The sequence below is a fragment of the Manis pentadactyla genome, chromosome 19 (assembly GCF_030020395.1).
Source record: "Manis pentadactyla isolate mManPen7 chromosome 19, mManPen7.hap1, whole genome shotgun sequence".
NCBI lineage: Eukaryota > Metazoa > Chordata > Mammalia > Pholidota > Manidae > Manis > Manis pentadactyla.
The window spans coordinates 1,834,999-2,367,416 of NC_080037.1; the positions used below are offsets into that span (position 1 = coordinate 1,834,999).

At 46.7% G+C, this 532,418-nt stretch overlaps 8 protein-coding genes across 26 annotated transcripts; 3 read left to right on the top strand and 5 right to left on the bottom strand.

The window, feature by feature from the left end:
- Window positions 1–54,979: 54,979 nt before the first annotated feature.
- LOC118919935 (lymphotactin-like) lies at window positions 54,980–58,373 on the bottom strand. Its single transcript, XM_036900371.2, has 3 exons — window positions 58,279–58,373; window positions 56,175–56,289; window positions 54,980–55,340 (listed from the first exon to the last, which is right to left on the bottom strand). The coding sequence occupies exons 1-3, from the start codon at window positions 58,346–58,348 to the stop codon at window positions 55,178–55,180; spliced, it is 348 nt and encodes a 115-aa protein (XP_036756266.1). The 5' UTR covers window positions 58,349–58,373; the 3' UTR covers window positions 54,980–55,177.
- A 120,533-nt stretch (window positions 58,374–178,906) lies between these two features.
- TBX19 (T-box transcription factor 19) lies at window positions 178,907–216,806 on the bottom strand. 3 transcript variants are annotated; one of them, XM_036900092.2, is made up of 9 exons: window positions 204,655–205,812; window positions 204,208–204,518; window positions 195,427–195,691; window positions 193,939–194,073; window positions 191,083–191,144; window positions 189,760–189,821; window positions 184,774–184,962; window positions 182,551–182,686; window positions 178,907–180,129 (listed from the first exon to the last, which is right to left on the bottom strand). In XM_036900092.2, exons 2-9 carry the CDS (start codon window positions 204,408–204,410, stop codon window positions 179,844–179,846), a joined length of 1,338 nt encoding a protein of 445 aa, XP_036755987.2. In that variant the 5' UTR covers window positions 204,411–204,518; window positions 204,655–205,812; the 3' UTR covers window positions 178,907–179,843. The 3 variants fall into 3 exon arrangements, with proteins under 3 accessions (XP_036755987.2, XP_036756075.2, XP_036756163.2); XM_036900180.2 differs by lacking the exons at window positions 204,208–204,518; window positions 204,655–205,812 and adding an exon at window positions 216,722–216,806; XM_036900268.2 differs by lacking the exon at window positions 184,774–184,962 and having other exon boundaries at window positions 204,208–205,813.
- Window positions 216,807–216,959: 153 nt separating this feature from the next.
- Window positions 216,960–234,512, bottom strand: SFT2D2 (SFT2 domain containing 2). The gene is made up of 8 exons (XM_036900360.2): window positions 234,351–234,512; window positions 230,100–230,186; window positions 229,825–229,910; window positions 227,563–227,644; window positions 226,232–226,267; window positions 226,087–226,145; window positions 224,470–224,499; window positions 216,960–221,637 (listed from the first exon to the last, which is right to left on the bottom strand). The coding sequence occupies exons 1-8, from the start codon at window positions 234,411–234,413 to the stop codon at window positions 221,598–221,600; spliced, it is 483 nt and encodes a 160-aa protein (XP_036756255.2). The 5' UTR covers window positions 234,414–234,512; the 3' UTR covers window positions 216,960–221,597.
- A 5,718-nt stretch (window positions 234,513–240,230) lies between these two features.
- Window positions 240,231–273,946, bottom strand: TIPRL (TOR signaling pathway regulator). The gene is made up of 7 exons (XM_036899821.2): window positions 273,696–273,946; window positions 271,390–271,569; window positions 270,637–270,736; window positions 263,673–263,804; window positions 252,627–252,722; window positions 250,890–250,952; window positions 240,231–241,788 (listed from the first exon to the last, which is right to left on the bottom strand). The coding sequence occupies exons 1-7, from the start codon at window positions 273,797–273,799 to the stop codon at window positions 241,645–241,647; spliced, it is 819 nt and encodes a 272-aa protein (XP_036755716.2). The 5' UTR covers window positions 273,800–273,946; the 3' UTR covers window positions 240,231–241,644.
- An 8,471-nt stretch (window positions 273,947–282,417) lies between these two features.
- Window positions 282,418–321,819, top strand: GPR161 (G protein-coupled receptor 161). 6 transcript variants are annotated; one of them, XM_036899219.2, is made up of 7 exons: window positions 282,582–282,715; window positions 283,694–283,811; window positions 297,957–298,374; window positions 305,584–306,308; window positions 311,329–311,433; window positions 315,614–315,733; window positions 317,001–321,819. In XM_036899219.2, exons 2-7 carry the CDS (start codon window positions 283,796–283,798, stop codon window positions 317,261–317,263), a joined length of 1,647 nt encoding a protein of 548 aa, XP_036755114.2. In that variant the 5' UTR covers window positions 282,582–282,715; window positions 283,694–283,795; the 3' UTR covers window positions 317,264–321,819. The 6 variants fall into 6 exon arrangements, with proteins under 6 accessions (XP_036755269.2, XP_036755114.2, XP_057350932.1 ...); XM_036899374.2 differs by lacking the exon at window positions 283,694–283,811 and having other exon boundaries at window positions 282,418–282,715; XM_057494949.1 differs by lacking the exon at window positions 311,329–311,433.
- Window positions 321,820–323,085: 1,266 nt separating this feature from the next.
- DCAF6 (DDB1 and CUL4 associated factor 6) lies at window positions 323,086–440,443 on the bottom strand. 11 transcript variants are annotated; one of them, XM_036898442.2, is made up of 23 exons: window positions 440,084–440,443; window positions 426,146–426,207; window positions 415,489–415,581; window positions 407,249–407,434; window positions 400,596–400,709; window positions 399,282–399,417; window positions 397,187–397,401; window positions 388,642–388,735; window positions 387,244–387,363; window positions 385,627–385,875; window positions 377,080–377,250; window positions 369,772–369,831; window positions 366,737–366,823; window positions 357,273–357,390; window positions 352,728–352,840; window positions 351,568–351,654; window positions 351,017–351,344; window positions 345,967–346,008; window positions 334,567–334,705; window positions 332,959–333,115; window positions 332,261–332,349; window positions 330,306–330,411; window positions 323,086–323,545 (listed from the first exon to the last, which is right to left on the bottom strand). In XM_036898442.2, the coding sequence occupies exons 1-23, from the start codon at window positions 440,178–440,180 to the stop codon at window positions 323,481–323,483; spliced, it is 2,928 nt and encodes a 975-aa protein (XP_036754337.2). In that variant the 5' UTR covers window positions 440,181–440,443; the 3' UTR covers window positions 323,086–323,480. The 11 variants fall into 11 exon arrangements, with proteins under 11 accessions (XP_036754337.2, XP_036754691.2, XP_036754514.2 ...); XM_036898796.2 differs by lacking the exon at window positions 377,080–377,250; XM_036898619.2 differs by lacking the exon at window positions 366,737–366,823.
- Window positions 440,444–441,034: 591 nt separating this feature from the next.
- Window positions 441,035–460,150, top strand: MPC2 (mitochondrial pyruvate carrier 2). 2 transcript variants are annotated; one of them, XM_036899539.2, is made up of 5 exons: window positions 441,035–441,322; window positions 449,369–449,409; window positions 457,387–457,546; window positions 458,041–458,152; window positions 459,925–460,150. In XM_036899539.2, the coding sequence occupies exons 1-5, from the start codon at window positions 441,214–441,216 to the stop codon at window positions 459,959–459,961; spliced, it is 459 nt and encodes a 152-aa protein (XP_036755434.1). In that variant the 5' UTR covers window positions 441,035–441,213; the 3' UTR covers window positions 459,962–460,150. The 2 variants fall into 2 exon arrangements, with proteins under 2 accessions (XP_036755434.1, XP_036755522.1); XM_036899627.2 differs by having other exon boundaries at window positions 457,462–457,546.
- An 8,697-nt stretch (window positions 460,151–468,847) lies between these two features.
- ADCY10 (adenylate cyclase 10) lies at window positions 468,848–527,703 on the top strand. Its single transcript, XM_057495167.1, has 32 exons — window positions 468,848–469,050; window positions 469,696–469,800; window positions 470,881–470,919; window positions 471,091–471,234; window positions 472,919–473,124; window positions 474,670–474,766; window positions 478,641–478,729; window positions 480,945–481,136; window positions 482,381–482,499; window positions 483,507–483,583; window positions 485,099–485,288; window positions 487,874–487,929; window positions 491,856–492,009; window positions 493,933–494,125; window positions 494,615–494,701; window positions 497,536–497,810; window positions 499,171–499,388; window positions 504,866–504,994; window positions 506,189–506,476; window positions 506,611–506,901; window positions 510,085–510,154; window positions 510,408–510,639; window positions 512,551–512,658; window positions 513,141–513,316; window positions 515,876–516,032; window positions 519,101–519,305; window positions 519,384–519,480; window positions 520,005–520,120; window positions 520,591–520,708; window positions 522,361–522,556; window positions 525,553–525,741; window positions 526,299–527,703. The coding sequence occupies exons 1-32, from the start codon at window positions 468,903–468,905 to the stop codon at window positions 526,458–526,460; spliced, it is 4,923 nt and encodes a 1,640-aa protein (XP_057351150.1). The 5' UTR covers window positions 468,848–468,902; the 3' UTR covers window positions 526,461–527,703.
- Window positions 527,704–532,418: the final 4,715 nt, after the last annotated feature.

Genomic DNA, 532,418 nt, shown 5'->3' on the forward strand with positions numbered 1-532,418 from the left:
TATGCCTGCTGTGTGTCTGGGGAACAATAACGGCGACCACTAACCTTTGAGGAGATGGCTGCTCCCTCACCCGGACCCCAGGACAAGGAGGCTCAGGAGGAGGAGAACCCCAGCCCTGCCTCCAGGATGGCCCTACAAATCTCCCCAATGTAAGGCAAGAGGGTTTGTGTTGCTGCGCTGATGCACATAACCAGCCCTCCTGAGCGGCAATCTCAAAGATTCAAAAACTCAGACAAGCACCCACTCTATGCCAGCTCCAAGATGGACAGAAAGACAAACCAAAAGCCAGTTAATCTTTTCAAGGAATATACAACTTGGTAAATGTAGAGCCATATAGCACAGTAGGATCCATAGTTGTGGAATGCAAATTTGTGCATCAGAATTACCGAGGGGCGTGCGCCTCCCACCGCAGGCCCACTGAGTCAGTGCCACCAGACGGAGCGGGTACAGCTGGGGACCCGGGTGGCTGAGTGAGCTCCATGTGCACTGTGGTTACAGTGAGGTTGAGGCCTGCTGATCAAGACCAGTTGTTGACACATGCTTGCAGTCATAGGACGCCTCCACGTGGCATCCTAGTCAGAAGCCCAAGGTGCAAAACAGCAAAGATACATGTGCCCTGGTGAACGGGCCGGGAGCTCATAGCCCCAACCTCCTGTCCCCCTCACCCCTGGGTTGAGCCCTGAGATAAGGAACCCCCAAAGGCTGTACATATTATAGCTTTAAAATAGTAACTAACAGGCCGAGTGTGACAAACACATTTAGGGTATGATGTGATGTTTGGGGGGATTAAGAAGGCATGAGCACCCAGGTCTAAATCAAAGAAAGCTTCCTGAAGGAAGAGGCATTTAAGACAAACTCTGAAAGACTGGTAGGGCTTCAGCAGGTAATGATAGCAGGGTGGTGGTCGGGTAGGGGGTGGAAGTCAGTCTCCTCCCTGTGACTGTCCATGAACGAGTCCCAGAACTTCACAAGCCATGAGACTCAAGCCCCAGGGGAGCACACCCCGTGTTGTTCCCTGTTGTCTTCCCAGCACCTGTAACCCCAGAGAGGGTGTTCAATAGATACTCAGTAAGTAACATGAACACCGTCTGCCAAAGCGCCAGCCGCCTCTAGTGGCGTGTCCTTCACCCGAGCTCTCCCTCAGGCTCACCCTCGGTTTGGGGTGGACCGTCCATGCACCTGTGCACGACCCAGCTTAAAATACAAAGCAAGAAGCACCCTCTGGAGTTCTTCCATCTACTGATCCTGTCTTTCTTTAAAATTTTGATGTTTGGTTCATCATGGATTTTTGACATTAACTTTGAATTTTTTTAATTAAAATACCTTCTTAATGACTGGATATTTGGTACTCCCTTAAATTGTGTGCCCCAGGCAAGAGTCTCAACCCACCTTCCCCTCATCCCAGCCCTGGAATAATTACCATTTACAGATATTTGCATTTTGTTATTACCAAACATCCAGTATCCAAGGAAGTTGGAACCACGTAGGCTGATATCAGAGCAAGAAGGCAGTTCACCATTTGTGTTCCCAGATGAACAACTTCTGAGGTCACGCCTCCTCAGAACCAGGCCAGTCCTTAACAGGAGGGACAGTAGGCGGCGTCCATCGTTTCCTCCTGCCCGAGGCTCTCAAGTCGCATGAGACTCAATGCAGACTCTTTAAAATGTTATAGGTGGCACTGTACACTAGTTTTCTCATGATTTAAGATGCACAGGAATTCCTAGGAAGATCGCAATGCCTAATGATACACACTGCTGCCATCGCCCCGCTCACCCAGCCCCCTCCCCTTACTAATTCCTCGTGTCCGGGATGCGGGGCCGGAGCCTGCAAACACCCAAGGTTTTCTGAGGCAGGTACCGACCTCTTAGGCTCCCCAGGGAGTTGCACAGTCTTTTCTGCTTCATCTTTACCACTTGTTAACTCTAGTGGAAAACTATTGGCAGCCATTGTACTAAAAGTGGTTGATGGCTTTTTACCACAGATAAACCCCCCCGGACCAGTGACTTAACACAATATGACTTCATTCCTGACGCACAAGAAGTGCCATCATCAGAGAAGTATTGGAAGCGAACCTACACAGACACCCACCCAGGACCTGGTGCTGAGGGGGCCTCTGCACCTTCCACCTGTGGGTGCACAGTTCCCTGGAAGACCTCCCGCGGGAAACGGTCCGTCAGACATAGAGTCTGAAGGGTAGGTGGGCCAGGCCCGCAGACGCCATTAATCGTGTCCATCCATATTCCATGTGGCCACAGCCTGACGTAAGTGGCTGGAAATACAGTCCCTGGTTGGGTAGATGCTTCCCCAAACATCTCTTTACTATGGAAAATAGAGCCCAACCATTGGTTGAGAGACAGTTCCTGCCTCTGCCACAGACATCGAAAGGAGAATGAGGCCCCGGGGAGGGCCTTGAGCAAAGGCGGGACCTGGAGCCAAGAACGGACTCCAGGGACCACCCGCACCGCCCGTCCCCACAGCCGGGACCGGCTTAGAGCCGCAGGTTAAGTTCAAGTCCTTAACGAGGACTTGTGACGAGCTTGCTTTCAGCCACGCTGAGATTTGGAATTGACCTGAGTCATAGCATCTCAAATCTCATAGGAAAAGGGGGACTCGTTCAGGTGGCTAGAGTACCAATATTATTATTTCATGGATAGGCATTTGATGGCTGTGGGGGGCTGTGAAAATGAGCCCCCAAAAGATCCTATATCCTAGTTCTTGGAGCTCATGAGTGTTACCTTATATGGCAAAAAAAAAGTCTTTGCCAGTGTGCCTAAGTGGAGGACATTGAGACGGGAAGAGGGTCCTGGGGCACCCAGGTGGGCCCAGTGCAAGCCCCTGGATCCGTGCAGGAGAGGCGGGGGGAGATTTCCCACACAGATGCGCAGCAGAGAAGGTGACGTGGAGACAGCAGAGGGAGGTGCGGACGCTCACCTCCAAGTGTGAGCCGTGCGCCCCGATGCGGGGAGCTGCAGCCACCAGGAGCTGCAGGGGCCAGGGGCTCCCCTCGGTGCCCCTGAAGGGAGCAGGGCCCTGCGGCGTGTTGCTTCTGCATGGCAGGGCCCATCTCGGGCTTCTGGCCTCAAGAACGGGGGGAGGGAGTTTCTGCCCCAGCTCCTGACCTGTGTAGATCCGTCGCAGCAGCTCCAGGAAGCTAGTACAGGGCGCAAGGAGGGTAAGTGACCTGGCTCAGGACACGGAGCTGAGGGAGAGGGGCAGAAAGTAAACAGCCTCGGTCCGGCAATGCCCTCTCCACGGCAGCCCTCAGACGGGTGGATTTCTTCCAGGAGCCTGGCGGGGACAGGGAGCAGAGATGCACATATCAGCAGTTCTGTTCCATCCAGTGGCTTCCAGCTCGGGCATAAACATTTGGTGGCTTTCAAGGCCCAATTTCACAGCAGAGAGCAGGGCCCCTGGGGCACTGAGCTGGCATCCAGTTTCCCAGCCCGGAACAGGCGCCATCCCCGTGGGGGAGCACCGCTGGCTGAGTCCGTGTGATGAGCTGCTCAGGGCTTTTCTTTCCTGCTCCCTGCGGGCAGGTGGATCAACATAGTTTTCAACAGAAGAAAGAGTCAGGAGTTGGAAAGCAAAATCTATAGAGATGAATGGCCCTTTTAGGCTGGGACCTAATTAATTGACTAACATGGTGCACGTGGCTGAGAGCTGTGCTTTGGCAGGCTCACGGCGCACACACACGGCAAGGTGACCTTCAGGTCACTGACCCCCCAGCCGAGGAAGGCGTGCTGTCCTTGTTGTTTGCAGCTCACCAGGACAGTAGGAAACATTCCGTTCCAAAGCTCAGAATCCACGAGGAGCCTCGATAGGGATTCTCTGCCTATGCCCAGTGTAGTCTGAAGAAATGGGGACCTCAGCCTGGCTCAGGAGTAGCATGCTGCATACCCATGAGGCACCTGCCCAAGTCTCCATGCCCCCAAACCACCATGTGACCCCTCTACACAGGACTCGGTCATACCCAGGGACTCTGAAGCTATAAGAGGCCTGCACAAGAGCCAGGGGACCTGGGCTAAGTCCCAGCTCTCCTAAAATCACTTTGACAATTCGCTCAACACCTTTGAACGTCAACTTTCTTACCTGTAAGTGGCAAAATTAGGGAGCACTTGTGCACTGGGTGTGGAAATGTACATTAGTTCAGCCTCTGTGAAAGCGTGGAGGTTCCTCAAAAAATTAAAAATAGCTCTATCATATGATCCTGCAATTCTACTTCTGGGCATACACCCAAAAGAAATGGAAACAGGATATTGAAGAGATAACTTGAGCTCCCAAAATCATTGCAATGTTATTCACAGGAGCCAAGATCTGGAAACAGCTTAAGTATCTGTCAGTGGATGAGTGAATGGAGATGGAAAAATATACAGATACATGTATGTGTATTACACACACAACTGAATATTATTCAACTTGAGAAAGAGGGAAATCCTGCCTTTTGTGACAATGTGGATGGACCCTGAGGGTCTTATGCTAAATGAGAAAAGCCAGGCAGAGAAAAACAAATACCACAGGGTACCACTTACAGAGGGAATCTTAAAAAAAATTGAAACTCAGAGAAACAGGGAGTGAGACAGTGAGACAGAGGAAATAGGTGAAAAGGTACATACTTTGGGCTATCAGGTGAATAAGGTCTGTGGTCTAAGTAAAACCTCATGGCTATAGTTGACTACACTGTGTTGTATATTTGAAAATTGTCAAGGAAGTAGAATTTAAATATTCTCACCAAAAAAAAAAAAAAAGATCTCTATGTGAGGTAATGGACACATTACTGTAACTGCGTGGAGGGAATCTTTTCACAATGCATGCGTGTGTGTGTGTGTGTATTATATATATATATATATTCACCACAATGTACATTTTAAACATCTTACAATTTCTTTGTCAATTAAACCTCACAAAAGCTGAAATTTAAAAAAAGAAAAGAGAAGAAATGCAGAAAAGAAAAAAAAATAAATTCCTCCTGGCTGGCTGAAACATCTGGGGCTCTCCATCCAGGACATTAACGTAACCAGGAGGGAGACACCAGCCAAACGCACACGTCCATGCCCCGCCTGCACCCTCAGGCACACAGGAGGGGGGGTGGCACCCGTGCTCTCTGCAGGTGTCTGGAAGGTGCATTCTGCATCTCACAAACGCACCTCTGCCTATTACTTTTCAGCAGAGCATGACTGCCCCGTGGACCATCCAGCTACTGATTTTAGACGTGTTTAGTCTGCTCAGCTGGGAGAGAGAAGACACGTCAGTATTAAGAGAAAGCTGGAGGGTCTGTACAGATATAAAGAATTACCATCAGGAAAGCCACGCTTTCCTAAAAAGATGAAGTTCCAAGTTCTGTACTCCTCTCCTTAGGTCGTACAGGGACATCTCGGCAAACGCAGAAGTAGGGGGCGGACAGCCGGGCTGGCCAGGGAAGGCTGCAGGAAGGTGCGGTCGCCACATGCACCCTGTGAGGTGACGATTAGGGTTTTCTGGGGACAGTGAGGGCTGGGGGCTTGAGGAGCATCATAACGGGTCAAAAAGTTGTTAGGAGAACGACTGAGAGCAACATCAGAACGTGAGTGTGTTCACGTGTCCCAATAAAGTTCACCTGGGCCCATAAAAGAATTTCTAGGTAAGACTGAGGGCTCTGTAGAAATTGAAAATTGAATTTGACGGACACAAATCTATAAGGTCATAAAGTTTTCTCCAGCAAAGGAAGATGGTCTCAGCAACCACATTTAGGAATATAGAATATAGTATATTAGGAATATACGGGTCACGTGGGCGCGTCAGAAGTGGAGTTTTGCCGCGTGATTGGAGGAAAAGACAGTAATACCACCAGTACTGCTGTCCTGCGGGTCGTCTACACCAGACGGAGCTTTAGTTCGGGCAGGTCCAGAACATGCGAGCTTCAGCCCTCATAAAATGGGAATATCAGTGTCGGTAACGGTATTTATTGCTCATTGTCACCACTGTCCTGATGCACAAAAGGAGCTAAACCCTTAAATACGGGTTTTGTCTTGGAGAGCTGCCCACACAGTTTCGTGGCATTTTGATTCCCCCCTTCAGGCCACCCTGCCCTCCGTGTCCCATCTCCGTGAATGGGGTCACCACTCCCCTGCTCGCTCAGGCCCACCCCTGAGCACCGGCACCCCCTCATCCACTGTCCTCTCTGCCCCAACGCCCAGTCCAGCCCCAGTCCTGCCACCTCCACATCTGAAATGGTTTCCAAATCCAGCCGCATTCGAATCTCCCGTCCAGGGCTCGGCAAGCCCTGGAAGGCTTCCTGCAAGGGGCAGACTGGGTGCTGACCCCGTCCTGGCAAAAGCCGGAGGCATGTCTCCTCCTTGTCATTTGTGCGCCCTCTTGAGGGCGTCTCTCCCACCCTGATTCCACCCTCACTGAGGCCCATTCCCATAGTAGCCACAGGGACCCTTCTGGAGCAGAAAGTCCTGTTATCTTGCTAACAATCCTGTGCTGCCTTCCTGTTGGTCCAGGCGGAGCTTGCTGCGGCCTGGAAGCACCCCACCCTCCGGCCCCTGCCCACCAGCTCCCCTCCCCACCACCCCGTCCTGCACCCAGGGGCTGCCTACCCTCCCATTCAGCTCTCTGAGCTCCCAACCCCCTTCTTCCCTCAGGTCTCAGACCTTGCAGTCCCTTTACTGGGAAGAGACTCCCTCTTTCTCATCTACACCACACATCACCTCCTTGGAGTCTCTTCTGAACCACCTGCCAGAAACACCCCCTTGCACGCCCACCAGCCCAGTCCCTCCCAGGCCCACTGGGCTAGTTAGTGTCTTCCCAGCACAGCAATCTGAAATCATTTCATCTATTTGTTTGCCTATACACTCCATGAAGGGGAGCAATCTGTCCCATCGGCTGGTGTGTCTGTGACCCTTATCACGGTCCCGGAAGACAGGAGGCACTCAAAAAGTATTTGCTGAATAAAAGGAAGAATATACAAATGCATGAATGATCAATATTAAAATGGCTTGAGGATGGAATCCGATGCCAAAGGCCTGTCTCTGTCCTCTTATCCTTCTACATCGTCAGTAAATATTTGAAAACCTTCTTGAAGCTTTGCAGGGATTCACTGGACACTGCGAAGTTTCCATCAGGAAACAAATATCCATGCTCATGGTCGAGTGTCTAGCTGGTGTCCCCCTCCATGTGTGTGCTGTCATTACACTCCCTTCACTCTGCCGGGGGTGAGTCAGACATGGATAAAGTCAGATATTGAAGCAAATGGAAGTAAGGGCTCTTTTTTGGTCCTACAGACTTGCAAGGATTATTCAAAATCAGCAGAAATGGTTGGTGCCAGGACAGTGAGAAGACCTGGGCTAAGCCCTGCTCTGCCTTTTCCTGGATATAGGTTGTCAACACACTACTGTCTTCTCCGCTGTTTTTATCATTGACAACCCAGGAAAAAGGTAAGATGGTGCATAAATGCATTGTGGGGATTAACTTGGTTCTGTACTAAAGGGCTCTGGAAGCTGGAAAATGCTGTCAAATCTTAATTATTAAAAATACTTTTCCTTTGCCTAAGTGGCCTGTGCTGTGCAGACCCCATAGAAGACATGGCTTATCTTGTTTTCTGAACAGAACATAATCATTGTGGATTTTAATGCATTGCTGATGTGGGACACATGTGCATTTTAACAGGACCCTCTAATCAACCAGGGGACCCCCAAAAGGACAAGCACAGGGACCACCCAAGGGGAACAGTGGGGGGATTTTATCAGGAGCGCGGGTTCTGGAGTGAGGCCTTGCCCTAAATCCTGCTTCTGTCACCAGTTCGGTGAGTGACCTTGGAGAAATGACCTGACTTTGAGTCTTGGGTCACTCACCCGCACTGCTCCAGGGACTTGCTGAAAAGATGAAATGAGGGGACACGTGTAAACACACCTGGCCGCATGCCCCGCTCACGGGGGGACAGAGCCGTCTGGTCTCTCTGCCATCACTTGTAGCGGGCGCTGTGGCAACCTCTCTGTTTGCAGGGAATAGAGTTCCTTCAAGAACCTTTGAGTCCAAATAGGATAAGAGACAATTTGGAGGAAAAGAGTGGAGCCACAGGTGGTTGTCTGGAAACATCCAGCTTCCGGTCAGGGGGCTCCCAGGTGAGGGTCTGAAGTCTGAGAAGCAGAGGAAATGGCCCTAACGGCCTCTCCCATCTCCCCACGGCTGTCGTTTTCACAAGCGACCTTTCCACCTTAACCAGAACAGGTTGGCAAAGCCCCTGCCTAACCTCGAAATCCAATGGCTACTGACTTATACCTGTCTCTGAGCCAGAGAGGTTTCCAAAATCCAGGCCCCATTCCAGCATGAACTCCATCTAAATATGTGGGACAGGGCAGGAGCAGGTGCGATGTGCACTGTGCATGGTCAGTTTGGGATTGTTCCGGACCTGGTGTTCCAGATTCGCCCGAAGGATCACTTTAGTTCATCCGGAGGCTGCTGATGAGTGGTCGAACTAACTTCCAGTTCACAGAACGAACTCTCATTGTTTCTCTGTGCTCTTTCTTCCAAAAGAAGCTTAATTGTTTCTTTTGATGAATTCCTAAAACTATATGTACTTGGTAGAATTAAAACCAGGCAGGTGTGCCTTATAAGGAGACATCGAATGAGCTGCATCCTAAAATAACATTCTTTTTTCCAAAGGCAGGGTATGGCTGCCTCGGTAAACCTCCTCTGAATCCATAATAGCGAAAAGAAACCAACAAAATGTGGACCGACCTCAGAGGCCCGTGAGGCACGTGGGTCAGTCACACCGTGGGGGGCACCCTTGCCCGGTCTCACTGACCAGGGGACCCGGAGTGGCGAGGCTGCGCTCTGCTCCCCAGGCACCAGGGCCAACGGCTGCCAGCCGGGGGCCGGAGGTGAGGAACGTCTGGTCTGAGCCAAGCCAACACTGGGCCCTAGGGCTTGCCCTTTGGGGTCCCCATCCCAGACATGTCACAGGGTGGTCCGCCCATGAGCATGCTTGCTCCTGGAAGGGCACTGGATGTTCAGGGCCAGCAGCCTCAGGTAGGGTCCTCACAACAGGTGGCTCCCCAAAACACCTCCCCCCAGGGAGCTCCTCAGGATGTCTCTGTATGACCCACCCTTGCGGCTGCCTCAGACCTGCTTGGGACGGGCACTGAGCGATGGCCTCCGGAGGGTCTGAATATCTAAGTGCCTTGATGAGAAACTGATGAAAGCACTGCCTCGGAGGAATGGCCTTGCCCTCGGCATGTGCAGCCATTTCCAGGAGGGAGGCAGACCCTGAAACGGGGGGCACACACCTGCTTTGGCAGTGTCTGTGGGAGGTCGAGCCAGGGCCTCACCCAGACCTCTGGGCCCCAGGGCGGCAGCCTCCGCGTCAGCCGCCGCCATCTCCCCATTAGGGTCAGAGTTGGTGGAGATGGCCTGTTAGTCACCTTCAAGGCACTGGCCTCATAGCCATGCACACAGACATCGAAATCCTATTTCCTCTTAAATCGTTGAAATGCCACTTCAGACACGATTCAAAGGTGGAGGCACACAGGCAAGAACTTATTCTATTCACGTGCTTAGATTAGGTAAAGGTTCATACGCATAACAAAATTCAGACAATGCAAAAGTCCATCTCCCTCATACCCGTCTCCCAATGCCCATTTTTGTCTCCTCTGAGAAAAGCAACTTAACGGTTTCTTTTTCTTGTGCTTCCTCAAGAGAGGACTTGTGCATACAAAACCATCCTTTAAAAATGAAAATGGTGGAATAGTATATATACAGTTTCTGCATTTGTATTTTCATTTACTAACCCATCTGCGAGATCATTTTACATCATTAGGAGCCGTGCGTTACTCTTTGTAATGGACGGGGCGTGGCAGGTGTACCTGTTACAGGGATGCACCAAGCTATGGAACTAATCCAGCGTCGATGAAGATGGACATCAAGTCGCTTCTAGTATTTCCCTATTACAAGCTATGCTACCACCTGTGTGGTGTGGCAGGTATAATTTTGAGCACAGATGAATGTGGTCAGGATCTCAGTTCTGAAACCCCTGGTCATTTGCCTGTCTCCATAGTGTGAACCAGAGGACATCAGAAGCACAGAAGATTAATGTTCTTATCGCCCCCCCCCCACCACACACACACACACACTAATAAAAAGGGGATGAGAGGAAACTTTTGGGGTGATGGACATGCCTGTGGCCTTGATGGTGGTCATGGTTTCACAGGCATGTACTTACCTCCAAACTAATTTTTCACTGTGTACAGCTTTTGACATGTCATTCATACCTCAATAAAGTGGTTTCTTAAAAAAGTGCAAAAGATACTCTGACCACAGGCATACGCTCCACCACTGGTGCAACAAGTCGCTCGTGAGGATCCCGCCCATCCCCGTGTGCGTGCTCCTTTGCAATGAACTTCGCCATTCCCCCCATCAGGAGGGACGGGGCATTTCTCTGTGCCTTCCCTCTGACCTGGCTTTGTGATGGTTTTCTGCAATAGCATGCAGCCACTGTGACGTTGTGACTTCCAGAGCCTTGGTGTGGGGACACGGTGGAGATCCCAGCCTACTGACACAGCTGCTCCCCCAGGGACGCCTGAGGCACTCACAGGGCGGCACTTGCTCCTACAGACCGTCCCTCCCTGGGAACTCCTTGTGGCCAGCCAGCCCCTGTGCTGACTGCGACTGCGTGTGCACCTCAGCTAAGCCATCGGGGCCTTTAAAGAAGAAAACGCAATACTCACAGGCCCAGGAGGGTACACCGCATGCCCCAGAGTCACACAGTGAGGTTGCAGTAGAGAGAGGGAGTGTGGACCTGTGCCTATCGGCAAATCTAAAAAAGAAGAGCAGGAATTAGGGCACAGGAAGGGAGAAGCAGGGTCATGCGAACCCATCAGGTGCCTAAGTTGCCCAGCTTTCTTAAGGGCACCTTCACGCGTGGGGGCAGCTGTCTCCTCATCCAGGCATCCAGCCCATAGCTGCATCCTACCACCGGCAGCATTCGGGACAGATGTCTTTGAAGTGGGTGCCTGTCAATCAAAAGTGTACTGTAGGCTTTCGTACCACAGACACCCAGCAGCCCCCTTGGCGCCGCTCTCCTGCCCCCATAAAACGCTGCCCGACACCAAGAAGAAGCCCAGGGAGGTCTGCTGGGGCAGAGGCACGAGCAGGGGGCCACGAGCTGGCATTACCCCCAGTGGGACAGTCGGGCAGCCCGCTGACCACAGCTGCTGAGGGACCCCGGGCAGGCCTGGCCGACTCCAGCCCAGATTCTCCCTGCAGAATCGTGACAAGCAAATGGCTCTCTTGGAGGTTCTATGTTAGGGTGTGTTAAGCAGCAGGGACAACTGATGCAAGGGCTGTCAGATGCTTCTTTTTCAAAAGCTTTGGTGCAAAGCTCCATCTCGGAGGGCTTCGGGCCCTGGGCTCTGAACTCCCTGTGACGAGCCATTTGGACTGCGATTCACTTCACTTCTGTTTGGTTTGGTTTCCAGTTCTACAAAATAGGGGTGAGATAATGATAATAATAATAATAATAATATATAATATCAAATAATACTACCTACCTCTTAGGCTAACTGTCATTGCTTCCGATCCTTTGCTTTTACAGCAGGGTTGCCATGGACACGCTTCCATCCATCCTCTGGGGGCGCATGCGGGGTGCCTGCTGGGGTGTCTGTCCTGGCTCAGAGAGGCTGGGTGACAGGAGCTGAGTGTTCTGCTTTCTAAGGGTGTCCCCCGGCGGCGGTACCAGGGCCCAATCCTGCACCCCTGTTTCATCTGCACAACATTTGATTCCATCAGACTTAAGAATGTTGAGGTATTTGTTTTTGAGCCTTAGAAAACTTCTGGCTCAAGGTATTGATGAAAGTAAAGTACGGCTTTGAAAAAGAAACATCTGACAGTTTTGGCTTCGTTGATTCCACATGAGGGGAAACCTAAAGGCCTTCCTCACCCCTCCCCAGCTCCTAACCCCCCCTCACCCTCCCCGGCTGTCCACCCCACCAGGGCACACCACTCGCGCCCCTTACTCCCTGACCACTCCCCTCCTACCCACCTCTCCTCTGAGCTCGGGTGTCTCTGCTGCCCTTGCAGGTTGCTGGGTTTGAGTCCTGAGACATCCACTCACTGTGTAGCTGTGGACAAATTCCCTGATCTTGCTGGGCCTCGATTTCCTCAGCTCTACAACTGGCATAATGACCGTGTCTGCTTCACCTGGCACGGTGAGGGGTCAATGAAAAGCCCCCAGAAGCAGGTCCACTACGCGTTGTGCACTCACTACACTTAAGCTACCATTATCCCCTTCCTGCTCAAGTCGGGCTTTCTGGCAAGCAAAGCCTGAGGTCTGCATGTAGGAGGCTTACTGGGAGTGTCCCGTGCATGGACACCCCTGAGAGGCTGTGGGAAGCAGGGACGAGTGACACGATGCAGCAACAACGAAGGGACCCTGGAGTGGGGTGGGTTTTCAGAGCTACTCCAAAGTGGGGCTAGAGGTCAAGTCTTTGCCCACCCATATCCACCAGTGACTGGGCACCCGCTGACCTGGAAAGGTGCAGCCGGGCAAGGCGGATCCCAGAGACAGGCTCACCTAAGGGTGGTCGGCTACTCATAACCCCAATAGGTGGGGAAACAAGGGCTTCCATCCTACAGGGGATGGGGAGGGTTTAATTTGGGGGTCCACTACTACATTCACTATATTTTCTTCTATGTTTTCTTCCACAGAAACCACTCAGATTTTTTCTTGCTTTTAAGTCATATTTAATGTTTTCCTACTTGGTCACAGGTTGCCATTTGATATCAAAAACACCTGGTTGATACAGTCATTTAAGGACCAAAAGTGTACAATACTCCTAGCAAAGGAAAGTTACTTAATATTGCTGAAGCTCAGTTTTCTCCATTGGTAAATGGCTAAAACTTACCTGTCTTAAAGGATTCAATGGAAAAGATGCACCCAAAGAAGGTCCAGAACAGAAACACCCACTCTCAGTGTAAGGAGTTAAGTCATCGCAGCGTGTGCACCATATATACTGTAGTGAACACCGTAACCTCACACACAGGGAGCAGAATTTAACCACCTAGGAAAGTTAAGGCCCCCATGACCACCTGCATGTGTGGCGACTGCACCAGCCACTCAATGTTGAGAACTTTCAACAACAGACTCATTCAGTTGCCCTCATTTGCGAATGGAAAAATTCATCTGAACCATTTCTCTTAAGAAAAAATTGTTCAGATAAAAATGTCAGGTTGCTAGTAACAACCAAAATCGGATTAAATATTGAGTGCCTATGATCCAGTTTGGAGTATTTGCTCATCTTGACTGCTTTCTAAAAGCTGATCAATAAAGATAGACTTTGAGATTTGATGTGTGATCACAGGCATTCACTGATCTACATTATACTGAACACCTAGCCCGAAAAACAGCACTAGGCAAAAATGAAGGCCTCCTTACACAAGGAAATGGCGAGGACGTTTTATAGCCGTCTATACTTAGGGGAGTAGAGGGACCAAGGGAGACGGGGCGATAGGCCTTTCTCAGGCCTCCTTTCTGCAAACCCATTCATGAATGGCTACAAACGACCACGGAACATTTCCAGCCTTCGTCTACTATTTCTCCTACATTAACATCGTTTCATTGCATAATTTCTCCCTGTATTTTTTCTTTTAAATAGAGAATAAAAAAATCAATCAACTCATTTTTCAGCAGAACACAACACAAGAAATGAACTGAGAGGAGTTGTCTACTCAAACGCCTAGAAGACGCCTTTATTGACGCCGAGAGCTGATACCTTCCTGTCGGACCACCACCCACAGCCCTCGCTTCTCGTAGTCATCTTAGCATTCGGGTCTCCTCCTGCTTTTCTTTGTCTTGGCACATTGAGCCAGGCGAGATACAACCAAAGAAAATGCAACAGCTACAGTCGAGTTTCCAAAGTACAGGCTACTTTAAAGAGTAGGAAGGTCATTGTTGAATCGCCAAATTCCAGCAATACAGCACCTGGAAACCCATTTCAAGGACTCTACTCAGTTATTTCCTGTCTCTTTCTCATGGCCCACGTGATCACCAGGATCCACCTGCTTCCCTTTAACCAGGCAGGGCAGCGATCTACCCGGACAGCTTCCCCTTGGCGAGGACTGATGTTCAAGCTACCTTAGAATGGGACCTGCCATAGTTTCAAACTGTAGGCTCCTGCTCAGGCTCACCTGCTCGGCTTCTGTCTTTGCTCCAAGAAACACGCCTACGTAACAACCGGCGGTGAGGGCCAACATTCTCCAGGGACAAAGCGGCGCAAACGTCCCCGGGATGGTTGGTTCATCACCTCTGCTCAGCTTTAGGTTTTTCTATGAAGACTCAAGTAATTCTTTAAAAAAAAAAAATCATTGATCTTGCAAATGTCTTTCACAATATAATCACAATAAGCATTCACTGGACACTCATGTGCCAAGTCCTATCCTACAAGATTGCCCAACGTGGCCCAACTCGTAAGTGGTGGAGCCGGGATTTGAACATAGGTTTCTCTGACTCTGAAGCCATGCTCTTAACCACCACACGCTTTTCCCATTTATTTGCCAATAATTAGTACATGAGATAATGTATATGAAGGGCCCAGCACAATGCATAGCCCATAAAGAGTTCTGCCATTTTTTGCTTACCTGCATCATACAATAAATATAATATGTATATATAATAAATATAATATATGTGAGATAGCTATAAGAAGAGAAACATAAGCCCCAAATAATGTATGAGGAAATAAAAATAAGATGGTTATTCGGCATTACTCATGAGCTGATTTTTTCCATCTTTAAGCTAAGAATATATTTAGCTCAACTTGATGCAGTGCCTCATTTATATTTCCCACAGAACCTGGTTGGTACTTGTTATGTGAAATAAATATCTTTTGAATATGAAAATTGATTTCATGAATATGAATTGATTAATCAATTAATCTTGAATTGAATAATGAATTAACAATGCATTACAAATAAATAACTGTAATTGCACTGTCAAAACTCATAGAATGTTATGCAAAAAAACAATGTATTTTGATGTATATAAATTTACATCACTAAACTTAAAAAAATCGAAGAGGTTTGAACAAGAATATTCGCTGTGCCACAGAGCTGGACTTCAGAGGCAGGTCAGTGGAGGTCAGCTGACTTAACTGCCCACGGACAGTATTAAGGATCCTGGTTCATTCTCTCTGCCATTCTGGGAGGTGCCTTTTGCCCCCGAGTAGTTTTCATGGTTACAAGATTCTACGTTCTTTCCACGTGTGACATCCCCTAGACATGGAAACATCCAGGGGAGCAGAAACCGTCTCCTCCAGGTATCTTTTCTCAACCCACCTAATGTTTCCGAGTGGCCCTGCAGACTTCCCTTCTGTGTCAGTGGCCGATCTGTCTCTTGTCCACATCCAAACCAGAGATCCCAAGCGCACAGGACGCAGTGAGTGGTGTGAGCCTCAGCGCAGCCCTCTGCCCAGCCCGGGGTGGGGAGGGGGCCCTGGGGACCAAGCCTCCCTGCCCCCTGGAGGGTGCTGCGTATCCCAGCAAATGAGGCTGTCAGGAATAAGATCAGGAGGAGGGGAAGGAAGTTGAATTGGCAGCCGACAGCAATGCTCCATGGAATGAACTTCCTAAGTGTTGAAAAATAAATATTCACTTATGAGGAGACTAGAGTCAGTCTCAAGAGAATTTGAGTGCAAGTGAGTGTTTCACCTTCATCCTGCTCCCAGCTGACCCTCTGCTCCTCGCAGACAGCACTCCCCTGCCAGCCCTTCTGCCTGAAGCCCAGCCCAGGATGCAAGAGGCACTCCTTCCAGACCTCCACCCCCAGCACCAGGCCTCCCGCTACCTGACAGCCCCTGCTGCTCCTCGGTCCAGTTACCCGGACTCCCCCTCTTTTCAGGGTTCTGTCCTTAGCAATCTTATAGCTTATTTGTTTTCCTCACTTCCTTTCAAATTGTTTTAAAGAATCCTGGACATACTATGTGGCCACATAAATGTTCATTTTTGCAAGTTCCTACGGAGTAAAAATGGCCTCAGTTCAGAATACATCTCTCCTCTGAGAAAGGCGTGTGTGCCCTGCAGCCGGCCAGGGAGGGAGAATGTCTGCCAGGAGCCCCGGCACACACACACCTCCACCGGCGTCCCCCGCCTGTGCTCTGTACCGTCGTCTTTTGTACCGAGAGTGGGTGAGTATTTATGACATTCCCAGCAGCTAGAAAGCCGTGGGCAGGGGAAGCAAAGCATGTCAGCTCCTTGAGTGATCCTGTGAGAGTCGCAGAGTGGCTCAGCCGCCCTGCACAGCGCCATGTGGCACAGCAGTGCCCACCCGGAGGGCGCCTCTGTGCCAGCGCAGCCCGTCCTACACCATCGCAGGAAACCGCCATGCTGGACACCATCTCCCGCCTGCCAACACCAGCAGCCTTTTCTTGGCCTTCCTTCTCCTTTGCAAATTGACTGAGAACCTGGGAATACAATGATCTCAAAAGGAAAGAAGTGAACCCCAGACATTTCCCGAGAGGGAGGTCAAACTGAAAAATGCCCGGCATCTCCTCCCAGCTCTGAGACGCCGTCGTCCTCCCTGGCAGGCTGCAGGCTGGTCACGGAGCTGACTCCGGCCTTAGCTCATGCGTGACCAGTAAAAACTTTAGCACCTCTGTCGTTAGGGGTCAGACTACTGCTGAATCTGGGACATAGGGGAGAAGGCATGTATGCCGCCCTGGAAACCCTCAGACAGCCCAGAACCAGTGATCCCCAACTGTTTATGCTAAGAAAAGTGTCAGCAAGGTCGTGCGTGTGTATATATGCATGTGTGTGTGGGTCTGTAGACATATGTGCACATGCAGACCCCTGCACACGGGTGTATCAGAGAGACACATGCTGTGTGTTCTGTGTTCTAGTTTATGGCACTTAGAGAAAACATGAGCACCAGGAAGCTGAATTTCGTGTTCCAGAAACCTCTCTCACCACAAACTGTTGGCAAGGGGCAGCTGTCAGGGCTAGGTGATGGTGCCCTCTAGCCCTCACTACCAGAGCTGGTACCCTGCTCCCAGCCTGGAGAGAGGGTCTGGTTTGTTACTGCACAGCGAGCCTCAGCTGATCGCCGTTATATGGCGATGAAAGTTAGCAAAGGCCCTGAGAGGGGTTTATGCTTAATAATCACTTATATTTAAGTTACAGGGTCCACATTCCAAACCAGTTTTCCACTATTTATCAAGACTTGGCTCTTCCTTGTTGAGTGTAGGTCAAATGCTGCCCTGGGTTGGTGTGTTCACAGAGCGCCCCCCAGACTTCACACTGAGTGCCTCTTACCCTCTTTGGAACGCTGTGGGCAGGCGGCTACAGGACAGAGATCTAAAGGCAGGAGATCGCTGGTCTGCAGATTCCCAGGGCATTCGGGGAAACCTCGTTATAACAAGGGCGGGTGGTGATTCACCTGCGTTGAGCAGCAGAGTCCACACAGCGTCTGTGAGGGGGAGTGCGGAGGGCGGTTGTGTGGAACAAAATAGTGAACAAGTGTCATGCCTGTGGAAGATCAGGGATCCTTGCTGGGACACAATCTAAGGTCTAAGAGCCGGATTAGATGGTGCTTCCAGATAATAAGTTCCTTACTGAAGTCACCAACTGTGGGGAAATGGTGCTGTCTGGGGGAGGACAGTACAGGCCTGAGGGCAAAGACCCCAGAGCTGGATTTCTTCCACCCAGTGACCAGTATCAGGCCTTGGGCTTCCCAGACTGGGACTCAACTATTCAAACAGGGGCTTCCCAGGTGTTCGGGGAAATCAACCTCCCTGCACCTTTCAGTGGAGATAATGTCTGTAAAATACCTAAAACTATTTTCCAGGTAAGCAGACTCTATTACTCTATGCAAATACTATTAAAACATCAAAGAGGAATGTGGCTGTGTGCTGGCATCGCTATGTGTCATTAGGCAGGACATGCTCGGATCCCTGGTAATCCGGTTACGATTTGAGTCAGCGATTTATGAGGGGCAAAAGGCTCCCTATCACATTACCTTTCCTCTGCGTCATCTGGCTTCTGAAAATAGGGACAGTGCATCTCTTAGCAGAAATAGATGTCTGAACAAGCTGTTGAGCTGTTTGAGTGTCAAAGTCGAAGTACGAGGTAAGGTACCCCGAAATAGAGCTGCCGCAGAGAGGAGTCAAGAAGTGTGACTGTCCTCAGCCACGGAGATGGTGCTCGTGGGCAGGATTCCTTCTGGCTTCCAGGGAGGCAGTTTGGGAGGGAGATACACAGCAGACCGACCGCCTCAAGAAGCCCGGCTTCCCCACAAGATTCCCCATTTACTAGCTGTGTGGTTAGAAACAAATCCACTTTCTTGGAAGCTTAATTACCTTATCTGTAAAATAGGATTTAAATGTTTACTACTTCTCAAGGATTACTGTAAAATCAAGCGGGATAATAGATGAGTCTTTTGCAAATCACAAAGTTGCAGGAAAACGTTGTTTCCCATCTCAGCGGTCCGTCGTCTGCCATGCAGGGATGGCTCAAGCCAGAATCCAGCAGCCTTGTCTCTTCCCCCATCACCCAGGACCTCTAATCCATCAGCAAGGCCATTCACCTCTCCTCCATAAACACGTCCTGCACCTGATCTCTACTGAGAGATCACCTCTACTGAGATGACCACCACCACACAGGGCTCCGGTACCCCTCATTGCAGCTACCACAATAGCCAGCAGAAATCTGTGCCCACAGGCCACCTTCAGGGCAACCGGAAGGCACCGTGCCCTGGGAGGAAAGATGCTAGAAGGGTGAGCAGCGCTGCAGGAGCAAGACTTTGCAGAACTGCAGACGGTGAGGTTAGAGGAACACCCCTGAGCCGCGGCACTGTGAGTCTGCAAAGCAGTTTGAACCATCAAAGCTTGTAGAGAGCTTTACCTGGCCCCACCCTAGTTCCTACAGGGAGAAGAAAGCAATGACCCCCGTGTCCTGGGAGAGAGATGCGAGAAAAACAAGGCAAAAGCAAGGAAGCTGAAAGAGGAGCCTGTGTCTCCAGCAGATTCCTGCCCCTCGGAGGGAACCGACCCGAGAGCGTCTCGTTGCTTCACAACAAAAGCAGGTGGGGTTTCTGCAGGAGCAGACAGATCTCCCCCTTGACTCAGTGTTCTGAGTCCAGCTAAGAAGAAAGTGGTTAGTTTAGCTAAGAAGCTAAATAAAGTTAAATGACCCTTCTGAGGCCTGGCTTTGTGCAAGGAATCTTCAAAAACCATGAAACAGCCAATTGTACACAGTTGGAGCCACGCTGATGGCTGCCAACGCTTGTCATTGTCGTCCTTTTACCTGCTTCTCCCGGGGCTCACTTCAGGCCTCTCTGATTTCTCTATGGAGGATCCAGATGAGATGAGCTTTTGCAAATCTCGCCCCTCTGCTGCCTCCAGGGACCCGTCAGGCTCCTTTGGGACAACCGAGAACAAAGGCATACACTTCTGGTCACAGTGTCTTCCACCTGACGGATCCACGACCTGCTACTTTAGTGGATGGGGGGAAAGGTCCTGAATCGAAGACACAGTAATAGAGTTAAAGCAAAGGAAAACACCTAGAGCAGGACCAATAATAAACAACTGCTCATTAGGAGAGAATTGCATCGCAAAGCTTTCCTAGTTGGTGGCTTAGAAGTCCAAGCACATTTTCTCACGATAACCACGTCGTGCACAACATGCAATCTCATTGAAATAATTGAATCTTTCCCCTACTTTGAGTAGAAGAGGCCTTGGGAACTGACCTGAACACGTGATGGTCATTTATAATAATATCTCACGGAAGACACCCTCCCATTCACCATGACCCTTTCTCCTGGCTCCCGCCACGGCCAGCCTGGCTGGGTTTTACTTGTTTTGCAAGACAAGCAGTGAGTGACTAAATGCCTTCATTCATTCCTCAAATGTTTCTTAAATACCCACGACAGTCAGATGCTATGCTCATGGCTGGGGAGACAGGGAGTCCTTGCCATCCAGGACTCACAGCTGAGGGACAGAGAAGCAGATCGTTGGAGCATCCGAGCATTGCATGCTGGGGAAGATGGTGGTTGAAGACACGAAGAGTGGAAAGGGAGAGATGAACACAGGAGGAAAGACCCTGTGGGGTACCAGCATCCACGGGGCTGCTGGGGAAACTGGGAAGAAGGTGGGAGAGAGGCGGTAAGAAGGGGGCCTCTTCAAGGGGCGAGTGGTGTCGGCCTTGCCGTGGAGCCACTGCGCCTCGTCCTTGGCATGTGTGCGGCCAGCCCTGACCCCTCCCCTGACTCGGAGCATCCACCTGCCCACTCCCCATGGCCCGGGGGGCAACAGGCATCTCACAACTGCCAACAGTTAGAGAGAACACGCAGACAAATACAAAGGGATTCCATTTTTAAACTCTTATTCCTAGGAGCTAGAACAAAACCTGAGGCGTGAAGGATCTCAGAAAGGCTTCTCGGGAGAGGCAGGTTCTGAGATATGCCTCAGGGAAGGTGTGGGAGGCGAGGGGAGGCCTCGACTTTGCAGAGAAGAATGGCAGGATTGGAGCCTTGACTGGTCCCTCCATCAACGAGAACTTGGCCAGCAGACGATACACACACTATTCAGGACTAGACCCTAAGTGGGCAAACATCTGCTCAGCAATCTGGATGGAGCGCTAGTCATCTCGTTGAAGAGAAAATCTTCCCTTAATCTAGTTGGAATAATGCTTGGTGGAGAGACAATTTCATGGAGCGTGAACAGGTCGGCGATCAGGACAAGTGCGTTACCCTAACAGAAGCCATTTGATTCCTCTCCAAATCACTTATTTTTATTTGTAGACATGAAACCTTTTTAAAGGCCTTAAGGAGCCCCCATCTCCTGTGCTACCCTCCTATAGGATAGCCTGGAAACCAGCAAAAACATCGCCAAACCAGATGGTTCCTCTTACAGGGGGTTGCAATCTGGATTTTTTAAATTGAGAAAATCAAGGTGCAGCAGGTGCCGCTGACATTTCACGCACTAAGCAGCCTGCCCCCTTGTCAATGCCCTTCATAGGTGGGGAACTGTAGGTGTTCAGCAAATCTGTCCCAGTGCGGGGGAGACTCCAGGACTAGCTTTTGACTTGCTTCTTAGGTTTCATATTAATAGCATTTTCTGTGATGCCAAATGATGGAACACTGTCATAGATAAAATTTTACCTGGGACCAGTGGCTTTCTGATTTAATCTGTTTTCCTGTGGAAGAAAAGGTCTATACAAGGTGCCCACCTATATCTCTGCACCTCTGTGAAGGCTCTGTGAAGCCATTCTCCTTGGAGCTGGCCTTAGAAATTTGGCTACCATTGCTTGATTTCCTCTGGAACATGGGTGAAGATGGTTGTCTGGAGCGTCCAGTCGCCCTTCCTGAGTATAATTCAGGAAGCAATGGTTTGCTGACGGCTGGGCACAGAGGCCGGCCGGACACAGATCTCAGGAGCCGCCTCCGCACGGTGGCCACGGGGGGTTATCAGAGATGATGGTGACCCCGGGTCCACAAGAGCCTCTCTTGGGCAGTCTGGGGCTCATTCAAAGAGGTCAGCACTTAAAAATGGGAGGAAGAAAACAAAAAGACATGGATGGGAGAAACAGCAAGGTGAGACGGAGCAGGCAGAATCTACTCAGGAGGAAAGGTGGGAGCAGAAAGAACAGGGAAGAGTGGCAGAGCCCTGATCACACAGGACACCAGAGTGGGAATCAGCAGGGGGCCGCCCCCGCCAGGGACGGGAAGCCCAGAGCGTCCCCACCCCACTGCCCGGCTGCCCATCCCTCATCGGCAGCCTCCGAGGTCCGGCATTCTGAGGCGCCTCCTTCACAGGGCTGTGCAAAGCCACCTCTACTTGTCCTGATTGCTTGTGTGTGATGAAAACAAACCCTGTCAGGAGGAGCCAGCGGACCTCTTCCTTCCCACCTAAAAGAGGCTAATACCCAAATAGTGAATGTATTTGAGGTCATGATCCTCTCTGGTTTGTCCCAAAACCCTTGGACCGTTTACTAACAGTCATTAAAAAAAAAAAAAAAAGATCTAGACAAGATTAGGCACACTTTCTGAAATTAAAAAAAAATAAATCAATACATTGACTAAATAAATAAATATCATAGCTAGGAATGAAAAAGTGACATTCATATGGTTCAAAAGACACACAAAAAGATAACATTCATAAACTCTGACTTTTGGACCTGCCTGAGAAAGCTCTAGACCTATCCCGGTCTCAAAATACTGCACGTGATTACCCAAAACAGGCGCTTCTCAGAGGGGATCCCCCAGTCAGCCTTAGGGAACATATGAACTGCACAAAACTGTACAAGCATTTGGAATACAAATGCTTTTTTTGGTTCATGGATTTCATCTAATTCTCAAGAACCACTGACTTAGATGTTCCTAAACATCTTTTTTTCTGGGACCTCTTTGACTTCTGGATATATTTTATAAATTTAGCCTTTTACTGGCCATCTGCATAGCTTGAGTTTCAGTCCTAAATAATGGCACTCCTCTCCTATCCTCTCCCCAAAGCCCCTTTTCTTTTCTCCCTTCTGCTTCCCTCCTTTTTTTTATTGCTCTCTTTCCTTCTGCTTCTCTAAGTCCCTGTCTGATTTCCGTCTCTCCTACCATCAGTTTTAGCCCCCAGTGGCTTCCATGTCCCATCTCCCAAAGCTAACGAGGATGATCCTTCTGCATGTAAAATACTCCATCCGACTCCAAGTCCTCCTCCTCCCTCTGCGATTCTGCAGGTCTGCTCCCACCCTTCCCTTCCAGCAAGTGCCTGGAGAGTCACACCGTGTGAGTCACTGTGATATTAATAATGTCCTTCGTGGAGGAAGATGACATCATTACCCACCGTGAGTGGGACATGTGCCCTTGAGCGCTCCTCCCCATGTAGGAATGAGTGGGCATCAACACATTCCTGTGCCCCAGCTCACTGCTCCTCAGAACAAAGTCAACACTTCTCTAAGTTGATTGTTGGAGTACAAAAGTCAACCCAGAATAGAAAGAAACCCATTGACTGTCTCCTGAGGCTTTGATCCAGGGCAGTAAGAGTCTTGGGGGCCATGCCCCCAAATGGAAGCAGCCAGGCACTCTAACTGACATAGATCTTGTTTATGGTCAGGTAGCTTCTATTATTCTCCTCTAATCTGAAAAAGTCAGGCTCTAGGTGTTGGAGTCCTCAGTGAATGTTGTCACCAGTCAGTGGGCACAGGTGTCACCTCGTCTCTAATCCTCTCAACCATCCTGGAGACTGAAACCCGCTGAGATTAAGTGACTTGCAAAAGCCACAGGGCTCATATGTGGTGAATCCAGAACGAAGCACCTTTTCTTTCCATCCCATCCACTGCCACCTGTGCTTGAGCTTCAGTTCTATTTTCTGGGATGTTATAAGATGAGCCACAAGAAGGGACTGCGAGGTCCCCCTCTGACCGACCTTCCCTCCCCGTCACTGTCCTACACATCAGTCCCTGGGATCTGATGACTAATGCTTGTCCTCAGAGTGTGAAGAGCATATTTTTATAACATGCCACTTTATCCCTGGCATGGAAGTGGGACCCATCGTTTGCCTGCCTTTACTGGGCACTTATCTGCTCTACTTACTTTGATCAGCTGATGCAGGAAGCAGCCAAAACAACCGAGCACGCATCCGTTTCCTGCCTGTCACACCTGGCAGGTGATCTTCTCCTCACTGGAGCCAGCGGTGCCACCTCTGTGCTCCCAGACCAAGCGAGCGCTGGTGCATCCCTGTCCTGTCCCATGCTCTGGTTGCACTACATGTGTGTCCTCTTCCTGTGCCTTGATTATAAGCAGGACAGACATTGTGTTAGTGACAATGATGGTCCCTACAATGGCAATGACAGTCATAAAAGACAGCATAGCATAAGCTGCTTACCGCCTAGCAGGCGATGTGCTATGCAGCTGCTGAAAGGGGTCCCCGGGGGTCAGCTGACTCAGAGACCGTACACTGAGTCATGACTCCACACCACTCCCGAAGCTCTGATAGCGGAGATTTGGCAAAGAGAGAAAGGAGTCCCTTCTAAATGTAGGTCAGCTTCCTGGCTTTGAAGATTAGAGAGAACTCTCAGTTAATTCTACAAACATTTTTAGAGACCTGCTACATCTTAGCCTTTCTGCTAAATGGTAAGGATATTCAGAGATGTATAAAAAGTCTTAAATGTAGTTCAAGAGACAGACATGCAAGGAGAAAGACTTCCAAGATGAGTTTGGTGTGGTGGGGGGAAGATGTAAAGTGTAATAGGAGCCCACGGGGAGAGAAGATTGAATCTGACCTGGAGAATCTAGACAAGATCCTGTGAGGCTGGCATCAAGTTAGTCCTGAGAAGGCAACGATTTCTGTTCATGGAGAAGAAGGAAGGACTTCCCACTGAGCGAATTACTAATTACTAATAATCAGATTCCACTGATGGACACCTTCTGGGTCCCTGACACTATTCATGTCACATTGTGAATATTGACTCTGATAACAGTCTCAGAGGTGGGTACCACTGTCTCTACTTCATACATCAGAAAACATTCTCAAGTTAGGCAGCTCAGCTAAGTGCCGAGGCTGGCTGGGGAGTCTCTGGCTCAGAACCCCGTGTCTCCCACATCCCGACATTACCCGCACATCTCATTTGCGATGTGTTATAATGTGGGTATTGTCCTTGTACAATGACCATATTAATCAATATATTAATTCTGTTGTTTATTTAAATAAGAGTTTCTTCATACTCTGGAAGAAGATATGCAGCAGCTCAGCCCTCATCAAGGCATAACTATAAAATAATACCAATTTATCAGTATTTGTATTGTGTTTTCTAGTATGTATTGAATGTTTACGATCTGCCAGATCCTGTTTTGATTGCTGTACACGTAGTGAGGCAGGGCTATTTGGGAAGCGATCATTCCCAGCCTACAGAAGGCATCAATACACATCTGCATATCTAGTTTACAGGCTAACGTCCCATCTCGTTTACGTGGTGCAGTTTTTTCCAGAGGACATTTTCCCTGAAGCCTCTCCAAGCTTTCTTCCTTCCCCAGCTCCCCACTCCCCCTGACACCCCACTTCCCCCTTAATGGAAACTCCAAGTCATTGCACCTCTAATCCAGTCCTCTAGTGACCCTAATAAATGGATTCCAGTGCAGTTCAGGCCAGGCTCTGCTGACCGAGGTGTGCAAGGGTCTCTAGTCCCCTCTGGTGTCAAAGACAGTGGCGTGGGCCACATAGAATGGCTGCCAGTCCAGCTTAGAGCACACGTGCATGTTTAAGCTTCATGTGCACGAAGTCCCTCTGGAGGTGGACGCCGACCGGCAGGGGGAACAGACATCCCAAAGAAACGCTGTCCCTCCTCAGCCCCCAGCTCTCTCCCGGGGCCATCCCACAGTCTGGAGGCAACAGCCACGAGCTTCAGGAGCTTTGTGCACTGCGGGAAAGGGAGAAAAGGGATTGCTGAGGGCGCACCCTGTCACCCCGAGCCCCCAGCCCGACCGAGGAAAACACACAGCCGGCTCCCAGAGCAGGTTCGGGGCATGGCCCAGCACCCCGTGTCCCCCTCTCTCCCACACCTGCTCCTCCCCTTGCGTCTCCAGCCACTCCCTCTCAGCTGGTGGCACTGCCCCCTATTTCCCATAGGCACTGACATAAACAGAAGTGGTCCCCGCACGCTCCCCACCACCCATCTCTCGGCAGCTCTGACCTCCCACTGCGGTGTGTAAGCTACCCACGGTCCGGGCTGCTGTCCACCCTGGACTTGAGCTCTAGGTCCCATCCCCTTGCACCCTCTCAGGACTTTGCTCCCTCCCGTGTTTCACCTCTTTCCTGCACAATGGTATTGCCTGTCTGCTCACACACATGCTGTTACCTCAGTCAAGCCCGGCCCTCAGCTACAGCCCACTCTACAACTGGTCGCCAGTAGTCCCCACGCAGTGGCTTCCCTTCCCTCTTTCCATTCTCTCTGGAACCCACTCCCACCAGGCTTCCCTTCCCAGCATCCCTTAAAAACCACTTTTGTCGAGATCATCAATCCCCTCCCCAAGCCCGCCTCCCCCCCAACACACACACACACACACACAGCCACGCCCGGGGGCAGCGATCGCTCGCATCCCCCCAGACCTCACCGCGGCGTTTGGCCCTAAGGGTCACGGTTTCCTTCAACTAGTTTTTCTGGAGCGCCATTCTTACCTACTCCACTGGCTGTTCCTTCTCAGTGTCCCTTGCTGGTTCCTACCTGTATCCCGGCCCTCTAAACGCACCCGGGGCCAGGCTCAGCCCTCAGCTCCCTGCGGAAGGCCACCGGCTCCCTCAGAGATCCCCTTGAGTCCCCTGCATTTACACACCACCTCTGCGCTGACGACTCCCCACTCCTTCCCCTCGCCTGCCCTCTCCTCTGAACACCAGCCCTATAAATACAACAGCCAGGTGATCTCTCCACTTGGGTTTGCAATAGGCATTTCAGATTTGTCACACCAAAAAATACTCTTAGTTTCTCATTCTGTCCGCCAGTCCGCTTGTCCTGTCATCTTTCCCAATTTGGTTCACAGCAACTCCGTTCTTCCAGGTGCTCAGACCACAGCCCTAGAGTAATCTTGACTCCTCTTATCCCTCATCAATGCATCATGTTGGCTCTGGGGTAGCCAGAATCTGGCCGTGTCTCACCCCCCCACAGTTCCATCTACAATCTCTTTCCTGCATTATTGCAAAATGTCTCACTGATCTACTCTCTCCCATCCTTGTTTATTCATAGTCTATTTTCTAATCTGCAGAGCAATCGTCTAAAATGTGAGTCAGGTAGTATCCCTCCTCTGCTCAAAAACCACCCATCCCCATGTCCCTTGGAGCCCTTCCCATTCGCAGAAGGACAGCAGGAGAGTCTGAGCCATTTTTTGTTTTTTTTCTGTGTGATGACCCAACCTGAAAGAATAGCATTAACTGGTAGTCTCCCGTTTGCTCGGCTCAAACCCCTGGACGCACTCCTGACTCACATTCAACCTCAGCTCCAGGAGAGCGTCGCTAATCCTGCCAACTCTGCCTTTACAACGTCTCCAGAACCTGAATTTCCACCATCTTCATTGCTACCATATTAGTTAAAGCCACCAGCATAGCTCATAAGTAGTATTTTAGTGGCATTCTAATTGGTCTCCTCGCCTTCACACCTGCACCTTTCAGAGCAAACCTGAGAAAGCGTGAGTCGCACTGTGTCTCTTCTCTGTTCCTGACGTTCCAGGAGCTTCTATCCTGAGAAGGACCCGAGCTCTGTACTAGAGGTAAGGCGGCCTGAGATTTGGAGTTACGGAGATAATAACAAGAGTAGTTCGAGGAAGTAGTCGGAACAGAAACCTTAAGGGCTGCAGAGTTATGAGGGCTGATAAAATGGACACAGCCAGTGTCAACTACTATTTTAAGAAATGCGACTGTGAACAGCAGAAAAAATATCAGGGTGGGAGAGGCAGGTGGCCAAGGCTTGAGTGGGCATTCTTCCGTAAGACAGAGTGACGTGAGCATGCGTTCATGTTAGGGGTACTTCCCTTGGGGGTGAGAACTTTGGGGCTCAGTTGAAGAAGGCAGCTTTAGACAACAGGCAGGACACAAACTGTAATGAGGCAGAAAAGGAGGAAAGGGCTGGTGTGACCCCGGTAAGCTGGCCGGTGGCAGGGGCGGAAGTCAGCGATCATAAAGAGATCCCATGATTTGAACGTTTCACTAAAATTGATCATACTCATTACTCAGCTAATATGCTTTGCTTTAAAATCAATATCCAATTCTTAGCAAACAAACACCATCATATAAAAATAGAATTCAATTCTGGATGGATTTTGTTACTTTTGAAAATAGTTTTCATCATTACAGCTCTGGAGCGCACGTTCTAATGTGATGTCGGGTCTCTGGTACAATGAGGGATATTCATGTTTCCAAAATGGTAGTTTGCAAAAAATGGGTTCCAATAGGTGATTTTATTACAAACATCAATGCCATTTGTTTCCACTGTTATAAGATCAATAAAATAATTATGTGACCTTTTTTCATCACAAAATGGAAGTTTATGAAGGCCCAAAAGCCATTAAAAGAGATTATATGTCTGTCAGCAGAATTCGGACTGGCGCCCAGACGGCTCGGAGTGTCACCTGCTGAACGGGGCCCCCACGCGGGAGGGCTTCAGCAGTGTATTCCACACTCACATGTTTTCTCTGTTAGTCGTACATTATTTGACTCACACCTGTGATTAACCATCATGAAGACAGGCAGCTTACGTCATGTTACTACTGAAATATAACAGATTATTAGAAAGCATAAGAAATTATAGAAGTCTGCAACTTTGTCCAAAATGCTCTTCACCAGATGCATTTTGAATGCATTTGGTCAAAATTCTACTGTCTTCCCCATCTTGGGCAATGGCACACTGCCCATTCAGTCTTTAGGCACGGATGCCTCTGAATCCTTTCATCACCTTCTCTCTCTCAATCCCCATCCAATCAATCCCCATCTCAATCCAGTCAATCAGTCATAACTAACATCTCTCGCACTAAACCTCCAACCCTCCTGCCGTCTCAGTGCGGACCTCGCCACTCGAGGGCATCGCCACCATTCCTCCAAACCCCTGCTTTCTGTGCCATGTCTTCCCTTAATCATACCTCATCTACTGCTCTGATTCCAATCCTTCGAGAGTTCCCGAGAGCTTCCAGGGTAAATCTCAAACTCCCAAGGAAGATTAAACCACAAGGCCCTGAGTGGTGTAACTACTGCCCGAATCTGATCTTATTTGTCCTTATTTTCTCCCACCTCCCATCTTATCTCAAGTCTTTCAACGAGGACAACAATGAGTGCGTTACAGAGAGATGGCGTGACCAAATGCTCTTCCCTGTACCGCCAAATGCCCTTTCCTTCCACCTCCTGTGTCTAGCTAACTCCTGTTTATTCTCCGATTCAGCAGATGTCTGAATTTGATATATACTTGACGGTTTTGTTGCAGTAGCAGGAACAGGTTTGTCCTAATATTATCTGCTCTTCTCTCTAATTACCCTTGATTTAGCAGCTTATGTTTTTTTAAAATGGGGAATCAATTGAATGCTTCTTATAAGAGAAAACTAGGATCCAAAGCATTGGGGAAACGGAAAGGATGATAAGGCCAGTGTGTGTGGCTGGTCCACACGGCCACTTCACGGGGGGAATGCGCTGGGAGCGTGGACACCTACTCTGATATGAGGCAACACGGATTTGTCTTCACGCCTGTGCTAAGCTATGTGGCCGCTGTGCTTGAATAGTGCAGGTTATCAAATTTCTGCTTAAAAAGAAGGTAGATGTAATTGTACACATTCTTTAAATAATCATAATACCACAAAATAGACAAGAGTCAAACAATAAGGAACATAAAATAATCTTGCTTTGATAATTCAAAAGGCACTAGAGATTTCACAATGTAATCACTAGATTGTAGATGGTCAATAAACACCCGTTAACAGAATTCTCTGAGTGACAGAATGCTGCACAGTATGGAATCTACACACCACAGACGTCCTGGGACAATCGTTCTGTCCCATTTCAAAACGGCAATAAAAATACTTGTTCAGATTCTGTGCGTTTACTTGTAACACCACCTAATTTATTTCTATTTCAACCCCAGGTGCCTAGTTTGGGAGTTCAAGGATTGCAAATCTCAACTCCCTGTTTTCTGGCACTGGCCTGTTGGAGAAGAAATACAAAATGCTCTTTCCCAAATTTTAAGGTCAATTTCCAACGTTGCCTCTTTCAGGGGCCTTCTGGGTGGGGGGATGCTGATCAATGCAGCAGCCAGCTCACCGCATTGCAGCGTGCTTGACAATCAGCTCAGGTTCAAGCCAGTCCCCAGGCCCGGTGCTTCCAGGCAATGCAGGCACAGACGCCTCCGGCTCCTGCCTGCTGCTCTCGTGGCCTCCCCGACCCCACAGCAGCCTCTACTGCACGCTCACCTGCCTGTCCCTGCCTCACACGGTGACAGGCCGAACTTCCTGAGCCCTGGGCTCCCAGAAGACAGCAGAGGTGAAGAAACCTTCCCTTTTGTTCTCAGAAATCCCCCACCCTGTCGGGCTTCCAAAATAGTGAACCGCAAAGGCCTGCCTGTTCCCTAGTGTCCTCAATAATCTGAAGGAAGGCCCTCCCGTGCAACTCCATTTATTGGCCTCTAAACACCAGGCCGGGTCTCGTCCTTCTCTTTGAGGGCATTGCTCACTAATGAATGCTCTCCCTATTGCAATACTCGGAATTAAATTGTCTCCGTAACTGTCCGGTGGGTTTCTCTCCTACCACTTTCTCTTGCCAGCAAACGAGTCCTGGAGCCCCCTTCTCACCCCGCCCTGGACTCCGAGAGCAGCTCCCATCCATGTCTTGGGCTGCCCCTCAGGAGCAGGGAACCCAGCCCCTCCATGCCAGCCCCAGAGGTGGCTGACTGCCCCCCATGTAGGTACCCCTGCTGCATTGCTTGTTCTGGTGCAGGAGGGGCTCCGGGGGAGGAGGAGCAGCAGCTCAGGGCCACAAGCCTCCTTTACAAGTGCCAGGCCCCCCTTACCTGGGGGAGTCCCACTGGCCTGCCGTCGGGGCGGTGGTAGTGCCGGCAGAGGGGTTAGTGCCGGCCACTCTCCTCCGTTCCCATCCCCTCCCACGACACTCACCTGGGCCACAGGCTCAGCCACCAGGCAATGTGGGGATCTGGGACCTCAGCCCTGAGCAGCCCCTGCTGCCCCACCCCGGTCTTGCCCTGGGCGCCTGTGAGAGCCGCAGGGCCTCAGGCCGCAGGTGTCCTGAATAGGAACCTGCATTTTAAGGGCGCCTGGTGATGTATGGGCACACTCTCGCGTGTGGGTAGCACTGTGAGTGCACGGCGGCGTGAGTGCACGGTGGCGTGAGTGCACAGAGGTGTGAGTGCACGGCGGTGCTGCTGACTCCGCCTGGGGGCTCTCAGGCAAGTTCCCATCAAGTGACAGCCAAGCTAAGGCCTGAGCACCCAGGCCAGCCACCCACAATCTCAGTGGGGCAGACAGAGCGGCAGGACCTGCTGGCCGCTCTCTGGGTCCAGCTTCCTTGCCCCTTCCCGCCTGCTCCCCAGCTCCCCGGGGCTGCGCTCCACTCCCTGGCTCGTGGCTGGCACTCTCGGGCACCCCTCACACCACCGGGGTGGAGAGAAAGCACCTCCGAGCCAGCGAATTCCCCATTCACAGTATGGCGTCCACCCCGGTGGGGAGCAAGCAGGCCTCTCTGAAGGCTTTTTCTCCGTGTGCCTCTTGGATGGAGGGCTGACTGATGGCTTGAGAACTGGACACTGATCTCTGACTTTCAGGCACTAAATATAGACTGCGTGCACGCTGGATGAGCTAAATTCAGGAGCACTGGCTGGGGTGTCGGGGGATCTCCCGGACCACGTGGGAACAGCCTGAGTGACAGCCGGCAGCTGCCGCAGCCCAAGACCAGTCCCGTGCTCCTGTCGGGAAGGAGACGCACTGCCATCCTGGCTGCGGTGGCAGCGGCCTCTTGAGGGTCATTCTTCTGTTCTTAAGAAAAAATGCAGATGGCGGGGGAGGGGGGGGCGCCTGCCTGCATCCACCTGATTGGCTTCCTGGCATTTGGGTCGCAGCTCCGCCCTGACCTCCTCAGGCTCAGTTCTCCCCTCCTGGTGGGTTATTCCTAAGTCCATCCCGTGCTGCCCCAGATCTTTGTCTAGTCAGATGAGAAGGCTCGGAAGGTCAGCATGAGAGCGGATCTCTAATGCCGCCACGCTGCCACGCTCTGAAGTGCCATTGGGGTAAACTTCCCAGGGTCCTGGCACACTTTGGAGGAACCCACCCAGCTGCTTGTCTTGGTTCAGGCTCGGACGTAGGGAGGGAGAAACAAGGCCGCCTGGTCTTCCTCCCTTCCAGCACAGCACACAGCCTGGCCCGGCAGGAAGCTGGCCGTCTATGTGGGGGGCGTTGGTCCAGGACACAAAGTGGGTCTGCTGGCCCTCCACCCCCCTCACCCCAGGGGCCCCTGTGCACAGAGAAGCCACCACAAGCACCCATTTGCTATTTTCCCCTTCATTACGAAGAACCCATGTTCCTCTCCAGGGGTAAGAGAGAGATGACTCGTGGACGTGCAGAGACAGCTCGCTGGCGTTCCGATGACCTGCTGGACGCAGGCAGTCCCTTTCCGCTGGACTTCATCATGTGGCCCAGAGAAGGGAGAGAGGAGAGGCACGGCCCTGGCAGGAGCAGACCGTGCTTGACCGAGTCCCTGCGCTTCCCCTCGCCCCTGCCTGGCTTCCCCACCTCAGCAGGAGGTGCAGAGGCATGGAGGTGGCGAACCACGTCCCCCAGTGCCACAAACCAAGAAGCACTCTGTTCACCTCCCCTCCCACCGGTGGTGCCTCTGAGAAACCGGCTGGTCTCACCTCCCCACAAAGGGGGTGTGGAGCTTGGCCGCTGGTCATTTAAAGGTCCTCATGCTCAGCAGTTCCGGAGAAAACGCTGCAAGTGGTTGTAATCCAGGGGGACCCCAAATCATGCTTCGAGAAGCACGCATGGCTCCCCTCTGGGAACGAAGACGAACTCAGCTGTGAGTCCCCGGGAGGACTTCCCAAGGAGTCCTCATGCGGCTGATTCTCACACCCGCCCGCCCGTGATCACACTCACAGCAGCTGCGGCAGAGCCGCCCACTGCGCAGGGACTGTGTCAGTGTGAACACGGGGCGTGGACCCATGACAGTGCCGGGGGGCCAGAGGGCAGAGGGGACAGTCACCCCACTCTGTGGCCAGCGGCTCAGCACTGGCCAGACCGCAAGGGGCCGAGATCCTCGCTCTCTCCCTCCTCCCCCGCCAGGTTTCCTCCCTGCATTGCCAGGCCCCGAAGCGGGATTCCCCTCTCCAGGCTGCTGCTGGGCCCCTGGAGAGGACTCACCCGGCCATCGCTGGGAAGGGTATTTTATCTTTTGATTTCTCTTTAATTATCAGGGACTTTTCCTGGGTGCTCTTCTAGTGAAGACCTGGACATAGGTTTGCAGAGTCTCTGGGGAATATTTGACCTGTAGGCTGAGCATCTTTGACTGTTTCCAATCATGAGGCAGTGTTACAGGTCTATAGGAATGAAAGCTTTAGAGAATTGATAGTAAAGCAAATGATTCCATCAAATGCAAATGAATTTTTCTGGGAGAGATTAGATTGATTTCCACCCTGCAAAACAGTTAACTCCAAACATTATACTTCATTGCACTTCAGTTGTTAACCAGTTTTCCATCTATTAGCAAATTCATCTCTGCATTCCTGACTGTGTGTGTGTGTGCACACTTCAAATCCTCCTTTAAGCCAATTTAGCATGGTACTCATTCCCTAATTAATTAATGGGTTCAATAAAATGTTTGAAATGTAATCATTTTATATTTGTATGTGAGTCATGATCTTTACCTTTTTAAAAGTAGTTTAGCACAAATTTTTAATGTGATGTTCAGAGCTATTATAGCACATTCTTAATCATTCTCTGTATCAACTGCAGTTTCCATTTTCTGGAAAGGAAAAGTGTCAAAAGACGAGAACATTGTGTACCCATATTAAACCTAATTATGTGGAGGCTCTTAGTACAGAAGGGCCCTTCTGCTGTTTTCTAAGTTATTATAAGTAAAGGGGAGAAATAGTCCCATGTATTAATATTTATTTTCCAGGTACTTTGACATACATTGTCTAATTTGTACCTCACAGCTACCTTGTGATGAAATTATTATTATCATGGTTATCATGAATGTATTTAATTAATACAACATATATTGATGTATTTAATTAATACAACAACCCTATGAGGTATTATTGTTATGCCCACGCTCCAGAAGGGACTGAGGTCCAGGGAGGCTCAGCAACTCCGCCGAGATCACCCAGGAACTGAGAGGCGGATTCTGTGCTCCTGCCCGGGGAGTCCAACCCAAGCCTGTGCTCCTAAGAGGAGGAAACTGGCGGTGAATGTGTTCTACCTGCCCAATGACACGAAACATGTAAATGGCAGTGCCCAGAGCCGCCCCAGGTCCATCTGATCTGGAAGGGCAGCTTCCTCTGCCCCACATTGTGGCCAGACTGAAGCCGGGCAGGAGCCACAGAGTACCTTTAGCTTTCACCCTGTTGGTCACCCAGAGTTGCAGAGATCCGACAAAATAAATAACCCACAGCTTGTCCCCCAAAGCAGACACCAGCTGGAAGGAAAGAGGTGTCAGGCATCCGGACCAGTAGAAGAACCATACAGCCCTTCACGTCTCCCTCAGGTTTCCGGGCACCGTGTTCCGCCGAATGCTTTATTTATCTGGGCCCTTGTCCTCTTTCTTAGCATTACCATGCGCGACCCAGAGGGCAGGAATGGGCCTCGGAGGGTTCTCTGTGCAGAATCAACTCGAATAAATATCGTGGGGTTGCACCCCCCTGATTGGTGCTACAGGGGCACGGGGTGGGGGGGGTGCTACCCTGCCAAGAGGGGGGGCTTCCCCACACATGACTCTCCAGCCTCCTGCTCTTTGGTGGGCGCGGGTGGGGGGCAGCTGCGGGCTGTGAGGCTCAGGAAGGTCAAAGCTGGGGAGCAGTCTGGCTGAGATGACCAGGAAGGAAGCGTGGGCGGGGTGGCCGGAGGTGGGGGGGCGGGGAGCCCAAGGAGTCGCTGCTCACCCGTTACCGGGTCCGGGGCTCTCAGTCTGCCCTCTGCAAGGAGCTCCCGGGGCCCCGGCCTGATCCTCCCCCGCGTCTCCTCAGCGGCACCGCCCGCCCCGCCTATGGTCACAAACAAGCCTCATCAGGGGTGTCCCCATAACCCCAGAGCGCTGCCCAGTTAGGGCTTTGCGCCCCGCACCCCCGGGGAGCTCACCAGCCGCCCCTCGCCCTGCCCCTGGCTCCGTATGGCGGTGTCGCCTCGCGCCCCACGGGCTTCCCGGGCCGGGATGCACACCGCGGGGCTGTAGGGCCAGCTCCCCCGTCCCCGCGGGCGTCCTGGGCTCCGCTCCGAGCTGACATAAACCCCAGCGCTCACGCAGGGAATTCATCCTCTCGGTTCTGCAAGCCCCCAGCAGACGGGAGCTGAAGTGCCGCCGGACTGTCCCCCCCTCTGGAGCTGTCGGTCCCTGGAACAAACCCAGAAGCAGCAAATGGCCTGGACAGGTCAGGGCTGCGGCCCCTAATCATGGGGGGCGGGGGGCGTCCTCCTGAGGGAATGGGACGCCTGGGGAGGCGGCATCTGAAGGGGGAGGCGTCCCACCTGCCCTGCTGGACAGCCAGCCGGCTGCAGTGGGCCCCGAAAGCTAGCAGCCCCGGGCCGGTTTGCCAGGAGAAGGGAAGACACGGTGTGTGCTGATTCTGCCCAACTACATCACAGACCGACAGCGTAGGTAGTTGCTCTCTGCTGGGCTTTACTAGAATGTTCCCTGGAAACACGAGAATTTTCACTGGGGTGATGGGAGAGTCCTGATTTCCTGCTGACGGGAGGGAGGGGCACCACCCCCTCCTCTCACCTCTGACAGCCACAGCCACTCTCTTCTACTCTTAGGAGCCCCCCAAGTCTCACACCAGAAGCCCAGGCCCCAGAAAATCTGCCCTCCCCCTTCTCAGGGACTCGCCTCTTCCTACAGCTCAAAGGCCTCCAGCCCACTTCACCAGCCCATCTGCCGTTGCTAGATGTGGACAGAGCCACAGATGCCTCTCCAGGGAGGACAAAGCATTTTGTGGGGTCTGATTCATCACCCCCAAGTCAGGAAGAGGACCTGCTTCCCAACATCTCCATGCTGAGCCAGGCAATCCCTCTCTCCCCCTGCCTCGGGCTACCTCGTGGGATTCCCATCTGCTGTTAACAAGCCCCCCTGCAGCAGCAGGGTCAGCTTGGCAAAAATATAGTCCTGAGTAAAGAGGCGGAAGAGCTATGGATTCACAGCCAATGCGGAAATCAGAGTCATGGTTGGATGACCAGCCACCCCCATCTGCCCTTGATCACAGGGAGGACATGGGACCTGCAGCTGGGGGAGTCCCAGGCAGACCGCACACCCTGGTCACCCAAAGCTGCTAATGCAACTTTTTTCTTGGTCACTTGAGCTCTGGACTGAAAGGAATTCTTTTCCTTCCCAAAGTACAGTAGAGTATTTGTTCCTTGAGGAGTGGTAAGAAAGAGGACATCTCTTCACGGACATTTTAGAAATTCAATAAACAGAACTCGACTGGAAATGTAAACAGGACAGAATTCTGGAAGACGGGGTGAAGAACTCTAACGGGCTGGTAATATGCAGAACATTTAATCTTCAGCCATGCCTAGTTTATGCCAACTGGAGGGCATTAAAAGACTCCACATCCAGGAGGGCAGGCTGGCATCCCCGTACTCCGCCCCCAAGTCAGCCTAGCATAGTAACAGCAGTCCCCTGCATGGCATTTTCTGGGCTGTGGGTGTGTGTCCCCGGGGGCAGGGAGCTGCAGCCCACAGAGGGAGCCCTGGCCTGGATGCCGGGGCGCCTGATTCTGTTTTCCTCTTCACCCCCTCTGAACGTGTGACCTTGGGGAGCACTTTGCCTTCCCTCCACTGCAGAAGGGAGAGAACAGCTCCCACCCCCCTGCCCCCAATTGCTGTGAGGATTAAACACTGTGACATGGGCTTCCAAGGGCTCCAAAAGACTTAGTCCCTGATCAGCAATTTCCAGGACTTCTTAAATTCTGGTTTCTCAGCCTGACCCATGTTTGGCCCCAGCTTTGGGGATCATCAGATTTATTCCTCTTGATTTTTCATGCATCATCTTCTTCTTATGTATCTGCACACTCTTAATAGAGTTCCTTGAACTCCGAAGGTACAAGTTAAATGTCTTTCCAGGCATGTTTTGACTGAATTTACACGCCTTTAACAATCACACAGTCAGCCCGTCAGATCCCCGGAGTCGCGGGTAGGTGGGGGTTGGGGGACAGCCGTAACCAGAGGCTCAGTGCCAACAGCAGCAACTCCAGTCGGAGGCACCTGAGGACCAACTGACCTTGGAAGAATTGCTAGGCTCCATATCCCCACAAGATCAGCATTTGAACCTTGAGCAGCGAGTCTGTGGGCCTGGGTTCCAGGGCTCAATCTACAAGTGAACCCATGAGCACTGTGAACGCCCATCACCATCGTTGTGTCAACCACATGCCAACTTCTTTTCTTAGAAAGTGTTTCTTGACTGCCTGCATACGTGGTTCGGGAGAGGGATGAAACAAAGATGGGCAAAAAATTCAATAGAGAAATTCAGCCCAATCAATTGAGCAGCCGAAAGATTATTTGAGAAGTGGTTATGGATGATAAAGACGCAAGACTATGGAATCTGTTGCTCGAGCTAATGCCTGGTCTTTGGTTAAAGGTCACTAGTCCATGAAACTTAGAGTGCAGTCTCTACTTATTTGTCCAGTAATTTATGAATTTATATCCTAATTTCCGACTTTTGTGCACCTGATGAGATTGCCAGATATAGACAACACAGTGATGAAATCCTGCCTCTGTCAGTTGCCCTGATTCTACTGACATATGTCTTTCCACTAAAGCTCCTTGTCCTGCCCAAGGTAGATTTTTAATTTGGATGACGGCGTCTATATTCACTGCAGCTTGAAATGCTTATCACAGAGTTCTGCTGTCGCTCTGTCCTGTCAGTGTATTTCTTTGCTTCATGACGTTTCAGTACATTGTCATTTTTCTTTTGTCAAGGACGTGAATCAGCCTTTCAGGCTCACGACTCGCCTGCCGCATGAGCATTTACTCAGATCAGTAAATGGCCAGACAGAGAGGCTGGGCTGGGAAAGAGTGCAAAGCATGAGAACTACAGCCTCAGGAAGTCCACAATGAATTCCAAGTCTCTCTGAAACTATAATTTATGTCAAAAGAAAAAAAGACTATAATTAAAAGAAAAAAACAATAGGCAACTATGCACGACATCGTGTTTTCTATGTAAAGCAGGAACACAGGCATTCCTGAAATGAGTGAAGTGTGAGTCATTTAAGAACAAACATCTTGCCTGCCTCCAGAAGGGGGGATTCTATTTGTTCCTAGGTACCTGTTGTTTACTTAACACCTCTGATTTTTAGCTGGGAAAGAATCACTGGGAAATAAGACTACTTCCGGCCCTCCCTTGCCACTGAACTTGGCTGTATGACTACCTTCTAGATACATGCCCTCTATTCCCTTTCTCCTTCCTGCTGGACGGAATGCGGATGCCAACTTGGGAACAGACGGGGTGCGGTAGGTCTCACCCTGGCTTTGGCCTGCTTAACTCCTAATCTTGTTGGGAAAAAATCAAATCTGTCTAGTTTAAGCCACTGACATGTTGGATTTCTGGTCACTCCCAGCCTAGCATCCTCCCTAGACGTGCACCCCTGCCACTTTTGGAGGGGTGCCTGGCACTCAGTCCACAGGTACGGTGCTCACAATTACCAGTGGTAAACAAATGTGTGTATTGGGAGTGTTACTTTCCCCACATTTTTGGAAGATTTGGTGTTTTTGTCTCAAAGATAGTTTTGAGAGAGAGGACTGGGCATGATTCCCTTTAACATGGTGCTCAAAGCAGCCTGAGGGGAATAAGTATGTTAATGATGACATATAATATGCACACATATAATACGTATTTCACATTTATGTAAAATATGGAAAACATCTACTTAGATATAGATGACAGATGATTGATAGATATGATAGATGGTAGGTAGGTAGGTAGATTGATAGAATAAGATCAATGATAGGTATGATAGATGGATGGTAGGTAGATGAGATAGAGATGATGGATACAGGTAGATGGTGGGTGATAGATAAAGACAGATGACAGATATGATAGATGGTAGGTAGGTAGATGAGATAGATGATAGATAGATGATAGATAGATAGATAGATAGATAGATAGATAGATAGATAGATAGATAGATAGATAGATGATAGATAGAGATAGATAGAAGATAGAGATAGATAGATGATAGATAGATATAGATAGATAGATAGATAGATAGATGATAGAGATAGATAGATGATAGATAGATAGATAGATAGATAGATAGATAGATAGATAGATAGATAGATGATAGATAGATAGATAGATAGATAGATAGATAGATAGATAGATAGATAGATATAGATATAGACGATCATTATGCTAGTTGGTAGGGAGAGAGACAGACAGAATACCATTCGTCAGAAGGCACACTGAGCTGAGCCCGGGTTCAAGCAGAGGCTCTGTTACTGGCAGATGGCCACATAAATTGGTAAAATGTTTGGAATTTGCCAATATGTGTCACAACCTTAGAAATGTTTATTCTTTTATACAGTAACTGCATTTTGTAGGCATCTACTCCAAGGAAAGAATGTGGATGAAGTTGCCTCGTGTCCCTGGCTACGGCCAACCCGAAGGTTCACGTTCAGACTCGTGTCTTGGAATGTCAGGGTGTCTCTTGTGTGAGCTGACTTTCCCTGAGGAAGGAGCTTCTGAGAGGGCAGGTTGGCCTGGGCACTGAGGGGCAGGGACGGGGGAAGAGGCCCACGAGTCAGTCTACCCACACGGGATGGAGAGGATGGGGTGTGGGAGGACCAGGAGCCCCAGCCGGGACCCACAGGCCGCCTGGCCGGGCAGGCACCCCGCAGCCGTGGTGGGGAGGTGCTGCCCTCCGGTGGCCATGCGCCCTGTGAGCCCAGCAAGGGGCCCGTGGGGAAGAGCAGGAAGACCGTTTGTGAGCTCACCTGAGCGCCCGAGAGAACTGAAATGGGGTGCAGAGTGGAGACACATGCAGGTGGGAACTAGAGCTGGTGCAATCTGAGTGGCTGGCGTCTCACCTGCAGCCACAGGCCAGAGCGATGACTGGAATGTGCCATGATGGGGAAGATTAGGCACAACACTGTCTGTCTCATCGATTGCAGGACTTACGGAATCTGTGCATGTCGGCCTCTTCCCTGCCCTTCTGAGCCTTCTCCTGTCCCATAGGCGCTGAAAGCTGGAGACTCTACTTCTCAGAGCTCATGGGCAGGTGTCCAGATACCACCAGTGGGTGGCACTTTTCAAGGTTTGCAAGGCAGGAGGTAAGGGGAAGGTGCCGTTCCTGGCAGAAGCCCCTCTCAGGTGCTGTTGGCACTGAGCTGGGCATGGTGGTGTCTCTGCAGGGTCTGTGTTTCTAGATCTTGTGCTCTCTTCCCCTGGGAAGTGCACACACGGTTGTATAAGCCTCACGTTCCCTGTATTAAACCCCTTGATACTGTAAAACTTCGAGTAGCTTCTATCTTCATAGCTGTCACCTGACTGGGACTGCGAAGCCATAGGATAGCCCCTGAGTTCTGGGATCAGTCAGACTTGGTTCAATGCCAATCCTGCACTTAATTCTCGGGAATCCTTGAGCAAGTTCCCAAACCTGTATTTGCCCAGTTTCTTCACCTGTAAAATAAGTTAATAAAATCACCTACTTCATGGGACTGTTACATGAGCAAAATTATGCGATATATATTGGCATCCATAAACATTAGGTGTCATTATTTTTTGAATATTGCACAGCCATTAAAGTGGTAATAACAGTAGGTGGGAAAAGGAAGGAAAAATGACATATACAGTATCATCTCAGCCATCTGAAATACGCACACAGAAATCTGCCAAAATGTTTTCTCTCCAGGTGATGGTTTTGCAGATGGTTCAATTTTCTTCTGTATGTTTGCTGTCATTTTTAAATTGTCTACAATAAGTAGGCATGTATTACTTTATGAAAAGAATGAATGTAATGTCACTAAGATAGCCTTATATGTAAGATACATAAATTATAAAATGTTACTAAAAGAGCAGGGAAGTTACTGAAGTATCCACTGAATACTTGGCATGGTTCACAAACTTGGTGTCCTGTGCAAACCCACTGAAATAATACTGTCTTCTTGGCATCTAATAGTCACCATCTTTGTTTAGTTTCTTTCCCATAAGCGACGGACAAATACACACGATAACAGGTCTCGATCTGGAAACAGTAAAGCACCAGTTCAGGAAATTCACAAAAGGCGAACTCCGGAGGTGGCAGAAAAGCTTGTGGAATTACTCTGGGGAGGCTTCCCTCTCAGTGCAAATAGGAGCAGAATCTACATTTGGGTCAGCTTGGGGCTGTGACTGCATTTAGAAGAGGTGCAGGGGGTCTGCAGTGTCCTCATGCTTTAGTTTGCCCTTAAGTTCCTTCCATTCCCATTGGCAGTCAGCTCTGCGAGGCCAGGGTAGCCCTACCCCAGGTCCACGCCTCCTGTGATCACGGCGTATTTATTAATAATCATGCTCGCTTTGTCTTCGGAAGTGTCTCACTCTAGATGACAGTACGTGCGCGCGCTCTATGCGAGACTAATGCAAACAGCGGTCACTCGGGATCTGATGAGGTCTGTAAGCAACAATCCTACGCAATCGTTCCTTAACTAACCACCCAATAATGCCATGTGTTCTGTTTCTTTTTGTTTTAAAAACGTGTTTTTCGTTTCGTTTTTATTGAGGCATTACAGGCATACGGCATCATATTCGCACACCTGGAACTAGGACGCGGCTGTGTGTTTTGCTTCTTGATGAGTGTCCTGGCCTGAGCAGTCCCAGCTCGGTTCCAGTCTGCCTGGAAACACCACACCTTTTATTTTTTATTTTTCCAACTGTGAGTAAGTTTGACTCCTAAGGTACCTCCTTGAAAAATGAGTATTATATGTAAGAAAACAATAGTTCCTTGTTTATCTGTGTTCCTATCCATACCTACGTAACACGCCCACCCACAAGCAGTTCCAAGCAGTCACAGCACATGTAAGCCCACAATCACATCGCACTTTTCTCTGTACCACCAGCACCTAGTAAAGCATGACTTCGTACAAATTAAACTTTGATTGAACGGAATTGCCCTTGCTGTGAGGTACTCACAGGAGATATCGAAGAACCCATTACTGGTGCTTGTCTATTAATCATTTCTGTGTCTATTGTTTCCCAATCAACATCTTGAGAAGAAATACTGTTTCAGTGAGAACTTTCACTTTTTAATCTCCTCTCTATTCCTTCATTCTACGTGGAATGAGGTCAGCATATAGCAGATGCATTATCAGCGGAGCCTCCGGGCTGTGCGCTGATAGAAAAATCATTAGTGCAGAGACATTGCCTTGAATCACAGCGCAGTGCGGAAGATAGAAAAGATGCACGGCATGCGTTTGATTTGCTGGTGCATCGTCTTGGTAACTACAGCACGCATGTGCGTCTTCTCCCCATTCCCTGTGCTCCTTTCCTCGGCCTGCTGCATGAGCTTGCAGACTTCTCAGCTGCCGGGGGGCTGACTCAGTGAGGAAGACATACTGATGCGGCTCCGATGGTACACAACCCTAAGCGGTCCTGCAAACACTCGTGAGAAGCCGAACAACAAGGTGATCCCTGGGTGACACGTGCCGCAATCACGCCATGGGGTCCTGGGGGGACAGACGAAATGGGCTTGAGGGTCCCAGGAGACGTCTCTGGCAGGAGGCAAGTGTGAACTGGGTTTGAGTATTGGGGTGAGTTGAGGTTGGCTCTTCCAGGATGGACGGCGCTAGGCAGCGGAAGCTTCACACCCCCAGCAGGAATTCTGAGACCCCCAGGGGGGGCACAGAAGCAGCTGTATTATCCATAGCTCAGAAGTAGAGGAGAGAGAGGGACATGGCTGAGGGTTCAGTGGAGGCTGCATGGATGGTGGGTGCCCGTGTGAGCCAATGACTGTGCCCTCGTTTTACTCCCCTCCCCTGGACATAGGCTGACCCCAAGTGGTAATGCAGTGGGGAGAGGAGACTTCAGAAGGATTGAGAATGCATCGCCCAGTGCTAGTGATGTGGGCTCAGAAAACACATTGAGTAGTGATTGGAAAACAAGGCTAAGTTTCCTGCACACTTACATTTGTAGACTTAGATGTACTTGCCAAGTGTGTCTCTGTGACGCTCTCAAAAATGATGAACTCACAAAGCGTGCATGCTGCTGGCTCAGTGGGAGCAGGAGGGCACGTGTGTCCAGCCCACTATCAGCCCTGACATGCATGTGACTTGTCGGAGGCTGACTTGCAAGGTGGGGTCATGGCATGGAGGATCTCAAGTCACTAACAGAGCAGCATGGTCTCGATGCATTCCCGCTGCCAGAGTGTGCTCAATAAACTTTACCCGGTCCCACCAGCACTCCAAAATTGTACTGCAAATCTCAGAAGGGCATCCCAGAAATCAGCATGCACGTTGCCTTTACTCATATAGTCTATTGGGTGTATACTCATACATTTCCAAACATAAATATATAGTCTTTGTTTTTGAGAAAAGTAGCATTATTCTATTCTTACTGCTTCTGATTTGTGTGCTGTCTTTCCTGCCAAAATCGAGTTGGTTAGCTAATTTCCTACACGAAGTGACCCTGCCTCGCAGAAGGCAGGACCTGCCAGTGGAATGAAACAGCAGCAGAGCCAAACTGCTCTCAAAATCACGTTACCCACATGGGCCTAGAAAACAGGCAGACACGTCATCGTGGATCCCCTTTCTCCATTCTTTTATAATAGGAGTCAGCCAACCCAGTTCACATCACCGTGGGTCATTTTGCAGACATCTCCTGGTTGGAGATAAATCTCGCTAAAATCAGAATATTGAGTGGCATTTATGATCTGTCCCCTTCCCCAACATCTCAAGGTCACAGGGAACCTGCAGATCATAGTAACTGGCCGCTTACCCACCGCAAGTAAAGGCAGAGGGCTTCCAGCACGTAGGGCAGGACAGGGATCGAAATTGTCAGCTTACATTTCTTGTTCTTTATTGTTTCCTTTTTCTTGTGGCCTCAAAGGAAAACTGAGTAGTAGTGGGTGCCTTGTATGAGCTGTACTATTATGTCACTTTATTTTATCTTGTTTATTTCTTTAATTAGAATAATCAACTACTAGATCTTAAAAAAAATCTCTGGGCATGACCCTCCCTATTTTTAGAGTAAGGCACAAAATTATATAAAGTCCTGATTCCATTTTTTAAAAACCACAGAGGCCGAGGGAAAAGCAATGTGGGGATAGTGACGGTGCCACGGTACCTGCATGGCAAGATTAGGGATGATTTGCTCTCTTTTTCATTTTTGGGTGTCCTCTGGGTTACTGTTATAATCACACATTTTACCTTTTATGGGTTTTTTGGGGGGCAGGGGAAGGGAAGGGAATTTGTAAATGCCCATAGGAAAAAATACTTTAAGACCATGTACCCTAGTAACTGTGGCATGTTGGAACGCACAGAGCTGCCCGGGGGGAATATGGTAAATCAGCACGAGCGCTGGCAGGAATCTGGGTCATGTCCGAGGGGTACACTGGGTTTAGTCCAGTTGAATCAACGGCGATGGAAAATGGAATGGCCTTAGGTTCTCCCCATTCTCTGCAAAGCCCTGTGCCGGCCTTACAGGCTTTATGATCAGCTCATGTGTTTGTGCTTCGATCAAACTCTGTCATCTGACCCGGCAGAGCCGACACACAGTGGGGTGTCCTTCCTCTGTGGAGGTGGCAGCACCCCTCCTGCTGAGCACCCATGTCCATCCATGACTCACAACCATGCCAAGGAGCCTGGGAAAGGGGAACGTCAAAAACATTGAGAGAGGAAGGGAAAACTCACCAAGAACGCCCCAGCACCGAGGGGCACGTGGAGATGGCCAAAGGCCTCTCACCCCGGGAGTCAGGAGAAAGGAGGCTGTCGCTGAGGTCGGGGGGACAGGGAGACTGCAGGGAGGCGCCACAGAGCCTGAAGCTGAAAGCAAGCCCGGCTAATCACTAGGCTCCCTGGGTGGGGGGAGGCATGGCCCCACACTCACGATGAGAACTGGGGCTTGGAGCTCATCACGACTCAGTCGCCGGACGATGCGTGAAGCCAGGAGAACAGGGGCCGAAGGACTCCACTGCGAGTCACCCTCTCTCGAACCCCTCAGGGCCGAGCAGCCTTCTGCGGGACCCTCCCTCCCACCAGCTACACAAAACTAGGAGCGTGGTTCCCGTTCTCACAGCCAAAGAGCGTCACGCGCATCACGAGGAGGCAGGCCAGCAGGAGAGACAGGACCTCCCGCCACACCAGGCCAGAGGCTCTGGGCCAGAAGGGCCCCTGAGCTCCTGCAGTAGCAGAAGCAGCAGGCCAGGAGCAGGACTTTGGTGACAGTGTAGAGGCCTCCTGGGGACAGTCAAGGCTGTAGCGGACAGGGGCCCGGCCCAGCACAGCTGTGCTGCAGGGCCAGGGCATGACAGCCGGCCTGCTGGCTCCTGTGCGGCATCAGCAGGGCAGGCGGCTGGGGCCTGGGGCTGGCAGGGTCGGGCAGGCAGCTGGTGGGGGGCTGGCAGCTGCAGCGCCACACCAAGGGCCTCCTTCCTGGTCCTTTATCCTCCTAGTGGCCACATGACTTCGTAGAGAAATGACAAGGTCACAGCCACAGAAAGGGAACCAACACAACCGACCAGCTTACCTCCACCATGTGTAACTCTGAGGGAAAAAGACATTTTCCAAGTGGCTTTGTGAGTGTTCTTGAAACTGTGTGTGTGTGTGTGTGTGTGTGTGTGTGTGTGTGTACGTGCGTGTGCATGTGTGTGTGTGTGTGCGTGCGTGTGCACACACGTGGTTTCACGGGCTGCCAAGCAGTGTTGAAGGCCATTTAAAACAAGCCGAAGCATCCATGTGCCCCAAGCAGACCCCGACGGTGCCGATGCCAAGCCCACAGACCTGAGCCTAGCCAAAGAGCCGTTCATTTTAAAGTGAGGCCTGCAGCTTTGGGAGCCTCCTCGGCTTCCAGACTGCGTCCCCCCAACCCCTACCTTCCCACCCTGAGCCCTGGATGATAAGCCCCCCGCACTTCCTCCTGTGGGCGTCCTCCCAGAGTTAAGGCCCCCTGGCCGTCATGACATGGAAACACTCACACCCGGGCTTGTCCTTCCAGCTTTACTCCTGCTAAGATCCTTGCAGATTCTGATGTCGGTGTGGACTGTCCTTCCAAATACCGGCCTGCTCCCTCCCGTTTCCCGAGCCTGAGCCCCACTCCTGCGCTGACATGCTAGACAGTGTCGGCCCCGGACCAGCGCACCTTGCATCTCATTCGTTCTAGTACCCTGGACGGTGCCTTGGCCTGACTCCACTGTGACCCCAACACACAGACGTTACCCCCTTCGGGCTGCTGCTGCGTCCTGAGGCCTCACTCACCTCCTTCCCTGGCCCAGGGCCTGTGACCCGCCCGACCACCACTCCCTCCCACACGCCGGGCTCCCCCGCCTTCCCCTCCTTCAGTCGCACCGTGTCTCCCTCCAGCAGCTCCCCCACCTCCTGGATGTCTGCTTCGTGAGTCCTAACAAATCCTTCCTCCTCTCCTTTCCCCTCTCAGCTGATGACCTTGAAAAAAATAAGCTCAGAAGCAAGCTTCCCACGGCCCCCCCGACGGTCCAGCAGCCCACCTGCAGGGCTCCCACGGACGCTCCCTCCTGCGCGCCTCCAGGGGACCGGCCCCCCGTCCCCGTCTACAGGCTCCCGTGCCCTGGAACCCACCCTCACGTCTAGGAACCTCACCTCCACAGCTGTCTCCTGCCTCTCCTGCATCGGTTTCCCCCTTTCTGTGGCCGTACCTCCATAGGAAAGAAAGAGGAGAGAGAAAAAGGGAGGGAGGGAGGGAAAGAGAGGAAGACAACAGCTTCCCTGAGCCCAGGAGGCCCATTTGCTGCTTCCCATTTTGGCAAATTTCTTCATTGGGGCTAAGGGCCACCCCCACCAACTCCAAACTCCCTCCTTCATCCCCGCCACCCCTTCTAACCAGACCTCAGTTCTCGTCACCGCACTACACCATCCCTGTCAACGGCACCAGTGACCTGCACGTTGCCAAATCCAGGAACCAGTTCTCTTCCCTGCTGCCCCCGCACATCTGCACTCTTAGCACCCTGCTGGCCCCACCCATCTGCACACTCGGCACCCTGCTGGCCCCGCACATCTGCACACTTGGACTAACCACTCACCCCTTCCTGGAACAGTCTCCTCACTTGTGCCCAGGGCGCCACTTTCCTGGTCCACCTGACGCACCGGAGGCCCTTCCCAGCCCCCATTCTGGCCCCTCTCCTCCCGCTGACCCCTGTCGGTCTGAGCACCCCGGCGTGAGTCCTGGGCACTCTTTCCCCCTCTGCACATCTGCCCCTAAGTGGTATCTTGTAGGCCGTGGTTTTAAATACCGTCTTTACACAGATGTCTCCTGAATTATGTCTCAGACAGCTGAACTCCACAACTCTAAATCTAAAGGCCTCCCTCACATCCCCTCTGGGGGTCTGAGAAGGATCTCAGCTCTATGCTCACTGAAACATCTTGTGACTCCCACTCCCCAGCCTTCCCCTCCCCAGTCTCTATCCCCCCGTAAATGGAAACTCCATCTGTTCTGATCGCTCAGAATGAAAAGGGCACCGTGTCCGACTCTTCTCTGCTATACCCAACATCCGATCCATCGTGAACTCCTGTCACGGTCCTTTAAAAAGAACCCAAAGTTCTTACCTGTGACGCCAAAAGCACAGGCCATAAAGGAAACCATAAGCTGGACATTATATCAAATTTAAACATTTTTCTGCTTCAAAAGACACATTAAGAAAATTCAAAGGCAAGCCACAGATTGGGAAAAAATATTTGTAAAGCATGAATATGGCAAAGGTCTTGTGTCCCCATATATGAAGCACTCTTGTAGATCAATAATAAGTAAACACACAAGCCAATTAAAAAGTAGGAGAAGATACAGGTACTTCATCAGAGAATATATACTAATGGCCAATGAGTGCATGAAAATATATTCAGTATCAGTAGTCATTAGGAACGTGCAAATTAAAGCCACAAGATACTACATCACAGCTACTAGAATGGCTACAAGAAAAAACGTAATAGCAAGTTTTGGTGAGGATATTGAGAAATGTGAATCCTTACTCATCATTTAACAGTAAAATACAATGATACAGTCACTTTGGAAAGCTTTCTTTGGAAAAAGGAAGTTTTCACCTTCTTAACATGTTGAATACGAACTTACAATAAGATCCAGCAATTCCACTCCTAAACATCTACCCAAAATAATGAAAACACATGTCCACACAAAGACTTGCACGTGAATATTCAAAGCATAAGTATTCACGTGAGCCACTCAGAGAGACCACCCAAATGCCCATCAATTAACTGGTAAATAAATCAACAGAGCGGGTGCATTCATGCAGCGGAACCCTACTCAGCAACGTCGAGGAACCGGCTGCTGTCCACGCTGTGACACAGGTGAGCCGGAGACGCTCTGCTCGGGAAGGGAGCCAGGCCCAAAAGACCACATGCTGTATGGCTCCAATGATATGAAATGTCTGGGAAAGGCCAGTCCAGAGACAAAGCAGATGAGTGGCTGCCTGGAACTGAGAGCGGGAGCGGGAATTACATGCAAATGGGGGTGAGGGATTTTAGGGGTAGTGGAACTGTCCTAAAACTGGACTGTGGTAATGGTTGCACAAATCTATAGATTTTAAAAGAACACTAACTACATTTAAAAAGGATGATATTTGTGGTATGTAAATTATACCTCAACAAAGCTATTCAACATATGAAAAAATAATAAATCTCAAAAATGACCATTTTCTTTACCCCTCTCAATAAATAATTATTACCCCTAAATTATTTGAAGAATCTGAAACCTCCATTTCCACCCCTGACCTTTTAGAACCTATTCTTCATACTACTGACCAAAGGAAACTTTCAAAACATAAAAAAATGCACCATGGCTGTGCTCAAAAATCTCCCATCCCACTCCCAGAATAGAATCCCAAGTTCTGCCTTGGCCAGCAAGGTGCTGCATGCCCTGGGCTGTGAACCCCCGGCCCCTCCCCTTATTCTCTCACACCCAGCAGCCCAGCCACAGGCCTTCTAGCTGCTATTCAACTTGCCCATCATATCCTGCCCCCGGGCCTTTGCACTCACTCCTCCTGTGGGGGATAATCTTCCTTGAGATCTCTGCATGGCCACCCTCTGACGGCACTCCGTTCTCCTGGATGTTGTCTGAGAAGGTGTCCCTGGCCACCCCCTGCTTGAAGAAGAGCCCCTCCTGCCTGCCCGCACCACCCCTACTCTCCCCGTACTCTCTCCCCCGGCTTCATCTCCCTTACAGTGCTCAACACCTCCTGACACATTTTGACTGGGGGGAAGGTGTGTGCATGTGTGTGTGCAATCTCCCCACCAGCCTACCTAGAAAAAAAGCCCCACCAAGGCAGGGAACTTGCCTCTCAGCTACTGTGCTCATCACTGCATCTCATGAGATTCCCACAGGCACCATGTGCACTAGGTCATCTTATTTACAGGGGAAGGCAAAGAAGCTCAGAGAGGTTTAGCAGGTTATTAAAGGTCACACAGCAAACGATGGTGCCGGCTGGACCTCTAGTCAGTCTGACTCAATGCCACGGAGTCAGACTCACTACACCAAGACAGCCCACCAAGAAAAGCTGGTAAACCAGATCCCACTGAACAAAGTTTCCTTTATTCTATTCCTCTTCTATCAGAGTGAAAAGTCTTTATGATTTTTAATTTCTTGAGATCACGTAAGTCAGAAAGATCCGTGTAGTGTAAAGAGACGCGGCTGTGATATTGTGGCTTCCTCACATTTGCTTCAGCCTATAAAGACTTCAACCCTCTTATCTGAAAAGCTGAGATAAACACATTTCAGAAAAATTAAAAATTCCAAGCACTTACCTAAATCCAATTGAACAGCAAGATTAGAAGGGCAGGGATGTGCATGATAGATGACAGCCGTCCATCACCACCTCACCATCTCTTTCTTCCCACACACCATAATACATGATGCATCTTCCCAGCAATCCGCAGGATTTATTAGCACCATCAGAAGATAGCCATACCTTTATAAATTGTGTTTTTGCTCAAAAGTTGTACACACAAAATGCAATCAAGGGAAGAGTAAAATACTATTTACATCTGAGGTCATCTGAATGTCGAGAGACTCTGTTTGTACAGTTTCTTCCTTGTATCCCTTCCTTTATAATTTAGAAATATTCCCAACTTGCTGGCATGTTTATGGACAAAGGAAGCCAGGTGGTCTGGACATACTAGTCAGCATCAGGGAGCACAGATGGGACCAAGGGAACAGGGTGCCTGGGTGATGAGAACACGGCCCCCGCCCCAGCCCCCGGGGTCTCTCCCTTCCTACGTCCTGGAAGCAGATATGGTGCTACCCATGTGATCGTGCCTCCATTCCTCCCCAGGACAGGTGAGACTTGCACCCATTCCTCCCCAGGACAGGTGAGAATGCCCTCTCTAGTCCTCTCCTGAGTTCCCGAAGGTGAAGGGCGAGGGGATGCGGCCGGGGAGCCGAGGCTGAGTTTTGTGAACTGCAAGTAAAGCTTCAGAGACATCGATGTTCTCCGAGGCTCATCCCCACGGCCACCCCTGGGGGTGACAGTGACTATCCCGCAGCCAGTCCCACCCCAGTCAGCTCAGCACAAACCTGATGTGATGCTCGCAGCAACAATGCATCTCCACACAGCCGTGGCCCAAGAGGGGAGAAGCTGGTTCGGTGCTCCGGGCTGGCTGCTGTGCCCCAACTCGGGGTAGCAGTGGTTCGAAGATAAGCCTTTCTGTTCTTAATCCACAGCTGTCTTGACAAAATAGCTTCAAGTTCTGTGTAGCCAATTCCTACGGAATCTTTAGGGGTCCTTCTCCAAGATCTGCTATGAAACCTGTTGGCCACTGGAAACGAGAACAAAGCACAAACCCTGAAATCACTCATGCATCCTTGTCAACAGAAGGATAAGAAAAACGTATATATTTGCACATAAAATAATACATCACGTTTATTGGGTAGCCGTTGGAGTTGGAAACCACTGTATTCTCCCCTGGTGCTTATGATCAGCCCTATGAGCCCACAGGCCCTTGATTCAGCTGTGCTGATTGAGAATGACGCCTGCCGTCATTACCCTGGGGCTCCTGTGCCACCTTGGGGTGTCAGAGCCTCAGAGTGGTTTACCAGTGTCTGAAGACAACACTGATGTCACTGAAGCTTTGCTTGTAGTTAACAAAACCCACCCCATCCAGTTCCTGAGGGAGCAAAGGGCCCGGCTGGAGGAAGGGATGGCAATCAATGACAAAGGCTTATGGACGGCTCCACTGCCCAGCGCCCCCAGCGCCCCGCTTCATAGGGAGCGGACACTCAATACAGGGCTGTGGCCATGTTTTGTCGTGCAACCCCTCCTTATGCCTGATTATAAAGATGACAAATATTCAGGGCAGAATGGCTGCAGAGCTGGGTGAGAGCCCAGAGCACTGGCTGAGTTCCCCCGGGACCATGCGGCCTGGAGGAAACTGCTTCTCTCTCTCTTTCTCTTCTTTTGTGAACCTACCTTCCTGCCTCAACCCACCTGCCTCCCACCTGGGAAGCTTTAGTGAATTCATGCAAGCAAAAATGTTCTAAAAAAGACAGTTGTGAACAGAAGCATTTGGAATTCTTATTTTCAAGGCATCAAGGTAATGTACCAAGGGTGTATCTCCAGGGTGTACTGAGATCTTTTTATTCTCATGCAGTTTTCGTTTGTGTGTTGATCTTGCCTTTGACAAGATAGATGGAGAAACACTTCATTGGACAGGAGCAGATTTCCAAATGCTTAATCTTTCATCTTTAGCTAGGATGCTATTTATGATTGGAGTCACACATGTGATCATCATTAATATTATATCAACTCTATGAAATTAATTTTTCAAGGTGAATGTGACAAGAGATAAGCTATCTTCTTTCATTTCTACCCACCCTGAATCTTCCCCCCTTAAAATAATCTGCCACCTCTAAATTTTCTCAAACTTTACTCTGTCTTGTGCTCTTAATGAGTCCCATGAGGCTCAGTTTCCTCACCAAGTAGAGTTACAATTTCAGTCATTGTATTGTTACAGCAAATATCTATAAAAGAATAAAATAATATACAAATAATATAAAAATATATTCCCAGTGGGAGAATATATTCATCAACGATTTATCTGATAAGGGGTTAATATCCAAAACATATAAAGAACTCACACACCTCAACACCCAAAAAACAAATAACCCAATTAAAAAATGGTGGAGGATATGAACAGACACTTCTCTAAAGAAGAAATTCAGATGACCAACAGGCACATGAAAAGACGCTCCACATCACTAATCATCAGGGAAATGCAAATTAAAACCACCTAAGATATCACCTCACACCAGTTAGGATGGCCACCATCCAACAGAAAAGAAACAGCAAATGTTGGCGAGGATGCAGAGAAAGGGGAACCCTCCTACTCTATTGGTAGGAATGTAAATTAGTTCAACCACTGTGGAAAGCAATATGGAGGTTCCTCAAAAAACTAAAATTAGAAATACTATTTGACCCAGGAATTCCATTCCTAGGAATTTACCCAAAGAAAAGATCCCAGATTCAAAAAGACATATGCACCCCTGTTTATCACAGCACTTTTTACAATAGCCAAGATATGGAAGCAACCTAAGTGTCCATCAGTAGATGAATGGATAAAGAAGATGTGGTACATACACACTATGGAATATTATTCGGCCATAAGAAGAAAACAAATCCTACCATTTGCAACAACATGGATGGAGCTAGAGGGTATTATGCTCAGTGAAATAAGCCAGGCAGAGAAAGACAAGTACCAAATGATTTCCCTCATTTGTGGTGTGTAACAACAAAGTAAAACTGAAGGAACAAAACAGCAGCAGACTCACAGACTCCAAGGAGGGACTAACAGTTACCAAAGGGAAAGGGACTGGGGAGGATGGGTGGGGAGGGAGGGAGAAGGGGATTAAGGGGCATTATGATTGGCACACATAATGTTGGGGGGCACATGAAGGCACTATAGCACAGAGAAGACAGGTAGTGACTTTATAGCATCTTACTATGCTGACAGACAGTTAATGCAATGGGGTGTGGGGGGGACTCGATAATATGGGTGAATGTTGAAACCACATATTGCTCATGTGAAACCTTCATAAGATTGTATATTAATGACACTAATAAAAAAAGGTATGTGTGTATGTATATATATATATATACATATACATAAATCCCAGTGGAGGAATTTCCTAGTGAGAGAGAACTATGTGACAGCACCCTTCTTCAAACCAACTAAGGATACATCTTCCAGGCAGTTCTTAATAATAACTCATAATTACAAGTAAACTCAGAAGTCCTTGGAGAGAACATTCCCAAGATAGTTCATCGCCCCCTTTCTGTGCTGTCTCTGTTTTTTGAATGTGCTTATATTATTTCCTATTTCAAGTACTGTATTCCAGTGGGTTTGTGTACATCATAGTCTCATCTACTACGTGCTTGCCTGGAGCGCAGAAACGGTGTTATACTTATCTTGATATATCCTAAGCTTAACACAGTGCCTGTCCTATGTAAAGTACCCAAAAGCGTTCGTCCAATTGGGCCTCCTTTTAATAAAGCTTATTTTGTGTCACAGGTAATTTTAGAAATGTAGGAGTGATAATGTAACATATGCTCTTCCTCCCTTTCATCCAGCACCTGGTAACGGACCCCCTACAGTTCACACACAGGGGACCCCATGTGAAGGATACACGCAAGCAGCTTCCAGTCTAATTGCAGGATGGGGTGGGCAGCGCAGACAGGCCGGTGAGCAACTTCAATACAAACTGGTCAGTTTCAGGTTAAAGGCGAGCTCAAGATGCCGCAGGGCCACGAAGGAGGTATGGCGGTTACTACGAAGAAGATTAATATTTCGAGATCTCTTCTTCTCAGATTAGTTCTCGGAATTGAAGTGACACCCAGCAGACCAACCGCAGGGGGCACAGTTAGTAGACTCAGGTCTTGGCTAAAGAATTCAAACATCCAGTCAGTCATGTACACTATTTGGTCGAAACCCCTTGGCATCACGCAGTGCCACCTTAGATAATGTGGTAAGTCAGCAAGATGTGTGCACCCACCCTTTTCCATGTGCCACGTGAGATGACACTTGGGCCCAAGAAGTACTTGGAAGCCGCAAATACAGAGCTCAGTCGGAAACCGTTCCTTTTATCTTCTGTGTCTTACCCTTTAGGACACCAATGTTTTTTTCTTGGTGTTTAAGAGCAGTTTTGAAAATAACTGTGGGCAAATAGCAATGAGAAAGGGTAGGTGAACCCACCTTTTGCGAGGAGGCAGCCTTTAGGGGCTTCCGCTCAGGCTCACTAGCTATATGGCCGGAAGCGAGCAGTTCCCCACCAGCTGTTTTCAGTCCCCATTGGGGGCATTTGATATTGCTCAACCCCTTAGGACTACACAGCAAGGGGCACTTTCTCCTGCCTTGAAGCCACCAGGACATGGTCCACTCTTACCAGCCTCAAACAGAGCTGGATGTAAACAGCATCAGTTACTAGGATGGTCAAGTCACCAACATGAATCAGATCAGCAACTCGAGAACCTGAGAGAACTTGAGTCTGGGGTGTTGAGGGACCAGATGAATGTTGAATTAAAACTTTACCCAAATTGCGATTATAGTCTAGAAATGTTCCAGGAGACAGTGTTTGGGTGTTAAAAGCTCACTGGCACAAAAGCACGCCTGGGTGGACAGCTGGGGAGGGACAGTCACAGAATCGCTGCAGGGCAGCAGGACCATTGATTTTTATTTGACTGAAGTACCTTTGCACCAAAATCCTAAGCTTTGCTACCTTGACAAGCGAAAGAACTGCCGAGGCCTGTGTTTTTCCTGGCTTAGTAGATCAAGTGAAATGCAGAAGGCAAGAGAATCTGCTCTAGATCAGACTTGAGCGGAGCCATTCCTTGAGTCGTGGACGCTCAGGACGGGAGCCCAGTGGCAGGTGGGTTATTTTCTCCCTTTTTCTGTAAATAGAGCTGCATCAAGAAGACAGGTTGAAATAGGTCCTGAGTTGTTGCCATTACCACTGTGACTCCGGTTTAGAGAACCCTTTCAAGCTTGAAGCTAAGAATGGTGAATATGGTTTTCATGCCTGCTACGCGCTGGCCAAAACCCCTCGCGTGATGGATCCCATCAGCGGAAGGTACCGTTGGGACGGAAACAGGACGAAAGTGACACAGCACCTTTCCCAGTATGCAGTGAACAGACTTCGGGACTCTTCTTAGTAATAAATATTTATTAATTAGAGCATCTAAATGAATAGAAAGGAATGAAAAATAAAAATACAAGGAAATCACTTGACTCAGGCAGCACCTTCCAAGAAGTGAATGGAGTCGAATCAGTGCATGAGTTTGTAGAGGGCAGGAGTGGGCCGCCGGGGCGGGTGCGAGGGCTGGGCGGCCGCTACCCGGTCAGGGTCACGGCTGTATGGGTGGGCTGGGAGGCGCCCGTAGGCTTGGTCTGCTTCACGTTCCTCCTGGCAGAGTTGTTCACAGTTTTAATCGCTTTTTTCACCCACTCGACTTGTGGATCAGCACAGACTTTAAGGCCACGTTTGGTAATAAATCTACAAAGAAAAGAAAAGACAACGTCAGTCACATCCTCCCAGCCTTGGGACCGGGAGTTGAGATCAGACCAGATGTAAGAGATCTGGTCAGAAATTCCTGGATGAAAGAGCCTTTCAGAGCCGGGAGACCTCAGATGGAAACCTCTGTCCTGCGATCTGTTCTAGCAGAAAGGGGAAGTGTCTCCAGAGAACAGCCCGCCCCTTGGTCCACGAGAAGCCCGGGCTCCTTTTCCCAGCAGGGCTCCTAAACCTCGCAGCGAGCCTGGACAGGTGGGGTCCCCACTGCAGTGACCACAGGTCTCCCTTTTCAAGTCTAAACACTCTCAGCTTCTGGACCCGAGGTGATTTATCTTAACTTCTTCAGGTAAAGTTGCGACTGTGTGCTGGGAAAAGAGGCTATTCTGACAACAATCCTGGAAAGAGAAGGTACGTAGCCTAGTTTTTGACACATTTCCTTGAGATGTGGCAGCTGATAAGAGCCAGCACCCTCCTCTATTCCAACACGCCAGAGGGCAAGGAAGAGGGGGATTCCAGCCCCACCACGTCCAACCTCAGCCCCAGGACAAGTCCAACCTCAGCCCCAGGACAAAGCAGCATACTCGTGTGGCTCCCAGTTACCCTCCTGCTAAGCTGAATAAGAAAGGAGCATGATAGTCTTTATTTGGGTGCCAAATGTTTGCATTAATCATTATTTGGTGCTTCACAAAGACAGGGGCAAATGGGAAAACCAAGGGGCTGCTGGTGAAGTGGCTCATCCCCCCTGGGGAAGGCAGCGTGTCTGTGGGCTGTGTCCCACCTCTGTTCCCTCTGGCCCAGCGCTGGGGAGACACTCACATGACTGCCTTCATGGAGCCCTCCTTGATGGTGTAGGTCTTGATGTGTTTGATTGGCAGCCGCCGGGTTGTTAGACTCACACAGATGCTCTTTTCTAGGACTTCACTCCCCACACCTGGTGAAGAAAATGAGACGGACAAGCAAAAATAAAGTGTAATGTCAAATAGCATAAATGTCAGGGCGTGACAAATAACAAGAGAGATGTGATAAAGGGTCGTGGGAGGAAGGAGACACCAGAGGCAGGGCGGGCAGTTGGTTTTGACGGAACGCATGACGGTGTGCTCATTTTAAAAGATAAAATATGAGCTGTGCTAAGGGCGTCATCTCTGAAGGGCTCGTCCTCAATAACGTGGCCCACAGGAGATGAACTTTTCAGCTTAGGAACCACCTTACACTGGGGAACAGAAAATAACTTGGGGGAGTCAATAACATCAAGGGTTTGGCAAAATCTAATCAAGAGTTCTAAGCACGGGTTTTCTCCGAGCTGAAGAAAAATATTCAGCCGAAGCATCTGAAGCCACGTGTGATGATGCAGTTTGATCCAGGGCGTTGCTGGTATATGAAGGCTTTTGGAAAACATGAAACTAACAGGTGCCCCCCTAACGCGGCTCTGCCCCTCTCTTTCCCTTCCTCCCCTGGCATTGGTCTGCAGGTGCCTACCCACCATCTCTGCCTGTTTACCCCTGATGCTGGATGCCTCTGAGCCCAGCAACAGAGGGAAACCTGCTTAACTCTCTGTTTCTCCCAAGACGGAAGAAACAGTGTTTCTCTAACATGGACCCAGGACCCAGAGAATCCTGCTGGACGCCGACCCCCATACGCTTGCCCCATTCTCAGTCGTCTCTGTGGGTCTCTGTTATCTGTGAGGGTATCCCCTCCACTCACACTGTGGGTTGAGTAGAACCAGAGATTCCTGGGTGGTTATTCTAAGGAGCTTTGCCCCGTGGGACGCGTAAGGCCATCGATGTAGGATCCTGGGGCCCAGGCCCTGGTCTGCAGTGTATCCGCCGTTTCCCCTGCCCACCCTGGGTTTCTGCCAAACACCACACCTATCATCACCCCCACATTGCAGCACGTGGCCTCAGGTAAAATCTTACACTCTGTTGTGTCATCGACACTTTTTATCTTGCACACAATTTCAGGGAGCTCCAGACTTTGCCCTCTCTATGCACGGACACCCCTGGGGATCCGTGGTGAGGCTCAGATATTCTAACCTGAGTAATACATCTACAGATTAGGAGGTGGAAAGGGGAGTCAACGAAGCCATTAATTATACTAAAGGATATTCTCTCGTGTTGTCAGAGCCACAAGGAGAAACAAACTCCAACTAATTGGGGGGAAAAAATGATCCTTTAAGAAATATGTGTTGGATGTTTGGATAAGGCTCAGCATAGCCAAGTCACATCTGGGTATGTCTGGCGGTTTACTGACTGCACATAGGCATTGATCTGTTAGCACTTCTAAACTCAAGAAATCTATTGTAAATGGGAACAACATTCCTGGCAGCAATAATAGACTCCCCTACAAACTTGAAGGTAGTATTGATTTCCTGGGTATGAAGGTATGAGTTTCCAGTCGTTTTTTAATAGAAAGTATTGATTTGTCCTTTGGAACACACACCTTCTAGCTCATTCTCACATTATCACTGGACTCTTGACAACTTGGAGAATTTATCGATATTAAACAAACAAAAGCTATAAAGGTACACACAATCATCCCCACCTTTCCACAGCTAATATTCATCAAGAAATTACTGCTTGTGAGGAAATCTGACAAGTGATCATGAGATGTATTTCATTTTAATGAGAGTATCTGTTATTATAGTCAACTTCTACATACATAAGAATGGCTCTAAGAGGTTAAGAAATTTACCCCAAATCACTCAGTCATGAAAAGGAGGAGCCCAGACTCTCACGGAGTTCCCTCTGTCTTCAGAAGCTACAAGGTCCCCAGGACCCACAGCGATGGCTCGCATCTCATAGCTGGGAGTCTGAGCTTACCTTGGGGAAGGCAGTTCCCTCCCATCAAACCCGAGTCACAACCAACTGCGTGCCCCTCTGCCCGGGTCTCTGCTCCTTGTCTCGCAAACAGCCTTTGCACTTACCTTCCACGGTGCATGCGGTGAGACAGCAGGTCCCAAGCAAGACCAGGATGAGCAGTCTCATGGCTGACATCCCCTGGGCTGTGTAGAAGGGAGGTGAGCCCCAGCCCCTCTCAGGCCCCTTTTATGCCTCCGCTGGTCAGCATGCTTCCTGTGCTAAGAGGGGGCTTTCGAGGTGGGTGTGGGACCACGGAAACTCTTTGCAACGCTGATGCTTTCTCGCGTGAATAAAAAAGCTCCTTTGCCCCCACACCTTGTGGCCTTTTCCCCTTCTCCTGTGGTTAACGTGTCAGTGAAACCAAATGCATGCACAAAAGAAAGGTGGTTGCCTCATCTCCTGCCACCACTGAAATTCAAATCTTCCACTGCACTCTGCCAAGGCCCAGAGGCCGGGGACAGTGCACAGGAAATGAGGAGGGGGTGGTGGCCACTATGGTCCAGCTCTCTCCTGCCTGCCACACGTAACATCCGCTGTACGTGAGGCACCCAGCACCACACACCACGTACCCCTGATGCCTTCAAGCCTATAATGTAGGATCTCAATAAATAATTATTAATTGAATAAATGAGTATAACCTAACTTTCTTATAATTTTATTCCTTTTTTTGAAGATCCAAAAACAGGAGCCCTTTTCCATTAAACGTGGAGCTCGCTGTTTACACTGATACTGTCCTAGGATGGCAAGAATATAGGGCGGAAAAAGGTCAAAGGATACAGACACTGGAATAGACCTGAAAAGGGATACAGCCAAACCACCATTTTTTTTACAAATGGGAAAACAAACTACAGTTCCGGGCACCACCACGAAGCTCCTGCAGACTGTCACATGTCAGCAGGGCTCAGGGAACGTCAGAAAAGGGCCGACCCTACAGTGCACCTTGGGAGATCCGCGCAATTCCAGCCCCTCCACTTCCTGCTCTTTGTTACACGTTTCCTTATTTACTGTATGTTAACATCTTTCATAACGAGCCATAAATGTAAAGCTGAGTTAATGTAAATTTCCCACTGACACCTGTAGAAGTTGTATGTTCTCCTTTGTTGCGTCGCTGCACCTACTATTTACCTTGCACTTCTCTTTATGGCCTTTTGGGTCTCAACCAAGGGTCTGTAGCCATGAGAGTCGCCACACACCTGTTACCACCTCTGCTTTCCCACAGCCCGCCCTTCTTTCTGCTCTTGTGCCTTCTCTGTCCTTCTTTTATATTATTCCTGCTGCATCAATTTCCTAAATCCTGGCATTTTTATTTCCCATTAGGATAGCCAAGTCCATTAATGCCTGAGTTTACCATCGCGCCAAAGATGGACTCATCCCCCTCTGACAGTCAGGCAATCACGTGTTTCATAGGATCTACGGATATTTCTCTAGCACCTGGATTTTTCTCTGAAAGCCAACATAAATTTGCCAAGGGTAATTACTTTTGCATAACTGACAAGAAAGGAGCTTAAAAGCTGGGTGAACTTTGCTTATTTTGTGTTTAAAATGTTAGTGTGAGGAAATGCAAACCCTTTTAGTAACCATTCCTAGAATGAATATAAACAAAGCAGTTCAAATAAGTTACAGGGCACCTTAGGCATTTCTGGTAGGAACCTCCCACCCAAAATAAAGTGCACATATAGAAATTCAAGAAAGCAACCATCAAAATGGAGAAGATACTTTTCTCCTCCCAGTGGGGAGGAGAGGATGAGTAATTTCTTTGGGCGTTACACCTGCAGGGGTGTCAGCCATCGAGCAGTATTACCATGATGTGAGGCGGACATGCGCCACAGTGGTGGCACAGGGCTTCCCACATCTATGGAAGCTCCCATATCCCTGTCCTTTCCTCAGGGTAGAATACAGATTTCCATTTCCAACCCATTACCAGCATTTGGCTTAGACTGAACCAATGAAACCAACTCTACAAGTTTGGACTTGGAAGAAATCAATAGAAGGGAGAAGTCTCTGCATGGAATCCCTCTCTGGGGTGAATTTTATGATTGTGGACAAAAGCCATGGAGTTTCATTTGTTCTTAATTAATTGTCTTTATTTTTTTTAAGTGGTTTTAGGTTCATAGCAAAATTGAGCAGAAAACACCGAGTTCCCACACCCCTCACCCCACACATGCACCCCCTTCCCTCACCATCAGCATCCCCATTAGAGCAGGTGAACCCACACTGAACATGCAACAACCCAGGGAACACAGTTCACATTAGGACACACTCTTCACATTGTATAGCCTGCGTTTCGATAAATGCGCGCACCCTTATAGCTTCACGCAGAACATGTTCACCACCCTAAAATCACCTGTGCTCCATCTGTCCACCCCTCCTTCCCTCTGACCTTCTGGGACCCTAATAGTTCTTGAAACTCCCTAATGAGGTTTGAGGTTGAGTATCTTCTGATATGCTTATTTGCCATCTGTGTGTCTTCTTTGGTGAGGTGTCTGTGCAGATCATTTGCCCAGGTTACTTAATTGTTTTGTTTGTTTTCCTTCTGCTGAGCTTTAAGAGTTCTGTATGTCTTGGATATGGTCCTTGATCAGATGTATCTTTTGAAAATATTTCCTTTCATTTTGTGGCCTCAATTCTTGTTCCCTTTGCAGTGTCCTTCACAGAACAGAAGTTTTTAAATTTAAAGAAACCAACTTAATTTTTTCTTTTAAGGAGAAGGCAAGTATCTGCAACATCTCCAAACCCAATATTACCTAGATTTTCTCCCACATCATGTTTCATGAGCTTGATAGTTTTGCATTTTACATTTAGGTCTATGAAACATTTTGAGTTAATTTTTTACATGCAAAACATGTAAAGTCTGTGTCTTGATTATTTTGCTTTGAATGTGGATGTCTAGTTGTCCCAGACCATTTGTTGAGAAGAACATCCTTTCTCCAAAGAATTGCCTTACAGCCCGTTGTCAAAGATCATTTGACTATATTTGTGCGGCTCCATTTCTGGACTATCTATCTACTTTTTTGCACTGATATCATTGTCTCTTCCATTGGCAATGCCACTTTATCCTGATTATCATAGTCATGGAGTTTTCAGAAGTTGCCACAGTAGATGCCCTAGAGAGTGTGCCCCACATGGTACCCAAGATTCAAGCTTGTGTCTCTGACAAGTGTTGTGAGAACCCACCAGCAGGCAGACCCGCAGTGTAATTTGGGAACTATTCCTGATTAAAGCGTGTTCTGTGGCTTGGAACTAAGGACTCAGTGGCAAGGATGACCTCCATAGACAGCCTCCTGAATGCTTTTGATGGGAAGTTGCCAAATGTAGTGAGCCCTTTATTTACTTTCTTGAGGCACTATGGTTTTGAGGAAAGAAAGGGGACCTAAAGTCAACAGACTTGGGCCGAAGTCTTGGCTTTTCAGTGGCTGACTATGTCATGCTGAAATTACCTAACTTTCCTGAATCTGTTTATTCTTCTGAAAATGGGGATAATTTCTGTCTCATTGGGTTGTTTTAGAGGAATAGGTGATGTTAATCAAAAGCACTTAACAGATAATAGTGAATAAACCCTTAATTGATACTATGTGCATTTTCTATCTGACAGGCATAGGAGGACCTTCTTACTCCAAAGTGCCTAAAAGAGAGAGTGAGGCTCTCCACTTGACTGGATGCACCAGCTTAGGAACAGTGATGACAAGACCGGAAATAATGAAGCATTTTAAGGAAATACAAGCACTTTCAGTAGGAGTAAGCCGAATCATTTTAGTAGCAGCAGCTCTATGATTTAACGACTAAATATTAGTATAACAATCCAATTCAACGAGAGAAAGGATCGGTGTACCTTGTGACGAAGGTGGGCCCAGAGAAGTTGCATGTTTAGTCTGGATATTACTGTAAGAATTCTCTCCATCTGTCCTTGCTAGTTAGGGATGATGTCACAGCAAATGTGGTATTGGTATGACGTCACAGTAGAGGTGGTATTCGTATGACTTCACAGCAGAGGTCGTATTGGTAGAAATAAAGATCAAGTTTCATGGTCTACTCATTTCCATTGAGAATGATTTTATTTTCTCCTTTCAAATGAGCAGCTTAATTAATGAATATTAATTGTTGAAAATAGTTCAAAAAACAGAGATTACTGCTCCTAGTGTTTCAGTGTCTACCTTTCCAGAATATTTCCTATGCATTTAGGTACAGATAGAAAGATGACAAAAATGAGACTATATTATATATACTACTGTTTCTCAGCCTGTTTTCTTTCCAACTAAATATATTCATGAAAATACTCCAGGTCTGCAAATAAAGAACTGGATCATTTTTAATGGCTGCAGATAATCTCTTAGATGTTTGTAACAAAATGTATTTAATCTCCTATTGATGGACATTTAGATAATTTTGGCAGAGAGGAAGTTGTTACCAAGACTACAGGAAGCATCCTTTCCCATATGTATTTGTGCCATTGTCCAATCATTCCTTTAGGCAAATTCCCAGGAACACAGCTCCTGGGTTAAATAAATGATACCCACTGGTTTCTTAGGTCACCCACATGTGTGAAGGAGCGTCATACTCCCAGAACCCACCTCAGTGAAAAGGAATAAAAGCCAGCCCCTGGTGGTTTCTGATAAAGCAGATAAAACAGTAGACGTGAGCCTATTAAGAGCACTAGCCCTACTGCTGAAGCCAGTTCTTCATCCTGGGGGCGCAGCAAAGAGGCTGCCGGCAGAGTGTGGGGAGGCAAATCACCCACCACCCTCCATCAGCTCCCTCCGCCTCCCCCAGGATGCACACGTGGCCCTCACACACGGTGTGGCCCACAGTGGGTCTATGTGGTTTATTGAAAGTAACCAGAACTGCAGTGAAATTTCCTCACCCGTGACGATGCACACATTCAAACCACTGTTCCTTAGACTCCGACCATCACCAGAGGCGAAACTTAGTCATGCAGAACAAATTCTCTCCGGCGCCTGCTTGCCCTCTCTCGTGGGTGACCCATATTCCTTTTCTCAATTTACCTGCTCCCTCGTGTCTCCACAAACAAGAATGAAGCTTAGACAACTGATGTTAAACAATCTGCTCAAAGCAAAGATTTGCTTTTTGAAAAGACAGAGGGCGAGGGAATCAGGGAATGCGCTTCCCCTTGGCACGGGAGTGGGTAAACATGAGGATTTGATGGTTTCTTTTTACTATAAAAGTCCTACACCTAAACCCTCAAGAAAACATAGCAGCCCTCAAATACAAAAGAAAATATCACCCTGATGTTTACTCTTCACTGCCAAAAATTGGTACAGAAAGGGCAGTGCACATAGAATCACCCTGGGGCGTCACAAGGACAGATTTCTATCCCCACATCCCACAGGAGCAAATACCCTTGTGGGCAGCTTATAAAAGACGAGGAGTTTTCATTTGAGCATACCCTGGAGTTCTGTGACAAGAAAACTTGTACAATGTGTGCCCAGGAAGATAATAACCGTGCACACCACAGAACTCAAGCATGAGTGTATTCTTCTTCACCAGGAAAAGCCTAGGAATGTTTGGACCATGGCAAAAAGAACCACAGAGAGGTAAACTGATCTCTACCTATTGGCAAGGGACCGCCTGTAATTCATGTGCTCCACCGATCGGTCTGGGCTGAGTGGGAGGAAGGCGCCAGAGGAGGATCATCTGGCAAAGCGGCTTGTCTGCTTTAGGAGTTTCTCACCTCGAGGTGTGATGTCTGAGCTGCGGGGCTCAGGGGAGGTGTCGTAAGGTGGGGACACTTCATCATCACCCGGTCGCGATCAGGAAGTCTGGTAAAGGTGTGAAACCTAATGCATCCTTTCAGACCCCAGAACACCCAGTTTACACTATTTTTAATGTAGTATGATTTTGTTCATTTGTGGAATATCTACCTTCACGAAGGAATAGATTGTAGTGGCCAAGGGCCAGCCAGACAGCCGGCTTGACCACTCGGTGACTGCAGCCCTCAGCAGGCCGTGTAGTGCCCTTGAGCGAGCCCTGCGTGCTTCAGTTTGCCCGGCTGAAGGAAACGGAACCAACAGGACTCGTTTCCACAGGGGGCGGTTGCAAGAAGTGAGTTAGCTCATGCAAAGTACTTAGAATTGTTCCTGGCATGTACTAAGCACTCGATATATATTAATTAGCTGATGTTATGAATATAGTGTTAATATTATGCAAAATCTTACATAGTGGAGAGTGAAGATTCTTAGGATACTTTAGAGCCATGTTATGTGAGGGTAATTACCTACTTTATTCAGTAATGGGAGAAAAAAATTCTTGCTTTTGCTTAAACAACTGAACAACTGAATGAGAGCTTTTCCAAGGTTCTCCAAGATATTTTACCTCACATTTCATTCTTTTGTTTTCCAGTTTTTTGCATTGGAACACAAAACTCTGACCAGTTACTACATGATTTACGGCTTTGCGAATGAAGAGGTTGAGTGAGGTGTGGGCCGGAACCGATCTGCACGTTTCTATAGCAAAATGGGGCTGAATTCCTTTGAGGGCCCCTCCAACCAGGGTGACCAGATAAAACACAGGATTCCCAGTTACCTCTGAATTTTACATAAGCAAAAAGTGATTTTTAGTGTAAGTATATGCGAAATATTGCATGGAACATACTTACACTAAAAATTAGTTGCTGTTTATCTAGAATTCAAATTTCACTGAGCACCCTATCTTTTTATTTGCTAAATCTAACAACCCTACTTCCACCTCCGGGACCATGAAACTACGGCCCCCCCTGGGCGTATTCCCAGCTGCTTAATGGTGACAAAGGAGAGGTCATTTTCCAGTTAAATTTTTGTTCCCCATGCAAAATCCACTCTAGTTACCCTTCTGTATGTTCCCATAATATAAGTAATTATAATCTTGTTTTGCACATTATCACTTTTTTGGAGCCCACTAATAAGCATGGCAGCAATTTCTGGTTTTTAGAATATAATATAATTAAGTGAAAAAGACTAAGTCAGCTTTAATTGTCTGCATTTTCCCTAGTAAGGGGAATAATTTTCAAGCTGGGAAGGATAGAACAGGCAGTTCTAAGAGTTCAAAGAGCTCAGGTGCAGATAGGTGGCAGACAGCAACACAGACGCTAGATGCATCAGTAAGTTCTTGTCTCCGGGCCCAGACGAACTGTGTCAGCCCTGTCTCCGTGGCCTGAGCCCCGCCCTTCCACGTCACCACAGCTGGGACCATTCATGAGCCCCTTTGAAGGTGCAATGCCACATTTGATCACTACTGAATCTGGACACACAGCTTGGCTACCCAGTGCTCACACATCTGTCCTGCTGGGCCAAAATCCAAGATAAATGAAAAGAAAACCCCTACACCCACTTGTGGACAATGGAGGGAGACACATTTCTCTGCCAGTCAGCTGGATACAAGGAGAATATAAACCAAGTGGATTCTTCTCCCTAGAATTTTGAATCTAAAGAGAGAGACGGCGCAGTTCAGGGACAGAGATTATCCATGGTGGCAGAGACAGGGCGGAGGGTGGAGAGCGAGGCAGCCCGTGTGAGGGGCGGCAGCACGCAGCCCTGCCTGTGAGTGCTCAGTGGCGATGGCGCCAGCAGTGCTCAAGGAGACTGTCCCCGTGGTGCCGTCTTGGTGACCCCCTGCCGACCTGCTCTCTGACCCACGTTCTCCAGAGCTTCTGGCAATGCAGTGAGCTCCCCGATAGTCTCCTCCTCCTACGTTTTCTAGTGTTCGTTTCTATTTCTGAATCCTAGGATCATAGCCCCCAGGCCGCTGCCTCCCGTACAAACAGGCCTCAGCTCAGAGCCGCTGTCTGCTCCCAGCCTGCAAATGGGAGGTCTGAGTGGGGCCCAATTCCTTCCCTGCACTCAGACCCGAGCTGTGAAATACCTCGGATTCCAGAGGTGCACCTGCTCGGTGACACTCTGCTTTGCCAGCCTGCCCAGGTCTCGCTGCGGCCGAATCGTAACCAAGTTCACACCGTGCATGAACAGGGGTCCGCCCAGCCCAGCCACGGGGAGCTGCAGCTGTGTTGTCTCTCTGCACCCTTGCGTTACCTCAAGGAAACGTGCCAGACCAGATACAGCAGCGTGTAAGGAGTGTGAAAAAGATCTAAATAATCATGGAAAAGGAATAATCAAAAGCCAGGAGATGGGAGACAAGCAAGTCTTATTCTACTTTCAAATATGAAGATACGGCAGATTCCAAGAAGACCCAATACGAAATTTGACCCAGGTTCTAGAACAGACTAGGAAATAGATTGTTAGTGTTTCGAAAAAGAAGCCACGATTAGGAGAATCAGATTCACTAAAAAATTTCATATCAGTGGAATTATATATACTTTAAAGATTTTCAGTGAAACACATGGAAATGGCTTTCTAAAACGCCAACTAGCCCTGAAAGGCAAAGATTTATAATGAAAATTAAGTCTCTAGCTCAGCCACGCCCAGCCTCCAGCCTGTTCCCTGGGGGGCGGCGTGTAACTGTTAGCTCTCTCTTCTACCATCGTCTCACTCTCTATATGGATACTGCTTATATGCTATTTTTTGCTTATGAATTTTAGACATTCTCTATTGAATTGCTATTATAAGAGATTAGAATTTCCTTTCTCATTCTACATTATTTTTTCCTCTTGAATATCATCTTTACAAGAGGGGAATACAGGTTGATTCAATAATTAACACATGTATTATCATGAGTTTGTGGGCACTGCTAAACGCAGATCCGTACTGAAGGGTTTCATGCCTTTGCTTGCTCGGGTTTTCATTTCCTTGGAGTTTCTAACTGACCTTTGTTGTAAATTTCCCTTGTCCCATATGCAGTCCACAAACCCCTCCTTTCATCCTCAAAGGCTGCACGTGGCAGGCAGTCTATTGAGTCGCCCTTATTCCTGGGGGCCCTGCTCCTTCGGCCGCCCAGGTATTATCTCAGGACTTCCCATTATTGCTGTATGGGGTTAAATGCACTATTTCATAGGCCCACATCTTCCTCTCCCTTAATTTACTCCCTTCATTTTCCTGGAACACAAACATCCATGAGGAGGAGGAAGAAAAAAAGATACATGGTTGTTGAGTTTCTGAGCCTTTTTCATGGAACTTCTCTGGACTAGTGACTTAGGGTCACACACTGGTGACAGCGATCTGGGCAAAAACAGTGGAAAAATACGATGCGCCACGTACTGCTTACAGCATCGCTGAACCGCCGTGGCTAAGGTGCCTATTCTTTCACATTTTTAGCATGTCTGAAGTTGGAATCAGTCTTAGATGTTTACACTGAATGTTCACACATCTTTTCATCATATGAACTAGTTATTTATTTGATATCTGGACTATTCCTATTAAATTAAGTGTCTTACCATTGGTTTTATATTAGGACAGAAGAAATGTGATATTTTTGTTGAGCATCTATGCACTTCACAATATGAGGACATTCCCTGACACTCTTCCCAGACCCCCAGTCTGGGCAGGTTTTCATAAGGTGCCTGCAGCTATTAAACTGCTCGATATGTGAACAGAAGCCTGAGCTAAAAATTATTTGCTGGGACAGGAATCAGGCTAAGAAGGGAGGCAAGGGCCTCACCCCTGAAGCCAGGGCTGGGAGAGAATTAGCTCTGTGTGTGTTGCAGGAGCAGAAATCCAGGCGGAACTAGTTTAAGTAGAAGAGAGGGGATAAGGGTAAGGAGCCAAAGGTGACTTACAGCAGCCATGAGGGGGGACGCACCCAGGCCAGGGGTCAGCCCAGCACCCAAACACCCAGAAAGCACATCTCTGCCCTGCAAGCTTCACTCGCACCTCCCTCACAGCCCAAGCCTCTGTGCCACGCGACAGGCCACGTGGTGTCACAGCATCCCTGGTTCCTACTTCCTCTGTTCCAAGTCCCACCCAGACGAAAACTGGAACCACTTAGACCCAGTCTCGCATTGCTGGGGGACAGAGCGCTGAGTCAAATGCCCACTCCTGGGTCCATGAGCTGTAGCCGGAGGCAGGGGGTGATGCAGGTCCCCCGTGAGAGCGTGGCCTCTCTCGTGTAAACACCTGTATGGGACATGCAGGGAGCAGTCTTCAGAAAATGGGAGGGAAGCCCAGCAGACAAATGGTTGGTGCCCAATATAAGCCAGCAAAGACCAAACCAAAAACCAGAGGCCGAAGCAAGGCAGGCCGACAGGGGGGTTCCTAGGAGTCAGACTGGGACACAGACCCAGCGAGCAGCAGAGCCGCCGCTCCCCTTTCCTTCTCCCCACAAGACGGAGGCGGCCTGGAGACCCGTTTACTCCAGAAAGAATCAAAGATGACGGCGCCTCTCTGAGACTTCATTGAAGGCAGGGGCAGAGGGAGGGTCCAGAGGCAGAGAAGGAGGTGGGTCCAGAGCTGCAAACTGAGACGCAAGCTCTGATTTTCAGGCATCAGTTTTCAGAGGCGAATCCATGACTCCATCACACGAGGAAGACTCGAACCACTGCACAGCTCCCTCTGCTGAGGATTTCTGTCGCCATTGCCCGCGTCTCCCGGCTGCTTCCCCACCTACCTCGCCGCTTCTAAGACGACGCGCCTCTCAGGCTCAGGGCCTGTCCCACGCTGTTCCCTCTGCCCGGGACACCCTTCCCTCCAGGCAACTCGTGTTCAGGACAGTCTTCTCCACCCTGCGTCTGGTTCCCTCGCTGGGGCAGCAGCTGAGACCACGGTTCGTGCCCAGGCCGTGGCCCCTGAAGGGGTCGTGCCCCATCCAGGTAGGTCCTGATCCCGAGCAAACTAGTGCCTGCCCCTAGCGGTAAAGGACGTCTGCCAGGCAGTCAGATGACCCTCACGCGGCCAGCTCTCTGTTGTTATTTAAAACCACGAAGCCCTCCAGCTTTTATTTTTATTCTTTGACCCCGTAGAAAAAAGATAAAATGAAAATTGTTTCTCCTCAGTTCCCCCTACCTGGCAAGCACTGAGGAATAGTCCCATAATTCCTCTTTCCTGTATTCAATGATTTATTCAACATTTTGAGTCACCACCGGGTGCCCGGTGGCACGCGGGCTGCAGGTTCCAGGGTGCAGAGGGCAGGGGTCATGGGGCTCCCCTCTCTGAGGGCCTCCCGAGCCAAGTGTCGGGGTCACTGCCACTGCCTACATTCAGCCCTCGGGAGACAGTGCCTCGTCTCAGAGCTTCTCATCAGCGCCAGGCCCCCCTCGGTCTGGACGGCCCATGTCTTGGGGCGCCTGCCAAGGGCCGGATCTCCCTCTGTTCGCTGTCCTGCCTGACGGGGGACCCTGCCTGGCCCCCACCCAGTACAGCATGTCTGTGGGAGCCCGCCCTGTGCGTGACCACCCTGAGGCTGAGGCGGGCCAGGCGCCGCAGCGAGAGGAAATGGCTTCTATTTTGAAAGTGTTGCGTGGAGCAGAGGAAAGACAGGAGAGGAAGCCTGCCCCCCGCCCCCAGCGTCTCGGCTCCGCTGTTCACCACCCAGTCTTACTCACTAGACTTTCCACGGGACACTCTCAGGTCCTCAGGCCCCCGGTGAGCTGGAGATTTCCTCTGGTGCGGCCACCAGTGTGGCCAACCGGCAGGCTTGGGGTGAGCCACCAGGGTGGGCTGGGAGACCGGTGGTCATGAGTGGGCCCCTGCCCATGTGGAAAAGCTGACGCCGGTTCCATTCAGCACCACAGAACTGTCACATTGTGAGTCCTCATGGGGCGGGGCCGTGTGACTCGGGGTCACGGCCCCCTGATTCAGGTGTCGGGTGGGCTGCACAGCCCACACGCCCCTGTGACCCTGTGCCATCGGGGCTGTCACCTGGCCCCGCTGGGGAGGCGCTCGCTCCACGTGTGAGGGGGTCCTCAGCAAGTCGTCTATATTAGAGGGGCTAGGATGCTCCTGAGCCCCGGGAAGCGGCCGGCAATCCCGGGGGCATGAGGGGCTCAGGGCCTGCCTCTGAACACTCTGCGTGCCTCCTGCCGTAGGCTCTCCATGGCAGCGTGCAGCCTTTGCCAGCCATGGCCTCACACTTGACCCCAATTCACTCATACAATAGACATTTTACTGAGCACATAACAGTCCCAGGCTCAGTGATAGCACGGGGGACAATGGGTGACTCGAAGCAACAGCTGTGACACAGGTAATAATGCAGGAACCAGAAGAGAACAGACAACAGGCATCTCTCCCTAAGGGGAGGGTGGGGCAGAAAGGCGTCCCAGAGGAGGGACCGCACAGAGGCCCGAAAGATGCGTAGGGATTCCAGTGAAGGAGGAAGGAAGGGCCTCCCGGAAGAAGGAATACAAAGCAGAGAGGATGGAGAAGGCAGCCACGTGGACGCGGACGGGGCAGGCTTGGTGGGGGGAGATGGAAGCCGAAGTGGGAGGGGCCGGATGGCCAAGGGCCTCGCCTGCTGAGCCAATGCCTGTGGCTCTGCCCTCAAGGGGAGAGGGAGCCCCCGAGCCTCTAAGCACGGAAATGGAGTCAGGAGGTGAGAGGATTTGGGTGAGGCTGCCAGCCATCCATCCAAAAGCAGGGACCCCATCTTGCTCTGCCTTAGTGCATCTACACGAGATAACGGCTGCTAACTACACCCACTGCAGATCGTTTCACAGTATATAAGGCAAACGCCTTCCACTTGCGCAGTGATGCATGTCAATTACATCTCAGTAAACCTGGAAAAATACTCTTCTTGTCCCTGTCTTCCCTGACAAGTGTTACTTCCATCCCTACCTACCCCCGGGGGGAAATAAGGGCGATATCTATAATGTTCGCAAAAAGCATACATGGTAAAACATTGGCACTAGAATCACTATTATTTCTCCCATCATTTGTCCTCTGGTGGCAATATCGAGCAGTATGCATTACGCATATACTGAACTGTCACATAGTCTTCAGCAACCCAGAGGCAGATGGCATATCATTGTCCCGTATGCAGAGAGGGAACTGAGGTCCAGAGAGATGCAGTGGCTGCCCGTGGCCGCACAGTTGGTAAACGGTAGAGCTGATCGTCGCCACCCCCTCTGTTCTAGCAACAATTCACCAGATAGCCAGCACCACTCAGGTGCTCAATAAACACCGATTAAAGAACACTGGTAGATGCAATTATGCCGTCAACTTTTAGTATTTGAAAATCTGAAAATCCTGGTGGCTAAGGGTTATAATGGTTCTGTGGCTAAGATGGCCGAGACCATTTAACTTAGAGGATAAAAGTACTCTCTTCAAACAGATGTCTGAGAAGAAAAGCAGCGGGGTACAGTTCTAAGAAATGCTTATCTCCGTCCACAAGTTACTGGTTTCATTCATTTATGCAACAAAAATTTATGGCTACCTATGACAAGTCAGTCATTTTTTTCTAAGAACTAGGGCCACAGGAATAAACCAAACAAAATCCTTGACTTCACAGAGTAAACATTTTGGCAGGAAAGCAAGACAATAAATGGGATTATTAAACAGGTTAAATACATTATACACCAGAAAGTGGTAAGTTTTTGTCTCCTAAGGAGAAAAAATAAAGCACAGAAAGGGTAATTTAAATTTTAGATGGAGTGATTGGAAAAAGACTCACTGAGAAGACAAATTTTGAGCAAAGAGCTGAAGGAAGTTGGGGTGTTATCCAGGCAGCTGTCTGACAGAAGAGCACTCCAGGCAGGCAGGGGAAATGGGAGGTACAAAGGCCCTGGGGCAGGAGTGTGCCTGGTGTGCTCAAGAAATAGCCAAGAAGACCAAAGCAACTGACTTGAGAAATCAAAGCAGGAGGGTGAAGGGGAAGCCAGAGAGGTGATGGAGCAAGACTGTGTTCTGGGCCTTAAGACACTGGCTTCTACTCTGAGTGAGAAAAGAGGACACTGGGTAAATGTGTAAACAGGTGTGATACAACCTGACTAGGCTTCAACCTGCCCCTCAGGCTGCTGGGCTGATAACAGACGGCAGGGGGCTGAGATGGACACAGACCAGTCAGGAGACAGTTATGATGATAGATGACGGTGGATTGGGCCAGAGTGGCAGGGGCTTGGTGAGGAAGGCCCAATCGCTGATTCTATTTTGAAGGTAGGACTGACACGATTTGCTGGCAAACTGGGTGTGGAATAGGAGAGATTCAGGAGAGCAAAGGGTGACACCACGCCTTTTTATAATGAGCACCTGGAAGAATGGTGTCGCTATTAGCTGAGATGGGGAAAATGCCGTTGCTGCTGGTTTAGGGAGGATCTTAAGGCTCGGCTCTGGACATGGCAGGTTTGAGATGCCTAGTCGATATCCATATGGAGATGCATGTAGACAGGTGGATGAGTCAGGGGCTCAGAGGAAACGTCAGGACTTAGTCCCGATGAGAAGGAAGCCACAATACATGGCAAATGCAACCGTCCTTGAAGTCCCACGACTCGTCTTTAAAATTCATCATAATTTTGCATTCTGCTCTATAATACATCCATAATGCTTAAATAAAAGGCATGTTTGACTCTCTTAAGGGACATATGACATGTATAAATATTTATAAAGTAGATGACAGACATGGTAAAGATGTTCATTTTCTCCCAAATTAATCTAGTATTCAATGCACTTCCAATAAAAATCTCCAAATAATTTTAGGAAGAAATTTCCTAATCTCATTTTTAAATTCAGATGGTACAAAGATATCCCCAGCAAGCAGAAGCAAATTGGGGGGGAAAAAACGAGAAGAAAAATTTGTCCTATCAAATACTAAGGCATCAGACATTGCCATGGTAATCAGAAATATTTTAGAACTTATTTAGGGAAGAGCAAGTGGAACAATAGAAAACCCAGAATCGTGGTCATGAAACATCTCTATGTTTATGTATGTGTGTGTCCACATTACACAAAACTATGGCCAGGTGAGGGTAAGATATATTATTCAGTACACACTGCTGGAAAATTCTATTATACAGAGAGAAAGGAAATAAGTTTCTTATCGTATATGCCATGTACAAAAAGAGATTCCTGATGAATTAAATGAGATTTGAAAAATAAGTACATAAAACTAGTGTGTGTGTGTGTGTGTGTGTGTGTAATCATCTCTGGGTGAAGAAAAATGCCATAACCATATCTCCAAAGAAGAACTCAGAAAGAAAAAAGTCTGCTCTTTTTACTATCTCAGCATCACAGATAAACAGAGTCACTGCTTCCTCAGTGCCCTATTCATTTTCTTCAGTTTCCATCAGTTTCTGAAACCATCTTGCTCACCTGTTTGACTGGGTCTCACGCCCATTCAAATGTATGCTCCACGCGGGCAGGTACTGCACCTATCGTGTTTACACTGCGCACCCAGCACCTAGAACTGTGCCCAGCATGATAGCTGTGCAGTTGTAAGAACTTAAAAAATGTTCCTATGGTTTTTGATCCCACCGCTGTCTGTCTGTCTGTCTGTCTGTGTGTGATTCCCCTTCCTCACCACCATGCAGGTTCTACTGAGCCTTCCCCAAATGCCAGCCTGAAAGGATATCTACAAGCCTGCTTATTCGGGGAACTCACGGTTGCTACCGAATCTACTCTGTGGTTTAATCCCTGTGGGCAGCGGCGGCACTATTATGAGAGCGTTTCTAACGCGTCAGGCAGGGCAGGTCTGTTTCCATGGAGAGAGACCATCTTTAGGACACAGCCAAGCCCGGAGAGTTGAACGCAGAGGGAAGCAGATGTCAGCCTAACACTGAAGACTGTTCGATCCCAGGTGCAGCTGTCCGGAAGTGGAACGGGCTGTCCTGAGATGCAGTAAGTGATGCACGACTGGGTGTGTTTGGAAAGGGTCTGCAGGACCACTTAGCAGAGGGAGGGACGAGAGGCCGGAAGGACCCACTGCCTGCTCCCTGAGCTCCACGGTCTTCGCCCGGCTGCTTCTAGCGTCCACCTCCTCGTCACAGGACCAGGTCCTTCCCCTCTGCCAGGAAGGTCTCCCCAGTGAAGCAGGGCGACGCCAAGAGCGGCGATGAACACCGCGGACCGTCTCTCCGCATCTGATGAGAGGCATCGGAAACTAAAGGCGGTCTGCGCAGGGAAACAAGCGCTCGCGGGGCGCTTATCTGGGGCCTGGAGTCCCACGACACCTGCCAGAGGGGCCCCTGGCCTCCGTGGTTCGCCTCCACGCCCACCGCACGGCGCGGGCGGAGTTCGCGGGTGGAACAGTGGGCACAGAGCCTCGCGGGCAGCCCCCGCCTCCGGGGTCCCGCTGTTTTGCTCGCTCTGTAGCACAGACCCCAGCCCGGCTGCTCCCACTATTTGAAACAGCGATTCCGTGAAAGTGGTTTTCGAAATGGGGGGACGTTCTGTACCCGGCTGCCAGGGGTAGGGGAGTCGCATTCCCACAGGGGGGAGGCCTCGTGGGAGGCCGAGGCCGCAAGAACGGCTCCCCCAGCCGGCAGCCCCGGGGCCCACTGCCAGGAATCCCCAGGAGGGCCTCAGGACTGCCCAGGGCAGCCCAAGCCCTTCCACACCCCCGGCCTGCTCTGCTCCTCCCCAGAGCCTTGTAAGGGGCGACAGAGCAGGTGCGCTCCTGCCCATGTTACTCATGAAGAGGCAGGTGCAAACAGGCTGAAACAGGCTGCTTCAGTCATCCTCTGATGTGGCAAAGCCAGGACTGAATGGAGCCCACGGGGACCCTCCTCTCGGGCAGACCCCTCCGCAGTACATACCCCTTCAGGTTGCCCTGCCAAGGATGCCCCGTGTCAGACAGGGGACCTCCGGGGGCAGCGGCTGTCTGTGCCCCGCTTACTCAGGGAGGCAGGCAGCACCCAAGTTCTCTGAAATTCTGACCAAGTGATACCACCAAGGGCCGATGCTAGTCCCTCCAGCACGGCTGTCCCCTGGGGTGTGTCACCGTCCCCTGTAAGCACTGCCTACAGCCAACCATCAGCTCCTGGGAAAGGAACTGAGTGTTTAGCACCCCTGCCCCTTGCCTAGATCAAGGAGTAGAGACTGTATCAGAGGAGATTTGATTTTTCTCACTATATCACACCCACCGCAGTGCCTGTGCCAAATTCACCAGTGGGACAGGATAAGGAGAGACCCGAGGGCAAGAGGGCAGCCGCCGGGGCAGAGCTCTGCAGAGGAGGACACGCGGCATGTATACAGACCGGGCTCCGTCTGTCCGGCGTCAGCGGGCTGCTCGTGGGGCTGCTTGTGGGGAAGCAGGGCTAGAATCAGGTCTGGCGGCGGAGCTTAGGCCTCCTGTGTTTGAATTAGAAACCATTTTGGTACCTTTTGATGTGTATCAATGGCCTGAATTCTGGACTTTACCACTAACCAGCCATGGCAATGACCATAGTAAAATTCAAAGGACACTGAGCGAGGACTCGGAAGACCTGGGAGAGTGTGGTCCTAGTTGCTGCACCTCTCTGGACCCCAATTTCTTCATCAGTGAAGGGAGGAGGACAGTCTTAACAATCTCCAACTTTCTGTCAAGTTCAAAGCATCAGTCATTTTCCACACATGCGGGTAAGTCGGTCCCAGGGTCCCTGTGCCCACCCGCTGTGCCGTGCTCTCTCCAAACGTTTTGTCAGATTTCATCCCAAGGACCTGAGGACTCTTTTTGCCAAATTGTTTGGGATAGTATCATCATAATCGTTTCATCATTTTCTTTTTTTTTTTTTTTTACTGATTCCTGCTCACATTTAAGAATCTTAATTGTTTCTGTTATATGTTTATCTTACAGTGTGGTCAATTTTTTGTAAATATTCTAAATGTACTTGAAAAGGATACCTATTTCTTATATGTTGGGTGCCAATTTTAATATAGGAAGTAGAGGTTTTTATTTGCACCGTTATATCTTCTTATGTATTTCCTCCTAATGTTTTACTCTGCAAGATTTGGAAGAGAAAAGTCGAAATTTCTTACTACAATTCTGGTTTGACAATTCCTCCATGTATTGCTCTCCATGTGTATGTGTCTATCTGTGTGTGTGTCTGCTTGTGCCAATGGCATTAGGTACATATAGGTTCACAGTTCTTACTTTTTAGGTGCTTTCCTCCCCTTTTATTAATTAAGTAAAATTGCTTTGTATAACTTCAAATTCCTTTTCTGCAAACTCAATTTTCTCTGGTAGTCAAAACCCAGTGATGTTTAAGAATATGGGCTTTGGAAACACGCAGCTTGGGTTGGATTCCAGCTCGGTGCTTTCTAACTATAAGACCTCGGCTCTTACAACAGGGTCTGGATCTAAAAATGATGGTTGTGGCTAGATTGCTATGGCCTCCTGGACTTCCATTTACTGTGTTAGTGGAAATCTTTTCCATTACTTTTTTTTTCAACCTGTCTTAAGTGTGTTTGTAAATGACAAATAGCTGGAGTTTTTAGTCTACCGTTTAGATAGGTGTACTCCATTTATATTGTGATTACCGACAGACTCATATTTATTCATACCAGAGGTTGGCAAATTACGGCTCTTGGAACAAATTTCACCCAGCAACTGCCCCTGTATTTGTACAGATGTATTGGAACACAGCGTGCTCAGCTCCTTGTGCAGTATCTTTGGTTGCTCTGATGACTCAGCGACAGAGTTGAATAGTTGCATCAGAGACCATGCAGCCTGGAAAGTCTAAAAAATTTACTCTTTAGCCCTTTACCAAAAAATTTTATTCCCATCTTATTTTTTTTCCTTCTAGCATACTTTTGTCTACTTCTTTTTGTCCCCTTATCCTATATTCCATTGGATTAATTCAATAGGATGATTAATTCCTTTCCCTCCACTAACTTGCAAGTTAAGAGCTTTTGGCTCTTGATGTTTTTCAGTTCCACGGCAATGTGTCTGGATGTAGAGTATTTTTTATTTTATTCTGCTTGGAACTTAACACATTCCTTCAATCTGAAAACTCATCTCTCTCATCAGTTCTGTTAGAGTCTCATGATGTCTGAGTCTCATGACATCATCACTTTGAATATTTCTCCTCCTTTACTGCCTCTGGTTTCTCTGTTGTAATGCCTGTTTAAGTATGTTGGACCTTCTCATTCTACCCTCCATGTCTGTTACCCTCTTCTACATTTTCCACATTTTTCTTCCCTGTGCTGAATCCTCATTAATCTCTTTAAAGCTAAATTCCTATCTGCTGATTTCTTTTCAGATGTGTCTAGTTTAATCTGTCTGTTGGGAGTTTTTATTATTATTACTATCCTCAATATTTTTACTTGAATGATTTTAAATCTATCCCTTCCTACCTTATAACTTCTATCCTTTCTTTCTTTTACTATCTTAACCATTGTTGGTTTTAAAATAACTCCCTCTGCACTTGCTCTATTTTCAGCATTTTCTTGAGTGCCTATTCTTCATTTGCTGTGTCTTTTATGTTTTTCTCTCTCTCCCCCTACCTTCCCACGGCCATGAGCTTCCATCTGTGTTTTGTGATTTATGTATGTAAGTGAACCTTCCACAGTGGTTTCCTCTGAAGGCGATCTTCTCTTGCTCCCCGTGGCAGAGAGGTCTTCAGAGGTCAGGGTGCATTGGCCTTTGCTGGGGTCGGTCTCACTGGCCTATTTTGAATCCATGAGTAGTTTGTTGCAGGTGGTGTAACTGGGGTGGCACACCTTCTCTCAACCTAGGGTTGAGATCCCAATTTCTCTTAGGTCATCCTTTTCCAACCCACAGCCCCAAATATGTGACCTACTCACAAGCTTGCACCCAGATTGTCGGGCAGAGACTTTCCAGCTCACGGATGGAGCATTGTGCTACCTGGTTTTGTGCCAGGTCAGGTTCAACTCCCCACCTCATAGGAGCTGAAGACCTCATCTTCTCTTTTTCCACCCAAAAAAGTGCCAGCCTTCCCCGCCCCTGGGGTTGCTCTCCTGCTTCTGTAGACACTGTGCACTGCTCAGCTTCAGCTTCTGCTCCCTGCTCTGCCTGGAGGTTCACTCTCAGTTCAAGCACCTCCACATTTCCCTTCCACGTTTTTAAATTCAGAAATTAATTTATCTCACGTCATATTATATCACATCATGTTTTACTCAGCACTTCCTTGTTCAGAGTGGAGGTTATCTGTGTATGTCAGTTCCCTCCACCATATTGATTGGAAGTAATCTACGCACTGGCTCTTAAATTTAATGAGTATATGAATCCCTAATTTTACAATATTCAAAATTAAATTTGCACATAAGTTTCTCATGCAAGTAGACTATACCTTGATTTGTTGAAGGCTACTGGCTCCGGTTTTAAGATCTAGAATATTGCCTTGTGCATAGAGTCACCACTGCAAAAACATTTAGTAAGTTTTCCAAGCTCGGGGAACTCCTGAGACTTGGGTCCTGGAGTCTGAAGGTCCAGCATTTGTACAGAACACGTAAGTCATGTGCATGACAACTGACAGTGTCAACTGTCAAAACATGCAACAGCCAGCAAGCAAATGATGTAGCATAGGGGGCACAGGCTTCACAGCCATTGTGAAGTAGCTAAATTATATTCTACCGGATAGGAAGCTCTGCATAGTCCATGAGAACCAAGTCCCCTCCTGATGCACCCGTGCAGGCCCAAGGCACCTCTCTGCCCCTCTGACAACCAGGTCAAGGTTGAAGCCCCAGATCCCACAACCTTTGTAAATTCAGAACTCTCCCCACAATGTCTGCAAATTCCTGGAGACCTTTGCATTCTCATTGTATTTTCTGCCTCCAAATATACTATTCTGTGTCAGCTGAGATGACGAGAAGCCCAGCTACTCAGATTCCAGCCAAATTCTCCCCATGCCCGCGCTTGCGAGATGAGTACCTTGCCTGACTTCTGGGGAGGACAGGACACGGGAGAGCGCGGCAGCGGCGTCACAAAGCTCACAGCCTCCAGCACATCACTCACACACCCCTTCCCCGGCCTCTCCTCCCTCTCAGGAACAAAATACATGCTACTCTTTATCTCATGCTTGCTTCACAGTTAGGGAGCAGGTTTTATTGCTGGAACATGCCCTGGAGCCCCACATAGTTTATCAAATGGTTTGTCAAAGTATTTCTTCCAAACAAATATAGTGCTTTCCCTTAAAGAAGACTTGGTGAATAAAATATTTTCTTCTACCTCATCACACCCATGGTTGGGACTGGGGCGTGGACAGCGTCTGAATGTGCGTTGGGAGAGCCCCCAAGGGAGGGTCACAGACTCAACCAGCGACACCAGCTCCCCGCAAACCGGCTTCCACTTGCCTCTGCTTCCCCTTTTCAGGGATCAATATGAAAGAAAGAACAAAGAGGGAGACCTTCCCTATCATTGTCTGTGGGAAATCAGGAAGTAAAATATGTTATGAAGAAATAACGTTTCTTTCAGCGAATATGCCGGATTTGAAGGTCGTCCTGGAAGCGGAGGGGGCGGTGTCTGCACCATCCCTCCCCCAATCCCGGATGAGAGCCCTGTACGTGGGGGGCTCCGGAAGGTCGCGGGAGAGAATGAGGGGGACGCATGGAGGACACGGTGGCATTTGCAGGGACCCACAGGCTGGGGCGACATAGACTAAAATAGAAGAGGTTGGGTGGAGTGAGAGGGAACCCCCCATGAGGATCGCAGACTATTGGCTGTTCTTTTCCCACCAAGGGGACGCAGACGCTTGCACCCTAGCACCCAGGCACGTGGTCGCACCCACGGCCGCAGCCCGGGAAAGCTGCAGAGTCTTTCACTGCAGCACCTCCGCCCGCCACAGAAGGACGGGTCTCAGCAGTGAGGAAGCAGTGGGTGGAGCTGTGACCTGGGCCCCCGGCTCCAAGGGGGCATCTGACGCGCCTGAGCGGGCGGAGCCTCTGCAGGGGGGCAGAAGGCAGCACCCGCAGGCCTCACAGAAGCAGGACTGGTCCTCGGCTCCAGGGGCTCCCCCTGCACCCTCTCTCCAGGATTTGTATTTCTCCCATTCCTCAAGGCTGCCTGAGCAATCGCAAAACCTGATGCACCCAAGAAGCAGAAAAATAATCTGAGCAGGTGCAGGAAGTTACGAGTGTAAGTCGTGTTCCTGTGTCTACACTCTGGTCCAAGGGCTGTGAGCCCTTTTTACAGATCAACTTGGATAGTACATAAAGTGAGATAATGGGTGGATGAGAAACATACAGCCTGAAGAGTAAGGTGGACTAACAAAAAGAAAGGAAAAAGAACCTTAATTCTAGAAATTACAGAAAGCCGTTTTCCTGTCCCTAATACTGGTTGCATTCATGATGTGATTTTCAAAATGACTGCGTAAGACAGAGTCATTGAAAGGGAGAGAGAAGTGACATGTGCCTTTCTGGCTGTGTGGCCTGCTAGATACACCACAACCCTCTTCTAACTAGAAACAACATGTTGAGAATAGACAAGACTACGGAATTAGAAGGAGAAACAGGAGGAGAGTGGCGACAGACTGTAGGTGGACATTAACCCTTGGTTTGAAAGAAGGTAATTAAGACAATCGGCTGCTGGGGAAGTGATAGACCCCCAGACCAGAATAAAGAGCCTAGAAACGGACCCACTTAACTGACAGGACATTGCAGATCAGAGGGGGAAAGATGAGCAATCTAATAAATGATTTTGGAATGATTGCTTAGCCATATAAGGGAAGCCATATAATAACATCCCTATCTCACAATAAAAATTCCAGACGGGTTTAAGACTTAAATGTGAACGAAAACTAAAAAAAAAAAAAAAAAAAAAAACCTTTAGAAGAAAATATACATTTTTGTAACTAAAACAAAAGCTGAAACACAAAAGAAAAAGATTAATAAATTTAGTTACATTACAATAACAATTTTTGTTCATGTAAAGATATATAAAGAGGGCAAAAACACAAATCCCCACCTGGAAGAAATATTTGCTACATGTAAAGAAACAAAGATCAGTATCTAGAAAAATCTACTTCCTACAATTAGTAAGAAAAAGAACCCCCCAAAAAAAGACTAGAAAAATGGGTAAAACCTACAAACAGATATTTCGTAGATGAGGGAATAAATTAAATGAGCCATTAAATTAAATTAAAGCATGTTTGATCTTAACCTCATTAGTAATTAAAAGGAAGCAGATCCAAAATAAATAAAATGCCAGGTATCTCCTTTCAGATTGGTGAAAATAAAAGAGTTGAGCAACACCAAGTGCTGGCAGACACGCAGAGAGGAGGACCCTCATTCCCTGCTCCTAGGTGGATAAATGTACACAAGTGCTTCAGGAAACAGCTGCTTGGCGTAACCCAGTCAAGTTAAACATACACACATCTAATGACTCAGAATTCCACCCCCAAGTTATACCTAGAGAAACTTGTGGACATGTGATCTAGGAGTTATATCCAAAATATTTATAGCAGCCTCGTGTGCAGCAGCAAACACTGGAAATGACCCAAATGTCCATAAAGCACAGAATGGATGAACAAATAGCGGTATGTCTACGCAATAGAATATAATACAACAGTGAAAATAATGAACTCCATCTATATAGATCAACATGGAAAAAAACTCACTTAAAATTGGAAGAAAGCACATGAGAACAGTACATCCAGTATTATTTCATTTATATAAAATTCAGAAACATGCACACATTAAATAATAGCTTGAGTAAGAGCTTATATGTAAATGATGACACTAAATACAGCAAAGAAGTAATTAATATAAAATCCAGAAGAGTGAATATCTCAGAGCTGAGGAGGAGTCAGCCACAGAGGAAGCAGGCTCCCTTACTGCAGGCAGAGGGTGGGACACGCTGAGTCACGTTCCGCTCTGGCCTCAGGCTCCCGTGGAACAAGGGCTCCAACAGGCCCAGTGCCCTTCATGCCAGGGGGAGAGACCCCGTACGGCCGGGAGCGCGGAGCAGCGGAGGGCATCGGGTGGGACGCACACGGGCTGTGGGCAAGGCCGCAGTGTTTGACGCCAGAAAGAGAAGAAACACCGAGGCATGAGCTCCTCGATTAGGCAAGATGCGGAGGGAATGCAGCGCCTAGAAGGTCCCCATGCCGGCCTGGGGACGCTGAGTGAGGCAACAGCCCCAGGGAGGCCTGGGGCCCCAGCCAGTGAAGGAGAAGCAAGATAGTGAGCAGTAGATTGCTTGGGCTTTTTTTTGTAAATGGGTAGGAGTTGTTAAATGATGACTTGAGAGAAGGCCTTTATGGGGAAAGAGAGTGGCACGGGCTTGCTTCCTCCAGTCTGCCTGCATGTAGTGCCCACTATAGTCAGCCCCTCTGTAAAGTCCCTAGTGTGTGACACGGAATGGCAGCTTCCCCCAGGGGCACCCGTGCTCGCGGGACTGGGGCGTCCCTTAGTGTCGGACTACTTTCACTGTTAGCAGGAATGCAGGGCCTTCCGCTTGCTGCCACGGACTCTGACAGCTACCCCAGCCATCACACAAAATCCACAGCTGCTTCTCTGAGGCTGGCCTTACCTCAGCGATCCACCCTGATGACCACAGCGCACCACCTCAGCTTGGCCCGACACCGCTGACAGCCGAAGGCATGACTTCGTATGAAGCCACAGTTCCCCAGGCAGCAGGCAAACTTTGGGGGACCCTGGAGGCTCTTCAGGGGTTCAAGCCTCAGTCAGAGACCTCCTGGAGTCCCCATATGGGCTTTCAGACTCTCAAGACAGCCTCCCTCTCTTCCCTCCTCTTTGCTTCCCCCCTTCCTCCCTTCCAGGTGTTAAGCCCCTCACAGCCTCGTGGACACAGGAGGTGGCTGCTAAATGCTGAGACCCGGAGGGCTTGTTTCACTTCAGCAAAGCCCTAATCCGCGGGTGACATCACCCAGCTGCAAACGAGCCCTCAGGCAGACCACTGGAAATCTAATCCCGGAGGGTCATGAGCGCCAGCAGAGAACCGACAGGAGGCAGTTCTTCACCGAAAGCAGCTAGAGGACGAGTTTGGTTCCGGGGGAAAGTGGCGTGAGGTTTTGCGAGTGTCTAAGATAAAGTGAAGGATTTCCCACACTTTTCTGAACTTTGTAAATTAGGCCAGAAAGGCTACCTGGAAATAAATAATGCCTCAGTTTTCCATGTCAGAGGTGGAAGTGGAGTAATATCAAAAGCTTACTGACCTAATAGGCTGTTTCCACTTCTTAGTGATGTCTCTGATCATGAACCATATTAAAACTTCCCATGGCCTGTCCTGAGCCCTGAACCCCACAGTAGTTAACAGGGCGGCCATCCCACCAGGCTCACATCCACCATTTTTGGGCTTCGTAACTCTAAGCAGATGACCTCAGCCCTCTCTGCCCCTGTTTCCTTATCTTTAAAATGGGAGTGAAAGGAGAACATACTCCGTAAAGGGCCTGAAGGATTACACCAGGCCATCTGTGTGTGCCCTGGGCGGGCCCTACCTGTTGACTAGTGTCATTACTGTTTGTCGTTAGAGGCAGGCGCCAGCCCCGCTGCACTGATGGCTCCCGTACTACGTCGCTTTCCCAGTGTTTCCAACAAGGGCTCCCAAACCATTTTGAAGACCTGGGAAGATCATTGCTAAGCGGTTGGGAACACAGGCCTGGGGTCACCTAAGACCCAGGTTAAGTCCCAGGTCCTCCAGACGGTACCAGGGTGAACTTGCATAAACTGCTTGCCCCCCCCCACCCAGGCTTTGTTTTCCCACCAGAGATGATGATAAGGCCCACCTCACCCTGCGGGGCAGAGCCCATGCTCTGAAAGGCCACAGGCCTGGTTCGGGCCGATCCCCCTCACGCCTCAGAGCTGAGCTGTGAGACAGGCCACCTCACCTCTCTGGGTCTTGGCTTCATCATCTATAAAATAAAAAACCTGAACTAGGTGAACCTTCTAGAATGCTCCCTGGTATTCCTGGTGCTGTGTGTCCCACATCCTGGGATGTTCAGTGGCTTTGGTTTTGCTGATGTTCCCTCCTTAGACGGGGAAGAGGAGATTCCTCCACCAATTTCTGACCGTCAGTATTCCTTCATCCCTCCAGATCTGTCTCAAAGGATTGAGGAGTCAGTGGAGGGGCTGTTGGATTTGACACCCCTTTGGGTGAATCGCAGACCAACTTGATCACCAGCTCTGTACAAAGAAAACAGACGCGCTCACCATGCGCCCCTCACGGACTCATCGTGGGGACTGGAGGATCCGCCTCCTCGTGGTGGCTGTGACTGAACACTGCCAACAAGGCTCACCAGCTGCATCTCCTCCTGAGCCCTCCGTGTCCCCCCCCGGGGCTCCTCCTGACCCTGACCCCCACCACCTGCGGGCCATGGGGGGGTGGGGGTGGGCCCTGTGGCAGCTCATGGTGCCTCCTCCCCAGAGCAGTGCCCGGGCCCGGCACACAGTCGGTGCTCTGTGGTCGCCAATGGAAGGGATTCACTCATTCCACTAATAATGATCCCCCCGTGCCAGGCTTTGACACACACTGGTGCACAGGGAAGATGAGATTCCTGCTGTGATGGGACGTAGCTGTTCAGGTGAGCGACAGACCCTAAAGAGATGAACGCAGAATTAACTGTAGCAGTAAACATAAGGAGGAGGATGACCACTGTTAACAGGGTGGGTGTGTCCAAGAAGGACCGAACGTCCAGGGAGGGCTCCTGAGGGAGACACGGGGAGGCGGCGCCATCAGGACCCACCCCTGAGTCAGGCCTTGGTGCCCCCTGCCAGGCACTCCAGGCAGCTGAGGGTCAGTCTGCTACCAGAGTCTGTGGCCCAAGGAGGGCAGCCTTGTTTCTCGGGACCCTGACGTGCCCCAGGCCTTTCGATGAGTGGCAGGTGGCGGATCCCTGCTCACCCAGCCTCACCCACCCACAGCCCAGCCCCTCCTCACCCACCGCCCAGCAGCTCGGGTGAAGCGGGGGAAAGTCACCTTCGCCCGAGTTCCCCTGAGAAAGTCACCTCAGACCCCGAGCACACACGCCTCCTGTCCCCAGACCACATTTCCTTCCTCCCACCGCTCGGCCGCCAGCCCCAGCGCCTGGCAAGCCGCCCTCCCCTCCGACGGTAAGGCTAGGCCTCCGCCCTCTGCTCCTTGCCAGCCCCCCACCGCCACGCGCCTCCGTCCCACCTCCACCCCGCGGACATCTGGTGGGGGGCCAGCGCTTCCCACCCCAGGGCGTCTCCGCCTCTGCTGCCTGAGGCGGGGGTTTCCTGCGCACCCGCCAGAGCCACCTCATCAGACGTGGGACGTCCACCCTTCCCCCTCGGGGATGGAAGCAGGCCCCGGGGGCCACACAGCTGCCCTGCCGCCGGCCCCGCTCTCTCACAGGCTCTGCTGGGGGGACCATGTGGCATTTTCCCTTTCTCTGACCACAGTGACACTTGAGAGGTGGACTTTCCCTGCAGTGACTCGACCTCACTGTACACTACCTTAGCGGGGGGATTTTAGTCTATTTTAAGTCCAAATCAGCTTATTCACTGGGTTCCGAGCAACGTAAAAGCCGGTGAGACTGCCCTCCAGGGCCAAAATCAGACTCACAGCCAAGTTCCAAGGAGCGCTGTGTAAGCATCATGCAGCAGGAATGAGCGGCTACGTGATGCTCACCCCGAACAGCGAGTCCCTGGTCAGACCAGATGTAAAGAAGGAGTACAAATACCACCAAGCCCTCCATTTTAGGTAGAATATCATAATTTACAGCAACTAATACACAGTCACTAAAATTTACTAGACTCTCAACTAGTCCCTCCTGGTTGATGAGTTGACGATAAAAGGAAGTTCCCTGAAAATTTCTATGAAAAAGGCACCCCATCCAGGAGGACTTCCCGGAGGAAGGGAGGCCAGGAAAGTGGCAGATTCTCCTGAAGACTGTCTCATCCACCTGAGACCAAGCACCACACCACCTGCCCAAACATCTTTGTGAGCGCACAGCCCAGGGTGGGGAGGGGCTGGTAGAAGGGGCCGATGTGGGCTTCCCTGGGGGAGGCAGGGAGGTCAGAAAGGGGAGGAGGGTGCTGAGCCCCGACTTGGGAATAAGAGCACATGACAGAATTCCAGAAAGGCTAACAGTCGGCATATCAGAGGGCTAAGCAGCCGTCGACTGAGAATTAGTGGGGTTCCAGACGTAGCTCACCTGGGTCGTGACGGCAGTCAGGCTGTCCCTTCCGGTGAAGATGATCGGCACCTTGAAAGGATGTAACATGACAGCCAGGCCAGGAAATAGACTGAGCATGTCTGACTTCACTGACCACTATTTTTCTGCCCAGGCCAGAAACCAGATCTGAGGCCAGCTCTGGGCTAAGCCTCCTCTCAATGTCCTCTATGTAGCACATGCTAGGGGGGTAGGTATGATCCCACATCTGGCACCAGATCCCTGTAGAATAGAACCATCTTTGGGGAATCACTGGAAAGGAAAGACAAACCCCGAATGCATGAGGAGCTAGAGTGAATAAACCAAAAAATAAACAGGAAGCAAGAGAAGAGAGGGGATAGTCAGCTAAGAGGACGGACTGTGCAAGGACCTTTAATGACAAAGTTGTTTGTAATGAATTCAAAATGTTTGTGTCACTCAAAATAAATACCACACCCCTTTGCCCTTTCTCCAAGCCTTCAGTCCTTCAGTGAAGGGTGCTAACCAACAAAGACTAGGTGTGTGCATGCACGCACGTGTGTGTATGAGAGTGTGTGTGATCGAAGAAGAGAGCTGAGTTCTCTTTGTCATGCTGACCAGTGTGGAAGAGTAACTATACATAAGCATGACCTAGAAGCTAACTAACTAACTAGCTCAGGAGTGGAGACACCTGGAGCTAAAGGTGACCATGACACATCGCCCCTTGTGAAACTGCAGAGATCACAGGAAAGGCATCTGACTGCCCCATAAAATGGTTCTGAGTGACTCATTTCCAAGGTCATAGCAAACATCTGGGCTGCCTCCATGCAGTGGGTGTGTGAAGAAGCCATGTGTCCGTATGTCCTGGGAGCGACCACTACCCAAAACGTCCTATGCTTTAGGAGAGCCTGAAAACACCCTCATCTCTCTCAAGGTTTAAGGAGCAAACAAGAATCATGATACCATCCTGGGGAGCTTTTCCTCCAATTGACAAGAAAACCGCTCAGCTTACATCACTGGCCCTGTGGTCCCCAAAGCCGGTGTGTGCAGGGCTGTCTGACACAGCTAGGGGTCTGCACATGCCCCTGAAAGACTGCAGTTATGTGGTCCGGGGACAAATGGTCCCCGATATCCCACATGGTCGCTCTGTCCACCCTGGGGCCGTCCATCTGTGGCAGCATCAGGGAGGCCTAGTAGCCACAGCAGCTTTCTGGAAGAAGCCAAGACAAGATTTCCTGGAATTGCCCTGGGAGGGATGCCAGGGTGACAGGTCAGTGCCACATGCACAACTTCCTCCCCAGGACCCTTCTCTGTGCCCTAAAACAAGGCCCAAAGCCACTGGTCCCCTCATCACATGTCAAAGTGTGACCATGACTTCTTTGGGGACCATTTGACCCCAGAGTGGAGAAATTACTACCATAAATGACCTTAAGGCCCTACAGTTAAATGTCTGTTTCACTCCACTCACTTATATGATGTCTTATTTCTGTTTTAAAGGAAGTCATCACACATGGGCTAATTTCCATGTAGACCATTGCCCATCAACTACCTTATGGCCACCGACTACCTGTCAGCACGTGTAGAAGGGCAGTTTGGTATTATCAACGCAACAGAGCTGCCTGCCCAGGAGCACAGCCTGCGGTCAGGTCAGAGGTCTGCAAGCCACCTTCCGGCGCCTTGACTGCATGAATGCTGGGAAACAAGAGGCAGCACAGAGACCCACCCAGGCCGCTGGCTTCTTGTCTGAAGGAAGTTGTCAACATCGAGCCATCGGCCTGGAAGCCGGCCACCGTACACCACCTGCACAGGCCAGGATGTGGAAGGCCACGCTGACAGAACCCTTAGTTTACGGCTCAATTTGCTGAAACATGGGAGCCCTCCAGGCAAGATCAACTGCAGCCCGAGCCTTCCAGCTACGACCGCTGTGCCGAGCAGCCGCCCGATCAGAGCCCAAACTCAGCCTCTCCGGGAAGCCACAGACGCTGAGTGGGGACAGTCATGGGGCTTTGTCACTGGAATGGACCCTGGAGCTGATCTGCCCATTCCTTCTGTTTGGAAGATGAGGGAACTGAGGCCAAGACCTCTTCTGTGAAGGGCCCGAGATTACAGTCTTGCAAATACAGGAATCAAAATGAATATCCAGGCTTTTGGATTCGAATCCAATGACAGTCCTTCTACAACACGACGCCGCAGCAAAACAGCAGAGCAGGGAGAGCCTGTCCCAGATTCCAAATCACGGATCTGACATGAAATTGTTTCGGATGAACCTTCTCCAGACTGAAACAGTCCCATGGGTTGTCACTTTTACCTCTTTTAACATCCAATCATTGTGAGCATTTTTATGATACACCAGGTATTGGGCCAGGCATTTTACACATATTCTTTCCTTCAACTCCATCATACCGGGCCAGGTAGGTACTCTTACTGTCTTATTATTGTGCTGAAAAGAAACCTGAGACATCACAATATAATTTGGCCACATGCACGCAGCTACACAGTGGGGGGAACCAAGGTTCAGATCCAGATCGCCCACCTTCCCGACCCAGTGCTCAGCCACGACCATGCTGACAGCCGGCTGACACTCAGCGCGGAGCGTGAACTGAACTGAGATGCGTAAAAATGCCCGGGCAGGGTAATAAACATTTCATGTCTTCATTTACCACTGGCTCCCCCTGCTCATCAACGCCTGTCCTCCGTGTCCCAGTCAGTGAGGGAGGGAGCTCTGTGACCTCAGACCCCATTAGCAAGTCCCTCGCGCCTGCAGCCCAAGATTCGGGGGAAGTTGGAGAGACTCCAGCACCTCGAATCGTGAGGTGCTCTCTCCCAGGGCTTCTGCTTGGGGTGCAGGGCACGACAAGCCACCAGGACGGAATGAGTGTCTGCTCTCCTCCCACTCTCTGTCCTGGGTTCTGTTAACAACAGTTTCAAGGACAAAGGTGTGAGTAATCCTGACTGTGTTCTCTCAGGATAAGAAGGAGTCATCGGAAAAAAGGGGGAAGAAACACACCCAAAAAGCTGGGACTGCAGGTATGCACACTGCCTAACGTTATGGGCTTACTTGGGAGTCTGGTAAGGAGGGGACCATTAAAACGCCATGCATGCACAGGGGTCTCTGGGTATGTCTGTTTCAGCCAGGAGGACACCAGGGGTCCCTCTTCAGGTGTGCCCTGTGCCTCAGAAGAGGCCACTAGTTAATGACCCAGGAGTGGCGCTCACATCCCAAACACTGTCACATGCAGCCAAAGCCACACTTAGAAAAAAGAAAAGGCCCGAACTACTGAGATCAGCTTCTTTCCAGGAGAATTTCCAGAATTTCCCTGATGGACGGAGAAGTGGAAGGAGAAAGAATGGCATGGGGCCCTTAAGTAGGGGGTGGGTGGGGACACAGTACCCAGAGGGGAGGCATGGGACTCCAGTGACAGACTTCACCAACGAACCCTTGGCTGCCCGAGGTTTCCACGGTGAGGGACAGATGCCAGGCACGGGCTTGGCAGGGTTGAGGTGGTCAGAGGGAGAGGATATAAAGTAACGTTCAGGTCACCAAAACACCACACTGTTTCCCTCCCTGCTCTCTGCTCAGTCTTTACATGCACGATCTCACTTAACCTTCTGCACCAACCCTCTGAGGCAGGCCCTTTAAAAGCAGAGCTGCCTTGGGAACAAGGAGAGGCTGAAACCCAGCCTGCATGCAGCTCACCAAGGCCCACAGGCCACCAGGGATTCCCTTTTCTAGTTCACACAGTGCCGCCTGGGCGATGACAGCTCTGGCTGTCGGCGCCCCATTCTGCAGCTGTGAAGTGAGACCTGGACATGCTGAGCCCCTGCCCGCAGTCCCAGTGGGGGTCACTGGCAGAGCCACTGCTCTAAACTGGGGGTGTCTGCTCCTGGCCTCACCTCTTGTCCACTCCACTAGACTGCTTCAGTGTTTGGAGAGAAAAAAGGGAGGTCACGGAAACTCCTTAGGCCCAAAGGACTGAGCAACCTCAACATAAATGCCTAATGAGGAACTGCAGAGAGAGACGGAGGAACTTTCTGGAGGAACACCAAGCTGTGCAAAGGCACAAGGCAGGCAGGCACGCACAACCATTCAAGTCAACAGGCAGGCGGCTGTACCAAGGGAGGATCCGAGCGTGTAACAAAGACAGGAGCCAGGCAGTGCCCCTGCCCTCCCGGAGCTCGTGTTATTTCTCAAAGACAGTCAGGTTTAAAAGCCAAGATCCAGTAACACAGAGAGTGAATGAAAGGGACCGGCAGTTGTGTGTGCTGGTGGGACAAGGAAATTCCATGAGTCAGAGTAGAACTTGAGCTTGGCCTTGAGGTGTAAAAGTCTTTGTACTTGGGCAGTTCCTAAAACAGCCGTAAAACCCAAAGAGGTTCACTCCCAGCCCGAAGGCTGTGCACACAGTCACATGCTGAGCGGTAGTTAAGGCCGGGGTGGAAAGGCCTGGGGCCCCCCTTGGCCTCTGCTGGGCCTCCCAGATGAAAAGCCCACGTCACAGGCTCCTGCCACAAGCTCTCTGCTGCAGAGGCTGAAGTGCCACAGGACAGAGAGGGAGAGCACTGGTCCTGCGGGGAGCAGACTCTGCACTGTGACTTGACATATCTGGGTTTTCCAGGCCCTGCAGCTCACTGTCTTGAACGTCAGAGTTAAAGGAAACAGGCCAGCGCCTCCTCCAGGGTGGCCAGGCACAGCTGTGGTGCTGTGACAAGGGCTCAGAGCCCGCTCCTCACTGGGCGAGGTTCCAGAAGGCTGTTTCCGTGGGGGTGCTCGTTTGGGGGATGGCTCCCCGACTGCATGCCTGCAGCTGGGTGCAGGTCTCGGAGAGGATGCGGCAACCCCGTTGGCGGGTCCTCCCCCTCCTGGGGGTGGTGCGGGAGGCAAGGGAGCAGAGACCACGTGGCCTGCACCCTGGCACTCAGTCACCCTCCTCAGGGCACCATCAAGGAAGGGTCTGCTTACCCTGTCATAAGACCACGAGCTGAGGCTCAGGCAGTGTACACGACTGGATTGGGCTCACACACGCTTGAAGGAACAAAGACGCAATTTCAAAGTCACATGACCTTCAAAAGCGGAGTTCTTCTTGCTTCACTGAGGCTGTTTGCGAGGTGGTGGATGGTACAGACCCGGGCATCAGGATGCCAAGGTGTGAAGCCCAGATCTGCTACTAATGAGCTGAGAGACCCTGAAAACTCACTAAACAACTCTTTGCCTCAGTTTCCTTCTGTGTAAAATGGGAAAATAATAGGATCAGAAATGACAACAGGTTGATGCACTGTGCCTGGCCCTCAGCAGATGCTGTCTTCGTGCAGGAAAAGGAGTAGAAGGCACTCTGAAAACTGAGGGGGATGGAGGGAATAGAAGGGGCTGTGGGAGGAGGTAAGGAAGGGGGCAGGGAGGGAGAGGCCATGCCAGAAACGCACCCGCTTTGTCATTCAGCCATGCCTGGGCTCTTGAAGCTCACCTCCACTTCCTTCCCCACTGTCACAAACAGCCCACAGCCACACTCGGCCTGCAGGGCGGCTGGAGACGACAGAGAGACCATCTCTATAGAGAGAAGGAGGGGCGCGGAGGCGAGAGATTAGAGGGACATACACATGGGGGGCCCCTCCAGTAACATGGCCAGTGTTGGGTAGAGATTTCCCCAGAGAAAAAGGCACTAAAATTGAACATTTATGACTCCTCGGCTCCATGGCTCCCCGTGGCCTGTGGCTCAGTCTGCAAAGCTGTGTGTGCCTGTCATAGGGTGGTTCCCCCGGCCAGGGGGCTGCCATCCCCCAACTCCATGCATCGACGGGCCACAGACCAAAGGATGACGTGCTCGTGATAACACTGGGAGCGGTGACCAGGGATCCCTGGGGGACATCCAGGTAAACCCAGCTGCTCGGAGTCTGAAGGACATGGCAGCAATGCCAACGCAGATCCATCCTTCCCGCACGGAGTCATCACGGTGCGGCACCGAGGCCCAGGACCGGAGCAGCCGATGACATGAGAGGAGGCACTTCTTCCTCAGTGCCACCTGAAAAACGAGGACACTTTATTTTCCTTATTTATCCTTGAATAAATCCTTATTTATAATTCAGAATTTGTCTGCTCCTGTCCCAGATCGCATGAAAGGAAGCGAGGTCACGGCAGTGAGGGGAGGGAAATCAGACCCAGGTAACCGAGGGCCTGGCGTGCCAAGTGAAAGAGGCTGTGATCCCCTGTGGGCAGAAGGGAACGTGTGAACCATTGGCACCGTCGGATCCGGCAGGTCCATCTCGGTGTTTTCACTGTCTCCTACTAAAGGTCATTTGGTGTGAAAGACTGACACGCACCCTCCGGCCCCCTCACTTTAGAGATGAGCAGGAAGAACCCAGGGCAAGCTCTGCCTAAGCTCACACAGTGACCCTTGAGCCCAAGAGAGGGCAGGCCACACGCCCCCAGCCCGGTCCTTCCACGGACACGTTCTCTCTCTTCAAGCAACAACTTCAAATCCAGATCAATAGTAATGTACTGGCCTGCCCTTCGGACGGAGGAGGACACCCCGGGCTTCTCTTTGGGGTCATTTTCTCTGACTGTTCCCCGCAGAGGCAGCACCGGCACAGGAAGGCCCACACAGACCCGAGGGTCTCGCCCCCTGGGTTACTGAGCGCACAGCACCCGCCTCATTAACGCCAGCCGGCCTGCCAGGTGTCCGCCGGACATAGCAGGACTGGAAAGGGAAACTAAGGGACGTTCTCCTGAAACAGCTGGACCACGTGACAGGAGAGATTCCTCCACGGCCAAGGGGAGGGCGAGTGTGAACCGTGTGTTAAAGGCTCCCAGAGACCCATGCACCCCCGAGCTCTGCACCTCTGCTGGCCTCCCTCTGACCCGGCCTGTCTCTCTGCCACACTTTAATCCATCAATCCAGCAGCCCTGGAAAATTCCTTGAGTCTTTGATTTGTTTCTGCCTGTGAAGGGCATCAGAAGGTCAGGAGACCCTGGCGCTGGCCTGAGTCACCAGGTCCTGCTTCATCAACCTGAGACACCCCAGGCGAAAGGGGAAGACCTGCTCAGGCTTCTACGGGGAGCTGATGTCATGGCTTCTGGGTTTTATAAACTATCAAACTCACATGTTTTTCTAAGTTCCAGGAATAGAAGTAAATTTAGTATTTGTCTATAACTGCATGAAAATAAAGGAGAGGATTCAGCCCTAGAACCTCAACTTTGAAGTGCAGGGACATGGCCCCAGAATCGTCACCGAGTGGCCCGCCTGGCTCTCGGGAGAGCAGGGGGCTGGCCCGTGGGGACTCTCACACCCCAGTGGGGCTGGGACATCCCCCAGCGAAGGCGTCAGTTTACCCCCCTGCTCTCAGCTGATGTGGACCCTCCCACCCTCCTGTCTAACCCTCTGCCTGTTTTGTTAGATGTTGCTCTGAACCTATATAAACAGACTGACCAGTGGCTGGGTCCCTGGGGGCATCAGGCTGGTGAGCCCAGCCAGGATTTTGCTGTCCCATCTCAAGCCTTATTTGAACTGCCCTAGAGAGAAAATTAGGAGTGTTCCCTCACCCCTGCTTTGCCACTGCCTAGAATTCCTCACCTATTCTTAAACGGTGGGGAAAATACCCATAATGACTCATTTTCTTGAGGATTTCTTATCAGAATTTTTTATTTTTTTATTTCAGGTAACAAAAAGTTTGTTATTCTCTGGATGTATACTACATACACTATTCATTTCTTTATTCAACGAATATTTATTGTGCTAACAACTGCTTCCGACATCAGGGATATAAGAAAAAACACACAAAGTCCTTAGCCTCACAGAATTTAAGTCTAGCAGTGAAGAAGAGCAAGAAATAATGGAACACAAACACACAGACACAAATGGTCAGATAGCGTAGTTCTGTGTAGAAAAGATCTAACAGAGGGAGGGGACAGAGAGTCCTTCCGGTATGACCTGGCTGGGAGCGGCGAAGGACAGCCGCTTTGGAGGGGGTGACATTTGAGCTTTAGCAAAATGAAGTGAATGAGCGACGCTTCCACGGTTAGATGTATTTCTCTGTGTACGACTTGTATCTCCAAGTAGGCTGCAGGCATTTTGCAATCAGACCCAAATCTGTTATTTTAATATAATGACCCTCAAGGCCCTGACGATCTACCTGCCTGTGCATTGTAAGTACTTAATACATATTTATTTGTTTGAATCCAAGTCATATTATAGCAGCTAATAAAACCCCTTGCTATTATACCTCCAAGCTGTAATCGCTCAATCTCACTGACCTTGTATTTCTCTAGTGAAAAGGTGCAGATACACACAATGAAAGTGAAATGCCAGGATGCTCTTGTCTAATTTCCTGTCTGCAAACCTGCTCAAGGTTAGTTGCAAACCACATGCCAGCTGACTCAGACAACCAGTGGAGGTGAGGAGGGAAGGCACCGTATCAGGAACCATCACTTCGCCCTATCAAAATTTATCTTAAATTAATTAGATTGACAGACAGGTATGCCGATAAGGAAGCAGCTTGCTCACAGCTGTCTAGCCAGTCAGTGAATGAACAGGGCAGCACCTAGGCGTCTCCTCCACACCTGGAAGCCCGCCCCAGTGCAGCCCTCTGCTCTCGCAAAGACTGACGTTTCTGGAACTGCCGCCTGATAAAGGAAATGATGGAGAGAAGGTTCTCCAGATTCTGTTTTGCTGGCACTACAAGGTCCAGGCATGGGAAAGCTTGCGTCCCCAGCAACGCTGTCATTCTAGGCCAGCCTTCCTCTCCAGACGGAATCCTGTCCTGCGTCCCCGATAGATGGCCTTTCTGCCCGGACCTGGTGTCTACAGGCATGAGTCACTTTTTCCCAGAGTAGCAATCTAATATTTCTATTGGACAGCCCTGATTAGAAATTTCAGAAAATTCAGCTAAGCAATTTCCTTAATTGAATACAAAGACATATAGAGTAGTGAAGCCAGATTGCTTTATAATCGAGAATTTAATAGAAAAAGTATTTATATTTAATACGTAGCCAGTAAAATTCTTATTAAAAACATATCTACTGGAAATGTTCAATAAATGATCCATCTGGATTTGTTGTTTCTCTGATTTCTCTGCAACTAACTTCCTCGGAAACGTACAGACGTAGAGGTTGGATCTAAAGAAGTCTGCCACAGTCAAAATGCTTAATATGGGCTCTGTGTTTTAAAAAGACGTGCCATAAGGATAAGAACAATGTAGACTTTCAAAGGCAAGTTGTGTGTTATTTTTCATCCCTTTCAAGCAAACAGTAAAAGGTGGGAATTTGAGTTAAAAGACACAATGAGTGAATAAAACTGTTACCAAGCATATGGTATTATACGTAAAACTAAGCGGAAGCTAGAGAAGTAGATAAATTATGTTTCTCTTCCCCAAGCCAACAGAAATGCTAAAACTACACTGGCTCCATCAAGGATGTTGATTTTTTTTCCCCCAGTATTTTATTTTTCCTGGAAACCACAGAAACTGGAATGATTTAGGAGTGGCATTCATGAACAAGGATATTTGCCAGATCTAATCTCCAAAATGGGCTAAACCAGCAGACCCACCTGGTTAGGAAAAAGTCTAGTCTAAACTACAAAATATTTTTTTTAAATACAGTTTCATTATTTTCACATACATATAAAAGAATATATGTGATTGAAAAAGTAAAATCTTCTAACAGTCCTTAGAGAAATTGTTTCAATGAATAAAAATGATTTGCAACGAGCAAATCATTATTAGCTACAAAGAGCTTGAGAATGTATCTTCCTTTTAAAATCATGATTGTCCAAAATCACTTTTTCTACTAATTTACTTAAATAAATAAGCAAATATTATTCTTGCTGCAAAGACCTCAGATTTATAATCCTGTCTTTTTAATTCTCGTCTTCCTGATCTTCACATTTACAGTAAGAAGACAAAATACAGAAGAACCAGCTTAATTGGCTCATTTCATCAAGCCAGGTGGTCAAAGGGAGAATTTCTAAACCCATCAAAGTCAGTGGAAAAAATAATTAGCATATAAAATATCTGAAATCACCCACACTCTAATACTGCAATAAAACAAGGCAATAACATTTTTCCCCAAAAAAACTTTTAGGACATTCTCAAGCATACTTGAATAATGTGATAATAATCTTTGAGAATATTCTTGACCTCATTTGAATAACTGGAATTTCAACATTTATGGACCAAAACTACATTTTCCACAATCATTAGCCAAGGGATTTCTGTGACTTTCCAACACTAAATATAGAAATGAAATTTGTGTTTGCACATGGCTTATTTTTCAACTTGTCATCTGTACCAAACTTTAAAAACCACTCTAAACTCTTCTTAATTTTTTATGAGTAGCATTTAGTGCCCAAGTATTGTTTTAGGTATTTCTATCGCTGACCCGACCTACATTTTAGCACTATTCTAGCACAGTTCAGCAGGGGCGCTCTTCCAAACAGCTTATCTTGAGTGCTGTTTTCAACTTTTGTACTTCTATTGGTATCAGCTAATTTTCAGGATAATTTTGTTATCAAGGGAATGAAAGACTCTTTAGCAGAATAAAGCTTCATGTCTAAAGTCTCTTTGTCCTTCATTTTCACAAAATTTGTTATTGGCAAACATAGTATAAATTATTGGGAGTTTGAGAGGTAAGTGAGGGCAATGGCCAAAGGTGTGTCCGCGGGTGAATCTGGGATTCGCGCCCTCGCAGCGGCCATCCTGGCCTCCCAACGCTGAGCCCTGCAGTGCTCCCCGCTGAGCAAGGTGAGCCCTGGCACGCTGCCCCAGAGAGCGACCAGGCTGATGGAGGGGATGCACAGAGCAGGCGGGAGGGGTCTGCAGTGGCCCGCAGGGCAGATGGTGGCACCTGGTGCCACTGGTAGACCAGTTCCAGAGAACTGGAGGTGCAGACACAGGACCACTTCAGTCATGAAGGCCCAGAAGTGCTGTCCTTGCAAATGGCCCCTGCAGCTGAGAAAGACGGACAGCCAGGCACCTTTTGCACCTGAGGGGCCTCCAAAGAGAGCCTGGAAACTCGAGACCCGTGTGTCTCCCTTCCAGACCAGGCGTGCAGGGAAAAGCATGAGCTTTTGTAGACACCTCAACGCGCACAGTTGACCAGAGGCAAGACACGTGGTTCGGGCCTCGCTCTCGCCTCCTGCTCACTCTCCACGACCCCCGTGGTCCTCTGTCCAGGGCTGTTTGAGAATAAACAGTCATAAGAATAAGGTGGAGGCTGGGGAACCACTTGACTTAGACTTAGACTCTTAGAGACTCTCAAAATTGTACCTTGAAAGATATTTTTAATGAATTGCCACGAGATAGAAGGCCAGGTGAAGAAACTAGCTTAGAAATGGGAAGCAAATAATAAGGATACACAAACAGTTCTGTGGAGTCAGAACTGCCGACCACTACCCTCGGGGGACCAGGGCCGGGGCACCCACCATTCACAGCTGCTGTGGAAGAGAGGGTGCACGCTGAGATTTCCTAATTGCCAACGTCACTGATATTTCTCATAGTCAAACGCCTCATCAGCAGAGAGAAACGACAGAAGCCTCTTTTCCAGCTGCATGAAGAAGCTGCTAGGAACATAAATCAACCTATATTTACTATATTTACAGGCGAATGAGCCCAGCCATCGGTTACTATCCAAGAAAGGCATGCAGGACCTGAGGATGGACCCTGGACACTAAAAGGTCATGCGGCTGAGGCCGGAGTTCAACCAGGGTCCTGGGCATTGTTGAAGAGATGAGGATATGCGGTAGGGAAATCATGGCTTTATGGAAGCGGCCAGGCAGCCACACGTGGGACCTCAGCTCCCAGGGAAAACAAGTGAGGTGCAGAAGCTGCAGGTAAATGACCAGGTGCAGAGGGGAAAGCAGAGAAGGCTTGACAAGATAGTGACCCTTCAGCCCAGAAAGTGGAAAATTGGAGAAAAAGGAATCTTAAAAATCCTTAAAATCATGAAGACAGCATGACCCTCAAGTCTTCAAAGATATCACCTGGTGCCCAGGAGCCCTGTCCTGCGTGTCCTGGCGGCTGCTGCAGAGGGGGAGCCATCAAGGGTGAGAGCGGGCATTGGCACCCCAGCCCCAGCAGCCGCTGACGGGGTTCACGGGGGCAGGGCACGGTCCTGGTACACGAGGGATACCTTAGTAAACAAAGACACGAGTCCTGCCCTCCCAGAGCCTACATCCCAGCGGGGAGAGACAGATAAAAGGAAAGAAACGCTGTGGATAAGAAGACAGGGCAGAGTCTAAGTGGGTAGAGCTGTGGAAGGAAAACGGGGCCGAGAAAGCTGGAAGGTCCTGCAAGCTGCAATTTTAAATGGAGCGGACCCTGAGAAGGCGGTATTTGAGCAAACCCTTGAAGGAGGTGAGGGAAGGCCATGGAGATACGTGCAGAAAGACTTCCAGGCAGAGGAAACAGCCGCTGCTGAGATCAAGTCGGTAGCAGGTTAACTATAATTCCAGGCATATCTGAGTGTGAGTTCGGGGCTTGCCCTTTACCAACTCTGCAACCTTGTACGGGTTACTTAACCTCCCCAAACTCTCCGTTCCTTGTCTGTGAGATGCGGGGACCTCCTATCTGAGAGCATCTTAGGAAGGCTCCATGAGTGCTGCGTGCAAAGTGCTCGGCACAGGGCCTGGTGCAAACGCACACTCCACAAATACGTCAGTTGTTAACAGATGCGGCGGTGGGAACGTTTGCAGTGTTATAATCATTATGGCTCTCAAGCCAAGAGGTGATTAAGACACAGATCACAAATTGAGTGTATAGAAAATCCCCTACGCTAATCAAATACTGGCAGAGCAGTCATAGTGTTTCTGAGCTGAGGCCTGAAGCGACTACCTAAGCCAGTCTCCAGACACAGTAAGACACTTCTGTGAGCTCACAAGACAGCTTACAGGAATAGACCTAGGGCCAGATGATGGCCGAGGGCACAGAAAATGTCCTTAAAAGCATGAAAGGGCTAAAGGAGGACAAGTGAAAAATAACTGGAAACTTACTACCACAGAAAGATGTAAGGGCTTTGGGTACAGGACAAAAGTATAAAAATTAGGAAAGATTAAGGTGAACTTGTAACTGACAGATACCTGGGGAGAAATCAAGGACACTGAGGGTTGGACCTCCAGCCAACCCCTCACCCAGAGTTGCTGTCAGGAAGCATAGCATAGTTAGCCCACAGACAGAGGATCTCAGGCCCGGAACAGTTAGCTGTGGCCTGGCACACAGCTACGCCTGTGCCTGTGGAACTGAGTCCCTGCGGGCCGAGAAGATGCCAGCTGTAGGCGTGAGGTTTGCCCGGGACATTCCAGAAGGCCTCCTGGAGGAGTGGCGTGTAGGCCTGGGCTCGGAAGGCCCTGTACGTGCTTCATGGAGGGAAGGAGCACGTTTCAGGCTGTCTGTGCGAGGGATCTGGGCTCCCTGGGGACATGCAGCATAGCCACCTAGTCCAGAAACACCATCTGCAGTTCCACGAGCAAGTTGCCTAACCACAGTCTCATCAGGTAGATGGAGAAGGCAGAGCCAGCCGAGCGCAGCTCACGGAGCAAGGCAGCAGGGATTGGGCTGAGCAGGGCTCAGTGCAACCCAGTTACATTCACCACGCTGACTGACTGCTCGGCTAGCTGCCCGGAGCTCCACCATGAAGCACAGACACAGCTCCTGCCCTCACGTGCCCTGTGACCTGCCCACAGGGGGATACAAATGGGCAAGTTTGGTGGGACCAGTACCATCCCAAAGAGGAAAAATAACCACCAGTAAAACATACATGGGAACTTTTTACTGTAAGAGATGAGAGGAAGAGGCACAGACTCTGGTAAACAAAGAGGCACAGAGCTCCTGGGGGAGAGAGCCACAGAGAACGGTTCCATGGGTGCAGCTGAGGGGGGCAGGTACCCAGTCACAGCAAAGCTGAGATCTGAACAAACACGGGGTCAGCAGCCAGGCCATGGTGCTGGGCATCCACCAGTGATTATTAGGTCATTACAGGCTGTCGACAGTTGTGGCCATAAGAGATGAGAAAATAAAACACAGCCGAGAGAGGAGAATGTAAGAAACAAAATCCCACTGACTTTATGGCTCGTCTTCCCATGGAAACCATCTTGACAAAATAACCCAGAGGCGCACCCGTCAGCCTGCCCCCTGAACACCACTTCCAGGTCCCATTTATGTCACGGCCTCAGCAGACAGCAGGGCTGAACAAAGACACGGAGATGGTAAGTGCATGTGCCAGAGACATGTATCAAATATAGAAGGCAACTTACAAATAACATAGACAATAAATTCCATCAAAGAGTATGCAAAGATGTGTTGCACTGCAATCATTCTGAACTAAATGAGATTTCAAGAAAAAAGACAAATATGTGATCTGCCTGCCCCAGGGGATAATTTGGAATGTTGATGCTGATGAAGTCTCCAGAAAGAAATGCTGCAACATTCTCTGTTTTTATACTCCGAGTTTCAGCCGGCATTTATTGGCAGCTAGGCCATGTTCTCAAACACGTATTTGCTCTGAAATCTTATGCCTTCTGGACCATTTCTTGTGCCGGGCATTTCAGATTAATTAGAACAAAACAGGAAACAATTGTTTGCTACATCACATCTCCAAATTACTTCATTTCTGATTTATAATCAAATTCCCCAAAACTGTATTAATTATTGCTTCAACGGTCTACGTATCTGAGGAGGAAAAGTCATTAGCTTATTCCTACAGGGACACTTTGTTCCAGCGATGGAGCTACAGTACATCTCTGGGAGCTGAATCTTTTGAAAATATGATCTCTTCCCTAATGGAGCTTTCTGGTTAACAGGGGGATGGCCAAGATGCTCCTCAGAGCTTCCTAAACAACGTCCCACAGAACAGGAGCGCTCTGTGCGATGAACAAACTGCTTGCCAGAAAAAGAAGAAGGGAGGAGGAAGAGGAGAAGGGAGACAGCTGGGAAGGCAGAGGACAGGGAGGACAGGGGAGGACGGAGGAGAGAAAAAAAAATGGAGGAAAGGTCGGGTGGAGGGACTCCTTGCCACGCTCAAGGAAATTCGAGAAGCACGTTTTTAGCTGAGAATTTCTGTGCATTATGAACCTCCAAGAAAAATATTACACAACATCTCCTAGCCTTATATAACCAAGAGCATTTTTTTTTCTCAACACCCCTAATATTAGAGACAGATCATCATGCTTTATGGAGCAAAGCTCAGGAAATGCCGTTCTGGGCTGCTTTTTGTCAGGAATGGCGAGTTGCTCTGCTTCCCACAGCTCTCTGACATGCCTTCCTGCACATTAACGGTTTGCTGTGTGAAGTCTCTCCTATTAATTCCCACTCTGAGGGCCGCTATCCCTCCCGGGTCCTTTCGGTGTGCCTTGCAAAACGGAGGTACTCGATAAGCATTTGCTTGACACATAGTAGGTATTCAGTAAATACCTGTTGAACTAATGAGTGAACCCTTTGTACGGCACATTAAGTGTATTTAACCGAGGGCTTCTGGGAGCCTCAGACCCCTCCTCGGCTGAGGAGAGACGTCTGTTTAGGAATCTCAAAGGGTCCCTGCAGTTCTAAATCCTCTTGATCTTGTGAGTTCTCTGGGGTACTGGCTCAGGAAGATGGTGCAGAGCAGCAGCATCGCCCCACAGACTTACAGGGAGACAGCTGGGGAGGTGATAACTAGGTGAATCACTCGACAGAGGAGCCTCCAGGAACGGGTCCTCGGATAATCATCTAGTGGTAGTTTGTTCTTTTCCCTTTTCTTCTCAGAAGCAAAGGTAGACATTTTCTGCATTACCAGGGGTTATGGCTTGTTTTCCATGAGGTCATCAGTTTTTGCTATAAAATGGATTCCATTTTTGTACTCAGAGTCTGGAAGTTTTCCCATAGTGATTTCATGTATCCATCCTATGAACTCATGGAGAAGCCACTCGAAGTTTAGTTATTCATGGTGATTTTCTGCTAGGAATGATCAACTGAATAGCTTTTCTGATTTTTTCCAATAATATTTTTCTCTCCAAACAACCCACTGAATTATTTCCTATAATTTGTCAATCTTGCTTTTTATTATTACACCCCTGATTGAGGATTGTCTTCTTTAAACAGAACGACAGCATGGTTTCCGAGGATGAAAACATGCCCATCCAATTTAATCCCAACTGAGCAGGAGACATCTAATGTGCAAAACATAAAATAGTAAGATGAGTATTTTGTATCCAGACAACATACCATCTAGTCTCATGATTTAGAAGATGTCCTATTATTGCCTCAAATAGAACATCTCCCCTAAAGCAGCCAAAGTCTTTTGTAAACATCCTTCCCATGAGTCAGATCCCCCAAGGAAAGGAGTGATTGAATGCACCACTGTCCTCATTTCACGAAGGGAGAGAGAGAAGTTGCAGAAACAAAGTGATTTTTCAAGGTTGTCCGCGGTCCCACCTGCAGCCAGCCTGGAGGGTCTATTCTCCCCAGTTCACAGTTTCATTTAAAGGACAAGAGAGCAAGTAATCTAATATCTGGTGTCACCCATCATACATCATCCAGATGAAGGTCGGAAAACAGCATTAATATGCAAATAGCTAAACATAAAGTGTCTTTTCTTACTAAGCAGAGGGCTCCCAAGTCCTCAGAAAAATGTATGTCTCTCTGAAAAGAGAATAAAGTTGCAAGGGGCAGCATGTTGCTCATTAATTAATATTCATTAAAACATGAAGGAGAAAGCATAGCTGTACACCATTCTTGGGGATAACCCGCAGAGTTTGGGAAGGAAGAAGAAGAGACTAAACACCTCTGTAAGCATACTGACCAATGCTCTTTCCCCGAAGGCTCTGCCTCCAAAGGATTCAGACTTCTGAAGAAATTGACAGGTAAATGGCTGAAAGGGGATCCCACAGAACCCCAGTGATTAACCCTGCCTCATTTTCTCCTCTCTCTTATACTGAAAGCTTTAGTTATTAGAATCAAGCCCGCGGGCCTCCCCAGAAGCCGGTGAGCGGTGAGTGGAGATGGATGCCCTGATGTGATGTGATCAGTTGACCATCAGCGACCACTCCCCACACGCAGAAGCAACGGAATCCAACCCCCTCTTTTCCCCTGTGCTCTTGGTAGACTTTTTCCTGCCTCCATTCTGCACAATGAAAGTATTATCAGAGAATGTTCCCTTGAGCTCTCTGCCAGAGGTGGACTCTTCAGACCCACGGCCCAGGTGGGGAGGGTAGGAAAGAGAAACCAAGAGCGCACAGCGCCGGAGCAGAGCAGGGTCCACTTCCATACCTCCTGGGAACAGGGAAGGGCCGCGACTCACGCTCAGCTGGGGCTCCGCCGGGCGTGAGACCCTCCACCCGGTCTCTCATTTGATCCTTCTGACATAATTAGGATGGGTATATTTTCTAAGTTTTAATTATGGAAAATTTCAAACATACAAAGTAGCAGATAAAACAGTGCTCATAACCCAGACGCCCATCTCCCAGCTTCCACAGGATGAGCATGTTGCTGCGCATCTGCGCCTTCAGGAACACAGCACGGTGGCTCAGTCACCTGCATTGCCAGGGGCTCACTCCGACTCGTGCAGTTACGATGGGTCAACATAGGAAGCCGGTAGAGTCACTGACTGAATTCTCTATGCTGTACTTTCATCCCCTTGACTTACTGATACTATGACTGAGATTTTGTGCCCTTTTATCCCCCTCACCCTCCCCAGCCACCCACCCCAGCCTCCCACGTGGTAACTAACCATCAGTCTCATCTCAGTGTCTACGAGCCTAGTGCTGTGCTCATTTTGTTTTGTTTTTAGATTCCACATATAAGTGAAATCATATTGTATTTGTCTTTCTTCCCCTGGCTTATTTCACTGAGCATAATACCCTCTAGGCCCATCCCTGTTGTCACAAATGGCAGGATTTCTTTTTTTTTTTACGGCTGAATAATAGTCATTCTGTGTATGTACCACATCTTCTTTATCCATTCATCTACTGATGGACACTTAGGTTGCTTCTATATCTTGGCTATTGTAAATAATGTGGCAATAGACATTGGTAGCATTTAGCTTTTCAAATCAAAGATTCTGTTTTCTTCAGGCAAATTCTTAGAAATGGAATGACTAGATTGTATGACATTTCTATTTTTAGTCTTTTGAGGAACCTCCACACTGCTTTCCACAGTGGCTGCACCGACTTACGTTCCAACATTGTAGGAGGGTCCCGTTTCTCCACGTCCTCGCCAACACTTGTTATTTCTTGTCTTTTGGATGGTGGCCATTCTGATGGTGTGAGGTGATGCCGCGTTGTGGTTCTGATTTGCGTTCCCTGATGATTAACAACGTGCAGTATCTTTTCATGTGCCTGTTGGCCATCTGTATGTCTTCTTTGGAAAAGTGTCTATTCAGGTCCTCTGCCTACTTTTTAATCAGATTATTTGTTTGGTTTTTTTTCTTTGGCGTTGAGTTATATGAGTTCTTTACGTATTTTGGATGTTAGCCCCTTCTCATATATATCATTTGCAAATATATTCCCCCACATGGTAGGTTGCTTTTCTGTTTTGTTAATGGTTTCCTTTCCTGCACAAGAAGCTTTTTAGGTTGATGTGGTCCCACTTGCTCATTTTTGCTTTTGTTTTCCCTTGCCCACAGAGACAGAGCCAAAAAAAATTACACATTCTTATGTTCAAGAGATTTTTGTCTCTGTTTTCTTCTAAGAGTTTTATGGTTTCATGTCTTCTATTTAGGCCTTTAATCCATTTTAAGTATACTTTTGTGTATGGGGTTTGGCAGTAATCTAGGGTGTACCTCTTAACTTTTTATTCATTGTTTCTGGGTGTTTTTGTCCTTCCTCTCTGTTCCTTTCTTCCTCTTTTAGACTCTGATCTTGTGATTTGATGGTTTCCTTTAGTGTCATGTTTAGATTCCTTTCTTTTCATTTTTTTGTGTATCTGCTATAGGCTTTAGGTTTGAGGTTACTGTAGGGCTCATACAGAGATTCCTAAATACATAACAAATATATAACAATAATAACCCATCTCCTGGATTTCACAGTATGAGCATCTTGCTATACATCTACACCCTTTTTTTAAAACTGAAGTATTTTAGTAAATTACAAGCAACATGACATTTACCCTTATTATTACCAAAATTAAAAATAATGCTCCCATACCATTTCATACTGACTTTGTAATCAAATAACTTCAAGAGCAAGATGAGTATTACTCTCTCCCTTACAGATGCAATTTTTTTGACATAACGAAGTACATTAACAGGGCTCAGGGACACACAGATGAAACATGAGTCTATGGACTCAGGTTTAGAACTTCCAATTTCTTGTTACCAATTCTTCTCTCTACATAGCAAAGTTCCATAGAAACACTCTTACTGGAAGAAGACAGAAAGGCCACACAGATCTCTGTGTGATGTTTGAGCAAGGGTAACCTCAGTAAAATGTAAAATGAATGTGTGAAATCCATCTCCAACAATCTCGCATCATTTTAGTGGCCTTCTCGTCTCCTGCAGTGCTGCGCTCTGCCATCCCTCACACCACCTCCACTCATTAGAGAAAGGCCCCGAGCATTCCCACTGACCTGCTGGCCCCGGGGACCAGCAGCACTTCTAGCCAGTCCTTGCCAGCTCTGTCTTTGTGGTCGGGAGCCTAGAACTCTGGGCGACCAGAACAAAACAGAAAACAATGCCCTCCAAGAGAAAAGGGAGGCTGGACCGGGAGGCAGTGTCTGTCTGCGGGGAAGGAAAATGCTCCACAGAGCTCTCAGTGCAGGAAGGGCTGCATCCATTACTCTGAAGTAGGACAAAAAATGGAATCTGAGCTCAGATCTGTTGCAAATCAATTGGAAAGAAAGCCCTGAGTCAGCCACACAAAGCCTAAACTTTACTCATCCATATCATGTCGTCATTGCTCCAAGGTGCCCAGGCTGGTCCTGAATTTCTTGCTGATTTCGTCTACATGAAAGTTGTTTGGAATGAGGTGTGGTTCAGCATAAATGACCTTGAGATCTTTTTCTGGCTAAAACAAACGAGTTTGAATAGTTTGAGGGGCCAGCTCCATGACGTACGACAGACCAGGACATAAATAATTTGTTAAAATGCCGAGTCTCCTGCCATTCAGTTGACCGGAAAGTGTGTTCTCACTCCAAGTACCCCCGTTTGTAGGGGTTTTTCTTTCCTCCCCAAAGGAGACTTTCTGGTGCCAGTTTACTGCCACGAATTCCCACACTAACTGTGTAAGAGTAGGAAGGTAAATATGGGCCAAGCTAGCTTCACTGAGGGGAAACACAGACCCTCTTTCCTCCCGTTTATTTGACTTGTCCAAGGCCAGTCCAGCAAAAAGCAGGAACCAGAGGTTATGAGCCTGATTTTATTCTGCATGTGTCCCCAGCAAGATATCTTTATTCTGACAAAACGTTTTCCATCTTCCCAGAGGGAACACAAATATGTAATATTAAGTTCACTTAGTGCAAATGGACCTCTTCACACATAAGCCTGTGGTGCCCGGCCGTGCCACTGCAACAGGTCGGTGAGCCATCCAGGCCCACCAGTCCATGTCTTTCCCTACAGCCACCAAAAGAGCCTCCCCAGCTTCTCCCCATAACTCGGAGCTCTGCACTGTTCCCTCCCACCCTCTGCTTCCCAGGAACCTCCAGCCCCACGTCATGCCTTCTAGGCCGAGGGAGAACATACTCGGAAGGGACATGATGCCTCACGTCAGGCGAAGACACCGAGGCGGCCCAGGCCACACCCGGGGGAGGGCCGCTCCACACTCTCTGTGCACAAGCTGCAGGCTCCGCGGGCCCCGGGTGCAGCGCGGACAGGGTGCATCTCTGTTCCACCTCTCACCCCTCCCTCCTCAAAACACGTGTGAAGGATCTATTCCTACACGGGCAGGTGCGACGCCAGGTGCTCAGGAGCTGAGGGCAGGGAGGCGGGACCCCTGCCCTCCCTGACGGCGGCTGGATGGTTCCTTATATCCTCCCGTCTCGGCCCACGCCTTGGGCCTGAAACATGCTATCGCTAGCGTCCCTCTGAAAGCGGGGCCTTGAGCAAACGTCTAGGTGGTCCCTCTCCACTGCAAGAATCCGTCACCTTGGACCTGAAGCAGAACAGGAAATGCTTTGGCCAGGGGCCTGGACGCAGTTCTAGGGTGTGACGCTGCCTGATGACTGAATCTACGTACCCGATATTGGCAGATGCCTGCTGGTTAAGAAAGGTGATCAGGTGAACTTCTCCAAACGTTTTGATCCATAGCCAGCAGGTGGTCCCCTGTGTGTCCCTTCAGAGCATGGCATTCGTTCAGACGCAGCCTAGACAGAGAGTCCCACCCTGGACCTTCTCCCCGAGACGGGGCCCTAGTTAGGAACGCTGCTGTCTTCCATCTTCATTCCCCTAATAAAGGCATGGAAACTACTGGTAAAGCTGACCCCACTGGCTTATGTTTTCACAGATGGTTTAAGAGAATTGGAACCTTCTCCAAGACTACGAGACTGAGCTGGATGACCCCTGTGGGATGAGGCTAAACCGAAGGCCCCCTCCCCACTGCCTGGAAAATCACACAGGATGTGTAGGCTACCTATCTGGACAAAGTCAGTCCCGAGAAAGCTTCTAAAGCAGGAAAAGCTGGCTACTGGACATCTAACCCTCAAGGTCTCTTTTCTAAAATTCTTCTGCTTTCAGTAACTCCCCTATTGCCCAGATTTCATGGAATTAAATTATGGCACACTGTCCAACCAAATAATATGCAGCCATTGAAAATTGTATTGTGGAAAAGTATTTAGAGGCATGGAAAGATGTTCAGGGATTTCCCCAACCCCATCACCACCACCACCTCAGCCCCTCTCAGAGTATAAACTTGTGAAATGTTTTATTCTGGTCACTGTTTCCTGAGCATGAAAGCCACACCATTTCCGGTACTAAGTCAAGATTTCTGGTCTTAGTTCCAAGAACTGGACCATAAGTAATGAACCAGGCTATTTCCTGTTAGACCAGCAATAAAAGAATAGATTCTAATAGTGCACTTCTTTGAGAGGCAGTGAAGTGGATGTTTACCTAGTCTGACATTCTCAAAGATGTAAACTCCCACCAGAGTTTAAAGACATCCATGGAGGTGACTATTAGTTAATACTATTGTTTTACAGCAAGATACACCTTGCTTGTTGCTTTTTAGCTGGGTTATCTTGCCCAGGCAAAGTTACTCTGAGGCTCAGGTCTGCATTGGTGAAATGGGGCAGCAGCAATTCTTACCTCATGGAGTTGGTGGAAAGAGTAAACTAAATGGTATGTAATGTAAAGAACTTAGTACAGCGCCTGCTACTCAGAAAGTTCTCAGTAAAGTCAGCTGTTATTCAAACTCCACCCCAGTTCTGTCCTCCAGCCTGGGCTTAAGGAGGAGGGTGGGACAGGGAGTCGGGAGAGGCTCCCTTCGCATGTGGGAACAGAGCACAGATTCCACAGGTTCAGTGTCTGCATTACAAGGAGTCAGGAATTGAAGTCCAGTGTTATATGATCCTCTGACTCGTTTATGCCCCAGTCTTTCTGCCCCAGGAAAAGCAGTAGGAGGGGTTGTCACTTCTCTGGGACATGTAGGAAAAAGGGAGAGCTGGGGGATAGTAATTTGCTCTGGCCCAGGTTTACAGGACTATTAAGTATAAAGACTCCCAAGGAATGAAGTGAGAGGGATCGCATGGAGGAGGAAAGAGGCAGCCGCAACCACAGGGCCTTGGCAAAGGCAGGAAGATGGGGCGGCCTGGACAGGCGAACACGGGCCTGCGCGGTTGTCTGGGGAATGAGTGGCAGGAAGGCCACACAGGGGCCCCTTTACAGCTCTGTCCCCCTGGAAGCCAAAACTGCTCTTGGACTTGACGAGCTTCCCTCTCCATCGGGCGCTTTGGCTAAAAGAGCAAGTTTAACTCAAGGGAGTGAAGGTACTCAGAGTCCTCGCAGGGAGGAATGTTGTCTGCAATGCAGAAACACAGACCTGTGAGGAGCTCCGGTGCATGTGCCGTAAGAGAGAGCGAGCCAGCTACGCCCTCCACTGCAGGACTGAGAGGGGGTCCCTGCCCTCCCAGAGGACAAGAGCTCTGGGAACAGGGGAGGCAGCTCAGGGCCGCTCACCAAGAAATGGGAGCTTGTGTGCGAGGCTTCAGCCATGACTCCCAGGAGCAGCTGGGGAAGGAGGGGCGACAATCACGCAGGATCACGGCAAGAACATCTCCTGCTCCGCCCACACGTCCTGGGCTCCCTGCCAGCTCTGTCCACGCCTACTCAGAAACCAGGGGGAAAAGCAATTTCTCTGCCTCAGATTCGCGTTGACCTGTTCTTCCTCCTCCATCCTGTGGGCTTTGCGTCCCTTTGCACTTTCCAAGGAATTGTTACCCTAGGCTCAACTGGAAACGAGGATCACCTTATTTCAGCTGATTACAGGCACTCTGGCGCATCCGGATGAGAACACGTACCTGCGGCTGACGGTGTGCGGCGTGCGTGTGCCTTTCTGCCCTGCTCTGCTCTGTGGTCTGAGGCTTTGCAGCCACCGAGGGGCTAGAGAATTCAATTTCCTCCTAGCTACTTTCCGGTCCACCCTTTCCCTTAAAAAGCCTATATTTCTACTCTTGACATCAAACTTCTTGGGGTCACAGAGAGAAGGCAGGTCTCCTCATGGCCAGATTATGTGCTTATCCTGAGGATGGAGTCTGGGGAAGGTTCTGCGTGTACCAGCTGAACATGCACCTGCTCACACTGGACACCAGAGAAGAGTGTCCAGGGAGGTGGGACATGAGCCACGTGAGCTTCAGGAGATGGGCAAGAGGGCAAACGGGTGCCAGGTGCTCCCTGGGAGCATTCGTTCATTCACTCAGCATTCACTGTACATGCACAGAGTGTCTGCTGTGTGCCAAACATACAAGGGAAAAGACACAGCCCTTACCCCCAAGGAGCTCAGTCACCCAGAGGGAAGGGCAGCCAAAGGCGGTCACAGTCCGGTGTGGTGGCTGTGACAGTGGAGGAAGCAGTGAGGGATGAGCAGGTGGAGGGGAGAGAAAGGCCCGAGTCATGGGGCTGAGCGACGACCTCCAGAAAGGAGGCAGGGCCAGCACTGGGGTCCACTGGGCTTCCTGCGCCGGCTGGCGGACGAGGAGAAGGGGCAAAAGAGGCACTGAAGGCAGCAGGACTCTAAGGATGTTCCCCCTTGTTCTTTGCTTTACTGCCCCCCAGACCGGGAAAGGTCAGCTTTCTGGCATCAGATCTGTCCACCAAAGAAATAGGCATCATGTGACTGGTTAGCCAGAGACGGGTAAGATTCCTCAAGGGAGGAACAACCTAAGACAGGCACAGTCGCAGGGGGGCCGTCAGGTGAGAAATTGGGGATCAACAGAGGTGAGGCTTAGAACCTCACCCCCCCTGTTCTGAGAGAAATCTTCTGCATACGTGGATGTTTTATTGCCCTTGTCTAGCTTGGATTAACACATAGTCTACAGGCACACAACTGATCATCTACATTTGCTCTCTTACAACACTAAACTATGTTTTCTACCTTTATCTTGTATCTACCTACCACTTCAGCATTTTATTAAAAATAATAATAATAAAGAGAGAAATGTGGTATCCACATATAAATCAAGTATAAAAACCAAATGAGTATTCATATTTGAACTGACTGTTTATAGTTCATAATGCGTGATCAAAACCGAAAGTTTCTGTGATGGCTGCCCTTGTACTGTTCACTATGAAACTTATTCATTATGTAAAAATTTGTTCTACATGTAAGAACTTGTTTGTTATGCCTCAGAAGATTGGAGACTGATGAAAATTAGGCTTGGGGTGGATTAATGATTGTACACTGAGCATTGACTCCCCGATACAGAATTTTACTGTTGTTAACAACCATTTGATCAATAAATATGAGAGATGCCCTCACAAAAAAATAAATAAATAAAATAAAATAAAATAAAAATCTGAAAAGAAAAAAAAAAAAAAAGAAATAGGCATCACGGCCTCACCGAGAGCCCCCTAAGTACAGCAGAGCTTCGTCCCCCAGACCCAGAAAATTCAAGGGAAGATGGCCACGCTCCAGCAGCACGGCACCCAGGACGGACCTAGACGCACCCACATGGCCGCCTCTGCGGCTTTCCTCTCTCCCTCTCCTGTCCTTGACCCGCAGGAGAGGAGAGGAAAGGATTGGGGGATCACAAAGAAAGAAGGGTGCAGGGAGCAGGGAGGGCTGCCCACCTGCAGCCTGCACTCGCCAACCCAGATCATCAGGTCCCCCGGGGACCCCACCCACCCACCCACCCTCCTGCTGGGGCTGAGGAAGGGAGGCAAAGGGGACCCTTGGCCCGTGCAGGCCCAGGCGCCCATCCCCCGCCTGCCCCAGGGGCCCTGCACCTTGGGCCTCCCTCTCTGCCCCCGGGGAGGGCCCTGGACACAGCCCCTCCTCCAGGCAGCAGGTCCAGGCTCTGCACCATCAACCACAGCTGCGTCAGGCGGGGGGCAGGTGAGCATGTGTGAAGCCCCAGCAAGAAATGAAGCCTCACAAGTGTCCCACCTCTTACCAAGAAGCAGGGACGACCACCCGGCCTCTGCCTGTGGGCCCTCCTGACACCCCTCACTGCCTCTGATTGTCCTCTGCTCTCTGGGTCCACATTCCTTGGGCAGTCTTGTAATAGCACCTCTTTAAAATAATAACAATGGCTACTAGAGGTCGCCCTCTGCATTTCAGATTTCTGTATCTCCAAACCACTCTGCAAGGTGAGGAGTATTATCCCCACTTTGCAGATTAGAAAACTGAGGTCAAGTTTTTCAAACTGCAAAGCCCACACTCTTTCTTCTGCCCCAGAGTGGCTTCTGCCCTGGGCTGTAGCACACGGAGGGCAGGGACTGTGTCTCCCATGTCCCCAAACACTCAGTATTCTATGGTGACCTGCACACAGCAGGTCTTCAAAGATTTTTGGAGCTAACGGAAACAAAGTTTAGTTGTACAGGGCGACATGAGGAGCTAAGCATGGACACACAGCTGCCTTATCATCTTCAAACCAGCCTCTCTCCCAAATGCATGCAGTCATCAGTAAGAGGCTAAATGTAAAGCCACAGTAGAACAGCCAGAGGAAAGACAAAGGCAAATTAGACAAATCTTAGTGTATTTGCATTCGGCACTGACAGGGCACAGAACACCCCGAACAGAGAGGAGGGGCAGCAGAACCTGACCAGGACTGACCCAGAGCTGTGTTTCCCCAACCAGGTCAGGCATCGACACCCCTGCGACCTCGCAGGGACAAGGAGGCACCGACCAGCGCCGCGTCCTACGGACAGTCCATGTGCCGCAAACAAGCTTCATGCTGATGGGCAGGAGATGCGGTTTGGAAAATGACCTGCTTCTTATGCATTTCAAAGTCGTCAGTAACTCGAAAAGAAGAGATGTCGTAAATAAAGATGAAGGTCTAGCCAATAATAGAACACAGAAAAGCGGGCATAATTCCCAGGCCCCTAACACTAGCCGGCTTACTCTTGCAATGTTATCTCATGTGGAGACTCCGTGAGGAACACAGGAACAGGTGCAAATCCTGGCCTTGGCCTTGACACTGGCCTCAAGCCCCCAGGGTCCTCCCTATGCGCTGGTCCCTGCCCTCCTTACCCTCAGCTGAACATATTTGCCCCGAGCATTCCTGTATTTGCCATGACGGCAGCAGTTTCCCGTCTAATTCCTCCCTACTTGAGGACACTGCAAAGGGCAGGAGAGAGTGCCACCCGGAGCCAGAGGGGATAGGACCCTGGGTCAGCAGACCCAACACTGGTTACTCCCTGGGGGAGGGAACCCGGGGGGTGGGGGTGCTGGGAAGGGTCCTCCAGCCTCAAGATTCCCACCAACTTACCTCCCTTATTCAGAAAAATCAAGTTTGAAATTGTGGGTGAGATTATTTCATTTAAGTGTTGCCCAACAGTGAAACTGCAACCCTTTTCCAACCGAGGGACAGGTCGTACATGTCACTGACTCGCCATCCGACCAGAAGCAATGGTCTCGGAGTAACACAGCAAGACAGACCGGCCTTCCTTCGCGCCTGGCTGCTTCTGATATTCCCATTCAGCTTTCTGCCTGCTGAGAATGCTCATGGCACATGCGGCCTAATTCCTTGGGCTCTTACCTCCTCCCAGAAGACACCCCAAGGAGCAGAGACAGGACATGCCTTCCAGCAGTTGGAGGGCAAGTAGGAGAAAGATTGACAGGAGGAAAACAGGACAAACGGGGCTCACAGACCTTGTGTGACCAGCTCCCGACTGGCCGTCACTGCTGATGACTGCACCGTGGTGCCCACCACCCACAGCCTCCCGTGCAGGCCCCCGCAGGCCCCTGACACCAGTCTGTGACCTCACCTTCATGGATACCACCTCAGGGAGCATCTGCTACACTTTCCCTGGAGCTTCTCAGGGACTCTTCTGTCATTCTCCATGTTCCAGTCACAACTTTAATGCAATTTTATTTATCCCTGTTAGGACATTTCAAAATTTCTGCCTTAACACCTTGATTTGACATGAGCCTCAAGATAATATGCAGGAATATTTCTGGGACGAGAAGCCCTGAGCTGTGATTTTAAATTTTGGGGGTAGAATAACTACCTAAACGAATGTATCGTTCTGAACCCCATACAATTGAGAGAGACTTCCAACACGCTAAGGGACTTTGCTCCTAGTAATCATTTGAATTAAAGTTAATTAATTTAGATTTAACTGAAATACAAGCTTTATAAATGTTACACATAAATCACTGTCAATCCACATAGTACATGAGAGCTCGATTTCTTTCTTATGTTTGATACAAATACACTGAAATAGACATAGTCACTAACACATCACTCCTAAACCATGGCTGAGTGTCAAGCAGAAGGAACACTTATTCCCCACATTGGAAGCTCTGATGCAAAGGACACCCGAGGTTTGCTCTGGAGACAGCCACGCTGTCCGGCTGCACCCGGCGGCCGGCGGTCAGTGCTGGAAATCAGCTAGCCCCCCACCCTCACTAATTACCCCACCACCACCTTGTCACGGGTCTACTCAGGGCCACGACAAACTGCTTTCTCCCTCTCGTATCCACCTTTGGCCATTAAGAGTGCCATCATTTCTACCACAAATATCAAATGCATACAATGCCGGTTCCCCCCTGGTGTCCAGTTCTTTCTTGGTTTTCTTGGAACTAAGTATTTCTAAAAATAATTTCTGTCCTGGGTGTCAAGACCTGGATATTTATCATTTTCCATTTTGCATTCCTGTTATAAAAACCCAAAAACTCCTGAGGCAAACTGATGCCTCTGGCAGCACAGGAGGGAAGCAGGTATAGGGTTGCATGCAGGAAAACACGTTAATAAATACCTAAAGAAAAATCCCCATCTCACATGCTTTCAGCACTCTTTTCTTGAGTATCTGGGATGCGCCAGGCTCCAGGCACAGGGGACGGGCGCTCCCTGCCTGTGGGAAGCTGCCAGGCTGGAGGCCCGCTCAGGGCGGCATGACCACAGCCACGGACCAGGGACAGAGGAGGCGAGGGGGGTGACCAGCAATGGCGCAGATGTCAGAGACTGGCTCTGAAGGCTGAGTGAGGTGGACATGCAGCCCAGGGAAGGAAGGAAGTCCAGGCGGAAGGAACACCGTATGCAAAGGCACAGAGAGATGCCTGGACGTGTGGAGAGGCTGGATGGCAAAGACTGGGACGTGACTGACTGCTGTGCCAGTGGGGCAGCAGCAAGACTAGCTGAGGGCAACCACGGCTAACCCCTGCTCCATGCCACGTGCTTCCTGCTCCCAGCAGCCCGTGAGGGGACACCATGCATATCCCCCATTTACAGACAGGAGACCGAGATGGCAGATTCTTCCTAACACCCACCACACAGCCAGTAAGCGGCACAGCGAGAATCTGCACGCGGGCAGCTGGCTCCAAAACCCGCAACTCCAGGTCCTGGATGTGGGAAGTGGCACCTGGGACTGTGGCCGGCAGAATACTGCCCCCAAGATGGCCATGTCCCAACCCCCGGGCCCTGTGAAGCTACCAGGCAAAGTGGGATTAAGGTTGCAGATGGAACCTTTTAATTCACCTTAAAATAGAGAGCTCAGCCTGGACTCTCTAGACGATAATCACAAATGCCCTTAAACACAGAAGAGGGAGGCATAACGAGAGGACCAGGGAATCAGAGAAAGAATCGTGATGATAAACTGAGGGTCTGGGAGGTGTAGCGGTGCTGTCTTCAGAGATGGAGGAAGGGACCGTGAGCCAAGAAATATGTAGGGAGCCTTTTGAAGTTGGAAGAGGCAAAGAAGCAGATTCCCTCCTAGAGCCTCCACGAAGGCATGCAGCCCAGCCAGGCCCCCGACGTTTGCCCAGAGAGATGTCAGACTGGGGATCCCCACGCCCACACTGCTTGAAGCCATCGGGGTAACCACTGGCTTATACAGTTTACAGCAGCAATAGGAAACTAACTCAGGGTGAAATTCAAAGCACTTAGAGAGCCAAGAGATAACTAGTACCCTGCTAGTTACAACGCGAATGGCTCCAGCTGATGGGAAAGGACATGACCTCTGCAGCCTGAGTCTGAAGCCCCTTCACTGAGGGGCTGTGTTCATCCCTCCAAAGCACTGCTCCAAGCACACACCACGATTCCCTCTGCTTTTTTATCTGACTTCCCTTCTATTCACATCAGAACCTCACCAGAAATGCTCTGCCTTGTTTTCCTTCTCCGTTTTCTCCTCCCGTGTTTACCAGGTTCATAGCTTTTGCAGACAAAGGATCATGATCCTTGTCTCCTAGCACATTTTTCAGTCCTCTTTTCCTGTTCACTCAAGCCTGTTCACACAGCAGGCTATTTGATGCTATTTTGCATAATGAAGAATCTAATAATGAGCCGTATGGATGTGGACATTCCCTGGAGGAGGGGCTCCAATGAGCTCTAACAGCAAAGTGTGACCTGATAGGGACCCCCTAACCTAGCAGAGGAGCAGGGAGGGAGGAGGGCTTGGGGAAGATTGGTGCGTGTGCATTTATGTCTTTAGAAATAGTTCCCCGCCACACCTCTCTTAGCCTCCCTGCCTTCCGATTTTGCAAGCAGAGAAGTGACTAACCAGCCGGGGACTGGACTCAGGCAGATTTGTCTGAAAACATTGCTAATCCTTTTATATCAGAATCCCAGCCACCTGAGATGACCCTGGTCCTAACCTTCCCTTGTCCCATCAAAGGAAAGGAAAGGAGAAAGGACAAAAAAGAGGAAAGATATGGGCTTTCTGATATTTAGCTGTGCTTTGCTGAGGAAGTAAAAGCTTTCATTTAATGGAAATGGATGTTAAAGTCACAAATATGTTCTGGGAAAAAGAGTTAGCCTCTGTTCCTTCTACTTGGATATGTTTGTGTATAGAGAGAGAATGACTGCCTCTATCAAGAAAGTAGTTATTGTGATAAATAAACCATCAATGACATGGTTGCTGACCTCACGGGACTTGTCACCTGCCTGAAGAAACAAAGCATACAGCCCTGGATTTACGGTTTTACCTACTGTTAAATTCTCAGGAGCAGGGCAGAGACGGGAAATGCAGGCGGGCAGGCTGTGGGCGGCTGTGTGGAGGCATCTCTGCTGGACCGTGGAGATGGGGACTGCAGTGGGGGAGCTCTGACCCACACAAAGCCAGAGAGGCAAAAGGATCCCCACACAGCCGGGCAATGATGGGGAACAAAGTTCAGCCCAAGTGGAGGTTGGAAAGAGGACGCAGCCAAGTGGCCGGGCCTGTGGCTTCTCAGCCGTGCTTGCAGGACTTCAGAAACCACACACAACCATGGCATGTTTTTCTAAGTATCGAGTTTCTCTGATGCTTTGAAAAGGAAGGTTATGTCTTTTAGCCAGTTTTAAATATTATTCTCATAACAATTCAAACCCTGGCCTATATTAATGCAAATCTGAGTGAGTTTTTAGGATAAAAACACTCAAAGAATTTCATCACTTGCAGCAAGACCTCCAAGCCCCGACACCTCACCTCCCTGGACAGCCCCTCCCGCCCCACCGCCAGCCCCAGTCCATTTAGAAGCTCATTCAAGTGTAACTCCTCATTATGTCCCCCCACTGACCACTCCCTCAGGTTTCTGCAGCCGATTCCGGCAGGTCCTGCAGCCCTTCATCCCGTCCGTCTCCCGCGCTGGTTCCAGCAGTATCTGTCCCAAAGGGAAACGCACTCATGCCACCCCACTGGTAAACCCTTCCCATCTCTTCTTCCCCCCTTTCCCCTGGGCTCCAGCGACACCTCCCCCAGGCCACCCCCAGGCTCCACCCCTGCTATGCGCACACCGTCCTAGGCCACTTGACAGACACCTCATCCTTCAGGGAACCATCGCCTGCAAACAGTGTTTAAAAATCTCCCTTCTTTTACTATGCAGTCTTAGAGAGATCCATCCATGCTTTGTAGTCCTATTTCCCAGGTTCCCTGCGATTCACCAAGAATCTTCCAACAGGTGCCTGAGAAATTATTCAGAGGTCAAGGGGACAGAGCACCGTCGCCTCGGATCTTATGCCTTCCATATACCCAATCCCAAAGCACAAATTGTTTAAAATAGCACAGGAAACATGTGTTGAGTTGCTCTGTTGTGTCAGGCATTGTTTTAGATGCTACAAATAAAAGAGAAGAATGAGACCCAACCCAGCGCTAGAGAAAGTAACCGTTTTGTAAGGAGTCTATTTCTGGCCCATTCCCACAGCCCGTCCTTAGCTGCCAGGGAACAGGGATCGCACTCTGTCACTAGCTGCCCCAGGAAAGAGGCCAAGGAGAGCCCCAAAGACAAAGCTGCCCGGCTAATCTATCCACATGGAGTGAATCTGCATCCCCACCACACAGAGAGGTGGCAGTTTCGCTTGGGAACAGCAGCTTGGGAGCCCTGGGGCCACCCGCTGCCCTTATTTGGCTGCGCCCCCACTAGCAGGCCCCTTTCCAGGGCTGGACAGGCCCAGCCAGGTATTGGAACTTAAAAACAATCTTGTTCTCTGAATCCCTCTGAATATAGGAAATATTACTTAGCCAGCGGTAGGGAGATTTTTTTTTTAATGAATTACTTGGCAATTAGAATTAAACCCTCGGTGTTCCTCCAGCCTAGGGTGGGTTGATGTGATCAACGGCACCTCTGGCCTTGCCGTGGCCCCAATTCGTTCCAGTCTGCTCCTCCTCCCCTGCACCCACCCCGCCCCATCCCTCTAATTACTCTATTCCCATGGACCAGGGCCAAGCCTCGCCCTTCCAGGTTATGAAGAAATAAGTTTCTTTCTCCCTGGTGTAGTTCAAACGGCTTTCCCCACAGGCCCAGGAACTCTGTCCCAGAACTCGTGACGTTTCTAGCAGTGCACCAAAGCAGTGTGGTCCATGAGAGCATCTTCACGTGACCTTATTTGTCTCTTTTCCTCTGCACAACTTTAAAGTTCCTAAAACCCTTTATGCCTCAGCCCACTGCAGAAGGGTCACAGAGTCCCTGACACGGATCACAAAATGCCAGAGGCTATGGGTAAGGACAGGTGGGCCACTTCCATCTCTTCGCAGCTGTATGCTGGGGAGAGCTAGGAAAGAAATGCTGGCTTCTAAACCACGGGGCCGACTGAGGGCCTGGAAAGCACAAGAAAAGTTGGGAACGGAGCAGAGCTGGTACCTCTGAGTCCCTGGAAGCATCTCTCCACCAGCTGAGAGGCAAAAGCACATCTTGAGTTTCATGAGAGAGGTGCTATGCCAACTGCCCTGCAGACCCACCACCTTCAAACCCAGGGGTCTCAAGCGGTCTGGGGTCTCAAGCGGTCTGGGTCGGCCCCACCGCAGCTGAACGGCCAACACCCCTACAGGACAATAAGGGAGATCTGGGTCTTGTCAGCATCACCTGCAAACAGCCCATGTGCTCCTCGTCATGCAAATGCTCACCCACCCAGGACTGAACGGGACAGTCTCGGGGCTCCTGGCTCTCATAACTCCCCCTTCTTTCCCCTATTTTGCTAATAGCTCCTAAGTTGATTAACTGGTCATATAAATGCAACTAGACTACATTCCCCAAAGGCAAAGGTATGTCTAGTCATCTCTTGTGCTTCCCCGGCAATTAGAGCCATCCCACGCACATCATGGCCCGAGGCCCATGGGTCACACAACAAGCTCCAAGTGCGTCACCTACGGTCCCACTTCCCCACCTGACATTTCTCATCTTGACCCTCAGCCTTCTCTGAAAGTTCCTCCACAGGCCCAGTATTTGCTAACATGAGCACATCTACACACTTTGGCTGACCTCGGACTGTAGAGCAATCGGGATTGACTCTGGACTCACCAGAAATGCTCACATTCCAAGCAGGACTTAGCGCTCGACCATGTGTCACCCTGTGCTGCTCCACAGTAGACCGCGTGTGCCTCCCTAATGGCACTGTGGCTTGGCAGTAAGAGCTCTGACCCTATGGGATAAGGGTTCAAATCCTGGCTCTCCAATTTACAGAGCAGGTAAAATAATAGAGCTATTTTACAGGCTAGCTGAGATGACATAGCGGGGGCATATGTAATGCTGTGCCTGGTACAGAGGAAGGCTCTCCAAGTGTCAGCCACACAGGCATCCCCCCAAGTGGGCAAGGGTGTCATTGCCTCTCCTTTGCCTTATTATCGGAGCACATAATAGGTGCGGGCGTGTGATACATACACACTGATGGAAGAGCTGCATCCTTCCAGGGCTGATAAAAACATGTCTGCCTGTGAATTCTGATGTCGAGAAATGCTTAGTGGTGGCTGCTGTTTAGGACCCAGTTTTGAAGCATCATCCCATCACCCTCCTCTGCAGTCACACCACGTTTGCCTTTAAAATATGAAGATTCCCCCAGAGCCGGCCCAGCTGCTGATGGCAACAGGGCTGCAGCGATGAGTCAGCAGCTCACCCAGCAGCAGGGCCCTGGCGGGCGCTGTGCTCAGCAAGTACCACAGCAGCCAGGCTGGGGCACCGCAGCCGGCGCATTCCTGGCCCAGCACTGCTGACAGGGTCCGGAGCTGCCACACCCCTAAGCCCTGGGACACATCTGGTCCCCAAAGCCTACAGTGAGGAACCAGAGCACATTCCTGCCAAGCAAATCCTCACTGGGGCAGCCTGGTGGCCATCTGGGCGCCCCTCACTCTGAAGAGCATCCTTCCCACAACTGGCCGTGTCCCACCAAGCCTTCAGCAGAGACGGCTGGGGGAGCCTTCCAGCCAGGCACCTCGCAGGGCCAAAATTGGCTTGTTTGAGCTGAAAGAGAAACAGACAATCTTCTCTTGGCAAGTAAATGAGCAACGGGAGGCAAGGGCTGGGCAAGCCTCGGCTGCATCCCTGGGGCTAGCCTGCACACAGTAGGTGCTCAATTAATCTTTGATGGCTGATGGTGGCTGATGCATCGTCAAGCCTGTTAAGTAAGGGTGCAGCCCCCACCTGTCACCCTCCATGTCCCCTCCCTCCTCGCCCCCACCGTATTTCCAAAGTGCCAGGAGCAAAGGAGGGGCTCCCCCCACGTAAACTGTGTTTGTCAGTGGGGCCCCAGGGAAGCCAGACGAGGCTGTAGCTCCAGGCACACAGCTGGGCTCCTGCAATAAAGGAAGGGCGTGAGCACAGTGTGCTCGTCCGGACCCACACCTGAGGGCGCGACCCCGGTTCCCGGAGGACCAGGTGGTGGCTCTCCTCGCTGCGTGAGGTCGCGACCCCGGTTCCCGGAGGACCAGGTGGTGGCTCTCCTCGCTGCGTGAGGTCACCGCCGAGGTGCAAGTCCAGGTGAAGGGGGGCCACCCTGCCTCTTGTCTGTCCGCGTCTCCCTTTCATGCAGATAGACACGCTACCTAATGGGAAGCTAGAAGAGGCCTGGCAGTCACAGCTGATGACCAAAGTGGGACCGAGGGCTGCGGATCAATACGCCGCCGGGCGCCCCCACCCCCGCCACTAGTCCCCCCCGCCCGGCTGCCGATCCCGGCGACCTTTCACCTCCTTAGGGGAGTCTCCTGTTCAGTGTTTTGCTTGCTCGCTCGCTTCTGCTTTTACTCTGTCCTCAAACGAGAGCCCATTTCAGACTGTTCTTCTCTGAAAAACTGCACCATTTCCCGGGTAAGGCCCCGCCCCTCCAGGGAAGGGCGCCTCCCACGATCCCGCCCCCCTCAGTTTCCCCAGGGAACGTGTCTCACCCAGCGTGGCAGGGGCACCTGGACCCCGTGCCTGCCCGGGTGATACGTGTTAAGCACGTTTCCCACACCCAGAGACGGCGGGACCCTTCCCTGTCACACGCGGAAGCCCGGACACGCGACCCTGGAGGCTCCCCACTGCAGGCGCGGCTGCTGGCGCGGTCGCGGGGCGCGGGCTGTGCGGTCGGCGCTGCGGCCCTCCCCGCCGGGGCTGCCCGCCAGCCGCCTCGCCGCGGTCCCTCGGCCGCCCGCACTGCGGACATGCTGCTCCCGGCAGCCCCGCAGTCTGCGGGCCACGCCGAGCCCCGTGCGCGCCGGGGCAAGAGCGCCCCCTGCCGCCTCCGGACTCCGCCTGCAGCGCCGGCGCTGCGGGTCTGAGCCGCTCGGAGCCCCGCGCTGGAGGGCGCGGCGAGCACCGCGGCGCCGACCCGGCCAGGCCCCGGACGAGGGGCGGAGGCCCGCAGAGCCCTCGGAGGCCGGGCCCCCCGCCCTGCCGTTGGGCTCGGGAAGGAGGGCAGCTCAGAGGCGCAGTCAGAGGAGGCCCGGGGCCCGGCAGGCTCACTCCCGGGGACCCGGGAGGCCCAGCGCCCGCCGCCTGCGGTGCCAAGCCGGCCGCAGGATTTCAGGGCCGCCTCGCTGACCTCGCGGGCGCCGCCTCGCTCTGCGGCGTCAGGCCGTGCGGTGCAGCCGTCGTGCTCAGGTGCTGGGTCCTTTGGAGCCCAAGGGCCCGGGTCTGACTCGTACATCCGGGGGCCTCCTGCCCCGCAGCCCGCGGGAGATGAGCCCCGGCACGCCCCCGTCTGCTCGCGGGCCCCGGAGGTTCAAGCTGCTGTCCCCGCCCCGGGAAAGCTCCAGCAGTAACCATTCTGCAGCACACAAATGTATCAAGTCAACGTGTTGTACACCTTACACAACATTCTATTCTATGTCAGTCGTATCTCAAAAAAATTACTTTGAGCTGTCATATCTACTGGTCTCCTGGGGAGCCTGTGGCCCCCCCTAAACACCCCAGACTGAAAAGAACACAGGTTTCCCCAGGGCCTCTTTTAATCTCCTCTTTCCTGTTCACTCCCCAACCCCAAATCACATCAGCCCTTATTATTTTAAGGGTTTCATTACTAATTACTCCAATAAACAAATAACAAATGTAATGCTTTTGCAATTAACAAAGTTTCCCCACCGTATTTCTGAATGTTCATCTCCCGAAATAAAAAAGATCCAGTCACAAACTCTGCTTATCTTTGCCCTCATCCCGCCCCTAAGAAAGACCTTGGAAACCCGCGACCTCCCAGCCTGGAGGTGGGAAAACGACCAAGTGTCTTCACTTCCACCAAAGGAGCCTCCCAGCCTCAAGTAACCACTTGTGTCTCAGTTTTCTCTTCTGTAAAATGTGCATAATGAAAGCACTTAGTGGTAGGAAAGCTGCAAGGATTCAGTGAGATAAGGTCTCAGGCCTCACACACCAAAAGCGCCCAAAGGAATCAGCTACCATCACCTTCATTCACTCAACAAACCTACTCGGTCATCAGCTCAATTCTGTTTCTTCGTTGGGCCCCAGTGTGATGGGGCAAAAATCAGGTCCACAAGCAATGCTTGTTTAATCATAGATAATCTATTTCATAAATAAGCTCTTGTTGGCAAGAGTTGCATAAAGGACAAAAATCTTCAAGGAAGGTGACAGGAGTCTAGACTGAAGTATAAGGAGTAATAATTTGGAGAATGTGCCAGGTAGAACCACAGGGGAAGAGAGAAAAAGGAAAATCCAGAGATCTTAGCATTTCATTTCAATAAGAGATGGTCATAAGTCAAGAATACTCAGCAGAGAGGGATGGTTTCTCTAACAAATGCTGCTGGGAAAACAGGACACCCACGTGCAAATGGATGAAGGTGGGCCGCTGTCTTACACCGACTACAAAAATTAAATCAGATGAAAGACCTAAATGTCAGATCTGAAACTGTACCCACTTTAAACTTACACAACATTATATATCAATTATATCTCAACAAAACTGGGAAATAAAAATTTTTTAAAGAAACAAATTCAAAAAAATTTATTTAAGGTGGGCACAGGCAACATTTGGCCTCCAACACTTTCCAAGGTCACATCCACAGGGCTCGGCCTATGAGCACCAAGCCGTGCCAGCCCCGCTGCCCTGGCCGAGGCCCCACAGGCACATATGCTGAGCTGCTCCCGCCCTCCAGCTGGGCCGTGGTGGCCCCCAGGGCTGCGTGGCCATCTGCCGCCAGCTTTCCAGGCAGGTGCTGGGCGCTCCTGCACTGAGAGGCTCCGAGGGAAGATGCTGGGCCAGCACGTCCACGCTGCCTACAGCGCCTGCCTTCAGTGCCCTCTGATTTTCTTCAGCATCTCCTGTTCAAGCAGAGGCAACCAGACTCTCTGCAGGGGGAAGCTGGCAGGCAGGCTGGGCGGGACTCTGGGTGTCTCCAGGGCACCCCATTCCTCCCCTCCACGCCCAGCCACCCGGCCTGCACTGGGTACTGGAGGCCCTCCCACCCCCCCCAGGCTTGAGCAGCAGGCCACCCGGGAAGGGCAGCTTTCTGAGAGGCAGAGAGCAAACCATCCTGAGACACATGGGGTCTTACATGATTAACTGATATTAATACATGAACCAGGTCTTCATGTAACTCTCATCTGTCCCCACCATTTCACACATATGCGAAGTCACAGCTGGCAGGGACCTCAGACCCCAGGTCCACCCCACCTTCCTTGCTGTCACCATTTCACACGTCATCTCTCCCAACCCGTGAGGTGGCTGAGCCCTGACCAGAACCCACAGCTCCCGGGGCCGAGGTCAGCGTGCTCTGCACCATACAGGAGGGGCATCAGTCCTGGTGGGGTGGCCCAGGAAACACCCTGAGTAGATATTTGCATGTGGGCAGTTTCCTGGAGATGCCCTCGGGGACACCTTTAAGGGAGTGAGAGGGAAACTAGGCAGAGGGAGTTACATGGCCCCGTGTAGGAGCCCCAGGCAGCATGCCCCAGCGTCCTGCCCCACCCAGATCACCCGCCTCATGCTGTTCAGGGTGCCCCATCTGGGGGCAACTTCCGGGCCATCCCAGCCGCCCTCCTGGTCAGCCATTAGCAACCAGAGGAGACTTGGGGGACAGACCCGCATCAGCCCATCTGATCTCGATGCTGCAGCTGGTTCTCTCCCCCTGCTGCCCATTCTGGATCCTCTCACCCTCGGCTAATGCCTCTGTTATTTAGACGGCTTACCTGGGGCGGGGGACGCAGACCCTCTCCCTGGGAGATGGAGCGCCCTGTCACCACACCCTTCTGTGGCCGGGGCGGCTGTACAGTCCACTTACTCCACATTGGGCAGGGAGAACCCCGCTGGGCCCCAGGGGAGCGAGCACGGAATGCCCAGCACAGCCTTCCTTGCCCCTGTGGAATGGCAGCAAGTACCAGCCGGCTGCCAGCACAGCAACTCCCACCAGCGTGGGCCGCCCTCCCTTGCCAGGTGATCTCTTAGTTCAGGGAGCCAGAAGGGACCGATGGCGGAAACCCAGCTGTGTATCCTGATGAAGCTTCCCCCCCAGGAACCAGCACCTTTAGACCTCCGTCTGAGGGGACGGGGGCACAAACCCCATGAGTGAGTCCGGGAGGGTGGGACACAGGACCACCCCTACTTTCACCCCTTGGTTCCTGGATCCATGAATCCCATCTTTTGGGGTCGCAGGCTCCTACACCGGGTGTTTATGTAGAGTGGGCCCCACATGGATGGCCTTGATCCCTACCACCGTGGGGCCCCCACCCTGTTCACACAGCCGCTGCTCAGATGCCTGGCGGCTGAAGCCGAGCTGGAGGCCAACACCAGCGGGCTGAGGCATGTGGTCCACCTGGGGGCTCGGTGCCTCTCCCTCCGTGGCTACTCTCCAGTGGTTTCACATGCAAGGCAAAGATTCTAACCCTCTCTGCCCACTCCCAGGGGTCCGCCTGCCTCCTCCCCAGCTCCCCAGGCCCCTGACCCACAGCCAGACCAGTCACTATTTCTCATGAACCTGGGTATTACTACACTGGGCCACTTCTCCTTCCTCACAGAACAGATGACCAGGACCGCGGCTTCAAAGTCCAGTCTGATGAGAGGATTTCCTCTCCTCTCTCTTCACAGGCCACTGACAGACACATGGGGCTGCAGTTCATAGCAGTCCGTTTCCAGCTTGGACCCAAATACAAAACCAGCCTCTCTGTGACCACACTTGACCTGTTTTCTCCCCCATAATGTTTGCAATGGAGGCTCCACTGCAGCCACGGGCACAGGGGTCAGCTGACAGAGAGACAACAGCAGTGGGGACACGGGGGTCTGAGCCCCGTGCTCACGTAGCTTCCTGGGGATCTCTGGTCCTGCCTGAGCTTGATACAGGATGAGCCACTTGCACTCTGCAGACACTGAAAGAACACAAGCCCCTTCCTCCAGCTGCAAGCGGTTCCTGAAGAGGGACTCAGTTGTGGGCCAGCAGCCCACACCCGGGCGGCCGGGGAATGGGGACCTTGACCCTAAAGGGAAAATCTGGACAGGGCACTACAGCGTCCACTCTAACGGCCAAGCAGGCCTTCACAGTACACCTGGGACGGCTCTAGAGAACATATTGATACCCCATCTCGCAGATGAAGAATCTGAAGTATCTCAAGAATAACAGTATCAGTTAATGGCACGTCAGTCCAGCACTAGGAAAACAGACCCTGAACCAGTATGATGTGTTGGAAATGTAATGGGAGCCGCACAGGTGACTCTAAACCTTCTAGTAGCAATATTAGAAGCAATAAAAAGACAATGGCTGCATTAGTTTTAGTAATGTATCTTATTTTAAAACCAAGAGATCCAAAAATGTTACCATTTCAACATGTAATCAATGTCAAAAGTTGGTGAACTATTTTGCGTTCTTGTTATCATGCTAAATGGCAGTCTTCAAAACCCGGTGTGTGTTTTACATGTATAGCAGCCACATTTCACAAGCCCAGTGGCCACCATAGTGGACAGCCCAGGTCCAGCTCCCACCGGCTGTCTTTGCTCCCCTCCCTGAGGGCCTCCCCCCTGGAGTGGCAGGACCTAGAGTCCGGGAGGGACATGCTTGGACAGTAATCCTGCCTTGGGTGGAAATCTGTCTTTGCCATTTCTGAAGCTTCCAGAACCCCCACTCCTTTGGCAAAACATGTTACGTGGCCCCCATTGAGCTTCACAGGTGTTTCTACCACTTGCTGGGAAGGTTCAATTTGAAGAGAAAAGAAAGAAGCAGTGGCAGACAAATGTTTAATTCCATCTTAGTGTGTACCCTGTAATTTAATGCTAAATCCAGCTCTATTTGGTTTCTGTGGCAACTGAGAGAACCAGCTCCCCACAGCTCATATGTCAGATTTCTAAATGCAGCGTGCCTACCACACGCTCAACATCCCTGATGTCTGAGCTCTGAGGCCTGCAGCTCCATCCTAGGCACAAGGATGCAGTGCGGGAACCCCCATTCCAGGCTTTGCCCAGCACAGGGTGTGTAGGAAAGGTGTGATGTGGGTGCTCTCAACCCTAGAAATCTTTAGTAATGGGAATGCTCTTCATTGTTATGGGAAGACTTGGGGGAGGGACTTTGTGGGGTCAAAAGAGGCCACGGACCTGATGTAGTGATTGCCCACCCAGGGACCCTTAGCAGAGGATGCATGTTCTGCAGGCACGGGCCCCTGGGAGCAGTCATGAGCCCCCAGAAACAAATTTGCCCTCTTTTGTCACCTCGCTTTGGGCAAGGAGCATGCCTGGGATTTGGGAGGCGTAGGTTTACACACCGGCTCCACCCTGACTTAGATGCTTGAGGTGCGTCTGCCTCTGAGCCCAGAGGTGGGGAACACTCCCAGGAAACCCTCTGCCGTCCCCGGCCAAGGCTCCGGGATGGAGTGACTAATTTAAGGACCTTCTGCAGGTGTTCACCCCTCCCTGTCTGGTACTGAGTTCCTTCCCCTTGAATCAGAGCCCCAGGACAGACCTGTTTCCTTAGAAGCCTCCAGAACAGTGATTTCCGGACTTTTATGACCACACCCCACAATACAAAGGCCAATGCCAGCTTGACCCAGGACACTGTCTACCCACATTCCCAATGACCCCCTTCAATCTGTTCTCCACATTTACTCTATGCACTGATCTCAAAACACACGTGGTATTGGCATAAACCTCTTCGGTTGCCTCTCACTGGTGTCAGAATGAAAACAAAATGCCACTCACGTGCCTGAGGACACCCCATGTGACTGGGGCCCCACCTGAGACTCTAGCCTCATCCTGCACTCAGTCTCCTCCATACACAGGCTGAGCACAAGCCCTCCCCTCGGCCTGCAGTGCCCCTCGGCCCCCACCTTCAACCAGCTTAACCCCTATTCACCCTCCAGGCCTCAGGCCCGCCATCCCTCCCTCCCCGCTCCTGTGGCCACATGCAACGTTTCGTCCCTGAGCACCAGGTGCTTCTCCTTCGGCACATGCGCCGCAGCTAGCAAGCCACCTGGCAGGCATGACCAGGGAGCCCAGCTGGCTCTCCCACTGAACTTCAAGCTGACGAGCAGGCGCACTTTCTGATTTTTCCCGGCATTGTATTCTGATGCCAATTACATTGTTTGGCCTAAAGTAAAAGCTCAATAAATATTTGTCACACGTATGAACAAGACTTCCAAGAGACAGCTCCTGACAGTTGGTAGATATCATAGAGCTCAATGCTGGAAAGACTTCAATGCCCAGGACACTAGGCTCGGTCTCCACGCGTGTTAGGATTGACCCAGTGGCCCCCATACGCCCGGTTAGGGGCAGTGGCAGGCCTCCTGATTCTGTGCCCTCCATATTCCAGGCCCGGTTTTCTTCCAGATGGGGCAGCTTGCTCGGGTTGGCCAAGGGCTGGAATGGGACCCTGACCCCCAGCCAAACCCTCTTGCAGCTCCCCTCCACCGGGCTCCTCTGACCACATGGGGTTTCAAGTACTAACCCTGAATTGTCTTTTCATCTTTGGGCCCACCAACACCCCCTCCCAAGGAGACCAAGGCAGCCCGGCCCAGTCTTGACAAAGCGTGCTCCTGACATCTGCAGGCGGACTGACACTGCTGCACATCCCCAGGACAACCCCAGGCAGGGCAAGCCAGCTCCCTGCTGGAAACTCACCCTGAGGGAAGCACAGAGCCCGCCCCTGGCACGGTCCACGGGCTGCCTCCCCGCTGCCCGCCGCCCACGGCTGGACTGGAAAGCAGCCCCATTCCCAGATTGACAGGCAGGTGTCCATTGCACTACAGAGCCAGAGTCACCCAGGATTTGGGGACTAGCGAAGGGGAAAGAGCCTGCTACGCCCGGGGCCGACAGCACTTTGCTGGGTTTTTTTCCTTTCTTTTCTTACTGCTCTTCTCTGCCACCCCAGCTGGCTCCGTCTTTGGGTTTTGCACAGCCCTGGTGATGCCAGCTGGGTGAGGTGAGGATGGGCCATGAGCAGCCCCGACCCCAAATGCCAGCGGCAGCTGGAGCAGATAGCACCCAGCCCTCTGGGCGGCCAGGCCTCCCCAGACCGGCTCAGCCACTCCACCCAGGCTGGGGCTCTCCTGGCAGCCAGCGGCTTCTATGCGCTTTTACGGCGCCTCCAGACAACAGTCAGCACTTGCCCTCCTACTCTGCCAGCAATGGAGCTTCGGGTCTGTTTTCAGTGGGAATTAAAAAAAAAACTTCACATAAAAAAGGCTGCCCACCAGGCCCACAGCAGCACCTTACAGGGCTCTCAGAGCCCTGGGAGGCTGGTGGCCTAATTACTCAGTTCCGGCCCAGATGTTGGGCGGCCAGCCAGGAAGGGGAGAAGTGGACTGGGGCTCAGGACCTTAAAACCGAATCCCTCCCCATTTCAGCTCACGCCATCTCCTCCAGCCGCAGTAGTCCCTCCCCAGAGGAAGCACATCAGTTGGGGACCTTAGTAACTGCAGGGGACCCAGCACCCCCCAAGCAGCCCCCACCTCCCAGAAAGAAGGGCGAGACTAAAGCTGGTGGGGAGGCGGTGTTGGCAGGGAGCTGTTTTACCCTTGGGAGGAGCTGCCTGACAGCAGAGCACAGCAAACGGGCAGGCAGGGGCGCCCCCAGCTGGCACCCGTGAGCCCCTCCACCTGGGGCTGCTCGGATCCCCTGACTGCTCCTGACACGTGCCAGGTCCCTAGTCCAAGGTCACGTCAGGAAGCTATTAGGGGAACCGCTCGTCCTGGGAGCATTCTGTGAGAGGCAGTGGGGGGGCGGCCCAAACCCTTGGTTTTTATGGCCAGGAAGGCCTGGGTTTGAATCCTGAGCTTCTCAGAGCATCAGTCTCATCCCCTGGAACCTGCAGCTGACAGTCCTCATCCTGGCCAGCTCATAATGAAGGCCAATGGGGGCCAGGGCCTAGTACAGGACCTGCCACGAAAGAAGACTACAAAAACTAAGGGCCTTCATTTGCCCTTATCAGCTCTGCGGAGTCTGTTCATCCTGGGACGCTTTGCTATAGCAACAGTGACAGACGCTGCCGTCCTTCGCTGCCCTGACGGAGTGCAGCACCTTCAATGCCAGGATGCCGTAGCCCCTCCTGAGCTCTGCGGTGTAGACTGTGTCTGGAGTATATAATCGATCAGTGTGAGGGTTGTTTTCCCATTGGTATTATGAACCCTTCAGGGCAGAGGCCCTGTTTAAACAGGAAACTACTCTGGAGACTTAATCACAGTCCCTACATGCTGGGGTGCCACTTAGTGGGGACAGCCATCACAAAATCACACAAAGCTGCAGGAGCCAGGCCTGGGGCACAGCCCCGGGGCACAGGACTAACTTCCCCAGCATCTTCCACAGATTAGGGGCACGACAGCGGCCCCTTCTATCAGCCTCCACAGCACCTTGAGGGGACCCCATTTCCAGGCAGAGCATTGAGGCCTAACGGGTTAAGGGGCGCCTCCAAGGCAGCAAAGCTGACTGTCACCCCCCCAGAACTGCTTTGCTGGCTTCACGCTGCCTCCCCGTGGGCTCCAAACGGCACAGGCCTCCACCCTAGCACAAGAACGGCAGAGTTCAGCGGGCTCCCGTCCACTGAGCCCCAGGACTGGGACTGTGGGGCACCCGCTCACGGCAGGAGCGCTGCCCCCCTGACCACCCTGCCCCCTCTACAAAACCGGCTGGAGGCACCTCTGTGCCCCTGGACACCAGGTGCCACTGTGGCCTCACTTGCACCTGCAGACACGCTGGTCTCCCTCCCCAGAAGGCTGGAGTGCGTCCCCCGCAGGCCCCAGCTGGGCCTCAGGACCTGTCAGGATGATGCCACCTGCATGCTGACTAGGGTCCCTGCGATGCAGCCTTGCGCTCACTGCCCATCCCCTCTGCGTCCCACGCTCCACTCTGCAGCTTCCTGGGCTGCTGTGGCAAAGCACTCGGCCACTCTTGCTTTCCAAAAAGGCTACGGGACTCAAGGTTTCTTCTGTGCAATGGCAGGGCTCATGGTGGCCCATTGGCAGGACAGAACCCCCCTTGGCTAGAAACACGTCCCTCTGGGCAGGGTGTCCTGAAGGGTTAACACCCTACAGACAGCACAGGGCAGGCCTGAGCACACAGCAGGGGCGCCAGGAGTAACGTTTGCTGAAGGAATCATTTCTGAAAGACGTGGACATAGATGAAGACAGACAGCGAGGGGGAGAGGCTCTCTCGTGCCAGGCGGTATTCCAGGCACAAGGGATATATAACAGCAAATTAACTATGGATGAGATGGCATGTGACTGGCATAAGACATGCATGGTATATATGATGATAAATAAGCTAATTAAGGTGGTGATGGATAGATGCAGTTCAAGCAAACCAAGATGGCACCTCCGACGGTTGGCCGCCATTCGGGTGACGTCCCTCTGCTCCCACCTAGCGCAGTGGGTGCTTCTCTTTCAAAAGCTTTGCCTCCAGAATCAAGACTTCCTCCCCAGCTACCCCCTCGCCCACAGATAGACCCCCTCGCTGTGGGGGGGGGCACCCTCAGGACTGAGGCACGTGCGGATGAGGCAGGCACACAGTCGCACGTTTCTCCGGGCCCCTTGGCCCCGGGTCACACAGCGGTGGGATGTCTGAAAAACAGTTCCCCAGTTTAAATCAGAGCTCTCTTGTGTAATATGTCTGGATATTTAAAAAAAGAAAAAAAACAGAAACAAATGAGCAAAATATTACAGTTTGTTTTGCAGGCCCCAGGCTCTCGCAGAGGTCTCAGCAGGACGCTCCCTCCCCGCAGGCAGCCTCAGCAGCCTGGGCCTCCTGCGCCCCTTTGGCATCCCTCCTCCTGGCTCCTGGTCCCCAAACCCGGTCCTGGAATGCCTCCTGCTCAGACTGCTTTTTGACAATAACCAAAAAAAAAGAAAAAAATCTTCTATGGCCTGGCTGTCACCCCAGTGTCCCTTCCTAGGACTTCTCAGTTCCACCCAAGGTCTGGCTCCATCCCAGGTGGTTCTCAGCTCCGCTCTCATGCAGGGCTCGCGTTAACGGTCTTTTTCAGCAACCAGGCCAGCATCCCACGCTTTCCCTAATGGCATCAGAGGGTCTCAACACAGTTTCGGGTGGTTGAAGCTCCCGGGTGTTTTCTGTGGCGCGAGCCGTGCAGTTGGATGACTTCCCAGAGCCCGCATCGCTGAGCCCACCCTGCAACCAGGATGTCTGATGAGAGACAGCTGTCACTTCGCATTCTGCTAAATATTTCCACAAAAACTGCCCCAAATGCTAAAATCTTTCCCTAGGGAAAGCTGATTCATGGAATTCAAAATAGATCTTCGGTATGGCTGAATAATGCTGTTGATGAAAATAGAAAAAGGAAATATGAGCGCTGATGTCCTCAAGTCCTTCCTCTCGAGGCCAAGTCAGGGCACAGAGCGTCGTGGGCACTAGAGGACCAGGGACGCTGGAGGTGAGCTGCCCCTACCCTTGGGAGTCTTGGGAGCGTCTGCAGATGTGTCCAGCCTTGGCAGGTGCCTGGGGACACCTCCCCCAGGCGGGTGACAAGTGGGGAGCCAAACACCGAGGCACGCCAGCCCTCCGGAGACCTGAAGCTCCAGGGAACTCCTGAGAATACCTGTTTCCTGCCGTGGGTTCAGCAAAGTACTTGGTGACAATGTCACCATTTGGGGACACACGACCTGGGATCCCATCCGTTCCTGGGCACTTTGTATCACTCAAATTTCTCTTGTATGTTCAACCTTCCAGCAATGAGCTCCTTCCAGCTGAGTTCTAGCATCTAAACGTTTCATACGGGAAAACGGTCTTTGCTCGGCCTTTCCTTCGCCGGGCCCTCCTTTCCCTGCCCTTTAAGTGCAGGGTTCCTCAGGGCTCAGTTCCAGGAACCCCCGTGATTCTACGTCTGCTCTATCCCTGGAAAAGTTGCCCATATCCACCACTTCCCATCCCCACAGGTTCTCACACGACTCCCAGCTCTCCGTGCCCCGTGCCCATCAGCCCCCATCATTTTCAAGGGTGCCCCCAAAAGCAACTCATTACCTTTCCCATTTCCCAATCCCCCAGACAAAGAAATAAACAAGAGAAGGCTCTCTTTTTCCAATCTTTTCTGACTGCCAGAACAATACCACGCTTTAACCATCGACCTGGAAATCGTCCCTGACCTCTTCTCCTCCCTGCTGCTTCCTGTATCTAACCCGTCACCCCGTACTGCCAGGTTACCCGCTGAGCACCTCACAGACTCCGCAGCTCTCCATATGGCGTCCCACTTCGGCCTTCCCCATGCTGTTCCAGTCAGACGGCTCTTCCTCCCACCCTCCCCTGGCTACCTGTATCTCGGGCCACTTACTCAAGGAGGCTGTGCTGACCTCTCTGCTGAGGTCCTGTCCTCCTATTACTACTGGACTTCCGGTGACCGTGTCACTGTTGCACTTTTCCAGGTGTCAGTGCGGTGACTTGATGGCTCTCTGCCTCTACTAGCGTGGCACACTCCTTAGTCGGTATTTGCACACCACTGTCTGCTTAGCACCTCCGGTAGCTCCTGCCATACTATTTGTCATACAAGGATTTGCTTAAGAAATGAATGAGCGAAGGAAGCTCCCCAAGTTATTATGAATATTACTGGAGTGATTCCCCAGCACCCTCTCACCCTCAGACCATTGGGTCATGTGGAACAGGTTTTATCAAAACCATTCTGTAATGATGAAGTTAAAGAAAATGAAGTGAGAAATGAGAAAATGCTTCCTTTTTATTCCTCATCCAAATGTACCTGTGCCTCTGCATTCCTGAAAGTACCTGTGAAATAGCAAGCACGCTGCAAGGCGGCCACAGAGGGTCTGACAGCAGAGGCAGGGGAGCCAGAGCACGGTCCCGGCGCCCAGGAGCGGCTGTGGAGAGCTGCCTTCCGGAGCCGTGCTGGAGAGACGCCTTCCATTAGGGCCGTGCTTCGCAGCTCTTGGTCAATGCGTGAAAAGCCGGTTCCACACACTGACCCTCGGCCAAACGGGCTGCTTCCAAATTCCTCCAAGTGCCATTCCTGAGTCACCAGCTTTATTGCCGCCTGGAATGCGTATTAAAAGCACAGGCTAGACCTGTTCATGCTGGGCCCAGGAATCTGAACTTCAAATACCCCAGGTGACTCTCATGCAGGCCAAAATCTGAGAACCAGAGGAAGATTCCAGAAAGTGGACACCCATGGCTTACAAGTCCACTGAGCCAGTGTCCCTGGCTTGGGGACCCCCGAGCAATGACAAGAACCTGCCAGCCACCCTAGTGAAAACCTCTTCCCTGTCCTTACTGGGATGGAAGCCTGACAAACTAATTTAGCTCCCTTGTATTTTATGGCCTGAACTGGGAGGTGCTTGCATTCTCTCTCAGAAAGCCTTAGTGCTTCCCTAGTCCAGGCCTATGTGGGGCCCCTTTAATCTCCTGGACACAGAGGACACACACAATACACCCAGCAGCCTGATAGTAGCATTTCCTACCAAAGGGTCCTGATCATCTGCCTCCTATTAAGGATAAGAGCATGAGAACGCCGTGGTCCCCTGTTCCTAGCACTGAGGCATCTGCAACAGAGTTAAGAATAAAATCAACACCAGACTGGCCCAGAGCCGTACAGCGGAAGACAACAGGGCCATGGAGGGCTGGGCACAGGCTGGCAGTGTTGGAGCAGAATTAAAGCAATACCGTGTCCCCTGAAGAGCCAGAGGAAACCCACCTGCCCGATTTCCAGGATTCCTGGGGAAAGCAGTGAAGCACAGCTCTGAAGAGGAGCAGTCACCCGCCCAAGGCCCCTATTTGGGGGCTTCCTCACTTTCCAAAGTGATTCTGAATTCCAGAACCAACCCACAGCTGCAGGGGAAAGTATACATTTATTTGAAATTTTGGGAAATCTTTTGGAATAAGTTTCTCCTAAAGAATTCTAATTTTGCTAATAAGAATTATCTCGAATGGGTGAATAAAAATTAATTTCTTGTTGGTAAAGATTTTGGAGGGAATCTCTTTCTCTTTTATGCTACTGACCTTCTACCAATGTTCCCAACGGTTATCAGCCAGTATGTGCAGAATGGAAACTGGGTCCATTCATGCCGCCTTTACCCCAGCCCTTCCTGTTCTGAGAACCCCAACTTCCAACTAACCTGCTCCGATCCCCTACTCCCCATCACAGCCTCATGAGCCACCAACCAGCTCCTGCAGGCAAATGGCCCCAGAACCACTCATCACAGGCTGGCCAGAAACCTTCAGATTCTAGCTCAGAGATTGAAAATGACATGTGGTCACTGTGTGACTCCCAGCTGGGCTCAATAACGGCTTCATGAATTGAAAAGAGAGATGTACATATACATAAAGACTAGAAAGGAAATCTTTTAATGAAAAATTATTCTGTGAAAGTGATAGGATTAAAGATGTGTGAGTGGTTTTGAAGTTTTCTTTAATACCTAAATGGCTACAAATTCAAGAATAGATAAACTTGCCTAAAATGAAAATTCGCCATCACTGACTTGATTCTTCCTCTAGCCAAGACAAGATCTAGAATTTTAGTGGGACAAAGTCTAAAATATTATCCCTGCCTCTACATTTCTACTCCAAAGTCCAGGTCCCTTTGAGCTCATCCCTGGGGAAACGAAGAGAGCTGAGAGAGAGCATGAGGAGTGTCCTTGCTGTTCTCCCAGCCCCTTGGGCTTTGTACTCAAGTGCCCGCTGCCCACTGAGGTCTTCCCTGACCACCCCCATTAAAATTTGCAAACCATTCCACAAGCCCAGCACCATGTATCCCCTTTACCGCCTTATTTTTCTTGGCTCCAAACTTATTGAGAAAGAAAATTTTTCTGTTTTGTCTACTACTCTTTCTCCAACACGTACAACAGCTCCTGGAACATTCTTAGAGGCTCAATAATCATTTCTTGAGTGAATGAAGGAATAAGGAAGTAACTCCCAAGCGTGGAAATCCGGCTGGGGCTCATTGCTTCTTTTTAGTGCCTCAGACCTCAGTTACCCCTGGATGACTTCAGAGCCTTGCTTCTATCACTCAGCAGGGAACTCTCTTGGGTGAAATAATGGCAGTCTGTCTACCTCAAGGCCAGCCACCTTCCCTGATGCCCGCTGCATGGATAGGAAATGCATGCAGCAGCGGCAGAGATGCATCTTCTTTCTTAATAATAGAACTTGAAGGTTTTATCTGGGTACATGGCCAATAGAGAGGAAGATTGTGCCTACTAGCCTCCACCATAACTAAGAAAGGCCATAAAACTAAGTTCTGGCAAATGGGATGTAAGCAGAAGTGTCATATGAAAATTCCAGGAAATATTCTTAAATAGATGGAGTACACTATTCTTTATTTTTTCCTCCACTTTGATGGCCAAAATGTGAACATGATGGCTAGATGTTGACTACCATGCTAGACCACGAGGTAGAAACTGCATGCCAAACATTAAAACCAGTATGATAGAAGAGCCTCAGTCCTTAATGAAGGTCGGCCACCTGTACTACCTATTTTTCTAGAAATGCATCCATTTAATCTAAATTTTAGAATCCATTTGCATAGTTATTCATAATTTTCTTATGTGGTCTTTATACTATCTGTAGGATCTGTAGTGATGTCTTCTTCGTCATTCTTGATACTGATTACTTGTGCCTTCTCTCTTTTCTTGATCAGTCTTGCCAAAGGGATATCATTTTTATTAGTCTTCAAAGAATCAACTTTTACCTTTGGTTTTACTTTACACATTGAGATTATATTATTTGGAGTAAATAAATTAAGAAATGTTTCACATATTTAGTGAATTGTCCTTTTGTGATTATCTAGAGAGATGCTTATTTCTAATAATGCTTTGTTTTCCTGAAGTCTGTTTTATCTGATATTAATATAGCTACTTCAGCTTTTAGTTTTGGTTTTATTTGTAGGGGAGCTCTTTTGTGATGATTTTAGTCTTTCTGAATCTTTGTTTTACTTGTCTTTTGTAAAGAGTGTGCAATTTCTTTTTAATATCTTCTGCTCATTTTAACCAGCATCTTTACTCCATTCATACTTAACATAATTACTGGTATATTGGCACGTAAGTCTGCCATCTATTATATGCTATTTGTTCTACCATTTCTACACTATTTACTTTTTCCCTCCTCTTTCTTGCTACATTTGAATTGGTTACATTGTAATCATTCACATTTTTACCCTCTACTAGTTTGTAAGCTATACACTGTTTTTGATGTCTTCCAATGCCTACCCTTGAAATTATAGTGTGCATTTATGAATTATCAAAGTCTAATGTTAACCAACACCCTTACCCCCATCCTAGAAGATGCAAAGACCTGAAATTATTTTAACTCCATTCTCCAACCCTTTTCTCACCTCCATTTTTTTGCTATTGCTGCCCCATATTTAATTTTGTATAAATGTTTAAATCCCAAAAGACATGATGAGATGATTGCTGAATACAGCAAAATTCATTTCCATTTACCCGCATATTAACATTTATTCATCTTAAATTCTTCCTGCATTTCCAACTTTCCATGACATCACATTCTATCTGCCTCTTAGGATTTCCTTTATTGCTGATCTTCTGGTGACAAATTCTGTTTTATTTAGCCTGGGAACATCTTTGTTTTCCCTGGGTATGTTGGTAGTTTCCTTCCTGCAGTATTTTGGAAATAGTAGTCCTCTGTATTTGGACTCCCGTTGTTGCAACTGAGAAGTTAGCTGTTGGCCAAACTGTTGGTTTTTGTTTCTTAAGGGAATCCAAGATACTTCCTTGGTTTTTCTTACTACGGTCCTGTCTTCTCACCACACTGCCTCACGCCCTCTCTTCAGAGCTCTCATCCTGTCGTCTCTCCATATTTCACTCTGAAGGTTCTCCTAGGAAACTTTAGTTACTCATTCTTTTCAACTGTATCTCATTGTTAACTCCATTTGAGTTCTTAATGTTGCTTATTATATTTTCAGTTCTAGGATTTCTGTGAGATACTCATTTCCACGCTGTTATGTCCCTTTTTAGAATTTCCAGTTTTTTTGCTAAAATTCCATGTTATTTCCCTGAAATAATTTCCTGATGTTTCCAGAGTAAACACAGCTGTTTTACAGTCTCTGATAATTCCAGTGTCTGTATCACTCAGGTGTCCACCCAGGTTGTCTTTTACTCTGTTGATTCTTGTTCACGGCGTCTTATTTCCTCTTGCACATTATCTTTGATTGTATACTAGAATTTTTATTTGAAAAAATTATTTGCCAAAATCATTTGAGAAACGATGTGGTATTCTCTTCTTCGAGCCTTCTTGTTTGCTTCTATGACCAGAGACATTAAATGACCACTTTAATCTAGGATGAAGGCTGTTGGATTTCTAGGACATCATATGACTAAACACTGGACTGTTGTGCAAGGAAATAAACTGGCTTCCCCCATTCCCAAGGGGTAGCCTTTTGGGACCCCAGCATAAACCAGGGGTGAGCCACCAGAGATCCCCTCTTCTTCCTCACCTTTAGAAGCCACCAGAAGTACAACTCAGTCCTTCTCTCTCCTTTGAACTGGAAAGAATCTCCAAGGCCCAAGTGGCCGGGGGTCCCTCATGCACCTCTTTGGGGCACAGTCTGGTATTCCTCACTATCGTGTTAGCTCTTGATTTTAAGGAGAGTTTTTCCCTGGGTTCTTCATCTGTCTAGCAGTGATGGCTGACCCAAAACTGCCTCATCTGTTATTACCAGAACTGGAAGCCCTTTAAGTTGTGGAGATCTATGGACTTTGCGTGAGGGATGGAGAGAGCGATGTCATCTCACGTAAGTCACACTGTCACTTTGAGTTCCTGGCACCTGCCGCCGACCCCAAGTCTAACAGCTCTGTGATTCCGGGCACACCACTCTTCCCGCTCAGCGTTCATGCTCTGAAGGGTATTCTAGCTCCCTGTTCATCTTATTCTCTGTCTCTCCCTCCCTCCCTCCATTACCTCTTTCTGACACTGTCTCAGACTCCAGCAATCATCTGGCCAAGGGCTCTGGAACTTACATAAGAGAGGACCTGACTGGGCCATTCTCAGTGGTACAGGTCATTCCCTTGGGACGTCCTCCCGTGGTCTGGAAGGGAATCGCTTCTTGTCACAAACATTGCACCTCTCCAAAGGCAGCCTGGCCCTGCCTCCTCGGTCCCCCTCTACGTGTACGTGCCCCCAAGTTCCTCCGAAGACAGGACCACCTTGGCGGTTCACCAGGGTGCTCTGGGCTTAGCTCCTCTGCTCAGCTTTGAAATTTAAGCTCCACTCTAGGAGGAGAAACCATATTCCAGAGCTAACACCATCCTCTTACACTCCAAGAAACAGAGTCTCTATTTATGTCTTTGCCACCAACCAGTCCTGCTGACAGATCTGCTTACTCATCTAACCCATTTTCTACAGTGGCCACCACGATCTTTATAAAAATGCAAATCTGAACTTATCACTCCCTTGCTAAAAATGCTTCTGTGGTTTCTTAATGAGCTTAGGAAAAAGAAGCAAAATCCTTAAAATAGCGTAGTAACAGAATCCTATTTTGAAGCATACACACACGCCCACACACCTTTATCTTTTGCTTCCCAAAGAAGTCACTTCTCCCTGGATTGCAAAGCATCTATCTGCTGCGGAAAGATTAAGATGGCAAAGAAGGAATGACAAGTTCCTATCCAGATTTTTACTTCCAAAAGGGGTTTTGGCGCAAACCAAACACAGCCATGCAAAGGAGGGTTTTCTGAATTCCCTTTATTCTCGTTTCGGCTTAATTCAGAATGCAGACTGGCTGCCCAGACCATGGGGTTCTCCACGGTGCAGAGGAGGTTCCCCTTGCAAAGCACAGCGAAAGCTGGGGAGGCCGAATCCTCCAGGCGACAATTGCTGGAGGGAGGGAGGCACGGCCTTCCCGAAGAAGCCGTCCCTGGCCCCCGACCCCCCGGCAGCCCTGCTCTCCCCTCCGGGCGGCCCGGAGCGCTGCCACCCTGTGCCTGGGGCCCCGCCGCCCGCAGGCCTCCGCTGCGCTCACAGCCACCACGCCCGGGGCTGACACACCGCAGGTGTGCGTCAGTCTTCGCTGAACAAAGGAACAACTGCCCAGCAAGCGTGTAAATAAGCAGTGCGAACTGCGCAGAAACGAAATGGCTGCCTCGTGAGGAAGGCGTTTCTCAGCCCGAGCCTCCAAGCCCAGCGGGGCTCTGCCATCGGGGTCGCTGTGCAAGCAAGGCTGGCACCGCATCCAGGCTCAGGGCGCTCGGGCCTCCCCCGCACGGAGGGCTCACGCCCTTCTGGGCTTGGGGGTCCCCACGGAAGTGCCGGAGGCCGACGGCCCTGCGTGCACCTGAGACCAGAGGACAGCGTCTTGCAGAGCAGGCTGGAGGGGCGAGCCTGTGCCCACAGCCCGGGGGCTTGCCAGGCTGCGCAACCCAAAACGAGGGGACGGTGTGTGTGGTGGGACAGAGGGGGCACGAAGGAGACAGGCCCCACAGACCTGAGCGCTCTGCATCAGTGAGGACCCAGAGGGTGACCGCCAAGCATGTCTGCTCGACTCCATTCCCTTCTGACTGGCAGCTGTCCGGAGAGAAGGCGGCCAGCCCAGTCCCACTGCTCCTGCCGGCGCTGCGCTCAAGTAGATGCTTGACAGACATCCGGTAAATAAAAGCCAGTGGACCAGCCTCTATCACTGGGGGCTTGCTGTGTGCCATCAGCGGCTGCTGCTCTGGGGGGAGGGACTGGGTGAGTGTGTGTGTGTGTGTGTGTGTGTGAGTGTGTGTGTGTGTGTGTGTGTGTGTGTGAGTGTGTGTGTGTGTGTATGCGTGTGCAAGTATGTGTGTGTGTGCACTTGGGCACGTGGATGGATGGCAGCAGGATACAGGACTGAGGCACCTGCTGGCATCCCACACACCAAGAGTTTTCAGGCAGCCTCAGCAGCAATTAGTTGCACACGACGTGCAGAGACACCCTCGCAGACGCAGCCCACCGCCTCCCCCACTGCCGGCACCCACAACTGAAAGGCTGACAGTTTTTTCCCTCTGGGCCTGGAAATATGCTGCCTCTGGAAAGTCTTAAGAAAATGAAAGTGCCTTTGCAAGGAAGTGGTTTAAGCTTCTATCACTTGCCTTTTAGAGGTGACTGTGATGGATCATCAAGGGCCTGGACCATCGGGCACCAGACGGTGAGTAGAGGAAGGTGAGATAAGAGGATGGGAGAACCCAGCAGAAAGGGGACCTGCCAGAGGGGAGCTTCGTCATCTTTAAACATCATTTTCACAATTTTGCTTGGAAGGCGCACAGCATAGCTGCCTCCCTTCAAAGGGGTGCTCCGCAGATCTCTGCAATCTGGTTGGTCTAGATTGAGAGGAAAACTGCCAGACCCGCCTGAGGTTTCCCTGACAGCAGGCTGCGTCCGGCGGGCTCCGGGGCACCACACTGTTGCAGCCTGGCTGTTTCCTGGGTCCGGAGACGACGAGGCAGCAGACTGAGCCACATACTGCTGGCGGGACAGGGTCGGCATCACAACGCCAGAGAGCTCAGGACCCCCGCCCCAGAGAGCCCGCGGGGCAGTGTCCAGTTCTGGGGGACACCCTGCACAGTGGGTGTAGAGGAAGCAATGAAGGATGGACGGTGGGAAGCAGAGAGAGAGGGAGAGGGAGAGAGAGGAGGGCGGGTTAGGCATCTGGAAAATTACTGCAGTCTCAGGCCTTTTGCTGCTGCAAAGCCAGGATGAGTCATCAGCTGGTTGCCTAGGCAACAGCTATTTTCCTCCTGCTGCTGATCAATTTCATCTGCACAAATGTCCCATGAAACTGTGAGCTGTGAAGATAATATCCCTGAGTCACAGAAAATACTGCCAGGCGAAGCCTACATTTCAAGTGACCTGAGCCAGACCTTCTGCAGGCCTAGCCATCCACATGGCACCCACCCCAGGCCCCTGCCAGCGACCTACACACACACACACACACACACACACACACACACACACACACACACACACACGCACAGCGATGGGCCAGAACATGGATGCAGATTGTCACCTCTGCCTCCCTCCGGTTAGCCGGAGTCTGAGGGGTGGTCACAGCTGCCACACCTCACGGTCTCCCCTTAAACACAGAGTGACTATGTGGTCATCCTCTCTCGTCTCCAGCTCCCTGGCTGGGGAAACAGCCCCAGAGGGCCGTCGGAGGTGACACCCTGAGCTGCCTGCCCTGCAGCCTGTGCCCCTGGGGCCAGAGCAGGGCAGGATGGCTGCCGTGCCCACCCAAGTCTCCCAAAAACACCACTATCCCTTCCCCTACTTCATCTTTCCCCCCAGCCCTCATCACCCCGAACTGCACACCAAGTATATAAGTGCCCCATCGTCCCCCCCCCCTACCGACCTTGTGCTGCCTGAGGGCAGGAATTCCATTCGTCCTGCTCACCACTGCAGCCCTCTCCCCCAGCCTCACTCCCCCTGCACATAGTAAGTGTTCAGTAAAAGTTGGTTGAATGAATGAAGGAACAATGTTCTTGGACCACCTCATGGATAAGGCCACCCTTAAAAAGTTAGTCAGTCAATATGACCAAACCCCCTTCTGTAAGAGCAGAAATCCACGCGGCTCCTGCGCCCTGTAGGACGACACCTCAAATATGACAGAGCAGGAAATGGTCACTTCCTGTGCTTTCTCCATTCCTCCTCGATCACTTAGGACATAAAGAACTTGTGTGAAAAAGGATCTGAGTCTCACATACATGGGCTCACCCCACAGCACAAAGCTGGCCCACTTACCTGCCACTGAAATCCCCCAAGGGCTTACCACGTGGCAAGCTCACTAGATGCATTTCTTTGTTTCATATTCAACAACCCAGATGTTAAACATTTTATAATTCCTGCTTTACAGACGATGGAACTGGGACTGAGAGGTTAAATAACATGCCGTGCCATGCATGCAGTACATGGTAGCATCAGGATTCAACCCCACATTCGGGCTCTCAGCCACCACCCAACACTGTCACTCACCTGTCTGCTCGCCACACCCTCCACTTGTCACAGTCCCCCTTTTGGAGAGATTTCCAAACCCCCCTTTCTCTCCTTCAAACAGCCCGGGGTATTAATTTCACCCTGGAGGGTTTTGCATTGGCACTGTGCCCTCTAATTTGCCAAGTACCTTCATATAAACTGTATCATTTGAGCGTCACAACAACCTGTCTGATGAGCAGGGCAGAGACTGTCCCCCACACTGCACAGACCTGGAAAGGTTAAGCGACTTGCATGAAATCCTTTTACTGGGTAGAGCGGGATGTGCACGTGGGTGCCCAGATGTCACTGCCATTCCAGCCGTGCTCTGGCAAAGAGCATCCGAGGGCGCTCACCATGGCCTGGCCAGTCACAGCCACGGCCTCGTTCGGCCCTGGGCCCCCGCGCGGCGCAGAGCTGTCCCTGACAAGCCTCAGGCTGGCATCACCGATCCCTTTGTCAGCTAATCCTAGACAGAGCCTGACCTGGGGAACCCCAGGACCTTCCCCCAGAACCTGTAACAAAGGAAAGTAATCTAGGTTTCCAGAGGAAACGGCAGCATTGGAGGAGCTTGGCTGACTTGAGGAAATGATGCCAGCTGCTCATAGTGATTCTGGCATCGCTCTCCCGTCGCCCTGGTATCCCCAGCCCCAGTCCACTCCCCACCCACCCCCTCTCCCCTTCAAAAAGAAAGAACCTTGTGTCACCCACCAAGAAAAAAAAAATGTTTTAAATTATAGCTCTATGAACATACCATTCTGGGAAACAAGTTCACAACAGATGCTTACAAGCCCTTCCTGCACACAGCACCAGGCAAGGTGGGAATGAGTCACTGGGAGAAACAGAATTATAAATTTTAATCCAATCTCTTATAAGACGTCATGCTGGCCATCAACCAACAAACATGTATGAGGAAACAATCTGATGATCACCAAAAACGCCGAGTCTTGCCTTAAGCGGCAGCCGTGAAACAACCCCCGCCTGCCAGAGCCATTCCCTCTCTCCAGTGTGGCTTCCCTTCTCTGCTACCTGTCGGACAGTTTTCCTGTCCGTATGGAAGCTGTATGTTCCTTCCTGTGTCCGAGTCCGTGTATCCTGTACATGTGCCGGCATGTTTGCGTTGGCAGGGGCTGAACCAACCTTGTGCCAGGCCCTGGGCCAGGTGCTTTTCAAATGTAAACTCTACAGCCCCGTGGGCCTACGATGGTGGCATAATTGCTAGTATTGTTTTCCCTTTATAAATGAAGAAACTGAGGTTCAAAGAGGCTAATGAATTTGCCTATGAACACACAATGACTCATTAAAGTAATCCTGGCAAGAGCCTAGAACATAAGTACTGGAAATCGGCACTTATCCATGCACTCACTCAACGCTTTTATTTCAGTGAATCTGATCAAACATTAACACTAAGTGACCAGGGCGAGAAAACGCTGTTGAATTCTTAATGACTTCCTCTTCTCCCACTTACACGATCACTAATGACAATGGAGTGTTCACTTAATTTTGGCCAAAATTAATTCTCGCAGTGTAACCCCTCAAACGCACTATGTTGTGTGTCAGAATTATTTACAAAGCAAGTCAGAGACCTTTTGGGTTTTTAAGTCCACCCATTACTTCAACTATGAGGACAAGATGATAGCTATTTGTTATTTTTCAGGAATAAGTTATTACATCAGTTCTAACAGGGACACGTGAAACCGCATTAGAGTATTTGAGCAATTTGCTTGCCTTCAATGACTGAGCTTAAGAAACAAAACTGATTGATTAAAAATTAAGTCTAATCTTAATCGAGGCTTACATATGAACATGTATAAAAAGAAAATTAGGCCAGACCACAAAGAACTCATCCTGATGTCCTATTATTGTATCTGACCTACAACCTGGACAATACTTTTATTAACACTAGTGCTGAGCAATGGGATGTACCATTGTCCTGTCCATTAAAAGCATAAATACGGTTAGTGATGGTTTTATAAAGAGCAAGATATTCTCAAGTTACTCCAGTTTTCCAATATTAAAATTTATGGGCAAAATTGTTTACTTTCTTTAGAGCTGTGCACTTTGCCTTATTCTATAATTGTGGTCAGAAAGTTGAGTATAAATCATGTTTTCATAACATAAAACCTATTTTCCTATTCATTCTTCTGTGTATGCTCCCATTCATTTGTGTAATTAACTTATATGAACATTTTCCTGAAGGAAATGCAAGTTTTATTAAATATAAACGTCATAAATGTGTTATCACTAAAATGCTAGGATTGTAAACATGGTGACATCAAGAAGATCTGGGAAATTTCAGACAGTATAGAAAGTTCGGACAAAAAGCAGCAAAAAAAAAAATTACTGGAAGCTGGGGTCTTGGCTGGATAATATTATTGAAGCAAAAGACGTATGTGGTCAAGTGAGTGAAACAAGGCTGCAGACGGAAGCCAACGCCACACCTTGAAAGGCTTTACCAAAGAGCATTTCCAGAAACACCCATGAGAGGGTTTTTATCCAGAGGGTTGACACAATCAGTTTGGAAACTGAATTTGAGAAAGATGGCTTAATCAGGAGTATGAAGACGTATTGAAGGGCAGAAAACACTGATGGCAGGAAGAATGTCTACTGTAACCCAGGAAAGCAGCAATGGAGAACTAGCCCAGGCCCCATCAGCGAGGAAGGAGAGGCAGTGACGGACGCGGGGTAGGTTAGAGAGACAGAGGCTACGGAGGCTGCAGCTGGTCCCCTGGGAAAGAGGGGAAGTGCAAGGAGGTGAAAGGAGCCATCCGTGAAGGGACCCGTGATGTCATTTAAGGGGACGAGGAACAGAGGAAGTGCTTGTGTGGCCGGGATTTACCATATTGAACTTCTGACGCCTATGCACATCCTAGAGCTATCTATCTGGTAGGGCGCTCAGTGGGACCAGGGCGTTGGGGAGTCTGGCTGGAGATGACCAGCAATCATCAGCGGACTGGAATTGGTCTAAATGAGGTCACTCGTCACCAGGGTCGAGCAGGAAGTGGAACACTGAAGTGTAAGTGCACGAGTGAGCAGGCTTCCAGAAGGAGAAAGGCGAGAAGGACTCAGGAGACAGCGGTACCTTGGAAGTCAAAGGCAAAAAGAATTTCAGCAAGAAAATGGTCCCCACAAACAGTGCAGAGACTGAGAACGTGCTCTTCATTTTGCCAAGCTGGCGACCAGGTTTCAGTGCTGCAGGGAAGACAGAAGCCAGAACGTAACAGGTTCAAGAGTCAGAGTAAAGACGACAACACCAGCATTTTAAAGCTCATTGATTTTCCAGCAAATAGTTTCTCCATGTCTTTTATTTCATTATAAACCAATATAACCATATGATATAAGGTTTGAAAATAAACAAAAGAAACTCACTCATGATTTATAAATTTGAGCAAAACCACTGTACGTGGTCAATTTTCTCCCAGTCTCTAGCCATTTGAGTATACCCCTCTTCAAGGTACTATCTCTTAAGAAACCTTAAGGTGAAAAACCTTCAAAACAACCAACATGTCCCCAGAATGTATCTACAGCTTTCCCTCAGGATTTATCTTAATTCAAAGCATCTCTGCAAGAGCGCGGCACCAAATCACAGGCCTCAGACTCAAAACGGGGGCTGTGTGTGGTTCCTAACATTTCCGAACTTAAATGTATCTCCATACCCTTTAGGAACCCAATCCCAGCAAATCCAGCAAATCTATTGTCAAAGTTCAGAGCTCAGCCCAGTGTTTCTCTGCCCGCAGAGGCTCGTGCAGCCTTCACCCAAAATGAGCAAGTTCTACGGATTCAGGTCACTGGCAAGTGGAAATGAAGTCTGCAATCATCCCACATCACGTAATTTACTTACTAGAAGCAATTTCTTTTGTACCCCCTATCTCATACCAAACACTCTCCAGGCCTCAAGTCTCTGAAGGACACCTTCACAGCTGGGCGTGCTGGACAGTGGGGACTAGGAAGGTTCTAGTCTCCCTGAGTTCCACCTTACATTCAGGCCAGCTTAACTAGCACTGAAAGGAGGCTGGGTTGTCTCAGGCATTGAACCCCTTCTCCCTCCCTGATACTCTGAAAATAAATCTTCTTCCAAAATTTGCCCTGGATCGAGGGGAGGGGGACAAATGGGTAAATGCATTTTAAATGTCAGCACCCAAGCTTTTGTATGGGAATTTTATAAGGGAAAAGATAATGCTGAAAGTGGCAACATGGGTGAGTGAAGGTTTAAGATGAACATGGATGGACCTTGGAGATGCAGGTCCTGGGTCAAGTGAAATCACATGGAGGAGACAAATACCAAGTCATCTCTCACTTACATGTGGAATCTAAAAACCAAAGAAACAAACCAAAAAGCAAAACAGAAAGGTACGCATAAACACTCAAACAGAGAACAGACAGGTGGTTGCCATAGGGAGGGGCTGGGGGGAAATAGGTGAAGGGGGAAATAATCCATGAGGTCAGTACTTCGACCTGGGTGACAGTCATGTGAGGTAGACGCCTGTCAGAATTCACCAGGCTGCACACTAAGATTTGTGCGTTGTAATTTATGTACCTCCATTTTTAAAATAATGAAATAAAATACAGACTTTAAAAAACATCTATGAATTTGAGCCATATAGGTCATCCAGGATACCAAGAATTCTGGGAGGATAGCAAAAATAATCACTGGAAAAGGGGTAGCAGGACTCGTCAGTCCGGGGATGTGTTCACCTTGTGGTACCCCAGCGGTGTTCTCTGTCTCCCTGGCCACAGCTCCAGCTTTCGGCATCAGGTTTGGGCTTATTTCAAGAGCTCATGCAAATACACAGATTCATGTTGAACGGGACCCAGATGTGTTGAGTACTAGAGCTCCTCATTTGGCCCCTTAGACACAACACGATATTCTAAAGAGATCAAAGGAGAATCGCCCTGGGGTCTCAGAGCCCTGTCTACCCTCTCCATGCAGTTTGAGAACCACTCGACTCCAGTGTCCCAATGTCACCATTGAGCAGATAAAGGCCCAGAGAAGGAAGGTGACGTCCCAGGCCTCACAGCTAGTGGCAGAACCCATCCCCCCAGGTCTAGTGCTTTCGCCTGTACCATGTGGGGGCTTCTGTTTTACAGACTGCACAATGGCCGATGCACCCCTGGGGGGCCGCCAAGCCATTCTGAGCCTGTGTTGAGGGCCCAGGAAGAGCAGGTCGGATCCCTTTCCCACCTACATCCTCTGTGTCCACTTCTTAATAGGAAACTTAGAATTCAGAATTAAAATTTCAAGTGGTCCGGTAAGCTGGGTAAGCAATCGTGAATAAACAATGAAGCACAATTGCATTTGCTCCCCATCTGGTCCCTCCTGAATTCATAAGCAGAGCGGCCTGTAATTCCTTTATCACTGGGAACGGAGAGCAGCCGGGGGCCGCGGGCTTGAGGAGAGCCGGCCTGGATCCCAGAGGGACTCCCGAGGCACCAGGCCTCCGCGGCATCTACTGGGCCCGCGCCCCGCGGGGACTGCACACCGCCCGCCCCGTCCTGGCCGGAGGAGGCCGTCTGGCTCTCCGACCGGGGCTGGAGGAAGGGGCTGACCCAGAGTCCCTCATTCTACGCGACCCATCTCGGGGTCCCTCGATCACCTCTGAGCCTCCAAACTAAGATAAAGTCCAACAGAACGAGGGCAAAAAGCAGGTCTGTGGGTCCAATGATTATAAGGTAATCTGGGCCAATCCTGGCCAGAATTACCTTCTCTAGCACCCCTTCTTTTCTCTCCCTTCGGGGGAAATCTACCAAACCCCACCCCCAACACCCACCTCTCTCTCCCTGTCACCCTCCGTCTCGCTCTCTGTATGCTGAGTGTTTTTAATCAAGTTTCTTAGCTTCTCTGAGCTCCTCTATACTCATATGTAGTAACATTCCCCTCACAGGACTGTCAGAACAATTAAATGAGGCGACGAATAAAAGACACCCACCCCCACCGGGCCTGCCCTCAACCATCTCCCCGACACTGGCTGTTGAGTCAGTATTTGCTTCTGTCTCAGTTTTGTCCCTTAATGATGCTGCTTCCCCTGAGCTATTTGCATCCAGTAGGTGACAAAGAACCTTTAAATCCAAACAATTCAGTTCCCAGGGGTGGGGCTTCAGACCAAGAGAAAAATCAGAAGTCCTTCGCGGCCGCCCCCACCTTGGCCGTGAGTAGCACCCACCTGGGGCTCATAGAAGCTGCCCTCCATGTCCATGCCTCTTCCCGACGTCCAGGGCATCTGCTGCTCCATGCCAAGGGCTCCCTGGCACTCAGGGGTGCAGAGCTGATGGAGCACCACGGTGCAGAGCGGACTGCCTGGGCGCCTGCAAGGACAGGAGGCATAAAGGACATGAGGCTCAAGTGCATCAGCCCTCAACCAGAGAAGTGCCTCTCTTGCTGGTAACTAACTCTCAATCTGCTGGCTCTGCCTGACCTTGGGTAGCCCAAGGTCAAACACCCCAGGGCCTCCCCTGAGGTTCATAATGGGGCCTGCTGCTGTGGCAAGTCAGCATCAAACTGCCCTGCAGCCTAGGGCGGCCAGCATGACTCAACATTTCAGTCAGCCCCCCAAACGCCTCGAATTTTCCTCCGCACCACATCCCTACAGCGGCTGACTCAGCCAGGGCTCTTGCCTCTCCCCTGGTAAATAACAAACAACTAACATTTACCAAGTGCTTATTATGTGCCAGGCAATATTTACTTAAGTTTTTGCAGACAGTTTCTCGTCAAAACCTCAGAGTAACCCTAGGAGAAAGAAATTATTTTTCCCATTTTACAGCTAAGGGAAATTGAAGATGCTCAGAATCTTGCCAATGGGTTTCAGCCCCAGGCAAGTTCACCCTTGATTTGGTGAGACCAAAAAATGACAATGGAATGTTTTTGGGGTGACAGGGTTTATGCCCAAGGTTATTCCCATGGGGGTGGGTCAAGCACTAGAATCCCGGTCACCTCAGAGCAAGTCTGCAGGCAGCAAGCCGGTCTCTGCCCCGGGCCTCTTGTCCCCGCAGCCGTCTCAGTCTCTGTCCTCGGTGCTGCCCACACTCCAGCCTCTGCTCTCCTGCAACCTGGACCACAGAGCTCTGGGCAGGGCTCTTTATATAGAGTCACTAATAACGTATTGCCCACACGTGTGTAGCGAGCTAGCCAACCAGGGCCAGGTGAGAATCCTGGCCACAGGAACCTTCACTTTATCCACACTCAGAGAAATTAACTGGGCAGAACTCCTGCCCTCCTTACCCTACCCTGTAACCTGCTTCCCCACAGCCCGCTCCCCGTGCCTTCTGCTGCCCACCACTGCCCAACCAGCGTCCATGCGTGGGTCCCTCCCTCCACCAAGCCGTCCACCAACCCTTACAGGAATGCCTTCCTCAAAGGGGAATCTGGCCGTACTTCTCTCACCAAAACCTGACCGTTTTCAGTCACTCACACACTGAAAATCCTTTAGAGATTCCCCACTAGATCCAAGTAAAGTCAAGGCTCCCTAAACTGGCATTTCTCAAGCTTACTCAAACCCACGCTTCCGGTTCCATTCCCTCCCACGTGTCCTGGCTCTGGCCTTCCACACCTCCATCCCTGCCCGTGGAATGTGGTTCTGACTGACCTGTAGGAACTGCCCTGTTCCCACTTCACACTGCATGTCGCTGCTTGCTGGGGCACAGCCGCCCTGAACAGGCCAGGGCTCCCCCAGGGCAGGGGGAGCTATTCACATTTATTTCTGGCACCATCCACACAGCAGTTTATGAACAAGTATTGCACGATGAGTGGAGGAATCTCTCGTTTATGCACGCATTCAGTTCGTTAGTTCGCAGTTAGTTGTTAATCATGGACTATGCTGGGGAGAGGGAGGCAGAAATCAGTAAAAGCCAGTGCCCCGCAGGGTGATTCCAGCTTTGGTCTAAGGCTTATATAACCAAGGGTTTTTATTGCTTTTTTTCTTGACTCCCTTCCCAGAAAACAAATTGAATTGCAGAGCCTGAAAAACACCACCTAATTCCATCCTATTTAATCAGAACACAGCTGCCATCCATTTAACTGCCACACTGCTCACAAAAAACTCAATTGTCAGGCCTGAATCTCAGTTTGTGTAAACGACCAAGGTTAGACAACTTGCAACTCCACTGGGAACCTAAATCCATCACGATGTTCGTTAAGTTCTAGGAACTCAATTAATTTTTCTGATTAATCATGGATTAATTTACCAAACTGTGCTGACAAGAAAGTACTGAGGCTTAAGGTGGTCATTTTTCAGAGAGGAGAGCTTATAACATTGGGCTATATCATTTCGTTAGATTCAAATTGAAATCTTTGCTCTCTGAATTGTCTTATCATGTGAGAATGTGCTACTCAGTTCTCTAATTTCTTTCTACACAAATAGACCTTCTTTCACCAATATGATGACCCTGGAAGTACCTTCTGGGCAAGGATTCTGCCTCTTTGACCCCTCAGAACCAACCGGCACAGAGCTTTCCTGCACCAAGAGGTGACTCCAGAATTAGAGGTGGCGAGAGGCAGAAGAGAAACCTGGAGAACATCTCGTCTGAACCTTATTAGACAGAGGAAGGCAAAGAGACCAGAGAAGGGCGATGACATGTCCAGGGCAATCAGGCTGAGCCGGGACCAGCGCCCAGGTCTCCTGACCTCAGGGAGTGGTCACAGCCACACAATAGCAACCATTTGTTCATTGCCATATCTGTCTGCTGATCTATAAGCAGCACGGGGCCAAATGCTGAGAAGCAGCTCGATATTACGTGGCGTGAGAGACATCGATCTGAGTGCAGGGCCCCCGAAGCAGCCAGTGAGGGAGCAGGCCCTCAGAGCAAAGGGGCGCCGAGAGGCGATTCTCAGTCCTGGACAGCTCTGGCTCTCCGGGCACTGCCGATAGAAGCCATGAGCAGAAAACGGTGGGGTGAGAGGCTGGGATGCACCGCCAAGCTGTTAGTCTCAAGGGCTATGGGGACAAAGCATGGGGCAGGACTGCCGAGGAGATGCTCTGGGACACGTCAAGGCCTCCCTGGGGCCCCATGTATCAGTTTTCTATGGCAACAGACCACCACAAGCTTGATGTTCTGAAGCGACACACATTCACTACCTTTTATTCTGCAGGTGAGAAGTCTGACCAGGACCCCGCCCAGGCTCGGACCAAGGCGTCGGTGGGGCTGCATTCCTTCCAGAAGCTGCTCGCAGTCCCTGGCTCAAGGCTCCTCCCTCCGTCTTCAGTGCCAGCAACCGCAGGTCAGAGCCTTCTCACCAAACGCCACTTGGACCTCCTCTGCTTCCTCTTTCCACTTTGAATGACCCTTGTGATCACACTGGGAACCCCCAGAAAATCCAGGATAACCTCCCTATTTTAAGGTCAGCTGATGAGCAGCTGTGTTCCACCTGCAGCCCTCATTCCCCTTTGCCACAGAACTGAAAGTATCCACGGGTTCCGGGCGCTAGCACGTGGCCATCGTTGCTGGGGCCGTTATTCTGCCAACACAACCCTGAAGGGCCGTTTCCAAGAAGTAAAAGTAAGTGAGAAATAAACAGTCCCCACAAAACTGAAACACAGCCCTGAGTCATCTCAGTCCCAAACATGATTAAGGCCATGTGCCCTGGGTAGCAACCTAATGAGCAAAAATAAATTATCTCTGGAGAAAGCTGGCATCATCCAGCACTTTTATTATAGAAAGTGGACAGCATTGAGATTCCCATGCACCAATGCAGAAGAGCAAAGGACCTCTTGGTTTCTATCTTCTCCCCCCAGAACACAGAAGCCCCTGGGACCGGGGATTAGGTCCAGTGTGTTGTATGCCGACCTCACCCCAGGCTATATGATAGGCGCTCTGCAAATACTCACCGAACAACCCACTCCAGCGCCCACCATGGTTGCACATCCATGTGGACAGCAGCTTAGGAGGAAGAGCCAGCACTGGGCAGAGACCTCGGGGCCAACAGGAACCCCAAAACCCCACAGCGCCTGTATGGAGGCCACGCCTCCCCAGGACCAGTTTCAATAAGCCAACCAAAAACATCATCAGTGACCATAATACCAAGAGAACCCAGTGCCTGATGCTGGCACCAGGGTAGCCGCTGTGCCCAAGCGCTGTCACCGGATGGCCGCAGGGCGGGACCTCAGTGCAGAGTCACACCCACCTGCCTCCACAGCTAAGGCCCGTCAGGACCACAGTGCCCTCCACCTCTGGCTTTGCATATTTTTTAACTCAAAAATAGGTCTGTGAGACCTAACCTTCCTGAGAGCCCTCCCAGGAAAACACGACCAACGGGAGGTCCACCCAGGGCTGGTGGCTGGCGTGGAGGTGCCCCAGCCCTGCCCTGAGCCCCGTGCACCGCTGGGCCCAGGCTGCAAGAGGAGTCCTCACCTGCCTGCCCACCGAGCCATTACGTCTGATGTGGGCAAAGCTTAGTACGTTCTGGGGCCGGTGCTGGACAAGGAACATTTTAAGAAACATCCCAAGCGGAGAAACAGCCAGCACCGTTTGAGGCTCTATGATGAGCCAGACCCTGTGCTTAGCAGTCTACATGCGTTAGGTCATTTATCCCTTCAGACGCCACCGGGCGCCCCGGACGACGGAGCTGAAGGTCAGAGAGGCTGATCGTTAGGCCGACATCGCCCAGCCAGGAAGCGGCAGGGCCACTGGGTCACCGAGAGGCAAATGCCTGTGTGTCCGGCCACCACGATGCCCTGCCTGGCCTTCGCCCACTAGCGTGTGACCGGCGAGCCTGAGCCTCTGAGCGCTCAGAGGGCGAGCCTGGGAAGAGAACGCGCGCGTTTGTTGAAAGGGGACGCCTGAGACTCGCTCCCCCACGCAGCCAGGCACGGGGGTCCCCCTGCCCCCAGTATTTCCAGACCCCTGGGCCCGGCAGCAGGGCCCCCCGCCCCTAAGCTGCCATGAGACCCCTCGTGCGAGGAGCGGGGGGCAGTCAGAGGCCCTCCATCCGGAACAGAGTCCTTGCGGGAAGAGAAAGCTGCTCCGTCCGTCAGATTTTCCAGCACCTTCCAGTCCGGAGCGGCCCTCACCTACGGGCTGCGTGAGACCCGGGCAGCGTCTCCCTGTGACTGAGCTGCATTTGGGGGACACAGAACCATTTTTAGCTCCTCGTCCTCAGAGGAGGGCCTGGAGCCTGCTGGATGTGTGGTAACCCAGCGAGGGTGCCACGGCAACGTGCCCGCGTCTCCGGGGCGGGGACGCCTCCTCGGGAGGGGGGCCTCGGCTTCGGATCAGCACCACTGGCCTTTGCCTGGTTTTACTAATTCCCTGGGCTTCCCAGAGCGCTGACAGCCACCCTCCCACCCCCGCCCGCCTCAGCAAGCCAGGAAGGGAAGAGGCTGCCGGCGTTAAAAGCCCTTTTCCCCCCTAGTTACCCTCCAGCCAAAATCATCATCAAAGAAAGAAAACCAGGAGAGGGAGCGGGAAGGGGTCCTGAATGGTTCCCAAGCCTTCGCTTTGACGGAGGGGAGGCGGGAGCGCAGCAGGGAGACGGGGCGGGCACCCCCGGGGCCGCAGGGGCAGGACTAAGACGGTCCGCCCTCTCCTCCACAGCGGTCCCCACCTGAGCCTTGAGTTCACACCTTCTCGGGGCAGAGCTTCCGTTGCTCAATAAAGAAGAAGGACCTCCCCCTGCAGAATAAAGGACGTCCCCGCGGGCAGGGGACGGGGGCTAGAGGCCCCTGGTGCCTGGTGCTCAGCCCCTGCAGCAGTCACAGCTGAACTGCCCGCCGCCACCCCCACCCCCCACCCCAGAACTGGGCCCCTCTTCCACGGGGTAAAGTCGCTTCCATCTTCCTCTTGGGTCAGGCGGCAGGGTTCGTGTTTCTGTGGGAGCAGCTAGCGTTGACTTACACCACCTTGTCTGAAAGGAGGTTAAGCCAGTGAGGCGATGCCTGGTATCAGGGCTCCCGGGTCCCAGGGGCCAGCATAGCTGTGTGTCCAGAAGGAAAAGCCACTGAGCAGAGCTCAACACAAAACTTGCTCTAAGTGGCTCAAGGCACGCTACCCCAGAACCCCTCAGCAGGGCTGGTTTTGTGTCCGGACACAGGAGCAATCACTGGGTGGGAGCAGGCGTGGGCAGCAGGCAGAGGCAGGGACGCGGGAAGGAAGCCGAGGCCTCGGCTCAGCCCGGGGCCATGTCTCCCTGAGGGTGTCTCCCTGAGCACCCCGCACGCCTCTGACGCGGGCACCCTTAGAGCAGCAGCCAGGCACGGACACGGCTGTCCTCACTGCTGTGAAGGTCACGGCCAGAGGCACACAGACTCCGTGTACGCGGGGGCTGCACAGCAACCTGCCCTTTCTTCCCCCACCAGGAGTTCTGGCCCAGAGCCGAGCTCACCTGGCAAAGGCACTTGGTGCCTTTTTTAAGTGTGTGCAAAGGTGCTACCTGTGCCTAATCCTGCACCTGCGGGGCACCACGTATGCCAGGCACAAAGGCAGTGGGCTGGGGAGGCCCTCAACCCTGCAGTCCTAAGGCCAGGCCGCAGAGTTCTCAGCCTCAACAAGAAGCCACATTCAAAGAAACAAGAGTCTTGTAACCAGTATAAAACTGGAAAGTTGCCCCCACAGCTGAAAGAATGACCGGCCGTCCCCACCCCCCTTCCTTGGTATGTCCCTCTCCCACCCCAGAACCTGAAGCAGGCTCATGGCTATCCGCTCCCCCACCGGCGGGTGGGGGGAAGGATGCTCTTGGTTACAGGGCTCGGGTCAGATGCTTTACATTTCACCCCCAGAGGCCCTACCGCGGAACAGAACCCAGACAAGCAGGCGGGAGCCCTGGACCCCCAGGCCCAGAGCGGCAGAAGAGAGAGAGGCCAGGGGGTGAGCCTCTGGGGACGGGCTACAGTGAGGACGGTGCTACGGGGACATGAGGTAGGGTGGGGGCGTTTATACAGAGGGGTCTCCCAGAGACGGCGGGTGAGGCTCTGGCGAAGGGCAGGAGCGCCCGCCCACGGTCCGTGTAAGGAGATACCAATACTTCCTGCAAAATTCATTTCTGAACAGGCGTCATCACTCACAAATGACAGGCGTTTTCCTGATGTAGGAAACTGACCCAACCTATTCCGGAAGGTAATTCTCTTCTCTCTGTTAAATATTTAAACATTCAAACCATTTGATCTAGCAAGTCTACTTCTAGGAACTTAATCCCAGAAACACAGTCCTGCTTTCAGAAACTTAAAATCTTACAAAGACATTCATTGTTGATGAGTCGATTATTTTTTAGTTGTTTTTCCTGTGAAATGTTGTCATTCATTTTCCTTTATCAGAAACATTATGCATAGGTGAGGGGCTCGTTAGGATTCAGGATGTCACCTGACCTTCTCAGGGAGCCAAGACCTGGTTGGTGTTTTATCATTTGTTTGTAAGCCGATCTCCCCACTGGACTCGGGCCCCTTGTGGGCAGGCCCATGTCTTAGCCTCTGTCCGTCTTCAGACCTGCCGTGAAGGCCAGTATCTGGCGTGTGCTCAAGGGCTGTTCGTTAAACGGAGCTGTGATGCACCAGGGCCAGGACCCCCCTCAGGCTGTCGTGCTCCGGAGCACACGGTGCTCTAGAGGCAGAGCCCGGGGCACCTGCTCCACTGGGGGATGATCTGCTCTGCGCAGCTGGGTCCTCCCTGCCACTCCCTGCAGCGGCCGGCTTAGGACGGGAAATTTAGACGTTCAGGAAAAGAAAAAGGAGAAGAACGTGGCTGCTAGTTTGTTGTTAAGATGACAGAAATTGTGGAGTTTGGCCTGTTGTCCGTGCCTTAAGCCTCTTGAAATTACATGCAGCCCTTTTCTGGGGAAATCGTGTATGTCTTCATGAGCTTCTCAAAGTTCAGGTCCATGACACTCTAACAATGAAACGATTAAGAATCACTGAGCCAAGCAAGGTATTGGACTCAGGAAAGGGTATGTTCAGGCAACCTCTGCCCAGGGTAATACACGGAACACGCTGCAGGAGCCGGCAGGGAAGGCCTGCATCCTGACTTCCCTTTGGTAACCCCTTAGTACAGTATTTCAAAGCATTGCAATTTTAAAGGGTGCTTATTAAGTACTTATCCAGTTTTATTATATGTCCTAGTTAAGGGTGAGTAGGTATTTCTTGACTTTTAAAAATCTAAGGGGAAAAATCTCAGAAAGGAATCAAACATTTAAAGCATCACGTATAACACAAAACATATCATGAAATGTTTTCCTACATCACTCACCTCAGTCATAAAATTATTAATTAAACACTTTCAGGCAGGCAGTTAAAAGCAGCTGATCTGGGACAGCGTTTCATTGAGCTCAGCTTGGGGTCACCTTGGCAGTGAGGAGGGAATGCCACGTCCCAGACCCTCAGCCCACTGGCTTACCCCACATACGCCCACCACTGCTGCTTTAACAAAACAGCAGTCGAGTTAGCCTCAAGTTACATGCTTTTAAAAAGCTCTGCATTTTGCCAGCTGGGTTACTCGTCAAGGTGTCTTTGGTGTTCCTGATATTTTGTAATGCACTAAAGCCAGGTTTAACAGAGGGAAATCATCAGGAATTTGCCACAATGTGTGTGAGTACATACCAGTGTAATTAATGACTGTGTGCCTGATCATTTTCTGTCCACTCCTTTATATAAATGGCTTTGCCTCCCTCCTCCCCTGACCCTTCCAATCACCCCATTAGCTCCATCCTTGCCCTTGACCTACAGGTTCACAGACAGCTGTGTCTGAGGCCTCAGCACAGGGAGGCGAGGGGGTCACAAACACCCCTTATCAGCACTTCTCTGCCACGTCATCATGCTAAGTGCCATCAAAAGCAAATAGTAAGATGTAGTCCTTGGTCCCCAGATGCCTGCCAATCAAGCAGAAAAGGCTGTGCTCCCAGCAAAACGTCCTCTCTGGGGGCAGCAGGAAGAGACTTAGACGGCGGGACGGGAGGCGCAGGGGAGCAACTGTGATTCAGCTTTGCATCAGTTAGGCCTGTGCTGTAAGAGTCACTGAAGACAAAGAACTGTAGGCACACACAGGTGACCTTTGCACTTTGTAGCACAGGGAGTGCTTTTAAGATCAAGCACTCCTGCACGGGACTGGTAAGACAAAGGACACCTAGGCCAGTAGAACAAATAACGGGCTGGGAACCAACGGGCTGGGGCCCTGGGCCACTCGGGCCCGGAGTTCCTGGCCCTTGTCTCTTCCGCCTGCAGTCGTGGTGATCTCTGGTCCTGATATTGGCCATCTTCCTACTATGTCCACCTTTCCTCCCTCACTGACCCTGGACATGGGAAGAGGCTAAGGAGCCTGCAGCGGCCACAGAGCTGGATGCCGGGGACACGCAGCAGCAGCAGAGCCACCGGCAGGGCTGGGTCAGCTGAGAGGCGCCCACCCAGAGCCAGGTGCCAGGCCCACCAGGAGAGCAGAGAAGGAGGGGGGAACGTGTGAGGCCAACCTGCCAGGACCATGACAGCTGATGGGGGTGACCCGGCTGGTGCTGGCGTCACACAACCGCAGGGGCACCACCCTCATACGCATCATAGATGGGTGGTTACTCTGACACCTCTGGAAGACACCAGAAAAGTGTCTTAGGAAAGGAGGCTTTTCTCTACTTCACACCAAGTTTCTGCCTGGACTAGAGGGCAGGCCCGAGACGGAGGGGTGAGTGAGCAAAGGCGTGAGGAGGCAGATGCTCGCAAGGCTGTGGCTGCCTCCGCTGCGCAGCTGACGCCCAGTCCCTGCCAGGCCTGGCCTCCTGCCTACATGACCCCTCCGGCCTGTGCCCAGATCCTCTGGAACCCTTGAGCCCAAACAAACAGGTCCAGCCTCACTCCCCACGCCTGTTGGAGGCCCAGTGAGCCTCCCACTGCCCGAGTCTGAAGCCCTGAAACCAGCTCAGAGTCCTCCACCCTTCCCACTCCAGTCTGCCCTCGGGGGCCTGGCCTCTACCTCCAGCGGCCCCAGAACCCCTCCCTCTGTCGCCGCAGCCCTGGGCCTCACGCCACCAGCTTGTTCAAACCCTCCCCTCTCGTCTGAACCGAGGGATGCCTCTAAACTGCTCTGCAGATCATGGGTCTTCCTGCATCAGCACATCCTACACAGTGGCCAGGATGGTCCTAAAATGCTGCCCCAATCACATCGCTTCTTGTCCCCAAACCTTCACTGAGATCATCCTGAATCAAGTCCAAACTGTCCCAAAACAGTAAATACCCCCAGGTAGGCCACCCTCAGTAACATCAGAATCCTTAATTTTTCAGTCACCTGTCCAGGGATGTAGGAGAGAAGAGTCCCTCCAAGCCTCGGTCTCCCTGCCTGTGACGCGGGGACGTCAGCAGTACCTACTCGCGGGGCTGCCGTGAGGGTGAAGCGGGATGGCGCCCCGCCGGGCGGTGTCCATGCTGCCTGGCCCTCGTCACGTCAGGGTCGTGCCCACACTGAATGTGAGCATCTCCAAGACCTGCCCCGGGCACTCCCTTCAGACTCTGGCTCCTGATTGGCTGTTTCTCATGTTTGCTTCCCACACCCCACTCCCATTCACTCCAGCCACATGCACTGGATCTAGCCATCTGATTTGCAGTTCCCCTCAAACTTCCCCAAATTTGCTCCAGCTCTCGAGGAATGGAACCTCTAGGACCCACTGACTGACAGGAAGCAAGGGGATTCCAGTCCACACACCTCGACACCCTGACCTGACCCCTTTCTTTGCAAAAATCATCCCAACCCAAGTTTCACTAAAGAAGCAGAGACACAGTTTGTCTCCACTCTAGAAAATACAGGTGTCACTTCCCAGGAAGACCTAGCTACATTTTTTTTTTTTTTGTAGATAATTATTTTTTTATTGAAGGGTAGTTGACACACGGTATTACATTACATTAGTTTCAGGTGTAAACATAGTGATTCAACATTTATATACATGACAATTCTGGGTACCAGCTATCACCATACCAAGCTGTTACAATATCTTGACTATATTCATTACATCCCGGTTACTTATTATTTTACCATTGGAAGTGTGTACTTTTTTTGTGTGTGTGTGAGGGCATCTCTCATATTTATTGATCAAATGGTTGTTAACAACAATAAAATTCTGTATAGGGGAGTCAATGCTCAATGCACAATCATTAATCCACCCCAAGCCTAATTTTCGTCAGTCTCCAATCTTCTGAAGCATAACGAACAAGTTCTTACATGGAGAACAAATTCTTACATAGTGAATAAGTTACATGGTGAACAGTACAAGGGCAGTCATCACAGAAACTTTCGGTTTTGCTCATGCATTATGAACTATAAACAGTCAGTTCAAATATGAATACTCATTTGATTTTTATACTTGATTTATATGTGGATACCACATTTCTCTCTTTATTATTATTATTTTTAATAAAATGCTGAAGTGGTAGGTAGATACAAGATAAAGGTAGAAAACATAGTTTAGTGTTGTAAGAGAGCAAATGTAGATGATCAGGTGTGTGCCTGTAGACTGTGTTAATCCAAGCTAGACAAGGGCAATAAAACATCCACGTATGCAGAAGATTTCTCTCAGAACAGTGGGGTGAGGTTCTAAGCCTCACCTCTGTTGATCCCCAATTTCTCACCTAATGGCCCCCCTGCGACTGTGCCTGTCTTAGGTTGTTCCTCCCTTGAGGAATCTTACCCGTCTCTGGCTAACCAGTCATCTTCCGGGGCCATACAGGGAAATGTAAAGTTGGTAAGTGAGAGAGAAGCCTTATTGTTTGAAATGGTTATCTTTTTATTTCTTTGCATATTTATGCCCTGTAGCTTCTATGCCCAGCATTTGTCTTGAGGTATCTTTACCACTTGGAAGAATTATGATACTCGGTAAATTTGATATGAGGCACGAATTCTATTTAAGGGTTGTAATTAGGAAGGAAGAAGAAAAGCTATAGAAGTAGCAGGCGGAAGAAAACATGGGAAGATTGATTATTTCTTTGACATATCTTCTTGTAGAGTAACTTCAGCATGTATAGGTTTTAAGCTACTACTTAAATTGCGCACACACATTAACATAATAGGAGTACAGTTACATAACCAAAGCATATCTGTAATTACCAGCCATCTCCAGTGAAACCAAGAAAACCAGTTAGGCACCTTAGGCATTTGTGAAAACTTATCTATGATATGGAGGATATTGTCCAACTGAACTTGAACAGTCTGAGAGAAATCAGACAAATTAAAACAACCCATTCCTGGGGAATGTTCACAACCCTTATGTTCTTTTAACAGTAAATAGTCTGTAATTGTAAGATTTTGGAGCGCTACAATTTGCACTTCTCCTAATTCTTGATTGAGTCCCAACAGTATAGATTCAGTCAAATTTGTTCTTTTACTGTATGCACAGGCCAGCTTAGATATCTCCTTCCTCATTCCCATGGCAAGTCCAGGAGCTGGTGGGATGAGTGCATCTACAGCTGTAGCAGTGCGTGGATCTTTGTTGGGGTTTTTTGATGATCATCTTCTGGCATGAGTCTTCCAGAGAGTGCTGATGTTGGAAGTTCTCTTTCATATCGTATCTTAGTTCATTTTTGGGGTAGCCCAATTAGGCTTTGATCCTCTGTATAAACACAAACAGACCCTTTGCCTACACTTTTATATGCCCTTTATACCCTTGTGTAGAACTCATTGGAGGTTACCACACAGGAACTGCCCTTTTTTTTTTTTTGGTATAACTAATCTACACTTACATGACGAATATTATGTTTACTAGGCTCTCCCCTATACCAGGTCCCCCCTATAAGCCCCTTTACAGTCACTGTCCATCAGCATAGCAAAATGTTGTAGAATCACTACTTGCCTTTTCTGTGTTGTACAGCCCTCCCTTTTCTCCCACCCCCCCATGCATGTTAATCTTAATACCCCCCTAATTCTTCCCCCCCTTATCCCTCCCTACCCACCCATCCTCCCCAGTCCCTTTCCCTTTGGTACCTGTTAGTCCATTCTTGAGTTCTGTGATTCTGCTGCTGTTTTGTTCCTTCAGTTTTTCCTTTGTTCTTATATTCCACAGATAAGTGAAATCATTTGGTATTTCTCTTTCTCCGCTTGGCTTGTTTCACTGAGCATAATACCCTCCAGCTCCATCCATGTTGCTGCAAATGGTTGGATTTGCCCTTTTCTTATGGCTGAGTAGTATTCCATTGTGTATATGTACCACATCTTCTTTATCCATTCATCTATCGATGGACATTTAGGTTGCTTCCAATTCTTGGCTATTGTAAATAGTGCTGCAGTAAACATAGGGGTGCATCTGTCTTTCTCATACTTGATTGCTGCATTCTTAGGGTAAATTCCTAGGAGTGCAATTGCTGGGTCAAATGGTAGGTCTGTTTTGAGCATTTTGATGTACCTCCATACTGCTTTCCACAATGGTTGAACTAACTTACACTCCCACCAGCAGTGTAGGAGGGTTCCCCTTTCTCCACAGCCTCGCCAACATTTGTTGTTGTTTGTCTTTTGGATGGCAGCCATCCTTACTGGTGTGAGGTGATGCCTCATTGTAGTTTTAATTTGCATTTCTCTGATAATTAGCAATGTGGAGCATCTTTTCATGTGTCTGCTGGCCATCTGTATTTCTTTTTTGGAGAACTGTCTGTTCAGTTCCTCTGCGCATTTTTTAATTGGGTTATTTGTTTTTTGTTTGTTGAGGCATGTGAGCTCTTTATATATTCTGGACGTCAAGCCTTTATCGGATGTGTCATTTTCAAATATATTCTCCCATACTGTAGGGTTCCTTTTTGTTCTATTGATGGTGTCTTTTGCTGTACAGAAGCTTTTCAGCTTAATATAGTCCCACTTATTCATTTTTGCTGTTGTTTTCCTTGCCCGGGGAGATATGTTCAAGAAGAGGTCACTCATGTTTATGTCTAAGAGGTTTTTGCCTATGTTTTCTTCCAAGAGTTTAATGGTTTCATGGCTTACATTCAGGTCTTTGATCCATTTTGAGTTTACTTTTGTATATGGGGTTAGACAATGGTCCAGTTTCATTCTCCTACATGTAGCTGTCCAGTTTTGCCAGCACCACCTGTTGAAGAGACTGTCATTTTGCCATTGTATGTCCATGGCTCCTTTATCAAATATTAATTGACCATATATGTCTGGGTTAATGTCTGGATTCTCTAGTCTGTTCCATTGGTCTGTGGCTCTGCTCTTGTGCCAGTACCAAATTGTCTTGATTACTATGGCTTTATAGTAGAGCTTGAAGTTGGGGAGTGAGATCCCCCCTACTTTATTCTTCTTTCTCAGGATTGCTTTGGCTATTCGGGGTCTTTGGTGTTTCCATATGAATTTTTGAATTATTTGTTCCAGTTCATTGCAGAATGTTGCTGGTAGTTTCATAGGGATTGCATCAAATCTGTATATTGCTTTGGGCAGGATGGCCATTTTGATGATATTAATTCTTCCTAGCCACGAGCATGGGATGAGTTTCCATCTGTTAGTGTCCCCTTTAATTTCTCTTAAGAGTGACTTGTAGTTTTCAGAGTATAAGTCTTTCACTTCCTTGTTTAGGTTTATTCCTAGGTATTTTATTTTTTTTATGCAATTGTGAATGGAGTTGTTTTCCTGATTTCTCTTTCTGTTGGTTCATTGTTAGTGTATAGGAAAGCCACAGATTTCTGTGTGTTGATTTTGTATCCTGCAACTTTGCTGTATTCCGATATCAGTTCTAGTAGTTTTGGGGTGGAGTCTTTAGGATTTTTTATGTACAGTATCATGTCATCTGCAAATAGTGACAGTTTAACTTCTTCTTTGCCAATCTGGATTCCTTGTATTTCTTTGTTTTGTCTGATTGCCATGGCTAGGACCTCCAGTACTATGTTAGTGACAGTTTAACTTCTTCTTTACCAATCTGGATTCCTTGTATTTCTTTATTTTGTCTGATTGCCGTGGCTAGGACCTCCAGTACTATGTTAAATAACAGTGGAGAGAGTGGGCATCCCTGTCTAGTTCCCGATCTCAGAGGAAATGCTTTCAGCTTCTCGCTGTTCAATATAATGTTGGCTGTGGGTTTATCATAGATGGCCTTTATTATGTTGAGGTACTTGCCCTCTATTCCCATTTTGCTGAGAGTTTTTATCATGAATGGATGTTGAACTTTGTCAAATGCTTTCTCAGCATCTATGGAGATGATCATGTGGTTTTTGTCTTTCTTTTTGTTGATGTGGTGGATGATATTGATGGACTTTCGAATGTTGTACCATCCTTGCATCCCTGGGATGAATCCCACTTGGTCATGGTGTATGATCCTTTTGATGTGTTTTTGAATTCGGTTTGCTAATATTTTGTTGAGTATTTTTGCATCTCCGTTCATCAGGGGTATTGGTCTGTAGTTTTCTTTTTTGGTGGGGTCTTTGCCTGGTTTTGGTATTAGGGTGATGTTAGCTTCATAGAATGAGTTTGGGAGTATCCCCTCCTTCTCTATTTTTTGGAAAACTCTAAGGAGAATGGGTATTATGTCTTCCCTGTATGTCTGATAAAATTCCGAGGTAAATCCATCTGGCCCTGGGGTTTTGTTCTTTGGTAGTTTTTTGATTACCGCTTCAATTTCGTTGCTGGTAATTGGTCTGTTTAGATTTTCTGTTTCTTTCTCGGTCAATCATGGAAGGTTGTATTTTTCTAGGAAGTTGTCCATTTCTCCTAGGTTTCCCAGCTTGTTAGCATATAGGTTTTCATAGTATTCTCTAATAATTCTTTGTATTTCTGTGGGATCTGTCGTGATTTTTCCTTTCTCGTTTCTGATACTGTTGATTTGTGTTGACTCTCTTTTCCTCTTAATAAGTCTGGCTAGAGGCTTATCTATTTTGTTTATTTTCTCGAAGAACCAGCTCTTGGTTTCATTGATTTTTGCTATTGTTTTATTCTTCTCAATTTTATTTATTTCTTCTTTGATCTTTATTATGTCCCTCCTTCTGCTGACCTTAGGCCTCATTTGTTCTTCTTTTTCCAATTTTGATAATTGTGACATTAGATCATTCATTTGGGATTGTTCTCCCTTTTTTAAATATGCTTGGATTGCTATATACTTTCCTCTTAAGACTGCTTTTGCTGTGTCCCACAGAAGTTGGGGCTTAGTGTTGTTGTTGTCATTTGTTTCCATATACTGCTGGATCTCCATTTTGATTTGGTCATTGATCCATTGATTATTTAGGAGCGTGTTGTTAAGCCTCCATGTGTTTGTGAGCTTCTTTGCTTTATTTGTACAGTTTATTTCTAGTTTTATGTCTTTGTGGTCTGAAAAGTTGGTTGGTAGGATTTCAATCTTTTGGATTTTTCTGAGGCTCTTTTTGTGGCCTAGTATGTGGTCTATTCTGGAGAATGTTCCATATGCACTTGAGAAGAATGTATATCCTGTTGCTTTTGGATGTAGAGTTCTATAGATGTCTATTAGGTCCATCTGCTCTACTGTGTTGTTCAGTGCCTCCGTGTCCTTACTTATTTTCTGCCTGGTGGATCTATCCTTTGGGGTGAGTGGTGTGTTGAAGTCTCCTAGAATGAATGCATTGAGTCTATTTCCCCCTTTAGTTCTGTTAGTATTTGTTTTACATATGCTGGTGCTCCTGTGTTGGCTGCATATATATTTAGAATGGTTATATCCTCTTGTTGGACTGAGCCCTTTATCATTATGTAGTGTCCTTCTTTATCTCTTGTTACTTTCTTTGTTTTGAAGTCTATTTTGTCTGATATTAGTACTGCAACCCCTGCTTTCTTCTCACTGTTGTTTGCTTGAAATGTTTTTCCATCCCTTGACTTTTAGTCTGTACATGTCTTTGGGTTTGAGGTGAGTTTCTTGTAAGCAGCATATAGATGGATCTTGCTTTTTTATCCATTCTATTACTCTATGTCTTTTGATTGGTGCATTCAGCCCATTAACATTTAGGGTGACTATTGAAAGATATGTACTTATTGCCATTGTAGGCTTTAAATTTGTGGTTACCAAAGGTTCAAGGTTAGCCTCTTTAGTATCTTACTGCCTAACTTAGCTCGCTTATTGAGCTGTTATATACACTGTCTGGAGATTCTTTTCTTCTCTCCCTTCTTATTCCTCCTCGATTCTTCATATGTTGGGTGTTTTGTGCTGTGCTCTTTCTAGGAGTGCTCCCATCTAGAGCAGTCCCTGTAAGATGTTCTGTAGAGGTGGTTTGTGGGAAGCAAATTCCCTCAGCTTTTGTTTGTCTGGGAATTGTTTAATCCCACCATCATATTTGAATGATAGTCATGCTGGATACAGTATCCTTGGTGCAAGGCCCTTCTGTTTCATTGTATTAAATATATCATGCCATTCTCTTCTGGCCTGTAGGGTTTCTGTCGAGAAGTCTGATGTTAGCCTGATGGGTTTTCCTTTATAAGTGACCTTTTTCTCTCTAGCTGCCTTTAAAACTCTTTCCTTGTCCTTGATCTTTGCCATTTTAATTATTATGTGTCTTGGTGTTGTCCTCCTTGGATCCTTTCTGTTGGGGGTTCTGTGTATTTCCGTGGTCTGTTCGATTATTTCCTCCCCCAGTTTGGGGAAGTTTTCAGCAATTATTTCTTCCAAGATACTTTCCATCCCTTTTCCTCTCTCTTCTTCTTCTGGAACCCCTATAATATGGATATTGTTCCTTTTGGATTGGTCACACAGTTCTCTTAATATTGTTTCATTCCTGGAGATCCTTTTGTCTCTCTCTATGTCAGCTTCTATGCGTTCCTGTTCTCTGGTTTCAATTCCATCAATGGCCTCTTGCATTCTATCCATTCTGCTTATAAACCCTTCCAGAGTTTGTTTCATTTCTGCGATCTCCTTTCTGGCATCTGTGATCTCTTTCCGGACTTCATCCCATTTCTCTTGCGTATTTCTCTGCATCTCTGTCAGCATGTTTATGATTCTTATTTTGAATTCTTTTTCAGGGAGACTGGTTAGGTCTGTCTCCTTCTCTGGTGTTGTCTCTGTGATCTTTGTCTACCTGTAGCTTTGCCTTTTCATGGTGATAGGAATAGTCTGCAGAACTAGGACGAGTGACGGCTGGAAGGACTTCCCTTCTTGTTGGTTTGTGGCCCTCCTCTCCTGGGAGAACAGCGGCCTCTAGTGGCTTGTGCTGCGCAGCTGCGCGCAGACAGGGTTTCTGCTTCCTGCCCGGCTGCTATGGAGTTAATCTCCGCTGTTGCTGTGGGCGTGGCCTGGCTCGGGCAGCTGCTCCAAAGTGGTGGAGTCGCGTTGGAGCAGGAGCTCCTGGGAGGCTATTTATCTCCGTAAGGGGCCTCCCTGCTCCCTGCAGCCCAGGGGTTAGGGTGCCCAGAGATCCCGGATTCCCTACCTCTGGATTAAGTGACCCGCCCTGCCCCTTTAAGACTTCCAAAAAGCACCCGCCAAAACAAAACAACGACCAAAAAAAAAAAAAAAAAAATTTAATTAAATTTTAAAAAAAAAGGTGGCTGCTCGTTTTTCTTTATTCTCCGGCGCCAGCCTCAGGCATCTGCTCACCGGTCTTGCTGCCCTGTTTTCCTAGTATTGGGGTCCCTATCCCTTTAAGACTTCCAAAAAGCGCTCGCCAAAACAAAACAGCAAAAAAGCAAAAAAAAAAAAAATGGTCGCGTGCTTTTCTTATGTCCTCCTGCGCCAGGCCTCCGGTACCCGCTCACTGTTCTTGCTGCCCTGTTTTCCCAGTATCGAGCGCCCTGCACTCTGGCCCGGGTGGCTGGGGCTGGGTGCTCGGCAGTCCTGGGCTCCGTCTCCCTCCCGCTCTGCCTGCTCTTCTCCCGCCGGGAGCTGGGGGGAGGGGCGCTCGGCTCCCGCGGGGCCGGGGCTTGTATCTCACCCCCTTCGCGAGGCGCTGGGTTCTCTCACGTGTGGATGTGGTCTGGATATTGTCCTGTGTCCTCTGGTCTTTATTCTAGGAAGGGTTGTCTTTGTTATATTTTCATAGATATATGTGGTTTTGGGAGGAGATTTCCGCTGCTCTACTCACGCCGCCATCTTACGCCCCTCTCCTAGCTACATATTTTTTAAGGGTGAAGTATATGTATACTTATAATTGAAAGAGATTTAAAATAGTCGGAAAATGAACAGTCTCCCCAGAGTACAGAGAATTAGAATGATGGAGCGAAGGGTGTGAAATCTGAATTTAGACAGAGTTTGGATGAAAGGCCAGCCCTTCCACCTCCCGTGTCAAGCTCAGCTCGAGAGAACAGGCCCCTGAGTGCGAACTGAGTACCGGGGGTACCAGTCTGAAAAACGTGCCTGCCAGGAAGTTACTCAGTCTCAGCTTCCTCCTTTATCGGCAAAATGGATGGGATGATACCCTGCAGGCCATCAAGAGGACCAAGTGGCACAGTCGTCAAGCACCAGCACAGGGCCTGGCTCGAGGCACAGAGGGTCTCCCTGACCCACACCCCCTGCCACTGTGGCTGGGGCGGCCTGAAGAGCCCCCGGGCCGGGGGGTGGGCTTCACGCAAACGTGTGCATCGTTTCCGGAGTGGTAACCCACAAGCGCATCAGCCGGCTTGGGCTGCCATAACAGAATGCCACAGGCTAGGGGCTTAACTATAGGAATTTATGTCTCATAGTTCCGCAAGCCGGGAGGGCCAAGGTCAAGGCACTGGCAGGGCCAGTCTAACTCTGAGGCCTCTGCTTGTAGGCGGCCTCCTCGCAGTCACTCCAGACCCGGCCTGGCTGCGTGCTTGTGGGGAGCATGCTTGTAGGGAGAGAGCAAGCTCTCCCCGTCTCCCCCATGAAGGCACTGACCCCATCAGACTGGTGTCCACCCTCACGACCTCCTCTGACCCGAATCACCCCCAGGCCCCTCTGCTGATACCATCCCACCAGGGGTCACGGCTTCCACACACGGATTTGTAGGGTTCACTCAGTCCGTGACCTGCTATTTAACATGCCTCTCTGGTTGTTCCAGGGTCCCCATCTCCCTGCTAAGTCTCCACGTCTGTGTCCGGGAGTCCCCCGCATACGCTGTCATGTGCCCAACAAATGGTGCTCTCAGCCTCTGCTCAGCGTCACCCGGTTCCCTCTCTCCTTCTCCAGCACTGAGGCCCCTGAAACTCTCAGAAGCACAGCCGAGGCGCTGAGTCCCCCCAGCGTCCCTGGGAAGGACCTCGGCCGTAGCCAAGCCTGCCGCCTGCGTCAGCTTCCTCGGCGTCTGCCGTGCCAGCCCCAAGAAGCTGCTCCCGGAGCCGGGCCAGAGTGTGGTCCATGCCTGCCTCCCCGTGACAGCCAGGGGCGTCGGTGCCTGAGATTCCAGACTGACAGATTCCCTCCTGCTCAGGACCCTGGCACCTTCCAGGGGCCTCCTGTTCCCTGCCCAGAGCATGGCATCTAATGGGCACTTGACAAACATCGTTTAGCTGGTGTCGGCCTGAGCTAGAGCCCGTTCCGGAGAATGAATGCTGTGCTCAGAACGGATCTGATCCCTGGCCCAAGGGACTCTTCTCCAGTGAGGCTTCGGGGCCGGACTCTCTCCCCGGGCCTGACACCCTGATTCCTCAAACCAGAGCTCCTACCAACCTGCTGGCAGGCGGGTCGCGGGCAGGCCGGGAGGCTGCATGCCCGAGAAGTCTCAGGGTCACGGGGCTGGGCCAAAGGTCCTTGTGTGGCCGCGGCCTGCACAGTGAGCCCCACACGCCCCCTGCTACTGCCGCCTCTGCATGCACTGCGAGACGGGCCTCACGTCCAGCACAAGGTGGAGGAGGTCGAGGAGCACGCCCCCGGGCTGCAGCCCCCCAGCAGGGCCCCTCATTCTGTCCTGTCTGCACCGAAGACAAGCCCCCGCACCCCCCAGAACCTGGGAGAGAAGCACCCTTGGCCTCTGTGCCCTCATCCCCTGCCCTTTCTTATGCCCCCTTCATGCTCCTCTCAAACTTGTCCTCCGCTGTTTCTCAGTAGCTGACCTCTTCATTCTTTCCTTTGACCCCTCACCCCCCACGGCCACCCGTCCCCGCCACCCCTCCCCCAGCTCCACCCCCTCTGCACTGCCACCATCCGTGGGTCTTCTGTGGGCTGTCTAGACCAGCGATTTATTCCCTAACAACTGTGTGAATGGAATCCCTTAAAACAGAGCCCAAAGATGAGGAAAATCAAGGAAACCATGCGGAGAGGGGGAGGGGGCAGGATATTTTAGCAGAAGCCACACACAGCAAACAGCTCTTTGTCCACAGATGTCCCGACCTACACGACAACCTCCCAAACCCCCGCTCACATGAGAATAAACAGACCGTCTCACCAGGCCTCTCTCTCTAAAGAAATGGAATCAATAATTAATAAACTTCCAAAACAGAAAACTCCAAGCCTAGATGGGTTCACTGGTGAATCCTCCCCGTTCAAGAAACCGTGCCAATGCTCCAACCTCTCTCAGAGGCTGGAAGCGAAGTGTTTCTGATTCATTTGGTGAGGCCAGCAGCAGCCTTCATCGCCATTAGGTTTCGTGACCCCCGTCCTACATACGGACCAGGAAGCTGAGCCCTGGACATGTATCACACTCCTGGGAACCGTTTGCCGGTCCGTGCGCTCTCTGAAGCTGGGCCTACCTTCCCAGTTCGTCCCCAGCCCTCCGGCACACACACACTCAGCGTCCAGGTGCCTGGGCTGCCTGACTCCTGATAATATCCGGGAGACATCTGGCTGTTCCGGGGCCTGCTCCCGTTCCTGGCCACACAGTAAAAACTGACCCGAATGCCACCTGCTTTATTAGCAGCCACCAGACTCCAGCAGGGCTTCGCAAATGAGGCGTGGTGAGAAATCCCCCTCTCACCCCACAGAACAGAGCCACAAGCAATCATCCAGGACTAGGGGACGCACACACAGGCATCAAGGGCACTGCAGCCACGTCTCTTCCTGAGGAGGTGAGTTTTCAGCCTGGACACCTGGAAAAATAATGCATGTTCTGCTCCTTCCTGTTGCCCTGGGAGCTGTCAGCTCTGTTCTGACATGCCCTGATGCTAATGAGCCAGTAATGCCTGTTACTGGCCTTGCGAAGTCATCAGATCGCTGTGTGATGGCATCTGCAGGGGCGAGGACGCCGGGAGATTCCGCTCCCTGGGCAACAGCCTTACAGAGGGATTTCAGCCTGGGACTTAGGCCAGACATGGGGGCACTAAACGCAGGCGGACCTGACGCCACAGGACTTGAGTTCAGAGCCAACAGACCAACGCCTCCGGCAAATGGCTCCCAGGAGAAAAGCAAACGATTTTCTGAAGACAGTGGGACCTGCTGTTTCCTCTTAGGAACCCATTGATAAAATGATAACGGAAGTAAAGTACCATTACGATTAAAAGAATGTAGAACAATAGTTCCTTCAGCAGGTCGTAACTCCCGTGACCCCCGGGGAGCCGCGTGGCAGCGGCGGGTGGCAGGGGGCGGGTGGCAGGGCAGCGGGCCCGGCGGGCTGCGCTTGGGCCTGGCCCCTGGGAGTCGGCGCCCGGGGGTCCCTGCGCCCCGGGGACGCGGCCCGCAGGCGGGGTGGGCTCGGCCTGGGGCATCGGACTCCCCCCGGCAACCCTGCACCGCGGAGCCCCGGGTCCCCCGCCCCCCCCGGGCCGCGCTCCGTCCGCAGGCCCGGCTGGCACTGCGGCCCGCAGGCCGGGTCAGCACCGCCCCCTCCGGGGCCGACGGCCGGGACGGGCCTCGGGAAACCAGGTGCTCGCACGGCCAGGCGGCGCTGCCGGCTCCCGTGCCCGGCACGCTTGGGGCGCTCCCGGCGTGGGGCGCGGGTCGGGGTCTTGTGCGCCCGCTTCGCTTCCCACTCCTCTCGGGGGCGGCCCCCGCCGCCGGCTGCGTGGGAAGCTCGCTCTCCGCAGCATCGCTGTCCCCAGGCCTGCCGCCCGGCCGCGGGGCGCGGGCGGCGGCGCTCTGCTGCCACCTGGTGGCCGGCTGCGGAGCTGCGGCGGGGAGGGCGCGGGCGGTGGCGCTCTGCTGCCACCTGGTGGCCAGCTGTCGAGCTGCGGCGAGACGCTCGGGCGCGGATGTTCCGCCGACGCTCTTGCAGGCCAGTCAGGTCCTGCGCCCGGGGCGTTTGCAGAGGTCAGGGTTCCGCCGCATCGCGGGGCGTAGGCACGGCCAGCACCCCGCATGCCTGTACATCCTCTGTTGTACCCGGGGACTTCCTCCTCCCTCCCAAACCCACTGTCCCTGCACAGCCGCCCACGGCGGATAATGGAGAAAGGGCGGAGGGACATACACTGGGCGACTGTCTCTGCGCTACCCCATCCCTGCAAAGAGCGCTGCACACTAGCACCGAGGCTGGTGACGGAGGGAAGGCCCTGAGCCCCATGCACGGAGGCTCTGGGACTGTAAGAAGCTGAGGCTAATTTAGCATAAAAATGTCTGATGGCTGTGATCCACCTGCAAGCGCCAAGCCCCAGGAGTCCCCGGGCTGTACTGTGTCTGCCCCAGACCAGGAACAGGAACCCGAGCACCCCCAGACCTTTCATGACAATGCTGTGAGCCCCAGTCGGTCAGAAGAGGCAGGGGCTGGAAGGCTCGCTTCAGTTTGCCAGTAAACTAAGAATCATGAGGAAATCGTCTCTCTTTCCCAGGAAAGTGGTTTCTGGGAACTACGACTGTCAGAGCACCTCTATGTCCTGTTCAACATTTCCATTAATACACAGGAAGAAGGCTTGGCAATCCGCTGGTCTAACTGTATAGGGCCCCGGCCGGAGAGGACTGATAAAGCGTTTATACGGCAGGATTCATTCAAAACAATCCAACGGCTAAAATTCAACAGGCTTCTCAAAAAAGACACGAGATTGAGACCAGCAAAGTTTTTTTAAGTTGACCACACAGATAAGGGATGTGCGCTCTCGGCTTCATAGCAGTTGACGTGGGAAGCCCCTGGCATTTCCGTCGTGGGAGGCGGCGGCCAAGGCCCCCAGGACAGCACGCGGCAGCGGTGATGCACTGATGCGACAGGAAGCGTCCGGCAGGACCTGACCTCCGCTTTGAACTGCACAGCGGTAGTTGGACACTTGAAAGCGAGAATGAGGGACAGAGGCGACAGGGGCTCAGGAGGGTCAGGGAGTGAAAAACTGAAGGAAGTGGGAAGCGCCGCTGGTCCCTGAGGTCGCCTGGGTTCTCTGGCTGGCCCTGCCTGAAGCCGGCCTCCCGCCCTCCCGCGGAGGCTGGAGACAAGCCCCTGCGTCAGGCGCTGCTGGACACCACATGCCTCTGGCCGCCTGGGCCTTTCTGCGGCTCCGTGTCCCGCCCGGCTTCTCTCTCCCCCAGGGCTGCTCTCCCAGTCGACTGGATCCCCACCTCCGGGGGGCATACGGCCCCTCAGCAGCCAGGGTACAGCCCCCCACATTGGAAGGCCCACTGACCCTGAGCCGGAGTCTGACACTGACCCCAAATTCCCGGGAAAGGAGGCCAAATCTCCTGGCTTGGAGCTGAAGGCGGGGTGGGGAGGCCGGGCGGGGCCTGTCCAAAGCCAGCCCCCGAGAGTCTGGGTGGAAGGGTGTGTGATGCCCACATTCGGGGGTGACAGCGCGCTCGCAGCTATGCTGCCAGCAAAGGGAATGGGTTTACACCAGACCCGGCTCCGGACCCCTAGAACTCACGGGCGGGGGCAGGCGGTTTCCGGCAGCCCCTGCTGGGAGTTGCAGCCCTGGGTGAGGTTCCGCCTCCGGACCTCCCCGTCTGCTGTTGGCGGCAGAGCAGGCAATGCCCCGGCTCTTCGGGTCTTTCCAAATCACACGCCCTTGCCTCTCAAAAATGCGGCCTTGTGCAAGGTGTGGGCACCCGTTCTGGACCACAGACGCTGACCTGCTTCCTGGGTGGGCCGGGAGGGGGCGGCAAGCCCACAGGGAGGGTCCGGGTCCGGGTCCGGATGTGTCACAGCGGGGCTCTCCGCCACGGCAGAGGTGACCCAGGAATAAAGGGGCTCTGAGGCACATAACCTCACCCCGCATTCGTTCCCAGCGCCCCTGCCTCAGAGATCGGAAACACAGGAATCCCAGAGACGTTTTTAAAAGGCAGGGAGTGGGCAAGAGTGAGGAAAGAAAATAGTTTTTATTACCATAGTCAAGGTCTAGCATTCCCACCGGGCAGGGCAGAGCACAGGAATGCTCAGCACGAAGGTCACAGTAGAGGTGACCCCACCCTGCCCCTCCTCACAGGCTTAGGAATTAACGGCGCGGAACAGCCAGGCCCATCTCCAACCGGTCAGCCACCCTGGACCCATCCGTCTCTCTTCCTCTCATTACCCACCTGCCAGGCCTGCCCCGTCCCCCTCAGACCCCTGCCCGTGCTGCCTGCAAGCCCACCTGCTGCTTCCCTGCCACGGCCTCAGCTGGTCTCCAGAGACCTCGCCTGGGAGAGGGGACCAGGGCAGCCGTTCCTCTGGACACTGGCACACCGCACCGTAGATTAAACCAGCTGCACCCCATGCTCAGAGGCACATCCCACAGTCCCGAGGCCCCTCGGTCCCCAGCGAGCCCGGTGGGCCCCTCCCACGCCTTCTGCCAAGGCCTGGCTGGCTCCCCTCCGGGGCAGGGAGGTGTCAGTGGTCCTGATCTCCTGGCCCCTCCTCCCCGTGCCAAGTGGGGGGGGCCTCACCCTGGCAGCGGGCACCAAACAGCAGCTCGGCTTGTCCATGTGGGCCCCCAGTTTGAGTCCCATCTTTAAAGAGGATTACAAAGTCCTCCTTACCCATTTCATCACGTTTGTGGAATTTAACATGTGACACTCATTTCTGGATTTCAAAACTACTTTTGTCAAACAGAACATTTCTGCTAAGGAGTCAATTGGTACACTTTCTCCCAAAAATCAATTCCCCCTTTTTAATGACAATGTTTCCCAGACTTAATTAGACTTTGAGGTCACATTTCCATTAATAATCCAAATTAAAGCAGACACATCCTTCTCACTTACTCTCTTACTCCAGGAAATTTTACCAGAATCCATCCCAAAGATTTTCTGAGAATCGCCTAGAAAGGCCTCTGTCACCCCATCCTTCCTGGAGGACAGCGACCTGGTACCCGCCCGCCCAGGAGGGCCTGTGCATACCAGCCCCTTGCCGCCTACACCTAGGTGCCCCCCCAGCCGAGCACAGATCCCGCCCTGCATGGCCACAGCAGGCCAGGGACCTGGCGGGGAGCTGACAAGGAGGCACAGGGCCGGGTGACTGCCCCACGGAGGTCGCCTCCAGCACACAGGGTACAGCCCTGTGGATGGGCACAGGGGAGGGAGACCTGCCACCCGACGGGTCTGGGTCCCACCCTTTAGTAGTCATGTGACACTACAAAAACCGTCTAGGCCCTTTGAGCCTGTTTCCTCACCTGTAAAGAGGGGAGAACAACAATAACTATCCCACCTAAAAACCTGTACATGAATGTTCAGACCAACATCATTCATAAAAGCCACAGACTGCCAGCCACAGAGGGACAGGAAATGGCGGGCCCTTGGAGGAAGTGACAGCCACACGGCGCCTTCCACGCCAGTGGTTCTCTCCTCTAGGCGCCCCCACATCGCTGTGCTTTCGTGTGGTCCTGAGCTGCCGACCGGCCAAGCTGTATGCCGTCACCACTGATCTCTTCACCCCAATCAAGCTCAGCCGTCTGACGGCCTTCTCTCGGGAATTTGCTTAATGACTAGCTAAAGAATATGATAATTTGCATTGCCTGTACTATTATGGGCAATAAAAAATTGACTAGCTACTCATCACAGATAATATTTACATAATAAAGAGGTTTTCTTGTCTCAACCACAAAGAACCACAAATTGGAAAAAAAAAAAAAAAGGAACTGGAGCAGGTCAGGCCCCAGGAGATAAAAACTTAGGAGACCTTTGTCGTCAGCTCTCAAACCCTGTCACGTATGCTGTGACCTGCTCCATTCGTGGGTTCTGCTAAACCACTGTTTTCTTATCTGTAAAGTGAAAGACTACGGTAAGGTTCCCTGAGGTCCTGTGACCAACAAGCCCTCACCTGCCACCAGTGCCCAGAGCTTGGATTTCCTGTGCTGAGCGCCTGCGCGGCTGTCATCTGGAGGTGGGCGGAAAGCGAGAGAAGGGGGACATTCTCTCTGGCGCCCATCCAGAGAGAAGATGGGACCTCACGACAGAAGCGCCCCCTCTTTTCTGGGCATCAGTCTCTTGGTCTGGATATCAAAGAATTTAATCATCTGTTAAGGGTTTTTCAACTAACGCATGAAAAGATGATTCTCCTGAATGGGGACTAGGTGGGAGCTGCACAGGGTGCCAGACACAGTGTTCAAGCACAGAGGGGCCCCCACTGTTAGATCCCATTTCCATGAAGGTCAGGAATAGGTCACACTGATACGCACTGGTAGCTGTCAGCGTTTGTCTTGGGGGCACCGCTGGAAAAGGGGCGAGGGGAGTCTTCTGAGGCAGTGGGGACTCTTCTGGGTTGGGGGAAATGCTGTATGTTTGATCTCGTTGGGAGTTTTACACGTGGATGCGTTTGTAAATATTCACCAAGCAGTGCACTTAAGGTTACTATGCTTACTGACTGTTGCATCTCCAAGCAAATGCAAACGTTCAAATAGCCTCCAACACATCGAAGGACGCCAAGCTGCACCGTTTTCCAGCTCATGTGTAGCTTCCCTCCGCTGCGCACTGAGAAGCCCACGGGCTCGGCCTTGCTGAGGGTGACAGCGTCCCCCGCAGCCCCTTCTGTGCTTGGCCCTCACAGTCCAGGGGCCCACCTGCAGCCTGAGAACCCCCACCAGGCGGACGAGCGCAGCTGGCAGACGGCCTGGGCACCAGCCACTCGCATGTCCGGCCTCCATGGAAGCAGCCGCCATCAGCCAGCCCGACGGGGGACGGCCTTCATCCGGGCAGCGGAATCTGGCCAGCGCAGACCCCTGGTGGGAGAGCCCTCGGCTCCGGGGACCGTCTCAGCCCCTTCCTGCACTGGACTCGTTGCATGTGCTCATGACACTTGCTACTCGCCTCAGCTTTTAACCACTTGCCTTAACAGGTATTTCCAATTCCATTTTGGTCACGATGAATGTCCAGTTTTAGCTCCATTTCCTCCAATGGTTAAGGCATTTTAAGGCCATTTTTACAGGCCTAACATGGTGACACTTGGCATTAAGAGCCTGGGTGTGCGCCCACCCTGGGCTGCTTGCTCCTCCGGCAGGACAGGGACATCAACAGCGACAGAGACCCCACACCAGCCAGCCCCCAGGGCGGAGCAGGAGCACGGTGGCCCCGTGGCGTGGAGGCAGGAGGAGGGACGGCGGGCGCCTGAGAGTGTGGGGAGGGGTGGGGGTCCCCTCCCGGAGGCTGGGGCCTGGGCGGATCATGCCACGATGGGAAAGCACTGGCATCGCTGGGCCACCAGAGCTGTTCCCTGCACCTTCGTCCGTGTGGCACCTCCCCTCCCTGGTGCCCAGGATGCCCATCCACTCTCTGCCACCCTGGCCAGGAGCCACGAGTGGCTCAGGAAGGTGGGGATGGGTGAAAATCAGAGGAGGGGCTGAGGAGAGGCCCCCGGTGCCACTCACCAACTCTGAGCTGCAGCCACGTGAGCCCGTAACCTGCCGATATTCACCCAAATTCTCTCCAATCTTGGGGACAGTGGCAAGCTCCCACTCGGCTTCAAATATCTCTCCTTGAGATTTTTTTTCTGAACGAGTTCGTGTTGTCACTCTCCTCCCTCCCTCGCCCGTCCTAGGAGGTGCCCACTGGTGACAGCAGGGACAGAGCTCCTGGCTCGGGGATGGCAGGCAGAGGCGTCTGGTGGCAGCTAGAGGGGGAGGGCTGGCTGGGCCCCCAGACCCAAACACGGGCCCCACAGGGGGACACTTCCAAATAGGCTTCAGGGGGAGTTCAGAATCCCATCCATCGGGCTGAAAAGATGGTATTAACTCTTCTTATTCATGTGGGATTTAAGTTTCTCTTAAATTTCACGTGACAGTCCTAAAACCCCGAACTGGCATGTTTTTTTACAGCGAGCTGGGTAAAGACGACACATGAGCAGGAAATGGTATAAAAGGTTCCCAGCTCTGCCTAAGACAGCAGAGACTCAGTCATTTATTAAACTGACCCTCCCAGCCAAATGTTCTTCCCACTAGATATTAGCCCTGGACCCCCTGGAGAAAATGCCAGAAGGTGTGTGGTGTCTCTGGCTGCACGGGAAACGCCGATGGAGGCCCTCTGTGCAAAACCAGCCACCGTGTTGTGTGCTTAGAAATCACTGCAGGTTCCGAGCTGGGTGTCCCATCAGACTGAAGCGACGTGCTCGCCCCACGGTCAGCTATGCGGACATTATTGCTCTGCGGGACCCTGTCCACCTGAGCCAGGTAATGGCAAAAGAACAAAGGCGACTGGCTTCCTTCTGCTCTCTGCCCCTGGGCCGCGTGCTCTGTCTGCTCCTGCCTAGGGGAGGTGCAGGAAGGGTGGGACTAAAGACAGGTCCATGCAGCTAACCGCCCTGCTAAGCAGTAGCTGTGCCCCCAACCGCAGGGGAGGAGGCCCTGCTGGAGCTGCAAGGGCCTCAACTTCTGGCAGATTGAGAAACAGCGGCTTCTTAGAACTTACCAAACACCTAGCAAAGATGCTAATATCTTAATACCTTAATGGCCTCTAATGGGATCACAGAGGGACCAGAGTCCTGCCCCGAGGGCTGCTGAGCGTGCTTTCCGAAAAGCAGGCACACTGGGATGCTGTGCCTCGGGCACGGACACCAATGGGGGACTGGGGTGCTTGCCAGGCAGCCGAGTGCAGCCACGTGGCTTCCCTGGCCCGGTGGTGCTGGTTCCAGAGATCCAGGCCGAGAAATGAAATGGCAGTGCTGGCCACAACCATTCTGGGTGGAAGGAGCCACGGACTCGCTCGCGCTGTGCGTGGACGCCCCAGACGAGGGCCTGGCGGGGGCAGGAGTGCGGCACTCAGCTGGCAGGTTCATGCAGGGCAGCAGGGCCGCGGGGTCAGTGGCACCGAGCGGCAGCCCCGTCAGCACAGCACGATGCCGACCCGGGAGAGCTCACCTGGGTCTGGGCGCCTCGTTTCCATGGTGACCAGCACATCCAGCCGAGGGCAGAAAAGGAAACGGAAACCAAGTGACTTGCTCACTGGCTACAGCAACACCCCGCTGGGGCAGACGCCGGAACCCCCCCCTGAGGCGAGGCTCCGGGAGCACCTGTCTTTCTCGTTCTCTGTTCTGGGCAAGTAGCTTCCACCCTGGGCTCCCTGGCCACGGCCTCGAGCGCTTGTCTGACATGCAGATTCCCGGACTCCAGTCCAAGGGTTCTGATCCTGTAGGTACCGAATGTGCCCAGGAATCAGCATTCCTAACGGGCACTCCTGGGGTTCTGGGGAAGGGGTTCCAAACACCAGCCTTGGGGAGTGCACTGTGCGTCGTGGGTCACTGAGAATGGACCGAGCCTCCAAGGAGGCGCTGGGGTGGCACGCAGCACGTCCTGGGCTCCCAGCCCTGACAGGCCCCGTCCCAGACACGCGACCCTGAGCTCCTCCCCCGGCGAGCTCTGCCGCTGTCCTGTAGGCAGACACACTCCACACCATGTCAGCTCAGCACAGTGTTTATTGGCCACCTACTATAGGCAAGGCGCGGGACGGGCACTGTGGGTGCAAAGACAAGAGGCCAGGCCTCGCCCTCAGCGGGCTCACAGTCTAGTGGCAGAGACACTCTCACAGGGGACAAAATGCAAGGGGGCTGAGCGGCGGGGGCGCAATAACAGAGGCCAAAGCAGAGGGAATGCCTGGGTAAACACCCTAGTGCTCCAGCCAGTCCCTGGGGGGCAGGCAGGGCTCACACGGTGGGGGTGGAGGAGGAGGCCACCCAGGCCCAGAGGAGGTAAGGGGGAGGGGGAGTGCGCTGGTGTCCAGGGGACGGCGGCCGGGGGTCTGCCTTGATGGGAGTACTGGGCGCTAAGGGACAGAGGGAGCGCTGGCCGGAGAAACGTTTGCAGGAGATGCCAGAGGGTCTCCGTACAGTAAGGACACGTGACTTCATTCTGCCGGTGCTGGTGAGCCATCAGCAGCGTCTGAGTGAGGGTCACGATCTCATGTCCTCAGTACCAGGCACACCACAGCCAGTAATACGTGATTAGCTCCATTTTAGTTAACTTACAGCTTCTCTTGGTCTCAGAGCAGAAGCCCTAGGGCCACACTCCCCTGGGCTGCACGAAGGCCTTATGCCAAGTAAACTCTGGGCCCGCTTGACAGCTGTGTGCCTGCCCCAGGGCAGGGAGGGCACCTCGGAGAATCATCTGAGGAAGGGGCAGGGCACCAGGCGGGTGCTCACCGAAGGTGGGCCGCCTGCGTGTGGGGTGAGCTGAAGATGGCAGTGCAGGAGACAGTGGGGCAGAGATGCAGGGCACCTAAGACCATCATGCAAACTGAGCCTTCCGGCCCCGGGGCAGGGAGACCCTGCAGTGGGACCCCCTGGAATCCGCAGGTGGGGCTGCTACATCTCTTGGCGCCCGGCCCTGGGATCCAGCCTAACCCTCCAAGGAGGTGGGGGAATGGCGCCCTCCCCCACCAGGGCCCCCCCAGCCCGAGAAGGGATGCGAGGCCACTGCTGTCCAGGTGGACACGGCGATGCTGGTCAGCGAGGGTTCCCCCAGCACCTCCACACCAGCCGAAGGGGGGCCCTGAGCAGACAGGGGTGAAGCCGCCGCAGGGTTGCCCAGGAGAAAGGCTCCTGGGGAGCTGGCGTGCACCTCTGTGCCAGGCCCGGCGGGGCCCCCGCCACTGCCGCCTATGGTCCACAGGCACGGGTAGGGGCTGCGAGACAGACAGACAGACAGAGAGCCTGAGGACACCCCAGGAGGGAATGCCGCCGACGGCCCACGCACAGGTCAAGGAAGAGCCCTCTGGCCACAGCTTCGCATCTGCCTCAGACACAGCCAGGCTCCGTTTCTGCAGAGAAGCCCAGGGCAGCAGCGAGACGGGGCGCAGCGATCACACGCCAGGTGTCCCGAGCCCTGACCTTCGAGGCCGGCTTGGCCACCGGCAGGGTGCTCAGCTTTGAGCACAGCACTTTATATCCCTAGGCCCCTGTGCAGCCTGCGACAACATGCAGGAGACCAAAAGGGCGCTGTCTGGATGCTGGGACCCGGGAGTTGGATCTCTCACTGGCCAAGAGAGGCCACTGGCACAGAACAGGGCCACCTGGTGTGGAAAACCCAGGTTTGAATTCCAGCCCTGTCACTGATTAGCTCTGTGACCTTGGCCAAATTATCTCATGTCCCAGAGCTTCAGTTTCCTGATCCTGAAGGTTTGGGTTGATAATTACACAAACCTCACAGATGTGTTGTGGGGACTAAGTAAGAAGATGAGTGTAGGTCGCCTAACAGCACTGAGAAAGCGGGGTGGTTACGATTCATCCCTCCGGTCCTGGTCCCTGGGAGCAGGCCGGGAGAGGGGCCACGCTCGGTCCCCTCCTGCGCTGCAGCACCACCCCCAAACCTGGCTGCACGTGGAGTCACTCAGCAAGTGTTTCAGAAGGACCGGTGCCTGGGTTCTACCCCCAGGGACGCTGCTTAACGAGTCGGGCACACAGCCTGCGTATCAGGATTGTTTAAAGCTTCCCCGGTGAATGGCGATGTGCAGTAACTTTTGTGCCTTCACGTAGAACCAGGACGAAAATGCCTGCAGGTGGACCAGGAGACCCTCCAGGGCTTCAAGCCTCTCGTGCCCACTAGGCTCTGACATTTTAGAACATCGGCCATGCCTGGTATCGCCTTGCTTGACAACAGGCCCCTTACACAATGATGGAACATGCTTGCTTTGCTCTAGAAAAATCTATTTAAGAGTCAGGAAGGGGTTTAACGTCCATCCTGCACCCTGAGCGGCATCTCAGACACTAGGCCTCCCGGGCTGTAGGAAACCTGCAGAAACCCTTACTTGCCTTGAGCTATTTTTTTTTTTTTTTGAGCCAATTCAGCACACTGTAATTCTGACCCCAATTTCAACCAGAGATTTGGAGGCCATGGTTTCCCCACTGGCTGCTGCACCCCGCACAGGTGTGCCTTTGGGCAATGTCCTTAGCCTCCCTGGCCTCAGCTTTCTTATCTGTGACATGGAAATAACGTGAGCTACTCTGTCAGTCATGGTGAACATCAAAATGCTCTCTAAAAATGTCAGCTGGTATGTTCAACATAGGTGTTGAACATACCTCAAGGCTAGACCCTTGTGGCCACAGGGACATCAGAACCAAAATCACCAGGATCCCAGCTTACAGCAACGTCCCCAACTCCTGGAAGCTTGGTGAGAATGCAGACTCGCACGCCCCAGGCCCGACCCACCCATCAGACTGCGCATTTTTACAGCCCCCCAGGAGATGCTGATGCACCCTTAGATGTGAAGCACTGGGCAGGCCATTACATTCCCCAAACTGTACTCCACAGACCACAAATCACCTGGCATCTCCCCAGATCCCACCTTCTAATTTTGAACCCCTCTTTGGAACCTCCTCAAAATCCTGCACACCTATGTTGAGCATACCAGCTGACATTTTTAGAGAGCATTTTGACATGTGTTCTAATTCTGATGTTCACCGTGACCAACAGAGTAGGTCATGTTATTTCCATGTTATAGATAAGAAAGCTGAAGCTCGGTGAGGCTAAGGACAGAGCCACATGGCCCAAAGGCATAGAGGCAGAGCTGGGACTCGAGCCCACATCTGCCAGATGCTAGGATCCCTTCCCATTGGCTTCCTGAAACCAGAACTGAAGCTAGGTGTCTGGGGTCAGTAAAGCCAGGGGTCCCACATGCTGCCCTCAGCCCCATCACCTGGGGGCCCACAACCTGCCCCATTAGGACCAGCAGCTTAGGAGAATATGGACAATCAGGGTCTTGAGTTCCCAGGGTTCATGCGTGGCTTGACCTATTTCAGAACCTATTTCAGACCTATTTCAGAACCTATTTCAGACCTATTTCAGAACTACACTTACAGTGTCCCACTGACCGAGACAAACGCTCTCTAAGGTCTTCTCCCTTTTAGAAAGGAGATATCCAGGCTAAAAAAAGAGTGTATGACTGCGCAGGGGCCTTCCTACTTGCCTTTGCCCAGCGAAAGGTCCACCCCGCCATCGCCTCACCTTCCTAGAGGCTTGGAAGTCAGCACAACAGCCTGGACCAAGCCGCCCAAGGAGGGAGAATGACCCCAGGTCGCCAGCGCTAAGGAAACCCCCTTGGTCTTACCTCGGCCCAGGGTTGATGGGTCCGCTGGCGGGGGACACAGGCAGGATGCTGGCGTGGGGCGCGGAGGACAAGGAGGCCCAGCTGTCAGCTCCAGAGAAAACTTGCAGATTCGTGCTGGAGCTTTCTATCAGATTCACTTTGGGGAAACGACAATGGCTCATTGGAGGGGCACACAGAACACACAGAGAGGATGACCAACAGCAACAGTTTGCCAGCACTTCCCAAGGGAGACAGAAAGGAGGTTTACGAGGGTCAGCCGTGTGCGTGTGCCGTTGGTATTTCGATCCTCATGACGATGGCCTCTCATCTCCGTTTCACAGACGAGGCTCAGAGAGGGGGTTTCTTTGCCCCTGTGACACACGTCTGACTCCCGTCACCACACTCACACCTCTTCAAGAACAGACCATGTGAGGTGAGCATCCCCTCGACATAAGCCTAGGGGTGCCAGGGCCCCAAATGAGGCTTCTGGGCACTGGGTCCTGCTTCCTCCCAGCAACCCCAAGTAGACCGAAACATCTCAAGAACGGCATCCTCTGTGTCCCTGAATCTCCACAGTGCGTGTCGCAGAGAAGAGGACACGGGAAGGGGGGCAGGAGGGGCAGAACGGGGAGGGAGAAGATTCCAGCGTGAACCCCGGCTGGCCGTCCCTCAGTCACGAGCGGGCACTTGCAGAACCTCTTGGGCCTTAGCTCCTGCACCACCCTCCCCACTTCTGCCCCCAGGCCGCCCCCCAGCTGCCCAGGCCCGCCCACCACCCGCGCCTTGCCCACACACTCTCCACCCGGGGCGCTGTCACCTCTGCCTGCGTCCCGTCATCCCTCCTTCACCCCACGCCCACATCTGTGCTTTCCTCTTCAACCTCCTGCTCAGGACGTAAACGGCCCACCCTCAGGGCCGACAGCTGCTCTTCTCTCGTGGTTCCCACAGCGCCATGGCCACTGCGTTCTGTAGGAGGCTCCCCGGAGAGCAGTACGCCCGAGCAGCCCCTGGGCATCTCGTTAAAACGCAGACTTTTTCAGAAGGAGAGCCTGAGAGTCTACTTCTAACACGTCCCCGGTGGTGCTGCGGGTCGAGGGCCTCACCACAGCTCTCGCTGTGTTGTATTATGATTAATTATTTACGTACTGGTGTAGCCCTGAGCTCCTCCAGGGGCAAAATTATAGCTTAACCGCCTTCCCATCCCCACTGCATAGAAGAGCCCGTGGTGCCTGGCCGATGCTCCGCACATGTGCTCTGTGTGCCGCACGGGAGAGAACCAGGAGGCAGGGCGAGAACACTGCTCAGCCCCTGGTGTCACTGAGCCTCACTGCCTCGTGTCCTGGCGGCCGCTGCCGGGGTGGCCAGGAGAAGAGGCAGCGGGACAGAGTGGTGCAGCCAGCCAAGCCCTCTGCACATGCAGGGCTCAGGGTCCCTGAGGCCCTGAGGTCCCTACCAACACTGTCCTCCGCCTCCCATGCTGTGAGCTCTGCTGACTTGTTTTACTCAGCGTTGATCCCCCCATGAGACTAGTGTGTCCATGAGGGTTCAGTGTTTGCCCATTTTGTTCTTGGACAGAACCTGGTGCACAGTCAACCCTCAATATCTGTTGCATGAATAACTGAATGGGAACTCAACCCTTGGTTTTCTTTCTCTCCTCCCTTGCACAAATCTAATAACCAGGCAAGGTCTGGGCTTACGTAAGGCCGAGGCAGACAAGGAGGCAGTCAGGGAGGGAGAAAAGCAAAAGCAATAGCAACCACTAAGAAAATAAGCAGACGGCAACAGCGCATGCGGCTGGGTCTGTGCGCCTCCAACAGGACCTCATCCAAGCCTGGATGCGCAGTGACCCAGCCCGCAGAGATCCTCCCGACAGCCCTGTGGTCCCAGGCCCCGTGCTCCCCAGCCTGAGCCACGCCGTACCGCCACAGGAAAGGGCCACGTGAGGGCAGGAGCCGAGAGACTCAGCCCAACACAGCTCGGCACCGGCCTGGGAGGAGGCCGTCACGCCCGCTGGAAACTAGGAGCTGAGTGTCTTATGAAATAATTACCAAACACTAATATGTTACAACTGCATACTCAACTACTAGTATATAAAATAAAATACTAAAATAATAATATGTAATGATGTTACATATCTTAGAGGAAAGGAGTTCCATCCTCAGACACTTCTTGTGTTCTGTTCACCCATTTCTCCCTACCCCCCCCACCCCTGCCCCCAAGGGTTATATTAGCAGAATCACACACCTGAGGGAGAATGGTTTCTATGCACGTACGCGGGAGGGTAGGGAGCCTGCCGGCGTCCTCGGAGGCCAGGATGGCGCTCACAGCCGGGGTGGGCGTGGGGAGAGGACAGAGGCAGAGGAGCGGCATACTGGTGACTGGCGCTGCCCCCGCCGCACACTCCGTCCGGATTGGGAAAGATCCAGCCTCCCACTAGGACAGAGAAGAGGGGGACACAGACAGTGACTGTGGACGTCCACACCAAGAATCAGGATGCCAGCTACCTTGCATAGCTCTGTTTCTGTACAAACCACTCTGCCTGCCTGTGTGGGGACGCAGTGGCGTCCACCACCCCTGGTGCCACTCCCCTTCCATATGAGCAGCTAAGTGGGCTTCTTTGGAGACGGACAACAGGTCCTACTGAGACAGGGTTGGTGGGTGTAGTCAGAGTGGGGTGGGGGCCTCTGGAAAAAGCAAGGCCCTGCCAACTAATTTAGCATGCAGGCCCAGCTATAAACAACATAGTAAAAGGCAGGAAGGATTCCACCTTAAAGATAAGATTGCATTTTAATACCCAAGAACTTCAGAAGTAAGATTCTTAACTTCTCTTTAGCAAACAATACCTCAGCCCACCTTGGGGGCTAGGCAGGCAGCCTTGTTTTGATATGTTCCCAGACCAAGATGTAGGTATCCCAGGGAGAAATCAGAGCAGGAAATTCCTTGTGCTAAGTTAATTCTAAATATTCAGGGACTACTTAACAAGTCCATACCCCTAAGCCTTTTTTTCACATACCCAAAAATCCTCAACTGCCTATAAAACCCCTAGACAACGCACCACCCCCAGCTCTCTTGTCCCCTCCTGGCCTGAGCCAGGAGTCTGTCCTCTCACTGTATTTCCCCCTAAAAGCCTCTCCCTGGCTCTCCTACCTTGGGTGTTTGCTAAGTTCATTCTTCGACTCCACAAACAAGAACCCCGGCATCACTACCAAAGTTGGGAAAACCTCTTAAGGAACCCTGGAATCAGAGCTATATAAAAGACTGTTTGAATGTGTAAGTTAATAGAAATACAAAAGTTAAGTTGCTTCTGATGTAACTGAATTAAATTAAAAGTCAATCTAAGAAGGAGATGTTAGATGCATATGTAACCTGTTGATCTACAGCTACCAAGAAATGTTTAATGTTACACAGAAAGAGGGACAACCTCTCTATCTCTGCACAGCAAGAGGATGTCTGTAGCTTTCATTCCAAGGAGGAGGAGACACGATGCCTCCCATCACTGCCCCACAAAGAGGGTTCTGAACACAAAAGATAGGGAGCTGGCTAGCACACCTTGACATGAAGAATCTTGCAGAATATTTTGGAAGGCTGCAAAGTACCTCATAGAAATTATTTCTGAATGATCACCTCAATTGTTTCAGAAAAAGCATTTGACAAAATTTAACACCCTTTCATGATATAAATAAAAAAACAACAAACTAGGAATGAAAGAAACCTACCTCAACATAATAAAGACCACAGCTAATGTCATACTCAATGGTGAAAAACTGAAAGCTTTTCCTCTAAGATCAGAAACAAAACAAGGACATCTACTCTCATGGCTTCTATTCAACCCAGTTCCGTAAGTCCTAACCAGAGCAGTCAGGGAAAGAAGGAACAGTGGGCGGGAGCGAGGGAAGGCTCGTTCCAAATCCAAATTGGAAAGGAAGAAATAAAATATCTCTGTTTGCAGATTATATGACCTTACATGTAGAAAGCTCTAATGATTACACACACAAAAAAAAAAAAAAACTGTTAGAACTAATAAACAAATTCAGAAAAGTTGCAGGATACAAAATCAAAATCAGTTGCAATTTCTATACACTATAATGAACTACCTGAATAATAAATTAAGACAATTCCACTTATGATAGCATCAAAAGAATAACATAATTAGGAATAAACTCTACCAAGGAGCAAAAGACTTGTACACCAAAAACTACAGAACATTGCTGAAATTAAAGAAGAAACAAATAAATGGAAACACATCCCATGTTCATGGATTGACAGGTTTAATATTATTAAAATGGCCGTACTGCCCAAAGCAATCTATAGATTCATTACAACCCCTATCAAAATCCCAATAGCATTTTTGACTGATATAGAACAAAAACAATACTAAAATTCATATGGAATCTCAAAAGATTCCATAACAATCCTGAGAAAAAAGAACAAAGCTGGAGGCCTCTCACTTCCTGATTTCAAAATGCATTACGAAACTACAGTAATCAAAGTAGTGTGGTACTGGCATAAAGACAGACACACAGACCAATGGAACAGAATGGAGAGCCCAGAAATAAACTACTGCTCATATGGTCAAATGATCTTCAACAAAGCTGCAAGACTACATGAATGGAAAAGGATAATCTCTTCAACAAACGGTGTTAGGAAAACTAAATATCCACATGCAAAAGAAAGAGTTGGACTCTTACACCATATATAAAAATTAATTCAAGATGGATTAAAGACAAATGTTAGACTTGAAACTATTAAACTCCTAGAAGAAAACAGAGGAGAAAAACTTCATGACGTCTGTCTTGGCCATGATTTCTTGGCTATGACACCAAAAGCACAGACAACGAAAGCAAAAATAGACAAATGGGATGACACCAAACTTAAAATTCTGGAGATGGAGATGGAGAAAGAAACAACCAACAGAATGAAAAGGAAACTAATGGGATGGAAGAAAATATTTGCTGACCAAATATGTGATAAAGGATTAATATCCAGAATACATAAAAAATCCTCTTACAAATAAACAACAGGAAAACAAACTCATTAAAAAATGGGCCAAGTGCTTAAACAGACATTTCTCCAATGATATACAAAGTACCCATAAGTATATGAAAAGATGTTCAACATCACTGATTATCAGGAAAATGCAAGTCAAAACCACAAGGTGTCACTTCATACTGTTAGAAGGGCCATTATCCAAAAAAACAAAGCAGAAAATAACACGTGTTGACAAGAATGTGGAGAAATCAGAACCCTTGTGCACTGCTGGTGGTAACGTAAAATGATGCATCTGCCAAGGAAAACAGTATGGAGGCTCCTCAAAAATTAAAAATAGAAGGACCATATGACCCAGCAATCCCACTTTTGGGTATTTACCCAAAAGAATTGGAGATATCTGCGTACCCATGTTCACTGCAGCACTATTAACAATAGCCAAGAGGTGGAAGCAATCTAAATGTCCATCAGCAGGTGAATGGATAAATTTGATACATACGGACAGTTGGATATTATTCAGCCTTAAAGAAAAAAGAAAAGAATAAAGTCCTGCCACATGCTACAACATGGATGAACCTAAGGACATGAGGCTAAGCAAAGTAAGCCAGCCACAAAAAGACAAATAGTGCATATGCCTCTCATACTAGGTATCTACAGTAGATTGAGGTGAAGAAGGAGATGGAGATGGAGATGAACATGGGGACACAAAGTAGGAGGGTGGTTGCCAGAGGCCGGGGCAGGAAGAGGTGAAGGCTGCTGCTCGGTGGATGCGGTTTGGGCATGGCAGGAAGGCGATGGGCTCTGGGAATCTTGCACCACCACGTGCATGTGGTTGACGTTATCATATCGTACAGTCAGAATCGTTGGGAGGGTGCATTTTATACTATGTGGGGTTTTTGTCACAACCACAAAGGAGTGCAGACTCTGATAGCAGGCTCCGCTTCGAGGGAGTTCCTGGGCAAAGACCGAGGGCGAGAAGGGCGGGCTTGGAACAAGCACAGCCCCTCACTGGCCGGGTCCCAACCAAGAGGCCCACAGATGAAGGTTCAGACAGGGCCGGAGCTGCTCCGTAGGAATACTGACTGAGGACTGCCACTGACTTCAGTCCTGGGGGAACAGAGCTTTTATTAAAAACCACCATCTTAGCTAATCGTTTTTAAATGATAAGTAAACAAATTGCACAGACGTCCTATTAAAAAGTGTGGGTCTTCCATTCTCAACGAATCCTTCTGGCATCTTCATTTTTCCCTTCTTGTAAAATCATGTGGCCCAAGGGGTCCCTGCCTGGCTAATAGACTCAATATTCAGGTGTCCAGTGGGCAAAGCCAGGCAAAGGGTCTTCCAGAAACAGGCGTCTGTCCACTGAGCTTGCCACATATAACGTGCACACCTCAGGAGGACGGCAAGGCACAGCCTTTGACGAGATGTGGCTCTGCTCACGGTCCTATACGATACAGAAAGGCTCTTTACTGCAGGTCACTTTAAAGACTGCTTGCTGGGAGCTGCTTCTCTTCAGGTGGCTGCACTGCCCCGTCTGCCAGGGACGATGCATTAAGGTTCTAGGGAAGGAGGCAGTAAGGAATCCCAGAGCTGGGCAAGTGCAGAGGGACCTTAGCAAACCACTGTAATTCAAATCAATGAGCATCTCAGACACCAGGCCTAACTCTTCCAGTCAGAAGTCACTGCCCCTGCACCACTGCTGCAGTTTTAGAGGACTGGCTCCATGGGGCCTCCTCTACAATCTGGCATAGAGGTTGGCACCTGGTAGAATTACCCAAGGCTACCTGCAGAATCCCAGGTGTATTTCCAACTCTCCCTGTAGCTCCAGTCAACAAATGCAGGCTTTTCCTCACAGGCAAGGCTACAGCCTGCCCGAGGCGTGGCAGTGGTGCCCAACTCAAAAGTCAGACAAGAACAGAGGCGACCTGGCAGGCAGACAAGCCTGGGGAGTGCAGAGGCAGCATGCACACCCAGAATGCACGTTGGGAGTCCTTAGCCTCACTGACACAAACACTGGCGTCTAAGAAACCCATCCTTCCATTTCTCATGTCCCGCCTGCGATTGGTTAAGCCCCTGGGAATTCCGGAAAGGACACACCCTTGTCTTGAGTGGGAGGAATAATCTGTGCAGTCTTGACAGAAGCTCGGCAAGAGGCCACAGCAGTCCCGACAGGTGGAAAACCTGCATGTGGCGGGAGCCCCCTCGGGGGCAGCCCCAGGTCCCGCCCAGCGCCGCCCCACTCACAGTGAGGGTAGGCCACATGCTGGCTCTCCGAGAGGGCTTCTGGCATGTCCTTCAGGTGGTTTCTGGAAGAAGCAAAGGGCGCGTGGCTGTGCTGCATAAAGTGCCCCCAGAGTCTCCCTGGACAGCAGTACATTCCTTGGAATGAGACGAGCAAACGCTCTTCTCCTTGAAGTCGCCAACCCCCTTCCCCTTCCCCCACGGCACGTCACACTTGCACAGTCGCCCTTGGAACTGCAGTCCCGCGGCCACACCAGGTGGCCCTGCTTACAGCTGCCCCCATGTAGTCTGTGCCCGCGGACGTGCAGGCATCGCTCCCACCTGGCCGACTCCAAGCAAAAACAACAGGTCAGACCCCCACAGGACTTCGGCCGCGATCGCATCTGTGCTATGTCAGATCCACCCCAATACTCTGGGGGAAATATTTTTACTACGACCATTTTGCAGATTTTAAAAGTGGACCTCAGGTAGGTAAACTGACTTATGCAAGATCAAAGAGCCGGGAAACAGCAAAGCCAGGACTCGGGGTCAGAACCTGTTACTCAAAGCCCTAAATTCTTTTTAGTCTACCCCACTGCCATCAGTTTGAACCTCGATTCTGTCATCTCATCCATCAGATTTTCTTTAGGCTTCTGAAAAAGCTCTGAGAAGGTCTTCCTCATCATTGAAATTAAATCATATATGGACAGGACAGACCCTGGGACATGCCATTATAAACACCTGTCCGTCAATCTAGTCTTTAAGATGTAAAGGGAAGATTAGACAGTTAGAGGAGGTATTGTTGGTCCGAGTCAATGATAAATACCATCATTCTTTAATTTTTTCCTAGAATGGAAAGGGAAAACACAGAGACATGAAGTCACTGGCTGGAAGGGGTAAAATCATCATTCACAGACCCCCTCCTTTGACGTCTCTGCCCTCAGGCCTAAACGACATGAACCTCTCACCTTTAAGAATTTTTCATATCAGTCACTCACTTTTCCTAGGCTAAATGTAGTACTTTTTTTAAAGGACACATTTATTGCAACCATACTGCTCAGAGTTAACTGGGGGAAGGCCAGAGCTAGTAACTAAACATCTAAATCGCATTTTTTTAACGGAGCTGACAAAACACGGCCAGCTAGAGGCTTTCCTAGGTCCCTATTTTAAGGGCCAGCTTAGGGATTTGTTGAATTGTGATTTTGTTGAATATTGAATTAAATACTGAAAACCCATTTCTATCAAAAGTGATGCAAGTGCCACCAGTTCAGTTCCTTTAAAGACGGTCATCAGTGTCACATATGCAGAAGTCAATTCATAAGAGTTTACTAAAACGTCTCTACTCACCTTTCCTTGGCATCCAAGAAGGCTTTGGCAAAGGGGTTGTACTTGATTTTCAGAGCTGTTATCTTACATTTGCAAAGACAAGAAGGGTTAGTAAAGGGGGGCCACACATGACCAGACATCTTCACCTGCCAAGTTCTGTAAAATCAAAATGATTCCCCATCTCTTCTTTCCTCCCTTCCCGCACTTCTCTGCTTACGTCTGCTGGAAATCATTACTGCATCACCTCCCACAAAGACCACTTTATGTGGCCTGCGGTGAAGAGACAAATGCAGCACAAAGCGAGCAAAGAGGGGGCAAAGCGTGAGCCGTGAGCAAAGGCTGGTGTGCCAGACCCGGCATTCCTCCTCCGCAGCCACTGAACACCTACCCTGTGCCAGCTACGCTTCCAGTCATGGAGAGAATAACACAGAGGAGAATAATACTGGTGGGACCGCGCCTCTCTGGGAGCTCACAGACTCGCAGCAGCTCCCCTGCTCTTAAATAAATCACTCGCCACAGGGCCATGTTAATGCAAAACAAACCTGCGCCCCCACCCCATCACCCTTCGCACCCACGGCCTGCTCCATTTGTCTTCAGAGGCGCCATCTGACACATTAACAGGACATGCACTGGGTTTTCGTCTCTCCCAGGGGATGTAAGTGCCATGAGGACAGGGCACACGTCTGCCATAACGGCTGCCACACACCCCGAGCACGGAGCATCCAGCCTGCGGTGATACTCAACATGTGTTTGCTGACTGAATAAATGTTGGAGAGAATGTTTACGTCAGCAAGGGCCTGAGACTTGCAGCTCTCTGGTGGAAGGAACAAAAGCAAAATAAAAGCACCACTCTTTCTGGCCCAGGACCTGTAGGAAGGAATTAGGAGGAAGAGAGGGGACAGCTGAGAGCCAGATCCGCCTGACCTGGGCTTCCTCTCGGCTTGACCCTGGGGAGGTCAAGGTGCATGAGGGAAGCCAGCAGTGGGCACAGGGTGGATTTGGGCCCATGCCTGCTCTCCCCTCAAGGTGCACCCACACCTTGGCAGTGAAATGCCATCAGCAGAGGGAGGCCCTGAGGGTAGATTTCCCCCAACTTGATTCCCAGGGGGCATGTCCCGAGCCGGAAGTCCAATGTCAGGTTGTGTGACTTGCAGGGGGGTGTCCTTAGCCAGGCTGGTGGCTCAGAGGGGACCATCCAGCACGTGTCGAGGAAAAGCCCCCGGAGCAATCAGGGGACAAGTCACGCTGGCCACAGAGCACAGCAGGCAGCACACATGTGCACGAGGGGACCAGAGGAGGCCAGGCTGCAGACCCCAACTCCGTCCCACTCCCCAGAGCTGTAAAAGCCACACCCTCTCCCAGAGACCCAGACTCCGTCCTAGGGAGAGAGGCAGGGAAGGAGGGCTGTCTGCCAGACGGAGCACCAGCGAGGGACTGTTTGAATGATTAGACAGTTAGTTCCTTTCTGTTCCCTCTGGCCTGCTAAAGGGCTTGGCCAAGAGGCCAGGTTACCTACAGAAAAGAAATTACATTTCCTCTGCCATCTGTGATGTGAATTAAATCTGCGACTTGGTTTCACCAGCAGGCGCCAAGGCAGAAGTTCTCAGACATCAGGACTCATCAGAATCCTTTCCAGAGACTTTAAAACTAGGCATTCTGGGCGCCATGCCTGGAGACCCTGACTCAGTTGGCTAGGTGGGAGTCTAAAGTCTTCTAAAGCTTCCAAATAAAGGAATGCAAGTTAAAGCAACAAGATACCAACATTTTTTGACCTATCAGATTATCCAGGCTGAAGAAGGTCGATGATGGCCAGCATGGGGAACGGCGTGTGGACTGCTGACTGTTATGGCCTTTGGAGATGGGGTCTACCTCAACCCTAAACCGATGCTCCCGTGACAGAGCAATCCCGTTTTAGGTGTTTACCTAAGCGAGCAAACGACAGGTGACCTGGGATGGTCTCTAATGCATTATTTATATTAACAAATAAAACGACTGGAAACAACCTAAACGTCAGTGGGAAGCTGACCGCCTGAAAAATGGTCTATCTTCTGCTGGCATTTCAAAAAAGTAGATATGCCTGCATCTAATTATCTAGAAAGGTACCCATAAACACTGGCAATTGGGGCATGGGAGGAAGAAATTTTCAGACTGACATGTACAACACAAGGCAATTTATGCGAGGAAACCTATATCCTCATATATATTTATATAGGGTCCCTGGGGAGTGGGATCTCAAAGACAGAAGGGAAAGAGTGCATTTTAGCTTTTGTGTGTCATTCTCACTGTACACACTTCTGTACTGTCTGCCTATTAAGTGGCATTTAAAGACACGTATGACCTTTAAATTCTAAAAAACACTGAACCACAAAGAAGCCAAGCCTTGCTGGCACTCCTGGGAACCCCAGCCTGCGTGGAGGGACCCCCACACCCTCCTCCCAGGCTCCCTCTCAGCTCTGACCTCCCAGGGGCCCCAGTCAGGCAGGAACAAAGGTGCTCAGAAAGGCCCGGGAGCGGACTAGACGCGCAGCGCAAACCCAAAGGCGGTGCACATTTGGGTGGGTCCCCGTGGGTGCGCTTCCAGAGCAGGGGCTACACTGGCTCCATGCAGGCTAGGGGCCCACCAGGCCTAACCACAGGGCCTCCCAGGGTGGGTGGGCCACTGCATGGCAGCCCTACCTTATTGGGACCAGGAGTGGAAGTGCTGGGACCCTGAGGCACCCGGGCAGGAGGGCCTGGAAAGCACCCACCCCGCTGGTGAACTCATGCTGAGGTGTCTGAACCCGGGAAACCTACCTGTGTGTCCTCCAAGCCTGGCCAGGGCACAGCAATGCCCAGCAGGTCCCACCAGCCATCCCCGGGCACCCTCAGCATACTCACCTCCTCATTCTGATAGGCTGTCACAGCTATGAACTGGGTCTCCGGGAAGGCGCGGTTCATCACCATTCGATGGGCACCCCCCACGCGCACGATGTGGACCTGGGGCTCATACTTATGCAGCGAATTCAACATGATCTGTTGGGACAGAAGAGGCAGAGGAAGAGAAGGTGGGCCAGCAGCGAGGAGCCAGCCCCTTAGCTGGTGCCCAGCCGCCGTCCACCCCGCACTGCAGCTCCCACGGCCCCGTGGCACCCCCGCGGTGCCCCCGCGCCTCTCTGAGCTCTGGGTGTGGTAGTTTTCAGAAGCTCCAGTCACAATGTTGGAGCCTGTGGGAGGTGAGGGGTAGGTTGCCAGGGAGGAATCATTCTAAAAAACATTCAGTTTTCTGTTAAATCCCTGGCTTTCTTTTTTCCTCTCCCTATTTTCAGCCCGACAATGTGGATTTTGACCCATAAGTCATATTGGTTTTCCCCATACTGAGGACTCCTGATCTCTCAAAACACCGACCGGGCTGCATTTCACGAGTGTGAACCCGAAGAGCAACGTGCTGGGCGCCCAACGGCCACATACAGGCCTCCTTGTGCATCATATGGAAGGTTTGTGGCAACTCCTGAGACCTGGGAGGCCACAGGGTTTACTTCTAATGAAGAACTGGGACCCTCTGCATGTCGCAGAGGCTTGGGGGGTCCCTCCAGGAGGGTCCCTCCCCCTCGGAGAGGTGCACTCCTATGCCCCAGCTGGCCAAGCACAGTGATCAGAGGGGCAAACACCGGGAGGGCACCAAAGCAAAACATGGGGAGCGGGGCAGGGTCACCACCCTGTCCTCCCAGCTGTGCCTCTAACCCCCCAAGCAGTTCCCATTTTACAAAGTGAACACACAGCCTTACACAGTACCTGGGTGTGCGCAACCCTCCCAGAGAAAACGAGGAGGAAAAAGCCCCCAGATGTTGTTTACTCTAATTGGAGACCTTATGTAAAACCTTCCTTATTTAAGGTTTGTTTGGATTTTTTCTTCTGAAAACCCAAAGCTGATTCAATATTCTATTGATAATTATCATAATGCCCAAGTGGAGGCAGCAATTATTTCATTTAGGAGCAGCTTTTTATTACGGTGTTTATCTACTGCCAACACGCCACTTACACCAGAAAAGGGGGAGGGACAGACAAAGCTCTGGGCCCCCAAGTACCTCCCGCCCGGGGCCCCGGGTAAAAAGCCGCACACACAAGACTAAGGCTGAAAGGGGCCCTGATGAATAAGTAAACTACGCGCTCGCTCCCCCACTCGCTCTTTTAACATCAGGAAGTCCATTAAAAACTGAAAGCACCAATTAAGAGCTGTTTATTCCAGTTCACATTTGGACTCCGGGGAATAATTGGCTTCTGTGGGAGAAGAGGCTGCTGAGGACCCCTCTAATTGCCTAAATGCACCCTTGATATTTCTTGATTGGTGTTGCGGGGCGGCCGGGTGGCCAGGTGACCCCGCCGTACCTGGCCACCTCCGTTGAGCTTGTTGGTGAGCTTCACTTTGCTGAAGGAGATGGGCGCCTTCATCCAGTGGGCCCCGAAGTTGGGGGAGTCGGGGTGGATATAGACGCAGCTGGGGCTGGAGACCTCGGGCTTGCCGGCCGGCACCCACTCCCCGTTGACGTACTTCCAGCGGTGGCCGTCCGTGAGGACAAAGTCCAGCAGGAGGGAGTACATGGCGTTGGGGTCCAGCCCTGTGACGCTGACCTTCAGAACAGGGAACATCCGCCTAAAGAAAAGGCAGAACCTGAGTCACAGAAGGGACGCTAGTATGTCAGGGACAGCTCCCCTTGTCCAGCTGTCTGTCCACTCTGAGGAGGCCTTCCTGGAGGGCCTTGGGGTGCAGAGGATGCTGGGGGGTGGAGGGCCAAAGAGGAGCCAGGCTGGCAGCCCCAATTTCAACAGAACCCCTTTTTGCAGGTGCATTTTAGGTTGGAGTTTCACTTGAAACCGTTGTGTTCCATTTTCAAGTCTGAAAACCACTGTCCAGTTAGCAGACAGGGGACCTGAGCCCCGGGGTGCACAACCAGAAGCCCTGCGCTCAGAGAGCCTCCTTCAAAGCCTGCCTCCCGGCACACGCCGGCCTCCCCGGTAGTTCTGAATAATAGTAACAGCATTAATAGCAAGAGCATCGCTTCGTGGTAAAGTAAGTGAGGGGTGCTCCGGCCTTACGAAGTGAGACCAGTTCCTTTCCTGCAAGACCGCTCGGAGCCTTTGAGGTACCAGTGAGCGCCACAGGCCTTTGGTGACTGTGCCCACGCTGAGCTCGTATGGGGGAGACCATCTTTCCACTGAGACTCGGTGGGAATATTGCTTGAGGCCTGTGTTTGAGGAACGCTGGTCTGGACTCACGGATCCCTCCACCCTCTGGAAGAGCACCGCCTCTCACAAGGTTTTGGAAAAGCCCCTCACCTGGCTACTGACTTCTTTGGTTCATTTTCCCTTCACCAAACATTCTAAATTTCTCCAATCTCTCCTCAGAAGACCTGGTTTCCAGCCCTCCGGCCCCCGCCGATCTGCCCCAGGTGCTGTCTGACCAATTCCTCTGGTAAACCTGAATCCCCGGACTGAGAAGCTAACAGCCTGGGGTCTGGACACTCGCTACGGGAGCGAGCCGCACTGCTCTCGAGGTCTTCAGCTTTAAGGCAGTAACTAAGGAGATGCCCGGGGCGGGGTGGTGGGCTCCGCTCTAGTGGTGCCTCTGACGAGGCTGGGAGAAGGGAGTGGGGAGGGCCGGAACGGGCCCGCTGCCGGGAGAAGGGGTCCACGCGGGCCAGGCCTGGGAGTGTAGAGAGCGGGATGGGCACGGAGGAGGCTCTGGAGGTCACCAAGGGCACCCTACTGTGTCCAGGATGCCCAGCTTGACATGGGGTCGAGTGGGGACCGTTACATATGGGAAATGAGGGGACTGGCCGGCAGGCGACAGGGCTGGATCTAGAGACGGACTCCAGCCCCCCAGGCTCCCGGGCTCCCTGGCCACAGAGAGGGCTTCCCCTTGGCTCAGCTGACAGCATCCGTACTTCCTTCCAACGTCGTCCCCCGACTGTGGGCGCACAGTGGGGCTCTGTCTCCAGCAGCCCTGTCCTGAACGGCCGCCCCACAGACCACTTCCCACCTCCTCGCGGCAGAACACAAGGAGCCCGGGGAACCTCACCACCTCCCCGCCCAGGTCCCTGACAGACAGAACCTTCGCAAGGCCACACGGAGAGGCGGTGACCTTGAGCGTGGGTCCCGGCTCCCTGTGCCTGGTTTGGACTCCCACACTCCCTGAACTGTGGCCTCAAGGTGCCTCGCTTGAGCCCTGCGAACACCGCACCTGCCCAGCCTCGTGAGGTCTGCCAGAGCTCGGGGGGCTCATTCACGCCAAGGGCTTACTCTAGCGCCTGGGGCCTCGCGCGCTCCGCGAATGTGGCTGTCCTGCCGTTCTACCCGGGCCCCCACCCGGCTCCGCTGCACATTCTTCTGCCCGGGACCTTAGCTCGGGGCAGAGACTTCGGAAGTTGGCAACAGGAGACATCAACTCTACCTGCCTGGCTGAGAGGAAGCACTTCCCTCTGCTTTTCCGTCTGGAGGTAACAAGTCCGGGCAGAATGGGGAGCGACCGCTCACGGCTGTGGGTCTCCTTTGGGGGGTGATGCAAATGACCCAGAATCAGACCCTCACCATCACGGCACCACTTTGTGAACATTCTAAACACTACCGGGCTGTGCACTTTCAAAGGGTGAACTTGATGGTATATGAATTATTTCTCAAAAAAGTAAATTCATAGCTTTCATACCACCTCAGTTCTTATTGTCTGGCTGAGCCACAGTCATTGGCACAGGGGTTCTAGGCTTTCGGATTCCCTATGGGAAACGGCCGGTCCTGGAGGTGTCCTTCCCTTGACCCCCAGCAGAACCGTCTCTCCCCTCTTCTGTCTTGCTAGACTCAGGAAGAAAGGACGTTAGGACAAGTACATGCATGAAACAAAATTTCTAGGGTAGAAAATGCATGAGGTGGTGCACCCCAAATCGGAGTCCAAACACCCCCTGAGCACTGTACTGCTCACCTTGTCGTGCCCACCCCTCAATGACAGACGCACCTGTGTGTTCACAAAAATGGTGAGTCTCCCTAGGGAGGCTGCTTCCTGTTGTCCATTCCTTTTTCTTTCTTCAATAGAAAGACTTTTATCTATTCTTTCCTCTCAGAGCAAACTAAACGATTCCCTTTCACAATATATTTTAATGTTTTTGATGATTTTAATCACATTGGCCAAGTGTAGCAAACAGAAGCCCCTAAGAAGCACAAACACCATTGGCGAGGAGTCATAAAAATGAGCATCAGAAATGATCTCAGGGGTCAGAGAGGGTCATGTCAACAGCCAGGGTCCTGGCTTGTTTATGCGCAAGAGATGGTCTGGTTCCTGGCCCAGTGCTTTTTCTGAAATGCCAAAGTTGATTTCATTTTTTAAAAAGAAAACAGGATGAAATATATATAATTGTCACTTCACATGTCAAAGTTAAAAAGTACCAAAAGTTTTCTCAGTAAGATGTATAGTAAATGTAAAAACAAAAAGGAAAAGGACGGAAAGCCCATACGGCATGCCTCCCCTGCGCACATGCCTGCCAGGGCGGCGACATGAGAGAACGGCGGCTGTCTTTCCGGCGTGAAATGTTAGGAAGCTTCATATATTTCTGCCTTAAGATTTATGACCTGACTTAATGCGAGATAGCTTTTCAAATGATGATAGCTGACACGTACTGGCTTACATACACTCTGCCCCGAGGGCTTACCATACTGTACTTAAACCTCTCGTTTAAGCCTTCTTCACTCACAGGGTAACTATTATCATGCCCACCTTACAGATGAGGAGACTGAGACTTAGGAGCACAAGCCCAAGTCCTTGAACTCTGCCCCAGTCCTTCCCCTTTACTCTACCCACCGTATCTTTTTTCTCTCTCTCTCAGTGGGGATTCACTGATAAAAAAGCATTGCAGACCCAGGGTCTTGTTCATGAAGCTGACATTCTAACAGAGAAGTCAGGCAGCAAAAATGCAAACAGGTGGTTTTTTTTTTTTTTATGTATAAGATATTTTTAGATTGCAAGAGCACATGAGGAGCTGAAACGGTGGCGTCAGGCAGGGACAGCAGGGACAGAGCTGCTCTAGGCTGGCCTTCCTGAGTCCTCGGCAGCACTTAAGCTAAGACCTGAGCGATGAGAAGAAATGAATCATGCAAATGCCAGAAATGAGTAATGTAAATGCAACTACACACAAAAGGAGGAGCAGGTACAACAGCCTGAGGTCCAGATAAGCCTGATGGTCGAGGGCCTCTGGGGAAAAAGGTCAGTGTGGCTGAAGCAAAATGAAGAAAAAATTCAAACTGTCACTTCACTGCTGACAGGTCAGCATGCCCTCCTCTCTCTCAACTGTACCATGCCAGGTCTCCCAAAGAATGCAGCATGGCCTTTATTTCCAGAATAAGAAAACGTTTAATGCCTTTTCTTCTTCCACACTGTGTTCAAGAATGATACCTGGTGTTCTACAGAAACTATGATCGCATGAAACAATTCACAACATCTTTGGCCTCCGAGGAGATGCAGATCAAAACTGCAGTGAGATACCATTTCACCCTCACCGTGGGGGCTGTAATAAAAGGTGGACGAAAACAACGTGGGTGAAGATGTGGAGAAACTGGAGCCCCCATACACTTCTCTTGGGAACGTAACACCGTGAGGCCACTCGGAGAACAGTCTGGCAGCTTCTCAAACAACTAGACACACGTACCACCGGGACCCAGGCATTCCATTCCTAGACATACAGCTGAGAGGGTGGAGAACACATTCCTACAAACCCTGGTACACAATGTTCACAGCAGCATTATTCATAAGAGCAAAAAAGTGGAAACACGCACTTGGCCATAAGCTAATGAGTGGATAAACAAAATGGGGAATATTCATGCAATGGAATATTATTTGGCAATAAAGATGTCACAGTGTGGATGGACTTTAAAGACGTGATGCTAAGTGAAAGAGGCCAGTCACAAAGGACCACGTACTGTATGACTGTGTCCACTGGGGCTGGGCAGGATGGGGGCCCACAGGGAGGTGGCTAGGATGTAGGGTTTCTTCGGGGGATAATGAAAATGTTCTAAATGTACTTGGGAGAGCATAGGCCCATCTCCGGCCACACTGAAACCCATTGAAATGGGCACACGGTTAGACTGTACAGGTGTGAGTCAGCCCCATAAAGCTGTCCCCCAAAAAGAGGAGCCCAAGGGGAAAGCAAGGAAGCCATAGACCCTGGCTGTTAGGAAGACACCTTTGAAAAGCTGTCAAATGGCTTATTGCTTCATTCTGTTCAGACCTTCATTTGCCAAGAATTTTGGAGTTATTCTTATTTTTTATCACCACATGAATGAACTAAGAGATGCTGTGTATTTTTGACCTTCATCATGCCAATGGGGAATACACAAATCAGTCACCTTGCCAAGTCTAGAAACTGCCTCTATGCCGAGCACAGCCCGTCTGCCTCCTACTCAGACCTCATGGGGATGAGGGTGCCTGATCCAGGGGTGCCTGATCTACTTACGGGGGGAGTCCTCAGGCCAGGCCTGTTCTCAGGGATGGACCACACTTCTAATCAAGTGGCTTTCTCCCCCTTTTCTTTCCAGGTGTAGCTAGCCACAGAGAAGCTCTGAGGAGCTGAAATAAGTAAATCAGTCCCTAACTTGGGGGGAGAGAGCAGGATCGAGAGCGCAAACATGGCAGCGAGAATCAGCGGCTTCTCAAACCACACCTGGGGGGCCGGAGGCCGTCAGGCTCGGCCGCGGACTCTGCTGCTTGGCTATGAGGCTAATCTTTCAGCTTTCGTGTCTCTAGTGGGATCCTGAGAGCCAGCGCTGCTCAGGGAGGGGTGAGTGTGGATGTCTGGGAAGAAAGGGGGCAGATTTTGCAGATTATGTAGGTGAGAGAACAGCAGAGATGGCTAAAGGAAACATTTAGGAAGTTTCACTGGTAAACACCACCCTCCTCTCTCCGCAGAACTATAATAGCATTCGCATGCACACCACATGTGGCACGTGTACAGAGGCCTATGAGAGGCAAGCCGCTATAAGAATAGCAGCAGAGGACTGACGGAGCCCCGTTAGCGGCCAATTACACAATTGCATGTGACCCTCATCACCTGTGGTGGCCGACTTCAGAGAAAACCATCTGTGGGCCACGGGGACATGGGCATCTGTTGGCCTAACTTTGTCCCCTCTTGAGCTGCCCTCCCTGGAAACAATGAACCAGTTCACTGTGCCGACACCCCTGCATCCAACTCAGCCATTCCCAACACTTATTTTATGATGAACAAGTGGGCGTACCAGTTACATCAGAAATGCTTCCAATTTCTGAAAACCTGCTCAAGACACATTTCATCAGAATTCAGTCAAAATTATTTAACTGCTTGGAAATACACGTGAAATACTTCATTTTCCCCTAAGGTGAAGATGTTACAGAAAAGGAACCAGAGGCACCAGGGATTTCAATTATTTGCCTCTGAAGCCTGAAATAAGCATTTCCCTGCGACCTGACCTAAGTTCTCAGCTCCAAGGCCGGAGATGAGAGGCACAGGGCGCGCCCTGGAGGTGATGCAAAGGAGCTCGGGGAGGTACCGTGATTATTATCTCCTTCTCAACACTACTGAATATGAATAAGTAAAAGTTTTAAATGAAGAAAGAGAAGGAAGAAAAGGGAAGGAAGAAGTAAGATCAAGGGAGACAGATCCGAGGAGGGATGGATGGAGGGAACGAAGGCCGTCGAGATCCCAGTCTCTGGGGATAATTCAGTGTTTTCCTGGGAAAATCCTCTCTCTTTACTACTTCTGATCAATGTCAAAGCAAGCCTCCTATTTCACATAAATAGGTCTCCATGTGCAAATCAGCCTTCATTCTTCCATCAGCCCACCCCGTGCCCCGTCAGAGCTCGCCGCTGCTCGGAACAGCGAGACCCCAAGCCACAGGAACGCTCTGCTCCCCCCAAATGGAGTTAAGAAAAGTCAAGCAGTCTCCTGCCTACGGACAGCAGGGCTGAGAACGAGAGGGCCCGGGCTGGGGGAAAAGGGAGGGCCGGGCCCCTGGAGGGGACGCAGGAAAATGGATAAAAAGATGAGCAAAGGATGGTTAGGAGGAAAAGAGAGATGAAGAGGAGCATAACGAAGACGGAACAGAAAAGCTGTTTCTCTGCCAAGCACAGTGAGGTGTTGCCGACAGTCCGGAGCTCGAGGGCTATTCCAGACTGGGATTATTCCTTACCAACCACATCAATCTCTTACAGATTCGTCTTTCTATCTCCTGACAAAACCTTGACCTCAAGGGTTTCCAGAGACCTTAAGAGAACCTGAGAAAAGGTTCAGTTCACTGGAGGAGGGGAGATGGCCGCAGGACCCCCAGATAAGAATAACCAAGTTGATCCAAATTAGACCTTTTCAACAGAGACTATTTTTCACATGTTAATATTAAATGACTTTAAACAGGTAGAGAATTTTCCATTTTAAACATGGAGAAAAAATTACATAGGTGCAACAAGGCAAGAGAAAGCTCTTCTTAAATGGTAAGGGTACATGCCAACATGTTACTGAATTGGATTTTATAATGACTTTAGAGACTTTTCTTTCTTATATTCCTTATTGAAATAGATTAACTCTGTTTTTACCTGGTGATTGTACTTACCTTACTTTCAAATGTGGCCACTTTGCCCAGAGAGGTGGGAGTAAATACTGTTGTAACTACTACCCAATAAAAACAGAGAATAAACAACAGAAAGCCTTACTTATTGCCAGATATCATAACATTTTTACAATCGCACCGTCACTCATCTTTGAAAGGAAAGAAAGTAAATACAATCAGGAATTTGGCAGGATTCTTTGTTTTAAAATATGTAATGGGTTTTATGTTTTTTTCTACCAAAAATAATGTGCACATACAGATCAAGAGCAGGAACAGGTGTAATGACACTTAAAGTATTAAAAATATTAAGTCTTATCTATGAAATAAGTATAGGGCCTATTTAGAGACAGAAAATACCAATATCGAGCTAGACTGTTCTCCCTGCTGCTAGTATAACCACAATTTGTTGAAATGCCCTCATGTCTGGGACTTTGACTTGCAAAGCACTTTAATGTCATGCAACAGCACTCAAGTCTGCAATTCTCCCAGAAAGGCAAGGAACAGTGTGTTTTCTAGGCTGTGCATTTTATTCAAAACTGGAAAAGCAAGATACCAGGAATGGAAGCATTCTGCACATGGACAAAAGCCTGCCAGAAGTCCAGCTGGCCTCCGCTTTGCTCTCTTAGCAGAATATCCCCCAAGGGTCACAGTTTGAGTCCCACTGAAACTGACCGTCCCGAAAATGCCCTCTGACATTTTGTACTTTTGTGACCATGTGAACCAAGAGGTCAGTGAGGAGCAGCTGAAGGCTGGGAGCCAGTCTGGCTGGGCTGGAAGCAGTGAGATTTTCTTTCAAAATATTTACATTTCCTGTACTAGGAGAAAGCTTCTAATGTTACCCTAACAGCCTCTTAGCTGGGATAGATTTAATAGAATCCATGAAATGCCACCAGAGTTCAGTTTAGGTGAATCCCTTATTTGAAGTAATGAGAGAAGAGAAGGCATCTCCTCTCCTCAGACGGAATATTATGGTTTTGCTCATTTTTATGGCAACAGTTGTCACATCATCGCACACACACACAACTGAACACTCACAGCGAGCACACGAGGAAGCCTACGTCACAGGAGGTGAGGAGATGGCTGAGTCCCCCTTTGCTCCCCATCTTCCGCTTGTCCGAAATTTCTGGGAAGTTTTGCTGTACTTAAGAGGAAACCGGCTAGCTTTCAAATGAAGTTGACTTTCGCCTTATCTGAATTGAGTTGGAGCTTAGGTCTGCTCCAAGATAGGCAATCAGTCAAAAGTTCATATTATTTTCTGACATTTGAGCACATTTCCCAAACCCAGGGGGCATGCCCCCCCTTTGCAGTAATTCCCCAGAATTTCTCCATTTAAAATGCATCTAAGACAGGTGGCTCCATCCTGTACTTCCCCGACGATCTCAGAGAATTAATTAAGTTGGCTGGGGACAGCCACCTGAGACAGCCCTTCTCACAAGCATGTGTAACCAGACCCCGCCGCCTCTGGGTGGAGAACGGTGGCCTCTTCAATACTCAAGGGGTCTCGCTCCCCTGGCCAAGCCCTGGCAGCCCCAGCAGGGTGGCAGGCACACCCACCTGCCGTTCTTGGTCACGATCATCTCATTGGTGACTTCCTTGAATCTCTGCCAGAGCGGAGCGTCCTCCAGGGTGATCTGAAGCTGCTTCTCTGTGGGGTCGCCTTTCTCCCTCCCGGCCTGAAGCTCGCTGTCCACCACGTTGAGCAGCCGAGAAGCGGTGCCGTCGCTGGTCTTCCGGGCGCCCGTCTCACTCATGGCCATGGGCCCCCGGCAAACTTGGCTGGGAAACGTCACCTACCTTGCCTGCTTCCACCTCCTTCTGGCTGTCACTTGTCTGCTTTTTGGACCCAGCTGGGCAGTGCCTGGGGGCTGGAGAGAAGGTGCCCTGGCTCTTGCCTACGCTCCTAGCATGACACCCCTTAAGGTCTCCAAATTATACCACCAACCTGTTAAGCTTCAGGGGGGAGGGGGCGGGGGGAGAGAAAGCCCTCTCTTAATTACTCACTGGATCAGGTGGGAGAGAGCCTGGCTTTCCCATTGGCTGCTGAGCATAGAGTAGACGCTTAAGAAGAGTACTCCATCCAAATTATCAGGCTTTTATCTTGTTGTACCTGAAGAGGTCTAATCACTGTATGGAGGACCATTTTCCCATTAATTAAAATTGTTCCAGGCCCAGACTGCAACAATCAGGCAAATCATGTTTGTGTATAAATCATGGCATGTGGCACCTATAGGGAGAGAGGTCCTGGGGAGAATCAACAAACTTGATGCCAACACAGGCTTCCCTGGCACAGGCAAGAGCCCAAATCCCACGGCTATCCGCTGGCCCCGGGCTGAAGAGCATACATGCAGGGCGGAAGGCACTGGGCCCAGGACCCTGACAGCCGAGCCACAGAACGGAGGATGCTCTGGGTGCTGCCCGGAGAAGGAGAGCCGAGGACCTTTCCCCCAGGGTGTCCCCTGCGGGCCATCCTCCTCCGGAGGCGTCCTGCACACACACACCCTGCTCATCTCAGGGGCCTCGCCACCTCCCACAAACAGAGGAGCTCTGAACCTTGCCCTTCCTCCCAGAAAGCCAGAGCCCCAGTTTTTCTTACAGCCAAGGAAGAAGAAAAACTGTGTAGCATCGTAGTAATCTCTCTGAGGAAGCACTGCACCCCCACTGAGTGAAATAAGATTTTTACACTATTATGCAGAGCGATTTCGGTCCTGGGTCCAGAGGACACTCCCTGTAACAGTCCTGGGCCCATCTGGCATTCCAGAGCGAATCCCACATTCCCCAGGAAGATACTGCTAATAGAACATGTGCCTTCTGCCCCATGACACTCGGCACAGGCTGGGAAGGGGTGGGAAGGACAGAGTCACTCCACCTCCCGACCCTGAGTAGATCCTGGGCATTATGAGCTTTTCTCTCACTACAACAGGAAGTAAGACTGTCACAACAAAACGAAAATAAAAGCAGAAAAATGAGATAAAGTCAGCGTAAGTGTGATGCATAAAATGCAGTCTGTGTCTGCTAAGTGCCATGTGCTGGTCAAGGACCATGTCCAGTGACAAACGTCCCGGAAATGGCCCGTGCCCTCATGGGACTAGCAGTCAACAGAGAAGGCAAAAGATACAAACAGCAACTAAGCACTGCCAGTAGTGCACGTCTATGGAGACTGCGGGGAAGGGTGAGGTGCGGGGAAGGGCGTGTGCAGAGCTGGGTGGGAGGACCCGACCAGATGGGGCACAGCCACACTTCTCGGGGGAGGGGGCTCCAAGGCTGCGAGACAAGAGGCAAGGATCTGGCCAGGGAAGGGCTCCCAGCCGGGGAGCGCATGGGAGGTGGCTGGAGGCCACAGGGAGGGTGGCCAGGACGAGGCGGCACCTGCGGAGCTGTCCTGGAGCCGGCTGCTCTCCACACAGGCGGGAACTACCTACTGCAGACCACGGCGGGAAAGATGCCCGCTTTGCATTGTCACCAATCCGCTGAAGGTGGAGAGGCGCCATGGAAGGCGGGCACTGACGTGGTGCTGTGCTGGTGTTCAGTGTGCAAAGTGGCGCCGTGGCCACAGGCTCTCATGGGCGGGGGTCCGGCACCCACACCAGCTCGGCCCGCAGGCCCCCTGGGAGGACGGACGGGCCCTGACGCCAGTGCCCACGAGCACCCCTCCCTCTTCCCAGGACAGGCTGCACAGCCCTGGCACGGCTGGATGCCAGCTGGGACCTGGGAGTGCAGGGGCAGCCGCTCCGAGGACAGCCCGGCGTCCCTTACAGGACCCGCTCTCACCCTGGGACCCAGCAACCACTCGGGTTTGTACCCAAACCTGAAAACTTCTGTCCATACAAAAGCCTGCACATGGAGGTTTTTAGCAGGTTTTCTCATAATTGTCAAAATGTGGAAGCCACCCTAATGCCCTTCAGGAGGTGGCAGATGAGCTGGTCCATCCCCACAACGGAATATTGGCCAGCACAAAGAACTCTGCTTTCAGCCCTGAGACGACATGGAGGAACCTTACACGCCTATTCCCAAGTGAAAGAAGCCACCTGAAAGGCTCACGGTGTGTGAGCCCCACTGTGCGACCCTAAGGAGAAGGGGGAAAGGATCGGTGGCTGTCAGGCTGGGGAGAAGGAGGGCTGGGCAGGCAGAACGCAGAGGACTCTCGGGGCAGTGAAAACGCGTCAGCGGCCGTGACGGGCACGTGTCATGATGCGTTTGCGTAACCCCCGCACGTGCCACACCAGGGGGACCCCAGTGTGAACCAGGGGCTTTGGGTGACGCTGGCCTGTCCCTGTAGGTGCCTCAGTTGTAACGAATGGCCATCGGTGGGGATGCTGACAGTGGGGGCTGGGCCTGGGGTCGGGGGAGGGAACTCTACCCCCCTCTCAGTTTTACAGCTGTGAACTTAAACTGCTGTAAGGCTAAAATATCCTGGGGCTTTGCCAACGCGACTAAGTGAAGGATCCTGAGATGGGGAGCGCATCCTGGGTCGCCGGGTGAGCCCAGCGCAACCACGGGGTCTTTATAAGCTGAAGCAAAGACTCAGAGTCAGAGAGAAGATGGAGGGTCAGGAGCAGAGGTCCGCAGGGAGACGACGCCACAGGGCCGGCTTTGAAAGCAGAGGAACGCAGACGGCCCGGAGAAGGTGGAGGGGCAGGGCGAGGACCGTCCGCCAGGAGCTCCAGAGGGATGCCCGTGCACCTGGGCGGCACCCCAGGAGGTGGGTTGGGGCTGCGGCCTCCAGAACGTCAGATAAATTTGTGTTGTTTCAAGCCACAAAGTTTGTGACATTTTATTACAGCAGCAATAAGAAACCAATACAAAGGCCATGAGACGTGGAGGGCAGATTTCAAGAAGGCACTGCTCAGAGCTGTGCCATGAGTGTGACTCTGAGCTTCCTAGCAGCCAAGGCAAAGGGGGGAACACAATCTGGCATACATCACACTGTGTGCCTAAAATAAAAACAAACCAATTGCCTGAGAGAAGTTTCTCCCACAAACTTTTATAAGGAAAACACTGTGTGATGCAGTGAACAGTGTTCCCCCAGAGAGCCCATAAATACAAACGAGATGAGGATCCACGCCAGCAGAAACCCACTCTGGGAGGGAGAGGAGCATATGCCAGGGTGGCTAATATGTCTAAATCTAATCCCCTCAAAGACTGGAAGTACCCAGGAGGGAGAAGGAAATAATACGGGTTTTTCTCATCAGTTTTATCCAAACTGCTGTGCTCCTGAGAATCGAGCCGTGGGCCCGGGCAAGGCTCTCAGAGACCAGCATGTGCAGCGGCTGGGGGCAAACCCAAGAGGGGGTCACCCTGAGTAAAAAGCGGCTCACACTCGACCCGGAGTCCGGCCTACCTGGACCACCACGCCACCTCCCACGCCGCATCACCTCTGAGGTCGGCATTACCTTAGATGCCTCAGACTGAACCACGTCAAACTGCTGATCGGCAACCTGTTTTACCTGAAGAACAGCAGTTTCATAGGTTCCTCTAATTGTTGGGCTTGAAACGAATATAAAATGCTCGACTGACACATCTCCGTAATGTCTGCGGGCACTTAACCTCATTGTCCCGTTTGTCCACACGCTTGAGGAGCTGAAATCTTGGAGCTCTCCCAAACCAGTCCTCTGATTCTACAAACAAGGGAGGCGGGACTTCCCTGGCATCACTTCCCCCGTTCATTCAACCCACGTTCCAGAGCGCTTACTCCGAGCCAGGGGCCACGTCTGGCCTCGGGAGCTCACGGCTGGAGGGGCTGACAGGGTGCTGGTAGTGCAGGTCTGGAAGGGAAGTCGCCTGGGCAGGGACAGGAGAGGGAGGCCAGGGACACGGCAGGGCACAGGGCACACAGGCTGAGTTCTGAAGGAGCAGAAATTTGCTTGGGTACAAAAGCGGGCTCCGTGGACAGGTCAGAAGGCATGAAAACAGCGACTCCGGCATCAGCAAGGACTCGCGCCCTCGGGCACCAGACCAGAGAGAACCGACAGAGGCTTGGGGTGCCCGGTGCTCCCCCGGGAACACTTTTAGGTGGCACATGGATGAACGCTGGTTATTAGAGCAGTTAGAGGAATGTTACTAGCATGGAAACCCATGTCTTTATACTAAGGAGAGTATTTCTTAGGACAAGTAAAAAGTAAAACTATAAAGGAGAAATGGAGTTTAAAATGCTAATAAAGCGACAGTAGAGGTAAAACTCAAACACCACAAGGGTGGTGGGGAAATGGCTAAAGTCTAGCAGAAGCTGACGAGGTGACAAGTCACGGAGGTGGGCCCGATGAGGCTGGCAGTGGAGACAGAGCCCTGTGGAGGTGGGGGGGCCGCTGCTGACGTGGGAACCAGAACCGGCCACCACTGCACGTGGCTCCTGAGGGACAGGGCGGTGGGATGATGCTCCAGCGTCAGGCTGGAGGACCAGGCAGACGACAGGACCACGCTCCAGGACAGAGGACACTTGGCAGGACCGGCGCTCCACATTCACCGCAAGCAGGGCCGTTATTCTCCGAGAAGAGCCAGTTTTCTGTGAACACACCCTCGGATATTAGCTTGAATGTCCAGAACCGGGAGCCGGGGAAAGTGGGCGCCCAGTTCCGGGACTCCCTCTCGCAGGCCCAGCAGCGGGGTGCGGGGCCGTGACTGAGGTGTGCAGGCGGACACCCGATAGCTCTGCCGTGTCCTCTGGTGCACAGTGGCCCGTGTCTGGGACTGAAAGGGCAGAACTGGAAGTCACGCAACCTGAGCTTCTGACTTGAGCTCAGGACGGTGCCCGAGCCCCGGGAACATGGGGCGGGGTCCACGTCTGCACATTTAGTCCCTGCGGCCTCACAGACCTCACACCTTTCTCTACCAGGAAATTAATACTCACCCAGGTACTTGGTCATAATTAAACTGAACAAAAAGACAGCTGCTCCTATCTTTCTTTTTTAATCGCCAACACGCAGCCCTGGGGATTACTAGCTTTTGGGTGGCTTACAAGGATTATGCTTTCATAATGGTCTGAGGTCGGTTCCAATACAACATCACATGAGCCGTGTAAGGTGGCCTCCCGGGCCGACCGCTGACCCCTTCCCGGGTCTGAGAGGTTAGAGTTCACAAACCCGCTGGCTGCCTGTTACTTGTCAGACCCCCAGGTATGTGATTTTTCACCAGAAACATCACCCAAAAATGAATTCTGCCCTGAGCCCCCAGGTGTCTATGAGCATGTCATTCCCTGGCCCCAGTTAAATCTCTGACAACGGGAAGAAGGGCCACAGTGGACAGGACTGACAGTCCTCCACGCTGACAGCCAAGAGCCCTGACTTTCCCCATAGCTACCCACTGTACCTCTGCTACCAGGCCCCGTGCAGCCGAACAGGGGACACAACACGGGGACAGCACGAGTGGAGGCCGAGCGTGTCGGGGGCGGGGAACGGGGAGACACACGCCTGTCCAAAGGCTCGAAAGGCAAGACATTTTAAACATAATGTGGTGGATGAAGAAAACATGTCTGCAGGCCAATCTGCCTGCCTGTCTGCGACCTCCCGTGCCCGTGACTACTGCCATTCACGCAGCAGCCATTCTGAGTGACTTCTCTCCTTCAGGCAGCGTGCCGGGCGCTGGGGGTCCAGCAGCTGGTAGACAGACACGGCCCGAGCCCTCGGGAGCCTCAGAGTCAGCCAAGGACGATGACACGGGCAGGGGAGCGAGGCTCACTCTGGACTCTGAAGGCCAAGCCAGAAGCACCATGGCAAAGCGAGACACACAGGCAGAGGAACCGGCACACACCAGGCCCACAGGGCCAGAGGGAGACCAAGGCAAATGACGGCGAAAGGAGGGTGAAAGGGTGGGTGGAGGCCGGACCACAGGACCACCCTGTTTTGTAGGTCACAGTCTGGAGCACTGCCTTGTGCTAAAAAGTGATACGCTTTGGAGGGAGCACTCCGGTCACTGCACTGGAGAGGCGCTGAGACAGGCGTGCGCGGACAAGCCGGCAGAGTTTCAGACCTGCAGCAAGTGATGGGGGTAACTTGCGCCCCCGTCTCACCTCTTAGAACCCCAATGTCGTGCTCACTGCCCCGCTGTAAAAGGGTCATTTGAATCTAAAAGGGCCTCCTTTAAGCCTCAGGAGCAGCTCTGGTTCTTGAACTCAAGAATTTGGTGCACCAGCCAAATGCTTTCTTACATGACTCTTATTCTCTCCGGAACTGTAGAATGGCGCTTATAGCCCATTATTGGCTTCATCTTTCTACCCTAAAGACCTCAAATCTTTGCATTCTGAGCCTATTCAGAAGGTCTTGGATTTCGTGAACCATTTCCAGCTCTATCACAGCTTTCTTGAGGTGGGCCATCAGAACTGTACCCAATGTTTCAGTACAAAAATGCATGAGCAATTATAAAGACTTGTTTTATTGTAAGGATGGTCTATAATTGTACTTTTTGTTTACTACACGATTTAAGAGATGATACATTTAAATATATTTAAAGAAAAAACAATGATTAGTTTATTTTGGGGGTTGCACAGTGCAGACAGGTGTCATTTTGTGACATCAACAACCAGAAGAGGTAGGAGCAATGCTGTGAAGAAGATGCCTTCTCATATGTTACTGAAGTTAAGCTGCTATGCATTCAAACTATGGTGTTATAACTTTAGGATGCCAAATGTAATCCCTGGCAGCCACAAAGGAAATAGCTACAGAATATACACAAAAGGAAACTAAGAAGGAATTTAAAACATTTCATTAAAAAAAAATCAGTGAAACAAAAAAATATAGGAAAGCGGGAAATAAGGAACAACAAAGCTATATGCCCTACAGAAAACAAATAGCACAGTGACAGCACTAAGTCCCTCCTCATCAGTAATTACATTAAATGTAAGTGGATTAAACTCTCCAATCAAAAGACAGAGATGGGTAGAATGGATGACAATACGTGATCCAACCGTATGCTGTCTACAAGACGATCACTTGAGACCCAAAGACGTGAGCAGGGCTGACAGAGAAAGGCTGGAAAAGATACACCAAGCAACTGGTAACCAAGGAGAGCAGGACTGGCTGTACAATATCACACAAAATAGAGTTTAAATCAAAAAAGGTTACAAGAGACAAAGAACAGTATGTATTAATAAAAGGTCCCAAAAGCAAGAATATGTAACATTAACATACATGATAACAGCCCACCAAAATATATGAAACAAAATCTGAGAATTAGTGGGAGGAGCAGGCAGTCCTGCAGTAACAGCTGAGACCTCGACCCCCACTTACAGCAATGGGGAGAGCGCCCCCAAAGGCAGGTCAGGAAGCAGAGGACTTAATGACACCATAAGCCGACCAAATCTAACAGGCGTGTACAGGGCACGGCACCCACCAACAGCACAGACGTTCTTCTCACGTGCACGTGGGACATTTTCCAGGGTAGAACAGATGGTAGGTGACAGATTGAGTCTCAACAGATTTTAAAAGTCAGAAGTCATATAGAGTGTCTTCTATGACCACAATAGAATGAAATGAGAAACCGGTGACATAAAGAAAACTGGAAAACTCACAAAAAGTGCAAGTTAAATGCACACTTTTAAGCAATCAATGGATCAAAGAATAAATCATAAGGGAAACTGGAATACACATAGAAGGGAATGAAAACAAAACACAACATATCAAAACTTGCAGGACGCAGCAAAAGCAGGGCTAAGGGAGACATTTATAGCTATAAATGTGTAAGCCCAGGGAGAGGAAATCCTGGGGCAAAATACCTCTAAAAACAGAAATCAAAGGGAGAAATAAAGTTTAAAACCTGTTTATTGCTTACAAACTCCAGTCCGGGGCCTTCTCTCTTTCCTGCTCCAGCAAAAGAAAAAACCGGCCTCCCCCTCACCTCTCAGGTACAGATAAGCCCTCTGTTGCCCAGGTAATTACCCACTGATATGGAGATGAACTTCTCTCCACCCCTGAGGAATGATGCAAAGGCACTAAAGCCATACTTCTTTCCACGTCTGAACGCCTATTGATATGCAGATGTACCAAAGCCAGGCAAGATATTCTGGAAATGTTACAATTTTACCCACAAAATGCTTACATTAAAAAAAACAAGAAAAAATCTCGAACAATCTAACTTTATAACTTAAGGAACTAAGAAAAAGAAGATCAAACTAACTTGAAACCTAGCAAAAGGAAATAATAAAGATTAGAGCAGAGATAAATGAAACAAAACAGAAAAACAATAGAGAATAGCAATGAAACAAAAAGCAAGCTGGTTCTTCACAAAGATCAGAATCAGCAACCTTTAGCTAGATGAAGTAAGAAAAGATGACTTAAACTACTCTAATCAGAAATGAAAGTGGGGACATTATTACCAATCCTGCAGAAATAATAATGACTATTAAAAAGTACTCTGAATAATCAGATGCCAAAAAAAATTAGGTAACTAGTTGAAATGGACAAGTTTCTAAAAACACAAAACCTACCAAGAATAAATCATGAACAAATAGAAAATCTAAATAGACCAGTAACTAGTAAAGAGATTGAATCAATAATCAAAAATCTTCCACCACAGAAAAGTCCTGAACCTGATGACTGGTGAATTCCTCAAAACATTTAAAGAACTGATCCTTCACAGACTTTTCCATAAAATTGAAGAGGAGGGAAGACTTGGTAACTCATTCCATGAGGCCAAAGACACTACAAGGAAAGAAAGCTATAGGCCAATATCACTTATGAACACTGATGCAAAAAATTCTCAACAAAATACCAGCAAATTCAATTCAGCATCATATTGAAAGGATTATACCATAACCAAGTGCGGTTATTTCTGGAATGCAAGGATGTTTCAACATATGAAAATAAACCAATGCAATTTACGACATTAACAGAATGAAGAAAGAAAAACTCAGGAGTGTCTCAACTGATGCAGAAAAAGCATTTGACAAAATTCAACACACTCATGATAAAAACACTCAGCAAACTAGGAATAGAAGGAAGCCACCAAAGTATAATAAAAGTTATACACAAAATATCCACAGCTAACATCCTACTTGATAGTGAAAATTTTTAAGTGTTCCCTCTAAGATCATTAGCAAGGCAAGGATGCCCACTTCTATCCAACATAGCACTTCAAGTTCTATCCAGAACAAGTAGGCAAGAAAGAGAAATAAAAGGCATCCAAATTGGAAAGGAAAAAGTAAACTTAGTGGTGCACAGATGATACAATCTTATATGTAAAACCCTAAAGATTTCATGCAAAGAAAAACTGTTAGAGCTAATGTCTTCAATAAACAGTGCTGGGTAAACTGACTATTCACATGTAAAAGAAGGAAACCGGACCACTGTCTTACAGCACTCACCAAAATTAACTTCAAATGGACTAAAAACTTAAATGTAAGTTTTTACTTACATGAAACTCCTAGATGAAAGCATAAGGGGGAAACTTCCATGTGAAGGAGCTTTTTTGAATATGATACCTAAAACACGAGCAACAAAAAATAAATAAACAAGTGGGACAACATTAAATGAACAAGATTTTGCACAGAAAGGAAATCAACAAAATGAAAAGGCAGCCTATGGAGTGGGAGGAAATACCTGTGAATCACACATCTGATAAGGGGCAATATCCAAATTATATGAAGGACTCCTACAGCTCAATAGCAAAAAATAAATAATCCAATTAAAAATGGGCAAAAAATCTGAATAGACATTTTTCTAAAGAAGATATTCAAATGGCCAACAGTACATCAAAGGTGCCCAGCATCACTGATGGTGAGGAAATACCAAACAAAATCACAAGGAGATGTCACTGCCCCTGTTAGAATGGCCACCATCCAAAAGACAAGAGGTAACAAATGCTGGCAAGGATGTGGAGAAAGGGGAGCCCTGTGCACTGCTGGTGGGAATGTAAATTCGGGCAGCCACAGTGGAAACAGTATGGAGGTTCCTCAGAAAATCCAAAGTAGAGCTACCCTGTGATCCAGCAATGCCACTTTTGGGACTGGATCCAAAGGAGACACAATCGCTCTGTCAAAGAGATATCTTGACCCCCATGTTCACTGCAGTGTTATTCACAACAGCCAAGACACAGAAGCAACCTAAGTGTCCATCATCAGATGAATGAATAAAGAAGTTGTGGTACATGTACATGGTGGAATATTATTCAGCAATAAAAAAGGAACTCCTGCCATTTGTGACAGAATGAATGGACCTTAAGGACATTATGCTAAGGGAAAGAGAATCACTGTATGATCTCACTCATTGAGAAAGAGATCAGGTTTGTGGTTACCAGAGGCGGAGGTGGGGGGTGTGGAGGAACTGGATGAAGGGGGTCAAAAGGGACAAATTCCAGCTGTACAGTATGTAAGTTCTGGGGATGTAACGTGCAACACGAGGACCATAGTCAGCCCTCCTGCTGGTGTATTTGTCTCTCTGCGAGATGACGGATGTTACCTGAACTTACTATGGAATCATCTTGCAGTACATGTAAGTCGAACCACTATGGTGCACACCTTAACTTTATACAGTGATGCATGCAAATCACATCTCAAAAAATTGAAAGGAGAAAAAAACTCTATAAAGAGGAGCAAGGAAGTGACACTGTGAAGTCAGGACGGTGGTGATCCTTGTGCAAGGGGGTTCAGGAAGCCATAGCTGGAAAGGAGCATAAGGGGACGTTTGAGAGGCTGGCAACACTCTATTTCCTGACCTGGGTGGCGGTTACACCACTGTTTTGTAATGACTCACTGAGCTGTACATTCTTGTAATTCATATACTGTATTTTGTTTCTGTATGTGTGTTTCAGTGTCTTAATGTTTAAAATAAATGATTTTTTTTAACTGAGTGGAAAGGATGACTAAATCCACATTATAATGGACATGTGTCTCTCAATAATGGATAGTAGAGAGAATCAGTAAGGTTAGAAATTGAACACCATCAACCAATTCGACCTGATTGATGTTTACAGAACACTCCACCCAATAATGGCCAAATCCACATTCTTTTCAAATAAACATGGAGCACCCACCCAGACAGACTACATACTGGGCCCTAAGACAAATCCCAATACACTTAAAAGGATTAACATCATTTAAAATATGCTCTCTGACTGGAGTGGAATTATTATAAATCAGTAATAGAGATCTGGAAAAATCCCCCAAATATCTGAAAATTAAACACACTTCTAAGTAATCCAACAGGTCGGGGAAGACATCACAAGGAAAAAAAGAAAATATCTTGAACTGAATTAAAATAAAAACACAACAGATCAAAATCTGTGAGATGCAACTGCAGCAATGTTTAGAGGGAAATTTACAGTATTATAATTATATCAGAAAAGATCTAAAGCCCATTATTTAAGCTGCCACCCTAAAAAGCTAGAAGAGTAAGTTAATCCTGAAGAACATGTAAGGACAGAAGTAACAGAAAAGAAATCAGTTAAATAAAAGGCAGATAACCAATAGCAAAAATCAATGAAACCAAAGTGGGCTTATCAAATACAACACAACACAAAGTGCACACACACAAAACACGCAGAGCAGTGATCACCCGGTAAGTGCCACCCGATCAAGAGACAGGACACAACCAGACGAGTCCCCTCCCTTGGGTCCTCTCCCATCACTGTCTTCTCCATCCCTCCCAAAGCAATCACTACCCTAACTTTCATGCAAAAAACTTCCTTGCTTTTTGTTATAACTTTACCACCTAAGAATGAATCTTTAAAATTCAGTATTGGGTTTTCCCTGATTTTTTTTAAAACAGTATAGATAAAACATGTAGATAACACCATATGTATTAGATGTGTTTGTTGGCCACTCGTGTATTTTTGGTGTCGTTAAATGGATTCACGTATCTTCTTTGGTTAAATGTTTGTTCCAAACTTTTTAACCAGTTTGTGTTTGAAATGATCAATAAAGCAAAACCTCAAGCTACACAGATCAAGAGAAAGACAGGAGACACAAACTACCAGTATCAGTGAAAGATGAGACATAAATACAAATTTCACAAACATTAAAAGAACAGGAAATACTATGAACAACTTCACACTAATTAATTTGACACCTTCCCTGACTTACACAAAGTGACTAAACCAGCTAGGCCTGCAGGAACAATCTAAACCAACACTTGAAATTTCTTACCTTCTAAAACCTTCAAAACCATCCTTAGACATATATTATATGCTATCCCCTGATTCATTGGAAAGAGAGGACTGACTGCATATCCACTGAGCTCAAAAAACATCTTTAAGTGCTCGCGATGTGTGCTACAAATTAATTACAATTAAAGACACAGTCTATTCTTGTCATCATACAATCTCCCTTTGGCTTACTGTCTTCCTGCAAAAACAAACATAAATAAAAGACAACACTAGATTCATTCAAGATCATAATGCTATCATTTATTGAGAAGGAAACAGAAAGAAAGGGAGAATTGTTTTGTGATGGTTTAGAGTAAAAACAGCTTAGTTACCAGCAAAATTCTTCTCTTTGAAATGACTAAAAAGTAAACAATATTTATTGTATAAAATAGAGTTTCAAGATAAGAAAAGTAGCACATAAGAATATATTTCCAGATATAAAAAAAATCAGTTATGCAATCACCAATATTGAAAATTAGCTGAGTATCCGCAATTACAAAAATGGATTCATGTTTTAACAGTGTTTTAAAAGCTCATCATATTAAAACAGGCACAATGTTCCAAGGCATCTAGACTCCCCCTGGGCCTTCGAACTCTTACCCCAACTTCACAATCAGAATTTACAAAATCAGCAGAAGATCAGAGTTCAGAGGGTCTCCAGTATTTCCTTTCCCCGTTCAAAATGGCTAATGCAAGCAAGCATACCCAAAAAGGCAAAATGAACACTTTTCACAGCAGGAAGACCACCAGACGGAATGCGAGGCATGGTGGGAATGTAAATTGGGGCAGCCAATTCAGGACATTACAGAGCAAGGTGCACCTGTCCTCAGACTGGAGGCTCACCGCCGGGCCGTGCAGTCTGGCCGTGCAGCAGGCAGAGAGCACGTGCTGCCCAGGCTCCAGGCTCGCTCTGGTCTCAAAGGTGCCAGGCCCGGGTGGGCGGTTTACACCAGGGAGCGTTTCTCCACGGCACACTGGTTTTCAGGTGCTGTTTACTAGTGACATCACCTTGTCAGAAACACCCACCTGGGTACCAGCTGAGTATTACAATGCTGTGGTCTGACCTTTCATCTCCAACAGCCGCGGCCCGTCCATGAGAGGACATCACGTGAACTGGCCAGGGCGCACCCTCTGCCCTGCTGTCAGCCCATCCCATCTACAGAGAAATTCTGTACATTTCAAAGCCCCGGTCAGTTTACCAGCTCCTGCCAGGAAGAATGGGATCCATTTGGTCAAACTGATTGCCCTGGCTGCCCCCGGGCTGTGCCCACACACGCGGTAGCGTGGTCTCTGCCATGTTTCTGGAGGCCGTGCAACAGAACCCTGAGTGACCGAGAGCAAAGCCACAGCGTCCCAGGGGCCTCGGGGTGTCACCTGTGCACCTGGGGCACAGCTGGATGCAGCCGAAATGTGGGACTCCACACCCCACACTGAGGGCACCAGGCTCAAGTGAACTGCATGGCATTTTTCTCTTCCCTCCGTTAAAACTCTCAAGATCTCAGAATTTCATATGATTATGAAATAGAGGGTACTTATAAAGTCATGTAATTTAACCTCCCAGCCAACTTTTTAAATAAGAATTTCCAAACATCCAGAATTCACTTAGTTTGTTAGTATCTTATAAGTTACACAGATATAAATCTGTAACTTCATTTACTTTCTAACATAAGCTATCTGCAAACTACAGCACATCTTAAACATCTAAAAAAAAAAGAATTTGCCAAAAATCTAACATGGCTTTACAAACCTTAAACACTGGGGTTTTGTTTGTTCATTTGCTGAAAATGAAGTTGAAGGACAGGCTGTGAATTTTTAAATATTGTACTGCTGCAGCTGACTTAGTCAGACGCTCCTGAGGGGAGAGAAGGCGGGCCTGGCACAGAAGGGCCCCCATGCCGAGGCCGCTGCTCGACTCCCTGCTGGCTGCACGGGTCTCAGCCCCCAGCCACAGCGCTCATCGCCCTCATGGAACTTACCAGAAGCAGAAGCACCCAAACCAGCACCCCCACACCCTTTTTTAAGGTAAGACCCACTTCTTGAATATCTTTCCTGATGAAACTCTCCAAAGCAATCTTATCAGAGGTGTTCATGACTCTATTCGGGTTCTCCAAGCACAGGTGGGGGTGGGAGGGAGGGGCACTCGGGCAGATAACCCTGAGAGTGGTGCAGGGGTGCCCCACCCAGGTACCGCCCCAGGGCATGCACTGGGGACTGTGCCCACCCCAGAGGCGAGCAGCCTGTCTGCAGGGGGCAGAGGGGGCCCCCCAGCAGGGTCTGAAGGAACCAGAGGTTCCCAGAGCACGTTTAGCAAAAGGGAAAACCTCTTGGGTAGAGAGGAGATGGAGGCCAGGAGCTGTCAGCAGACCTGCCCAGGAGCCGACAAGCATCTCTGAGGGGCCGAGGGCACAGAGGGGGCTCCCCAGGCCTGGAAGGCAGAGGGCTCAGGGCTCTGAAGTAAAGCCACAAGCGAGCACATTTCCCACCTGCATGTCACCCCCACGGTGATCTCCCCTCCAGCCAGCAGGGACCGGGGCAGGATGGCAAGCAGGGGAGCAGGGAAACAGAGACCACTACCAGCCCCAGGGTCCAAAGCCGGGATTCTCCACTCCTCCCGCACCCACCAGGCCGCTTTTTGCCACACTGCCGCTTGGTGACAGCTTTCAGCAGATTTGAAATGGATTTGTTCCTCCCACAGCCCAGCAGCCAAGCAGGGAAGAAGCCAAAGGCCAAGGTGGCAGAAGGAAACATGCAGGAGTCTGGGACACCCTGGAGGGCAGGGTCGTCCAAAGGCTGCCAACAGTGTCCAGACAGGAGCCACCCGGGCCACAGGCCAGGGCAGTCACGGCAAAGCAGAAACCCTTCTGCGAGAGCCGATGCCCTCTGCTGGGACTGGCAGATGCCGTGCCCTCTCTGAGGCTGCTCCTTCTCCTTGATAACGGGGACAGGGCCACGAGCCGGGCAAAGCTACTGTGACTATTCAGCGAGATGATGCAGGCCAGTGCCCACGGCTGGATGCGTAGTGCTAGCGGAGTGATGACCTCCCTGACCTCCTGCAAGCCCCGTCCTAGAGCCCGCTGAGATCTGAGCCATCTCCTAGAGGCACCGCAGATGTGAAAGAACCCCACAAAACCAGAGGGGGCATATAATTTCCCTTCCTGGCTGAAGGCAGGTTATGGACCTCAGCCTAAGACACGATGCCTGCAACAGCCCAGAAAGGGCCTGGAAAGACCGGCTCCTCACTGCGGCCCCCCGGGACCTGTTCCTACCACTCCAGCATGACGAAACTGATCGCTGGTCTGAGAGCTCAGCTGCAGCCGGAGAAAGAATTCGGCCACAGCCACAAGCAGGGAGATAACCGGCGGACCAGGGCCTCTGGTTTGGAGGTTCCCGGAGCAAGAGCCCAAGAGGCCTGGAAAGGCAAACCCAGCAGACCCCACCTGCAGGGCAGCTCTGAGCTCCAGCCTGCCCAGGGCTGCGGAAAGCAAGACAGGGTGCTTGTGACAGTCAGGCAGCAGAAAGGAGCTGAGAGGGCACCCGCAGGAGCAACGGACAGAGATCCTACAGACTAGGGGCAGCACCCCAAAGGCAGACCAGGGGGGAGCCGAGGCAGTGACACGGAGATTGGGACCAGGAAAGGCACGGTCTTGGCTGACAGAGCACCTCCAGGGCCACACTGGGAAATGGGGTCACGAAGGAGACTGAGGCTGGGGCACCCAGACCCGAGGCTCAGCTCTGCCCAGACTGTGACTGTAGGGGGAACCAGGGACCTCTGTGTGCCTTGGCTTCTGTGACCACACAGTGAGGTGACAGTCACTACCTCCAGGACGGGACAGATCGGGGCTCACAGGCACGTGGCTGGGCATCAGGCTGAGCCGTGACAGCCGCAGCCCGTGTGTCTTCCAGCGTGTCTGGCACAGGCTGCAGGACGGACGCTGGAACTGCTTCCAGGGCACTGGCAGGCGTGCCCACTTCCTGCCGTTCCCACGTGGGGCTGACCTCCCACCTGCTCTCCCTGGGGCCCCCTCTTGGGAGAACAGAAAACACAACCAGTTTAAAAGCAAACGTTTGTGGATGATGAAAAGAAACACAGCAGACGGCAACATGACCGCACCCCCGCCAGCTCTCGTCCAGGAGGAAACAGCAGCGTTTCCTGCTGCTTTTCTCTCATTCTAGTTCCAGGAGGTCATGGGTAAAGATACGGAGGCAGGGACAGGAGGAGACCCAGGGGAGAAGAAGCATGCAGGAGCACCTTCACAGCGAGGCGTGGGAGTGGGGCCCAGGGGCGCCGGGGGTCAGGTTTTAAAACAACACCTGTCGCCAAAGGGCTCCTCTCTGCTTGACAGCCAGGCTCTCCACGGGCTTGTGTTAGGCCATCGGGAGGGCAGAACCGCCGTCCCACACCCCAGGGTGCAAGCGTGTCCAGGTGTGCGGGGCAGAGGTGGCGGTCTCCATGCTGAGGGACACGTCTACTGAGCCCGTATTGGCCCAGAGCCCTGGCCCTTCCTGTGCACCCCTGCCATCACTCACGGGGCTGCCTGTCGCCGCCAGGGATCGCTGGCTCCCAAGGCTTTGCTGCTCCAGCTTTGCTGCTCCTGCTTAAGGTTTAACTTAGGAGAACTCAGTGGAATGCCGTCCAGTAGGCAACGGGCACACGAGGAGGATTCCAGGCAGTGAGGACAGGACCCACCTCTCCTACTGCGCTAGACGTTTGCCTTTGGGAACAGCACTGCCTCCAAAAGCAACCCTCAGGTGCTCGTGAGCAGCACATCGCTGCAAGAGGAAGGCACGTGTCTGTAGGACAGAGGTTCACGAGGTATTTACAAAACTGTCCGCCAGCTTCCAGCCGGAACGCCTCCCACAGCCTTGCAAACTGGTGGTTACGCCAGAAACACAGTGAAACACTTCTTCACGGCGTCCCTAGGGAAGAAAACACAAGATAAATGGGAAGTCACTGCCCCAAGGGCACCTCTAAGTGGTAAAGACCCTCCGTCAGAACTCCCAGGCACCCAGCATGGCGCAGGGTGGAGCGCACCTAGGCTGGGGGGCCGACCCCCTCGGCATCCAGCCCCAGCTTCAACATCTATCAGCAGTAGTCTCCTGGGCAAGTTACTTGTCATGTTTGAGTCTCAATTCCTCATCTGCAAAAGCACACGTCCCCATTCAGCCAACAGACTGGTGGTGGAAACCGGTGCACTGAACAGAGTGGGTATTTAGTACACGATGGCAATCATGAAAACCAGAGGAAAGGATGGGAGGGAAGTACAGAGACTATCAGAGGCCAGGACGTCAGTCAGGACCGTGCACTTGAATATCAGCTGGAATCGCAGGTGCTCTGACAGCACTAAGCCAGTCAGCAGGGCCTCTCCCCATTCAAGGCAAGTGACTGAAACTCGCTAAGGGACGTCTCCCAGGAGCGCCTGGCGCAGGAGCTCTCTACAGGCACCGAGCCCTGGTAGCCTGTCCCACACAGTCACTGCCTGGAGTTCAGCGCAGAGCGTGCAGGGAAGGAGTGGGTGCTCGGCGAGCTACTGTTCTATTCAAGCACGCATCTACAGCTGCAGCCACACCCGGCTGCGGGCCAGAGCTTCTCAGCCTGGCTCTGTCCCTCTGCTTCTCAGCTGCCTGGGCACCCGGGACATCGGGAGTCACCGGAGGAAGAAGTGAGCAGGCACTGTGCTTCAAGGTCAGGATCATTCTCAGCATTTAAGATACGCTCTGCGGTTACCAAAGGGGAGGGGTGCGGGAGGGCGGGCGGGGAGGTAGGGAGAAAAGGACTGAGGGCTGTTATGTTTAGTACACACGGTGTGGGGGTCACGGGGAGAACAGGGTGGCACAGAGAAGGCACACAGTGGATCTGTGGCGTCCTGCTGCACTGACGGACAGTGACCGCACTGGGGTGTGGGTGGGGACTGGATAATATGGGTGAATGTAGTAACCACATTGATTTTTCATGTGAAACCTTCATAAGAGTGTATATCAATGATACCTTCATAAAAAATTTAAAAAAAGAAAGATATGCTCTGCACTGCAGTCCTAGGAGATGCCCTGCATGGGAAAGGGTTTTATGGCCAAGTAAGATCCCTTAAAGCAGCTTACAACACACGTAATATAGTAAAGGACCTGGAAAGCTCAGCAACAAGGAACCTATCTAATAATTTTGCTTAACCTGTGTCCCAAACTTATTTATCACGGAGCCCTTGCCTTCCGTATCCATGCTCTTTCTGCGAACCATAGTGGGAGAGGCTGTTCTAGGGGAAGCTACAAACAGAAGCGTGGAGCCCGCCTTCGTGGTTCATTCCCTCCTGCAGAAATGTGCATCTGCTTAGCCCAGGAGACTCACTACTTCCAACAGCTTTCTGCCATCCTACCCACCACCTGCACACGAGACCCATAAGTGCCAATCCAGACCAGGCCAGGCGCCCTGAAGAGCAGCGCCCAAGAGGCCCAGCTTCGGGGGCACGAGATGTGTGGGGCTGCACTGGGCCCCATACTTCCAAGGTCCACATCCGTCATAACGCTCTGCTGCTGCGATCTTGAAATTCCTAAATCCTTCCTGAACAAGGAGCCCACTTACGCTGTGCTGGGCCCTGCCAATTATGTAGCTGGTCCTGGCACGAGGAGGCATCCAGTCATTGGCAGGTGGTTCAGTGACTCACTGGCTGCTTGGGGTTGGTAGGCTCTGGCTTACTTCACTGAAAAACCGAGTTTTCCCCAGGACACTCCCTACCTGTACTCTGCCCACATGGGCCACAGTCCGGCACGGACCATTTCATCCGTTACCCTCCTAGCGCTATTCACCGAGCCACCCTGCTGCCGCTGGGCGGGCGGCGTGCTGACCCCCCGCAGCCCGCACCCTCGGGTCGCTGTCAGCAGCGGGCCCGGGCCGCCTGAGACAGAGGCTGCTCCTCCTGCCGCCCAGTTCCTGCAGCTTCTTATTTTTCTAAACACAGTTAAGGAAAAGTTCTTTTTAGTTAATATAGATAGATGTGAATGGAAATTATATAGTTACATACACTAGAGCAGTGAGAGGCAAAGAGCTCGTGGCTGACTTTGAGAGGCCCGGCCCTGAGAGTGCTCACTGAGGGGGATATGGTCCAGGCCCCTCTAGCTTTCCATGAACCTCTGAGGCCAGGGGTCAAGTGAGTCACCCAGGGTCACACTGCTAACTGGAAACCTGGTCTTCCAGAGCCCCGGCTCTGCTTAGTTTCCCTCTATAACCTCTTGCTGAAACATTGTCACTGCAACGCTGCAAGACAACAAGCATGAACTCAGATCCCTCCATCGCCTGCTCGATGATGTTCCTTTAAGAACATCTCCTCAATGGCCCAGGTTAAAAGGGTGGTGCCACACACACATGCACCGTGTGTCACAGTCTGATGATCACCAGCTGTGCGCACACGTGTACAGCGTGTCACAGATGATCACCTGTGGTACTTGCACTCAGAGCTGGATGTTCACAAGTGGTGCACACGTGCACGTGCACAGCGTGTCAGAGCTGGATGACCACGGCCCTGGCACCGGTGGCCCTGGACCTGGATCCATGCCCATCAGCAGCTATGTCAGGGGCCAGAGCCAACCCCTCAGCTTCCTAATCTGTAGGACAGGCATGTAACATTGCCCCGCTTGTCTCATGGGCTTTTAGTAAAGACAAAGTGGTCTGTGCCCCCGGAAGCAGTCACCCCTGAAGGGTCTGTGTGAACGTACTGCCCCCGAATGAGGGACCCCAGAGCCCCAGACGGTCAGTCTTACCTTGCAAACGGTATGAAGGAGAGGCTGTACCTACAAAGAAAACCAGCAAAAGGTCAAATCAAGGGTGTCCATCTGAGAGGAAGATCGCACTGCGGGAGGGGCTCCTGCTCGGTGGGGACATCGCGGGGATTTATCTAGACCGTCCCCTCACGGTGGAGGGGCACGCACACGCCACGCCACACGTGCAGGCCGGGAGGGGAGTGTCACCCATGGCCCAGGGCAAAAGCCACGTGCAGGTGGCCCTGTCACATCAGCCTCCCCCAGCACTGCTTCAACCAGACGGGACTGCAGGCCCCAGACAGCCCAGCGGCCCAGAAGCCCTGTGCTCAGAGGACAGCACTTGAGCCCCCAGGCCACTGTCCTCTGATGTCTACACGTCCTCCACAGACGCAGCTGCCACCCAGCTGGGACACGTTGCCTGCTCTGCTCCTGTTAGTTTTAAAGGAAAAGAAAAGAGAACAGGAAACAAAAAACCCCACCATTTAAGGCCGCCATCTGCCGGGGCCCTTGTGAGTGCCAAACCTTTAAGAACTGGCTTCAAAACCAATCTATGAGCAAGAAAGGCGTGTGCACATGGGAACCAATTTCTGCCCCCAGAAGAAAACCAGAATATAAACGTACGCCATCAAACCAGGCCCCTACAGCACCCGCTACCGAAATGTGTGCCGTTAAACCAGGTCAGCACTCTCCGTACCTCCCACTCACCACGTCCGGGAGCTCATTTGCTTAAGGACACAGCAAACCCCAAAAAGGCGTTCTGGAAGTACATTTATTCAAAAGTCCAAGAATGGCGAAGGGGAGGGGGGGTGAGCGCTAAGCGCGCAGTCTCAGGACCGTTCCTGCCAGGAGCACAGCTGATCCCCGGAAGCTCCATGGCTTCTCCAGCCCTCCTTTTGTGGCGTCACAGCAAACATTTTTTCTAAAGCAGACATCCCACGTCTACGAAAACGCTCAGGCTGCCCTCGCCCCTTGATGAACCCGGGATGCCTCAGCGGCGTGGCCAGCCCCCCCCTCCACCACAGGGCCGCCGAGAGGCTGTGGGCCGCAGCCCCTCCGCAGGCACACACAGCGTCTCCTTCAGAAGCGCTTCCACGATGTGTGGCCCTGAGCCACAGCTGTCACCGTGGACGACTCACAGCCCCAGCGTGTGGGGGCCATGGCCCACAGCCGCACGGTTCCCACCTCATCAGCCCCGTCCCCGTCCCCTGCTGACACTCACTCTGTGCCCCATGACAAAGGGCACGTCGGGCATGCTCCTTACCACCTTCCTCATGCCCATCTGACGCCCAAGCCTCTCTTATCAGCCCCCGCACTGCTTCCCTGTTCTTGCTCCTCGCACATGGCAGTTTGGTAGCACCTACCCCATCTCAGAAGCACCAGGCGCCCAGGGGGACCGACAGCCTCCAGGTTCCCCAAAGGCGCAAACACCATCTGCTGGCGGAGGCCACGCAGACAGGCTTTTGTGCTGTGAGGCCGGCTCCACGCCCGTCTCTGAGCAAGCTGACGTTGGACGGCTGCTGTTTTCCAAAGCCTCCCACCCACACTGTGTGGGATTTTCTCTCCTGCAGCGGCTCTGTCAGAGACCGAAGTCGGGGCACGGGGTAAAAGCTCACTCACCACGTCAGGGCCAAGGACTGCAGGATGCAGAAGATGAGCGCCAGTCCCTTCTTGTGCCACTGAAAGGAGAACGATACGGTGGCAGGAGAGTGCATGACAAGAGGCAGACACGAAGAGGGTCAGGCAAGTAAAAATGCACACTTACCCAAAAGACAGAACACAGGGTGAGTGCAAAACACAGCTAGAGAGAGAAAGGAAAGCGTATTTACTTAATACAGCGACAACACGGAGGAAAAAACTGGGAACATTTATCATTCTTGGCAAATTTACGGCACCCATCAAGCTGCAGCGATCAGCCTGTGACCACCCCAGTGACCACACGTGTTCTTCACGTCGTAGCACTTGCCCTGCCTCAGCGCCCATGTTCAGCGGAAGACTTAAAACCCCAGTGAAATTAAACTGGCCCACCAGACTTCATGTAGATGAAGAAGAGAGGGATCCTCTTCTACTTTCATATTTTCCCCATAAAAATTCACCATCTTGTACACCCACTCACCCATCCATCTCTTCCAACACACTAAAGTGGGTTTAACACACACACACACTTCTGTATTTTGGCTCCTGCCAAACTCTAGTCTCTGGAGCAGAAAGGGGCACAAAGGTGAACATGAGATGTTAGATTAAGTCAGTGAGTCACTGTTTACGCGTCGCCTAACAATTCTCCTAAGTCCTCTCTTAGAAAGTTCTCTCTATGAGTCTTGTCCAGACCGCCTATGTCCAGGGCTGGCCAGGAAGAGCTGGTGCTCAGCACGCATTGTGCCTGTCACCACCATCCTTCCCCCACAGTAACTACTCGGTAAGTGGGCCCTGAAGGCCGTCTTTGTGTCCAGCTCTGCACCCAGTGCTCCAAAAGGACATAAACAGCAAATGGGACACGGCCTTAGAGAACTTGCCCATCTGAACAAATGAGATGCACACAGACGACGTCTGCAAGGATTCTGGGGGGTCCTGTGCAAGACAAGAGCCCAAAGAAGGAAGAAGCATCCTGGGTTAACTGGGCGGAAGATACGATGAGGTGGAAGGTGCTGCTGTCGCACTAGGGATGGGGGCCTGGTCCAGGAGGACCCCCGGACCTGCTTCAGGGATGCCAATGAAAACAAGCCAGGTCCCAAGGCCCAGTCGTGGTAATGGAAAGGGCTCACCCCAGGACGCCGGACCCCACCCTTCCGAGGAGCCCTGCCCGCGCCCAGCCTCACCATCCCCAGGCCGGTGTCCGCGCTCTTCCCACCATTCTGGTTTGGCTAATTTGATAAGCGACGCCCTCTGTTGGTGATTTACAGAACTGACAAAACCTTAACCCCAATGGACCCACGAGCGGAGGTCTTCATCACAGGACCCCCGCCCTCCTGCCACCGTGGCCCCAGGCAGGGCAGGAAGTCAGGATGAAAGGAAACAGGTCTTTAGGTCAGGAGGGAAAGATTCCAGGCGGCAGAAATACAAGCCCCCCCCTTGAGAAGTGCAGCTAAAAGGCCTTACCAGCACCATGACGGTGGCGATCAAGCGCGTAGGTTCAAACATGCGCTTCAGCTGTCTCACTGGTCCCATGAGGAAGATGGTGCTAAGGGACGAACACACGGCCATTCAGACCCAAACAGAACGCACCAGGCGCACCTGGCCTCCCCGCCACCCCAGGATGCCCATGGCGACAAGGGTAGTGCCCTCAGCTGACGTGGAGGCCCGTGCCAGGCACCAGGCAACGCTTATGGGCCATTAACCACCAGCAGCTTATGGGGTTGACCACGGGGACAATTATCACCTTATGTCACAGATGGGGAACCAAAGCCCAGAAGGCCCGAGTAAACGGTACCACCCGTCCACACACGCACGTCAGTCTGACTCCAGAGCCACATTCGTGAGCACTTGGTCAGGGGACCCTCTCTGCCAGGTGTGACCTTAACCACAGAAACAAGCCCACCACCCGAGACTCCAATATTTTAAAAGATAAAAACCAGACCTTTCTGGCTCAGGTTGTGTGTTAGAAGCAGAGCGTCTCATTTTCTTTCATGATCCAGAGAATGATTCTAATGACGACGATGACAGCTATCTCATTTATTATTTGTTGAATGCTTGCTAAATGGCAAGTACATGACCTCACTTCACCCCCTCAACAACTCTGTAGGTTCACTGTTATTATACTTATTTGAGAGATGAGAAAATGAAGCTCAGAAGGGTTAACTTACTTTCCTAGGATCACACAGCAGGGAACTAAAGAGTTGGCATTCAAACCCTGACACACATCTGTTGGATCCCAAAGCTCGAAAAGACGTCCCCAGCATGTCTTCTGTAGGAACAGAGGCTGAGGCGCGCCGGCGAGAGGGCACACAGACTGAGCAGACCTGCACCTGACCAGCAAGTGCCGGGAGGGTTCCGTCAGCTTCCGGACTGACGGTCCTCACACCCGGGGAACCCCTGGCCAGCAGCCAACAGGCTTGTGACAAGTCAGTGCAATGAGGGGTAACTAAATAAAGCCTGCTGAGAGGTCCTGGTTCCTGTGCCGGCCTGTAGGGAGCCCCACGCAGATGTGGAGGTCATGATTCCGGGTCAGGGTGGGGAGAGATGATAAGGTGAAGTTTCGTGGGAGATGTGATTTTTGAGCCAAATCTTGACAAACGAGCAAGTAGGTATCCACAAAATTTGGTGTGGGGGGCTTGAGTGGGAGGTACACCTGGGCAGCCCTGGGCCGAGAATGCAGCCCAGGCAGGGACACGGTGACACTTGGGGACATGCAAGAAGTTCAGCCCGGCCGGGTGATGAGGGCCTCTCCTGCGTGTGAGCTCGGGGTCTGGACTCCCCTATGAAGAGGCACCGGGGGGCCCAGGGGCAGGGAGCTAGGCCCAGTTCAGATCTCACCCGCTCTAGGAAGACCCTCTGCCCCAGTCTGGTCAGGCCCCATCAGGTGTCCCCCCAGAGCATGTCCCTCTGCACCCCTCTTACGCTATCAGTTCATGCATTGGCCCGGCCAGCCAGGGGGCCCCGCCGCAGCAGGGTCCGAGCCATCCCTGTCTCCACACCCACGGCGCCAGGGCAGGGTGACCAAGGCTCACTGAGCAAGTGCATCAACCCAGGACCACAGCCACGGACACCGAGAGGAGGGGCCAACAGAGGTCAGCACCAAGGCCAGGCGTAATGGCGGGGGGGGGAGGGACTTGGACCCCCAGGGCTCTGCAGCCAAGTGCTGAGCTCAGCGGAAGGAGGGGGAAGGTGGAGGAGAGAGGCCTGTGCTCGGGTCCCAGGGGCCGCCCAGGAGGGGGCAGGGCCCGGCTGGGGGCAGGCCTGGGGTCGGCAGCACAGGGGTGCACTCGTGGGTCAACAGCTTGGCGGCAGTGGAATGGGCTGCCCACCCGGGGAGCCCCTCAGACATAGCCTCACGCGAACAATGACAAGTTCCGCCCGCCCAGGGCCAGATGGGCCGTTTCAACAGCTCCACCTGCTGTCGGGGCAGGAAGCCCAGAGGGATGGGAGGGCCGTCCTGTAAACCCTGACGGAGGCAGTGACGGCTCAGAGCTTCAGCTCCCTCGCGCACAAAATCCCAATGGCAACGCGTCCCCTGCTGTATCCCAGAGGCAATTCAAAGATAAAATAGTTTGAAGTGACAGGATGTGGAGGTCATGTGTTTTACTACCTCTCTCCCCGAACCCGGAAAATTTCAGACACCTTCGCCTCCCCGCCCTCTCGCACAGTCCGTGGCCACAAACACACGCACATACATACATAATAAACAAGCGAAGGCACAGTTACCTCCCAATTGATGCGATGTTACCAAGGGTGTAAAACACCACGAAGAGGTAGAGCCCCTTCCTTGGCACCCAGAGCAGCAGGGTTCCCTGGAAGACAGAGCACAGCGTGCGCATGGCAGGAAGCCCTCCGCCGCAGCCACGTACCTGGAGCCCTCGGGGACCGTCCCCTCCCGCCCCCTCAGCTCTCTCTCCTCTCACCCCTGCGTTTCAGTGGGGAGCCAGAGAGAAAGGGGAGCAGTGGAGGAAGGAAGAGGCAGGAGAGGAGGGAGGCCTTACCAGCAGAGAGCAGAGAACTCCAGTGGCGAAACATGCAATGAAGCCTTTTATCCTGGTGCCCCAGCTCAGCGACGCCGCCTCAGCAACCTGAAATCCAGAAACATGAGTGCAAACACGTACATGCACAGTAATCAGCAGATACAAGGGAGGCACATAACCCAATGTAGAGGCAGTACGCGAATGTGTACGCGAAAGGCAGGGGCGCTCTGCACCACAGGCGCCTCCGAGTCCCGGGATCCGGCCGCCCCCCACCGCACCTCCTCCCCAGCAGCTGGTCAGAGCTGGGACAGCCGCCCCGGGAGTCCCATGGTGGGAACTCTGCCTCAGGCACAGCCCACTTCACCAACAGGGAGGCGGCAGAGCCTGGAGTGACCGGGCCCCTCCACCAGGAAGGCAGCCCCGACATGCGGGAGGAAGCAGCACTCAGGGGCTGAGCCTACCGGGCACCATGCCCCCAGGAGCCAGGCTTCCCCAGCTCCGGCTGCTGCCAGCGCCTCTGGGACCCACCCCACTGGGACTCTCGTCCTGGTCTCCTCACTCCTGGGGCAGATGCTGGTCTTCGGGGGCCCAGCATCAGCCACGTCACCCACGTGAGGCAGAGCCTCGTTAGTTAATACTGCCCGGCTCACCCTGACTCTACCCCCACAACCAGTCCCAAGAGCAAGTCCAGAAGAGGCCAAGATTTCCAGAGAAACTCCCCTAAAATGGGGGAGTCTGAGCTTCCCAAGGGTTCTTTCCCACGTCAGAGACGACAGCCAGGTGCCTGCACTGGGGACCGTCCCCACCTGTCACCCAGTGCGGGGACCACAGCCACTCCACGCTGGGCACAGACAGCTGAGACCAGCCAGCCTGAGTGGGCAGGCCTGGCATCCTTCCCCTCAGGGCTCACCTGCTGCGGCCCAGCCCGTCCCCATCTGGCGACGTGGTGGGGCTCCAGACCACATCTCCACCAGCTGATGGAGGGAGGCAGTGACAGTGGAAATGCAAGCGTCCCTAGACTGGCAGCTCCCTCGGCCCTGACCGCTCCCAGCTAAGGGGCCTGTTTTCAAGCCTGTCTCCAAACTTCCTGTCAAACCAGAAGCTTGGAGAGAAGGACCAGAGACGTGCCCAGGTGTGGCAGGCCTTGCAGCTGGGCGGCCCCATCTCCCTTCCTGAGACCAGCATCCAGGGCACGACACCACAGGCGTTCCCCTCCTACCCCATGCGCGCACACACACTGACAGCGGGCTCGTGACGTGCAATCCACCCACAGCCCCAGCAGGAGCACGTGGCAGCACAGCTCCCTGCACCGAAAGGCTCTCGGGGATGGGGATGCACAGTGGGAGCAGGGTGTTAGGACCTGATGAGGGGTCCCCCAGGCTCCAGGCTGTGGAAAAGCTCTCCTCCAAAGCAGGCCACGGATGCACCATTGTCAGGCTACGTCGGCCCAGATGGCTGGCTTAGACCGCCTCTGACTAACCTGTTCAACCGCCCAAGGAGAAAATAAAATCAAAGCCACTACTCTTCCCACTCACGCAGGAACCAAAGAACTTACCTGCCTGGGTGGAGCCACACATGGGGAGAAAAGGGTGGCAGCCAGGCTGGGCTGGATTTGTCGCCTGAGCACTGCTTGGTGTCAGCAGGGATGTTTTAAAATATTCCACCACTTTTTAAGAGGATCAGCCACAAGGGCAGGCTCAGATAGGAACCGGTCTTCGCATTCAGAGCGCTAGCCAGTCTCAACAAGACCGGGGTCTACAGCCCTTGTAAAAATCAAAGCACTTGTGGCAGGGAGCAGTTCTGGTTTCTGCCTTTAGGAAGGAGGGTGGCGTGTTGGTCCTGCAAGTCACTCAGACTGACTTCCATCAGCACATCACCTTATTGTAAAAATGGGGGGGAGGAGAGCTTTCACCCCGTTTTCCACTCTATGTGGCTGCAGTTTACACTCTCGCTTCCTACAGGCAGGAGGGAGATACTGTTCCACCTCTCACTGGACGCAGTGACAGTGAAACACTTCTTTTTGCCAATTTAGGAATCAATTCAGCTGATATAAAATGCCTCTCTCAATTCCCAGTTACTGGAAACAGGGCTTGGGTAGTTTTTGGAAATCAGAGTAGCTAAACTAGTGCCTGGGTGGTACCTGGAGGCATCCTGCTCACTGGCTGTCAGACCGACTGGCACAAAGGCCCCTTTGACTCTGGGGTGTGAAGAGGGACTCTTGCCAAAGAGAAGTGCAGCTAAGGACTGCTCGGGGCAACAGGGTTGGTAACCAGGGACAGGTGAGAAAGGAATATTGCATCATTCCGGTGCTTTCGCACCAGGTACCTGCATACCTTCCTAGTCCCTGTGACACTTTAGGGCAAACAAAAAGCCTACACTTTTAGAGGGAAGCCCATTGGAAGCAAAGATGGAAGGTGCCCTCGTGGCCCTGAGGCATCATCAGACACTCCCTGTGACTGCATGTCACCAAGCAGCGCTGATAATTACCTAGTTTTCCAGCTACACTAGTCATACTTTTGTTTGCACTACAAGAATAAAAATTGTAAAAAGCACTCTCCTGGGGGTGACCTCTGACAGCTCGTATAATTGAATCTGGAAAGACTCCAAGGCCACCTACTCCAACTTAGCACACAAAACAGAAATTCTGCCCCCAAATCCCCCAGCTTGGCCAGCCTCAAAACCGTGGGAACTGGGAGAAAACAGAGTGAGTACTGACATTTTAAGGTAGCCGTGACCTCAGAAGCAAGAGCTAGGCCAAAACAACCCTGAAAATCAATTCAGCTGGCTACAAAATGTTTCCCAAGGGTTTGGGACTCGGTGACGTACATAAACAGGAATCTCACACCCTGAAAGAGGGAACCGGCGACAGCATTTCAGAACCAGGAAGAAGCACCTGCTCCTTTTAGAAATAGAATGCGTGCCAGGGCTTACACCACCCGAGAGCCCTTACCGTGTCCAGAACAGGCCTGTCTAGTCACCGTTTCACATTAAAAAAAAAAAAAAAAAAACCCTCAGCACTTCTGTTTCAATCTGTACTATATGCATTCTTGGGTCTTCCCACTGCTTCATGGTTATTTTCTAAACATGTAGTATCTGCATCATCCCACACTCTCCCCCCAAGAATATCAAGAAGAGAAACTGTCTCCCACTGGAAACCCAGCCGCCCGTAAAAACTTGACGACGATCTACGGGGCATAAAGCTGTCCGTCAGCTACCGTTTTCTTAGGCCAGGTCTTTGGTTTGAGTTGGGAGCTCACAAGAGACGCCAGAAACAAAAAACACAGAACTCATGAAATCACCCCTGGGCCTTGACCACTTAATAAGGGCAGCGAATTAGAAGGAACCCACGGAGCTGCTGAGATGTGGAAGAGGTGAACCCCGACTTCTACCACACTCAGTCCCTGTAGTGTCCCGACTTGGGGGTGAGGACTCGGAGGGCACGCGTCACCGTCTTCGGATTTCATAGGAAACTCGGAATAAAATCAGCGGCAAAAGGGGTCGAGGAAGCGCGCTGAGGAAGCCGGGAGACCCCGAGGAGAGTCAGAGGAGAAACCTGGACGGCCGCATCCCCGTCTGAAGAAGCCGAACCGTCTCACTCAACACCCTCGTTCTACAAACGGGGAAACTGAGGCCCAGGGAATCCGGCGCAAAGAGTAAAGGGACATGGAGCTGTGTCGTCCGGAAAGGGAAACGAATAGCGGCCAGAAGCGCCCGAAGTAGGAAACGCGCCTCTGCGCGGATCCCCGGCCCAGGGTCTGCGTGTCCGGGTTTGGGCCCCACCGGACGCTAACGAGCAAACGTGCAGGGCCCGGGCGCGGGGCCGCCGTGCAGTGGGCACAGGGCGGGTGGCTGGGCGCCCCCGGCGGCTCGTGGTTTCGGGCCACGGCTCACAACACGGGCCAGGGCTCCCGGCCAGGGCCTCAGGCCGCACCCGGCGGCCGCCCAGCCCCGCAGCTCCCCGAGTGTCGCTCCAGCGCCGCCCTCTGCCGGCCGGGCCGGGAAGGCTGAAGGGGCGCAGGACAAAAAAGTAAAGCGACGCCGACCGTCCGGTGCCAAGTCCTGCGCCCGTGGGGGGCGCGGGGGCCACGCGGAGCCCGCACCTGAGCGGGGCGCGCGTAGGGGACGCGGGGACCCCGCACGGGCGCAGGAAGGAGGCGCGGCTGCCCACCTCCACGGAGCCCTGCAAGCCCCGCCCGCCTAGGCCCTCGCTGTCAACAGGCGTCACCGGCCCCGGGGCTCCGCGCTCCCGGGGCCCCTGCGGACGCCGCTCACCTCGGACAGGCCGCCCCGGTCCTCGGAGTCCTGCCCGCTCAGCACCGTCTTCAGCTTGTCCATCCTGGGCGCGCCCCGTGGCTCCGGCCCGTTCGCTCCCTCCGGTCGGCGACTCTGCGCAGCCTTCGCCGCGGCTCTTCCGGGCGCTGGGCCCGCTCCGCCCCGCCTCCCGGCCCGCCAATCACGGCGCGCCCCGCCCGCACCTGCCACCTGGCCGGCCCAGGCCCGCATGCCCAGCCACGCCTCCCACCCCGCCCCGCACCTGCCATCTGGCCAACGCAGGCCCCGCATGCTCCGCGCAAGGATGGGTCCCAGGGGGCGGGACGCTGGGGGAGAGCTGGGCGGGCCCGGGGTTTGACACCCGCTCCCAGCCCGAGTCCGCAGCGGCCCCTGCTGGTTCCCTCGGCCGACGCCGAGTGCCTGCCTCGTGCAGGGAACCATCGCGGCACCTGCCCGGAACACGGACAAGCCTGGAAACTTCGCGCCAAGCGCCGTCCTCGCAGCGCGGTGTGCTCTAGTCCGTACGCGCCGCCCCCGCTCACAGAGGGCCCCTCCCGGCCCGGACCCCACCAGGCACAGTGCCTGGGACACAGTAGGTCCTAAACGACCCACTCCCGTCTGTCCAGACAGCTCCCCGTCCCCACTATGCAGAGCAGAAGCAAACGCGCCCCAGAGGCTGAGCGATCCTCTCCTGCCCAGGTGGGCGAGTAGGCAACTTATAGGTGAAACGTGTGCCTTGCCAAATCTCACCCACAAAACAGCTTTCAGAGGGTCTCTAGGAGGTCTGTATTGGGCGAGCTCCAGGGAATGGGAGACAAAGGAGGGCCAATGAGCATTAGTGCAGGAAATCAACACGGAACTAATCAGAGCCAAGTTATACATTCTTGGTCATTTTAAACAAAACGACCTAGAAGACCTTAAGATATCAACATTGTATGTCTTACTATACCTGGAGAAGAAAATGGGGAGGGAGGGAAGAGAAGCCACTCAGTCTGGTTGATTCAGAGGCTAGAAACGGGAATCTAAGGCAAAATCTGTTGGGCACCAAGCAGGTAAGATTCGGCCCTGGGGCCTGGGTTCCCTCTGAAGCAGGTATATCCCTACCACTTTGTGAGGGCGGGCAGCTGCTGACTGTGGAAATCCTGAACTTTCTGCTTTAACTGATTTCTTGTTACCAAGGAGGCTTCTCCCTTGTAATCTGCTAATCCCTGGGAAGACGTCAGCATTGTGAGCGGCACAAGTCAGCCCCTGCACCTGTGACATCGAGAGGCCGAACTATGAACAATCCCCACTGGGCCTCCAGACCTCCTCTCCATATCCCATTCATATTCTTGCCTTTTCTCAGATGTTCCACATGAAGTAAATAAATGAAGTGGAAAAGGGGCCCTTGCTGAATCAATCAGGATAGTGGTTTTTATTCTACTTTGGTGCCATAGACCTTTCTGAGAATATGATTGTCATAGAGCCTCTCTCTGTGTCCATGTGCAGAGCTGCCAACAATTCCAGGGGCTTATGTAGACCTGTTCAGCCTACAGACTATGATCTCTGGTTGGGGAAAACAGACAGCCACCAGCTTTCTTTTTCTCAAGCACTAGATGGCCTTGTGTGTTCACTTAATTTTAGTGGTGGTGTGAGAGTTTAGGTCGTTTTCCCCAAGTCCATGTGGGGAGAGGCATGATCATTTACAGTAGGAAAGGAAGCTAAGAGTGATGGTCTGATGTCTAATTATGGCTCTTCAGGTGCTCTCACTGTCCTATAGTCTCAGTACAGGTTGCAGGTGAAGGAAAAGGTGCACACACTAGGGCCCAAAACCACTGAAGTTCAGGAGTGTGCAGAATTGGGAATAATGAGACAAGGCTCTTCTAGTCCCCACTGCACTGCACAGGAGGCACTTTGTAATACATGAGTTTCAGGGGCTTTAGCAGGGGCTACTGACATGGCACCTATTGCCTTGCCCATTGGAACCCTCCTGCTACTGTGATAGCCACGCATGCCTACAGGTCTCTCCGCCAGCTCCTTCTCCTGTGGGTTGGGAGGGGGGTTACGGGAGCTACTCCCCTGGAGCCAAGCCTGGTGGGATGCAGCATAAAGGGCCGAGCCTCCCCTCCTCCGGTGGACAATCTGAGGCCTGTTCCACAAAGCCTCTCAGAAGTCTCCTGCAAGATTAAGTGCCAGGCAGTTGCAGCAGTTACCTGCTCGATCATTATCACGACTTCTTGCTTTTTCTCCCTTATCTCCTTTTCCCCCACTTTCTCCCTTTTCTCCTGAGATCACCCCCTACCTCCCTCCTACTGCTTGTCTCAGGGTATGCTTTGCGGGGAACCCGAACCAGGGCAGGTAGTACTTATTGTAACGGGCTTGTAGTCCCGACAGATTCAGGGCTCTCACCTGTACAGAGGCCTGTCCCTGTAACACTAGTCTAGCCTTCAAATCCACATGGTTGTTTTCTCTGCTAGTGCCCTAAATAGATCATAAATAAGAAAATCCAGACACCTAAAGATGTTTACTGGAGTCGGTACTAGTACAGGCCGATTTTGCACAAGGACTATATAACCCGTGAGTTATAATGCAACTCAGTAAAGCCCTAAAGCAAGAACAGGCCTCACTTACATGAGTACCACATCCCAGGGGAAAGAACTGGGTATTTTGTGAATCCCTGAGAGAAGCTATTTAAGCATGTAAGGAAAGAGTTTATTTCTAGTTTCTGGAACCAGTATTACCCGGAACCTTGCTTTGATAGACTCAGTAATTCTTTACAAAGTCACTGTGAGAAACGGCTGATGAGCAGCAATGCAGCATGAGGTCTCCGCCTCATTCACAATGGTCCTGACCGCTCCGCTGATCGCGCCCTCCTGACTCACCGGTCAGATCACTGGACGACTCCAAGACATGGCTGTCTCCACAGCACCCCAGCTACCAGCCCATTTATCTGAAAGCAGTTTTGTTGAAGAGATCTATCTCCAAATTTGATTTTCACAGTCCACTCTGGCTTCTGCCATCACTGCTCCCCAAAAACTGTACCAAAATCAGCAATACCCCCATACTGCCAATAGAAACTTCTGCCACTAACCTGCTTTCGTAACAGCCTATCACACAGGTGACAACTCTTTTCTTTAAACTGCGTTGGCTCTCCTGGGCCTCCAGCTTGCTGACTGCAGATCTTGGGATGTCTCAGTACTATAATCACATGAACCAATTTTTTGTAATAAATATAGATAGGTAGGTAGGTAAGTAGGTAGATGATAGATGGGTGGAGGGAGATACAGATCTCCTATTGGTTGTTTCTCTGGAGAACCCTAATACAGCTATATAATGAAATCATGCAGTATATAGTCTTTCCTATCTGGCTCCTTTCACTTAGCCTAATGGTTTTGAGATTCATCCATGTAGTTGCATGTATCAACAGTTAGTTCATTTACCGCTGAGTAGTAAGGATGTACTACAATTTATGTGGATATTTGGATTGTTTCTGGTTTTTAGCAATTATGAATAAAGTTGTTATAAACATTCATATACAGGCCTTGGTGTGGACGTGATTTATTTTATCTAGGAGGATTGCTGAGTTGAATAAAGTTATCTTTACAAGATACTGCCAAACTGCTTTCCAAAGTGGTTGAACCATTTCACATTCTCACTAGCAATGTATGAGATTCTGGTTGTTTTACATCTTGATGTTATCAGGTTTTTAAATTTTAGCTATAATGCATGTAGTAGTATCGCATTGAAGCTTGAGTTTGCATTTGTTTAATAACTGATGATTTTGAGCATCATTTCATATTATTTATTTACCATCCACAATTTCTGCCAAGTTTTTCATTGGGTTAGTACTTAGTACTGGTCAGTCTTTCATTGGTCAGTCTTAGTACTGAGTTACAGGAGTTCTTTATATATTCTAGATACAATTCCTTAAACATGTCTTGCAAATGTTTTCTCCCAGTCTGTGGCTAATCTGTTGATATTCTTAACCATGTCTTTCAAAGAATAGAGGTTTTTCATTTCAATGAAGGCCATTTTTATTGATTTCTTTTCTGTTTAGTGCTTTTTGTATTGAAGAAATCCTTGCCTACACAGTCACTGAGATTTTGTTTACTTACCTCTATGACTTTTATAATTTTAGGTCTGTAATTTGTTAAGTCCACAATTCATTTTGAGTTAATTTTTATACACGGTGTAAGGGTAAGGCTCGATTGATTTTTTTTGTTTGTGGATGCCTAACTGTCCCAGTACCATTTATCCAAAAGGCTGTTACTTCTCCATTGAGTTACCTTAATGCCTTTGTTCAGAATCAATCAGCCATGTATGGGTAGGTGTTTCTTGACTCACCTTCTGGTCCATTGATCCATATGGCTACCCTGCCACACCTGCCGCACAGCCCTGATGACTGCCATCCGGTATGTAGTGAGATCAGGTCATTTGAGTCCTGTATTTCTGCCTTCAAAATTGTTTTGGCTATTCCAGATGCTATGGATTTCCATTTCCATTTTAGAATTACAAATTTCTCATGAAAAAGCCTGCAGGATTTAAAATGGGATTTAAAGATCGATCTGGAGAGAATTGGTATATTAACATCTTGGGTCTTTCCTCCTGTGAACATGGTTTGTTTCCACTTACTCAGGAATTAATTTCTCTTATCAGAGGTAAATTTCTTACTTGGGTATTCCCTCTTTTCATTTTCCTCTCCTCACTGGTAAGTTAAATTATTTGGGTATTTCCCAGATATGTTACTGGTTTTTACCAGTTCTGTTAAGGTCAGGGAATATACTTCGTATGATTCAAATGTTCTACATCCACTGAAGTTTGTTCTATAGCCTAGAGTATCTTGCTGAAGGGTCTCTATGCACTTGAAAGTAACGGGCCCTCTCCCGCCATGTGAATTTCACGCCCATCCCCCGTGGTAGGAGCCGCCTTACCCACGCAGGATCCTAGGCCCAGGTTTTCCTGTCCCTCCTCCAAGTCTGAGGATATTTGCTCTTACTCCTCTGGCAGTAATGGCTTTGTGACCAGAAGGTGAGGTATTTCCTACTCTTCCTGCAGAGGCAGATGGTTTTTGCCTGAGCCCTGGGGGTGATAGGATTTGCTGCTGCTCCTCTCAGCAGCCTGAGGTCTTCACACCCTTCAGGAGGAAGGTCTGGGGAAAGAGGGCGAAGTTTCCCACCTACCCCTCAGCAGCAGCCCACACTTGGACTAGAAGAATGTATTAAAATTTTAGCTTATTTTTTTCTTACCTGCTTGTATAGTGGCTGCCTTTTTCTCATGTTGTTTCTAAGATGAAGCAATTAGTTCCGTCTCTCATTGGAGGGCTTATCACTCTTCGGGATCATTTTCTTTTGCCTACTTCAGCTCTGATATGCTCAGGAGAAGTGTAGATTACCCAGCCTTTTCTCCTTAGGTTTTAGAACTGACATTCTCTTGAGGCCTCCTGCCTCCTCTTCAGAAGCAGGACTCTACCTCTATCAAGGGTGACTGTTATTCTCTCACAGCAGTATTATTCCCATCACTGCACCTATTACAATTCGTATTTTCACCCCGTCTCCTCCATCAAACTTCCAGTCCACGGATATGCACTCGATCTCCGCATTCCTGGGACCCCTTCCTTGCACCCAGCCCTGTACTGAATACATGGTACCTCAAGAGTGATACACAACAGATACTTGTAATTCCAAAAACACAAAAAATTAACCCTTCATGGAGAAAACACTAACTTAAACTCCATAGGAGGACTGGGGGACAGAGGGAGAGGAGGAAAAATTATGAGCCCAAAAGCTAAACTGGGGAATCATATTCTGAACGATCTGTTAGATTTTCATTTTATAATCTGTCTGGAGAATCTAGCTATAATGTTGCCCAAGTTCAAAACATAAAGCACAAAGCACAAACGAGAAAGGTATGCCAGAACATTTTTTAATTAAGCTTCAAGAAAAATTGAAATAAATGAAATAGCAAAACAGATCAGTAATTCCTTATTATTTATTCTTTTACAAACAGACAGTTGGAACAAATAAATATAAAATGGTATGTGTCTTACTTAGCAATGGGCAAATACAGGTTTTCTTGGTATTCTCCACAAAAATAAGCTAATGAAGCTTCCAGAAGTTGACTCATCCTATTGCCTACTCTCCATAGAAAGGTCAATTCTTTAATTCCCTACAATTTTTAACAATGGATTATTGAAATAAGTAATTGAAAACTGACTCAGGGACTAAGACACCTGAATCAAGTTAAAAATATATATATGATGTTGCCCAGAAACTTCAACTAATGAATATTTTTACAAGTTTTTCGTTTCTTACCATTTGTGTGAATAAAGAGTCTATTCTGTTCCAATCTGCACGGCAAATAAAATGAGAGCTAGGTACAATATGTACACTTTTATGTCCTAAGAGAAAACATTAAATACAGATATACTTAACATACAGTGAACATACCATGTATTTTCTTAAAGCCAACAAAATCCTGATTTCCTGTGCCTTACAGGGGATGCAGTAGAAGACAAATAACAAATCATTTGGGACCAAATCAAGTCATAAAATTAGCTATACAACAATACAAATTCGATATTCAATGGATGTATCCACTTGGAGGTTGCACGGACAATGGACATAATGTCAGTACAAGTAGAAGAGCACATAAGAAACAGCACCTGGAGGTGACGGGGAGACAGCTCTGCGTCCCACCCGGCACGGGCAAACCCCACTCAAGCGTTGCCATGGACACAACACCCTAGGTTCTCCAAAACCCCAGTCATTCAGTTCTAGTCTGAAACTTTCTTTGAACTTCAAAAGCCAATTTAAATTTAGGGGGGAAACCTTTTTTTAATTTGTGGCTAAAGATCATTAAAGTTTGAGATCAGTTTCCTAGAAGGTAAGTCGTGACTCTCCAGTCACAGAGCCCGAGGTAAAGAGCCAGTTGGCCAATGTGCTCAGTCAGGAATCCTACGGGGTCCCGAGGTGCTGCCACTCAGCTATTTAATCAGTCACCTCATGCCAGAAGGCAGTGCTCCGTGATGGATGCAGGTCATACCCGCTGCTCATGAGACTGATGAGACCCCACAAACTCAGGAGTTTACAAATCCAAATTTCACTCCAGAAAGTACCAATCTGGAATATGGATTTGCAGACAGACAGTACAGACAACAGTTGAGTGGAACCTGCTTGCAATCACCTTTTATTTTTTTTCCTTTAGGGCTACAGAAAATCTGCACATAGACAAGGCCATTAACTCTCACAATAAAAATACACCTCAAGTAGCCGAGGCCTCCGGTCAGATTCCAGGCGAGGAGGCGCCAGACCTCATCCTATTCCACAGGACTGCTTCCCTGCAAGCCTGCAGGGTTGGCATCCATTCTCTCTGGGAAGATCAGCTTCTCACAAACTGCCTCCTTTATTGGTAAATACTGTGATACCTCATTAGGTTCCGTGAAGAGGGAAGGTGGCACGTGCTAGGAAATACACAAATCATATTAGCATTACTGTTCCTGCACTGACACATCTGAGAAATGTGCTGGTTCAGCATCCATGAAGCATGCCCATTTTAAAATGAGGTGCCATGCCTACAGACAAGGGGCATCTCCAGGTGCTCCCGGCAATAGGCATCTCATTACCGAATCATTTCCACATGGGTCATAGGATACGTTATTTATAATGCTTCCATAAACGTCCTAAGAATTTAACATCTTAATCCAATTTCCCTTCCCTGTTGCTTTTGTCCCTTGGAGGCACAAGCCTTCAGTGAGAGCCCAGTATGTGGTCGACAACAGTCTTCATGTAACTTTTCTAACCCATGTGTACTCTACACTGACAGAAATAAGGTCTAAAGGTGAAAAAGAAATACATCAAGTTTGCAGGAAGATAATCACTTTTTAATCAACCCATTACAGCATCCTACAGACTTGGAGAAGCCCTTTACAAGACCCAGGGGAGCAAAAAATAACAGAAAAGTATGCCAAAACAAACAAGCCATGGTGCAGAATTACTACATTTTAGGAAGAAAAAAGGAGACTGGGTAAAAAGAAATTATAGAGCGATGGTAAGTGGAAAGAACATCCAGTTGGTACCAGTTACAGCTCCACCACCAACCAGCTGGGACTTGGGATAAGCCATTTCTGGGTTTCAGCTTGTCCAGAAAAAAATGTGGAAATAACACTGGATGATGGCTAAGGTACCTAACAACTCTAACTGTCCTTGTATTTGAGTAAGTGCAAAAAAGTTATGCTCCAGTAGGATTTACGCTACAGCCCTGCTAAGTGAATGAGTGGTTTTAGGGTTACAGATTAGGGTGGACAGGTGGGGTCCAGGGGGGGTTCCATACTTAAAATGAAACATCAAAACTCAACTTCTAAAAAGTAATATTTAGAGTCACTGAGGGGGGCGGAAGATGGCGGCGTGAGTAGAGCAGCGGAAATCTCCTCCCAAAACAACATATATCTATGAAAATATAACAAAGACAACCCTTCCTAGAATAAAGACCAGAGGACACAGGACAATATCCAGACCACATCCGGACCTGAGAGAACACAGCGCCTCGCGAAGGGGGTAAGATACAAGCCCCGGCCCCGCGGGAGCCGAGCGCCCCTCCCCCCAGCTCCCGGCGGGAGAAGACCAGGCAGAGCGGGAGGGAGACGGAGCCCAGGGCTGCTGAACACCCAGCCCCCGCCATCCGGGACAGAGTGCAGGGCCCTCGATACTGGGAAAACAGGGCAGCAAGAACAGTGAGCAGGCACTGGAGGCTGGGCGACAGAGGACATAAGAAAAGCGCGCGACCATTTTTTTTTTTTTTGCTTTTTTGCTGCTTTGTTTTGGCGAGCGCTTTTTGGAAGTCTTAAAGGGACAGGGACCCCAATATTAGGGAAACAGGGCAGAAAGACCGGTGAGCAGAGGCCTGAGGCTGGCACCGGAGAATAAAGAAAAACGAACGACCACCTTTTTTTTTTTAATTAAAAATTTTTTTTTTTTTTTTTTATTAAAAAAATTTTTTTTTCTTGTTTTTTTTTGTGGTCGTTGTTTTGTTTTGGCGGGTGCTTTTTGGAAGTCTTAAAGGGGCAGGGCGGGCCACTTAATCCAGAGGTAGGGAATCCGGGATCTCTGGGCACCCTAACCCCTGGGCTGCAGGGAGCAGGGAGGCCCCTTACGGAGATAAATAGCCTCCCAGCAGCTCCTGCTCCAACGCGACTCCACCATTTTGGAGCAGCTGCCCGAGCCAGGCCACGCCCACAGCAACAGCGGAGATTAACTCCATAGCAGCCGGGCAGGAAGCAGAAGGCCTGTCTGCGCGCAGCTGCGCAGCACAAGCCACTAGAGGCCGCTGTTCTCCCAGGAGAGGAGGGCCACAAACCAACAAGAAAGGAAGTCCTTCCAGCCGTCACTCGTCCCAGTTCTGCAGACTATTCCTATCACCATGAAAAGGCAAAGCTACAGGCAGACAAAGATCACAGAGACAACACCAGAGAAGGAGACAGACCTAACCAGTCTTCCTGACAAAGAATTCAAAATAAGAATCATAAACATCCTGACAGAGATGCAGAGAAACACGCAAGAAAAATGGGATGAAGTCCGGAAAGAGATCACAGATGCCAGAAAGGAGATCGCAGAAATGAAACAAACTCTGGAAGGGTTTATAAGCAGAATGGATAGAATGCAAGAGGCCATTGATGGAATTGAAATCAGAGAACAGGAACGCATAGAAGCTGACATAGAGAGAGACAAAAGGATCTCCAGGAATGAAACAATATTAAGAGAACTGTGTGACCAATCTAAAAGGAGCAATATCCGTATTATAGGGGTCCCAGAAGAAGAAGAGAGAGGCAAAGAGATGGAAAGTATCTTAGAAGAAATAATTGCTGAAAACTTCCCCACACTGGGGGAGGAAGTAATCGAACAGACCACGGAAATACACAGAACCCCCAACAGAAAGGATCCAAGAAGGGCAACACCAAGACACATAATAATTAAAATGGCAAAGATCAAGGACAAGGAAAGAGTGTTAAAGGCAGCTAGAGAGAAAAAGGTCACCTATAAAGGGAAACCCATCAGGCTAACGTCAGATTTCTCAACAGAAACCCTACAGGCCAGAAGAGAATGGCATGATATATTTAATACAATGAAACAGAAGGGCCTTGAACCAAGGATACTGTATCCAGCACGACTATCATTCAAATATGACAGTGGGATTAAACAATTCCCAGACAAACAAAAGCTGAGGGAATTTGCTTTCCACAAACCACCTCTACAGAACATCTTACAGGGACTGCTCTAGATGGGAGCACTCCTAGAAAGAGCACAGCACAAAACACCCAACATATGAAGAATCGAGGAGGAGGAACAAGAAGGGAGAGAAGAAAAGAATCTCCAGACAGTGTATATAACAGCTCAATAAGCGAGCTAAGTTAGGCAGTAAGATACTAAAGAGGCTAACCTTGAACCTTTGGTAACCACGAATTTAAAGCCTGCAATGGCAATAAGTACATATCTTTCAATAGTCACCCTAAATGTTAATGGGTTGAATGCACCAATCAAAAGACACAGAGTAACAGAATGGATAAAAAAGCAAGACCCATCTATATGCTGCTTACAAGAAACTCACCTCAAACCCAAAGACATGTACAGACTAAAAGTCAAGGGATGGAAAAACATATTTCAAGCAAACAACAGTGAGAAGAAAGCAGGGGTTGCAGTACTAATATCAGACAAAATAGACTTCAAAACAAAGAAAGTAACAAGAGATAAAGAAGGACACTACATAATGATAAAGGGCTCAGTCAAACAAGAGGATATAACCATTCTAAATATATATGCACCCAACACAGGAGCACCAGCATATGTGAAACAAATACTAACAGAACTAAAGGGGGATATAGACTGCAATGCATTCATTCTAGGAGACTTCAACACACCACTCACCCCAAAGGATAGATCCACTGGGCAGAAAATAAGTAAGGACACGGAAGCACTGAACAACACAGTAGAGCAGATGGACCTAATAGACATCTATAGAACTCTACATCCAAAAGCAGCGGGATATACATTCTTCTCAAGTGCACATGGAACATTCTCCAGAATAGACCACATACTAGGCCACAAAAAGAGCCTCAGAAAATTCCAAAAGATTGAAATCCTACCAACCAACTTTTCAGACCACAAAGGCATAAAACTAGAAATAAACTGTACAAAGAAAGCAAAGAGGCTCACGAACACATGGAGGCTTAACAACACGCTCCTAAATAATCAATGGATCAATGACCAAATCAAAATGGAGATCCAGCAATATATGGAAACAAATGACAACAACAACACTAAGCCCCAACTTCTGTGGGACACAGCAAAAGCAGTCTTAAGAGGAAAGTATATAGCAATCCAAGCATATTTAAAAAAGGAAGAGCAATCCCAAATGAATGGTCTAATGTCACAATTATCGAAATTGGAAAAAGAAGAACAGATGAGGCCTAAGGTCAGCAGAAGGAGGGACATAATAAAGATCAGAGAAGAAATAAATAAAATTGAGAAAAATAAAACAATAGCAAAAATCAATGAAACCAAGAGCTGGTTCTTCGAGAAAATAAACAAAATCGATAAGCCTCTAGCCAGACTTATTAAGAAGAAAAGAGAGTCAACACAAATCAACAGTATCAGAAATGAGAAAGGAAAAATCACGACGGACCCCACGGAAATGCAAAGAATTATTGGAGAATACTATGAAAACCTATATGCTAACAAGCTGGGAAACCTAGGAGAAATGGACAACTTCCTAGAAAAATATAACCTTCCAAGATTGACCCAGGAAGAAACAGAAAATCTAAACAGACCAATTACCAGCAACGAAATTGAAGAGGTAATCAAAAAACTACCAAAGAACAAAACCCCCGGGCCAGATGGATTTACCTCGGAATTTTATCAGACATACAGGGAAGACATAATACCCATTCTCCTTAAAGTTTTCCAAAAAATAGAGGAGGAGGGGATACTCCCAAACTCATTCTATGAAGCTAACATCACCCTAATACCAAAACCAGGCAAAGACCCCACCAAAAAAGAAAACTACAGACCAATATCCCTGATGAACGTAGATGCAAAAATACTCAACAAAATATTAGCAAACCGAATTCAAAAATACATCAAAAGGATCATACACCATGACCAAGTGGGATTCATTCCAGGGATGCAAGGATGGTACAACATTCGAAAGTCCATCAACATCATCCACCACATCAACAAAAAGAAAGACAAAAACCACATGATCATCTCCATAGATGCTGAAAAAGCATTTGACAAAGTTCAACATCCATTCATGTTAAAAACTCTCAGCAAAATGGGAATAGAGGGCAAGTACCTCAACATAATAAAGGCCATCTATGATAAACCCACAGCCAACATTATATTGAACAGCGAGAAGCTGAAAGCATTTCCTCTGAGATCGGGAACTAGACAGGGATGCCCACTCTCTCCACTGTTATTTAACATAGTACTGGAGGTCCTAGCCACGGCAATCAGACAAAATAAAGAAATACAAGGAATCCAGATTGGTAAAGAAGAAGTTAAACTGTCACTATTTGCAGATGACATGATACTGTACATAAAAAACCCTAAAGACTCCACCCCAAAACTACTAGAACTGATATCGGAATACAGCAAAGTTGCAGGATACAAAATCAACACACAGAAATCTGTGGCTTTCCTATATACTAACAATGAACCAACAGAAAGAGAAATCAGGAAAACAACTCCATTCACAATTGCATCAAAAAAAATAAAATACCTAGGAATAAACCTAACCAAAGAAGTGAAAGACTTATACTCTGAAAACTACAAGTCACTCTTAAGAGAAATTAAAGGGGACACTAACAGATGGAAACTCATCCCATGCTCGTGGCTAGGAAGAATTAATATCGTTAAAATGGCCATCCTGCCCAAAGCAATATACAGATTTGATGCAATCCCTATGAAACTACCAGCAACATTCTTCAATGAACTGGAACAAATAATTCAAAAATTCATATGGAAACACCAAAGACCCCGAATAGCCAAAGCAATCCTGAGAAAGAAGAATAAAGTAGGGGGGATCTCACTCCCCAATTTCAAGCTCTACTATAAAGCCATAGTAATCAAGACAATTTGGTACTGGCACAAGAACAGAGCCACAGACCAATGGAACAGACTAGAGAATCCAGACATTAACCCAGACATATATGGTCAATTAATATTTGATAAAGGAGCCATGGACATACAATGGCGAAATGACAGTCTCTTCAACAGGTGGTGCTGGCAAAACTGGACAGCTACATGTAGGAGAATGAAACTGGACCATTGTCTAACCCCATATACAAAAGTAAACTCAAAATGGATCAAAGACCTGAATGTAAGCCATGAAACCATTAAACTCTTGGAAGAAAACATAGGCGAAAACCTCTTAGACATAAACATGAGTGACCTCTTCTTGAACATATCTCCCCGGGCAAGGAAAACAACAGCAAAAATGAGTAAGTGGGACTATATTAAGCTGAAAAGCTTCTGTACAGCAAAAGACACCATCAATAGAACAAGAAGGATCCCTACAGTATGGGAGAATATATTTGAAAATGACACATCCGATAAAGGCTTGACGTCCAGAATATATAAGGAGCTCTCACGCCTCAACAAACAAAAAACAAATAACCCAATTAAAAAATGGGCAGAGGAACTGAACAGACAGTTCTCCAAAAAAGAAATACAGATGGCCAACAGACACATGAAAAGATGCTCCACATCGCTATTTATCAGAGAAATGCAAATTAAAACTACAATGAGGTATCACCTCACACCAGTAAGGATGGCTGCCATCCAAAAGACAAACAACAACAAATGTTGGCGAGGCTGTGGAGAAAGGGGAACCCTCCTACACTGCTGGTGGGAATGTAAGTTAGTTCAACCATTGTGGAAAGCAGTATGGAGGTACATCAAAATGCTCAAAACAGACTTACCATTTGACCCAGGAATTCCACTCCTAGGAATTTACCCTAAGAATGCAGCAATCAAGTTTGAGAAAGACAGATGCACCCCTATGTTTATTGCAGCACTATTTACAATAGCCAAGAATTGGAAGCAACCTAAATGTCCATCAATAGATGAATGGATAAAGAAGATGTGGTACATATACACAATGGAATACTACTCAGCTATAAGAAAAGGGCAAATCCAATCATTTGCAGCAACATGGATGGAGCTGGAGGGTATTATGCTCAGTGAAACAAGCCAAGCGGAGAAAGAGAAATACCAAATGATTTCACTTATCTGTGGAATATAAGAACAAAGGAAAAACTGAAGGAACAAAACAGCAGCAGAATCACAGAACTCAAGAATGGACTAACAGGTACCAAAGGGAAAGGGACTGGGGAGGATGGGTGGGTAGGGAGGGATAAGGGGGGGAGAAGTAGGGGGGTATTAAGAATAACATGCATGGGGGGGTAGGAGAAAAGGGAGGGCTGTACAACACAGAGAAGGCAAGTAGTGATTCTACAACATTTAGCTATGCTGATGGACAGTGACTGTAAAGGGGTTTATAGGGGAGACCTGGTATAGGGGAGAGCCTAGTAAACATAATATTCGTCATGTAAGTGTAGATTAGTGATAGCAAAAAAAAAAAAAAAAAAAAAAAAAAAAGGGCAGTTCCTGTGTGGTAACCTCCAACGAGTTCTACACAAGGGTATAAAGGGCATATAAAAGTGTAGGCAAAGGGTCTGTTTGTGTTTATACAGAGGATCAAAGCCTAATTGGGCTACCCCGAAAATGAACTAAGATACGATATGAAAAAGAACTTCCAACATCTGTACCCTCTGGAAGACTCATGCCAGAAGATGATCATCAAAAAACCCCAACAAAGATCCACGCACTGCTACAGCTGTAGATGCACTCATCCCACCAGTTCCTGGACCTGCCATGGGAATGAGGAAGGAGATATCTAAGCTGGCCTGTGCATATAGTAAAACAACAAAATTGGACTGGATCTATACTGTTGGAACTCAACCAAGAATTTGGAGAAGTGCAAATTGTAGCGCTCCAAAGTCTTACAACTACAAACTATTTATTGTTAAAAGAACATATGGCATGTGAACAGTCCCCAGGAATGGGTTGTTTTAATTTGTCTGATTTCTCTCAGACTGTTCAAGTTCATTTGGGCAATATCCACCATATCATAGATAAGTTTTCACAAATGCCTAAGGTGCCTAACTGGTTTTCTTGGTTTCACTGCAGATGGCTGGTAATTACAGATATGCTTTGGTTATGTAACTATACTCCTATTATGTTAATGTGTGTGTGCAATTTAAGTAGTAGCTTAAAACCTATACATGCTGAAGTTACTCTACAAGAAGATATATCAAAGAAATAATCAATCTTCCCAAGTTTTCTTCCGCCTGCTACTTCTATAGCTTTTCTTCTTCCTTCCTAATTACAACCCTTAAATAGAATTCGTGCCTCATATCAAATTTACCGAGTATCATAATTCTTCCAAGTGGTAAAGATACCTCAAGACAAATGCTGGGCATAGAAGCCACAGGGCATAAATATGCAAAGAAGTAAAAAGCTAACTTTTTCAAACAATAAGGCTTCTCTCTCACTTACCAACTTCACATTTCCCTGTATGGCCCCGGAAGATGACTGGTTAGCCAGAGACGGGTAAGATTCCTCAAGGGAGGAACAACCTAAGACAGGCACAGTCGCAGGGGGGCCATCAGGTGAGAAATTGGGGATCAACAGAGGTGAGGCTTAGAACCTCACCCCCCCGTTCTGAGAGAAATCTTCTGCATACGTGGATGTTTTATTGCCCTGGTCTAGCTTGGATTAACACATAGTCTACAGGCACACACCTGATCATCTACATGTGCTCTCTTACAACACTAAACTATGTTTTCTACCTTTATCTTGTATCTACCTACCACTTCAGCATTTTATTAAAAATAATAATAATAAAGAGAGAAATGTGGTATCCACATATAAATCAAGTATAAAAACCAAATGAGTATTCATATTTGAACTGACTGTTTATAGTTCATAATGCATGAGCAAAACCGAAAGTTTCTGTGATGACTGCCCTTGTACTGTTCACTATGTAACTTATTCATTATGTAAGAATTTGTTCTACATGTAAAAACTTGTTTGTTATGCCTCAGAAGATTGGAGACTGACAAAAATTAGGCTTGGGGTGGAATAATGATTGTGCATTGAGCATTGACTCCCCTATACAGAATTTTATTGTCGTTAACAACCATTTGATCAATAAATATGAGAGATGCCCTCACAAAAAAAAAAAAAAAAAAAAAAGGACAGACTTCCAATGGTAAAATAAATTAGTAACCGGGATGTAAGGTATAGCATAAGGAATATAGTCAAGATATTGTAACAGCCTGGTAGGGTGATAGCTGGAACCTAGAATTATGTATATAAATGTTCTACCACTGTGTTGTACACTTGAAACTCATGTAATGTAATACTGTGTGTCAACTACCCTTCAATAAAAAATAATTATTAATAAAAAAAAAAAAAAAAAAAAAAAAGTAATATTTAAATACTGTACCAGTAAATTAGCAATTTTGCTCTCTCGTGATGTATATTCTCGTAACATGTAGGTCTTGCCGGCCTGTTTGAAAATAAGAAAAGGTTGCAATATCACAAATTCTTCCTATTATATAGAGCTGCCCACATTTTAGGGCAGGTTGTGAAAGTAGTACATAGTCCATCGAGAGGATCTTATTCTACAATGAGATAAATAATTTTCCACCAAGAGTTTGGACTTGTTAATTACAACCTCAATAGATAAGAGTAGTATCAGACATACCTACGTAAACAGATTTAATAATCACCATGTAAGAGAAGCAAAAATTTCCTTTTGGAAGAAAATACATATGTTTATAAATGAGATACTCAAGAAATGCCAAACTTCATGTATGGAAATACATTTTTTCCCTTAAACTACATCACCATCTACCTACATAACCATGGCTACTTCTATGCTCCAAAAAAAAGTTTGAACAAATTTTATTCTCTCCCATTTCCACAAAGTTCCTGTCAAATTGCTTATTTAAAATCCCTTTCTTGGTACTTCAACTTTTCCCTTAAGACTTTTTAAAGTTACGTTTTAGAAAGCAATTTATTGCAAATTGTTTATTGGAATAAATATTATTCAATAAAAGAAAAATCACAAGGTTATATTCCATTAAAGTCTCAGTATTTTATTTCAATAAGAATACATTAATGCTTATTGTAAAAAAGTGAAATAATATAAAAGTATAGAGCATAAATCAGCAGCAATCACAGCCTCTATAGATACCACGGTCCTTACCATTTAGAAGTCACTACGTAAAACCTTATATACACAGAGGCCAACTCGTTTTTTTTAAGATTTGCTGTTAATGTTAATGGTTATGTATTTTTTACTATATGGATATAAAATAAACAACTCAATACTATTCAGTGGGCATTATGCTCCTTCCTTCTGTCTTTTTTGCTATTAAAAACAGTAGCATTACCACAGTGTTTTAGGCGAACAGAAATCCAACCCCACCCCCTGGGTACCACCTAGTAACTGTGTACTTGGCCCAGTGACTTGATCTCTGGCTTAGTTGCTGCAGCTGTAAACCAGCGCTAGTGACAGCATGTGTTTCACAGGGATATTTTGAGAGTGAACCACTGCAATGACTACCCCTGGTGCTGGCGGCCTCCTCTCTAATTCGTCATTCTATGTGACCACAAATTTGAAGTTAAAAATTAATTCAAAAGGATGGGCTGCCATTAAGCTCTTAGAAAAATTTTCGTGACCCAATTCCAGAGCCCCCCTCCCCTGCCTTTCTAGCACTTATTTCTTTAAAACCTGTATATTAGTAACATTTCCTTCAAATGGAGCACAGAGATTTTGTACTTCAGAACAATTATCAAAATAATTATGAAATACAAATTTCAGGGCATGTGATTGGTATTTTTAATATCAGGACATTATATAATCAATACATATTATAAACAAAAGTAAGAGTTAATGACAGTTTTCTTAAACAAAGATGAAGTATACACTAGGTTTTTTAAACAGCATCAGACCCCCTGCTAGGGAATGTCTTTTAGAAAACATTTTTCAGCTGCCAGAACTTTTGAAACAGATGGGATGTTTGGTGACCAGGCAGCCAGCAGTGAGTGAGAAACACCCCGTCATGAAGGCTAGAAGGTCCCATGTAACACAAAGCATTATCTGACTGCACATTCTCGGACTGACGACGGAACAAGGACACTATCCATTGTAGATTTGCTAAGTAAGAACAGGTACCTCATGGTAAAGTCTTGTGTCATTCATCCTGATAAGCACCCCATCGATTCTCAAGAAAAACCGCAACAGCAGGAAAAAGCTAGAAGGCATTACTCTCTGGGAAAACAAAAAGTACATTAATATTTAAAGAATGTTAAATATTTCATTATTCTGCTAAAAGAAAAAATATCATACAGACGTTAGAGGGAGGCTGAATCAGCAGCAAACAGAAACCTCTGAACTAGAGGTGTTTCTGTCCCAGCTTCACTGACCACTCCAACCTATTTCTATTAGATTATTTTGCATCCTGGTTTCAGCTTCCTGCAATAGGAAAATGTTTTTTCTAAGTCAGAAGACACTGAGGTTAAAAAGTCTCAAACATACCTAAGTCATGTCAAAATCATAACGTTCACTTTAAAAAATGACAGTGACGATTCTGGGGAGGGAGCCAACATGGCGGCGTGAGTAGGACAGTGGGAATCTCCTCCCAAAAACATATATACTTTTGAAAATACAACAAACACAACTAGCCCTAAAAGAGAGACCAGAAGACGCAGGACAGTGGCCAGACTGCAGCTACACCAGCGAGAACACAGCGCCTGGTGAAAGGGGTGAGATACAAGCCCCGGCCCGGCGGGACCCGAGCACCCCTCCCCCCAGCTCCCGGCGGGAGAAGAGCAGGCAGAGCGGGAGGGAGACAGAGCCCAGGACTGCCGAACACCCAGCCCCAGCCATCCGGGCCAGAGTGCAGACACAGTGCGTGCGCAGGGGGCCCTGGATGCTGGGGGAACAGGGAGTAAGACCTCTGAGCGGGTGCCGAAGCTGGTGCCCCTGTGACAAAGAAAAGCGGGGGCTTTGTGAAAGTCTTAAAGGGACAGGGACTTAACAGCTTGACGGAAACAACCCAGGTCACAGTACAGCAGCTGGAAATTACAGGTAAAACCGGGCGCACTAACCCCCTGGGCAACAGCTCTGAGACCCTTCACGGAGGCAAACAGTCAAGCAGCCCCCCCATCCATTACCCCACCGGGCGCTGCGAAAGCAGAGAAGCAGCCTGAGACAAACTCCGCCCACAGAAAGGGAAATTTCTCCCTTCCGGCCGGGCAAGACACAAAGACCCAGTCTACACGCAATTACCCAACACAAGCCACTAGGGGTCGCAGTTGTCCCAGTAAAGAAAGGACAGTAGCAAGTGAAAATTTTGGCCCTCCCAGCTGACAGTCAATAGCACCTGTCAACATGAAAAGGCAAAAAAATATGATCCAGACAAGACTAACCCAGACAGCTTCGGCATCTGCTACATCTTCCCCTGAGAAGGAACCTGGGGAGATAGATTTAGCCAGTCTTCCTGAAAAAGAATTCAAAACAAAAGTCATAACCATGCTGATGGACTTGCAGAGAAATATGCAAGAACTAAGGAAGGAGAATTCAGAAATAAAACAAGCTCTGGAAGGACTTCAAAACAGAATGGACGAGATGCAAGAGACCATTAATGGACTAGAAAACAGAGAACAGGAACGCAGAGAAGCTGATGCAGAGAGAGATAAAAGGATCTCCAGGAATGAAAGAATTTTAAGAGAGCTGAGTGATCAATCTAAAAGGAATAATATAAGAATCATAGGTATCCCAGAAGAAGCAGAGAGAGAAGAGGGGATAGAAAATGTCTTTGAAGAAATAATTGCTGAAAATTTCCCCAAACTAGGGGAAGAAATGGCCTCTCAGACCACAGAGGTACACAGAACTCCCATGACAAGGGATCCAAGGAGGGCAACACCAAGACACATAATAATTAAAATGGCAAAGATCAAAGACAAGGACAAAGTATTACAGGCAGCCAGAGAGAAAAAAAAGGTTACCTACAAAGGAAAACCCATCAGGCTATCATCAGACTTCTCAACAGAAACCCTACAGGCCAGAAGAGAATGGCATGATATACTTAATGCAATGAAACAGAAGGGCCTCGAACCAAGACTACTGTATCCAGCACGAATATCATTTAAATATGAAGGAGGGATTAAACAATTCCCAGACAAGCAAAAGTTGAGGGAATTTGCCTCCCACAAACCACCTCTACAGGGCATCCTACAGGGACTGCTCTAGATGGGAGCACTCCTAAAAAGAGCACACAACAAAACACCCAACATATGAAGAAGGGAGGAGGAGGAATAAGAAGGGAGAGAAATAAAGAATCATCAGACTGTGTTTATAATAGCTCAACAAGCGAGTTAAGTTACACAGTAAGATAGTAAAGAAGCTAACCCTAAACCTTTGGTAACCACAAACTTAAAGCCTGCAATGGCAATAAATTCATACCTTTCAATAATCACCCTAAATGTAAATGGACTGAATGCACCAATCAAAAGACACAGATTAATAGAATGGATAAAAAAGCAAGATCCATCCATATGCTGCTTACAAGAGACTCACCTCAAACCCAAAGACGTGCACAGACTGAAAGTCAAGGGATGGAAAAAGATATTTCAAGCAAACAACAGAGAGAAGAAAGCAGGTGTTCCAATTCTGGTATCAGACAAAACAGACTTCAAAATAAAGAAAGTAACAAAAGACAAAGAAGGACATTACATAATGATAAAGGGCTCAGTCCATCAAGAGGATACAACCATTATAAATATATATGCACCCAATACAGGAGCACCAACATACCTGAAATAAATATTACTAGAACTAAAGGAGGAAATAGAATGCAATGCATTCATTCTAGGAGACTTCAACACACCACTCACTCCAAAGGACAGATCCACCAGACAGAAAATAAGTAAGGACACAGAGGCACTGAACAACACACTAGAACAGATGGACCTAATAGACATCTACAGAACTCTACATCCAAAAGCAACAGGATACACATTCTTCTCAAGTGCACATGGAACATTCTCCAGAATAGACCACATACTAGGACACAAAAAGAGCCTCAGTAAATTCCAAAAGATTGAAACCCTACCAACCAACTTTTCAGACCACAAAGGCATTAAACTAGAAATAAACTGTTCAAAGAAAGCAAAAAGGCTCACAAACACATGGAGGCTAAACAACACGCTCCTAAATAATCAATGGATCAATGACCAAATCAAAATGGAGATCCAGCAATATATGGAAACAAATGACAACAACAACACTAAGCCCCAACTTCTGTGGGACACAGCAAAAGCAGTCTTAAGAGGAAAGTATATAGCAATCCAAGCATATTTAAAAAAGGAAGAGCAATCCCAAATGAACGGTCTAATGTCACAACTATCGAAATCGTTAAAAGAAGAACAAATGAGGCCTAAGGTCAGCAGAAGGAGGGACATAATAAAGATCAGAGAAGAAATAAATAAAATTGAGAAGAATAAAACAATAGCAAAAATCAATGAAACCAAGAGCTGGTTCTTCGAGAAAATAAACAAAATAGATAAGCCTCTAGCCAGACTTATTAAGAGGAAAAGAGAGTCAACACAAATCAACAGTATCAGAAATGAGAAAGGAAAAATCACGACGACCCCGCAGAAATACAAAGAATTATTAGACACTACTATGAAAACCTATATGCTAACAAGCTGGGAAACCTCGGAGAAATGGACAACTTCCTAGAAAAATACAACCTTCCAAGACTGACCCAAAAAGAAACAGAAAATCTAAACAAACCAATTACCAGCAACGAAATTGAAGTGGTAATCAAAAAACTACCAAAGAACAAAACCCCCGGGCCAGATGGATTTACCTCGGAATTTTATCAGACATACAGGGAAGACATAATACCCATTCTCCTTAAAGTTTTCCAAGAAATAGAAGAGGAAGGGATACTCCCAAACTCATTCTATGAAGCTAACATCACCCTAATACCAAAACCAGGCAAAGACACCACCAAAAAAGAAAACTACAGACCAATATCCCTGATGAATGTAGACGCAAAAATACTCAACAAAATTTTAGCAAACCGAATTCAAAAATACATCAAAACCATCGTACACCATGACCAAGTGGGATTCATCCCAGGGATGCAAGGATGGCACAACATTCCAAAGTCCATCAATATCATCCACCACATCAACAAAAAGAAAGACAAAAACCACATGATCATCTCCATAGATGCTGAAAAAGCATTTGACAAAGTTCAACATCCATTCATGATAAAAACTCTCAGCAAAATGGGAATATAGGGCAAGTACCTCAACATAATAAAGGCCATCTATGAAAAACCCACAGCCAACATTATATTGAATAGTGAGAAGCTGAAAGCATTTCCGCTGAGATCGGGAACTAGACAGGGATGCCCACTCTCCCCACTGTTATTTAACATAGTACTGGAGGTCCTAGCCACAGCAATCAGACAAAACAAAAAAATACAAGGAATCCAGATTGGCAAAGAAGAAGTCAAACTGTCACTATTTGCAGATGACATGATACTGTACATAAAAAACCCTAAAGACTCCACCCCAGAACTACTAGAACTGATATCGGAATACAGCAAAGTTGCAGGATACAAAATCAACACACAGAAATCTGTGGCTTTCCTATATACCAACAATGAACCAACAGAAAGAGAAATCAGGAAAACAACTCCATTCACAATTGCATCAAAAAAAATAAAATACCTAGGAATAAACCTAACCAAAGAAGTGAAAGACTTATATTCTGAAAACTACAAGTCAAGTCACTCTTAAAAGAAATTAAAGGGGACACTAACAGATGGAAACGCATCCCATGCTCATGGCTAGGAAGAATTAATATCGTCAAAATGGCCATCCTGCCCAAAGCAATATACAGATTTGATGCAATCCCTATGAAACTACCAGCAACATTCTTCAATGAACTGGAACAAATAATTCAAAAATTCATATGGAACCACCAAAGACCCCGAATAGCCAAAGCAATCCTGAGAAAGAAGAATAAAGTAGGGGGGATCTCACTCCCCAACTTCAAGCTCTATTATAAAGCCATAGTAATCAAGACAATTTGGTACTGGCACAAGAGCAGAGCCACAAACCAATGGAACAGACTAGACAATCCAGACATTAACCCAGACATATATGGTCAATTAATATTTGATAAAGGAGCCATGGACATACAATGGGAAATGACAGTCTCTTCAACAGGTGGTGCTGGCAAAACTGGACAGCTACATGTAGGAGAATGAAACTGGACCATTGTCTAACCCCATATACAAAAGTCAACTCAAAATGGATCAAAGACCTGAATGTAAGTCACGAAACCATTAAACTCTTGGAAGAAAACATAGGCACAAACCTCTTAGACATAAACATGAGTGACCTCTTCTTGAACATATCTCCCCGGGCAAGGAAAACAACAGCAAAAATGAACAAGTGGGACTATATTAAGCTGAAAAGCTTCTGTACAGCAAAAGACACCATCAATAGAACAAAAAGGAACCCTACAGTATGGGAGAATATCTTTGAAAATGACACATCCGATAAAGGCTTGACATCCAGAATATATAAAGAGCTCACACGCCTCAACAAACAAAAAACAAATAACCCAATTAAAAAATGGGCAAAGGAACTGAACAGACGGTTCTCCAAAAAAGAAATACAGATGGCCAACAGACACATGAAAAGATGCTCCACATCGCTAATTATCAGAGAAATGCAAATTAAAACTACAATGAGGTATCACCTCACACCAGTAAGGATGGCTGCCATCCAAAAGACAAACAACAACAAATGTTGGCGAGGCTGTGGAGAAAGGGGAACCCTCCTACACTGCTGGTGGGAATGTAAACTTGTTCAACCATTGTGGAAAGCAGTATGGAGGTACATCAAAATGCTCAAAACAGACATACCATTTGACCCAGGAATTGCACTCCTAGGAATTTACCCTAAGAACGCAGCAATCAAGTATGAGAAAGACCAATGTACCCCTATGTTTATCGCAGCACTATTTACAATAGCCAAGAATTGGAAGCAACCTAAAGGTCCATCGATAGATGAATGGATAAAGAAGATGTGGTACATATACACAATGGAATACTACTCAGCCATAAGAAAAGGGCAAATCCAACCATTTGCAGCAACATGGATGGAGCTGGAGGGTATTATGCTCAGTGAAACAAGCCGAGCAGAGAAAGAGAAATACCAAATGATTTCACTCATCTGTGGAATATAAGAACAAAGGAAAAACTGAAGGAACAAAACAGCAACAGAATCACAGAACTCAAGAATGGACTAACAGGTACCAAAGGGAAAGGGACTGGGGAGGATGGGTGGGTAGGGAGGGATGAGGGGGGGCAGAAAAAGAGGGGTATTAAGATTAGCATCCATAGCGGGGTGGGAGAAAGGGGAGGGCTGTACAACACAGAGAAGACAAGTAGTGATTCTACAACAGTTTGCTACACTGATGGACAGTGACTGTAAAGGAGTATATAGGGGGGACCTGGTATAGGGGAGAGCCTAGTAAACAAAGTATTCATCATGTAAGTGTAGATTAATGATTAAAAAAAAAAAAAAGCAGTTCCTATGTGGTGACCTCTAATGAGTTCTACACAATGATATAAAGGGCATATAAAAGTGTAGGCAAAGGGTCTGTTTGTGTTTATACAGAGGATCAAAGCCTAATTTGGCTACCCCGAAAATGAATTAAGATACGATATGAAAAAGAACTTCCAATATCAGCACTCTCGGGAAGACTCATGACAGAAGATGGTCAACAACAACAACAAAAAAACCCCAACAAAGATCCACGCACTGCTACAGCTGTAGATGCACTCATCCCACCAGTTCCTGGACTTGCCATGGGAATGAGGAAGGAGATATCTAAGCTGGCCTGTGCATACAGTAAAACAAAAATTGGACTGGATCTATACTGTTGGAACTCAACCAAGAATTAGGAGAAGTGCAAATTGTAGCACTCCAAAATCTTACAACTACAGACTATTTATTGTTAAAAGAACATACGGGATATGAACAGTCCCCAGGAATGGGTTGTTCTAGTTTATCTGAATTCTCTCAGACTGTTTAAGTTCAGTCGGACAATATCCACCATATCATAGATAAGTTTTCACAAATGCCTAAGGTGCCTAACTGGTTTTCTTGGTTTCACTGGAGATGGCTGGTAATTACAGGTATGCTTTGGTTAGGTAACTATATTCCTATTATGTTAATGTGTGTGCGCAATTTAATTAGTAGTTTAAAACCTATCCATGCTGAAGTTACTCTACAAGAAGATATGTCAAAGAAATAATCAATCTTCCCAGGTTTTCTTCTGCCTGCTACTTCTGTAGCTTTTCTTCTTCCTTCCTAATCACAACCTTTAAATAGAACTCGTGCCACATGTCGAATTTACCGAGTATCATAATTCTTCCAAGTGGTAAAGATACCTCAAGACAAATGCTGGGCATAGAAGCCACAGGGCATAAATATGCAAAGAAGTAAAAAGCTAACCTTTTCAAACAATAAGGCTTCTCTCTCACTTACCAACTTAACATTTCCCTGTATGGCCCCAGAAGATGACTGGTTAGCCAGAGACGGGTAAGATTCCTCAAGGGAGGAACAACCTAAGACAGGCACAGTCGCAGGGGGGCCATCAGGTGAGAAATTGGGGATCAACAGAGGTGAGGCTTAGAACCTCCCCCCTCATGTTCTGAGAGAAATCTTCTGCATACGTGGATGTTTATTGCCCTCGTCTAGCTCGGATTAACACATAGTCTACAGGCACACACCTGATCATCTACATTTGCTCTCTTACAACACTAAACTCTGTTTTCTACCTTTATCTCGTATCTACCTACCACTTCAGCATTTTATTAAAAATAATAATAATAGAGAAAGGTGGTATCCACATATAAATCAAGTTTAAAAATCAAATGAATAGTCATATTTGAACTGACTGTTTATAGTTCATAATGCATGAACAAAACCGAAAGCTTCTGTGATGACTGCCCTTGCACTGTTCACCATGTAACTTATTCACTATGTAAGAATTTGTACTCCATGTAAGAATTTGTTCGTTATGCATCAGAAGATTGGAGACTGACGAAAATTAGGCTTGGGGTGGATTAATGATTGTGCATTGAGTATTGACCCCCCTATACAGAAATTTATTGTGGTTAACAACTATTTGATCAATAAATATGAGAGATGCCCTCACAAAATATATATATATATATATATATATATATATATATATATATATATATATATTTAAACACACTTCCAATTGTAAAATAAATAAGTAACCGGGATGTAATGTATAGCATAAGGAATATAGTCAAAATATTGTAACAACTTGGTATGGTGATACCTGGTACCTAGAATTATCATGTATATAAATGTTGAATCACTGTGTTGTACACCTGAAACTAATGTAATGCAATACTGTTGTCAACTACCCTTCAATAAAAAATAAATAAATAAATAAAAATAAAAATAAAAAATGACAGTGACATAGTCAATGTCAGAACCAGCAATGCTAAAGTGCAAGAACCACTTAGTTCTTTGTTGCTACTTAACTTTTATTCGCTTCACATAAAATAAAGATGAGAGACCTAAATGGTTCATTCAGGGCAACCACGGGTTCACACTGCCCACGATGGCTTAGCAAACCATTGTGCCATGTCCTCAGCATCCTTCATCTGTGTCACATCCACTCACTACTGTTTCCCAAGTGTAACCACTGAGGAAAGCCAGCTCGCCGGAAGAGTAAGGAGGTGGGTACTGGTGGCAGCGATGGAGGGTTTGGATGGGGTGTGAGGTCTTCAGGTCTTTAAAAAGAATATGCTCAACCATTTACTGAACTAGTACCTACTGTCTACTAAGTGTCGAGTTCTGACGACAGTAGGTCATGGATTTACATATATGAAAAGATATGATCCCAATGGTCAAGAAGTTTATCAAAGAGGGAAATAGATAAAATGATGTGGTCGCTGTAGTAATACAGGTATACGTAAGGTTCAATAAGCATTCAGAGAAAGAAGGACCTAAGCCTGCTGAAGAAAATCAGAGAAGGCAAGGGAAAGCTGCCCATGGAAAGGCAACCTGGGGCTGGGAAGAATCCCAGAAAGAGGAAAGAGCGTGTACGAAAGTCCTGAGCACGTAGGAGGGAGGTGTGTTCAGGACACTATGCCCCTCACCCAACTCTGAGAACACTGTGTGAGTGAGACGACGCTGTGTACCTCATACCCAGTCAAGTTGGTGTCTATGTACCTCATGCCACCAGGCAAACTCCGAGCAAAAGATACAAAATAGTCCTTAAGAATATATATATATATCTATCTATATTAGAAGTTCCTTGGAGAGCTTTGTTAAATTAAAAATAATCTGTGATGATTCACATTTTATTTGAAGGCAATTGAGAAAACGCATTTTTAAGTCAGGAAAAGCTCTATGTTAAAGGCCAATTAACCCCCAAATAACCTTTAAGTGAAAGGACCCAGCAAGGGCTTTGGGAATGGCTACCATACTTCATTCTCCAGCAGCGGCACTAACATCACAGCCCGAACCAGTTATCAACTCTCACAACCGACCAGCTCAGAAAACACATCAATCTCCCTGTGCCCCACTGCCAGGCCCCTCCCTGGTCTGGCCTAACAAAATTCCATGCCTGATGCTCACCAGGGACCGCCTCCTCTAAGAAGCCTTTCCTGACCTCTCCCTCCATTCCATTTGTCTACCCATCCTCCGTCTCATCACACACACAGCAAGTGCACTATGGATGGACAAATCAGAATAATTCTTTGTCTTAGAGGGTTTCTAATCTGCCTAGGTAATTGTGTGGAGACTCCAGGTTTGGGGGTCCCTGTAACAGAAGCAGACTTATCTCCATCCTATTTCCCTTTCCGCCTATCACCAAGCAGGAAGCATCTCTCTCTCCTGTCTAGACTAATCCTTCTATCGAACTAGATCTAAGAAAAGATTACAAACAAGGGCAGAGAATCAAACTGAGACACTCTGTGACTGACCTTGGACAAGCTACTTAATATCTCTGACCCCCATTTCCTCACCTGTAAAATAAGGATATGGAAGAATTCACTGCCTGGAATTTTCCTGAGGGCTAAATGAGAGAACACAGGCAAGAGTCCAGAAGGGCGTCTATAGGTGACACAAATGCTCAGTGACCTCTGCTCCCAGCTCCCGGCACAGGGCTCCTGACACCCTTGTCAGCTTCTAAGTGGTAAGAGCACCAGGAGTTTCTTTTGTTCTAATGAGGCGCCCCTGTGGGGGTCCCTGGTTGGAGGCCAGCCCCCAGAAAGACCAGCCACGATTAGCAACTTGGGATTTTCAGCCCTACCTCCCCTCCTCCAGAAGGGAAGAGGCGTTGGAAATGGAATTAATAACTGACCATGCCTACTGGAAGAAGCCTCCAGAAAAGCCCAGCAGTAGGGGATTCATGCTGGTAAGTGTGAAGCAAGCATCTTGCAGAGTCTGTGAGCGGTTCTAGCAAATGACCAAATCCAGAGGAAGGAGGTCACGGGAGGTCCTAAGGGACAGGCATTTAATAAGAAGTTCCAGCGGAAGGTTTTCTGGAAAGTGTTAGAAACCAATGACACCGTAACAGGAAACCAATATGAGTAAGTGCTAGTTATTCATATACTCATTAAGCACGTTGCACCACCAGCACTAATGGATGCAATCTGTCCTCCACTGATAGAAGAGAACATGAAAAGAAAAGGAACTTTATACTTGTCATTCCTGTTTTCTACTTCTATACTCAAGGCTGAAGTGCAATTTAATGGTGCACTGAAATTAGGACACCTGGGGCACTTTTTATAGTGGCATCCACTGGGCTGTCTGGAGAGTCCCTCAGTATCATTTTGAACTCAAACTGTGAAAATCAATCTATAATTTTCCACTCAAGTTAAATAATAAGCAAAGAAACTATAAAGTAGGCAGGCCTATTTTAAAACTGCCTTGCTAAACTGAAGTCTTAGCAATACACTAAGGTCCTGTGAATCTTATAATGGATATTAGTAAGATGTACTCTGAACCCAAGTGAAAATTTACCTCCTATCATGTTACAACAGTGTGATTTGAAGTAAGTCTCATATTTCTGAATAATCCATTCTGGAAGAATGGAAGAAGGAAGTTAATTTTCAATAAAAACGATAATACTTACAATTTTTACGCTCAAGCTTGAAACTCCATGATCATGAAGTTCATCCTCAAACAGGAGAACTTCTTCAAAAAACTTAATCGGTTCTCTGGCTTTCAGTTTCTCTGTATCTATATGATCTGTTGTAGGCACAACCTGAAAGAAAAGGGTTTAAGAAGGACCACATAAAAATTTGAGAAACCCGGGAGGAAGGAGAGCAGCCCGCCGACGCGCTGTGCAGAGCCGGGGCGCACCGTTCCCCGGGCGCCACCCGCACACGTCCGGGACGAGACCCGTGCCTCGGGCCTGAAAGACTCAAGACGCTGCAGACGGTGGACGCTACAGCTTCGCAGAAACTGGAGCCAGAAGCCCCCCCCCCACGTGAGGCAACTGAACTCAGGGCTCTACTGCCCACGAGAAGGCTGATCGCTGGACAGAGTACGACGACGGCAGAGGACAGCAGTGACTGTCGCAGAAGCTCAAAGCAGTTTTGTGCTGTGAGTTTGTACAGGACTCCCAGGAGGTGAAAGCTCAGCCCTCTGTGGTTTCATGTCAAACTCCGTGCAGCAGGCGTGAGCCCCCACCTGGAGGTGAAATCGGGGAGCAGGGAAGGGCAGTGAGGGGTGGGGATACAGCAGCACATCACAGCGCCTTGCGTCTCCTCAAAGTGTGCGATCAATAAAGACCAAAGCTGGTGCCTCTAGGACTGCCTAAGTGCTGGCATAAAGCTTTGGTTAGTATTAAAGAATCGCAACTTCTAAAGTCCTTACTTTTTAAACAGCTTTAGTTCAAAAGAGCACATTTGAAAGACCTTCCTCACAGGTACACCTGACTTCAAAAATCAATTAAATCCAAGAGGATTCAAGATGGCGGCGTGAGAGGTGAGACAGAGAACTCCTCCCAAAACCAGAGATAGGATGAAAATGTAGTTAATTGATACAACTAACCCTAAAACAGCAACAGGAAAGAAGGCTGCACCAGACTGCACACAGGCCTCACGAACAGAGCGGACCTCACGGACAGGGCAACGTACCAAAGCCTCGATCCGGCGGGACCCAGGCCCGTCCCCCGCCCCAGCTCACCGGCGGGAGGAGGAGGGGGTGGAAGCCCGGGACTGCTGAACACCCAGCTCCGGAGCTCTGCTTTGGGGGCAGAGACCTACACTGTGTGGTGCTCTGGAGGTTGGGGAGCTGGGACAGGTGGAGTGCCTGAGAGACGGATTCCGGCCGCTTGAGGAGGACGGGGATCCACACCCGGCCGGTCTGGGAAAGGCGGGCGGTCTGAGAGGCTTCCCACGAGAGGGCTGCTGAAGGAGTGGGGTTTGCGCGGAGCTTGCTGCACGGGAGAAGGGAGAGCAGGACGAGGTTGTCTGGGCGCGCTCTGCCCAGCAGGTTGGGAACTTTGGGGAGCTTCGGGCGCCCCACCCCCCTGGCTGGCTGCTCAGCTCCGAGGCCCCCACTGTGACACGCAGCCTGCCGAGCCTCCCTCGTGGCCTGACAGCACCGGCTGGCAAAGCGGCAGTCACTGTGCTGGCGTCAGGCCAGCCAGAGGGAGGCCCGGCCCACAACATCCAGAGATGCCAATCACAGAGGCTCACACCTGTGTGCCCGGCCCACTGGCTCTGACACTGGAGACAGGCACCGCAGGCGGAAATCAGGAAACAGGTCTCTCCTCCCCCCGGGCACCCGTGCCGCTCCCCTACGGCCCCCAGCCTCACTCCGGGGGCTGAGCAGCTCCAGAGACTGGAGCTTCTGGACACTAGAGGGCACCACACAGAAATAGGAAGCGTCAAAAGAACATGGTTCAGACCCCAGAAAAAGGGCCAAATGAAACTGAACTCACCAATCTTCCTGAGAGTTCAAAATAAAATCATAAACATGCTTATGGAGATGCAGAAGAATATTCAAGAACTCAGAAACAAATTTAAGTCAGAGATTCAATCATTAAGAAATTCCATATCTGAAATGAAACATACAATGGAGGGATTTAAAAGCAGATTAGATGTAGCAGAAGAGACAGTAAATGGAATAGAAACTAGAGAAGAGGAGTACAAAGAAGCTGAGGCACAGAGAGGAAAAAAGAATCTCTAAGAATGAAAGAATATTGAGGGAACTGTGTGACCAATCCAAACAGAACAATATTTGTATTATAGGGGTCCCAGAAGAAGAAGAGAGAGAGAAAGGGATAGAAAGTGTCATTGAGGAGGTAATTGCTGAAAACTTCCCCAATCTGGGGAAGGAGATGGTTTCTTAGGCCATGGAGGTGCACAGATCTCCCACCACAAGGGACCCAAGGAAAACATCAAAATATATAATAATTAAAATGGCAAAGATCAAGGATAAAGACAGACTTTTAAAAGCAGCTAGAGAGAGAAAAAAGATCATCTACAAAGGAAAACCCATCAGGCTATCATCAGACTTCTCAGCAGAAACCTTACAGGCCAGAAGGGAGTGGCATGATGTATTTAATGCAATGAAGCAGAAGGGCCTGGAACCAAGAATACTCTACCTGGAAAGGTTATCATTTAAATTTGAAGAAGGGATTAAACAATTTTCAGATAAGCAAAAGTTGAGAGAATTTAGCTCCCGCAAACCTCTACAGTGCATTTTGGAGGGACTCCTATAGATGGAAGTATTCCTAAGGCTAAATAGATGTCACCCAAGGGATAGACAAAGAGCACAGAATATGATTCATAACATACAAAGAATGGAGGAGGAAGAAAAAGGAGGAAAAAAATAAAGAACCTTTAGGTTATGTTTGTAATAGCACATGAAGCAAGTTAAATCAGGCTGTTATATAGTACGGGAATTACCCTTGAACCTTTGGTAACCACAAATCTAAAGTCTGCAATGACAATAAGTACATACCTATCAATAATCACCCTACATGTAAATGGTCTGAATGCACCTATCAAAAGACATAGAATCACTGAATGGATAAAAAAACAAGACCCATCTGTATGCTGCCTACAAGAGACTCACTTCAAACCCAAAGACATACACAGTCTGAAAGTAAAGGGATGGAAAAAGATATTTCATACAACTAACAGGGAGAAAAAAGCAGGAGTTGCAGTACTTGTATCAGACAAAATAGACTTCAAAACAAAGTAACAAGAGACAAAAAAGGACATAACATAATGATAAAGGGGTCAGTCCAACAAGAGGATATAACTATTATAAATATCTATGCATGCAACACAGGATCACCTACATATGTGAAACAAATACTAACAGAATTAAAGGGGGAAACAGAATGCAATGCATTCATTTTAGGAGACTTCAACACTCCACTCACTCTGAAGGACAGATCAACCAGACAGAAAATAAGTAAAGAGACAGAGGCACTGAACAACCTATTAGAACAGATGGACCTCACGGACATCTACAGAACAGTCCATCCAAAAGCAACAGGATATACATTCTTCTCAAGCGCACATTGAACATTTTTAAGAATAGATAATTTACTAGGCCACAAAAAGAACCTCAGCAATTTCAAAAAGATTTAAATTGTACCAACCAGCTTCTCAGATCACAAAGTTATGAAACTAGAAATAAATTCCTCAAAGAAAATGAAAAAGCCCACAAACACATGGAGGCTTAATAACATGCTCCTAAATAACCAATAGACCAATGACCAAATAAAAACAGAGATCAAGCAATATATGGAGACAAATGACAACAACAATTCAACACCGCAAAAATCTGTGGGACGCAGCCAAGGATGTGCTAGGAGGGAAATATATTGCAATACAGGCCTACCTCAGGAAAGAAGAACAATCCCAAATGAACAGTCTAAACTCACAATTAATTAAACTAGAAAAGGAAGAAAAAATGAGGCCCAAAGTCAGTAGAAGGAGGGCCATAATAAAGATTAAAGCAGAAATAAATAAAATTGAGAAGAATAAAACAACAGAAAGAATCAATGAAAGCAGGAGCTGGTTCTTTGAGAAAATAAACAAAATAGATAAACCCCTAGCCAGACTTATCAAGAAAAAAAGAGAATCTACACACATAAACAGAATCAGAAATGAGAAAAGAAAAATCACTACAGACACCACAGAAATACAAAGAATTATGAGAGAATACTATGAAAAATTATATGGTAACAAACTGGATAACCTAGAAGAAATGGACAACTTTCTAGAAAAATACAACCTTCCAAGGCTGACCCAGGAAGAAACAGAAAATCTGAATAGACCAATTACAAGCAAAGAAACTGAATTGGTAATCAAAAAACTACCAAGGCAAAACATTCTACAGTATGGGAGGATATATTCATAAATGACGTATCTGACAAGGGGTTGACATCCAAATTAAGTTATATAAAGAGCTCACACACCTCAACAAACAAAAAGCAAATAAGCCAATTAAAAAATGGGCAGAGGAGCTGAACAGACACTTCTCCAGAAATTCAGATGGCCAACAGGCACATGAAAAGATGCTCCACTTCGCTAATCATCAGAGAAATGCAAATTAAAACCACAATGAGGTATCACCTCACACCAGTAAGGATGGCCACCATCCATAAGACAAACAACAAATGTTGGCGAGGATGTGGAGAAAGGGGAACCCTCCTACACTGCTGGTAGGAATGTAAACTAGTTCAACCATTGTGGAAAGCAGTATGGAGGTTCCTCAAAAAACTCAAAATAGAAATACCATTTGACCCTGGAATTCCACTCCTAGCAATTTATCCTAAGAATGCAGGAGCCCAGTTTGAAAAAGACAGATGCACCCCTATGTTTATCACAGCACTATTTACAATAACCAAGAAATGGAAGCAACCTAAGTGTCCATCAGTAGATGAATGGATAAAGAAAATGTGGTACATATACACAATGGAATATTATTCAGCCATAAGAAGAAAACAAATCCTACCATTTGCAACAATATGGATGGAGCTAGAGGGTATTATGCTCAGTGAAATAAGCCAGGTGGAGAAAAACAAGTACCGAATGAGTTCACTCATCTGTGGAGAAGAAGAACCAAGAGAAAACTGAAGGAACAAAACAGCAGCAGACTAACAGAACCCATGAATGGACTAACAGTTACCAAAGGAAAGGGACTGGGGAGGATGGGTGGGAAGGGAAGGATAAGGGGGAAAAAGGGCCATTATGATTCACACACATAATGTAGCGGAGCCGGGGTGTGCGGGGGCGGGGGGGACACAGGGAAGGCAGTACATACAGAGAGGACAAACAGTGATTCTACAGCATCTTACTATGCTGATGGACGGTGACTATAATGGGGTATGTGGGGGGGACTTGATAATAGGGGGAGTCTAGTAACCATAATATACTTCAAGTAATTGTACATTAATGATATCAAAAAAAAATTTTTTAAGGGATTAAAAACTCAAATTTCAGTTAAATAAACTCAAATTATTCAACTAAAAAAAAATAATAACCCCTTTTTTAAATGGGCAAAGGATCTGAATAAAAAAGAAAAAAGAATTTAATTAAATCCTTATATGAACTTTCTCATTAGTAAATGGCTACTTCACTGTTTCATATGTCTTCAATAAGTGATGGGTAAAAATGAATCTGTCAGTTTTGCCATTTACTCGTTCTTATAAAATATTTGAAAGAAAAAGACAGAAAATAATTATATAAAACATGGGTTAGGAACATTCATCCTATCTGACTTATCTATGCTCTTCATTTGCAAGGACATGTATGTTTAAAAATTTATGTATCTCAGCCCTGTCTCTTTCTCAACTCAAGAATGAACGAATGAATGAATGAATGAATGAATACAAGTTCTCTCAAAACCTGGTGTGTGTCTTGGGAGCGGCGCAGGTAAATACCACTGGAATGCAGGAGTGGCAGAAAGCTCCTGCTACGAAATTCCACCTTCCCAACACTCCAGTGTAACCTCTCAGGGGCGAGGAGCCCTCACACAGCCCTCACTCCTTAACATTCCTGCCTCAGTGCCGGCATATGGGACAGGGCCTCCAGTCCTTAACGATTAATGCAAACGGTTTACACTGAAATAATCTCATTCTCCATAACAGAATGTGATATTTAATATTTATAAACATGGAGCCTAAGTTAAATTTATTTCAGTCATACTGCACAATTTCAAAATAACAGGTAAGCTCCCGCCCATTAGGAGACCTACCAATTCCACGTTCCTACTGTCATTTACCATGAAGTGAATCTCTGTTCAAGGGCTTAAACAGAGCTTTAGAATTTATTAAGAGCCTTCCCACAGATTACATCAGAACTCTGCTGTAAGGCAGACATTCCAGTTTACCCAAGTTGCTGATAAAGCTGCAGCCCGAGAAGACTGTAGTTTGCCTGAAGTCACGCCAGTCTCACAGATAGTGCAGGGAGGACAAAAATCCAAGTCTGACCAAACATCTGATTTGCCCACCTACCTGTTCATCTGCAGAACTGTAAGTTACCCAGCAGACTCTGTGGAAATCACCTAATGCACTTTACCGAGGACAGATACACATTTAAATGCTTCTTGAAGGCAAGTTGCCACTGCTACCAACCACACTTTTAAGAATGAAAACTGTGTCACAGGGAAGGCAGTACAGCACAGAGAAGACAAATCTACAGCATCATACTACTCGGATAGACAGTGACTGCAATAGAGGGGGTGAGGACTTGATAATATGGGTGAATGTTGAAACCACACTGTTGTTCATGTGAAACCTTCATAAAATTATATCAATGATACTTTAGTAAAAAAAAAAAAAGAATTCATATTTAAAATATTTAAGGTATACCCACAGATCAATAAAGGGTAAATAAAATGAGACATAATTCTAAGAAAGAAAAAAATAGTAATAAAAATTATGGCATTAGGGCCTTTTGTTTTCTGCTGATAACCAGTAAGCAAAATCCCCTCACATTAGGTTCTAGGAGCTCCCACAATAGAAAGTAAATAGGATGAAATTAGTAGCAAAACAACCCCCATGACTAGAAAGTTTTAATGGTCCCAAACAATGTAAAAATATAAAATCAAAATAAAAAATGTACCTTTAACTTAAGTGACTCTCCCAGCAACGTCCCCTTATAGTCGGTTGTGTAGGTCCAGTCGTGTGGTTTGATGACCTCCTTGGGGTGCTCACCCTCCATCCTCAAACAGCAGAATGAGAAGGATCAGATCCAGGGGTGCAGAACACCAAATGACATTCTACAAATAATGTAAAGTCTTGCACTAGACACACATACTTGTCATAATTCATAATTCACCAGGACAAGATCTTTCTTAGCTTCTCTGCACATTACTGTCATTTAGCTTGTCACACGCTCATGTTGTATCTCTGGTTAGTCTGCCCACTGCCCAAGAACATGATTCAAAGGCTTACACTTCTTTCTACTTCCAAGGTACTTAGTACACAACACAACAGGCACAAAGTAAATAACTGCTGGTTTAATTATCAAAGAAAACATACTTTTATTTCAATCCTCCTCAAATTTTCAATGCAAATTTTAAGGAAACATTTTTCTTCAAAAATAGGAACACTGAAGGACAGAGTGCACTGCCTCTTCACTGAAGAACACTGACAGCTCAAAGGAAGCCACACAGTTGGGCTCAATTGTCATTTGATTTAATCCAACAGGTACTCAAGAGGTGGGGTATAGCTCATCTCCATTTTATGAATTCTAGAATGACCCAACTATCAAGTTTAATAATCCTACTAGCTCCTCACTGTAATAAAAATACACATGACTATTTCTTTCAACTCTTTTCTGTTCTGCTTAGCCCCTAACTGCCCAGATTCTCACCTGCCTTCCTGCCACTCTTCAGCACAGGCTACTTTGAGCATTCCTTGGTAGTTGTTCACACATCTTAATGCGTCTGTAGCATTGAATTCAATCCCAAAGCCAGAGCAATGCTGGATTCTTAAAACGTTGTCTCCAAACATCATTTCAGGGAGAGATGGCATATGCAATTCATCAGCTAACCTAGGTATGACCAAAAGTCAGGTAAAATTTCCAATATGGTTATAATTATAAAGTGTCTGAGAGTCAAAAGTTTTAACATGATCTGAGTGAAGTTCTAAGGGACCCTGAATAAAACACAAATGCTTAGTGCAAGTGTTCTATTGATAAAAAAGCAGGGAAAAGGGACAAGGGTCATGCCACTGTAAAATCTACTTAGCGTGCAAAAAAAGACCCAGCTTATTATTCTAACTTAATCTATGTGCTGTTTTCCCTCTTCTTCCAGTACCTTAATCAATTAAGTAACTTTGTATCCGGGACAAGAAAGAGACAGACCTCTGGAGTGTAAGTGAACCTCTATGAGTAAAGAATGCTGAGAGCTGGACTGACACAGTCACCTAAATATCCCCACTCTTAAGACAAAAATTCAAAGGAATCATGTATCACCTGTATACATCATGCCTTACACTGATGTCTACGCAAAAGGCCCTATAAAACCCCAAACCCTAAACCCTGAACCCTTCAGTGCACCTCTTCTCTGAGGTGGCCCCACTCCCATCTGAGTGTGTACTCTCTTATCAAATGAACTTTTCTTGTTGCATTAGCCTGTCGCACTTGTCTCTGAACTCTTCTCCTTGATAAAGACAGTAACTCCCTGACCTCCACCTCCGGTGCTAAAAGTCTTTGTCGCTTTCCTATTTCATTCAGCTTTCTATTCTCAATGCAATCTTTTTTCTCTCTCCCTGTTTCACTTCAGACCAATAACCAATAGGGAAGTAGAAGTTCTCAGAATATAATCTCGCTCCATCCATTGCTCCGTAGGTCCCCCACATTCTAGAGTGGCAGGATGTAATTCCCGCGCTGTGCAGATCAAGTGGACACTTGGACACCAGGTGACCCTGGCTTTAGGAGTGGGCAGGAGCTGCGCCCCAGGCGGAGTAGGAGTTCAATGAGCTTCCCTTTCCTCCCTTCGTTTTTCCTTCCTCTCTTCTCTATTCAAGCAAACCTGCCTGTGCCCACCTTGCCTCTGACCTGCTCCTCCTTGGAGTGCATTCAAATAAAGCCTTAACTCTGCTTCTCTGCTGGGTCTCTGCCCTTCCGTTCTTTGTGTCGCGGGGACAAGAACCAAGGGGAGCAAACTCAACCCCCGGCACAAGTGCCTAACTACATCTTCACGCCATGACCCACACACAACTCACCTAACAAACTAGACTCCTTCTCTCCGACAGCCGCCGGGGATCTGCCCCTTCTCCCGCGTTTCTCACCCTGGTCAATGACAATGCCTCCCACCCGTCAGCCGGGACCAGAAACCCCGCGGGCAGCCCAGATTCCTCTCTCTCCCTCCTCCTCGCGTCACCTGGCCGTCAAATGCAGGGCAGTCCTCCGAAACCCCTCGTCTCCGGTCTCCGCTTCCGGCCGGTCTCCTTACCCAGCCCCGCAGCCCCCGGCCCACCCTGCAATCACCTTCAGAGCGCACAGCTGGGCACTTCACCTCTTTGCATAAAACTGCACCGGCGGCAGTCCCACCGGGGACAAGACTCCTTCGCCTGGCACAGACCTCCCGGTGCCTCCACCCCAGGGCCTACGTCTCACTTCTCCCTCACGCTCCAATCACACACAACAGGTCTGCAGACAAATCAGGGCTCCCTCTCCCTGACCCCCGGCTCCACGCGTCACCCCGACCCCCCCCCAACTTGGTCACGACTCAGTTCTAGCGCCACAGCTCCCGCGCGGCCGGCCTCCCACGCCCCCCGCCTTCCCGGAGACGCAGTTCGGGCACCCCGACGTCTGCTGTGACCCGCGCAGGCGCCTCTCCCAGTTATGCTCGCGGCGCCTTAACTGTGTCTGTGGCTCCCAGGACTGCGGGTCCCCGAGGCGGAAGCTCATTTACCCTCCGCGTCTCGGGCGCCCGCCCAGCCCCCGACGCGCTGAAAACCGAGCCTAGGCATCACCCCCGTGACCGACGCCAGGCAGACGGGTCACAGCCCCCAGAAAAAGCCGCGTGCGGGGGCGAAGGCAGGGCGGGTAGGCCCCGGGGGGCCGCGCCCGTCGCAGGCGAACACCGCGGGGAGGCGGCGGGAGGCTCGCCGCGGCAGCTCGGAGGCCGCGCCCCGAGGCCCGAGCCCCGCCCGCCCGCGCCGCTGCCTCACTTCTCCACGTCCGCCGACTTCATGATGTGCGTCTTGGCGGCCGTCAGCCTCCACGGCCCGAAGGAGAAGTCCTGGCGGCAGCTCTGGAAGCCGTGGATCATCATGGCCGCGGCGGGGCCTGCGCGCGCCTCACGGCACAGCCCGGCACGGCGGCGACGACAGCGGCGGCCGACCCGTGAGCCTCCGCCTCCCGCGGCCCGGCGCCGTTACCATACCCGCCCTCGCCGCACGCAGGGCCGCCCTTCCTCCCGCTCCCGCTTTCGCTTCCGGGCAGGGCTGCCACTGTTCGTGACCCACGTGCTACGCCGTGACGCACACGGAAGGCCTGCGAGCCCCCGGGGGCGGGGCTTCACCTCGGGGCGGGGCCCCGGATGACGTCATCCCAGGAGTTTGCGGCCGGGGGGGCGGAGAAGGCGAGTCTGGTCTGAGCGCTCAGGCTCTGCTTACACCGCGGCCGCCTCGCGTGCGGACCGCGCGGCGTGGAAAGGAAGTGCCCTACACTTTTGTTGAAGTCAGAAAAAAAAGATCCTTATTGTTTAGGAGGTCCAACACTGTAACTGATTTAGAAGTGGACATCCCGCCCCTTGACTGACAGACTCCTAACATCCTGAGGGCATTTCAAGCCTTTCTGATCTGGCTGCTGCCTAGGCACCTGGCATGCGGGAAACGCTGCAGACCGGGTGCCAAATCCGCTTTTGAACGCTGTTTTGTGTATCCTTGGGCAAACCATTTAACCAACGGTTTTGGCTTCAATTGCTTCAAAATGAGATTGATGGTTTGATGTTAGGGCATCTCCCAAGTCTGTCTGTATGGCCCCATTTCCAGGGACTCCGTTAGCCGTCCCACCTGCACTCAACCCTACCTCTGAGCTTTTACTCCTGCTGTTCTACCTGCTTGGAACAGTCATACTCAAACCTGAGTTCTTTCAGGCTCAACCTGGCACCTTTGGAAAATACAGATGTTCCAGGCGCAGCCTCCACCCCTTGCCTTGCCCTAGCCTGGTAAGATCTGCCTTGGACTGATAGGTGTCTTTCAAAAGGCTTTTCCTGAACCCTGGAGGCTAGACTTGCTCTCTTCTTTCTCTGAGCCACCATGATGATTTAAGTCAACTTCCCTCATTCCAGTTATCACTGTCCATGCATTCATCCAAATGAATGTCAAGTAATAAACAAGTAAACAAACAAAATTTATGATTTCAGACATAGATAAATTCTGTGCAGAACATTAAGCAACTTAATTGGAAATGTGTGTGTGTGTGTGTGTGTCACAGACTGGGGTACAGATGCAGTGATGAGAAGAGCCATTTATGTGGAGGTGACACTCAGCAGTGACCTGCCAAAGGAAGGAAGACCCAAGAAAAATATGGAAGAACATTCCAGGCATTGGATATTAAGGCCCAAAAGAGGTAGTGAGCTTGTCACGTTTTAGGAAGGCCACTGTGGCTGGAGTGGAGGGAACTGGGAAGAGTTCAGAGGGACAGTGAGAGACTCCATCCTGTAGGTGCGAATATTGTAAGCCATACCATATTTTTTCTCGACAACTTTATTAAATGAACGTACAATTCCTCAAAAAAAAATCTTCATTCATCAGACTTTACCATCTCTAAACAGCCTGTGCCATTTATGAAGCCCTAATGATTAGAATGTTCTCTTTTAGATTAAGCTAAAATCTGCTTCCTTGTTACTTACAGTATTTGAACCTGGTTTTGCCCTCTGGAGTACCATGGGGCAAACATACTCCTTCCACATGACCGTTCTGACTTTTCAAACAATGTTCATGCTTTCCCCTTGTCTCTCCGTTCATCCACTTACCTTTCCATCTGTCTAACCATCCACCCATCTACCCGCCTGTTTCTTCAATGAATATCTACATTTCTAAGATATGAGGCACTATACTTCAAGAAAGATATTACAATGAAGAATATGAATAAGCTATATTCCCCAGCCTCAAGCAACTTTGTTCAACATGCCAAGGATATAGATACACAAGACATTGTCTGTAATCTCAAGTATAAGATCAACTGCACTCAAGTATAAGAAATGAAGTAAATAGATAAACTCCACCATATGACATCTGCGTGTGTTTACATGGGCGTGGTACCAGGGCTGGAGGGAGGGAGAGGAATTATCTCTGTATAGGTGAGGAATGATTCACAAAAGAGCTGATGCAAGGCTTAAAGACAAAAGACTTCACGGTAAGGAGACACGCTACTTCCGGAACAAGGACCAGCAGGTGTGGGCCAGGAGCAGGAAGCAGCTGAGGGCCGCTGGGACATCAGCTTGTCGGGCAGGTAGAGGACAGTAACTGAGATGGGCAGGCATGGGCCAAATCACGATGGGATTTGATGCTGTGCTAAAGAACTTGGGACTTTTTCCACACCAGGATACATACAAACGCACTGGAAATGAGGAAGAAACTATTAGTGCTTCTCACTCTGTTTATCTCATCTTTCTTTTAGTCCTATTTCTGTGTATGTTTTGTAATGTACATGATATATCACATATTCACATGCATTTTATTTGTAAGCAAATTAAGGATGCATGCTCACACCTATTAGTGGCGAATGATCAAAAGACTTTGTGGACTGTTGGCCTCACTGGAGGCGGTAGGACAGCGTTTAGAGAGAAGAGGAAATATGGGAGAGAACCAGCAAAGGGAGAAACGTCTGATCCATGGCCTAGAGAGCACAAAGCCACAGTCAAGATACTGGTCCTCTGACCTGTGTATTCTGTGATGACAAAGAAGGACAGTGGCCACCAAGAGAGAAGACTTGGCCATGTAAAAAAGAAAACTGGATTTTCGGAGGAAGAGCCTGTGGAAACAAGATGTCAGATATGACTGGCTTCCCTTTGTACCCCACGGGTGGAATCCCATACTAATGCTAATATCTGCATGGTGTGCAGGCACTTCTGAATGAACGCTCATGGGCATTAAGATACTGCTCACATTTGTGCACTGTATCCATTATCACTCAATTTAACTCTCTCTTCTATCTCAGAACAATTCCTCTCTGTACTATGGACTATGATAAAGACTGATGTTGCTAATAATTTGGCCAAATTCCCCATCCATAGGTGCCCCAGCTTCCCTTTCACTCGAGGGGTTCAGAATCTGTGAACCGACTCAGGTCTGGGAACCAGTAGCGAGGCCGCGGCTCCCACGGCGATGAGATCCGAGTGTTTTTACTAGACTCAGGGTTGTGCGGGTAACGTAGATCGAGCAGAAACTTCTCCCATCTGTTTCTGACCTAGTTATGCTGCCAAGGTCTCTGTGGGCAATCCCTCTGCCCTTGCTGCCTTTTATAGTCACATACTCGTTGCTTTTGGTCCCTGAAGTGTTCCTGCTCGGCCTTTACCAGCTTGGACACCCCTGCAACCCCATGGACATCAAGGCGTCTCCTCCAGTGGCTCATCACCCACCGTCATCCCTGCCCTGCAGAGGCCGATGGTGCACTTCCAGGGATGGCAGTGGCCCTTTCTGCAGCGCATTTCTTGGTAAAGGGACTGGCATGTCCTCTAGTCCCAGGGAGCACAAGTAGGAGGTGGGTGCACACAGTGCATGTGGGACCCACTCCAACATTCTTGTCACCCTATGAGTTTCATTACTTCTACATCAAACCAAGGAAAACCTGTACCTCTAGTCCTGGCATCAAGGGTCATGGTTGAGTTCAGATTTCAGTAAACCTCCTGAGTAAACAAGTCCCAGCTGTTGGCACCATCATCCGCACATCAATGCCTTCAGCTCACCTGACAACCACATTCCTCCCTCCCCTCCCTGGACAGCATCCTCAGATTTTACCCCCACACCTGTTTCCTGGGACTTGGCAGGACATGGCTTTGCTTGCTGTTCACGAGCTCTGGATTTGATTTTGCGGCTGGTTCCCTGGGTATCCTGGCACTGAGTAAGCGTCCGGCGGCACTGGGAAGGGGTAGGTGTGGGGCACAGAGAACACTGGCACCCCCTTGCAATTATCTGAGTCAGATGAAGCCATCCTGGGCCTTCAAGCAAGTCAGGACCATCTCATCGAGACAGGAAGAGGGGCTGGGGATTGCCGGATCAGGGTACTTGAAGTTTTCCCAAATCTTACTATCCAAATTGAAATTTCCCACCGTTGGTCTAATCAATTGAGCCCTAAACTCACGTAAGAGACCTGCAAACCTGCAAGCTGAGCCTCTGTTGAAAGCCAGCCGCCTGCTGGGCTGTAACCGCTTCTCATTTTCTGTGGTTTCAGCCCTGCAGATCTAAGAAGCCAGAGATACTTACAATAGGCAGCCATAGAAATTCCCCAGTTTTCTGGCTTACAATGCACTAAGCCGAGGCTCTAAGTTATATATTCTGTTCCCGCTTAGTGGCTCCCCTGACATCCTTAACATGCATACTTTACAAAGTCTATTAATCTGTATTACTACCTTCCTCTCAAACATCAGGGCCTCGAAATGCTTTTTCCTACCGCTTACCTCACTGCATGTGATATTTTTCTCCTGCGTCTTTGTAAATATCCATTCTGGCTCTGTTTTTACTAGCTGTCTAAACTGATTTGTTTTTTTTAACTCCTCAAAAGGAACTGTGCTTATATCAAAACAAAACAGACAAGGCAGCCGTTGGGCGCCCCTGGTGAAGGGGGCTGGGGTGACAGGCTCTGTGCCCCGTCGGCCTCGGAAGCCTTGATCTCTTTCACCTCACGTCTTGCCCGTATCTGATCAGATTCTCAGTCTCCCTTCGTGGAGTCAAGACCACCAGCAAGCCTGGCACTGAGTCAGGATCAGAACCCAGGTCTTTTGACTCAAAATGTGGACAGCTATGGACACGACCAGTTCTCCTTCAAAGGGCCGTGCATGCAGTGGTCTACATTTTAAAAAATTAAGATGACAGCGGCAATAAGAACAGAAAGGGGTGCACGAAAGACCAGGAGTTCTGAAGCAGAACAAAGTAAGTGTGCAGGAGAGAATACCTCCGCGCCTCCTCAGCTGGTCCAGACGCTCCTGGCAAACCATTTCCCCACCTGCAGTGTAGTGGCTTTCCGGGACTGACGCTGTCATTTGGTTTCCGGTTCTCTGGACCCCGCTCCCATCGCCGGCCCAAGCCCAGAGCCGAGGCAACTCGAAATGAGCACTGCAGCAAACGGGCAACACACGGCGGAGAGAAAGCCCCGCCAGGACGGGCCGTGGGGCAGTGCGACACCTGATGTCTCTTAGTCCACTGGTCCACATCCAGCGTACGAGGCAATCTTATTACCTCTACTTATAAAGTACAGCCAGAATTAAACTCTTGTGTCGCCTCCACTGAGAGAACCATTATTCTCCACCCCAAATCCCCCCAGTTCTGCTCCTAGTAAAAGCCCAAGGCCCACTGTGGCCTGTGAGAGCCCCCCGCCCCCCTTCCCTGCCTGACCACCTTCTCCCACTGCCCTGCGTGCTCGCTCCGCCCCAGCCACCCAGCCTACCCGCTGCTCCCTTAGGACGCGGGACACACTCCTGCCTTAGATGCTTTGTAGTAGCCGGTCTGTCTGTGCAGGACGCCCTTTCTCGGACATCCTAAGGATGAGCCCCAGCTATTGGCTCAAGTGTCAGATTCTCCAAAAGCCCTAACCTGACACTTATCATTGAAAACCACCGTCTCCTCTGCGTCCAGATGCTCCTTCTCCCGCTCAAATTTTGATTAAAATGGAGGCTCCTTAAGGGCGGGGACCTTTGTCTGTTTTGCTAAATATCTCAAGAGCACATGATATGTGCTTAACTATTTTGCTGCAGATGAAAACACATTAATATGCATATTTGGATGTATTTATCAAGTGTTTAACTGCATTTTAATTTTCTCAAAATTTTTAAAAATGATGAAATAATACACACAGAGAATTCAATACAGAAACTGTACAAAGTTAAGTTTCTGTTCCCACTAACCTAAATCCAAATATAATCAGGTCTGGTTTGTTGTATACACCTGCAGATTTCTAATGCACATACAAATGTGCACAGAAACACACGTTTATAAAAATGGGATCATACTACTTATGTATTTTCTGGAACTTTTCATCTACCATACCATGGGCAAATATCTGTGCCAGCACAGATAGATGGATTGCACTTTTTTTCCCATCTAATTTTTTTCTAATTTAAGAAGTTTCTTTTTATTTGTTTTCCATTTCATTTTGAAAAATTTTTTTGTTGAGGTACATACAATAAGTTGCACAAATCTTAGGGTACAGCTTGATGAATTTTGACATGTATATATGTTCATGTAACCATTGCCCAGATTAAGATATCAAGCATTCTTACTGTCTTTTTCCCCTTCACCTATTTTTGGTTTTTTTTACCAAATGTATGTCATAGTGGTTCAAAAGACCCCTTCTCCCTCCCCACCCTGCACCCCCCTTCCCCTTGGTAACCACAAGTCACTTCTCAGTGTCTATGAGTCTAATGCTGTTTTGTTCCTTCTGTTTTGCTTTGTTTTTCTATTCCACAAAGAAGTGAAATCATTTGGTACTTGTCTTTCTCCGCCTGGCTTATTTCACTGTGCATAATACCCTCTAGCTCTATCCATGTTGCAAATGGTAGGATTTGTTTTCTTTTTATAACTGATCCCCTTCACCTATTTTGTCCAGCCACCCTAGTCCCTTCGGGCAACCCAGTCTGTTCTGTTTGAGCCCATTTCAGGTTTTTTTTTTTTCATTTCTTTTGTTTTTTAGATGCCTCACATAAGTGAACTCATGGTATTTGTCTTTCTGACTTATCTTACTCAGCATAATACCCTCTAGGCCCATCCATGTTGTTGCAAATAGGATTCATTCTTTTCTATGGCTGAGGAATATTCCATTGTATATAAGCACCACATCTTTTATACCCACTCATCTATCAAAGGACATTTAGGTTGTCTTCATATTTTGACTATTGTAAATAATGCTGCAATAAACATAGGAGTGCATATATCTTTTCAGATTAGTGATTTTATTTTCTTAGTGTAAATTCCCAGGAGTGGAATTGCTGCATCGTTTGGTATTTCTATGTTTAGGTTTCTGAGAAACATCCATACTGCTTTCCACAGTGGCTGCACCAATTTACATCCCCACCAAGTGTAGAAGGGTCCCTTTCTCCACATCCTCACTGACACTTTATTATCTTGCTGCTATTAACCATTCTGACTGGTAGGAGATGGTATCTCGTGGTTTTGATTTGCATCTCCCTGATGATTAGTGATATTCAGCATCTTTTCACGTGCCTGTTGGCATCTGTATGTTTCCTTTAGAAAAATGTCTCCTCAGGTCCTCTGCCCACTTTGTAATTAGACTATTTGTGTGTGGGGGGGGGTTTCTTTTGTATGTGTTCTTTATATATTTGGATATTAGCCCCTTATCAGATACATCACTTGAGAACATTTTCTCCTACTCAGTAGGTTGCATTTTCATTTTGTTGATGGTTTCTTTTGCTTTTTAGTTTGATGTCGTCCCACTTATTTATTTTTGCTTTTGTTTCCCTTGCCTGGGGAGACATATCCAGAAAAAATGTACTGATGCTAATGTTTAAGAGCATATTGCCTATGTTTTCTTTAAAGCGTTTTATGGTTTCAGGTCTTACATTTAACCGGCAAGCCAGTTGCTGAAGGAACTTAAAAGCAGTCTGTTTACCGGAGTATTTAAAATGTTTTTTTTAAATCCCTGTTCTTGTTTCTTGAATTCGCAACTGGCTTGCTGGTGACCTAGACTGAGTTTCAGCATCCAGTTTTGACTAAATAAAGCGTCTTTCCCATAGGGAAATTAAGGCATCCATTTACTTTTTTTCCTCCCCATTATCCCATTTGTCCCTGAAGACAAGCTGGGTGTTTGGCAGGTGCTAGACAGGAAATTATTGTTCTAGAAGGTGCGTCAGGGCCTGATAATAAAGAAGAAAGCGGCTCCCACAGTCCCGATCTGTAAACAAGGGAATAATTAATGCAGTTATTGAATCGGATGGCTTTCAAAGGAATGCGGTCCCGCTCTGGGCGCGGCATGTTTTTGCCGGAGTTTGGTGAACTGGGACGTAACCGCTTACCTGATACTTGTCCTGTTCTCGCTCCTTTCGTTTTTAAAGGTTTACTGTTTGCTTCAACTTTTCTTCCGCTTATTAAGACTGCCGCGTAGAAACCGCAGGCGGCCCGGGCGGATGGAGAGCGCGGGGGCGAGCAGGGGGCAGAGGCCGGTGGGGGGGCGCCGTGCGGCCGCGCCGGGCTGGGTGGGGGGGCTTTTCCTTCGCCTCCACTCCCGGACTCCGGGCTCCTGCCCGGGCTGGCTCCGCGGCGGGGTCCCCGCGCCGGGCTCCGGGCGCGCCGGCGGGAGGAGGGCGCGCGGGGCCCGCGGGGAACCTCAAAGTCCGAGCGCGATGCCGCGGGAGGGAGGGGACGTCCCCGCGGCCGGAACCGCGACGGAGGAGCGGGAGACCCGGCGCGGACCACGGAGCTGTGCGGGAGAGAAGTGCGGCGAGAGGGGCGGTGAGGGCGGACAAAGGGCAGCCGCGGGCGGTTCGTGGGCCGGGCGGGAGAGGGGACTGGGGGGGAGGAGGCGGGGCGCCGGCGGGGCGGGGGCGGGGCGGGGCGGGGGCCAGAGGTAAGGAGTGGGTGCTCCGAGGGGCGGGGCGGAGGCCAGCGGGAGGGGATGGGGCGCGGGGCGCAAAGTTCCCGGCTGCGGCTGCCGGGGCCGCGGGCCGGCTGTTGGGCGGTGGGAGGGGCGAGGCGGGCCCTGGACTGAAACCCGAAACCCGTCCCGCGCGGCCGGGAGGCAGGAAGCGGCCCGGGCGGGCCTGGAGCCGCGGCGGCGCCCCTCGGGGAGCAGGCGGGCCGGGGTCCTCGCGCCCCTCCGCAGGCCTCGCCTGGCCGGCTCTCTCCCTGCGCGCCCCCGAAGCAGGGCCGGGCTCCGCCGCAGCCCTTTGTGGGGAGACCTCGGGGGCGCGTCCCCGCGCAGCCCCTCCAGGCCCCCGGGCCGAGGAGCCGGCCCCGCTCGGGGGAGGTGTGCGGACGCCGCGGCCGAGGCGGGCCGCGATCGGCAGGACCAGGTGAGCGACCCCCTCCGGGGGCGGTGCCCCTGCCCCTCGGGCGCGCGAGAGGCCGACGCTGCGAGCCTGGGGACCGATCCGTCGCGGGGCGGCCACGCCTGCTGGCGAGCTGGGAGGCCCGGCGCGCCGCGCGGGTCTGGCTGCTGTCCGGCCCCGGGGCCGCACGCGGGGTCGCGTTCGAGCCCCGCTGCGAGGCTGGCGTTGCCCGCGGCTGTATCTGCGCCGCGCGGTGCGGAGCTCCGTCCGGAGCCTCGGAAGCGGGGAGGGCGTGGTTGTGGAGGGAGGGGACCCTAGTCCCCCGATGTGTCCAGGGCCGGTGATGGCGGCGGGCGAGCCCCTCTGCGTGCCCGGCTGGGGAGGGTGCGCACCGCGTGCCTCTCCCCCTCCGCCCAGCCTCCTCTCCCCCGGCGCCTGGACCTGGACGCGAGCTCGGACGAGTGCTGCGGCGGGAAATCGCGGCTTTCCCCGATGCCCCACCTCCCTGCAGCCGCCCGGACAGGTGGGGAGAGACGTTCCCAGGCCCCGACCGCCGAGAGGTGGGATCACACCCACGGGCTCTTCACCAGCCCTCTGACCGGGATTCATGCCACCCGGTTGGGGCAGCTCTACCACAGCGCCCCGCTACCTGTCCACTCATCTTATTTTTTATTTGTAAGATGCTCACAGGCACTTTCATGTACGGTTTTTATTTCATTCACATAACAGTCCTGTGAAGCGCTATTAGCTCCTTTTATAGGTGAGGAATTTGAGACTCGGGGTGAGGTTCTCTGCCCAGCAAGTAAGCAGCCAGGCCTGAGCCCGGGTCTTTGGACAGTGGGCTCCGCAGCCCAGGCACTCCTTGAACTCAGGATTTCTCCCTCGCCGGACGGCTCCAGCGGTGGCAGGGAAATTAGGAGCCCCTCAAAAAGAGGCCTGCTTGGCATTTTAGAAGCCAGATCCAAGCCCTTAGATATCCAAGTCTTTCTCTTTGTGTTGCAGCCCCGTGCAGGGAGAGTCTGAGAACCGACGGGTGGTGGTCAGAGGGGCTGAGCTCTTTGGGTGCCACGGAAGGCAGAATGGTCTGAACTGGAGCTGACTTAGATGTCAGCCGGAGGAGGTGCAGTTCTGTGGTGCGAACTGCTGCGGGAATGGGCGGGGGAGTTGGGGAGGGTCTGGGGTGGGGGCTGCGCAGAGAGCATGCCTTCCTGTAAAGAGGCAGATGCAGGTGTAACAAGGTTCCAGCACGTTGTTGTCCCGTCTGAATTTGGACGGAAACTGTACGTTTGTGGAAAAAAGCTCCCAGTTTTTAAAGTTGGCAATGAATTCAGAACATTTGTTCAGAATGTGCAGGGCAGTGAAATTGTATGAGCAGGCCAGTGGTGGCATGCCTCAGACCTCAGGAGGCACTTGCTGGCATTCTGAGATACAGCGTGACTGGCCAGAAGTGGGGTCCTCTCGCCGTTGCCCTTTGAGAACAGCACAGCTGTGGCTGACCATCCACGCTAGGGGAGGTTGTAGCAGGGACTGGCTTTATGGTTTCATTCGTTCAGCTGGGATTTCTACTCCTTTGCGGAGAGAGTGGTGACCTTTTATCTGTTTCCTTGGCCGGTGTATGTGCCCAGCAGGGAGAGGATGGCATTCATGGCAGGTCTGTTCATCAGGGAAGAAGTTTTCAGTGCTGCCAGGGGAAAAACCCGAGGAAGCACACTTGACTGTGTGCGGGCTTGTTTTGTATTCAAGGAACAGTCAAGATGCTCTGCATTCAGAGCACAGCCTGGAGTCGGCCTGCATCCAGTGGTGCCACTTAGAAACCTGTGACCTTGGGTAAATAGTGGGAAAGCTAGCAGGGAATGTAGTGATTTTGCAAAAATACAAGTTATTATAAGAGATTTTTTTTAACATAGAAATATATAGGGAAATCAGTTTAAGTCGCCTACACGTCTCCTCCACTCCTTCTCCCCATCTCAGAGATGGAAACATCTGGTGGTCGTCCAGGGGAAAGACGGTGAGGCTCTGAGCTGAGGGGAAAGCAGCGAGGATGAAGTTTTGATTCAGAGTTAGTGACGTACTGGCTGTTGGGACCAACCAACATCTACTGCTTTATGTCCATTTTCTCATTGAATCCAAGCAAGTCAGTATGGGAACCCAAGGGTCAGATAAATTCATTAATCTACCCGGGTCGCACAGTCAGAAAGAGCCAGTCAGGATCTCAGCGCCATCAGGATTTCCTGGCAGAAGGTCCTAAATTTCTGTCTTGAGTGTTGTTTTGGGTGGAGTGACATTTTTTCCAGGGTAGAGAAAAACATGAAGAGTAGCATGCTGAGATGGTCGAAGCAGAGATGGATTCCATTTTGCACATGTTCCTTCCGAGGTGCCTGCATGTGACATATGGGAGAGAAGACCTCCTAGATGGGTGGATATGAATCTGGAGCTGCAAAGGGTTGTCTAGGTTGCAGATGAAGACCTTGGAGGCCTTGTTTAAGAGGGTCCAGAGAAGGAGCATACAGAGAGATAAGGTATCAGTTAGGACTCTTTCTTTTACACAAGTGGTAGAGAATCCAGTTCAAATCAGCTTAAGCTAAAAGGAATGTCATTGGCTCATGTCACTGAAAAGCTCAGGAGTGTACCTGGCTTCAGGCATGGGCTCAGGGCTCAAATGATTTTATCAGGACTCATTTTCTCACCTCCTCTTGTCTCAGGCTCTCCACTTGTGATGGCGAGGGGAAGTTGCAGGTTCAGCTCTAACAGGAGAGGGGGGCTGTCAATATCCCTGATACCCCACCAGCCACCCCGTGATCTTATAAACTGGTTGGGTCTCAGGGAGTTGGAATATGCTGATTGGCGAGGTGTAAGTCACGTGTCGCCTCCATGAAGGCACATCTTTATGGGAGGAACTCAAGAGTATGAAAGGGTGACGGCAGAGGACACTCAGGTCAACTACCAGAGAGAGGGAAGGAGACGTGGAGGAGGCAAACAGTTACTTTCCTCTGAGATGACAGTTGAAGAAGTCGTGTGCCAGACGGCATGTTGGGAAGCAGTAACTCTTAGAGGGCAGGATGGTTACAGGTAAACATGACTGGTCAGGAACAAAGGAAGGGAGAGGCTGCAGAGAGCAGGATCGGGGGAAGCAAGGGAAGGGGTATCTCAGAAAGAAATGAAAGCAGTCCAAGGTGTTGGAGGCCACAGAGAGCTCAAGGGAGGGCGCGCTGGGTTTGGCCAGGAGGGCATTGCCCAAAGCAGGCCGTCATTTATTTTAAACTCGACTGGGATTACCTTCTAGAGGCTCCATATTCCTGTCTTCTGCATTCCCCACCCACCCCTGGGATGGCCAGGTAGGACAGAGGTGTAGTGATGGCAATTAGGAAATTTGGGTTATGCCAATAATTATGTGTATGGCTATGAGTAACTCAGTTGACATCTTTGGGCTTCAGTTTCATCATCTGTAAAATAACAACTAGAATGAGTTACTTCCATGACCTCTTTTAGCTCTAAAATGTTGGGTATTAATGAGCTTGATCACTTCTCACTGCCTCTGTTAGCACAGCCCTGCTCTGAGCCTTCCCCTCTCACCTGGGCCAGATGATGAAACTGAAGCCTCAAGTTGCCAAGTGAGTTTTTGAATTAGTGTTTTCATTTTCTTCAGATAAATACCCAGAAATGGAATTACTGAGTCATATGGCATGCCTATTTTTGATTTTTTGAGGAACCTCCGTACCGTTTTCCATAGTGGCTGCACCATTTTACATTCCCATCAACGGTGCATGAGGGCTTTCTCTTCCCCACATCCTCGCCAACACTTGTTATCTCTTGTCTTTTGGATGGTGGCCATTCTCACTGGTGTGAGGTGTTAAGTGGTTTTATTTGCAATTTCCTGATGATGAGTGATGTGGAGCATTTTGTCATGATGGCCATCTGTATGTCTGTGGAAAAATGTTTATTCGTTTCCTCTGCCCATTTTTTTTGGTGTGGACTTAGCTGAGTTCTCTGTACATTTTGGATATTAACCCCTTATTGGATATATCATTTGCAGTATCTTCTCTCATTCAGTCGGTTGCCTTTTCATTTTATTGAGGGTTTTCTGTGCCCTGCAGAAGCTTTTTAGTTTGACGCAACCCCACTTGTTCACTTCAGCTTTTATTGTGCTTGCCTGGGGTGAGGACCAGTGGTCCAAAAAATATTACTGAGACAGATATCAAAGAGCTTTCTGCCTCTGTTTTCTTCTAGGAGTTTTATCGTTTCAAGTTTTACATTCAGAAGTCTTTAATCCTTGTTGAATTATTTTTGTATATGGTGTAAGATAGTGATCCAGTTTCATTCTTTTGGATGTAGCCGTCCAGTTTTCCCAACACCTTTAGTAGAAGACTGTCTATTCAAAATTGTACGCTTCATTTGTCTTAGATTAATTGACCATATAAGCATCAGTTTATTTCTTGGCCCTCTGCTCTGTTCCATTGAACTACATACGTGTTTTCATATCAGTACTATGCTGTGTTGATTACCGTTGCTTTGTAATATAGTTTGAAATTAGGAAGTGTGACACCCCCAGTTTTGTTCTTTCTCAAGATTACTTTGGTCAGTCAGGGTCGACTGTGGTTCCATACAAATTTTAGGATTATTTGCTCTAGTTCTCTGAAAAATGCTATTGGTATTTTGACAGGGATTGCACTGAATCTGTAGCTTGCTTTGGTAGTATGGATATTTTAATAATATTAATTGTTCCAATCCACAGGTATGGAATTTGTGTTGTCTTCAGTTTTTGTCATCAAAATCTTACGTTTTCAGAGTATAAATCTTCCACCTCCTTGGTTAAATTTATTCCTAGATATTTTATTGTGTTTGATGCAATCATCAATGGGATTTTTTTTCTTAATTTTTGTTTCCAATGGCTCATTAGTGTGTGGAAACGTAACCAATTTCTGTATTTTAATTTTGTATCCAGTAATTTACGAATACATGTATTAGTACTAATAGTCTTAGAGTGGCATTTTGTAAGGTTTTCTGTGTATAGTATCATGTCATCTGCAAACAGCCATAGTTTTACTTCTTCCTTCCCAATTTGGATGCCTTTCATTGCTTTTACTTGCCCAAATGCTGTGGCCAGGTCATATATTCCTCTTGAAAATCATTTGGTCCAGTTGCCGGTGACTGTCCACAGCCACTTCTGGCAGCGTGTTGGGTAGACTCGGAACGGCCTTGGACTGTTCTGACCCAGTCTGACCCAGCTTTCCTTTGGAATTTGCGAGGCTCCCGGTTCGAGGCGGGATGGCCGAGGGCCGGTGTCGGGAAGGCTTTCCTGAGCCTGGCCCTGGAGAGGCGGCCCTCCTGCCCTTTCCCCCCAGGGGGTGGTGTGGTCAGGCTGGGGTGTCTGTGGCCTGGCGAAGGGCAGATAGCTGCCTGGGTGGGGCTGGAAGGCTTACTTCTGTAGGAAGGTATTGCTGGCCTTTGGGCTGCTAGAGCCTCCCCAGGGAGCTGGTCAAACCACCGCTTTCTCTCCTTTCCTAAAGCACTTTTTTCTTGGGTTCACGACCCTCCTGAGTGAGGCATCGTCCCCAAGACGTGTGCTGATTGTCTATGGGGTTTCTAGGAGGCTGCAGTGGACCCTCCCCTCTGTGCTGCCCGGGAGACATGTCAGCAGCCTTCCGTGGTGCTGGTGGGGGCCTGGGAGAGAGGCCAATGGCCCTTTGAAAAAACTCAGCTGACAGTTTGTGGGCTGCCCCCATCTGCAGGTTTCTGTGGTTCTCCTCTGTCAGTGGCTGAGAGGCCACCTTGATAGCCACTTCCTTCATTTCATGACCCTGTGGCGAGGAGAGGTTAAACAGAAGGTACCATGGGGCTTTTTTTTTTCAACTTGCTTTCTTGCAGTGAAATACGTAAGACATAAGTGGTACATCTTAGCCATTTTTAAGTGCACAGTTCATGGGTATTAAGTATATACATTCATGCTGTGTGTTCATCACCACCATCTGTCTCAGAACGCTTTGCAACCTGCAAAACTAAACCCATTGACTCACTGCCCCTCCTCCCCCCAGCCTGGCAACCACCATTCTGCTGTCTGTGCCTGGAATTATATAAAGTACTGGACTCTAAATACTTCACAGACGTGGAGGCATAGTCGGTGTCTTTTTGCATCTGGCTTATTCCCCTAGGGCAATGTCCTCAGGGTCCGTCCTGCTGTAGCAGGTGTCAGAATTTCCTTTTTAAGGCTCAATAATATTCCACCATATGGACCTATCCTATTGTGTTTCATCAAGTCATCAGTCAGTGGACGCTTGGGTTGCTTCCATGTTTTAGCTATTGTGAGTAATGCTGCTGTGGACATAAGTGTGCAAATACTTCTTCAAACCTTCCTCTCAGTTATTTCAGATACACATCCAGAAGTGGAATTGCTGGATCATATGGTAATTTTGTATTTGATTATTTGTGGAACCTCCATACTGTTTTCCACTGTAGCATTTTACATGCCCACCAACAGTGCACAGGGATTCCAGTTTCTCCACATCTTTGCCAACACTTCTTTTTCCTTTTTTTTGTTTTTTTTGGATAGTAGCCACTCTAACGAGTGTGAAGTGCTACCTCCCTGTAGCTTTGATTTGTTCTTCCTGTGACCGGTGACGCTGAGCGTCTTCTCATGTGCTGACAGCCTTCTGTGTATCTGTTTTGGATGCAGATTGTTTGTTTTACTGTTGTTGAATTTTAGGAGTTCTCAATATATTCTGAATATGGATCCCTACTCCGATAGATGATTTGCAGATATTTTCTCCCATTCTGTGGGTTGCCTTTTCACTCTATTGATAATATCTTTTGATGCACACATTTTAAAACTTCTCATGACATCCAATCGGTATATATATTTTTGTTGTTGTTGTTTTGCCTGTGTCTTTGGTGTCATAGCGAAGAAATCACTGCCAAATTCAAGGTCATGACTTGGCATTTTTTTGTTGTTCTGAAGCTTCAACCTTCTGACCATTTACTTGGTTGTTTCTTTCCCTCTTTCGGTAAAGTTATTATACCAATAGATCAGTAACATATTTAGACTTAGTAAATCTTTATTCATTCCACACACAGGGAGCATGTTCCAGGTAGAGGAGGGCAGAAGCGACAGCAGGTTGGGAATGGGGCTTGTGGCCTGGCGGGCTGGAGGGAAGGCGCACGAAGGGGTCGGCGGGCCGGGAGTCTGGAGTGCAGACAGGCTGCACTAAGCCGTGCTGAACCTCACCTGCTCTGGCGAGTGGGGGGATCGAAGAGACAGTGTTCTCACAGCCAAGGACCAAGCTGCAGAGCTGTGACCTACTGTTGTCTTTAATTAAGCACTTGACCTTTCTGAGCCTCAGTTTCCCCATTTCATTTACTTGACAAACACTTCTGTGGCACCAGACACGAGTCTAAGTACAGTATTAACAGTGGTACAAAAATGAACACAATGATTTCTCCCACAACCAAGGAGGTGGGTACTCTGAGCAGGGCATCTGGGGAAGCTGATGCCCAGAGAGGTCAGGTGACATGCCAAGGTCACAGAGCCGGGAAGTCGCGGAGCTGGGTGTCCAGTTCCAGAGTTCATGCTCCTAACCTTACGTCAGCTGCCTCTTCGAAATGGGGAGAAGTATCCTTCCTACCTCAGAAAGTTACTGAGAAGGCCAAATGAGATGACGTATGTAAGAGTTCGTTGTATGTTGCATGGTATTTTGCAAATACTATTATTAGTTAATAATAATTGAGCCTCACTCTGGAGCTGGGTAAGGTTCTCAAGGGTGTAGGGAGAAAGGAACGGATCGAGGCCCGAGCCGTGGGCGATGTCTGTGCCGAGGGGCGAGAGCTCGGGTCTGGGGCGTCTGACAGCCCCACTGTAGGCGCCTGTGCGGTGCGGCCCCTGGCAGGAAGGAGAGGCCCGGGTGACCGCAGCGCTGTGCTGAGGGGGCAGCCCTGCTGTGAAGAGGGATGCCCTGTGCTGACGGCAGGGAGGTAGGGTGCCAGTGTCTGCGCGGACCCCGGGGCGTCCCAGCATCAGTCGGGACCCTCTTCAACCTCCAGCGATGGAAACTGAGGCACGTCGGCCTACGTGACGGGAACGCCCAGCTTGTGGAGCTGAGGAGGAGGAGGTCCCAGATCGCAGGTCGCCCCACCAGCACTGTGACTGGGTTCGTTTGCAGCCCCCTTTCCCCCTGCCTCTCTCACTCCCTCAGCTTTGTTTGCCTGTGAGCTCCCTCCCATAGCGCTTCGAGAGCCGCTGCCAGCCCGGGCCCTGCCTGCTGGCCCGGCGGCCCTGTGGTGGGCTAGGTCATCCTCCAGCAGTTCCAGCCTAAGTCCTGGCCCCCGTGGCCAGGGCCTGAATGTGCAGAAAGGGTCCTTCCCCAAAGTGAGGCCAGGGTGAGCTCTTGAACTGGTCCCCCTGGCTGCAGTGAGGCCTTACTGGTGCCACACCCTTCCAGGCACTTCATGCAAATAAACACACTGGCCAAGTCCTCACATAACTCAGTGAGGAGGGTACGAGGGGACAGGTCAGCGGCGCCCACAGGCTGATCAGGAGAGGAGCTGAGCTTCACACCAGGCCATTTGGCTTCCGAGTCTCTATACTTAACCACCAGGCCACCTGGTCTTCTGTTAAATCCAGGGGGACAGCAGTGTGAGCAGGGAGAAGTCTGCTACAAGCTGACGAAAAGCAAAGAGTTCTAGGTAAAAATGGGAGGGAGACCATGAAATACCCAGATTTGCAATTAAACAAGAGAGAGCCATCAGCCACCCTTCTCTTGCAGTAGCTCTGTGCTGGCATGCAGGGTATTTCTAGAATTATTCCTTGGAAATTACCATGCAAACCAGTTTGTAAAATACCACAGATGACACTGTCTCAGGATTCTGCATGTTACCTTGTGTTTTAGCCCCAAACAATACTGTCCATTCACTTAAGGGACAGATTTGGCTTTGGTGCCTGGAAGCTGTTGGGGTAGTGTGACCCAGGGGACAGCCTGCCATCTCTGAGGAAGGCCAGGGGGCTGACGGCCATTCCGGAAGAGGACCGTGGACCGTGCGCCACGCCAGTAAAGGCGAGCAAAGGCTGTGCAAAGGCCCAGCGCTCATTCTCAGGAATAATTCCTGATACCTTCCTTCAAACCTCAGTCCTGTTGCAATCCTGGGTGTCTCAGCGCTGCAGCGCGAGGTGGTCTGTCTGGCCAGGGCAGGGTGCGGCGAGTGTGGGAGTTCCAAAGCACCTCTGTGTCTGGCTCAGAACCGGCTGGGAGAGGGGCGATGTGAGTCACACTTGAATTTGCTTCCATTCGGTGGGCCCTGGCTTGCCAGGCCCTGGGCAAGCTGGCGGCCTGCTGGGAGCCGTCCCTGGCTGGGGCATTCCAGAGCCTCTGTCTGCTTCTTTGAAGGTGCACCCTGGGGATGTGCTGCGGCTGCGCTTTCCCACCTCAGACCTCCTGGCAGAGGCGGGGAATTTGGGCTTCCCTGGGTGGGCAGCCCTTTGGCCCACATTCCCCCTCTGCCTCCTGGGGTAGGTTGGACCTGAGATTGGCAGGGATGGTGGCCAACCCTGGGCTCTCTCACCCTCCAGCTCTCACCTATGCTGGGGAGTAACAGGGCCCCAAGTACTTTATTCCCTCGCAGTGTGTCGTCTGGATGGGAAGCTTTCATCCTGTTTGTAGTGGCTACCTTCATAGTGTTGGCACTCTTATCTGACCACGGTGACGAAGCTCTGAAGGCTTCTCCTCCATCAGCTCTAAGTATGGAGTTCACCTGCTACGCCAGGCCCTTGTCGGGGGCTGGGCAAACAGCCATTAGGATTTTAATTTCCTCTTGTTTTCAAAGCTCCCAAATTAGCTACTTAAAATTTATTGTTCGTTTGACTTTTAAAATCTAAATTTGATTTCTTGCGGTTCTTCCTTAGATTTATCTGTATATTTACCAATTTGTTTCCTAAGAGTCGATTCTTGCTCCCTACGCCCTACTTTCGGGACTGGACTCCTGTGACACCTGCAAGTGGATAGGTGAATAAGGAGTCACTAGTGAACGTTCCGGCTCTGCTCACCTCAGCAGGATGCCCTGCCTTTTCTTGAACGGTATTGTGGAGCTTTAGGGTAGGAGCTCTTTCAGCACTTTCAAGAGCAGTTTCCACTGTTTTCTGTCCTCTATTTTCTGTTTTCTTCAAAGAAGAGTTTACCCAATGGCTACGTCTTCATGGGAAAATTTGCTTTTAATGTTTTCTCTGTATCTCGGTGTTTGTCCTTCTTCATTGTGATGTATGTTGGTGTGGACTTTGTGATTTACTCTTAGAACCCGATATGCTCTTTCATTCTGAGGACTCGAGTGTTTAATTCTAGGAAGTGTTCGTTCATTCCTCTAAGTACTGCATCAGCCTCAATGCAGACAGTGGCAGTCCAACCTCGTGTCAGTTGGATGTTTCGTGCTCAACCAACAGAAACCTAACTGAAAACAGCTTGAAAAGTAATTTCTTAAAATGTCTTACTTCACTTAACAAGAAGCCTGGGCGACGTGGACCACAGGTCTTCTCATTCCGCAGCTCACGGATCCAGGCTTTGCCTGCCATGCTCACCGTATTGGAAGCACCTCAGTGACCCCAGGATAGCTGCCCCAGCCGTACCCTCTTTGCCATTAGGGCCACTAGGAAAAGACTTCTCTTCCCAGTGTCTCCGTGGTATCAAAGCAGCTCATCACAGAAATCCCCATCCCTGCACGCCCACCCCACCCCCACCCCCACTCCGCGCCAGACTGCTCCTCCGACTCACGTCCCAGAATTGAGGGAGAAGGGGAACCCCATGACTAGCTCAGGCCGATCAAGCTCTGGGTCCTAGAACTAGAGGTGGGACGCGCCTTCTCCGGGTCCCAGGGAGGAGGACTGCGCACCAGCACGAGGTCAGAGGCCTCCCTGTGAGGGAGAAACCCGTGGGTGGTTGTTGAGTGGACAGCCAACAGAACGTGCTGCCCCTTTCTCCCTCGTCTCTCCCACGGCCACTTCTAATGAGTGTATGTTGGATCTTCTTATCCCGTCTGTCTCGTATCTCGACTTTTATTTCATTTGTTCGTTTTCTTAATCTTTTTGAGTGCATTCTGGATAATTTCCTCAGAGCTGTCTTCGAGGTCACCATCTTCCTCTGTTGCTAAATCTACTATTCTGCATACCCATTGAGTTTTAAATTTTTAACTAAGATCAAAATTTCTAGCATTTCTGTTTGGTTCTTTTCCTAACTGCTCATTATTTTTCATGATCTTCCCTTCCCTTTTTCTTATGGTTTCTACCTCTTTTCCCCTTAAAGCTTTACACTGTATTTACTGTGTAGTCCCTTTCAAATATTTTTCTTTTAAGTCAAGTTCTTGGGATGTCGATTCTGTTTTTCGTTTTATTGACTCTCCCTCATGGTGAATGCCATGCACTCATTTCCATTAAGTGTTTGTTTTGTGAGTGTGGAAATTCACTCTAGAGCCATTTTGTGTTTACTTCTGCCATTATTTATTTTTGCATGGATTTATTAGCTTGGGTTTCTGCAGCTTGAAGGAGGGATAAATTCGGTACCATCATCAGCACGGCACGTGACTCGGTGTTTGCTTTCTCATGGAAAAAAAATCTGCCCTCCATCCAGAGCCTCAGCTAAATGACTGTGTTCTTGCTGCTCCCCTCTGCCAGGGGGAGGAGTTTTTCTAATCCCTTTTCCGTGGAGGGGCAGCCCTTATAGGGCCCACTCTTTCCAGGGTACCGGTTCCAGTTCTCTGCCTTGTGGGGCTTAAAGTCATCCTCCCATCCATCTACAAAAATCTCAGCCCTAGGGGTCTTGCACTAAGTCTAATGCCTTTCTGGCCACAAGTATGAGATTATAATTCTGGCTTTCAGTTTTCTGTTTCCTTTTTCAACTCTGGCTTTTTTCTAAAATTTAATTTCGCGTCATATTTAACCCAGCATTTGTATGAATTTGGAGCAGGAAAAATGTCCACCTTGGCCAAGTACACCATGTTGCCAGAAACAATTTCATAAGTGAAAAACACTTGGCTTTGCTTGGCTGAAGTACTTCCACGTTACAGAGCACTTCCTGCTCGTTCTTTCGTTTGCCTTTTATTTTCTGTTACTAATTTCTTAATTTTTCTGACTGCATTCTGAGGTATTTCCTTGGACCTGTTTTTGTGTTCATATCTGAATGGTGAGTTCACACTGGTTTCTCCATAAACCAAGCCAATGCCACAGGGTTCTTTTCCACCTTTCTCCAAGCCTTGATTCCAAGCTCCTTTCTCCCACAGTAAGAAATGTGGGACCTACACATGTGTATGTGGGTGCTCTGCACCCAAACTTTTTGAGTCATGCAGTAACAACACCAGCGACCACATCTAACCCACTAACTTAACTGAGCATCTTTTGTCCATAGACATAAAGGGTTTATAGCTAATGTAACCATATATAACCAATATATCCAATGCCCAGTATTCCATTAAGGGTTTATAATCCAAATACTGTATTTAAACTTACTTAATTCTTTCCTGTATGGTTATGTTCTCAATATAATAGGCTTATTTTTTTTCCATTTGCAATCAATTTTATGTTTATTTTTATATCCTCTTTTAACATTTTTAGTTTGCAAAAATTACATAGTTCAAAAATCAAAACTATAAAAAAACTTAGAGAAATTTTACTTCTATTTGTATCTTAGTTTCTGATGATCTTTCCTATTTTTCTTTTTGCATAAGTAAACATTATTTATGTGCAAATGTGTTCTTATTTCCCTTTGTTTCTCACATATTTCCACATTGTTTTAAACAACTAATGCCTCAGTAAATAAAATAACCTTGTGCTTCTATTATTTCATGTTAAAAACTTACATCTTCAGGATAAATACACAGAAATGGAATTACTGGGTCAAAGGGAACATGCATTATAGTCCTGGTGGGTCCTGCCTGTTTGCCCACAGCCGCACCAGCAAAGAGTGCTGCCAAGCTTTTGAATTTTTACCATCCTGGAAGGAAAATGGTTTCCCAGTGTAGCTTCAAAGTGCATTTCTCCTATTTTGAATGAAATTAGACATTTTTTCATATGTTTAAGTATGATTGCTATATCTTTTTCTGTGCACTCTGTTTATGTCTTTCCCCCAGTTTTGAGATATAATTGACATATAACATTGTACAAGGCTACGGTTTACAACATAATTTGGTCAATATGTATACATGGTGAAGTCATTACCACAAAGTGTTTATTAACACCCATCACCTCACAGAGCTACAGGTGTTTTTTTTTGTTTATGTCTTTTATCCACTCTCCTGTTTTCTCATCTTTTTCTTTCTATAGTTTTAGGAATTCTCTGTAAATTAATTAGCCCTTTCCCTGTGATACAAGTTATAAATTTTCTCCCATTTTGTTCTTTGTCTAAATGACTCAAAGTCTCTTTTCTTTCCCATGATGCTCTCACTTGTGTGGTTAAGAATCCTATGCTCATATGGGACCTTCATTTTAAGACACCAGGAAGTAATTTACTTATGAGTTAACAAAATCCAGAACTAAAAAAATAGACATAACCCACAAATAACCTCATGAAGACACACAGAGGGCAGACCTTTAAGCGTATCCATTGCACAAAGCTGGAGTAACTAATATATTGTGTAACTGAATCAAAGTTCAGATTATTTTAGCAGCCTGGAAATATTGACCAAAATGCACAAAGTAAAATTGAGTAGAAATAATGTTTTGTATTTAGGCATTCCAACATTAATTCTGTAGGTTCAAGACTGGGGACACCTGCCTTCCCAGAAATTCGGGTGTCAGCTGCCCACACACTTAAATAAGCAAGACAGGGTGCTGTGGCTGCCGGGAGAAAATGCATTCTAGAGTCACTGTCACGAGGTCGTCCTGATCATGGAGAAGCTGCCCCTCGGTGCCCAGCACTTACCAGGCCACATCTGGAATGGTCTGTTCAGTTTGGGGACCACAAACAAGGAGGGTAACAGACGCCGGGGAGCAAGTCCGAAGCAGGGAGTCTGAGTGAGCCGAGGGTCCGGAAGCCATGGGAGGAGCCTGGGAGTTGGAATCTGGAGAAGGGAAATCCAATCACCCGTGGAGCCTTTACAGGCTGTTGAGGGGGGAGGGACTGGAAGCACGGGGTGCTGCTCAAGCGCACAGGCCTGGGTCTGTGGTTACGGCCCCCAGTGGTCAGGCCTGGTAGACGGGGGCTTCCTGACGGCCTCCAGGACCACTGGTAACGCACGGGAAGGGCTCCTTTCTTACCCTGCTGCCGCCCTCTGGCCACAGGTGTTCGCACAGAGGTCAGACCAACCAGGGGGCCTGTGGGGAAGGCTCTGCTCCCATGAGTAGGCCACTTAGGCACCAGGCCTCTTGTTGTCTGGCTCATGGGAAGCGGTCTTTCCTTTTTTTATGGTGTCTTGTTGGGAACAAGAGCCGGTGGGGAAACGATTTTTTGGCTGATTAAAGTCGATGAAAATTTTGGAGAAACATTTGTCTGCAGGATGTTAAAATGTGTCAAACTTGGGTTTTAGCCTTGATCCTGGGCCGGTGTCCTGAGAGCAAGGACTGCCCCTGGCAGAGAATGGTGTCTGTGGGCCGAGACTCAGACTGTACCTCCACTTACCCATTCTGATTAGTGCTGGAGCCCTTGACCTCCTTCCGTGTCTGATGAGCAATGACGATGTCTCTGTATGAACTGTGCTTGTGTAAACTCTGCGCGGGGACCTCAGAACCGTTCCTACGATAATCTTTTGTCAAACTTCGCTGGGCTCACAAATCCAGATGCAGATGCTGTCTTGGTGCATCGGAGGCAGGCCTGACATCCTGCATTTCTGTGACGCTGCTCCTGATGGTCCTGGGACCGCCCTGACTTGCAGGGGTCCTAAAGCAGCAGTCCACAGTGCACCCCACAGACCACTTGTAACATCACCCGCCCCTACTTGTTCAACCAGCAGGTCCCCAGGCTGTGCCACGCTCTCCAGGGCCAGCGCCTGTAATGGCGGAGCCTGGGAAGCGGCCCCTTGAGCTGGCATGCTGTGTGACTCTTATACACACTAAAGGCTTTGGATGGCCTCAGGGATAACGGATAGGGTAGTTCCGACTGGAGGAATGCATCGTCCAAGGGGCCACAGTGAGTCACACACAAAGTCAGTTGTAGAAAACAGACCACGTATGTAGAGCGTGAGCGGGGGACACTGCCTGAGGGTCTGGACTGGCCGGGTGGCCGGCCACCTGGGCTGCTCCAGTGGAAAGCAGTGCGCTCTGATGTGACGGATGTCTTCCTGTCCCCTGGTGTCCCTACTTTTCCAGCTGTCCAGCATGCTCTGCCCAGCCCACGCCGAGGCACACTGACCATGAGCCTCAACTCCTCCCTCGAACACAGGAAGGAGCTGAGCGACCTCACGGAGGAGTGGGAAGGGCCAGGCAGCGGCGGCGTCACTGAGTCCGTCGCCATCATCGTCATCGCCGCCTTTGTCTGCCTGGGCAACCTGCTCGTCGTGGTCACCTTGTACAGGAAGTCCTACCTCCTCACGCTCAGCAACAAGTTCGTCTTCAGCCTGACGCTGTCCAACTTCCTGCTGTCCGTGCTGGTGCTGCCTTTCGTGGTGACCAGCTCCGTGCGCAGGGAGTGGATCTTCGGCGTGGTCTGGTGCAGCTTCTCTGCGCTCCTCTACCTGCTCATCAGCTCGGCCAGCATGCTCACCCTCGGGGTCATCGCCGTTGACCGGTAAGCCTGCCTCCCACTTAGGGATCGAAGTAAGGAGCGTGTGCACAGGCGAGCCGGAGTGCCCTCTGGCCCTGTGACGTCCGGGTGTCCCCGTCCATGGCGGGGGTGCCAGGGCTGTCTGCTGGGGAGGGTGGCAAGGCAGAGTTCTGCCTCTTCTTCCAGCCCTTCAACCAGGGTGCCTCTGAGTCCATCTGATCTTTGTTGCAGGTAGTATTACTTTTTTAAAAGAGGTACTGGTGCGAAAAAGAAAAGTTCTAGAAACCCCTGATTCTCAGTTTGTAGATGAGAAGCAGAAGCTGGGGAGGGAAGCCCTGCTGGCTGTTGCTTTGGGTCGGGCCAGAGCTGGACCGGGGGTGCCAGAGAGGACACAGTCTCTCCTGTCCACACTGCAGGGCCGTAAACATGAGCACAGTCCAGGGTGGACGGAGGTTCGGGAGGAGGACAGCTGGGGAACACACGGTGTTTCCTGGAGGGATGGTCTGTGCTGTGCGAAATCTGGCAGTCCCACCCCGAGGCAGAGCTGCCCAAACAGTAAGTGGCACTGCGGGGCCCTCCAGCCGTCTCCGCCGGCCCCTTCTGATTCCCGGGCTTTGAGGGAGGTGCCCACAGCCAGTTTCCAAACCCTAGATTCTTCTTGTTAGGGTTTTGCCAATGGCCACTTCATTTATCACACGCAAAGGTTTGACTTCCTGAGGGCAGGGAGGGTGGGTCCAGGTTTGCCGTGATTTACGGAACTGGGAAGGGAGCCGGCAGTGGGGTCAGCAGGGCACACGGGCCCAGCCAGGGATGTCACTGGGTCACGCAAGTCCCGGGCTCCCTTGGGGCCCTCAGCTTGTCGGCCGGTGAGTGGCGGCTGGCCGGTCCCCCCAGAGCACAGACCCCCACCAGGCCCAAGGCTGGGGTCCTGCTGGCCCTGTGCAGCGGTCGCGGGCTGCAGACTGAAGGACTCAGTAGGAGAGAACTCGGCAGTCGGCTTGTTAAATATCCTTTTTTTCATCCAATTAAAATAATACAGGAAAATACAAAGAATAAAGTAAGGTACCCATGGGCGCGGGCACCGACAAGCGGGCTACGGCTCCTCCGCTGGGCGCCGGGCGGGCGCAGCACAGCGGGCGGCACTGCGGGTGGGCGTGCGCGGGGCTGCAGAGCCCCAGCAGCGCCGCGGCCGGCCGGGAACGCGAGGGCGGGCGGGCAGGGCCGTGGGCATGCGCTCACCCCCAGGGCACTCATCCAGGCCCAGCCCGGCCCCGCGGCCCTGGTGACTGCGCAGTCAGGGAGGGCTCGCTTGCCGCGGAGACACAGTTGCCAGGCCTGTTTCTCTTCGGAAAGAAGTGCATTTCCACCTGCAGGCGTGGGTGGGCTCACAGGGCCTTGGTCAGACCTTCATGTCTCCAAAATGCAGACTACTGTGGAATTCAGGTCGTCTCCTGGCAGATGCGATTTCTCTCTTATTATTGGTCACTCGTGTGGCTTAGCAATAGATTGACTGGGTGACCTGATGCTGTCCTGTACATGGCCACCGTTTGACACGTGTATGCACTCCTTTCCCCTCAATTCAGTAAGCGCGTTTTCCCGGATTTTAGTGATTTTTGGAGGCCACATAGCTGCTGGCTATGTGGAAAACCTGAAAAAGCAACGTGTGTGTGTGGTGGGGGGAGATGCAGAGGCGCAGACGTAGGGGGTCAGGGAGAGGAAGAGACAAAGGGGCGAGAGGAAATGTGTGAGGCAGGAACAGCAGAGGGAATGTATGGGCCGGGAGACAGAGGGGGGCATTATTAAGAAGGTGGGTGTGATGAAAAGCAAGGGCGGTGACTCTTTGTGGGACGCATTGCCCTGTGTAGGCGGTTAGGGCAGTTAGCAGCGTCCCTGGCCTCTGCTCACTGGATCTAGCAGTGCCTCCCCAGTTGTTAGAGCCCAGCATGTCTCCAGACGTTACCACATGCCCCCCAAGGAACAGGCTGTCCCCACTTGAGAAGCCTGGCCAAAGAAATCTACCGGGCAGCTGACTACAGCAAGATTCACCCTGAAAGGCCAGTGTCTTGCCTTTGTGTTTCAGCCCCGGGCAAGGTCACTATGGATTCAGGGTGACCAAAGAAATAACAGTAGAATGTTCTTGGGGTGAAAGCGTTATACCCAACTTTAGCTCCACAGTGGCACGTCAATCACTAAAACCCCATTCACTCAGAGCAAGTTTGCAGCAAGCCGGTCTCTGCGCCCACAGCCATCCTCGGGGCCTCTGTCCTCAGTGCTGCCACCACTCCAGCCTCTGCTCTGCAGCTGTGCCACCGTGTCGCCCAGAGCACCGGGCAGGGCTCTTTATATAGAGTCAGGAACAATGTACTGCCTGCACGTGTGTGGTGAGCTAGCCGACCAGGGCCAGTGAGAATCCTGGCCACAGGAACCTTCGTTTTATCCACACTCCACCCCTCCAGGATTCTTGCCTCTCAAATCTATGTGCCCTCAGTCCTCTGCAATGGTCCCGGTGCAAGGACGCTGGAAGGCTGTAACCACGTTTCATAAACTGTGGATAAAATGAGAGTTCCTGTGGCCAGGATTCTCACCTGGCCCTGGTCGACTGGCTCACTGCACACCTGTGGGCAATACATGGCTGCTGACTCTCTATAAAGAGCTCCGCCCAGTGCTCTGGGCGACACAGTGGCAGGGCTGCAAGGCTGCAGGAGAGCAGAGCAGAGGCTGGAGTGGTGGCAGCGCCGAGGACAGAGGCCCAGAGGACGGCTGTGCAGACAGAGGGGCCCAGAGGCAGAGACTGGTTTGCTGCATGCAGACTCGCTCTGAGTGAACCAGATTTTAGTGACTGACCTGCCACCTGGAAATAAAGTTGGGTATAACCCTTTCACCCCAAGAATGTTCTACTATCATTTCTTTGGTCACATTGAATCCATAGTGAACTTGCCTGGGGCTGAAACCCATTGGCAAGACAATAATCTATGACAATATACAAATAACAATTACAACAAATTATAATAACCCCCAAGCTTGAGGAGATCCATTGCCACCAAGTGGTCATCCTGGCTGTATTCAAACCAGTTCTACTCACATGAGTTACCCAAAAGGACCACGGGTGGGCCTGACAACACCCACCTTCTCCAGCCTCTCCAGCAGAAAGTCCTGCAGACGCACAGGCCGATCTTGTGGCTTTGTCTCTGCCTCTGCTTCGTCCTCAGCGGCCGGAACCACTGCTCCGGTCGCAGTTGCTGCCACAGCTCCAGGCGTCCAATTTCTGTCTGTCGGCTCCTGCCTTTTCAAACCAACTCACATCTGGGTCCTCATGACCTTCACGGGCCCTTTACATTCCTCCTCCGAGAAGCAGACCGCATTTCCCTTTGTGCTTGAGCCCGAGGACAGAAGCAGAGTGTGGAGCGCTCCACAAGCTGGGGAGGGGCTGCACCTCTCCCGGAGGAACCCGTGGTCGCCGAGTCCTTCTGGCTTCCCACCAGCTTTCAACCAGGTGGGGTCTCCCCCGAGGAGGGGCCGATGCCTGTGGCACCGGCAGGACCTCCACCCCCACCTGTTCGTCAAACCTCCGCTCCTCCATTTCTGGGGCTGCCGGCTCCACCACACCCTCCACCTGCCCCACGGCACCTGGCGGCCTGCGCTCTCGTGCTGCTTCCTCTCGGGTCTTTACTATTTCCACAGCACTTTGTAGTGACGCCATTTCAGCCAGCAACAAATTTTCTTTCTCTTGGGGTGGACCCCAGTCCTCCAGCCCTTCTCAGTACCACATGTCCACAGGTGCAGCCGCTGGAACACTCCTTCCATGAGGGCAGCCTGTTCTTTTTCCTTGGTCACCAATGAACCCTGCTGACTATCACCAACTGTCTTGTCAATGGGTTTCAGCCCTAGGCAAGTTCACTATGGATTCAATGTGACCAAATAAATGACAGTGGAACGTTCTTGAGGTGAAAGGGCTTATACCCAACTTCATTTCCATGGTGGCAGGTCAGTCACTGAAATCCCGTTCACTCAGAGCAAGTCTGCATGCAGCAAGCTGCTCTCTGCCTCTGGGCCTCTGTCCTCTGCTCTGCTCTCCAGCTGTACCACGGTATCGCCCAGAGCACTGGGCAGGGCTCTTTATATGGAGTCAGTAAGAATGTACTGCCTGCACGTGTGTAGTGAGCTAGCCGACCAGGGCCAGGTAAGAATCCAGGCCACAGGAACCTTCATTTTATCCACAGCCAGCATCCCGGACCGGCCATGCGGAATTGCGTCCTGGTTCGGAGCGCCATTCCACCCGGGAAGGATTTTACTGAGAATTAGTCCGTAATGTGGTCAGCTCTGGGCTAGCCTTGAAGGTGCCATTTAAAATAATTCTGTTCTCATTCCACACTAGAGTGGGTGAAACTCCAGCTCTGAGAAGCTTATTTTACTAAATGAAAGCAGGTGGGATGGTGAGTTGCTGGGAAGAGCGTCCCTCCTGCTGGAGGCTGCTCGGTGCGATCAGTGTCCTCACCCAAGGCGGCTGTAGGGGGTTGAGGGCTTGCCTGGGGTTTTAGCCGAGCTACCTTACAGCAACCGGAGTCTGTGTCATTGCAGGAGAGTGAAGTTTTGGCCACAGTAGCAGCTTTTCAGTGACATGTGACATCATGAAGGCTCTTTTGGGACCAAGGGTTGTGCTTGAGCTCCTGTCTGAAAATGAGCTGGAGAAAAACTCAAGAGCCTCAGAAGGCAGTTGAAGAACACAGAAGGCAGAACACCCCTCCGTTTGGACCTCTGTCGACCTGCAGGGGAATAGGGGGTTGCGTTTGTTCTGTATTTTCCCTAGAACCCACCGCTGGGCCTAACAGAAGCTTCAGTTTAAAAAATGTAGTTGCACATCCACCAAATCCATTTTTCCCTTTGTGGACAGATGTGGGAATGTTCTGTATCTTGACAGACATGTAGACTTGTGCATTTCAGCGAGTGTAAGTTTTGCCCCAATTCCCCACAAGAGCCCCACAGCCACGGTAACCCCGGGAGGGCATGGCTGCACAAGGGCTGCACTGTGGCCAGGGGCTCGGGAGCTGGCACCTACCTGGCTGCCTGCACCCCGAGGGGCTCAGGACTTGTGGGAAAGTCACTGCCACATCCTGCGGGAACTGTTCACGCCCCAGACCTCAGGGGTGAGTGATGTAAATACCATTGTTACTGTAAAGAAATGTGGCCCTGAAGTAACTATACTAACAGCTTTGAGAATAGCCAGAAGGGACAACTTATTAATCGTGGTTGTTTGGTGACTCCGGAACAGAGCTGGAGTGGAGCGGGGCAGTTAACACCCCCAGGCCTGGACTCTCCCCCAGCCCCCCCCCCCCCCCCCCGGCACTGAGCTGCGGCCCCTCAGGTGTCAGGGTCAGAGGGCCTGCACACTATTTAAAGGGGCAGAGAAAAGGAGAACCCCATGCCTGGTTTCTTCTTAAAAGTGAAGGAAACCTCCTGAAGAGCCTCCCACTCTCGCTGAGCTGCCTCCCCACATTTCATGTGCCAGTATGACGTCACTCAGGCCAGTGATGTGGCCGGTCACCTGGCGAGTGGTAGGGGACCACCAGCAAGGCCTGATTCGCCTGCTGGGGCCCTGAAGGGCCCAGGGTACCCTGGGGGTCATGGTTGGGAGCACAGACTATATGGGTTCCACCCTGTAGAAGGAAAGGGGGACAGTCGTGGCTGGGTGGAGACTCAGCTCTGCACCCTGTGGCTGGAAGGGCAGCGGCCCCCGGCTGCCCCACTGCCCTCGCAATCCCAGGGGCGGACCTGTGGCCCAGGCTCCAAGTCCCATCTGACGGAAGAGCTCTGAGGTTATGTTGGCTCCCTAGGGCCGCAGCAGACAGATGAGCCGTGTGAAGCCAGGGAGCCCCCTGCGGGCCTCGTGGGCTGACCGGCCTCGCGAACATGGCCCGGTGTACACCCTTAGCCAGTCAGGCTTCTCCCCAGGCCCTGGTGCCCTGAGCAGCCAGCCTCTCTTCGGCATGTGCCCCAAACGCCACCTTTCTGGTGGCTGGTGGGTGCTGCCCCGCGCTCCCCTCTGCTCGCCCTCCCCCAGATGGCCCCATCCCTTAGCTGGTGCCCACGGTGGCTCAGGAAGGGCCAGGGGGAAGGGTGGCTTCACAGGTGACATGTGAGGTAGGTGCCACAGCCATTTCCAGCGTCGTGCCCCAGCACGCTGCCCTGGTGGGAGGCCCTGCTCTTTAAAGAGCACCCCATTGGGTAAAATGGCTGGGAAGGGTGGTGCCTCATTGAGCCCACCTCAGGTAAAGGGTCAGTTCCTTGCTGGCCTAGGCGCCCAGGGCACCTGGTACGGCCTCTCCCCTGCCAGCCCACCTCCGCCATTCCTGGAAGCTGGGTTCGCCGGCACCTCCAGGCCTCCTGCGGCTGGTGTCCGCCTCAGCTGCCGTGCGCCAGGGCCTCCTCTCTTTGGCCCTGGGCATGTGTGCATCTCCCCCAAGAAGCCTGCTCTGCGGCTGCAGTCTGGGTGGGTGCCTCCAGTCGGCCTGCATATCAGCCTGGGTGTGGGGCCCAGCCCAGGCCCATGGACCCTGGAACGAGATGGTCTGTGAGCGGCTGCTGACACGTGTCTCGGGGACCATGGAGTCAGATTCTGGGTTTACATGTTGCTGCTTCCCCCGTTATCCGTCCTTTCCCTACATACCGTCCTCATCTGTGAAATGCGGATGACGGCCACGACCTCACACCGGTTTTGGGGGGCTCACCCAGGCCCTTACTGCTCCAGATTCTGCCGCTCCACTTCTGTGTCCATCTCCCACCCCCTCTCCCTGGGCTTACAGTACACAGCCCCCTGCTCGGCACACGGCAGGCCTTCCGTGAATGGTTGTGGAATGAGTGAGCCCATACTCCCAGGGTATCATTCTGGTTTTTGATGACCTCTGAAACCTGATATAAATGGGTGAGCGTCAGCAGAGCAGACGTGGTCTGGCTGGTGCTCGGCCCCTTAGCTCTCCTGCAGATGCCTCCAGACCAGCCCCACCCCAGGCAGGAACGGGCTCCGGCAGGGCGCCCAGCCACTCCCTGGCGAGGAGCCCCACAGAGCTGTGTGACGGGGCCCGGGGGCCTCTCCGGGGAGGGCTGGGGGCAGCAGCAGCCGCCCCGTGGCTCGGCTGGAGGAGGTTCAGCAGAGCCGCCTGCCCAGGGAAGCACTGGTGCCTGTCCCGGTGCATTTCCTCTCCTCTGACTCCTCTCGCACCCTCCATCCCTTCCTAGCTACTATGCTGTGCTGTACCCCATGGTGTACCCCATGAAGATCACAGGGAACAGAGCCGTGGTGGCGCTTGTCTACATCTGGCTCCACTCCCTCATCGGCTGCCTGCCACCTCTGTTCGGCTGGTCGTCGGTGGAGTTTGACGAGTTCAAGTGGATGTGTGTGGCCGCGTGGCACCGGGAGCCCGGCTACACCGCCTTCTGGCAGGTCTGGTGCGCCCTGCTCCCCTTCCTGCTCATGCTCGTGTGCTACGGCTTCATCTTCCGCGTGGCCAGGCTCAAGGCCCGCAAGGTGCACTGTGGCACCGTGGTCGCCGCGGAGGAGGACGCCCAGCACGGCGGGAGGAAGAACTCCAGCGCCTCCACCTCGTCCTCGGGCAGTAGGAGGCACGCCTTCCAGGGCGTGGTCTACTCGGCCAACCAGTGCAAAGCCCTCACCACCATCCTGGTGGTCATCGGCGCCTTCACGCTCACCTGGGGCCCCTACATGGTCGTCATCACCTCGGAGGCCCTCTGGGGGGAGAACTGTGTCTCCCCGGCCCTGGAGACCTGGGCCACGTGGCTGTCCTTCACCAGCGCCATATGCCACCCCCTGATCTATGGGCTCTGGAACAAGACGGTTCGCAAGGAACTCCTGGGCATGTGCTTCGGGGACCGGTATTACCGGGAGCCGTTTGTGCATCGGCAGAGGACTTCCCGGCTCCTCAGCATTTCCAACAGGATCACAGGTAACGGGACCCGCCAGGGAAGGGGTGCCCACCCTCAGGCAGCGTCCACTGCGAATCCCAAGCAGCTTTCCCCCTTAGCGGCTCTTTGCAGGGACCCCAGTTCAGGCATCTGTTCTCTTGCTGCCGGCCCGCTGGCCTCAAGTGTGGTGCCTTCTACCAAGAGGAAGAAGAGCCCAGGCGTGGGGCCAGGCCACCTGCCGTCCTGGGCCAACCCGGTCCTTCCAGTCTCTTAAAAGCAGAGTCCTGGCTACAGCGCCCCTCCCCTCGGCTGCTCACCCCCGAATACACCCCTCCCGGGGCCTTTCATCCAGGCCGCTGGCTTCCCCACGAGCCCCTGCCGATCAGGACGCGTCAGGGCCAAACCTCGGCCGTCCACGCCCCCACCGAAATGGCACTGTCTTGTACGGGTAGAGCAGTGACTGATTTAGGAGCAGACAAGTTTCTGGACGCGGTCCCATCACAGTTGAGACCCAGAGGAATGATTCTAGTTGGACAGATTTTTTGAAACCTCATTATTCTGAGATAATTTTAGACTTGGGAAGAGCTGGACACAGTGAGAGAATTCCCACCCCAGCTGCCCCTGGGCCCGGCCACAGCGCATTTCTCAAACCTCAGACATGCGCGCGGGTTCGGCACTGTTCACTACAGGCTTGGCTCACCTTTCGCCGTTCCCACTCGGATCCCTTTTCTGCCCCGGACGCAGGTCTGCCCCTCTGTGTTCTTCAGTCTCTGACGAGGCTGGGCCCTCCCCTTGTCTCCCGTGCCCGTGGAGCGAGCTGCTCCCGGGTTTTGTAAGACGCCCTCCGTTCACGGTCTCAGGATCAGGACCACGCCGCGTGGAGGGGGTGCGTGCTCCTCCTAGTTACCCTGTCAGGGCACACGTCGGGGCGTCTTCTCACCAGCCAATGTTGCCCTTGATTTCCCGGTTAATGTCTTAGCTCAGGCTGCGGCAAAGTAGCAGAGCCTGGGCGGCTGAAATAGCATTTAGCTCTGAAGTTCAGGAGGCTGGGCGTCTGGTGAGATGGGATCGGCCTCTGTCTGGTGAGGCCCCCCTCCACCTATCTTCTGCGTTCTCACGTGGGGGTGTGTGGGGGGGGATCCCCTGTCCTGAGGGCCCCACCCGCCGGCCTCTAACCTGATCGCCTCCCAGAAGCCGACAACTGCTCCGCCCTCGTCTTCTCCCACCACATTGGCGTGGGGCGTGTTTCGCCTCCAGCGATTATTGTGCTCTTCCGATGGGGAAGTGGCTGGGCACTTAGGGTCACGTTTGAGGGAGACCATCCCTGGGGCAGGCTGTCGGCAGAGAGACTTGAGAGCATTTACTTACCAGATCATATTTATGGGAAGAACCAGTTGAACAGCAGTTCTGATTTTTTGCTGCCGACTTTGGGACATTCAGACTGCTCAGGTGATTCCTCATGAACTAGAGAAGGCGGCCCCCTTCCCGCTCAAGAGGCTGGAAAGTAGCAGCCAATGCTCAGTGGTGGCGACAGTACGAGATCCTCCCATGAGGCTGTTCAGGGAACCCGCGTCGCTGATTTATTTCACGGGCTGGTGGAGGGCTGCCTCGAGAGGAGGCAAGATGTGGACTTATTATTTTGACCATCCGAGAAAAAATCCTGTGTCCCAGTGTTTGACCTGCTGAAATGTGCATGCCTGCCCCTTGCAAGCCCATGTTTCCGAGTATGACTTGTGAGCCTGAGTACATTCAGCTGATTTCAGATTTTGTACAATCACTTATCTTCTAGACAAAAAATATATTCCAATCAAGTTAAGACAAGACTGGGGAGAGAAAAAAATAAGGGTAGCAAATGGAGTAGAGGGTAGAAAGAGCAGAGGGACGTGCCTGCTCTTTGGGCCAGGTGTGCCGGGCGAGTCTCCTCATCACCCGAGGGAGGCTGTGAGGCTGAGCTGGCCGGAAACACGGCTGCAGTCGGGCTGGCAAACCCAAGGCGGCTGGCGGGCACCCTCTCACCTGTGGGCTGCACTGGGGCGGGAGAGGCCAGGGATGATGGTGTCTGGGTGGTGGCCTCCCCCAGGAAGGGAGCTGGCGGGCCCTAATGTCTCTTGCCCAAAGGTCTGATCGCAGCTTTAGGAAGGGTCCTGGAAACGCAGGGTGCTATGCACCCCCGCTTCCCCCAGCCCTGCCCAGTTCTGCACACTGCCCGGTCCATACCTGGAACGCCAGCTGCCTGTCCAGTTGGGAGAACCGTGGCTTCTGCCATTCGTCCCTGGTCCCTCAGGGGCCTGACCCTGTACCTGCAACTGAGTCCCAAACCCAAGTCAGCTTTCCCTGTCCTCCGCCTGGTTCCGGGCCGCCTCCTTCACCCTCAGAGAATGCACGTGCTCTGTGTTGGCGCGGGGCACGAGAGAGGCCACGAGAGAGGCCACGGCCTGCTCTGAAGCCAGCAAGAAGCGATTTGGAGGCGGTCCCAGGCTTGTTCCTCCCCATTTGCCTGGGTAGCTGGAAAGCAAACGAAGGGATCAGGAGGTGGAATGATGGACTTTTCCCTGATGGTGCTTTTGAGCAAAGGCAGAGCGGAATTCCAGGAATACTGGGAGCTTCTCAGCTGACTTTAGGAGGCTAGGATTATTATAAACTCATCGTCATGTCTGTTTCATAGGTAGATTTCAGCCATAGCAAATAGATTTTGGCTTTCTCATTCTGTTAGCCCCAAACTAAAGAAGTTCAAAGCTCAGGTGTCCCTGGGTTCCAGCTGCCACTGAGCCACCAAAATACCTTGTCTGTGTGAGGCTGATCAGCAGATTCCTGGCGGCCCACCTAGGAAGTGAGATCTCTGGGCTGCCCGGAGGTGGCCAGGCAGCACCACCTCACCCTGCATAGGTCACACCTAGAGTAGACAGGGACTTCTAGTAACAAAGGGTGAGCCAAACACTAACATCTGGCCCTGGCAGGCCAAGCCACAAACCTAACGACCTGCAGGCAACAGAGCAGAGAAGGTGCCACTCTGCCTGGGGCTGCCTTTGAGACTCTGGGCCAAGGGAGGTGGTCCCCCCGACCCCCTGGGCCTGGAATTTCCTGCCTTGCTTTTCCAAGTCCCTTCCCTGGGGTCACCTAGGGTCTCTGAAGTCCTTTCCCTGGGGCCACAGAGTCTCTGGCCCCTTCAAAGTGCCGGCTTCACCTCAGAGTGGCCCTCCTCCAAAAGGCACTGGTGACTCTTTTCTGGCTGCCCCAGGCTTTGAACCTGATCCCTGGGGCCTGCCGCGTCGTGTCCTTTTTTCAATCTCCTAAGAGGGGCTGGCTTGGGCCCACACTGGGGCGTGCTGTGGTTCCCTGAAGGGTCCCGGGGCACCGGCGCCCGCTCCCCAGTGGTGAACGCTGGGTTAACAGAAGGCAGCAATGCCTCCGTTTCCCACCTCCCAGCCAGGCCACAGTGACCTGGCTCCCACGATCCTGCCCACTGGTGGAGACCAGGCCACGTCCCTGGCTTCCACTGCAGCCTCAGAGATGTTGTCCAAACCCATTGGGGCTCAGCCACCCCTGCTGGCAGGGGACTGGCACCCCCCCAGCCCCCAGCCCCCAGCCAGGTTCCCTGCAGAGACAATTCTGTTGTGAGGCCAGGGCCAGAGGGGCTGATCTGTTTGGGGTCTGCTCTGGGCCCAGCCCCTGCCCTCACCCCTCGGTAAGGGGACTGCTCTTGAGGACTCACCCCTCGGTAAGGGGACTGCTCTTGAGGACTGAGTCCCTGGGTCCAGGGAAGGGAAGTGCTGAGCGAGGGCTGCCCCGTTGCGTGCTGCCTTGCCGTCCCCCTCCGTCCCCAGGGAAGAGGGCAAGCACGGGGCCCTCTCTACCTGCCCGGCGATGGCAGTGGGCGGGGAGAGACGGAGGTCCTTTGCGGCCAGTCGTCGGATGTGCTTGGCGGTGGGCCTGCCCCGAGGGGTGCGAGGAGCCTGCCTGTTGTGCTGTTTTTGTTTCTGAGGCTCCTTGTCTGCAGGGACGCCTGAGCGTCCAGCTCTTGCGTTTGTGGACTCACTGTTTTCTCAACTTTCTGAGGGTTCCCAGTTCGAATTTTTTGTTTTTTTCAGTGCCCCACATTGTCTCTCTGAGATCCACTTTTTTCCTTTTCTTTCTTCTCAGCTCCCGCCCCCTTCTGTTCTGTCTTTCTAGCCAGCGCCTTTCCTTAAATGCCTGGTGATCCGAGTTGCCCTTGGCCGCTGTGAAGGGGGAGGGGGAGGGGGGCTGCAGGAGGGCCTGGGCTCAGCAAGAGTCAGCGGGGCTGATGGGAGGGCTGGCTTGACTTCCCAGGAGGAGTCCACTAGTCTCCCGCCCAGCTGGAGTGAGTGAGGGGCGGGGGGTCCCTGCTGACCTGGCAGTCTGTCTGCCAGCCGCCTCAGGGAGTCTCCAAGGCCAGGCCTCGTTCCCTCCCTCTGCTCTCCTGCTGACACTGGGGCCAGACACCCTGAGCCCGGCTGAGTAGAGCAGTGCCGGGGACCTGCTGCTTCCCATAGACACTGGCCATTGGGCCCCCTGCTGGCAGTGGTCCTGAGCTCCTGGGGCCCTGCGTGAGGTCCAGCATCCTCCCAGGCCTCCCCTGCCCACCTGAGCTCTGCTGGGTCAGCGTCGCATCACCACCACCTGCCAGCTCACAGACATGTTTCTCCCATGTTGGGGTTTACATCCCTTTTCAAAATAATGCTTTTTTGGGTTCAAGGAGGACTTTGGGCAGTGACCGTGCACCCATGTCCCATGTTTAACTGGAAGATCTTCTCCCAAGACTGCTTCATCCCACTTTCTCTTCCACCTGGCTATGGGTGTTTGCCCTTTGGGGGACGCAGTGGAACTCCCCTGGGAGAGGGACAAAGGGCAGAGAGGGGAAAGGGCACTCACGGGCTTCCTGCTGTCCCCTGGGCTGAGAACACGTTTTGCAAGAACACAGACCAGGGAGTGGGACTGAGGCCCATGGGGGCGGCCGGAATGGAGTCCAGTGGCCGAGAGAGTGGGCCCCAGGCTGGCCTTGGCCAGACATGGGCTGTGCAGCAGCCCGACTCTGCCTTTCAGATCTGGGCCTGTCCCCACACCTCACGGCGCTCATGGCTGGCAGGCAGCCTCTGGGGAACAGCAGCAGCACCGGGGACACCGGCTTCAGCTGCTCGCAGGACTCAGGTAAGCCTCCCTGCCTCCCCGTGCCTCCCAGGATGGTAGGAGCGGAGCCTCCCACTGGGCCTGGAAGGAGCAGGCCCGGAGCCAGGAGCCTGGGTTTCCAGTCGCAGTTTGTGGCTCTGCAGAGCTTCTGTGCCTCAGTTTCCTCCTCTGTCTCGTTCCTGTTCTCTCTGCCACCCACCAGGGTTGTTGTGAGATGCCAATGAAGTGAAAGCCTTTAAATGGTGAAAATGCTGCTAAATGGCTGTGAGTTGTCACTCTGACTATAGAAACTCTTGTCTAGTAGACTCTGCAGCCAAGCTGCCCACTTTTCCGTCTCTGATGGCTTTTTACGAGCTGTGTTTCTAAGGCGAGTTGCTCGATGTCTTTCTGAACCTTGGAGCTGCCCGTCTGTGAGCTGTGGGGAGCAGTCCCCTACCAAGGGCAGCTCCAGCAGGGTCGGTTACCTGTTTCTGTCAGGACGCCGTAGCCCTGCCTTTGAGAAACGTATCACCGCAGAGCTTCCACATCCTGCGGCTACTCCCCCTCCAAGCCGTGGCTCCCGTGACCGAGCTGCTCCTGGCTGCTCATGGGCAGCAGGACTGCAGGCTGTGCTTGCTCAGTGGGCACCAGGAGGATCCAGCTGGGGCGTGTTGGCAGAAGCCGGCAGGGCCTCCCTATCAGTCACGTTTGCTCCATGTTGCTGAACAAGCCCTGCACCTGTGCCCCATCGGGGCTGGCGCTTCAAGGGAGCAGGGTGCAAGTCTGGGTTGCGTGAAGCAAGCGGGGCAGGGGGTATTTCCCCTGTGCTCCTCCATCTCCACTGCGGCAGCCATTGAGAACTCAGGCCTGCCTTGACCTGTGCTTCCTCGCCTGAGCCTGTTGTGGGCCTCTGGGGGCAGGCCCTGCACATGGACACTTTTCCCTGGAGGCAGGCTATTGACTGAGAATGTTCAGGATCTGGCAGCCAGCAGGCAGAATCACTGGCCTCACCAGTCTCTAGCCTTGAGGGTCTCTGTCAGTCCCCTGGCTATTTCCCTGTTCTCAGTCAACTGGGTGCCAGCAGCACTGTGGCCTCTGTTCATTCAGCAGACATTTGCCAAGCCCGTGCTCTGTCCACCACTGTGCTAGGTTCTAAAGATACTGTGAACTGCCTTCATGGCAGTCTAGTGTGGAGGACATCCCCTGCCCTTTAAATGGACGAACTGTATGGTAAAAAATTCTCTACTAAAAATAGATTTCAACTGTGCAAATGACATGATACTATACAGACTTTATCAAAGACTTCACCGAAAAACTATCAGAATAATGAATTCCATAAACTCACAGGATGCAAAGTCAATATACAGAAAAGAATTCTGATGTGTTTCTATACACTAATGAACTTGTTAAGAAAACAATCCCATTAAAATAATAAATTGCATTAAAAATTATTAAATGCCTAGGAGTAAATTTAACCAAGCAGGTGAAAGACCTATACTGTGAAAACTGTAAGACACTGATGAAAGAAATTGAAGATGACACAAATAAATGGAAAGATATACCATGCTCATGGACTGGAAGAATTAAATATTGTTAAAATGTCCATATTGCCCAAAGCGATCTACAGATTCAATGCTATTCCTATCCAAATCCCCATGGCATTTTTGCAGAACTAGAACAAGTAATCCTAAAATTTGTATGGTACCACAGAAGACTATGTAGCCAAAACTATGTTGAGAGAAAAAACAAAGCTGGAGGTAGGATAATCCCAGATTTTAGACTATACTATAAGGCTACAGTAATCAAAACAGTATGGTACTGGCACAAAAATAGACACATAGATCAGTGGAACAGACTAGAGAGTCCAGAAATAAGCCCTTGCTTATAGGGTCCGTATATGTCAAGGGAATCAGGAATATACTATGGAGAAAAGACAGTCTCTTCAATAAATGGTGTAGGAAAAACTGGGCAGCTACATGCAGGAGAATGAACCTGGATCACTGTCTGATACCCTACATAAAAATAAACTCAAAATGGATTAAGGACTTAAATGTAAGTTCTGAAACCATAAAAATCTTAAAACATAGGCAGTAAACTCTCAGACATTGGCTTTAGCAGTATTTTTCTGGATCTGTCTCCTTAGGCAAGGAAAACAAAAGCTAAAATGAACAAGTGGGATGACATCACAGTAAAAAGATCCTGCACAGCAAAGGAAACCATCAACAAAATGAAAGACAACCTAGTGAATGGAGAATATATTTACAATTGATGTACCTGATAAAGGGTTAATGTCCAAAACATATAAAGAAATCATGCAGCACACCAAAAAAAACCAAACAATTTAATTAGAAAATGGGCAGAGGACCTGAAGAGACATTTTTCCAAAGAAGACACACAGATGGCCCACAGGCACATGAAGAGATTCTCAGCATCACTAATCAGCAGGGAAATGCAAATAAAAATTCCAGTTCTGGGTATTTTACCTGAGGAAAATGAAGATGCTAATTTGAAAAAGATATATGCACCCCTATGTTTATTACAGCATTATTTACAGTAGCCAAGATGTGGAAACAACCTGAGTGCCAAAGATAGAGAAGATATGGTACATCAACAGAATGAAATATTACTCAGCTGTAAAAAGAATGAAGTCTTGCCATTTGTGACCACATGAACGGACCTAAAAGGTTATTATATGCTCAGTGAAATAAGTCAAAGACAAATACCATATGAGCTCACTTCTGTGCAGAATTAAAAAAAAAAAAGCCAGAACAGGCTCATAAATATGGAGTACAAACCGGTGGCTGCCTGAGGGGAGAGGGATAGGGGGTTGAGGGAATAGGTGAAGGGGATAAAGAGGGACAAACTTCCAGTTACAAAATAGCTAAGTCCCCAGGATGAAAACTATAACAGAGGAAATAGTCACTAATACCGCAATAACTGTGTGTGGTGACAGATGGAACTACACGTACCATGGTGAGCATTTTGTAATGTATATAAATGCTGAGTCACTATGTTGTATGCCTGAAATTAATGTAATATTATAGGTCAACTCTGTGTCAATTAAAAGAAAAGAGAACTGCGAGAAGAGCCATGGAAGGGGGCCAAGTGCCCTTGGGACACAGCTGTAGGTGTGCCCTCTGGGGAGGGAGCCAGGCAGGAAAGGTGAGGGACAGGGTGGGAAGGAGAAGGACCACGGGCTTTGGGGTTCTGACCTGACCACGTGCACACAGGCCTGAGTGGGTTTCAGCCCCACCCGTGACTAGCTGTGTCCCTGTTAGGAATCCCATCGATTAGCTCCTGCCGTGTACCCACGTCACATCTTCCCATGTCTCCGTTCACAATCCTCATGACTACCAGGTGGACCGAACTGAGATCCCCTTTCACAGAGGTGGAAAGACCGAGGGATTAAACAACGTGCCATGACCTGGGTCTGTCCGCCTCCCGCCCCCACTCCCGCCCAGGGCCCTGCTTCTGTAGGACACAGGACACAGGCCTTCATAGGCCACTCCCACACACCGCGAGGGCCTGCAGGGGCCTTCCTGGCTTCCTGAGTGCCGAGGGTGTGAAGCACTGAAAGCTGGAGACTAAGATGGAACATGGCAGGTCCTGGCATTTTGTCCCAGCCCCGCGAGCCCAGCCCACTCCTCCAAGCTGCCCACCTGCTCTGCCCACTTCCCTCTAATGGGACCCCCTGACTCACTGCCTCTAATACATTTTTCAATCCTTTGATCCCCAAAGAACTTTACATTTTCAAGTTTTAGTGTTTAGAACAACGAATTTTAATTCTATTAGTATTAAGTGTATTTAGTGTTTACTTAATGCAGTGTATTTACACTGACAGTGATTCAGGCTCTAAGAAGCACCACGCAGAGCATGGAGCTCCTTCAGGGGCGCCCACCCCGCCCCCATGCCCAGGTCTGGCACGCTTCACCCTAACGGGTTGGGGCGCATCACTGTCCCCGGACAACAGTGCTGTGTGTTTTGTGTCTGTGGCAGCCTGTGGTGGCTGCAAAATCCCTGGAGCTGGGGAGGGACAGTGTTTCCGGGCAGGTGCAGCAGGGCAGCTACCGCACCTGGTTGTAGGCGGGAGAGATGGAGGGAGGGATGCCGGCTTGGGGTGGGGGCCAGGAGGCAGAGGGAGGCGGGCATCCAGGGGCAGCGAGGCGGGTGTCAGGGGAGGTGCAGGCAGAGCCCTGTACGCACAGTCTGCCCTTGGTTTTAGGAACGGACATGATGACGCTGGAAGATTACACGTCGGAGGACAACCCTCCCTCCCACGGTACCTGCCCACACAAGAGAAGGAGCTCGGTGACATTCGAGGATGAAGTGGAACGTATCAGAGGTTGTTTTCTGTGAGATGGCTTCATGACAGCACAGGGGAAAGGGAAGGGTTGTAGGAAAGTTCCTTGGCCCAGCCCTGCCCCATACCAGGGCTCCCACCTTTGCCCGCAGCCCCACCATGGGCTGGGCAGGCAGTGGCTGGCGACGTCTGCAGACACTCAGCCCAGATCCTGATTCCCAGGAAGTTGCCTGATAGGACAAAATGATTTCCAAGCCCTCTGCAGTCTCTCCTTTATGGGTGACCTGTGGTTATAAATCCTGGCTCGGCCCCTCTGAGCCTCAGCTTCCGCATGTGGAAAATGGAAGTAGTGGCCAGCGGGACACCTGCTTTGCTGTCGCCCCTGAAGTGAAGGGCCACTTGGGCCTATGAGTGGGCTGATTGTGCTGTAGTCCAGTCGCTACACTTTTCTCTTCCACCTATTGTGAATTCAAGGCCCAGCACCTGGTCACCTCTGGAGTCTCGTTTCCCACCAGGTGTGATGGTTAGAAGAGTGGCAAAGGAGCCACCCGGCTGCCCTCGTTGTCCCCGAGCCCCACGTGTCCCTCCACCGCTGGCCCTCGTGTGTGTGTGTCTGCAGCAGCCCTGCCGGCGGGCAGCAAGCCCCCTTGAGAGGGGAGGCAGACACTGCTAACCATGGGGGTGGAAGTTGCCTGCCCTACAGGAAATGTGAGGGGTATGGGATAAATCATCTCCCCAAAATGTCAGGAGGGAAATGGGCGGCAGGGTTGCTGATAATGTGAGGCAATGGGTGTGAAACTGGAGACGCCCCGTCTTCTGTTTGTTTGCGCTGTCCGGGGCCCTAATCCCGGGTGGGTCACTTCCAGTCAGGAGGTTCCCCGGGACTCTGGAAACCCCGCGCCAGCGCACAGGGCAGAGAGCATCGGGTTTGTGGGGTTCCTAGCCTTAGCTGCTAACTGCTCTGGGGAGCTCAAAGACCAGAGAACTCTCTCCAAGAGGTACCGTTACAGAAAGTTAGTGATCCAGCCTTCTCTATGGGCCGGACCTAGGGACACATCTTAGAATTATTTGTGACAGTAACCCTCTAAAGTAAGATATACCGTGATCTTCTCTTCACAGATGAGGAAACAGGCTAGATTTAAAAACGTGTAAGGATTCCCAGGTACTAAGGGGGCCAAGGACTTCAGCCTGGGGACCCTGACTCCGGCTCGCCTCCCCCCAGGGCGCCGGGACAACAGGCATGCTCCTGGGACGGTCCTCGGTCCGCTTCCCCTCAGCCCCGCTAACCTCTTTCCTGCCTTCCCCTCAGAAGCTGCCAAGAACCCCGTTCTCCACGTGAAGGCTGAAGTGCACAAGTCCCTGGACAGCTACGCAGCCAGCTTGGCCAGAGTCATAGAGGCTGAAGCCAAAGTCAGCCTATTTGGGGAGGAGGCTTTACCTGGTGTCCTGATGGCGGTGCAAACTGTCCCTGGGGCCAGCCTTGGGGGCCGCCGAGGCAGCAGGACACTTGTGAGCCGCCAGAGGCTGCAGAGCATCGAGGAAGGGAACATTTTAGCTGCAGATCAGAGATAAGGGCCTGGGAGTGTGAGCAGGGGGCGTCTGGTGCACACAGAATACAGGGTCTGTGGTCAGTGACTTCGGTGTCCTGAGACCACATGGACTTCCCATAGGTCCCAGTGGTGGGACAGAGGCATCAAAAGCACAATGAAGAGCAGGTCCAGGTGTGGCCGTGGCTTATTGTGAAGGGGGCATGGAAGGGGAGGGAGACCGTGGCTCGGAAGGAAAGCTCATGGGCATGTCCTGTCTTCACAACCCGGATCCTGGGAGTGCAGCCATGCGATGTCCCAGAGCTCCAGGCGAGCTCTTCCCTGCACGGCCACCTAACAAAGCGGGACGGTCGCCCGGGCTTCCCGCGGTGGGTACTGGCCACATGGGGCTGACGGTGCTGTACTGACGGGTCCCAGAGAACAAGGAGCCAAGCACCACAGATGGCCCTGCGTGTCGCCCTGGTCATGGCCTTGCTGTCAGTGGGGCCAGTAGGGGCTGCACACAGGCCACTGGGCAGAGGTGAGGCCCCTCCCACCACCTCCCCATTGACTGCGTCTTTGGTATTTCAAAAGAAGGGAGAAACCACTAAAACAGGAGGAAGGAGCAGATAGCTCATTTCCAGAATTAAAAGAGCCCGGCTGGTTAGGACCCATGTGATGAGGCTATGGTGCCAAGCACGGGAAATGGAGGAACTGCCATCTGTGGAGGGGATCCCGGCACGGGGAAGCTGCTGGGATCCTGGCTGGGATGCCTGCCTGGCTGCTCAGAGGGACTGGCCTCCAGCTCCCCCGGCAGCGTGCCCAGCGTGGCAGTTCCCCCAAGCCCGAGCAGCGTGAGCTAAGGGGACAGGGCCAAGGCCCCAGCTGGGTCTGCTGCCTCTTACCATGTCATCTGGGGCTTCCTGTCCCCTCCGAAGGCCATGTGCCAGGTGGGAGAAGGGCGGGAAGGTGGGCTGAATGGGCTCCAGGATCACTGCCAATGTGATCTTCAATGCCCTGACTTTGTAAGTTAGAGATAAGAGAGGAAAAAGCAGGGCCCAGGACCAACATTTGCTGGCGTGAAGTGGTTTCCAGTGGGTTTGTGTCAGGGGTCCGACCTGGCCGCTCGGCTCTGGCGCAGATGGGACAGGGAGGCAGGCTGCAGGAATGTGGTGTGCATGGGCCGGTCCCCCTCCCCCCTGAGCTGGGCAGCAGTTGTGGGGCAGGGGTGACCTGGGGAGCTTGCCTGAACCCGTGCCTGTGCTTCTGCCTGGTGACTACGGGAGCAACATGCAGGCTTTCCCGCCTCCGGAATCCCAGGTGGCCGGCAGAGGGTAGGCTCCGAGGGGACCCAGCAGGCCTCTGTACACACCAAATTCCCTTGCAGTGTGAGGTGGGAGCTTTGCTGTGGGGCAGAAACCAGACTGGCAGGTCCCCTGGCATGCGGTTTACAAAGGGCTTTCCTGTTTCCTTCCCTGGGACCAAACTCAGCGCTTCTGGGCCAGAGGCTCTGGATGGCAGTGGGGGAGCACATGGCTTTCCTAGAGGGGCAGGGGCCCCCTCTGCGTCCTTCCCATGAGAGTGCTGGTCAGGCAGTCCTCTCTCTGCAAGGCAGCATTCCTAAAGCTGAGGGCATTTATGTCGTGTGTGTGTATACTTTTCCAAGCAGCTGTCTAGTTTCTGAAAGGACCACATTCCTGACCAACTAGTGTGCACAGAAGGGGAATGGGGCAGGGAGGCCTTTTCCACCAGCTGGGATGGCTCGCCAGGGGGCCCTGAGGGCCAACACGCCAGCCTGGAGCCGAGGATGGGCTAGTGCCTCCTCTGGACCACAGCGTTGTGGACTCTGGGGAAAGAGTCCTGAGGCCTCGCGTCCCCACTGGCTGGTCCCAGACTAGCTGGGATATACTAGGATTTAATCTAAGCAGATCTTGACACTGCACAGGACTCACTCCAGGCACCCCTTTTCTGCTGAGGCCCAGGCATGTACTCACCTACCGGATGCTGCGCGTCCACCGTGCATAAGCACCAGCTGGGCTCTGGGCAACACCGCCAGAGGGTTTTCACTCACTCAGGGAGACCCCGGGGGATACTGACGCTAACAAATAGGGAAGTAAATATTGTGGAAAGAACTGGGCTCCAGAGGGAGGTGAGTATTTCCAGCTAGGGGAGTTAAGGACAGATCCACGAAGTAGGCGACAGTTGAGCCAAGCCTCGGAGATGTTTGACCGTGGGAGCCATACTTCACATACTCAGGAATTCAGATTTGCCTGGTTCAGCCTGAGTGGGAACAAGAGTGTGAAAGCGAGGAGGAGGCTGGACGGAAAGGGGCCATGCCCCGGCGCTGCCCTTAGGTCAGCCTAGCTGCCCCTCTAAGCCCAGGCCCACTAGCCTCTGCCGTGCAGCCGCGGCCGGAACCCTGCCTCTCCAAGGGGACCCTGTGCGCAGTGGCAGGTGGGACCTTTTGGCTCTGCCCATCTCTGCTTCTTTCTTCAAGGTTGCCACTGACCCTGTGCTGGGCTCCAGATAGCAGGTTTGGGGCTGCGGTGGCCCTGAAGGCACTGGATCTCACTACAGAGTGCAGCTGTGGTGGCCGGGGCTCCGAGGCATGGTGCCAGGTGGCAGTGGGTGTGTGGCACCCAGGCAGTACCCACAGTGCAGCCCCAGCAGCAGATGCTCGCTCCTGGCAGAGAGCTCTTGGTCTGGCTCTGTCTCCACTGCAGGCCAGCCTTTGAGGGCCACCAGCTGGCTTGCTTCATGGGTGACCACGTATGGGGTGGCAGGTGCCACCACTGTTCAGGGTGATCTTGGACAGATCACCACCCAGGAGGTGGTGGGGAATGAAAGACGGGGCCACCTGGTGCCTGTGCTGACCCATTAAAGAGCTGCTGGACTGTCTGGTGGAAGTGAGTGACCAGGGAGCTCTGTGACAGACCAAGGTGGCTTGGGGTGTGAGGCAGGAGGGAAGCATTTACACAAGGGCTTGTTAGCTTGTTCAGCTCTCACGCCAAGCCCCCACCCCGGCAGCACCCCCCACTTGTGGTGGGAGGACTTGGGGCAGACGTGAGGTGGGCAGGGTGCGGCGTGTGCTCATGACTGCTCAGCCCGGCTGCGCTCTGGCTGGAAGGGACCTGGAGGGGGACGCGCCCAGCATAGCGTGCGGCAGGAGCCAGCAGGGACTGTGCCTGCTGTGTGTCCCATTAGACTCAGGACACCTGACAGTGGGAACAGGGCAGGCCATGCATATGCATAGTAAGGTCGGTCTGGACCCCATGCCTCTGCTCACCAGCTGGCAAGGTGTCTTGGGCCACTGACCCCGATCTTTCTGCACCGCGGTTCTATCTGTAAAATGAGGTCTGTGACCTACTTCTATGTGGGACGTGGAGTCTAGGTGGGCCCCATGGATGACAGCAGATTAATGCAGGTCAGCATAGTTCCTGGGGCACAGTCCATGCTGGGCCACTTCCCTTAGTGGGAATTCTTCCCTTCTGAGAACCTGTGATCCTAGACAGAAGCGAAGCTGTTGAAGGTTGTGGCCGTGTGTGCTGCACTGCACAGGAAGTCCCCTGGGAGGAAGGGACAAGGGAGGTCTGAAGGCGCAAAAATGAGCCTTTCTGCTCCTGCCTCGGCGATGGCAGACCCCAGGGCCTGGTGTGGTCTCAGTCCACAGCGCCAGCTCTGCCCTGCCCTCCCGTACGGCCCAGAAGGGACATTCTCCCAGACATGCCCCAGGCGCCGAGGCCAGCTCTGTGCCCGGCTGACTGGGGGTGGCTCTGTATTCACAGACACTGGTCCTCCAGGCCCTGAGGGAAGAGGCGGTGCAGGAACAGGAGTCCCTGCTGCCGCCTGCAGTGTGCATGGGACCCCGGGGAAATTCTGTGGGACAGAGAAGGGAAGCCATGGTTTCCTCCTGAAGCGAAGGAAAATGGTTGTAGGCACAGTCTCCACAGCTTTAGGGCAGGGCTGGGCTGGCCACCTGGGGGGAAGGGGACACTCTGACTCCAGGGGGGCCAAGGAAGTGAAGGGAGTCATCTGAGGTCTCAAAGTGTGTCAGCCAGCATCAGGGCTGCACACGAGCTCTTGGCCACACTGAGGAACGGCCAGGCTTGGTTAGGTGGGCAGGAAGGACTGCCATGAAGCCAGGAGGGAGTATCTGCTTGCCAGGCCCAGTATGACTGCAGGCCCCACACATGCGACTGTACTCACTGGAGAGAATTCAAGGCACGAACTCAAATCTACCTGAGGTCACCAAGAGTAGTTTTGCTCAGTGCTATTTTTAAGAGTACGTAATACACAAAGCTGCATCCATGTCCCTCAGAAAGCTTTCTCCTGAATAGTATTAACTGCCTAGAAACTAGAAGTCACTTCTTCTCTTTGACACCACCATTTGGAAATATCACAAACCACAGGTGTGTCAGCCCCGCCCAGGCAGGACCCCAGGAGGCAGGCAGGGCCCACCCGGCTAGGTGGAACGGGGGGTCTGTCAGCAGTGGGGACAGAGCTCTGCTGTATTTCCAACACAGACTCCTGGATGCAAAAGCGGTTAAAAGCCAACTTAAAAAAAACAAGAGCAAGCTAATCCTGAAATAAATTATACTTGAAGTTTTTGGATGACTTTTTTTCAAAGATATTTTGTTCAGGATTATTATAAATGAGTATTTATAAATAAGTATATTTAGAATAGTCTTGTTTACTTGATTAAATGTCCGTTTTTGGTACACGTAGCTGTGGAAATCGTGAATTTGTACTTGGACTTGTTGGACTGGACTATTCTGGGGTCTCCCCTGTACCCGACTCATGTTCTGCAGCAATACCTGTTTCCAGCCCCCTTTCTCACGGGCCAAAGAAAGGGGACTGAGCAGAAAGGAGCCCACTTGGCAGAGCTGGGGTGGGAATGTCCAGACCCTTCGCCTGGGTACACCCACCCATGCGGTTTTCATACATTCCTCCAAGATAGACTCATCAAGTATTGTTAAATGACTCCTCAGCATGGCCAAACGTCTTAAACCAGTTTTTAATGATGGCCATGCCATGTTCTCTGTCTGTCCATCCCATAACCAAAGTCAGAAGATTGGTGTCAGACTGTCACTCAGACTCCAGGCCCCAAGCCCAGCACCTCCACCCGACGCCCAGCTGCCACTGCTCGGGTCACACTCCTACTGAGCAGGCGGTAGTCGTCTCCCCGCCCCCGCCCCGCATACTGGACCACGGGAGCAGCCAGGACTCGTCAGCTCTGCCTCTACAGACTGTTTTCGCCCTCTGCTGCCCACCCTGCCCTCTGTAATATGACCACAAACCTCTCTGCAAAAAGGCTGAACATAGGGGACCTAACTCCTTTGACAAATACCCTTGTTTTAATTAAAAAACTAACAGTTTTAAGTTCCCAGCAAAACTGAGCAGAAAGCTCAGAGCTCCCACAGGCCTTCTCCCCGGCCCCCTGCACAGGCCCCCCTACGCTCAATGCCCCGCACCAGACTGGACAAACCCCGTGTCGATTTTCTCCCACTGATTTTCCTGCCGAGGAGTCACTCCCCGAGCCCGGCGCCTCTGGAGCCTCTGCCCTGCCGGGTGCCCAGCACTGTGCACGTCCCCACGGCTGCCCTACCGCAGTGGAGAGAGTGCTCGGTTCTCTGCGGGCAGCCTAACCCCTGCGTTTGGGGGATGAGGTACACTCACCATGAGGCGACAGCTGGCAGTGAAGGTGATGCACTTTGGAGGGGGAGGAAAAGCTCTGTGTGTGATTGTCACATACAAGTCGCGACAGAAAAGGTTACTGAACCTAGAAGAGAGCAGGTCTGACGTCACAGAAATGAATGGAAAACATGGCCCAAGGCAGCAAGGCATTCAATAAAAAGTCAGATTCAGGGAATCTTAAAACAATCAACTTCTTTAATTAGAAAGCAACAAACATGCAAATGGCAAGTGTAGAAATTTATCTGAATCAACGTTTTCACCATAATGAAAATTACTCTTCCACAGCGATCCAAGCCCCACATCGAAGGTCAGGGGAAGATTGCACTTTGCATTTTCTAGCACTCCTCAAACATGGCAAAAAGTTTTAAACATTTTGCTAGTTTTTGTTTTAGACATTCTCCCAAATTCATGCACACAATCATTCCAAACCAATGTTAGGTTATCCCAAAAAGGGAGGAAAACTCCAAAAAACCATAAGCTTAAAATTGCACTAAAGCTCTGTAAGGAAAAAATATAATAAATGTCTTATACAAATTTCAGGACATCTAAGTCTTGCCCACAGGAGCTGCTCATTCCTCGTCCTCATTTTCGTTCTCCTGACCAGAGCCTTCTGATCTGTCACCCTCCATCCGGTCTGGAGAACAGATGAAGTACTTTTAGTGTTAGAATTAAAATAATTTTCAATGCCTTTTATTTAAAACTGATTAAAATGTATATAATTCAACACATGATTATGTGAAAATCCATTCACTGCTCTGTGTAGGTAAGTTATTTTTTGCCTCTGGAGGCAAATAAGGACTAAAGGAAATAGCATTATTAACCCTGAATATGCGTATAATTCTAAATATAGGTTAACAAAAGTTATAAAAACCCTAAAGATATGGACACATTATAGCCCACTGCTGAGGTTTCCAAACTGTTCCTTGGAGTCCAGGAGTCTAATGAGGGGAGTGAGGCGGAGGCTGCACACTGCAGGATCGGGACCATTCTTGAGGATCTGTGCACTTCTGTTTATAAAAAGATTTTTAAAAATTCAACGTCTGCTATGTCCAGGCACTGTGCTGAGAGCTGAGGCTACAACGGTGACCAGGGCAGACACAGTCTGCCCTCAGAGAGCTTATCTAGATTAGATAAATACTCAAGTGAATACATGTCAATCCCAAACGGTGGTGAGCGGGGCCGGCACGTTCTCTCAGGCTTTCAGGACTCGCACTTGCTGGTCCTCTGCTCGGGGCACTTCTGCCCAGTTCAGCTATAAAGCTTCTGCTTACCCACTTAAACACAACCATTATTGCCTTTGTGAAACTTGTCCTGGACTTTTTCTAACACCCAACTTACAGGATGTTCTGGACTGTGGAGGAAGTGGTGCACAATCTTGCATGTCCCACAGATGGTCCTAAGGGCAATAAAGGTTGTTCGCATGTCTTCCTTGCAGACAAGACTATGGGAGGGTAGGAGGTACTTCTTTTTATCTTATATCCTAAGGGCCAAGTATAGGAGGTTCAGTGAACGTTTATGAATAAATGTGAGTTTTACTCAGAAGAGATACGTCACATTAGGGTATATAAAGAGCCATCAATCAGCATAAAATCACTGCCACACTAGGATGGCAACTGCCACAGAAACACTTTCCCAGGGGAACATGGGAACTACTAGGGTCAGACACAGAGGGATGGTTCAGTCCCACTGTCAACAGCAAGACAAGACTGAACCCTGAGATTTCATTTATCTTCCACACAGGCTTAACCATCCCTAATGGATCCCAGGTCAACAATACCAAGAAGACTATACAAAGGATACTATATTTATTGTCCAAGTGAATTAGATTAAACCCCCTTGATGCTGACTCCACTTTAATGTTAAACTAATATATGTATATGTTTTAAAACATTAATTATACAAATTTTAGCTATTAAATAATTCATACACATTTGTTAAATGAACAAAAGATTTGAATAGATTTTCATGAAAGCATTTATAAACAGTGGAAGAATTTCTGATCAATAAAAGACATTAAGGAATGTGAGTATAAAAGAGATGACACTATTCTTACTGTGTGGTACACTTCACAAGAGAAGAAACTGTGAAGTCGCTCTTCTGCTTACGGACATGATCATGAGTGGGCATCCCAGGAACAGCTGACCATGCAGTCAGCAAGCCTGTCCCGCCCGACAAATGAGAGCAGCCCGAGGACGCACGGTCAGTCTACTGCAAGTGTGCTGGGTTCTTACCCAAGTTCTTCACTGTCACACTGAATAAAGACGGGGAAATGGAGGCTTAAGAAGAAATGTCACAGCCTAGATCAGGGAGTTTACAGTAGTTGCTGGAATTCTGCAGTCTAAAGCAAACCATAAGGAGACAAGTGAGGGCCAAGCAGGTCCCAAAGACGCTGCAGAATGACAGTGGCCTGTGGAGTGAGAAGAGGTCAGAACAGCTGTCCTCTTAAATCCACCTCCAGCTGCTGCAGTCAGCTCTCGGAACACAAACCCGATTCCTAAGGACAAGTGACAGCCTTGTTCATCGCCTGCTACTAGGGTCCTAAACTACAGGGCAGTTCAACTCCCTCACAAACCTCTGGGGGGCAGTTACAGTCCAAGGAGGTCTAGGAACACTGTGTTCTTTTAAGTGAAAATGGAAGAATCAGCATCTATATCCACTGTTTTCAAAATAGGCAACACCAAATTGTTTTTGTAAATTAGGTTTACATTGTGGAAAGGTTTCTTTTATTCTTTTAGAAGTATTTTTCAGGAATTATTTTGGTTGGGGAGGATGATATGAAGATGTATGAAGTTTGCTGGGGCAGGGGTTAAGGGAGATGTGAAAAGAATTCCCCAAAGGAAACTGGTGTTCCATAGAAATGCAGTTTTCCAGGATATCCATCACAGAAGAATTTTTTACTATCTTAAGAAAAAGCATAAATCCAAGACTCATCATTAGCTAGAGATTTGATACTACAAGTTCAGTCATTCATTCTGCACTCACTCACTAAGCAACTATTATGTACCAGGCACTGTTCTTGGAGCTGAACACCCAGCTGTGAATAAGACAACATAGGTCTCACTCTAAATGAGCTTACTCTTCAGAGAAGGAAGGTAGGTAACAAACAAGACAACAAATGTCTTTTTCTCCCTAATTGTGAACAAGGCAACAAACAAACGAAAAGTGAGAAGTACCCAGAAATGCAGTGAACAGCATGAGTGAATGGTGGGGTCACACTGGGTGACAAGGGAGGACTTTTCTAGGAGGTGACACTGGAGCTGAGACCTCAATTATATGTTAACTTGGGGGTACTGTTCTTTAGGCAGAAGAAACAATGAGAAAAGGTGTGCTCACAAGGTTGAGTTTGAAGAAGACAACAGAGGTGAGCGTGGCTAGACTGCAGTGGCCGGGGAAACAGGAATGAGTCCACATCAGCGGCTCACAAGGTGTGGCCACATACGGCCTTGTGGACCAGGGTGAAGTCTGGGTTCCCTTTTAAAAGAAGTGTGGCACCCCTGAGAACTGTAAGCCAGGGTGACATGACCTAGTTTATGTCTTAAAGAATGAGTCAGCAAATTACAGCCCATGTGCAAATCCAGCCCACAACCTACTTTTGTATAGTTTTCTTAGAACCGTGCCACACCCACTCTATGGCTGCTATTGCACTACAGAGGCAGAGAGAGTGCCTGCAACACAACCCATGGACCCATAAAGCCTACAATATTTACTGTGTGGCAATTTAAGGAAAAGGTTTACTCACCCATGTTTTAAAAAGATCCTCTGGCTGCTATGTGGAAATCAAACTGAGAGCAAGAGTGGAAGCAGGGAGACAAGGGTGGATGAATATGGGTTTTGTTCTGGAGTAAAATCACCTAATTTGCTGATAGTGAACATGTGCATGCCCTGAAAAACCGAGTTCTCCAGGCCCATCACGGAGAACACTAGGGTGTCCAGACTCCCATGTGCCCAGGCCCAGAGATATCAAGACATGCATGCCCAGAGACACTTCAGGGTTTTTTATAAGTCAGCCTAACACACTTGGAATCTATCCTAAGAACATGAGGAAGGCACAGCAGAATTTTAAGGAGGCAACTTGATCAGATTCTAAGATAGTCCAGAAGAGTTTAGAATGCTCCAGACAAAATTACCACTGCTCCAAAGCCAGCAAAGTTTCTAGGGATCAGAACTACCTTCACATATCAAGAAGATTCCACTATAAGTCTCTGGCATAGTATTCATGAGAATAATTTTGCTTGCTTTTTAAACTGCAACAGCTCAAACCCTATTCAGATAAAATGATTCAGAATCTTTAGTGGGTAGGACCCAGGTATTTGTAGTTTTAAGAAGCCCCAAAGGGGAAAACAAAAGCAAAAATGAACAAGTGGGACTATATCAAGCTGAAAAGCTTCTGTACAGCAAAGGACACCATCAATAGAACAAAAAGACATCCTACAGTATGGGAGAATATATTCATAAATGACAGATCTGATAAAGGGTTGACATCCAAAATATATAAAGAGCTCACGTACCTCAACGAACAAAGAGCAAATAATCCAATGAAAAAATGGTCAGAGGAACTGAACAGACAGTTCTCCAAAGAAGAAATTCAGATGGCCAACAGACACATGAAAAGATGCTCCACATCTCTAGTCATCAGAGAAATGCAAATTAAAACCACAATAAGGTATCACCTCACACCAGTAAGAATCGCCACCATCCAAAAGACAAACAACAAATGTTGGTGAAGATGTGGAGAAAGGGGAACCCTCCTACACTGCTGGTGGGAATGTAAATTAGTTCAACCATTGTGGAAAGCAGTATGGAGGTTCCTCAAAAAACTCAAAATAGAAATACCATTTGACCCAGGAATCCCACTCCTAAGAATTTACCCTAAGAATGCAGCAGCCCAGTTTGAAAAAGACGGATGCACCCCTATGTTTATGGCAGCACTATTTACAATAGCCAAGAAATGGAAGCAACCTAAGTGTCCATCAGTAGATGAATGGATAAAGAAGAGGTGGTACATATACACAATGGAATATTACTCAGCCATAAGAAGAAAACAAATCCTACCATTTGCAACAACATGGATGGAGCTAGAGGGTATTATGCTCAGTGAAATAAGCCAGGCAGAGAAAGACAAGTATCAAATGATTTCACTCATCTGTGGAGTATAAGAACAAAGAAAAAACTGAAGGAGCAAAACAGCAGCAGACTCACAGGACCCAAGAATGGACTAACAGTTACCAAAGAGAAAGGGACTGGGGAGGATGGGTGGGAAGGGAGGGATAAGGGCAGGGGTAGGGGGGAAAGAAAGGGGCCATTATGATTAGCATGTATAATGAGGGGAGGGGCACAGGGAGGGCTGTACAACACAGAGAAGACAAGTAGTGACTCTATAGCATCTTACTACGCTGATGGACAGAGACTGTAATAGGGTATGTCAGGGGGACTTGGTGATGGGGGGAGCCTAGTAAACATAATGTTCCTCATGTAATTGTAGATTAATGATACCAAAAAAAAAAAAAAAGTAGTCCCAAAGTGGATCTGAAGCCCACCCTTCCTTAAAATCACAGCCCCAGGAGGAAGGTTCAGTCTCTCATCTATCCCTGGGCTTCCAGAGGCTGTGTGGAAGGATGGCTGGGCTGACATATTTTGTGGCTAGTCTGTGCTTACTGGGCTGCAGTCTATCGCTAACTGCCTTGAATATGGACACGTCATTGCACTTGGGATACTAGACAACGAAGCGAAGGAGAGGAAAGGGTAGCTGCCTAGTTGACTCATCCAGTAATTAGTTATCTTAAGAATAAAAGCAGCAGAAATAAGAAGTCTTGAGTACCTTTTTCCATCTAGTCTTTTATATAAGAGAAGTGAGAGGGTGAGAAACGAGTGAGTTTAGTTGACTAAACATACTAAAAATTATATTTTTGATTGCTGGCAAAACAAAATGGAAAAAAGGGAATCTTTGTATTACGAAATACCTAATCCTAAAATCAAGGACGGTTGGTAGTTGCTATTAGCTGACAAACCACTGCCACATAAGCACCTGTTTAAAATAGATTCTCAAAAAAAAAAAAAAATAGATTCTCACACAAATGAGAGAATTTATTAATTTCCTTACAAAAATCCAGGAAAAACTATTCATCAGATAAACTCTTTCTAAGAACAAGCAAATTTTAGGAGTCACGATCTTGTTCTGATAAATATCACTGCTGGTACTAGTTGGTTTTACAGTTTTAATTAGACACACGGTGCTTCTTCCAGGTATTCAGATGTACTACCCTCTGTCCTCCAGGACTTTGAAACACGCTGGCTCCCCTTTACCATGCCTGCAACGCTTGCCTCTCCACCCACTCCCTCTGAGAAGTGGTGATTAACCTACTGCTCATGCAGGCCTCAAGGATAACAAAGAGTGAAGGTGGGAGGGAAATGCATGACTACAAAGACCCTGAGGTGGGGAAGAAGTGGACGTACCCCAAAATTCAATGAGGAATGAGTGTATGGCGTGGCTAGAGAAGGAAAGAACTCTGGGAATGAGCTAGAAAGGCAGTCTGAGAGCAGAACACCCGGAGGGCCGCATGTCACATCCGGGGCTGGATGTCTTCCTGCAAGTGAAATTTCTAGGTCCAAGGGGAGTAAGGGCCTGGAAGCTAGTTTCAAACACAGGCTTTACTACTCATCATTTGTGTGACCTGACCCAGTTGTAAGGGGTTGGAGCTAAGTGAGGATAAATCTGTGAAATGACCAGTGTGATGCCTGACACATTATAGGCACTCTATAAATTGTGGTGGTGATTATTGTTAAAGAATAGATAATACCTAACATATAAAGAAATTCCATCTATGAAACCAGTGAAAAGTGATAAAGATGTTTTGTTTAATCAACTTATTTTGTTTGTAATGGATCCTGGATCTTTCCTACTGTTATGAACACCGATCATTCAATTCCTTTTTGAATAGTAGTCATAACATATGCATTTTGTGCATCTGCGGCTCTGAACCTCATAGTTTATCTTCCAAAACAAAAAATCCTGACAAACCCATCCTGAGGCACGTGCCTGACCCTCTGCAGCAGCATCGCATTTATTCCTGTCTGGGCGAGGCTGACCCAGACCACGGAAGGCACCCTGCCTTCTGGTTTATGGTCTGTTCCTCCACGCCGGCAAACAAACTCGCTGATCAGCATTTTCACGTGACTCTGTCTTTTCATTTGGACACTTGCCAATAAATTTGGTTCACGAAGAAATAAGTTACTGCGCTAAGATCAAGAGTTCACAGAACTCCTAGCTCAGAAGTTCAAACTGTCTTCATTTTGTGACTTAAGGAAATTAACTAAATCCTTTTAAAGCAGATCTTCAATAATAACATGATCTTCAAATATAATAATGACCTTAATCGTACACTGACAGTTCTTACCAGCTCGGATATGATTCAGCGAAGCCAACATCCTCAACATGAAAGAGGCTGGAACTGTAATGGTGTTTCTAGTCTCTTCCAGCATGAGTTCATTTCGATTTATAACCTATGAGGCAAATTAAACAACCACATCAAAGACTAGAGTAACTGTACCTTTTCCTTGAAGATTAGGAGAACAGGAAAAAATCAGCAGGTTCTAGGAGGAATCACTTCATTGTTTATATATGTATGCTGCCTATTTTTCCACCTTAAGGCTACTACTCAATGCCAAATACTTTTAATAATGAAATAAAAATTTGCACTTGAGGGAATAAGAGCAGAGAACACTACTCTTTCAACTGGCAGAAAGACATGGTCCAACTTTGAAGCTACTAAAAACATTACAAACTCACTGTTTTCACCTGTAAGCTGGTTCCTAGAGCAGCCCACTCTGTGTCCTTCAGCCCCTCGGTACTCTCCCTGCCCCTTAGTGGACTGGTTACTTCTAGGGACACAGTAGTACACTTGGTCACCTGTATCCCTTGAGAAAATATTAACTTGACTAAGACAACGGAATTTTCAAAGATAAACTTTTGGGTAAGGGTTACCAATGAATTGTGTCTTCAGTACCAAGAACAGGTCAAAATGAGTATCCACAAATTCCTAGGCGTCTAGTGTATAATCCTGGGCAAAAGAAAAAGGAAAAGCAAAAACGGGGAAAGGGAGAAAGAAATCCAAGTGCAAGAGGAGGAGGAAGATGCTGATCTTATCCATGGGTCCCCGATGATCGGCGGCACATTCGGTTCACGAGGGTGCTGGGGCCCGCGGCCGCCGGGCCTGGCCTGGCTGGTCCGTCCAGGTGAGTGGCTTTCTTACTCACACTCTAGGTTTCAGCGCCTGGTGGTTTATTTACGTGGCAGTAACCTGCAACATGAGGAGCCTTCTGCTCCTTGTCTGCCTGGTGAACTTAGTCTAATTCTTATTTCCTCTGTCAATACTTCCCCACCCACCCCGTCCATTTTTGAGCACTTTCTGTTCCCCTGTATGGCTTCCAAAACACTGTGTACATCTCTGACACTGACCATGCTACATGCTGTCTGTATGTCTTTCCCACTGGTCTGTAAGCTCTGAGAGCAAGACCTATGTTCTTAAGTTCAGCACTGTATCTAACACACACCGAGTGTTTCATAAATGCTGGTTAAGTAGGTGAAAGTGTACATGGGAACTGCACTGTTTGCTGTCAACCGCAGCCTGGGGTACCACTTCCAGCTGACTGACATTTTCAGCAATGGGTGCTTAGGAAATTTCATTTTATGCTTTTGAAAGGATCTAGCATAGAGCTGAGCTGCGCTCACCTACTCATAGAAGCTCAGCAGTTAGGTAGTAGCTGATTAATGCAATGGACCCTTATTTTCGTAAGAAATCTTACATGAAAACCCACAAATGAAAACCATGGTTGAAGCAGGGGAGGAAAGGCCCAGAGTGCCTCTTTCCTATCATCTGCCTTCCCTCCTAACCCTGTAAAAAAAAAACTGGAGCTTCACAGAGCTGTTTAAAAATTAATGATTTAATATGGAGGTGAGGAAATTCTAAAATATAATAATAAAGGAAAAGATTCACTAATCATTTGTTCTGCTGGAGTTTGGCTCATTGTGGAGGACACCTATAGTAAAACTATTTTTTGAAAAGGATAGAGGTTTTTTTTTTTAATGATTCTTCACTGCATTATATAAGCACAAACAGTCAATCTATTTTTCTTAAACTACAATACACTTTATCTGGTATTATCAATAACCAATACTCTAATTAGCAAACTAATATTTTGATTTTTAACTCTCTAGTATTATGACCATGTTTTTATTATAGTTTTTCTTTTTCTTAAAATTTGACCTTCTTAACTACATTAGGTTGTTTCATGTTACTAAATATGAGCATGAAATATGTATGGTCTATAGTAAGTATAATAAATTTCTTACTTCATCAGCAAGTTTTCGGTTAAAAATCCTTGACTCTTCTAGTGGTGACCAGATCTTAATGTCATAATCTATGCCAGATGAGGCTAGAACTAGAAATAAAATGTACATATTAATATAAAGCTTAAAAAAACATGCCATTAATTCTATAGAAACGTGTATATATATGTACATGTGTATATATGCATATATGTGTACCTACAGAAAAGTTGAGCTGGAATAGAGATTATACTGACACATGTAACTGTTCAGTAAGAACATTATTTTGAAGATTTCCTAAAAGTTACCCTAGAACATAATAAGACCATCAAGTTGCCCAAATTTCCTTGCTCTTAACGAGAAGCATGAGCGATTTCAAATGGAAGGCAAGGACGAGCTGATGTGCCTGCATTCTGGTCAGTTAACCGAGACACGTGGAGGCCCAATTCAGACGAGGGAACGGTTTGCTCAGATGACCCTCAAAGCTGACATAACTTAGCACTGCTAGGACAATAAGCTCTTTGACCTATTTCCCCATACTACCTGCCGAAATCAGATTCTAAATGTTTCTTTTGTTTCAAACTCAAGTAGAGCCGTAACTGACTAGCGGCCGCACAGCAGTTTGGGCTGCCCTTTCATTACCGACTAGGAAGACACTGGAGCTGATGGGCGGCACTGACGGTTTCTGTTTCTCGCCCTTGCCTTATAAAAGGTCATCTTACTTGGGTCAAACGGATGTGGCTGCAAGCAGTTCACCACATGGTTATCAGCCTCCAGAAGCATTAGGTGCTCAGCAGTGTGACGATCCCAAATGAAGATATGGCCACAGTCAGAGCCACTCATTACAAAGTTAGCACCCCAGAAATTGGCTTCTTTTATCTAAAGAAGGGTTTAAAAAAGGAAATTACAATAAAATGTGAGTCATTATTAAAACAAAGACTTTTTCTATTCTCAAGTTAAACAAATTAATTGGCTTAGCAATTAATACATACAAAATAACAACATAATGAGAGAGTCTGTCTTCTGATATCTTCAGATGGTGACAGAGATTCGTCACCAGGGATGAATGGCAGTGAGTAATAAAAAGTGCCCAGGAGGACAGGGGTTTTGCTTTGCCCAACACTGTGTTTATAGTGCTTGAACAGCACTTGGCACACAGCAGGTACCAACTTAATGAACTGTTTTCTTGTGTTTTGTTTTGTAGTGAAAGAACAACAAGTACCAATTTTTTTATGAGCTATTAGAGCTCTCTCAATTAAGAAAAGATATAAGCAATTGACTTGCATGAAGCAATGAGAAAGGAAAAGGCTGTTCTAGATGGCTAGGATGACACTATTCAATGGACGCACAGATGAACCATTAACAATCTTTGTACTTCAGATTAGGGTTTTTTTTAAATCATTTTTGGGGCAGCCAAGACTATGTTATTTGTGGCAAAGCAAAAGAGAGGAGCCAGTTTTGCTGCTGCCTTAGAGCTACTGCTATAATATTTACTTGTTATCTTTTGTTTTCATTCCTACCCATAATTATTTTCTTCTAAAATTTTAACCAGCAAATTGCAAGAAATACAAATTGGTTACCTCTAATGAGTATTGTTTTTAGAATGATTAAATTGTTCTACCAATAATATTGATAGAGAAAGCTAGTTATTTCCTTACCCCAAACTTTTTGCCTAGATCCTGAACAGAGCAGATTAAAACTGATTCTGTAGATACTTTGGTAACTCAGTGAATATATGAGAACAACACTCTCTAGGTATGACTGGTTCAGAGTAACAGCTATAACATAATCATCTTACAAAATTCTTTTAGTAAATAATGACTGTTGCCTTGGGTGTAGACTTATAGATTGCAAAACCTGAAATGATTTTAGAGATCACCTAGTCTATTCTTATTTCATAGATGAGGAAATTCAAGTCTACAGTGATGAGGTGACTAAAATAAACCTTCACTTGTCAGACTTAAAAAGAGTTATTATAATTAAGGTAATCTGATTATATTTTCAATGAACCTGGATTTTATATATCCCAATATTTCTCCACAAAACCAGCAGAGGGCGCTCAAATGAGCAAGTGTAAAAGAACAAAAAAGCAGCAGTGGGTACCTGGACATGATGAAATTTTAAATCCTTTTAAGTTTTACAGTATTTTTTCAGTAGGGCAGAGTTTTCTTGTAAAAATTAACGGTATCTCACAATAGATAGGACTAAAAGAACCATGTTTGGGTAAAGCAATAACCATGATGGTGCAATAATGTCATGCGGGAATCACTATTAGGGGAAAAATCTCCTACTATGAAACTGCAATTTCTCTAAAGAATGCCATTTGGTACCATTGTCCTGGAGTTGCGATGGCCTTTATAAACCATCTTTACTAGTGGTCTTCTAATATTCAAAGTATCCAGTTCTTCCATTTCTTTCCTTTCTTTTCTCCGCCTGAAGAACTCCTGAATACGGGCAACAGCAGAGCGTCTATGAATTACATATCAAAAGAAAAAATAAATAAAAAATATTCACAGGCCATTACAGAATGAAATGAGGAATATTAGAATACAGTAAAGTGTAGAAAATATTTAAACTGAACATTATCTCATTAAGGCATCCCCAACCAAAAGCATAAAAAGGCAAACACCACAGTGAGACCACATCAGACTAGTTGAGTTACTGAAACAAAATATTTTAGTTAAGAAACCACTTAGAAATTTGGTACTGGTTCAGAGTGTAAAGGAAATAGCATGCGGCACACTGGTTTTTAAAGGGCTATTTTATAAAAACGTAATACAGATAAAATTAATATGCAGTTTACTACAAGTAAAACAAATCCTATTCAATATTACTTCTCTCCATATTAGGAAATGCAGAGGCATAAAGAAAAACCAGAAGAAACCAAGGGTAACTAACATATAATAGCAGTGGAGAAACTTGTGTTTTGAAATTTTTTTGAAGATGTTCCCAGCAAAGAACAGCTCAGTCAAGAAAAAGAGAATAATAATGTATATGCGATATAACAAGGACCTTCAGATGGAGTCCGTCTCGCATGGGCTCCTTGGAGACGAGCAGATTTGGAGCTGGTAAGGCAGATTTTACCCTCCTGAGAACTGAGCTGGCAAGTGAAGAATAATAGGCTCCTTTAAGATTGATCAACAGAAACTTTTCCTAACATTAGTAAGTTGGTTAGTTTGAATTTCTATCTAAGACATTATATTTGGCATATAATAAACTACAAATCCAAAATATACAGGGTCTAGGAAATGGCTAAGAAAAATGGAACACTATAACAGAAAAACAGGCAAAGGACATGAGTAGGGAAGTTGCAGAAATGGACATTTAAGAAATACACAAAAAGATTCTCAGCCTCACTAATTAAACAGAAGTAAATTATCCCTTGCATGACCAACAGATTAAAAGGATTCTTATGTCTATCAGAGTGGCAAGAGAACAGGAAGATAGGCACTACTGGCAAGTTTGAAAGTGATATTCTGAATAAAAAGGAACGTGCGCTCTTTCCTTGTAAACTTTTCACTTAACTAGAACACATATATGGGAAGGTATAAAACCATGCGGGTAGCCCGATGAATTTTCACAAATGAGACAGGCCCAGGTACCCACCACCATTACTGAGAAACAGAGCATAACCAGAATTCCTGAATTCTAGTGTTCCATTCCCACCATTCTTCTCCCCTTAAAGAAAACCACTATTCTGACTTCTGACACCATTGATTAATTTTGCCCGTTTGTGAACATTAATTAAAGGAATCATACAATACACTCTTGTGCTAGCATTCCTCAACACTGTAAGATTCAGCTGTGTTGTTTTATTTAGCTATAGTTCATTCATCATCTTTGTGTAGAGTACTAGTTTGTATTACTACGTATCACTACACATTACTTATTTACCCATTCAAATGTTGGTGGACACAGGGTTATTTAAAGTTTTCAATTACTGAATAGTGTTCATGGCTTTGGTGATCATATGTACATATTTTGTTGGGTATATGCCTAGGAGTGTAATTACTAGACCACAGTATGTGCATATGCTCAGCGAATATAAGTATTCCGAAACAATTTTCCAAAGTGGTTACAGATTTACACTTCTGCCAGCATAATATTAAGAGTTCCAATGCAATACATTTTTGAGAAGAAATTAACAGCTATTAAAATTTAAAACATATGCACTTTGACACGGCAATTTTATTTTTTAAAAATGCAAGCTGTAAAAAAGTTAAAACATGCCAATAAATATGTATGTATACATACACATACTATGTGGTATCAACATATTCACTGCAGTACTCTGAGAAGTACTGGAAATAATCTAAATGTTTACGTGGAAGGGATAGATTTAGTAATATATCCATCCATCCATTGGAATACTTATGCCACCATTAAAAAGGGTAAGGAACTTGATAATAGGGGGAGCCTAGTAACAATAATGTTGCTCATGTAATTGTACATTAATGATACCAAAATTTAAAAAATAACAATAAAACAAATAAATAAATAAGAAGGGTAAGGAAGAACCATGAGCAACTACATGAAAAATACCAGCATTGTACCTGTAAGAGAATGAAACTGGATCTTTGTCTAACTCCATACACAAAAGTGAATTTGAAATTGATCAAAGACCTGAATGTAAGTCATGAAACCATAAAACTCTTACAAAAAAAACACAGGAAAAATCTCTTGGACATAAACATGAGTGACTTCTTCATGAACATATCTCCCCGGGCAAGGGAAACAAAAGCAAAAATGAACAAATGAGACTATATCAAGCTGAAAAGCTTCTGTACAGCAAAGGACACTATCAGTAGAACAAAAAGGCACCCTACAGTATGGGTGAATATATTCATAAATGACAGATCCAATAAAGGGTTGACATCCAAAATATATAAAGAGCTCATGCACCTCAACAAACAAAAAGCAAATAATCCAATAAAAAAATGGTCAGAGGAGCTGAACAGACAGTTCTCCAAAGAAGAAATTCAGATGGCCAACGGGTGCATGAAAAGATGCTCCACATCGCTAGTCATCAGAGAAATGCAAATTAAAACCACAATGAGGTATCACCTCACACCAGTAAGGATCGCCACCATCCAAAAGACAAACAACAAATGTTGGTGAGGTTGTGGAGAAAGGAGAACCCTCCTACACTGCTGGTGGGAATGTAAATTAGTTCAACCATTATGGAAAGCAGTATGGAGGTTCCTCAAAAAACTCAAAATAGAAATACCATTCGACCCAGGAATTCCACTCCTAGGAATTTACCCTAAGAATGCAGCAGCCCAGTTTGAAAAAGACAGATGCACCCCTATGTTTATGGCAGCACTATTTACAATAGCCAAGAAATGGAAGCAATCTAAGTGTCCATCAGTAGATGAATGGATAAAGAAGATGTGGTACATGTACACAATGGAATATTATTCAGCCATAAGAAGAAAACAAATCCTACCATTTACAACAACATGGATGGAGCTAGAGGGTTTTATGCTCAGTGAAATAAGCCAGGCAGAGAAAGACAAGTATCAAATGATTTCACTCATCTGTGGAGTATAAGAACAAAGGAAAAACTGAAGGAGCAAAACAGCAGCAGACTCACAGAACCCAAGAATGGACTAACAGGTACCAAAGGGAAAGGGATTGGGGAGGGCGGGTGGGAAGGGAGGGATAAGGGTGGAGGCAGGGAAGAAAGGGGCCATTATGATTAGCATGTATAATGTGGTGGGGGCACAGGGAGGGATGTGCAACACAGAGAAGACAAGTAGTGATTCTACAGCATCTTACTGCGCTGATGGACAGTGACTGTAATGGGGTATGTGGGAGGAACTTGGTGATGGGGGAAGTCTAGTAAACATAATGTTCCTCATGTAATTGTAGATTAATGGTACCAAAACAAAAACAAAAACAAAATACCAGCATTGTACTGCTCAATCTACAACACAAGTTAAAGAATAATTCATGGGGGAAAAATTTACACATGCATAGAAAGGGTCTGAAAAATCAGAAACCAAGTTTTTAATAACATGTTTAAAACAATTATATAACAAATACGTACTCTTACTTTTATAACAAAAAAGGTATTTTCTTCCTCAAACAATGGTGTATTATATAGGCTTATTTAGAAAGCATTTTAAGAAACTTTATCCTATGTATATCTAAGCAGAAGGGTCTACACATAGGTTTTTAACTTATATATAGTCAGAAACTTCAGACAGAGGCTGACACGCTCAGTTTACTGATTATCTCTAACTGGGAGGTGGTAATGGGAAAGTTGAAAGCTCAAATGCTCTCAAAAGAAATATAATATGGCTGGATCTCTTTTTTTTCTGAAGTAGAAGAGAAAACACCGAATCAGTTAAAAACATATGATTAATAAGAAAACAATAAAGAAAAAAACTGTTTTGCTAAGAAAGTAAAGCAGAGGAAATAGAAATAAACATGCTAAGATGAAGGTCTTATGAGCTATAAAGGGAAAAGAAATTGTATGACAAATTAAGAACTTAGGCGGAAGCTCAAATAACTTAAAGCAAGATGTATGGGCAAAATTAAAGCTGAATGAACAATGAAGTGGTAAAAATTAAGAATTAGTGAGGATGGTACCAAATCATAAATGTTTAGTTCATTTAAAAGGTTGCCCTAGAATATGGCCTAATCTACTGCTTAATGCTTATCAGGATAATTTGATAAATTAAAAATCTAGATTGCAAGTTACACATTTTGTATTATGTAGTTCATAAAAGATTCCAGCACCTACCAGTATCTCATTGTAGGAAAACTATTTAAGATGGAGACAAAGCTTTAAGCGCACAAATTTCCATTAGAAGATATAAACAGTAGATGTTGTACCTATAAATACAATCAGGTAATACCCAACCTACTAACAGTTTAAAGAAATAGATCCAGAATGGATACACTGAACAACTTTCCTAGAGGAGATTTCATAAGAAACACCAAAAGAATACAGGTCATTGAAAATAATAAATTTGTACTTTATTACTTCACAAGTTTGATCAAATGAAAATTAAAATGATACATACCTATGAAGAACACCAAATATTTATTAAAAAGCTACTAATTGCAAGGCGTTTTTGAAATATTATTTCTTTCATAATAGGCCAAGCTAATTTAGCACACAAACTTCAAACTCATAAGATATCATCAAGTTAAATACAATGGAATCTTTCAGAACTAAACACCACTATAATAATAAAGAGCACAAATTCCAACCAATGGAGGAAAAAAAAGGAAAAAGCAGAACAGCAAAAGGGTAAAAAACTAATAAAGGCAAGAATGTAAAAACAGAAATGTAGGAAAAACAGGGTAATTAGATGTCAAAAGTTGGAACAAGTCCAAATATAGCCATAATGATAACAAATTCAAGTGGATGGTGGCATAGATATATTAATAGCAGACCAAGATAAAAAGCAGCATTAAAGATAGAGAGGATTACTACATACACAGGAAAGCCAGTGAACCAGGATGATCTAACAATTTAACATGAATGCACCTAATAAATCAGCCTCAAAGTGAATTTAAAGACAGAATGCTAGAACTATAAGGAGAATCAGACAAAGCTGCCATTACAGCAGAGTCAGCACACCTCTCTCACTGCTCATAAGTCAAGCTGGAAAGCAAGCAAAAAAAATACAGATGATCTGAACAATACAGTCTCAATCTAATGCTCACATATAAAAACTCTAAATCAAAAATCATAAAGCAATATGCTTTTTAAGCAAGAATGAAACATTTACAAATTTACCACATACATGGCCATTTCGCACTATGACAGGTGGTGTGGCTGGCTGGTCCCTGGGGAAACTCAACATGCATAAATGACAGGGAAAGGGATGTCTGATGGGTTGGGGGAGGGCACACATACATATAATAAAATCAGGTCTAGAGGGGCTAATGTCTCAAATGTCAAAAAAGAACTTTAATAGGAAATTTTAAAAATTTTAAAGTTCTAAGGTAGGTAAGGATTTCTTAAATGAAAGAAAGTGAGAAGTATGACAGATTGACAAAATTCAGCTACATTATAATTAAGAATAGTTCCTCGAAAGAACTGCTTAAAGTTAAAAAAAAATTAAAAACCAGGAAAAATATTTGTACAGATATAAATGATAGCAGATAAGTATCAAAAAGAATTAAGAATTCCTGCAAATCAACACGGAAAAGAAAAAAAGCTTAATTACAACAGCCCATTAGAAAACCAGACATGGCTAAAAAACAGACGAGAGAAGCACAACCTCTCTTTGTAAACAGGGAAATGAAGATCAAGGCCATAAGACACCTAATACACCCAATCGATCAAAAAGCAAGAATGTAACAATACCAATTATTAGAGAACTAGTGACTGTGGTAATTACACTCCTAAGTGGAAGTGATTTGCGATTAGCTTATAAAATTAAAACATTCCATCCTAGGTATGTGCCCAAGAAAAACCCAAGAAGACGTGCTTCAGAATGTCCACAGCAGCGGTCAGTAACAGCAAATGCTGGAACGACCTAAGCGGCTATTAATAGGAAGGGATGAACTCTGGTACAGTCACACAGCCCAGTGAAAGGGCTTGAGCAGCAGCTTCACACAACAATGTGGGTGAACCTTAACACCACTATGCTGACTGAAAAAAAAGAGCAAGTCCCAGTCCCACACACAGTGTGATATCCTGTTTTTATAAGGCTCAAAAGTGGGCAAAACAAATTAAGTAATACAATTTTGGCATGTACTTCTATATGATCTTTTTTTTTAAGGCAACACACGATCAACATTCAGCAGAGTGGTTACAAACGGTGCGGGATCAGGGGAACAGAATGGGGAGCAGTAGAGGCAGAACTAAGTTATTGGGAGTCTTTGTTCTTGGGTTGGGTGGCAGTTTCATGGGTATTTATTATATTATTAAATGAACAAAGAAAAGGAGCCAAGTATGAATCAACAATGACAGTATGTCACAAAGAATTATAAAAATACAGTTCTCCCCCCTCCTCAGATTTGGCTAGGGCAGGAACCCCTCACCACCGCCTCACCTGGGCAGAGCTCTATCACTGCAATCACTGGCTTGTAATTATTTACACATGTCTGTGTATCCCACTGAACCCAGAGCTCGCAGAGACTTGTTTTCTTTACCCTCATGTCACCAGCATCCACCACAGTGTCTGGTTCCCTGTGGGTTTACTCAGTGAGTAATGGAATAAATACAAAATTGATTCATCCGGGAATTTCAAAGTAACAACAGAAACATCCCAGAGCATCAGCTCTTACTCTGTTAAGGAAACAGCATTTCATACATGGGAAAAAAGACAGTGAATCTGAAGAATGTACAACTGACTGAAGAGAATAAAACCTAGGTTTCTGACTTTACATTTTTATCCCTTCCTGTTCCTGAGTCTTTATATTTTATTTCTAATACTGCATGTTCTAGAAATTCTGTTTCTAAATGGTCAGCAAAATTCTTAAGAAGTCTCCAAGCTTAAATTAGGAAGATGTATCAATGACAAATCCTATCTAAAAAAAAAAAATACTAAACTGGCACATTGTAATAATTAACTAGGCTAGAATATAAGGAGAAACTCATTAAACAGAACTAAAAATATAAAATATGAATTACTTTGGCTATTTTAAACATGGTAAATCCTTTTATAAAATACCAGTGCATATTGCTAGAGTGGTACAAATTAACTGGTATTATTGATATTATTAAAATAGTTTGTAGGAAACAAGTTTTAGGGTAGTAGAAAATGGCTCACCCAAAGACTAAAAGAAGACAGATTTCTTTAACCTGGAATAAAATGACCTAAGGCGGTTAGTAAAGGGTATGTTTACTAAGGAGAGAACATTGGGGCATGACTAAATTACGACAGGTGAATGTTGAATTACTGAGCAGGTGTGAATCATGCACTGAAAGAAGTACAAGAGTCTAGTCGCCTAGGCTAGATATTGAAGGAATTCAAGACTCACAACCTAGAATATAAACTCGCATGATCTAGGAGAGCACTTTCCAAATTTTCATATGTGTTCCACAAAACACGTTTGTGTTCATGTGGAAAAGGACAGATTACACACAAATCCATCCTCCTTTCAGAGGCCTTATTTTGCTGATGTGGTTTGGGAATCTCAGAACCAGGTACACATGTAGTGCTGACCACATGTTGTGACATCCCTGTAGACTTATCAGAACACAGGGTAACATGAACCTACATTTTCCTAATTTCATAACCAAATTCTTCTATCTTATAAACGTTTGCATTTATTTTACAAAACTTAAGATTTTTGCCATTCCAAGATTGAAAAACCTGGTTTTTATAAATATAGGGAAGCTGTCCTCAACCCCAACTCCCCAACCCACCATCCCACAATAGGGGACTTTCTATAATAATTGTTTTACTTCTATGTCTCTATTTTCAGAACAGCTATAAAGCATTGGTATAAGAACCAACACTGCTATGGGTGTGTGTAAAGAAACATCCCCAAAGCATAATAAAGAAAAGAAAGATATTAAAACCGAAGAATTAAATTCCATTTATTTATGCCTCATTGGAAATGTTCATTTTTAACTCTGTATACCACTGGTCTTCAGTATATGATTCAAAAATTTTAAGTTCTTTTAATTTATACTATGCATCCATTCTTCTTTTATCAACATAAGTAGTTTTTGGAAAAGAAAACCTCATTGATCTGAACCTTCAAATTTAGAATTTATGATTATTCAGAGTTAAGCTCCAATTTACCTTTAAATTATCAATTAAAAAATGCTTTCTGTCAAGTGGATCTATGAATAAGAGGTTAGAAAGGGTATGTTACCTGCTTTTAAAAAAATGTTAAGTGATTTAAAGCATTTGCTTATAGTAAAAGCCGTGTTAATGCTACTGCATAATCTACTTTACCAATAAGAAAGGTCTACAGATTGGAATGCTAGTCAGTTCAGAACCTATCCTTACAGGCATGTGAAAGAAGAGAGGTAGATGGACGCAGTGTTCTGTTTCTGTTCCTCTTCTGTGGGGGGGAGGGAATCTGGATTCTTCACCTCACAATGTCGTAGTGAGCGAAGGCTTGCCGCACCCCAGGCCGGGCCGCCACCTTCAGAAGGGTCCGTCTGCAACTGGCTTGGTGACCATCTGGGGGCTCTGACTTTCAGAACGTGCCCCACAGCATCTGCCTGCCAGGGGCGCTGAACCCTGACACACCTGCTTTCCTTGGCGACTGCCAGGGACACCTGCTGGAAGTGCGGGACCTAGTCGGGGCCGAGGGTGCCTACACGAGCGGTCCCAACGTGCTGGTTCCGGGTCCTCAGCAGGCCTCTCCTGGCAGAAGTACGACACGAGGGCTGCTGCACTGTAGTGCTGAGGAACGCATGTGTCCTGGGGGCCAGAAGGCTGGGGGCCTGTGCTGGGTTCTCCAGACTGCCTGGTGTGTCTTTTCCCCTTGTCATAATCAACTACAGCCATGATTACAAGTGACTCTGAGTTTTGTAAGTCGGTCAAGCAAGTCACCAAATGTATGGGAAGGTCATGGGACCCCTGGAAGGGTAATTCATAGCTTCTTATTTATTTCAAGTTTTAGGAGGCAGAGGAAGGAAATGACAACCCAGATCATCTGAGGAAATATGAATAAAAATTTGGTTAGCTAGAGTTTATTTAAAAGGGCGTCTTCTTTACCAACTTTTATGTATGTATGTACGTATGTATTATGCTGGCCTTAAAGAGGCCTACATTGTATACAGGGAACCACATACACAAAGATATGCAGTGAAGTGTTATAGGTAACACATATACACATATGTAAGGGCACACAGAAGAAATGTGCAATCCTACTTGGGATCGTGAAATTGTATTGACTGGGAAAATTCTGAAAAGCAGCAGCTTATGATGAATGCTGAAAGATGAGGTGGCCAAAGTGATGGTGCAGAGGCCGCAGGAGGTCACCTCAGCTGAAGGGACAGTACGGGGCACTATGTGCAGGCAGGGACACTCCAACACAGTTGATCGGAGAGCATGAGCCACTCCTGGTAGCTGCCTGAACGGCATAACAGGGTGTCCAGCTGGAGTTTTTCTCCACCACGAGCAATGGGGAGCCCCTGGCAGTGATCTGATTGATGATGGACACACTGGAAGGAGCTGGAGGACTATTTGAACAGAAGGTCAGGTGAGAGGTGGTGACGTAACAGCAGGTGAGTGAAGAGTAAGGGATGTTCATAATTTTACTTATAAAAACAGATAATATGGCACCTACCATTCAGAATCTCAGCAGACTGTAGCAAGACACATTCAGAAAACACTACTGGACAGTCCCTAATGGAGACTGGCTATATGAACCAGAGAGATGATAAAGTGTGGTAATTTTGTTTTTCTAATTTTCTGTATCTTAAGTAGAAGTTTACATTCCTTGAACATTCCCAATTGCTCAATGGGGAAGCAAACGAAATGTGTGTTCAGTGTCAGGAAGAAAACTACCTTATAATTAGAAATTTCACCCAGACAATCTCTATGTAAGACAGAAAGAACTGAGGCAGAGAAGAGTGAGTCTAATTCTCACTCACTCTCAGGGAAGGTAAATGTTCCACATTGTTTTACCGTTGCTTATTAGTTCATAATAACCTCTACCTCAATGTTTTGACTTCTCTGTAACTTACTAAGGCAACATGGTACTTTTCAATTGCAATCTTCATGGTAAAAGCAGAAACTGGCTTTGAGTACTTGGGATAAATGGTCTGAACTCAGAATCAGAATCAGAAATCAGAAAAACAAAAATCCCTGAAACAAATTCCACTTACTGTCATTTAATTAGAAAGTGTTAACTAGCAGCAGACTAACTTTTGCAAAAAGTTATTTCAAATATACCTTAATGTTGGAACAGCCCAGAAACACCAAAAGTAAAAACAATTCTGAGACTTCTACATGGGAATCCTCCTAAGAATTGGTCTTAATTGGGGATTTCTTTACATCTACAATAATTTTTGGCTTACTTAATTATTTCTGTGTTCCCCCTGGGGAACTCCATCAATTTTACATTTGATCGTTGCTATGTATTGTTTTATATTCAACTTTGTTTTAGACACTAATGGCAAATAACAAACATGTGCCTCTAGAACTAGGTCCAAGGTTGATTTTGTCAATAACCCAGGTTTTGAGTAGATGCATAATGGGATTGAGGTTCATTTTATTTAAATTTGTATTTAAAAATGTACCCCATTGTTAGTCTTCAAATTACAGAAGTGTTTGAGAGTGATATATCAACTTGATGTGTGACTCTTAAATTACTAAGCTACTTATAAGAAAACAGATTCTTTGAAAAAAATCAGAATCTTAAACCTAGGCACAGAATTAGACTCAAGTCCATTTTAAGTTATTGATCTCAAGGAAAAGGCATATATTTGAATGAATAAAAAGTTGCTGATCCCACTCAATTGTTAACAACATACATAAGATGCATTCTTTAACAAAATAGTCAAAGCAAGTAACCAGTGTTTAATCATCGATCACAGTTACTTTACATGGCACACCTGGAGTGAACAGCGGTTATATCTGCACACAGGAAACGTCCTTTCATTCTAGTCCATGCAGTGCATGCAGCTAAATACAGTTTGTGAAAAGCAACTTGCTTCACAATGCTAGCACACAGAGTTCAGTAAATTCAAAAAACATGAACTGTTAATAGGAAAGGTGGTTAGCTGTGGAAAAAGAGGACCTGGTAAACTTCATCATAAAGAAACAGTAACACAATGAAGGAACATACTGAATTACCTCATTATTCTATCACCTATTGCTGTTCCTCTGATATTAAATCTAGTGGAGGGAACACAATACTAAAGTCACTCACAAAGACTTCAAAGTACCAAATATTTAAAGCATTAAAGTCACCACTTATACCATTAATCATCTCAATCTAAAAAAATTTTGTTTCCCTTTGTGATTTAGGATATTATGTGAAATACGCCATTCAACTAAATGTATATGCAGAAACTAAGGACACAGAAACACTCACTGAAGACAGATTAGGAGGAGAACATAGCACTTAATTCCTTTTACCTTTTAAGTGGATTAGAACTGGACCCAGTTAGAGAGTGCGGGGAACTGTGCTGACTGCCTTTACCAACACCACCCACTGGCAACTGACACAGCACGCTCTGCTCCTCAGGGCTGCGCTGCTCTTCGGGAAATAAATAATCTAAGTGCCCAGCTGACCCACTGCCCTAACCACAAGACTATAGGACAGGCGAGCAAAGAGTAACAGAGCTTTTACCGCCCTAACAGTTCTGTTCTTTCTCCATGACTACTTTTTTTCCTCAGCAATTTTCTTCAACAAAGAATATACTTGAATCATTAGAAATACTGACAAAGTGGTTGAATATAATGATAACTAAATAGATGGTGGCAAATTTGCAGAACACCAAGAATTTTGGCTTTAAAAATGAAGGCCATGTTCCACAGAGTTCAGAGTAAGTTGAACCAAATTTCTATGCAAATACATACTTCAAAAAACTGAGTAATAGGCAATAAGGTTTATATCTTTAATCTTTGCAGAAAAAATCTTTACAGCATCTTAACGTGTCTATAAAAACTATTCAAGGCTACTGAGGACTTCTTCAGGAAGCTTACTTAGATGCTTACCTTTTTTCAGAGAGCAAAAAACCCCTCGGATTTAGCAAGAAAACAGCTAGCAGCAAGGCCATCACACATTTACTCTAAGGTGGATTTGGCGCCGTGTAAACAGTGTATGAACACTGCCTAAATAAAAAAACATGACCACTTCCCTTTCATCCCAAGGGCACAAGATTATGTTCCTACCAGTAATAAAATCATGAAGGGATACAAATACTGCATTTTTTAAAATACCATGATTAGAAAGTATCCATTTGATTAATAATTTAGTTTCTTCAGTTTAGTTTCGTTTAATGTTCCACATTCTTGCTGGACACAAAGTTAAAGGGGACCATACATGTGGTGATTCACAGATTTCCTTGTGTTTAACTTTGGTATCTGCCAGTAGAGGCATTGCACCATACACTATAGCTTAGCTACCCTCTGTAAGATGGGCTACACAGGGCAGGAACCAGCCAACTATGGCTCCTGGGACAAATCGGGCCAGTGGCCTACTTTTGTAATGACCCATAGCCAAAGAACAGTTTCTACATTTGTAATGGTTACTGAAGCACCTGCATAATAGACCCCATTTTGCCTGCTGGCCAGCAAAGCCTAAAACATTTACTCTCTGGGTTTTTAGAAGTCGGCTGGCCTCTGCTAAGGTTCCAGTTAACACCAAGACTAGCTACAGTTAATAAGAACATTCCAGCTTAAAATTTCTATGTTAGTTGTTAAGGCCTTTACTTTCTAAGATATTTCCTTCTCCTGCTTGATCTCCACCCAAAGTGAAAATTTGGGTCCCATTTATTTTACCAAATTAAAAGAATGCAAAGTCTTATAAAGAAATTATTATTTTGCATTGCAAAGAACTGTTTTGATATTTTTATTAAATGTGTGTGAAAAATGGCTTAGCTACAAAATTCTTAGGTTTCACTTTAAAAATTAAATGTGTGGCAAAAAAATGACAAGACCCACTACTGAGTAATTCTTCATAGAAACTAAGGCAGAGAGATGTATGTACTTTTACCATTTTAAATTTGGGGGCCATTTCTTTACCCAAACCAAATTAAGCTAGACTGGGCTTCCCAAATGGCAGCAAGGAGGGAACTTTTAAGACATGCATCATTTCTGTCAGGCATTTCATCCAAGTGTTAGATGTATCCTTACAGTCTAAGAAACAAACAATAATGATTTTTGCAATGGAGCTCTGGAATTCTTTGTCCCTTTGGAAACAGAAATTCTCAAAAACCACATGCCTACTTTACAAGCTGGCAAATGATTCTCTGCATATTCGTAAGAGCAAAATTTCTTAAATTTCTCCCTTTAGAATAAAAGTCAACATACCTATTCCTCCAAATTTAAAAGTAAGATAAATGGGCAGTTGTTTCAAGGATGAAGAGCCCTTAGGAAGATGCAGCCATAAGCAAAGCAGACTTCATACAGGCAGTTGAAGATCTACTCAAGATGGTGCTTAAGGTCAGGAACTATAAAAATCACTTAGATAAAAGTCAAAAAGGAAGATTTTTCACCATTTACAAATTTTTAGTAAATAGCTAGGAAAGAATAATGTAAATTTCAAAGAAAAATTGATGTAATTGTGAAAACAGTATAATCGCTTTAGCATCATCTCAGTGTGTGCATCTTTGTATTGATACATCACACTGTATTTCATTTCCTATATTTAGTTAACCTGTCTTTGTGTTCTTACAAATGGCTTGTGTATTTTTGTCCTCTATTCTTCACTGAATTATTGTTTCTCAAAGGGTAAGAACTCTATTGTTCTTCTGTTATTCTTCAGTAAGCTTACTACTAAGTCCTACAGAGTAAAACAAATAAAAGACAGGACAAACTAACACTAAATACCTAAACCGAGTATACAGATATTATATAATATTTAATAATAAAAAAAAGCAGGGAAACAATTAGAGATCCAGAGGCGGTTTCAGATCTGGATCTAAGTGTGAGTAGGAATGCACGAAGTGGGTCAGACTCAGGCTGTCATCCCCAGTCATCTCTCTAGAAGATTCTGCTAGCCTAGCTCAGCACCTGGATTTCTTAGGTCAGTGAGGCTAGCAGATGCCAACTTTGTGGCAGATACAAACCCCATGGGATGGGAATCCCTAAAGCATATAAATCATCTAAGTATTATGAAAGTGGTAAGCAAATGATAAAGCTCAACAGAAAGACACGATAGTTTCTGGCAATATCTCTGAACAAAGGATAACATACTACAAAATGTTTTGGATTCTCTAGGATCCACTCTCCCTGCATATCCTTTCTCACTGATGTTATACTACTATGTTAAAAAAAAAAATCTGCTTAGGTTTAGGACATACAAATCCCTGCTCCACACCTCAATTTCCTTAGCTGTAAAGCAGGCTTGGTATGTCATAATTAGCCTGGACAGAAGATGCTTAATAATTTAATTCTTTTGCAAGGGTCTAATAGCTATGAAAAATATGTAAGTTCTTATTAAAATAAACAAAGCTAATAAGTGATAGGGTCCATTTTACTAGAAAGTGTATACTTAAAATTTTATTTGCAATTATGACCTTAATATCACTTACTATATAAGTATAGAAAAAACCAAGGACACATATTCACTTATATAGAGGGTCATAAATGTACAAGCTTAAAATAATTATAAACCCTAGCTCTCCACCCTGGGTTTTGGAAACCATCAACTTAATTTTCAAAAAGCAAGTGCCACCACGCTTGCCAACCTTACCTGTGTACACCCAGTAGTAATGATATTCTAAGGGACTCCCTCCAGGTAGGTAAAGAAATGAAACTAAAACTCATCTAAAATCTATGAATGCTGAAGACTTATGTGTGGTAGGTAAAGAGAATATGTTTGATGAATCCCCATGTACAAATATAGGGAAAGATTACTTCCTTTACATTTAAAAACAGTGCCATTGCTAAATAAACACTCTAAGTAAGACGCAAGTAAGACACATACCCTTTCATACTTAAGGAAAGGCAGTTTCACTGAACCACAAGCTGAACAGCTCAGCATTTTTGCTTGTCCTCTGCCAGTCTTTACTCCTACCGCCATTCTTATTAGAGCTGCTTTTTAGGTCTAAGTAGCCACACAGAGTATCTTGGCTGTTTAACAGAGCTACCATTTATTTAGTGCTTTCACTGTGAAACAGGCCTGTGATTATTTTTGCTTTTTTTAATTCTTAAAATTCTAGATAATCATAACCGCATTTGATAGATAAGGAAATGGAACCTTAAAGAGAGAAGTAATCTGAATGAGAAAACACAGCTATTGAGTGGCAAAGCTGGGCTCAAACCCAAGTGATTATGCTCCCGCTCATTGATTTACCATTAAGGGATAGCACTGTTGCATCATCTTTTCATTATTTTTCACTTGACAGAAATGTCAGAATATTTTATGAATACCAATATACTGAGTATAAAAATGTGTAAAATGGTTCTTCACTCCTGTAAGGTAAGATTTTAGCGATCAAATTTGATTCTCTCGAAGAATTTACACATGTGGTAAGATATGATGGCACTAATAATAGAAATAGTTCTTGAAAAGTATGGAATGCAATCTACTTCAAAAGATTATTGTATCTACTAAAAAACAAAATATATCCTTTTACCCTAAAAAATGTCATGATCTCATAAACTGAAAAATGGAAAAAATATTATACTTGTTATATGTACATGTTAGTAATTCAATTCTTTATTGTAGTTACAGGACTTATTTTGTATAATTTTTCATTTTCTAAATTAAGTAATTAAAGGTCAGTAGAAATCAGAGAAAAACACAATGTTCTTAAAAAGAGACCTGCTATCGTTCTACCTTCATCCAGGGTCAATAGAGAAGCAAAAAACTGAGCAATGAAGAACAAAAAGCAGCTGATCATGGCCGGAAGTCCGCAGGGTGATTGGACAGCTGACATGACCCCGGCTCTGTAAGTACCTAGTTGGCCATTTCAGCATTCCTGTCTCTCAACCTATCGAGCCGGCAGTGCGCAGACACAGAGCAATGTGGCTTTCCATTCCCCCCTTAATACGGTTGCTCGAAGGATATACTATGTACAATCATTTACAGTTTAAAAAGTCTATGAGTTTATATGACTGAGACACCCTCAGAGGGAGAACTGTCAAAAATGGAGAGACTCCCCTATGTGATTTCAAACAAAGCTTGTGAATCATAATTTTCACAGGTCACATTAACCAAAAATTTACTGACCTATCACCAGGTCCCGCTCGGTACCGTGCGCCCGGAATCAGGACTGGGTCGTCATCACTGTCGTCCGTGTCCTGGAGCGCAGAGCCCCTGGCCAGGGTTCCCTCAGGAGGCGAGGGCCTAATGGCTTCTGTCTGTGGTGGAGGCTCAAGGCTGGTAGCATCTGGGTCAGCAGCACTCTCAGCGCCAGTCTGATCTGAAGTTCCTGGTTTCTTGCCTTTTTCAGACAAAGCGGATTCTCCTGGAACCCCACAAGGGCTGTCAAGACTGACATCACTCCTTCCTCCTGAGCTGGAATCCAGCAGCTCAGACATGGACCTCTCTGATTGTGCTGTCAGAAAATGAAGTAGTAACAGTGGGTCATGTTGGCAACAATACTTATTTATCTCATTTCCAAGAGGACAGACATTTTCTAATCTAAAGTCTAATTCCCCTACATGGAGATGAAAATTCCACAACACATCTATTTGGAAATGGCCTCTCAGTCTGGAGGTCCTAACATCTTCTTATTTTCCCACATGACGCAATTACCTGAAGAGAACAAGAGAGCTCACCTATGTCTATACGATCCTGAACTGTGTTTCCTGCAGAGGTACCTTCCTGGTATGTCGTCGTATCCTCTGGTGATTCTTCAGGGAATTCTGGAAAATAACCAAAGTATCATTAAATCCAACTTCCTTTTTAGAAAAATAAACATCAGTTTAATACTCCAACATTTCTATATGTAAGCAGTTCCTTAACCCTTTTGTGGTCCTTGAGACTTGTGACACTCAGATAAAATCCCCCCCAGCATCATGCAAATATGTGCACACACACTAAATCATGCAAACATTGCCAGGGAAGGATGCGCATCCCTGCCCACCACCTCTGCCCAGAGCCCATGCAGGGACCTGCATGCACTAACTCTGTGTGAAGAATAGCCTTCAGTTACCTCTCACAACTGACGTTACTTGATATTGCTTATTATCTAACCGGCACAAAATAAAAACTTTTCTAGCTATAATCTGAGTTATCATGACCAAATAGTAAAACTGACCCCACCAGAATTTTTGTTTGGCCATTGGAATATGTGTTTCTGGGATTTTTTTGCTCCCAACTGGACATTTGCTTACCAGACAGTTGTCTTACACATATCATATTTAATTTTAAGGAACAGAATTTACTTATTCCTTTCTTTATCAAGTATTTACTGAAAAATCTGTGTCCCAGGCTCTGTACTAGGCACTAACTAGTATAATAGTCACATAGAAATAGTCCAGGAAGAGTTCTGAAAAAGTCGCTAAATGTTACCTCCTGTATGAAATAGGATTCGCTCGTAACCCACTTAGACTTTATTCCTTTTTGTTTCCTCCATTAACCACCCACAGTCTTTGAAAAAATCAAGCGAGATACTCTGGATTTCCTGCTATTTATAAAAACAGCAAAGGTAAGTCAAATGAACATTTACGTCTCGCAAATTTTCAGTGTGATGACACGCACTCTGGCCATTGTGCCCACAGAGGGGAAGTGTGCCTCTCTCTCTGATTCATTGTAAATGCTTAAGGTCCCTACCTTTGGTATTTCCTATCTGTGTATTAATAGTAACGGCTGGACTACTGAGGCAAAGTAATATTAAAAATAAGAAACCCAAGTACAGCACCAAGGGAACAGAAAAAGGTGGATATCCAGCACTGGGTCTGCAGTGACGAAAGCCGAAAGCAAACGAACGCCGTACTTGTCTCGCTGTCTCCTGGAGGCTGCACCGTGCTCTGTGGGGCCACGGGAGGCTCTGGGCCCTCAGAGGCACAGTGGCTCCCACTTCCTCTAGAACTTGAGGCGGTACTGCTCCTGCCAAAACAAGACAAGTGGTTCCACCAGGAAGTTAAATACACACTTGGAGGATCATTTTTATATTTTATCACTAAAGAAATACAGATCAAAACAATTCAGACTGCACATAACATACAGCATTTTTCATTTTAATCACTTTAAAAAATCAAGGTGACTATTCTAATCCACCTTAATCTTCAAAATACCAAAGGACCCCTTCTTCACTGTTTTGATGCTTCTGTGATGTGTGTATATTTGTTTCTACATGTTTCTCTATTGGATTTTAACTTAATTACACTGTCCCCCTTTTTGTCCTCACTACAGCTGGTTCACCACACTCAAACCCTTAATGGTTTTATGGACTTTGATCATATGCCCTTTTAGACTTTGCTGTTCTAGGCTACTTTTAAACTGATACCTGAGGCCTGGGGATTTCTTTGGTCTTTGAATAGCCTCTGTGGATCATTTCCAGTCCTGGTTTATTGTTGCAATATGAAAGGTGAGGGAGCACCATGGTTTTGGGGAAGGACAGAATAATGTTTTGTGTTTTAGTGTTAATACCCACCTGGCAATGACTGTAATTCTGTTAGCATTTTTGGCTAAAGCAGAATACTAGAGTGATTTAAATAAATATTTTTCAACGAATATCCCATAAAAAATCAAGGCACATATGTAAGGAGGGATCTGACTGGGAAAGAAAATAGGGGGAAATGTATAACAATCTAAGATTAAAATTAAATTCACAGAAATGCAACAATTTCTTAAATTTAGAATAAATGTGAACAAGAAAAAGAAACAAGAGTTACAGTAACTTAAAAAACATTAATTATAGACAAGTAGTAGTGACTCATAAACAATACAAATTATCATGGGTTTTCTACCAAGATTTTATAAAAACCCTTTTAGGCTAAGTCTAGAAATCAATTTGATTTTTTTAAAAAGGTCATCCATGTATAGTATGATTTTTTTTTAAAAGAATGTATAGCTACATGGCAATATATGCAGAGAAAAAATGTCAGGACATGCAGCAATGTTAAACATCATCCCAGTAGGTTATTTCAAGTGATTTTTTTTCATACTTTTCTTTAGATACTAATTGTTTTTTACAATGAATATGCATTTCTTTTTAACCAGAAAGAAATATATAGCAATTTTGGCAAAGAGAAGCCAACACGGTATATAAATATTTTTTTCTCCATTGAGAGAGCTATGATATAGGCATTGATAAAATGCTCAGTGTGTAACAGGATAATTAAAACACTATGGTACTGATGTAGGAATAAAGCCATTAGTGGGAAAGACAAAAGTATCCAAGCAAACATATTTAGCATATGTTAAGATGGCATTTTAAATCACAGAGAAACGAAGAGATTGCTCAATAAATGGTACTGGGACAAAGGAACAGCCACATGGCAAAATTAAGCTATAGCTCTATGTCGTACTTTATGGTAATACACATTGTAGAAGGCTTGAACATTTATTCTGATACAAAATCATAGAACTATAACAGGAAAATAAGAAGAAACTTTCCCCCTAATCCTGGGAAGGATAAGGCCTTTCTAAGCATTGAGTTCACCGGCTGAAGTCATGAAACAAAACCACCATAAGGAAACTGAAAGACAAACAACAAACTGGGGAAATATTTGCAACAAATGACACACGGTATTATCCTCAAATAATTCAATAGTAATAAATAAATAGCTCTTACCAATCACTAAAGAAAAGATAAACACCACAGTAGAAAACTGGGCAAAGTATCTGAAAGGCATTTTACAAAAGATGACGACTTCGCTACCACCTGGGCCTCTGATGTGCCAATGTGCTAAGCATTATGATTTCATTAAATCTCCCCAACAAACCTCTAAAGAAGGTCCTATTAAATATGTCTATTTTCAGAAGAAAAACTGAGATTCTCAGAGGTTCAACAGTTTGCCAAGTTCAGAGTCCAAGCTCTGTGTCAAGTTACTATACTGCCTTACCTGTCATCAAAGAAACCAAAATAAAAGCAAAACACCAAACTGACGGAGATGAACAAGACTGCATGCCTTTTCCCATTTTTTTTTTCTTTTCCCATTTTTTTTACAGTAAATATTGAATACTCTCAAAATCAGAAAAAAAGCTAATTATCTTTCTTGATAAAGAAATAAACTCATGATGAAAGAATATAATTCATGGTCAGTTTTTGGAGAAGGGAAAGGAGCATTTACAAGAAGAGTTGGACTAAAGATTTTGCTAAATAATGCTCAGATGAGATTCCTTTTAAGCAATCAGCCCCCTGTGTACAGAACTATGAGAATAGAATAGAATAGAAAAGACATAGAGAATAAGTATGACAATCTTCTGTGATCCTAAATTATGTAAGAAAAAGGGCCACAGATAACCATGATTTTTAAAAGTTGAGGTCAAACATTAGGGCTCATAAGGGAATTCTTCCGGTCACACCGTCAAATACACATGGAGAATGAATCGATATCTCTGTCCTGCCTCCACTGCTCCCATCCCGCCCCGCACAGGGACATCTCTCACCTTGTTTACTGCCACAGCCTTTTAACTGGCCTGGATTCCACCCACGGCCTATTTTCTACACAGCCACCAGACACATCCTTCATCCTTTAAATACCCTCCTCACTTAAGCTGGCTGCCCGCTCCGCTGCCACTGTTTCCTCGGGTCCCTCCCCTCCACCTCTCTGGTTTCCTTAAGGACGCCTCGACCCGCCAGGTCTGCTTCTGCCTCAGAACCGCTGCGCTGGGTCTCTCCCCACCTAGAAAGCTTTCACCCCAGATACACGCTTGGTTCCTTCCTTCTTATCCTGCAAGCTTTTGTCCAAATGTCGTCTTAATGGTGCCCACCCATTCCCTAGGTCTCCTAGTCACCCTGCCCTGCCCTGTTTTCCCCCAGGGCATTCAGGACCTTCTAACATATACAGAATTCCCTTATTTATTATGCTACCACCTGTCTCCCCCACAAAGCGTGAGCTCCAACAGGGCAGGGGTTATCTGTTTGCTCACCATGTATTCCCCGGGTCCAGAGAAGTCTCTGGAACATAGAGGTATTTAGTAATATTTGAAAATTCTACTTAGTTAAAGATTTTAATATAAAATACATATATACATAAACACAAATGGAAACCAGTGAATTGGAGTAAGTAATATATCAACATATAATTAATTATATATTAACAAACAATATATAACTATATTATATATTATTCACATACAATATATTATATATTATACTAACATATAATATATAATAGTATTAATATACAATTAAATATGTTAATATAACAATATATTAATTATACAGGGTAATTAATATATTGGTCATAAAATGATTAATATAATCACGATATATCAATCACATATTACATATTATGTGTTAATAAAGATTATATTATACATTAACTAATACTAATACAATAATAGTAACAAATATAAATACACAATTTTAGACACTGTCTCAAGCAAAAAGCCACAAGGCAGTGGGAAAGAATATAACAAGCTCACATAAACTTGACTTTTTTAAAATATAAGATTTATCTAGGTTAATGAGCAACAAATATAATCAGAAATGTCATTAAAGAGAACCTATACAACTAAAGTTTATTTTAAAATCAAATACTCAAGTTAAAGATAAATGAATATACCAATACTGAACATTGGCCTGGAGAAAGCAAAATGTATATACTTTCATATGCTGCTGAGAGAAACGTAATGACAGAAGATCCTTTTGAAAATAATTTGGCAATATTTTTTGACCTAGATGTAGTACATTTCTGGAAATATATCTCAAATCATAATCTTACAGGTAGGGAAAGGCCTGTAAATAAAGACAGTCATTATAGCCTTATTTGCTTTAAAAAAAGGCAAACAAATTCACTGCCCAATAAAAGGAAAATGGTTATGTGAATATCTGCTTGATAGAATATTACACAGCTAGTAAAATAGCATTTATGAAAATTAGGTAGTAATGCAGAAGTATTTAATATAAAGCCAAGTCAAATAAACACAAGGGAGAAAAGAATATATTCAGTACAAAATTAACCCAAAAGTTGTGTATATGTGTGTCTATGCCTATCTACAGAGAACCAGGACTGCAAAAAGCTCTCAAATGTTAGGTCTATTATTTTTGCACTAGTGGTCAAAGGCGATTAATAATTTTTGTCCTTTGCATTTTCTATCAGAAGAAATATCCCAGGACCTACACCATCAGCATCACCTGGAACAATTTCAGAAAGGCAGATTCTCTGGCCCCACCTCAAACTTAGCTCCAGGACTGGGGCCCAGGAATCTGTGTTTTCACAAGCTCTCCAAGTGATTCTGAAGCACAATAAGGTGTGAGGACCAAAGCATTACAGCAAAACAGCATAAAGATGATAAAGGACTAGAAATAGCATCTAATACAATCCTACAAAATGGCTAAGAACAGCTTACAGAAACAATAACTTACCATTCATCTGTAAAGTTCAGTTTTATTGTGCTTGCAGTTGTTCCTTCTGTGCTGTAGTGCAAACTTAAAACGGGTTCACCTGTCTCTGGTTTGGGGCTCAGCTTTTCATTATTGTTATCTGAAAATTGTGTTTAAAACATTTGAAAAAGTCTCTGAAACCAATAAAAAGATGACATTTCCTAAAACTTATAAAACTCAAATTAAGTTGTCCTTGTCATAATTTTTTCTCACACCTGTTACGGTTCTCACTTTAAGTTCAAAATCAAGTGTTACAGAAACACTCTTACATTTCAAAGTGGCAATGCATCCAATTCTAACTATGTGTACATGACTCCCCTTGATTCAGATGGAAATCACAAACATTTGAGAGCCATTATTTAGTTGTTAGGGAATCAAAGAATATTAACATGCAATGACATACATTATAAACTGGTACTTTATTTAATGAAAGGCTCAGCATTTTACTCTTCAGTCACTAGAGCATCAAGAAACACTACACTGGCTCATTCAGAAACAGTGAGACAGAAGATATAAGGGCTCCAAAGAAGTTTTTCAGTAAAACCTTTGCAGCAATTGAATGCTATCAAATTCTTTTTGTTCTTCAAATTCAGATTTACAATCCAGGGAGATTACAGTCTGCACTCTGTTAGGGAATGAGGATTTAGCGTTCTTTGGTTTTTTCTAAAACTCTGATGTAAGATAGTATGGTTTGTGTATTTCATCTTTTCTTCCTTATGGAAATGGCAATATAGACAGTAGAAGTCTATATATACCTATCTCAATATATAAAATCTTTGTAAAAGGGCAAATACAATCAAGAAACTCTACAGAAATTGATATAGACTACTTCCAAGTCATCCCTCCAAAAGAAGAGTACATGGATATTCAAAGACAATATTAAATAGGGCTTCAAAATATTTTTTCTTTTTATGATGAGTAACAGCTTGGGGGACCAATAAAACATTTAACATTTCTTTCTGTTGCTTACCGGAAGAAAACTCTTCTGTGATAAAACTGTTTTCTTGATATCAGTTCAAGGACTGATATCATAGTACTAAAAATAAGCTTTCTGTCTTGAAAAATAACAACAAAAGCAGTAACTTGTAAAATCAAAATTACTCAGGCTTTTTAGTTATTAGGTCCAGGTTACAGTGCAATGAAGGACTTTCATCTTTTTAAATTCCTCTTGAAGACACTGGAGCCCTTACTAGAAGAGAATCTAATAAAACCTTGGCTCTAGCTTTTACCCTTTGAGAGGACAATTAACAAGACTTCAAATACAGAACTGTAGTAACAAGGAAAAAGGACTCTCTCCAAGAGATGAGAAGTCAAGTTGATAACAAAACTCAGAGAAGTATCAATTCTTACATCTTTACTTCTAACTTGTGAGAAATCCTCTTACAACATTAGTTCTATTTGAAAATAAAGTGTGAATGAATTATAAAGCTGGCCTCCCAAACAGTAAAAGCACTTCATTCTGCACTACTTTTGTTATGACTATGTCGCTGGTATAAACAACTGCTGGAAAGAAATTAGTAATCCATTACAACTTCCAGAACTTCAGTATTACATTCAGCTTTTTAGAGGAGGTATTTTACCAAATGACATTCTGATAATGACTGAATTAACAGACCTTTAGCTTACCTAAATTATCAAGAATGGGACTTCTAAAACATCTGTCCTACCCGCCATCTTTGCAAAATTTGCTGTCAGTTATTTGTCCACACACAGTTTTCCCTTAGTTTTTAGTCACGTTGCTGAAATGTTTGTCCCACTGCTGCCAGAATTAGTCATCGTCAGACACGTTGGGACTGGGGAGGACTGACAGCTCAAAGACGGGATAGCCAAGCAAACAGGAGGCAGAGCTCACGTCATGTTATAAAGTGCTTTGCTGTTAACTTTTATTTTAAAATAAAGAAGGAACAGCAAACAAAAGCAGGTGTGAGAGAACTGCTGGACAGACTCTATCTTGGTTACAGAGCTCAAGTTATAGGGAGCCATTTAAATGCTATATTAAAACTTGCTTTTGAGTAAAATTAAAGAGACAGTTATAGAGACTTGCATGCTAAGACTGTAGGAATACAGTAAACAAAGAGCTGTTAAGAGGCACAATGCTGAAGAAAAAACCTTATTTACATTTACAGAGCACCTCCACCCCCAAAAGCAAGAAGCTTTCTGAGATGATCAATGTTAATTAAAACCTTCTTCCTTTCTGGTATCCATTACAAGGTTATTATTTAATCTCTTGTGAATATAATCCACATAATGTAAATCATGAAAAATGTGCAGTTATTCATTTAACTTATAAAATGACTATAGCTGACAGAATTTGATCATTGTTACTGAACTCATTCACCAGCCTTGGGTAAAACCGGCCCCTCACTATACAAATAGAATGCACTCTTCTGTTAGCTACAAAAACTTCAGACTGCTGAGCCCACTTGTCCCCTTGTAGACTGCACATAAATAAATAGTGTCTCTGGCAGAAATACAACAAAAAGCAGAACCTCATTTTTCTTCAACTGAGGTATTAATGGGAGTATACATCCCAGGCTCAGAATTCATTTCCTTGCCTTGTTCCATTCTACTCTTCCCAGCTTAGTATTTCTCTTAATGGTCATATACATCTTCTGAGGATGAATTTTCTCAGAAATGTAGGTCCTTAGTTTATGTGAATTAACTCACAATTTGTTTCTGATAAAGTACATATCTTAAGCTACAAATGACTAAGAAAAATCTATTTTAAAGAACTGAAATATTTAATGTTACCTTTTTAAAAATATTTGCAACCAATTAAATTTTCTTTAACTTGATTTGTTGGAAGTTGAATCAGCAAACTTTCTAAAAGCTGTGTTATTCAAAGCCTTAGTTACATAACACACAGAAATACATTACTGAAATATTTTGCTTAACAAGTAGAGATTTTAATTTAAGAGCCTTAGGATTTAGGACTTCACCTAAAAGCACAAATGACTTTAGATGGAAAGTACGATCATAGCAGTAACTAAAATTCACTGAGCAGGGCTGTCCAGGATGTGAATCTATTCTTTGTAACACATACTTTCTTATCCGTTTCCAGATGATGAAACAGATGATAATGGCTACATTTTTTTACTCTAGTTCTCAGGTTTCCTTCTATATGACGTTCCTCTTTACAGTTAAGTCTTGGAACTACCCTGAATACAAAGTAGGAAATAAAATTGCTGAAATAACTTTTAATTAAGAAATATCAATTTTTGGTGTTTCTCAGAAATGACGTATAATTCCCATCAGCAACATGAACATAACTGAGGAAAGTTCTGGTAGCCCAAACTGTCACTCTGGCCTTCTTCCAGGGCACTTAGACGGTGAACTGTTTCTTTTCCCTCTAAAAACATTATAGGAAAATAAAAGTAATTTAATTGTGGTGTACTCAAAACAAGGGCAGCGTGGTGGGGAAAAATCACTTTTAAGGTTTTGGAGGACCAGTCTATACTACTTAATTATAATTATTCAGAACAAGTGATGTTGTTAGTACCTTAGCATAGTCTCTATCAAGGCAAACTACCACCCATTTAAAACACGTTTCAGGAGCACAGTAAAAACCACATACAAATCAAGACAATATGCTGTAAAAGACTTCATTTTGGGGGTCAGAAGTGAACAGTCAATAACATGTGATTCTCTGGAAACCAAATTTAGAATATCCTTTCCAGAAATGGTAAAAGAGCCTTTTTAGGTTAGTGCATTGGCTCAGAAAACAGGATGGGCTGGCATGTAATTTGAAAGCAACTTCTTCGAAGTTATTTATTTATTTAATTAGGTATCTTCCAAGTTTCATGTAAGAATCATAAACCTTTTTAGTAATACTTAAGTTTTCACGCTATTTCATCTGTGAAATTATATTTATTTGTGGTTCTAAAAAAACACGCTCAAAGATACACAGAAAAATTTGTGTGCTAACAGCAGTACAAAATATGCTACCCTGGTAGCAAGTTGTGTATGTCACCTAAATACTGATGTGGATGTTTGGACTTTTAGCTAGGAAAGCCCTGGAGGCCAATCCTAAGCATAAATTGAAGTATTCAAAATGAAGACAATTAACTAGGATACTGACTGCCACAATAAATTTGTTTGTTTGTTTGTTTTTTTCAGGAAAGCCAGGGCAGAGGCTTTTATTGAGAGATACAGTGAGAGGACTGAGCTCCTGGCTCATGCCAGGAGGGGACAAGAGAGTCCCCACAATATTTTTTTTAGAACCATTATGCTAACCATCTTCTCTGCTGGGTCACTATTTTAACTGTACAATCATACTTTAGTCATCCCAGGGGCTTAGATAACCTGTGGATGACATAAAGAAATAACATATTCTTTGGTGAAGTGTAGCTGTCTCCCCAAATTTTGTACCCTGACTTACTTGGCTTACATAGAAGAAAAAGCAAATTTCTTTAGTTTCTAGAGCAATGCAACATTTCCATTTTTACAGGTCAGGAATCTGTAACTTTTCTGCAGACCTCAAGACTGTTGAATATTCAGTTCTTCCAGTCATTTGTATAAAGGAGGTATTATTCTGATTCAAAGTGGAGAACCTGTTTCTAGTAGATTCTAACAAAGAATACCTATCTACCACATAAATGATTGTGAGACAAGGTATTTATTCTAAAAGTGAATGTTCTCACTGGAAAATCTGACTTTATTCAGAAGTCAATTATTTTATCAAAGACAAAAAGAAAATGAAGTACAACTTCAGTACTGCTATTTATTAGAAAATCTCCTATAAAATCTTTCGGAAATACTATACTAGCTGAACTTTGTTCCTGACAATCAAGTCAACCTTATGTCAATTGCAATAATTCTAATCCAAGAACTTTTTTCATGACCTAACACAGAAATATGAAATGAACTTGAACACCGGGTTAGGGCACACAGACTCAGACTGTGCCTGGTTCCACGTTCCCAGCAGCATTTAGAATTCATAGATTTAAGTTCAGCAGTGCTTCAATTCCACCCGCCTCTCTCCCCCCGACTCCAGAACTCCAGGCCTGACACCCCTCTAGAGGTTCACAGACGTCTCCTGGTTCCTGTTTCTCTCTCAGTCTTGCAGGAGAGCAGACAGGAAGAGAACAGGAAAGGCGAGCACCCCATGTGGCACAGAGGCCCTGCCAAAATCCTCCTCCAGTATTTCTCTTTTCACAACTGTTTCCTCAGGATCCTTTTAAGAAAATCAAACCTGACTGTCATATGGTGATTAGATGAGCATGTCAAGTCTGTGGCTTCCAGATGAAAACAGTGAGGGAGAGAGCCCACGGGAGCACTTTCCATGACTTTCCCCTCCAGATGTTCCTCCTCCTCCTTGTTCTGAGTCTTGCCTCCTGTCACCCCCATTGCCTCATCCCCTACTCAGATGTGGCCTCCGTCATATCACTCTGTGAGTCGCTCTCACTGATGAGACCAGTCTCTGCCACGCTGACCGGCTCAGTCAGGAATTTTCACAGCCCATCACTTGGCCTCCCAGGAGCACATGGATATACACACACCTCTCTCTACACAGACTGAACACCACACTGTTCTACTTTGCCTTCGGTCTCTCCAGTTGTTTCTCATCTCCTTTAGCAGCTCTCCTCTAGCAAAATCTGTACTTCTGCAAGTTTCCTCATTTTCTTTGAGATGTTTTAGATCCTCTACTCCCTCCTCCACCTTTCACTCTCATCTAGTTATTTCACCTGCTCTCGTGGCTTCGTCTACACGCAGCAAACTCCAGCTCACTTCTCTGGCTCTGACATGTTCTCTTAAGCGCCACAGCCATACCATCAACTGTCCAGCCAGCTTTCTCCCTTGGGTGTCACACAGGTAACTCAAAGCCAACCTTGTTGCCTCCGCATCCCCTCCCACACCTTATGCTTTTTCCAGTTACCTACTTAAAGCAGTATCGACCCACTTAATCAAAACTTGGCGTTACCCTTTCATCAACTAACAATGTCACCTGCTAATCTCCATCAGGACCTTGCCCAAACCACCGCAAATAAATGTGCAATCTAGGTAAAAATGTTATACTCAATACATGAAAGCAGATTCAAGCCACATAAGCCAGCCCTGCTCCCTCCGGCCAGATCACCATTACTAAACCATGTGGACACTCGGGAGTTGTTACTGCAATTCGTGCTCTGGGCTCCTCCTCAATCCCTTGCCTCATGTAATCTACCATCAAATCCCTGCTTCTACGTCCCAATATTTCTTGGATCTCTTCACACCTGTCTTTACCTTACTTCAATCATCAGGTCAAAATATTACCAGGAGAAACTAAGTGATTGAGTCTTGAACGGATTCCCACATGCTACTCAGAACAAACCAAATCAGGCCATACTCCCTATTTTAAGCCCTTCATTAGGTTCCTACTGTTTTTAAAACAAAGTCCCAAACCTTAAAATACCCAAAGGGCTCTTCTCAATCTGGGCCCTGCCCATCTCCCGACGCCAGGCACACCTGAGCCGCACTGGCACTGGGGTCCCTTCCTGGTCATTCTTAAGTGATTTCTCAGCCTCTGCGCGTGCCAGCCAGGTTTCCCTTTATCAGGCTGAGCCACCTAACTTGCTCCTGCACAGCTTTTCCATCTCGGCTTCGCGCTAGGGATGTCTTGTTTGGTCCCTAACCAGAAGAGACGAAGACTCACTCTGACACTGAACCTCATTTTTCCTCTTCCGCTCACCACACACTTACATTTATTTTTCTTATCATCTGTCTTCACAGTTAGATGAGGTGGCTGCTTGGATCTGACCACATTTCTGAGAGGCAGACACACAGTGTGTGACCTCAGACAAATGTCTCAGTGCCTGTCCACCCCAGTTTCCGCCTCTGGGAAGTGGGGATGACAGCAGTGCCACTGCCTCTGGCTGTAGTGAGTATTAAGTGAACTAACACATAATATTGCTCAAAATAATGTTTGTCTCAAAGAAAATGGGACATGAGCATCTATGTTGTTTTTAATCAAGTCTATGTTCCAAGCACACAGAGCATCAGTTTTACTTATTCATGCATCCTAGTGCCAAGCCCAGTATGGCCACGAGGTAAAGAGGCATTTAAAGATCAGATGAATTAGATAAACAGACACACGAACAGGGTTCCACCACTTAGTTCACTTGTCTTTACATGTTTCTTGGACTCACGGTTTCCTCATTAGTAAATGAGGATAGTATTGGTATTGACCTTATTAAATTAGAACAAATGCAGTAACGCACATAAAATTCTTAACATAATACCAGACACATACTGAAAACACAACGTTATTTTAATCATAAATAATTCTGGTTTAGAAAACAACTTAATTAAAGATGCAGATGTTGACTTGGTTAGCAGTAGAGTAGAACAAGTGAGCATATGCAATAAAAACTCATAGGAGTAAATTCCAAAAGATCAACTGTATCACTACACTAAGTGGAAGAATCTAGGCTTCGTAATTGGGGTAAACAGGACTAGTCACTTTATTTTAAGCAACTAAGTGATAATTAGTTCTAAAGAATATAAATATCTATAAAGAAGTCTGATTTCACTAACATTTCTTCTCTAGAAATTAAAATACACTATAGATAATTCCAGTGTGATGACCTTATTTTTCTCATTAATACAGCAGTCTTCATTATTTATTTAATAAAAATTAGAATTGTCCAAGTATATTTAAAGGCAATCTAAAATGTTACTTTATGTAATATCATCAGGATGATATTACTAACATGAAATTTCAATTTTGTAAAAATGTATAATCTTAAGGAATACATAATGTATGGCAGGTCCAATTTTTCTATTTCCCAGTCTACCCTAGGACAATTAGTAACATCTGTTTCACTGGTTTCTGTTTATCCACAAGTCTCTTTCTGTAAATAAACATTTTATTAACATCAAAAGAAGTCTGCTTATGTAAAATAATACATAGTGGATAGTTAACATTAATATCTCTAAGCTTACAAACTAACATCTATATTTCTTTAAATCTAGAATAGAATATGAGTGTCTCATAAATGCATAATTGCCTATAGGCATAAGGAGTAAGTTTTAAACTTAACATTATTACCAACTTCCACTTAATGACTATCACTGTAATTAATATAAAACCACTTGCCTTAGTCATGGCCAAAATTTAAAACTCAGGCAAAATTATTTTCTTATAACCTCTCAAAAACTAAATGTTAAGATCATAGGTTTCTTTTGTTATTGCTTTAATAAAATAAGGGGAAACTGCTGGCCTAAATAGTATCAACAGGAAAAATTTGTTAGTTTTAATAATATAAACAGGCAAGAGAAATAAATGTCAGAAGGGGATTTTTTTCCCCTTATGATATAGTAGGCATAAGACAGATACAGATAAAAAGAAAAATCAAAACTACTCATTAAAACATGTTATTCAAACTAAACAAAATAGGTGACAGATACTGTTTAGTCAAATAGTTCCTAATGAGCACAGCAAGACTGTCAATTTACACACACACCTTAAATTTGGAAAATACTGGGAAGTATCTTAGAACATGATAAAAATAATGTACATGTTATACATTTTTTTCCCTAACATTTTGTTTTCTTAAGAAAATATTTTTACAAAAAAGCATAGCTGCATTCCAAGTCCATTTTGATTTAAAAATTTTTATTAAGTAACATTTTTATCCTTGGTAACTCCCACCAAATAAAAAAAAATCTATGACCTACTATGAAATTAACAACATGTAAAAGAGCCTGGGCACCTGGAAGATGAATACTCTCAGGTAAACATATAACTGAATTATCCATTTAAAAATATGTATTAGTGTCTCTTTAAAAGTATGAAAAAGAAATTTAAAATACATTTAAACAGTCACTAGAGATATATTCAGAAAAGCTTATTGAATGTACCACTTTTTCCATTCTACAGGGTAAAAATGGAGAAAAATAGTCTTGCCAGAATTAAAACTTGCAATAATAGCATACCTGGGACATCAACTCTCCCCTATACTACCAACCTCTTCTACAAAGATTCTTTCTTATTCTATAAACATGTTCGGTTTTGAAACTACAATGCCCCCTGCCTCCCCAGACATTACCTTTCCTCTATCTTCTCGTTCTTTATTGAGCTGAGCCATCCACATACCAGTGTCTCCAGTTTTTAAATCTTTGTCCTCAAACCACTGTGATCTGGCTCTGCCTCCACCGTATCACTCAAGCTGCAACGCCAAAGCAGTTCATGCCCCACATGTTGCCAAATTCAAAACCATTTCTCAGTCCTTTGTGCATCTGACATCACTGCTTCACATGACACTACTACTGAGCAGTTCCTCCTTGGACTTTACTTTCCTCTGGTTTTGGACGTGGCATGCTCTCTGCCCTGCTTGTTCTTCTGATGATCCTTTCTCTGTCACTTTGGCTAGTTCCTTTCTCTGCTCCCTACAGTATAGACTTTCCTCTTTTCACTTTATCCTCTTTTCCCAGTCAATCACATCCAATCCCATGCTTTCAACTGCTACCTGTGAATTGATGATTCCTAATTTTTATCTCCTCAGACCACTCTGGTGACTTCCAGAAACCTTTATCCATCCAACTGTCTGAGATTTCTGCATTTGGATATACAAAGGTACTTCAACAAACTCAACGTATTAGGAAACTCTCATGTAACTGTTCTCAATAACCAGTTGTTTTTGCTGAAATCCCTATCTTTGTTGACAGTATCAGCATCTATGATCCTATCAAGACACCTGGATATGATTCTCTCACTCATTTTTAATTAATCAGTCTTAAAGTCCCATCAATTCTTTCTCTTATGTATTTAAAAATCTGTCCATCGTTCTCATTTCCCACAGGTACAGCCTCAGGCTGGATCTGTCATCATCTCCCACCCGGACTCCTGCAACATCCCCCAGTGGGGTCTCCTTGTTTTCAGTCTTATTCCCATCCAATCAACCATCTGTAATTCTGCCATTTGAATCTTTCCAATGCATAAATCTGGTCCTGTTTTTCCCACGCTGAAATAATTTCTGTAGCATCCCACTGTTTAAAGAATTAATTCCTCGACTCAGTCCTTCAACAAATACTTATTTAATGTACAACAGATATGGTATTATGCATTGAGTATATTATAGTAAATGAAAACTATATTTAGAGAATGTGGAGAAAGATGGGCATTAAACACCCAGTAGTGTATGGTTATAAATTTTGACCAATGCAGTGAAGGAAAATTGCAGGTCACAATGAGAAAAAAGAGAGGAGAACTACTTCAGATTATAATGTCATATTATTTTTGGGAAAGTAATATCTAAGTGACATTTGATGGAAAGTTGCTGAAGGGGAAAGTGTTTCTGGTGTCTATAGCGTAGACAAGGGATTTGAGAGGCAAAGGAGCTTAGAGTGTTGGAAGCACTTGGAAGCAGGCCTATTTGGCAAGAGCTTCGTGAGAGGGGGAAGAATGGCCTGAGGAAAGGCTGGGGAAACAGAGGCCAGGTCATGCAGGGCTCCGTAAGCCAAGGTGTGGACTTAAGTTCTGAAGGGCAAACAGACACAACTGAAAGGTTTAAGGCAGATGAATGACTTGACTAGATTTACATTTTAAAAAGTTCACTCTGGCTGTTGACTGAGAATAGACTACACAGCCTGAGTGAATGAAAGACCAGTTAAGACATTACTGCAGTAGTCCAGGTGAGAAGGACAGTTTCCCGAAACTTCTATAGCAGAGATTATCTTTAGGCACTATAAGCCTATAATGCAGAAGCCCCAGTACTTTAAAAGATGTTACTTACCTGCTAAACAGAAAGGCTTGTGAATTCATTTATTTGGACATACTGTCGTCTGCTCAAAGAACTTAGTAAAGTTACACTGAAGACAACCTGTTATAATGCAGCTCCCACCAAACCGACTCAACATCTGACCTTTTATAAAACATCTCTACTTTTGTGAGTAGAAGGCCTATCATACTATACATGGCCGAGTGCACAAAGAACTTTTTGAGTTCTCCCTCCAAAACTAGTTTACCCCAGTAAACAGCATCATCATTCACCCAGGCACTGATGCCAACAATCTGGGAGTTACCCTTCATTTGTCCCTTTCGGTCATATTCCCCTATCATATGTAAATTAAGCAGCAACTTAAAATGACAATAATATTCATTATGATTCTATGGAAATTGTTCCATGCGATTAAGTAGAATATGAATCTAGCTACAAACTCTCTGGCAGTAATATCCTATTTATATTCATATATCCTTGAAAAGAGATTGATCAGAGAGCAGTTTTAAGCAGTATTACAATGTATTATATTAAGATGCTACCACTGTATATTACCTTATTCTTCACTGTTAATTATGTATAAAAATACAATGTACAACAATAAAACATGCTAACTTCTTAGTTCCCAAATTCATCTGCCACTTCATTCATTCATTTATTCATTCTCAAGAACAGAAAACCCTGTAGCAATGCTCATCATCTCAGGTCTATAAAGAATAAATAAAGAATTTAAATTTGGAAGCAAATAAGGAGTTTTAAAATCTGTCTTTAGCAAATAGTTATGTCAGCAATATTTAATTTTTCCAATACTATTGTTGACAAATGAGTCATCCTACATATGTAAACTTCCAGAAAACTAAAGTTTATGGTCTTAGTGCTAAGTTATTTTTTGAAAAATATTTGTAAAATCTAGTAGGCAATCATCAGCCTTTTTAAATAGTGAAAAGTATTAAGTTATTCCTGATAACTTAACATTATATCCATGTCACTGTAAATTAAAATACCCCCGAGAATTCCGAGGAGCTGCTGTAAGGCTGTTTGCCCTAATTCTAAACACCTGCTAGTTATCTACGGTTTTCCTCTGCCCATCCCGCTTTTTTAGCTGCCCCTTCTGATGTCAGAATGGCTTACCCTACCAACCCCTCTCTGTGCTGTATTTGATCTGCTAGTAATAAAACTTAATAATTAATCTAACTCATCAGGTTCTGCTCAACCCTTTGAGGTTGGTTTTATAACTCTCCTACTTCAAAAAAGTGCAAGTGGAAGCTATTTTCCCTTCTGACTCTGGGTTCTTGATTGCATTCCCTATAGTTAAAGCTCTCAGGAGTCTGACAACCAGATAAGAGGGTGATAAAAACCAAATACCATTATGATAGCAAGTTATATAGTAATATAGACTATTACTATATTTGAACAACTTTTTCCAAATTAGCCACTAGGTAAGATGGTAACCTCACAACTACAGTTCTGTACAATTTATCAGAGATACCTAGAATTTTTTAAAAAATGGATATAGCTTATATCCATTACCATATTGTTACAGAAAGCAAATTTAATATTGGCACAAGGGGCCAAAGGTAGAAATTAGCTTACACAGAAAATAATCTGTACAGGCCAAGAAAGCCCTTTATGTATAGTACCACTTAGGGTAATTTAGCCCATGAAATACTGACTACAGACCATAATCAAAATGAAATACTATGGAAAAGTGAGAGAGAGCTTGATGTATGCACTGCAATAAAACTATGCATGGATAGGCATAGCGCAGCTCCTGTCGCACGCACCCTGTTGCTCGTCAAGGGACATGGATCCGAGCTGTTTGTTAACCACAGAAGAAGGAGAATCTGAAACAAAAATGAGATTTTAACTTAAAAGTGAGCGGCAGCAAACTGCACAGCAATGTCATGATTGTCTCTAAGCTTAAGGGGCAGATGCTTCAGGGCAGGCAACCACGTGAGTTGGGGTATAGTCCCAAGCGGTGAGTGAGCAGGGCCAAGTGCTTAAGGTGTGTTATTCCAGGCAAGCATTCAGCAACTTAGAGAATGAGCTGTGAAAATATTCTTGTACTTTCATGCATATACCTTTTATCAAATTCATTTAGCAGAGATAGAAGGTGCAAGGTAGATAAAATAGAAAAAGAACATCTCCTTCACTAAACAGAAGACTCCTTCCCCTTCTCAAGTCCCCTCTCCAGCAACTTAAGACAGTTTTCCTTCTGGATTGGAGCAGTCAAAGCATGAAATGAGATGCTCACAACACTTTGCTAGTTGTTGTGTGTTGGACCTTGAGCTGGAAAAGGAGCTCAAGTGAAGATGTCAGACAAAGAAAATGGTTTATAAGAGAAAATGTCAATGAAGTAATTACCATTACAGCAACACAGTTAACTTTAAAAACTCTATGGTATGTTGCATATATTAAAACTGTACTCTGGGAAGGCTCAGGCTTCCTTAGGTGCCTGGTGGGAAAAGGGAGAGAGGCAGGAAGCAGGCTTACTGGTCTAGGTTTCATACTTTCCACCTTGGCTTCAAACAGAACATCTTAATTTTTGATTACCTCTTGATACAGTGACTTTCTATGTAAGAATTTGTTTTATAAATGGGTTCCGCTGTTTGAAAAACATTGATATAAAGGAAGCCAGCAGGATAAAATGGGAAAAGCAGTGGTCTAGACTTGCTGCGTTTTGATTCTAACCCTGGTTCTGACAAAAATTAGCTATGTGACATAAGACAAGTCACAACACTTTCAGGCTTAAGTTTCTTTCTCCCTGGTCATCCTAGGGCACCAGTAACCCATACCTCCGGGGGATACAAGCAGGTGGCTCTAGTCCTGGCTTAGGTTCTAGTATCCCGGGAGGGCTAAAGGAAAAGGGCAAATGTGGGTAAGATAGATCTACCCTAAATGAAAGACTAATTCCTAGTTTCTAATACCCTATGCTCTAGTTCTTAGCAAATGTTAATAAAACAAAAACCTTGCACTTTTGGCTGATTACCAGTTTTGTATTCATAATGGAACTTTATATTTCCCATAAAGTTGGTATTTTATTAAGAGTGTCCTTATTCAATAACGAAGAGAAATTTTCCAATATATTCTCGATTTTCAGCAATTATATATATATATAACTTGATTACTTCCACAAAAGTCTAAATTCTGCTACTGGGAGCACTTGTGGCAACTTTAAATTATCTACCTTGTTAGGTCACCAGTTTGCTCATAGATTTTTATATTACTAATACTGACAAAGCACGATCATCATTTGAATAATAGTTTATACCTATGCTTACTTATCACCTCCTCATCAGAACATTCAGTTCAACAAATCTATACTACAAAAGAAAGAAAGCAGGAATCATGGCATTTCAATCAGTTCCCCAATCTACCCATCCCTTACTTTTCTTGATAAAACTTCTCACTTATCCATTTCAGCATTAGATACAGCATTCCTACCCATGTTGTTCTTGAAGAACAGATATGTTGGTCTTTAGAGAAAACCAAAATTACATTCTTTAGAGGAAAGAAAAATATAACAAACATATGCATCACAGTGAAATAAATCTTGGAAATCCTCCTAGAAAGTCTCTTATGAAATATTTTTCATCCCTTCAGACTTGTTACACATTTCATTGTGTTCTCATTTAATAATTAAGAGCCTTCACAAAACTATCACATCTCCAAGCAATCTTTTCTCACATATTTAATTTTTTCACAAATATCATAGAATGTATAAATCTTATGAAATAAAGTACGTCTTATTTCATTTTTTAAATAAACTTTAGGAAAGAGTAAATCTCAAAAGGATGAATTAATAAAGGATCTAGAATGCTGTCATCTCCACAAAACTGCATTTTCAAACTCTTCAAGGATTCAAAATATTAATAAAGTTTATATTAAGACAGAAAGATAACATTAAAAGGGATTCCTTTTTGGTTTTACAGTCTGTCAAAGATACTGTGTATATCTGAGGAATTATTTTTTGTTTCCCCCATGTTGAAGACCAGTCTTTAAGAAGAAACTCTCCTTGATCATTGCTCCATTCTATTTTTAATCTTGGAAACCATGCAACTGGTTTTGGAAGAATTATCTTCCTGCCATATAAACAGTGAAATGACATGCTTTATACTACTAGATATTCATAAATATAATACCCGTAACTTCTAGCTTACAAAAATATTTACACCTATTAACACAATAACCATCAGAGTAGCGAACATTAAACCAAACAGTAATTAGTTCAATGCTGACTGCCTCAGTTGTCTGCATTCTCCACTCCACCTCTCTGCGAAGTATCTTCCAGAAAGCAACTCATAAAATAAAAATCTGTTTATCACAAAATGCAATATGGCTGGTTAGTTTAGTGGAAATGTTTATAACTATTAATATTATTTTTATGGAAGAGATAAACTTTAGGCAAAGCTCATTGTCAGCTAAGCTCAAGGTGTCTCATGGCCAGTTATTATAGATTTCCAAAAAATGTGCATTTTGGTCTTGAGAAAATTCTTTAGCCCCTTGACAACGGAATTTTCTTAACTATAGGAAAAGAATAAGGACTTTACAGTCTAAAAGGTAAATGACAAGGACTCTTCAGCCAGACTCCCTGGGTTCCAATCTGGCTTTTCTGCTCAGCACTGTAACCCTGGGCAAGTTACTTAATACCCCTAAGTCTCAGTTTCTCCATCTGTTAATAAGTAGGGATAATCACAGTACCTACGACACACCATTTTTGTGAAGACTGAGTGAGATAATATATGTACAATACTCAGGCAGCACAGGAAAGGGCTAGTTAGTGTTGTTACTACTTGCTGTTCTTCAGAAAGATGTCATTAATGAAAAATAATGATAGGAAGCTATTTTTAAACCATGGACCACATTCCCGTGTTTAAAGTCCTAAGAGACTCATCGTTTTGCTGAGGACTCTTGTTCACAGTAGCTAAGGGGTGCTTGAAGGGCTAGGTCAACATTCACGCTGATTTACTAACTGCTCACGTCACCAACACTAGAGACGCGGGTTGACGCACGTGTCTGAGTGGTGCTGTCATGACTGTCATCAGGACCCTGTGGGCAACTGCATGCAGTACAGAGCCTGCCTGCGTAAGACTGGGGAAGTGCTGGTTTTTTCCAATATGGCTCAGTTTAGAAAAGCCCTTTTTCAAAAATAATCACCAATGTTTTATACCCTCTTGGGGTATAAAAATTACTTTTCTTTTCAAACAGGCAAAACCGTGCCATAAAGTGGAAAAACAGTTCCTACCTGACCCTCTCTCTAGGCTGGCTCTGTGCTCCAGGGGGGCTCTGGGGTGGCCGGGCAGGGCCAGCGGACTGCACAGGGTGTTGTCGCTCTGAGCAGGAGCCAGCAGCCCATGACTTCAGGGGACCTGAGATGGAAGAAAGACTGGGTTTAAAGTCGGCCATATGCTGAATGCCTGTGCCATAGATGTTTACAGCATTCATCTGATAAGCATATGTACAGCTCAAACCCTGAATGCTATATAAACCTTATGTGGCTGTGATATGAGGAGAGTTTGAGGCACTGAGTCAAAGATATGATAGTACATTAAGCTGGTACGTTATTATGTGCTGTTCTATGTGTAAAAACTTTGTTTATAAGGTATTGTCTACCCTATCCTTATGCCATCTCTATAAATTATTACAGGGCAAACATCTAAATAAATCAGTAATTGAGAAACAGAGGCATAATGCAGCCAAATGACCTTCCCAAGGTTGTCTAGTTATAGGGCCAGGGATAAGAACTCAGCCAGTGTAACACCCAGGCAGTAATCTGAAGAAGGCAAATTCATCTCTTTATGATTAAAAAAAAAAAAAAATCACTGAATGGTTAGAAATGAGTTATGACGTATTTCCTAAAAGTCTAGGGAAAATAAGTGTTTGTTTGTTTTTTAACTTATTGAAGTAAAAATATTTTAAGGTCATACATTCTGACTAAAAATTCAAACTTTTAGAAATTATCTATGAAGAATTTTCACTAATAGGTGTCAAAAATTCTTTTAGAGCAGTGGTTTTCAAACCACACTTCAGGAACAGAGGTCCGCTGGAGGCGGCTGGAGGGGCAAGTAGGTGTGTAATCATTCTTTATCTCTATGTATGTTTAAATCACAGCAGTGTAACTTTCATATATTTTATACTTGAACTTCCATAAGAGTCTGGAAAAAGTTCATAGCTGAAAAGAAAAACAGGAAAACCACTGTTTAAAACCACAGATCTTTTAACATCTATCTTATGTAGCTCATTTTAAGGAGCAGTTTGAAACCGAAGGGGATACCATTTGGTGCCTTGGAATAATGTTTCAGTTTGAATCTTTAATTGCCAAGAAATATTAGCAACTAAATAGATATATCCTATCTGGGATTATCATTAACTAGCATCAGGCCCCTTCCCATTTGGCCCCATTAAAATGTAGATTATTTCATTTCTACAAAATGGTCCTATTTTCCACTCAAGTTAGGTATTCATCTTATACTTAGCCTTTCACAAAAGATTCTTATGGGTCTTGTATTTTGAGAAGATAATAAAATGTTTGCTAGACAAGATAATAATTCAGAAATTCTATACTTGTTAAAATTTCTTGCTTACCCAATCACATTGTTTCCTTTGAATATTTTATATGTGAGAAGACAACAGAAATATCATTTATTGACAGTTCACCATTTAACTGATACTCTAAAGATATCAAACTATAATGGGAGAATGTTTTTTGTCTATGAGAATTGCACATTCTTCTATTGTTAATAAATTAAAACCTAGAACACTAACTTTGGTGCTTTGTATATTAACTAAGAGATGATTTTAGTGGTAACAACTAGCATGAGAAAATGGATCAATCATTGTCTACAATATACATATACAAAGTTATATTTAATCATTAAGTATAAGAAAATGCTTTAATTACTGTTATTCAAATAAAATCTATCTTCCTGTTGAATTTAATAAATTTAATTCTGTTCTACATAATTCATGTGTCCTGAAATGAAGAACCCTGCATGAAGCCAACTCATTTTTCCTCAAATCCAAATTTATTATATGGACAAAATACATAGATTTTATTAGTTATCCTCTGTAAAAAACTAACACATTATCTAACTCTTCTTATAGCTTTTAATCACCACAGTAGTGTTCCTGTGACCAGTGAGGACAGAATAAAAGTAGTGCTACCAAATGAACCCAGGGTATGCTGCAGATGAGAAGCACTGGTGTCTCATGAATGCCAAGTTAAAGGCATTTGGACAGAAGGAGCAGCTAGTGCCCTGTGGTGCAGAGAGCCACCTACAACGAGTGATGGCACTGGGGCCTCTGACAGTGGTCCATGTGGGCCACCTCAGGGCCCAGGAGGCTGTTTACTAACAAAGGAAAGAACATGTTTCTCCACTTCTAAATGGCAAGGTGTCTACTCAATCTTAGCTTTCTGAAGATTACCACAAACAGACTGGTTACCAAACAATATACTATTAATAAGAATGATATTTAGAGTTGGGAAAACAGTATCTTATTTCACAAGACCTTATAATCCTAAAGTCTTCTGAAACTAAAAAGACCCTGCTTTAATTCAAATTGATGAATGAGATGTGAAAGCCTGATTCTCTCAGCATGCCCACCAAAGTACACTCTTTCCTATGAACAGTTTTGTTTTGCACACAAATTCACTTTAATACTTGGTTTGTTACCTGCTAAATTTTAGTATTTTAAAAATATTTATATATGTAGGGACATTTTATCTTCCTTCTTAATGGTTTTTATGTTATATACTTTTTACTTTTGAAACACTTTAGCTAGTTTCATATATAGCACAAAATCACAGCAAAATATTATTAAATGCCATAACTGTAATCTAATCAAACTTTGTTAGTTTTAAGTATAGGAAAAGATTTCTCTATAGTAGACACTTCTTTGCTTGCCTCATATTTCCTCTATTAATATAATACTGTTACTAAAAATCTGGTACAAAATTTGTCCCAAGCATCATACCTACATTAAAGTTATTTAGATCTATTTTATTTCACCATGGAATTTATAATGTGCTTTTATTATCACAGCACTTAGTAGAACAGTTATTTCTAAAGTGGATGCTGTCCATTTCTACCAATATAAAAATTCTAAGTAATTAAACCAGAGTTCTCAAAGTAATTAACACCCAAATTCATCACTCCTTAGGATAAGACAAAGTAATATATAAAAGTATTATAATCTCATTAGCATGAGAACCCAGTTACACTCTAGTTCCTAAATAAAGATTTACATAACCTAACACATGGCACCCAGGACAGCACAGGAGGTGTAATAGTACTATTACCCAGCTTGAAAGGATTAAGCTGATACATTATTTTATCTCTGTCTTTCATTCATTCTTTCAACAAATGTTTGTTGAGCATCATGAGCTTTCTGGCCATAAAAGAACTGGGCCATTAACATGCTCAGTGCAAAAAAGAGAGTGGCTCAGATTATTTCTGTCTTCCCAGAGTTCCATAGCAAAGAATAGAAACATGAGACTGTGAAATACTTCCCCTACCCGACATATCAGAAAGTTGATTATCTATATGAGGCATATGTAAGCAAATATTTTTAAAATTCAAATAAATACAGAAGGGGGTGATCAGTCAGCATGCTAGTATGGCCAAACAATACTAGAATTTAAATTCTAGCACTGATTGCTATGTTTATATGGGGACAGGAACACTGGTTATACTGGTTAACTTCCAAAGCGGAAAAAAAAAAAGTAGATCTAGGAGCCATAAGCATAGGTAAGATCTCAGCATATAAGAAATTGCAGTAGAAAAACCAAAGCAGGCTCTAAAGTCACTAGATAATTAGAAAGTAGTTCATTCGCTGTAAAACTAATAAACACTAGCCCCTCTCCAAATATATAACAAATAAAATAACAGATTATTTCATATTCATCTCTCCAGCAAACACTGCTGCCAATCGAGCCCCTGGACAGTGACCGCCACCATATGCAGAAGGGGAGGGGCAAGCTCCAAGCGCATCCATTCCCTTTTTTGAAAGGGAAAAATGAAGCATCTCATTACACATGGCAGTGTTAAAAAACCCACTCTACCAGCTGCTTAAGGACATGGGACATTAATAACCTGAGGCCTGAGGGTCCTGTGAAGAGCCCTCCTGTGAAGGCCGATGGGCAGCGGAAGGCTGTGGGTGGGCACGCGCAGCCAGCTCCTGCTGCCTCTGCTGCTCAGCCTTCTTAAGCCTCAGCTGCTGAAGACGCTTACGGAGCAAAGCTATCTCAGGCCCCCTTAAAAATTCTGACACAGGTAGGAAAGGAAGGTGAAAAGAGAGTAACAGAAAACATAAGACTTTGATTATACATTAAAGAGAGAAGGATACAAACAGAGCACATGTCTCCTAGAGGAGTACTAAATACAAATTACTCATAAAAAGGAATTATTGATCATTAAATTACAAACTATAAACATTTTCACACCTAAATGCTTCTGTTTAACTATGATGAATTATGCACATAGAGTTCTCTAAGAATACTTAATTTAAAAGAATGAAAATAAAGTCTCCCATAAGCATTTTTAAATGAACATTCCTTCATCACCAATTTTATCTCTTTACAACAAAATGATACCAAGAAAAACTGAAAAACAGCAATTATCTAATTGGAAAATATTCATTATCTAATCTATACACAAAAATTACTAATTTCAATCAAATGATAATTAAAATTAAACTGAAATTACAAAAACGTGATGCATTTGGTAACAATTCTCAGAACTGGAAAGCTCTTTAAAAACTGAAAGTAGCATATTTTTCAACTATTTCTTTTTATGTCAGAACTATCTTTTACTTTTTCTGCTTTTTATATTCAACAATATTTATATAATATTTAATATTTTCTTAAACTTTTCCTGAAGTAGTGGTCATGGAAAAAAGAAACAAAACATGAAATATTACAGAGATTTTAGAGTGCCTACTATGTATAAGGCAGTGTTTTAAGATCTTGGGTTAAATAAAATCCTGAACAAAACAGTCCTATTGTGTGAAGTTTATGTTCTGAGCAGAAAGCACATCAGTGAACACATACATACACACACACATACACAATATACATGTACGTATTTGTATGCATCAAGTAGGAGTAAGTGCTATGATGTAGATTGGGGGTTTAAGGTAACGGGGAGGGGGCAGCGGGGGGGGTTGTTTTGTGCACGGTCATTAAGAAAGGCTTCCCTCCCAAGATGATGTCTGAACAAAGACCTTTAGGACATGAGGCAGCAAACGACATGGGTATCCGGAGGCAGAATATTCCAGATGGAGGGAAGGCAAGTGCACATGCTCAGAGGGGAGGTGTGCCTGGATGCAGGGTACACCTTATGGGGAACAGCTGAAGAATCTGCTGATAGTTCAGACAAAGAGTGAGCCCAGAGTTTGACCTAGGTGACAGGCAAAACAGAGTTGCTACTTATTGTGATGGGGAAGCATTGGGGAGGAGCATGTCGTGCTCAAGATAGGAAAAGAAGTAACAGCCATCCAAGTAGAGAGCCCGAGTGGGGTCCGAACATAACAGCCTGGAATCTACCAGCAAGTCTGGATGTCACTGACGCTGCTATAAGCCAACCAGAGAGTAAGAAATGAAGAAGTCCGAGAACGGAACCCTGGGACACTCAGACGTTTAAGAGAAAAATCTCTGGGAAGAGTAGGAAGGAGAAGCCCGTGAGGAGCAGAGTGCGTAGGCTGCACGGTGGAAGTGTGTCCAGGAGGCCCTAAGCAGCTGTGGTGGTGCTGCTGGTATAATGAAAATGACAGTGACTGAGGACTAAGCACTGGATTTTGCACCTTGGGAGTCACCAGGGATCTTGACAGGAGGTCTTTCAGTGAAATCGCAGAAGCCAAAACCTGATGGGAACAGGTTCAAGGGAAGGTGAAGGTAATGAAGTTGATATAAAGCATACACACCCTTTGTAGAGTCTTGCTGCTAATGTGAACAGGGAACCGGATGATTGTTGGTGGGGAGTAAGGAGTCAAGGGAGGTTTGTTTTTAATTTGGGAGGTCCTACATGTTTGGGTGCTGATGGACAGTGTTCACCTGGGAGGAGGAGTCCGAATGACGCATGAAAAGACGGGGACAAGTGCGGGAGCGGTGTCCTGGAGCACACCAAAGATGGTTGTATGTGACACAAAGAAGAACTGGGCTCTCAGAGGTGCAAAAAAACACCATCCTCCACAACCAAAGGGGAGGCAGAATACATGGTAGAGAGCTGTCGTAGATTTGGTGGTGGGAGCAGCAAACTGGCAGCAAATTACACAAACTACCAAAAGCGGTCAGCCTCTTTTACAAAGATTATAAGGAAATCTCATATATACAATATAATGTAAAATTTGTTTTATTGTTTTAGAAATCAATCATGCCAGAGATACTAAATACTAAGGTCTTGTTACCATGACCTCTATTTATAAAGAATTTTATTCAATTAGCCAATTGGCAGTTAAGATTTAACAAGCAATCCAAGTATCATCATAGTCTCTCCTTGCCAATTCTTCCTAGAGAACTCCCCAGCACCAAGTAGGACAGCATTCATTGACAAATTGTGATGCTCAATGGCATAGTGCCTTCTTCTCAGGCATATACATGTATCTTATTTATTGTCAGCATAATAGTAATGCTTTTAGCAATATAAAACATTATGAGTCATAAAGTTTGTCATTTTACACTTTAAAAGAAATTATCATAAAGAGAAAGATTACACATATGTCAAATTTTGCTAAGAAAAATCACAAAAAATTCACCTAACTTCATTGTTGTTTCAAATCCTCTCTTATGCTGCCAAATGTTTCATGGAGATATAAACGTCTCCATCCTAGACCCACTACATGATTTGGCATATAAACAGCAGGCTATGAGTACAAGCAGTAATGTTCTATAACTTAGAAAATCAAGATTTAGTTATGACAATGTCATGAACATTCATTCAATTCTTGCAGTGTTTTCTAAAGAAGTGTTTGTTTGCTAGTTGGTACATTTTCCCACCCCCAACATAGGTTAAAAAAAAAAAAGAGGCTAAGAGAAGTCACCACAGCTAACTAGAATAGGCAAATACTGAATTAAAAATTCCAACCAGACATGTCAATCAATGCCATATTAAACAAATAGTTCTGCTAGCAATTTGAAATATTAAAGGCAGGTAAGATACACACACATTATATCCTTTTTAAAATGTATAAACAAACATATAATTTATAATGTGCATGAATGCTTGGAGAATTAGTTTTTGTTAACATCAGTCAAAATGGAAAGTGAATACAATAAATACCTTTGGGTTGAATTTTAAAAACACAGAAAGCCCTCAATAATGTGGGGTTTGAAAAAAAAGTACCTGCTAGAAGGAAATGTTTACTTCCATCTCCTAAAACTGCTACCCTTATCCTTGTTTTCTTCTGGAAGATTCCAGGCTAGGTTCCCTAACCTTGATTCCCACTGAAAGAGAAGAATATAGTGCACAGTTGACCCAGTGAAGATCCACCTGGTTCTAGCTTCATGTCCTGCCCTCCAGTGTGCGGGGTCTTCTGTCCTGGACTCTGAGTACTTGGCCAAATCCGGCGGTACTTTAAGTGCCTGCTGTAAGTCTGTCCTTCGCCCCCCACCTGCTTCTTGGGGATCTCTGTGCTTTTTCCTCCTTGAACTGGTCACGCCTTTACTGATATCCAAGTTCCTCTGGTTTCTTCTTCAGTTCTCCCAAAGTGGCCCTCAACTGAAGAGTTCTACTAGTGTCTAATCTGTAAATTGCCTATAGAGTCTCACTAGACCCTGATCCCCTTTAAGGAAACTATAATCTGGACATTTAGGCTTTGAACGGTTTGCTTTGCTATGCTGTACAACAGATTTTTTTCTATAGAGCAATTTTTTTCCATAGAGCATAATTTAGCTAAAGAGTCTAAACAGACCTAAACAAATCTGCATATCTGAGCAGACATAGTTTTTCTGTAAATAAGCCAGAATCCACACATAAGCCATATCAGGTATAATACAAGAATCAAAATACCTGATTAAATTCTGGGTTATGCATACAGAATAGCGTTTCAAATGTACACTAAAATGAAATTCAAGAATACAAAGGGGGAAGAAGTCAAAATATAAAAAAAGATCTACCAAACTGATTTCAAGTTCCACTTGGTGTATTTATTTTCCTAATTCAGCTACAAACCCAAAGCCAACTCTGACCCCCTCTATATACACTGTTTTTCAGGTAACGCATTTTGTATATTCAACTCACTTGTGATTTCATTCTTTTTTTCCTATTTATACTTGTTTATTTGGATTTCATCATTTATAAAAATAATTTTTTTTAAGTATTTCTGTAAGTTACCTTAAAATATTTCTGGAACAAAGTAAGAAAAAAATATCTACTCAGTCTTATGTGGTCTGGACAGACAAAGGCAAACAATGGATCCAAAACAGTAGAAGACTGGGTACCCATTCATGCATCTTCCTTAGGTATTGTCAAATCTGGGGGGGTCTACTGGAAACATCCAGAACGGATGAACTGGGACTGAAACTATAAAGACTAAAATATAGCTAAATATATCCCACATAGCTTATACCAGGTTAAAGACGTAGTCTTAACAGTGTATTTAGAGAATGACTATTGTTGGGAGAAAAAAAGGCTTACATAAAACAAGATAGAAAATGTCTCCATTTTTATGAGAGCATATTCTAATATAAGAAAATGAATCATAAACAAGTCAGTCAAAAATGAACAAGAAAAATTTTAATATGTGCTTTTCAGGAAATAAACAGGGCTATGTAAGAAAGTAACATTTTAGGGAGAGTAGGAAAGGAAGACGAATCTACCTAGGGTGATGACTGATGAAAGAACTCCTCTGGGTGACATTTGAGCTGAGACCCAAGGAGAATGGAGCTGACTCTAAGGTAAGCAAGGGGAAGGGCTCCTGGAGCACAGAGAACAGGAGGTACAAAGGCTCAGAATCAGAAGTCCAGAGGCAGGAGGGAACCTGGCACATTCAAGGAACTGGAAGGAAACCAGCATAGTGGGAGCGTGAGCCGGCGGTATGAGACGAGGCCGAGACAGGCAAGTGCCAGCCACACAGTTCTTACAAGTTCACAGTAAGGAGTCTAATTTTTTTTCTTTTGCAGTTATATTTCTAAATGCAATTAGAAGTCTTTGAGGGATTTTAGACCTCCAAGTTATGTAACCTGACTGAACATTTCACAATACTCACACTGGCTGCCACATGGAGAATGAATTATAGCAACAGCAAAAGCAAATGCAGGGAGATCAATTAGCAGACAAGAAATGATGGTGAGATGAAGAGAGGTGGAATGTGTTTTAGACACAAAACAATAGGACTTGCTGATGAATTTTGCACACACGGGGCATAAAGGAAAGCAAGGCATGAACAATAACTCATAGGCTGTTAAAATAAGCAAGTGGGGTAGGTGGTATTTTCATTTACTAAGATATAAAATGACCAAGATGGAAGGGATTCGTTCATGGGAACGGTAAGAGGCTAAATTTTTAGTTTGGAAACATTAACCTTAAGCTATCCGAAGAGAACCAAAAAGAAGTGTTAAGTAAGCAGGTGGCCATAGGAGTCTGCAAGTCAGGGCAGAACATCATATTGGTGATATACAACTGGGAATCATCATCTTAGGGGAGATAGTAAAAGCTATGGGAATTGACGCAACCCCCCACACAGTGTATGTAGACAAGGGAGCACAGATGAAGGGGCTCCACTAAAACATTCAGAAGTAAAGAAGAAACACCAACAGTAGTCACTGAAAAACAGCCAAGATAAGAAGAATAAGCAGGTAAAAGTGCTGTCACAGATGCGAAGAAAAGAAAGTGTTTCAAGAAAGGAGTGACAGACTCTGTCAAATTAACTGGGCCAAAAAATCTGGTAAGATACTAAGAGGCATGTACTTTGAATTTGGCAAAACAGAAGTCACTGGTGACTTTGACAGAAAGTTTCGGTGGAAAAAGCGTTGAAAGGCCGATTGGAGTTGGTTGGTGAGTAAATGAAAGATGGTGAGAATATGGAGATAGTACCTGTGAGCAACTGTTGAAGACTGATCATAAAAGCAGCAAAGCTCTAAGTCTGGCGGGGAATGTGAGATGATTAAGAGGATTTTTTAAAGATAGGCGGTAACAGCAGAGCAAGTTTAAGGCCCAAAGAAACAATTCAGCAGAAAAGGCAGTAATAGCAATGCTGCAGGGGAAGGAGCACAGCGCCCCTGGGCAGCTGGAAGGGTGGGAACTGCGCTGGCCAGCCCCTGGTGGAGCACACGCTTCCCCAGATGGGTCTGCTCCATCAGAAAATGTGGGTACAGATGCCAGAGAGCTAGGATATTCAAAGGCAGGACAGTGAGGTTTCTCCCCCACAGTGAAAGAGGTTATCCTTCACTGTGGGGGAGTGGGGTGAGGGCAGAGGGGAGTGCTGGAGGTTTGAGAGATGTGAAGGTGTGAAACATCCTGTCGAATTGCTGAGCAACAGTGCTCAAGGACTGCTCTGACAACTTGCTGAGCGCCCAGTGAAAGGTGTGCTCATGACCCTCTTCCCCAGCATTCAGTGACTCAGCTACAGACTAGGAGAGGGCAAATAATTAGGCTCAATCGGAGATGGCATTTTTGACAGGCAGGTTTTCACATTCTCATTGTCCCCTACCTTAACCCCAGGCAAAAGCAACAGAGGAAATGCAAGGGACATGTAGGAAAGGTATAAACATTTACACGGAGAGGTATGCATAGCAAGGCAGGAAGCATGCTTTTGTTTTTCTATCTCTGTGCAAGACAATAAAAGAAATCGTGGCTCTAAGAGGACACTTTAACCCACTACACAGACAATTCCTATTACCCACAAATCCATCTAGACTGCATAAACAGACTGGGGAAAAAAAAGCATTAACTCCTTATTGTTATAAGGCTGGAATCTGGGATAATGAAAGGCCCACTATCGAGGCCACTGCAGACAATCCTTGGGTGTCACTCTGACGTCTCATCATTCTCCTCAAGGGGGACACAGCCTGGTGGCATGGAAATACTCCAACTTTCCACAGTTTAGTCAGCCAAAATGCTTTTAATAATCTACCAATTAAAAATATTTCCTTACTTTCTTTGAAAAATGCATAGGCGAAGGTACCAAGTTATGTTCAAACAACAATCACATGATTATCACAAAAATGGATTATTTCCTATTTCAATGATTCAAATGACTGTAGTATTTATATTTACATTAAATATGGAAAGGGATTTAGCAATTTGACATGTAGCATTAAAATGTGTTCAATACCTATAACAAAAAAGAAAAATGAAAATCCAAACTGAGTACTTTACTCATAAATGTGTTTAAGAAACAAATGGAATTAGTTAGGATCCAGAGGAATGTAAACATGAGCTAGGGAGTTTTCTTTTTAAATTTTCCTGATAATTTACAACTAACCAAAGTATTTCCAAGAATGCCATCACCTTAAAAACACTTGTTTTTACTTTACTCGCTTTGAAAAGCCAAGTTTTAACCAATTCTGCCCCTACTCCCCAAACTCTCCAAAATGCTTATTTCCCTGTGAGTTGAAATGCTACCTAATTTGTTAGTGTGGGGAACGCTCACTTTACAGCTCAGCGTTACACCTTGGCATTACGATGAATTGTACACAAGTGTTAACACTTATGCAATCGACTCTGACTTCTATTCCCATAGAAACTGAAAATGAATTACCAAAAATGGGATATGCTGATAAAGGAGTGCTTAATTTAAAACACCCCATATTTGGTGATCTGGTATCAGATTCCAGAGAAGTAAGAATAAAGTGACAGCTTGGCAGTTAAGCTGTTAGGAATTTTTTATAGGCATTAGCTTAAGACTGCCAGCTATATCTCTAGTTGCTAATATTTTTTATTATATGTCAAGTAAAATCTTCTTTAAAAGAATCCAAAGAAAAACATGAATAAAATCTTAGTGGTTATTATAATTAAATGTATACTTAAAATGTCGAGTAAACTATAGACATATCTGCTAAAAATTGTTATAAATATTAGTATTTATACTAGTATAATATACATAGTTGGAGGGGAAAACACTAAAACATGAGGAAAATAGTATTTGAACATTAAGAACTTAAGAATTCATTTTTTTCACTGACATCAAGTACCAAGAAGATAAAGATGGTTAAAATAATTCTTCTTCATGTAAATGTAGGAAAAATAACTCTTTTGGTAAATTATATGTGTTGTTGATTAGAGACCATATCAAATGCACCATACAGAATGTATTAAAACACAATGGAACTAATAATCAGGTTATATTTTCACTAACAGTTTAATACAGATTTAGAACCCAATAAGTACTTTGGTCTATAAAGGTCTATAAAAATAATACTTAAGTCAAATGTATTATTAAACTATGTCAAAACACTAGCTACTGGTACCTGAGTTTTTTAAAGAATTGTCTTAGGTAAATTGAAGATTCCCGCTCTTCATTCAATTCCATGTAAATTAGGCAAATGTGTTTAACTGACATGTTCACATATTACGTCATTTGATCTTTATGCCACGAGAACAAGTTGCTGTGATTTACTATCTTTCAAAAGAGCCCATAAAGAATTTTTCATCATGAGAACTCATCAGATGAAGCACAGCCCACGGAAAGAGCAACATCCTCACCAGACTGATTATGTGCACGGTGTCCGGATGCCTCCGCAGACTGCCTCTGCTCACTGTCTGGAGGAGACAACGAAGCAACACGAGGGCTTGCTGCAGAAAGGGATGCCGACGGAGTCTGCGCTGCCAGCGCCGAGGATGTGCAAGGCTGCTCCGCAGGCGAGTCCACTTCCATCGCAGTCTCTCCCGCTTCCAGGTCAGTGCGTGACGGGACCGTAGGAGGAGTGGCAGCATCTGACTGGCTCGTTCCCCCTTCAAGAAACACGCGTTAATGCAAATTCAAATACCGAGGCTTTCTAAAACCAACCACTCTACAAATAGAGATGTTTGGGAAATACACACTTGCACATGTGCACGGAAATGTGTAATTTCAGGAAATCAAAAGTACTTAACTGGTGGTCTGATGCATTTGACTAAATAGGCTAATTAAGAGGAGTAAAAAATCCATCGACCGCACATTCTTGTTAAAATCATCTTTTAAGCGAAGTGCTCAGTATGGTAACTTCATTAAGACAAAGCAAATAACACTTGTCAAATGACTGTAAGTAATGTCTAATCCCTTAAATTTGAAGATGATTCTAATTTAATAGCTAGATAATGGCATAATGGATTTATATTGATAGGTTTCTACTCTGTAACATTATGTCTTTGGTAAAATATTTAAGAAAAATTGCATTGGCAGGAGTAGAGCTACAAATAGGTCAGAATAGGATTAAGTTTCTTTTCCTGTTTCATTGGCAGTGATGTTTTGCCCGGTAACTAACATGACGCAGTCAGGATTTAAAGGCTTGAGTATCTACAGTACGCTGTGGTAGGCTCTGTGCTAACCGTCTGTAAAGGAATAATTCAGAATATCTAATGAACATTTAAAATTTCCCTGATTTTGCTTCAAATCAAGATTTTACTAAAAGATGGAATAGACTAACCAAATTCACATCTTACAAGATGCAACTATAACAGAACATGAAATTTTTTCTTTTAATCACCATGTTTTAAATATTTCTTATATTTAAGCACAAATTTAGTATCTAGGCAAATTCATAGTCCAAGGAATTTTTAAAAAATTAATACATGGAGTTAATAAGAACCATTTATGGATGAAACTCAAATAGTTCTTATTTTGGGATTTAAAACATTAACGAGTTAATTTTTACACTCCTCATTTTTGGCAGAGATAAGTAACTTGCCAAAGACCACAAAACCAAAGAGAATGAACCAAGATACAAAAACAGGTCAGCGAACACCAGAAACAATAACTAATAACCAAAGTACATAAGTAACCAAAAGGAGAAACTATTCAATTATGTAAAACTCAGTATCTACGGAGTTTTATATATTTGCATTCACAGAGTGCATACAAAAAAGGACTCACAGTGGGGAATAGCAGACGCTTTTTTTTTTTTTTTTGAGTAAAGCAAAAAATAAACACTAGGTCTAGTGCAACCTGAAGGGACAAATTTTATACCCAATACCCTGGTTCTCTCCTGCTTCACACAATACAGTAAGAACTTTGTGATTACTATAGATATAAAACATGGCATATATTAGATGATACAAGTAAAACTGGCTTTAATGAATGTGTTTTTGTCAGCTTTCTGATGACTTTTTAAGAAAAGTTACCTCTGGGTCTAGATCTTCCTCGTCCTCTATTGCTTTGTGCAACTTCGCTTGCTTCTTCAAACCATCTTGACAGCATGTCAGACATTCTCTGCATCAATGACACATTGGGACTTTGCTCTCCTATGACAACACAGATCTTATCAGTGAATTCAATAAGTCAGGCTCTTTCATTAATGCAAAAAAACTACTAGGTTTTAAGGCCTTTAAAATGAAAGTGATTTAAAAAAAAGAATCACATTGCCTGAATAAATTATATGACTGTATATAAAGCTCCTAGAGCTACGGTTGCATCTCATAGTAAATGTTTATCTGAGTGGCTCTCCATCTGTATCTTGAGTTCCTCAAGAACAGGACCTACATTTCCTACATCTTTGACTTTCCTTAGACAACACACCTCCTGTCCTAATTCCAATCCACACCTTTATTTCCAAGAGTGCACAGCTCAAAGAACTCATGAATTGTCAGTTGAACAGTTTAAAAGTAAGTTTTGCCCTCTCGCTTTTATTTACCAAAACTGAATTTATTTTCATCATCATTTACAATAAGCAAATTCCATATATTGGAAATTAACTGAAACCAGAAAGTGTTTTATTTTTCTCTTTATTCCACATTTTTCCTCCTTCAAATGTATGAGTTTTCTGTTAAGGGTATTTTCAAGCATGGCATTGAATTTAAACTGAAAATTTTATTCTACAATCATATAATTTAAAATGGAAACTGTTCTTGAACTTTCTGTGAAAATATAATTTATTTTACATTTTATTGCCTTTATATAATGTAGCTTTATATTTAAATATATACTGTAAAATAATACCGACAATAATACATTGAGGAATATGCTTTTGATCTTAAAAGATTTCAGAGGTCATCAGAATGAAATTTTGGCTACAGACCCACTTATTGAACTACACACAGATTAATGCTACTTTAAGAGTGCCTTCTTAAAACTCCCAAGGTAGTTTCTTATGCATGTCAAAGACATAATAGAAGGAAAAAATTTTTATGTGCTACTATAAAACTCTCAGTTTGGAAACTTATTTCTCTCCTTATCTAACAGAAAGGGAAAAATTAAGAAGTTTATAATACCCAATGTTTTATGGGGCAATGGATATTCTTATACTTTCTGTGGGAATGTGAAGTGGTGAATTCTTTTTGGAGAGCAATTTAATAGCTACAGAAGTTAAAATGCACATATCCAGTGGCCCAGCCACTCCAGTTTTAGGAATTTATCCTATGATGCATCTGCACAGATGTGTTAAGTGTATACATGTATTAATACACACACACATGCAAGGATGTTTGTTGCAGTATCATTTATAATAGTGAAATAAAATAAGCAAGTTAAAAATACTAATTTTTAAAATCACGTCTTTTAAAAGCTGACCAAAGTATAGTTACCATCTCGTTCTCGTTCACTCTCAGGCCTTGCTCGGGGTCCTGTATCTGACCAATCACCGCGAAGTCTCAATCGCTTAACTGGAGGCTGTCGTAACTGCAAATAAGGAGAAAACACACTTGCTCAACTCTTAAAACATGCTTTAACTCTAAAGGATTCTTTCCATTTCCTTCCTTTCTGTCTCAAGCATGCAAGTGAGATGCTAAGTCAAAACATGAAAGACAATGCTCATGACGATAAATACCCACTGATGATGACAGCCTATCAGCTAAAGTCTAAATGCACTTCTGAAATCACCTATCTGTGATTTCTAATTCCCAACACTACCACTTTCCATTTGACAATAAGAATGCTATTTAGCCACACTGACCCTCACTTTTCTATTACAATGATAAATATAATCTAGGTAAAGTACCTCCATACCTAATGACAATAGAGGAGTTCCCAGTATTTTATTACCATTGACAGTTATTCTTGGGTTCCCCTGCATCTATTCCAACCCTCCTTACTCCCCTTGGGGTCTCTACACTCTACCTTGTTGCCCTCTTTCTGAACTAATACCTTTTCCTCCTGCTTCAGAAAATCTGAAGTCAGTCCTGTAGAAATGACATCAATTTCCTTAGCTACATTCTACAAATTTAACAATTTCTAAACTTTAATTCCTTCTCCTTTCCAGGGGATGTACACCAGTTGTTTTGTTTAAGCTTAATCTCTCCATCTGTGCTATTTATTTCATTCCCTCAACTCCTCAAGCACCTTGCTTCAACAATTATTCTTTCTTACACCTACATTCTCCCTCACTGTTAGTTCTTCCTCACAACATGCTAAAGGTTCTTAGCATCTTTCATTAGCAAACCACCTCAATTTTATATTTCATTTCAGCTACACTCTTCTCTCCTGTTTTCTGAAGCTTACTGTCAAGTTTCTTTCAAAAAGTCTATATTCACTTATACCTGCCACCTCTCCCTCAATTGACTGCAATTCATCTTTCCACTGAATTCATCTTTCCACTGAATTCCTTCTCATCAGTGTCACCAATGATCAAATGCTAAGTTCACTGCTCAATGATAAAATGATCAACAATCAATTACGAGTTCAACAGCAGCTCTCAGAGCTTGTTTTATTTGACATCTACAGCATCTGACATTATTGAACACTTCAACTTCTACATTTTAACATCATTTTAATGAGATGTAATTCACATGCACAATATTCACCTTTCGAAAGTACACGGTCAGTGGCGGCTCGTCACAAAGCTATGCAGCCACTTGGATCAGCACTAATTCCAGAGCATTCCATCACCTCAGAGAGAAGCCCTATACTTTCCAGCAGTTACCCCTGCTTCTCCTCCTTTCAGCTCCTGGAAGCCACCAATGTACTTTGTCTCTATGGATATGCCTGCTCCGTACATTTCACAGAAACGGAATCATATGTGGCATGTTGTGTTGGGCTTCTTTCACATCACACAGTATTTTTAAGGTTCATGCCTGTGGCAGCATGTAGCAGCATTTCAATTCTTTTTATGGCTCAGTAATATTCCAATTTTGGATATACAGTAGTCCCCCATTATGGGACATGTTCCAAGACACCCAGCGGATGCCTGAAACTACAGATAATACCAAACCCTACATACACTGTTTTCTCCTATACATGTATACCTATGTTAAAGTTTAGTTTCTAAATTAGGCACAATAAGAGATTAGCAACAATAGCTAATAAGTAAATAGAATAATAACAATACACTGCAATAAAAGTTATGTGAATGTGGTCTTTTTCTCTCAAAATATACTATTATACTGTACTCACCTTCTTCTTGTGAGGATGTGAGGTGACAGAATGCCTACACGATGAGATGCCGTGCGGTGAAGCATGTAGGCACTGTGACGTGTTAAGCTACTCCTGACCTTCTGACAATATGTCAGGAGGATCATCTGCTTCCAGATCACAACTGACTGCATGTAACTGAAACCGTGAAAGTGAGACCATGGATGGATGGAGCGACTACTGTACTGCATTTTATTCATTCAGCAGTTGATGTACACTGAGCTGTTTCCACTTTGGGGCTATTGAAGGTAATGCTGCTCTGAACATATGTGCAAGTTTTTATGGGGACATATCTTTTCTGTTGTCTTGGTTCTGTATTTAGGAGTGGAATTGCTGGATAATATGATAACTGTGCTTAACTTTTGAGAGCTACACTCTGTGTTTAACTGTTTTCCAAAGTGGTTGCACCATTTCACATTCCCACCAGCAATTTCTCCACAGCTTCATCAACATTTGCTACTGCCTTTATTTTAGCCAATCTCTTGAGTGTGAAGGGTACTTGACTGTAGTTTTGATTAGTATTTCCCTGATGACTAGTGATATTGAGCATCGCTTTATGTGCTTACTGGTCAATTGTGTAGCTTCTTTGGATAAATGTCAATTCAAATCCTTCAGTAATTTTTAAATTGTTGAGTTTTAAGTACTCTTTATATATTCTGGATACTGCATTCTAAATCACATCAGATACATTATTTGCAAACATTTTCTCCCATTCTGGAGGTCATTTCCTTTATTTTTATTTTTTTGAATATTTTTTTTCACAATTAAGCAAGTTTGATAGAAACTTATGACAGCTTAGCTGTAAAATTTCTGTTTTCTCCTGCAAACCATACCAAGCAACAAGGAGAATGGGGGAAAAATTGCTACATGCTCAGCAAAGGAGACAGAAAAAAAAAAAACCGCCCCACAAATTCCATATAATGTGTTAAGTGTGGCTAAGAGCAACTGAGAATAGCAGAATCTGAAGTCCCAAGTGTGACAGAGAATAATCAGATTAGAGGAAGCCTAGTATGGCAGCTATGCAAAATCTCAGACATATAATCAATTTCAGAAAGAGATGGTCTTACCCTGTATATGAACTGTATTTAGAATAACAGAATAGAGCCCTGCTCCATGGTTACAAGGAGGAATTCTGTATTATACAGACAAAGAACTGGTATTATAACCTTAGCAACTAGTACTGGAACAAGATCTTTAAGCTAAAAAGAGTCTCAAAGTTTGACTTTGAGATATGTAAAATAAACTAATTAGGAATACTGAAAATGGTATGGCATTCATTTACTCAGTTATTCATTCAACACATTTTTTTGAGCACTTTTTATGTATCAGGCACTACTCTAGGTATTGGGAAGATTGATGGACAAAACAAATAAAAATCCCCAATATCACAGGGTTTATAAAGTAGTGGAGCAGACAAACAGTATGTGAAATAAAAAAGTAAAATATACAAGGAAAGTGATGAGTGTTATGGGAAAAAATCAAGTAGAAGAGAGACGGGTAGTGCCAGAGAGTTAAACACTGAAATTTTAAACAGGGTGGTGAACTGGCAAAGATCTGAAGTAGGTAAGGGTAGAAGAAATCCAGGAATTTGGCGAAGACATTTCAGACAGAGTGACCACAAAGGCCCTAAGAGAGAAGCCTGCAGAGTCTGACCGAGGAAGTAAGCAGACGTGGAGAGAGCAGAGCAAACAAAGGAGAGGGAAGCAGAAGCAGTGAGAACCAGGTGCTGGAAGGTCTTGAAGGCACTGAGTGAACCTGTTTTGAGTGAGATGGGGGGTCACTTGAGTGTTGATCAAAAGAGCAGCAGAATTTGCCTACTGTTTTAAAGGGTCATGTTGGCTGCTGTATAACTGAAGGACTGCAGAGGGTGGCAGAGTGTGAACACAGGGGACTGGTGGCAAGCTCCCATGAGAACCGAGGAGGGATCGCGGACGGCTGGATCTGGGGGGCAGTGTTAGCCAGACGGGAAGTAGTACTACAGACCTGGGATACATATTTTAGGCACCAACTCTGGAGACTGGGAGAAAATGAGATTGGATTCAACAAAGCAGTCCAATAATGTGGTGGGGCAGGTGGGAAAATGTCAAGCAGATATTAGAGGAGAAGAAAAAGACAAAAAAGACAGTAAAAAGAAAAAAAAAGAGTACAAAAATAAAAGACAATGAAAAGTTAAAAAAAAGTAAGATAAAAGTATACACTAAATGAAGGAAAAAAATAAAAGAGTAATTATTAGAAGGTATGAGGAAATAAAAAAGAGGCCCCTATAGAACCCTCCTATACTGTTGGTGGGAATGTAAGTTAGTTCAACCATTGTGGAAAGCACTATGGAGTTTCCTCCAAAAACTGAAACAGAAATACCATTTGACCCAGGAATTCCACTCCTAGGAATTTACCTGAAGAAAACAAGATCCCTGATTCAAAAAGACATATACATATAGAGGACATGTACCTCAACATAATAAAGGCCATATATGACAAACCCAAGGCCAGCATTTTACTTAACAGCAAAAAGCTGAAAGCTATTCCTTTAAGATTGGGAACAAGACAGGGATGCCCACTCTCCCCACTTTTATTCAACATAGTTCTGGAGGTCCTAGCCAGTTCAATCAGACAACACAAAGAAATAAAAGGCATCCAGATTGGCAAGAATAAGTTAAACTGTCCCTGTTTGCAGATGACATGATATTGTACATAAAAAACCCTAAAGAATCCACTCCAAAACTACTAGATCTAATATCTAAACACAGTAAAGTTGTAGGATACAAAATTAACACACAGAAATCTGTTGCATTCCTATATACTAACAATGAACTAGCAGAAAGAGAAATCAGGAAAACAATTCCATTCACAATTGCATCAAAAAGAATAAAATACCTATAGGAATAAACCTAACCAAGGAAGTGAAAGACCTATACTCTGAAAACTACAAGGCACTCATGAGAGAAATTAAAGAAGATATAAATAAATGGAAACATATCCTGTGTTCATGGATAGGACAAATTAATATTGTCAAAATGGCCATCCTACCTAAAGCAATCTACACTCCCTGCCTAAAGCAATTCAGTGCAATCCCTATCAAAATACCAACAACATTCTTCAACGAACTAGAGAAAATAGTTCTAAAATTCATATGGAACAAAAAAAGACCCCGAATAGCCAAAGCAATCCTGAGAAGGAAGAATAAAGCTAGGGGAATTAAGCTCTCCAACTTCAGGCTCTACTACAAACCCACAGTAATCAAGACAATTTGGTACTGGCACAAGAACAGACCCATAGACCAATGGAACAACCTAGAGAGCCCAGATATAACCCCAAGCATATGTGGTCAATTAATATATGATAAAGGAGCCATGGATATATAATGAGGAAATGACAGCCACTTCAACAACTGGTGTTGGCAAAACTGGACAGCTACGTGCAAGAGAATGAAACTGGATTATTGTCTAACCCCATACACAAGAGTAAATTCAAAATGGATCAAAGACCTGAATGTAAGTCATGAAACCATAAACTCTCAAGAAAACATAAGCAAAAATCTCTTGAATATAAACATGAGCAACTTTTCCCTGAACACATCTCCTCAGGCAAGGGAAACAAAAGCAAAAATGAACAAATAGGACTACATCATGCTAAAAAGCTTCTGTACAGCAAAGGACACCATCAGCAGGCCAAAAAGGCATCCTACAGTATGGGAGAGTATATTTGTAAATGACGTATCTGACAAGGGGTTAACATCCAAAATATATAAAGAACTCACACGCCTCAACACCCAAAGAGCAAATAACCCTATTAAAATATGGGTGGAGGATATGAACAGACACTTCTCCAAAGAAGAATTTCAGATGGCCAACAGGCACACGAAAAGATGCTCCACATTGCTAGTCATCAGAGATATGCAAATTAAAAGCACAATGAGATATCACCTCACACCAGTAAGGATCGCCACCATCCAAAAGACAAACAACAAATGTTGGCGAGGTTGTGGAGAAAGAGGAACCCTCCTACACTGCTGGTGGAAATGTAAACTAGTTCAAGCATTGTGGAAAGCAGTATGGAGGTTCCTCAAAAAACTCAAAATAGAAATACCATTTGACCCAGGAATTCCACTCCTAGGAATTTACCCTAAGAATGCAGGATCCCTGATTGAAAAAGATATATGCACCCCTATGTTTATGGCAGCACTATTTACAATAGCCAAGAAATGGAAGCAACCTAAGTGTCCATCAGTAGGTGAATGGATAAAGAAGACGTGGTACATACACACAATGGGATATTATTCAGCCATAAGAAGAAAACAAATCCTACCATTTGCAACAACATGGATGGAGCTAGAGGATATTATGCTTGGTGAAATAAGCCAGGAGGAGAAAGACAAGTACCAAATGATTTCACTAATCTGTGGAGCAGAAGAACAAAGCAAAAACTGAAGGAACAAAACAGCAGCAAACTCACAGAACCCAAGAATGGACTAACAGTTGCCAAAGGGAAAGGGACTGGGGAGAATGGATGGAAAGGGAGGGAGAAGGGGAATAAGGGGCATTACAATTAGCACACATAATGTGGGTGATCACAGAGAAGGCAGGTATAGCACAGAGAAGACAAGTAGTGACTTTATAGCATCTTACTATGCTGATGGACAGTGACTGTAATGGGGTATGTGGTGGAGATTTGATAATGGGGGGAATCTAGTAACCACAATGTTGCTCAGGAGATTGTATATTAGTATCGAAATTTTTAAAAAAAAGACATATGCACCCCTATGTTTATTGCAACACTTATTTACAATAGCAAAGATATAGAAGCAACCTAAGTGTCCATCAGTAGATGAATGGATAAAGAAGATGTGGTACATACACACTATGGAATATTATTCAGCCATAAGAAGAAAACAAATCTTACCATTTGCAACAACATGGATGGAGCTAAGAGGGTATTATGCTCAGTGAAATGAGCGAGGCAGAGAAGGACAAGTACCAAATGACTTCACTCATTCGTGGAGTAAAACAACAAAGTGACACTGAAGGAACAAAACAGGAGCAGACTCACAGACTCCAAGGAGGGACTAGCAGTTACCAAAGGGAAGGACGTGAGGAGGGTGGGGAGGAGGGAGGAAGAAGGGGATGAGGGGCATATGATTAACACACATAACGTGGGGGGTCTCAGGGAAGGCAGTATAGCACAAGTGGTGGCTCTACAGCATCTTACTCCACTGATGGACAGTGACTGCAATGGGGTGTGGGGGGGAGTTGATAACATGGGTGAATGTAGTAACCACAATGTTGCTTTTGTGAAACTTCTTAAGATTGTATATCAATGATACTTTAAAAAAAAGGCCCCCCAAAATTAATATAAAAATACTATGGAAACCTAAGAAAAAAAAAATCACATATTAAACTTTTATTCATAGTTTAAAACAGTACTCAAGTGTTTCTTATGTTCCCAATCAACATCAATTATTCTCTCCTTTGGTCAACTTATATATAAAGCATCATCCTTACATATGTCTGTTTTGTTAAGTTTCAAAGATTTCTTTGTATCTCTACTTCCACTAAATTGTAAATTCCTGAGCAAGAGGCCATGGCTCTGTCACAGTATCCTTCTAAAGTTAGTGTAGGACTTGGTATATAGCACACACCCAATAAATATCTGGTGAGTTGAGTTTGTCTGAACACTACTGTCAAGGATTTGTCATAAAACAATGAAAGAAAAGATGATGGAATAAATAGGGTAATAGATTATTCATTTCTTCTTCTATATACCCCTGTGTATTGTTTTGGTTTATTACAATAAGCATGATTCCTTTTTATAATTTTATCCTGTTTCCAGAATTATTTTTTCTTAATTTAGTTTTTTCAACAAGGAATACTGAGAAAAACAGGTTCAGGAAAAAACTAGCTGTTCATGACTCAGCCTCATTTACTTTGATTATATAAACATCTTTTGACTAAGTATTCTAGGCCATAAAAGCTAGCTGGCCCACTTAAAATGTTTCTGCATGTCCAATGCTTTCATTATGTAACAGTCACAGAGCTTGACTATAACTTCACTGAAGCAAGTACCTCAAGAGCAAATTACATAGCAACACAAAATGACACAGCTCATTTCATGTTTTTCCCTAAGACCAATAAAGTCATAAGCAGTTTTCATTAGCTATCATACCCTCTTCTTTGTCAATTTCCTAACTCACTTAAATATATCGCTATATTTAAAATGTCAAAATGTATTTATAAAGTAATCCTCATGTTTTTCTAATTTTTAGCTTTCGAAACCTACTATTGTAAGAATTGGGTTTAGTTTTTGTATATCATAGGAATTACAAAATGCTGTTTTTCTTGAAAACCTTTAAAGTGTTCTAATAGGAGTTGGGCCAATATCAAAAAGTCACTGATAATTAATAAAAAGCAATGGTTAATTTCAAAAGGCATTTACAGGCAAAAGAGTAGAGTGATTAAATATAAGACGTAATAAAATTAAAAAGCAGGTTGGGGAAAGAAGCTTAACAAGTTAAAGTAAACGTTTTTCTACTGTTGTGTACTATCAAGGGTATAAAATATTTTACAGTACTATTTTCTAGAACCTTAGCTATAGTTATTTATTCGCCTTTTTTATTTCACATGTAAATGCCTTGAAAATTAACTCTATTTTTTGAAACTCTTCAGGCCCCAGGGGTCACTGAATTAATGTTTTCTGAATTGAATGAAGAACAGTTTTGAGTAAACTTACCTCTTCTCTTCTCTCTTCTGCAGAAGGAGTTTTCAGTTCTCGTGCTGTATCATCTTTTGGGTCAAAAAGATATATGTAATCTGAAGAGTAACTAACAAGAATCTCTTGCCCATCTTCACTGTAGCACAGAGACGTCACCCTGCAGGACTTATTATTAAGATGGGAAGGGATAAATCGGGCAACCATTCCAGTAGTTCCTCGGCCTGCATAATTCCCTAAGTAAGAAACCAGGAAGCTGTATAAAATCCATAATGGTTTTGAGGAAAAACACTTTAAAAACTCTTAATCTGAATTATAAGATACGTGATTCAATGTAAACCCAAGCTACCATATTTTATTTCTAGAACAGAATCTTTTTTCAACAGTTAGATTTTATAAAACAAATAAAAAAACAGTATAAAGGCTATATATCTTCAAAAAATTTCATGACTGTAATTCCAGATTACATAATGTTTTACTAGAACTATGAATCAATTGGCATGATTTGTGATTACAGTCACACTAAATAATCTTCCAAAAATTCCCCCCAAATTAGGATAATATACTTCTCATAATATAAATAGGAAAGTTGATATTTATTAGCACACTAGATAAAATAGTGCTATATCCTTTTCAAATGATTTACCTTTTACTTTGTTTTCAAAAGATTTAGTGTCATAAAATTTTCCTCTCATAAGATAATAGCAAAGGAGATACTACTCAAATTTTAATCAACTTGGGTAGTCATCAACAATACAGACTGACAGGGATGGCTACTGGAACTTTGTGCCCTGGGAACGCAGGAATACTAAATTCTAAGAATCCCACAGAGCTGTACAATCCTGCATAATGTGGTCCTGCCTATCCAAAATGTCAGCTGTGTCCCATATATTGAGAAACAATGGTTAAGCCTACAATTTCATATTATATAACTACTGTTCCCCCTAAATGGGCAGATCCAAGTATACAAGACCCCTCAATCACAATACACCCTTCCCCCCAAAAAAAGATCCCATCTGGTCTCCCCATTTCAATAACCTATATCCATTTTAACAGGACATAAATTGACACTGAGATTGACACTGTTAGTAACTGGCCAAACTTATAAGAACATAAAATATGTGTATGTGTGTGTATATATAAATCTGATACATGTGTGTACATGTAAATACTCCTGGCCTCCCTTTCCTGAAAAAATGCTAATGGAAGTTGGCTTTGAACTGGGTATCTCAGAAGGGGTTTGATATCTAGAGTGGATCAGAAGGAAATGAAGAGTTTAAGGCTGGTTCAAGTTCAGCATCATTAACAGCACTTTAAGCAGGCTATGCAGGCATAAACACAGGCTGTGCATTAATACATACCCAAGTCACTGTTCTTCCGTGACTTATCTCTTCACCATGTTTACTATTACCCTCTTGGTTGAAAAAATGGTAAAGAGAAATCAGGAGAAGCCAAGTGTTTTGGGTTGAATAGTGTCCCCAAAAATTCATGTCCATGCAGAACCACAGAATGTGACCTTATTTGCAGTAGGGTCTTTGCAGATCTAATTAGCAAGATGAGGTCACAAAGGATTAGGACAGGCTCTAAATCCAATACAGCTGGTGTCTTTACCAGAGGAGGGAAGTGTGGACACAGGTGAACACAGTGGAGATAGCACATCAATATAGAGGCAGAAGGTGGAGTGATACATTTAAAAGCCCAGGGACCCTAAGGATTGCCAGTAACCCCCAGAAGCTCAGCATGTGAAATACGTTCTCCCTGGTAGCCTCCAGCAGAAAACAACCCTGCAACATCTTGATTTTAGATGTCTAGCCCCGAGAAATAGGTGAGAATAAACTGTTTTTTAAGCCACCCAGTTTGCAGTCATGTTATGACAAGCCTAGAAAACTACTACAAGTGTTACAACTTCATGAAGTGATGATCTGCAGAAGTATCACCCTGACTGGGTCATAAAAACTTGGTAAAATGGTATGTTTTATGATAATGCAAATTATTTAGATACATTCTATTTACTGAACTTTATGACAAACTAATGAAATTTTTAAATTGCAAATGTCAAAGATTTATTCTTTGAACTGATAGAATCTTACATTTTCTCAAATATATATCTTCTCACCTGTAGCTCTTGTGCCCAGCATTCGCCGATCATATATTCGTACTGAGCTATCAGAACAACCCACAGCAAGGTAATATGGTATTGGTGGGCAAATAGCTACAGATGTTGCGGCACGTCGGCAATTAATTAAAATATCCTACAAAAGATACAATAATACCAGTTACACAGAGCTTTACAAGAGATGATATTACATTTAAAACATTTTCCCTTCAATTAGAACAACCTTTCTCAGAAACCCTAATTCAGTCAACATGACAATGGGGGGGAAAACAATCTTTTATTTCTCAGATTTCTATCAGTAAGTGTTTCTAATATATTCAGCCTACATGAACCCAAAAAAATACACTTAGTCAATATTCCTTCTTAGCAGTTTATCACTGTAAGGAAAACACTCCTTTATTTACAGTTTGCCATACAACTCCCAAACTGACTTCAAATACAATATTGTACATTTTCCTTATAAACCAAGTAAGCAAATGTGTGTATACATATATATAACACAAAGATGGACTTAAAAACCGTATGTTTCAAAAAATGTTTATTTCAATTTTTTTCTTGTTTCAACATATAATCTTTCTTCCCTCATCCCCCCAAAGAATATCAACAACAGTAACTAGTTTAATTAGCAAGCACTTAACCTGAATTTCTAGTAATTTTATGGGGGGAGGGTAAACTGTCCATAAAAATATATTTAGCAATACATTATTTCATTTACTACTTAAGAATAATCTGAGAAAAAGGCTACTGTCCCTAAGCAACAGTGGGGCTAGATGTCTGGAGTCAGTACACTGAATGATTTTTCTCAGGCACTTTTCAAGTTTAAAATAGTATTTAAAAAAAAGAAAATACAAAACTGACAGTGAACCTGTATCTTTAGAAAAGTTAGCTAAATCTGAATGAACATGTTGCAGAACTGTATCATATTATTTAAAAAATAAAGATAACATAATTCTTGGTTCAAAGGGCAGGGTAAAAATAAAAAGACATTAAACTACTACATCCCTTCTTCACAGCTACTGATAAGCCAAAATTGTCTCTATAAATAAACAGGATGCACTGATAAATGCTTCAGGTTTTTATAATGCTACAGTAAATACTAAACTACTACATGCTTTCATAAATGTATTCAAAATGTACAAGTAAAATGTAAGTTCCCTAATTTCACTATTAATACTTTATTTAATATAAAATATACTCAAGATTTTAGCAAAATAAAAATTCAACCACATCTCATAACCCAGAGATAACTTACTGTTCAATTTTAATTACAACCTTAATTTTCTTGCATCATTTGTACAAAAATTTGATTCTTACATCTTTGCAATCTTCTTTTGTGCAGCTAGTTTTGATGCGTGTATCAAACCACCTAACAGTTCCATCTTCACCACAAGAAAGAAAAGTATAAGGGTCATTGGGTACAGTCATGATCTGAGGATGAAAACGAAAGTACAGGCAATGTTACTTAACATTTAAACAATGGCTTTGAAAATCATAAAACATTGGTACTGTCCATAAGATGATCATGGCAAAAGCAACTAAGAACCATTTATTTTAATTATGTTGAATTAACTGACTCATTATTTTGAAGTTTGAAATTAATGGACCTTCAGATAGAAAGTTCTTTAAAATTACAAACTTCTAACATTTTGACAGAAAAATTCTCCCCTTTGAAGCTTGTTTAAACAAGTCAAAGCCTATTTTTTATGTTTACTGGATGTGAATTTACACTTGTATTATAAGTACATTATAAAATTTTCTTTTCTGATAATGTTTAAGAAAACTAAACTGACCTCTCAAAATTTTTTTCAGTGGTGGTGATGGTTGTACAACAATGTGAATGTACTTAATGTCAGTGAACTGAATAGGTAGAAATGGTTTGAACAGCAAATGCTATGTATTTTACCACAATACAATTTTTTTTAAAGAAATAAAATGTACTGGAAGTTCATGTATCCACTTCTGGCTTAGTAATAACAACACTGTCAGTTGAGGCCCTTTGTGAACCTTCCTGTCCAAGAAATTCCCCCATTTTATCACTACAAGCAGAAACTACCAAAATTGGGTATTTAGCGTTCGTGTATATTTCTATGCACTAAAAAACAATGGAAGGTATGTTCCTGTTTTATAACCTGGTACACAAGAAAAGGTGCTGAGATTCATTAGTCATCAAGGAAACAAAAATTTAAATCCTAAGTAACACCACACACCAGCAGAATTAACAAAATGAAAGAGAGGTGATGATATCAAACATTGATGAGGATATGGAACAACTGGAGATCTCACACTGTTGATAGAGTGTAAAATGGAACAATCCCTTCAAAAAACTGTATGTCAGTATCTCCAAAAGGTGATCATAAGCTTCTATAGCAATTCCACTATAAATGAACAACTAACTGCACATGAACTAAACACATGTCCTAGAATTCAGAGCAGCGTGGATGATATTAGCTAAGTATCTGAAGCAACTCAAACAGCCAAAAATAGAAATAGGAGAAATTGTAATACATTCTCAAAATAAAATACTGTCAGTAATAATAATAAACAAACACATCGCTCTCAAATTACATAAAACCAGTGATAAGAACAGATTTCTTGCCAGAAACCAGTGGAGCAACATCTTTTAAGATAGTAAAAGAAAAAAAAATCTGTCAAACTAGAATTTTACACCTAGAGCACTATCTTTCTAAAACAGGTAAAACAGACTTTCTCAGAAAAAATAGTTGAAAGGATTATTCAGTAGCATAACAGTCAGCAAAGGAAACCCCTTACCTAAGACCCACTACCTATTTTTATAAGTAACAGTTGAAATAAAACAACCACCCAATATTTATGAAGTCTGATTTCCTGGTAGAACGTTATAACCAAGTAGTTTTGACAGAGATCATATGGCCTACAAAGACTAAAATATTTACTATCTGACCTTTTACAGGATAATTTTCCAGACACCTATACTAACAGTCTAGCACAACATGAAATATTTTTTTAAAATCCTTCATATGAAAGGAAAATGACACCAGATGACAATCGAATATGCAAAGGAATAAAGGATTAGAAACGATAAATATGTAAGTAAATATAACACCTTTTTCTTTGTTTTAAAATATTTTAAAAGATAACTATTAAAGGAAGAATATTAACAATGTATCATAAAGTATATAGCACATGTAAGAATAAAATATACAAAAAATACCCAGTATTCCAGGAGAAGGAAAATGAAAGTATATTGGTTGTAAGAAAAAAGATTGTGTACAAAGGAAAGCCCATCAGGCTATCAGCAGACTTTTCAGCAGAAACCTTACAGGCCGGAATGGAGTGGCATGATATAGTTAATGCAATGAAACAGAAGGGCCTCCAACCAAGAATACTCCACCCCACAAGATTATCATTTAAATTTGAAGCAGGCATTAAACAATTTCCAGATAAGTAAAGTTGAGGGAATTTACCTCCCACAAACCCTCTCTCCAGTGTATTTTAAAGGGACTGCTCTAGATGGAAGTGCTCCTAAGGCTAAATAGCTGCCACCAGAGAAAATAAAATCACAGTAAAGGAAACAGACCAATTAATTACTAAGCAAATGCAAAATTAAATCAACTACTCACAAAATTAGTCAAGGGAAACACAAAGAGTACAGAATATGACACCTAATGTATAAAGAGTGAAGGAGGAAGAAGAAAAAGGGGGGAAAAAAGAACCTTTAGATTGTGCTTGAAATAGCATAAGGAGTTAAAACAGACTGTTAAGATAGTAAGAAAGCTGCCCTTGAACCTTTGGTAACCACAAATCTAAAGCCTGGGATGGCAATAAGTACATATCTATTGATAATTACCCTAAATGTAAGTGGACTGAATGCACCAAAGACACAGTTACAGAATGAATAAAAAGCAAGACCCAACTATATGCTGCCTACAAGAGACTCACTTCAAACTCAAAGACATAAACAGACTAAAAGTGAAGGGATGGAAAGAGATATTTCATGCAAATAACAGGGAGAGAAAAGCCGGGGTTGCAGTACTTATATCACACAAAATAGATTTCAAATCAAAGAAAGTAGTAACAAGGGACAAAGAAGTACATTACATAATGATAAAGGGGTCAGTGTCCAACAAGAGGCTATAACCATTATAGATATCTCTGCACCCAGTATAGGAGCACCTAAATATGTGAAAAAAATACTAACAGGATTAAAGGGGGAAAAAGAACGCAAAGTATTCATTTTGGGAGACTTCAACACACCACTCACTCCAAAAGACAAATCAACCAGATAGAAAATAAGTAAGGAAGACAGAGGCACTGAACAATGCAATAGAACAGATGGACCTAACAGACATCTACAGAACACTCCACCCAAAAGCAGCAGGATACACATTCTTCTCAAGTACACATGGAACATTTTCCAGAATAGATCACATACTAGGCCACAAAAAGAGCCCAGTAAATTCAGAGACTGAATTGTGCCAAACAGCTTCTCAGAACACAAAGGTATGAAATGAGAAATAAATTATACAAAGAAAACAAAAAAGCCCACAAACACATGGAGGCTTAACAACATGCTCCTAAATAATCAATGGATCAGTGACCAAGTAAAAACAGAGATCAAGCAATATATGGAAAGAAATGAAACAACAACTCAACATCCCCAAACCTGTGGGATGCAGCAAAGGCAGTTCTAAGAAGGAGGTATATTGCAGTACAGGCTTACTTCAAGAAAGAAGAAAAATTAGAAACAAGGAAAAGAAAAACAAATGAGGCCCAAAGTCAGTAAAAGGAGGAACATAATAAAGATCAGAGCAGAAATAAATAAAATTGAGAAGAATCAAACAATAGAAAGAATCAATGAAACCAAGAGCTGGTTTTTTTGAGAAAATAAACAAAATAGATAAAACCCTAGCCAGACTTATCAAGAAAAAAAGAGTGCACACACATAAACAGAATCAGAAATAAGGGAGAATCACTATGAACACCACAGAAATACAAATTATTATTAGAGAATATGATGAAAATTTGTATGCTAATGAATCAGATAACCTAGAAGAAATGGACGACTTTCTAGAAAAATACAACCTTCCAAGACTGACCCAGGAAGGAAGAGAAAATCTGAATAGAAATTATAAGTGATGAAATTAAATTGGTAATCAAAAAACTACCTAAGAACAAAATTCCTAGACCAGATAGCTTCCCTGCTAAATTTTATCAAACATTTAGAGAAGATCTAATACCCATCCTCCTAACAGTTTTCCAAAAAGTAGAAGAGGAGGGAATACTTCCAAACTCATTCTATGAGGCCAGAGTCACTCTAATACCAAAACCAGGCAAAGACACCATAAAAAGAAGAAAATTATAGACAAATATCCCTGATGAAATATAGATGTAAAAATGCTCAACAAAATATTAGCAAATTGAATTCAAGAATACATCGAAAAAAGATCATCCATCATGATCAAGTGGGATTAATTCCAGGGATGCAAGAATGGTACAATATTTGAAAATCCATCAACATCATACACATCAACAAAAAGGACAAAAATCACATGATCATCTCAATAGATGCTGAAAAAGCATCGGACAAAATTCAACATCCATTCATGATAAAAACTCTCAACAAAATGGGTACAGAGGGCAAGTACTTCAATATAATAAAGGCCATATACAACAAACCCACAGCCAACATCATACTTAATAGTAAAAAGCTGAAAGCTTTTCCTCTAAGATTGGGAACAAGACAAGGATGCCCACTCTCCCCACTTTTATTCAACATAGTACTGGAGGTCCTAGCCATGGTAATCAGACAACACAAAGAAATAAAAGGCATCCAGACTGTAAGGAAGAAGTTAAACATACTTCTTCCTTAACATACTGTTTGCAGATGACATGATATTGCATGTAAAAAAAAAACCTAAAGAATCCATCCAAAAACTGCTAGAACTAATAACTGAATTTAGAAAAGTTGCAGGATACAAAATTAATACACAGAAATCTGCTGCACTCCTATATACCAATAAATAACTAGCAGAAAATGAATTAGGAAAATACTCCATTTACAACTGCATCAAAAAGAATAAAATAACTAGGAATAAACCTAACCAAGGAAGTGAAAGACCTATACCCTACAAAAACACAAGACACTCATGAGAGAAATTAAAGAAGACACCAATAAATGAAATATATCCCGTGCTCATGGATACGAAGAATTAATACTGTCAAAATGACCATCCTGCCTAAAGCAATCGACAGATTCAATGCAATCCCTATCAAAATACCAAAAGCATTCTTCAACGAACTGGAACAAATAGTTCTAAAATTCATATGGAACCACAAAAACAACCCAAATAGGCAAAGCAAATCTGAGAAAGAGGAACAAAGGAGAGGGGATTATACTCCCCAACTTCAAGCTCTACTACAAAGCCACAGTAATCAAGACAATTTGGTACTGGCACAAGAACAGACCCATAGATCAACAGAACCCACTGATCATAGAGAGCCCAGATATAAACTCACATATATATGGCCAATTAATATATGATAAAGGAGTCATGGATATACAATGGGGAAATGAGCCTCTTCAACAACTGATGTTGGCAAAAACTGGACAGCTACATGTGAGAGAATGAAACTGGATTACTGTCTAACTCCACACACAAAAGTAAAACAGAAATGGATCAAAAACCTGAATGTAAGTCATGAAACCATAAAACTCATAGAAGAAAACATAGGCAAAAATCTCTTGAATATAAATAAGAGCAACTTCTTCCTTAACACATCTCCTCAGGCAAGGGAAACAAAAGTAAAAATGAACAAATGGGACTACATCAAACAAAAAAGCTTCTGTACAGCAAAGGACACCATCAGCAGAACAAAAAGGCATCCTACAGTATGGGAGAATATATTTGTAAACAACTTTTCTGATAAGAGGTTAACATCCAAAATCCAAGAGCTCACATATCTCAACACCCAAAAAACAACATAAACATTTAAAATTACATAAGGGATGAAGAAATTATAATGTTCTGAGATGACCTATTCAGGAGAAGGGCAAAAGTATTTACTGATTTTAGACATTATTAATTCTTCTTGTAAACAATGAATGTCTATCTTCTGTGCAAGTAGCAGAAACAAAGTGAACAAAAGCAAAACCCTCTAGCAATTCAAAAGACGGCAAAAGAGAAGGGAGACTTAATAGAATAAATTTGTTTAAAAAAAATAGGAAACATATAATAATATATATAAATAAGTCTAAATGTATCAGTACTCACACTAATATAGACTGAAATCTCCAGTTAAAAGCCAAATTGTGAGAAAATGAAATCCAGCTATATAATTCTATTTTTATTAGTAAACACAAAACATGAGGATCCAGAGAACTGAAATTCAAATGATGGAAAAAAGATATGTCAAGTTAACACAAATAATGGGAAACCAAGAGTGACTGGATACAAAGAAATGACATGAAAAGATTTTAAAAGAACACTCTGAGAGCAAGCAATTTTTCTGAACCCAGTAAGGAATACAAATGAGCCTTAAATTCATTTCACCTCATTTAATTCAGCTCAGGACTTGAACTTATGAATATCATGCAGGAGTCCGACTCTTGTCTAGTGGACTTGTGCTCCTTCCGAAATGTGAACACTGGATAACATGCCAGGCATGACTTTATGTAAAACAGGGAGGAAGTGTTTAAGAGATTAAAGTCTAGGATAGAGCCCTATACAAAGTAACAGAGCATCTTTAAAGGCTGGCACCTGTTTGCCCAGTGTATGGCTGCGCAATTACAAACCTTATTACTACTATAACTTTTTTCTTAACTTTATTCACAAGCTTATCAAGACACATTTTCTCAAATACTTTACTGAAATTTAGATACTCTGGTACACACACACATACATAAATCTATGTAAATATACATACAACCACACACAAAAAAAATATACACACATATGTATCATATATATCTGACCATAGTAATACAATACCTCATAGGTAGTTCCATAATGGCACGTAAATTGGCATTGTCTGTTGGTTTCTGCATCTTGTTCAACATTGGTATAAAATATGACTCCATCTCCAGAACAAGATACAATCTGCTTATCATTTGTGCATGGTAAGAACTTTGCACTAAATATATTTGCTCGGTGTCCTGAACGAATTGTAGTCAAAACCTAAAATACACAGAGAAAGCAGTTTTTGATAATGTTTTATATCATAGAAAGAAACATTCCTATTTAATATAATCATAGCGAGGTCTTAAGTCTCATTAACATTCTCATCTCAATGAAAAATTTTTCATTCAATTCCAAGCTATATAATTAGAAAAAAAAGAAATCAGAATCTCACATGTTTTTTTCTCCCTCAGAGATGTGAAGAGTGTAAGTAATCATTAACAGGAATAGTGCTGTGAAAATTAAATATGCATATTTCCACCTATGGGTGTATCTGACTCATTCATAAAATCTGAATAAATAATAAAGGACTAATCTAATTCACTTTAAATGGCTGTTTACTAAATATTTAACTTATTCCCTTTCAGGATGATGAAATTAAAAAAAAGGATTTAAATGAATTAAAAAATCAAAGTAATGAAATGGCAGAGATGAAAACACAGTAGAAGTGTCAATAGCTAATTCCTCAATTATACAAATCGCTGTGACAGAGATAAAGTTTCAAATAAATATTTCTGTATTTACAACATATATTGCAGATAAAGGACCAATTGCAAAATGCTTTAAAATTGAGAGGAAAAAAAAAAACCAACAGAACATAATTTTTCTTTTTTAATGGGCAAAATATCCCAATAGCTAGTCCACAGATCGACAAGCAGCCCTAAAAAATGTGTAAAAAAAATCCAACTTTATTTATAAGGGAAATGCAACCTGTAACAATGCTGACATACTAATTCTCAATTTTTAGATTGGCAAAAATTCAAAAGCTGGACAACACATTATAAGAGTGAGTCTGGGGGGGAGAATAGGCTCTCAAACATTTCTGGTGGGAGTGCTGAACGGTACAAAGACGAACGGGGAGGGATTAGCAATACCTCCCAGAACCACATATGCCTCCATCCTTTGACCAGAACAAGTCTATTTCTAGGAATTTACTCTGAGGATACACCTCCAACATTTAAAAAAAAAAAAAAAAAAAAAACTGCACAAAGTTATTTACTGAGTTATTTATAAAAGCAAAACACAGGAGACTGGTTGAATAAATTGTGGTACATCCCCCACAATGTATAATGGAAACCTAATGCAATGGGAATACCTGGTGTACTTTAAAAACATGCTAAGAAAAAAAAGGAACATGTCAAAATGGACACAAAGTTGGCTTTATATGTCCCACTGAACAAACTGGGATCACTTGAGCATCAAAAAAGAATGCCACCTTTCCTATATGAATTATGAAGTAACAAAATTGTAAATAGGGAAAGTATAACTATAAAATTATTCCAGCTAATAAGTGAAAAAAAAAAAAGAATGTCAATGACAGATTATAATATACTGAATAAAAATAAAAATCTATAATCCTATAGCAATTTTTCCAAAAGGTAGCAGAGGCAAAGGAAATGCTCTTATTTACAGAATAATATCAATTAATAAATGTAGGAGGAATGACATAATTAAAAATCACCACTATGTAACTACATTATAACTGATTAAGGCAAGAGTCAACTAATACTAAAACCACTGTATGAAAGATTGTTATCAAAGTCTCAACATACTTCACAGGTAGCTTATAGTTACAAAAGTTAAATCTATACCACGGAGAGATCAAACCTAACATCACCAATACGGGGACAAAATGCCATGTATCACAGTGGAAAATTCTTAGCAAAAATGTTTACATTTAACCTTCTCATGAAGAAACAATCAGACAAATCCAAACTGAGAGCCATTCTATAAGACAACAGCCTGATATGTCGATACAACACAAAACTAACATACCAGTGTCATGGAAGACCAAAAAACTGGACAAACTGTTCTCAAGGGGACTAAGGAAATACAACTACTAAATGAAATATATGACGCTGGACTGGAGCCTGGATAGAAAGGGGCACAGTGGTGACAGAGAACATTATTGAAACAAATGGGGAAATTTGAGTATGGACAACATATGTGCATGTATTATGTTGTGTATATGTAGCATACCCAATCATACACACACACACATCATGCATGGGACAACAGCAGAGTCCATTTGCATTATTCCTGTTACTTCTGTTTAAAATCACCACAGATACTGAATTAGCAAGTCCTGACTCATGGCTCCCAGGGAAATACAGGGTTAGGACCTGTGAGTCTCAAGTCACATTTTCATCAACCGCTCAATACATAACCTTGTATGTGTTTTTTTTAAAGACACCTTATGTAATGTATACTGCTGATTCATTAACATTGAACTCCTGGCCACAAGCACTAGAAATCACGCCTAAATTAGGCTTATCTAACATATTTCTTCGATGAGGTACATCCCAGGCTTCTTGTATTTAGAACACTAGACAGTACTTTAGCATAGTAACTCAGGGCCATTTTAAATAGCAAAATCAACAGGGCACAAAAAAGCAAAAAATGTAACATTAAATATACCACAAAAATGATACAATATGTTTATAGTATGAGAGCTGAAGCAAGAAGCAGAGGGCCACCGTTTGACCTTGGCTGAGGACATGAGGATATGGGCACTGGGCAACTCAAATTGTTTGCCACTCTGTACACGTGAGTGCCCATGAACGCCCAGGAGAGCACTTTACTGATTTAAGAGTTAAAAATAAATTTTAGTGACTAGGTGTGTTTGCCAATTTGGAATCCACAGTAATGAAGATCAACTCCATATTCTATATTACACATCTTGAGCTTGGTGACTGCATATTGTTATGTAGGGTAACGTTCTTGCTCTTAGTAGATACAGGCCCAAGTACTTAAGAAAAAAGCACATGATGCCTCCAACTTACTCTCAAATGCTTCAAAAATAATCTATTTGTGGATGCTCACTGTATTATTTTTTTCAAATTTTCTGTAAATTTTTAAATTTTAAAACAAAATTTGGAAAACATTTCAACTTTATTTTGGGTTTGGTTTTAAGTGATTGTTTACTGCATAACACAACTGTCAAATTCATAACTGAGAACATAAATGTGGTAGAAATCCTAGCCCTGACCACTTTACATTAAGTATTTACATAACCTCACTTTACCTAAGACCTAGATTACAGGGTTATCACTGAATTTAGGACTTGCTAAGGATCACAAACTATTCCACTGTAACTTTTATTAGTGTACATATACCTAGGGTCATGGAGGGGTCCTTGCTACATCAACCAAAGCCAAAGGAGAATAAAAAATTGTTAAGTTTTAAAATCTTTCATTCATCTCTTTAAGTGTAAGACACTAAGATCTGGCAGATTAGGATACAACAACATACACGATAACTGATGAAAAGCCTTTCAACAAGATAGATCATGGCCTTTAACATATTTTCGTAGGTAATCACATATAAGTCACTTCACACAGTGTATATATTTAGTCTCAGTCCGGTAGGCCTTTGGCTCTGTTTTAGTCATAGTTAGCTGACATTATTTTTTAACAATCTGTGATTTATCTCCATTTAATAGGTTTATGTATAGCTACAGAAACAAAAGCAGGAACCTCGCTCAATACACTAATATGTGCACGGACACATAACTCCTAAGTAAAAAAGGATTTCTTTATAAAGTATTCAAGATATAGAGAGTAAAAAATTAAAGCCCTGTCCTTTTGAATGAATCTCTTGATTTCAAATGTCCCTCTCCAAAGTTACTCCCCTCCCTGGGTTCCCCGTCACAATGGCATCGATATCCACCCTACAGTTGCTCAAGCCAAGAACTAAGGAGTCATCCTCCATTCCTTGTTCCCTCCTCTATTGCATCAAATCCACCAGCAAATGTTCCAGATACTTTCCTCCAAAGCACCTCTCACACCTTCAGTTCCATTACCTTTGTCTAAGCAGTCACCCTTTCTCATCAGGGTTACTTCAATTGCCTCTGATCTCCTACTTCTCATTTTAAACTCTACTCTCTACCCAGCAGCCATCTTTTCAAATTGAAAACCTGCACGTTTAAAACACTCTAATGACTATTTCAATTACACTCAAATATAAACTCTTAATATAGGCTATAACCTACTATCAGACCCCTACCTACCATGTTAACATCATTTTTATACTATCCCCTCCCTAATTTATTAATAGCTAATTGTTGTTAGAACAGTACTCATGTGTATACAGCTAGTAACTTCAACAAGGGTTAACTGTTGAAACTAAATCCATACAACCAATACAGGTGTGTATGCTACTGGAGGAAAATAGCAATAAGCTTCATTAAAAAATGATGTGTCTTACCGACAACTGTAATTTTTGGTAGTTGTATTTATTGTCTTCTTTGTGCTTTGGATCAATATATTACAGTTCTTTTTTTTTTGCCTTGCAATCAATTTTTTTTCGTTAAAGTATCATTGATATACAATCGTACATTGGTTTCAAATATACAGCACAGTGGTTCAGCAGTTACCCATATTATTAAATCCTCACCCCCTCTAGTGCAGTCACCATCTATCAACATAGTAAAATGTTATAGAACCATTAACTGTATTCTCCGTGCTGTACTGTTGTCCCTGTGACAAACTTACATTGTGACTGCAAATTATTGTGCCCCTTTATTGCCTTCACCGTCCCACCCTAACCCTTTCCATTGATCACCACTAGTCCCTTCTCGGTGTCTATGAGTCTACTGCTATTTTATTACTTCTGTTTTGCTTTGTTACACAGAAAACATCTAAGAATAATGGCCTAGAGAGTTAGAAGTTGGCAGAATAACTTAAACTAAGATGAAAATGACATATAAATAACTGTAATTAGTAATAAATGTGAAGGACAACTAGTTGTAACAGCTATCCCGTTCTGATCATTAAGTTACTTTGACTAAGCTAGCTACCCAAGCAGGTATCTCTTTCCATCTTCATCATGCCAAATACAGCACTTCCAAACTTCAAGCTTGGTCCAAGATTATCCAGGTAGAAGATATTGGTTGTTCAACCTCTTGGTAAAAATCATCCATCTCCAAACCCAACCCATATCCCTGTCTAAGAAAATGAACATAGAAATGTCTTACTTTTCTTTTTCTAATATTTATTAGGTACCTACTACATGGCAGGTAATTTACTAAGTGCTAAAGAAACAAAAAGGAAAAATAAATGTCATTATCCCACAGAATTCATAGTCTAATGGTAACATGCAAACAAACATAATAATTGAGTTATCTATAAAGTACAGTGGGATCATACAGGAAGGATGTCTACATCTGTCTAGGGAAACTGTAGGTGCATCACAGGTAAGAGCGGATACTTGAAGGATGAAATTAAATCTGCCAAGTACCTGGGAGGTGCCTGGGAAAACAGAATATCCACAAAGAGACAAGAGTCCAAACAAAAGCATAGAATAAAGAAACAACATTTTATGCTCTGAGAACTATAGGTAGAAGGCTGAGGCCAAATCAAGAAAAACTTTGCAAACACAATACACTCAGGATATCTTCTACAGAAGATGCTGTAGGGTAACCTGGGTGATAGAATCCAGATGGGAGAACTGCCTTTTTGAATAAGTCCATCCACCATCTCAGAGAGACCTAGTTTTCATCTTACCTGGGCTACAAGCATTCTGTGGAGGACACGTCAGCAAGCCACCGCCCACCTATTCCCTGACCCATCTCCTCCAAAAGCCTGTCAAAAACCCAGCCATAAAAAGCTTCTTGGCTTATAAGAGACCCCTTTTTCCTTGTTCTGCTCGCCAGAACAGAGAGGTCCCTATCAGGTTTAGCAATAAACCTGCTCGGACTGTGGAGTTCACATCCCTTCTATTCCTTTCAATGAGGGCTAACTTCCTTCTGTTTCATCTATACCTTAAGGATGTTGCCCTTTGGGGCCCAGTGTATTGTGGAGAGTCTTTTATAGGAACCATATCTGAATCAGGTCCTCAGCTTTGCTTCCATCTACCTTGACACTCAAGGCCATCTAAACTAAAGTTTGTATATGCTAATATTGACAAATATCTCCAGAGTGACAGTGTATTTCATGCTCACTTCTCTAGATTAACCTTTTCCCCTCCATTATGGACTGATACTTACTATCAAGGCAGTTATTTGTTACTTTTAGGACAATTTTTTGTTATTTAACAAGCATTTTTTAGTTGTTCTCAGCAGGAGGACTGATCCAAATAAATCAGCCTGTAATTTTTGGAAAGAGAAAGTTCTTTTTTATATATTTGAGATCTATGATATACAATTAAGATACGACACTATTATTAAGGAATAGCTCCAATCTCTTAAATCTGTTTTTAAAAAGTGCTTAATTTATTTGGAATAAACTCATCTTCCCATGAACGCACAGTTTCTAAAAATAGTCAAACTGTAAGAACAAGTAATATTTGACTCAGAATCAAAAAACTTTGTTTTCCTATGAATCAGCAATGTTTTAAAATTTTTTAAAAAGCTCCTATGAGATAGCAAATTTAGATCTATTAAAGTCCTTTGTGAAAAAGACAGTTATACTTAAATTCTAGAAGTATTAACAGATTAATCATTTCTCAACCTAGAAATGAGGAAGAATAATCACTTTTCAAATATACATACTCTATTGAGAACCGTGCATCCAAGTGAATATCATTTTTTTTTAAATAAGCAAGCAAAGGAGAAATCAGATCATTAAAAATTATTCCACTGGGTATAATCAAAAAATAATTGAAAGCAGGGACTTGGAGGGATATTTGTACATCTATGTTCATAGAGCATTTATTCACAATAGCCAGAAGGTAAACATAATCCAAGTGTCCACTGACAGATGACTGGATGAACAAAATGTGGTCTAGACATCCATCAGAATATAATTCAGCCTTAAAAGGGAAGCAACCCTGACACTAGCTTCGCCATGGCTCACCCTTCAGGACAGTAAGCTGAGTGAAACAGACAGTCACAGAAGGACAAATACTACGTAAACTCTTATATGAGGTACCCAATGTAGTCAGATTCACAGAGACAGAAAGCAGGAAGGTGGTGATCAGGGCTGGGGGAGGGGAGAATGAGGAGTTACTGTGTAATGGGTCCAGAGTTTCTGTTTTGCAAGATGTGAAAAGCTCTGTAGCTGGATGGTGGAGACGGTATCACAATAATGTGAATGTACTTTACATCACTGAACTGAACTCTTACAGTTAAGGTGGTTTATGTTACATGCATTTTACCACAACTAAAAAAAACAGTGAGGCTCTGCATCTTTTCTAAACAATTATTCTATTAGTATATAGATAAACACTTTGAGTCACTAAGTATTAAAATTCTGATAGTGATAATCAAAAGGCATTCCACATATACAGTATTCAAAGAAATTTTCTCTATTGTAAATACAAGGTTATCCTAGTAATTCCAGACCTAAAACAAATAGGATTCGAAACAGCAATTTTCCCTCTGCCAAGTCAGGACAAATTAAGTAAAGTTACCTCTGCAATATAGTTATAACCTATCATTTAATCAAGGATAGCCTCAATATGAACCTCTTTTTAGGCTTTAGGACCACAAACATTTATTTAAATATCTTAATTGTTTAAACCAGTAAAAATAAGCAGCGCATAATTTATTCCATAATATTGCTAATATTAAGACTCTGGTCTGCCAATAACATGTTCTGATATAAGCTGCTGTGTATTTCCTCTATATAAGCAGTTAAAAGAAGGGCCAATAAAAATCACAACACAATCCTAATTAAAACTCAATATGATATCCAGTTTATTGACATGGATGTCATGGAGCATTTCACTAGGATCTGGCCACTATCTGTAAACTGACAAAATCTAGTTTCTTAAACTGCTTGGCTGAAGATTAGATTTTATGAGCATAAAAGAAAAATAATCACATTGTCTTTGTGTCCCCCAAAGAATGGCTTATTGAGATAGTGCCACTTTTGGTAACTTTATCCATGTGGATAAAATGAAGCATATTTAAATATTCTAGAGTCAAAAAAGCTTAACAAAATCTAAGCTGAATTTTCCTAATGAAACTAAAGGATCTGAATGTAGTAACTTCCAAATTACATAATGAAAATTAGCAAAATAAGAAGGATTCTGTTACAAATGCCCCCTCCATGATTATAATTTCTTGATTTTTTTTCTATCATTAAATTACAGATTTTTTTAAACCACTTTACCTTTCTGCTGTAAGGATTACTAATTACTAACTTGGTGTCATCAGAGCCAGATAGAATATATTCTCCAGTTTCATTCCAGCAGATTGTATTAACCTAAAAAGAAAGCAGAGAATAACAAATTTAAGAAAACTAGAAACAAAAACAAGTATCTTTCACTTAATTGAAGATTCAAAATTTATGTCCTAATGAGGCTATTATCATGCTGAAAATGCATACTGACTTCCATTTAGCAAACACAATGTTCTGTAAATTCACAATGAAATGTCTGAGAGTTTCTTTTATTGTTTAAATTTATTTTAATTAATTTTATATCCTGAGACAAAACCGGGTGACCTAAAAAGGAATTAGAAAAACTTACTACAGAGCTATAGTAATTATAGCTATGTGTTATCATCATGATCATAGACATATGAATCAATGAAATGGAATGAGAGTCCAAAAATAAACCCTTCAATCTGTGGTCAAGTAATTTTTGACAAGTGGTCCAAGACCATTTTATGAGGAAAGAAGTCTTTTCAACAAATGGTGCTAGGCTAACTAACATAACACAAGCAAAAGAATAAATTTGGACACCTAATTGCACCATACACAAAATTTAACTGAAAATGATCAAAGGTCTAATCATAAGAGCCAAAACTATAAAACTCTTAGAAGGAAACTTCTATCGATCTTCATGAAAACCAAAACCACAATGAATTACCATTTCACACCCACTACTGTAATATATATTTTTTTAATGTAACAAAACCAAAAAATAATGAGTTAGTGAGGATGTCAAAAAACTAGAACCTTTCTACCTTGCTGGTAGGAATATAAAACAGTACACCTATTTGGAAAACAATTTGGCAGCACCTCAAAAACTGAAACAGAGTTACTCTATGACCCAGCAATTCCTTAACAAGGTATATACCCAAGAGAAACACATGAAGCAAAAACATGTAGAGAAGACCTCAGAGACATTGGAGTTTGGTTCCAGACCACTGCAATAAAACAAATAGAACAATAAAGCAAGGCAAACGGACTTTTTTGATTTCCCAGTACATATAAAGTTATCTTTTACACTATACCATGTTCTACTAAGTGTGCAATAGCATTATGTCTAAAAACACCATGTATATACCTTAATTAAAAAATACTTTATTGCTAAAAAATGCTAACCATCATCCAAGCTTTCAGCAAGTTCTAATATTTTTGCTGATGGAGGGTCCTTTCTCAATGTTGATGGCTGCTGACCCAAAGAGGTAGTGGTTGCTGAAGGTTAAAGTGCTTGCAGCAATTTCTGAAAATAAGACAAGTGACGTTTGCCACATGAACTGACCTTCCTTTCATAGATGATTTCTGTAATGCTGTTTGATGGCATTTTACCCAAAATTCTTTCAAAATTGAAGTTAATCCTCTCAAACCCAGCTGCTGCTGCTTTATCAGATAAGTATATGTAATAAAAATTCTTTGCTGTCATTCAATAATCTTCACAGCATCCTCACTGGGAGTAGGTTCCATCTCAATAAACCGCTTTCTTTGCTCGCCCATAAGTATCAACTCCTCATCCATAGACAGTTTCATCATGAGATGTCAGTAATTCAGTCTCATCTTCAGGCTCCACTTCTAATTCTAGTTCTTGCGCTGTTTCCACCACATTTGCAGTTACTTCCTTCACTGATGTCTTGAACCCCAACAAAGTGAGGGTTGGAATGTTTTTCCAAACTCCTGCTAATGTTGACATTTTGACCCTTTCCCATCAATCACTAATATTCTTAATGGCATCTAGAATGGTGAATCCTTTCTACAAGGTTTTTCATTTACTTTGCCCAGATTCATTAGAATCACTAGCTACAGCACCTACAGCCTTACAATACGTATTGGTTAATAAATAAGACTTGATAGTTGAAATGACTCCTTAATCCATGGGCTGCAGATGGATGTTAGCAGACATGAAAACAATATTAATCCTGTCCATCTCCATCAGAGTCCCTGGGTGGCCAGGTGCGTTAACGACAAGCACCAGTATTTTGGAAGGAATCTCTTTTTCTGAGCAGTAAATGTCAACAGTGGGCTTTAAGATATTCAGTAAACCATGTTGTAAACATATGTGCTGCCATCCAGGTGTCACTGTTCCATGTACAGAGCAGAGTGGAGTCAGCGTAATTGTTAAGGGTCCTAGAATTTTTCAGAATGACAAAGGTGCGCTGGTTTCACCAGTTGCGTTGGTCTCTAACCAGAGAGTCAGCCTGACATTTGAAGCTTCGAAGCCAGGCACTGTCTCCTCTCTAGCCATGAATGTCCTACGTGGCATCTTCTTCCAATAGAAGGCGGTTTCAGCTACATTGAAAATCTATTGTTTGGTGCAGCCGGATAACGCGCTGCAGCTCCCACATCACACTTGCTGCTTCACCTTGTACTTCTTCGTTACGGAGATGGCCTCTTTCCTTAAACCTCTGGAGTCAACCTCTCCAAGCTTCAAACTTTGCTTCTGCAGCTTCCTCCCCTCTCTCCGCCTTCGCATAGAATTGAAGAGAGTTAGGGCCTTGCTCTGGATCAGGCTTTGAGTTAAGGGAACTCGAAGGCAACCAGCTGTGGCTGTTTTGATCTTCTATCCAGATCACTAAAATTTTCTTCATAATGGCAATAAGGCTGTTTCACTTTCTTATCACTAATGTGTTCACTGTAGTAGTGGCACTTTTTAGTTCCTTCAAGAACTTTTCCTTTCTATTCAACAACTTGACTAACTGGTGCAAGAGGCCTAGCTCTGGCCTATCTTGGCTTCAACGTGCCTTCCTCACTAAACTTCATGACTTCTAGCTTTTGATTTAAAGTGAGATAGGTGTGACTCTTCCTTTCACTTGAACACTTAGAGGCCATTGCAGGGTTAACTGGCCTAATTTCAATATTGTTCTATCTCGAGAACAGCAAGGCCTGAGGAGAGGGAGAGATAGATCGGCCAGTCGGTGGAGCAGGCAGAACACACAAATTTATTAAGTTCAACATCTTATATGGGCATGATTTGTGGCAGCCCAAAACAACTTACAACAGTAACATGAAAGATCATTGATCACAGATCACTATAACAAATATAATAATTTTTATATTTATTAAAATTTTATATAGATTTAAAAGTTTGAAATATTTCAAGAATTACCAAAATGTGACACGGGGACACAAAATGAGCAAATGATGTTGGAAAAATGGCACAAAAGGACTTGCTCAAACAGGGTTGCCACAAACCTTCAATTTGTAAAAAGCCCAGTTATGTGTGACGTGCAATAAAACAAGGTATGCCTGTACACAAAAGTCCACAGCTGCATTATTTAAAAGAGCCAGAGAGAAGCAAGCCAAATATTTAACTAATGAATAAACAAAATGACTGCCCATGTGCTCATAACAAAATGTCCAGACAATGAAATATTATTCAGCCACAAATGAAATAATGATACATGATGCACACAGCTAATCCTTGGAAACATTATGGTAAGTGAAAGAAGCCAGTGTGAAAGGCCTCATATTATATAATTCCAATTATATAAAAAAAGTCCAGAATAGGCATATCTATAGACACAGAAAGTAGATTAGTGATTGCTAACAGCCAGGTAGATAGAGTTAGAATGGGAGTGAATGGTAATTGATAAGGACTTTCTTTTCAGGCAGTGAAAATAGAGTGGAATTGGTAGTAAAGACTGTACAACCTTATGATTATATTAAAAAAACACTAAATTGCACACTAAAAATGGATGAATTTTATGATATGTGAAGCATACCTAAGAATAAAAAAAGAATTTGACTTCCACTTTCAGTAAAGATGAAATAACATGGACCTGATTTACTCTCACATCTAACGTAACTAAAAACAATGGCATACACATTCTTTTTAAGTATACAAGAAATATTTACCAATATAGACAATATTTATTTATGGGCCATAAAAAAAATCTCAATATATTTAGGTCTTAAAGTCACGCTAATTATGTTCTCTGATCAAAATGGGAATTGAATTAGAAATCATTAACAAAGTAAATGTTTGGAAACTATGAAATAATAGACAGTCACAAGAAGAAATTACAAAATAAATTAAAAAGTACTTTGAACTGAGTGAAAATAAAAGTACAACATTCCTCTATTTATGGGTTGTAGTTAATGCAACACTTAGAGGAAATTTTTAGCATTAACACACCTACATTAGAAAAGATAAAGGTTCCATGTCAATGACCTCAGCTCCCACTCAAAAAATTATAAAGAGCAAATGAAACACAAAGTTGAAGATTGAAAATAATATCAGAACAGAAATCAGTAAGGCAGAAAACAGAAAAACAAAAATTAATGAAACCAGAATCCTGTTCTTGGGAAGACAAAATGAACCTCTAACCAGACTAATTAAGGAAAAAAAAGAGGTAGGGTGCATATTACTCACATCAGGAATGAGAGAAGTGATATCACTAACTACACATTATACAAATATTTAACCATATAAGGTAATAGTATAGACAACTTTATGTCAATAAATTCAACAACTTGGATAAAACTGACAAAAATCCCTGAAACACACTTACTATACAAAATTCACTCAAGATAGTCTATTTTTATCAAGGAATTATAGTTAGAATTTTCCAATCAGGACCAGAAGGCTTCACTAGTGAAGTCTCCCAAACATTAAAAAAAAAAAAAATGAGAATTCTGTACCAAGTCTTTCAAAAAATTTAAGAGGACAATATACTTCCCAACTCACAGGTACAAGAAAAGAAAACTATGGACCCTTAATGAACACACAAAAATTCTAAAACAGAATTTTAATAAATTGAATAAAATTATATAAAAATAGATAACATATCATGAGCAAATGGGTCATGGAATGCAATCTCTGGAATGCAAGAATGGCTTAACACTCAAATATGAATCAATGTAATTCATGATATTAACAAACTATAGAAGAAAAATCTTATGATCACAATAAATCCAGAAAAGACATTTGACAAAATCCCAAAATTCCTAATGACGGTTCTCAGCAAAACAGAAAAGAACTTTTCAACCTGATAATGTGCATCTATGAAAAACCCATAGCTACGGATGCTTCCCCTCTAAGATTGGAACAAGAAAAGGATGTCTGGTCTTACCTCTTTTATTCAACAGAGCAATAGCCAAGAAAAATAAATTAAAAAGAGTCCAGACAGGAAAAGAAGTAAAAACTATCTTTACTTTCAGGTGATATGATTGTTCATGTCCAATATTTTACAGTCTTAAAAATTAAAACAAAAAAAGGTACTGGAATTTTGTGGGATACAGATGAAAATGTAAAAATAGATAGGGCAGGGGATTAAAACCACTATGTGATATCACAAAATATTTATCAGAATGTCTAAAATTAAAAAGAATGAGCACATCAGACCTGAGAAGAGAAAGAAACAACACAATAGGAGAGGACATCAATACCCCAGTTTCAACAATGGATAAATCATACAGATAATCAGTGAAGAAACATGAGACTAGAACTATACTTTAGATGAAATGGATTTAACAGACATACACAGAACATTCTGTCCAACAGCAGCAGCACATTCTTCACATGCAGAGAGAACATGTCCCAGGACAAATCATGATAGATCAAAAACAAGTATTAGAAAATTTTAAAGGAATTAAATCACACCAAGTTCTTTTCTGATGATAATGTTATGAAACCAGAAATCAGTAACAGGAAGAAAATGGGAAATTTCATCAATGAGTGGATATATCAAACAACACACTCCCAGACAAATAATGAGTTAAAAACCAAAAAAATACCTTGAGACAAGTGAAAATGCAAACAAACATATGGGATGCAGCAAAAGCAGTTCTAAGTGGCAATTTTATAGCAATAGAAACCAATATTTTTAAAAAAGGGGATTGTAAATAAATAGCATGACTTTATATGTCAAGACCTACAAAAACAAACTCATTCCAAAGTTAGCAAAAGGAAAGAGATAACAAAGATCAAAGCAGAAATTATAAGTAGGAAAACAATAGAAAAGATCAACAGAACTAAGAGTTGGTTTTTTTGAAAAGATAAAACAAAACTGACAAACCTTAAGACTCACCAAGGAAAAAAGAGAAGATCAGAATTTTAAATGAAAGAGAAGATATTACAATTGATAACATAAAATGATAAAAGGTAAGAGAAATATTATGAACAATTATACATCAACAAATAAATACGAAGAAGACAAGCAATAATAAGTGCTGGTAAGGATGTGGAGAATGGGGAACCCTTGTGCACTGTTGGTAGGAATGTAAACTGGTACAGCTACTATGGAAATAGTGTGGAGGTTCTTCAAAAAATTAAAAATAAAATATCATAGGATCCAGCAATCCCATTTTTGGGTAAATATCTGAAGGAAATGAAATCACTACCTTGAAAAGCTACCTGCACTTCCATGTTCACTGCGCCATTATTCGCAATAGTCAAGAAGGGAAAGGACCTAAGTGTTTGTGATGAAGGGACAAAGAAAATGCGGCACATATAATATTACTCAGCCACAAACAAATGAGGAAATCCTGCCATTTGCAACAACATGGATGAACGGAGGACCAGAGAATGACAAATACTCTAAAGTATCACTTATTTGAGGAATCTAAAAATGCCCAATTGGAAAAAAGGGGGAGGAAAATGGCAGAACAGAGGTCACTGTGACAGTCTCCTCCCACGTACACACCAAGGAAGCAACTACATCTAACGCAACTAACTCTGAAAACAGCCTGAAGGCTGCAGAACAAACCTACTACACCTCGCAAAAAAAGAGAAGGCCATTTTGAGAAGGGTAAAAGTGCAGAACCACCATCAGTCAGGATCCCATCCCTTCCCCCATCCCAATCCATAAGCCGGAGGCAGAGAGAAACTAAGTGGGGAGCAGAAAAACGCTTAGAACAGGGCACTCCTGGACCTGGGGATCTGCTCTGGGAAGATGAGTCTTGATAGCACTGGGCTTTGAGGATTAGTAAGTCTGAATACCAGTGAGATTTGGTGCACTGCTGTGGAGGACCAGACTGTTCTGTCAACCCCTCTGAAACCTAACACAGAGGCAGCAGTTTCTAAGATTCGCTAGCCTTGGGAAGTGTGCAGGAGGTAGGAGTCTGTGGGAGCTGTCTCTGGAGGAGAAAGCGCTGGCAGGTGCCCCACTTTTCCAGCCCTCCTGCAGCCCAACTGGCCCGATGATTGTGGAGGCAGCTCTGAAGCCCCACCTACCCTGCTTGCTCAGCCCCAGCATTCCCCTGCAGACCTGCCCACCCCACACACCCGGCCCAGTGACAGCTGGCCATTACTAGCAGCCAGGCAGAGTGGACCCTGCCACAGCACATCATAGAAGAAAAGCTAGGCATCATACACAGGCTATGCATAGCAGTGTGATCTACCATTGCTGGCAGACAGGCAGAGGGCAGGCCCTGCCCACAGCCCACCAGTATCAGCTGTGGTTCAGCCACAACAGAGAATACCCCTAGAGCACCTGGCTCTGGTGAACAGGGGGTTTTGTGCTTCTGGACACCACAAGACACCTATTACATAAAGCCACTACTTTCAAGAAGTATATATACACTTTCAGAAGGCATAGCTTATCTACTTAATATATAGAAACAAAGACAACCAGACAGAACAAGGAGGTAAATGAACGTGTTCCGAACAAAAGAATAAGACAAAACACCAGAAAAAGTGCTAACTGAAATGGAGATAAGCAATCTACCTGACCAAAAATTCAAAGTAATGGCAAAGGTGCTCACTGAACTGTGGAAAAGTATAGATGATGTCATGGAAGATGTCAACAGAGATAAAATACATTAAAAAGAACCAGAGCTGAAGAATAAAGTAACCAAAATTTAAAAAATAGAGAAAATGAATAGTAGACTAGAGGATGCAAAACAGATCAGCCTGTTGGAAGACAAGGTAGTCGTAAATAACCCAGCTGATGAACAAAGAGAATTTATAAAAATGAGATGTTAAGAAGAAAAAAAAAGAAATGAGATGTTAAGAGAGCTCTGTGGCAACTCCAAATAAAACAACATTCTCATAATAGGTGAGAAACAAAGGGTAGAAAGTCTATTTGAAAAAAAAATAGCTGCCAAGTTTCCCACCATGGGGAAGGAAACAGACATCCAGGTCCTGGGGCCACAGGAGCCACCAGACTGACCCAAGGGGGTTCCCATGCAGACACAGAATACCTAAATTGGCAAAGATTACAGATAGGGACAAAATCTTACAATCAGCAAAAGAAAGGCAGGCAGTTACCTACAAGGAAAACCCTGTAAGGCCATGAGCAGATTTCTCAGGAGAAACTTTACAGGCTAGAAAGGGTAAGCAGAAAATATTGAAAATGCTAAAAGGGAAAATTCTACAATCAAGAATCCTCTACCCAGCAAGTTTATCATTCAGAATTAAAGAGAGATTAAAAGTTTTCCAGATAAACAGAGGTTAAAGAATTCATCACAACTAAACCAGCCCTTTTAAAATATGTTGAAGGGACTTGCTTAGATGGAAATGTTTTTAAATTTAAATGTTTTTCATCAGTGAAAACAAACCTACTGTAAAAGGTAGTAGATCAATCATTTACAAAGTGACTATGAAGTTCAAAAAACAAAAGTAGTAAAATCAATTATACACAGTATTAGTCAAAGGATACACTAAATAAAAATTTGAAAAAATGCAAATTAGGACATACCTAAAATGTGGAAGGGGGTATAATAATAAAAAAGTTGGACTTCTAGAATGTGTTCAAAATTAGGCAACCATCAACCTAACTTAGACTGTTATACATACAGAAAACTATGTATGAACCTTACAATAACCACAAACCAAAAGCCTATAATAGATACACAAAAAATAAAGAGAAAGGGATTTAAGCATAACATTACAGAAAATCATCATATCACAAGGGAAGAGAGCAAGAGGCAAAGTAACAGAGAAGAACTACAAAAATAACCAGCAAACAACAAAATAGCAATAAGTACCTATCTATTAATAATTACTTTAAATGTAAATGGACTAAGTGCTCCAATCACAAGAAATAAGATGGCTGGAATTGATATTATCAACTATACTTCAATAAAAAAATTAAAATTAAAAATAAAATAAAAATGTCAAACTCATAGAAACAGAGAGTAGATTGGTAATTGCTGGAGACTGGGGGATGTTCAAAAATTACAAACTTCAGTGATAAGATGAATAGCTCTGGTGATCTCATGTACAGCATGGTGGTTATAATTAACAATACTGTACTGTATACTTGAAAGATGCTAAGAGAGTAAATTGTCAGCATTCTCACCACCAGCACAAGAAAATGATAATTACACGAGGTGACCAACATGTTAACTAACCTTATCATGGGAATCATTTTGAGTATGTTGTACACGTAACAAATCAACACATTGTAGACCTTAAACTTATACAATGCTACACGTAAATTATGTCTCAATAAAGATGGAAAAAAATAGGATACCCAAGAAACTAATCCACATCTGGAATGTGAAACATTCTATAGGAAAACTGACTTGGCTTCTACAGTAGGTCAACAACAGGGACAAAAAAAGGAGAAGACTGCTCTAGAATAATAGAGACTTACAAGGCACAGCAATCAGGGTATAGACTTTACCTGGATCCTCTTTTGAACCAACAAGTATAAACAGACATTTTTAAACAATGAGGGAATTTGACTACAGACTGTGTATTAGATGATATTGTCAATCTTATTAAATTATATAATGGCATTTTGATTATATAAGAAAATGTCCATGGTGTTTAGACTACATAAAAGGGTGAAATGACATACTATCTGAAATTTACTTTGAAATACTTCAGCAAGAAAGAAAAAACAAAAATGAAACAGAAAAAGAAAATGTACCAAAATCTTGGTAACTGTTAAATCCAGGTAATGAATAGAAGAAAAACATGTTTGAAATTTTCATGATAAAAGTTAAAAAGAAATGGGTCTGGTTGGGGCCCTGTTAAATCTTGGGTGCCTATTAGGTATGCAAGTGGGAATGGTAAGTAGAGAGCTGGACACATGAACCTGGAGTTCTGAGAAGGAGTGAAGAGGTGGAAGTCATGTTTTCTAGCCATAGGACTAGATAGGATTACTTAGAAAAGTGAAGAAATAACAGGGTGAGAGGAGCCAGGACAGAGTCTTAATACAACCAACATTTGGAAGTCAAGAAGTAGAGGTGTCAGCTAAGAAGGCGGTAATAGAAGGGAGTCCATGAGAAAGAGAAACCAAGAGAAACCAAGAGAAACCAAGAGAAAAGATACTACCAAATAGGAGATATACTCAACCACTGTCTAAAGTTTCTTAAGACATGATCGTTAGGTCAGGAGATATGAAGCCCACTAGTGACCTTCACAAAAGCAGTTTCAATAGAGTGAAAAAGTTGGAAGCCAAGGGTGATATTAGAAACCCATCTGCACAATGTTGCTCATATGAAATCGGTGCAGAAGATTGTGTATCAATGATAACTTAAAAAAAAAAACCCATCTGCAGTGTAAAAAAACTCACACATACTTCACTAAATTCAAAATGTTTTAACATAAAACTTTATTCTCATTTTATTATAGTTAGTTACAATCTCTTCTCGGAGATTTGGGGCATTTCATCATACGTTCGAACCCTGAGGATTAAACACATAGGATCAAAATTGAGAATTAACCACTACTTACACAGCCATCATGCACATTCAGGGTTGCTTCAAGTTTTAATCTTTGGATAAATTCTCTTCTTCCTGTTTCAAAAGAAAGAAAGAACTCATTTATTGCTGTGCAAAGGGTGACTTAAAAGTTAAGAGTCCAGGACCTGGCGTGAGGTAGATTCAAGCTCTAACTTCAATTCCTCTGTCTATAAGCTGAGTGATATTGGGCAAACTGACCTGGTTTCCTCAGAGTCCCTACTTACCTCCTGTGGTTACTGTAAGGATTAAGCGAGTCAAAGATACAAAGGGCTTTAGCAGTGTCTGGACCACAGTAAACACTCAAATGTTCCCTTCATTCATCCATTCATTCAGCAAATACACAGAGTATTCACTCCATTCCAGGTGGTATTCTAGGAGCTAGGAATAAGATGGTAAAAAAAAAACACAGAAAAGGATCCTCACACTCTAGTGAGGTCACTGAAAGACCATAAACAATAGATCACTTGGTGAAAGCTTAGAATTATAAAGCAGAGAAAGGGTAAGAGAGGACTAGAGGTGAGGGATAGGGTTTTCAATTTTGAACAGGGTGGCAAATAGTGTTGTGTAGGGTGCCACCTATTTTTAAACACATCTCACTTTCAAAAAGTTCATTTTACAATGATGAAATGTGGCAGAAAAATATAAAACCAGTCTAAATGTCCATCAATAGCAAAACAGTTAAAATACTGCAAAAATAAACCCTTCTTTAAAAGAGAAATGTTTCCTCTTAAGAAATGAACCATCTTTACCAAAGATGAACCAAAAAGCTTCATGTTTATTCAGAAGCTGTAATGAAAGCAAGCTGCATATATGACAAAGAACGATAATTATCAAAGTAATCAGGCTGATGAGATCTCAAATATTAAATTTGACTATGCTCTTGGAATACTGTCACAAGGGACAGGTTTTTCTACTATGTTTTCTCGCCATTCAACATAAAGATCAAGCTCTTCTTGAAGCCAAATGTTCTTTCTTTCTCTTTGCTTATAACTGATAATAGGGCTATGGGTTAAATTTTGTGGGGGGGGCGGGGGGCGGGGGGGTAGGAATGCTCTTGGTTCCAAATTTATTGGAATAAAACAACTTATAGAAATTCCATACTTTCATGAACTAGGTTGTAGTTTATATAATTAAGTTTTCAAATCTTATTTTAAGTTTTAAAAAGATGCTGACTATAGTAAACATAAAAAGATTTTTTTCCTTTTCACCAACAGTAGGCTTGGAATCCTACTGAGTTATAAATTAAGGGTTAAGAAATAAATTATTCTGTATATAGAGAACCCTAGGCTCCACCAAAAACTATTGAACTAAAAATGAATTCAGTTAAGTTGTAGGATACAAAATCAACATACAAAAATCTGTTGTTTCTATATGAACTAATAATGAACCAGCAGAAAGAGAAATTAAGAAAATCCTATTTACAATTCCATCAAAAAGAATAAAATACCTATGAGTATGTTTAACCAAGGAGGTGAAAGACTTGTACTCTGAAAACTGTAAGATACCGATGAAAGAAATTGAAGATGACACAAATAAACAGAAAGACATACCATGCTCATAGATAGAGAAAATTAATATTATTAAAATGGCTGTACTGCCCCAAGCAATATACAGACTGGTTGAAAACCCTATCAAAATACCAATGGCATTTTTCACAGAACTAGAACAAATAATTCTAAAATTTGTATGGAACTATAAAAGACCCTGAATAGCCAAAGCTTTCTTAAGAAAGAACAAAGCTGGAGCTAAGATGCTCCCTAATTTTAAACTAATACTACAAAGCTACAATAAGCAAAACAGAATAGTAATGGCAAAAATACAGACATACAGATTAATGGGACATAGCAGAGAGCCCAGAAATAAACCCTTGCTTATATGGTCAATTAACCTACAACAAAGGAGGCAAGAATATAGAATGGGGAAAAGACTCTTCAGTAAGTGGAGCTAAGAAAACCGGACAGCTATACATGCAAGAGAATGAAACTGGACCACTGTCTTACCATAACAACAAAAATAAGATCAAAATTGATTAAAGACTGAAATATAAGACCTGCATCCATAAACTCCTAAAAGTAAATATGGGCAATAAATTCTTGAACATCAGCATTAGCAGTTTTTTTCTGGGTATGTCTCTCCAGGCAAGGAAAACAGAAGCAAAAATAAACAAACAGGACTGCATCAAACTAAACAAAAGCTTCTGCACAGCAAAAGAAACAAACCAGTGACAAAATGAAAAGTCAACCTGCATGGGAGGTTTTTAAAAATGATACATCCAACAAAGAGTTAATATCCAAACTATGTGAAGAACTCATACAATCCAACACCAAAAAACAAACAATCTGATTAAAAATGGGCAGAGAACCTGAACAGACATATTTCCAAAGAAGACATACAGATGGCCAAAACACACATGAAAAGATGTTCAAGGCCACTAATCACCAGCAAGTGCAAATGAAAACCACAATGAATTATCACCTTATGCCAGTCAGAATGACAAGTATCAAAAAGAAAAAAATAACAAGTATTAGAAAAGATATGGAGAAAAGGGAATCCACCTACACTGTTGGTGGGAATGTAAAATAGTGTGGCCACCCTGGAAAGCAGTATGGAGGTTCCTCAAAAAACCAGACATAGAAATACCATATGATCTAAAAATTCCAACTTCTGGGAATTTACCTGAAGAAAACAAAAACACTAATTTGAAAAAACATATGTACCCCTATGTTTACTGCTGCATTATTTACAATAGCCAAGACATGGATGCAACCTAAGTGTCCATGAATGGATAAGAAGATGTAGTATATATACAGTGTGATATACATACAAAGTTTTCAACCATAAAAAAGACTGAAATCTTGCCATTCATGAAAACATGGATGAACCTACAAAGTATTCTGCTAAGTGAAATAAGACAGAGAAAGGTAAATCCTCTATGATTTCATTTACAAATGGAACCTACAAACTAAAACCAACCAACACAAAAGAAGTAGACTCATAAATACAGAAAACAAATGGGTGGTTGCCACAGGGAAGGGAAATGGGGAATGGACAAAAAAGGTGAAAGGGAAGAAAACTCCAATTATAACATAAATTAGTCATGGGGATTAAAGTACTGCATAGGGATTGTTCATGACACTGTAACTGCTTTGTATGGTAGCAGATGGTAACTACACTTACCATGGTGAGCATTTTGTAATGTATACAATTGTCCAATCATGTTGTACCCTTGAAATTAATAAAATACTGTATGTCAACTATACTTCAATTAAAAAAGTATTCAAGTAACATGAAAGCAATTTTAAAAATTCATTAAAACGCTAAAACAAAGTACTGAAAACATTTTTTCCCAAATTTTTTAATCTGGGTTTGAGAACACAGCAGTAGTCATTTCTGTCCAGAGAAAATGGTGATGGGACATAAGAGAATAGAATACAAAGTGAGTTCTTCCAGCAAGAACTCATATATAAAACTTTCACATGAAAACATACACTGAAACATGACACATTAAATTGATGGTTCCTGAAAAATATTTTTGTATGTGAATTTGGAGATCAAAATTATTGCATCATCCACACATCAAATAAAATGTGCTTCCAGAACAACCTTATGTGAACTTCTTCTACTCTTTTATTAAACACACTATCAAGAAATATCTGAAACCACCATAAAATAAGAACTGTGAACTGAGCGCCCCCCTCAAATTAAAATAAACCCATACCTGTGATAAAGAGCTGTGAAGAGTATGACCTGCTACCAAACTAACAGGGTACCTGCCTTCGTTTCATGGATGCTGGCAGAAAACCCGACTCTAAGTCAGAGGCAAAGGACTGCACTTGTCAAGAAGTATGAGCTTCAGGTTCACGTTGGTTCCCACAGGGCAATGCAGGGCAGCCAGTGTGCATACGGTATACACAGTGGATCTGAATCACAGTTCAGGAACCCTGAACTGAGGGACCCAAATCTTACGTTTCAAGCAAACCTGCCCAACCTTTGTCCTGAAGGGAGACATCATCTTTATTGTAAGGGACAAAACAGAGAACTGTTTCACCTCTGACAGAGCAAAGGACACAGAGGTGACTGCCATCAAAGTGTGTAAAAAGAAAACAGTGAAAACTCAAGCAAATGCTTAAAGGCAAATTCTGGGCTAGAGAGGCAGTTTAGAATCTCTGGATCCTAGAGCGGCAGTCGGCTTTGAATCACCAGCTCTTTTCCATGAGCTCCCACCAAATACCGTAAGAAACGCTAAAGTAAAAGGGCAGGAGACCTGAGAGAGTTCTTATCTGGTAGGCATGGAAATTCATTTCACTTTGTGAGTGATTCCATTCACTTTCAAGGCCCTTCTCTCTTGGGAAGCAAAAGCCTTCAGCCACTGGGGAACCCTTGCCAAAGAGGGCCTCAGCAAAGGTCCACAACCTCTGAGAGGCTGGAGAACCTCACATCCATGTCAGGCAAAGGCAACCGTTCCACAGGATAAGAGCGTAAACTGCCTACACTTGAGGGTAGGGCAGGAAACCCCCTACCCGCCCTACCATGAACCTTGCAATAACCAAGGGATAGTAAGTGTAGTGGCTTTGACATGCGTCAACTCATACTGAGCTATGTTTCTTGGATTCTTTCCCTATGTTTCCTGTTAGGATGAATCACCAGTCATTTCTGCACAAGACTGGCAGGTAGAAGCAAGCAACAGCCATTTGATTTTTAAGCTCAGAAGGCTGGAGCTGATGCTCATATTGCTTATACACGTTGCTACTTATCTGATGGCTCACCTTGTTAGAAGGGCAGCAACTAGGCCTAAAACTGTCCCACCTTCTCATGCATCCTCCTGCAGCTTCTTGGAATACTGGGCCAATTGTGTGTTTGGTCCATGACAAAGGGTTGTCAGCTTCTCCGACAATCTGATAAAAAGTACCTATAAAAAGCCTGGAATAGAACTGGAGACAATGAGAACTGTCACAGATCTGTCTTCATGGGCTCAAGCTTATCCTTCTTACCCCCAGTTTACAACCATCTTCCCTTCCCAACTGTCCAATGGATGTTAAGTCCCAGCATCAGCCATGAAGAGAACTTTATAATAACAGCTTAATGAGTTCCCACGATCATAAAAGGTCAAATACCAGCCACAAATCTTTGTGTGAATATATGTCTGTATATCTCCCAGGGGTTCTGCTTCTCCCATTTCTTGGCTCACAACCTCCCTGGAAGCTTCCTGGATATAATGTGAAACCAGTCCCTATACCAGAGGGCAGGGAGAAACTGAAGAACAAGGCAGGTCACTCCACTCCGGACTGGTAGATGGCAGGTTTAATAAGAAAGGGAACTTACTTACAAGGTCTCTCCACCCACCTAACAAGTCTAATTTTTAAATAGAGGTCTTAACTGGGTTCAGTCAAATACACCATCCACGTGGTTTCACCACCACCTCATCATCTTAATGCTATGTGCTCCGGGCAGCTTCTGGGAGTGGGGAAGGTAAGTGGAATGGACATTCCAAGGACAGGGGAGGAGGGGAGGAGTCTCCAGCTCCAGGGTCCAGCTCACGGGTCAACTGGTGGTCACATCCTCTTAATGACCTCTCCCAACACCAATCACAATAAACACTCTCAGCAAACTAGGAATAGAAGGCAATTTCCTCAATCTGATAAAAAGTACCTATAAAAAGCCTGAATCTTGTATCATACGTAATGATGAAAACTGAGTGTTTCCAACTGTAATTAGGAACAATACAAAGATGTCCACTCTTGCCACTATTGTTAAGTATAGCACAGTACTAGAAATTTTAGCCAATGTGATGACACTAGAAAAAAATAAGAGACATACAGATTGGAAAGGAAGAAATAAAACAGTCCTACTGGAAGATGACATGATTTTCCATGTAGAAAATCCCCAGGAATATACCAAAAACCTCCTACAACTAATACATGAGTTCAACAAGGCTGCAGGATACAAATCAACACACACACACACACCCACAAATCACATTTTTATATACTAACAATGAACATGTGAAGTTGAACTTTAACACAATCCATTTATAATTGCTCTGAAGAAAATTGAGTATTTATGCATAAATATAACAAAATATGCCAAGGCTCTGTATCCTGATGATTACAGAATGCTAGTGAAAGAAAGCAAAGACCTAGGTAAATGGAGTGACACACCATGTTTACGGATCAGAAGACTCAACATAGTAAAGATGTCAGTTCTTCTCAAATTGATATATATAAATCTAACACAATTCCTACTAAAATCCCAGCAAGGTATTTTGGAGATATGGGCAAGCTTACTCTAAAATTCATACAGAAAGGCACAAGACCTAGAAGAGCTGAAACAATTTTGTAAAGAAGAATTAAGATCACTCAACCTGATCTTAAAATCTATTATAGAGCTATGGTAAACCAGACTGTGTGGTATTCACAAATACAGACACACAGATCAATGGAAGAGAACAGAGAACACAGAATTAGATTCATATAAATATGCCCAACTGATTTTTAATAACAGTGCGAAAGTAATTCAATGGAGAAGATACAGGCTTTTCAACAAATAGTGCTGGAATAAGTGGACATCCATAGGCACAAATATGAGCTTCAAGATAAGTCATACGCTTCATACAAAAATTAATACAGACTCTGAACTTAAATGTAAAAATGTAAAATTATATAAAACAGAGACAATCTCCAGGACACAGGGATAGGTTCAGAGTTCTTGGACATGATACCAAAAGCATAACCCATAAAATGAAAAATTGATAAACTACACATCACAGTTAAAATCTTTTACTCTGTAAACAGCCCTGTGAAGAGAATAAAAAGACAATAAACAGACTAGTGGAAAATATTTGCAAACTGCATATCTGACAAAGGACTAGTAATTATACCATAGAAGTACGTCTCAAAACTCAACAGTAAAAAGTACTACTAACCCAAATAGAAAATGAGCAGAAGACATGCAGAAACATTTCACTGAAAATATAAAGATGGCAAATAAGCACATAAAAAGATGCCCAACAGTAGCCATTAGAGAAACATTAATTAAAGCCATGAGTTATTATGACATACTTATCAGAATGACTAAAATAAAAAACAGTGGTAACACCAAATGCTCGTGATGATGCAGAGAAACTGATTATTCATACATGACTGATGGGAATGTAAAATGGTACAACCACACTGGAAAAGAGTATGGCAGCTTCTTACAAAATTAAACGATGTGTTTACCTTATAGCCCAGTAACTGCAATTCTTGGGACACTTAGCCCAAAAAGATGAAAACTTACGTTTGTATAAAAAATCTGTATATGAACGTTCATTAACAGCTTCATACTTAATAGTCAAAAACTTGAAAGAATCCAAATACCTGTCAACAGGTCAGTGGTTAAATGGTCATACACCCATATCATGAAATACTTATCAACAATAAAAAGCAATCAACTACTGATATACACAACTTGAATGGATCTTAGGGGAATTACGCCCAGTGAAAAAAGCCAGTATCAAAAGGTTAGTTTTTATAATGTTACATACATGTTATTTATAAAACATTCTTGGAATGACAAAATAATAGAGATGGAGAACAGATAAGTAGTTGCCAGGGGTTAGCAGTAAGGAGAAAGCATGTAGCTGTGACTATAAAAGGGTATCACAAAGGATCCTTGGTATGTAATTGCTGTGAATCTTAAATGCTGTGGCAACCACATTAATCTATTAAAATTAATTAAAATTAACATTAACCTATAAAAAGCAATGTTCAAACTGCATAGAAGTAAATATATACACACATAGGAATGAGTGCATGCGAAACTGGAGAAATCAGAATAAAGTGCATGGATTTGTTTATGTCAATTTTCTGGTTGTTAACATTGTCAATACAGTTGTAAAAGATGTTCACACTGGCAGAACTGGCTGAAGGGTATATGGGGTCTCTTTATATTATTTCTTCCAACTGTGTAAAAATCAATTATATCAAAATAAAAAGTTAAACAAAATAATCAAAAAAGTAAAAAGCCTTCCCACAAACTCCAAGCTCAAATGGCTTGAATAATGAAATATTCATTATATACTAACAATGAACATGTGAAGTCATAAACATGTGAAATCGATCAAACATGTAGGGAAAAGGTTAATTTCAATTCTACACACTCTTCAGAAAAAGAACACATCCAACTTGTTTATCAGGCCAGCTTTATCCCAGTACCAAACACAGGCAAAAATTAACTGAAAAACTATAGGCTAAATATCCTTTATGAACACAGACATAAAATTCTTACCAAAATTGACGCCAGCAACATATAAAAATGACTTATTATAACCTGGTAGGATTTAGCCCAGGAATTGAATGTTCATTCTATATTCAAAAATCAACCAATTATGTTAATACACCATACTAACAATATCAATGAAAGAGAAGTCTTATCATCAGCTCAATGGATACAGGAAAAAACCTTCACAAAATTCAATGGCTTATCATGATAAACACTCTTAGCAATCTCAGAACAGAAAGGAATTTCTTCAAAGCGTCTATACAAAAAACCTACAGTCAACAAGATATTTAATAGTGAAAGACTGTTTTCCAAGATGAGAAATAGGCAAGGATGTTCATGCTCACTACTTCCATTCAGGATTCTACTGGAGTCCTTGCCAGTGCAATTACACAAGAAAAAGGAAAAAGGAAGAAAAAAAAGAGTAGATAAAAAAGGAAGAAACAAAACTGTTTTAATATGCAGACATAATCATCTACATAAAATCTCCCCCAAAAAAATTTTTTATAAGAACTCTAATGAGTAAGTTTAATAAAGATGCAGGATGGAAGGCCAATTTTTTAAAAAATTTGTGTCTGCATAACCCACAATGAACAATTTGATACTGAAATTTAAAAATACCATCAAAAATAGTATTAACAACCTGAAGTATATAGGAATATAACAAAATACATTTAAGATTTGTACATTGAAAAAATTGAAAACATTGCTGAGAGAAATTAAAGAATACCTAACTAAATGGAGAGAAAAATCACCATCATGGGTTGGAAGATTCAATAATGTAAAGACTACAGTTTCTCCCTGAAATAATTTATAGGTTCAACACAGAATCTCTCAAACGCCCAGCAGTCTTTTTTGTAAAAACTGACAAGCTGAAAAATCTATATGGAAATGAAGAGGACCCAAAATAGCCAAAATAGTTTTGAAAAAAAAGAACCAAGTTCAAAATATCACACTACCTAATTTAATACTTACTATAAAGACATGAGTACCAGCATAAAGATAGACACCTAAATCAATAGAACATTAGAGAAATCCACTCACATGTACGGTCAATTGATTTTCAATTAAGAGGAAAAGACAATCTTTTCACAGATGTGCCAGGACAATTGCACATTCATTACATTCATAAGCAAAGAAATGAAACTTGACCCTTACCTCACAGCATATATAAAAATTAACTTAAAATTGTTCACAGACCTAAATGTAAGAGCTAAAAACAGAAAACTTCTGGAAAGAAGCATAGTATAAATCTTTGTGACCTTAGTTTGAGTAAAGATTCTTCAACAGGACACAAAAAGTGTGAACTATAAAAGACACTGTTAAGAGAAAGAAAAGACAAAACACAAACTGGGAGAAAATATTTGCAAAACACATATCTGATTAAGAACTTGTACCAAGAACATATAAAGAATTCTTACATTATTAAGAAGGTATATCTGAACATTTAGCTAAGGTATATGATGGCAAACAAGCTGAGTCAACATTAATCATCAGGATTAAATCACATGCAAATTAAAATGATAATATTATCCCTACATACCTTCTAGAAAGGCTAAAATTAGGAAAACTCACAATGCCAAGTATTGATGAGCATGTGTAACAGCTGGAACTCTCAACCACTGCTGGTGGGAAGGGTGTATGATACAATTATTTTGGAAAGCAGTCTGACAATTTATAAAATTACACACTTATACACCTCAATCCCTGTGTAGGTATTACTCAAGAAGTGAGGATTTAAAAGTGTCCTGCTCTAGTTATTTTTTCCAAGGCGTAAATAAAAAGAAATTCGTTACTTTTATCTTATTAACCAGGAGCACTGTTTAAAAACAATTTTTTTTTATCTGCTACAAGTACTGGGAAAACCCACCCACCCTAATCTTGAAGTCAATAACATTCGATTGCAGTTATAAAGAATGCACACACCCAGTACAGTTTTACAAACCTCAAGTCAAGACTCAGTGGATATTCTACTGGGTCAACATAGACATTTTGAATGTGATACAGAGAGGAGAATGCACCCCACCTAGTAAGAATCTTTTATTTTAGTTATGTATATCACAAGTCACCATGTAAATGTATTTGTGGTCAAAACATAAGAAAAACGCTGACCTAAAACATACCTGTAATATAAACTCTGTGCTAAAAGAAGCTCCTATCCTTTCTAAGCACTTTCATCCTATACGAGGGAGGAATGAAATCCAGCAGAGCTGTTCAACTGTCCGCAGTTGCTAAGACTGTAATAGGTTATCTTCAGGAATTTCCAGCATATTCTATTACATATAGTTGTCATATTTGACAGTCATTTTTCAACTTTGAGTTCAAGACTAAAGAAACAAAATACAAACTATTCCACTAATTTTTCCCCAGTAGCTAACAAATGAAAATCAGAATTTACTGCTCCTTATATACTACATTGTAACTTGGCAACACATTATAAAGAACTTAGTACATCTGAATGTAGACGTATTCAGGATATGCTAAGGAGTAATCTAAATGCAAACGTATCTATTTCAATACATACTGACTCTAATGATATTCAGAGGGCATAGCCTTCCTAATCCTTTTACAAAAAGAGATTTCAATCTCTGCTATAAAGTTGTCACTGGCTACCTGCTATGCTACAGTCTGAATATCTGTGTCCCCTCAAAATTCCTATGTTAAAATTCTGACTCCCAAGGTGATAAGGGGTGGGATCTTTGAGAGGTGATTAGGATCCAATTAAATTAAATATAAAAGAGACTCCAGAGTTAAAGTTTGTCCCTTCTGCCGTGTGAGGCTATGAACCAGGTGGCAGGCCCTCACCAGATGCAGAATTGACCATATGGGCACCCTGTGCTCAGCCTTTCAGCCTCTAAAACTGTGAGAAATGTATTGTTCATAAACTACCCAGTTTATGGTAACTTGTTATAGCAGCCCAACTAAGACATTGCCAAATCATAATTTAAACATATTATACATTATAGTAAACAACTCCCTTTAAAAGTTCCTTTACTTATTTGTCAATTACTGTCTTTTAATTTTGAAGTTTGAAAGTATAAATTCAAGGCTGTAGGAAAGTCTAAAATGAGAGACATATGAAAAAAAGGAAATGTACAGAATGAATTTCTTTTATAAGCAATGTTTATCTTTGTAAAACTATACATGCATGAAATATGTGTGGCCAGTGAATTAAAACAATAACTGATTCCCAAAGCCTCCTCTATAGCTAACCTAAAGTATATTGAGAAACTTAAACCTACCTCTAACTCCCGACTTTGACAATTACTCTAGTAAAATAAATCCTACAATGAAATTTAGATCAGGCTCATAAAGATCACCGTGTGCCTGGACTAGTTCTGATCCCACGCTAGACCAAACAACACTGTATCGGTTCAAGTCAATCTTGTGAATTTGAGGGCTACAAGTAAACATAGAGATCTTTTCTTCTAAATAACACATGACAAATTATCTTCACTCCCGCAATATAAAAGTATGTTTTCTGAGCTGCAACTTTCTTTGATGGTAGGAAAAGAGGTAATTAATCAAAGTTAAATAATAAAATCATCTACCAAGCTTGAATGGTACTACTGGAAAGATACATACTACGGTGAAATAATTTGAAATAAAAATGTTACAAGAAAAATCTGTCCGTTCGTTTTATCCCAATTTCACTGTTAATTAGCAGTAATTCATTATTAGAAATACAAATAATGGACATAAATTGGAAAAATATTTAACCCACAATACGAAAAAAATGTTTACTGAGGTCTCAAAAAAAAAGAAATCTACTTTCTAAAACCCCTGGTCTCAGGGTTTTAGTCATGAGTATACTTCAAAATATCACTTTTTAAAAAAATCCACTATTGTGGATTTTGCCGTTTCCTGAATGCTAAACCAAGATTAGCAAGGGAGTGTGAAGAGCTGGATAGACTAATGATGTAAAGATCTACTAAGGCCACGAAATTACCTTACAAGCCATTTTCAAAACTGCTTTCAAAGGAAGCTGTTTCAAGAAAGTGTTAATTATAAAGTACACATTAGCACTTTAAAAATATTATTGAGGGAATTCCCTGTACTACATATATATATATATATATATTTGAAAATGTATTAATTTGGACTTTCTACTATCGTCAGTGGACTCTTCCGCTTCAATTCCGCTCCTCCCAACACACAAACTCCACTCCCATTAGGGAGATGGAAGGGAAGGGGGGAAATGTTTAAACTATATTTTTACTGACTCTTTGGATTAGAGATACAGCTGAACTAACTGAGCCAGAAGAAAACATTACCATATAAACCTACATATAAATACTTAAAAAGTCCAACTAAATAAGAACCAGATATAAAATGATCATGCAGAACACCGTGTTGAAGTTTGTTCATCAAGCTAAAATCATTTCTTAGCAAATAAATATTAAAGGAAACACAGCACATCTTTTTAGGTTAATGGTTTAAAAAAGCACTGGCTACTGATGTTTAATTTTAAAACGATTAATCACCACTCCGAGAGGTACAAGGATGCTCGGTGCAGCGCTGTAACAGCGAACAGCGAGCTCCATTTGGCCCGAGGAAAGACGCGAGTCTTACCACAGTCAGTGCCTTCGGACTGGTACACACCACGGAACAGCTCAAACAGCTGAACAGATCTATTTTTACTGCCATGAAAGATCTCCAAGGTGTGGTGTAGAAAATGCAAGTTGCAAAAGCACGTTTACAACAGGACACCACATCTGCAGGTCGCTCTCCCACGCGCACAACTGTAACACGTCCACGTTACACACACACACGCAGTGCGCGTAAGGACGCCACGAACAGGGTCTGGACGAATCTTCAGGGAACATGAACCTTGTTTACCTCTAATGATGTGTGTGTGTGAAACCGGCATGGGAGGGCCCGCAAGGGTTTTGCTACATTTTCTGTAAGTTTTTACAAGGAGGATGTATTCCTGTGACCCTGGAGAAGCTGAACAACAAGAGTAAGGGGGGAAATGCCTGCTAAAGCCTGACATGATTTACGAACAACTGTTAGGTGTGACGAGATCTCATTTTCTTCTATTGACTCGAAGTCAAGCCAAGGGACAGCAACATATACTTAGCAAAAAGTGGCAAAATCGGAGAGGAAAAAAAATGTTACTGTAGGAGTCTACCTTTGGATAAAAAGCCAAGGAAGAATACGGAGTAACGCCAAGATCACACAGAAGGAACGAGAGCGACCCTTCCTGAGCCCACGGCCGCTGGCCGGCCGCGGGCCCTTCCGGGCGCCCAGCCGCGACCCGGGCCCGCACGGAGCCGTCTCACCCGACGGCGCCGGGAGGGGAAAGCGGGCCCTCACGCGGCTAAGGCTGTTTTTAGAAAGCTTGCCTAAGAAGCGGCCGGTGCCAAGTGTGTTTCTCGGGGTGGGAACGGGAACGCGAAACCCTACACCTCCCTCCGCGGCCGCCGGCCAGCCGCCCGGGCCGCTCCGTGGGGCCCCGGAGCCCGCAGGGCTGCGGGCAACGGAACTTAGCAGCCGGCGGGCGCGCGGGCGCCGGAGGGGCAGGGCGCGCGGGCCGCGGAGAGCCGCCCGCGCGCCCCGACACCTGTCCGCCTCGCGCGCCCCGCCCCCGGCGCCGTCCCCCCGCCCACAGCCCGCGGCGCGCCCCTCCCCCACCGCAGGGCGGCGACTCGGCCCCCGCCCCGGCCCCGCTCACCCAGGTAGCGGCTCCGCAGCCGCCAAGGGTCCTCCAGCCCGAGGGACCTTTTCCTCACGTCCCACAACAGGTGTGGGCGGGAGCCGCCCCGCGACATGGCTCTGCGGGCCGGGGAAGGAGGGGAGACACCAGCGGGGGGGAGGGGGCGGCCGCGCGGATCAGCCCCCGAGCCGCCCCGGCACCGTCCGCGCGCCGGCCCTCGCGGCGCGGCCAGTCAGAGCGCGGCGTCGCTCTCCGAGCCCGGCTGCGCCCGGGCCGGAGCTCGCCTCATAGTCTCCTCCTCAGACTCCCCAGAGCGTCCAGATCGGCACCAGCGCCCGCCCTCGGCCCCTCCACCGGGCGGCGGGGGAGGCGGGGCGCGGGCGGCCGCGCTCCTCCCTCCGCGCTCGCCACACACTCCCTGCCAAGCCTGTCTCGCGAGACGACAGCCCCCCGGGGGACGAGGCCGGTGTGCGCCGCGGCTGCCCTCACCCTAGAGAAGTGGGCTCAGGCCCCTCTGAGCCAAGTCCTTCGTTCTCTATGGATACATGAGAAAAAGAGAGCGCGAAGAAGCTGGGATCTGGAGTCTCTCGCTCTATAGTCTCAACCCAGCTGAAGCAAGAACGTGGTGTAGCGTCATCTTTAGTTGGGGCATAGACGGCGCAAGGGGCCCATTTTAACTACGGGCCTCTAATCAAAGCGAAGGGGATTAGAGCCGCCGCAGCTTCACGTTCCCTTCTCCAACATGGCCTCTAAGGCAGGAAGGAGAAATTGGAGGTTGGCGCCTGGCCCCGCCCACGCCCCTCGGAGGGCCAATCACCGTGGGCAGCTCCGCTGGCGCAAGCGCGCCACCGGCAGCGCACTGTGTGGACTGAGTGAGGCAATCCTTCGGGCACCTGTTGCCATGACTCCGCCCCCGTCCGGGCGGGGCTTGGGCGGGCGGGCGCAGAGCCTCCGCCCCCTCAAGCCCAGCCTGGGCCCGGCCCTCGGGCGGTTGGCCGCGGCAGGCTGCGCCGCGAGAAGGGCACCCGTGGGAGAGGAGGACGCAGGGCGCTGCGGCGGGGGAAAGTGACGAGCTGCCCTTCGCTGTCTGCCAGGCGCGCGCACGCAGCCGCCCTCCTCCGGCCGCCCACCGTCGCTCGTTGGCGGAGATGTCAGCCGCCGGCGCCCGCGGCCTGCGGGCCACCTACCACCGGGTCCTCGATAAAGTGGAGCTTATGCTGCCGGAGAAATTGAGGCCGTTGTACAACCACCCGGCAGGTAATGGGCCCAGGACGGCCCCTCCGGCCCTTCCTCCCTCTCCCTGAAGCCGCCCTCAGGGCCCCGCAGCCCTCCTGCCGGGGCGTCCCCGCCGCCGGCGCCTGCCCTCGGTGGGCGCTCCCGCCGCCCCTCCCTCCCCGCCGGTCTCTCCCAGGCCTCAGCCGTGGTTCCCCAGTGGTCGCCCCCGGCGGCCCTCGCGGCACCCCCGCCCCCCAGGCCCACCTCCGACCCTCACCGGCCTCTGGGTTTGACCTTCTCCGCTTCCGCGGCGGCCGCCGGCACCCCTCGCTGCGCCTCTTCCCCCCGGGGCTGGTGGGAGCTCGGCCCGCGCTGGGCAGAGGCTGTGCGGTAAAGGGCACGCGCCCCCGGGGCAGGGCAGCGGGCAGGCAGGGGCCTGCGGAGGCGCCCCCCGGCCTCCCGGTCCGGCGTCGCTGCTCGGCGCGTGGGTTTGGTTTAGGTCTCTGCTTGTTTATGAAATCACCGAACACTCTCTCCCCGGACCATTTTGTGTGGACCCGGACTTGATTTGGCCCTGCCACGTACTGTAGGTATGACCTTGGGCGAAACCCTGGCTTTTCGTTTCTGTAAAATCGGATCCGTCTGAGATTTAAAGGAAACATACATGTTGGGTTCTTCATAATGCTCAGTAAATGTTAGCTGCCTCTTGTCCCATTGGAAAACAATATTCTTGTGGTTGAAAAAAACAATTCTTTAGAAACCGGAAGATTCCCAATCCCGCCAACTCTGCTTAATATCTAAAATTCTGTTAACCTTTCTATAGAATGGTCAGTAACAATACTTAGTTGGCTGGGAACTGAAACGAAATATATTCTGAGGTCTCTTTCAAGCCTAAAATTTAGGAAATGAGAAAATATGTTATAAATTGGAGCTTGAAGTGCAACCCCAGAAGTGGTCTTTTTTTCCTAAACAGTTAAATCTATCTGGGTAGTTGGTGTCATTAGGAAAGTTGCCTTTTTCCCCACATATCTGATTGTGAAGCAGATCTCTGAAGTCTGAGATGGTTACTACATCTGATTTCCAGTTTGATAATGGAATAAACTGTGTCTTGGAATTATACCTTAGTATATTATTTACTGCAGTATGGTACCCGTTATAAAATAGATCTTTAAGGAGAGATTTTTATCGATGAAAAAGTTTTATTTGCCTTTTAGTTCTTTTAACCTCAGTTTTTTGGAGTTGTGCTGTTTTTTGGGGCACAGATTTTCAGGAGAGAGGGTTGAGCAATGCTTCTGTAACCCAAGCTTTGGAGTTAACTGAATTCTTTGGAGTCAACTCTGACCCTATTAAGTTTTGTGTTTGGGTTGTAGGATAAGGGCAAGGTTGAGAAGGAGCAATTTTAAACCACTTTAATAAAGAACTGGAGGGTAGTTTTATAGTGGTCTTTTCCAAGACCTTGGTTTTAATCACCCATAATCATTGCTTATAATACTTTATTCAACTTTCAGAGTGGAGAGGAGTTAGCTTTCATTTACAGATTGTACATTTTATCTGGGTATTCTTGGACTGGTTAGGTTATTGTAAACCGTTTTTCAGCATAGTGGACGGAGCATAGGTTTTGAAGCCAGACAGACGTAGGTTTGAATCTTGGCTGTGTGACTTTGACCTTAAATCCCCCAAGCCTTAGTTTTCTAATCTATAAAGTGGAAATAATAATTACCACCAGTTAAGGATTGTTGTGAAAATTAAATGATATAATGTCTGTAAAACAGGTAGCAGAGTCTTTGCCCTTAACACTCAACAAATGTTAGTTCGCTCTCACCTAATCCTTTAACCAATATGCAGGAATACCTGTCACTACAAATTACTTGTTTAAAAAGTTGTAGACACACCAACGTAGAAATGGAGAAGCATGAAAAATAAAATTGTTGATTGATTAGCATTGAATAAAATCCAAGAAAACACTGATCATTGTTCCAAGAAGTAGCAGAGTGAATATGCAAGGTTTTTGCATACTATTTTACAAAGTAGTATGTTTTTGAATCATCATTTAAACATTAGATTCACACTGGAGGTTTTTACTGTGATATGCAAGGTGAGGATATTAACAATTGGATATCATACATTGCCTATTCTAAATTTTTGAGATTTAATGTTCTCACTGACATGTCTAGACAGGTTACAAGAATAGTCTTTATACCCATATATATTTGAGTACTGCCTTATCTTATATGTTATTATAATAATATATATTGCAGTTAGATCTGTTGCTTTCATCATCTGTTTACTTACATATTGTTTCTGGCACATCATGACCTGGCCCTGTAGAGGAAGAACAGAGTTCTAACCAAATGTGTGTCCTAGCAATTTTAATCTCAAGGAATTTCATTCCCCCATCCCGTAGGTAACCCTTGATTAACACAGGTTTGATGTGCAGATCCACTTGCATGTGGGTTTTTAAAAAATAAATACATTGGAAATTTTTTTGGAGATGTGTGACAATTTGGGGAAACAGTTTGTCTTGCTTTATTATAAGAATACAGTATATAATGCATATGACATCCAAAATACGTGTCAGTCAACTGTTTATCAATAGGCTTCTAGTCAATAATAGGCCTCTAGTAGTTAAGTTTATGGGGAGTCAAAAGTTATGCATGGGTTTTCGACTTGAGGGGGTCAGCACCCAAACCCAGCATTGTTCAAAGGAACTGTATGTGATCCACACTAACCATCTGCGTAGCTACACTCTAGGTATTTGTCAAATAACCTTGAAGTCATGCTACCCAATGTTTACCTAAAAGCCTAGTTAAAAAAATAGATCAGCGGAGGAATGTCATTCCTTTGTATTTATGAGCTCCAAAATGGGCAAACTGGCAAATTGTTGCAATGGATGCACAAAATAAAACATTGGAATATGAGAGTTTTCATTGTGTGTGTGTGTGTGTGTGTGTGTGTGTGTACATATATACACACACACATAATATGAAAGTAAAAAAGTACAGTTATATATGTATATGTACACACAAACACCATAGATATGTACATACATTTAAGCTATATATAGTTTATGCATATATAAACATGAATATTATGTTCAGTGTATGAATATATAACTAGGGAATGTATGCTCAAGTTTTTTTTTTCTGATTGGGGCACGTGTTCAAAAGATGTTGGGAGACCACAGCTCTAAGGAATCTAAAACTATCCTAGAAGGTAGTTAAAAGGTACCAACTTTCAGTTATAAGATAATATAAATAAGTTTATATTTCATTTATATTATAAGGTAATAAGAGTAAGTTTGTATTTATATTAGGATATATTTTGTATTTTGTAATATAAATATTATATTTATATTATAAGATAAATAAGTTTGGGGGTGTGTAATATATAACATGGTAACTAGTTAACAATATTTTATACTTGAAATCTCCTTGGAGAGTAAAAGCTCTTAGAAGTATGACAAGGAAAAAGAATGTGTAACAAGGTGGGGTGATGGATGTTAACTTACAGTAGTAATTGTTTGGCTGGAGGAAGGAAAAACAAGGACATGCAAACAGAACAGAGATGCCATAGGGGGAGAACAGACCAGACCCCAAGGTCCATGCCTTATATGGAAAGGGGACAGCTTTTCCGGAATTCCATCCTTCTGATGTGCCAACTAAGACCCAGATGTCAGCCTCCTCCCTCTTGGAAGGAAAAAAGTTTCTAGTTGTCTATTATGTTACCTTTAGCCAATCATACCTCTCCACGCCCCCTAGAATAGCTTGCTCACTCCTCCCCCTCCTAATCCCTTATAAGCCCCCACCTCCCTGACCTGGTGTGACTTCCCTGGCCTGTAGTACCCAGACTGCAGAACATCACCCGGGAGTGGCATTCAAATAAACTACCTGGCCCTTTGTTGCCTCTCTTCACCTGCTTCAGCTAAAATTTATCTTACAGTAATCACTTCACAATATATACATATATCAAATCATTATGTTGTACACTTCAAACTAATACTATATGTCAATTATATCAATAAAACTGGGAAAGAAAATAACAAAAATAAATAAAAACTACGCTTCAGTTAAATCAGCCCAGAAAATAGCTGTTTGACCCATATTATTTTAGCTCACCAGAGCTTTGCTTTCATTGAATTACTTCCTAGGGAGAGAATCATACATACAATAAATGACACACTTCTGGGGTAGAATTTATATAATGTTTCATTAAGAGTAATTCCTCTTAGATAAGATTAGGAAGTAAATTTATGTTATTATTTTGATCAAGTTCATCAGAGTTCATCAAGGCAGCTAGATTTGTTTGCTTGAAAATGTATGTCTCTTACATATTTGGTCATGATACTTTTTTGCATAATCTTTCAAATTCTTCTATAAAAGTTTAAACTTTATAAAACATCCATTTCACTTTGAAAATAAGACAAACCCATAACAAAAGAAAATGACCATTGTATTATTCCCTATATTTTTTTATTATGCTTGAAACTAGCCCATAGTTTTTTTTTAATGTTTGTTTGATATTTCCAAACTGTTGGCATTTAAGACCTTTTCAACTTCCAAGAGTGGACTTCTAAGGAACAAAATGAAAATGTGTTAGTTGTTAGGTGTTAACTCTCTGTCTAAAAGAATGCATTTATATCTAATGAGAACACATTTCCCTCATCTTAGACTCCAAATTAAATTTCTTAAGAGATTTTTATTCAATATATTTTCAGCAGTTCAGAATTTCTACCTAATCCAACGTTTTCATTCATCATAGTGCATGTTCTGTTTATACTTCTGCTTATCTTAATTTTAAGGTATAATCACTTCAGGTAGCTAATTAACCCATTTTTTTATGCTTGAGAATAGCTGTGTCATTGTGTATAACTGGAAACCTGGTTTTCCCAGGTCTATAAAGACAATGTGACATTGTATTCTTAGTGTTTTAGTGATATTTATTTCCAAATGCTTTGTTTTATCAAAACTTTGTTTTAGAAATGCTGAAGTTGGAATGCTTTCTCATTACCATTTCCGCTAATGCTTGCTTGCTGTTTATAGGAAGATGATTTCTGTACCTAAATTCCTACGTGTCTAAATTTATTTGGCTTATTTACTCTTAAAATAGAAAATGATTAGCTAAGTAAAATGGAAGAGTGAACTGAAATAAGTTTTCTACCCATTGTATGATGATAGGTATTGCTAGCCATTCTCCCTTTTCTTAACAACGAAAAAAGCATTACTTATTTGCGTTTATAGATGTATGATTATTTGTGTCACTTGTCACACCCTCTGATATTTCCAAAAAACTAGAAATTTATAACATTTTGTATATTTGCTGATAATTTTTAGTCAGTGATTGGCAGTTTTTGAACTAGGTTAGGGTTTGTCTTACGAAGTTATTCACTAACTAAAATATTCATACTGCCTTTGGTCCTGGGTCTAGCAACCATCATTTCCTGTTTGAAGGTCTTTGTTTGGTCTGGTTGTAGGGTTGAGGAGCAGTTTATATTTTAAACCTATGACCTAGCTGGGGGCAGTTGAGTAAACAGTTACCAGGCATGCTTCACAGAAAAGCTTGACTATTATTGAACCTTGAAGGATCAACCATTTAAGCTTGTAAATAAACCAGAACCTGGAGACATTGCTCAGGAAACAATTTTTGGGGTGACAGAAGGGGAAGCATCATATGACACGCCAGGCTCTGCCCAGTAGGTGGCGGCATATGGATATGCACACATGTATGTATACACATTTACATAGTAGGGTTAGTTTAAACTCCAGTTAGTACTGCTTCCGACTTTAGGCTAACTCATCTTTTTATTCAACATCAGTTAGGAGGCAGATTGATATGCTACCTAGTAAGTATGAATACTATTTAGCTACTAGCCTCAAAGAAGTCTTACTTTTGATAGCTATGTAGGTACACAACTGTATATAAAATACACTGTGATAGATTTTTTTAATTCCACTGTACTAAATCACAGTGAATTAATGAATTTAGCTGTAAGAACAACATGGATTAATTTGAAAGGGGTAAAAAAAATACCAAGGATAATGTTAAATCATGGGAGAATAGTCCAAAATGTGTAACACTGCCATCATTTAATAATGCTAAAGGCAAGCAGTTTACACTGTATGTGGGACACTTTTCTGGGACCAGTTAAGAAGAAGTTACTGAGAGGGGTGATGCATTTTTACATTTTTCAAATTTCTTTCCATAATGTTAAAATTAGCCAACTACTTTTGATAGTAATTCAGCCAAAATGCACGCAAAAAAAGAGTTCAAATATTTTCACTTTGGGATGATGATATTACTAGTGTAGCTTTGATGAAAGCACTTTAGAATTAAGTTCTCCTAAAATGTTTTTATATGGCTTCCAGATAATGACTTTACTTAAACGGCCCTCCTGAGCTCAGGTCATTAAAGCCAACACTGTATTTTGTATTTTATTTGCTAACACATTCACAGTGCCTGATACAATGTAAAGCATGAAGTAATGATTATGGGTAAGTCAGTGAATGGGCTTGTCTAAAACAAATTAAACCCAGGACTAAAAGTGGGTCTGTTTAATTTAGTGTGGTACTTTTTCACCTTTACTACCTTTCTTTTGTTTTGATTCTAAATAATAGGCGTAAGTCAGTTTTATCTCTTAAATGGTATTTATGCATATATAAATAGAAATACTCATTATTAATGACAGTCAATATTCACCTATTGGGAGGAAATGGGTAAATGCATCTTTACCTGCTGGTGCTATTGAGCTATATTAACTGGAAGTAAATGAAATAAAATGTGTTATCCTTGGGTGATGATGCCATTTTAGATGGGACTTTTGTGACCTCAAAAAAAAATTTATTTATTCTTGTAAAGCAGAATATTAAGACAGCAATAATAGTCACGAATTTTAGAATTCGTGAATTTTAAAAATGTAATCTATTTAAAGAAAATAATTTAATAATTACATAATATATAATTAGATAATATAAATACAATAAAATAATTTTAAACAATTTAATTGAAACAAGATTTTAAAATTTTGAATTTGCTTATAAATCACTGTTGAATTATCAAGTTGCTTAATTTGTGTGTTAAGAAATAAATGTATTTTGTTGATTTAGTGTGTGAAAACATATGTACCATATTAACTGCTTTGATATGTATTACATTTAGCATGCTTAGATACATTTTAAATTTCCATGGGCAAATTCTGTTTCTTTCCTGTCACTGTATCCTCATGCAGGTTAAAAGAGATGTACAATTTGGAAGAGTTAAAAATGAGCAGTTAAAGGGCACTAGTTTAAGAGTTAGAAGACTTTGGTTCCAGGTACAACTCTGCTGCTCAGCGGCTGAAGGACTTGAGCAGGTCACAGAGCTTCTGAGCCTCATTGCTAAAATGAAGGATTTGGATTAATGATCTCTGAGTGTCCTCCCAGCTCTGCAACATCCTGCTTCTCAAATCCTAGGTTATCTAAGAAAGTAGAATTGTTTTCAGTGCTACAAACATTTATTTAACATTTATTTAACCCAGGCAGATGGGTACCAGGATAATGAAAATTGGGACTCTGCTGTTAAGCAACTTACAGACCTGTCTTTCCCCTCTCATGTGAATTTTAAAATTAGCTTAATTAATTTTTTACTGGAATATACAGAATTTTTACAAGCACTTTTACTAGAATACATATGGCAACATGTTGTTTATAATACTGAATATTAATAGAGTTAGTGAATATATAAATATCTATGGGGCTTGTATCACAAAATACCCATTATTTGCAATTTCCCTGATTTGAAGATTATCCCTAAGTAAACTAACATTGAGTTCCATGTTCATGGCAAAGCATTGGGAATGCTTTCCAAAACCATCTCCATTATACTTCAGCTAATTTTTAACAGGTCACAAAAATACAAATGATTAACAAGCAGATTGGAGAATTAATACTGTGGTGACTTTCTAAATGTTAAGTGAAATGTAAAGTGCAGAATGCATAGGAAAAATGATTAGAAATAGATTGATGAATCTTTGGTTTTTTGAAATGTGATGGCTGTTAAAAAGACATGTATAAAATAGTTGGTTTATTCCTAATTTTTTCTTTCTTTTTTTTTCAGGTCCCAGGACAGTTTTTTTCTGGGCTCCAATTATGAAATGGGTAAGTCTTGAGTCTGCAGAAGCTACTAAAAAAAAAACTGTTTAAAAGGAGCTTATTAATTTGAAGTAACTTTTATAGAAGGAAGTACTTTTAAATGTACATGGTATGCCTTAAAATTACTTCATATAAATACTCTCAGATGTACCATTTTTATAGCATAAAGCATACCACCTACTTTAGCTTTTCTGAGCTCCTTAGATAAGAGGACTTTTGAGAACATATTTGTTAAAAAGCTTATCTTTGTGAGCCTTAGGAAAATAAAACTTGAGTATAAAGTTTTAAGACTAAAGCATAAAATTAGTTAGAACCCCCCAAATTAACTTTTATTACTAATTTAGAATGAGACCTGAAGATAATAGCATAAAGGTAGAGGTGAGGAAAGTTAATCTCAGAAAGCAGAAGGATTTGTCCAAGGGTGTATATTTGTATTTGGTAGGTGATAATCTAGGGATTCTGGCTCCAAGACCAGCGTTTTTACCTTATGCCAGGCTCCCATTCACAAAGTTCTTTCACTGAAGAGAAATCATTGTGTTGGCTGTTCCTAGCAAATCATTGATTTTATGTTGAAAGAGCCAGTTTGAGCCAATAGCGGTGCTTCTCAGAGTCACCCATCATTCTCAGCATTGTTATTACCCCAAACTTGTTAGGGATGCAGATTTCCGGGTCCCATCCCAGATATACTAAATCTGAAAACTCGGGATGGAGCCCAGTAATAAGCCCTCCAGGTGATTCTGATGAAGTCTAAACTTTAAGGACTTCTGGTCTCAATATCCATGATATTATCTATGTTCACACAGATGGCAAAAATCCTCAACAAAGTATTAGCAAACCAAATCCAAAAGTACATCAAGAAGGTCATCCATCATGACCAAGTGGGATTTATTCTAGGGATGCAAGGATGGTACAATATTCGTAAATCATCAGTATCATACACAACATTAAAAAAAAGATTAATAAAAACCACATTATCATCTAATACATGCTGAAAAAGCATTTGACAAAATTCAACATCTATTCATGATAAAAACTCTCAACAGAATAGGCATAGAGGGTACGTACCTCAACATAATAAAGGCCATATATGACAAACCCACAGCCAACATCATACTTAACAAAAAGCTGAAAGCTTTTCCTCTAAGATGGGGAACAAGACAAGGATATCTACTCTCACCACTTTTTTTCAACATACTACTGGAGGTCATAGCCACAGCAATCAGACAACACAGAGATAAAAGGTATCCAAATTGGTAAGGAAGAAGTTAAACTCTCAGTATTTGCAGTTGACACGATGTACATAGAATACCCTAAAGACTCCACCAAAAAACTTCTAGAACTAATAACTGAATTCAGAAAAGTTGCAGGATACAAAATTAATACACAGAAATCTGTTGGGTTCCTATAAACTAACAACTAGCAGAAAGAGAAATCAGGAAAACAACTCAATTTTTAATTGCATCGAAAAGAGTAAAATACCTAGGAATGAATCTAACCAAGGAGGTGAAAGACTCCACTCTGGAAACTACAATCAGATACTCATGAAACAAATTAAAGAATACACCAAAAAATGGAAATCTATCCCATGCTCATTGACAGGAAGAACTAATATTGTCAAAATGGCCATCCTGTCCAAATAGTTTACAGATTCAATGCAATCCCTATCAAAATACCAAAAGCATTCTTCAGTAAAGTAGAACAAATAGTTCTAAAATTCATATGGAACCACAAAGGACCCCAAATAGCCAAAGCAATCCTGTGAAGGAAGAATAAAGCTGGGGGGACATTATGCTCCCTGACTTCAAGCTCTGCTACAAAGCTACAGTAATCAAAACCATTTGGTACTGGCACAAGAACAGACCCATAGATCAATAAATGGAACAGAATAGAGAGTACAAATATAAAACCACACATACATAGTCAATATATGATAAAGGAGCCATGAATATACATCGAGAAAAAGACAGCCTCAGAAACAACTGATGTTGCAAAACTGGACAGCTACACATAAGAATGAAACTGGAGTATTGTCTAATTCCATACACAAAAGTAAACTCAAAATGGATCAAAGACCTGAATGTAAGTCATGAAACCATAAAACTCATAGAAAACATAGACAAAAATCTCTTAAACATGAGCAACTTTTTCTTGAACACATCTCCTTGGGCAAGGAAAACAAAATAAAAAATGAACAAGTGGGACTACATCAAACTAAAAAGCTTCTGTACAGCAAAGGACACCATCAGCAGAACAAAAAGGCACCCTGTAGTAAGAGGGAATATATTCATAAGCAATTCATCTGATAAAGGGTTGACATCCAAAATATATAAAGAACTCATATGCCTCAACACCCAAAAAACAAATGACCTTATCAAAAAATGGGCAGAGCACCTGAGCAGACACTTGTCCACAGAAGAAATACAGATGGCCAACAGGCACATGAAAAGATGCTCCACATCACTAATCATCAGGGAAATGCAAATTAAAACCACCAAGAGATATCACCTCACACTAGTTAGGATGGCCAACATCCAAAAGACAAGAAATAACTAATGCTGGTGAGGATGTAGAGAAAAGGAAACCCTCCTACACTGTTTATTGGGACTGCAAATTGGTGCTAGCGCTGTGGAAAGCAGTATGGAGGTTCCTCAAAAACTAAAAATAGAAATACCATTTGACCCAGTAATTCCACTCCCAGGAATTTACCTGAAGAAAACAAAATCCCTGATTTGAAGAGATATAGGCACCCCTATGTTTATCGCCATGCCGTTTGCAATAGCCAAGATATGGAAGCAACCTGAGTGTCCATTCATCAATAGATGAATGGATAAAGAGATGGTACATATACACAATGGAATATTATTCAGCCATAAAAAGAAAAGAAATCCTCCCATTTGCAACAACATGGATGGATCTAGAGAGTATTATGTTCAGTGAAATAAGTCAGGCAGAGAAAGACAAATACTGTATGATTTCACTTATTTGTGGAATATAAAAACAAAGCAAAACAGAAGGAACAAAACAGCATTAGACTCATAGACACTGAGAAGTGACTAGTGGTTACCAAGGGGGAGATAAGTGGATGGGGACAGGAGGAGAGGAACTGTTGAACCACTGTGATGTACATTTGATAAAATTAAAAAACTACTGGTCTCCATGGTAGTCTGCTTTTTTTAACTGCAGTAAAATACACATAGAATTTCTCGCCTTAATTTACTGCTTTTTATAGTGTTAAGTACATTCACATCATTGTGCAGCCAATCTCCAGCACTCTTTGTCTTGCAAAACTAAAGCTCTGTGTTATTAATCAGCAGCTCTCTCCTCATCCCCTCCTCTACCCCAGCACCCCACCATTCTACTTTCTGGCTCCATAAATTTGACTTCAGGAATCACTAATTAGAATCAGACAGTATTTCTTCTTGTGCTTGACTTCACTTAACACAATGACCTTTAGGTTCATGCATGTCTATGTATTTCTTTCCTCTTTAAGTCTGAATGATATTCTGTTGTATGTACAAACCACAATTTATTTATCCATTCATCTGTTGGTGGACGCCTGGGCTGCTTCTGCCTTTTGGCTATAGTGAACAGTGCTGCACAGATATCCATCCCACTCCCTGCCTTCAATTCTGGATCATGTGGTAATTCTATATTATTTGAGGAACCACCATAGCTATTCCATAGGATGCACTATTTTATATTCCCATCAGCAATTCACAAGGGTTCCAGTTTCTCCCTGTGCTCTTCAACCTTGAGACTTTCACTGCTGTCTGATAATGGCAGTCCTAATGGGTGTGAAGTCGTGTCTCATTAGGGCTTTGATTTGCATTTCTCCAATTTGGTTAGTTATGCTGAGCATCTTTTCATGTGCTTATGACCATTTGTATATCTTTGAAGAAATGTCTATTATTAAAGTCCTTTGCCCATCTTTTTAATCAAGTTATTTTTTGTTGTGGAGTTGTAGTCTATTTTAATTATCTTAAATGTACTATTTTAAGTTGTTAGAACAATTCAGAAATTCAGTTGTAAATATAAGTAATTGAGAATGTTAGAGCTGGAATTGGCTGGCCCTCAATCTTACGGCCTTAGGCAAGTTACGTCTCTGCCAGTTTGCCTAAACTATAAAATGACAAGATTAGGATAGATTAGTGGTTAGGAACAGAGCAGTTCTTTACTATATTTATATGTTGCAAAAAGGTTCCATCAAGTAAAAAAAAGTTTTAATATATCATCTTTAATGGTTCTGCTCTAAACATTGAATAGTGTCGTGTGCAAAAAAAAAAAATACTATTGAAGGTATATTACTATTTCCCTTCTCTTCCTACCAACACTGAAAATTATATAGTTATTATATACCTATATGGTACAGTTGATTGCTGAAGTATTGTTTCTAGCACCATTATTAAAAGAGTAAGAATGATTTAATTCATATGTAATAAATTTGGGGTCCTCTTTGACCTCAAATTTGCCAGTTTGGAGGTTTTTTGATTTTATCCTAGATTTTGTATTTTGAAACATTGACAGTATTATATACTTATAAGTGCTTATATACTTATACTTCTTGATTGTCTCCTTTAAAAACATCTATTTTAAGTTCATGTTGAAGCCATACATAGTCTCCTGATGACGGCACAGCCATAGAAACTTCCCTGTTTTATTCTCGGTAGGGAGACTTCTTTGACTAAATTTTTTTAATGTACGTATTACTGTGTCCTCTTACCCCAGAGGATTTGATAATAGATGGTAGTCTATACATGACACATAACAATTACTGCTGCCAGTCATAAATGTTCTAGATTAACAATATTTAACTGTACTTCAGACATTTACTGTGGAGTCTGGCCACTTGTTGAAGCCAAATAATTAATCATAAAGATAAAACTAGATAATCCTAAAAAACAATATTTATAAATACTTATATACCTTAAATATTTTATTTTAGCTTAGAGAATATAATATATTCTCCTCATTTGCCAATCATCTACTGTAAGGCCAAAGCTTTCAATTGTATATGTATCCACTGATTTTGAATTCCACATCTTCTTTCTTGGATGAATCACACCATATAGTGCATCCTATATAATTTCGTTTAGTTTTCTTTAAAGCAGAGCAAGTTCATAGACACTTTCATAAAAGTTTGAGAACAGAAACTGCTGGATTTTATGGTTTCCTGCACCCTAATATTTTTATATCTGCCTCAGTCACCCGTAACTTGACAGCAATTTTTTTAACAACTTGCCTTTATTCATCTTTCCCAAGCAGTCACTTTAATTTTCATAGAAATAACAACTCTCTTTTTGTACTTTACCTATTTACCCAATAGTTAATTAAATTATGTAAATTACATTTGAAGACAAACACAGTGACTTGACAAAAACACAACTCAGCTGGTGGGAACAAAAATGCATTAGGGTGATACAGAATTAACAGACCACTAGCCACAAGTATTCCACATGCCATGGGCATGTGTTAGCCTGTTTACAGAAGGAATGGAGATCACCGGCTCACCTGGGAAAAGTATTATGTGAAGGTCAGTTAGGAGAGCATCCTTTATTTTTGTTCATAGTCTTTGCACAGACTGGGTTACCTTAACTCTGAAACAACATACCATTTAATGTAGCTAATTTTTCTATTTTCTCCTTAGGAATGAGTCAGACTATTTTGGGATTATCCAATGCAGATTTTTAAAACCTATTTGCTTTCCAGCTAGAACTACTTCTGTAGATTAATTCACAGTTTAAAATCTTCAGGGCTTTGCCATCTAAAGCATTTTGGAATTTGGAATACTCTTTAGTGGTACTTCATTTCTTTAATACTCCTCTACAAATGTCAGATTTCTAGAAAGAAATGAAGGGAAAAAAATGTTGTATACTATCTGAGGATTATTTACCCCACTCAGTGGAGGTAATCAGGTGCCAGAATCACAAACCTGGGCTTCAGACATTTAAAAAACATTTTTTTAATTGATGGAGACAATGGGAGCTAACTTGAGTCGCCTAAGATGCCAAACTGTCTGTATTGGGTTATTTAACACATTATCTTATACTTAATCTTCAACAGAAAAAAATCTGAGAAGCAAATATTATCACCATTTTCCAGATAAGGGCAATTGAGTTTCCAAGAACAAGGTGGCTGAATATACTGTCTTTAGTTGAGGGGCAGAGTCAGGATTTTAACCCCCAGAGCTATTGACTCCAAAGCCTATGCTCTCAAACACTTATGTGTCTGCCTTTAACATAGCCACTGTGGATCTATCTATAATTGGTACTGTTTTTTGTGTGTTAATGTTTTACACAGTCTCATGGTACACTCTAAGCAGTCTCTGAATCTACAGTTCTATTACTTGGACAAAGGTGAAAAGGATATAGAAACCATTATTCCTTTATCTCTGCTGCTCTAAAGATGTAAGCTACTATTATTTTTGTTAATAATATTTTACAGGCACTGTACTAAATACTCTCAAAGAAAATTATCTCATTTAATCATACATCACTTTTGCAAAGGATCTGTAATATTCTCATTTTATACATGAGGAATTTAAGACTAGTGTTTTGTAACTTAACCAAAGTCACACAGCTAGTAAGTAACAGAGATTAGATTCACAATGAGATTTTTTTAAGATAATTTACATGAGATTAGAGGGATGTAGAAATAGGAAAGGAGCTCAAGACCCCTGTGGGAGGGAACAATTACTAACATGTCCGAGAAAAATTGTGTGGACTGTGAGTATAAACAAAATCGAGGCCACTGACTTCTTCCAAAAGAGAATGCTAGAATAGCCTACCTTCTTTACAGATCTGTTCAAGCCACAATGTAATACGTGGACCCAGGAGAATAGTAGAAGTCAGTCCTTTCTTCCGTATACAATGGCAGTATTCCACCTGCAGAAGTAAAACAATATAAAACAGGAAAACACGTTGGGACCTGGAAGAAGAACATAAGGAGGGGTGATTTGGAAGCGTTTGGGAAGGAAATCCCAGGAATGCGGGTAAAAATTAAGGAGAAAAGTAATGTTGGCCATGGTTACCTCTGATTATACTCCTATATTTAAACATTTCCCCTTTGTAAAACAGAATCACTGCCTTTGAACTGTTGGCTTTATTAGTTTAAAATCATTTGGATTTGGGTTAAATTTGTGTATAAATTCACAGGTATATGTGTTTTTTATTTAGGAGCAAAACCCTTTGCTGATTTATATTTTCCAGGCAAGAGCATCTTTTAGAAACTCAGTAAAACCTGAAAATAAGTTCTTAAAAACGTTGTCTAATGACGTATTTAGGATTTGATTTAGAGCACTTGAAGGGAAAAAGAGAAAGGGAGGAGGGGAGGTGGAGCGTATGTGGCAGTCGCAGCGAGTAGCCGACTCGGGGAGGGTAAGTAGGGGTTCTTGGGTAATTTCTCTCATTCTGTGTAGGTTTGAATTTTTCATTTTATTAAAAATCATTTTATTATACATTCTAATCTCTGCAGTAGAGTAGCACGACTAATAATCTAGTGAAGACTCGTTACTAAACTTTCTGTGAGATGCCATCGGCAGGGAATGAGTGGCATGATTGCAAAAGACAGTGTTAAAAACACAGCCCTGAAGAAATGACCATGTACACTTGGACATTAAAGAAAATTTTCTAACCAAGAAACCAAATTAGAACTTTTCTGATATGTCCACTTTTAAAAAAGAGTAACACTGACAAAAATATTACTGACAAATTACCTTAAATAGCTTTCAGGCATCCACACCAGTGGTTCCAAACATGTACAAAGAATATGAATATATAAATTTGTAAGTGAAGTGGCATTTGTAGAATACACACGCACACACACACAACTGATTTTCAAACACACAAGGCTGCCTAATATGGTTAACAAAATATAAATTAATTCAGAGAGCATTCATGAATTTGTTGTAGCTTTTTGTGATGATATATACTTTCTTAGTGGTGGATACTAAAATTACAGCTACTATCATATGGAACTCTGAAACAGTTTGTGTTTTATTTAGAGCTAAGAATCATTACTCATGAGGCTCCTTCCTTTCTGTGTGTTACTGTGCGTTTCCAGGGGTTGGTGTGTGCTGGCTTGGCAGATATGGCCAGACCTGCGGAAAAGCTCAGCACGGCTCAGTCTGCTGTGTTAATGGCTACAGGTAAAATAAATGAGTATCTTCCATGTTCCATATAGGACATGGAATGTTCTTGTTTTGTCTTAACATCAGTTTATTTGATAGTTTGATGTTCTAAATACATGCACATGTACTCACACACAAAGGCATTAACAGTGTTACCTCTCGGGTGGTATTAGGTTATAAATGGAGGAGTCAGAGGAGGCTGACTGTGAATAAGTATCTGAGTGGGTTTTTGTTTTCCAAGTTTTGCCACAAGCATATTTAGTAGGAAAAAAAGTTGCAGTTAATATTCATTTGCCCTATAACAATTTCCCTTTGAAGTAAGAACTGAGTGTTTTGTGTAACACTGAATTATAGTGAGTTTATTAAAGACCCAGTATAGCATTTCTTTGTCCTTTTTCCCACATTATGTTGTCATAGTCTTATTTATAGTTACTTTACCCTAATAGTAAATGTTGAGGTAAGATACTGCAGCAGTACCTGTGCTCTTTTTTAAAAAGAGTTTGTTTCAACAGGGTTTATTTGGTCAAGATACTCACTTGTAATTATTCCCAAAAACTGGAGTCTGTTTGCTGTTAATTTCTTCGTCGGGGCAGCAGGAGCCTCTCAGCTCTTCCGTATTTGGAGGTAAGCCTTCCTAAGGTATTAAAAGACCTTCTCAGAAGCCTCCCAGATGGCAGTACTTCACAGATCATGTTAAGGTAGGATGTCACTGAAATAGAAATTTAGTATTTCTAGAAAAGTCAAAGGGTTTTTGTTAAAGTGTTAAGCAGTATGTTACCTAGGTTTTAAATCTAACTGTATTATGTAGGTGGATAGCCCTTCTATAGAATCTCTTCTGTTAATGAAGTGATACCATTTATGATAGATCAAGCAACTTTCTGCATGAGCCTTCCGTCACTCACTGTCAGTCACACATAGTAAGCAGGACTTAGCTGTATAGTTGGGTAGTGTTGGAAATGATACCTAGAGTGAGGCTGCTGGTTTTGCTGGGAAGTGTTCCCTGAGCACTGGAGATTGCCACGCTATTTACTCAGCTAACGTGACTTGTCAGTGACCAGTCAACACTGCAATGAGCTCATCTTAAGTGAAGGCCTGGCTTTGTTTGAGCCATAGAACCGTCCCTAAATTACAAAGCAATGTCATGAATAATAGCTTTCTTTGGCTAAAAATGTTGAATGATCTCTGAAGAAACAGAAAATATCTAGTTACAATTTCCCTTCCTTTTAGAAGGTGTCCTATTTGGCAGAGTACAATGCACTTTAATTTCATTCATCTTTGTCATCCTTAGCTTTTATAGTAGTTTTATAATTCAATCCATTATCTGCACATAATGGATGGATGGATGAATAAATAACTCATTCTGCAGTACGCCTGGCAACCATTTTTAGGGCTTACTTACATCAATATAAACTTCAATTTGTACAGCGTTTATTCTCGGTATTTTTTCATACACCATCTTGTTTTAACTATACATTAGCTAATGATAGTAGAGCTAAGCACAAGAAGGAACTTATTCCATGAAGCTACCTTATCTCCTAGGTTTTTCAAAATGTTCCGATTTCAGATATTCAACAGTGTTTTCCTAAGTTCTCTAGAGAGCCCAGCATTCATATTTCCAACCAACTCTCCCAGTCTGCTATGTAACTGAGGTTCCAGAAATCCTTTTGTCAAACTGTACCTGAATTTCTGATCTCAGAATTGGTACATCTGAATGGAATCAGGACCTTTTGGGAAGTCATGGAGGTGGGGCAGGCTTCATGGAGTGATGTCGTCTTGTGCTTGCCTTTCCTCCAGTCTGCTGTGAGCTGGGGGGACAGTACGTGAAGCCCAGGGTGCGGTGGACAGGAAGGACTCTGGCTTTGCAGCTAATTCACCTTTGGGTTAATGAGAGTTGAAGGAGCAGCTCTTAGCTTAAGTAAACGCATGTGCTTACAGCCTGCTAGCCTTGTAGCCTGCATTGTGGTGGTATGTTTTACTTTAGTGATTTGACAGGCTCCCATTCTCAACTGATTTTATTCTCAGGACAGATGCTTTGTGAGTGTAAAATAAAGAGTTCTAGATGACCACATTTTGCTAAATTATATACATACCTTCATGTTTGTCATACTCTTATATAGTTCAAGAATGAAATGCTCTTTAAAGTAATACTTTTGTACGTGAAGCTGTATGTCAGTTAAGTTGTTAAAACTTTAGGCAGTTGGAAGCCAGAATTAAAGTCCTTGGGTCACTTTCCCCTCTGCCTCTTTCTAACTACAAGCCCCTGGGAAGATTGTATTTACAAACATATAGCCTCTCCACAAGTGAGGAAGAAGAGATGGAATGTGCTTTCCCTTCCCTCCTCATCATAAATGTATCTATTGAATTCTTGATTATTTGTCTTTCTGTTTCCTTTATAGATACAACCAAGAGCTAAAGGCTAAAGCCAATGAGTAAGAGTGCTGACCACCAAACAAACAGTCTAGTGTCCACAGCCACTGGGACCTACTTTGATTTATTATTTGATTATGATAAGGTGATATTAACAGCTAAAGCTTGGAAGGCATATGAGAAATCTAACTGTACCTGAGGAGCTGGTATTTGATTCAATAGAAAATAAAGCAAACTTTTAATAATGTCTCTTTACATATGACTGAAGGAACTTATCTATGGACAGTCACATTTTTCTACTGTTTGCCCCTAATAAATCACACCTGCTCATACGTACACCGGCCTCTTCTGCTCTAGTCACTGTGGCATGTGTAGAGCGCATGCTGGAGCCACAGGACAGCGGTGACGGCGAGCCAGGGAGGGAGGCACAGGCAATGGGGTGGCTAAAAATGACTTCAAACTATTATAAAATATTTTAACCTGAAATGAAAACTCGAGTTTTTTTTTGTTTTTGTTTATTGCTTATTGTGTGAGATTCTTTTATAGTTACTGAGTAATAAAGGATTTTTTAAGTCTTTGAATAACATTCAGTAACTGATAATATAGCAGGAGAGATTCTACTCAGACCTGAATTTGAATCCCAGCTCTGTGGTTTATAATCTATGACTTCAGGCAAGTTAAGAAAGCGTCTAGCAGAGTGGGATATGGGTTGGCTTTCTGTAAATATTTGTGACTTCCCATTGTAGGGAGAGGCTGGGCTTAGATTACTCCATACTCGAAGTAATCAATAGTCTCTTTGATTTCAGCTCCAACTTGGAGTGCTGTGCTTTCTTCTAAAATGCTGTGCACACCAGCCCTGCTTAGAATTGTAGCCAGAAGAATCCACAAGGCAAGTCCTTTCTAAATGTGAAGAAGCAATGACAAAAGAACTTCTGAATAATATACTATAACTGATCAAAATCTGCCAATTAGCAGTTGAAAACCTTGTGCTTTTATCATTTACCCCTTCACCCATAATCCATCTTTGAGAAGAAAAGATGAGAGAATTTGACATAAGCAAGTGAAGAAGCCCTGAAGGGTCAAATTATTATGCTTATTTTCTAAGTCACAGTTAAATTAGTTTGGCATGTGTGGGCACATGTGTGTTTGTGTGCGTTTCCTAGGTTAAGTATTTAGGAAAAACATGAAATAGGACAGACACAAAAAGCTTATCACAATGTTCCTACTGAATTGGTGTGTCACTTCTCAGTTAAGCCGCCTCTTTCCTACATGGTTTCTCCTCGCCCTGCTTGATAGGCAGATTCATTGGAGCATTTAGATGCAGCCACAGGTGATCCTCCCTCCTCTTGGTTCCCAGAAGTTCCATTGGCAGACTGCCATCTCGTGCTTCCGTTTTGCCCATAAGCTCTCATCCATCCCATTATTGAATCTCAAATATTAAATGACTACTACATCTCCGATCCAAAACTCTGCCGCTGAAGCACAATCCATTGATCAGTCCCACAACTCCTCTTCACTTAGCATTTGTATACCAGAAGTCTTTACTGTCAGTGCAGGGACTGAACACCACCAAAATACAGTGGTACGAACCACTTGATGGTCTAGTTCAGCTAAATGCTCAATCAAAATTTTCTTAACAGGTACTTACTGATGTTCATTAGGTACGAGTTCTCAACACCAGGTCTGACAGTCCAGGGTTGCAATTCAACTCTGCCACATGGCAACTGTGAGGTCCGATTAACCTTTGTCTCTGAACTTCAATTTTTTCAAGAGTAGAATGGGGATAAAAATGGTACTTGATAGGATTGTTGTAAAGATTAATTAAGATAAAGTTTTAACAATGCCTGGTCCTTGACAGGTGTTAAAAGTATAGAAAGTTAATTATTGGGTCTAATTGAAGGTAGACCCAAAAAGCACTTAGACAAAGGAGGTTTTAATTTAGCTGCAAGAAGGCTGTACTGTGTTAACCTATCTACACACCTTCTGAGCTAATAACTGTTGGAACTCAGCTCTCACAGGTTGAGGCAGAAAACTGGCTGCTTGTGATCTGGGGCAGAGGCAGGGTGAATGCTCAGTGAGAGAGAAATTCGTTAGTCCTGTTTTTGTGGTTTGGCATTGATTTCAAAGAAACATTGATCCAGAGTATGTCAATGCTGATGTTTCTCCATAGTAAACACTGTCTTTTTAAGTGGTTAAAGTGATGGTGAAAGTTTGAATCTTAAACAAGGATTGACCTCAAAATTCAGGTTCCTCTCTATAAAAACATATTGGAGCCTGTTTATATAATAAACAGCACCAGTATTTATTAAGACTGACTTTCTCCCTAAAGGATCTGTTTAGTTATATGAGGTATCCTAATAATGATAGTAACATTGTGTCCACAACTAACACCAGAAAATTCTCTCAACAAACATAATTAAACCTTTTTTTCCCTCTCTAGACAACTTTTATGTAAAATTTTGAAATAGTAAATTTTAATTTACTGGACTTAAGAATGTTCATTTTTCAGTTCAGCTTTTTCAAATTCAAGTTTTACATGTGTTACTAAATGTTCATTGTAGTTGTGATACACACAACAGCTAGAAAATCAAAACAATGATTTAAGGTGTTAGAAAATATGCTGCCCTCTTCAAAACACATTTTGCCAGTGTCACATTGAATGTAGAATACAAATCCAGTGCCACATTTGGGTTGTATATTATCTTTGGGGTGAATTTGGTTAGAGGTATGTACTTGGCCACTCAGAAAGGACAGGTGTGTAATTTTTCAAACAACAATCCACATCACAAACATTGAGAGGCACTGAATGTATTATAATTCACATTTCATAGTCCTGGTAAAAGCCATGATCATTATTGACCAAAACTGGGTGCTTGCTCACCAAGGAGATCCTTGGCTTTAGGGTACTCACCCTCCACCTGGTCGGAGGGGGGCCGCGGCAGGCTCCCAACGCTTCCACACCCCGCGGACTCCCGAGCCAGGGAGCCAGGCTGGGGAACCCCTGGCCGCCCGCGTTCGGGGGAGGGCGGCCCGGCCAATCAGAAGCCCACACAGCGCCTGTGAAACAATGAGCTTTCAAGGAGGGTGTGGCCGGGAGAACGGCTTTTAGGCAAAATGTCATTTCATGGGTCATCCCTGGAGAGGACAGGTGTGCCCTCAGAATACTGCCACCCAGTCCGCTCTCCCGTTTCCTGTGCTCCTGAAAGATCTGGTCCCTGATCTGGGCCGTGGCTTCGCAGCCTCGGAGAACGAGAAGGTACGTGGGAGGGGGCCTCTCGGTGGGCAGGATGGTTGCAAAGCTGAGGATGAGGGCCACCTCTGCGGACAAGAGCGGCTCTGGAACTTAGAGCAAAGCGGGCACCTGGGGCGGGGGGTCCAGGTTCATCTTGTGCACGTTTCTGTGTCATTAAGTGAGGGCGGATCCTTGAGAGCTTAAATGTCACCTCATCCTATTTGTCCTGGATGCCCTGGTTTTCTGGCCGACGGTCTTTATCTACCTCACGTGATACCTCCTTTTTATCTGTCCTCAGACAGCAAATGCCCACCCTGGGCTGGGGGAGGTGGGGAGGGCCGGGCGGGGCTAGAAAAGAGGCTGTGGAGGAAGCAAGGGCGGAACGCGGTCTCTAAAGGGGACCCTGCAAGTCAGAGCAAGACGTGCTATAGACAGATCTGCAGACAGTCCAGTGTTTAAACAGCAAACAAGGCCCACAGGTGTGGACACTGAGGGCCAAAGCAGCACAGAGGACAAGCTGCTCTGGCTATGGCGTATCAGGGACTAACACCGGCAGCAGCATCCCTCTCAGCTCAGAGTACCTCCTTCTTCGTAAAAACCTGATTTTACATACGCATGGAAACAAATTAGAAGTTTCTAGAAGAGATATTTAGAGAAATAGTAATGGATATAATTCATCTTTAAATTCATTTTCACTTTTTGGGTGCTGCTGAGTTTACCTTAAGCAGAATGAAACCACACACACTCTCCTTCCTGCAGGAAACTTTCAACGCACCTTTGGTGCTCGTTCACCTTGCAGGCTTTCAGATGACCTCGTTGCTGGATGCCTCCGTGCCTCCTCGGTACCCACTCCCTGTTCACACCCTCGACTGTGGTGGAATCCACCAAATAATTGAAGACAGTACCATTACTATGCAGTGAAAGTGCTCTAAAGTGAAACACATCTTTTTTCTAGGTCATAAACATCCCCACTGTGTCACAAGACTATACAAATGGGTTGCACATGGTTTAGTAAAAAGAACATGAACTTTCTAATCCCACAGACCTGGGCTTTTCAGCTGTGTGAGCAAAGGCGAATTAATCTGTGAATCTCAGCTTCTGTGTCAGGCCCACCTCACGGGGCTGCTTGGAGGACTAAACGAGGCGACCTATGTAAAATGCTTCACATAGAGAGGTCTCAACAAATAAAAATTACAATGTGATATGTGCCTGTACACTGTAAATATCTTTAAGCATTTTCTGATGTGTAATTTCAGGCAGAAAATGAAATCTTGTAAAATATAAATTTTCTATTGTCTTCTTATGGGTGTTCATTTTAGATGTCTTCACCTTTCCAGCCCATGAACAAATAACTCTTACTCTGGTTTCCCTTGTCTGCTTGTCATCTTAGTCTCCAAATGCATCTACTTTCCTTGCCTGGAAATGAGAAACTCGGAAATAAAGCTGTACACTTTATTCAGAGCACAGCATTGGGGTCTTAGCACCCATCTAATTCATCTTCCCTTAATATAAGGAACACCCCGCAGGCAGACGGCCTCTCATGAGGAACTACAGTACTTCCTGGGACCACCAGGGTCTAGAGGTCAGCCTCACGTTGCTCAGATTTGCTTCCCAGTGGTTGCCAGCCATTGACCCTATTAATGTTTTTGGAGGAACAAAAAATAAATCTAACCCACTTTCAACACAGTGTTCAAAGTGAAGTGAAAGATTCTATACTGGGCCTGTGAGCAGGTGCGGTATTGCCGAAGCTGACAGGCTGGAAGTAGGCTTGCTGGATAAAATGTGATATTGGGGATATATTTAAGTTTAAAAGTCACTATTCCTTTAAAATTCAAATTTAACTCGATGTCCTATATTTTTATTTGTTAAGTCTGAGTCTTACAAGTGGTAGCCAAAGAGGACAAGGTTGAGAAAGTCAAAGAGCAGCAATGAGAGAAGGGAGAACAGAGCTCTAGACCTGCTCGGTTCTGCTCAGTCCCATCTGGGCCCCATCTCGGTCCTGTGGCCACTCGCACACTGTGGAAGCCGCCTCAGAGCATCCATGCCTGCAGAAGCCACAGCACGGGGCTCACCTGGCCTTTATAAACTAGCCCTCTCCACTGAGGAATCAAAGCCTCCTTCTCTTTCCCTCTTCAGCCTTGTCATGAACCTTCTCACTTAGCCAAACCCAGTCCCTACCTGAGGGAGAAAGAAACGCAATTCTTTTGTTAAATTCGGGGGCCTGCATTAGACTTTGCAGAAGGACCTAGTGACTTCACAACCTTCACATTTCAGCCCAAATATTTGAAGGCAACTACCACGTTCATCCATATGTCATCCTCTCCTGACTTAACATTTTCAACCTCCCATCATTCCTCATGTTCCATAGTCCATTAATTATCTCCAAATAAAGTAGGCAGAACTAAACCCAGTGCTGGGATTAGATTTGAACATTGCTAATGTACCTTAAGATTGCATTGCATCCAAATGGCCAATAAACATATGGAAAGGTACTCAATTTCATCATACCACCAGGAAAATACAAAACCAGATACGTCCACTTACCCAAGGTGCCTAAGATTTAGAAACATAACACGTATCTTACTTGCAGAGTATAAAGTGGTAAAACTGCTTTAGAAAATTTTTTGGCAGGATCTACTAAAGCTCAATATATGTATATCTTATGACCCACCAATTCTCCCAGGTATGCCCAGACAAAATGCATACATATGTTTACCAAAACACGTGTACAAGAAGGTTCTTAGCAGCATTATTCCTAATAGCCTAAAGCTGTGAACACCCACAGGTCAGTAGGAGAATGGATGACCCCTTTGTGGTGGAATACTATACAGCACCGAAATAAATTATCTTGATATACATACAACAACATGGATGAATAGTACAAACATTTGATAGCCACAAAAATAATATATTTAGTATTATTTCATTAATAGAAAGTTTAAAAGCAGGTGAAGGTGATCTCTGGTGCTTGAAATCAGAAAAGAGGTACCCCTGGGGAGAAACGAGGGGAAGTGACTGGGAGATAGCATGGAAGGGGCTTCTGGTAACCCCGTCTTTCTTGACATGAGTAGGGGTTACATGGATTTGTCCATCAAGCTATACACTTACAAATTATGTATGGTTCTGCACATGTTATGCTTCAATAAAGTTTGTTTAAAGATAGCACTGAATTTGCAGCAAACCTAGTTTTTCACACCATATGCTTATGCATTTGATTTTGTTAAAATTCTAAAAACAGCACTTTGCATTTGTTCTGAAATTTCATTATTTCAGCCAGTTTTAAGGTCCTGATTCTATCATTCAGCACACTGGCTGTCCCTCCAGTTACACCTTTACGTCCTCTAGCACACCCATGATGGCAGCCCTCACAGTGGACAGTCTAGCATGAATCAGTGTCCTCTAGGTAGGGTTGTTAACCAGCTAACTATATTTTTATCACTCCTATAATTTTCTATTTTACCCACAAGGATGTGAGAAATTTGGCCAAATGCCTTGTTAACATTAAGATATACTTTATCTACAGCATTCTTTTGATTTAAAAGCTTAATAACTCTTCAAAAAAGGAAACAAAGCTAGTTTGCCCTGGCTCTGAATCCAGCTTTACTCTTTTTTAATCACCTTTTGCTGAGATAAGTGCCCATATATTATCAAATATTTATAATATCACAAATATCTCTGCTCTCTCTCTCTCTCACTGCCCAAATGGTAGGATTGTACTTTCACACTTATTGAAATTAAATGTGTCCACATAGCTTGCTTTGGCCAATGCCATGTGAGTGGAAGTGAACCATGTCTCTTCTGAGAGGACACTTTAAGAACACATCTACCCCACCAAATCCTCTCCTCCTGTCTTAGCAGACAGAATGCCAGCCTGGCTCCCAGAGTGACAGAGCCTCTGCCAGCCTACAGTGGACATGTAGCATCAGCAAGAAATGAACATGAGATAAGCCTTTATTATTTCATCCCACTGAGATTTTGGGCTCATTTATTAATGAAGCATAACCTAGCTTATACTGACTGATACATCCTATTGACCATTCTGTGTTTTCTGGAATCCACATGTAACCTCATCTTTTGAAATTCGGAAGAGAATGTTCCCATCTCCATTTTTCAACCCATCTCTTATTCTCCATTATTTTTTGAGATGACTGACATTATATCTGTCAGTTCTTCTGGGATTTGTGCACATAGGTTATCTGGGGCTGGCTACTTGAATTTGTTTAAAATGACTGAGTGCTTTATCATTATTTATCTTGGACTTCCACTCTGTCTTAGCAATATATGTTACACTTTTCAGTTCTCCATAGTGGAGAAGGCAGAAACAAAAGAATTGTGTAGTACATCATATTTAAGCTTTGACCTTATTCTTCTTAATTTCCTTGCTTTCAATAAAGCTGAAAAATCCCCTTAGGTTTCCTTAATTTCAGCACTTTTCCTAAGTTTCAGCTCATTCTAGGGATTCAGTTTTCTCACACCCTTCTTATAAGCTCATATAACAATTGCCAAATTCATTGTCTGAAATTATTTGATTGATTTTCCTGTTATTTCTTGACTGTTACTGGTATATCCTATGGTTTTGATTGTGTTTTTAATGCTGCTTTTTTTTAAGACCTTGGTTACCTGTTTCCCTACCTTTTATTTATTTCATAACATTTGAGTTTCTCAGGGCTTTTCCTCTTCAATGTTATCTAATAGTTAATACTCAGTACTCACTTTTAGAGGTTTCTCTAAATTTTAAAGTTTGTTAAATATACTGTTTTCCCTGATTTAAAAGAAAAAAAAAATGGCTCCTTAAGTTTAAGATATCTGTTAACGGTCCCACGTTTTCCTTCTGACCCTCTTATGTACCCAGCACGACCCATGTCTGGGTGAAATCACTGACCAGTGCCTTTCTGTTGGTCGGTGACAGTTCCTCAATAAAAAAAAAAAAATTTCTCTTATTATCTGTGCCACCTATTCCAAGAACTCAGATTGCCCTGCAAAAGCTGGGGATGCTACTCCTGTTCAGGGCGGCAGAGTATGATTTTTACAACATCCAGGCATAGGCATTTAATGGGCCCCAGAAGCTAATGGAAGGTCTTAGGAAATCCTAGTTTTCTTAGAACCAACAGGGTAACAAACTAAAATTTCAACATTTCCTTCCACTTAACAGTTTAAAGCCTTACACACACACACACACACACACACACACACACACACACACACACACACCCTTTCAATTATTTTCCTCTATTTAAGGCTATACTTCAATATACTTTATCTCTTGCTATATATAATATTTCACATTGCCATTTACCTTAATATAAACATTCACACATATAAACTCTCATCTACACATTCTTTTCCCAAAAAGGAGAGGGAAAAGATGGGTAAGCAGAAGGAAGGGATGGGGGAGACGAGGCATGAGGACAGAGCGGGGCTCCCAGACTTTCCCACGGGGCTGGCCTGAACAGGCGGGCCCTCTCGGCTACCCCCTTGCACCCCATCCTGTTTGTGATGTGCTCATTACATGGCAGCTGCTCAGGGCTGGAGGCCTAAAGTGTGAGGTGTTCTCTGCCTAGAAAATTGGCCCTTATAAAGTACAGCTCAAAGCCTCAGGCACTGTCGCTAATCCATCTCTCAAAGCGGCAGCCCCAGGTTAGAAAAAGGGGAGAAGAAATGGGAGAGTGAGCGAATGCATGTGTCAGAGGCCCTCCATTCTCAGCCTTTCTTTCTGGAAGGTCTATCTGGGGACTCTTTGCTGTGACCAGAAGCCCCTGAACACTGGCCTTGAGCATGAACACCTGGGGAGAAGACTCACAACACCGGGCCATCGTCAGAATAGCAGCCCACTTGCCGGACCTCATTGTCTACCGGGCTTTCTCACCAGAGCTGCCTTCTGTGGACCATTTTGATGGGGTCTTGATGTTCGTGGATATTTCAGGCAAGTGCAACAGAGCTGTTTCATGTGGGTGGACACCTGGCTCTCCCAGAAGCCCGACTGCACAGTGCGCCTGCCCTTTCTGAGCTTGTGCACCACTGTGGCGTCCCTGCCAGGCAAACAGGGAGGAGGGCCGCCTATGGGCAGGGCCGCTCTCATCTGCCCTTACTCAGCGTGTCGCAGTCGTGGGCAGATCTGTACGATGCCCACATCCCACGCCTGGGAACTCAGGCTCCGGTTCCCGGCCCCAAACTCACCCACCTGATTCCCCAAACCCCACCCCTGTCCCAGGCCACACTGGCCTCAGGAAATGATCTTTCCAGGTGGTGTTCACGTCTTAACAGCAAACTTGCCACCTCTTCAAAGGTGTTTGAATTCTATGTTTTCACTGTTTTGGGATGGGAGTTCTACAACCTGTCGAAGGAACTGCAGTCATCTCAGTATAAGTTGAGAAATTTGGAGGAAAGAGGATTCTGACGTCTTTTCCTGACCCTAAAATAGTAAATATAGATAGCAGAGACTGCATATCTGATAGCTGACCAGCCACAAAGACCACTAAGAAGAAACCCACTGCTCCCCAGCACGCTCTTTTCCTGGCTATTTGGTCCCCCCAAGGGGCCAAGGAAACCTGCTGTACGTTTATTACAGGCTTTACTGAAATGACGGAGAAGTTCAGCAGAGCCATGTACATGGACCGCGGGGCCGAGCAGCTGGTGGAGGTCCTCAACTACCACATCAGCGCAATCGTGGAGAGTGAGTGTCCCTCCCCACGGGCTCCTGGCTTATGTGCCTCTCAATTTCTTGTTTCCCTGCACTGATCCGTTATGACCTCACAGAGCACTATTCCTCAGCACTCTTTAATTTCTCCATGAAATGTGCATGAAACCAGTCTTTTTTGAAGTACAGTACAAGTGAGGGGATGTCACCTGCCCCGCCAATACAGACTATGGGCGCCAAAGGATGCTTGGCATGAATTGGTTAAATGACTGAATTAGATACTGTTTGTAAGGACCTGGAGTAGTACATTCAGGGACAGTCACTGGCTCCGAGTCTCGCATCAGAGCCCAGACGCAGGCACTGAGAGAAGGCCGTACGGACAGCTGGGGACGCATGGTCTCGGCCGTGCATCTCCTGATGCTGGCTTCTGAAGCATGGACAGGGGACCGAGAAGTTCGGTCCCTTTTCAGTCTCTGCCTTCCACCTTGCAGCATTAGTAATTCAAACTGTTCAGGAGGAAGAGGACTTACTGATCAAGGTAAACTCGGACCTACCCTTTCCTCGGGCGCTAAGTTTCCTGGTCATGTCTGAGCATCGCCCACTGGACAAACCTCGGAGCTCCTTTAAAGCAGAAACTGTCTCAGATGCCTTTTTGCATCCCACTCGGCACAACTGTGCTGGACAAATTTGTGATGATGCATAAAGAGGGGGGAAAAGATGCCCATTTCTGTCAGAAAGCACAAACAGAGTGCAAATTACAGGAAAACCCCAGCTCATCACAGATGTCTCCCAATTTGCTGATTCTGGAGGGATCCGGTTGCTCGCTGCCCCGGGCTCCCTCCGGGGGGCAGGGGGGTAGGCAGCTGTCCTGGGGCCTCATTGCGGCCCCACCTCCTCCTTTCCAGTCTCTTCCCGTCCACAGCAGCCCAGCACCCTGCTCTGCGCGCCCCGCGGGAGGGGACCTCGGGCTGGTGGGGCGCCCCGTCTGCGGTGGCACGCGTGGCGTAAGCCCCTTCTCAGAGCTGCTCTTGGCCTGGTTTCCATTCCACTGACCAAGGAATTCTTTCCATGAGCTTTCAGAATGCAGGGTTTGACTTCCCTTCTTTCCCTCCTTAGAAGTGTTGACTTTTGGAGGAGACATCTTAAAGTTTGCAGGTACGGGGCTCCCCGCGGTGGGGTCGGGGTGGGGGGCCCAAGCTCCCGGCAGGCAGCCCAGAGGGGGCGGCGCCGGCCCGAGGCGTGGGCAGGGCGACCCCCAGACGGCTGGCCCGGGGGCAGATCCACCCCAGGGCAGGTCCAGAGGCCCCGTGTGTCTGTCTCTTCGAGGCGACGCGCTGCTGGCCATGTGGAAGGTGGGGCGGGAGCAGCTGAAAGGTACCATCACGGTGGCGGTGAAGTGCAGCCTGGAGGTCCACGGGCTGCTTGAGGCCCAGGAGCCCAAGGAAGGCCTGGACATCCGAGTCAAGATAGGTAAGCCTTTGAGAGAGAAGAGGTGCCACCCGTTGGGATGCGGGCTGGCTCCTGAGGCATCTCTCCCGAAGAGAAACGGCAGAACGCATGGCTCGGTCTCACATCATGGCTTGAGCTTTAGGGTCAGCCGAGGCCTCAGGCCCACCCTGGTACCTACTCACAGGCTCTTGCAAAAAGTCAGTCAACTAGTTAGGGTGGTACTGGCACCCAGTCTCCATGGGTACTGTCGCCGTCACCGCTATTATTCGCAAGTCTTGGCGCTGTCCACAGCGGGTACTGTCCACACAAGTAGCTGGTGACCATGTAAATTGAGCAGTGTCCTAAGACCAGGCATCCCCTACCACAGGGATGGCCTGCAAGGAACGCTTCCCAGGTCACCTGCCCCACAGACAGAGGCCCCACAAGTCCCTGCGTGTAATATGATTACATGTGCTTCCACACTGGCTGTGGGCATCACACATGCTAGGCCATTTCCGCTTCGCCACGGTCCTGAGGTAGGGGCATCGTGTGGCCGTTCCACGGCTGAGGAAGGCGTTCTGAGAGGTGTGACAAGCCACAGGTGGTGCATTGGTGTTAGCTGCCACCTAAGGACACTTTGTAAACATAGATTTCCGCAGTATCAGTGGTGATCCAGTTAGCAGCTTCTCAGCTTTCTTAAGGTTATTGGAAAGGTCCAACTTAAACCTTTTGTTGAATAAAATCAAAATCATTGTAATACTGAATATTTTTCCCAAGTGAGCAGCTAGCAAGTCTGATGTATTACCTTTCTGGGGAATGAGGGGACACGAACCCTCCGTGTGCCTGCTGATGGGCTGGCACTTTGTTCGCTGAGCTGAGCATCAGTGTTTCAGAGGGAAACAGACTGTGTGTGTCTGTGCGATCATGTGTATGTACAACTGTATGTATACAACCATTGTGTAAATATGCAACTACATGCATATATATATACAACCGTGTGTGTCTATACAAGTGTGTGTGTGTCCATATATCTTGGTGAAATCAGCGTTGACAAATCAGCACAGAGGATAGCAGAGATAAAAAAACAAGTTAGGGTTAATTACAGTTGTTTAAAAGAACCGTGTGTCACTTACAGCTCATTTACACCTGGGTTTTGTGTGCGTGTCATTCTTATTTTCTCTCCTGTTGCTCCGGGACCAAACCCTTCATCTCCCACCTTCAAAACAATTTGAGGATGTGTGGCAGGGCCACCTGACTCTCACACGGCAGGGACACCTGGTTCTTATCCCTGTGGCGGGGCCACCTGACTCTCACGTGCCTTCCCCTTTTCCTCACCTTCCCCTCTGACTGTTGCCTGAACTTCCACTCACAAGGTTTCTTTTTAGTTAAAGCTTCCATGTCTGACAAAAGGCAAATCTTCCCCCAGCCAGGGTTAATGAAGTTGTTCTCTGTTGCCATCAGTATAGATAAACTGAAGGATAGATAGGGCTCTCTAGGGCAACAGCCGTCACAGAAGGGTGAAAACTAGTAGCTGACTTCTAGGTTCAGGAGAAGCGCTCTGGAAGGCCTGGCTCAGAAGAGGCATTCTCTGCTTTCTGCGTAAAATCTTAGAAATTAGAGTTTGCTCTGACATAGTAGTCACAGCAAGATTCTAGTTTTTCCAGGAACTGATGCTGGGGAACGGCCCAGACCTCCTTGTGTGAACCTATCCTTGCCTTCTGGCCAGGCCTGGCCGCTGGCCACATCACCATGTTGGTGTTTGGAGATGAAACACACAACCACTTCGTGATGGCCGGCCAGGTGGTAGAAGATGTACGCCTCGCACAGAACATGGCACAGATGAACGACGTCATTCTGTCCCCAAACTGCTGGCAGCTCTGTGACCGCAGCATGATTGAGATCGAGAGGATTCCAAATGAGAGGGCAGTTAAGGTGGGTATGAGGCTGAGCCTGGGACCGCGCCAGGGCCCGTGGGAGAGGACCCCGGGGCTGGGGACTCGGGCAGCGTGAGCAGTTAGACTGGGTGAGCCTGAGAGGAAGCACCTGGCATCTCTGTGGCAGCCATGGATGTGGGCCCTGGGTACCAAGGTGGCCGGGGGGGCTGGTGCCTTTGCTTAAGAGGCAGGAGGGCTCCCCAGCCGCTCCCTAGAAGCAGAGGCTGTAGTTTTGAGTGCAGCCACGGCCTCCACAACCCCTCCTAACTCAGGGCAGGGGACCCCAGAGGTGGGGGCTGGAGGCGAGCAGGGCCAGCCGAGTCTGGGAGGGAAGAGAGACATGTGACCCTGCCTCGTAGAAAACACTGTGCTTAAGCGGAAGACTGACCCTAAACAGAACTGTCCTTGGGACGCAGCCAGTGCAGAGAAACTGCTCTGAGGGCGCGCCTGGGAGGAGAGGGCCTGCTGCCAGCCGACAGGCGGGCACACGGGGGAGACGGGAGGCTGGCGACGAAAAGGGGCTTCCCCAGAGTGCCTGCCCTCGGGTCCCTGCCTCGCCTTCCCCTCCAAGCCCAGACCTAGCTGGCTAACACAGTGCCCGTCCCCGTCTTCAATCATTCATAATGCCTTTAAAACCTGTTGTAGTTTTTAATTTATTTTAGACTCACCAAAATGTTAAAAAATAAGTTTGCATTTATCCCTTACCCAATTTCCCGAATGTTAACATGAGTGCAAGAGTCAAAACCAGAAAACCAGTACTGGCCAAGACTGTTCACTAGGTAAAGACCTTAACGTGGACCGCGCCAGGTGTCCCGCTAGTGCCCTCCGTGGAGCAGTCCGGGACTCCATCGGCAACCTCCCACCGCATCTGCCACTGTCACTTGGTCCCCTGAGATCTGTGACAGAGGCCTTCAGCTGTTCTGTGTCTTTGACAACCTGGATGCTTAAGAATTCTTGAGTATCAGTCAATTATTTGGTTGAATGTCCCTGCATATGGTTTTGCCTGGTGGTTTCTCATGGTTGGATAAGTTTACCCAGTTAGAGAAAATAAATGGGGGGAAAGAACACCCTAGGAGTGGGGCTGGGCCAGGGTCCATGAATCATGCCATAGGTTTGTGATTTAATGTGAATCTCCTTATTGGTGATGTTCCTAATACCCTTCTGGGCACCAGCCCCTCCTAATGTATGAGAAAGAAGTGGTGTATAATTTAACCAGGTTTCATTTAAGTCAAAATATTATGGGAGAGAAAAAAAAGAAGTTCCAGGAATGGAAAAGTATACAGGGTAGCCCTGGAATGGCTGTATCTGGCAAGATACTGAAGGTCGAGGTCATGATGACTAATTGGAGAGGTTTTTTAATATAATGGCACCCAAATGAAATGCCTCCTTTGGTTAAGTGTGCCCGCCTCTGTTTATCATGTCCTTCAAAAGCATATCATGACATTTCAAAAGCACACTCCCTGCCCTTTGTGCTAAGAAACTACATTCAAAGGACCAGACGGCCCTCAGAATGACCAAAATCATCTCTTTTTTTAAAATTCAGGTTACGTTCTTAAAAACACCCCCTTCCTTTAACTTTGATGAATTTTTCACCAACTGTATGACTTTCATGGATTATTACCCATCTGGTGACCACAAAAGTAAGTACCCTCCGTGGATGGGAGCCTTCACCTCTACCTGTGGTCCACAGGGTCTTACAGCAAAGCCACAGGCTCGTGCTGAGAGCTGGCCCCCCAGTGCAGGCCGCAGTCCCTAGCCCACAAAGGGGACCTCCTTCCCATTGCCCACAGCAGCGATCAGAAGTGCCCCCTCCCAGGCCCTCTACCCCTGCCTGGCAATGGCTCTTTCCCTCATCTTCCAAATGTATAAGTCTCCCCCTTGACAAAAGAAAAAACTTCTACGAACCTTACTTTTCCCTCCTACCCTTCACCACCGAGCTTCCCAGAAGACTAACTGTACGTCTGTGCCTCTTGCATCCTCTGACAGACTTTTTTGCCCCAAAAGCATTGGTCACATGCACTTCGGAGGGCATGCGTCCACCCACTCTTCGGTCCTGAGCCCTGACATCTGATTGGCTGGGGCCACATGGTCAGCCTTGTTTGGGGGGAGGAGGGAGAAGGCCCAGAGTCGGCCTGGAACAGGGGGCCGGACGACTGGACACACCACACGTCCGGGCAGACAGGACATACACAGGGACACGGAAGTTATCTCAGCTTCCGTCTGCTGATGTGGCGACCCAGGCACATGGGGCTCTGTCTTGGGGCTAGAAATTTATTGTAGCAACGTCTAAACTCTAGGCTACTCATCTTTCCCTAAAAACGGTTTCTTCATCCAAACTAGATACTTCAGAAACACCTTTGAATCATTCTTTTTTCTCATCATTTCTGCACAGGTCTTGAACATTTTGAACATCACAAACAGGTTGCACTTCCATAAGCTGCACTAGGGAATGGGGAGGGGGCTGCAAGAAAACTGACCAGGGAAGGCCGGGGGCCCAGAAGCTCCGGAGAGAAGAAGTGTAGCGACACTCCTTGAGCTCCATCCCATCCCATCCAACCTCCGCGCTCATGCTCTGCCTTCAGTAAAGGGCTCTGCAGGCCAGGTTGGGCATTGACATAGCGCCGTGTACTCCTGAGGCTGGCCGCCTGGAGTCGGCCGGGTGCTCAGGCTGCGTCCTCTACGAGACCCCCTTCAGCTGACGCCAGCCCAGGCTCTGGGACCACGAGGCCACCAGCTCTTCCGATGAACTTCTGCAAACCCAGGGGTTCTCACGAAGCCCTCAGGCCCCATGATTCATCGGAGGGACTCAGAGAACTCAGGAAGCGACTATGCTTCTGTTACAGTTTGACTGTAAAGGACACAAATGAGGAGCAGCCAGATAAACGCACATATAGGTAAAGACGCAGATAAGACACATAAGGCCTCCGAGAATTCCACACGACGCTTCTGCACCCTTAGGACACATCACTGTCCCTGCACATCGGTGTCTGATTCCCAACAGGGAAAGCTCACCCAAGCTTTGGGTGCCTGGCATTTGTACTGGGGTTTTAGTGAGTAGGCATGATCGACCGAATCACTGGCAGTGTGACAAGCTCCAGGTCCAGCCCCTTTTCCTGCTCAGAGGTCGGGAGTGAAGCTCTTCCTCATCTGGGGCTCAAAGTCCAGCCCTCTCATCCTGTGGTTGGGTTTTCCCTGTGACCAGCCCTGACCCTGGTCCTCTCATTAGCATAAACAGGTGTGGGTCAAAGGGCCCACCTGGATAAAGGAGACAATATCACAACTCGGGGAATTCCAAAGATTTAGCATTCACTTCCCAGGGGCAAGGAGCAGACCTGCCAAATTCTTTATTCTGCCACAGGCACAGGTGACCTGTAATCATGGCCACTGTAAAGATCTAGGCCTTTGCCACGACGCCAGCTCTCGCCCTGTGCTCCTTGCCTGTCTCCAACTCCGGTGGGTGTCATTTCTTCTTAGTCTCCAACACCCACCTGGGACTGGAGCTCAGCACGGTCCACACCAGTCCTTCAACATGCTACGTGCATTCTCCACTTGGCCTCCTCGGTTCCCTCTGCTAGGCATGCCCTCCTCAACCCTAATAAAATGTCCTAAGTCATCCAAGGTCCAGTGAAATCCCTCATTTATTGTGAGCCCCTTTCTGATTAAACCCGCTCCTATCGACCACTGCTTCCTCCGAATCTCTCTGGCTCTTACAATCTGTTAGCTCATTTAGCCTGACTTTTTTTTCTATTTAACCTTTCCACACATAAATATATGGCTATCCAATGAGTCAGCACCTGCAGGAGAAGGCCCTCATTTCCCGTATAGTGCCAAGCGTGGTGTTTTGAATGCATTAGATTTTGAATATATTCAATAAACACTTGGAAATTAAATGTGGTTGATTTATATCCCATTCAGACCTCATTTTTATTTTTCATCTCATTTTCCCCCCACATTCTCATTATTCTCATCCCTGCTGAAAACCTGTCATCATTTTTTTCTCCCTGATTTTTTGACGTCTTCAAGCTCACTCCTGCCTCCTCCTATCAGTCTATTCCAGAGTATGGAATGATCAGCCATTATAGTGAAGGGAACTGTTAGGCGGGTGTTGTGTATTTTCCTCATTTCTCGTCTCGCCGCAGCAAAGAACTGAAGGGCAGAGACACAGTAGTGAAGCAGAGGTAAAGTTAGTTAGTTACTTAAAGAGAGAAAACGTACAGGCAACCTCAGGGAGGAGAAGCACCTTGAAAGGTTTAAGTTTTATTTAAAGAGAGAATTGCACCCTCAGAGAAAGGGGAACATGGGCTACTTCTGAGAGAGAGGCACGCAGAAAGATTGGGAAAAAGTTAAAATTACGCACTTACAAAGTATGGGCGACCTCAGAGACAGGAGCGCACTGAAAGGTTGAGGGTTCCCCCTTTCAAGGGTTTTTCAGGAATGTGACCAAGGGCTGGGGGTGCAGACTTGTTAAGTGGGCCCCAAACATTCAAATTAACTTAACACGAGAAATTTACTGCTCTGATTTCTCCCTGAGATACCTGCTTCTTGGCCTGGGAGCATATCAAACAAGACTGCCTGCCCAGCCCCCAAGGTGGGCTGAGTTATTGTCTGTTTGCTAAAGAGTAAGTTAAGCATGGTACTTCTTAACTTCCTGGGTTTTAAAATGCAATTTTAGCTTTAAGGTGGAATCTTCTGTCTTTAGTATGCTGTTTGTGGCTGGGCCTTTTAGCAGGCAGGCTAAAGTAAATCTTACAATGACATGATCTGACTGACACCATGAACACATGGGCCTGTGCTCACATACTTTCCTTTATCTGGGGAATATTCAAACATTCCAGGCCAAGTTGCTCCTGGCTTTCTGAGCTTTAACTGATCAACTCATTAACTCTTGAGTCTTTTCTGGGCTTCTAGTTTTAACTGGTTAACTTTTTGAGCCCCTTGTAGTGGCCTTTACTGGCCTTAATTATCTCTCCCCACCTCACTCATATCTGTTTTCCTGCCTAACAGAAACCGCAGAGGTTAGGAAACCCCACTGCTCAAGGAAATAGGAGACAATGGAGCAGTGAGGTGACTTATCCAGGGCCACCCAGTGAGCTGGTGTCAAACCTGGGGGCAGAAGCCACTCTCCTAAATCTCTCTCCTGCTGCTCTTTCAATTCCATCATGCCCTTTCTCCATCGCCATCGCCCTCTGCTGTCACCCTCATTTGTTTTTTCCCATCATCTCTGGCAATAGTTTTAGCTCAAGTCTGCAGGTAAAAATCTCTCCAAGTTCCAAAGTGAGACAACAATTAGAACAGGGTTTTAAGCTACAGGAACTGAATTTTAGGAAGCCTGCAACCTCCAAGAGCTTCGCATTGGATGTCCTTGGCCCTATCGGCCACTAGGTGTCCCAGAGTCCCCTGACGGAACTGGGAAGACCACTGCCCAAGGGAGTGGGGGCAGGGAGGCCCCTCTCCTGCGCCAGCTGCAGCACCAAGCCACCCTTTCTGACCCTTCTCCTCTGCCTGCCCTCTTAGACCTGCTGAGGCTCACGTGCACGCTGGAGTCGGATCCTGAACTGGAGCTGTCCCTACAGAAGTATCTGATGGACAGCATATTGAAGCAGGTATTTTCATAATTTGATTTATTGGCTTTTGGGCTGTTAGGGATCTTGGACAGCTGGAAAGATTAAGAAAACCAGTAGCTAGAAAAATGTTTCATTGAAATAAAAAGAGGTGAGGCTGACATTCTCCATATGTAGGTAACTATAAATTTATTGCTCAAATTAGGACACTTCTTAAGGGTTACAGAGGGCATTATTTATAATGACACTGTGACAACAGGCATAACTAGGACTGGGTTGCCTTACACAGCTGGGCAGCCTGAAAGTGCCCCAAGCAGAGAGGAACCAATGGTCACGCTTTCTGCATGACGCACAGCAGGCAGATGTTGAGTGGCTGGGCACTGGCACATATTTATCCAAGTTGCTTCCATTAGCTCGTGAGCTTTGAAAGTTTACCATACAGAGAATCAGAATGCTCAGAACTACCTCCACTACCGACAATTTTCTTTTCATTCACCTAGATCTAAGCTCTCTCAAATGTGTTAACCCACGTGAATTATAACTACCTCTCAGAGCTCACCACATGCCACACTCTCTGCTGCTTCATGTTTTTCTTCTTCACAATCCTTGGTAGATATCTTCATCCCCACTTTATGTATGAGAAAACTGAGAGCCAGCAGGGTACCAGGCACTTCCCCAAGCTTGTAAAGTAAGAGATGTGACTAGGATTTGAACCCTGTTCTATAGGAACCTACATTTTTTGCCCAGGCCTCTCCACCCTCCTGATATATGCCAGTGTTAACCCTTAATCCCATCGAAATGCAGTTGTGTCCTGGAGGAAGTCTTTGTAGGCCAAGCCTGACCAGCGTCCCGACAGCTGCCTTCATAGTGTGGGATGAAAAGGGATCAGAATATGCCCATCTGCCTTCAGCCAGTTTGGAAACACAACCTCTAGTGCCTTCAACTTTGTGACTCTTAAAGATTTTTGAAGCTCAAGAAAGCCCTCCCCTCCCTGCTTCCAAGAGACATAAAGCATTACGTGTCTCCAGCCTCACCCAGCCGAGAGCAAGGCCTACAGGAATGAGATACAAAATAGATCCGTGAGTCACCAAGAAAGCTGTGGGTAGGAATAATGAACACCTAGTGAAGATGCAGGTACGGGGGCTGAAAGGAGGCAAAAGGCAAACCTCTCACGACTTTTCTAAGGCCTGCGCTCCTCCCTGGGGAATAGCGGCGCATTTTCTAAACCCAAACTCAGAACACATGGTCTGATGGAATTATTTCTAATTAGTTAATTCAATATATTTAATAAGTAATATTGTTTATTTAGTATTGACTACTTATTTAATAAATGTATTTGAAAAATCCAAGAAAATCATCACATTGGTTAGTTAGCAATTATTAAATCGTCCTTGATGAAAAGAATAAAATTCCAGGAAACCAGGACGATCCCAGCCAGTTAGGAAGCAGGGCTGCAGGAGCCCCGATATACAATTCCCTCTTCATCTAAAGGTGTGTTTCCTATTGTCAGTGGAGAATCTGACATTTTCGTGCTACATGAGGGAGAAAATGCAATGACTTCCTCCCAATGGTTTGTTGTGCACTTCATTTAACAAAATTCAGGGGTCATGACAGGTAGGGCTAATTTGGGGAGAGTCTTCTTGCCTCTGCCTGGGCCTGGTGTGGACAGGTGTTGGGGCCAAGCGCTGGGTGGAAGGTCCACGCAGGAGTCTGGGGATTTGAGTTCTAGTTTGCTACTGTCATCTACGCGGCCCTGGGACACGTGGGTTATTTCCTCATGTCTGAGTTATCTAATCAGTAAAATGGGAAGAATAATGCTGTTTTATTTCATTTGAAGATAAAGTGGGATAGAATGTAAAACTATTCCAGGAGGTCCTGGGGCTGTGAAACTAAAAGGTTGAATGACATCACATGCAATTCTGACCCCTAAATTATCAGAGAGCCAAAGGGAGCAGTAGTTTCTTTTGACGTGAAGGCTCATATGGGGACCAGCGGGGCAGCGGCTCCCGGCTAGGGGCAGGTGCGTGAGTCCCACCGGAAGGGGTTCTGCTGGTGCGCTCGGGTTCCGTCTGCGCGACTGCGGGTGGGCTCTGGCCACGCTGTGCCTGTGCATTCTGGTAACTTGAGCTTCCCCAGAGAATCTCAAGAGGCCGGTTCCCGCCCAGTGACACTGTCGGGTGCGTGGGAGGGGTGGGGTGGCGAGGAAGGATCCACTACCGAGGACAGACGCTCAGGAGAGCCTCTCTCTGCTTGGCAGATCGATGACAAGCAGCTTCGGGGGTATTTGTCTGAGCTGCGCCCAGTGACCATTGTGTTTGTGAACCTGATGTTTAAGGACCAGGACAAAGCAGAAGTTATCAGCTCGGCCATCCAGGAGGCCTTTGTGCACATCAGTTCTGTCCTGAGGGTCTTCCGAGGCCAAATCAATAAAGTCTTCATGTTTGACAAGGTAAATGTGAACTAACAGGTGGGAACCTACCCAAATTTAAGGTTAGCATTCATGCCTACAGATATGGGGGAGAAGAAGGGAATAGAAGACACTTTTAACCTAGAAACATCAATCCTTATTTATAATTTTAATAACAGCTTATATGGTGCATACCCCAACTGTGTGCCAGGAATTGTTCTCAACACTTTACACACGTTAATTCACTTCACCCTCATGGTACTCTAAGAGGTACCACATGAGGATGCTGAGGTGGGGGTGTGGGGTACTGGGACAAGGTAAGATGAGGTTTTGCTCATGATCGTCCGGTGAGTCAGTGGGGGTCCGCCTGCCCCGTCTGGGTTCTTGGCTGCAGTGCCCCCTGCTAACCTCTCACTGCGGGTGCCTCTCCAGCCCTCCGTGTTATGCACCACCCAGATTTCAGGCCAGTTGTCTGGCAACCATCACACCCTGAAGCTTGTTTCCACTAATTCCCACCTGCCCGACCTGCACCTCCGGAGCCCCCTCAGTTTTTAGCGGGCACAGAGGCATGGCGGGGGTGTGGAGTCCCCTCCAGCTCCTGCGTGTTTTTAACCTGCTCTTAATCAGTTCAGAGACAAACAATGGGATCCACAAACGACCACAGATCCACAGATTGGCACAGAAGTACCAGTGACCAGGATTCCCCATCTGGGGTGACTTCGGGTCCTAAGATCAGAGCCCTCCACCCCCGAGCCGCTCTCGCCACGCATGGGGGAGGCGTGAGCATTAAGTGGGGCCCCTCACAGAAGGCCGAAGGCGAGGCTGGGCGGCCAGAGCAGCCAGCAGGCAGGAGGGCCGGGGCCGGGCGCGAACACACTCTGCTCCCAGGGCTCCCAGGGCTCCCAGGGCTCCTAGGGGCGGCCACCTCCCCCGCCACTGTGCGGGCGGAAGAGAGCGCAGGGCCCGAGGGACAGAGCCGGCCCCTCGCCGCTGCTCCGTGCTGCCACCTGGCCTGGCCGTGAACTGGCCCCCTGGCCGCCTGTGACCTTGCGCCCAGCAGAGGGCAGGTGGGAGGTGGTGTGCAAACAACTCAGAACCACCTGTGAGCTCTGGAGGAGGCACGGCCGCTGATGGGACGCACTGTGAATTTTCTAAAGTCTGCTAGAAATGAAGTCGGTGTGAGAGCTGTCGCCATGTGCCTGCTTCAGAGAGCAGAAAGGCTGCCGCCCCCGAGCCCTGGCTGGCCCGGAGGGCTCACCGCGGCCCTGTTTGCTGACTCCACACAGGGCTGCTGCTTCCTCTGTGTCTTCGGCTTCCCCGGGGAAAAGGCACCTGATGAGGTTACTCAAGCCTTGGAAAGTGCGGTGGATATATTTAAGTTCTGCTCTCAGGTCCCCGAAATCCAGTGAGTGTTGACCCTGATCCCACCTGGTGGTCCCTAACCCTTTGGTAGCATTTAGGGAGACAGGACAGGGTCAGGGAACGGGAACGCGGGGAGAGCCGTCCTGGGCTGGGCACCCTCCTGTCTGCCGTTCCTCACTCACCTGCTGTGCAAGCTGAGCGGGGGACCAGCCCTGCTGCAGCAGGACGGGGGGCTGGCGCCGGCGAGGGGGAGAGAGGCCCTTCCCGAAGAGCCCAGGTGTACCAGGTTTGCACGGAAGGCCACGTGGCACGGCTGTCCGTGCATCGGGCCTGCTGCTTGGTCGAGGTCAAACTCCCAGCACCATGTTGGAGATCTGAGTTGATTATTAATAACTGGGAGATAGAATGAGTCCCTGGGTTGGAAATTTATTTATGTAAACCTGGCCTCAAGATGATCCACTCACAGTAAAACTGTGAAGGTGGGTAAGGTTACCCATCCCCAGCCCTGGTGCCCGAGAGCCCAGTGCCCTAATGACCCCACCGTCCTCTAACAGGCACCACCCCCTTGCCCTAAATATTTCTCCCTCCTCAGCCCCAGGCCAGCTCTATAGGCAGCCATCCCCATGTATTAGCAAAGGTAATTCAATGCCACACATCGTACCTCAGTTGCTGCCTTTAAAAATAATGGCTGTGTTCTTTCCTGTAATAACAAAAATAAATCATTTACAGCCACAGTCAGTCTACACTTGGGGTGATAAGAGGTTATTTTCTAGAAAAGTAGCTCATATGGATATTTAAAAATAATCAGAAAAGTCAACCTAGTTCCCGCCTCTTAGAACTTGGTTCTGTGTTTCAAACTGCCCACCCTTCACACCTCCAGGCCCTCCACAATGCACAGAACCAACTGCCAAGGGAAGGGAGTTATTCACTGAGAGCCCCTCCCTTCCCCCCCGCCGCCCCCCGCGCAGTCCTGTCCCCTCCCTGCCTGCTGCCCCTCGCTCACTGTCCCTGTCTCCTCCCCATGCTTGCCGTCTGTGTGCATGGCGCCAGCACTGTCTCCATCGGAGTGACCAGCGGGATCGTCTTCTGCGGCATCATCGGACACTCCGTGAGACATGAGTACACAGGTGTGCACAGCTAGCCCACTGCGTTCTCCTTCCAGCCAACACTGCGCTTGGCACTGGTCTTTGGGGGATGAACATGTGGGAGACACGGACCCTCCCTAAGAACGTTCACAGTCTTCCAGGTGGAACAAAGCCACGTGACTTTGCCCACTGACGACTCAGGGCTTGCAAAGTGTGCATTTCTGGTGCTTCACAGGATTAATCACGTTGAGCCCCAGAAACTCATAGTCATTAGACGGGAGCAATGAGGCTATAAGCTCATGAAGTGAGGAGCCTTGATCATAATTTCCAGTTAACATTAACAGTTACTCCTCTTAATTCCTGGAATAGGTAACGACTGCTTCTTAAGAATCATGAATGTTGGCATTACTTATAAACGATACCAAAAGAGAATAGTGAGCATCATCTCCAGAGCCTGCCACTCTCACTTCCCTCTTCAATGCTATAGGGTTTAAATATTCACATTATGAATCTACGGGACTGAAGGCGTCCGCAGCACTGCAGGAGCCGTGTCTAAGCTGATTGCGTGTCTGAGACTGTCTTCCCAATAGCGAGGGGTGAAGGACACGTGCCAGTGGAGGTGGGGCAGGATGGGCCATGGGTTCATGACTTCTGGGGCCCGTGAGGGATCGATGGAGACTCGCAACACTGTGCTTTACTGTATGGTCAAATTTCCCCGCAACAAACAGATTTTTAAAAAGGGATATGTTGATCAGAAGTTTTTAAGTTTATGTTCAAGTGCAACATTGAAAATCTACTTAGTAGCAATATTAATCCAGGGTTTAGTTTACCAGTAGCCAGGCACTCTTCAAAGTGACGTCCACGGGTTAACTCATTAATCTTCCCCAACTACCCCCGAGATAGATACCACTACCATCCCCATGCTACAGATTAATGTAATCTGCAGAGGGAACTTGGGGACATAGTAGGAGGTGGGGCTGGGGTTCAAACCTGTACTGCTTGGCTTCAGAGTCTGTGCATTAGTCTCTTACCCTTCAGATACCCCCTAAATCGATCTTACACACACGCCCCTTCCGGCCACATTTACTCACTCTTAGGAAATTGCCAAATGAAAGTGATTCATGTCAAAAATGAAAAGAAACGACAATTTCATGCACAGCAATACACAGACACAACTTTGTGCCTCATTTGGAGGTCAGTGTCCCAGGCCCAAGCTTGTGTTCGTCCCTCTTGTAGCAGAAGAGCGACCACCCCTCACCTGAGAGCCCTTGGGCCTGCGGCCATGCCCTTTACCGACCCCTCCCCTTCTGCCTCTGAGCGGGTCATCCCCATGGCCGTCAGGTGAGCTAGAAACTTGCCTTGTGGCTGGCTGAATTAACTCTCTGGATATTCGTTCATAGCTTGGCCAAATATGCGTAGCTGGAGGCAAGGCTGCTATGCCATTCATGAGAGGTACAGGGAGCCCAGGGTAAAAACACCCCGCGGGACGCATCCCCATTACCTGCAGGTCAACGGCGGTTTTCCCCCTGCTCTTTGCCTTTCTCCTTCCTGCTACAGTCATCGGTCAGAAAGTCAACACAGCCGCCAGGATGGTCGTGTATTACCCAGGGATCGTGACCTGCGACTCTGTCACCTACAAGAGCAGTAACCTACCAGCCTACTCTTTCAAGGAACTCCAAAAGAAAGCCATGAGAGGGGTTGCCGATTCTGGACAGGTCTACCAGTGTCTGGGCATTAAAAGGGAACAGTGAGTATGGGACACTGGTTTTGCTGTTATTTCTTAGTAAAGAAGTGGGAAAAGTATGATGGCATAGCAGTCAGTCACCCATTTCAGATTCTAAGCCAGTTGTTGAAATTAAAATCTATTTTTTCCCCAGATCATGGCCCAGATTTCAAGCCATGTCATCTTTTCTCCCTGCTACTGATAGTATAGCATGGTGGGAGACCCCGCTCTATCCTCGGTTCTGAGAATCTGAGGGCACTTCTTCAGAGACTGTGCAAACAAAACAAAGGATCCCCTTGTTTGAGTATCACTTTGGACCCACACGGTCCCAGGGACCAACTGCCAAGTCTTTACTGCTCAGACCAACTGAGCGCCAGACACCAATTGGGCTAAAAGAGTGTAAGAAATTGTTCCTCCTCTGGGTCTTTAGTGAAATATATTCCCCCCAAACCCAGATCAGACATATGAGTATGACTTGGGGGCTTAAAGTCCTTCAGCAGGTTCCAGTCATTTCCTTGCAGTGACGTACAAGGTAACCGCTCCTTTCCCAACCTCATCTCCTCCCGTGCCCCGTGCCGCCTCCTCTGGGTGTCTAAGTAGACTGCCCTTGCCGTCACCCACCCCATCCCCAGTCTGCTGGGAAAACCAGTCAGTTTGTAAAGTCCAGCTCAAGAACCAATTCCTCCACGAGGCTGGCTCAGGCAGTCTGGTCTAATGGTTTCCTCCTCTGTCATTCTGCGGTACGTGCTCCTATCAGAGCATTTACCATGCCCACCACACTGTGCGTCCTTTGAGGACAGAAGTTTCTTGTTCAGTCTTACATCCCCAGTGTGCGGCACACGGGGGGCACCCGATGACGATGAACCAATGCACGGGGAAGCGTGCACAGTGGGAGGGCCCCTCAGTTCTTCATGTTAGCAGGCTGGGACCTGGGCCTTAAAGGTTCAGATGACAGAATCAGGCTGCAGTCAGCTTAAGTTATCTTCACTGCTTACCTCTGTATTCCTGGGGCTCAGCACTTTGGTGTCTACAGACCATCAATAAAATCTGTTTGAATAATTTTTTGTGAGCCCTTATTAAATATAAGGCACTTTACTTCAAAATACAGAATCTATTCTTAATATCAACTATGTCAAGTAGAAACTATTATCTCCATTCTACAAATTTAAACATGGAGCCTCAGAGATGTTAAATGACTAGGCCATAGTCATAAATCTACTGAACAGTGGAGTCAAGTTTCCAAATGCCACAGTAATGACGCCTTGTAACCACCCACTAGAACGTCAGTGATACGCGACAATCAACATTCAACTATCTCACAAATATGTGGGATTCACCTGATCTTGCCTGCATTTGTCTGGTCTTTCCTAGGCTTGTCCACATGCCTGGGCATCAGCAGGTTGCTGCCTGACCCAGGATGACCAAAGTGGGGATAACTAGGAAGTTTGGTGACATAAGCAGGAGAAGTTGGCTCTATGTGTCTCACCCTCCATCAGGCCAGCCCATGCGTGTTGCCATGGTGATACCAGGAATGCAAGAGCGAGCCAGCCCAATGCACAAGCATTTTCTCACCTTTGTTTCATGTTTGCTAATATCCCTTGGGCCAAGGCATTCACAAGGTTGAGCCCAGAGGGAGAGGGCACTGCACTTTCACATGGCAAAGGGCATGGTTATAAGTAGGGGTGAAGAAGTGGGGCCACTGACACAGTCGATCTACCAAAGAAACCCAGGACCATCTGACCCTAAAGTTTGCTGCCTTCATGGTTTTTCTATACCATCTCTGAAGATAAGAGAGTGTAGAAATATGCATACAAATATGAACAGAGCATGATTCACATCCTGAAAGTTCACAATCTAATGAAGAAGACCAACACACACAAAATCAGTTGTATATGACATGGGAGACTTTGATGTGTGCGATAATCAAGGCATAGTGAAGTAATATGATGGTGCAGACAAGGGAGTGAAGCTTTTGACTGGAAAAGCTCGTTCAAGAGAGAAAATTATGCAGTGGTGAAGTGTATGCTGCCTGGCCCCGTGACAGAGGATCACCTGTCAGTGTCCTCCACCTCCACTAGCCATGGATCTTGGGCAAGTTACACACAGTTTCCTCATTCGTAAAATGGACATCATAATAGTACCTCCTTAATAAGGATTTAGTCAGGAGTAAAGGAAGTGATAAGCACTTGAAACTGCACCAGGCACACAGCATGTGCTCATACAAAGTTTCAGCAACTGGTGGACTCTGTCCAGGATGAGAGCCAAGATACCACCCCCCAAGCCTATGGGTGCCTCAAGTCCCATACTGGGTGCCCAGTTTCCTTAGAGAGGGATCCGTTCTACCAATGCAGCCTCAGCAAGCATTTATTGAATAACGTGCCAAGCACTGTGGTGAAGGCTGGCCTACTGGCTCTCTGGGCTACTAGTTGTCTTACTTCCAGGCGAGCTTTTCTCCCACCCCCTCCTCTTGGCGTCTGCAACCCTTGAGTCCGGGGAGAGGCTCATGTTGGAAACTGACAAGGAGGCTTTCTGGGAACTAAGAACTCGTCTGTCTTGCTATCAGTGTTTCCCCGTTTTGACTCTAACATCTTTTCTTTTCTCCTCTGCAGCATGTTTGGTGAGGCAGGTCTCACCTGCAACGAAAATAAGCACTACCCTTTGCTGGGTAAGTAGTAGGCCTTGATTTTTAAATTTCATTATCGAACTATAAAAAAAATACAGAGAAGTACACCAGTGGTAAGTCTGCACCTAAATGAATTATCACCAAATTTGCCATCCAGGCCAGGAAATGGAAAAGGGCAGTGCTCCCCAAGCATCCGAGGCTCTCCCTCCCTCCCTCTCCCCAAAGACCTCTGCCATCGCTGTCACTTAGGCCTGTTTTTAAAGTTCATATAGATGAAGTCATACATTATATAGCCACACACACTTTGTTCTAATCATGCTCTGAAATCCATCCATGTTGGTATAGCTGTGATTCGTTCATTTCATCGCTGTGTACTAGTCCATTTTATAAACATACAGCCATTTGTTCATTCTGTTGTACAACATTTGAGTTATTTCCAGTTTTTGGTTCTTACAGATAATATTGCCATAGAGATCCTTGCAGAGGTCTTTTGGTGAAAGATGAATGCATTTCTGTTGAATATGTATGTAGGAGTGACACTGATGGGACAAAGAGAACAATTTTGGTAGATAAGCCAAACAGTTGTCCTAAATGGCTGTCTTTATTGATATTCAGACCAACAGCATCATGAGAGTTCCAGCTGCCCCCCATCCTTACCAACAACTTGGTTTTATCAATCTTTATAATTTTAATAATTCTGTTGTGTGTGTAGTGATGTCTCATGGCAGTTTCCATTTGTATCTTCCTGATGTGGCTGACCTCCTTTCTCAAGGTTTTATTGCCTTATTTTGATGTCATCTTTTATAAAGTGTCTGAAAAAATCTCATTTTTCAGTTGGGTTGTATTTTTATTACTGATCTGTTGGAATTATTTATATATTCTGGAAATGGGTTCCTTGTCATTGGTTTCTACTATACATAACTTTTCCAATTCTGTGCTTGCCTTTCTACTCTATTATTTATTTAATGAACAGAATCTTTTATTTTAATGTGTTACAATTTAACAATCTCTTCTTTTATAGTGTTTTTGGTTAAATCTTTCCTCACCCAAAAGTCATGAAGGTACTTTTCTAAATTCTCCTCCAGAAATTTTATTTTACCTTTTTCATTTAGATTGACAGTCCATCTGGGAGTGATGCTTTTGGAGTTCTTGGTGATAGGGGTCCTATAAGAAGGCTAAGTCAAGACTAGACAGGGAAGGAGACATACAATGGGGCAGAGACACTTCCTGAGGGAAGAGGACCCCCCATCCCCGCCATGAAGACAGGCCCGTGGACTCTGGGGTCAGCCATTTCTAGGGTCACTTGCAATTTCCTTCCTTTAGAGCCGAGCATCCCTAAAGCATCATCGTAAGTTAAATCCTGTTCATAACTGTGTTAGGGACATTTGGAGGAGACTCAGTCCCACACTTCAGGGGAATGTTGGAACAGACTCTTGATGTCATCAGAGCCTAAAAGATTGAAAAGAACAGTTCCAGAACTGCCAAGAGCTCTTAGACCAGCAGCAGTGCCACACTGCCTCCACATTCAGGTGGTGTTCAGAGTCTGCAAGCATCACTTCTTGTAAGCCCAGATTCCCACCCCCTGAAGGCTGGAGAGGAGAAAGGATGCCCGCTCTCCCCTCCCGAGGCCTGACGTGCCACCCTGGGATATGCTCCCTGGATACTGACCTGGAGTAAATGCAAGTCCCAGCCCCCTTCCCACCAGCCTGCAACCTCGATATGACCACCATATAAGAACGCGTGCTGCGACGTGCAGGCATTTCTCCAGCCCAGCAGTCCTTCGGCCCTGATTCTGTCAGCGTGAGGCAGAGATCGGGCACACATAGCTCTTAAAGCCAAAGCCGAAAGCGGGCTGTCAAGGCCAGGAGAGTGCAAAACGCCCTTCTCTTGCAGGAGCTGCTGTAAATGAAATTGTATGTGCCAAAGAACCACACAGATGACAACAGAGCTAGAATGAACAAGAGGTGGTTTTTAGGTTAAAGCACATAAAACAGTCCCAGATATGAAGGCCGTGTTTAGACAAAAACAAGGTGCATATACTTCAAGTTGACTTAACTCAGTTTAGAATCCCACTAAAGAGACAATCCAAAGGTCTTAGTGGTATGTGTTCTACGAGAACAGAGCCCAGGGAGCTAGAAGATTCTGCCCTGGGGCCTCTGGGCCCCACCCTCTGTGTTCCTGTGTCAGCCTCAGGCCAGGGCATACGGCACAGCTCACAATGCTGAAATTCAAGTGCACTTTCAGAAAAGCAATATGTCACCTAGAAGAAGCAAAACAGTCCGCAGAATAGCTCTCACCAAATCATACCCAGAAAATCACATTACCTGGTTAACACTTAGCTTCCGTGTGTAAAACATACACATCTTTGTATAAAACTCAGAGTAATAGGCCCGGCTTTCAATAGACATTAGAGGACACCTGACTATGTACGTGCTCTGTCACAGAGAACAAAACAGCCCTCCACGTGACCTCGCGAGCAAGCGAGAAAAGGGTGGCCCCACATGGGTCTCCAGCTCTTTTGACCGAAAATGCTTGCTCCTTTGAAATCACAGTTCTGCCAGCTCCTCCCTGTCTGCCCAGGTTTCAAACACTGTGGGCCGAGTTTCACATTTCAGTCAGGGCATCCTGTTGCACATATTTTAAAACACCTAAGAAAAATAACAGTGATGGTCTTAACCCAAAGAGACTTTGATTTTCTTCTTTTCCTTTAGTAAGTTTTCCATATTTTCTAAAGGGAGAAGCATTAGTTTTATAATCAGAAAAAAGCTAATTTATTTTTACTAGGAATTTTGATTGTTCTCATGGTAGAAATAACCTAAACATGATTTCTGAAAGCAAACTGAATTTTCTTATCACAGAAAATGCTTCCAGTAGCCCTGAGCTCAGTATGCTTTCTCATTTGCAGAGAGCAAGGTTCCCTCAAAGAACTGAAAATAAAAATATTTTATCCGTAATTGTTCAATTCAGGAACCCTAACTCTAATAAATTTATTTCCTAATTCTAATTAAGAAGGAAAAGAAACAAGGGTTAGGGTCAGATACCCCTGGTTTTATTCTTCGTTGTGTAAGCTAAGCAAATCTGTCTTCTACACTAAAATTAAATGGACATTATGAGTATCCCTCACAGCTGGTGGGAATCAAATAAAACTGTAAAAACTCATTGTTACCTGGCAAGTTCTAAAGAAAGACTAAAAAAAAATTTTTTTTTAAAACCATTTTATTGAGGTATGATTGACATACAAAAGGCTGTACATATTTCATGTCTACAACACAGTAAGTTGGGATAGGTTCCCTTTCTGTGAATTCCCTGCTCCTGTTCTTGGCCCATTTTCTTTTTTTTTTCTTAAGGTATTATTTATATACACTCTTATGAAGATTTCATATGAAAAAACAATGTGGTTACTACATGTACCCACATTATCAAGTCCCCACCCACACCCCAATGCGGTCACTGTCCATCAGTGCAGCAAGATGCCACAGATCCACTATGTGCCTTCTCTGTCCTACACTGTTCTCCCCGTGACCCCCCACACCATGTGTACTAAACATAACACCCCTCAGTCCTCTTCTCCCTCCCTCCCCAACCCCCCTCCCTCACCCCTCCCCTTTGGTAACCGCTAGTCCCTTCTTGGAGTCTGTGAGTCTGCTGCTGTTTTGTTCCTTCAGTTTTGCTTCGTTGTTATACTCCACAAATGAGAGAAATCACTTGGCATTTGTCTTTCTCCGCCTGGCTTATTTCACTGAGCATAATACCCTCCAGCTCCATCCATGTTGTTGCAAATGGTAGGATTTGTTTCTTGAACGACTAAAAAATTTTAGCATGCACAGGACCCCAAGAAAGTCCATGACCGAGGCCACGGATGTTTCAAAGGTATTCTTAGAAGCGGTGTCTCTATGTGCTTTTTACATTTCTCTAGACTACTTTATGTTGACTGAGTTTGCTCTCTTTTTGAAAAATAAAAATCACAGGACGTGATAAGGAGATAGATTACTTCACGCGTACTAAGGAGGAATTCTTGATGTACAACTGCAGCCAAGTCCTAATGTACGAAGGAGTATCAGGGTGTGGAAAAAGCCAGATACTTGCGCAAATTGAGTACCTGGCCCAAAATGAGAACTACAGGTGAGTGTCTTGCGATGACCATTTCTGGTGAAGCCCAAGAACCTTGCTGTTTTTAAGATTTTCATTCATTTTAATGCTCTCCTTTATATAATTTGTCTTACATAAACTACTCACAGTCTATCAGTTACGGGGTACCAGGCCCCTTGTGCTAAATAAATAAACACATTGAACTAAGACATGAGCTGGGCTGACCCCTAAGATCCTGGTGGGTGTGGAGATCAAGATTTAAAGCTTCCTGAGCAACCCCAATGTGCAGAGAGGTCAAGTACAACTGCCATAGCTGAGACCAAGGCCGGACTGGTCTGCAGAGCAAACATGGACATTTATCCAGCTGCCTGACCCAGAATCCCTAGTCCCAGCAGCCCAGCCCTGGGAGGGAGGATACAGTGATGGGCCCTGGACCTCCCTTTGAGAGGTGGCCAGTGTCCCTGCCCCAGGCCGTTCACCTTTGTTCATATAAGGAGTGTCCCACGGGCTCTCTTTGGGATGACCGTCTGGGTCCCTCTGGGCCACCAGTATTGTATCCAATAACAGAAATGACTGAGGCGATGGTCTGACCCACAGGCTGGAGGGGGAGAAGGCTTACCTTACACTGTGGTTAGCTGCATTTTTACTCCTCTTTCATGTCAGGCCCGAGAAAGGCCAGTTCTGGAACATGGCTAATATTGCTGAGGAGATCATGCATGACCGCCAGGAGGCATTCGGCCATTCCCTGGCCCCTCTCCTGCTGAGCACCAGCTGTGTTCCCGGAGCGGAGGGCTGGGCTAGTTTGCTGGGGCCGCTGTTAACAAAGCACCACAAACCCAGGGGCTCCATCGACACAAGTTCGTTGTCTCCACCTGGAGGCCTGAGGTCGGCAGGGCGGGCTCCTGGGGGCCGTGGGGGGCAGTCTGCTCCAGCCTCTTCCCCAGCTTCTGGGGGTCGGCTGGCCGTTGCTCCTTGGCTTGGAGAAGCACCTTGCCGACCTCCGCCTTCCTCTTTGCCTGATGCTCCCCCTGTGTGTCTGCATCCCAGTTTCCTTTCCTTATAAAGACACCAGTCCTGCTAGATTAGGGGCCCACCTCCCCAGTGTGACCTCAGCCCAACTCGCCTCCCTACATCTGTGATGGCCCTACAACCAAATGAGGGCACTCTGACGTCCTGGGGGCTAGGACGTGACACGTAAGAATCTGGGGAGTGGGGTGCGTGACTCAGCCCATAGCACGTGCCAGTGCCCTGAACACTGGTATCTGGCCGCTGCCCCTGAGGAGCCAGCTCTCACAGGAGACCAGGAGGGAGCATGAAAAGCATGACAGTGACGTGGCAGGCACAGAGCTTTGTGGAAGCTGGTGGGAGGGGGCAGGTTCCCGACCTTGGGGGCAGCAGGGAAGGTTTCCAGGGGGCTGCACCTGAGCCGAGTCACCGATGAACAGCAAATGAGGGAGGAGGGACTGACTGCGGGGTGTCCCTCCAGGCTGGGGAGGCTTGTCATGGTGGAGGGTGACTGCTGGGCAGACAGTGGCAAGAAATGACACAACGAGGGCTTGGAAAGTCTTGTGCCTCCCCTGAAGTGGTCTAGGCATACACCTTTGGGCAACGGGAGCCACCGAAGAACTGTAAATAGGAGACAAGACTGGCATCTATCCAGATCCTTCAGGCTTCCAGGAAGGGGAGGCACTGAGTGTGGCCTGTGTGACCGGGACAGCAGGCTAGAGGGAGGAGGTGCTGGCTGGACTGGAGAGGAGGGGGCGCTGGGTTGAATGATGGGGGCTTAGGAACATCTGGGACGAGGGAGTGTGTCTGAACAGGAACAAAGGACAGCTTCCGACCGCTTGGGAAACTTCCGTGCTTACAACTGAATGGGAGGAGTCAGAGCTTTCCTTCAACCTTTATGTTCAAAAGCTGTATTTACAAACACCTGCTTCTCCACTTTTTTACAAACAGGACTATCACTATTGAGCTGACTAAGATCAGCTTCCAAAAAAATTTTTATACCATCCCGATGCTCATGGTCAATGTACTACGTCTGCGTTCTTGTAAAAATTACGGAGAACGACAGACCAACCTTCAAAATAAAGTCAACGGGCTGTTGGATAAGAAGTTCTACTGCATTCTTAACGACATCTTCTATGTTCAGGTGACCGGCGGTGTCAGGCCGTGGGAGGAAACAGCGGCGGGGCAGGTACACAGTGACTTAGCACCCCTGAACTCTGCAACCCCTTTTCTCATCTGGAGAATCTGGGTGGTGAGGAAATGGCTCCCAAGCCTCCCTGAACAGGCATCCACCTTCCTGAGGCATGGTGGAAGTGTCCCGAAACGCATACTCAAGATTAACTCTAAGTGGCCGCCTTTCCCCCACCTTTCCAGCTAACCTGCTAGTCCAGGGCGTACAGTCACTCTTTGCTCGCACGTGGCTGCTGACGCAGAGGCACATGCCCTGCTCTGTCCTGTGTCCATTACCTTAGATGGCATAGGGCCTTGGGGCCAGAAAGGGTGTTACTGGTTACCTAGAGCACGTGAGGATTTCAGGGCAGAGAAGAGTATGGGGGTTTGCCCCAGATCACACACTTGTAGAGACCCTCTTGCCATCCCCCCATACTCAGTATCCTTGTAATTCTTCATACAGTTCCCTGTTTCAAGAGAGGTTTCCAAGATGAGCGCCTTGAGGAAGCAAAACCATTTGGAAGAATTGTTTATGAAGATCTTGAAGCAAGTAAGGGCGTCTGGGGACCATGTAAGGGGAGGAACTCTGGGTGTCCCACCCCAGAGCCAGGTGGCCTGGGTGCTCGGGCTGCCCTGGCGCCCAGGTGGGAAGCGGGTGAGAGTGTTGCCCTAATGTGGTCCGTCTCCTCCGTCCTTCTGCTCCTCATTCTGGGAGGCTGCTCAGAATCTAGCCCTGCCAGAAGGGAGCTCTGTCTGTTACTCCCGGGGGCCCGGCCTTGCCTCCAAACCAGTCCTCTTCTCTCCGCTGTATGTGATGCAGAATACAGGTGGTCACATATGGGGGCTCCGAGGTCAGGCTCCCCCAGTGTGAACCCCTAGGCTTAGCGCCTGCTGCCCAGCTCACCTGGAGCAAGTGCCGCAAGGTGGCCATGCTTTGGTTCCAGAGAGGAGCTCACAGGGGCACAGGGCTTAAACACCAGAGGGTGCATGAGCCTCTCCCAGCGCCGGAGGTGCTCAGCCAGCGCTCACCCTCTCTGAGAACCTCGCGATGGCCCACCAGGCTGAGATCATCGGATCCATATTCCAGTCCCTCCGCTTATGAGCACCAGAACCATACTTCCAAGAACCGTCTCTCTATTCCCCATGGACGTGGTTAACACACACTCAGTTCAGTGTCTAGGACTAAATTTATTTATTTTTCCTACTCCAGTTCCTTCCCTTCCTCATTCTGATCCTGGTCCTTGATTTAGTTAATGGCAAATTCATCCACACATCATTTAAAGTTACCTTTGCTCTGCCCCTCAGCCATCGCCACCCCTACTGTTTCTCCGGAGGGTGGTCTCAGGATCTCCGTCCTGCCGCCTGCCGTAGTTCAGGTTCTACCTCCTCCTGGACCGTTTCCGTAGCTTCCTAACCACCCTCTGTGCCTCCGACTTCTCCACCAACCCATCCCCCATACACTGCCAGGGCTCAGGCCGGTCCCACCAACCCGCGCTTTACGCTACCCAAATCATTCCCGAGGCTGGTGAGATAAAAGCCAAAAGACTTTTTATTTTGACCTGGAGAAATGATACTCATCTTTGTGAGAACCCCCACAAATCACGAGGCATGACTAATTCACTGTCCTTCTGTAACACTTTGAACGTATTTCTTATTACACTTAATATTCAGTATTGCAGTTCCTTAGTGTGAGGCTCTGTCCTCGGGGGACTGTGAGCCTCTAGTGACAAGGAGCCCCTCACCAGTTTTGTATCACTGGTGACCAGCAGTGTCAGGCACACACATCATAAACGATCAATGCAAGTTGGTGACATTAAGTTTGCAACACAACGTTCTCCATCTCCATTTCAAACAAGTAAGACAATCCCAGTAATTTCTAAATATCAGGCTTTGAACCATTTACATCACAAGCATGCAGAGAGCTTCTTTAAAAAATACAGATACGAGTTCTACCCCTAAAGATTCTAAACGTCTTGGGTTGGGCTTAGGAGTCCATTTAGTTATTTGCTTTTGTTTAAAAACTTCTCAGCTGGTTCTGATGCACAATCTAGTTTGGGAACCGCGGGGAGAGCTGCGCTTTAACTGTGCGCTCTGGTTACAGCCTGTGAATCATCTACCATCTGTGTGACCTTACCAACTTAACCTCTCTAACTAAATTTTCTCAGTAAATAGATTCAGTAGTACCACCTCCTGTGAATGTTATGAGGATTAAGTGAGTCACTTTACGTAGAGTGGCATGTGATACTCAGGACATAGTGAGTATGATGTAAATGTTGGCTGTTACATTAGAGAGGATTCAGTTCCATCTCCTCATTTTAAATAAGGAACTTGGGCCAGTGATGTACTATTGAATTCATCTGCTTCACGTTCCTCAAGTCACAAATAATTTACTGACAAGGCCATCTCACAGCTGAAACTCACATTTCTATCTGCCCCATAGTTGCAAAGGTATCAGTCAAAAACACAGTGTGATGCTAACTCCCATTAATGAAAAGGTCCTCAGAATCAGTGAAGAGCTAAGCGGAAGGTAAGGGGACAGAGCCGTCAGGGCAGCCTAACAGAGCACATGGGGAGGCGGGTCGTGGCGCTTTATCAGGACTGCCTCAAGAAACTGGGGATTCTAAAGTAGGCTTTGTTGCTTGTGTTTACGAAAACAGAGAGGAAGGGATGGGTTAAGTCAGTCCTTCTCCGAGGGAACCAAACGCAGCCAAGAGCGGCTGCAGCAGTGGGAGTGGGGAGGGTTTTCTCCATTTAGAAACATCACACGATGGAAATGCAGGGCCTGCTAGGCAAGGGGCTCCATATTCTGTTTAATAGTCTCCCCAGCACCTGACCCTCATAGATGCACAATAAATGCTTAATGAGTGAATAAATAATTCAAACTAGTTGAGGAAACTAGTCTACACCAGGAAAATGACCCAAGATCTGTTTTTACGTGTGACATACACCGCAGTTCAAGCTAGAATAGCATAAACTGCAGGCGGGCAAGGACGGGACGGGTTCCGTCCAGCACGTGGCCGAGTGGGTGCTCTGTAAGTACGTGCTGAATACATGTTGTTCAGTAAATGTCAAGTGGGTAACCCTACGAGACTTTCATTTGTCAAAAGATGAAACCATTGGTCGTAAACATCAGGGGTGTTGTAACGGGTGCTTTTACTTGACTAAACCCCATCTGTCCTACAAAGCTGCATTATCTTTATACAAAATCTGACCAAGAGTCTGTGGCAGCCGGCTGTGTCCAAACTGTCACAAATTCCAAGTTAGTGGAACCAAAGTTAATGCAAAACTACTGGAAAGAAAATATGTAATTCAGCACCACAAAGCTCAGTGGCCACACACGCATGCCCCCACACCTTCTTCTTTCTGCTCCTCTATCTTGTCCAGACCGTGAAAGAGGAAAGGATCATTTTCATCATTGATGAGGGCCAGTTTGTCGACTTGGCCTCCTGGGCCTTCCTGGAGAAGCTCCTCCAGACAGCCCCCACCTTCCTCATCATGGCCCTGTCCCCCTTCACCGATGCGCCCTGTGCAGCGGCCAGCACGGTGATGAGGAGCAGGAACACCACCCACGTCATTCTCGGAGCCATGCAGCCCACAGACATTTGCCACAAGGTCTGCCTGGACCTCAGCGTCAGGAGCATCCCCAAAGAACTGGACTCGTAAGTGGCCTGCTTCCGCCCCGGGGCCCAGACATCTGCGTGCAGTCAGTCCCCAGGTACCGACCATCAGCCCCCTCAAGACGCATCTGAAAGCACCTGCATCAGCATTCTTGCTGGTCCCTTCTTTCAGGGCAGCCATCGGTCCTGCATGGCAGGAGGATGCTGCCGGCCTTTTCCTCATTACAGACCCCACCTGCGACACCTTCTCATGCTCTGAATGGGCATCTGCTTTGTCTCCCTCCCATTGGTCCAGGTATGGGCATACTTGCTTTATCCAACAGTTCTGAAGGCACCATTATGAATGAGCCACATGACAGGCACCTGGCAAACGCCAAGGCCCACAGCCCGCCATGAAGCGAGGTCACGCCGAGCTGGCAGGGATGTGGGCTGGTGTGGGCAGCCCCTGTCGACGGCTGGCCCTCTACTCAGCGCTTCTGAGCTTCTTGGTGATGCCTCTGGTTGGGGGCTGAACAGCAGGCCCCTGAACTCAGTGCCTCTTTGTAGCCGGCGTTCACAACCCACCTGGTCACTGCATATTCTTCCCAAGGGGGCTGCCTGGCTTCTGGAAGAAAGATGTCTGGGACAAAGCCTCATTTACAGTAATCCAGGCACTGTATGCCATACCATAATGGCACAGTCTCTCCCATTCTTTCTCTGTGTGTAGGTATGTATGTAGATGCGTGCTGTATATGATGTGTGCACACACACAATTGGCTTTTTGCTCTAGCAATCCTGCTTCTAGGAATCTATCTTGAAGGTATATTGACAAAGATATGACGTGACATATGGAGAAAAAATTTATTGAGGCATTATTCATATTAGTAAAGGGCTGAGTCCAATCCGAGTGTCCGTCTCTGGGGGGAGGTGGGGTAGAATGGGACGCATGACACAGTGGAGCGTCACACAGCAGTCAGAAGAAATGAGAAAGACCTACAGACACGGAGGCGTGACTGGGATCCATTCTTGGTGACAAAACAAGGTGCAGCCTAGTGCCTGGGGTGCATAACGTGCCATCCTTTATGTAAGAAAAGAGTGAGCTATGGGTGTGCTTTGGGTCATATTTTTTAAAAGAAACATTGAAAAGATGAACCAGGAACAACCACAATGGTTCTTCAGCAGGTGAGGAAGGGAGGCATGCCTGAGAATGCACCTTATTGTATAGTTTTGGCTTTGGGAAGATGTAAATGTTTTACACAAGTACAAAAATGAAACAAAGAAAAAACGCAATCCCTAAAAATGGAAAACAAACAGAAATGAATGGAAAATGAGATTGTTTTCAAGGGACTGAGAAAAGCCGAGTATTTTTCCTACCTAACAGATGGTTTTTCCATGTAAATAGGTTGCCTTGTTCTTACTGCAGGTACCTGGCGGAGGGCAGCTGTGGGATTCCACTGCACTGTGAAGAGTTGTTAACAAGTCTCAAATGTCATAGGGTTCTCGTCTTCCAGCCAATGGAGTCTGAGGAAAACCCAAGCATGGACTGGAACAGCCTGCTCAGTGAGTCCCGCAGTGATGGCTGGCTCTCCCCCCCTGCAGCGGCGCTGGCAAGGATGGGCTTCCCCGGGGCCGGCCTCCCATGAGGCTGGAGGGTTTGGGGGAGCGAGGGATGCTGGACATGATACCCTAGATCGCTAGGAACCCTGACACTGGGACTTGCCGAACTGGGCCAAGAGAAGGTGTACCTGAGAGAACACAGGTGTATCATGCAGCCCAAAATCACAACTGAAATGGGAGTTAGATGTTCAATGGGGGAAAATACTCCTTGAATTCCAGAGGTAAAATTACTTGCTCAAAGTAAATCATCAACATGGCTCCCGTGCTACGGAGACACACAGGGGGGGATGAAATTCGAGATGACGGCGCAAAGGAAGCCAGCTGGTTTTTAGGGAAATAGTTTCAGTGGAGGGAGGACGGGAGTCGGAGGAGGCAGGGATGCGCGATGGCGTGTAGAGGGTTGAGGCTAACATGAAGGAGAAGGCAGTGGCCGTGGTGGATACACTGCTTGTTTAGGGAGTTGGCAGTGATTAGGAGAAAAGTTCAAACATTAGCAAAAGAAAGAAGAAGAAATGACATACGTCTTGGATAAATAAAACTTGTAAAGGTTGAAGAGCTATCACCCCTTCCATGGAAAGAGAGCAAGAAGGTGCAAGCAAAGGAAAATTTAGCCTTGAAGTCAGGGGCCCAGAGCTCCAGAGCCATGAACGCCATCTCACTGCTGGTACTTGAGAACTCAGCATAGCCGTCCTCGGCAGGTATCTGGCATAAAATGGCGGTAAAAGAACTCAACTCCTTTTTCACTGACCCATTCAACAAACATCTACCGAGCTCCTTCTCTGTGTCAGACACCATGGGGGGCACCCTGGGAGCCTCCTGGTGTAGCAATGAAGTGACTGAATACAGTAATATTTTGCTACCTCATTGGGCTTTTTCTGTCAAACTTTTTGAGATGATTATAAACTTACATGCAATTGTAACAAGTGAAAGATTCTGTGTACCTTGCACCCCATTTTCCCCAGTACTACCATCATGCTAAAGGGTAATATAATACCACCACCAGGATGTCAACTGACACCGTCAATGTACAGAGCATCTCCATCGCCACCTGGACCCCTCTGGCTGCCCTCTGCAGCCATGTATGCTTCTCTCCAAGCCCTCCTTCCTCCTTAACATTGGCAACCATTAATCTACTCTCCATACCTATAGTCTTGACATTTTAAGAACATTACATAAATGGAATGATACAGTGTGGGTACTCTTGGGGGATTGTTTTCTTTTCCCACTCATAACTCTGGAGATAATCCAGGTTGTGTGTGTCTACATTTGTTCCTATTCGTTGCTGAGTGATATTCCATGGAATGGACATACCACAGCTTGTTTAGCCAATTACCTCTTGAAGGACACCTGGGTTGTTTACGACTTCTGGCTATCACAAATAAAGCTGCAGAAAGCATCGGGTTTTTGTGCGAATATAAGTCTTCAGTTCTCTAGAATAGATACCCAGGAATGCAATTGCTGAATCAGATAGTTGCATTATTAGTTAAAAAACAAAAAAACAACTGTCAAACTATTTTCCAAGTGGCTATACCATTTTACATTCCCGCCAGCAATGTATGAGTGATCTAGAATTTTCTGCCATCCTTGCTGGCATTTGATGTCCCTACTTTTTATTTTAGCCATTATCAGCCATTCTGATAAATGTGTGGTTATATATAATTGTGGTTTCAATTGGCATTTCCCTAACAACTCATGACATTGGCCATCTTTTCATGTGTTTTGCCCATTCTCTAATCAGATTGCTTGGTATTTTTAACGTAGAGTTGGGGAGTTCCTTATCTGTTTTAGGTACTGGTACTTGGTCAGATATGGGGTTTACAAATATTTTCTCCCACTCTTATCTTATTATTCTCTTCACAAGGTCTTTCAAGGAGTTTTCATTTTGATAATATTCAGTTTATCATTTTTTCCTTTTATGCGTGGTGTCAAGCCTAAGAACGTTTTGCTGATCCCTAGATGCCAAAGGTTTTCCTCTATGCATTTTTCTATGTTTTATAGTTTTACATCTTACATTTAAGTTCACGATCATCTGAGTTAAGGTGTGAGATACAGGTCAAGGCCCTTCTTTTCTTCCCCCCTCCCCAGCATGGATGTCCATTTGCTCCAGCACCATCTGTTAAAAGGCTACATTTTCTCCTTTGAATTGCTTTTGTGGCTTTGTCAAAAATCAGCTGAACATATTTTTGCAGGTGTGTTTCTGGGCTCCCTATTCTGCTCCACTGACTAATGTCTCTATGCCTCCCTCAACACCATTCAGTCTTGATCACTATGGCTATATGAGAAGGCTTGAAACCAGGTAAACTGAGTCTTCCCCATTTCTTCTCTTTTTTTCAAAGTTGTTTTAGGTATTGTAGTTCCTTGGCCTTTCCATATGGATTTTAGAATAATCTTGTCTGTATCTACAAAAAAATCTTGCAGGGATTTTGACAGGAATTTCAATACATATTCACTGAATTATATACCAATTTTACCAATTTGGGGGAGAATTGACATTTTTACTGTCTTCCAATCTATGAGCATGGTATGTCTCTCCATTTATTTACATTTTCTTTGATTTATCTCATTAGTATGTTACAGTTTTCACCATACAGATCCTGTGCATGTTTTCTTAGTTTGACACTGAAGTATTTCTTAAAAAAAAAAGATTGTAAATGTTATTATATTTTTAATCACGTCCTCTTTAATCATGGATTATTTAAATGTGTTTAGTTTTCAAGTGTTGGCAGATTTTCTCATTATCTTTGTTACTTGTTTCTAGTTTAATTCTATTGTATTTAGAGAACATGCTCTGTACAATTTCAGTTCTTTTAAATTTGTCAAAGTTTGTTTTAAGGCCCATGATAGGGTCTCTTCTGGTCAGTTCCTGCAGGCACTGGGAAGCACGTGCACGCTGCTCTTGTTTGTGGAATGTTGTATGAATGTTGATTAGACCCTGTTGGTTGAATACTTCTATACCCTGTGTTGATTTTCTGTCTAGTTGTTCTATCAGCTGCTTAGGGGGGAATTCTGAAGTCTTTAACAAAAGCTGTGGATTTTTAAAATTCTCCTTTCAGTTCTATCAGTTTTTGTTTCACATATTTTGCAGTTTTTGTGAGGTTTTTTGGTGTATAAACATTTAGGATTGCTATTTTTTTTTTCTTGGTGGACTTGTCCTTTTATCATTGTGTGATGCCCCTCTGTCTCTGGTAACTTTCTTTGCTTCCAAAGTCTGCTTTTCCTGATAGTAATAGAGCTAGCTAGTCCTGTTTTCTTCTAATTAACAGTTTCATGATGCATCTTTTCCATTCTTTCATTTTCAGCCTGCCTGTATCATTATTTTTGAAGTGAATTCCTTGTAGACTGTAACATGTATTAGGTTTTTAAATCCGCTCATATGATTTCTGTCTTATAATTGATGCATTTAGGCCATTTACACATAGTGCAGTTATTGATATGTTAGGGCTTCATTCTGCCATTTTATTTTTTTAGCTTTTGTTTCCATGACTGTTTTCATTTTCCTGTGTCTTTTGGGCTATTTCAGCATTCTTCAGAGTTCAGTTTTGATTTATCTGTAGTATTTTTGAGGATATCTCTTTGTATAGCATTTTCAGTGGTTGCTCTAGGTATTACATTTTACCAGTTTATGTATACTTACCCCTCTTTACATTTCTTTACCCTCCACTGTTTACAACTGTCTTAAACATTCCTCCATGTACATTTAGACCTCATCAGATAGTTATAATTTTTGTTTCAATTGCAAATGTAATTTAGAAAACTCAAGAGGGGAAAGATTTTGTATTTACCCACACTTTTGCTTATCTTGTTCTTTCTTCTTTCCTGACATTCCAAGGTTTCTTCTTTGTTTCCTTTCTGTTCAGAGAATGTCCTTTAGTCACTCTTTTAGGGTAGGTCTGCTAGCTACCAATTCTCTTAGTTTCCCATTAATATATTTTGATTTTCCCTTCAGTCCTGAAGGCTACCTTTGCTGGGTGTAGGATTCTGGGTTGGTACTTCTTTTCTTTCAGCTTTTGGGATGGAGGTCTAGGCTCCTCCCTCAGCCTTTGCTGGTGGGGGTAGGAGTGGGCCACAGCTTTGTTTGTGCCTTTACTTTTTGGTGTTTGGCTGGTGTTTGGTTATTGTCTAAAAGTTTCCCGTCTTGCTGGCTGCCCCTTTCCTGGTCCTGTGGCCAGAGAGAGTAGGCTTTTGTTGGCAACTCTTGGTGTTTCTGGGTTGCCAGAATCTTCAGCTCCAAGTCTGGGATGTGAGGCAGAAAGAAAAACCAGGAAACTCATTGCCCTGTTGGTCCTTGGGTCCCAAGGTCCCTAGCCAGCCAGGCTGCTTCTCTCCACTTGCAGTCTCATGTTGGTTTTATATACAGCGGCAGAATTTTTTTGTACTTAGCAGGAGGAATAGGCGAAACATGTCTACTCCATCGTTCTGGGAGTGGAAGTCTTTTCATATCTTTGTGACGTAAATAAGTGATGGTGCTTTGACAGCTATAAGCAATGTGCACATTAATATTACTATGCTTGCAAGATCTAAATGTGTTCCTCTGAGACAAATTTACGGGTGAGCATGTAGGTGGGAAATCACTGCCATGCTGAGGTGAATATGGTGCCATAGAGTTTATGCTACTGGTTGTCCATATATAATGAGGTAGAAAAGCATCATCGAAAGGTGACAATGAGGGAAATTTCACCAAAAATTCCTTGTGCTTCATGAAAATCCCTGTGTCCTGAGTGGATGAATGAAGCTCTGATGCCCCATATCCCTCTGCAAACTGTGTTCCAGTCCACAGTTGCATGTGTTGCCTCTCATTCCATGTACAATGACGTGACTACAGGACCCCATGGCTGGGGTGGTCACATCTACAGAAGAAATGAGACAGGTGGTGGTCTGAGAAAAGAGTAGGGTCAGAGTGAAGAGGTGTTTTTTTAAGGAACAAGAGAAATAAGCTTGAATTTTAAAAGTCAGTTTTTTTTTTCTTTCTGGATGATCATGATTACAAAACAAGGAGAAAAGCTTTTTGCTGGCGAAATTAGTTTTAAGGATGATAATGGATCATCCCATGGGCAGTGGCTGTGATTCTTACAGGTGACTCCATTACGGTAATGTATCACCAGTGACTTCACAGAAGGAAACAATAATACTACAGAGAACACTGCAGGTGCATTTTATGTATCCATCTGTTCGTTTGTTCAATGCACATTATTCAGTATCTGTTATGAGCTCTTTTAAAAATGATCAGGCAACTTCCCTGTGTAAAATCCTTCAGGAACCTCAGGGAGATTAAAAAATTTTGAAACTAGAGAGAAGTACCTTTTACACAACATTTTTTGAGCAAATTTAGATTTTCGTTATATCAGTTTTAAGTAAAACTCAGTATTCCAAAACATTTGGTTAGCCGACACACCTCTCCGCCTGCTATTTTCACAAGCAGCCCTCCCTCAAAATTTACTGAAGAATCAGGACAATGGCAGGGCCATGACTCTCAACTTCTCTCCCCTTTTATCTCCCTACAGGGGGTTTTGCTAAGCCAATAGGGGAACCAAAGACATTTCCCGTCAGTAATGATGAGGGAAGTGAAACAGTCTGTAACCTCGTCAGTGGCGTCATATTGAAAAACTTGTCACCACCAGCATCATTAAAAGGTAAAGAACATTCGGCCTGGCGTTCATTTTCCAGGACCCAGACCCCCTCTGCTTCCCCAAGGATGACTACCTAAAAAAGGGTACAGGAAGGCGGTAACAGATTGGGGGTCTGGCGGCTTTCACGCTGCCTGAGGCCGAGGGAAGTCTCCACCGTAGGCTTGGCTGTTCTGCGGCTAATTAGGAGCTGCCTTACCCCCACGCATATGCTGGCGTCTGATTTGAACAAAGTTTTGTTAAACTGCAGGAAAGGAGGAGGTGTAGGACATTTTCAACTAAACAGAAACCAAATAATGAGAGAAAACAGAATCAAATACTCCAACTTTTTCTGTCATCTACTTTTATAAGAAATGACTAGGGGATTTGTATCAGATGTACTATTATTATTTTAAGGAAAAATGACTCTCAAGCAATGTTTTAGTATGCATTCAGCTCCACCCACGTCATGCCATTGACAAATGACTTCACGTGTTTTGAAGGATGACCTAGGAACGCCTCAAGGCTATCAGTCTTCAAAACAGCATCATGTGGGCTTTATTCACTATGTCCACTCAAGTAGGAAGGTGGTCTAACTTAGCTTGTACAGTGTTCTGTTCAAATTTTGTCCCTGGGGAGGGTGATGGAGTAGAAGGAAATCCTGGTCGTGACGTCCAGGAAGCCACATGAGCTATACTTGGGCTTAGATGAGAAGATGGGATTGGAACTAGGAACTCTGACACTTCCGTGAGTGTAGAGGTGGTAATGGATTGTCGCAAGAATAAATCAATCTCGGGGGAAGAGAGAGAAGCCTTCTGGCTAGGAAGTTCCAGAAGAAGGAGTAGCTAGAGAAGACGACAGAGAAGGACCCGCTGGAAGGGCAGAGGTAGAATGCAGGCGGCCAGCCCCAGTCCTTCTGAGTGCGGTGGCCCGCCAGGACCTCTCCTCTCCTCACAAACCCTTGCACAGCAACAGAACCCTAGGAGTTGGTCTTTTTTTCGTCTGGCCATTGTGCCATGCGTTGTTTTAGACCACAGCACCGGCATGTCTCTGCTCCCAGCACGGTGCTCCTGTGAAGGTGCTAAGCACGCCTTTGCTTTGGCTGAGCTTGGCTTGGTTTCTGGGCACAAGAGCCGCAGAGCAGCGGGCCTGTGATCCCCTCTAGAACGCATCTGGTAAAGACAGACGACTCATCCCCACTGTGTGGCTCTCCGCCTGCAGAAACCTGTCTGGTGCAGCTGGATAGCATGAGCCTCTCCTACCAGATGCTGGTGAGGTACGCTGCCGTGGCCGCCGTAGCCAGCCTGACCTTCACCACGGGGCTGCTGCTAGAGATCCTCCCGTGCTGGAACATGAAGATGATGACCAAGGCCCTGGCGGGTCTCGTGAAGTCCGGTGTCTTTGGCTGTTTCCGGAGCAGCAAGGAGCTCCGGATGGCTTTAGCGCACAATGAGGCCTCGTTTGAGGTGCACCACCGCTCCGGCTGCCTGAAGCCCAGGGAAGGAGTGGGTAAGCAGAGCCTGGAAGCATGGCCCATGTTTCCTCTTAGTTAAAGGCACGTCTAAAATCGCAGAAGTGATCTGTATTGTACAGCAGGAGCCGTTTCCCACTGCCTGGCTGAAAACCCTTTCTGTTCCCTCCAGCTCCCGGCGAGCAGGAAGAGCTTCGTGAACTGGAGAGCAAGGTGATCGAGTGCCACATCATTCGGTTCTGCAGGCCTGTGATGCAGAAAACAGCCTACGAGCTGTGGCTGAAGGACCAGAAGAGAGCTATGCACTTGACATGTGCCCGCTTCTTAGAGGAAAACGCCCACAGGTGTGACCGCTGCCACGGCAGGGACTTCATTCCCTTTCACCACTTCGTGGTGGACACCCGGCTCAACGCTTTGGACATGGACACCATTAAGGAGATGGCTAAGTCCTACGGATTTCAAAGTAAGCTTACTTTACTTTAATCAGTCCTAACTGCTCCTGGGGAATGTGGAGACTAAGACGTGGAAGGAGAGGGTCTGGATCTTGATGGTGCTGAGGCCCCCAAGACTTGGGAGTGACAAATGATGAGACGTGAGCCACGTGGGCCCACGGGGCAGGGGCGTGTGCCCGGGTCTAGCAGGACCAGTCTCACTGCGAGACTGTCAGGGACGATCTGGGGATAAGGACTGTGACCAGAAATCAAATGAAGATATCCGGAGGGATAAAACAGACCCAGCTTAACTCACATGGAGGATGGAGTCCAAGGGGTGGGGCCCGACACAATGGAAGGGGAGCAGAGCAGGTCTGTGAGGGTGCTCTTGGCAGATAGGAACGTGTCTGCTATGAAACAGGGTTCCAGCAGAAAAAGATCAAGTGGGAGAGAATCATGCAAGGTTAAGCAGGTCAAGGCTCCAGAAAAGAGGGTCAGGGCTCAGGGCAGGGACTTGGGACCACCCGTGAAGCCAAAGTAAAAGTCACAAGCTGTGAGCACAAAGGAGCCCCAGGGCCTGGGACACACAGCGGAGGACGCAAGGGGCATGCGGACCAGGGACTGTCTCTGCCGGCGCGATGGGCCTGGGGCTTAGGGGGGCACCACCAGCCCCTGTGCTCACTCATGGGTGGCCACGGAGCACCCAGTGGGCTGCCTGCCCTGGTCAAAGGCCCTGGCAGGGAGAGCAGAGGCTACAGGTAGAGGATTCCTGTATTATAAGGGTATTCAAAACCGGGAAGGAATGTAAGGAAAGGGCCTAGCACATAGTAGGTACAAAATAAATACTTATTCTCTATTTTACATGCATACTCATTTGATCTTCGTATCAACCCTCCATGGTGGAGCATTATTTTCATCTCATACACAAGAAAATTGAGGTTCTGGCAGAAGACTAAAGAGCTTGTCCAACCACACAAAACGAGTAGCAGATTTTACTCAAAAGCCAAGTGGATGTGATTCCCAAGCTCACGCTGTGCTCACTCCCCGAGCTTCCCCAAGTGCAGGGTTGACTTTTAGGTGATACAGGCTGTAGGGTCTGGAAGAGATGCACAGACACAGAATTCGGTACAAATCAGAGAGGAAAGTGATTCCCTTTCAACTGTGTTCTGATACTTGATCAAAAACAAACAAACAAACAGCTACGCACTGCGGCGCAAGCCTGTCCTTACGCCTGTTCCGACGCTGGCCGGGCTCCCCTCCTGAGAAATAAGACCAGGCTTTGGACCACGAGGGCCCAAGTCCCCTGAGGGCTTGGGCACAGAATGACAGGACCTGAGCAGCAGTCCCACCCCAGCGGGGCAGGGAAAATGATGTCAGGGGACATACGAGCAGCTGAGTCGAGGGTTATTACATTTCCCCTCATGCACTGATTTTTCCAAAATCAGATATTTTATTATTGTTATTGTGAAAGTAGTATGTGGGTAACATGATGCTGAACTTGAAATCTGTGCCAAGCACCAATAAACAAGGGATGGTGCAATCTAAGTACTGCATCCTAGACCCTTAGGACAGAGCCGAACTCAGCAACAGCTTTTCAGCAGGACAGGAGCATCGGCGGAGGGTGGACGGCCAGAACAGCACAGGTGCGGCAGGGCCGGTGGGGGAGAGCTGCAGGGGGTGCGTGCCCAGCCGGCTGCCAGGGACAAGGGAAGGGCAAGGGGCTGTTGCCCACCGTGTGGGATCCATGTCTTTATACGGTGCAGATGCTTCCTGAGATCGGAAAACTGTAGGCGGACAGGTTTATGGAAAAGAGACTCAAGGGTTCAGTTTGGATCACGTTCGTTTGTAAATGCCCGGTAGGCGCCCAGTGTCAGTCGCCACGGAGGCATTTTGGCAGATGAATCTGTAGTGAAGGGTGGATACCCGGGCTTAGCTATATAAAGCCGAAAGCTCCGACATATAAATGGAATTTAAACTCATGGGCAGGTGAAATTATCTAGGGAGAAGTTTGGATAGAGCAGGGACCCCAGACCAAACTGAGGCTTACCACACCTGGGACGCAGGGGCAGGCCCCGTGAGGGAGGGGACCAGGGATGGCGCTTCCGAGCTGGGCAAAGGAGGGAGTGGCCGGTCACACTAAAGGCCACTGAGAGGTGTGGTAAGATGGGGACAAAGTGTAACCTGTGGAACTGGTAACACGGTGGCCACTGGGGACACAGACAAGAGCAGTTTGAGAGGAGGAGGAGGAGGAGGGCGTAACTCAGTTCATTCGGCTTCTGGCTGCTGGAGAGACCCCGTGGGGTTTAGGGGAGGCGGGCAGGTTCGCGCTCACACAGCGTGAGAAGGACGACAGAGGTCGGCACAGGGGCCGATGGCCGGTCCGGAGTCGGGGACTGATTCCATGGGGACAGGGCCCAGAAGGCGTCCAGAAGAAGGTGCTTAGGCCACATTTGTGGAAACTAAAAGCTCCAAAGGCTAACGCACTCGCCTCGGAGCCGGAAGACCTAGGCTCCCGTCCTCCCACCGCCTGGCCGGCCCTCGGGGGCAGGTCCGCCCCCCTGGGATTCCTCCTCCTCCCTGCGGGAGGCGGCCAGGTTACAGTCCTCACCTGCCTTCCGTCCTGAGATGATTACGGAATTTTCGAGCCTATTGAAATCTGGATAGACGGAAGTTACAAAATTCAAGGTTCTCTGCCCTTTAGTGAGCCTTTGGGGCATTGCATTTAAATGTCTGTATTTCTCCAATAGAAACGGACGTCACTTTCCTCGGGATCGTGAATCTGTAGTTTCATTGCGGCAGGGTGAATGGGCGGGGGACGATGTTGCCATCTCTAACGAACCCCCATTTCAGGGCTTACCAGAATAGATAGTTTCTCTCCTACACATGTAATGACAAGCGGCCTTGCACACAGTAAGTCAGGGACCCGGGCTGCCTCCATTTTGAGGTCTATCCCTTACATCCTCACAATCATTTGTTTTCTGGTGGAAGGAGAGGATGGAGAAGATTCCTAACCATCCAAGCTCAGAGGTGCCATATATTGCCTCTGACCCAATGCCATTTTTAACTGATCACGTGGCTTCCCCTAGGCTGAACATCCTGGCCGGACCACAGTTACCATGTCCTGAGAGCGGAACAAGTCCCTCTGGTGGACACGAGGCTTCTGTGCCACATGGAACATTCCAGTGACCCCCACAACTCATCTGTTTGTTTTCTAGCTGAAGAAGAGACCACCTTCTCCAAAACACAGATTCCTAAGAGATCTGAGATATTTCCTGAAAATCTCAGGTACAGGCATATATAATTGTCTAGGAGACGGAACATACACACCGTCACCCGATTCAGAACACGGTTAGACTCGTTTGGTCAGGACTTGGGGCGTCTGAGATAACAGGTGGGGGGTGGACCTGTGGGTTCTGTCCGTAGCTTCTACAGCAGGTTTTATTATCTTGCTCTTTATTAGTTTTTAAAGATATTTTCATATCAAAAGCTACACTCTGTCTACCAACCATTATTCCTATCTGTTTCTGCATTTGGACAGTCCTGAAGAAATAAGAGAAAAGATCCTGAATTTCTTTGACACCATTATAGCAAAAATGAAGACCCCTGAGAAGGACCTCGTCCCTCCAGAGCCCTGCCGGTGCGAGGAGATCCTGGAGACTGTCTTCAGGCCTCTGGCCTACCACTTTCTGGCTTTGGGAGAAAACAACAAAGCCTTGTATTACTTCCTAGAAATTGCGTCTGCTTATCTCACCCTGGGTGATAATTACATGGTAAGCATCTCTGCCCAGCCCCCTCTCCCCTAAACAGGCCAACTTACAGACACAGAGCCAGAAGGGAAGCTCTCTGTGCTTTTTTTATTCCTTTGGGTTCTTGATTCCCACCAGCACCCCTTCCCTTTGAAAATCAAATTGCTCGGAAGGGAAATGACCTGAGATTGAGAAAAGAAAGAACACTTGGAAACTAGCATCATTTAAAATATCGCCACCTGTAGAAACTTGCTGTGAGCTGTCTACCTGCATGGGGGGACTGTCACATCTCATTCCCAAAATGGTGCAAAGAGGACTCTTGGGATGAACGCGTCAGTTCCGGGAGGGGCTTTCTCAGTGTCCCGGCGGCATCTGCCCAAACACCCGTGAACGCAAACGCCTGTGGGTCTGGAGAAGGACCCGTCTGGCTCTGATCCTGCTGATCCTCAGAGGCTCAGGAACTCTGCCTCCATGTAATCCGTGCTAAATCACCATACATACCTTCAGACCACAGAGCACCAGTGAGTGTCGCTCCGGGATCACCGTAACCAAGATTCCAGGACACTGTGTCCTTGGGCAGACGGGGATTCAATGCATATAACAAAGCGACACTGATTCACCATTGAGTAAGTGGGAAACGCTCAGCTGCCCAAAGCTAAACAGGCTTTTTTACTTGCAGAGATTTCAGGGCCTTAATACACTAAGACCCACGTAAACCTCCCTGAGTATCAGGCTCGGGTGCAGCAACTGCGTTTCTCAAACTTATGTGACCTTAGGTCACTTTTCGTAGAGCAGCTGCTGGACTGACCCTCCCTGGCCTCACATGAGGAAACGCCTCTCTGGGCTCGCTTCACCTGCCTCCAGCCGGCTTCAGGAACTTTCACACACCTGAGGAGCCACGCGCGGTCCGTGCCCCCAGCGGGGATCCATTCCCTACCTCCAGCTGCTGCTCGTCACAGCCGCCTCAGCAAACCCTCACACCGGGGAGTCATACACAATTCAAAAACTAAACCGTTAAACATTGCATCTGTCTTCGCAAAAAAGCCCCAGTCTTGTCAAGTATTTACGTTACGAATGCAAATCACCTACTCATGTTGTATATGCATGTGTGGGGAGGAGGGCCTGGGAGTCCCAGGAAGAGAAGGTTCGGGTAGCCCTAGGGGCCAAATGCTGAAGCTGCACACGCCCCCACTTCACCCCGCAGGGCGTAGGACTGGTCAGGAAGACAAGGGCGGCAAGCAGAGCCCTGGCGCAAGGCCCCAGGACGGGCCATTTGCAACCCCTCTCCCATCAAAGAGAGTCTGCGCTGGTGGCCAACTGACGTCTCCCTCCTGCCCAGTACTCACAGCACACAGGCTGCGTAAGCCAGGGCAGCACCGCCTCACCTTCTCCCCCCAACGTCCAGCCTTGCCTCGCCCTCTCATGCGCCAAGACCCCCAACACCGTCTGACAATGTCAGAGGAGGTCGAGGATGAAGTGGGCACTGCTCAGAGCCTTAGCCTCCTCTCCTGCCTCCCAGCGATGGCCCCGGCAAAGGGGGTTCCCAACTCGTTCCGAAAGTAGGGGCTGGCTGCTCTGAGATGTGGGGCTGCTTGGGTGGGTGCGCACTGGAAATAGGGAGTGGGGATGGAGTCGCCGAAAGGGGAGACTGCAGGTAATGCGACCTATGTGGCCACATTAGGAAAGGGGTTGCTTTCCAGATTCTTCCTCCAGAACAAGGGATACAGCAAAGATGGGCATGCAGGTGGCCTGTCCCTCAGAGGGAGCCGTGCCCACCCGGGTCCGGCCCAGAGGTCGGAGCCTGTCTAATGGAGCGTGGGGCAGCGTGGAGGTGGGGCCTGCAGCGCCCACTCCTCCTCCGGGGGTCTGGGCAGCGCTGCACTGCTGGCCGGGTCCTGCCCACCCAACACTGTGCCTCCCTTGCGTTGCTTCCAGGTGTACGTGTATCTGAACGAGGGAGAGAGGCTGCTCAAGACACTCAAGAAGGAAAACTCCTGGAGTCAGACTTTTGAGTCAGCTACGTTTTATAGCTTCAAAGGCCAGGTAAGAAACCGCTGAAACATGTTATTTATCGCTTATAACTTACACAGCACAAGGAGAAGCCACCCCCGTCCTCTCCATGTCCTCCCATCCTCAGCCTCAGGTCCGTTCTGAGACTCCAGAGCCCCAAGCCCTGGCCTGGTCCAAGCCTTTGCCACCATCACACATCAGCAGCAAGATCTTCCTCATCCTCCCACTTGACATCTTTATGAAATATTTTTCTAACAACCTCCAAAAATGGACATGCATGGGTAAACATTTCCTCCGAGGTTGGCTATATATGCAATGAAGATGCTTAATAAGCCTAATAATCAACCCGCCTTCCAAGCGTATATCCAATAAACACCTACTCTCACGCCAGGCATGGGGCGGGTGTCGTACTGGGCCCTCCGTCACCGCTCTGACAGGAGCACCTGCACTGTCGGGACGCACACACAGTCCAGATCACCCGCTTCTTTGCTCCCTCTCCTCCCTGCCCCCTGCAGGTCTGTTTCACCGAGGGCCAGATGGTGCTCGCCAAGAAGATGCTGAGGAAGGCGCTGAGGCTGCTCAACCGAGTCTTCCCTTGCAACCTAATATCCCTGTTTCTCCAGACCCACGTGGAGAAAAATCGACACTTCCATTACATGAGTCAGCCGGTGCACAAGAGCCTGCTGCCGGGGTAAGGGAAGGGGCAGGGGGAGCTGGGCGTCCCCCCCACTCAGAGGCGGCAGCCCACATGCTCCCCCCATCAGCCCCAGGCCTGGGCCGCATGGACGGGGGTGCCCCTGGGCCAGGGCTGGCTGCCCCAGGACACGTCCCAGGCAGCTTTTGGGAAAGGGTGGCCCGGCGACACCAGCACACAGGAGCCTCAGCAAGGGAGCGCCAGTCCCTCCCCACCCAGCTCTCCCCACAAGCCCCTGGCCGGGGGCTCTGACAGAGCCCTGCTCCCTTCTGGGGACACTGGGTCTTGTCCCCACCCCAAAGAGGAAGAGCAGGCCCTGAAGACACTTGCCAGAGGACAGAAAGGCCCACCTGCCCGGGTCTGATGGAGACGTGGGCCAGGTCACGGGGTATCCATCAGCCAGGACTGTACCGTTCAGACTGTCCATGTTGGTGCGTGTACATTTTATCCAGAAAGAACTATAAATAAGAATAATGGGGCAGGGGGCAGGGGAAAGGGCGAGTAGCAGGAGAGATGAACCCGGAGTGGGGATGCGTGTTGAAGCTGAGCGTCGGGTGCCGAGGCTCATTATATCATCTGCTTTACTGTGTGACTGCTTGAACTTTTACACAATAAAAGCTTTTGAACACTTTCCACCTATCTAGCAGTTCCAGGGAATTGCTGCCTTGCTGGGGTCTGGAGAACTGACAGGGCGTGTCTTCCATCCGGGGAAGCCTGGGGGGAAATGAGGTGGAGCTGAGACCCTCGTGGGTCGGGGCAGGGCCCTGGGAATGTGTGCCTGCTGCCTCTGGAGACACAGGGGCTGGGGGCGGGGAGGGGTTCAGCAGAGCCCCTTCCAAGAGGGCGGAGGATTGGAGTCAGGTGACATAGAGACTGCAGGTGAAATACAGGATGCCTATTTAAATGTAAAGTTCAGATAGGCAATTTATCCTTTTTTAGTATATATATGTCACACAAAAAATTTAGGGCATATGCATTCTAAAAAAAAGGATTCATTGCTTTGAAATTCAGATTTAACTGGGAATCCCATATTTTCATTTCCTAAATCTGACCGCCCTGAACTACAGTCACGTTTTGTAGAAGGAATTAGAACTATCTGCACAAGAGAAAAGGTGGGGAGTGCTGATGTGGAAGGAAGCACAGAGCTGTGGGCTAAAAATACTCTCCAAAGGTTCTGATCCAAGAATGAGACAAGAGACGTGTAACGTCAGTTTCTGTGGCCATTGTGAACACCCTGTGTTATAAGGGGTTTATCCTGTGTCTCCTTAGAACCTTTAAAAAATAATTTCCACAAGAAAATCGATGTCATCAGTGTCTAAACTGGAAGTACCTGGAATTCTTCTGGAAGAATCTCTAGGATAGGATATTCCCTCTTCCTTCTTTCTCATCTTGTCTTAAAATCTGCTTTTTGACAAATATTCCTATTTATATATTTTTTTCCTGGTTTTGTTAAATTACTAGTATTGTAGCCACGTTGTTTAGGTTCCCACGTTTGTCACAGATAGAGGGGACTTGGGGCTAGACTATCAGTTAAATGGCTTGTTGAAGCCGGGACTAAGACCCAGACATTCTGGCAGGTGGTTACCCGTCCTTCCTCCGGGCACCTCATCACCAGAGGTTCCCCGGGTCCTGCGACAGTCCGTCCCATCGCTGGGCTGTGTCTTCGTGTGTTTGGGCTGCTGTGACAAAATGCTACAGACTGGCCGGCTCATAAATGGCAGAAGCTTACTGCCCACAGTCCTGGAGGCTGGAAGTCTGTGGTCAGAGTGCCAGCGTGGCTGGCGAGGACCGTCCCAGGGACACCGGCTCCCCTCGGGTCCTTATATGGTGGAAAGGGGCGGGGGCTCTGTTGGGTGTCTTTACTAAGGGCACTAATCCCTTTCAGGAAGGCCCCACCGGTGACCTGCTCGCCCCCCAGAGGTTGGGAGTCAACATGTGGATTTTGAGAGGATGCATTCAGACCACAGCAGAAAGGAATTGTTAAAAATGCCCATTTCCTTGGTGGGGCCGGGGCCCGGCTCTGGCAGCCGTGCGCACTGGAGGAAGCACGCTGCCGGGCCAGGCTGCGGCCAGACGGGCTGGGCTCCCGGCTCTCTGCGCCGTCAATTACTCAGCCTGTCTGAGTCTCACCTTCTGCTGGTGTAAAATAGAGTTAATTATTCCTTCCTTCCTTTTACAGGACTGTCATCTGAATCAAATTGATGAATGATATAAATATGCTTTTTACTTAATTAAAAATTTACTCTAGTTGACATATTATTTTCAGGTGTGCAACATACTGACTCAACTAAATGTGCTTTTTTAAAGAATTTCTTTTAAATAGCAATTAACTGACAGGACAGGGGATTTACATAAATTATAATTAATCATCACTAAGGAATTATGGCCCCCATCTTGCAGGAGAAAAAATGTGCTTCACAAAAATTAACGTGCATGTGCTTTCCTGACTTGTAAAGGAGGCAGGCCTCAGACTCGAGTCTGCTTTGACCCCTGAGCCCCACGAGAAAGCTGCTGCCAAGACCACCTTCCTGCCCCATGTGTTCCTCTCTCGGGCAGGAAGAAGAGGCTGGCTCAGCTGTGCCGGCAAGCTGCCTGCCTCTCTTTGCTGTGGCAGATCTACAGCTTAGAGGACTTCTTCCACTACAAGCATTATGGCCACCTGGCGGCGATGACGCAGGTGAACACCGCACTGGAGTCTCAGGATGACTTCCAGGTAGGCCCGTGAACGCCGGTGGGGATTCGAAACGGCGAGGACGCACTGACAGCCTTCCTGGCTGGCAGGCTTTGCCAAGGCCAGCAGTTCAACATTTTGGCCCCAGGGTCACTCACACTCTTACTAGTCACTGAGGACCTCGAAGCTTCTATTGCTATGGGCTGTATCTATCGATGGTGTCATATAACAAAAATAGGTATTTTAAAAATACGTTATTGAAATTTTTTGTTAAAATATTAAATACTTTATTAAATATTTAATATTATAAAATTATAAAATGCTATTAAATTATAAAATATTTTAAAATATTTGATACAAATATTTTTAAATAAAAAATAATAAACCCATTACATAGCAACATATTAACAGTTTTATTGATGAAAAAAACCCTGTATTTCCCCAAACAAAAACCTTAATGAGAAGAGTGGCATGTGTTAAATGTTTGCAAATATCTTACTGTCTGGGTTCCTAGAAGACAGCTACATTCTCCCCCCCTGTACATTTGCCCTGTCGCAGTAGCACACGTTGCCCCCCGAGAACTCCGCTATATACCCATGAGAGAATGGGTGTGAAAAAGGAAAATGTTAAAGGATAATTCTTTTAAAAATGCTAACAGGATGACTCAATACAATATAGAAAGAGCACAGGGCAAAGGTCATACTAAATTCATTAATGAAGGAGAGATCTGGTGAGATGTCAGATCCAGTTCCCAGGGCAGTTCATTTATGAATGGGTGCAAAACTAGTCTAGTCTCTTGAACTCCAAAGAACTTTTGCATTTCTATGAAAAAGAATCATTTACATTATGAGCATTTGCTGCAGCATACAGAGTTATAAAATAGCCCTGACAATGAGACAATGACAGGCCGAGATAACCTTGATGAGTGAGCTGGACAGGACACCTGCTAAGGTGGGTGTTTCGGCCCACTTCAAGGTCTTTCACCATTTTTCCTGATACAAAGAACGTCTTGATAATGATACCAGCTTGGACTTCTCTGCGTACTCCCTAAGGGTCTCAGGGACCTCTAGGGGTCCTGGAACCCTACTGGGACAGCCATGAGTTTAGACCATAAACTGGGAAGTTTTCGATTAGATGAGAAGAACTTGAGACAAGCTCAAGAAATTAAGCTAAATTCAACTCATCTAATGAAAATGACCTGATTCCTTTATAAAAGTATATCAAGCCTGGGTTTCTTCAGGGGCAGTAATTTTTTCTTGGGGTCATTATCAAGAATCAAGGGAAACAGTCAAATACCACTGTGAATGTTGGCAAAGCTGAAATTCCCAGCCAGGTGTCCAGTCAAAAAAGTCATCAAAGCCAGACCAAGCCAAAACAACACAACTGAGTGGATGTCCTGCCCAGCTTGCCTGTCAAGGTTATTGCTGCCCCTACTGGCTTTGGGCTACTGTACAGTTGTTTGCTATAGGAAACTGGCAATAGCGTAAATGACTCTTCTGCATCGAAATGCAGATGCCCAGATTCCTGGCCAGGAGTCTGTCTTTAGCAGCAGCCCCTTTCCGTAGACCACGACACCTCGGTATTTCTGAAGTCTGCCTGGAGTGCTCATCCCCTGACCTCTCCTGGGCTCTCCGCTTGCCAGAGAGTAAAGGACACATCCTCTGTGAGACCATTCTTGACCACCAATGCCTGTCACCATACCTGGGTAACGCTTATCACCACCAGGTAGTCTTCCCTTTGCTCCTTCGTTAGTGTGTGGCCTGAGCCCCCTGCTCAGACACCCGTAGACTCCACGAGAGCTACCTCGTTCACACTCTGATCTCCTAGAACGCTGCCTGGCACAGAGCAGGTGCTCAACAAAGTATTTCTTGAATGAAATGCCTAACTTCTCCTCCACACTCAGGACTGTTTCCCATAAATGTGGAGGAGCCAGCAGGGCCGGGGTGCGGCGGGGGCAAAGGTGGCAGGTTCTAACCGGAAAGTGATCAAAAGATGCCGCCAGCCCCCACTGGGGCGGGGGACGGGCCTGCCTGGAATGCTCCCCTGGGTGTTCGGAGGCAGACGAGCCGCCCAGCACAGGATGACAGGGAGAACCAGAATGGCCCGAGAGGGGGGTGTCGCGGGGACATCTATCCGCGGTGTGACCCCTGGCCAGCTGCACGGCCTCCAGGCTTTGTACCTCCCCATAAAGTGAAGCAGTTGGGTTCAGCTTCTGGGTCCCTGTCCAAGAAGCCCCGGCTTCACTGCAGCGTCGAGTTTCCATTTGCCCAACAGTCCTCACCCCACCCCCCACCATTCCCGCCATCCTTCCCTCTGGTTGCATTATCCCAGTTGTGCTGGATCGGCAATAAAGGATTCCCTAAGACTGCATGATGGGAGGAATTCCAGCAAAAAGTGCTTTTCTGCAGAATGCCCCCCCACCTCCCACCCGCCGGATGGCCCGCCTCGCCCAGTGAGGGGGCTTCCTTAGCAGGGACCACTTTCTCTTCACCTTCTCTAAGCATTTATATTCTGGAGCCACTTGAACTATCATTTGAAAAAGTTGTTTAAAGACTGACCAATTTCTCTTCAATCTTTCAAGTCTAGAAGTAGTCCTTACATTTTTTTAAAGCAAATAAGCAAAACCAACCTTCACTTTCTGTTGCATAACAAAAGCAGGATGTTTACTGTGTCATAAGCAGTATGACACAGTAAACATCCCAGGAACACATTAAAGTGAAAAGCAAAGCCCCTCTTCCCCTCAGATCTCTCATCCGACCCAGCAAATAGGTCACTACTTACCCTTTGGAGTGAATCCTTTCAACTCTTCCTAGGCAATCATATAGCTACAAGCTACTGCTTGTATCTTTCACAAAAAACGAAAATGCTTATATTTTGTTTAAGGACTGTGTGGACAAGAGGGGCCTTTGAGCTTATCCCAGACGATCCAGAAGACAGGTGGCAGAAACCCAACCTAATTCTGTACTGAGCCCGCGGTACAAACGACCAGCTCCATTCCCCAGCTTAATAAACACACGGTCCCTGGCAGACAACAGGGGCTGCCTCCGGGCTTTCTGCTTCAGGCCCCACTTCAGTCCGGCGCATTGTCTTCCCCGCTGCTGCCATTGCAGATCGTTAAGGCCTACCTGGACTATTCGCTGCACCACCAGCTGGCCGGCTACGAGGGCGTGTGGTTCAAGTACGAAGTCCTGGCCATGGAGCAGCTCTTCAACCTTCCCCTGAAAGGCGAGGGCATTGAGATCATCACATACGCGGCCTACACGCTGAGTTACATCAAGTTTATGATGGGCTACCTGGACCTGGCCATTGACTTAGGTAGGGGCCAGCTGGGCAAGAAGGGACTCGGAGATACAAGCCACACCCAGAAGTACACTGGAGTGTTTTTCTTCCCAGGCTCTCGAGCCCACAAGTTGTGCGCCCTGCTCCGAAATCCCAACGAATGCTACATGGTCCTCTGCGGGCTCAGCAAATCTCTCTTCTTGAAAAGCAGGTATTTATCTGGAAGTGTTACCTCGAATTAGGGGGAGGAGGAGGCCACAGGCATTGGTGTTTGGGCTCCCTTTACCCCAGGCACGGGCTGGGGAGGCAGCAGGTGTCGGGTAGGGTGGGGTGACTGATCACCACTGTCTGCGGCTGCTGCTCTTTCTGGGGTTCCTCCATGAGCACCCTCTCCAGACTGCTCTGGCCAGGGACTGGAGGAGAGCCCATCTGCCCCCTGAGGGAATCAGGCCTCCATCACTGCCAGGTGGGGGGAAAGGGAAACGTCTCAGAGCGGAGGCAGTGCCCCCGGAAGAGCACCGAAGACCACAGGCCAGGCCATTCTGGCCTACTTGGGTCACCCTGACACAGATCTGTGGAAAAGCAGCTTGAACAGGGCCAGTCTGAGACCCCGGCACGGATGTGCGGGCCCAAGGGCTGCAGCTCGTCCAGGGTCACCGGCAGTCCGAGCTTGGACCAGGAGTGACCTCTGTCCCTGCTCCCCACTTTTGTCCTGCCGCCCTTTCTTGTCCACAGACATAAGCAGCTGATCCAGGTGCTGGGGCGGCTGTGGGACCTCTCTGTGGCGGAGGAGCACATCTTAAGCAAGGCATTTTTTTATTTTGTGTGCCTGGACATCATGCTTTACTCTGGTAAGCACAGTTCTGAAACCGACAAGAGCCTGGGGTTCGATGCCTGTGTTGGGGTGACAGCCGCCAGGGCGGAGGCTTGGAGACCACTAGGTCTCTGGCAGCAGAGACACAGAACAGGTGAGGGAGCGCCTGGGGTTGTGGGCTGAGACCCCTTCTAGAAGGTGCAGGGATTGCACGTTACCAGCAAGGAGGGGAATTTAGTCCGGATAGTTGAAATGTCTGGTGGGTTTACACACCAGTGACGGTGACTGACAGTCTTACCATGTCCCTTTTACTAGGGCATTTCGATTTTAGCAGGATATACTTAGAACGGCATTGCTCGGGGATGAGCTCCGGGCGCTGGTACGAACTCTTAGTCGTTAGAGAGACTGAGGCCTCGCCCCGCAGTGGGAAATTCTGGGAACCACTTGGCCAGAAAGGTGAGCCCCCTCACCTACCAGTAAAGCTCTCCTGTTTCTCTCTTCTTTTAGGCTTTGTTTATAGGCCATTTGAAGAATGTTTGGATTTCATAAAACAAAACGAAGGCAACAGAATCCTCCGGTTCCAAAGTGGAATCCTCCTGGGACTCTACTCCTGTGTAGCTATCTGGTAACAATATGTTGCATATCACTAAACCCCCGGATTTGAAACTATTGAATCCTAAAGAAGAGTTCTCTGAGCCTTAGGAAAAAAAAAAAAAATAGTATTTCTAGTTTATCCCGAGACAGGGTGAAAGCATCAGAGTGGATTTACGCTCAAAGACTCCTGGGGTTCTAACTCATCCCCTCCAACCGCGGCCTGGGAAGGGACGCCGCCCCGGGTTGTATTCGAGGCAACAAGAGTGCGCCGCGTGCCCCCCGCGCTGGGGTTACCCAGGGCGCGGGAAGGGAGGGTCCTTGCTTCTGGGAGCACAGGGCTTTGCGGGAGGGGAGTAAGCAGCACCCCCGCCCCATCGAATTATACCGAAGCGCTGTGATAGGGCCCACGGCGCAGGACGTGGCCTCTGTCTGCAGGCAAGTGGGCTTCCAGACGCTGCGCCCCTGCAACAGACTTACCCCCCGGGCAGCAGGCCGTTCCGGGAACGGCGGGTCGCCCACCGACGCGGCCCCCTTCCAGGCAGGGCAGAGAAGCGCGGCGCCCCGCGGGCCTCTGGGCTTGGGCCGGCCACGGGCCGGGTGCCGAGCCTCACCTGCGCTCCCGGCGCCGGACCTCCCACCGCGCGGCTCCTCCCGCCGGAAGGCGCGGCCGGGCAGGGGCGCTGCTCCGCCCCGTGCGGCTCCCGCCCCTGCGGGACCCCAGGCCTGAGCGGGGAGGTGCCCCCGCCAAGCCCGAGGCGTAACCTTAACCCGCTGGGACTCTCACCCGGTGAACCGGCAGCTGCCGCCCCCGCTCCAGAGCCGCGGCCCCAGGGGGGGTCGGGGTCCCTCCCTGCCCGGTTCCCCATCTCAGGTCACACAGCAGCCACGTCCTCCAGTGTTTAGAGGCCTGGTGATGGGACTGAATGACATTCTCCATGAAGAACGTCAGTGGGAAGACGTTCTCGACGTAGGGCCACAAACTAGGGGCAGTTCCAAACTTGAACAGAAATCCCCTCTTGTTATGGATCCCTTGGGAGAAATTAAAACACAAAAGTTCATTACCTCTGCCAAAGTCCAAAGAAATTACAGTTCAAGGTCAAATTAACTTGCCCGTGTGAGTTAAGCGTCAGGGAACAGAGCCCAGAAGTCATCCTCATTTCTTTCCCCATTTTACCCGGAGAGGGCTTTTGACAGCCATGCCCTTAGCCAGGGCTTCTCCCTGCTCTGGGCGCATCCCCACAGTCTGTCTGATTCCACGGAGCTGGACTGGACTGGAGAGGGTGCGTCCCTAAGGGGGCCCCCAGGGGACACGCTGGTCCTGGTCCGGGACCCGCACTCCCACCAGTACCAGCCTGGACTGTCTCTCTTTGGACCTGGAGCGGTTCCTTCAAGCCCTAGAATGTATAGATCCAAATACCTGATCTTCACTTTTTAAGGTGTCCAACAAGTTAAATAAATGGTGGCTAATATTACCGAGCATTTCCAAGGATTCTATTCATCTCAAACCACGAAAAAAAATCCTATTCTTTCCTTGCTCCAGAGCACATGATTTCCTCAGGGTGGGCAGGCGGCCGGCTTCCAGAGGCCCAGTGCTAGGGGCAACTCCTCCGGAGGGACCGCTGGGGAGGGGCAGTCCACCCCAAGGGAGATGCTGAGTTTTCTTACTCCTCTGTCATGGTGCAGGTATGCCAGACTCCAGGAATGGAACTACTTTCATGAATTTTCTGATGCAGTCAAAAATCTAGTGCCAAGAAGAACCCCGACAGCTCTATACTACGAAGGGATCAGTAGGTACCTGGAGGGGCAGGTTCTCCACCTCCAAAGCAAAATCAAAGAGCAGCCCAGCAGTGCTCAGGAAAGTGGTACTGAGGTGCTCAAGGTGAGGTCCCCTCTCTGCTTTCTGGGATGAATCCCTCCTTCCATTTCTGCCTGTCTCCTGGGATAATTATTTTCCCTGGTAACAGAATTCGTACATATTTACAGCACAAATTTTTGAAGGCAACCCTTTCCCCTCAAATTAGAAGAAGCTCTAAGTGCCCACAACCTTACTCCTCAGAGACAACCACCTTTTACATACCGAGATACCACTTTTTAAGTTTTTTTCTATGTGCATATGTATGTGTGCATTTCCATTTTTTAAGCTATCAATAAGATGTTATGAATGATTTCCTGCCATTAAGTTGTATTTTTACACCACTAGCTAAAAGCATAGTAGTTGACCTTATAGATATACTAATAGTTAATATTGCCTATTCTTTGATAGTTTCTGTGGTGTTCTACCACTATTACTGGGATAAATATCTTGGTAGATAAGTGTTTGCACACAGAAATTTCAAATACTCAATTGGTATGTATACGCACCCGGAACTGGGTGCTATGCTACAAGAATGAGCAAATTAGACCCGGACCCACCTCCCAAGGTTTACAGCTGGTGTGTGCAAGCCCCTGAGAGGGGGAGCGCTGAATCTCTGGGGCCGGCTTGACACTTGTTGGCCTCGTTCACTTAAAACAGGAGCCCAGGTGTACGTGTTTTCCATTGCTGCTTCCCCAAGCGCCACAGACTTACCAGCATAGGCAACCCTCGCTTACCATCTCCCTGTTGGCAGGTTGGCAGTCTGGAGGCGCTGATCAGGTTCCCTGCCAGGGTGTTTATTCCAAGGCTAAAATCAAGGTGTCAGCTGAGCTATCACCTCACCATCAGGCAAGAACCTGCTTCCAAGTTCCCTGAGGCTGAAGGCAGAATCTAGATGCTGACAATTTAAAGGCGCATCCCTATTTCGGAGATGTTGAAATGTTCCCAAACGAGACATCTTGGATGAGTGAAATACGGAAGCTCCTTTAATCCTCTGGACATTGTCACGAGGGGGGTCTTCCTCACTGCCGCCGGGCAGAGCAGAAAGCCCTGTGCGCAGCGGGCTCAGGCTCTTGTCCTGCAGTTTGTCCATGTCAGTTACTGAATCACTGCCTCTACAAACGTGAAAGTTCGTTGTCGTCTCTGCTTGGAGGTATATTCTCTCCGACCTAGAACATGTATTTGTATTTCTGGTTCATAAAGCACCCTGCTGACTCCCACTCAGGAAATGGGAATTGCTTGGTTATATAAAGCATTTTGCTGTATGCAGTTATTATGTGTTATGTAATATTTATGTAATTATTGTGTATTACATAATTTTTTTCATGTAGTGTGATAGAGTCAACTGTCTTGACTTAAGAAAATTAACCTGTGATGGATTTGTGATGCTTAATTCCCTCATGTTCAGAAAAAATAGATTTTTTTTTTTTACCATCTTACATGTGCTTTAATTTATCCCAACATTCTCTTTTCCCTTTCGAATACCAGGCACATTACATATGACAAGGGAGCTGGCAGTCACTGTCACTTTCAAATATTGACTGAGTACTAATAAAGGTACTTGTGGCCAGACTGATACATGAAAATCCAGGTAGACAAGTTAGCAGGTGATTGAAAGAAACTATGTCTTTGTTTAAAGATAGTAAAGTGATAAAACTCACCCATCTCAAAGACAGTACCAGTCAAAAATACAGTAGGTGCTGCTGGGATTACAATAAAGATGAGTAAGACACCCACCGTCCCGCGCCCTTGAGGAGTTTGTGATTTGTTTGAGAAGGGGGCGGGGAGCAGAAAGGACAAGCACACAAGGAATGAGAAATAAAACTTTGTATCTCCCACAGCACACAGAACAATGCCTTATACACAGTAGATGTTTAACTTCTTGAATACATAACTGATGGACTAAAGCAGGTCGGGAAAACCCTATGTTATGATTCCGTTTTTACAGCATTGATGTCAATGCAATAAAACAATAAGACACTGTATTGTTGACCATCGAATTAGCAAAGACACAAGAGAAAACACATTCATATTCTGAAGGCTTTTCATGAACTTTCTAGACAGCATTCTGGCAAAATGCCTAAATTTCTTTAAAATAGGCACACCCTTTAACTCTTTACCTGGGAATTATCTTAAGGAGATAATCAGATTGCAAACAAAAAATTATCTGTAAAGATGTTGACCTCAGGTTTATAGTATTAAAAAACCAGGAGAAAATAAAAACCAGATGCCCTTCAAAGAGAAGGTTAAGTCAGAAATGACACATTTTGACATTGGGAGAGTTCATATTAAAAAATCTGAATTTCTGACCCTTCTTTTAAAAAACAGAGTGTCTGGTGACTTTAGGCCCACATTCCTTCAGGGCAGCGTTAGCTGGACCTGAGAGAGGGGACACGGACGGCACCCCTTCTCCAGGTGTGACCTACTTCCTCTGCCTGCTTATTTATGCTACTTGCCTGGCTCCTGCCAGCATTTGAATGTGTGAGTCCTGATGTAAGAATCAGTTCATCGAAAATGTTCAAAACTTGCTGCCAAATGAGAAAAAAGATGTCACCCTACTGCGTGATTACTATGATCCCAGTGTGTGGGGAGGGGGGCCTGTGAGTGACAGGCAGAAAATTTAAAAAGTGGGAAAGCTTATACCCAAATGCTCAAGTATTTTTTCTGGGTGTTCCGGCTCCAGGGGGGCTCTTCCTTCTTGTTTTCGGTCCTTTTCATTTTTTGCCCTGAATTTTGGGCAGTCAATTTCTATTGCTTTGGCAATCAAAAGAAAACATATGTCTTCAAAGAGTGGTTGCAGAGAAGTGTAGATGAGCCCCAGCACGTTGCCTTCTCGGCCTGGGGGGCCACGGGGCTACCGCATGTGACCTTACCACCTTGTCTCGACCGCATCCTATGTATGTCTCCGCAACAAACTTGGTCACTGGATTGCTTTTGTCCTTGAAATGTTGCCGAGTCTGTGGAGGAGGGGACCTTGCAGTTAAGGACCCTTGTCTGATTCCGATATGCTGTTTCCCCTTCAGAACTTGGAGAGCCTGGTGGCTCACAACACCGTGAGCCCTGTCTTCTACCCGAGGCTCTACCACCTGATGGCCTATGTCTGCATACTCATGGGAGACGTGCAGAACTGTGACCTTTTCCTGAACACAGCTTTACAGCTCTCTGAAATTCAGGGAAATGCGCTGGAGAAGTGCTGGCTGAACATAAGCAAAGTATGTACCATCAGCTGCCAGCTGGGCTGGGGGGCGCCCACCCTTCTAAGCTTACTGCCTGCTGAGCTTGGCCCAGGCACGGAGGCCATCACACGTCTTCCTGAGCTTCCCTAAAAGGGGTGATGGGTCCATAGTTCGGGTGTGTGCACCTCCTCTTCCCTTCGAGTTCTCACAGAATCCCCCCTCATTCAAATCCCCGTTGGCAAGATCCCGGCCCTGCTCTGTGGCCCTGAGCACTGTCCACTTTGTGTCCTATTCGTGTGCATGTCTTCTTCCCCCCCCCCCGCACCCCCAGAGAATGTGACCTCCTAGAAGGCAGAAGCCAGCTTAGTACCCAGCATATACTCAGGGTTTGTTGACTAAGTAACAAATGCCCACTCTGTGTGTTTACTTAAAAAGCCATGTGTCAGTACCCTAGTTTGGGCAGCAAAACTCATGATTTGTCTACGGGTCACATGATTTTAAAAGCGCAAGGACATACGGCTGTTCCCGGTGTTGACCCGTCCTGATCGCACGAGCCGAGGAGCACCGCCTAATTCTTTGTTCCTTCCTCTCAGGAAGGGTGGTACTCCGCGTCCAAATTTCCAGAAGACCAGTGGAATCAAACTCTCCTGAGCCTCCCCTCGTGGCAAAAAATTGTATCAGGCAAGGTAAACATGCAGGATGTTCAAAAAAACAAATTCCTGATGAGAATTAATATTCTGGATAAATCTTTCTAATATTTCATGAAAGAGAAAAAAGATCTTAGAAAGACTCATTCTCTTGATTTTACCCATTATTAGCTCTTCTCTGCAGCTAGCACCCTCCGGGTTCCTGTCTGCTTCTTCCGACGCAGAGCCAGTCTCTTCCCTTTCTAGAAGGTCAGAAAGGGTCGGCAGCAGCCTGCTTCACTTTCTCTCAGCTTTACACAAACTGCCTTTGCCTTTCAGGTTGTTTTAGCTTGATCTGTTCATTTCAGCCCATGCAAAACTGTATCATATGGAAAAATATTAATACCCACATGGTACGTTTTGAGACAGATACCTTGCTGGCTAATCTATTAAACTGAAGTTGTTATTTTTAAATATCCAGTTGCTCAATCTTTTGCATGTAGCACAATAAGTGTTACAATGGCAAATTCTTGTGAGGGTCGGTAAAGGCAAGGTTGGAAAAGGCATGTGCTTGTAGTGCCTGACTGCAGCTTCCAAGCCCTCCCAACCACACACACCAGATATTTATGGAAATACAATTTTTTTAACTGAGATATTAGTAATTTTGATGTGGGTATCCTTTACATGCTTACAGTCTACATATTTTTATATTTAAGAAAGTAAGCTCCTTCAACTTCGTTTCCCAGATCCCCGAGAATCGGCCCTAGAGCCGTGTGCAGTCTCTGCTGGCCCACGGACGGTTCCTACCGGCCGTCGGCGCCTCCCAGGAGTAGGGTAGACTCAGCCATCTCTGCATCTGCAGCCCCCTCAGGTGGCCACCTCAACAGATGCTCCAGGGTTTCCGTTTGTTGATTCCAGTCACTTTCTGGCCCTGGAAGGCCATTCTGATGGGCAGCACCTCGCACACCTTGAACTGTCACAGGGGTTTCCATAGGCGATGCCCATACAGACGTTCCTTTAGCAAACAGGCCAGTATTTCCCTGTGGTTCTGCAGAAGGCGGGGCTGTGTGTCTTACTCCCCGGTGACACAATGCGCTCCCTGCGGGAGGCTAGCCACAGAGGCCTGGGGGCCTGCCAGCGCGGCAATCGGGGCCCTGGGCTCTAACGCGAGCTCTGCCACAGACACACTCTCCCTGTGGCTGGCTCATTACCTAACGGCTCCATTTCAGCGCGAGGGTGCGAGTATCAGATAAGGGTTCTGAAAATCTCAACATGCCAAGTAAGTTAACAATTAGTATCAGGCAGATGACCCAGTTTAAAAATAAACACATCCAATAGTAAAGTTCGTGCAGTATCGTCCCCCCAAGTCGCGGTCCTGGAGGCTGCCTGCTTGTACCTGCTGCCCAGGATTCCTCAGTCTCCAGTTACCTTCATTGTTTTGTGTATCATTCGCAGTATTTATTTACTGATTTACTTTCCAACTAACACTTTTTGACTGATCGCCACACCATGCACTGATTGCGACAGAAAGACATAAAAGCCCATCCTTGCCCTGGGCAAGCTCTTAAGTCCAGTAGAGGAAACAGACCCCCGGGGGGGACTCACCCAGCCTGTTCCCTGGAGCTGGGTGGGGAGAGCAGCTGATACAGACCCCAGGCCCCAGGGGGCTCAGCTGAGCTGCCCCTGAAATGCAGTCGCTTCGGCCACACTGTCCCTTCCCGGAGTGGGTGGACAGCGCGTGCAGGGTGGTGGGTGGGAGTATAGGAGGGGCTGTGCCCCCGAGACAAGCTCCCGAGGCCTGGCCTGGGGAAACGCGGTGTCTAGGGCACCAACGGGCACAGGGGGCCCAGCCTAGGCGGGTCCTTGCTGGAAGCTGCGGGGATGAGAGGCGCCGGCCCTGCCCCAGGGCCCCCTCCGGGCAGGGCTTCCAGGAGCGGTAGCGGGAGCTGCAGCAGGGAGGTCTCCGCCCCCGCCCCCGGTGCCACCTCACCGGTGTCTGATCAGGGAAGGATTCTCAGGTGCAGCAAGTGCCAGCAAGAAGGAACTCATTAAAGCAAGAATGGAAGCGAATGGCAGCGGCCGCGCAGGCAGGAGAGGCCAGGCTGGAGAGGGAGACAGGGAGGGCGGGTGGCATCGGCCCCAGGCCTGGAAAAGGGCGAGAACAGAGCAGGGGCAGGAAGGGGCCAGCCTGCCGTGCGCAGGTTTTACCTTCCACGCGTGCGTCTGAACCCAGCGCGCTGGGCTTCAGGCTTTACAGAGACCCAGGACTTGGGTTCTGGCCCCGACTGGACCACAGGCGGTTCTGAGACGTTCCTGTCGGTTTCCACCCGCCGGAACCGCACAGGCCGGGGCCAGGCGCCCCCGCTGCCGTGTGGCGGCGGTTCCTCCTCGCGGCGGGGCGGGCGGCGCCCCTCTCCGGCCGGCAGGTGGCGGCACCGGGCCCGCGTGGCCGCCGAGCGGCTCCCGTCCTGCGCCCCGAGCTCTGCGTCCAGGGCCCCGAGGGCTTCTGCAGCGGCCCCCTCTTCCCTGCGGCGAGCTCCCGGCGCTAGTTCCCAGCAACATACTTGGGAAAGTCGATTCTGGCTAGGACTCTTCTTGGGAGCGGGCACGTGATCACGACGGCCTTGGGAACCGCCCGAAGAGGCGACGGCCCTGTTTTTCGTACCGCGAGCCTTGGACTTCTCCGCCAGGCCCTGCCCGCCTTGTCTCACCTCCAGCACTAGGCCCGGTGCCTGGGCTTCAGCAGGCGTTCGCGATTGAATGAATGTGCTAGAATACCTTCATCTCATCATCCCCAGTTAGTTCTCGCGGGCCCCCTTAGAAGGAGCCTACCAGCTAATGAATGAGTGGACTGTATGGGTCCTCACGGCGATTGGCACAAAACACTTAACATGAGCTGTCCTGGCCAGGCTCTGTGTTGGGGTCACACCAGCGGATAAGAAACCGCCTGCGCCAGTGGGCCTGGGACCTCCCTGGACTGGCTCTCCACACGGCCCAGTGCCCGCTCTGCGTCCTTGGGCAAGTTGTCTGACCTCTTTGTGTCTCAGCTCCCTTGTTTGTAAAATGGGATTGTTAATAGGATCTACCTCGTGAGGTTGGTACGAGTTAATTCAGGCAGAGCAGCCAGAATCCTGCTGAGGAACAATCAAAACGCAGACTTATGAAGGACAGCATAGTGTCTGCAGGCGAACTAAGTGGGGAGGCACGCACCCTACTGTGGCTTTAAAAGTTCTAGAAGGCTTCCTGGAACAGGAAGTCCTCAGCCAGGTGAGAACTTTCAGGCCGTGGAGCCGGGTCCTCTCACCTGCTCTGGATAGAGCTCCACTGAGTGAGGGGAGGTTATGTGACGACGGGAGGCAGGGAGCGTCTGGGTGGCGGGTGGCCTTGTGGGGTTACAGGTCAGGAGTCACTCAGTGACTTGACTGAGGAGGGGCGTGGGCCACCTATCTGCTCCAGCAACACCACCCTCTTTGTGGAGAATGGGTGGGAAGCGAGGTGGGCCGGGATGAGGGCTGGGGGCCTTTGCTGACAGCCTGCAATAAAGGGCAATGGAGGCAGACGTAAGGGCTTAGGTTTGAAAGAAATTAGAGGACGTGGATCATATTGAAGTCAGAGATCCACTCTCTGAGGAAAATGCTTCAAAGCAACAAGTACAGAGGGGGAGGCCTGTGAAGTGAGGACTGAGAGGTCCCCATCACTGGCCCAGCCCCCACTGTCTGCTCAGTAGACCATGGCATTTGCTCCCCCGCCCCCGCCCCCTGCGCGGCCCCCTCAGGGCCCAGTCCTGCCAGCCCCTGCTCTCTGGGACTCTCCTCCCTCGGATTCCCCAGGCGGTCACTCCGCTCTGCCGCCACCGTTCCCTCCCCTCCTACCACCTGTCAGCACGCCCCTCATCCTCATGCCCACTGCTGCTCCGCACAGCCACCCAGCCCACGGTCTCACCGTTTCTGACCCACAGCCGACAGGGGAAGCTTGCTAAAATGTAAATCCCCGTTTATGACTCTGCTTGAAGTCCTGCTCACCTTCGGGACAACCTCCCCGTTTCTCAGCCTGGCATGCAAGGCGTTCAAGGCCTGGGACCCCACCATATTCAATGCTCTGATCACCGTGGCTTCACTCTCCCACCCCTGCTCCTAGCTCAGTGGTCTTCACCAGTCTTCGGGTATCAGCGTCCTGCCCTGAATGCCAGTCCCTCCTGTCACTCCCTAGTGGCCTCTGTGGCCTTGCTTAGAGCTGCTCATGGGGCTGCTTGGTGCCGCCAGCTTGGGGCTGGTCAAGGGCAGGCATTCTGTTCTGTCTCCCTCATGGTGTCCCCAGCTGCCTGCTGGGGTCAGGCCCTAGAAGGCCCTCAGCATGCCGTCTTGTGCACAGCTGCATCCTGGCACCTCAAACGTGGCTGTGGCTGCCCCACAGGATGGTGCAGGAACTGCATTAACCTTAAAATGCCGAAGCAGAACCATGTAAGGGTGACGCGGGGCATGTTTACAGCAGAGAATGATAGCAGCCTGCGGCGGAGGGGAGTGACCATCAGGTAAGGGGGAATGTTGCAGCCAGACGGGCCAGCCCTCCAGCCACGCGGGTCCCCAGCCCGCCGCGACTCCAAGACCCACCCAGCTCCCCGGGTCCCCCTGCTTCAGCCGCCTCTGCCCCCAGGGGAAGGGGTGCAGCTTGCAGTGACACTAATGCATGTCTGCCAACAGGGAGGGGGCCTGTGGGGTGGCCCTGGAAGAGTCAAAATCTAAGATCCTGAAAGAATTGAAGAGACATCAAACTTCCAAGAGGAACCAAATCTTTCACTTTCTCTAATTGTATTTTTTTAGGGGATGTGGAAGGAGGCCAGTTATCTCCAGCCAAGTGCTAACTCCACTCCTAAGTTCACTCCACTTCTCCCCCTTGGCCTTTTTCTCTCTTGCTCAACGTTATTAGCCAACAGTGAGTCACCGGCTCAGCGTCCGTCCGACAGCCCAGCCTGACGTGTTCTGAGGTGCCCTGTGCCCGCGGATCAGGCTGCGCGGCCCGCCGTGCGGGCTCCTTCCCCGTGACGTAGTCTGTCTCACACCCCTCAGCCCTGGGCCGGAGGACGCAGCAGCGGGACACCTGCTGGCTGCCCGTCGCCGTGTGTCGGCCGGATGTCCCACCTTCTTTGGGACCCGGCTGGTGAGGCGAGCTTTTCAGAGCTCTCCCCCTCTGCCTTGCCCACAGGAAGCCTGGGGCTCCTCCCCTGCTAGGACATCCAGGCATGTCGTGAACAACCCCCGCCCCCGACCCACGGGGGGTCTGCCCAGCCAGCAACAGCAAGGCCAGGGTTTGCAAAATGTTCCGCGTTCCTCGGGGCCTGTTGTATACCTTAAGAGATTCCCTACACAGTAAATTTAAATCTTGTTTCTTTCATTTGGTTATTAGAAAGAATAATAATTTGGTTATTAGAAGGCCTCTCTAATTTTAAAAAATAACTCTACTCAAAGCCAGGGAAAGAACCAAGAAAGGATCTCGATTTGAGACTCGGTGTCCGTGGAGTACTGATCAGGGAAGGGACGCCTCAGGCCTTCAGCAGGCAGGCGCTCCCCCCTCCCACAGCAGCCTTGGGTCAGGGAATCACTTAATGCCCCAAAGGGCAAAGTTACTACAGATGTGTCAGGCGCACAGCCCTAGAGGGCCAGGCTCAAAAGGAAGCGTGAGAACACTAAACCCGCCAGACTTCCCCTTCCCAGATGGAGGGAGATTAGAAAATTAGACGGCAGGAAAAAAAAATCCCCGCCTTCCTTCTCTGGAAGAGCCCCAGACCCACGGGGCCGTGAGGAAGGAATGAGCCAACAGTGAACTCCAAACCCTGAGCCGAGAGGGGACAGCAGTTAACATCCTGTTTGCGGAGGAAGCACGGCCGCGGCTGTTGGAGCCTGAAAGATTCGAGCTTCCTTCCTTGCAAACACAGCCGGTCCTGAAGGTGTGGGGCTCCCTCCCGCCTTCTGCCCCCGGTTGCTTTTCTTACAACCTGACTTAGTCAAACTTCAGAGCAGCGGCTTTTCAGGATGGATGTAAGGAGGGGAGGGGAGCTTGAGACCCGTAGCTCGGGCGGACTCAGACCCC

What these genes read in the sequence shown, in the direction of transcription:
- LOC118919935 (XM_036900371.2), bottom strand. Translation starts at nt 58,348, where the DNA reads ATGTCAGCCATGAGACTGCTCATCCTGGTCTTGCTTGGGACCTGCTGT. An exon ending in CACCGCATGCACCGTGGAAG is followed by an intron (nt 56,290 to 58,278) that starts GTAAGTGCAAAG and finishes TTTCTTCACCAG; the next exon opens with GTGTGGGGAGTGAAGTCCTA. An exon ending in GGCTCCATGAAGGCAGTCAT is followed by an intron (nt 55,341 to 56,174) that starts GTGAGTGTCTCC and finishes TTTTCTTTGTAG; the next exon opens with ATTTATTACCAAACGTGGCC.
- TBX19 (XM_036900092.2), bottom strand. Translation starts at nt 204,410, where the DNA reads ATGGCCATGAGTGAGACGGGCGCCCGGAAGACCAGCGACGGCACCGCT. An exon ending in ATCGTGACCAAGAACGGCAG is followed by an intron (nt 195,692 to 204,207) that starts GTGGGTGTGCCT and finishes CCTTTTCTTTAG; the next exon opens with GCGGATGTTCCCTGTTCTGA. An exon ending in CCCATCAACCCTGGGCCGAG is followed by an intron (nt 180,130 to 182,550) that starts GTAAGACCAAGG and finishes TCTGTCTCGCAG; the next exon opens with CCCCTACCCGTGCCTGTGGA.
- SFT2D2 (XM_036900360.2), bottom strand. Translation starts at nt 234,413, where the DNA reads ATGGACAAGCTGAAGACGGTGCTGAGCGGGCAGGACTCCGAGGACCGG. An exon ending in GAGTTCTCTGCTCTCTGCTG is followed by an intron (nt 229,911 to 230,099) that starts GTAAGGCCTCCC and finishes TCTGTCTTCCAG; the next exon opens with GGAACCCTGCTGCTCTGGGT. An exon ending in CAGTCCTTGGCCCTGACGTG is followed by an intron (nt 224,500 to 226,086) that starts GTGAGTGAGCTT and finishes TTTTCTTTGTAG; the next exon opens with GTACAGCCTCTCCTTCATAC.
- TIPRL (XM_036899821.2), bottom strand. Translation starts at nt 273,799, where the DNA reads ATGATGATCCACGGCTTCCAGAGCTGCCGCCAGGACTTCTCCTTCGGG. An exon ending in AAGTCGGCGGACGTGGAGAA is followed by an intron (nt 271,570 to 273,695) that starts GTGAGGCAGCGG and finishes GGTCATACCTAG; the next exon opens with GTTAGCTGATGAATTGCATA. An exon ending in ACACAAGACTTTACCATGAG is followed by an intron (nt 250,953 to 252,626) that starts GTACCTGTTCTT and finishes ATTTTCAAACAG; the next exon opens with GCCGGCAAGACCTACATGTT.
- GPR161 (XM_036899219.2), top strand. An exon ending in GGGGTCATCGCCGTTGACCG is followed by an intron (nt 298,375 to 305,583) that starts GTAAGCCTGCCT and finishes ATCCCTTCCTAG; the next exon opens with CTACTATGCTGTGCTGTACC. An exon ending in TGAAGTGGAACGTATCAGAG is followed by an intron (nt 315,734 to 317,000) that starts GTTGTTTTCTGT and finishes CCTTCCCCTCAG; the next exon opens with AAGCTGCCAAGAACCCCGTT.
- DCAF6 (XM_036898442.2), bottom strand. Translation starts at nt 440,180, where the DNA reads ATGTCGCGGGGCGGCTCCCGCCCACACCTGTTGTGGGACGTGAGGAAA. An exon ending in TGAATGTGCATGATGGCTGT is followed by an intron (nt 415,582 to 426,145) that starts GTAAGTAGTGGT and finishes CTTTCTTTTTAG; the next exon opens with GTTAATACAATCTGCTGGAA. An exon ending in TCAGGATCGTATAGACATAG is followed by an intron (nt 351,345 to 351,567) that starts GTGAGCTCTCTT and finishes ATTTTCTGACAG; the next exon opens with CACAATCAGAGAGGTCCATG.
- MPC2 (XM_036899539.2), top strand. Translation starts at nt 441,214, where the DNA reads ATGTCAGCCGCCGGCGCCCGCGGCCTGCGGGCCACCTACCACCGGGTC. An exon ending in GTTGTACAACCACCCGGCAG is followed by an intron (nt 441,323 to 449,368) that starts GTAATGGGCCCA and finishes TTTTTTTTTCAG; the next exon opens with GTCCCAGGACAGTTTTTTTC. An exon ending in CAGCTCTTCCGTATTTGGAG is followed by an intron (nt 458,153 to 459,924) that starts GTAAGCCTTCCT and finishes TTTCCTTTATAG; the next exon opens with ATACAACCAAGAGCTAAAGG.
- ADCY10 (XM_057495167.1), top strand. Translation starts at nt 468,903, where the DNA reads ATGAACACCTGGGGAGAAGACTCACAACACCGGGCCATCGTCAGAATA. An exon ending in CCCTGGGTGATAATTACATG is followed by an intron (nt 510,640 to 512,550) that starts GTAAGCATCTCT and finishes CGTTGCTTCCAG; the next exon opens with GTGTACGTGTATCTGAACGA. An exon ending in GCTGGCTGAACATAAGCAAA is followed by an intron (nt 525,742 to 526,298) that starts GTATGTACCATC and finishes CCTTCCTCTCAG; the next exon opens with GAAGGGTGGTACTCCGCGTC.